Here is a 538,091-nt window from a genome sequence, read left to right on the forward strand (position 1 = left end):
TAACTGCTGATTTATTTCAGGATTGAACAGGTAAGGCTCCTATTCTAAGACAAAAGTGCTCTTTCCCATCCTCACAGTTTTTACAGGTTGAAAGCTCAGCGTCTCCAGTTAAAAGGACCAGGCAGCAGATAATTTGGGAAAGTCCTTGGTGTGATGCTGCTGTAGTGAGAGTTGGCAATACTGGGGCCAGTTGGGTGGGGAACAAATCTAATAGAAAAGGCAGTTTTCTTTCTGGTTGTTCAGTGTGGTGTACTGGACAGAGAAACCATCTAGGATTCCTCGGTTCGAATCGCCCCTTGGCAGCTCACTGGGGAAAGGTAGGACTGGTAAAAGCACTTCTTGAAACATCTCGCTTAAAATGAAAACCCTATTAGGGTCGTCCAAATTGTTTCCAACATGAGGGCAAATCACACACGCAGAGCCCATTATCTTTGACCGCCAGCAAAGTGGTTTCAGTATCTATGTTAACAGCAACGGGCTACGTCTAAAGTCTAGGGCTGAGCCATGCTCCAGACCCGTGTCAATGTGTGGACAAAAGACACCCTTCAAGCTCTGCAGTTCTAAGATGATGATGATTTGCTTCTATCGCTCCTGTCCCGCATACGCCCACCAGGAGAAAACCAGTCGGAAGTGTCTGCGGCCCTTCGGCTTGGCGGGGGCGGAACCACCCCGCTTCTCCGAACAGGAAGTTGCCGAGGGGCGCCTTTTTGCCACGGACCGGAAAGCGGAAGTGCTTGGCGCCCGGGTTGCCGTGACAGCGGAAGACTCGGGGCGCCGGAGGGCGGCTGCGGGGGGAGAAGGGCCTCCGCGTCAGCCACCGGGAGCGCTCAGCCTCGTTGCCGAGGCCTCGGTTTTCCTCCGAACCGCCGTCAACCCTGCTTGCTGGGGCGCCCGCGCCGGAGGTTTCTCCTGCTCGACGCCATGGAGCCCGCCGGTGCTCTGACGGACATGTACGACCAGGCGCTGCTGGGCATTTTGCAGCATGTGGGCAACGTCCAGGAGTTCCTGAACATCCTCTTCGGCTTTCTATATCGCAAAACCGACTTTTACCGTCTCCTGCTGCAGCCGACGGACCGGCTGGGTTTTCCTCCAGGTGTGGCGAAGAGCATGACCCTGCGGGTGAGTGCCGGCCGGGATCCCTCTTCGCTGCCCGACGGGCCGCCCGTTTCCCGCCCGCTTGAAACCAAGCACTTTTGCCTTTTGCCCCGTTACAGCGGTCGTGCGAGTGCGATCTGGAGGAGCGGTGTGATCGTTGAGTGGAGGGCACCCAGCGAGCCTGTTGTCTTTGAACACAAAACCCACACCAATACACTAAGCACCGCAACACACTGTGAGAGAGGGACAGGGAACAAGGGACCCTTCAGATGTTGTTGAACTGTCATTCCCATTATCTTTTTACATTGGCAGCAGCATGGAGTTGCAATGAGGCAGCAGCTGGAGGGCCATATTTTCCCATCCCTCTAAAATAATAGTTTTCAACCTTGGGATTTAAAATACCCAGGAGCTTTCACCACTAGCTGTGCTGGCCAAGATTTCTGGAAGTTGTAGTCCAGGAACAGCTGGGGACCCAAAGTTGGGAAGCATTGCTATAAAAGAAGAGCTGGGTCAGTCTGGCAGGAAGATAATCTAGAGATGGGCAGATTTTCAACATGCTAGAGAGAAGCCTGCCAGAACATTTGTCATATTCTTTCTTGTGGGTTGCTTTGTATTACTTGATTTTATTCTCCCATGGGGAACCCTTTGAAAAAACAAATACTGTAGCTACATTCATTGCTCTCTGACATATTCCTGAGACAGAGATACCTTATGATAAAGGGATGCCTCGCCCAGAGTTGTTCAGGTGAGTGAAGTGCTCACTTGTCACACTTCATACACCACCCCTTTGTTGCAGACTGGTGTGCCTCCCCACATTGCAGTCCTAATTTTGTTGTCCCTGTTTCCATTACTCATTGCATCTAACTCCCTCAGATGTTTTGCCAGTTTTATGGTCGCTTCCGTGGAAGCCCAGTTCTTGCTTCCAACAATCCTCTGTAGGTTTCTCCATTTGTGAAAATGTTGTGGAACAGAGAGAAACAAACTTAAAAGTTTGGGAATCTTACTTCTTTTCTTCTTTTTTATTACAACTTGGGCTTGACCAGCAACAATCCATTGCAAATGCCTAAATGCAAAATGCTGATTAACTGTGTGAAGCTGTAACATGAGCAAGTTTCTGTAGTGCTTTACAAATAGTACAGTAAAGATCTGCATCAAGATTACTGCAGATCAGGGTTATAACAGAGCTCTAAAATAGGCTGGGGAAATCCATAAAGTAGTCAAAAATAGCTGCTTTACAGTGATAGGAGATAAGTGATGGGTTGATAGCAGGTGAAGATCTTTCTCTTCAGGCAAGCTTTTCCTCAGTGGCTGCCTTACTGCTTTCATTGTGTTTTTAGTATTGCTTTTGTTTACTATTTTCCAGAATGGTATTTGATCATTTTTAATATTTGTATAGTTACTGTTTTTAGCTTTAAAATGTTGTCTTTTTCTGAACATAAGCCATCTTGGGTCTTTTTGAAGGAGAAAGCCAGGGTAAAAATATTTTAAATTTTACTGTGACTTTGTCCTTAAAAAGGACCCAAGGCAGCCTACATCATTAAAATACAATATTTAAAGCTAAAAACAATACAAAGTTGGCTTACATCATTAATATATATTGATGCAAGCCGGTCCACCGTGTGGTCCTCTTTAATTTTTCTTTGCTATTGTTAAACTGTTTGGACTTTGGGATTTCTTGCTGATTACTCAGATCTAGTAGTGAATTTGCTTATATCTTCTCCTTGCCTTTGTTGTAGAAGAACATACATATTTTAATATTATTGTAAAAAAATAAATAAACAAGACTGAATAATCTTGAACTGTAGCAACTATACTGTCTTGGGAGGTGAGAACCTTTTGTTTCCTTTTCTCAAAATGTTTGTTAGTATAGAAACATGACATCCTCCTCTTCTAAATGAAAAGTCAGTGATGGGAAGAAGCTAATATTCTAAAAGATATCTCTGAACTTTTCAAATCCTGTAAAAAATTATTTACGATTAATATTCAGTCTTCTTTGTGACCTTTGGTACTGTACACATATCTGGCTTTGAATTAAAGTATCCATACTTTGAATTCAGAGAGCTCTGTAGCAAAAATCCAAGTTTTCAATTAACTTAGAGAACTTGAAAGGTTTTTAATAGACATGGGGATATTTGTATTCATACAATGTGCACAGGTGGACATAGCGAGGGTCCACTCACTGATCCGGCGCGGGTGCGATGGAGCCTTCCAGTGGCTCTGGAGATTGCATTTGGCAAGCCACTCTTTGACCTAGCAGAGAGGCTTGTCGTCCCACCTCCTGCCAGGAGCGGCGAGCCAAACACAATCTCCGGAGCCATTGGAAGGCTTTGCAGCGCCTGCAGCATTGGCTGATCAGTGAGTGGAGTGGGCTCAGTGAGTGGACTGGCTGGGCTCGATGGCCTTATAGGCCCCATCCAACCCCATTACTCTATGATTCTGGAAATTTGTGGCATTTTGTCCACCTGTGTGGGGTAATTGTGGCGTTATGTCCACCTGTGTGTGGGTATGTGCATCTCTAGTTTTTAAGCTTTCAAATGTTAGACAGGTCTTTCAGATAAGATAGAATTAATAATGCATAAATTTTAGTAGTTTATTTATTTATTTTCCTGCTATTATTTATGCTACTGTTTAGTAGCATTTCCTTAACCTGCTAGAGTTTCTGTGAGTTGCTTAATGAAATTAGGAGGAATTAGGAGGTTTCTTGATGTATAAAATTTTTAATTGATTTAGGATTATAAGTTGTGTTCCAATTTCCTTTAGTTCTCTGTGTTGACATATACAGTGAGTGAATTTTGTCTTGTACCAAATTCCAAATAGAAAAGCTAAAAAATGAGTTTTTACTTTTTGAAGATAGTTTGTTAGCCTCTTCCTGCAGTTCAGGCAAAAACAACAGAAAAAATAAAGAAGATAAAAACATTTTCCTGCGGTGATTCTTTCTTGGGTCTCATTAATGTTGTGAGTTGTTCTACACAAAATTTCATCTTGCCAAATTGGAGCAGTTATTGGCTTTTTCACTCAACAGTGCACTTTGCCATACGATGTTGGCCTAAAAACTTCACCCATGTACCCCATTGCAACCCTCTAGTAACATGTTCCAAACAAAATCTGGTCTTCAGATTAATATCTAGGGCAGCTTGGCTTCTGAAGCTTTCCAATCTGTTACAGCATTGGAACACTTGCCTAGTCTAGAATGGTTATTTTTGTGAGCTACTTTATGGGGAAAAACCCACCCTGAACATTAGCTATATGGACAGGTTACATGCTTAGCCATGTATGCTTCTGAAATAGCTTGCTTGTGCATGATTATAAAAAAGAATGAAGATGCTTTCTTCAGAAGTTTTATTTGCATACAGAATGGAAGCAAACGTGGCAGTTAGAGAGGAGCAAACCTTCTGAGGATGGAATGCTGCTGCCTCACCCTTGTTCCTTTTGTACTATATCTCACCCTGAGATATAGTACAAAACATCTAAATTTTTTCTCCATATAAACAGGAGACAATTCCAGTGTTCTTTGCAATAGATACTGCTTCCCTGCTCCAAGCAAAGAGGTACTGTGGTCTGTCAGTGGAGGTGTAGAGTGCTTTGGCATTTCTCTAGCAGCCCATTCCTTGCCCAGGTGCAATTTTTTATTTCCTCTCACAGTGAGAGAAGCGGTCAGATAGAAGGCTTTGATAACAAATATTGTTACATGCATACCTCACTTATTTTTATGTTGGAGGGATAGCTCTGTTAGTATGTTAATCACAGTAAAGGTGCAGTTGTACTTTAAAGACTTTTTGTATACAACATGAGATTTAATAGGGACAAGTTCTACACCTATGGGGAAAACAAATGCTCAGTTCTAAGATGACGGATTCTTGGCTCTGTAATACTATGAGTGAGAAGGATCTTGGAATTGTAGATCACAAGCTGAATATGAGCCAACAGGGTTGCCTTCAAAAAGGCCAGTGCTATTTTAGGCTGCATTAACAGAAGTACAGTCTCCAAGTTATATGAAGTACTAATCCCGCTCTCTTTGGCACTGGTTAGGTCTCATCTTGAGTACTGTGTCCAGTTCTGAACACTACATTTTAAGGATACCAACAAATTGGAACAAGTTCAGAGAAGGGCAGCAAGGACGATCAAGGGACTGGAAACCAAGCCCTATGAGAAAAGACAGAAAGAATTGGGCATGTTTAGCCTGAGGAAAGAAGACTGAGGGGAGATATGATAGTAGTTTTCAAATACTTGAAAGGTAGTCATACAGAGGAGGGACAGGTTCTGTTCTCAATCATCCCAGAGTGCAGGATGCTTAAGTTATAGGTTTAAGGTATAGGAAGCCAGATTTCAGCTGAATATCAAGAAAAACATCCTAACTTCTTAACATAGACCAGACAATGGAACCAATTACCTCAGGATATGGTGAGCATTCCAACGCTGGAGGCATTTTAGAGAAAATTAGACAATCTTAAACAGCAAAAAAAGAAGCATAATCAAAACACTGGTAGAACGGGCAAATCGGAACTGTGAAGCTCAGTTTCTCAGCACTGAACTCAATCATCTGAACTGGGCCCTACAGGCAAGTGGCTACTCCAAAAATGAAATCACAAGAGCCATCAAACCTAGAAAACAACACCGAACTGAAGAAGAAAAACACCACCCACAAATAAAGTATTTCTGCCATACATCAAAGGGGTCATGGACCGCATGGGGAAACTTTTGAAAAAACACAACCAACAAACAGTATTCAAGCCCACCACAAAAATACAACAAATGTTACGATCAGCAAAGGACAGAAGGGACCCCCTCACCACTGCAGGAGTATACCAAATACCTTGCAGTTGTGGCCAGGTATATATTGGAACCACAAAACGAAGCTTCCACACCAGAATCAAAGAACATGAGAGACACTGCAGACTAAAACAACCAGAAAAATCTGCAGTAGCTGAACATGCCCTGAAACAAACTGGACATGAAATTCTATTTCAAAATACTGAAATACTGGACAACACCAGCAATCATAACATCAGACTGCACAGGGAAGCTGTTGAAATCCACAAGCACAAGCACAGTTTCAACAAAAAAGAGGAAAGTATGAAGCTCAACAAAACTTGGTTCCCAGCTATCAAACATACTACGTGCAAAAGGTCAACGAACTCTCCCAGCCATAAGGACAGGGGATCACTACACACAAAAGACCAGCTAATGATACCCATCAACCACAGGAACAGATAATCTCTTCCCCTTAGCACAACAATACACCCACAACAATACACACTAATCACCCATCTACAGGAAAAGACAAAAGCCTATCTCACAGCCATAAATGCTGCACTCCCAAGCCAACTACACCAGAGTACAGGTTGCTGTCCTCTGAAGATGCCGGCCACAGAGACTGGCGAAACATTACGAAAAACAACCTTCAGAACATGGCCAAAGAGCCCGAAAAACCCAGAACAACCACAGTCTTAAACTTTGATTTGGATTCTTGCATTGAGCAATTGGTTGGGCTCGATGGCCTTATAGGCCCCATCCAACTCCATTACTCTGTGATCCTGGAAATTTGTGGCATCTCACTAAGCACTTCTGTTTAGTTCATTGGAGAAAGAAAAAAAGACACAATCTAGTTTTCCTTCTTAAATATTTGTTCTCTGGGATGATGCTAATTTAAAGGTTCTGTGTGTGTTTTGTTAATACTGTAAGCAGTCTTGGCTGTAATGGTCCTTTGTGAAGTAGTCCGGTACAAGGGAAGTAATAGTATCCTCTCCCTGAAATAACTGAATCATTTGTCAGACCTCCCGTGATTTTATATTGGATAATGATTGGGTTGATGCTTGCATGTTATATTTCTTTCAGGCGTTCAAAAACTTTGAATATCTGGCCCGCCAAGATGATGAGAGAAGACAACAAGAACATGAGGAAAAAATGAAGAAAAGAGAGGAGGATGTTGCAGCTGCAGGAGAGAGAATGTCTGTGCCTGTTGTCGCTGAAGAGGTTGAGGTCAACTCTGTAGTAGAGCACGATTCTGCTGGCAGTAGAGGAGAATCACAGGAGCCTGTGGCAGTAGAGGAGAAAACAGAAGCGCAAGCACAAGCCACCAGTGCAGCAGCAGAACTACCAGTGGCAGTTCCTGCTCCCATAGAAAATCAGCCAGCAGAACTGCCCAGGTGAGTGGCTTTTATGGTGCTTCAGCCATGCTGAATGTTTTGCCACTGTGATGAGGCAAAATTAAGCCTGCAAATAGATAGATAGAGAGATAGAGACAGATAGATAGATAGATAGATAGATAGATAGATAGATAGAGAGAGAGAGAGAGAGAGAGAGAGAGAGAGAGAGAGAGAGAGAGAGAGAGAGAGAGAGAGAGAATAAACATTTGAAAGACCAACCTGTATATGTTCTGGGGGAGGCTTGTTGCCTGAAAGGAACAGGTGTTTCATCTGTGAAGCAGAATGAGGTGAAAGCATTATGGTTGTATTGTTTTGTGGCTGTTTTTATTTTGTATTGTAAATACTGAGGGATGTGATTTGTACTAAGCCAGATTCTTTCTATCTATCCTAGTTCTGTCAGTATACTGATTGGCAGTGATTCTGTAGGACATGGCTTCCTAACCTAGGCTTTGGGACTCCCAAGACAGTCGCAAAGTGTTTTCTGGGGGATTGCCGTGGCTATTTTTAGTTTCAATTATTTTTAGATTTATTTATTTATTTATTGAACTAAATATGCTATACATAATGCTGTTGTATTTTAACCCTCTTGGCCCATAGATTAATAATTTTAATTTAAACCAGAATTTCAAGCAACCTAGAGTTCTTAGCTATTTTCGTACCCTTTTGGATAGATTTTCCTTTTATGCATACGCATCACTCCTATCCACTCCAGAAGAGCTGCTCTTGCTTGCTTCTCTCTGATTCTATACACCTTTGAAGGATAGACATCAGCCTTTTGGGCCAGTGTATTAGTGTGGTGCAAAGAGGCCTGATTGAAGCAAGCATGCGGTTCATGCTGGGAATGTTGACACCCACGATGGCAGCAGGATTGAAAAGTTGCATGTCATGAAGGCAGCAGTGCCTTTTGCTCCACTTGAGTGTCCTGCTCTTCCGGGTGTGACAGTGGTGGTGCAGCAAAGAGAGGGGGGACCTGGGCAGGGAAATGCCTCTGGGTCCCACCTGAGTCATGGGAGGAAGAAAGCAAGAGGGGCAAAGATATAAGGGAGGAGAACAAGGTAGGGGGCACAGGGGGCCATGGGGAGGTGCTTATTTGGGCTTGAGGGGGGAAGGGGCTCTTCACTGAGAGGTCTTTGTTGGAGGAAAGAGACATGAAGAGAGAGTAATTTCCATACCCAAAAAAGTAAGTTAAGGTCATAGTGTATTGATATTTGTACCTTTCAGTTTTTATCTGGTAGAGGTAGTTTTACAGCCCCAATAATTATGTAATCTTAATCTTAATATATTAGGGTAGAATTATATTCTGAAAAAATCTATTTTAATGTCTTGTCGTGCAGATGCAGATGTGGTAGGGGGTGTCATAAATTACTTGACTATTATAAAAGGGGCTGTGACTCAAAAAAGCTTGGGAAACACTACTGTAGGATCTTAAGCAGAATAGTTTTTTTCGATCCCCTTATAGCAGTGGTTCCCAAACTTGGGTGCCCCAGGTTTTCTTGGACTGTGGTTCCCAGAAGCCTTCACTGCCAGCTGTGCTGGATGGGGTTTCTGGGAAGTGCAGCCCAAGAACACTTGGGCTACCCAAGGTTGGGAACCACTGTCTTATATTTTTGAAATGAAGATCTCAGAGATTGAACTGGGGATTATCATACCATAAATCTTGTACTTTACCTTCCATTTTTGTTCAGTAGCTCTCTTTATTTCAGATAATGGTGAAACAGTATACAATAATTTTAATTCTCTCCCATTTTGCATTCTGCACAAATAGAAAAACAGAAAATCTAGCTAAGGGCTAATCAGAAGAACCTGATGGTGGTGGTCCATTTTCACCTATCCTTTTCTCCCTGTATGCTGGCCAGTTCAAAATTCCATTCCCTCACCTCAAGTCTAAAGTGGTCCATTTCATTCTATTGCTTGCATAGATCAGTGTCAATTGAGAGTCTGCCACAGGTGTGTAGCTGTTTCTGGAAGTTCTTCAATGCAAAGGTATACTTTCCAAATTGCTTGCCTGAATGTAGCAAGCATAATGCCCTTCAGTGATTTTAGAGAAAAAAAAATCTAATTTATAGATAGACGTGTGCTTGGTGTTTATCATACACTTACATATGTTGAGTGGATGGGCAGTTAAAATAGTCTTGTTAATTTTTTCTTCATTATAGGTCCCTTGGGGTTCTGTTTTGTCCCCCACATTATTTAATATTTACACGAAACCTCTAGGAGACGCTATCTGGAGTTTTGGGATTCAGTGTCGCCAGTATGTGGATAACATCCAACTCTATCTCTCCTTTCCATCTAAATCCAAGGAAGCTGTTTCAACTCTAGATCGGTGTCTGGTGTCAGTAAAGGACTGGATGAGGGTGAATAAACTGAAACTTAATCCAGAGAAGACAGAAGGGTTCCTGGTCAGTTGAAAGGCAGATCAAGGAATAGGGATGCAGCTTGTGCTGGACAGAGCTGCACTCCTTCAGAAAACACAGGGGTGGAACTTGGAGGTGCTCCTGGATTCTTCTCTTAGCCTGGATGCCCAGGTCTCAGCAGTGGCCAGGAGTGCATTTGCACAATTAAAACTAGTGTGCCAGCTGTGCCTATTCCTGAAGAGGTCTGATATGGCCATGAAAGTGTTTGGAAACTTCAGTGGGTCTAAAATGCAGCAGACAGATTGCTCACTGAAGTGGATCCTAGGGTCAGATACTGTAAACCCACTGACTGCCAGTCTGTCTCCAGGCACAATTAAAGTGCTGATTCTAAACTACACAATCCTAAAGGGCTTGGGTCTCAAGGACTGTGTCTCCTATCATGAGCCTGCTCTCCCCCCCACCCCCATCGCCGCCACCGATGCCGGGAGGAGAGCAGCCGGGGCTTGCTCTTCCTCCCAGCTCTCCCCCACCCCAGTCGCCACCGCCACTGGGCCGCAAAGGCAGACCTCCCACCCACCCCTGTGGAGACACATCCATCACCCCCGTCTCCGCCGCCACTGCTGGGAGGAGGGCCACCAGAACACCCAGGCTTTGCCCTGATTCCCAGCTCTCCCCCAGCCACCCCTTCAGCCCCGTCGCCGCCACCGCTGCTGGAGGAGGGCCGGGAACACCTGCCCCCGTAGAGAACATCGCAATGCGATCGCAAAAGTGATCACAAAATCTTCATCAGTATGCAGATTCGTAGTTAAATGGGGCGCCCATTAAGCGAGGCACCACTGTACTTAGGAATTAATAAAAAAAACCCCAAGTACATTAATGAAGGACAATTATATGGAAGTAATGAAAGAAGTCAAAGTAGATTTGCAAAAATGGACTAAACTCCAATTATCCCTAGTGGGTAGAATAGCTGCAATAAAAATGAATATACAACTACCAAAATTAGATTTCCTCTTTCAGAAAATCCCAATATTATTAAAACAAGATTTTTTTAAAGAACTGAATAAGATAATGACCAAGTTTGTTTGGCATGGGAAAAAACAAGAATAAAACTTATTTTATTTATTTATTTATTTATTTATTTTATTTATACCCCGCCTATCTGGCCCACCGGACCACTCTAGGCGGCTTCCAAATATAAAATCAAATAATAAAACATAGACAAATACATAATAATCAAACAAGAACAGCAGTAAAGATAAAAAGGAAAAGTAAGAAAAAATTCAAGAGTTGGCTGGAGGGAAAAGCTTTTCAGGAAAATAAACAAAGAGAAGGTTTTGGCCTACCAGACTGGATGAATTATTACAGAGCAGCATCTCTGTCCTGGGTGAGAGAATGGGTTACTCTCCAAAATCGGAGACTTTTAAAAATTGAGGGGCATGATTTAAGACTAGGTTGGCATGCCTATAGTACCATGTGATAAGCAATGCAAAACATTTAATTTACATCTGATCAAGAGAGCTTTATTACGGGTCTCGAAAACAGTTAAGGTACAACATTATAAAGAGATACCATTACGGATAACTCCATTAGAAGCGTTCTCTGACCAGGCAAGAACATCTCAAGGGATATTCCAGAGATAATGTAGTAACCGAAGAATTAAATAACATTGAGTGCCTGCCTGTCTTGGAAGAGTTGGACAGCGAACCAACCTTAGCAGAAATAAAAGCAGCCTTGGATTCCCTCGCCTCCGGCAAGGCACCTGTTGAAGTGCTGAAGCGCTATAAAGAGATCACCACCAAACTGTATGAAGCCTTTTGTCTTTGCTGGAGGGAAGGCGGAGTGCCACAGGACATGAAGGATGCAAACATTGTCACATTGTACAAGAACAAAGGAGACAGGGGTGACTGCAATAACTAACGTTGCATCTCTCTTCTCAGCGTTGTAGGGAAGCTCCTTGCCCGTGTTGTGCTGAAGAGGCTCCAGGTGCTTGCAGACAGAGTCTATCCAGAATAACAGTGTGGATTTTGAGCTAATAGATTCACCACTTACAGTACATGGTATTCTTCCTCAGACAGTTGCAGGAGAAATGCAGGGACCAACAACAGCCACTCTTCGTGGTGTTTATAGATCTTACAAAGGCCTTTGATTTGGTTAGCAGGGATGGCCTTTTTAAAATCCTTCCCAAGATTGGATGTCTGCCTCGACTCCTTAACATCATCAGGTCCTTTCATGAGGGAATGAAGGGCACTGTAGTTTTTGATGGCTCAACATCAGATCCCTTTGACATCTGAAGCGAAGTGAAACAGGTCTGTGTCCTCGCACTAACCCTTTGTGGGATCTTTTTTCCTATCATGCTGAAGCACGCCTTTGGAACTGCAACAGAAGGTGTCTCTCTCCGGACTAGAACAGATGGAAAACTCTTTAATCTCTCTAGAATGAGAGCGAGGACCAAAATCCAACTGAAATGCATGTAGGACTTCCTCTTCACCCATGATGCAGCCATTGTTGCCCACTCTGCTGAAGACCTCCAACAAAACATGAATCATTTTAGCTAGCCCTGCCAAGACTTTGGACTAACAACACAAGTCATGGGCCAGGGCGTGGACTCACCTCCCTCTATTACCATCTCCACGCAAGAATTGGAGGTTGTTCATGACTTTGTGTACCTTAGTTCAACAATCTCTGACACTCTCTCCCTAGATGTCGAGCTGGATAAACGCATTGGCAAAGCAGCTAACATGTTCTCTAGACTCACAAAGAGAGTATGGCTCAATAAGAAGCTGACGACATATACCAAGATCCAGTCTATAGAGCATGTGTCCTGAACACACTCCTGTGCTACAGTGAGTCCTGGACTCTTTGTGCACGGCAGGAGAGGAAGCTGAGCACCTTCCACATGCATTGCCTCCAGCGCATTTTTGGTATCACCTGGCAGGACAAAGTTCCGAATAGAGTAGTCCTAGAATGAGCTGGAATTTTTAGCATGTATACATTACTGAATCAGCAACGTGTATGTTGGCTTGGGCATGTTGTGAGAATGGCTGATGGTCGGATTCCAAAAGATCTCCTGTATGGAGAATTAGTGCAGGGAAGTCGCCCCAGAGGGAGACCCCAGCTGCGATACAAGGACATCTGCAAGCAGGATGGCCTTAGGAATGGACCTCAACAGATGGGAAACCCTGACATCTGAGCATTTAGCCTGGAGGCAGGCGTTACATCATGTCCTCTCCCGTTTTGAAGAGGCTGTTGTCTAGCACGCTGAGGCAAAGAGGCAGTCACAAAAGCAACAAAATCAGGAAGCTGGACAGGGGACAGATTGTATTTGTCTTCAGTGTGGAAGGGATTGTCACTCTCGAATTGGCCTTCTCAGCCACACTAGATGCTGTTCCAAGTCCTCCATACAGAGCACCTTACCATAGTCTCTCGAGACTGAAGGATGCCTAACTAACCCTGAGTACTCACTGGAAGGACAGATCCTGAAGCTGAGGCTTCAGTACTTTGGCCATCTGGTGAGAAGAGAAGCCTCCCTGGAAAAGACCCTGATGCTGGGAAAGTGTGAAGGCAAGAGGAGAAGGGGATGACAGAGGATGAGATGCTTGGACAGTGTCACCGAAGCTACCAACAGGAATTTGACCCAACTCCGGGAGGCAGTGGAAGACGGGAGGGCCTGGCATGCTCTGGTCAGACGCGACTAAACGACTAAACAACAGCAATAGGACTCGTTTTCTGTGGGATCACTATCCGCTGATACATTTATCTGCGGTATGAAATATTTACATTTTTTTTAAAAAAAATCCAGATTTTTTCACATACAGTGGTGCCTCGCATTATGATGTTAATTCGTTCCAGTGAAATCGCTGTAGAACAAAAACATTGTAAAGCTATTTTAAAATGCCCATAGAACACATTAAAACCCGATTAATGCGTTACTATGGGCTTCAAACTCATTATCCAACGAAGATCCTCCATAGCACGGCCATTTTCGCTGCTGTGCAGCGAGGAATCCATCCCAGAAAACAGTGGGTGGCCATTTTTTTAACCCTGCGGCCATTTTGAAACCACCGATCAGCTGTGTGAAAATCTTTGTTTTGCGATAATCGGTTAGCGAAGCAGGGAACCAATCCTCACAAAGTGAAAAAAACCCATAGGAAACATTGTTTTGCGATCGCTTTTGCAATCGCAAAAACTTCATCGTGATGCGATTTTGTCGTTTTACGAAGCGCTCGTCTTGCGAGGCACCACTGTATACCAGATTTGGCCACTAGAAGAAACTTGGTACAAATTCATATTCTTGAAGAATACATAGCACAGTCCCTGGCTGTGTAAGGCCTCTCTTTATTGTGAGCTTTCTCCTGGGAGTCTCTGGAGCATTACATCCCAGTCTTCCAGGAGAGGTGACTGCTTGGCTAGCAGTGGAAGTGATGGTGCCTCTTCCTACCTGTTGGTCTACCCAGAGGTAAACAAACAAACAGGGTTTGAAATCGTTTGTGCATCAGAATGTCGGGTATTTTAGGTGGGAAGTGGGATGGGAGTGTCTCTGGGGTGATGTTTTGAGCCAGGTGGCTGACTTTGCATTGAGGCAGGTGTGCTTGCAAGGTTGAAAACATGCAGACTGATGGCAAGCAGCTCAGCATGCAGGTGAGTGGCCCTCCTAAGGTGGGCAGTGGCCTCTGCCCTCTGCCCTACCTTTGGGTAACTGTTGAGTTTGTGTGGATTGAAAGGGTGGCTGGGGTTCCTGCGGACCTCTTTGTCCCAAGACCTTGCTTTCACCTTCCAGAGAGTTGACGAAGGTGAGGAGGGCGCCTGGTTTGGGGAGGGAGACATCTCCCCACTTTTGCTGGAGTAGCAATCTTTTTTCTCTCTTTTACCATACTGTCTATAGTATTTTCTACTGTCTGCATTTTTCAGTATTTGCAGGGGAGGGACATAGAACCAATCTCTCATGCATATGGGGTTTCTAATGTAAAACAGACATTTTATATCTGTGTAGTGTAGATTATTGGTTAGCATGAGTGGAATACTGATGAAGTGGGGTCTGTGTGAGTTAAGAGGTGACAGTTAAGATGCAAACAAGAGATCAGGAAAGTTCAAGCAGAGAATGAGATTTGAGAGTTTTATTTTAAAAGGATGTCTGATTTATCATAGAATCATAGAAAAGTGAAGTTGAATGAGGCCTACAAGGCCATCAAGTTCAACTACTGTACCTGCTCAATGCAGGAATACATTGAAAGCATATCTGCCAGGTGATGATCTAAGTTTTTCTTGAATGCCTTCAGCGTTGGAGCACTTTGTTCATAAGAGGAATGTATTATATATCTGTATTTAGATATTAAGATTTTTTCTTTCTCTTTTTTCTGTTTAAGTTTAATAATAAAAAATTAAAAAATTAAAAAATTAATATTTCAGTGTCAGCAAGATCAGTATAACTTAGAAACCACGTAATGATTCCTCATTAGTAAGGAATCACTGTGATGCCGTATTTCCTCTGCACTCTTTCTGTTCTGCAGTTTCTTTTTGCGGTTTCATGCAGTGTGTCTCACCTTCAAGCTGTTTTGTAAAAAATATCCACATTTAATGAATTTAATGAGAGAGGACTTCCATGACCCTAGTGATATTGGCAAAGCCTGTTAATTTGGCTTGCATCTGTAAAAGATCATTGGCAGGATGTGTCACCATCTGATGTTCACATCTCCTACTAGAAGAGATTAGAGGAAAGAGCTCTCTATTTTGTTGCCATCTGGTTAGTGCAGGGTTGTGAATTCTACCCATTCGTGCCCAGACGTTCCCATCTGCCTTGACAAGCCGCTCTTTGCATTATTCTTGATGGCTGAGCTCAGGCTATTTTTGAGAGCCTGTCTTCGCACTTGACTTACTTACAGGGTTTTCTCTGCATACATTTTCTTCACAGTATTTAAAATAGTATTGCATGTGCCACAAAGCAGTCTGCCTTCTTGATTCTGTTTACACTGCTTGACTTAGATTTTCAATTTCTCCTTCATTTTTACTTTCATGTACAGTACAAGGCTGAACTCTCTTGCTTTTTTGTTGTTTGGTCAATATGACTCATGAATGGGAAGTTTTGTTTTTTCTTAGCAACGTAATTGTGTGACAAGAATGAGATGTGTGGATACCCACTGTGCACAGAAGACAGGAGAAGGAATCTGAATTTATTTGTGCGGGTGGTTGTTTACATGTTGTCTGACGGCCGAAACGAAGAAAAATATCCTGTATATTATTAGCATTACATTACAGGCTTACTACAGTAACTGGCTGATGACCAGGAAATCCTCAGTGTATTTAGCTACAGAAAATAATCCTCTGTTTATCTTATCTATAAAGGTGGGACCACTACAGCTCCTTCTCAGAGCAGAAGACACAAAACAGTCTGATCATCTTGAAGCATGTCCATGCTTCATCTCTCTCTAGTCCTACCTTGTCTGGCCTGGCGCTCTCAAGAAAGTTTGATCTATAATTCCTGTCATGTCCAGCTGACAGTCAGTGAACAAGGATTGCAACAGTTGCAAGAGCAAAGAAGAGGAAGCTCTTGGGTAAAGAGGAGCTCTTCTCTTTCACATCTTCATGGGACTGAGTAATTTGTTAGGCCAAAACAGATTAATGAGTGAAGGTGAATATTGTGACAAATATGACCTGCAAAGAAAAAATCTGAACGCCCAGTCATAGAACAGTTTGTAAAGGTAGATGTTACCTTTTTCTCTGCTAACATGTGACCTGCAAACCCCCAGATGTCTCTCTGTTGGAAACAAGATTCCTCCACAAGAATTTGTGTGTGCACAGCCCAGTTGACAAGCAACCAACAGGGCTAGGGTGGAGATAGTACTTGTTTCATAAAGCTGTTCTCTTTTTACAATCCAGCCAGTTTTCTTCACAGAGGACTTATCTTGACACTTTGAGAAGTAAGGAATGAAAGAAGTTCTTCAAGAAGTCTGGCAAAGCAAAAGAAAAGATAAATTAAAGATCCGGGTTAGCAAACTCTGGCATCATCCAGTAGGCTTAGCTCTCTGGTGGACTAATCACATTTCTCTGTAGACTTGATTAAGAATGCTATGCGAATGCATCTGGTAAACTGAGTGGGTAGCCTGACCCATTTTACAACCAAGCTGTCAGTACTGTATGTAGAGTTGACTTGTTGCATAGTTATGGGGAAACCAAAGAAGACTCCAAAAATAAATATGCTAGAAATCAACACAGATAAGGAGGCTCAAAGTGATTCGACTAAGAAATCAAAGGAGTTGGAAAGTGAAAAGTAGGCATCTGATAAGAAAAAGGGAAAGGGATGGAAAAAAACCAATGAAGTTAATGATGAGATGAAGCTGCATGTAAAAAAATTAAGAAAAAACTTTCAGAATGATATGAAATGTTTAATCACATCCCTAAAACAAACCATCTTAGAGGTTAAATCAGTCATCAGTAAAATAGAACAAACTGCTAATATTGCTTTTGAGATGGCATAAAGTCTATAATCCAGAAATGACAAGTTGGAAAATAAGATTTAGCAATTAAAGGATAGACTGGTGGACCACAAAAATAGACAAAGATGCCAAACTTTTCACTGGAGATTTTTTTAAGGAGAAGGAGAAGGACGATGATTTGAAACAAATAGTTGTGTACGGGATCCAAGAATTCTGTCCAGCCTTGGAGATAACAAGTAAAGACCTGGACAGAGTCCATAGAATTGGATAATAACAAAAATTATGGCAAAGATATATAATTGTGAGATTTGCTTCATATGCGGTGAAAGCAGACATGTTTCGTGCTTTGAACAATATACAGGAATTGGCATTCGAAGGTGAGAAAATGGAACTATTCCAAGATCTCACCCCAGACATGATAGAGAGACATAATCGCAACAATATACATGGATTCTTCAAGAGAGGAAAGTTAAATATATGTGTGGTTTTCCCTTTAAAATTGATTATATGGCATTGTAAAATACCAAAAAATTATATGAACATTCCCATCCCTGACACACATCTGGCAGAGACATCCACAGATCAAGCAGAACAGCAAGAGAGAATGCAGGAGAAGATCAGGAAAGAAAAAAAAAATCCTTGAAGAAAAGAAAAAAGACTCTGAATAGCTGATCTTCTCAAGGACACAACAAGAGTTTTGAACTGAAGAAAACTGCCAATGTGAGGCAGCTGAGCTCCTTGCTAATATACTGTTAAATATGCTGAGTGAACAGCTTTATTAGAAAGAGAAGAGAATGTAAAATTAATGTAATAGGTCATGCTTATATAAGATTAAAATATAATGATGACCTATAAGTAAGATATAGTGGCTAAGTGTGTTAACAGTTAAGTAATAACTGAAATAGACTGAAAATATAGCATAACTAGCATGACATAGAGATAAGATATACCTATAAACAAAAAGAATATTAAATACAGTGGTGCCTCGCACAACAATTGCTTCATACAACAATGAATTCACACAGCGATGGGTTTCTTTGAGGAATTTCCCCCATCGTTTAACGATGTTCTCTATGGGGGAATTTCACTTAACGATGTCCCCTTTTCGCTCCTGTAAAAGTGTCTTAAACTGTTAGAAACCTGTTTTAAATGCTTGCAATCATTAGCCCACCTCCTGAACCCTATGCAAACTTAATTTGGTGTTGTTCTGAGTCGTTGTTAATTTTTGGTGATTTTTTTAAATTTTCCATTGAAAGCCTTTGAATGGTCCGTTCAAAGGCTTTCAATGGAGAATTTAAAAAATCACCAAAAATTAACGACGACTCAGAACAACACCAAATTAAGGTTGCATAGGGTTCGGGAGGTGGGCTAACGATTGCAAGCATTTAAAACAGGTTCCAAACATTGTAAGACACTTAAAAATGAATGAAAACAGACATCGGAAAGGACTTCAAAAGCACTTAAAAAGTGCTTTTAAAGCTCTTCCGTTTTCGCTCATTTTTAAGTGTCTTACAATGTTTGGAACATGTTTTAAATGCTTGCAATCGTTAGCCCACCTCCTGAAACTATGCAAACTTAATTTGGTGTTGTTCTGAGTCGTTGTTAATTTTTGGTGATTTTTTGTTTTTCCCTCATTGAACTCTATTGAACTGTCCGTCCAATGCATTTCAATGAGAGAGAAAACAAAAAATCACCAAAAATTAACGACGACTCAGAACAACACCAAATTAAGTTTGCATAGGTTTCAGGAGGTGGGCTAATGATTGCAAGCATTAATCTGTTCCAATTGGAACGGATTAACTGGTTTTCAATGCATTCCTATGGGAAATGGTGTTTCACTTAACAATGTTTTCACATAACGATTTTTTTAATGGAACCAATTAACATCGTTAAGCGAGGCACCACTGTATATCTTTAAAATAAGCAGGGCAAAGAGTTAACTATGGGATGGTGTGTTCTTCCCTCAGGGGCATGTTTAACTCCTGGCTCCACATTAGCCCACAAGACTCAGCTCAAGAGTATGAGCTGGAGGAAATCGGAATTTATAGAATAAAAAAGTTGTTTGTACAAGGAAAACCAATTACAATTGGTCAGTTACAAGAAAAAAGTCCAGAAATAGCAACTAATGTAGTTTCAATCATTTCAGATAAGAAATGCCACAATTCAACTCTATAAGAAGTCAGGACCTAATAGACCATTAACAGAGCTAGAAAATTACTATATAGAAAGGAATAATAAAAAGAATACAGGACTAATTTCACTAATTGATAAAAACATTCTGGATAAAGAATATGGTAGTAGCACAGGAGCAAAGATAGTTTGGGAAACAAATTTAAACAGCAAAATACCAGAAAATATTTGGGAAAAAATGGATCACCCAACCATACGAATTGATATCAGCAAAATCTAAAGAAATGATGTTATAAATAGTCCACAGGTAGCACTTATGTCATAATAAACTAAATAAAATTAATAGAGATACCAGAATTGAGTTGGAGAAAATGTGACCATAAAGAAATGTTAGAACATATGTAGTTATTATGCCTGAAAGTAGAAGTATACTGGCATGAGGCAATTAAATTGGTTAGAAAAAAATAACACATAAAATAGTTTTGGTTTTGATTTCTATATAATCATCATGTTCTATATTTTTAAAGTGTTATTGCTTTACTGTGTTGTAAGCCAGCTGGAGTGGCTTTGTAGCCAGATGGGGTGTTATAGAAGTCGAATAAATAAATAAATAAAAAGATCTAACAGAAGATGGGTTGACTCAATAAAAGAAGCCACAGCTGTTAGTTGCAAGATATGAACAGAACTTAATGGAAAAGACTACAGTGGTGCCTTGCTTAACGGGCGCCCCGTTTAACGACAAATCCGCATACCGACACCATTCCAAAAAGGCACAGTAAAGAGCTAAAATCCTGGCCGCTGGTTTTGCAGCCAGGGTCTCTAACCCACTTTCCAGCAATTCCAGCAGGTTTGCTGACTCAGAAGTTAACTGGGCAGCATTAATATTTTAGTCAGAAATTGGAGGCATCATTCTGGAATTTCTATCTTTTTAAGAATAGGGTTATTGTTGCTCAAAGTTAGTTGCTATTCTTTCACTGCTCAATGTCATGGGGAGAGACAATTGTATACTTTTATATGGTTTTAACCTAATGACTATTAGTAATCCTACTCCATCTGTTAGCAAATTCATTGCAGAAATCCTATTTCTAGTGAATTATCAAGAGGAAAAGATATTTATTCAAAGCCCACAGCCTGCCACTAGTTCAATTTGAATAATCCTTCGTGAACATGCTCTATGAGGAATGTGGTCTACTGTGGCAGTAATGTTAGTGCTTGTCCTCTATGGGAGAGACTTTTGTTCCTTTTTCAGCTTCTAGGAGTGCTTTTTGATATTCCTTATTGCTCTTCGCAAGTTCCCTTAGTTTTGCTGCTTCCTGTGTTCACCAGTAGATGGTACTAGAGTATTCTTTTCTGAGACGTCTGTGAACTCCTTATTAATTTGTAACTACTATTCTAAGTGATTACTCAAGACTTCAGATGGTTGCAGTATGTGCTGTAACCAGATTAAATCTCACATCCATATATATTTTTCTAACACTTCTTTTACACTATCCTTACAGATTAACACACCTATTGTGGTATAATCCAGTATTTTGTGTTGCAGAGCCTGTATAAAAGGAATGAAGCAATTATTTAGGTGGGTACAAAGAAAGAAAAATAAAAGTTTTATTTTTTTTTCTAGTAATTGGCAGCCAAAAGATCAAGCAGTGCATAGGTATATCTCTGGATGGTGAATGTTTTCTTTTTCATTTGGGTTAGAGTTTCATGCAACTGACTAAATGGGTAGATAAATTAGTCTATTCTTGGAAGGCTCATTTGTAGTATGACTATGGCAGTGTAGTAAACTCAAATATCTTTTTGTTATTGTGAAGAGTGCTACATGTGAACCTCCCATTTAAGCACTCTAGGCAATCACAAATGTCATGGAAGCAACCATATGGAGTCCTGTGGAAATGAGTGAGAAGACTGACAAGACAGGAGGTTGGATGCTCTGTCCCTCTTCTTCGGCACAGCATAGAAACCAAGAGGAGTACTAGAGAAGGGAAGTTCCCCTTTGCCCAGCATACAAATACACCTTTTAATCTCTTCTCTAACAGTCTCTGGTAATTACTAAAATAACTTGTGGTCAAGTAAATGTTGGAAACTTGTTTGCAAGGCTAATATATGTCCAAGTTTGTATAAACAAGACTGAGATTCCTTGCTAGATAGTGCTATCCTTGGCTTGCACTGAATGCCAGAGTGAGGAGAAATAATTGAATATTTGAAGTTTCTGCCTGCTGCTTGTTGTTCAATTGAAGATTTTGTAAAACTTCCATATCTTCCTCAGACCCCACTCAATTGCTGTCACATTTTTCCGATCTTACTGTTGATTACTTCGATGGACTCTGCTTGCTGTAAGCTTCTGCCAAAGGGATGATGTTAATGCCTAGCCCTTGAAATAAATGCTGGTCTGGTTTGGTGAGCATGGTGTTTTTATGTATAATGCTATGCTTGCTACATGCTGATTGATGAAGGCCATAGTTGCACTTTTCACATTAGCTTGAAACACCATTCTGTCTTAGTTAATGCATCTCTATCCACCGAGAGGTGTGTAAGTCTGAGGTTTTAACAGATTAAGGCAAGAAAGCATCTGAACATCCTTCTGAAAAATTACTTACATTGCTTTTTAATGAGAAAAAAATCATCCAATTTTTAAATTTAAGCTTGTGTAGAGCCACTTAGAGGGAATGTGGTGGCGCTGCGGGTTACACTGCAGACGCCTCTGTGCTGCAAGGCCAGAAGAACAGCAGTCGTAAGATCGAATCCACGTGACGGAGTGAGCTCCCGTTGCTTGTCCCAGCTTCTGCCAGTCTAGCAGTTCGAAAGCATGCAAATGCGAGTAGATAAATAGGTACCACCACGGTGGGAAGGTCACGGTGTTCCATGTCTAGTCGCGCTGGCCATGTGACCACGGAAACTGTCTATGGACAAATGCTGGCTGTATGGCTTGGAGACGGGAATGAGCACCGCGCCCTAGAGTCGGACACAACTGGACTAAAAATGTGAAGGGAAACCTTTACCTTTAGATACACTGAATCTATATGGATGGCAAATCCATGCTTTTGTAAATCATGTTGATTCAGTGGTCTACTCTACAGTGGGGTCTCTACTTAAGAACTTAATCCGTATTGGAAGGTGGTTCTCAAGTGGAAAAGTTCTTATGTAGAATCTGCATTTCCCATAGGAATGCATTGAAAACCATTTAATCCGTATCTGCTCTTTTCCGTCCATAGAAACTAATGGTAAGCTGCTATTCCGCCTTTTACCACTAGAGGGGGATTTTTTCTTTTTTTTCCCTTAGGTCAGGGAACAGTGTTAAAAGCACTTCTGACGAAGCTAATTTTGAAGCAATGGACTGAAAACCAATTAATCCGTTCTGGCTGTTTTTTTTATGTAGAGGTGCGTTCGTACATTGAAGCATTAGTTCCCATAGGAACTAATGCAAAGCTGGTTAATACGTACTCTACCACTAGGGGGAGAACTTTTTTTTAACCTAAGATGACCTAAGGTTAAAAAAAGAGCAGGAAAGTTTTTTTTTCCTGTTCTTATCTGGATTTTTGTTCTCAAGTAGAAGCAAAATTTAGCAAATGGAGCTGTTCTTAAGTGGAATTGTTCTTAAGTAGGGACGTTCTTAAGTAGAGACCCCACTGTATTTGGAAAGACCAATTAGATTCAGGGTCTAGGTTTTGCTATAACCTCTGTTGGGACTGACTGGAGTTTTTGGTCTTGAGATGGGAAAATGTACCTAGTTGGATTACGGACTTGGTGGATGCCTAATAATACACAAGAGTTTGCTTAACTGAGACCTAGGAATAGATATCCAGTCAGTTTACAGTAGAGTAAAAGGCAGCAGCTATGAGTGATTCCTAGTAGAGCAGTGTAGTGTAGTAGTAGATAGAGTGGTGACTTCTGGCTGAGACTTAAGTAGCATTTCACCCTTGGAATTGTGTGTTTGTTGCAGACAGGAGCTGTTTGTAGCTCCAGATCATACCTGGAATTCCCATACTCCATGTGAGTATAGACTGGTTTGACTATGCTGCTTGGAATTTGCCTGCCTGCTTGCTTCATAACTGGACCGGCTTCAGTATGGATTGGTACAGGACTGTGGCTCCCCCCCCCCCAATCTCCTAGTTTACCTGACTGTTATGATTCTTTTTTGTCAACATTGCTTGGTCTTTTGACACTGCTTCTGGATTCCCCCTTCCCTGGTATGTCAGTTCAGTCTTTATTACAGTCATTGACCAGCGTAATGAGAATGGGGTACAAACAGTTGATATGCCCATTACAATCTCAATTTAAGCCATAACCCAAACTGAACATCAATGTAAAATTTAACAAGTAACCTTACATTGATTCTAATAAAACCAAAATCTAAGAATCCAGGGGGAAAAGAAGAGAAAAGGATTCTACAGGATTGAATAAGTATTGCGACTCTTAAAAGTTAGTGTGTCTATAAATAAAAAGGTGCAATCATAAAATAATTCCAGTGAATTATAGGTATACACACACACACACACACACACACACACACACACACACACACGTGTATGTTTTTAATGCTGGATTAATGACTATATATATGTGTGTGTGTGTGTGTGTATATATATATATATATATATATATATATATATATATATATATATATACACACACACACACATATATATATACACAGTATATCATTATACACACACATATACGTATAGTCATTAATTCAGCATCAAAAACGTGTGTGTGTGTGTGTGTATGTATGTATGTATAATTCATTGGAATTATTTTATGATTGTACCTTTTATTTATAGATACACTACCTTTTAAGAGTCACAATACTTATAATGTCAAGACCATATATAATGTCATTAATCCAGCATTAAAAAACATAAAATTAAATATAAATACTAGTTTATGATGCCAGTCATCCCCTGGTGAACTTTAATCACTGCCGCACAGAATCTAGCAGCATTATATGTTGTAACAGAGTTAATATCTGATAGCAACAGGAAGGTACAAAATTGACCTGAGCATCCTGGATATTTATGGACTATTGATAAGATGAAATTAGTTCAAATATCTCTATAAATGAGATATCATTGGTATCATGTAGCCATGTTACAGGATATGTGAGGTGGTAAGTGTGTCTGTGGATTCTTCCATTTGAAGAAGAATAAGTGGCAGAAACACACACTGCTGTTCATAGGAATGAAAATCAGCTTTGTGTCTGCTTCAGAGTTTCTAAGGTTTTACCTTCCCTCCCACTTCATGACACATTGAAACCAAAATAGAACAAGGCAGAACACACAGACCCACCCATCATCCCTGTAACCATCAGCTACATAAGAGCAATGCTGAACCCTTTATTTAAAATCTGATGTTTCCCCACCCTCTCCTCCCACAGTTCCAGCATTATTGGGTTTGTGGCCATTGCTGAAGTTCTCTGTTCTGATTCAAGTGGCCAGTATAGCAGATGGTTACGGACTGCAGGCATTTTTCTTCTTGTGTTGCAGTGCAGGTGTAACTATCAGACTGTTAGCACCAGTTACCTTAAAAGAAGTACTTGGCAGTACAAGTAGCATCAAATAACTCAAGAAAATACTGAATTCTCTGTGTGTAACATATTGGCCATTGTTGGTGATAACTAGAGCTTCTTGCTTGAGGCATGAGTTTTATGATAAATAAGGATGCAAGCTGTGGATTGTTGTTTCCCACTTTTCCCCTCCCACCTTTTTAGTTAGCCTTTGTTTCAGGTAGACAGCTGGGAAAACAAGGCATAAACAAACCATGGTTGTGGCTTAAACTTTCACAATAGGAGATGGTTTAAATAAACCAGAGGTCATAAGCACTTAACATTGCTTAACATTTTAATGTGTGGCTAGATAACGAACAATATTATATTAGCAGAGATGGGGGTTATTGTTGTTGTTTAGCTGTTTATTCGTGTCTGACTCTTAGTGACCCCATGGACCAGAGCACGCCAGGCCCTCCTGTCTTCCACTGCCTCCCGGAGTTTGGTCAAATTCATGTTGGTTGCTTCGATGACACTGTGCAACCATCTTGTCCTCTATCATCCCCTTCTCCTCCTGCCTTCACACTTTCCCAACATCAGGGTCTTTTCCAGAGAGTCTTCTCTTCTCATGAGGTGACCAAAGTATGGGAGCCTCAGCTTCAGGATCTGTCCTTCCAGTGAGCACTCAGGCTTGATTTCCTTTAGAATGGATAAGTTTGTTCTCCTTGTAGTCCAAGAGCCTCCTCCAGCACCACAATTCAAAAGCATCAATTCTTCGGCGGCCAGCCTTCTTTATGGTCCAACTCTCACTTCCATACGTCACTACAGGGAAAACCATAGCTTTTACTATTCGGACCTTTGTCGGCAAGGTAATGTCTCTGCTTTTTAAGATGCTGTCGAGGTTTGTCATCGCTTTCCTCCCAAGAAGCAGGCGTCTTTTAATTTTGTGGCTGCTGTCCCCATCTGCAATGATCATGGAGCCCAAGAAAATGAAATCTGTTACTGCCTCCATCTCTTCCCTTTCTATTTGCCAGGAGGTGATGGGACCAGTGGCCATAATCTTAGTTTTTTTGATGTTGAGCTTTAGACCGTTTTTTGCACTCTCCTCTTTCACCGTCATTACAAGGCTAGATCGACTGACACGAGTAGAGCTAGGTAGGAGCAGGCGCTCTGCCAGGTATCAGGGTCCTAAACCGTTCAGGGCTTTATATGTAAGCATTGATACCATGAAGTCAGTGCAGAAACGAACTTATGTGAGATGGTAACAGTGATTCATTTACCTAAAGCAGCTTCTCCTATCTTGCTTACTTGGTTGTATTGGGCTACAGCTCCCACTGTCCCTTTCCAATACGTTAATCTGCAGGAGATTGGCAAATATTTATTACTTCCAATGATTTAACTATAGAAACATCAAGGTGGCACCCTGAAGTGAAATGAAAAAAGCTTGCAACAAAAAAGAATTTACTGTAATGTAACTGGGTTTTTCACAGACTAAGGCATGTGTCCTTTTCGCTAGGTTCTGATGAATGGATCTCAGGGTTTAGTACAACAAAGCAGATCCCATAAATCCATGTTTCTCCCACCACTGAATAAAACGAACAAAAAGACATTCTGGAATGTGTCTGCTTGCTTATGCTTTGTCAAGCTGTTGTAACTTTTCCTCTACCAGGAAAGTAGAGCACAGCCTATTTTATAAGCACAGCCACTTCCTATGCAGAAACAAACTAAACTGAAGGAAAAACTAAATTGCAGTGTGTTGCATTATCTAGTTTCAAAGTTATATGTAGCAGTCTCTAGCTAAAAATAAAATAACAATAAGTAAAAGAAGAAAAATGTCTGGGTGAAAGTGAGAATATCTATTTTCCCTAGAATATGAGCAAGAACTCAAGATGGTTTGATATGCAAACCATTCTGTTTATTTCTTCAGTTCTCTTATTGTAAGCTGACAGTGATAGATGAAGAAATTCTTCAATGGGTTCCAACTTTATTTTGTTTGGTTTTCCCATATGTAACCATATTTGGCAATTATTATCTTAGTGATGACTGCAGCTGTTTTCTAGTAGCTATTTTTCTTATTTTTCTAGGACTGTGGTTATATATTGAGGTTTATAATAGAGAAGCCTTAACTCCAATGCAGTGTGCATTTTGGTGTGCCTTTTTGTTTTGTGTGTGTTGAAAGCCAAATGAATCCTGTGGAAAGACAGTTTTTGTTCATGAGCTCTTCGAAGATTTGGGCCTGGCTTAAAACAGAATAATGTTCTTACTATTCCAAAATTCGGAGGAGTTGGAATCTGTTCTATTCATTTCTGCCCCACCTGACTCTAAATCTAGTTATCACTAAGTAGATTACAAAATATAATAATCATCAGGAAGAAAGGTCATAAAGTAGCACAAATTAGCATATTTAAGTCAGTGTTCAGGATGCTCTGTGTTTCTCCATTCTTTGAAAGCTTGCAAGAAACTGAAACAGGTAGACCTCCCATGGAGGAATTTTTTACAAATGTGGTGCCACTGCCTACTAATAGAAAGAGAAATCATTCCTGTAATCATATTGGTAGCTGCAGCAAGATTTGCTGCCCTCCAGTTCTTACTGGACAAAACTACCATTGTCCTTGAACATTGGCCCATTCCAAAATAGCTGCAACATGCCAGCAGATTTTAGAGTGGAGAACCATATGTAGAAGTAGATGTTAAAGAGCATTTGCTCAATACAAGCTGCAGATGTCGGAACCTGCAACGTAAAATGGGACCACAAATTAGTAGCCAATGCAGTTGTTTTTACCTTAGCATTGATATTACTGCTTCTTGAATTCATTATTAGTAACTGAACTGTTGTGTTCTGTACCAGGTGATGTTTCTAAATATCTTCAAGGTGTATAGCCCACACAGAACATATTATGCTAATCACATTAGGTGTATATGATAAAACCCAGATTCTAATTCTCTTAAGATAAGGTGCACAATTTCATGGACCATTTTTCACATTTGTTGCTTCCCAAAAGTCACATACCCAAAGGGGAGAGGTGTGGTCAAAGAGGCTAATTTGCATATATTCTTGTCACCGTTGGAATCATCATTAGAAAGTGCTATAGTGGATTTAATTAGCTGAAAATTTGGTTTAACAGGAAAAAATTAACTTTAGTGTCCAATTTTTTTTTTTTAAGTTGGAAGCTATGGGGTGCAGAGAGACTTAAAACACAAAGGCACTTTCAGATCAGTTTTTTTTACAAAGAATTCTGGAGTATGCCTCTGCTAAGGGCCCTAAGATTACTCAGTGCCCACAAAAATGACATTATGGGCTGCATAGGGTCCACAGGCTCTTAAGAATTGCTGTACATGGAGTACCAACTGAAAATCACACTCCAAAAGAGTGTACAAGTATACTTCCCAAGCAATTTGACAGCAATCTTTTATACCTGAGCTAATAAAATTACAAATCTAATGGTAGATAAGGGCATACGCTCTTAACCCACCTCAAACCTTACTTTGATGCAGGAGATCCCAGGATGTTGGAAGTGGCAGTAAATGAACTCTGTGTGACAGTGATCATATTCTACCCAAAGTAGGGTGCAGCCATACACATAGGCTAGATTTTTTTTTAAAGCCAATTTTAATAATCTCAGAAATTGTGGTGCTGGAGGAGACTCTTGAGAGTCCCCTGAACTGCAAGGAGAACAAACCTATCCATTCTGAAGGAAATCAACCCTGAGTGCTCACTGGAAGGACAGATCCTGAAGCTGAGACTCCGATACTTTGACCATCTCATGCGAAGAGAAGACTCCCTGGAAAAGACCCTGATGTTGGGAAAGTGTGAAGGCAAGAGGAGAAGGGGACGACAGAGGATGAGATGATTGGACAGTGTCATCGAAGCAACCAACATGAATTTGACCGAACTCCGGGAGGCAGTGGAAGACAGGAGGGCCTGGTGTGCTCTGGTCCAAGAGGTCATGAAGAGTCAGACACGACTTAATGACTAAACAACAACCATAACATAGGTGCCAAGGCAGGCGATCCTAACACAAAAAAGAGTCTGAAGGATGGGAGTTTCTAAAAAAATAATAATCTGAAAGCACAACTACAAACAATGAGAACAAGAAAAAAGGGATGGAAGACAGCCCCTCCCCCCCCAAAAAAGCCGGTGTGGCTTCACAAAAGGCTCAGGGGGGACCTAAAAACAAACAAACAAAAAAGACATGTACAGGAAGTGGAAAGAAAGCCAGGTCACAAAGGAAGAGTACAGACAAGAAGCAGGGATGGCCACCATATCCTCCCAGGCAGTGCTCCTCTGGGTGACTACCCTGAAGAAGGCTGGAAGGCAGCCTTTGGAACCGGTTCCTGTTCGAGCTGCACTTGGCCCCCTCCCTTCTCACTTTTAAGAGGTTGCTGAAGATGTTGCTGTTCAGAGAGGACTTTAAATGCAACCTCGCCTGAACCTGCCTTTGCCTCATACTCTGACATATTCACGTGGAAACACTGCACTGATTTTATTTGTATTGTATTGTTTATTTTACAATTTAATTGTGGGTTTTTGACATGTTTCTTTCGAATTCATTATGTTGCCAACCACTCAGAATAGTGAATTGCATCAATGCGGAGATAGATAGACAGATAGACAGATAGATAGGTCATTGAGACTAATTCACTCTCTTCTTAATATCAAAACAAATGTGCATGCTCAGTATCATGTGTAAAGTGTTATAGAGCTGTTTCAAAGTGATCAAAGCTCCAGAAGGATGATGTAGGCAGATAGTGAAGGTCTGCTCTGAGCATCATGTACCCTTAAGAATTTATTAGGAGGGGACTGCTGTAGTTGATAGATGGATGGAGAAAAATTAATCCAACTGAAAGACACTACACCTTTTTTTTCCAGAAAGGCATCAGTCATACTCTAGGATTGGCATGTGTTGGTTATCGAAAACTAATGTTAGGAATTTTTACCAAAAATAATGCGAGACCATAATCCCTTAAAGATGACTTGGAGGAAAGAATTATGAGAAGAAGATGGAGACTAAATAATAACTTGCTGATACAAGAGGATATTCTTTAAAAATGAAAAAAAAACTCTGAAACAATTAATTAAAATAAATTGGACAGAACTCCCCATTGCAGCTATCTGGGAAATGAGTAAAGCATTTATGAGAGGAAATCTGATCTCCATTGCATTAAAAAAGAAAAGCAAAAAAGTAGAGCAAACAAAGAAATTAACAGATAAAATTCAGTCATAGAAAGATGACATAAAATGTGGTCTAAAAACCATGTAATTAGCGAAATCAAGATCTTAAAGTTCAACTAGACCTATTACAAATGGAAGAGATGCAGAAGAAACTTAGCTTTCTTAAGCAGAAATATTTCGAACATGCAAATAAACCAGGACAATTTCTGGCACAACGTTTAAGAAAGGAGTGTTAATAGGAGTGAGAGCAGCAAAGGGGATCACATGTGGAAAAAGAAATACAAGAACAATTTGTCTCTTACCTCACACAATTATATAAGAAGGAGAAGCTGGTAGAAGGGGGATTTGAAGAATATATAAAGATTACAAATATTCCTGATTTTTCATCTGAGAACAGAGATATTTTAGGATAATGATCCCATGTAATAAGAAATTTGAAAATACATAAAGCACAAGGGCCGGATGGACTGACAACAATCTGCTATAAAAACTTAGGTGAATTTATTTACCATTGCAAATAGTGATGAATAAAATGAAACCAAAAACTTCCACCTTTATGGCAAGAAGCATATATAACATTAATCAAATAAGGTAATAATGCACTAACCACAGTTGTACAGGCCACTCTGCCTACTTAATCTGGATTATAAAATGTTTGCCTAGATAATGGCAAACAGACTTAAGAAGTGTATTATCAAAATAATACACTCTGATCAGACTGGATTTGTCCCTAAGAGACTTATGCAAGATAACATAAGATTTGTATTAGATGCAATGGAATTTGTAGGAAAAAAATTACAAAACAACATTTATGTTTCTAGATGCAGAGAAGGCATTTGATAATATTTCTTGGAGCTTTCTAAGTAAAGTTTTGCAGTATTTGAAATGTGGTGCAAAGTTTGAAAATTGGATTCAAGGAACTAAAAAACAAAATGCAAATATATTAATGCATGAGGTTTTAACTGATGGTTTTATTATTATTAAGGGAATGGGACAAGGCAACCCATTGCCACCATTATTTATTTTAGCGCTGGAGATCTTTGCAACTAAAATTAGACAAGACAGCCAAATTGAAGTATTAAAGACAGCTGGAGAGGAGTTTAAACTATGAAGTTATGCAAATGATGTTGTTTTAACAATCTCCAATCCATTATATCCAGTACATGGAACAGAGGGTAATGGAACAATTAGCAAAGTTTGGACTCCACTCAGGCTTTAAAATTAATAAGGAAAAATGAAAATTATAACAAATGTTAAAGTGGATGCGGAATCTAAGGAAAGTGATAACGTTCCATAAATGGGAGGGACTATAAACAATGTAAAATTTATTGCAAGTCAAACTTTAAGAAAAAACTGGTATAAAATATATTATCAATGGTATATAACTCCAAAAGATAGATATATATATAACATGAACAAAAGCTATTTGGGTTTTTCTTAGAAGTGTCAAAAAGCTGAAGGCTCATACTACCACATGTGGTGGACTTGCAAAAAGACAAAGAAATTCTAGAAAGACATTCATTCTGAAATGCAAAAGATTCTGAAAGTTGAATTTGAAATGAAACCAGAGACCATGTTCTTGGCAATAACACCAGATGATTTGGGAAAACCTTCACAAGAACTTTTCAATTATTTGTTGACGGCAGCTAGAGTAGTAATGGCAACAAATTGCAAAATGGAGATATTGCTGACAAAAGAAGATTGGAGAGATAAAATGCTGCAATGACAAAATTCACGAATTATGTAAATGGAAGATCAGCTAGAGAATTAGAAAAAAGTGGGAAAACTATTTTGACTATTATAAATAATTCGAAGGTAAAGAACCAACTTTATAAAAAGTACAGTATTTGGTAAAACGAGTAGAGTTCACATTCTAAAATGTTAACAAATACTAAAATACAGCACTGCTTAGAATAATATGTACAGTATAGGTTTTAAAATAAGAAGGCTATACAGTATAAGATGTGTAAATGAAATATCCTTGATATATATGAAATGTATGTTTTTTTCTTTTTCTCTAGTTTTCTTTCTCTACTTCCATATATTTAAAATTAATTTAAATAATAATAATAAAAAAAGAATTTGTCAGGTGTCAGGCTGCTGTGTTTGACACCACCTGAAGCTTCTGAAAGTCATATTTAGATTTTAAGGGGGTTACCCAGTTTACCCTCCTGGAATCTCTTATATTTATCAGGAGAAGGAGAATGTGTAAGGGAGAGTATATTAGATCTGATACCTTTCTTCTGCCTTCCTGTTCTGTTAGTCCTCCAACCCTTTTGGTTTCTGAAGTCTTTAGGCTTTTTAGGAAACTGGAATCAGGCTACTTTGCTCTGTGCTACCATAACAACTGTCTCCATGGCAATGTAGATCCAATGAGTGTACTTCTGTAAAGTCAGTTTTGGTGCACGCGCACAGACACACACACACACACACACACACACACACACACACAGAGAGAGAGAGAGAGAGAGAGAAAGAGAGAGAGAGAGAGACGCATACACACACTCATTTTCAGAACCTGTTAAAAAAAGGTTCCAATCCAGATCTTTCAGTTGTCTCATCTCAGAAACCATTTTCATGTCTCTCCACGGCTGAAATAATGCAGTTAATTCATCAGGCTACAGCCTTGATTGCGTCTTCTTCAGTAGTACTTTCATTCTGGTTACATGGGTCAAGCTCACAATTATCATGATAGAACTAAGTTCATTTTCAAGCAATCAACAGCCACTGTCATGGCAGTGCTTTTGTATTTATTTATTTATTTAACATGTTTTTACCCCACCCTTCTCCTTAAGAAGGATGCAAGGCGGCTTACATCATTAAACAAATAATTTTTGAAGCTACAGATACTAAAAGGGACCAAACATACAATATGAAAAGATGGGAAACAAAATCAGCACCAAAAACACGTTCAAAGTGGTAAGGCACAACAATCCAGTTAAGAACTCCACTCAGGCAGCCAGTCATTAAGGGAAGGCTTGCCTGAAGAGAAAGGTTGTTGTCTGCTTGCAGAAGGACAGAAAAGATGGGGCCAGTCTAGCCTCCTGTGAGAGGAAGCTCCCACATCTGGGAGCAGCAACAGAGAAGGCTGTCTCCTGTGTCCACACCAAATGCAACTGTGAAGGTGATGGAACCAAGAGAAAGGCCTCTCCTGATGTTCTTAACACCCAGGGAGACTCATAAAGAGAGATGTGGGCCTTGTGGTAGCTTGGTCTGAAGCCATTTAGAGCTTCATAGGCTAGAACCAGCACTTTGAATTGTGCCTGGAAACAGATTGGCAGCCAATGTAGCTGCAGTAACAGAGGGGTTATGGAATCCCTTTGACCAGCCCCAGTTACCAGTCTAGCTGCAGTATTTTGGACCTGCTGAAGTTTCTGAACAGATTCCTGCAGCCCCATGTAGAGCAGTCACCATGGGCAGATCAGTCCACTTCAGGAACAGGCACAGCTGGTGCACTAGTTTTAATTTTGCAAAGGCACTCCTGGCCACTGCTGAGACCTGCGCATCCATGCTCAGAGACGAATCCAGGAGCACCCTCAAGCTGCACACATGTGTTTTCAGAGGTAATATAACCCTATCTAGCACAGTTGCATCCTAATGCCTTGATCTGCCTTTCTACTGGCCAAGAACACTTATGTCTTGCCTGGATTAATTTACTCTCATCCAGTCCATTACAGACATCAGACACTGATGTAGTGCTGGGACAGCTTCCTTGGATTTTGATGGAAAGGAGAAATAAGAGTTTTGTGCCATCTACATACTGGTGACACTGAACCCCAAACTCTGGAAACCTCTCCCAGCAATTTCATATAGATGTTAAATAACACAGGAGACAAATAAGAACCCGGAGGGGATCTCGCAGGCCAGCAGCCATGGTGTTGAACAGGATTTCCCCAGCACAACCTTCTGCGTTCTGTCCTCCAGGAAGGACCAGAGCCACCATAAAACAGTGCCTCCAAGTCCCATCCCAGAGAGGCGGGCCGAAAGAATACCATGGTCCTTAATTCAAATGAATAATAGAAGTTAGTTCCTTTCTTTCTAACTTGAGTTTTAAAAAGCTCTGGGAAGGAAACTCAAGGACTTTGGGGCCCTGATAGTTTTTTCTTCCATCCTACTGGTGCTCGGAAGAGGAATCGAAAGAGAAAGGAAGATCCTCTGGGTGAATGACTGGCTATGAAGGTGGTGTCAACAAGAGGGATTTGTTTTTTGGGACCATGGGCTAAGCTTCCTGGACTGCTAGCAAGAGACAAGGACTGGGAAGAACGTGTTTGCCCACAGCATGAAGAACTTCATCAGTAGAGCTTTAAACTGAATGGGAAGGGGGAGGAAGACGTACGCACAGAGCTAAGCATAGATGAAGCCTTGCACACAATAAGAGGAATGGACCAAACTGATCAAAAGGGCAACAATAATAACATTAAAAATAATAATCACAATAATAAACATAATACTCATAATAATATTCATAAAATGTACTAAGAAAAATCACACACCCTCCGGTGTTTGTATATGAATGCCAGGAATATGGGAAACAAACAAGAAGAACTGGAAATTTTAATTCAGAAGGGTAAGTATGACTTCCCCTTCATAGATTGCTGCCTTGTCGTTGCAAAGGGGCTTGAGTAATTCAGAGAAGCTATAGGCTATGCCGTGCAGGGACACCCAAGATAGACAGGTCATAGTGGAGAATTCTGACTAAACGCGATCCACCTGGAGCAGGAACTGGCAAGCCACTCCAGTATCTTTGCCAAGAAAACTCCATGGACAGAAACAAAAGGCTAAAAGATATGACGCTGGAAGATGAGCCCCCTCAGGTTGGAAGGCATCCAACATGCTACTGAGAAAGAGCGGAGGACAAGTACAAGTAGCTCCAGAGCTAGTGAAGTGGTTGTGCCAAAGATGAAAGGATGCTCAGCTGCGGACATGCCTGGAAGTGAAATGAAAGTCCGATACTGCTAAGAAAAATACTGCATAGGAACCTGGAATGTAAGATCTATGAACCTTGGTAAGCTGGATGTGGTCAAACAAGAGATGTCAAGAATAAACATTGACATCCTGGGCGTCAGTGAACTCAAATGGATGGGAAAGGGTGGATTCACTTCAGACTATTATCATATCTATTATTGTGGGCAAGAATCCTGTAGAAGAAATGGAGTAGCCCTCATAGTCAACAAAAGAGTGGGAACAGCTGTACTAGGATACAATCTCAAAAATGATAGAATGATTTCAGTACGAATCCAAGGCAGACCTTTCAACATCACAGCCATCCAAGTTTATGCACCAACCACCGATGCTGAAGAGGCTGAAATTGACCAGTTCTATGAAGACTTACAACACCTAGAACTGACACCAAAGAAAGATGTTCTTGTCATTATAGGGGACTGGAATGCTAAAGTAGGGAGTTGAGATCAAAGGAACAACAGGTACATTTGACCTTGGCGTTCAAAACGAAGCAGGGCAAAGGCTAATAGAGTTTTGTCAAAAGAACAAACCGGTCATCACAAACACTCTTTTCCAAAAACACAAGAGGCGACTCTACACATGGAAATCACTAGATGGGCAATACTGAAATCAGATTGATTATATTCTCTGCAATCAAGGATGGAGAAGCACTACACAGTCAGCAAAAAACAAGACCTGGAGCTGATTGCGGCTCTGATCATCAGCTTCTTTCTTCCAAAGCTGAATACTTAAAGAAAGAAATTAATTATGGGAACATGGGACAGAAAGTGAAATTTGATGTGTAAGATCTTTTCAAACTGCAGCCTTGACTCTTTATTTCACTTTCATGCTACAGCTTCCTGGGCTGCAAAGCATGGCCCAATTGCCCATGCACCAAACTCCTAGACCAGTGGTCTCCAACCTTGGGTCTCCAGATGTGCTTGGCCAGCAATCCTGGCCAGCAGAGGGGGTGGTGAAGGCTTCTGGGAGTTGTAGTCCAAGAACATCTGGAAGCCCAACGTTGGGGACCACTGTCCTAGACCACAAAGTGTGGCTCAGTTCCAAGCAGCTGCTTTCCAGGCTGCAAAATATGGCTCAGCTCAATGCACCAACTTCTTTGTCTTTAAGTATCCATTTATCTCAGATTGCTAATGGGAGACCAGATCAAGAGATCTTTGAGAGGCAGATGAAAGTCTGCCACAGGTTTCCCATTCCGGATACTGTACACAGATTCTTTTAACCCCCCCCCCCTTTTTTTGTCCCAGTGGAGGCCTTTTCAGACTGAAATATGATATCTAGGCTATTTTAAACTACTTTGTGAATCCTTAAAATGAAAATTGTATTTCTTTTGGAATGAAACTGACATATTGTGGCATGAAATTTCTTTATGACCCAAATTGACCTCTAAGAATGTTAATTATTGCCTTTGTGAATGAGACCAATGTCCACGTAAACCAGCATTCTGCTGGATACCTAAGAGAAGCTAACAAGCAGAGCATTATGGAGGCATCCATTCTTATTGCTTCCAGCATTGGTTAATATGAAAAATGTTACCTGGAAGCATTAGGCTCCCTTTAGGAAGCATACCTTAAGAGCTAAATGGCTATATTATTATCTAGATAAATATAAACCATCATACAGTACTTGTTATTTTGGGCGCCATCATCATCATTGTAGAACTGCAGAGCTGGAAGGGACCCTTTGGATCTCTTGTCAAGGAGGCACAGTGGGGAATCAACCTCCTAGTATCTGGCTTCACAGCCAGAAAGCTATACTACTGAGCTATCCAGCATCCAAGAGTGTGTGCCAGTATTTATGTAGCTTGTTTCTTGGTTAATGTCAGAAGCATTACAGTACAATTAATAAATGTTTTGGATAATTTTCACCCAGTAAGGGGCCGCAACAAGTATTTGAGTCAGCTAACATCAGGTCTTCTATAGCAGTGGTCCCCAGCCTTGGGCCTCCAGATGTTCTTGAACCAACTCCCAGAATTCCTGGCCAGTAGAAGTGGTGGTGAATGCTTCTGGGATTTGTAGTCCAAGAATATCTGGAGGCCCAAGGTTGGGGACCACTGTATGTATAGTACATGTTGAGGGATGTAGGTTACTCTGAAATAGGTGTGAGTTGCCTGGTCTTTTTTGCACTCAGAAAGGACTGTATTGAGGCAAAACCTTAATTATTTGTGTAACTGAAGGCTAGGCTTTCCTGGGATACCATCCATTTTAAGAGGTGTGTAGTTATTTCCATATAATAGTCCTGGCATTTTCTGCCATTTCTTCAAGATGTAATGAGAAAGTTTGAATTTAATCTTGGTAGGGTGGATGGTAGCCAAAGTAACTTTGAAGTAGATGTTTTTGAGTCTTACTATTAGCTGCTGCTTCTCTATGTGTGTCAGTAGAAATTGACTTCAGGTATCCTGTAATGATTCTGCAGCTTTCATTGACTGAAATCCAGTAGTAAGTCACCACTAGAGTAGGCCCAATGAATCAATAGAAATTACAGAGAAATTAATTCACCAAATCCCTATTGATTCTCTAGGCCTGTTCTACTGCAATCCACTTACTACTAAGTGCTACATCCGCCATATTGCATGGGCTGAACTGTACCACACTGGGCTGGTGTATTTGCCTACATAATAGCATAAAACCAAGGCTGTAGTTCTTAGTGTTCACAGTTGTATGCCCCAACTAATTCCCAATAGCTTTGAAAAGTATTGTTCCTCACATATACATTTTGCTCTGTATTTTGAGTCCTCATTTTAGTGTATAATCCAAAGTAATGCCTACATATTTGGGGGCAAAGCAATGATCTACTTGGACACCCTTGTAGGTAACCTGAAATTTCTGAGATGCATGTTTGTTTCCCAGTAGGAGGGCAGATATGAGTCTTAGTAAAGTTGGGTTTAAGTTGCTTTCTGTCACAATATGTCCAAAGGGCTAGTTGGGATGTTTCTGCCCATTTTAGCTCAGCTTCTCTCTTCTCATTGACTGGGTACCTGCAGCTACAGCACCACTGTCCACAAGTACTATCTTTTTCAGGGAACCTGAACTCAGAAAATAAATCTTAAAAACACATACGCGGCAGGCAGCCTAGTGAGAAATAAGCATAGTCACTAGCCACAGAAGACTGTTGGGGTATTTGAAGTGAGGAGGATGGGAAATCAACTAGATAGCAAGTGTAGTGTAGATCCTGAACAGCAGCACTGTAACACCAACATTTTCTTATAGTTCCCATTTGTAATTTTAAAACCTATTTTAAGGTACCGGCCATGACTACGTTAGATGATAATGTATTCCAGCTTAGAAGTCTTTTACTCAGTCCCTCATCTGCCTGCCCCAAGGTATTGGCCCATCAACTATTGAGTAACTCTACATTTTAGTATTCAGAGAAAGGGGAAATCCTATCCAAATTCTTCAAACTTTTGTAAACCTCTTATGTGTGTGTCCTCACCCCCCGCCCCGCAATTTAGCTTTTTTCCTCTTAAAAATGAAGAGACCTCAATATCTGTAGTCTTTCCTCTTGAGGAAGATGATGCATTCCTGTGATAATTTTAGTTGACCTTCTCAAGCTCCAATACTGTACCTTTAATAAAAACCCATTTACAGTACATCCAGTACTGTATTTTAAATGTGTTTGCATCATAGTGGCATAATATTTGCTAGTATTTTTCATTTGCTACAGTTTCCCCTCTCCTAATAGTCCTTATGGAATCTTCCTTTTTCTAATGTTGGCTAATGTTTTCAGTGTACTTTCTACCACGACCAAGATTTTTGCTGAATATTCAGAATTAATTAGACCATATTTATTTATTTTATTTATTTATTATTAGACTTAATACCCCGCCCCTCTAGACAACGTCTACTCGGGGCGGCTTACAAGAATAACAGCACAGCAATATAGTCAATATAAAAATCATCTAAAACACAATTTTAATACTTATTTCTAAACAGCATATTACCAATTAGAACTTTGACTTCTTGTAGATTTAGTCTTCTCTAGCTCAGTGAATTAGATATCTGGCTGCAGAGCCAGAAGTTGGGAGTTTGATTCTCAGTATGGGCCCCACAGGAAGAGCTTGCCTGTGTTGCTTTGGACAAGCTGCACAAATGCTGTCAGAAAAAGGCACTCTATGGCTGCAGTCACAGCACCATCACAAATAAGGGCAGGTATTACCTTTTCCAGGTCAATTCCAGCTTGTGGCAGTCATTGCTAGGATAAACCATTCCTGATAACTCTATCTAGGAAACCCTGAAAAAGGATTGCCATAAGTCAGAACTGATTTGATAGTACATAATTTTATTGTTATTGTTGACTAGTTTGAAGAACCCCTGCCCCCCCCCCCTTTACCTCTCCTTTGGGTTTCATGATCCTGTATGATCTCATACAAACCATCTCTGTTTTGGGGGAACTCTACGGTCTATAATGTGCAGAAATATCTCTGCAGGGTAGAATGCCTCAGGAGACATACAGTTTAAAATAGTGAAATCAGAATTGAGCCTGTTCAGTGGACCCATAATGGGTGCAGGGAAGACGAATAGAAAACTGTGGGGCATTGGTGGAATTAAACTGGGTGTCGGGAAGCTTGAACCACAGCCTTTTATATTACAACATTTATTGCCAGTCCCAATTACATATTTTATAGCTATAATTGATTTTTCTCTCACTTTCTTCTTTCATTTCTCTAATAATAGCATTGCATTTGTTTTACCACATTCCCACCACCCCCACATTCTCACCACCTTTTTGTTGAAATTCAGAAAAGAACTCCACTACTTAAAGGAAGCCCTTCTCACCTTTGATAACTTTCATGGCTCTGTTATTTAACTATGCTAGCAACTTGTTTTCCTCTCAGGTACCACCTACTCATTTTTCTTACATTAAACAACAACAACAATAACAATATTGTATGCAATTCTAATATTCTCGTTTGAAGTTACCATCATGCTTTCTGAAAACCATGTTTTCAGCTCCCATCTCCTTTTATCTACCTTAAGAAAAAGGATCTCTTCTCTTCTTTTTCTTTTTCTTTTCTTTTTCTTTTCTTTTCTTTCTTTCTTTTTTTCTTTCTTTCTTTGAGATGTCAAGTTGATTCCAGCTTATGGCAGTCATTCTCAGCGTTTACTAAATATACTCAGGAGTGGGTTACTAGTCCCTCCTTCTGGTGATGCTTTGAGGCCACATGACTTGCCCAAGGACACACAGGCTAATTATTCTCAGAGGCACAGCAAGGAATTGAACTCCTGACCATTGGCTCTACAGCCATATGCTCCAACCCACTGGGTGCCCTGTCAGTACTTTTCCTTAGAAACTCCATGAAATTGTTTAGGCCTTCTTAGGCAATTTTTTGTTGCTGTTTGGGACTGAATCTTTTACTTGGTTCCATTACTGCGTATGTCAAAATATACTCACCTATCGTATTTAGACATCTTGTGATCATCTGTACTTATTTTCCTTGATTTGCTGCCATCAAGTTGTTTTTAGGGTAGTTGAAGTCATCCACTATTATATTTTCTACTCCTGGTCATATTACTGTTTTTAGTGTCATAGTGTTACAACCAGAGTTCTGATCGAAGGTCTGACTCTTTGAGCATGTTTTTAAAATCCTATAATAATTATGCTAATAATTTTCAGGTTCTAATTTGTTCAACTTTTATCTTCCTGGAGATACAAAATAAACACTTCTCAAACACAACCTACTCATTTTTCTTACATATCCAGGGATAGCTGAGTCCTATTTATTTTTTCCCATATTCCTACACATACTAGTCACAGGGCATGATATGAAAGCATATTATGTGGGCATTTCTGCTAACATTAAGCAGATGGTCTAAAATAGGATTGGATCTTAAATGGGAAACCATCTGGAAAACCTATCTATGCTGCTTTGAGATCCATGGAAGAAAGGTAGGATACAAATATAATATAGATGTACATTGACCTTCATATTTTACAATAATCAGGCATGCTAACCTATCTTGGATTTCAGTTTTTAGAACTGACACATCAACATAGCGATACCTACGTATATTGCTATCTAAACAAAACAAAAAGAGAGAACTCCCCACCATAAGTTTATATGTAAATTACATAAGTGTTGTTATTCTAATTGTTTTAGCACCCCCAGTTTTTTTCTGAATTAAATAATCCAATTTACTTTAAGAGGTGGGTAATATATTTTTATGAACTGAAATACTCTTTTATAAAACTTTTGTGGTTGCTTGGTTTGTCTTTTCCCATTTTTTCCTCTAGAAGAGTCATTCCCACAGTTACTGTGTTATTGTTGAAACTGCATGGTATAGGAGTTGTGGAGGGGCAGAGGGAGGATTTGGGTCTGTCTGTCTGGTATTTCTTTAGACTTCCTGGAGAAAGGATGTAGCAGTGGTCTGAGATTGCCTAAGAAAAACTGAGACCGTGCTTCCATGCCATTGTTTTCCTGTCTGTTTAAATGTTCTCTTGCATGGAAGCATTGTCAGGATACCTCTTGGTTGGCTGGTTGGTTGGAGGTTGGAAAGAGTGGAGGTGTTTGCTGTGGACACTGTGATTGTTTCCTGGCACTGAATGGCACTAAGCCAAGGAGAAGGAGCATCTAGGTTCTAATGACTTGGAAAGAGCAGCACCAACTGCCTCTCATTGCATACCAATCTTCTATCATTGTGGTAGTTTGTTGACCCGTTCAGCAAATTCCATTTCGAAGAAGTTCAAGAAGAAAGAAAACTCTAAAACTAGCCTCTGTTTGTCCATTTCTCTGAATTCACTGTGCTCCATTGTTCTGTTTTGTTCTTTTTTTAAAAAAATATTCATTCCTACAATTTTCCTTGGTCCCTCTTTAATTGTTTCTTTTGTTAGGAGACTGCCTAAACTCAGATAGAATTGTGTGTGAGTGTGTGCTTTTCAGTGCCGTGGAGAGAAAAACACCTTCCTGAACAGTTACAGTGTCTGGCACTTGGCTTCTCCTATTTGTTGCTTTCAAAACTAGAAGGCCACCATGTTTAATGCACTTGCATTAAGACTGTATTGTGACAGCTGGAACCCTTCAGTTTAACCCAGCAGACCATCAGCCTTATTGGACCATGACTGAAATCATTGGCTAGGAACTACTTCAGCCTGGTTTCTCTGCAGATTACAGGAGGGAAGAACACATCCTAGTTTGGCCACCCAAGTCATGTGAACATATGCAAAGAAGTTGTGAAGGTATCTTTCGGTCAATGATTTAGGACAAACACGGCCTGCTGCTTTAGAATGTCATATTTTTTTGATTTTTTGTTTGTTGTTTTTGTCTTCTATTCTTCTTAATCTCATGCATTTAATACGTAGCCTCTTGCTCTCTTCTCTCAGGAAACAGGAACAATTCCAGGCTAATCCTGACAGTTACAATGGAGCAATGCGGGAGAATTACGCCTGGTCTCAAGACTACAGTGACCTGGAGATTAAAGTCCTGGTGCCCAAGCACATTGTGAAAGGCAGGCAGGTAAATGAATGCCCAAATAGTAGGTGACAAGTTCCTATCCAGTCACAGTATCTTATCTGTATAATGCTTTCTAGTGCTCTGACTTATGGCTAAGGGTAGTGATGTCGGCCTGTAATATTACAAACAGGCTTCCTGTTGTAGTTGATTGAAACTATCCACCAGAGGGCCACACCTACTTAATTTTGAGTTGAAAAAGTAGTCTTCAGGTAAGTATGGAGGAGGCATCTGAGTAGTTGAAATGTTCATATAGATTTACCTGGTTCACAACTTGCAAACCAATAAGAAAATAAAAGGTATATGAAATGTGTACGTTGGGAGAAAATGCAGAGAAATGCATGTATTACTGGATTTTCCACAGAAAAAATGCACTGTAGGTGGGGAAATTGCCTGCAAAAATGCACTTATTTGGGGAAGGGGAGTTAATGTGGAAGCATACATTAAAAGCAAGCAAAATACAAATTATCAGGCAGACCTAAAAATTCATAAGGACAGAATGAAGCAAATTTAGCATCTGGAAAAATGAGAAGCTTCTATATTCACTTGGTCCTTCAGGACACATGGAGGGGGTCATTCTGGGAGTGCTGCACACTTTTCAGGTCTACTCCACAGTATTTTAGAGCACAGCATGTAGCTTGGTTGTACCCATCTGGTGGAATATTCTTATTTTTAGGTATAAATGAACGAAAACCTATTTTTGTAAGAATTTCTGGTGTAGTTCTGTGTGCCATATATTTTACAACTAGGCTTAAAGTGGCTGGTGTGTATTAATTTTTATGTATTGTTTTACATTGCATGATTTATGATTATTGTACGCCTCTTTGAAATCTTTGAAACTTTCATAACCAAATTGGATTGAAATGGACAGATTTGCCCATTATTAATGGAAGCATTTACCTTCAACATAGCTAAGAAGCCTGTTGTAAACAGGTGCAGCAGGATGCTCTTCATTCTTCCTGTTCTTCCCAGATGCTTAACCTGGCTTTCTCAAAGCTCTGTTTTTGACTTCTCAACAGAATATCTTGCACATTTCCTATTTCCCTTGTGCCTTACCTTCTGTGTGGTTATGCTAAAACAGACTTCCACTCACAGATACAAAAAGTGTAGAACAAACCATGACCAAGTAGTAGAGCAGAATACCCAAAGTTCACCCCCCGCCCTCAGCACCTACATATAAAAGGATAGTGTATGAGGTACCTTTGTCCAAGAACCTGGAGAGCTGCTGCCAGTTTTAGTAGGGTAGGGATGGGCAGTTTGGTGGGCTTGGGGACCAAAGATTTTTCCCAGACACTTACTAGGCAAAGAAGTAGCTGCTTTAAAAGAAACAAAACAAAAAACAAGGATAGGAGTTTTCCAGGCAGGCTTTTTAAGGTTGGCTTGTTGGTTCATTTGTTTGTTTGTTTTTAGGGTTGGGGCCTAATGGGATATCCTTAGTATCCACAATGCAAATTTAGTTTTAAATTGGGAGTTGTTTGGTCCCCTGGGGGCAACATATGGACATACCTGGAGTAAACAGATGCAGACTACAGAGACAGGTACTCTGACCTGACCAAAGGCAGCTTTCTTGTTTTCCTAAAGCAGCCTTTTCCGACATGGTACTTTCCAGATGTCCTGCTCTACAACTCCCATCACGCTCATTGTGCATGACTAAGTTCGATAGGAATAGTGCTTCAGCACATGCAGAGAGCACCAGATGGAGTGAGGTTGTCCTAGGCTCATACTCGTACCACTGCATCACAGGTAAGAAAGCTTTCAAGGTCATCAAGATTCTTCACAAGGTTGAACATTGAGCCTGTCCTCTGCAAAAGAAAATGTGGGGAGAAAGGAGAAAATGGTGTTTCAAAATTGACTGAGGGAAGCTATTTTCATATTTGTCTGCCAGTACATATGTGCATCTATGTACTGTACTTATATCTGAATAACTACTTAATAGTTTCTCATTATTGATCTTTGACTTGCCGAGTCAGATTCAGTTACCATATTTTTCTGTGTAAAAGACTATACTTTTTCCTAAAATCATTGGAGGAAAAATTGAGGGTCGTCTTTTACATAGACGTAAGCTGAGGAGAAAACTGTGCAGTAGCAAAACTGCCTACCCTATGCTCAGGGCTTGAAAAATGCACTCGTCCACTTGTCTATGATGAGTGAAAAATGCTGCTCCATGAGCCTCTCTCTCTCTAATCCTGCAGTCCTCCCCTCCCCCCTCCATTGCAAAAGGAAAACCGTCCTCTTCTCACGAGAAGAGAGTTCGAGCGGCACATAGAGATATAGTTCTATAGGAGTACTTCCATGCTGGAGAATATGGAGATTCCCTGCTCCCAATTTCAACCAAACAAGGACACATCATGGGGTGGGAGGGAACCGTGGCTCCTTAAGAGGCCAGGCGCTTTTGCTTTCAGTTTTATTTTTGCTGAAGACTTTCAAAAGAAAGGCATTAAAAATACAAGCTTCATGGCCCCACAGGCACGCAGGTAATAAAGCATCCCAAGTCTGAGGGTATAAATCAGTGATTCCCGTGTACGTAAGACAATTTATTTTGGGTTTGTATGCATTGTTACGTAGAAATAAAAGTGAACAAGTGCCTAGTTTAAATTTGTTAACATACAGTAAATTGCAAGGCTATTTATGCTGACTGGTGAAATTTTTGACTAACTGGTGAGACATTATAAAATTTTTCAAGCCCTGCCTTTGCTCATCAGTAGGATTTGGAGGCACCTTTGTGCCGGGACCCACCCCTTCCATTTCTGCTTCTGCTGCTGCTTCACAGATCTGAAGCAGCGGGTGCTGTTCCTCCTCGCCTGCAAGCGGATCTGGAGTGGGGTATGCATGCACACCGCGGAGCTTAGGAAATGTAGGGGTAAAGCAGTGATGAAAGGGCTGCGATCCTGCAGCCCTCTAATCACTGCTTTCCCCCTCCACTTCCTAAGATTGCTGCTTTCCCCCTTCACTTCTGTAGGCCTTTGATCCTGCTTTCATGGGGCTTAGGAAGTAGAGGGGGGAAGCAGTGATCAAATTTTCTTATTTGGGGAATATGGAAAAATACGGTATCTGCTGAATTAGTAAATGAGTTGTGAGTCACTGATCTGTGGCTAGTCCTCATTTTATCCAAGGAAAAATATGTGTAATTATCTAAGTGGTGGTAGTTTTGGAGCAGCCAAAAACCTAGCCAGCTTCTGTTACTGAGTCCTGTTAAAGACAAAAGTCACTGGTCTCTTGCAAGGTTTATTGTGTAGAGGTTGGCATGGTTGCTGCATGTTGCAGTGTAGACAAAGAAAAGACACAGGCACCCTCACAGGCTGAGGGATCTTCCTGAGTCTAGCTGGGCCTGGTCCATACAGACCACTGCGGTGAGATATTCAGCATACAGATAACTACAATTCCTCCCTCCTGTGACTCAGGGACTGTCAAGACATGGATGCTAGGAAGGGTTTTTATGTCCTTGCTTCCTTAAATTACAACTGACAGGGAGAAATGGAAGACAATAGCCACACACATTCTCCTGCATGGAAGAAATGCTCATTTGTGATGAGTGCCTCAAAATCCTCCGGCAAATTCACCACATCAGTACCCTTATGTGATACACTACTCTTGGAAGAATAGATTTGTGAGTACAAGATGCTACATCTGAATCAGCTATATGACATTCATGTAACAGAGCATAAATGTGTTTTATACAGATAATTTCCAGTATAGTATGCAGCCATGAAAGTGCCCTCTCTTGGCAGTCCACTCCATGCAAAAAGGACTAGCGTCTGAATGGCCCAAGATAATCAGCAGAGTGACTATTATTATCACTTTGGTGGAAATTAATATTTCTCTGTGTTGTTGATCTTGAATAACAAACAAGAATTATTGTCTCCAGAAGTCAAACTGATTCTGAACTAGAACCAGGCATCCTTTTCTGCTGGTGCCATGAACTTCTGATTTGTGGAGTGTGAAGTATTTTTAATTATGGGTTACTGGAGGATCTTGTTCTTCTGCAAGCAAACGGTGCTTGCAGGGAATTTCCAGCCAAGATAGTATCTGTTGCTAAAGCACATAATAGTGACAGGTGTCCATATTCCTCCTCATAGCTTTTGTGAGTCTGTGACTCAAAAAGAAAAAGAAGCTTGAGTTTTGATGAAATCATAAATTAAAGCTGTATTGTTATCTAATTTTCAACTGCTTGTTAGCTTTGCTGCTAGCTTTTGTTGGAATGAGGGGAAATTCTAGCATGTTCTGCTTACTGTGGGAAAAAAGCCCCACATTTGTATTTAGGTTGATGCTTGTTAAGGCTTGTTCTGATGAGTGGTGTCATTTACTTTTCTTCCATATTTGTTTTATATCTTGTAATCAACATATCCTCTAATTTTCAGTCCCACTGGGTGGGGCTCCACCTCTCCCGCAACTTCTCCCCTGCATGTGTGTGCGACTCCGTCCCCGCGTGTGTGGAGGATTCTGACATGACCGAAATCAAAGGGACTGCGTAGAGTAGGAAGGAGGCAGAGCCATGCATGCAGCCATGCACCTTAGAGCGATCCTTGCTTGTACTTATAACCGGCTCTGAGATTATGGTGATTTTACTCCCACTTTTCCTTTTTCTCCATCTTCTATTTCCTTTGACTTTTTTGTGGGGGGAGACAGAAGGGTTGTGCAATTTATTTTGTCAGTCTGAGATAGGCAAATCTCTACTGCAGACCTACAGTGGAGTCTCGACTTACAGTCGGCTCCACTTACGAATTTTTCAAGATCCGTGCTTTTCTGGCCGCAAATTTCCACTTTGACTTGCGGCCAGAGAATCGACCTACGGACCAGAAGAGGGAGGCGGGGAAAGGGCCATATTCAAATTTGGCACTTTCCTCACCTCCCCCTTCCAGTCCATATGCCACGGATCTGCCTCCGGATGCCTTCCAGGGCTTCTCCGCCGCCATGGGAGGCATTTCAGAGGTCCCCCCCACCGTCGATAGTCCTTCGGAGGCACTATCAGCGGTGGGGGGGACCCTCCGAGATGCCTCCCATTGCGGTGGAGAAGCCCTGGAAGGCATCTGGAGGTCCCCTGCCGCCGCTGCTTTGATTCGTATTTCCCGCCCTTTCCCCCTGCCTTTTTGCCTTCGGAGGTCTCAAACGGCTTCCTCCAATGTCGGGGAGAAAGCCGTTTGAGACCTCCGAAGGCTCCCAGCAGCGGCGGCAGCGGCTGGGGGGACCTCCAGATGCCTTCCAGGGCTTTTCCGCCTGGAAGGCATCCGGAGTTCCCCCTCCTCCTGCTGCCGCTGCTGCTGGAAGCTGAGCCACGCCGGGCGATCCCGGCCATGTTCGGACTCCTGGACTTCCCCCGCCAGGTGGGGGAAGTCCAGGAGTCTGAGCATGGCCAGGGTTGCCCGGCGCAGCTCGGCTCCCAGTGGCAGCGGTGGCGGGGGACCTCCAGATGCCTTCCCCGCCGACACAGGCTTTCCTTCCGGGGGAAGCCCTCCCCTGGTAGGCCCGGTTCACTCTGGGAAAGCCGGCGGGGGTGGGGGAGCTCCGAGAGGCCTCTGGCAGCGACGCTGAAGCCCTCGGAGTCCTCCGGCAGCGGCGATGGTGGCAGTGGGGGACCCTGGAAGGCTTCAAAAAGGTAAGGTTAATTTTTTTTTACATTTATTTTAATTTTATGGGAGCGTGGGGGGGTGTTTCTTGGGGGGGTTACGAATTAATTGGTTTACAATGCATTCCTATAGGGAATGCATTTGCGACCTGCGGACTTTTCGACCTATGGACCTCGTTCCAATACAGATTAATTCCGTAGGTCAAGCCCCCACTGTATTAGTGAGATTGTGGTTGGGAAGTCGTATATCAATAAACACAGTCACTGAAGAGGTCAGAGTGATTTGGCTTTAAAAAAAAAAAAAGATTTCTTAAACAGAAACATTACATGTTTTCAATTTGGAAAATGTGTTCGGATTTTTTCCCCTCCTTGTATTCAGGGCACCTGAATTGAGGACACTTAATTTTATCCATCAGATGTGAGAAAGCTGCTGTTGTTACAGGTGCCTTCAGTGATGCTGACACTAGAGACTTAGAGCCAAGAGTTGATTAGGATTGTTAGCTGTACAGGCAGCAGGGGAAGGAAAAAGTACAGTGTGAAGAGGTTGAGGAAACTGGAAGAAGGAACATGTGGCAGGTGGTTGTATTTAAATGTTGAAGCACGGAAGCTCCCAAAGTTGAAATTTGCATGTGTGGGTTGTGCTTGTAGAACTTTCAATCAGTTACATGCACTGTTTATATAGTTTCATGGACCTTTGATAAAACCATCTCCCTTCTTTCTGTTGTCTCTAGCTCACTCTGTGCTTTTCTGCATCAGGTAACCTTAGTTATAGACATATAAGCTGTGCTCACAGGTTAACTGCACCAGAGCCTGGAAAACTGTGGTTTATAGAAACAAGCCAAGAACAAACTTTGATAAATAACTCTTATTTATTTCTCTAAACCATAATGCAAACTACAGTTTTGGACTGCATGTAATGTATAACCATATTTAGGGAAAACCTAAGCAACAGCTGCTTGAATTACTTTCCACTAGCTTATTGGGGGAATTGGGGAACTTCTGGAGGGATTCAGGTTGCCTACATTTGCTGTCACATTATGCATGAACTGGCGCAGATGATCTTCGTCACCGTCCCACTTTCTGTAGAGAGAAAACCATTGAAGAAACCCACAATGTGTCTCAGTCACTATCTGTCCCCACAAAGTGATTTATTTCCTTTGGATATGGATATCCCATTAAGCTGTTCTGGAGAACGAGCCATTAATAAAATTATCTTCTATAATATGCTATGAAAGCTGATGGCTATTATTGTATCATTTAGCAGAAAAAAGTCATAAATGGACTATATATTGCTTGAAGAATAATTTTCTCTACACTCCAGAGTTTAAGCTACATAAAATAATCAATGGTTTGGTTAGCTTATTGGACAGCAGTAAACCAAAGATGGATAGGTGGTCGTTGTTTTTACTGTTGTTAAAAACCAAACAAGCCAAGTAGCTGCGCATGAGCAGTGAGTATGCCAACTGTTCCCAAAAGCCACAGTTTGATGACTGTTGCAGTCAGTTCACATTATTTTCTATCTCGTTTCACTGTCCGTTTCCCTAAATATAAATCCATCTGCCAGTCAGTAGCCCAGTTTCACTGCAGGCAAAGCTAATCTTCATAATTAGGAAATCAAACTACCTTACTCTGTTCTTTTAAGAAAACTAATATTTAGTTTAGCATGCAAGCTAAACTGATTTATCATGATCTCATTCCAATAATGATTCATCTTTTGGCTTAATATTTTAGACACACATTTAGGTAATAGAAAGTACAGCAGAATAGCAGACAATGATCAACATCTCCCCTTTAAAAATCATCTGATTCTTTGTCTTAATATCAATTCTCTGAAAGCTTAGAAGTGGAAAGCATAGGGATCTTTCTCACAATGTGTATGCCTGTCTCTTTACAGGAGAACATTTCAGCTTGTTTCTATGCTTTCAGTGGGTGTTTTGTGGATGCATTTATGGGTGAAGAAATTGAGGCTGAAATGACTCAGTTGGGGGCTTGATTTTGAGCTCTCCAGAGCAAGTAGATTTTTTTTTGTTGAAATGTTGATGCCTAAGTCTGCATGTTCTGCTACATAAGTGAAGCAAATGCTCAGATTTGCCTGAATTGTTTGCTGCTGTAGAAGCTCTATTGCCACTAGCTGCTCTGACATTTTCATCTTTTGCTGTGTTTGTTAGAAACAAAGCAGAGTTTGCTGCCCCCTTCCAGATGTGCACCATGAATTACAGTAATTTTTGAGGGGGTAGAAGGTACTGTTTCTGCATTCTCTTTCACCCTCTATGGCTGCTCAGTAATTAATTGATCAACCAAGGAAATGCTGTTTTCAGCTGCAAGCTTTGTATTAAAATTGTGTGCTTTTCCCACCTTTCTCTTCCTAGTTAATTTGGTGGGATCCTGCGGGGCTGTTTCTTCTATTACACTGAGTAAGGCACCCGATTTAGGATAATCTAGAGCAGTGATGATGAACCTATGACACGTGTGCCACAGGTGGCACGCAAAACCCTTTCTTCTGGCATGCGAGTGAGGGGCCCACCCATCCACCCCTGTGGAAACAAACCTTTTGAAGTGGCTGTAGCTGGGATTCCCCCTTTCTCTTCCTCTTCTGGGTCCTTTTCCTGTCTGTCCCCATGATCCCCCCTTTAACTTCCCGTCCGTCCCCATGATTCCCCCTGAAACTACCACTTCCTGTTCCGGTTCTGGTCTTCCGGGCGGCACAGCAGCCCCACCCCTCATTTTGGGCACTGGAGCCGAAAAAGGTTTGCCTCCACTGATCTAGAGGCACTTTGTGGCTTCCTCTTGAATCTCTTAAGCATTTGTTAGGGGGTGGAACTGTATGTGTCATATGAGCAGTCCTGCACCTTCTAAAATCAAGAGGTTGCTCATCTCAGCAGCAATAGACAACACTGCCCCACTGCCAGTGTTGAAGTAAGTGTTGAAGTACGATGCAGCTGCCCAGACTAATTTGTTTTGTAATTGGAATGGGGCAAGGGGACATATTGCTCTTCACCTATGTTAGCAGAATGTCTTGGTCTATCCTAAAGGCCCTTAGTGCAAACACAGGAAAGAGCAAGCAAGGATTGAATGAGAGCAGTGAGAAGTGCAGTGTCTTTGCTAACTTTCTTGTCTCTAACTCTGTTTTTCCCAGGTTTCTGTGGACATTGGTAGCAGTTCAATTAGAGTAGCAATACAGGAAGGAAATGGGCATCGTGTGCTCATGGAAGGCACCCTTACACACAAGATCAACACAGAAAACTCTGTCTGGAGTCTTGAACCAGGGAAATGTATCCTAGTAAGTGCTGTTTCACACATTACTGTAACTGTGCATATGTGTCATGTGCATTCTATTTCCTTCCCATTGGATTTGCATTCCAAGAACTTATGGAAAGTAATGGTTGCCAGATCATGATGTAGACTGTATATTGGACTAGGGGCAACCTCTTGAGGTCCTGGAAGTATACATACCTATCCCTGACCTTTGGAGAGTTGCGTCAGGTGCCATGGCTTCTGCACCACCCAAATTCTTACAAATTTAGCTGCAGCTGAATAGTTGTATTCCTAATGGAAAACCACATGGAAAGCCCACATACAGCATCTTGAGTTCCATGAATGTCAAGCAATATAACAAATGTAAAATTGTAAGTATATAGAGTAATCAGTGCTATTAATGTACTATCTGTGTAGTAGAGCTACGGAGTATTTTCAGTATGGTCTACAGCAGACCTGGGCAAAGTGCGGCCCCAGGGCCACATACGGCCCTGCTCCTGTCCGGCCTGCAGACAGTTTTGAACATCAAAACCATTTATAGCTTTTTGTCTAAAGTTGATCAGTTGCTTATCTTTAACGTACTGCAAAAAAATTCTTTAGTATTTGTGAAGATTAACAAGTTTAAAATAAAAACAATCATAACATTACTGTTTCATTTTATTTTTGAGTAAAGTTGGTTCGACCCCCGAACACAGTTCAGATTTTTCATGTGGCCCGCCTATAGAAATTAATTGGCCACCCTGGTCTACAGGAAGTAAAAATTAGATTTTCCATTAGAAATTAGAAATGGTTGAAATTCATGCTCTTAATCTCTCAACATTAGGGAGGCTGGCCAGGGCTGATAAGAAATGTAGGCCATAGTTGCCAGTCCTGGTCTATGCTAACAGGAAGCAGTTCCCTGGACAGGACTTTTTCTTGCTGTGCCTGGAAACAACAGAGCTGAACCTGTGACCTTCTTCATGCAAAGCAAGTGCTTTCTAATGAACCACATTCCTTTCTTTTGAAAGGCACCCAGAATCTATACTCAATCTGATACAGTCAATTAGACAAATAATGTATTTTCAAGTTTCTACTGATTAATCATTGTCTCTTTATTTGTAACACTTGCAATAGTCTTTGCACATAGGGGGAACTACGAAGAAAAGATGCCAAGATGAGGGTACATAACTGAATATCCCTTTGGTTCATATAATTAGGTTTAGATTCAGTAGGGGAATAAAGATTAAGGGGTAGTTCAAAAAGCTTTACAAAAAATGTGGATTCGTTAAGGGATCTGAAGTGGGAGACAGGGAGTTAGCATCATGAATATTTTTGAAGGTATAAGAAGCAGCTAGGCAAATATAATAGACTCACATACAGTTGCATGTCTCTTGGATTTTGGGTTTCTCCTATGTAGTATTCTGTGTGCTTTTCTAAATATCTCATGTACACTCACTACATGCTAGAGAAAAAAGCTTGCTCTGCTGTGTAACAAATACGAATTTGTTGTTGTATATGCCATCAATTATATGCCATTTATAGGCCTCTTGACCTATAAATGACTGATCTCCAAAATGTCCTGTCATTAACACTCTGTTCAGCTCTTGCAACTAAACTCTGTGGCTTCCTTTATGGAATCAATCCATCACATAATTTGTTTTCTTTTTCCCTGCTGCTTTCCACTTTCCTAGCATTATTGTCGACAAATCTTATCTTATCATGATGTGCCCAAAGTATGATGGCTTCAATTTCATTTATTTTTTTCTGGAGAGAGTACAGACTTGATTTGATCTAAGACCCACTTATTCATCTTTCTGGTGGTCCAAGGTATCCACAAAGCTATTCTCCAGCACCAGTTTTCACACGAATCAATTTTTTCCTGTCAGCTTGCTTCATAGTCCAGCTTTCACATCCATACATAATTTTTAAGTATGCAACAGTGCAAATGATCTTAACTTTGATCTCCAAGGAAATGTCATTACATTTAATGGGCTTTCCTAGTTTCTTCATTGCTATCCTTCTATGTCTTTTTCTGATTACTTGGTTACAGTATCCATTTGGATTGACTGAACCAAGGTACAATATACAAAACCTTTAATGATTTCAGTTGCTTCATTGTCAACATAAAAGTTGTGTAGTTCTTCAGTAGGCATGATCTTTGCCTTTCTGTTTGCTAACTCATAAGAGAGCACAGTATACAATTAAAACTGAGACAGACTCCAGGAAGCAAGTGACCAGAGAGAGCGAACAGGGAGAGCTAACAGGAGTTTGGCAGGGAGCCCCTCCCCCCTTTTTTTAAAGGATTCTGGATATAATTGTATCTTAGTGGACTTTCCCAGCAGCCTTCAAGGCTGGCAACAGAGGAAATAGAAGAAAGACAAAAAGACAAAAGAAAGTAAAAAAAGGTAACAGGCATTGTGGAGGGAAGAGAAACTTCAGTAGGAAATACTATATTAAAAAGTCACAGGAGCAAAAGGAGAAGACACTCTTCACCAGTGGAATTACAAAATCACTTTTAGATTCTTGAAGATAAAGCTGGCAGATAACATGCAAAACAAGACATGTCGCAGGAGGACATGAAAGAGGCCAAAGATAGCCCAAGAAATTCTTGGCTTGAGTTGCTGATAATTTTTTCCTGAAAATATGGAGGAAGAAATTAGAGGATTAACTATCCTTGACTTAATTCTAACCAATAGAGATGACTTGGTGAAAGAAGTGAGAAATTGGAGGATTAACTCTCCTTGACTTGATTCTAACCTATAGAGATGACTTGGTGAAAAAAGTGACAGTAAAAGTATCAGAACCTGGTAAGGATTACTGTTTCTCCCAGGGTTCTACAAAGATTTAAAGACCTCCCCAGCAAAAAACAGATTCTATGATTTGTCATAGCTGACATTATTCCAGTAAAGGGTTAATCCCAGAATAAAACCTGACCATCGGTGGCAGGCTGTTCCAAACTGATCTGGGTATCTGATGATGTGTTTTCATTGCTGTTATAATTCCAGGCAACTTCAAAACTTGTTAATTATATAGAAGTTCTATTTATTTACATCATTTCTAGGTTCCATATGAGAAAACATAAAATCTGAAAGTGCTAAAAACATGTAACTTTTGAAAAATCACAGGTATTTTGCTTTGTCTTGCAAAAATCATTCTTACAGCTGTGAACAAAGCTGTAGGAACAAATACTTAAAAATATGAAAAGTGAACTTCAGTTGTATTGGATATAAAATATGTAGGGGTGTTGAAATACAGGAGCTAATACAGTCATAATTTTAAGAGCATAAGTACAAAAAAAATACCAAAAAACCCTTTAAGTTACATTTTGAAATACAAGAGCATTTCTTTTAAGAGTACAGACTCTTTCAAGAGTAAAAATGAACAGTAAGGGCTTATAGCCTAATAAGGCAGAGAATACATCTCTAGAACACTTCAAAGTTCCGAAGAATAAAATTATCAAAGCCAAAAAAGCCTTATAAGTTTTGATGAAAGGCAAGGAAAAGTATTTAAACTTTAAAATTAAAAATATACAAAGTAAAAAAGCATTATTTAGCTCTAAGCATGTTTTTAACACACAAGGAAAATATTTTCTCACCAAGCCTTCGCCAGTTAGAATGAATGGCTATATTATGTCCATTGTTATTTCCTGGCCACTCTCAGACTATCCATATGACAAAATATGTATCCTTTCCATTCCCTTTGGATAAAATATCTCTCCATTTTATTGCAGTGCACAAATGCTCCTTATTTATAGTCTAGTGTTGCATCAAAGCAAAACAAACTTTGTCAGAGTCTGGCTCTCCCAACCAATGAGAAGCTCAAGTGCTAAAGGCTACAGGATCTGGCCATCTCCAACCCAGCAAAGTCTAGTTTCTTGCATTTCCAAGCCTGGCCTGTGCAGCTCCTGGCTTTGTGGCTTCAAGGTCAGAATTAAATTCCCCCTTCCTTGAGCTAGTTCTTGTTAAAATAATGTAATTCTACTGGGGACAGTAGAATATTGTATTCTTACTGGGGACAGTAGAATACAGTACTAATGCCTATTTATTCATAAACACTACAAAATATCGTATGGTTTCATATTCCTTATTGTTAAAGGTAAAGGTAAAGATTCCCCTTGACAATTTGTCCAGTTGTGTCTGACTCTAGGGGGTGGTGCTCATCTCCGTTTCCAACCCGTAGAGCTAGCGTTTGCCCGAAGACAGTTTCCGTGGTCACGTGGCCAGTGTGACTAGACACGGAACGCCGTTTACCTTCCCACTGAGGTGGTACCTATTTATCTACTCGCATTTTTTCATGCTTTCGAACTGCTAGGTTGGCGGGAGCTGGGACAAGTGATGGGGACTCATTCCGTCGTGTGGATTCGATCTTATGATTGCAGGTCTTCTGACCTTGCAGCACAGAGGCTTCAGCGGTTTAATCCGCAGCGCCACCACGCCCCATTCCACCACACTAAATAAGGGAATTATTAATTATGAGACTAAAGCATTCTAAAACAAATGAATCCTTTGTTTTTTCTTCTGTATTTGCTTATCATTGAATAAACTGCTTAAAATGACATTCATTCTTTTCTCCTTTTACACTATTCTGTGAAAGCTTCTGTTGTTCATCTATTGTTATTCACATTTGTTCAAGAAATATTTCCACATCTATTTCATGATACCTCTTTGTTAATTGACAGTTTAGGTAAAACACAACACAAGCGGCAGTTTAAAATACATTTCCATTTTTCTCCCTCTTACTGTCTATGTTTCACATAACGTAAGCACTCAGTTGTTTACTTTTTTCACCTGATCAGTTCTGTATTCCAAAACAAATGGCTGGATTTTAGTTTTGTACTATATGCTATCTTCAGAGAGCACTTTCCAATTGTACTTTTGCTTTTAATGCAATCTTTCTGAGGCACATTTTTAAAAGAAGTTTTAGGGCAACAATTCTGCCCCCCTGAAATGCAGTTTTTTGAATTCTAATAAGGGGAACTTGGGGAAAGTTACCATATTCTTCTTGAGTGCTTGTTTTCGAAGGAAACAAAAGCAGAGTATAACCACACCTGTATGCTGAATTTTAGGAAATCCAATTTTAATAAATTCAGAACAATGATAAGTAAGGTTCCATGGCAGGAAATCCTAAAAGGAGAAGGAATCTAAGATTGGTGAGAATTTCTTAAAAAGGAAATTCTAAAGGAACAATTATAAATATTTCCAACAAGAAAAAAAAATGGTGGGAGAGAACAAAAAAGGCCAATGTGCCTTCACAAAAAGGTTGGAGATAAACCAAAAATTTAAAAAGACACATATAGGAAATGGAAGGAAGACCAGCCACAGAGGAAGAATACAGACAAGTAGCAAAAGATTTCAGGGATGGCATTAGGAAGGCAATAGCTGAGAATGACGTGAGGTTAGGAAGATATACTAAAAGCAACAAAATTGCATTCTTCAGATATTTGTGTAGCAAAAGACAGGGAAAAGAAATAGTGGCTCAGCTACTCAATGGGGATAAGAAAACGCGAACAGACGACAACAGAAAGTTGGAAGTGTTCAGTTCCTACCAAAAGACTATCTGTGAGCCTCCAAACAAATGTGAAGGGGAGAGGACAGGATTGCAGCTTCAGCTTGATAAACAAATAGTCGGGGAAACCCTTATTACTTTGAATGAGTTCAATTTGCCAAGGCTGGATGAATTACATCCAAGAATATTGAGGAACTGAGTAAAGAGAGAAGCACTGTTTATTATTCTTTTTTGTGGCCTCTGTGAATGCACACAATTGGGTTGTTCTGCGCCTGCACAGGACATTTCGGAAGTTTCTAGAGCTTAAAAACATGTGATAGTGAGATGTTCCCCCGTGGAGCGCATGCTCCGCCCTTCCAATATCCCCTCAGTTCCTTTTTACCACTGCTTTGGTAGGACGTATCTCGGAACATTAGAGTGATTAATGCATTGAGTACTTTGTCTAATCAGTTATTTTATTATATACTTATTAATCATCTTTTTATTTGACATTCCCCTGTGATTATCTGCTTATTTGTCACCTCTGTTCACAGTTTTTCTTCTCTTCCTGCATTTTTCTTTCCCCCCATCACCATTTTTCCTTCCCTTTTCTCCTATTTTTATGGGGGGCCCCAGGGCCTTTCAAATGGTGCGTCCTCTGCGCCAACAAAATCCTGCTAACAGACGGGCACAATCACTGTCTGTTCTGTTTAGGAGAAGAGCATCAGACTCACTCGTGTCCCGAGTGTAAAAAGCTCACTAAACCGGCCCTGAAATTACGATTGCAAAGATGGTCCCTCAACCTGACCATGGACCCGATAACATCACCAACTTCATGAGAAACTGCTCATTCCATATCAAGCCCGATGATGGTACGATCTCATCAAAAAGAACCTTCAAAGACTACTTTGAATTCAAGCTTGAGCTCTACCTTGAGATCTCCAATCCGTCTTGATGACTCATTGAAGAAGAAGAAAGATAAGATAAAAAAGCCAAAGAAGCTGACAAAATAAACTCAAGTTGATCCTCCTCAACCAGTGATTCCCTCACCTATTCTTGAGGAATCATCTAGAGATGCCCCTGCTTCAACTTCAGACAGAGATGATCCAACCTTAACACCGGCTCAGGCTGTAGCCTCCATCGCTAGCCTCTCACTGAGTACTGGCCTATCTTCGGCTGATATTCACTCCAGCCTGGCCTCAGCCCATTTAAGCCCTAGATTATCAGGGCGGGCGATACCTATTCAGCTTTCAGGCTTGGAATCCTCTCATCATTCTCTCTGTAAACACAGGGAAAAAAGATGACACCTCTTTCCAATTTGATATGCTCCATCGCATAGAGAGCTGAACTATTATCATGAGCCATCTCAATACCCAACCAGAGGCGACTATAGAGATTGGTATCACCACTACGATCCTTGCTGTTCAAAGGCCTTCATTGAACAGGCCTATTACGACGAACCAAGGATATCCACCAAGATATTCACCTTCCATGTTCCCTTCACCACGACAACATCAACGTTGTTCAACTTCTGCTTACCCTACATCGACTCACTATGTGTTGATCACAAAGAAATAAGCTCTCAAGCGACCTTTTCCAGTACTAGATGCTCACTCCCATCAAAATGAGCCAAGCAATCACAACATCACACCTCTCTCCAGGTCACTACTACCTACAAGGGCCCTCCTCCGCCACCTTCTGACACTGAACAACACCGGGTATCAATGCATACCAAGCATCAATCATTACCATTGACATCGACTGCAAGACCACACCAGTCATCTTCACAATCATCCATATTTTCCATCACCATCCAAGGATTTCACGTCTTACTCTCAGCTGATCCTCCGAATGGCAAAATCCCTACAGCTCGACATTGAGGAATCACATCCTCAGAAAAAGGACCTTGTTTTTGATGACATGAATCAAGACAAAACTCTCAGTTTGAGTTTTATTCCCACTGTGTTTGAGTTAGTTAAGGAATAATGGGACAAACCCCCTTCTTCACTTCAAATTTCACACCACATAGAAAATCACTACAAAACCCATGGTCCGGACACAATCTTTCTCTCTAAACATCCTATGCCAAACTCTATCATAGTGGAATCTAACCAATCGAGATAACGTAACAAATCACCTGTCTCTCCTACCAACAGAGAAGATCGAAAAATTGATATTCTTGGAAGATGGCTCTATTCCCTCACTTCATTTATTATGAGAGTAGCTATCTATCAAGCCACCATGGGCGTGTATCATCGCCAACTCTGGAACAAAATTCTAGCACTTATTCAATCAGCTCTGGATACTACCAAAACAGAAGCCCTCAATATACACACACCAAGGCTTCCACCTTGGCCAAACAACAAATATCTGCCCGCCACACAGCGGATTCAGCTTCTAAAGCAATGTCCATATCGATTCCTTTGAGGCGTCATGCCTGGTTGAGATCTGCAGGCATCTCTGATGACACCAAAACCAGAATAGAAGACCTTTATTTTGATGCTACCGGTCTTTTCAATGCCAAAACCAACGAGGTCATGGAAAACACCTTCATAAAATTTGCAAAACGGCACACTCCTGTTCCACTCAATAACCCTACCAGTATGAATGTACTCAATATCGGAAACAACCTTTTTAACCAACAATTTCAATATTGCCAGCAACCATATTGATCATTCAGACCACAAGCTTCTGACAGACCCTACACAGCCCCATCTACATCTACCATCCCTTCCTTTCGGCCTCAACAACCACAAACTTGTCATCAGCCCTTTCAACGCCAGCAAAAGAAGGGTAAGCAGTACCCATGTACCCCTTCTTTCTACATTCCGAACCAGACTCCATCCCTTCATATCTGCTTGGAAAAAAATCACTAACGACAACTGGGTCCTCTCTAGTATCCAAAATGGCTAGTTCATTGAATTCTATCATACCCCACCCTACTTCCACATCTCTAGTCATCCACTTTATCAGAAATACCTATGATTCTGATTCGACATCTCATACCAATTCTGCTCCCTTCTGTTCGGAATTTCCACGGAACTGAGGACATTTACCAAATATATGGCACCAGTCACAGCTTACCTTCGACTCCAAGGCATCATCATTTTCCTGTACATAGACGACTGGCTAATAGTCGCGTCTTCTTATTACGATGCAGTCAGAGCTACCCAGTTAACTCTGCATTAGAATAGTCAATCACTGAGATACCTTCATTTCTTTTAGAAAAATCCATAGCTTCTCGTGGTCTGTACAGTCAGTGGCTTTGCAGTAGCCTTTATAGCTTAGAGTTATCTTCTTCTGAAATCCTTTGGTGCTCCCCAGTAACCAACATATATTTATTTTATTTATTTTCATTTATTTAAAATATTTTTAACCTGCCTTTCTCATTAAAAAGGACCCAAACTGGCATACAACAATTAAAATACAGCATTTAAACTAATAACAATGAGTATACAATACTAAAAGCATCTATATATATATAGTTTTGGATACTAGAGAGGACCCAGTTGTCGTTATTTATATATATAAAAACAAGCAACACCAAACCACATTCATTGCACCAAGATACAACAGTAATCCCATAGTGCAAGGCACTTGTGAGATGATCTCTGGTCCCTTTTCTTTCTTGCAATCCAGCTTTAACATCAGACATTCCATATATGGTGTTTGTTGTAACAACTTGAGCATCACTTTTCTTGCACTGGAAATTAATGCAGTAGTCTTATAGTTACTGCAGCCCTTGGCGTATCTTTTTTGCGGGGTTGGAATGTATATTAAGCATGTTCAACCTGTGTCCCATTGTTTTGGTTTGCATATTTGATGGCTTATTATTGTCAGGGGTTTGACAGATTCAGCCTTTGTAGCTTGGAATAGTTCTATCAGTATTCTATCTACGTACCTCTAGTGATTTATTTCCTCTATATACTTAGGTTTTGTCTAGTTTTTCAGTATATTGTTTCCACTTTCTCTTTATTTGGTTCTTGCCAGCTGCTATATTCCCTTGTTAAGTCTTTCAGCATACAAGATACAGAGGAAACAATCAAAAAGAAAGCATAACTAAAGGAAACCTTAATAACCCAAAGTCACATACCCAGTACAGTAATACATAATGGGCTCCCCTCCATCAAGACCATCTGGAGATATAACCAGTTTTTCCTGCATTTACAACGCCACATTCCTCTTCCAAAACTGCATTGATTTTTCTATAGCTGCACAACCCTTTCTCTTTATTAATACAAAATTAATAGAATCTCTCCAAATACTGTATCAGTAGAAATATTCTTATTTATCTCACCCTTCTTCAGTTTAATATAACATGTTAATTTATAATTAATAATTATACTCCATACTTATTAATACCATTAATCTAATTAAAAATCACACTTAACTTTCCAATTGTTTACTATCATTAACTTTATGGCTGTTAATTAATTTAAAATTAATTCTTTTGTTGCACAAATTCCATTGCTCCTTATAAAATATTGATAAGAGAGCTCTCTTTGGGCAAAACTCTTTATTTAACTTAATTATTTAATTTATTTCCTTGAAGACCAGTTTCCAGAATTTCAATATATTCTCACATTCACACCTCATATGGAAATAAGTACCTACTTTCTGACATCGTCTCTAACATAATTTAGAATATTTAGTATCTATATGATTTAATTTCACCAGAGTTAAATAACATCTCCAAATTAATTTATTTAAAAAATCCTTATGGACACACATTTAAATATTCATTCTGTATATTCTTCCACACCTCAATATTTATTTCTTCTCTCAAAGCATATTCCTGTGTGGCTTTAAGAACACCTTATTGGTCCTCTGTTTCTATTAAAATCTTACACATTTTATTTGTTATCCCTTTCATTAACTTATTTTCAACTACCTTTTCTTTCTGTACTATCAGTTCTTCAAATCTTGTAAGATTCCTACATTTATTATTTTTACCCATTCCTTAGTGCATTGTTCTAATTGAGTAAGATTAAACCAAGATATTGTTTCCAATTATAAGATTGGTATTTTTGCTGTTTTATTACTTACCTTTACCAAGATTGTTTTAACCTAAAAAATTGTTTCTTCCTTAATAAATTCTCCAAATTCTGATTCAAATTTTGTAGAAATTTCTCCAACTCTAAAATTGGATAATAATGGATTTGGAGCACATTTGTTACAAGTATAGAAACATATACAGTGGTGCCTCGCACAACGGGTGCCTCACACAACGATGGCTTTATCTGATAAATTTGCTGCCTCACACAACGATGTTTCCTATGGGGGATTTTGACACAACGATGTCTCTTTTCCCTCATTTAAAAGTTCCTTAAACTGTTTGAAACCTGTTTTAAATGCTTGCAATCGTTAGCCCACCTCCTGAAACCTATGCAAACTTAATTTGGTGTTGTTCTGAGTCGTCGTTAATTTTTGGTGATATTTTGTTTTTCCCTCATTGAACTCTATTGAACTGTCCGTCCAATACATTTCAATGAGAGGGAAAACAAAAAAATCACCAAAAATTAACGAAGACTCAGAACAACACCAAATTAAGTTTGCATAGGGTGCAGGAGGTGGGCTAACAATAGCCAGCATTTAAAACACTTTTCAAACAGTTTAAGGCACTTTTACAGGAGCGAAAAGGCACATCGGAAAGAGCTTCAAAAGCAGGGAAACGGAGATCAAAGAGCCATTTCCGATGCCCCTTTTCGCTCCTGTAAAAGTGTCTTAAACTGTTTGAAGCCTGTTTTAAATGCTTACAATCATTAGCCCACCTCCTGAACCCTATGCAAACTTAATTTGGTGTTGTTCTGAGTCTTCGTTAATTTTTGGTGATTTTTTGTTTTCTCCATTGAAAGCCATTGAATGGTCTGTCTAATGGCTTTCAATGGAGAAAACAAAAAATCACCAAAAATTAACAACGACTCAGAACAACACCAAATTAAGTTTGCATATGTTTCACAAGCTGGACTATCGATGCCAAGCATTTAAAACAGGTTTCAAACAGTTTAAGGCACTTTTAAATGAGGGAAAAGAGACATTGGAATGCCATTCAAATGCATTGAGTCGGCTTCAATACATTTGAATGGAGGAAACATTGTTTCACTCAACGATGTTTCCTATGGGGATTTTCGCTCAAGGACGGCAATCCATTCCAATTGGAATGGATTAACCGGTTTTCAATGCATTCCTATGGGAAATGGTGTTTCACAGAATGATGTTTCACACAACGTTGATTTTTTTGGAACCAATTAACATCGTTGTGTGAGGCACCACTGTAATATTTATTCCATTAATCATGCAACTTTACAATTTTTTCCTCTGTCCTGGCTCTTCCAAACCAACTAGTTTCTCATCACTCTCACTCAATTTATTTTCATGCCAATAAAGTTTTTCATCATTAACTTTAGCTATTTTTCCCGTCTTTTCAACTTTTGAAACCAGTGGTTTCAAGTGCTCCTCAACTCCTAATATTGATTCATTTATCTCAGCCTTTCTCCAAATTTAAATCTATTAAATTTCTTGCATTCATTTATCCTTTTCCTTCGCCATATCATTTCTCTTTGTTTGAATCTCTTGAAACCTGTCTATATTATTAGTTCTTTCTTCCTCAAAGGACTCTACTCTTCGAAGTCTAGGTAAATATCTGTCTGTTGGAAGTGATCTTTCACATTTCCGCATGGTCTCCTCACTTCATTTTAACTGTGATGTCTAGGCATCGAAATGTGACCAACCCATCCAACAGGCGAAGACCTGTCACAGATATATAAATACCCAGATCCTCCTCTCTGTGTGTATGTATATTTGTGTATATAAAATATTTTATTTTTTGTTGAATCTACTTTTCACAAGCAAGCACTAGAAGATTCATTTCTGGCCACCATATCACACCTTCGATCCCCGAGGCAGTTCCAAAACTTCAAGTGCTTTTATAAATTTACACCCTTATTAACTTGGCTGAACTAAACAATTTTTCCAGCTGGTTTTGATGTGTCTGCTTCTCTTTTCAACCACTGAGACTACAGTCTTGTTCTCTGGCAAAAGTTCTCACAGAAAAACTAGCTAGCTATAATTAGCCCTTATCAAGAAATTGTGTTCTTCTTTCAGAGCATATCACTGTACTTGTTCATGTTATAACTGCTTTTCCAAGAAATTCTGTTAAAAATCTTTATCAAGGACCATGAGCTTTTACCAGTTAGCTGGTGGTCATATTAGGCTAGAAGTGCCTCCCCCCCATTTCCCTTTGATTTCTTGGGCCTTCAGGAAAACATCTCTTGTTTTCCCTCTTTTGTTCTCTTCTATTTATTTGCACTGGTTATTGTAATAGTTTTCTCTATCTAAATTTTGGTCTTCATACAATTGCACTTGGCACTTGTATCTATCTTGATATGATTTGTTGAATTTTCAGAGCAGTTGTGGGTTAATATAGGTTAGTCTGCAAGTTCTGGTTTGTACCATCTTATTAGAAAAATAGTTATTCTGACAAATCAGTTTTACAAGCCTTTTTAATTCACTTTACTGAGGGGCAAGTTTAAATTCTTGACCCTTATAGCTCATTTTTAGGTCTGATGTATAGCAGCATGGCAAGTCACGACCTATGAATCTCTGCCTAAACAAGATGAAAGAATTTCAGAAAGCAGATTTCAGCAAAGAGTTGCATGATCAGTGTTGAGGTGGCATAGAGGGGATTTCATATAATTCTATTTTGTTGTTGTTTAGTCATGTCTGACTCTTCGTGATTAGCAATTGTACTGGCAAGAGGCACTCTAGCATTCCTGTGATGTCATCTATTTATTATTGGTAACTGTTCAGGCATTCTTGTAGTGTACTTTTTGTGTTTCTTCTTTGCCACTGAGTATCTGCATGCCCACACATTTGATTTGCAAGTGATACCTCTGAGGAGATAGGCAAGGGCCCAGAAGTAGACTTCAAGCACAGACAATTCACTTTTGTGACTGCTTTGCGGACTGAAAGGTAAGAATGTAGTAAAACCTTTACAGATAGGTATCTATTCATATTACTGCAGAAAACACTGGTACGTGAGAGAAAGAAATATTACAAAGATAACCAGATACCTCCTGAAATGTATACAGTACCATGAGGTAAAGCAAAATGTCAACATACGTGTTAAGACGCATGCCTCTGTAATCAATCACTGTAATCAAGCTAATGTCAATGCAAATGTCTGTCTCTGTAATAGGCTGAAAGCTTGGAAAGGTTACTTTTTTGGTCCACAATTCTCCAAATACTCCATGAAAACATATCCCATCTCCTGGCCTTTGATCTATTCCTGGGATTGGTTTAGTAGTTTACCATATCCTTTGTTGATCCGTAGAGGGTGATAACTTACTGTTCTTTGTTTTATTAATGGATGTCTGACTAGAAGACTTGCAGTTTCCAGTAAGCTTTTTATTGTCTTGCTTTACTTTGAGTTTTCCCTAGGCATTATGTGTCTGTTTCTGTGGCTGAAATCCTGTTGCTTAGTATACTCAGTTACGCTAGAGTAGGTCCATTGAATCAGTGGGGATTTGGTGGATCAACTCCTCCATAAGTTCCATTGATTTAAAGGAGGCTACTGTAGTTGTCACTTACTACACTGAGCAACAGAATGTCAGCCCATATCTGTTTCTCTTCCTGGTCCATGGTCTGCAAAAATATGCTGTATACTTTTTGCATCTAATATACAGTGGTGCCACACAAGACAAGCGCTCCGTTTAACGACGAAACTGCTTGATGTTGATGTTTTTGCAATCGCAGAAGCGATCACAAAACAATGTTCCCTATGGGGGAATTTCGCTTTGTGATGATCGGTTCCCTGCTTCAGGAACCGATTCTCGCAAAGCAATGATTTTTTAACAGCTGATCTGCTGTTTCAAAATGGCCGCCGGGTAAACAAAATGGCCGCCCACTGTTTTCTGGGATGGATTCCTCACTGCACACGCAGCGAAAATGGCAGCGCTATGGAGGATCTTCGCTGGATCCTCCAGCCCATAGGAATGCATTAACCGGGTTTTAATGCTTTTCTACAGGCTTTACGACGTTTTCGTTCTACAGCGATTTCAGTGGAACAAATTAACCTTCGTAATGCGAGGCACCACTGTATTTGTCACCCACTTTTCAACAGGTGCTCTGATAACTGCTTTAAAAATAGTAACAAATGTATTAAAAAAGGAATACGAAAACGAAAAACAGGATAGATTCAGGAAGGACAGGTTCTAGTAATGTCTGTGCTTTCCAGTCTCCATCCCTCTCTCCTGGTCTGTTTTTTTTTTTTTTTTTTTTTTTTTTTTGCAAGGGTAGTCAATGGTAGTGGTGGGGAGCAGGCATTGTAGCCGGAACAGAACTGTAGCATTCTCATCCTCCTTCTGCATTTGAAGCTGAGGCTTGAGATGCTGTATTTTATGACAGGTAGCCTGCTCATGAAGACCACATGAACAATTGAAATACAGGTACTTCAATATTTGCTCATCGATGAAGTGTTAGTAGTGAGAACTTTTATATAGATGTTGGAGATTAGGGAGGTTGGTTGTTGTTTTTTTTACTTAATTACATAGCACCCTCTAGTCAGCCTGGCCAGTGTTATTCCAAAATCAACTTTTCAAAGCTGTGGACTTAATGAATAAGCAACTGTATAGTGAAAGGGGAAAGAAAGCACTGTCAACTGTCACAAAGTCATTCTTGTGTCAGATTCACCATCAGTTTTAGAGTTCAGGCACTCAGGCGCAGGAACTCCCTCAAACAACTTGTCAGAACTGCAGTGAAGCTTGCTTTTTGTAAGTTTCAATATATAACACACATACACACCTAGTTGCTATTTTGTGAAATGATGAAGGCCTGTAAACAGGAAGGGAGCAGTAATGCAAAGCAAATGCTACCTCAAGAGGAAATTGTTCCTGTAGAATTGTTTAGAATGCTACCATTCTTTAGGAGAGGGGAGGAGGGGCAAAGGGAGTACATCTGTAAGTCCCTGGTTCTAATATTTTTTATACATGACCCTTCTCCATTTTAGTGCTTACTGTGTCAAACAAGATTAAAATAGATTCACAGGAACTGTTTTTAGAAGCATGTGCTGAGTATTGGGCACAGTACTTTGTTCTACTTTTCAGGCTCACAGGAACAAGTTCTTTGTTGCTTGTTTTAGGGCTATGATTTGTGTAGAATTTTCTCCCTGCCTTATGGTACAATTTTAGCTACATCACAGTTCAGTTTTTTTTAAAAGAGCTTCCCATCCATGCATGTAAAATGTGGAAGCTTGAGTAGTTGTGATGGTTGAGTGAAACATAAATTTGAAGAGGACAATAATAGTTTGAACATACTTTTGGAAGTATGTGCGCAATGTTGCTGTTGTTCTTTTGGAAATAATCTAAGTAAATCTATCCTGGGTGTCTTGCTGCTGCTGCTGCTGTTGTTTCAAGAAAGGTGATTTGACATGATTATGGGCAGTTTCTGTGAGTAAAAACATTTATTTATTTTATGCTATTACATTGCACCCTTGTTGGTAACAACGAAGTTAAGTATAGTATAGTATAATATAATAATAGTATAATATTATAATAGTATAATATAATATAATATAATATAATATAATATAATATAATATAATATAATATAATATAATATAATATAATATAATATAATATAATATAATAAACAGTCACCCACAGAAATGCAGTTATGGGCATGTGGGAAAGGGCTTTCTGCTGTGTTGGTCCCTTATTATGGAATTCACTTCCTTCTTTTTAGGAAGGGTGTGAAGATACATCTCTGTAGTCTTACTTATTCTGATGTTCATTGATTATTTATCAGGTTAGTTGCAGTATTTAATTTGTATTTAGTGATTATTGTATTCCCTTTGAGTGCTGTTTAATTTAGTGGGAAAGCAGAAAAAAGATCTAGTTGGTCAGTAAATAAGCAACATAGCAATCAGCAGTGAGAATGAATTCCCCAGTAGCTACAAAACACCCAAGTAAAAAGATGAAACTTAGCCTGACATCAAAATGTCAGTGAAGTTAGTAGAGGCATACTTTTGGGGGAAGGCATTAAGGAGTCAAGTCACCACCATAGAGGAGGCCCCATCTTGTTTCATATTCCCTGTGCAACAATACAAGATTAAAGTACAGTGGTGCCTCGCAAGACTAATTTAATTCGTTCCGCAGTTAATGTTCTCTTGCGAAGAATTCATCTTGCGAAATGCGTTTTCCCATAGGAATGCATTGAAATCTAATTAATGCCTTCCTAAGGGCAAAAAAAAGTCAGAACAAAGTCAAATTCGGTTTACAAAGGGTTTATTAAGTGCTCTTTAAAGCCATACATATTGTGCAGATGATTTTTAAAAATTCAATCAAAAGTTTTTAACTTTTTAAACATCATATAAAAACATTTAAAAATCAGCAAACATGAGGCAGGAACAAAAAACGGAAAACATTCATCTTGCGAAGCATGACCATAGGAACATTTGTCTTGTGAGTCATCGACCCCATTGCCAAAACCATTTGTCTTGCGAGTTTTTTGTCCTGCGAGGCATTTGTCTTCCAAAGTACCACTGTATGTGTTTTAGAGTTCAGGCACTCTAAAACAAAATGGATTGGGGGGAAAGCTGTAAAGAATTAAGGCTGCTATCCTGATTGTTTTTCAGAATTCAAACCAAGTAATTGAGAAAAGCTGAAGTGTAACCGTGTTCTGGCTTTTATTCTAGCAAGCAAATTAGGTCAGTTCACAAAAAATGTGGCCCAGACAAAATTTCCCCGTAACCTGAAAAGCCTATATTGGATAAAATGATATATTGGTCAGAGTATGTATAACATGTCCCCCCAATTTATGTGTCATCTTTAGGTGGTCAAAGATAATCTTCCTCTAGTTTTATGATCCCCTTTCAGAATTGTGAAAAAGTGAAAGTTAAATTGAATTCAAACATGTGAGTAGATAAATGGAGTAGGGGGATTTGTAAGCATAAGGTTTGTTTGCGTAACACTGAGCAACATGAAGCCATTTTGTGCCACAGATGGGATAGTGTATTATTTGGAATAGTGACAGCAGAAACCTAGCTTTTTCACAAGTGGTGCATTGCCAGCGTCTGCTTTTGACAGTCTGCTTAACATTATTACTGGTTCAGCTATTGGGTCACTTCAGTAAAAGTGACATGATACTATAAGTATCTTGAAGCTAAGAGTTGGCATGTTTGTGAACATTCAATGCCAGCTCTTCAGCTCAGAGGTCTATGGACAAAAAGAAATTTATTTCTTTATCTGTTTAAAACATATACAGCCTACCCTATATCACAGGATCTCATGGCGAGTTGCAGAGCTGTATAAAATGCTCTTGAACAATTTAGAACAATTTGAAATCAGTCAGTGTTTAAAATCAAATTAAAACATTTGAACATTAAAACCAATACATAAAAAACCATGCAGGCCATAGTCCTCACCCTCCAAAATCTCTAATAATGTGCTTTGTCTTGGTGCTGAAATTATGCCAGTGTTGGTGCCAATCAAGCCTTTAAGGGGAGGGTATTCCACAGTTGAGTTGCTAAGTCAGAAGAATCATTCCCCGGTGTCTTCACGTAATAAACTGTTTTCAGTGGGCCTCCCCAGCAGATCTTGGTGACTAGGCAGGGTTATATAGGGAAAGGCAATCCTTCAAATATCCAGGTCCCAGACCATCTAGGGCTTTGTAAGTAATCATCAGTACCTTGAACTTAGCCCAGAAATGTTTTGGCATTCAGTGCAAATCCTTCTGAACAAGCATCATGTGGGTTCTGAAAGGTATTGCTGTTAGCAGACTCCCTGCTACATACTGCACTTGCTATAGCATCTGTGTCATCTTCAAGGGTAGCTCCACATATAACACATTGCAGTAGTCTGACCAGGAGTTTATCACTATCCAAGAATAGTCATAGCTGGCAGACCAGTCAAAATTGGCCCCAGGCACTCCAAGCCAGGGGACTCACATGAGCTTCCACTGACAAAGACAGGGGAGTATGCCCAAACTATGGACCTGCTTCTTCAAGGGGAGTGTGATTCCATCCAGAACAAATGTTCTGCTCAACTCCCAAAGCTGGCAACCACCAAACCACAGAGCCTCTTGTTGGAGTTCAGCTTCAGTTTATTGACCCTCATCCAGCCCATTATAGCATCCAAGCATTGGTCCAGCACTTGCACAGTCCCAGCCAACCTCGGTGACATGGAGAAGCAGAACAGGATGTCATCACCATATTGATGGTATACAACCCCCAAACTACTAATGCCCTCTCCCAGCAGCTTCATATAGATATTATGTAGCAATTAAGGAGAAAGGAAAGCAACAACAATATATGTATTGATTTATATACAGTACGTTACGTTTGTTATATTATTTATGACATATTACTTGATGGTGGAGTTATATACAATTGCTTATTATATATTATTTGAGGGTGCAGTTATAAATACTGTAATTACAATATTTATGTTAGATATAGAATCATAGAATAGTTACATTAGAATGGGCTTATAAGGTCATCAAGTCCAACCCCCTGCTCGATGCAGGTATACAAATCAAAGGATATCTGCCAGTGGGTGCCTAAGTTTCTCTTGAATGCCTCCAATGTTGGAGCACACACCACCTCTCGAGGTAATTGGTTCTACTGTCTTACTGCTCTAACAGAACATGCAGCAATGGGCTCAAGTTACAGGAAGCCAGATTTTGGTTGAATATCAGGAAAATGTCCTGATAAACCATTACTTTGGGTCCTAACTCCTGGAGCTGCTCATCCACTTCCCTTCAAACATTTGAAAGTGGCTATCGTGTTGCATCTTAATTGTCTCTTCTTCAGGCTAAATGTGCTTTGTTCCTTCAGCTTAGTTCTTCCAAGGGTTTGATTTCCAGACCTTTTACCATTTTGGTCACCCTTGTCTGGACATATTAAAGCTTGTCAGTCTTTTTCTTAAAATATGATGCCTAGGACTGGACACAGTATTCCAGATTAGTTATGACCAAGGAGAATTATTACTTCTCCCAATCTGGACACCATACTTGTGCAACTTTTTTTTTTGTTTGTTTGTTTTTTGCCATTACATCATACTGCTTCTATATAAGAGAAAGCTTCTACTCTTTTCACATGTAGTACTGCCAAGTTGGTACCCAGTATGGTCTAGCAAATACAGTGATGGATATAACTCTGGAGATCTGGCTTTCAGTCCCAGGTTGGCCATGGAGATTAATGAAGTGTGGGTGTGGATGTGACACTGGTAAACCACTCCTTGAATATCTCCTTGACTATTAGTCAGCCTTGATGTCACAAAACATAGCCTGTCAAACTAGCTTTCACACATTGCATGGTTGTGCACCTCAGTTTTTCTGCTTACATTTAGAATTTTACGTTTTTCTGTTAAAACTCATTTTGTTTCATTTGAACTAAATCCCAAGGTTACTGTAAATTCTATAGCATTTGACACCCCCTTCACACCTTTTAAAAAAATTTCTATTGAAAAAAACACACAGAAAAAAAACAAAATAAGAATACTTTTTTCATAAGAAATTTCTACTTTCATATAGCAACTCTCGAAAATATTGTAGTCAAATTAAGAAACAAACACATGTTCACACCAATGCAGTCTTTAATTGGGTTAGAATATTGCGCCAAAGATTGTTATGAGAGGCTGGGAGGGAAAAATAATATAAAGAGTATGGTTACTTAATTAATTTGATCTCATTAGTTAATTTTTCTGTTAAGGCAATATGCCATTTTCTATTTCTGCATTCATGTATAGTAAAATTGAAAGTTGCATTCTATTGTTTAGTCGTTAAGTCGTGTTTGACTCTTCGTGACCTCATGGACCAGAGTACGCCAGGCCCTCCTGTCTTCCACTGCCTCCTGGAGTTGGGTCAAATTCATGTTGGTTGCTTCGGGGACACTGTCCAGCCATCGCGTCCTCTGTCTTCCCTTTCTCCTCTTGCCTTCACACTTTCCCAACATCAGGGTCTTTTCCAGGGAATCTTCTCTTCTCATGAGATAGCCAAAGTATTGGAGCCTCAGCTTCAGGATCTGTCCTTCCAGTGAGCACTCCAGGTTGATTTCCTTCAGAATGGATAGGTTTGTTCTCTTTGCAGTCCAGGGACTCTCAAGAGCCTCTTCCAGCACCACAATTCAAAAGCAATTTTGCGGCAGTCAGCCTTCTTTGTGGTCCAGCTCTCACTTCCATACTGTACATCTCTACTGGAAAAACCATAGCTTTGACTATGTGGACCTTTGTTAGCAAGGTAATGTCCCTGCTTTTAAAGATGCTGTCTAGGTTCGTCATTGCTTTCCTCACAAGAAGATTTTAATTTTGTGGCGGCTGTCACCATCTGCAGTGATCAGGGAGCCCAAGAATGTAAAATCTGTCACTGCCTCCATATCTTCCCCTTCTGTTTGCCAGGAGGTGATGGGACCAGTGGCCATGATCTTAGTTTTTTTGATGTTGAGCTCCAGTCCATTTTTTGCACTCTCCTCTTTCACCCTCAGTAAGAGGTTCTTTAATTCCTCCCCACTTTCTGCCATCAGACTGGTATCATCTGCATATCAGAGGTTGTTGATAATTCTTCCAAAAATCTTAATTCCAGTTTGAGATTCCTCCAGTCCAGCCTTTTGCATGATGTATTCTGCATATAAGTTAAATAAGCACGGAGACAATATGCAACCTTGTCGTGCTCTTTTCCCAATTTTGAACCAGTCAGTTGTTCCATATTCAATTCTAACTGTTTCTTCCTGTCCCACATATAGGTTTCTTAGGAGATAGATAAGGTGGTCAGGCACTCCCATTTCTTTAAGGACTTGCCATAGTTTGCTGTGGTCCACACAGTCAAAGGCTTTTGCATAGTCAATGAAGCAGAAGTAGATGTTTTCCTGGAACTCTCTGGATTTCTCCATAATCCAGTGGATGGTAGTAATTTGATCTCTAGTTCCTCTGCCCCTTCGAAATCCAGTTTGAACTTCTGGGAGTTCTCGGTCCACATATTGCTGAAGCCTACCTTGTAGGATTTTGAGCATAACCTTGCTAGCGTGTGAAATGAGTGCAATTGTATGGTAGTTGGAGGATTCTTTGACACTGCCTTTCTTTGAGATTGGGATGTAGACTGATCTTTTCCAATCCTCTGGCCACTGCTGAGTTTTCCAAACTTATTTATTTATTTTATTTATATGCCACCCGCACTACCCAAAGGTCTCTGGCATATTAAGTGTAGCACCTTAACAGCGTCATCTTTTAAGTTTTTTAATAGTTCCACTGGAATGCCATCACCTCCGCTGGCCTTGTTGTTAGTCAAGCTTTCTAAAGCCCACTTGACTTCACTCTCCAGGATGTCTGGCTCAAGGGCAGCAACCGTACTATCTGGGTTGTCCAAGACATCCAGATCTTTCTGGTATAATTCCTCTGTGTATTCTCAAAGGCTTTCACGCCCGGGATCTGATGGTTGTTGTGGGTTTTTTCAGCATCTGAAGATGCCGGCCACAGAGACTGGCGAAACGTCAGGAAGAACAACCTTCAGAACACTCCCAAAGAATCTGAAAAACCCACAACAACCTCTGTGTATTCTTGCCATCTCTTCTTGATGTCTTCTGCTTCTGTGAGGTCCCTGCCATTTTTGTCCTTTATCATGTCCATCTTTCATGTATAGTAAAATTGAAAGTTGCATTCTATTTTGTGTTAATTTTCATGGCTTTGAGATATTCATCCATGATATCTTTGAAAATATTGAGCAATATTGGGCCATGAGTCACCCACTTTGTCACATCTCTCTAGAATGACAAGGAAACTTTGTATGAGCTATCAAGATGTGGAATTCTGTATATAGAGAGAGTTTAAAACAATTAAGAAAGTGTGCATAGCAAAAGTAGCCCTGAAAATGAAAATGCTTTTAGAACTGAGACTTGAACAACTGTTCATTAAATTCATTACAAAACAATCAGCCAGCTCTCCAGCAAGGACACTATACCATGGAGATATATTGGAGATATAGTACGTGCAACAACAATAGAATTTTCTATATATTTTTCCCTTTGGTACTCAAGGCACCAGGAACTCCAGACCTTTGGAGAAAGTGTTGTTTATAGTTTGGAATGGGGAGAGCTCTCTCTCTCCCTTTCTCTCAATCTCTCTGTCCATCCCCCTCTCTCTGTCTCTGTCTCTCTCTGTGTCTCTCTCTTCTCTCTCTCTCTCTCACACACACACACACACACACACATCCAGCATAAGAGAACGAACACATCATGTCACACATTGGGATATCAACAACAGTCATGTAGCAGTGCAGCAACAGGCTTCATTTCCAGAACCCACCTGCAACATCCCATTATATCTGAGGTATATGTGGGATGGTTAGATAGCAAGGTCCTAAACCATTAAGGGCTTTAAATGTCAGCATAAGTACTTTGAACTGGTCTTGAAAGTGAGCAGGCAGCCAGTGCAGACATGCCAGGACAGGTGACATGTGATTGAATTGTAATGTTCCAGAAACCAGTCTGGCAGTTGCGTTCTGCACTTGCTGCAGCTTCTGAACCACCTTCAAAGGCAGCCCAAAGAGTATTGCAATAGTCTGTTCTTGAGATTACAAGTACAGTGGTGCCCCGTATAGCGAGGTTAATCCGTTCCGGATTAACCTTCGCTATACGAAAACATCGCTGTGCGGGGCAGGAAAACCTATTGGAACGCATTAAACTTAGTTTAATGCGTTCCAATAAGTGTGTAAACTTACCCCCTCCAGCGATGTTTTCGCTCCGGCGGCCATTTTGGAGCCGCCGATCAGCTGATCGGCGGCTCCAAAATGGCCGCCGGATGACCCGAAATGCCCCCCCGCAGCGTTTTCGCGACCTCCGTAAGCAAGGGGAGGGCGCGAAAACGCTGATAGGGGCCATTTCGGGTCATGCGGCGGCCATTTTGGAGCCGCCGATCAGCTGTTCGGCGGCTCCAAAATGGCCGCCGGAGCCCCAATCGTCGCAAAGCGAGTGCGGCGATTGGGGCTGATCCGTATAGCGATCCCCAAAAAGGGATCGCTATACGGATTTTTCGTTAAACGGTGCACTCGTTAAGCGAGGCACCACTGTACATGGACCAGTGTAGTTAGGGACTTCCTGTCAAGATCAGGACGGAGGTGTGTGATCTCCCTCAGATGGTAAAAATTAGACCTGGCTAGAGCTGAGACCTGATTTTCTATTGAGAGAGCCAGGTCCAGAAGCACACCCAGATATTGCACCTGATACTTCAGGGGGAGAGTGACCCCATCAAAACCGGGTAAATAGCCACTTAATCATCCAGGGGTCCCCCTCAACAGCAGGACCTCCATCTTGTCTGGATTCAATTTCAACCTGTTAGCCCTTGTCCAGTCTATGACAGTGGCCAGGCAGCACTCCAGGTCTGCACAGCTTCCACTGTTAAGGAGGAAAAGGAAAGACCCAGAGTTGCATGTCATCAGTGTACTGGTGATAGCAAACTCCAAATCTCCAGATGATCTCTCCCAGCAGTCTCATATGGATGTTGAACAGCATAGGGGAAATTATCAATCCCTGTGAGACACCACATTGCATTACCTACAAGAATGAAACTGCCTCTCCCAACTGGACCCTCTGGGATTGAGCCTTGAGTAAGGAGCAGGGAGTATAAAGCTGAATCTCCAATCCCCAGCTCCAACAACCAGCGCAGGAGGGTAATGTAGTTGATGGCATCAAAAGCTGCTGAAAGATCCACTCTCCCCATTGGCCTTCCAAAGGTCATTAAGCAGTGTGACCAAAGCTATCTTATGGTGCAGCCTAAATCCTGACCAATATGAGGCAACAGATTCTGTGATTTGTCATAGCTGACATCCCAGTAAAGGGTTAATACCAAAATGAAAACAAATAATCTGTAACAAACTGTTAGTAAACTCATCTGGGTATCTCATTATAAATGTTTTCATTGTTGCAATAATTCCATGCCACTCCAGAACTTGTTCATTCTATACAAGTTCCATTTGTTTACATCATTTCTAGGTTTCATGTGAAAAACATAAAAGTCCAAAAATATTACAAACATGTAAGTTTTGAGACATCGTGGACATGTTGCATTATCATGAAAAATCATCCTTATAAGCTATGAACAAAGCTGTAGGCAAAAATACTTAAAGGCTTAAAGGGTGAACTTAAGTTGTACCTGAATGCAAAACATACAAGGAGCCTCTTTATTAAGAGTACAGACTCTTTCAATAATAAAAATGAACAATAAAAGCTTATAGCCTAATAAGGCAAATAATACATCTTTACAATGTTTCATTTAAAAGTAAAAAATATAGCTTTAAAAATTTCAAAAGCTTTCTTAAAATTACATTAAAGAGCATCTGACTTCTTACAATACAAAACAACAAAATGAAAAGCATTATTTAGCTCTAAGCATGTAGTTGATGCATAGAAAAATATTTTCTCTAAAAGAGAGAAGCTCACCCATCTTTCTCAGTCTTTATCTACAGTATGTTATTCCTATGGCTATCTCCTAGCTGCTCTCAGTCCATCTGTATCTTCCTGATCTTTGTTTGCAAAAAACAGGTGGCTGTGGTTTTTGGGAGATGTACTCTGTGAGATGATCCCTGGGAGATGTTCCGTAAACATGATAGATATCTGTTTTTATACACTCAGTGTTTCTAAATTAGACAAAACATTATGACATTGAACTTTGGCTTTCCCGTGAGTAGGCAATGTTGGCTTGTTCAGACAGCTGTAGGTCGAATCAGCTACCGACCAAGATAGTTCCTAGCTGAGAAAATGCCCCTGCCCAAGTAACTACCTTAGCACCATATTTGGGCAGTACATCCTAAATGACTGTTACATGTTTTTACATTTAAAATACCCCACTCATAAATACTACAGAATATTATATGAGTCCATGCTCCTCATTGTTACAACACTAAATTAGGGAATTATTGTTATGAGGCTAAAGCCTTATAAAACAGCACGTTTGTTTTTCTTTTCTACTTGCTTATAAAAAAGCATACAGTACTACCTAAAATGACATGCATCCTTTTTCTCCTTTTACACTGTTCTTGTAAAAGCTTCTTCTGCACAATAGATTGTTATTCTCATTTGTTCAAGACAGGTTTCCACATCTATTTTGTGGTGTTTCTTTATTAATTAACATAGGCAAACATAACTGAAGCAGCAAAACAAACAGCACCCTTTTTAAAATTGCTGTTGTCTTAGTTCATATAACGTAAGCATCATTGTTTAGTTTTTTTATCACAAACACTGGCACACAACTCAATGAATGATCTGTGGCCTTCATATCTTATTAGTTCTTTGTGTACTGAAAATAAACTGTGTTTTGGTTTTATAATATAAACACGTATCCCCAGCTGTGGGTTTTTAAAAGCTACTTTTACTTTTTAGGCACCTCTCTGAGGCACATTTTTAAAGGACTTTTCTATTTTAGGGCAATACTTTTACGCTCCACTGTTTATTTTTATATATTTTTCCTGCCACATATTTCTATCAAAAAATCCATAACTGGTCGATTACTGGTGTCATCCAAGAACTTCTGCAACTGACCAGCCATCACCCTCTTGACCAATGACTGGCCCACTCTGCCATAACCTATCTAGAAGCTTTTAAGAGCCAGGAGGGGCATGGGACTGAGTGAGAGGTGGTTGGCTTGGAAAGTGCAAGTGCCTTCTCCACGTCCTCAGGCATCACTGAGTGAAATTGATCCAACAAAACTGGAACAGATGGGGTGCTAGACATCTCAATCTGACTTATTGCCCAATAACAGAGTCCAGGTCCCTACAGATGGACTCAATTTTAGATTGAAAATGGGTTGTGAACTATTCACATATCATGGCATCTGGTTGAGGCCCTGAATGTCACCCAGATTGAATGAGGTCATGGAACAGTTTGAAGAGTTCTGCCTGATGGTTAGAGGTCTCACTGATTTGCCTCTCATAGTAGGCTTTCTTTGAAGCCTTGATGGCAATACAATAGTGATCGGACATATTCCTAACTGCATTATTATTAACATCTCCTCCAGGCACTCTCTAACCCTCTCCTAGCTTGTTTCAAGGCCCGCAGGTCCATAGTAAACAGTGGGGAAGGGAAGGCCCTAATATGGAGATGGTGTTTAGGAGCAATGGAGTCAACTGCCCAGGTCACTGCAGCATTCCATTCAGCAACTTGGGCTTCAATATCTACACCAACCACTTCATCCAGAAACCCACCCAAGGCATCTTGGAAACGGTCAGGATCCAATAGCATGTGTGGGTGGACCATCCTAATTGGTCCTCTCTCCCTGCAAGATTGGGATGAGATTGTTGTTGTCTAAATCTTATCTTCAATTTTAATTTGGTGCATCATCCTTATTCTAAAAAAAGGGGGGGGGATTAAGCCATTTAAGCTGCACAAATGTGTCACTTGTAACTTTAATTTCACTTTTTCCTTGCAGCATATGGAATTGGTAGCTTTTTGGCCTCCCCCAGCAGCCTCCCAAAGAGAAGCTTTTTCTTTGCACCACACTACGTCTTCCAGAATGACTTTCTTTGTTGTCATGAAACAGATTCTTGCATCTATGGGGGCAATGAGGCCTATCAAGCAGGAAGTGGAAGCTAAATGTGTCACATATTTCAGCGTTGTCTCCTCCTATTCTTATGTGCTTGATTTTAAATGTAAAGGAATGCAGTGTTTTTCTTGCACCAAACACTGCTGGTGGTGTGCATGAGCTGGTATCATCTCCATGCCCCAATTAACTCTTTTGTAATTGTCCTGGTAGGAGTCCATCTAATCTAGGGTACTGATCAGACAAATGGCTCTAGAATGCCCACAAGGATGGGAAACATTCTCCTCAGAATAGATGTCCTGGTTAGTACCCATGCCCCCTTGCCTCCAGCACTCCTGATCGATTTCATCTGCCTGGCCCTTTTTCATCTGGGTCAGAGAACAGAGACCTTAACTGAGATGTCTTGTGCAGTCGGGAATACAGAGATCTGGTATAAAGAGTGTATGTACTGTATACATATGAAACTGATAAAGACAAGTTAATGGATGCCAAATAGACATCTGATTTAACAGTAATGGCTGCGAAACAAACTCCATGTTCAGATGATATCAAGACCACATGCTTCATCTGTATACCGTGTGTGTGTGGGGGGGGGGGCTATATATGTTATACAGATGAAGCATGTGGTTTTGATATCATCTGAACATGGAGTTTGTTTTGCAGCAATTATTGTTAAATCAGATGTCTATTTGGCATCCATTAACTTGTCTTTATCAGTTTTAGAAGCACATCATATGTTCCGTCAGTGAATCCTACATGTTAACTATATGACAATCTGCAGTAGTTTGATTTTTAATCTAGATGGTGCATGCGGGGCTGCAGCTCTGGGAGTCTCCTTGTAGTTTGGTTTTATTATCTCAACTGCATTGCAATGACTTGACAAACTAGCCATAAATACAAACGGCAGGATTTGCATGAATGAAGAGGAAGCACCAAGTGTAATTTTATCTGCTCGTCTGAGAGAGAAAGACAAGGAGAAGTCCTAAGTTTCTTGAAAGATACAGATTGTTGAGGCTAAGCAGCTGTCCTTTCCATGTGGGAGTGTGATGATTTGAATCTATAACCCAAATGGGGAACAAATGCCAGAAGCCCGGCCCAGGCCAACCTCTTGCCAAGGCAATGAAACAACTGAAGACTGATGAACTCATAGCTAGTTGTCCTGTGAGTAATCTGCCTATTTCATCTGCTGTTACTTTAAGCAACAGGTTTGCTGCATTGGAAAATGAAATGTTTTTGCCAATTTGGGAGTATGGTGACCTGTCAGTTTTTTCTGCACCACCTCCTTCCTCAAAAGATGTTTTGAATTATCTTAAGGACCCTCTCCCCAGTTACTTAGCTGAACAATGTCTTCTAATGGCCCAAACACTGATTGAACTTTTCTATAATCTGCAAATGGTCTGTAATGAAATGAATGCTGTGGAATATGCCCTACAAAAACTTACAAAGACTTTTTCTCAATTTAAGAGCAAAGGGGGAGAGGATGAGTAGGCACAGTGGTGACAGTAATCTGCAGAGTACTTTACAACAACAAACTCATCAAATGATGAAGGACCTTAACTCTTGAAGGGTTTTCAGACCTCGCAGATTTTGTTGCAAGTTGCCCTGATTAATGTCAACAAAACAAGATGGGATTCACATAGAGCAGTGATGACATCTTTAAGTCAATTGTTAAATATAGAACCTCAGGAAATAGACACACAGGGAGTTTGTTGGTTGTCTTATAAATTTGGCCCAAAGAGAGTAAGCCTCACCTTTGAGCATGCTGTGATCCCACTCATGTTATTCAAAATGAAAACTTTCCTGGCCATTTTCTAGATTACTCCTATAAGAGTTTTCTCAGAAATGTCTCCTCAATCTCTGCCCCAGAGAAGGTTAGCAAAACAGGTCTCTGGAAGTACTCCTCAGAAAGTTAACTGTGAAGAGCTAAAATTAAACCTTGGAGCCTCAGCTGATATGACAGCAGAGACACAAGAACTCATTGATACAGTTTCCATCTGAATACAGTGGTGCCTCGCACAACGATTGCTTCATACAACGACGAATTCACACAGCGATGGGTTTCGTTGAGGAATTTCCCCCATCGTTTAACGATGTTCTCTATGGGGGAATTTCACTTAACGATGTCCCTTTTTCGCTCCTGTAAAAGTGTCTTAAACTGTTTGAAACCTGTTTTAAATGATTGCAATTGTTAGCTCACCTCCTGAACCCTATGCAAACTTAATTTGGTGTTGTTCTGAGTCGGCGTTAATTTTTGGTGAATTTTTTTATTCTCCATTGAAAGCCTTTGAACGGACTCAGAACAACACCAAATTAAGTTTACATAGGGTTCAGGAGGTGGGCTAATGATTGCAAGCATTTAAAACAGGTTCCAAACATTGTAAGACACGTTTACAGGAGTGAAAAAGGACTTTGCAAAGCCATTGAAATGCATTGAGCGGCTTCAATGCATTTCAATTGGGGAACCGGTTTTCACTCAACGATGTTTCCTATGGCGATTTTCGCTTAAGGACGGCAATCCGTTCCAATTGGAACGGATTAACCGGTTTTCAATGCATTCCTATGGGAAATGGTGTTTCGCAGAATGATGGTTTCACACAGCGATGAAATTTTTGGAACCAATTAACATTGTTGTGCGAGGCACCACTGTATAAGGAGATTGATTCCTATATTAAGCAGTCTTCTGCTCCTCTGGCTGAGTTCAACACTAAATGTGCAAATAACCTTGGCTTCCTTGCATGACTAGGCTGAACCACTGAGAGACTTGAACCACTGAGAGACTATATTGAGAAGCATAGCACTTCTACTAAGGCTAAAGCTGATCCACACACTCAAGCTTCTGTAATAAGTCAACATACTTGTTTATTAGGAGATTCAAATATCAACAAGTAAATTTGATATTCTTGAATTTAAAAGATTCTGGGGGACACCATACTGTGATGATATTGAAGGAGAGTGGGACTTGTAGTCACTGAGACTAAGAGAAATGGAGTCAGTTAGGTTTCAAAGTGAAAGGAGTTGAAGACATGGGAATGTGGTAAAAGCTGAGAGGCTGTTTTTTCTAATTTACAGCCAGACTAGTACAGAGTGAACCCTGATAAAAATGCTAGGTCGAAGAGGCCCCAATATGAAAACCCAACACTTTCCTGTCTAATTCGGATGGAGATAACAAACATGCATCTCCATATGAATTGGAGGCTGAGTGAGAAGTTATGCCTCTTTGAGTTAATTGATTTATACCCATGAAGAAGGAGGTCTTAGGAATGTAGAAAAATGGACGATGGGTTATGTTAGAGAGGACTTTTTTCCTAAGAGAAGTTCCTTATGGTTTGTGCTATGTAGCTGGATTGAATGGTACAGAATGTAGCATGGTAACAAAGAAAGAGGTGGGGCTAGCCCACCTTAGCTCAGCTTTTTAGTGTTTATTATTTTAATGGGAAGTAGTTGTTGTATTTAACTATGGCGATCCTTTGAACATGTTTTTATGCTATACTTAAGCAAATAAACTGTTTCTATGAAACTATTTTCTTAATTAAAAACAATTATAAAAATTCTACCTGAAGACTAGTCTCTTGGACCAGCAAGGTTTGGCTAAATCCAGAAGGGTGGAAAATGGTCATTGATTAGCTAGCATAGAGAAGTCCTATTTAAATGAGCTGTTCTGAGTTCTAAGGAATCACAAAGTCCATGTTGAAGTACTTGCAAAGTGCTGAGTAAAGTGTTCTTTAAGAGTCAGACTTGTTCAAGGCACAGATGCTATGCACTGTTGAACGATGAGGACTTGCCTCAGCATACAGTGGTAGATTGTGGCCTGTGGAACTCCCTCCCCAAATGCTGTATGCTCCTTAGGGAGACTTGAGCATCACAAAAGATGACCTTTTGCCAGAAGCACAGATTGCATCCAGGTCTTTGACAACACCAGCTCAAGAGCCGCCTTTGTCATGCCACTCTATGCTCCCAAAGAATGTGCCTCAATCTCTCTGATCTCAACATAATGTATTACAGTCAGACTCCACTTGGTGCACCCCTATTCTTCCTCCTGATACATCTACCAGAAATGAAGGGCTGATAGACATACAGGAGTCTACATCACTCTTGGAGCTGGAAGAATGTAAGCTCTGTACTTTCATGGAACATTGCAGGATGGAATACAATGGTGCCTCGCATGACGACGTTAATTCGTTCCGAAAAAATCACTGTCGAATGAAAACGTCATCATGCGATTTTTAAAAGCCCATAGAAACACATTAAAACCCAATTAATGCGTTCCTAGGGGCTTAAAACTCACCGTCCAGCGAAGATTCTCCATAGCGTGGCCATTTTCGCTGCCCATGCAGCGAGGAATCCGTGCCAGAAAACAGCAGGCACCCATGTTTTTTCACCCGGTGGCCATTTTGAAACCGCCGATCAGCTGGCTGAAAATCATCGCTTTGCGATAATCGGTTAGCGAAACAGGGGACCGATCATCGCAAAGTGAAATCCCCCATACGGAACATCGTTTTGCGGTCGCAAAATCTTCCTCATGATGCGATTTTGTCGTCAAACAGAGCGCTCGTGATGCGAGGCACCACTGTATTAAGAGTAGAGATGCCTCCTTTATTAAGTATCTCTTTAAGTTTGATGTCTTAATGTTGCAAGAAAAATGGGTATTAGATACAATTGAACTAAATGCTTTTACAGCCCACCTCTGGTGGTCATTTCACCTCTAGCCAAAAGGAGGGTATCACTGATATAAACATTAGTTAGTTCATCTACAGCAAAAGACCTAAACATAGTTCATACTAGTACATTTTGCTCAAAGAACTGGTTTGATAGGGAGTTCAGAGATGCTTAGAAAATGCTTATTTCTATTGCAACTTTTTAAAAGTACAAGAAATTAACTAAAAGAAAAAGGGGGGGCAGTAATCAATGCCGTGGTGGCGCTGCGGGTTAAACAGCAGAAGCCTCTGTGCTGCAAGGTCAGAAGACCTGCAATAGTAAGATTGAATCCACGTGACGGAGTGAGCCCCCATCACTTGCCCCTGCTCCCGCTAACCTAACGGTTCGAAAGCATGCAAAATGCAAAAATGTGAGTAGATAAATAGGTACCACCACGGTGGGAAGGTAACGGCATTCCGTGTCAAGTTGCGTTGGCCACGGTGATACCAGAGGGAGAAAGTTCTACATTTTCAGATACTGAAGAAGCCATGTTTTAGAGCTGACATGATGTTTGAGAAGTACCAGGCCTCACCAAGCCTCACAAAACCTTACAAAACCTAACCCTGAAAATATTCACACCCAGCAGATAGCATTTAGATAACATTTATGGCTCACCTAGAATAACAGTGTAACTCTTTCTCCTGCCTCAAGACTGCCAATTTAAGGTAACAAATGGCACAGATGACCCACCATTGTAATGCAGGGAGGAGGAAGACAACAATCAGTACAGTGGTGCCCCTCATAGCGACGTTAATCCGTTCCAGGAAAAACGTCGCTATGTGGATTCGTCGCTATGCGGGGCAGAAAACCCCATAAGAACGCATTAAAACATGTTTAATGCATTCTTCTGGGGGATAAACTCACCGTTATGCGAAGATCCCTCATACAGCTGCCATTTTCGCGCCCTCGGTAAGCGAGGGCAGGGCGCGAAAACGGAGCGGGCGGCCATTTTCTTTACCCGTGGCCATTTTGGAACCGCTGATCAGCTGTTTAAAAAAATCGCTATGTGAAAATCGGTAAGTGAAACGCTTAACAATCGTCGCAAAGCGATTTTTGGCCATTGGAAACATCAGTATGCAATCGCATTAGTGATCGCAAAATCCGCATCGCTATGCGGATTCATCGTTAAATGGTTCGCTCGTTATGCGAGGCACCACTGTATTTGAACACTTGCCAATGAGTCACAATTCTTGAAGGCCATACATCCAGGGCCCAGGAAAAACATACGTAAACATATCAATAGATAAGGGAAATAGAAACTCTCCTCTCTAGACATTCAAGCGTATCCTGACCAAGGGAAATAGAAACTCTCCTCTCTAGACATTCAGGCGCATCCTGACCATAGGTCAAGCCAACATGGGGGCACCATATGAATGTTTTCTTATAGCCAATGAATTCACGTACAGTAGCAAGCACCTTTAGCCCAATGGGAAGCTGGCTCCAAACTTGGGGTTCAGATGACCAATAGAAATGTAGGTGCTTTATGACTCTTTGTCTGTAGCCATGATAAAATATATGCACCCTGTATTCTCAGGGCCTTTTCTCTGCTTTAAGAGGAGGCCTGGCTGACCTTTCTTGCTTTGGCATTCAAAATAAAATCGGACTTTTGGTTCAGCTGTTGCGTCTCAGCCTGTTTCCTTGCAGGAAAATTAAAACTTAGAGTTGCCCGTTAACAATGTGACCATGGAAGATTGTCTTCGGACAAACGCTAGCTCTATGAGCTGGAAATGGAGATGACCGCCCCCTAGAGTTGTACACGACTGGACAAATTGTCAAGGGGAACCTTTACCTTTACCTAATCAATTAGCAGTATGGGAATAACTTATTAATGCAGTTAAGGTGAAAGACATGAGAACTTTTTGGTACCTCACAAGACCAATTACAAACAACCATTCAGTATGGGTGGATTGTCACATCCGTTCTGGAGTGTCAGAAGCCCATTTCCATGATTAATATGCAAAAGAAGAAACATCTACCTTTCAATTGAATCATATCACCAGAAGCTTGCGAGAATGGTCACCAGTATCAACTGCCAAAGTAACTGACCTCATAAACCAATTTAAATGAGGCAGGTCTTCAGGTTGTGATGGCATTTCTCTTGAATTAATTAAGGGAAGTATTGATTGGTGGGCTCCGACACTGGCAAATCTTTTTACATATGTAGACTAGAATGCCCATGTGCCATCTTGTTGGAGTACAGCTATTATTATATTATATTAAATTAATTAAATTAATTAATTTAATTAATTAAGTTAAATTTATCTCAGCATTTATTTCTGTCATACTATCGTAGCACCATTGAGAGTGTCCTAACCTATGGCATTCTGGCATGGTTTGGGAGTAGCTCTGTAGCGGACAAAAAAGCTCTACAGAGAACCATTAAAATTGCCCAGAATATCATCGGGCTCCAGCTACCAACCCTGGATGACATCTTCACATCCCGCTGTCTAAGGAAATCACATAGCATCCTGAGAGACTCTTCCCATCCTGCTTATAACTTTTTTGAACTGTTACCATCTGGCAGAAGATATAGAACAATTAAGACTCGGACCACACGTTTTCTCAATAGTTTTTATCCCAGAGCTATAATTGCAATTAATAATGAGCTTAAAGACCACCAGTAGTGAATAATTAGTTGGACTGTGTTACTTGGCCTGCGGTGTAGATGTCTGTATTTTTAGTGGGGGACTTTTAGTGGGTGGGGAGTGTTTGGGGAATTTTATGTGTTTGCATGTGTCTGGTCTCTGGGTGTCTGTGAATTTCGTTGTATGTGTATATACTTACAATGACAATAAATTATTATTATTATTATTATTATTATTATTATTATTATTATTATTATTATTATTATTATTATTATTATCCTGATTTATAAGGGCTTGAAGTCTAATCCATCAAATTACTATCAAGTTATCTTGTTACCCATAATTAGTAAACTCTATGTCAAACATCTTTACTGGAAACTTCAAAACTGTATGGATACTGAAAATATTTTGGTTAATTAACAAGCGGTTTTCAGATCAGGAAGATCCACCTTGGAACAGATCCTGCAGCATTCGGTGGAAAAATATTCTCTTATACCTAAAGGGTCTATTTGCAGCCTTTACTGATCTTAAAGCTGCTTTTGACTTCATTTTCAGAGACAAATTGTGGCACAAATTGGAGGCCTCCACAATAGACTGGCACTTACTATTGCTTATTTACAAGCTGTACGAAAACACATCATTGAAAATAAGATGCAATGTGGAAGGTCATTTGTCTTAATAAAGCCCCTACATATACAGTGGTGCCTCGCAAGACAAATGCCTCGCAGGACAAAAAACTCGCAAGACAAATGATTCTGGCAATTTTTTCGGGGGAGGGGTTGTTGTTGATGACTCGCAAGACAAATGTTCCTGTGGCCGTGCTTCGCAAGATAAATGTTTTCTGTTTTTTGTTCCTGCCTCATGTTTGCTGATTTTTAATGTTTTTCTATGATGTTTAAAAAGTTAACTTTTTTTATTGCATTTTTTAAAATCATCTGCACAATATGTATGGCTTTAAAGAGCACTTAATAAACCCTTTGTAAACCAAATTTGACTTTGTTCTGACTTTTTTTGCCCATAGGAATGAATTAATTAGATTTCAATGCGTTCCTATGGGAAAACGCGTTTCGCAAGATGAATTTTTTGCAAGACAACATTAACCACGGAATGAATTAAATTCGTCTTGCGAGGCACCACTGTAATGGAGTTAAACAAGGTTGCATACTGGTCTCATTGTTATTCAATTTTTCTATTAACTCAATGGTAGCAGCTCTTAGCCAACCAGTTTTCCACCCCTCCCCCAAGCTAGAAGGCAGACACCTCTCAGTACTGTTGTGTGCTGATGATGCAGTGCTACTATTGCAGACACCTACTTTGCTTTTAAAGAGGGCATTGTTTGCTGTGGCGCTTACATATGCCCTAGTACATACAGTACGTGTGTGTGTTGTGTGTTTAGTCGTTTAGTCGTGTCCGACTCTTCGTGACCCCATGGACCAGAGCACGCCAGGCCCTCCTGTCTTCTACTGCCTCCCGGAGTTGTGTCAGGTTCATGTTGGTTGCTTCGCAGACACTGTCCAGCCATCTCATCCTCGGTCGTCCCCTTCTCCTCTTGCCATCACACCTTCCTAACATCAAGGTTTTTTCCAAGGACTCTTTTCTTCTCATGAGATGGCCAAAGTACTGGCGCCTCAGCTTCAGGATCTGTCCTTCCAGTGAGCACTCAGGGTTGATTTCCTTTAGAACTGATAGGTTTGTTCTCCTTGCAGTCCAGGGGATTCTCAAGAGCCTCCTCCAGCACCACAATTCAAAGGCATCAATTCTTCGGCGGTCTGCTTTCTTTATGGTCCAGCTCTCACTTCCATACATCACGACAGGAAAAACCATAGCTTTGACTATTCGGACTTTTGTTGGCAAGGTGATGTCTCTGCTTTTCAAGATGCTGTCAAGATTTGTCATCGCTTTCCTCCCAAGAAGAAGGCGTCTTTTAATTTCGTGGCTGCTGTCTCCATCTGCAGTGATCATGGAGCCCAGGAAGATAAAATTTGACACTGCCTCCATATCTTCCCCTTCTATTTCCCAGGAGGTGATGGGACCAGTGGCCATGATCTTAGTTTTTTTGATGTTGAGTTTCAGACGGTTTTTTGCACTCTCCTCTTTCACTTTCATTACAAGGTTCTTTAATTCCTCCTCACTTTCTGCCATCAGAGTGGTATCATCTGCATATCGGAGGTTGTTGATATTTCTTCCGGCAATCTTAATTCCAGCTTGGGTTTCTTCCAGTCCAGCCTTCCGCATGATGTATTCTGCATATAAGTTAAATAAGCTGGGGGACAATATACAGCCTTGCCGTACTCCTTTCCCAATTTTGAACCACTCAGTTGTTCCATGACCAGTTCTAACTGTTGCTTCCTGTCCCACATATAGGTTTCTCAGGAGACAGATAAAGTGGTCAGGCACTCCCATTTCTTTAAGAACTTGCCATAGTTTGCTGTGGTCCACACAGTCAAAGGCTTTCGCATAGTCAATGAAGCAGAAGTAGATATTTTTCTGGAACTCTCTGGCTTTCTCCGTAATCCAGCGCAAGTTAGCAGTACAACCAAGAAGAAATCCTTCAAATAAATTACAAAAAACCCAAAAGTTATGGTGTTTGTAAAATGGTCAATAAATGGTCATAGGATTGGGCAGACAAGGACCTTTAAGTACCTTGGTGTTGTTTTTTTAGTCAAATGGCTTCCTGTAATACACATGCAGAATATGTGAGATCCACCTCTACTATTTTGATTTTTTTATATCAGGGGAGTGGGGACTCTGTTCTGACTGCTTTAATATTGTTTTAGGCCAAATCTCTTAGTCAACTCCTTTAGGGTGTCCAACTGGGTCCTTACACCTCTTTAATCTCCTTGGAAGTAATACAATCAAGATTTCTGAGAGCCATTCTTTAGGTACCCTGCTTGGTTCCAAATGCAGCTTTGCCACTGGAGGTGGGATGCCTGAAAGCTGAAAGTAAGGTTTGGCTGAAATTAATCTTCTTCCCATGAGACTTAATCTCTTTACTATTGCTAGATAACCATTAGTCAATTTGGAAGAAAACTCTATCAGACTTAAAAGATACAGCTTCTCTGAGGAATGCCTTATTTATCTGGAATACACTACAGCTGGTTGAATCCTCATACAATGTATTATGGAAGTTGAGAGGCAGCATGATTTAGATGCAACCTCCAACAGTATATTAATTAATTGTACAGTGGTGCCTCGCTTAGTGATGTTGGTTCCAAAAAATTCATCACTATGGGAAAACATCGTTAAGCGAAACATGGTTTCCTATAGAAATGCATTGAAAACTGGATAATCCATTCCAATGGGAACGGATTTCTGTCCTTAAGCGAAAATCACCATAGGAAACATCGCTAAGCGAAACGCGGTTCCCCAATTGAAATGCATTGAAACCTATTCAAGGCATCTCAGTGGGGGGGAAAAATTACAACAAATTGAAAAAGAGTCAGAACAAAGTCAAATTAGTTTAACAAAGGGTTTATTAAGTGCACTTATGATTTCAAGCATTCTAAACATTTTAAAACATTTTTAAACATATAAAAAACAGCCAACAGGAGGCTGTCAAAACCATCGTTAAGCGAAACAGGGGGACCCAAACTGTCATCGCTATGCGAAGCATGGTCCCAAACATCGCTATGCAAAAATCGCCCATAGGGAACATCGTTAAATGGAGCACAAGATCGCTCTGAAAAAGCCATCGCTAAGCGAATTTGTCGTTAAAGGAAGTGCTCGTTAAGCGAGGCACCACTGTACATTGTTACCTTTCAAGCCAGCTGATTATTTCTATTTACTTTTAATACAAAAACAACATAGAACTTTTACTCTTACCCAACTAAATGCTTTGCCATCAGCAGTACAAGAGGGGAAATGTAAAAAGTTTCTATATGACCTTGTAATTCTGGTGGAATAGAAACAATAACTCACATTCTTCTGCACTGCCCCTTCTATCTTGGAGTTTGGGAAATTTTTACCGAACCTTATACAGTACAAAGTTATTCCCTAGACACTGAGAGGCATATTATACCCTTCTGTTGTTGTCAGATGTCAGTAGCAAGAACAGGTATGTTGTTTGACATAGCAAAATTTTGCGCTGTTACAATTAAAATCCATGAAAGAATGGACTCAGTAAATTTTAACAGCTTTTAGTTATAGGAGTAGCAAGATTTTAGGTATCTGTATATATGCATATGCGTTTTGGATATTGTATATTTTATGTATATGTATTTTGGATCTGGTTCATTGACCATAATAATGTATCTGTCTTCGTGACAGAGTCCTCCAGTTAGCATGAAATTGTATGTATGCTTTGCTTGTTCCCAGTTTATGCTCATAATAACTCTCTGGGCTAGGTCAGGTTGCAGAAAAGTTATTAGCTCAGGGTCTCCCAGTTTCATAGGTCATTGAGGATCTGAATCCACATCTTCCAGATCCCAGTTTAATACTCTGACTTCTACACCATGCTGACTCTTGAGCTTGTCCTACTACAAATCAACTTTATTAAGTCTCTCTCTCTCTCTCTCTCTCTCTCTCTCTCTCTCTCTCTCTCTCTCTCACACACACACACACACACACACACACAGAGAGAGAGAGAGAGAGAGAGAGAGAGAGAGAGAGAGAGAATGAAAAGAAGATGAATTTCTTTTCATCAGTTAGGAAACACAGGTTCTTCTAAGTGAAATCCTCTCAAATACTTTAATCCATAGGTTCTTAACCTGTGGTCTGCAGATTCCCAGGGAGCTGCAATGTCCTCATAGGGGGTCTGTGAAGGCTTGAAGAAACACTGTGATCTTTTGTAGTTAAAATAGAAAGAAAGAATAACTGAATGAAAGAAAGAAAAGGAAGCGTAGAACAAAATCTTAATTTCTCTTCCTTGCTTGTGTAAAACTTGGCTTTCCTAACCTACGGTTTCCATTAAAAACAAACAAAAGTAAAAATATCTGTGAGGAGAATAGCTGGTTGAATAGCATCCCAGCTCGTGTGCTGTCTTTCCCTACTGAAAAATGAGAAAGACCCATAGATGCTCAGAAGGGCAAGCCCCAGATCATATGGGAAGTGACCAGTCCTATGGGAGAGAGAGACCAGGTGGAATCTGAAGGGCAAAGAGGAGAAATAGAGAGATATGGGGGAAGAGGCAAGAAAACCAACCAAGGAATGAGTTGGGTATACTGGCTTATCAGAATAGAGCTGATGGTGAAGGAGGTGAAGCAACAGTTAGAAAAGGTGGGAATAGGAGAGGAGGAATGCATGAACAGGAAAGGACAAACTCAAGGAAAGAGAAAAGAATACTCCCACTGGGATGGGAGTACAACTGGATGGAAAATCCTTGGACTCACTAGTTGGAAAAACCTTTGCTTCCTCATGAGGAGGCTGAGAAAAGGAGAAGGGAGGTGAGACCTCAAAAGCCCTCCTATTGGGTTGAGAAAGAAGCCAGGGACTGGGGAAGGAGAATAAGAAAGGAAAGAGCCAGAATAGTGCGAGAGAAGAGAGAAAGAAAAGGATACCATACTCCACATGGGATGAGACATTTTGAAACTTTGGATTCTGGGAGTTCCTGGAACAGGGATACCTGGATTTGAACCCTGCAGCAGAGACAAGTTGCCCGTGCTGTCAGTACCATCAGGACCAGAGTTGAAAGAGACATTATCTGCTGTAGACGCTGGACTGTTAGAAGCTGCCACAATTAATCTGTTCAATGTTCAAACCCCTTCATCACAGAGTTGTGTGAAGAGGAGAAGTTAAAACTCCTTGTTGATGTTAACAGTTGACTTACCTAAAATAAATGTTGATATTTTGGATACAAGACAGTTTTCTTTAGTCAGTTCTAACAAAGAGCCCTGAAATGCCCAAAGAATCTGGTGAACCCTCGCAATTGGTTATGGAAATAACTATTTGACAGCAAATAACTGTTTGGTATTTCTGTACATCAGACCTGGGCAAAGTGCGGCCTGAGGGCCACATACGGCCCGCGAGCCGCTCCTGTCCGGCCCGCGGACAGTTTTGAACATCAAAACCATTTATAGCTTTTTGTCTAAAGTTGATCAGTTGCTTATCTTTAACGTACCGGAAGAAAAACACTCTTTAGTATTTGTGAAGATTAACAAGTTTAAAATAAAAACAATCATAACATCACTGTTTCATTTTATTAAGTAAAGTTGGTTCGGCCCCCGAACACAGTTCAGATTTTTCATGTGCCCCCCCCATAGAAATTAATTGCCCACCCCTGCTGTACAAGGTAAGAACATGCAAGATAATGATGCTGAGTGACTGAGAGACAGCACATGACAATCAGAAGCTACCAGAAGAGAGAGTCACAGTCTGTCAGTGGACTTCGTAATCTTGTTTCTTGTTCTGCTACTACTAAAACCATTTGGCTATTGTCGAGCAAAGTGACTTTTTGATATTATACATTTTGGCTAAGCCTCAGAATGGATCGCTAGCTGAATTTGAAATGTCAAAGAACTGGTGCTATTGATGAGAGGGTGCATCCTGTTCAAAGCAAAATAAAGCTGCTTCCAGTCATTTAAAAAGATGTCGCTGTTGTAGCAAGGAACAGCTGTCAATTTGCTTCATGTGTACTAGTCCAGAAGACAATCAACTACCACAGTTTGTTTTGAGTTACAAGATATTGTCCAACAAGACCATGAGACAGTCAAAATTGTGAAGATATCTCAATACTAAATATAAGGAATATGCCACAAAGAGCATTGATTTTTTTTTTCAAAAGGAAGGAACATGAGATTCAGGAAAGTATGAAGATGGTATAAATGCAACTGGTTGTAACAATGAAAATGCACTTTGATGATATTTGATACACTTCAGGGTTTTAAATCTTGAGTTAAGTCTTGGTGGTCTGCAACAACAAAAGATATTTAAAGGGTATCTGTGGTAGAGAAAGGTTAAGAACTGCTGCTTTAACCTTTCCTCAGAGATAACATGATAACACATTCAGGTGATCTGAATAATTTTTCCGATATATTTCCCAGCTCTGTGATACCCTTTATTAGACAGCTCCAGTAGTAGTAGGATTACATTACTGATTGGAATCAAGAAGCAATTGGCCGTCTCCATTTGTAGTTCAGGAATAGCTGAAATGCTGGTCCTCCTGCCATCATTGTAACTTATGGCTGTACAGTATATTATTTAAATAAATTAGTCAGGGTCTGAAATGTGTAAGCTGTACGGAACTGGGCCTGATGTCATTGGCAACCAATCATCTGCTTGAATTGTATCTCAACAGTCTGATCATTTTATGGAATAGTAGCACCTATTCAGATATGCCTTTACTGTTATACTGTGTACAGTGGAAACACTGTGGTGGTCCTGCAAAATATTCTGTATATTCCTACTCTTTTCTTAGGGTTTTTGGGCTGAAGCTGGAGCATAGAAGAAGCCCATTCTGCAGCAGAGACTCTGATGTTTGCTGCTCTTGATGACCTTATCATGCCCCCCCCTCTGCATATACACATCAGGTGGCAGTGGTCCACTGTGGAAATTATCTTGCAGGGCTGTGCCTTCATAGTTTTGGCTTAGTGCAAAGCAATAAATTCAGAACTTGTAAGAGTTACTTTTTTGGACTACAGTTGCCAGAACTCTTAGCTAGCAGAGCTAAGAAATTTGAGAGTTGTAAAAGAGATAGCTGTGACTCCCAGGATATCGTTTAGCACCTAAGGGGGTCAAACAAGCTAATGTGAGGGATTAAGCTCTTTTGGTTGTGCCCTTTCTCTCTGGAACAAGCTTCCTACAGAGGTTTGCCAGGCGCCATCCCTTTCTGGTTTTAGAAAGCTAATGAAGATTGAAATAGATAAAGCTGCCTTCTGCTAGTATGAATTGTCCTGAGAAATTTAAATGGGTTTTAATTTGTGTATTTTATTTAAAGGTAGTTTTTAGCTAGTGCCAGGGTTTATTGTATTTTATTGTACTTTTGTATTTATTATATAGAATTTTAGTCTCGTATAATTATATTGTATACTATCAATTGCCCGTAGAGTAGCAACACTATTGGGGCAGTATAGAAATGGAAATTGATTAATTAATTAATTCTTTTCAGGGCTACATCAGAATACTGCTGTTGTCTAGCCTTGTGCTAAATGTTGCTTCTATCTTTTTCCCAGATTAACCTGAACAAAGTTGGTGAATACTGGTGGAGTGCAATCTTGGAAGGAGAAGAGCAGATTGACATTGGCAAGATCAATAAAGAGCGTTCGATGGCTACAGTGGATGAAGAAGAGCATGCTGTGCTGGATAGACTTTCCTTTGATTACCATCAGAAACTGCAAGGCAAGCCACAGAGTCATGAGATGGTACGTTGGTTTTGATTTGTTGACTATACAGTTCCATATTGCCCATTCTTCTCCTTCTTTTTGTCCTCCTCCTCCTCCTCCTCCTTGTTTTCAAATAAATTTTTTTATGTTTTTAACATTATAGCTGAAATCATGTTTTGTGTTCCACAAACAATCTCAAATATATCAATTAGTTATACATTTTCACAGTATAATTAACACCACTGTTTTACTCTATACAGTAATTATCTGAAATTATAATATATTTTCATCATTAATGCATTGATTAAATGGATATCAGCTTAGATAAAACATATTTGGCTTGACTATTCTGTCTGGCATTCCTTTAGGTGAGCTGTTGGATAAGGAGGGCGTTTTCCGTCTCCTCTAGTAGGCTTAAAATAAAATAGGGTGCTATTGGTCTTTCAAGACATTTCCCATTTCTGTTCTGCCTGTGAAAATGTAAAGCAGTGTTATGCAGCTGCTTTGAATAACAATAACAAATAAAATTGTGGGTTACAAAATCAATTTTCTGGCTAGTGTAATGCTTACTGCTTATTTGTCAGCCTCTGTATTCTTTACTTGTAAATTAAGAATATTAATTGATTACCTTTGATCAGTTCTCCATGCCACCATGCTGACCAGTTTTAGGATGTCATGTTAGAAGTCCTGATCTATATTAATGAAGATGCAGACGTGTATGTACTGTATGAATTAGTTCTTCCTGTAAACGCTTGTAAGATACATTCTGCTAGTGATACCAGCTCTTTGGTCCTCAGATATTATTGAACTTCAGCTCCCGGTAGGTCCAGCCAGCATGACCAGTGAGAGATTTTGGGAGCTGTATTCAGCGTTTAGGGACCCAAAGATTACAGACCACCACAGTAGGCAACAAGTTCTGTCACTGGCTACCACTCTGTATACTCACTTTGTGCCTGATGGTTGGTGGATTCCAGGATTTTAGTAAAAACAAGGGAGGTCTCACATGCCTGAAGTCTTTGGGTAGCACAACTGTTATTCATTGTGTGTCCCCTTGCTGAGAACCTTTGCTTTGATGCTTTGATGTTCTGAAATTACTTTGATGTTCTGAAATTACTGTAATTTAGAGTACATAGCTCTCTTCGTGCAGAGTTCATGGGGAATTTAGTGTGTATGTTTTTACATATAGTGTGTGCATGCACACACACCGACCAGAATTCGGTTGAATATTTGTTGGTCTAAGTGCAGTGGTGTAACTCAGAGTGGTGAATAGCCACTAATTAACAAGTAAGTCTGATTGATTTCTTAGTGGTGTGCTGTGTCATGCAACTGGAGCATGACTAGAAATTAAATCAGAAACTTGTTAATTAGCAACTATTCGTTGCTCTAAGTCAGTACCATTGCACTTATGCTGGCATGAATATTCAGTTAGATTCTGACCACTGGAACTGGCTTCACATTTGATATGCTTAGAGCATCATCCCACCTGAAGTACCTGTTTTGGAATCTCTCTCCACCTTCAGTAATTTCATCCTTGCCAAGGTGCCAAATGAAAGGCCAATAAAGTATCAGGATTAAGACTAGCCATTTGACTTGTCAAGAAAGATTTAATCGATTAGCTAGTCAATTAAAGCATTAATTTTCTTAGAATTATATTTTATTTTGAACACTTTTGTGCAAACAGTTTTGACATATACATTAATGAGAGGAAGAAATTAGTTTATTATTGTGAAAAAAGTAACTGGATTAATGATCAAAATCCTGTTTGTAACTCTATATTTTGTGGAAAAAATAAAATCAAATAAATTGAATGCATTTTATTCCCCCATTTAAAGTTCTAATGGCTTCCTTTTGCACTGCAAAAGCCTTTGGGAGCTTTGGGGTGGGAGGGGAAGACTTTAATCACCAACAATCACCTGCAGCGGTCCCAAAACATGTGGTGGTGATCTGGCAGAGATTTTTGACAATTAAAGGTTCCTCTTTCCTCTCGCGAGGCTCCAAAAGGCAGCCCTTTAGAACCTAAAATGGGGGGATAGAAAGCATTTAATTAATAGAAATTACATCCAACCAGGAGAAATTGATGACATCATCAGCTTCTGTTGCATCACATTACATGAACAAGATTTTGGCCACTGAGTTACAGTGTCTTAACAATGTTAAGGTTTTGTTGACATTGTCAATAGATGTGAGCTTTTTCAGTGAAGATTTTGCTTTTTTTCCATCCTGGAACACCAAAGTTGGCTTGTGCGGCCCATGCAGTATGCAAAGTTCATAGGCCATGTTTACTCAGAACCCCAAGCAGACTTGAAAACAGTGCTACCATATTTCCCTATTAGTTGGGAAACACCCATTTTGGTTGCTTTAAATGGCTTATTGCAGTCTGCTGCTGAAATTTAGCTATAAGCCATTTTAGTGCATGTAAAGCAAGCAGAGTTTGCTTTAGAAGTAGACTCCCCACACCGAGTGCTACTGTTGTTGAGGGTGTGGTGAGTCCTGGACAGAATATGAAGGTTTGACTTCCTTGGCTTTATTTTATAATGAAATAAAAGGTTATATGACTGTATTTTGACATTATGTTAAATTGCGTCCTGGTAACTTTATTGTCTCCTGCCAACCGAGCAGTTCGAAAGCACATTAAAAATGTGAGTAGATAAATAGGTACCACTATAAAGGGAAGGTAACAGCATTCCGTCTTTCAGTCGCACTGGCCACGTGACCATGGAAACTATCTACAGACAAACACTGGCTCTACAGCTTGGAAACGGGATGAGCACCGCCCCCTAGAGTCGGACACGACTGGACAATTTGTCAAGGGGAATCTTTACCTTTAACTTAACTTTATTGTGGATCATGAGGATGCCAGATTTCAAAGGCATCCATTTTAAATTTGAATTTTTCAGATCTGAGCGAGGGGAGGCTTGCCCCCCCCCCCAATGGCAGTGAATGTGTCCTGTGGGCTGCATGCTGACCACCCCAGTATAGTTTACTGTAATTGGCTAGGTTCCCCTGGGTTCATGTGTTTTTTTTTTTCCTTTTCTTTCTCCTGGCATAGCCAAAGGGAGAAGTTCAAAAAGCATTTGCCCCAATTTTTTTATCCATTGCACCTTGTTTTGTCCAATCGTTACAAGCTGTAGCTAACTGTAGCCCTGCTTTGTTTGAAAAAAGGCCAAATACAGTCAGTGCCATTCTGGCTTCATGGAATACTTTGACAGTATCTTACCACAGTCAGTTGGCTGTGTTTGGCCATTGTCAATTAACCAACATGCCAGTCTGAATTGGGAACAGTTTAATTGGTGGATTTCTGCATACCACATCACCTTATCCTGACTCTGCTATATTTCAGAAAGTCCATGAGATGCTCAAGAAGGGCTGGGATGCTGAAGGTTCCCCATTCCGAGGCCAGAAGTTTGATCCTTCCATGTTCAACATTTCTCCAGGGGCAGTGCACTTTTGATGATAACCGTGAGACTGGAAGAATCCCCTCCATGCCTGAGATGAAACTGATGCCACTGCTGGTTCCTTTCTCTCTCTCTCTTCTCCTACCAGTGACATTATGGAGCCACGCATTGTATATTTTGGCTTGTTTTGTAAAACGACAGGCTTTTTTAAAATGGCCAGTTGTGTAGATTTGATTTTGTGGAAGGGACGGAAAGAGTAAATTGAAATGTGAGCATGAGTGAGTCGGTCCGTCCTTCCAGCACCAGGTTGGTGCATTTGATATGTTTGTGGGGGAAGCCTGGCAAAAGGAGCATTACGTACTGTGTCACCACGGCAACCAGCAGCTGCTGGTAGCGTTTCTTCTTCTCTCTAGTTAATAGATTCATTTGCTGATGATGGTTATGAGGGAGGTTGTTTGAAGCCAGTTTTCTCCGTCTCCCCCATCTTCAAAATAGATGTAATTTGGTGAAATGCTAATGGCTTCTTTCATTTATTATTTGAAGCTCCCTTCCATTTCCACCACCACCACCAAATTTCACCTTTAAGAAAGCTGATTTCACGACATCATTGTTCTCCACCAGCTTTTGCTTGTTGTTGTTTTTTACTCAAATGTTCTTGCCAAAAGACATCTATGCCCTTCTCTTATTCCCCATGACATGCAAAATATATTTCATGTATATCTTATCTTTAAAAAAAAACAGATGGCAGTGGTTGAGGCGATTGGCTGGGAGGTGCAAATCTTGGTTCATATATGTTATGAGCCTGGGGAAAAAATCCATTCCCCAAGCAACTTTTTGCCTTTGAAGGGAAACTGCCGTTGGTGCCATTAGTTGCTTTCCTCCAGGGGGCAATGCCATTGTTTCTTTGCATGTTCAGTCCTGGTCACCACCTTCTTCTGGCTTTAAAAAAAGGTACGTAGGTCATGGTTCTTTAGCGTATATTCGGCTCCTAACATTGGTCCACCAATACTATGTATGTTGTAAAAATTGCTTACCTTCTCTGTACAATAGTGAGGAGGAATATTTGGCCCTTTTATTATCATACTAGGGTTATGAGAATCAAAATGTGTTTTGCAGTTTTTTAAAGTTCAGCTTCTTGAATCCTTCCAGCTGTTACCAACTGGATATTTCTGTTCTATTACATCAGCTGTTAAATGGCAAAAATTGGGCAAAAATTGAAGCTCTTGATTTTGGATAAAGAAATCTGGCATTCCTTGCACCTACAAAAAGGTTGAAAGCAAGCTGAAGAAATGATCTCTAGTGCAAGTTTTCAGCTGCAAGTCTCTAACTACAAACAGCTTTGAAGAAATGTGATCATGATAGTCCAATAGGGAAGATGACATGTATTTGACTGTCACCTTAAAATCCTAGGGAATAGAGAATAGCTAGGAGTCTCCTCCCACCTCCTTCCCATCACTGTCATTCACTCTGTGTATGATGTAACATAGCAGATTGCACACAGGTTAAAAAACAGGATGAACTTGATGTTTAAGGACATGAAAACTGGTATCTGAAGAGAGTGAGGGTGAAATTGCACTAAACTTGTTATAGCTCAGATTATTTTTATTGACTTTAGTGGTATTGGAAAATAATGAGAATTTAGATTGCACAAAAGGAATTTTCTGTGCAACCAAGCTTACACCCTCCCTTCAGTACAAGTTAGTTTATCATTTCCATCCTTTTTTACCCTGCCTGAACAAAATGTTAACATGCACAGACTGAATTCGCCCAAATAGTGGGCATCTTATGCGTGTGGATGGCAGTTTATTGATTTGTTGGTTGGTTTGGTTTTGGTTTTGATTTTTATGTACTGACCAGCTTCATTGTTGGGAAGAAGTCCACTGATTCCTTTCCCACTTTTTAAGCAATATGGTTTGCTGTTTTTCTTCACTTACTGGAATATTGGAATAATAAACACTGGTATTGTCTGTGCTTCATCCAAGGTTCACTGTGGGAAGAAGCTGTCCAAAAGATGAATTGGGAGTGTCCGGACACAGGGGTTCAGCTGGTTATGCACTAGAGACAGCGTATTGTGGTATGCAGATTAGATGGCATGCAGTTATGTTGTCTTGGCAAGGAATGGCCATTCTGTGCTTTCTTAACACATTCTATGCCAGTGCTACCAAAGCAGTCACTGAAACAAATAAATGTCCAGCTATGATGTGAAGAGTGGGGCAAGTATTCTAGCCTTCTACACATGAGAGATGTGTTGTGCTTCTCTTTAGAAGGGGGTGGCTTCTGATGATGGTGGCCCCAGCTGCCATTGGAAACAGATTTCGCATTCTGCTTATCGGCAACTGTTCTTGAATAACCTGATCCATAAGTGAAAGGCAAGCAATTTGCCAGGCCCAAATTGGCTGTTAAGGAAGGGCAATACGGTCTTACTGTTTTTTTGTGGGGTGATTTTATAGGCTGGTTGTTTTGTTTTCTTTTCTCAATGGTGGGAATAAAAACTGGTAGAGAATCACCAAGTGTTATCATTGCTCGCTTCCAAGCTAATATTTATTTCTTACATGTACCATCCATTGCATTTCATGTTACTGTATCTTATATTTCTGAACGGGTTGTTGTGTGCTTGTGTTAGCACTCATTCCAAACATCCCATTGTAGACAGACCAGCATAATTCTATAGCTGACCTTGAACGGAGTACAGGCAGCCACTGGTGCTTTCCTTGTTCTGGTATTCTCAAGAGAAGAATGAAAAGCAGCTAACACGTTTCCTCAAAGGGAAGGAAAGTAGGTGGTAAGGGGGTTGAGCTACTGATCAGCATGTCTCCTTTCAAAATAATTTATTATTTCTAAAGCACCTACAAATCAAGTAGGCAAGAGTTTTGAAGTTTGCTGAAAGCACTGTGGGTGGTTCCCCAGCAGCTTCCTTGCTGTGAGGACCTTAGTGAGATTCGGTAAGAGTTTGGTCTTCCTTTGATTCTGAAAAGCATTTCTATCTCAGTCCCTCCCCCACTTCTAGTTTTACATTTTAAGAGCTTGTTAGTGGATGTCCAGTTTCTATAAAAATTAAACATTTGTTCTGGGTAATCTCTATAACACGTCACAAGGTGATCAGACAAGGGTTAGGAGAATCAAAATGTTTTTGACAAATCTCAAGTATGATGGCCCAAGTGGGTGACTTTTTGGGGGGCATATGCACCACCACTACCCTACCAGCTCTAGAAATTAATCTCCTAATCCAACATTGCACTGCTAAAACTTCCTTCCCCTAATTCCCCCCTGCCCCAGCAGCTCTTTACACTACCAGAAAGCTTTGTCCTTGTCTTGGAGGAACATGGGGGTGCAATAGGTTGGAGATTACCACTTTCATTTGTGCTGTTCCACCAGCAAAAGACCAGTACTAGATATTGTCAAAAGAGCCCTGTTTATCTTATTTTGTCTGGTTCTACTATTTGCCTTCTAGTTGGGCTTCAGTGGAGAAAACTGTTGCATTAAAATATAATACAGTGGTGCCTCGCAAGACGAATGTAATTCGTTCCACGAGAAGCACTGTCTTGCGAAAAAATCATCTTGCGATGTTCCCTATGGAGGGCATTGGTCTTGGGGGGGGGGACCGTCTTGCGAAGCATGGGCATAGAAGAAACCGTCTTGCGAGGCACCATAGCGATTGCAAAAACCAATCGTCTTGCGGGTTTTTCGTCCCGCGAGGCATTCGTCTTGCGAGGCACCACTGTAGTCTTTAAGGTGCCACATGTTTCTGCCTTTGTTTTGATTTGTTTCTTTGGATTTTGCCTGATAATAGTTCAGAGCCGGATTTGCTATACCACTTTTACAGTCTCGTGCACTGGATGTTAAATTGGGTTGGATTCTGAAAGAAAATGAATAAATCTCTAGAATATGTACAGTTGTAGTCATGTTGCCCAAATAGAAGTGGAGACTGACAGTGATAGAGAATTTTTTATTTTTGTCCTGTAAGTGTTTAGGGCAAGTTTGTGTGTTGTCTTTTTGCAGACTTATGCAAAAAACTTTGAACATTCTGTCACATAATGTAACTTCTCTACAATAATAACATCCAAATGAGACCTGCTCACTTAGCACTGGCTTCTGAAGTCATCTCACAAAAGTGGGAATAAATGGAGAAATTGAGTTTGCTTTCTATGCCTTATCTCTTGCCCAAGTGTTGTGTCAAATCCTTTAATTTATTAAATGCTGCATTTATAAAGAGCAGGATGATTCCCAGAGGGTGATATTTTTTCCTAGCAGAAATGCTCCTGTTTAATATTACTTCAGTCTGTTTTTTTTCTGGTTTCCATGCTTGTTTTATATTCCTATTCAGTTCAGAAAAATGGAAACATTTAAGCTTAGCAGAGGATATCTCGGACAAGGTATGTCGCCTTTGAAGCCAAACAGCCATCAGGTTCTGTATGGTGGCTCATCAGGGCCTGATAATCCTAGAGCTCTACTAGCTAGTTGCAAAGGTGGTGGTGGTGGGAATGATTGGGGGAGGTGTCAGGCCTTTGATAGGCCTGCATTACATTGCTTGATGGCCTTGAAATGTGTCATCTTGGGCTCGGTTCATTCTGCTAATTTGTTATTTCTCATCCTGTCTTCCCTTTTGGAAAAGGCATGAGCTCTGTAGTTGTCCTGATAGCAGTGTTGTTTCACTTTGTTTGCATCTTCAAGCTATAGTTTCCATATGGAGTAGGACAGTGCTTTTGTTGTCAGAACTGAGCTCAGTACTGATGCCGGTACAGACCTGGCATCGGTACTGTGTGTGGCACATTCTCTCTACCTGCTTCCAATCATAAAATAAAAATTGAAGTAAATTTATGTCTGTGTTTGCATGTCTTTAGCTGAATCTTAAAGTAGAGGATCCTCTTGGCACAACATACCTTCTAGCTCTGTCTTCTGGTTTGGTTTAGAGTGCAGTGGCACTCTAGAGGGAAAAAATCATCATCAGATATTTTATTACTAGCCAATCATGCAGGCTGTCATGTCCAAAGAGGTTTGTTGAACAGACTATCTCACAGTATTCAGAGATGAAGCAAGGCAGTTGTCAACCAGTCAGTCAGAGCCTTTATTGGCATATTCAGAAAAAATCACATACACACGATAACAATTAATTAATTAACTAGATCTAAACATTTATTGTCTCAGTCTGCGGCTCCTTACTGTTTTGTCCAAAATGTCCTCCATGTTCACCACTGTAACTGACTCCTGTTGACAAAATATACCTCAGTGTCATAATCCCAACAGCCCCTCTTCTTTAACAAAAACAGGTCTAAATATTTTCTGTGGAACAGACTGCCTCGTAATATTCAGAGATGAAACAAGGCAATTGAATTCATCTATTTACACTTGCACACATCACCTCCGTTCTCCTTCATGAGAGATCCCAACCCAGAGGCTTGAAAATAAGAAACTGCTTTTATGCTCCATCATCCTATTACTCCATCAAGTCCAATATTGCCTGTTCAGACCAGCATCAGCTATCTGTGATCTCATGTAGAAGTTTCCTTCATAACACACTACCCGATTGTTTTTAAACAGGAGAGCCATGTGCTGGGCTATGGGAGAAGTAACTATCACTGCAAATTATTGTCATACTGCAGCATTGTCATGTTCTCTCCAATCAGCCCTATCCAGTTTAAATGATGGAATAAGCAAAAAATTCTAAAGTGACTTTTGGGTGCCTGCTGCCTGGCCTTGTTCTTCTGAAAAGCATTGCATACTTTATGTTCCTCCTTTTCTAACCACAACAGAAACTTTCTGGACTTAGTGAAAGGGAATGTGGGTTGTGCATAAGTCCTATGGACATGGGTTCTGGGTGATACTCACCCAGCTGACATGTAAAGCTTGATGGGGCAAATTTTCCATTTTTAAAGTTCAAATAATTATTAAGCTTCACTTGTGAGGTAGCAACACGTTGTTTAGCAGTGGACTTTACAGTACATTACCTGTTAAAGATTTCTGTGCCCCTGGTTTGTGCGTAGCTATGGTGACATTTCACAGAAGGTATTCACATGTTTCTCCTTACCCACCTTTCTCCTTCCCCACAGTAATAGTCATGAATGTTGTAATTACAGATGTGTATAGTTAATTTTGTTGTGTTTGTTTTGTTTCAAATTCTTTCGGGGGGGGGTTCCTCTTTCTTTTCTTTTTTCTTTTCTTTTTGTGTGTGTGTGCACTGGTTCTTTCATTTTATATGAAAAGGAAAGCTTCTTTCAGATTTTTCATTTGTGTTTTCCAGCACTCCAAAACCAGTAAAGCAATCAAATAACAATTTTTTTTAAAAAAAGTCAATCAACTACTAGAGAAAGCATGCACAGCCATCTCTCTCAAAAACTAAGAAAAGCAAGCAAACAAATAAAGGCAAAAATACTGTCAAAGTCTCCCTCCAAACCAAAGCTAAAATATGGGGAAATTTCACCCCATAGCCTGATGCCTTCTCTTGTCTTCTCTTCTTTGAAGCAGCAAAAATAATCCAAGTAAAGGATTAACACCTCCCCCCAATAAAATTCCCCAGACAACTTGGGTGGGAGAATAATCCCAAGGAGGTATGCAGGCGCTGACACACAGTCTTGCAGCAGCAAAAATAATCCAAAAATCAAGAAAAAAGAAGCAGTCGTAAGATCGAATCCACGCGACGGAATGAGCACCCGTCACCTGTCCCAGCTCCCGCCAACCTAGCGGCTCGAAATCATGCAAATGCGAATAGATAAATAGGGACCACCTCGGTGGGAAGGTAAACAGTGTTCCGTGTCTAAATCACACTGGGCATGTGACCACGGACAGATTGTCTTCGGACAAACGCTGGCTCTATGGCTTGAAGAGCGGGATGAGCGCCGCCCCCTAGAGTCGGACACAACTGGACAAAAATTGTCAAGGGGAACCTTTACCTTTACCTTTAAGGAAAGGAAGGAGGCACAGGTAAGCAGGCAGCAAAGGCCTGTGAAGTAACAAACCAAATACCCCCTCCCCCAAGATGTACTGATTGGCCAGTGAGAGCCATCATTGTCCGTATTATCATGTCTTTACATTGAAATACTATTGGATGAAAGATTTATCAGCCAATTTGACATACAAAGGGTGAAAGAAGGTCACAGCACTTTATATTGCATGTAAAGATGAAAGATAGATCACAACAGTGTCTTTGCAATAGCTGTCATGACACAAATGGATGAGAAATTTATGAGGTAATTTGACATAAAAAGGGTGAAAGAAAGGTTAAATGAAAGAAGGAAACAGAAAACCACAAAACTTTCATGTACCTCTCTGTTAATATGACTGATTCATGTTTTCTCTTTCAGGAATGTAGAAAAATGAAAAAAAAGAGCCTAATTCATGCTTTTATTTGCTTTCATCTGTACATGAATTTGTAACTTTTCTCCATAAAGAAGTCATTTTGGGACCCTTATCATTGTGCTTTTCCTTTACTGCAACCCACCTTGTTTCCCAAGAGAGATACCTCCCACTTATGTGTGGATGGTATAGTTTTGGCTACATGTAGAATGTCACTCAAAAAAAGTGAGATCTCTATATTCGATTAAACTGTGAAGTGTTTTACAAGCTTTTTTCATTTGGTTTCAGGAAGCTACAGGTTTAAAGGAATAATTGCTATTTGCCTCCACCCATTTTAATATCTGAAGTATCAGCAATATGCAATGCAGCCCTCCACATGTCATTAAACTGGAACTCCTAGTATCCCTGTGCTTGCTAGGGCTGGTGAGGCTTGAAATCCAACAGCTTGACAATTACATTTGTCTACCATTGGTATAAACCAGTGGTTGCTAACTGTGGGTAATCAGGTGTCCTTGGTCTACAACTCCCAGAAACTCTGGTGAGCACAGCTGGTGATGAAGATTTCTGGGAACTTCAGTCAAAGAACATTTGGGTTTCTCAAGGCTGAGAGCCACATATATAAGCCAATTAAATATTTTAACAAGACATCCAGTGGTTTGGAGACAGAAGCTGAAATCCTGTTGCTCTTTTACGCATGTGGAAGGCAAACAGTCACTTGCTTCTAGTTGACAATTAAGTCTCCAGTGGGACTCTGAAACATCAAGAATTGTAGCGGCAACTTATTAATTGCTTCCTAGAAGCAAATGAATGTTTTGCCTTTTGTTTGTATAACAGAGCAAGAGGATTTCAGCCTGCTGGACTCAGGACTTCATTCTAGCTGAATGCTTTGGCTGTATTTGCCATGACCCATTAACCCAAAAGTTGCAACATACATCAATAATCCTCCCAGGCAGATCAGAAGTTGAAGCAGCAAGAAAGCATAATAGCACATATACTATTCAATTCACTCATGGGCCAAAGGACTATTCCAGGATAACTTTTTCTGCCTGAATAACAATCCTACTATTGCAACTCACTCTGTCAAATAATATAATAATGTAACCTTAAAGTTTAACTGGTTTTATTGTTATAATTTCTCCAAAAAATCTTGTGGAAGTGCTGAGAACTCTGTTATTGAAATATAGCAACCTCACAAAGACAATTATTTGCTTCTAGAGTGGAAAAATATATGCATTACTGTACAAGGTTGGCCATGACATTTTTGTGACTTTTCAAGTATAGTAAACAATCCTCTAAAAACACATAACAAAATAGCCAATAATGCCCCAAGCCCACTGCTTGTATGTCCTCAGGACTAGCAATCATATAAGCAGAAGAGAATTGACTGTTGTGTTGGTGAAGCTCCTGGAGAGCAGCTACTGGGCAGGAATGTGGAAGGTGACACTGGCAGAGGATTTTTCATATACTATCACAGTGACACCCAAGGTAATCTTCTTTTTTTTAGTAATGTGCAGAAGAAAGCAAAGGTAAACTACTGCTAAATACTACTTACCTTGAAAACTCAATGAGACAGCCCAATATTTTATTAGGACCAACTAAAATGCTGCTGAGGTGTGCAAACGTACAAGTTCAGCAGAGCCCTTCATTATGATAAGCAATAGAGAAATTAGGCATTGGGGGAAGAAGCTGTGAGTCCAAAATTTGGCCAGATGTTGTAGCCACAAGACCTGCACTTCCCATTTAGTACCAATATGGGGACTGCAGACTGAGAGAATAATTGGCAAGTGTGCAGGTATCAGATTATGCCCCACAATGCTTAGGGGATGGGAAGGCTGTGGTGGGTCTCTGGTTTCTGAAAACATAAGGCCGGTTGTAACTCAAGCAGCAATTCCTAGAGTTCATTTTTACCCTTGCTATATTTTCATGTTTTATGGAAAGATCCAAATGAGTTGAAATAGAAGCAGCTGCTACTGTAAAAAAAAAGGGGGGGGGCTTTTGATTAACCTTTGCACCCTAATGTGAACATGTAAAATATCACAGATCTTTGTCTCTGAAGAGCCATCAGTAACTGTTAGTCATGATGGATATATATATATTCCTTCCAGCACCAAAGACAGTATGTCTGTGTATATCAGCTGATGGAGAGATCATGTGGCTGCTGATAGACTCATGTCCTGTTTGTGAGTTTTCCATAGGCAAGTAGTTGACTAAGGTGTCAACAGAGTGGTGAACTAGACAAACCTTTGATTTGATCCAGCACAACTGTTCTTACGTTCTTAAGGGTCGATTTTATGGTTCTACAGATAAATGTTGTAAACCGCCTTCTGTTTGATGTAAAAAGAAGCATAAAACCTGCAGATGATTGTGTAAGAGAGAGATGGAAAAAAGTCTCATACCAAGTGTAAAGAAGTATTGACCTTCTTAACCTTGGCAAATAGTTTATGAAGCATGATACTCTGAACATGTCTTTCATCTCTCACCTTTTCTTGACATTAGTATTTTTCTTAAAGCACTTTTCTGCAACACATTATTCGAAGCATTGTACAGTATACCGATTTTTCTTTTACACCAAATTATTTTTTTCCAAATAATTCTGGGAAAAGCTGAAAGCAGAGGGAAAACAGGAAGACTGAGTATGAGATGGATTGACTTAATAAAGGAAGCCACAGCTTTGAGTTTGCAAGACCTAAGCAGGATTTTGGAGATTGCTGATTAAATCACATTGCGATTAAATCAGAAGTAAATAAGAATACATTTTTAAAGAGTGTACTGAACAAGATGGATCAATAGTGTAACTATTGTTCTTTGGAAGGACTTTCATAACAGGTGCAGTCACTGCCAAGGCCTTGCTCCAAGTCTTAATAGACCCAGAAGGGAATGTTTAAAAAAAAAAACTGGCCCTGTGGATGGGAACAAATATGTGCAAGGAGCTTTTTGGTTGCTAAATATTTTTCTGGAAATTGGAATGATTACCAGTTCTTTAGAAGTAAATGCCACACAGGTGAAGATTTGCAGAATTGGGGTTCAAATATAGAGCAGGGGAGAAGACTGTTTAAGCTGAAGGAACTGTAACTTTACAGAACAATAGCTCTTGGATTAGAGAGGGACCATTTCTCTCTCTTTTTTTGTTAGAAAGATATCTTAGGCAATAAAGTGCCTTTTGTGGAACATGGGAGATTCACTGATTTTGCCCTCTCTACCTGGGAAATACTTATTTTTCACGTAAAGCCTTTGCTGCTTCAACCCTAGGCTAGTTATATCCAGCTGCACTGTTGCCTCCCAGAAACCTGAGTGATGACTGTTCCTTTCTGGTTAGTTAGAACAAAAATATCTGTCAGCAACATGCAGCCCCCACAAACGCCCACGGTGCCCATGGCAACAGCAGCGCCAAGCAGTAATGGGCAGGGATGCTGGGGAGGGAGAACTGTGCTTGCTCTGGCTTGGAGGGTGCCACACTCTTCGGCTCAGAGGGATTCTGAATCTCCCTGCTTCCATTTTCTCTCCCCTTATTGCCTTGTGCTGCTCAGCCAAGGTCCAAGAGGGTGGGCTCAAATGCCTTTTTTCTTGATCTTCCCTGACAGCTAAAGTGAACAGTGATACAGAACTCACAATCCAATGCCCTTCTCCTTTTTAGACAATGTCACCTCTGTGCAGAGAACAAGGAGCACCACCCACACCACCAGAACTTGGCACCAATGTTACAAAGTGAGATGGCAATGCTGGAGTGCTCGATGGTTTACCAGTTTGTTCCTGGCCTCATAAATATACCCAGGCTTGTTTAAATTGTGGGGATTCAGTAGAATTCATGACTGTTCTGTCGCAAAGTACATGCTATTGAAGGAATTTCCAATAGCTCACTGTAAAAATGCAGGAAGTGGTCTTGCACCATATCCAGTTGTTTGTCCATGTAGTCCTAGATTGTCGGCTCCAGCAACCACTGCCACACAGGGCCGGTCCAGGACTTTATGTAGCCTGACCAGATATTCTCACTCCACTTTGACATACAGGAATAAACTGGACTGGTAATGGGACAGTGTCTACCACTTCCTACTTGTCTGTCTTATGGCAAAGGATAATAGCCATTGGGCTCAGGACAAATGGTTAGGGATTTGCCTCTGCTTTCCTCCAGCATCTGCCTGGTTTATTGGGAGGGGAGCAGGATTTGCTGGGGACAGCCGGCGGCAGTTACTTTTTTCCGCCTAATGGAAGAGCCGGCTCAGAGATTCAGTTAGAGGTCTTCACTATTTGACCCTTTTAATTGGAGAACCAGAGCCTGAACAGACTCCTTCGGCATACAAAGCTCTCCAGTTGTCAGGTGGCAGGGCAGATATCTCTGTTTAATGTATAAAACGTACTGCACAACTAGACTTCAATGCCGCCTAGTGGCATGCTCCTGCTGAGGGTCCCAGCCTGCAATGTTCAGTTCCAGGAGGTTCCATTCTATTCACCCTCTCCTCCTTCCTGCCTCTCCCACTGGTTTTTGTTTGTAGATTCCCCAGGTATTTCTATTCTGAGTTGTGTTCTGGCTTAGCACCTGGTTAACAATTTCAGTATTATTATACTATAAAGAATTATTTGGAAATTGGACTGGAGTCTTGGTCCCAAGGCTGACAGAAATCTAGCCTTTTGTCCTTGTGTAAAGCAATCTGGCAATGCCCACTACGGTGGATATGGTAGTGATGGATGAAAAACTGCAATTAAACATTCTCTGTGAGTTGCAATAAAAAGCAGGCAATCCATTACAAAATCAAAATAAATCCTGTGCTAAAAGTTATGCTTGAGCTTGTGCTGTTTATTTTTTCATTTTTTCACCCCAGACATAAGTCCAACTGGCCAGAAATTAGAGGTGTGCAGATCTGCTTTTGTACTATAACTCCCAGAATTCCCTAGGCATTGTAGCAGTCTATCACATATTCAGTTTTTCAAGCCTGGGAAACAAACTGTTTATGTGATTGCCTGGTGTGTTTGGATCATTATATTCAGTAGGACTTTCTTCCAGGTAAGTGTATTCTGCAGCACCTATCACTTCTGACCACTTGCCAGCTGGCTGTGGATGACTGGAGTTGGAGTGCAGCAACATTGAGTGGGTGACAGGTCTCTCTATAAAACTGCAGGCTGAGGGAGCTAAACTGAAAATTCAGACTAGCTGTCCAAGGTTATTACATCTTCAGACACACCTATTCTGTGGCTACTTACACCACTGCTAACTTATTAACTCCAGAAATTGCCAAAGCACACATTTACCAGTGAAGTAATACAATTGAAGGAATGTTTCTTATGCCATCCAGCTTGTTTTGAAATTACAAAAGTTTCAAAATAAGTTTTAAAATGTTAAATTGTGCGTGTTTTTTTTAAAAAAAACTTTAAAACAAATATCCAAAGAATTCCTTCTCCTGCTCAATAACTCTATATGCATCTGTCGGGGATTCTCTCAATTTTTTATGAACTTCCATCTTAACGTCCTCTTGCATTGGTCATTCACTTCAATTTAAAGCATGGTAGTATTCACAGGTGATATGTGGAGTAGCCTAGTCTTCACAGGCATCTTGCAGACTTCAGTGTTGAATGCACTGTCAATGTCTCACAATATTGCTTATGGGTGTGATGGAATGCTACTTCCCATGAGCTATCATAAATATCCTTGCAGTGCTCTTATATGCATGGGGACGTCGAAGTTCCATCGCTGCCAGTGCAGCTTGCTCCTTGATGTGTGTGTTAAGTGTTGCATTCTTAACTCATAGGTTAGGCTGTGACAAGCCCCCTCTAGATTGCTGGCTGCTAAAGCTAAACAAACGTACAGTAATGGAAAGTATTTTAGCTAGCAACTGGAAATAGCAGTATAGGGAAGATCACTATCTTGACTGTTGCTGGTTTTAAAAAAAGACCATGTTTAGATGATGACAGAGATGAAATATGAGCAGCTTTCTACCAGACGAATGATATTTTCAGTCTGTTATCAGCTGGAGTGGGAGGGGGAATCTATTAATTTTGCTTTCACCTTTACTTACATTTATTCCTTCAAAACCTTCTGGTTTGTGAATATGGATACAGTGGACCCTCGACTTACAGACGGCTCGACTTACAGACTTTTCGAGTTACAGACTTCTCTGGCCGCAAAATTTAGATTCGACTTGCAGCCGGAGAATCGACTTACAGACCAGAAAAAAACCAAAATGGAACAAAAATAGAATAAAAACTGCCAGTTATGGGATTAATCGGTTTTCAGTGCATTGTAAGTCAATGGAGATTCAACCTACAGAATTTTTGACTTGCAGCCACCGTTCCAATACGGATTAATTCCGTAAGTAGAGGGTCCACTGCATAGCTTCTGTATCCACAATTGAAAATGCCAGGAATTGGCCCCAAATTACTTTGCAATGATGTGCCCACATTGCCATAGGGCTAAAAAGGGATGCCAAGCTTTAAACAGGGAAGTCCAGCCTGACTGTTAACAACATGAATGTAGCAGTCAAGGTGGTCTACAGCAGTGGTTCCCAATCTTGAGTCCCCAGATGTTCTTGGACTAAACTCCCCCCAAAATATTCATCACCAGCTGTGCTGGCTAGGATTTCTGGGAGCTGTAATCTATGAGTATCAGGGGACTCAAGGTTGGGAGCCACTAGTTTACAGGATCTGATCTTGTGATCTCTACCATTCCAAAAAAAAACCCTCCAAAAAGGGAAAATTCCAGAGCTTGACTCTTGTTTTAATCAGTTAATCACTTCTTACCCAAATATAAAGCAATTGTCATGGCTATATTTTGACAAGTTCTATTGATGGCTTACATCAGTACCATCAACATTCAGGCTAGCCTTTACTATGTAAAATTTGGCATCCTTTTTTTCTGTTGGCAATCCTTGAACTTTGGATACAAAAACAATATCAAATATCCATAGACTGGAGGTTTTCTTAAGGACTAGATTTCCTGGCTTTTTAAAACCAAATTTTAAGCATGCATACACTACACACAAATTCCAAGCAGCAGCTTCACTCACATAGGAATACCCAGTGCTAGTGCTTCTCAGAAGTCAGTTGTCTAATCTGTCCTATGGTTGTTGTGGTGCCACAGGACCAAGAGCAGCTGGGAGATGTCTGTAGTCCCTCTATGCCAAAATACTTTGAAGGCCTGTTTTGGACTTAATTAAGCAAAGGTATGAGGATATGCAGCACATACAAGGAGAGGAATATGCACACTCCTACAATGTCATTTGAAGTTATATGTACCTAGAAAGGTTAAATCAAATATATGTATGAAGTAAATACATTTAGTCCACGTTTCCAAGCCATAGAGCCAGCGTTTGTCCAAAGACAGTTTTCGTCGTCATGTGGCCAGTGTGACTAGATACGAAATGCTGTTACCTTTCCACCAAGGTAGTACCTATTTATCTACTCACATTTTTGCATTTTGCATGCTTTTGAACTGCTAGCTTGGCAGGAGCTGGGACAAGTGACGGGAGCTCACTCCGTCACGTGGATTCGATCTTACGACTGCTGGTCTTCTACCTTGCAGCACAGAGGCTTCTACGGTTTAATCACAGATTTTTTGATAAGACAAATTACAAAAAACAGAGCTCTGCTGTTATGTACTCTTTAGTTTCCATGGATAACAATGGATAACTCAACAATTTACACAACCAAATTAAACTCTGAACCTGTCAACAGAAAAGTTTTATGTTTATCTAAGCTAAATACAGTAAGTTTTACCAACTTACAGCTATATGCATCACACTAGAATATCTACAAAAAGTCTTTCATTCTACACTTGGCATCTGAAAAGTCCTGGATGAACTCTTCAAGATCTGTCTTATTTAGAACACTGCTCGCTACATCCGGTAGGCACAGAGAATTAGTCTTTCATGGGCCAAAGTGGTTCTTAAATAATTCTTTATTAGTGCAAACTTGCTGAATCATCTCTTTCCTGAACAAGTAGTGACCCTCATGCTCAAATATATTTTTAAGAGCTGCATTACGTAACACTTGGAAAGGTATCAGCAAGCCCTTCTTCATGGAGTAAAACCACCTGCTGAGATGGAGTGAGACATGACCTGAGCTTAGCAAAGTCTGCAAACTGGACAATTTTATCTATGAACGCCTTACCGAAATCATGGGAGAAAGCAGTGATAAGTTCCTCAGCTTCAGTTCTTATCTCTGCATCAGGTAAATAGCATAAGTTGACTATGACTTTGAATCTGTGATACACTGATTGGTCTGCTATGCTGCAGTTTTGTAAGGCAAGAGACAAATGATCTAAAATAACACTGGAAGATCCACATTTGAATTCTGAGGAAAGGGCAGCTTCCTCTGATGTTGGATTCACATCATAATTTTTTTTCCTTGGCCTCCCTGTAGTTGCTTTGTAGTCTGCATTGCCACAGAGGTTCCTTAGCATCCAGTTCCAACTCTTCATACCTATCCCGAAGTATTTCAGAAACTTATCCAGAGAATAAATGAAATCCATCACTTTCTTCAGGTCAACTTCAACTCCTTGAATAGGTTTTTGTGTGCTTTTGAAGTGTTCATGAATTAAGTCCCAGATCTTGGCCATCAGAGGAGTTGACAATCAATTTTGTCTGCCAATGTCTGAGCTTCATGTCTTGCTTCAGGTGTTTGCCCCAAGTCACACTCAATATCTCTGAGGGTATTTTGAATGCAGCTGTATCCATCTACAAGGGATTCAGTAGCATCAGCTTTTGCTGACCAACGGGTATCTGACAGGGACTTCACAGTTAGTGCTCTTTTATTCCCTTCCAAAGATTTTGTTAGATTTGCCCATCTGTAAGTTGATACACCAAAAAAGGAGTATAACCTTTGTATGAAGCCAAAATAACTAACTGTTTCAACACAGCAAGAGGCAGCAGACTGTCCAACAAGATTCAATGAGTGAACAATACAGGGAATGAAAACTGCTGCTGGGTTCTTACTCTTAAGTCTGGCTTGGATTCCTGTGGTAACCAGACATATTATTTGCATTGCTGTAGGGCTGCCCTCTGCAGTCTTCAAAATTAAGGCCTTTTTCTAGAAATTCTAGCAAAGACGTAGCCAGAATTTCAGCCTTGAGAGAGCCAGTCTGCAGGAAAGTTAAAAATCTTTCTATCTGCCTCCTAGAAACAACGTATCACACAAAAACTTTAGCTGGTCAACATGAGCCAGGTCTGGTATTGAATCTTTGGAAACTGAGAAGTACTCAGCACTTTTCAGTTATGCCACAATATAATTCTTAGCATATTTTACCATCAGCAGAGAACAATTTTTTTATAGATAGTTAGTGATAAATATACCTGCTTACCATTTCCAGGACTGCCAAATTCTTTAAGGTGACCCATCAGAAATGGATCAAATTGTGCAATCAGTTCCATGATTCCATAAAAATTCCCACTATACTTGAGTCCCATTATCTCCTCATTACCCTTAAATTCCAGGCCTAACTCAGCTAAAATAAATTGTCAGGGCCCAAATCCGATTAGAGACCAGCTCACTAAAAATGGTAGCCAAAATTGTACTAGCCTCCCTTCAGTACTGGCTTAAAATAAACTTTCAATCACAGGGATTAACACACCTACTCCTAGAGGACAACTTCCAATCGAGCTGGTTAAAAGCAGTCCTAAATAAATTGCAAGTAATGGGCTTCTCTCCTCAAACAATATTAAGCATGCAATGGGATGAAGCAAAATCAGCCCTTAAACAGAGATTGATGGATATGGAGAGACAGGTAGATCTCAGTAGATGCCCCAGTTTTAGAGCAATAGACATGCACAAATATCGTCCACTCCCTATGGCCTACCTATCACAGCTAGAAACCTATAAGTTTAGGAAAGCCTTTACTCTGGCTAGATGCGAGGTTTTCCCTTCTGCGGTGTTGGAAGACAGATTTAAGAAAATCCCGAGGGAACAGAGATTCTGCCCTTGTGGCTCTGGCGAGATAGAATCGATCAAGCACATGATGCTCAGGTGTAACAGGTATAATAAGATCCGAGGAAAATATATTACACCTCTCTTAAAAGATATGGCAGGCCAATTGGATTCGGACTACTGTAATCAATTGTTAACCGACCTACTACAGGACTGGTAGCAAAATTTTGGGCAGCATGCTATAGCAGACAGACTAGACAGCTAAACCCTTAGACCTTGGTCTTACATTCCTATATTTGCTGTTTTAGATATTTTACTTTTTGTATGTCTGGTATGGCTCTTTGTAGTGCATACCAGTCTTTGAAGTTTTGTATTCAATTTTGTATGGCTTGATGCCGTAACAATAAAGTATGTATGTAATTTTCAGGGCCACTGCACAGTGCAATATTTTAGTCCAGTTTTTCTTGTTTTCCTTCACTTGTTTGTACAAATCCCTGTCAACATGAGAACATTCCCTACATTAAAACTGAACTTCAGCACAGAATCTCTGGCCTTGGTTTTGTTAATGAGTTTTAATTTTGTTTTCTCTGCTTTTTTCTCGTCATTAAAGCCATCCTTGCTGAAAAACCTGTCACCTTGTCTGGATATCAAAATACAATAAAAGCAATAAATAATGCCCTTCAATGGGCTGTACAGGAGCTACATTTTATTCAGCATTATCATGAGTAGTATAAAACATGGCATTTTTGAAATAATAACGAACTGGATAGGTCCAGTTTTCCTTGATCTGATTCATGATGGTGTTGAGATTATGGGTAGGAATCAGAGTCTTTTTTTCTGACATATCATAGCTCTATTTGTCCAAACTGACACATGCTTTTCTCTGACAGGAAACAGCATGATGGCACTTCACTGTAGGATTTGATGTTCCATCACCTTCAGTATTTTGATTTATGTTACTCTCATTTTCTGCAGATGTACTTGGGAGATCTAGAGCTGCTTTTCATCATTAGTTTCTATGTTTTCCACTGTTGAAGCAGAGAAAAATTCTGTAAGGTGTTTTGTCTTTGCCAAAACAGTGGCATTTCTTGGCAGCTGAATTTTCCTTGGCATACTGGATCTCTTGAGTGAGAAAATACAGTCATTATGAGGTCACACACACATGCAGTCATAGGCTACCTTCCTGAAGGGCATAAGCATGGTTCACTTGAGCTGTCAGAATTTGGTTAAAACTGGTATAGTATACCCAGGTTCAGATTAAGACCTTTAGAGGCCTTGAGCATTGAAAAGATGAATATAATACATGGTGGGTCCCAAGGCTTAAAAAATTGTATAATTTGCACAATATATGCATAAAAATATGATAATTTAATTGTATAGCATGTGACAAAAAGAAGCACATATTGTATATAAAACCATACATACAATCAAATTACTGGCTTCTAGCCAAATCCTGCACTTCATACTTTGATTAATGTAGACAGATTTTGTCAGAATCTGTATACTGAAAAGCTCAAACACGAACTTAAAACCCCTTCTGCGGCATTTTTAACAGTGTATGTTATTTCTTTGGCTTGCATATATAGTGCAGGGGCCATGGACCTAAACAACCAGCAACTCTTTTTATCCTTATCCCCACCCAGCCTCCCAAAATACAGAAGTAAAATATTAAAATAAAAATGATGATTTTGATTGATCATTTCACTCAAAACTTGAGTTTTTTCACTAGGCAAGTCTTTACCTTTTAGTTATTTCTGATTCGTACGCAATTACAGTACTTTAGGTAGGGAAGTGGTGCTCCTGGGCTCTTGAGGGAGGGAGCCGAGGCTGAGGGATGGATAGATGTGATTTGTTAAGGAGGGTGCACCATTTGCACCATAGGTCATAGTAAATCCAGCACTGGGGGGGGGGGACAATCTCTGTGGTGTCGCCTGTTGATGCCCTAAACATGTACATACTTACTTTGCTTAGTGGTTCATCCAGAAATGAGTAGGGACATGAATAGGCACAGGAAAAGCCCTGCTGGAAAAGAAAGATCCCTAAAGTAGAAAGACAAACTTATAATGAACTTTCTTCAGAGCCCTCTTCTTCTCTGAGGACCACAGTTGGTGGTGCAGTGCCTTCTACCTGAAAGACTCCTGCTGAGTTTGCAAAATGCCAGATACAGTATTTGCTTTCCTCGGCTAAAGAAAAGATCTTGAGCAGATCTCCAGTTCCTTCCAGCTAAGTGGAAGGAAGCAGGAGATCTGCTCCAGATCTTTGCTTCAGCCGAGGAGAGCAAAGATCGAATCTCCTCCATTTTGAAAATTCTGTGGGGGCCTTCCTTTCCTTTGTGGCCCTAAATACATGCTTATTTTGCTTAATGGTTAATTCAGGGACTTGTACAAATGACTGCAGGCAAAGTATTGTTTCCCAGTATAAATTTTAATATAAGGAACAATTTTTTATATATTTATATTTTTGTATATTGGGGGGGGGGGCAGTCTGTCAGACCTCTCCAGGGTCCCCTTATCAATCCAGACCTGTCCACAGTGAAAGATTCCCCCTTCCTTAATCTGGCTCTGAGCTTTTCATATCATATAACAAAACAATTGTAGTTAGGTAAATGTCCAAATCAAAAAAAAAAAAAAAAAAAAAGACCCACAAAAACAGCGCATAGTCCTATACGTACAGGTCTACATTGACAGCCTCACAGAATTTGTCCATAGAATTTGAATAAGCTGGGCCTGAACACCAGTATTGTGCAATGGATGATGTGTCCGACTAGGCCTCAGGAAACCTCAGTTCAAATCTCTGCTTCACCATGGAAACCTACTGGGAGGGGTGATGGTCAACCCCTCACATCTCTTGAATACTCTAGTATGAGACCCAGTATGCCTTTTTAGAGGACACCTCAAGCTCTTTTTCAAACTGTGTCTGGCCCCTCAGACAGAAAGGCTCAAAGCCTGAGATCTAGTTCACTGTCTTCATTAAATCAATTATGTACTGGAAGAAATAAGGACCAAAGAACACTTCATACTCATTTTCTCTGTGGCTCCCTTCCCCCGTCTCTCTGAGGCACCCCCTTCTCTTTTTGCCTCTTGTGCAGCTTCTCTCTCTTTCCATCACTCCTCTCTCGCTTTCCCTATCCCGGGGCTCATCTCTCTGTCTTTATTTGTTCAGAGGCATTTATGCTTGTGGTAAGGCTGAAGTCCCCACCTACCATCTTGCCCAGAAGAAAGCTCCATTCTCCTCAGTAAGAATCATTTGTTTCCTGAAGTATTGGCAAGGGGTTTGGACAATGGCTATGGAAAACTTCAGTAAGCATGTGCAACCACACAGTATGAAAATGTTCCCATGTAAAATAAGCATCTTTAAGGTCCCAGTTCTTCTAAATGCCATGATAGATCAAGTTCAAATTTTTGAAAGAAAAAAAAAGCTTAAAGCAGGAATCATATCCTTTTGAGGAAACTAGTTGGCATTTGAAAAATAACTATTGAACTCACTACAAGCTGACAAAAATGGTGGGAAAACATGAATGGGGGTGGTAGTTAAGAATTTTTTTCTTCAGTTAGAAATTACATCTTTAAAAATACCTGTCTAACCTCCAAATATAACACAGAGCAAATTCATACTATTTACAATCAGTTTGCTAAATCTGGTCCTGATTCAAGAACCTGTTCAGAAGTTATGATGGTTCGTTTGAACTGCCTTATTCTGTCAGATATTATTTACAAAATGATGTTTGATTAGTCATGCAGTATCAGAGTGCATAGCGATGAGCCTCTATTGCTTTTCTTTCTTTTAATGTCAAGGTCTCTTTGTCTTGAATTTGCAATTTTTAAGTTTGAGTACAATTTTCCAAAATGAACTGAAATGAAATTGTCCCCCAATTCACTGGCCAGGTTCAGTAGGTAAAACTTTGACTGCTGTATGAATGCTAAAGTCTCTTGATAAAAATGAAATGGCAATGTAACACTACTGAACAAACAGACTGTATGGATGATTCTGACACAATTGGAGTTTCTTGCACAACTGGATTTTTAAAAGTTTTCTGACTGTAAATGAGGAGCAGGCAGCGGATGTTGACAAATTCTTCAGAAATTAATTGAAGTGAAACTCTCTGTGACTTGACACTGGCCAAGTTCAGTAGATACATGACTTGCAGCATGGAGAAAAAGACCTTACAGTATTTGATATATGGGCGTTACAGGTAAGGGACCACTGGAGTTGAGGGGAGCTGGTGATCCTAATTCAGCTCCCCACAAACACAGGATTTTTTAGAGTTAAATATGCTTCTGGCTTGGACAGTTCACCTGTCAGTTCCAATTTCCCCAGATCTTTCCATCCCCAATATGAAGAAACGTACATGTACACAGGAACAGTAATTCCCATCTGTTTCTATTACTGGTGGATGAGCATGCAACATGAATTGATGGGAGAGAACAGCGTGCTGAGCAATCCTCGTGTTGTGTCAACTGCTCGGGTTACTAAAGAGTTTCTGTGCCCAATGCAGTGCTGGTCCTGATTTCCAATGCTTAGTCTAAACAACTTAGGATGAGGTTACCTGCTCCCGTGCATTCTTGTTTGATTGTGAAGAAGGATTCCCTGAGGTGCTGTTCCACACAAGTGTAGAAGAGATGGCTTTCAGAGAAAGCTGCCTCAGTAACAGAGCCTTCAACGTGGAAGCCTTCTCATGGGAATCTGCCTGGCATCCTTATTGATGCATCAGGCTAAAACCTGCCTCTTCCAGAACATTATATTTTTGATGTGCATTTTTATCTTTGGGTTTATAATTTCCTTTTTGCTTTGGCTTCTAACATTCCAATATTTTAAAATGTTGATGATGCTGGGCTGGCTTGCTTTTATTTGACAATAAAATTTTGACTATTTTTGGTTTTTTATTTATAAACCACTCCAAATGCCACTTAAAATATAAATATTTTAAAAGAATGTGAAGTAGAAGCATTCACCATTTGTAGTGTACATGCACTGAAATATTCTGGAGTGTTAAAGTGTATGTGTCTATGGGACTACAGAGAGGGAAACAGAGAGGGCACCAGTTGCCCCTGAGATTCACTCATAAAAGGAAGCTGAGAGAAGGATGGATGAACAGGTTGTGTGGATCAGTTCTAGGTTGTGAAGCTCAAAAGCCTGCTCTTTGGCTGCATTCCTATTCACATTTACTTGGGAGAAAGTCCTATGGAATTTAATGGGGCTTACTTTTGAGTAAATATGCTTAGGGACGTGAGTAAATATGCTTGAGGGACGTGGTGGCGCTGTGGGCTAAACCACAGAAGCCTGTGCTGCAGGGTCAGAAGACCAAGCAGTCGCAAGATCGAATCCACGCGACGGAGTGAGCGCCCGTCACTTGTCCCAGCTCCCGCCAACCTAGCGGTTCGAAAGCATGCAAATGCAAGTAGATAAATAGGGACCACCTCGGTGGGAAGGTAACAGCGTTCCGTGTCTAAGTCGCACTGGCCATGTGACCACGGAAAGATTGTCTTCGGACAAAAACGCTGGCTCTATGGCTTGGAAACGGGGATGAGCACCGCCCCCTAGAGTCGAACACGACTGGACAAAAATTGTCAAGGGGAACCTTTACCTTTACCTTTACCTATGCTTAGGTTTATAGAGTACATAGGAAACTGTGAAAAAAGTATTTGGAGGGAACATTTGGGTCGAATATCGTTGTCAATTTTGCTTGACACGTATTTCAGTGTGCCATACCTAGGTCTGATCCCCTCACTTTTTGTCTCCACAATCACCCAACCCCGAGGTAGATTGCAGATTAGATAAACTCGCTGTGGGTGTTAGCGCAAACTCTGCCCCGTAAAGGAAAAAAAGGGAGGTTCAATTCGGACTAGGTTACTGGAACGCGGGGCGAGGGGGCGAGCGAGCGACGTGCCCGGGAAGAGCCCTTCTCGTGCACACGCACGCCGGCCCCCGCGCGGGGCCCGACCCCGGCCGTGAAGGGAGAGGGGGTCGCGCGCATGAGCGATTCCGGGCCTTCCACCTCGGCGCCGTCAAAGCTCGAAAGTGCATTGCAGGAGGGAAGAGATTGAGAGAGAGAAGACACGGAGGGAGGCCGGGAGTGATTCTGCCCGCTTTCCTCGTCTTCCCACCAGGGGCCAGGTGGGGCGGCCGGTGCACTGACAGGTTGACCGCCTTGCCCTCAGGCTGCCGGCGGTGGCGCCCCTCCCCGGGCGGCAGCTCCCCCGCGCTCTGCCCAGCGCCCGAACCTCTCCTCCTCCTGGGTTAGCTTTGCAGGGGCTGCCGCGTTCCGCCGCACGCAGCTGGGGAGAAGTGGGGTTGGGCGTCTGGCGCGCGCGCGCCCGTGCGCTTACACCCCCCCCAGCTTCACTTTGCCCCCCCCTTCCTCCTCCTCCTCCTCCTCGTCGCCCGCCCGCCCGCCTGCCTCTTCTCCTTCTCTCTCTCTCTCTCGCCCTCCCTCCCTCCCGCCCCTCCTTCCCTCGCTGCCAGCCGAAGCCCGAACGGAGCGGAGCCCGGGCGGCTCATTGCGGAGCGACGCTGCAGCCGCGATGGCCACGACCGTGACCTGCACCCGCTTCACCGACGAGTATCAACTATACGAGGAAATTGGCAAGTAAGGAGCCGGCGCCGCGACGCGTTGTCCCCGGTGCACGAGGGTCAGGAGGAGGAAGAGGGCGGCCGGGGACGGTCGGGAGAGACCACCGCCACCGCCACCCCTGCCCCGAGCACCTACCCGCCAAGGGCCTCCCTGAGGCGAGCGGGGGGCTGCAGCAGCCTTGAGCTCTGCTGGACACGCGGGCAGCTAACGTGAGGGGGGGACGAGGGCCGGGCCGGTGCCTGGGCAGGGGCTGGCTTTGGGGAGGCGGGCCTGGCAGGAGAAGGGGGCGCCCCTCTTGGCTCTGGAGGGGGGGACACACACACGTCTATATGGGAGGGAGTCTGGCTGGCGAGAGCCCGGGCGGGGGTCCTGAAAAGAGGGGCATCCGCGCTGCGCAGCCATGACGCACGTTGCAGAGCCGCGAACGGGCGAGCGCCTGGCTCGCGAGACGCCGCTGCGCCCGCTGCTCGGCTGCGCTGGCCCCGGCCCCGGCCCCGGCCCCCGGCCCCCTTCTCCCTGGCCCAGCCGAGCGCTCTTCTGTGGCAGCTCGGTGAAGTGCCCCCCACCCCACCCCACCCGCCGGCGGCGGAGCTTCTTCCTAGGGCGACACCCTTCCCCATCTGCCATCCGCCGTCAATTTATTTTAGGGCGCGGAGGAGGAGGAGGAGGAGGAGGAGGAAGGCGCTCCAGGTCTCCTTCGGCTCCGCTAGCCCCGAGCGCAGCGCCCCTGTCACTGCAGTGGTGCCCGGCGCTGGCGGGGGCAGGAGCGCAAGCCCCACCGGCGCCGCTTCTTTAGTCTAGCGGGAAAGCTTCGCGCTGGGCTTGGCGAGAGGGAGAGGGAGGAGGAGGAGGAGGAGGAGAGCACATGGCAAGGGTGGACGGGAGGGGTAGGACCAGAGGGGCCATTTTATTTGCCTTCCTCTTATTCGGGGCCCAGGAACTTGTTCCGTGGGTGGTGTGTGTGTCTGTGTGTGTGCGTGTGTGTGTAAGATCCGCGAAAAGCGAGCTACGGTGCGCACCCGCGCCTAGATCGCCTCGCCTCGCCTTGGCGTGGAGGGGCGCGTGGGCTGCAGGCAGGCGGGGAGGGGGCCCGGCTGGCTGGCTGGCTGGCTGGCTGGCTGCTTGCTTGCTTGCTTGGCTCCCCGCGGCGAAGCGGGGGTGTTTGGCAGCGCGTCTGCCTGGCGAGGAAGTTGGTAGGGAGGGGGCGACATTTCGAGTAATGTGGAGGCGGAGGAGCTGAAGGGTACTGGAAGAGCGGCGGGTGGGGTGGGGTAGGGGGTGGTGGGGGGGGGAAAAGAAGGAATGGGGGCTGCCTTTGGGAGACAGCCGAGGAGTGCCTCGCGACGGCTGTATTGCGTAACTCTGGGGAGGGGTCTGGAGGCCCCTCGCCCATTGGTGCAGTGCTTCCTTTTTCCTTTTAAAGGCGATATGGCGGGTGCCGAAGCATCTTGGAAGCTCTCCGGTCTCCTCCCTTATACATACATAATTTAGCTGCCTTCATGCGTTAGTGGTTGGCTCTGCACATGCTTCACGGACATTGCAAATGGTCGGGGACACTTCATCCAACCTAGAAATGGGTGCGTTTGTGCAGGGACACCCAGGAGTAGTGGCTAGTACAGTATATGCTCAATGAGAGAGAGAGAGAAGCCTTTGTAGTTAAACGTCTCGGGATTAGCCATATTAGTTCAGTCCTGTGTGGTGACAGTCTTCTTGGTGATTAATACAGACTGCTGCCTGGGTCAGGACTGTACTTGGGATATTTTTTTAACTGATGTCACTGGGGTGAGCTTGGTGTTCCAGAGCTTCAGGTGCTCTCTTGCTTCCCCGTGCCTCCTTTTACTTTCAAAGCAGGGCTAACTCCGTTTCCTCTTTGGTTCCTCTTTGTGTGATGCTGTCATGTCACCATCCTGTGGGCTTTAAAAAGAGTCTGCTGCTTGGAGTATACTGGTTCTGTGGTTGTTTCCCCAGTGATGGGCATTAGGAAAAACCCTTCTTTTGAATCTCCGTGCAGCTTGTGGAGCAGCAGCCAGCAACTTTAGAGAGTCCATGGACTTCAAGACTCACCAGAGGCCCAGAATATCAGCTTAAATTAAGGAAACACAAAACTGAATTTTGCTAGGAGTTCATTTATGGTGTCATTTATAGGGGTTGTCTGCCCCGCAGGATTGTAGATTTACAGTATTTATTTTCTTTAAATGCAGAGGCATTTGGGGACCACAAAAATGACATTCTGGAGTTGCATACCCTGATTTATGATAATCATGGCTTGTAATCTTATGCTCCAGTTATGTCTCTAATTCCATCTTTTAAAGTGATTTAAGCTATAGTACTTATTGTCACCACACTTTATGGCCACAGAGCCCATAGATTTGTTCAATATAGTGTAACCTTGTTCTTTTTGCCAGTTTTGAATCTACTGCCAGATGAGTGACCACAGGTTTTAGCAGTATAAAAGAAGAACTGTTTTTGTCTGTTCATGTCCATATCAGCCATACTTTTATACATCCCTGTTGTTGCTCCTTCTCCTTTTTAACTCCCACTCCTAACAAGAAAGCCCCCAATAGTAAGGCCTTCTGTTGAGTGTGTGCTAATGGCTCAACATGATTTTATGGCAGAGTTCAGACATGCTAGGGCCTATGTCAGGTTGCTAACTTTTGAACTGACATTTTTTGGTTCCTGCACAGTAGTTTGGTATGCAGGAGTTAGCATTATGAATGGTGTTGGAGAAATACCTGCTGCGAAAGGACAAAAGTTTCCCCACTACTCACACTGCAAATGGATATATATTTATACTTTGATTTTACTTAACAAAACACATAGCGTTCTATGATAAGAGCTCTCAAAACTCAATTCCTTTACAGTCATTAACACTAATTACTGTAATATAATCATAAAGAATTGTAAGCAGCCTCAATACAATTTTCCACAGTTCATATAGTTCCTACATACATTGTTCACTAGATTGTTTTTCCAAATATTTCCAAAGGCACTGGTAGTTACGTCTCAGGTTTCCATAGTTTATATAATTCATAAACCCATTTTTACATTATTATTTTCCAAATATTTCCAAAGGTAGTTTGTGTGGCAAGTCTCGAGCTCCTGATATTCCTTTATAGCGATCTTGTTCAGGCGGTTCTGATTATATTAGATGTTTTCGCATCATATACAAATATCCCTCATGACAAGGTGTGCCTGGGAATTGAGAATGTTTTAGAGCAGTGCTTAAATAGTGAACCTCCTACACATTTTCTGTAGAATGTAGTGGACATTATAATGGAGAAGAAGAAAAAAGGTTAATAGCAGAAAACAAGTTTTAAGGAAACACATGAGTGTGAATTTAAAGAGGAAATAATTGTATGGTGATACACAGTGTTTTCTATATTTGTAAATTTCCTTTTCATGGCCTCTGTACTGTGTTAAAGGAAGAGCAGGCCAGATTTTGTGTGGGTGTGTGAGAGAGGGGGTGTTATTTAGTTTTCTGTGTAGATTTTAATTGAAGGCCAAAGACACTAAGATAAAAAAGGAAAGATAGCCTTTACATTTGGGACTGCATTGACAAGTGTCATAGTCTTTAAAGGGCTATAGGGCACTTTCTTGGGTTTACCTAAGCTCTTGGTGTGTGCTCTGGAACATTGTGAAGTCCAGAGGGCTGTGCAGAATGTGCAGAGTGTGATCTGTTTCCACTTGTACATTTCTTTTGTGTAGGGTAACACATTAGTTCTAGACAGACATCTCTTAAGTTGGGTTTTTTCCCCCAGACACCTTCTTGCTTTTTAAAAAAGTAAAGATAAATGTTCCCTTTGACAATTTGTCCAGTCATGTCCGACTCTAGGTGGTGGTGCTCATCTCCGTTTCCAATCCATAGAACTAGCGTTTTGTCTGCAGACCATCCTCCGTGGTCACGTGGCCAGCGTGACTAGACACGGAACGTCGCTTACTTTCCCACTGAGGTGGTACCTATTTATCTACTCAGATTTTTGCATTTTGCATGCTTTTGAACCGCTAGGTTGGCAGGAGCTGGGACAAACGACAGGCGCTCACTCCGTCACGTGGATTCGATCTTACAAATTACTTTTTAATTTTTAAATGCATTTAAAATACAAAAAAGGCCCCAACAGAACCCCTCAAGGTAATGTCTGAGTAGTAACATGTATGTGTTGTTTGTTACACAAAGAAAGTGATGGCATTACCCATCATTGTATTATTTTGCAAAAGGAGTGTAACTACGCCCTTGTTACCCCCAAAAGCAGCATATGGTAGATAATGTTCTTATATGGAGGTAATATAATTACTTCCTGGATCTATTTCTGTTGGACAGTCTTAGTTCAACTATTTCATAGTTTCAGCCATGTAAAAATAACTAGGTCATACACTCTCATCCAATAACTTGGTTTGGTTCAGGATCCACAAATCCTCTTTCTCCGTCAGTATTCCGATATTCTCCCCCACCAATTCTTTTACTCTCCAGTATTTCAGCAAGCCGAGAAAGAATCCTGTAGCATCTTCCTGGGCTTGCTGAAATACTGGAGATGGAAAATGAGTAAAAGAATTGGTGGGAGAGAATATCCTTGCTCAAATGCCCCCCCCCCAAAAGGTAGGCCCTAGGCCCTACTGCTATATTATATGGCAGATTTAATGCAGTTCCCTATTCAGAAAGGCACTGCCCATGTGAACAGGGGGTGCTGGAAACCCTTGTTCATATATTTTTGCACTGCCCGCTTCACTCGATCAAGGTTGATAGCCTCAATTTTATTAAAGCTGGAAGGGAGGTCAGATCTGGATAAAGTTTGCTATATTCTGGTGGCTGAGATGACTGACATTGTAGAAAGTGTCGCAGACTTCCTTGATACTATGGTTAGGAGACAAACTGTTGTTCTTTTAAGGATGTCTAACACTTTCCTGCCCTCTCGACGCCTATATTTGTAGTTACCTAACAAACCACTGTGACTATGTCCAATTTTTTACTTATGCCAATAAAGGTTTTATCTATCTACCTATCCTGTAGCATCTTAGAATAATACATATATTATGGCATAGGGCCTAGGCTATCTTGGACTGGAGCCCGTTCCATTAGATACACGCTACCTATTTCCTCCTTGTGTGAGCATTTTTGAGGTAGCACGTCTGGTCTTTCCCTGCCTCTTAAATCATTCCCTACTCTTCTTGATTATCGTGCATTAATTATCATTGATTCTTAGATCTGTGTTTCTATATGTAGGTTATTTTTGGTTGCAGTTGTGGTGTTATCAGCTGTATCTGTCACTGAGGCAACATCCCAGGAGGATTTATCTGGAGTTTTCTGTTTCATCCAAAAAGAGATTATCCATTTCTCTAACATATAAGAATTGAGGATCCCCCTGCATTTTATAGACTGTGAGGTAAGGGAAGTCTGTACCATCACCCTAATCTAACAAGCTGAACAAGGAGGATGGCCCAAGAGGTTTAGCTGTCTGAGGTGGTGATGGAGCATGTTCTCTTTAGAACAGCAGCTAACTTTGGGGCACAGAGCTCTGAATTCCTAACCCCTTCCAGCCACACTGTCTGAGCCACCTGCAAGTTGAGGCAGCTGCTTCATTCTTCCCAATGACAAAGCTGGACCTAAACTTGAGCAGCAGTCACATCTAGAAAGAGGTTTCCCCTTCAGTTGTTAGAATTGCTTCCTCCATCAAAATGATGTCATTCAGTGTCCATCAGTTGGTTGTTTAGTAGGGATGCATATTTTATTTTACTTTATTTTTATCCAGTAGACTATTCATTGTGCTTCATCTTTCATTTGTGCTGTCTGTCCCTCTCTGTTCAGGAGTGGTAGGGACTTCCTTTTGCACTCTCAGAGCTATTTTATAAGTGGGTAGAATGTGTCATTGTGAGTTTAGGTAACAGAGAAGCGGAGAGTGAGAAAACACAGAATCTAAGAACAGCGGGAGCACAATGTGGCACCCCGGGAAATCTAGAACCAAAGATTCACCTGTGGGTATTTCAAACCAACAGGTAAAATTTAGCCTCTCTTAATTACTTTTTGAACCTAATAGTATACAGCATGTATGTGTGTGTGTGTGTGTGTGTGTGTGTGTAGCTTTTGCTGTCCTGTTGTTTTGGAGTGAAATTCCCATTGGCTTCAGTGACCAGGGATTTGCTACAGCATCTTGGAATTCAAGTCCAAAACATTTGGAATACTGTACTGAAGATCCTCCACCCATGCTGTTAGGATGCCAGGTCAGAAGCCCCTCTCTCTCTTTCCCTGTCATTTTTTTTTGAGTGGGAGGGATGTTTTCCCAACTTTCTACTTCAAGTGGCTTACCTTATTTAAAAATAAAATAAATCAATACAAAAGAATATTTTATAGCCATACTTCTTTAATGGAGTAATGCCTCCGCATGGAAGTGTTTCACAGGTGATAAAAGGCCATCACTTATGGGTCAAAATTAATCACTCAGCAGGGACTTGCATTGTTTGGTGACTGCTGCTGCTTTCGTGCTGACCAGCTCCTCTTTGGCTAGGGGTGGGATATATAGAAGTGCTGGTACTCCCTGTATGTATGTATGTACGTACGTACGTACGTACGTACGTACGCACGCATGCACGCACACACACAAATTTCAATACAAAGGTACAATAGATGGCAGCAAACCAGACAGTTATTCCAAAATTCATGGAATATAGATTATCAAAGTTAAATTATTTAGAGGTTAAGCTGTGAAAGGCCTGTGTGGACAGCCACATTTTGAGTTGCTTTCTGAAGCCCAGGTGAGAAGGGGCCAGTTGCAGCTCTGTTGGGAAACAGTTCCATAATGGTGAGGCCACTACAGAGAAGGCCATGTTTCACATTGTTGATTTCCAAGCCTCCCTTAGGGTGGCAACCTGTAGCATCCCAGTATATGAAATGTGTGTGGGATGGGTGAACATTTTGGGGGGAAAGTGCTCAAGTTGCAAGGTCCTAAACTGTTTCGGGCTTTCAATGTCAGCAGAAGCACATTGAATTTGGCCTGGAAGCATACTGTTACAAATGTGCCACAACAGGCAATATATGATCATATTTTGATGTTCTGAGCAACACCCTGGCTGCTGCGTTTTGCACTTGGTGCAGCTTCTGAACCGCCTTCAAGGGCAGCCTCATGTAGAGAGCATTACAATAGTCTCCCCTTGAGATTACTAGTGCGTGTACCAGTATTGTTAGGGACTTCCTGTTGAAGTAGGGGGAAAGGTGTGCAATCTGCCTAAGATTGGCTTTGGTTAATATTTTAGACCGGTACAAATTTACAGATGCTGTTTGAAGTTTGGATCCTCATAGATTGCTTGATTGAACTATTGTAGGCTTTTACTAGCAGAAGTTTCTTTTTATGGTCTCGACCTAGTAACTTTGTGTGCCCTTGTCTTCCTGGCCTTCAATTCCCCTTGCTTTCCACAGCTTTCCTGGCAGTTCCCACAACCCATCTTGTTTCTGGGTTCTCAGTATAGTTTGGCTCCAGTTCTAGGTTCAATGTATCTCCTCCTCCTTTGAACTCAGTATTTCTATTTTCTGTTTGTTATTATTAAATAACATTTTATTTGTGCCAGTATGCCCCATGGGGAAACAACAAAGGAAGAAACAGGATGTAGAGGCATTGGTAAACGGGATAAGAATATATGATTGCTGCCGTTGTATATCTTTAGGTTCAGTAATGGACATAGGAGTATGGTCTTTAACATGGCCCTCCTCAGGGACTCATCTTCAGATTGCAACTTGGAGCTGCCCAAAACAGACAACATGAAAAAAAAAGTCTGGGCCAAGGGACCCTCTTAAGAAGATCTCGGCCCCTTAGGTAAGGAGGATGTAGGTTTTGCTTTTTGAGAGGAGAATCCAATATTAAGCCTTAGAAATATTCTTTTAGAGACGTGTTTCTATTCCAGTCTCAAATCCTATACTGACTGTGAGTAGATTTATCCTTAATTCCGTTGTTGACTGTCGTCCTGCGTCTATTCTTTTTCCTTTTTGTTTACGCTTCTGTGTAATTTGGAAATTTTAAACTTAGTTAAAGTTGAGTTGGTCTGTGTTAAGTAAAATTATGTCATCATGTGAATTCTGACTTAAGGCAACAATTTCCAGAGGTTGCTAGGTATGGTATGGAGTACTCAGAAGTGGTTTACTATTCGTTCTTCTGGGGCACCCTGTGTCTGTGCAGACCCACATATTACATGGGTTGGGTCTTCTCTTACGAATCAAGCTCCCCATCTCTGGATCCACAGCCAGATACCTAACCCACTGGTCTATTGAGCCAGCTGGTCTCTGTTAAGTTTTCTAAATTTTATGTCTTGCTCTCTGTTATTGAAGAAAGTATTATCTGTCAGGTATAGGTGCTCTGGAAGTGAAAAACGCCTGCAACTACTCTTGTTTTGTGGGCAGATGGGTAGTTTGTGATGTCAGGGGCAATGCCCCAGAGGCTCCAGCTCCTCTGGATGCTGTTGCTGGTATGGAAAGTGGGGGTTAGAATGACTTGTATGAATGTAAAACCGTGGGGCATGAGTTGTGCAAAGTTAAGTTCTTTTGAAGCCATATTTACTTCAATCCCCTTCACGGATTGCTGCCTTGTCGTGGCAAAGGGGCTTGAGTAATTCAAAAAAGCTATGGGCTATACCGTGCAGGGACACGGTGGAGAGTTCTGATTAAATGTGATCCACCTGGACCAGGTAGGTGGGGCTCGGCAGCCTTGGAAGGCAGCCCATCTAGTAGAAGGAAAACTTCGATTTCAAACTTCCACTGTCTTGTGGCTATATCCACTGATGGAAAAGGCTTCAGCAGTTAACCTAGAGGCAAAATCTGGAGCCGGAGTCCCGGAGGCAATTCATGTTGTTTTGGCAACTCCTGCGTCGTCGCTGGAACCAGTTGTATTGGCTCTTGCTTTTCCATTGGACTATTTCAGTGACGTGGGGAGGGGGGATTTGCTGCTTGGGTAACAGTCTATCCTCCATATTATTCTACCCAGGTTTCGTGCTCTGGAGAGGACACTCATACAGAGCGCGTTACCATGATCTTTCAAGACTGAGGGATGCCTAAGAAGAAGATTTTCTTCAAAGGAAGTAATTTAAGCAGTTGCTTAACTATTCCATAGAGATTGATGGGGTTTCAAAGTGCTTAATGTATGCTGGGTTAAGGCCGTAATATACAGTTTCTTGATTATGTTATTGAGCCTGTTACTCCATTTCAACAGTTGCTTTTATATTGTGGAAATAAATGGAATGAGAAAGTGGGAGAGACTTTAAGAGTTTTGTACTAACAGAGCTGAATTATAACTGATTGATACAGTAGTTGTCTATTGTCATTAGGAAGACAAGGTTGATAGTAGAATTGGTCCAGTGTTTGCCTTTAAAACTCTGCTTCTAAGCCCTTTTGAGATGTAGTCCTTAGTTTGGTGTAGTCCTTCTTGGATAACAGTACATGAACAGTCTTCCATAACGTAGAAAAGAGAAAAATACTTTGTGTTCCTTGTGCAGATCCAGAAAGAAGGATGAGTGATAAGTTTACCAGATTACTAAAACCTTACAAACAAATTAGCTTTTGAGTTCTGCAGGATTCTTTCATCAGTCTAAGATTTACAGAGATGACATGGCCAAAGTGAGGGCACAGATTATTTAGGGCAGATGTTGAGGCCAGCTCTGTTATTTTTAAAAGGGAGTCTGCAGCATTTTAGGGTCATTTTGAGGGAGCAGGTTTCACTGTATTACTGTGTAATTGTAAAGAAAGCATGTATCACACTAAATATGCAGCTATTGTCTACAACTTTACTTGGCTTGGGGGAAGATGATATAATGTATTCTTGGCATCTATTTCTCTCTTTTGTTTTGTATAAAATATAACTTAAATAATGTGGATGTCAGTTTTATTCATCTCTCTGTATGACATGTTATGCAAGCTACCTAAATGGTGTATTTTCATATATGTATAGTACTGTACATCTCTCTCCTCCTTACATAAACATAGTGATGGGGTGTATTAAATTTGGCTCTCTCAAGAGTGATGTCTAGAATAGCAAAGAAAAAATAGGTTGCATATAAGCAAAGGAAACTAATCATGTCTAGAATTGGGAAGAATTTAGATCACAGTGGTCTAGATAATAAAATTTTCCTAAGAAGTTTAATTCAAAGTATATTTAAAACCATGGCAGTTGTCAGGCTGCCAGCTATGTGTGTCTGTACAAAACCTGGGAATTTGTATACAATACGTACTGTGATGTTGTTCAGTGGCTGTGCCCACACATGTTATAGTTTCCCCTTCATCTGAATCTCCTCAAAACCCACCTTTCTACTTCATGAGGAAAGACTTGGGGGCAAAACTCAGGCACTCAGTTCAGCAAAATAAATATGAGGACCTTGAAATACAGCAGAATTGGCACACAGGTCGACCATGTAGACCTTCCTGATTGGACTGTTCCAAATGTTGGGATGGAAGCACGTCTGAAAAGCTCCTGTTTTTGGACGCTAACACCTGCCATTCTGGTACAGAATGGAAGAATTAGAACAGGCCCTCAGAAGAAGAATTGAGTTAAAAAGAAAGAAAGAAAAAAGGCAGAGAATGGAACCTAGAAGCAAGTTGGCAGCAAGGGCAGCAGGTATTAATTAATATAAATGTAAAAATTAGTATGATGAGATCAACTGGCACTTGACATTTTGATCCACTTAAAATTTTTAGACTGTCTTGGGGCCAGATCTACCATCATTCACAGTGTATGTCATTGGTAGATAACTGCTGGAAAGAACTCCTGGTGACAACTGTTGTTATGTTTTCTTAGCAAACTAGGATCATATAAGTATTTTAAATAAATGAAGAAAATAATATGATTATTCTGGGATCTTGGACATTGTGCATCTTTTATTGGTGGTGGAACATATATCAAATGATTTAAATAATCTAGGATAGTTACTGTCTGTCTTTGTTGCTCTGCATATCTCTCTGTCTTCCTCTGTTTCTCTTATACTCTTTGTGTCTATCACCTCTTTATATCTCCAGTAATGTCTGATAACATTTTTCTGTCTGCCTGTTTCTGGTGCTCTATGTCTTTGTGGTCTTTACTGTCTCTAATATCATGTCTGTCTTCATTGCCTAGTCTGCCTGATACCTTCAAATAATCACATAGTAGATGACTGAAAACTCTGCTGTTTATCATCCTGGAGAGCAGCACCAGTTAAAGTTGATGGTTGGATTAGAGAGCCAAATTGCCTGAAAATGCACTTTTCTATGTTCCTGATTGCTTGGAGGTCTGGATGTGAAACCACGTGCAGTAAGAGTTAGACCCATTGGATCAATTGCTGAATGATAGGAAGACCTATTTATTTTATTTTATTTTATTTATTACATTTATACCCTGCCCATCTAGACACATGTCTGCTCTGGGCAGCAATAACTCACATTGATTCTTTTCTACTTTAGTTGGGACTAGAAACCAGTTTTAGGCTCCAGAGTTTTTGTCAGCCATCCCTGCCCTGTAGTACCAAAGAAATGGACTAAATGTTGACACAAGAATTCATATTAGATATAAGGTTGGATAACAATATGCCTTTAGAAATACATCCGACTGGTAAAGTTTACTAATACAGTTCCATAGAATAAATACAGACTGTTAAAATTAACCTTTCTAGTTGTCAGTTTGGAGCCACTGTTTTTATAACCACGAGACAGATCTGCAAAGGTACTATTCAGTGCCATCTTCATTTTCCAGTGGTATGTTAAGAATGACATCTCTATCATGACAGTGAGGGAGAACTGTTATTTTGAGAGATAGAGAAAACATGCTTACTGGTAGCCAGTGATAAATGGTGCACAGAGTTTTGCAGCCTTAGAGGCAATGTGAAACACCATCTGCCTGTACGTGTTGCATATTCTTCATGATTTGTGCGTGGCATGATTCCAGTCCTCTTCTCTCTCTTCCTGCATCAGTGTGTAATTATTTCAGCTGATATAAGAGAGTGAATTCTCAAGTAAACAGTGCTGAGGAAACTAAAAGATTGTGTATTCTTGAGTGGTCATTCCTTCTTTTCCTATGAAGTATGTGCATGTCAAAAGTATCATTAGGATTGTCATGTACAATATACAAGCCACAGTCAGACCAAGCCAGCTGCCTGTATATTATGCTTAGATGTACTGAAATGAAGAATTGTTTGTCAAACTTGTTTAAGGACTCATGAAACAGCTAGTATATATTGTCTGAGAATAATGTGCTCATTTCTGGTCTTAACATCTCAAGGAAGATGCCAAAATTAAAGATTAGTCAAACATGAAAAATGTGAATTATAAAAATATATGGAAAGAGCTCCCCCTTTCAGAGATAGAATTAGTCTATTTAGAGAAAGCACTGCAAATACAAAGAGTTGGAAGACAGGAGACAAATGGGGAAAGATGGTAATTTCTATCTTAATATGTGAACAGATGGACGTTGACGCTAAAGGAATCACACCTTTCAGTCACATTTTTAACAGTGAGAGTAATTGGCCATTAAAGTCTTTTTAAGGAATGTAGAACATTCACAGATTTTAAAACTCACATTGAGAAGGAGATTGTAGAGGTTTATTACAAAGTAGTTAGGCTGATTTCTGAGTGAATATTCATAATATTGACCATCTTTCTAAGCAAAAATGTACTAGTTCTCAGCTCCTTGCGAAAGAAAGAAAAAGAAAGAAAGAAAGAAAGAAAGAAAGAAAGAAAGAAAGAAAGAAAGAAAGAAAGAAAGAAAGAAGGGCCTAGATCAGGTTTTAAGGACTATAGCACATGCTGTCTGTGCTTAAAAGGACCAGGGTGAAGGCGATGAAAAGGACCTCTGCCTGATGAGTAGTACAACTGATACCAGTCAGACTAAGGCAATGCTGTACTAGATAGATCAGTAGTCTAAAATGATGTGGGAGTTCAGAAATATTCCTTTTTTTTGGACTACAACTTGCATAATTTTTCCAGCTAGCCACTGGCTCAGAGAGATTCTGAGAAGTCTGGTCCAAAAAAGTAAGGTTTTGAAGCTCTGGGTATGAGACATGTTCAGTTCCTTGTCATGGGGCATGTGTTTAGCTTATGTAACTCTCCCATTTCTTATATGACTGTCCCATCCTACCCCTGCCAGGGCTTTATCCTGCATACAACATCTATTTGTTTATTACATTTATATCCCACCTTTCCTCCTATGCACTCAAATTATTGTGCATCACTTTCTTTCCCCTCCACCCCCACATTCCGATGTGGATGAGGCTGAGAAAGAGGGTGCAAAGGTGGTGCAAAGGGTATCCAATGAGTTTTGCTATTCTGGGGAGGACTTAAACCTGGATCTTCTAAATTCTAGTGCAAGACTTGTACCACATTTATCATGCTGGCTGAGTCACCAAACTTATGATGACCCTAAGTTCCTTTTGGGATCAAATGACACCAACAACACCCGAGTAGAATAAAAGCTTGTACTGTACTTGAAAGAGAAGGAGTATGATCCCATAGCTCTCTTACCGTTCAGTTTAATCTACTTCTTGGTTTTGGATCCAGCTTTAAAAAAGGTGAATAAAATTGTGACAACGTAAATGGATATTATTATCGCTAACTGGTGGTGACAAGATATATAATGGCTGCAAAATGGTGTCACCAGTTCATCATTAAATGTAGTGAAGCAGGGATGGAAGCTTATGGTACTCCAGATGTTTTAGACATCAGTCCCCAGAAACTGTACTATTATAACCAGGGGCTCATGGGAGATAGAAGTCAGAACATCTGGAGGATCAAATGTTTTCCATCTCTATGTTAATATATATGAAAATACTTTGGAGTAGGAGGGAAGAAGCGTCTCTTTCCTTTTAAAATGGATTTAGAGGAGTTTCCACTGTAGAAAAGTGGTTCTTACAGACAGAACCAACTTGTATTTTTTAAATGGTGAAGCAATCCAAGTCCAGACAAAGTGCAGCAAAAATTGCCAAGGCGACATCACTCAGCAGCACTGCTCTCTCTGTTATTAATTTAATACACTGTTGAACTGAATCCATCAAAGGATATGTTTGTGTGGTGGGGATAGAGGGATTATTTAGGATTAAATAATTTGGAATGAAAGAACATAATAATGTGAGTGTGCCCTAATTCATATTCTTTAATTGCAAATTAAGCTCTGCTTAGTTCTATATCCAAAGTCTGAAATTTGAAATTGCCAGTGTACACATTAAAAGAAGGTCAATCTATTTTCATTGCTCTCAAATTGCTCTTTTTTTTTTTTTTTTTTAAAGTTCATATCTGCAATGTAACTCTTCCTTCTATGGGAGTAAACCTTATTAATTCCAGTGGAGTTTTGCAAATAATTGCAGTGTCAGGAATAAACCTTCTGGAAAGTTTATTAAATGTTGCACCAGATTATAATGGCGGTGCAAAATTTAATTCTAATTTAGGGGGAACTCCAACCTCTTAGACTGTCTTCTGCATGATTATAGTGCTGATGGTATGATTTTATTTCTTTTTCAAAATAATCTCTCTGTGAATGTGGTTCCAAATGATTAAAAGAAGAGAGCTATATCTCTGCAATGGACACTGAGTAAAATTATTGCTGGTGATATGCCCATTGTAATCAAAATTGTCCATTGTAGGCTCTTTTTTTAAATCAGAGGTGCTATTTTTGATTTTTTAAAAATGTTTGACTGCTTTATCTTATAAAAATAATTCAGAGCAGTTTACTGCAACAAAAATAAAAATTAAAACATTAACATAGAAAGGCATAGCTCCTTAAATACAATATGTGGCAGAATAACCTATTTAATGTTTCACATAGAGGAGGCACAATCTTTTAATGCTGTTGGTAACTGGTTGTGTTCATCATGTTGCTTTCTTGTACAAGACACATCCAACTTACCATATTTTTCTCTCTATAAGACACACTTTCCCCCCCAAAAAAGTGGGGGGGGGAAGCTGTGTGTCTTATGGAGCGAATCTGGCGTCGCCCCCACTGGCCCCGTGGGGGGGGTGGGGGGAGCTTCCCAAGGGTCTGAGTCTGCCTTCCAGGACCCTTGGGAGGCTCCCTCCACCCTCCACAGGGCCAGCGGAGGTGAAATCTCCACCTTCCGGGACTCTTTTGAGGCTTGGGAAGCTTCAGAAGAGTCCCTGAAGGTGGCAATTTCACCCCCTCTGGCCCCTGGGCGGGCTGGGCGAGCCTCCAAAGGGTCCTAGGGTGTGTTCCATAAGATGGACCTCTCCATAAGGCTCACTAAATTTTTAGGAGAAGAAAACAGATTATTTTTTTCCTGATTTCTTCTCCTAAAAATTTGGTGCATCTTATGGAGCGAAAAATACGGCATATTGCCCCCAAGGCATGTTAGATATTTAAGGAGTGATTTTTACCAGTTCTACACACACTCATGAGTTTCCATGGCCAAACAGGAATTCAAATCCAGGTCTCTTGAATCCTGGTCTGTTACTCTGTCCACCACACCGTGCTGTTCCATTTTTTCTTACCCCATGCAATATACAGGACCTTTGGTAATGGCAGAGTAATATTATTTCTATTCTATGTCTTATTGTAACTCAGGGATAAGGAATTATTTTTCAGCTATATTTTTTGTACAGCAATACTCCCAAACTTTTATGATTTACTATGTTGGTGGGGATCCAGAATCCAGAACATCTCTGGAGAGCCAGTGGTTTTCTCACTCCTTTTGTAGCCATCGTTAGTTATCAGGATGATAGCTGCATCTGTATAAGCACCACTTCAATGTCAATAGCAGATGCTTGATACCATTGGTGTTACAAAATGACTGTGAATATGAAACTTGAGGAACTTGGTATCCTGGCTTGTGGGAACACTTAATGTATATGTGCAACTAATGTGGGCTAAATTGGGGGCAAGTGTAGTTTTTCCCCCTCACCGCTGCAACCGTGTCATTCTACATGTGCAGTTACCTGTCTGTTCTGTTATGCAAGGCAAAGCAGCCCTACCTCCTTTCCATTTGTCTGTGGATAGACTTGTCAACATTATTTGAGTGTAACCTTGGTGGTCCTCAAAATACTGAAGTTGGATTTTGACCTCTGAGCTGTAGCTTGACTGTTAAAATTTAAATTTTACCCCAGAATTCAAATGTTGCCTTTTGGGGGCTTGTCATCCACTATAGGAGATATTAGATATCAGGTACAGTCACCTACTAAATGTTGCTGTATGTTAGCTATTGGGTACACTCAAATATCAAACTGCACCTGCAACTCTGAGGGTTTTTACACAGCTCTTTGGAACCATGTTCTCTTTTATGAGAGCAGTAGGTGAATAATTGTGTCCTTCATACATTGCTCTGTGGAATTAAGGATAACGTGGAAAATGTTGGCATTTGGATTTGGGGAGAAAATCAGGCAGAGGAATTAAAAGAAGCAGGAGCAATGGATACTACTGGTCCGCATGCAATACAGGGCCTTTGTCCAGTTCAGTCACTTTCATGCAGAACAGACCTAGCAGAGTAAGCAAATTTTGTGCCTCAAGTGGAGTTGCAAATGCCTCCCACTCCTGTCAAAATGCCATAGTACCTCAAGCCAGCTAAACTACTTGGCATATGCAGCAGAAAAAAAATCACTCAAGTTTCTCATCCCATTTTTCCTAAGAAGCATAAAAGAAGAAGAAGAACTCAAGAAGCATGAAAGATCATCTGCTTATTGATAAAATAATAGTAAAGAATGCAAAAAGATGAAAAACAAATCTTAACATGGCCTGGATAGACTATAAAAAGGCATTTGAATTCTTGCCACACCACTGGATTAACACCTGTCTAAAAATTTGGAAAAAACATGGAAAAATGAAAAATGACAATATTATATCACTATCAAGTGATGAAAATTATAAATATCTTGGAATACTAGAAGCAGATGACATCCTGCACACAAAAGTTAAATAACTGACAAAAAGGAAATACATCAGAAGACTGAAAAATCTTAAAATCAAAATTAAACTTTATCCTCACGTCCCTCACAGGAGTGTGTGCAGGGGGCCGGGAGTACACGTGTGCGTGTGGGGGCAGGTGTGCACACGCACATCATCCTTCGGCCCTTGAAAATGTGGAAAATATATGATCTGGCCCTCATGGTGAAAAGTTTGGAGACCCCTGCCTTAGAGGGAGCCTTGTTTCTGATATATATAAAGAGAATATATACAGTGGTGCCTCGCATAGCGACTTTAATCCGTGCAGCAAAAACCGCTGCTAAGCGATTTCATCACTATGCGATTTTAAAAAGCCCATAGAAACGCATTAAAACCTGTTTAATGCGTTCCTATGGGCTTAAAACTCACCTTAAAAGTGAAGATGCTCCATACGGCGGCCATTTTCGCTGCCTCTTTTGAGAGGAATCCGTTCCTAAACACAGCGGGCGGCCATTTTTTTACCCAGCGGCCATTTGGAACCGCCGATCAGCTGTTTAAAAATCATTGCTTTGTGATGATCAGTAAGTGAAACAGGGAACCGATCATCGCAAAGCGAAAAAACGCATAGGAAACATCGCAATGCGATCGCTTTTGCGATCGCAAAAAGTTCATCGCTATGCAGTTTCATTGCTAAACAGAGCGCCCGTTAAGTGAGCCACCATTGTATTCTGATATATATAAAGAGGCTAAACTGCCCCTTGAAGCAAGAGAGAAAATAAACTGGTACCATGGTGTAGCTAGTCATAGTAATTCAAATAGCAAAACAATTTGGTACCATTAACAGTTCTCGAGTTGTTCATCCCAGGATATAAACCTTGTGAATACAGTTTAGTACAAGAGAGGTATGGTAAGTATTGGAAGAGGTAGAAAACATTTCCCTCATATGACCAGGGCCTTAGATGGAAACAGCTGCAGCATGTATTTTGGTTTCAAGCTCTTCTTCAGCTAGCAATTTGGAATTTATGGTCCATCTCTTAAATCAGAGGACAGTCACAGGTAATCTGGGAGCCCCCTCCTTCTCCCTTTCTGCCTTTTTGAAACTTGAAGAGTTTCTCTTTAACTGGGGGAGGGAAGGCTGCCCAAGTTAACATGGCCTGCCTGTAGCAGAGTTGAGATTAGGAATTTAGTTAAACCTCCAGGAACAGTAACTTAATGACAAAATAAAGCCAAATAAATAGTTCTACCTGGTGGAAATCTCTTTAGACAATCACCTGGCAGATATCCTTTGATTTGTATTCTTGCATCGATGGCCTCATAGACTCCCTCCAACTTCATGATTCCATGATTCTGTGATTTTGTTTGGCTTTATTTCAGCCCTGAGTAATTAATTAATTTATTTAATTTATATCCTGCCCATCTAGACCAAAGTCTACTCTGGGCAGCAAACAGTAAATTCATGAAACAATTTCGTAAAAACAGTAGCTGCATAAGATGACAACAACAACATAATATGATACAAGATGGCAAAAATAAATTAAATAATGAGAGGAAGGAAGGCCTGCCTAAAGAGCCAGTTCTTGAGTTGGCTCTTAAAAACACCCAGCACGGGATCCAAGCCAATTTCTGGGGGTAGATTCTTCCAGAGACGAGGGGCCACTGCCGATAAGTCCTGGTTTCTTGTTCTTTCTCTCCGGTCCTCCCTCAGTGTTAGACCCCTCAACCGCCCCTCCTGGCTAGAACAAGTGATACGGGTAGATCTAGGTGGGAGAAGGCATTCCGCAAGATATTTAGGTCCTGAACTGTTTAGGGCTTTATATTTCATAGTTAATACTTTGAAATCAATGCGGAATCGAATGGGAGAGATACATGGATGTTTTCTCATCCCAGTGAGAAGTCTGGCCGCCGCGTTCTGCACCATTTGTAATTTCCGCATTAATCTCAAAGGCAGCCCCACGTAGAGTGCATTACAGTAGTCTAATCTCGAGACTACAAGTGCATGGACCAGAGTGTTGAGCACCCCACCATCAAGAGAGGGACCCAGCTGGTCAATCCACCTAAAGTAAAGTAATGGGTAGTTCTGAAGTAGAGATGTAACACAGTGAAGAAGAAACTGAGCTACAAATGAAGTCTCTGGTTCTGAATCTCATCTCTGCTATGAACTCAGTAGGGGCCTTAGGCGATCAGCATTGTCGCTTAGCAGGACTTTCACCATCTGTATTATAGGGGATAGTAATACTGACTTATTTTGCAGGGTTATTGTATAGATTGCAGTGGTGATGCACCGCATCCGGTGTTCTGAATACTTGAAAGTGCTGCTGGTTCTTCTTTCCCTTGTATGGAGACTGGATGTCTTGAAGCAGCTGCACACAAGCCAGTCTCCAATATCCTTCTATCAAGAGATTTTTCTTCTTCCTTCACGTTTAACCATTTATTTTATCTTTAATGATGAGGTATAACAGTCTGCTTTTCTTATTATGTGAGTGAAGTGGTCTCTGTACATTTTGCATGTTTTATGATTTCTTCGTCTTAATTCATTTTTCTTTTGTACTTCTTCATTGGTCATCGAGTCAAATTTTAAATACATTGAATATGCTTGTCGTTTTCATTACTACCATCGTTATCATCATCATAATTTCCTTATGCTGATGAGAATTTGCTCCCTTGGCACCCATGGGCCGCACTGCCTCAAGAATGTGGGCTTTTAAAAATACAAAATATTTGCCTGTTTTGCTTCATTACTGGAAACTCACATTGGTTTTGTGGGGTGGGGGGAGAGAAGTGCCTCCTTATCAAGATAGTGGGACTTACTTTGGAGGAGAGTCACCAGTCAAGGAAGTTGATCTAGTGCAGGGGTTTTAAACTCAATTTACCTGGGGGCCGCTACAGGCAGAGTCTGGGTGAGGCTGGGCCGCATCAGATTTTCCTCCAAGCGGAGCAAGAGCCCAAGGAAGCCACTCAGGAGTTTCCTTAGCCGACAGACAGGTGGGCTGGCTGGCAGGCTGCAGTTCTGGATGGAGGGTGCAAGAGGTGCTGTCTTGGGAGAGAGCCGGCGAACGAGGCAAGGCTTTTTTTTACTCTTGACAGCAGAGGATGTGTGGGCTTTGGGGGGGGCAGGCAAGGCAAGGGCCACAAACTATCATCTGGGGGGCCACAAATGGCCCCCGGGCCGCATGTTTGAGACCCCTGATCTAAAGCAGTGGTTCTTAACGTGGGCAATAACGCCCCCCAGGGGGCGATTTCATTTTTCATGGGGGTGGTAGAATGAAAAGGGGCAGTGTGGGGGCACTAGAGCAGAAGGGGGGCGCTGGAGCAAGCCAAACCTGTGAAGATGGCTGCAGCCTTTTTATAGTGTGCATGAATATATATTTTCCTCCAATTTTAATTTAGTTTCAGACTTTTTGTCTTGAAATTTTTAGTTCCTGCATTTGTTTTTATGCCCTTTTTATATTTCTTTTTGCGTCTTAAAATTCACTTGCAACCAAATCATTAAATGTTACTTTTTTCATTTTCTCGGAATTGAATTTTGTTTTCAGGGGTCATTGGATTTAAGTGTCTTAAATAAATAAATAAATAAATAAATAAATAAATAAATAAATAAATAAATAAATAAATAAATAAATAAATAAATAAATAAAAAAGATATCATCACTGTGGGGAGGGGGGCGATGATAACTTCCTCAATGGCTCAAGGGGGCGTTTCTTTCAAAAAGATTAAGAACCACTGATCTAGAGTGACAAAAATGGAGGGAAGGCATGTACAGCCTGCAGTCCAATGCTGCCTCCTCCTGCTTTAGGTCCACAAAGATGTACAGGGAGCCCTCTAAACTCACACGATTTCTCTTTTCAGGGATCATGAATTCTATTTTGCAGGAGCCTTGTTTAGATGTCCACCTTGAGATCAGGCATTCTTTCCCTTACCCTTGAAAATGGGCAGGCACATTTTCATTCCGGGCCTTTTTCTTTTTCTGGCTGTAGTGCCCTTGCAGCAATGCCAGTTAGACCTGCTGGCAGGTGCCAATCTTCCTCTGCTGCTGCTGTGCTGTGCCAGCTCCATGGCAGATGGCTGCTCTATTAATCTCCTCCCTCTGGATTTCCTCTTGCTTGTCTCTGAATGGGGGCAGCTGTTCTGCAGAATTACTCTTTCCCAGGGAAACGGTCATCTCTTGAGTCCTGTCTTCTGTGGCTGTTGAGAGCTGCTGCGTTAAAAGCCCTGTTAGCCCAGCAAATATTGAAACTGGGACTTTTAAAGTAGGATTTAATACTCCTGCTTATCCTAGAAAAAAAGTTATGTTCTCCTCCTTCTGACCTTGTTAATGTTTCTGCATTTAGAAACAGGACAGTTCTTTGTACTGTTTGCTCATGAGGCATGAACAAAGTGACCCCAGATTCACCTATTCTGAAGGCAGAGTAATTCTAGTACCCTAGAAAGTTAGAGAAGATTGACTTGAGCCAGAATATTTTGCAGTAATATTGTATATTTTTGAAGAAAAGAAAGAAAGAGAGAGAGAGAGAGAGAGAGAGAGAGAGAGAGAGAGATATGTGAAAACACTTGAAGAATGAAGATGACTGCACAGTCACTGGCTGGATTTTAAGCATTGTAGATGGGGACAATTCTGTGGAGCAAGCCATAGCAGTTGTAAACTTAAATTATTTGGGAATTCAGAACACCTGACTTTCAAATGTATTGCTGCAGTCTCTAGACCTAGATACTGTATTTGAATTAATGGTTGAAGCTGAGCTTTTTTGCATCAAATGCTGCATTCATTTTGAAACAAACAACTGATTTTTAAAACATTGCTGTTCAGCCTTTTCTGTCTCAGTGGGGTGGGTGAGGGTAGAGATATATTGCAGATCCAATATATAAACAGTTGCCAAGATGCTGTCACATAGTGTAAAATGTCCTCAAACTGTGGACCAGAGTGGAATTTGTACATGGGCTGTGCTTTCTGTTTCCCAGTGGTGGACAAATAAGTGTGTGTTGGAGAAATCAGGACTTCTCTTAAGTAAGGGTATACAAAGGAGCAAGATGTTTCTCAGTAGACCACTCCTCACATGGCATGGATAGCCTGAAGCTGTGTTCTGGGTGGGACTTAGAAGTTTCAGCCTTAAGAACTTTTGTTAGAGAGTGCTGAAAGAACAACAGCCCAAGATTTCTGTTTCTTCTCACCATCTAACTCTTCACTTATATCTTTGGTCTGGACTTTTTTTTTGGATCACGTGTCTAATATTAACTCTTGTCAATACCTGGCTGCTTGTGTAATAATGAAAGCAGTACAGATGCAGGCTCAAGAGTGTGTGAGACCAGTAATTCAGTGTAAGGTGGCCACATCTCAAGACACAGAAAGAAGTCTCAGAATTGCTGTGCTTAATGCGGTCTTTGTGGGAGCGGATGGGGAGAGAGACAAATGTGAACAGCAGGAGAGAAAAAGAAAATACACTATGCACAAAAGGCAGTAGCTACTGCAGCCACTGAGTATATTTAGCCACCTGCCTGACAAACATTTTTTTCTCTCTCTCTCTTTCTGGTTCTCCATTGCCATATTATGTGGCTAAGTAGGCTTGCCAAGATCCTGGCCCTTTCCCGATATTCTATTTATGCCTGTTTCCCCAGTCAGCTGGTCCAGAAGCAGTTCCAGCCCTTTCCTGTCCCACTTCTGTGGCATTACAAAGGTCTGGTCTCCCTTTTCTTAGGTTTTGGACCAGAATTTTCTAAGAATGAGATGGTGTTGACCTGACAATCTGAGTTAAGTGGTAAGCAGCTGACGTGAGTTTATTACAAGTGTAGGAAAGCTTAGGGAGCTTGGAGACCATTTTTTTTCATGGTCCTACTCCACCATCCTTCCATGTAAAATCAAAAGTGAAAACAATGTTGTTTACAGTTTTTTGGGGGAAGGAACTAATTTTAAGCTAAAACAACCTGTGTGTATCAGGAAAGGATTATAGAATAATGGAGTTGGAAGGGGATTATAAGGCCATTGAGTCCAACCTCCTGCTCATTGCAGGAATCCCAATCAAAGCAACACATAATAATCCATAGAAAAGCATTTTAAAAAAAGCAGGAAAAGGCTGTGTAACCTTCCCCAAAAACAAAAATAAAAAAATACAAATGTACTTGTTACAGTTGTGGGGGGCATTTGAATGTTTCTGACATGCAGTGGTAAGAGTAGATGTAATATTAGCTACAGCAAAACTGTGTCAGTGCTGACTGCACAAGCATGGCCTTAGGAAGTCAAAGGAGATGCAGTTGTTCTTCGTAAGCAGTAGCATAAGGCCCTGGGATAGAGAAGCACGAAGGGTTGAATAGGTCTCTCATGGAAAGAGGTTTAATCCTGTTTTTTTCTTCTACTTGGTTTGGAAAATAAATGACACTTACAGGGCGAGAAATAGAGAAGAATCCGTCACACACAATATTTTCCTCATATTGTTTTCTACAAAACATGATTTTCTTTTATCTATATAATTTCAGGAGTATACATTTTTAAAGATCTTTTTCCCCCTAAGCTTAAAAGCTCAAACCACCATATCTCCCTTTATGGGCTTGCCCCAGGAGTTAAGAACATCAGGAGTGGCATTTTCCTTCTCCCACCACTTTCACAAGCGTGCTTAGTGAGTACAGGAGAGAGTGCCTTCTCTGTTGTTAAACCCAGACATTGGAACTCCCTCCCACAGGAGGCTAGGCCCCATCTTTGCTGTCTTCTGGCAAGCAGAAAAGACCTTTCTCTTCAGGCAAACTTGCCCTCAGTGACTGGCTGCATCAGTAGGATTTTTAAACAAATTGTTATGTCCTACTGCTTTGAATGTGTTTTAGTATTACTTATGTTTACTATTTTCAGAGTATTTGTTTGATCCTTTTAAATTTTTGTATGCATTGTTTCTGGCATTAATATTGTCTTTTAATGATTTAAGGCACCTTGGTATTTTTTTTTAAAGGAGAAAGGAGGGGTAAAATATTTTAAATAAATAACCACTTTTTGCATCAATAATCAAGCATAGGGGAAAGTAAAATAAAAATATTTTCACCAATCCTTTCAAAAGTAGGAGAAATATTTCCTCTGTAGACAGGATAGGTGTTATTTTGTACCTTTATTAAATGTTTGTTTGAAAAAAGAAGCAGGTACAATAGTACTACTTCATAAACTGTGGCAAGGGGAGGTGATGTCCTTGAGTCTTATTCTGCAGCAACCAATGAGGGACAATCATTACTAGTGTTTTTGTGGCCTAGCCCTTTCCCACTGGACAGGGCTTCGCAGTTCTTAATCCTTTGATATTTTATCCATGAACACAATTTGTTGGAATAGACTAAGCAAAGGGAGCTTTAGGAAATCTATTTTCTTCGTATATTGCCTTCCTGTATGTAGTGTCAAATGATTTTTTAAAAATTAATAAAATGAACAATGTATGCTGCCCAACGAATTTCATGGATTTGTAGGGATTTGAACTTTAGATGTAAATCCAATTTTAGTCCCAACTAGCATAGGCCACTTTAACACTGTGTAACAAGTCCCCTTCATTTCAGTGTGCTTAATCTATTTGGGACTAAAATTGGATTTAAGCTTCAGTCTCTCTTGTACTTGTCTTTAGTGTTTTATCCATTTCCTCACAAATACGGTACACACCCTGGCAGAATCTGAAGAGTTCTTTTTAAGAATAGGTACAATGACATGATGAGGCCACTCATAACTAAGAATTGGTAGGATGCAGAGCAGGATCTTTTCATCACTCAGTTTTGTGATCACTCAGAAGCAATGAAAGTCAGTTGTACATATGAGCCCAGCCCTCCTCCAAAGGCTGTCAGTTCTTTTTGTGTTTTAATATGGTCTGCAGCAAAGCCGGTCTGTGTATTGATTTATATCATACATCCCTTGTAAGGCATAGCTCTTGAACACAGAAGTTTTGCAAACACATTCAGCTGAACAGAGATTACGCTACAGCTCTTCTCATTAAACATACTGAAGTCTGCCTTATTTCCAGGTGGGGTAGGAACAGAGGAGGTGGAGATTAGGTAGATCTTGTATCCTTACCACACTTTAGCCATATCCAGGTTCTGGCCTAGTGCCTGAATAGGGCTAGGAAGCTAGATATCCATCTCTGGCTTTGTGACAGCCCAGGACAAAGTATGTTGCTTACTCATGTTTGATTAATGGAGTTGGAACAAGCAAACTAACACATCAGGTTCTTTCTGAGTCCTTACAGACGTGCTTGCAGGGGTTATCAGCAGGGCTAAAGATGCTTAGTTGCAGAAGTTACAAGAGAAACTAAGGATATGGTGCTTGAACCAAAAGTCTGTGTTGTGGGTAACTTGTGAAAGTTACAGACTTTTGAATATTTTTGTTTTCTATTGCTGCAGGTTGTGTGTGTGGTGACTGCTAAAATTCAGTTTTCCTTGCCATCACCATATCTACCACTACCAAATATTCTTCTCTGTGTGTAATTCCCATCTCACAATTCTTTCAGCTTCTGAAAGATCACCCAATTGTCAGCACATTTTCAGGTATATCTTTATGGCCTTAAAAGCTTGAAACTCAACCGACTCCCCAAAGTAAACAGAGAGTCCTTTGGCTATGCAGCACCCTTCTGCAGTAAAGCTGCAGAACTGTTTCACAGTCCTGCTTGGAAAAGTAAGGATATGTGTTTTTCAGCATTGTGCAAAGGAAAAGAGAGCCCTTGGTTCACTTAGACACTCAGTTGTCAACACTGACTGAAGTGTCTCTCCAAGTTTTTGGGTGGACATCTTTGTAAATCTTTCCAGGGCAGGGAAAACCAGAGATTGAACCTGGAACTCTCTGCATGTAAAGTATGTGCACTGCCACTGACCTACATTCAGAATACTACTGAACATGGGGAAAGTGACCTTTTTTGGGCTACACCTTTCTGAATCACTCAGCTAGCCTGGCCCCAGCAGCACTGGAAACTGTTCTGAGGAATGCACAATGCATAGCCTCAGGTAGTTATTCTCCAGTCTTCTTGACAGTCTGGGAAACTAGAGTGAGCTGAGCACAGTGCACATGCTCAAGGAAGAATAGGAGGCATACAATCAGAACATACAATCCACTAAATTGAACCCAAATGAAAATGTCCTCATTCTTGATTATTTGTATATTCACTGGTGAATATATTGTAGAGATTAGTCTTCCATTAGTCTCTATTTCATTCTATAGTTGGTTTTTGTTCACTTCCAGATATGCTGCAGGTAATTTAAGCTGTATGAAAGTAGAACAGAAATTAGAATTGAGAGGAAGGGAATTTTAATTTCCAAAAATTGCCGCGTGGCAAAATCATCCTGCCAGTGGAATTTTTCAGAAATTGAAGTTTCCCTTATGGCCTCACTTCCCAACAATGATTCCAAAGGAGCCTCAAGACCTTCCAGGTGATGGTAGAAATTGAAAATGTTTACTTTCTCAAAAACCACAATGGCAGATGATATCAACAATATTACATGGTCTAAGTTCCACAAACAGGATTTCAGCCAGTGAATCTGAACTCAGCAGCACTATGCTGTTGTGCACTGTGATATAAAACATGTCTACCTGTCTTGTGTCAGTGATGGATGCTTTGCAGAACAGGTGCAGTAGTGCCATCTGCTCTTTGAATCTGCCAGGTAAGTTGGAAAATTCAAGATTGTCCTTTACCACACTGTTTCTCTTTGTGTGGGCAGCATATAAGCTAAATAAATAAATGAATGAATGAATGAATGAATGAATGAATGAATGAATGAATGAATGAAATGAAATGAAATGAAATGAAATGAAATGAAATGAAATGGTTCATGGTATAACATTGTCATTCCAGTCTTAAGTGCAGAAACCACATGTTGCTTCTGTTAAACATGACTTTTAATTCTTTAGCCGTTGGCCAAAAGCCAGTTGCTAGGTTTTGTTTTTTGCTTGTCCTTTTTGCTGCAGTTCCTGTTGCAGTATTTTTTGTTATCTGCTCCTGTTTGTTTTGTTTATTTACCATGTTTTATATGCTTGATTAGTTGCTCTGATTTATTTGAAGAAAAGCAGAGCATGCATTTGAACTACAGAAAAATTCATAAAAATAGATGTCATACTGTGATGGGTGGGGCATTGAATGGGCGTGAGATGCAATAAAATAGCTATAGTGAAACAAAGGATTGAGCTAAATAAATGGAAATGCAATGAAAAATGATTGACCTATGCAAAATAGCTATTGAAATTTGGAGTACAGAAAAAACAGCTGTTCTTGGAGAGCATTTGCCATCCAAGAATCCAAGAGCAGCATGACATTGCTGATCACTTGACTCACAGGGGCTGTATATACTCCATTATTAGAATGCAGTGGCAAAAATTAAAGCATAAGGGTAAATTGATGCAGCTGCAAAAAAAAAATACACGTGAATTTCAAAATGGGAGCATATTCTCCTCTGCATGGCTAATAGAGTAGTCTTACTGCTGTAACATGTTTCATAAATTACTAATTAATGGACCCTTTAAATATCTTTTGTTGCCATGGGCTACCAAGACTTAACTCAAGATTTAAAACCCTCAAGTGCATCAAATATTTATTTAAATTTTCTCATGAAGGATCTAGGCCAGCATTGCCTAGGTATTTGGAAATGACTGTGTTGGGCATACTGAGTGAACCTTGGACAGTGGGAATGTCAGCAGTGGGGAGTGGGCAAAGACCTTGGGCAGCACTGGCAGGCAGATTCGAGCAGCAGCTGGCCTGTAGCAGGGGAGAAGTTCCAACAGCACCGTGGAGTGAGTGAGCACAATCTTGGAGAAGGAGTTTGAAGAATGAAAGAGTTAGAAGGAGAGGACAGCAAACTGAGGCATGGCAGACCTAATACTACGTATGAGCAGAAAGATCCGGATGCCAGGCATGAGCAGTGTGGACTGACAATGTCCCTTGCCTGATATAACACTTTCTCACTAGGCACAATAGTTGGTGGGCAAGACAGTTGCCCCCACGGCCACCTTAACCAGACCTCCCCAAACAGACTCCTTCTCAGCCCTGTAAGAGAAGCAATTGATCTTTTTTGGTTTGTGAGGGTCCTACATGTACATCTCTGCCTCTGCCTCTGCCATGTCCTTCCTCTGGGATGTTGTCCAGTTTCAGCCTGTAATGTCAGCAGAGTCTGACAGAGGCCCGAGAAATGATGACCAGAGATCGGGCCTTCTCAGCAGTCACCCCATAACTAATGGAACAGTCTTCCACCCAAAATTCTCCTGGCCTCTTTCACTGGGAACCTTTAAAAAATCATTTAAAACTTGGTTATTTAGGCAGGCCTTCCCGGATTTTAAAACACCCTAATACAATACAGTGGTGCCTCGCTTGATGACGTTAATTCGTACCAGCGAAATCGCTGTAGAGCGAAATTGTCGTCAAGCGGGGGGATCCCATTGAAATGCATTAAAAACTGGTTAATGCGTTCCAATGGGCTAAATACCTAATTGTCCAGTGAAGATCCTCCATAAGGCGGCCATTTTCCGGTGCCTGTTACGCGAGGAATCCATCCTAAACACAGCGGGGAGCCATTTTGCACAGCGGGTGGCCATTTTGAGAGCTGCCGATCAGCTGTTTTAAAATAGTCGTTTAGTGAAAAATCAGTTCCCGAAGCAGGGAACCAATCATCGTTAAGCGAATTTTTCCCATTAAAACATCATTTTGCGATCACAACAGCGATCACAAAAACCTCCTCATCAAGCAGATTCGTTGTTTAACGAGGTAATCGTTAAGCGAGGCACTACTGTAATGCTTTTAACAACTAACATTCAGCCTATCACCATGCTTTCATTTTACTTTATGTTTTTATTACATGATTTCTTAGTGTAATTTGTTTTAGTAGCTTTTATATTTTGTTTGGTTGTTGCTGATTATCTTTGTTTCTTATGTTATTGTTTTATTTTGTTTTTGTTAACTGCCCAGAGTGGCCTTGGCAGCCAGATGGGCAATATAACAGTCAGTCAAACAAGCAAACAAACAAACAAACAAAAACAAACAGTCTCTGGAGGACAAGGTCTACCATTCTTGTCAAGAGAGTGTCCCAGATAGCTTGCCCTGTTACTTTGCGGTTGAAGGACGGACTCCAGAATACAGCTGCTGTTGCTGCTGTTTGGGGAGCTATGACACTGTTAGTTTCTTCCTACTCTGTGTGACCCTTCATTGCTAGCTGGACCATTACCTGCTGCTACACGAGATGGAATGTTGGCTGGCATTGTACCACCTCTTGATGCTGCTAAATATCCATTACCTGCTGTTTAATTTAGAGGTCCAAGGGGGTTGGTAGAGTGTATTCCTTCTCCTTCTACAAGGAGGCAAATGTGTATTGGAGTATGTCCTAACCAAGGCCTGGAACATTGGGATCCCCTTACTAAGAATGGCTGTCTCCCCACTAAGGACTTATGTTACACTTTCAAAGTTTCAGAGGACAAAGACTACTTGAACCATAATATCCCAATTTTCTCTGCCTAGAGGAGCATTCACACCAATGGAAGTCTCAAGTGCCAAATAATGGAGTGTTCTTTGCTGCTCCAGCACCCTTTTAAACAGGTAGAAAGTGGAATTCTGTCAAGTTGCTATCTCCCACTTCTTGCTATTTGCCCATCTATCTTCTTGCTTTTCTGGACTGGTAGCTCAACCTTTATTTTGTGATGACTCCTATCTTTCACAATAAGAAAGCTGCTTTGCCCCCACAGGACCCAGAACATTCGGCAGCAGTAATGCTCTGTGCCGAGTCTTCAAGTGGCTGAGCATCCTGCTCTTGCAGAGGCGGCCCATGCCTGAGCACTTTCTTGCTCATGCACTCAGCCATGCAATCATCTGTTGCACACTACTGAATATGCTTCTTGGGAACTTGGGTTTTTAACTGCATATTCCTAACTGAAATTGCTAACTCATCATCACTACTAGTTCCAGCAGCTGAAGAGGCAAGGATGATTTCAGTATCACATGCTTCTGAAATAGTGCTCCCTTGAGTCCCTTCACTCTCCTCCTTTCCCAGATCAGAAGTGTATGTACTTGAAGAGGAGTTCCCATGAACCACAAATGCTACTTTGCATGAGAAAGATTTGCTGGCAATGGGGGCTGGGGGTGAACCCTTCCTTGAATATGATGGAGCTGCATGGTATGGATACGGAAGGCAATGTCTGGTGCTCTTCATAAATCTCTTTCCCTGCTGCAAAACCAACAGCACTGCTGGTGCTCAAGCTGACAGTTTGAGTCCGAGCGCTGATCTCATTCTTTTCTGATTGTAACAAGTACTTTTGCTTCCATGTGGACAGACCCTAAGATTTTTAGGCTACTTTTTCCCCGAGGAGGAAGGGACTGAAAGGAGGAGGACTGAGCCCAATGCTTCATTGCTTCTCAACCACCTTCCTGCCTTGTGCATTGTTTGCAGTGGGGGAGTAGACAGTAAGGAGCCTGATGATGTAGGGTCTGTTTCCCATGTCACTGTTTGTATTTTTGGAAGGTCCAGTGTAAGGTGTCTGGTTCAACAGCCTTTGTGTTGTGTCCAGGCTAATATTCAGATTCTACAGTGGTGCCTCGCTTAGCGACGTTAATCCGTTCTGGAAAAAACGTTGCTAAGCTAAAACATCGCTAAGCGAAATTAAAAAGCCCATAGAAATGCATTAAAATGCAATTAATGCGTTCCTGTGGGCTTAAAACTCACCTTTAAGTGAAAATCCTCCATAGCGCCGCCATTTTCGCTGCCTCTTAAGCGAGGAAAAACAGCGGGCGGCCATTTTGTTTTCCCGGCAGCCATTTTGAAACCGCCAATCAGCTGTTAAAAAAGGGTCGCTTTGCCATGATTGTTTCCCCGTGATCATCGCAAAGCAAAAAAACCCCATAGGGACCATTGCAAAAAAAACCCTCCGTCGCTAAGCGATTTCGTCGCTCAACGGAGTGATCGCTATGTGAGGCACCACTGTATATGACTTGCACTACTAGTCTTTCAAAACCATCTGCTACTTTTTCCTCTTTGTCAGAGTCTTCATTGCTGATGAGGTCAGGGGTTGTGGCAGAAATACAGTGAGAGAGAGGCAGGAAGGAGAGTAACTCAGTGCCCTTGCTTTTGTCCAAGTGTGTCACAGACTTTCTCTTTGGCACCCACACCTAAGTTGGCTGCCTGTGTACTATGGCATAGCTTCTTCCAAAGGTGATTTTTTTTTATCTTTTGAGTTGTTCATGCTACATAATAAATATTGGAGAAAACGTACAGAAGAACTCTGTAATTAGACCCCTGTAAAATTTCTCTCTCTCTCTCTCTCTCTCTGTGTATTGCTTTAAATTAGGTTTTTTTCCTTTCATTTTCTGAAGGCCTTTTCATTCAGTCAGTCAGAATGGGTTTAGGTCATGATGCCCATTTGAGTGCTACTTAGAAAACCTGCAAATATTACTGTTCTTTCATGTTCTCTGATGTTCTCATTTCTCTGTGCCTTCACCCCACTAATGTGGGCTTGATGGGCTCAGTGCCTTCATTCTGGGCAAGGTGTGCTCCAGCTGTCTGAAGCTTTGTGTCCCCTCATTTATTCAAGTGAACCACCTGGATAAAAAAGTGGACGAAAAGGTAGAACAAAAGCCTATGATCACTAAGACCCTGTGACCTAAGAGATCCAAAAAAGTGTTTGCTAGCTCTTTGACTCATGCAAAAGGTGTGTCTCCTCTGAAATTTTTTTTACACAGAAAGTCATTTAGGTAAGAGGGAGAAGGTTTTTTTTTCTTATTAGTTAGCACAATAATTTCTGAAAGTACCTGTCTCTTTGTGGGTCAAATAGCCAAAACACAGGTACAGAGGCAATGCTTGATAACTTGTACTCCTTGTTTCATTCCAGAAAGCTGTCCGGGCAGAGGGAACTCTGTGTATGTGCTGAGGTCTTGGAGGTGCTCTGGAAGCAACAGCAATTGATTGTTCCCCTCTGTTCTATATTGGAGATAGGAGGACACCCCCCCCACCTTTTCTTCATATTTCAGGGTTCTTTGCTCTCACGGTCTCCTCATGTCTTCCTCCCTTATTGGTGCCTCATTGCTTAGCAACCATCCAATGATTCCATTCTTATTGCCTCCCTACTTATCGGCGGCCTTATACTGCTCTGTAGCTTTACTTTGTTTATGTACAGCAGCAGTAACATTCAGCCAGTGGTGTCTGTTCCCAAACCACAAGTTGATGATTTCCACTATGTGACTTTTATGATAAGGATGTGACACCCATCTGATAGGATCAGTATTTATTCTTCATTGTTTATTTATTCAAGAAGCTCAGCATTTGAGGGAAATACAGAGCATCTGGCCACATTGTAGATCTTTAGACATTTAATATTTATTTTGAGTGTTCCAGTCACAATAACTGCCTGGGGGAATGATAGGTATTTCTCCTTCACTTTTTGAATCAGAAGGATATTCAGTTCTTTGACCTCTGTGTGGGTCGGTCTGGAGCACAGAGGAAGATTCATACTGTGAACCTGATACAGGCATCCTTTTTTTAGATGAGACTTTATGCTGGATAGCAGAGCATGTTCAATACTGCTAGAGTTAAAGGTCTTCACAGCATGATGTCAAGTCACGTGGCTTCTAGATTCAGATTTGGCACAGGGACGTGTGCTTTTGTCTCTGGTAATTCTGTCAGTCCTTACTCAAAATGAAAGTTAGGAGGACTTCAAAGTACATTTTAAAAGCAAATTTTAAAATACGCTGAAGAAATTAACAGATTAAATAAAGCTTACTGAACTGTAAAGATGGAAAATATGTTTTCAACCTGGATTCTTATTATAAATATGCAGGTTTCATTGTTCATTGTGCTAAAAACAAGAAATAGATATCTGATTTATATGGGAATTTGTCTGCTGTCTGTCCTGGGGAATAAATCTTCTGATCCATTCATATAGCACAAATTAACACTACAGAGTTAATAGCAGTTTTATATCATGTTAATTGACATAGTTCCATATTACAGAATCCTGAAATTTATAGCTTGGCAAGGTATTTCTAATTATCTTATAGAGAGCTCTTATGAACTCCCCTGAAGCGTAACAGAAAATTCTGTATACCCCACGGAACTACAAATCCCAGAACTCTGCAGGATGAAGCAGAAGAAGTGGTATCAAACTGCTGTAACTGTGCTGTAGGTACACTCACTGTCAGAATCCATTCTCATTTCCCTTGCTGAATAAGTATAAGATCTAATGGATCTTATGGATACAGCTGCAGATAATAACTGGCATTTCCCAAGATCATGAGGGGGTCATTTCTTTGAAACAACCTGAGTTATTATGCATATCATCTTGTAGTAATAATAATGTGTTGTCAAATTGATTCCGAATTATGGCAATCTTCCTCTCTTTTTTTAGGTGTAAATTTTCCTCCTAGTAGTACTCTGGGACCCTGTAGTGTGGCCAAGTCTGCACAGGTGCCAGAACCAAACCCTTCTGCCACACAGATTTGAATGACCTTGGTTTGTCCCTCTCTGTGGAGACATAGTATGGATTAGTTTCTGGATTTGGTCAACTGGTAGAGTCAGGATGTACCTACAGGACCTTGGACAGTTCCAGCCAAGTCTGGCATTCAACAGAAGCCATGTATTTCTCTTTAGTCTTATTACCCCTCTCAGTTTCAGCCCGTTGGCTAATAAGAATAGAGCATTAAAGGAGTACCCTCTGGGTTGATGCCCTGCATTTAGTCATCTCTCAGTCATATCCTGTAGTCAGCCTCATTTGCCACACACACTTTAGATAATCTTGGATGGCCTGCCACAGCCAGGCTCCCTGCATCAAGCCACCCTATGAGGACATTTTGTGTGTTTGGTGAGTGGGACAACGTAGGTAAAAGCGAAGGTGTGAAACAGACAAATGCTTTAACCTGAATGTTGTAATGTGTAAAAGGTATCCTTTAAAGAATTCTGTGCTGCCACACCTGCTCAAATCCCATAATATTAAGGATAAAGTCAGGTTACAGCATTATGGCTGGTCAGTAAGATTTATTATACTACTAAGCTGAACAAATGAAATCATGACTGAGTGAGATACTGGGACTTAATGCAGACTTAGTGAAATCTTGCATGTAGAGTACTTAGTCATCTTCACTGTGTGACCATAATGACCACCTCAAGTGGGAGAGTTGGGTCATTGTGAAAGGTCAGCAGATTACTAGGTACTTACGTCACTATTATTGTATTTTTACTGTCAAGGAATGGGACGTGGTGACACTACGGGTTAAACTGCAAAGCCTCTGGGCTGCAAGGTCGTAAGGTCAGCAGTTCAAATCGACATAATGGAGTGAGCTCCCGTTGCTTGTCCCAGCTCCTACCAAGCTAGCAGTTCGAAAGCATGTAAAAATGCAAGTAGATAAATAGATAAATGGTGGGAAGGTAACAGCGTTCCGTGTCTAGTCACGGTGGCCATGTGACCACAGAAACTTTCTATGGACAAACACTGGCTCTACAGCTTGGAAAGTGGAATGAGCGCTGCCCCCTAGAGTCAGACACGACTGGACAATTTGTCAAGGGGAACCTTTACCTTTCCTGTCAAGGAGATGGAAAGAGTTGCTAGTGGAATTTTCTGCTTTACATGTCAAATAATTTGCCTGGTTTTAGTACTTTGCATGTTGACATGGTTGCATGCTCCTGTGCCTCTAACTCTACATTCTTGGGTCTGTAGCTAGGTGCTGCAACTCACTGAGCTATCTATCCAGTTAGTACCTCTAGCCACATGTCAACGTGTACAGAACACTTATTTGTTTAAATAGTTATATGGGGAAGGAAGTTTTAGCTGATTAGGCTTTCGCAAGAGGTCACAAATTCTGTGCAACTATTAATCCTATGGAAGGCCTATCCTCATTTGCATATGGTCACCCTACACACAAGGTACTCCCCTCTTTGCAATTTTAGGGTGTGATTTTAAATAAAGGGCTAAGAATGAAAGTTAAAAAATTAAATAAAATGGGAGTCATATACATGTACAGAGAGGAATGTTAGCTCACCAATAGTGGAAGTGTGTAAAAGTGAAAGCATTTTGGAGGGAAGTGAATGGTCATATTTCAGAAATAACTAATCAAAATATTGAGTTTTATGTGTCTTTGTATTTATTATATATCTTTATGAAGACCTAGTGCACAAGCAATTTATATTCTTAGTGATGCAAAATAGCTAGAAATAGCAGTGTGGTGAAGGACACTGGACGGGTTGAGAATAGAGAATTGGTTTAAAAGAATAGGGCAGACAGGACCAGCAGAAAAAAAATTAACTTATGCTTTTAAACTGTCAAAAGGAGTACCCAAACACGATGCATTCTTTGTAACATGGAAACCCCTTATTAAATACCTCACAGAATCCACAGAGGAACTGAAACCAAAAGGTCACTGCCTGAAATTTTGACAGGATATGTTTTAAACTCAGAAGAGTACTAACTCCACAAGCAATAATCTTTACTCCACATTTATGCTGTACCTCCATGAAAGTACTAGTATTATGAAATGGTTTGATTTGGTTTGTCAATTTTGAAATGTGGATAGTAAGAAAGAAAGAAAAATGGGATTATATCTGTAGTAATTTCTTGCAATGGAAACTGAATTTTGTGGCTCTTGGAAGAGATCTATTTGGCATAAGCATTCATGAACTGTAGGTTATTTCATCAGATTCCTGATCAGGTATATTTTATGTGGTGACCTGCAGTTTGTGCCCAACGAAACCTGGTAGTTTTTGACATGCCACAGGACTCTTTGCTGATATCAGTGAATAGGAGTTTATGGCTTTTAATTGCTCTGTAATCTGGAACACACTTCATACTATATAAATTTATACTTTCACTTAATTTTGGAATATTAGCTAAGCCTTCAAAATGTATGGTTAAATAAAAATATATGATGTATATAAAATGTAGTAATAAATAATACATATTGACTGTAGGAAGGGGAAAAGCACCCAGAGAAACAAATTAGGATCTGCATTGGTTGGCAGTGATAAAATTTGTTGCATGTTTTAAAAATTACTTAAGAAGCTGTCACTCATTTCTGTAATCGCTGTAGGAGTAGTTCTGACCCATAATAAGATGCCTTATTTTGAAGCTAATTTTAAAATAAATGCTTCTGTTCTGAAAAGAACTGAGAGCATTTGCCAGAATACTAGAGTTGGCCCTACTATTAGACAGAATGAGATGAAGGCCCGAGGTGGCAGATTTTGTGTGTATTGCAAGGGCATCATTGTTAGTTACTTAGGTTTTTATTTTTATTATAATTGTTGAAAAATACCAGGCACAGTCAATCAAAATTGTAAAAATATTGACTGATATTATATAAAAGATGTACATTTTAACAAAAAGTATTTGTTAAATATTGATGCAGTATATATATTGTTCCTAATACTGCTGTTTTTTGTGGCTTTGACAGTGTGATTTCTGAGATCTGCAACTGCTTATGTGTGACATTTCTTGATATTGTTCCCAAAGCCCCAATGACTATGGGGACCACTGTAGTGTGTTTTATCCACAAGCAAGATGTTTCAATTGCCAAGTCTCTGTACTGTATTTTGCTAGTTTTTCCGATTCTTTATTTTCAACTCTGACATCCCCTGGAATTGCAGTGTCAACGATCCAGACATTTCTTCATTCAGTTACTATTATGTCTGGCATGTTATATTCAAGGAGTCTATCAGTTTGGATCCAGAAATCCCACAGGATCTTGACAGTGTCATTTTCTGACATCTTCTCTATCTGATGTTCCTGTGGGTTTTGGAGGCTGGCAAGTTATATTTTTTGCATAATGATCACTGCACTAATTTTGCCACTTGATTATGTCTAATTTTGTAATCTGTGCAATCTTTGGACATTTGCAGGTGAGGTGTGACATAGTTTCATCGATTTCTTGGCAGAGTCGACATTTGCTGTTAGCACTAATTCCTTGCATCTTAGCTTTCATCACATTGGTTTGGAGTGCTTGTTTTTGTGCAGCAAACATCAAGCCTTTGATTTCTTTCTTGAGGATCCCCAGTTTTAGCTAAGCCCATGTTGAATTATTGTCATGCCTTCCATCAGTGTTTCTCAGATGTTGTCCATGCACTCCCCCCCCAACTGTTTAATCTACTGTATTTTCAAATTGTTTTTTCTATTGAGCCTTTGTTTCTCTTGTTTTCATTTTTTTTTCATTTTCACTGCCTTAAGTAATTTTTCTCTACTTCTACTAATAGAATCATTAAGGCTTCTTTTTTCCTCTTCTACTACCTGCTGTATTTGCTATAATCTGCAACTTCCAATTTTTCATGATGAATATAATGTGTCAACATCAGTTTTTGGATGTTGTGCGTGATGCATGTTGTCGTAACGTACTTTTGTGTTATAGATAGGGAGAGTTACTCAAGAGATTTTTGTAATGGGAGACAAAATAACTCGATTGGCTTTCATTAATTTACATGTTGCTGAATGCGTGTATGTGTGGGTGGTGGTATGCCATTTATATTTCCTGGTATCTGCCTTATTTGTTTGTGTGTGTGTGTGTGTGTTTGTCTATTTTTCTATTTGTTTATTTAATTACGTTTGTAGGCCACCTTTCTCCCAATAAGAGGACTCAAGGCAGCTCACAACATTAAAACAAGTCGAAATGAAAAGATAATAAATCATACATTTAAAAGGAATTTTAAAAAACCCAATGATGATAATTAAGAATATATTAAATGATTTAAAACACTTAAAACTTAAAAAATAAACTTACTAAGCTGAAAACCAGCATACAGGGCCCAATTATTAAAAGCCTATATGAAAACGTGGGTCTTCAGCTGTTAGCGGAAAGATCAAAGGGAGGAGCCCAACTGATATCCTGGGGGAGAGCATTCCACTGTCTGAGTGATGTACAGAGAAGGTCCTCTGACATGTCCCCATCAAGCATAGCAATGGTGGCAATGAGACCATGAGAAGGGATCTTAACAGCTAGAAGGCTCCTATGGGAAAATAAATCCTTCATATAGCCTTGTCATGAGGTAAGTGAATGTCCTTTGCTAAAAGAGTAAGACACTGTGAGAGAGGGAGAGAGGCAGGGAAGGAGAGGTAGCAGTAACGGGAATAGAGAAAAGGGGGTAATTCCATTTACTTTTTTATTCTGGCCCCACCTACTCTTGCCAAGCAGTTCTGGATAGATTACTTTCTGCAAGGAATGTCAAAGAAAAAATGTTCCACACTTGGAAAAATATGCTTGTTGTAGCTGTTTCTTTTGTTGTCAGATATGCTCAGATAGGTTGGAAGCTCCACTAGGCATTAGATAGGACTCTGGAAAACAGACTTAAAACTTGTAAATAATGTCACCATGGAAGTATGTGCCTGGTCAAGGAGACATATGTTGTTCTTTTCCTCCTTAAGGTAAAGGTAAAGGTTCCCTTTGACAATTTTTGTCCAGTTGTGTTCGACTCTAGGGGGCGGTGCTCATCCCCGTTTCCAAGCCATAGAGCCAGTGTTTTGTCCCAAGACAATCTTCCGTGGTCACATGGCCAGTGCGACTTAGACACGGAACGCCGTGACCTTCCCACCGAGGTGGTCCCTATTGATCGACTCACATTTTTACATGCTTTCGAACCGCTAGGTTGGTGGGAGCTGGGACAAGCGACGGGAGCTCACTCCGTCACGTGGATTCGATCTTAGAGCTACAGATCTATAGACCTTACAGCACAGAGGCTTCTGCGGTTTAACCCGCAGCCCCACCACGTCTTCTCCTCCTTACTTTATCTTAAAACAGCCCTATGAGATTGGCTGACAGATCATGACAGGACTAAGTGGAGGTCTGAACTCATACTTATGTCCGTAGCGGTTGGAGTGTTGGACAGGGACTTGAGAGATCTAGGTTCAAGTCTAGGTCTCCAAGTTAGTACCACCCAGATATGTTAGGCTACAACTCCATTGAAAAGATCCATATAGTGTTTCAACATCAGGTTGGAGGAGGTATATATTAGGTTTGTATTAAATAGATTAGATAAACATTTGATTTAAGGGAACTGGGAATGAGGGAAGCACAAGAAATTCACATAGAACTCTCTTTGATCTTCCTGGGACCAGCTGAGTCTAGGACTAATTCTAATTCAGTATGCCTTTCAAATGGAGCTGCGTGCTATTTTTTTTTTCAATGACAGAAGTCACACATTTCAAGTAGCTGTACAGCAAGTCCTCTTCCTCTCAGTAAGAAAATACTGTTTTGGGAAATATTGTGGTGTAACAGAAACTGGGATATTTGAAGACTGATCACAGAGACTATGCTTAGAGATTAAATTTTTCTAGAGACAGCTGGTATTGTAATGCTGCCTTTTACCCATGATGCTAGTAATATTTACATCATTTTTAATAATTTTCACATTATTACCATGGTCTCTTACTAATCATGTGTTTCAGGATTTTGTAGCACTTCCAGATGAGGGAGCTGTCATCTGAAAACATGGCTACATGAGATGCAGCAGGCACGTATAGAATCATAGAATAATATAGCTGGAAAGGGCCTGTAAGGCCATTGAATCCGACCCCTTGCTCAATGCAGGAATTCAAACTGAAGTATATCTGATGAGTATGCATGTTTCTCATATATACCCTGAGTAAAAGGCAACATGACAATACTAGCTGTATATCTCTAGAGAGAGTATGTGTGTCCTGTGGTCTGATGTCTTGTTATTTGCAGTATGTAAATTTATTATGGTCTCCCTACTTCAAATCATTGCATGTTGAGACTGTAAGATAATTTTCCCCCCCTCATTTTATTAAAAAAAGTCACTCCTGTTTCTCTGGTTCATTATATGCTGTGTTTTAGTGGTAGATTGATTTATTGATTCTTTCTCAGCTTGCAGGAATCCCCAAATCAATGCAAAACAACAAAACGATAAAAATATTCCCTAACCCCTGATTTAAAACAATTTGCCTTCAGATACCAAGGTAAATAACGCTCATGAGGAGTTGCACACTTTTCTCCTAATTTGTTTCCAGATGTGTTTTTAAAGTTTAGCAAGAATAATAGAAGCAAACAAATGAAAAGTGAGGTGAATATCTGTGTATGTGCTTATGTAGGTTTTAAGCAAAAGAAAGCACTGTATGTACAGTGTTTCCCTTAGGAGCAAAACTGATTACTCTCAGGTCAATTTCACTACTCTGTTGAACTGACTGAGGAAATAGTGCAATTAGAAACCAAAGAAATAGAATGGACCTTCTGCCTCTGCTGTGGTGCTTGAGTTGTGATGAAATTATTTATATATGATTGTGTTTATTGCTATTACAATAATAAGGAGGAAACTGGTCAGTTATTCCACAGGGCAAGCTATCTGTACGCCGCATATGTTGAAGTCCTTCAAGACAGCAGTGCATGGTTTTGTCAGCACTACCTCTCCCATTGAGCAGAGGGAAGTGAGGGAAGTGTCTTAATCTGCAGTCACATAAGTGAAGTGTTCCCCTCTGCTATCAAGACTTTTCATCCCTTGTATTGCTTTACAGTCACATGGCATATCAACCAGGATGTGTATCCTGACATGTTTTTGGCTTTCTGCAACATTTCCTTAAATCTGATGCATTATGGCCCTCCTCACTTAAGTACTGCCATATTTCTCCTCTGTGTTTTTTATGCCTCTGTGGCCCAGATTCATTCATTCATTCATTTTCTGCTGTATTGATATGTTGGCAACAATTCCTTCAGAGGTACACTTTTCTCTGCTGTGCCAACATTGACACTCTGGCCGTGGTGGCGGGGGGAATAGGGACATCTGAACTACAGTAGTGGCAGCAACCTCCCATTGCAAGTTTCCGTCAGAAAGATTTCTGTCCGTCCTATTGTCCACACAAGCTGTAACAGAACTACGCCTTGACTTACGACCATAATCCATTTGAGAAGATGTTCGTAAGTCGAAATGGTTGGAAGTCGAATCAGCATTTCCCATTGAAATGCATTGAAACCCAATTAATTCGTTCCATCTGTTTTTGGGTTGTATCTAGAGACGCCGGTTGCAAGTCGAAGCATTCATTCCCATAGGAACGAATGCAAACCAATTAATCTGTCTTCTACCACTAGGGGGAGAATTTTTCTTCTTTTAATCTAAGATTACTTAGGTTAAAAAGGGCGGGAAAGGAGGGACGGAGGGAACAATGGGGAAAAGAGGAAAGAAAGAAGGTCATCACTGGGGCACACAGACCTCTCAGACAAAGGTTTGTGCTGTTAAGCACAAAAAAAAGATAGAGAGAGAGAGAAGACAATGGGGGGAGGCAGAATTTGGAGTCTAAAACACCTTTTAAACAGCACACATTTAAAACCAAACACCTTTTAAAACCAAACACATTTAAAACCCTCCCACCAACACCTTTTAAACCAAAAGAGAGGTCACTTAGCTTTCAGTGACTTCTGGAGGACATCATGGTGACTTCTGGCTGGAGGACAAGCAGGTGGTTGGTGAATTGGTCATCACTGCGAGGTAGAGTCCCCTCCTTTGGGTCGTCTTCTCCAGGGGTTCCCTGTCGTTGTCTCTTGTCTGCAGGCTCCATCCTGGTGAAAACTTTGTCCAATTTTGCCTGCTTTGCCCTGCGTTGCAGAACCTTTCTGAAATGGCTGACACATTGTCGCTCATCATGTCCAAAACTCTTCCTATCACAGTCCTGATTGGGTGGTGCCTCTCAAAGAAGTCCTGGCACTCGTTCCATTTTCAGTTCACTCACACGCATGCCATCTTCATGCTTTTTGATAATGTCCTTTTTCATTTCAATGGAGATGATATTCTTCTTCCCTTTGCTCTGCTCTTTCTTTGGAGCCATGAGTACTGTTCAGCACACCACAGTACACAAACCCTAGGAGCCACAAAAACCAGCAACCATTATTCCAGCAAACAGACCCCCTCAGCACAAAAAGATAGCATAAAGAGAGAGAGAAGACAATAGTGAGAGAGAGATTTGAATCTAAACCCCATTTTACACCATGCCAGCCACCACAGCAGCCCCTCACAGAAAATGTTCTGGTTTTAAAACAAAAAGACTTAAGTCTAAACTCCATTTTACACCATGCCAGCCACCACAGCAGCCGCTCACAGAAAATGTTCTGATTTTAAAACAAAAAGACTTTGGATTCATATTTTAAACCCACACATTTTAAAACAAAAGAGAGGTCACAGTACACAAACCCTAGGAGCCACAGAATGCAAAATAAACAAATAAATTTTACATGTTAAAATTACAGTCTAATTTACACATTTAATTTTAATTTAATATTATAGTCTAATTTTCACATTTTAAACCCACACTGCAAGACCCAGAAACATAACCCCCCACATCTAGCTAAAGCCCAAGCTGCAAAAACCGTGTACATTAAATACAGTGTACTCACCCAGAACAGGCAGTCTCTCTGTTTTAAAAAAGAAAGTCAAAAAGCAAAAAAGGAAAAATAAAAAAAGCCAAAAAAATACAATACAGTACCAGGCAGTACCAGGCAGTCTGAAGTCTCTCTCTGTATCCACACTCTCTAACCACTGGGGTGAACGAGGTACAGACAAGCATCCTCTTCGCTGACCAGTGGTTAACTGAAAGCAGTTCAAATTTCTTGCTTTCCCCGCTTTCCCTGCGTTTTTTTTCCAGTCACAAGTCTGGACATTTTGCTCCGGTTGCAACAGCTCCGGTTGCAAAATTTTGCAACCGGAGCTGTTCGAAATGGTCATAAGTAGGGATGTTCATAGGTCGAGGCACCACTGTAAATGTTTTGCAGCAGCATCAGAACAAAAAGAGTAGAAGTCCGAGGAAGGGCAGGACATGATGCAGAGTTAGCACAGTGGAGAAGTAAAAGATTGTGTTATTGCTGTGTCATGTGACCACAAATTTAAGATGCAAATTCAATGGGGCACAACTAGAAAAACTTTTGCTGGTGAGGCAGTGGCCTTAGATACACAGACTGGTGCATAGTAGCGGCAGTATCATGGTTCTTGGTTGTTGTGGGTTTTTCGGGCTCTTTGGCCGTGTTCTGAAGGTTGTTCTTCCTGACTTTTCGCCAGTCTCTGTGGCCGGCATCTTCAGAGGACAGCACTCTGTGCTCTGGTGTGGTTGGCTTGGGAGTGCCAGTATTTAAGGCTGTGAGATAGGCTTTTGTCTTTTTCTGTAGATGGGTGATGTTCATGGTTCTTTCTGAACTTTGCAATTGTTTCACTCTGATTATTTCTAGGATGCTGGAAGTAGTTTTTCTGGATTCTTTTGATACTGAGGCCTATTTTGGTTGTCAGTACTATTGTCAGCTTTTCCTGTGTTTGTTAAATTTAATTTAATTTGGACCTGAACTATAATTTAATTTGGACCTGAACTATAATGAGAAGAATGCAGATTGGTATTTATTTATTTTATTTATGCCCTACATTCCTCCCAAAGAATGCCATTCCAAGCAGCTACTTTACCAAGGGTTTATCAGTAGTTCAGTGCTGGAGCTATCTCAGCCTAAATAAATATAGAAAAAATTGTCACTTTGGTATCTCAGTAGTCTAAGAGGGATTATGGCATCGTGAACTAGGAAGGACAAAACTGACTAGCACTTTTTTTAAACCTTATTGCCAGTTCATAGTGGGTCTGCAGACTTGCACAGATTGCCTTGGTGGTTATACATTGTCACAGAAATGATGGACAATTGTCATGTACATTTGTGCTCCACCAAAATTTTCTTAACAGTGGACATGACCTATAACTGTGTTCTTTGTCTTGTAGAATAATTGAGGAAGAATGGCATTTTACAAGTAAGCAAATAAATAAATATTGGGTGAAAACCTGTTGCTTAGCATAGAACGCACCCTAGAGTAGGCCCATGAAATCAGTGGGAGTTTAGTGAGTCACTTCTTCCATAAATTTTATTGATTCAAATGGCCTTCTCTAGTTGCAGCTCATTACACTAAGCATGAGGATTTCAGCCTTCATCACACAAGTATTAATGGAAAGTATTGGAATTTTGCAAGTGAGCTTCTTCCAGATGCATGCAATGTTTTTGTAATCCTGTAAACCATCTGCTTTTTCCTAGGATTAGGCACAGCTCTCAGGTTTTTTAATCTTCAGATAGACCCTGACCTTGTAAGGACGTAGTTTAGTTTTCTGTATAGATATTTTGCAGATTTCATTTTAAGGCAGTTTGCTTATGCACTGCCAAGTCCTTTCTAAACTTAGTAAGAAGTAAGTCCTATTAAGTATAGTGGCCTTATTGTCAAAGTACCGGTAAGTGTGCATAGGATCTCTATTTTGATCTCAAAAATGTGAAAAAAAATGTGTTTATAAGCTAATATCCCTTGGATGAATTAAATATTGATAAAAATTATATTTTTATTGCTCTTGCTGTATATTTTTCACAATCTTTTATGGATTATACGCTTCAATATGATAAGCACAAAAATCCCATTTCGATCAAGACTGCTTTAGGATTCTTCTTCTTTACCTGCTGCAAACCATAGAAGCATAGAAATAACAGGTTAAGATAACATGATTTTCTGTTTCCATATTTTTGACAGTACAGTGGTGCCTTGACTTACTACCATAATACGTTCCAGAAGATGGACGTAACTCGAAATGGTCGTAAGTTGAAGCACCATTTCCCATTGAAATGCATTGGAACAAAAAACAAACAAAAACAATAAACCACACAGCAAGCCCCGTTGAAAGGCGCTGGGGCTTAAAAACACACACAAAAAACAAAAATAAAGCACACAGCAAGCCCCATTGGAAGGCGCTGGGGCTTTTAAAAAACCAAACAAACCAAAAATAAACAACACAGCAAGCCCCATCATAAGGTGCTGGGGCTGAAAAAAATAAACACACCAAAACACACATACAAAAAATCACAGTACAGAAACATAAGCTCCCCCCAGTCCAAACCCACCCTGCAAAACCCTGCAAATGTACTTACTCAGAACCAGAAAGCAGCACCAGGCAGTCCGAAGCCTCCTCCGACGCACACACTCTAACCATTGGGGTGAAAGAGCTACAAAGAAGCTCTTCGCCAACCAATGGTTAGCCCTCTAATTTGAATTCCCCGGCTTTTTTCCCTGCCTCTTTTGATCGCAACTCGAAGCTCCGTCCCAGGTTGAAGTAAAATTTTGCATCCGGAGCTGGTTGCAACTCAAAATGGTCGTATGTTGGGATGGTCGTAAGTCGAGGCACCACTGTATAGTCACTGTACTTATTGTGTATTGATCAGGTCTTTGTTCTCTTGGCTTGTTTCCTGAGCTTCCAAGCTGAAATGAACTGACAGAAGCCAATGGCTATGGATGACTTTGTCAATGGCTGTTAAATATGATGCAATGTAACCTCAATATAGAGAGGCAATGATGGGTTAGAGTTCAGGAAGCTTAGGTTCAGGTCCCCACTGAGCCATGAAATTGACTCGATGATATTGGACTAGTTACTCTCCAGTCTAACCTACCTGACGGGTTGTTCTGAAGATAAAAGGTAGAGAAAGAGCAAAATCCTTTATGCTGCCTTGAGATCATTGAAGGAAAAGTGGGCTATACAGTGGTGCCTCGACTTACAAAATTAATCCGTATTGGAATGGTGGCCTCAAGTTGAAATTTTCGTAAGTCAAAGCACCATTTCCCATAGGAATGCATTGAAAACTGATTTATCTGTTCCAGCCAAAGCCAAAAATACAAAATAAATAAATAAATAAAATACTGTACTGTAAAAACAGAACAGTTTTTAAAAAAGCAAAAAGCAGCACCTTACTCTGCTGCCTCCGCTGCCGCCACTGCCAGGAGGCGAGCCACCGAATCATGCTGGCTGGGCTCTGCCTCCTTTCCCCATTGTCTCCGCCACTGCGGGAGGCGAGCCACCAGACCATGCTGGCCAGGTTCTGCCTCCCATCCCTGCTGCCCTCTGCCTCCCACCCCCCTGCCTCCTGCAGCAGCAGAGGCAGTGGGGACGGGAGGCAGAGGGCAGTGGGGACGGGAGGAAGAGGGCAGCAGGGGCAGCTTTGGAAGCCCGGGAAGCCAAAGCCGCCCCGACCTCCGCACCGGGTGGCGTCTTCCCGGGCTTCCAAAGCACCGGCACCCAGCAGGGCGGGTGGGGCGGTGTTGGAAGCCCGGGAGGCTGAGCTTCCCTTTTCCTAACCGTTAGGGCAAAGAAGTAACCTCTTCACCACCAATGGTTTGAATTTCCCGCCCTTTCCCCCTGCCTGTTTCTTTTCGTAAGTGGAAGCTCTGGCCACAAGTCAAAGCAAAATTTTGCGGCTGGAGCTTTTCGTTATTTGAAATTTTCGTAAGTAGTGACATCCGTAAGTCGAGGCTCCACTGTAAATATATCAAATAGGTATTTGCCTCGGTGCTCACACAACTACTGTGCATGCAACCTTGAGTTGTATGTCTGTAGTGTACAATAGGATTTTGGCCAATGGCAGTTAAAATTAGTCATGGCTATCTCTACTATTCAAAGTATGGCCAAATTTGCATCCAATCAAAAATCATTCTAATTTCTCAACATGTCTTTGATTTTAAAAAAACACACACAATACTGGTCATAAACAACAGAGTGTAGATATTGTCTTCATAAACTTGTGACTGTCCGTCGGAATCTCCTTTTGCTACTAAAAAGGAAGTTGTGCACTTCCATGGGCTTTGTGATTCAGCAAAAGCAATTCTTAAACATTCTTCTGAGAATCCCTTACATGAAGAACAATGTGTACATTCAGTTTCAGATGCACACACTGGCTTCTGATCTGAACTATGACGTCAACATAGTTATAATCCAACAACTCCCCTACTGATTGGAATTATGGAATGTGTAAGAGACATCTGTTTGAAGTTGTTGACAGAAGAGCATCTGAGGTCACTACTAAACTTGTGTACCAGTCTGTGGTTTAAAAACCATAGGACTATAACTCCAGAAACTGACTGGCCTACACTCTGGAATGGAGTTAATTAGCCTAATGAACTCATCCAGATGTTTAAGTAGCCTGTTTTGTGAAAGATCTTGAAGTGAATTTTTTTAAAAGACAGAAGCTAAGTGCATTTGAAGAATTTGCAGACAAGAAATACCTTTTTTGTCATGCATAAAGGGAGAACTGGGCTCAAATTCTTATAGAGCTCTGAAGTGTTATTGACAAGTCTCTATTTTTATACTGGCTAGAAGGAAGGTGTAATAAAATGTAGTTAATCAGTACATCTAATCCAAGCAATAGATGTTACTTAAACTAATATGCATTAGAGAATTTCAGGGAGACCACTGAGAACAGTATGCATGATTTTATGTAGTCATTAAATTTTCAGCACTTTGAAAATGTAATACACTTCTGTGAGCTCTTTTTAAGAAATAACAAAGAGAGAAAGAAAAGGAGAGAGAACTAGGGTGTTTGTACATTGCTCTTCTATCTTAATCTAGGAACACGTTATTCACTGAAGTTGTTTGGGAGGGGCAGAATCTATATGTTGGTATCTTCAATTTGCTCTACTTTTTATCACTTTACTATTTTTTCTCCCAGACAAAAAATCTGTTAAGGAAAGAAAAGTAGCTGCACAGTGCTTCTAGGTATGAACAGTAGGATCGCTCAGTCTAGAAGCATCCCTAAATTTCCAGAATCAGGGCTAAGCCAGATGTTTTGTGAAAGGGCTGGTTCTTTGTGGTGTCCATGTATGCACACAAAAGGGATTGTGTGCCTGCGCAAACACCATTTTGGAAAGTTCCAGAGCCTCAAAAATGGAAGTGCTTCTGGCCTATACAATGGAAGTATACCTTGTAAGTATACCCTGCTCTTCTCAGTCCTTTTTTGTCTGCCGCTGCAACAGCATGTGAAGACTGCTCTGGAGACTCCGCTCACTTATATTCTTTTTTTTTTATGTCCTCTGCCCTTTTCCTTCCCCCTTCTCCTTTTTCTGCAAAAAACTGAGAAAGTTGCTTAGAGAGAGGATTTAGATTTCAATTTCCCCCCACCCCACAGCTTTGCCGTTCCCCCTTTTCTCGAGATCGCCTTCAACAAGCTCTCTATATCGTGAGGATCTTTACTATGTACCTGTCTTTTGCCCTACTTGCTTTATGTATGGGGACATGAGCTGGCCTTCCCACTCATATAGAAGTCATCACTTATGTCAAGACTGCAGCAGGTCTTGATCACACACACACACTTGCCCTTGATCTCAAGAAACCTCAACACTGATCTCCCCGGCGCAATAAGCAGCACCATGACTCCCATCTTCATTGAGAGCTTCAAAATTGATTGTGATCCCCACACCGTCCACTACTCTATGTCTTCCATGAGACCAGCATCGACAACAGGGATCCCCCCCAGTCATCGCCCCATGCCCTGGCTCTCTGATCCACCTTGTCCGAGGTCCTTCTGCCTCCCCCTAATCCAGACATTTCACTCACCTTGCAGTTTCTGCACAACTCACACCTTTTACTTGGAGCACCTTCCATTCCTACAGAGAATGAAAAATCAGATGGCAGCTCTGCTGACTCCAGCGGAGAGGAGGGAGAAGACTCTGTTATTGTCCCAGAATCCTCATCTGGTTCTGATGTCCAGGTTGCTGTTCCTCTCTCCCTCTTGGAGAATCTCTGTTCTTATAATGACCTGATAGAGAGAATCGCAAAATCATTGCAATTGCCAGTCTTCAAACCAGTGCCAGCAGCCAAAGATGCAGTTTTCGCCCATGTCCCTAAAAAGACAAACATCCCCATTGAAATAACATTGCTTGACACCCTACCCTTCAAGGGAGAGGGAATCTTCAGTGACAAGACCAATAATTCTATGCAGGACCCCCTCAAAAAGAAAACCGATTCAAAGAAAATAGGTATAAGTACAACAACTCGTCACTTCCACTCTCACTGGAAGAGATGCCTTCCATACACTTAACTATCACCATCCGAGCTGTCCAAAGCGGCTGATCAGTCAACTCACCCATGTCTCACCCCTGCCTCCTCTTATGTCAAATACAAGCAAACAACTTTCCTCAAGAAGGCAGACATGAATCTTCAGACAGCAGTTTTGATGCGCACCACCCCCACCTCACACCACTACGGCTACAGCTATATGATTAGCCCTATTCATCCACACTTGGGATGCCATCATTTTGGATGTGTGGGTTTTCAACATTATAACCCATGACTATGTGATAGAGTTGTTTTTCTCTTCCACCCACAGGCCATATCTGACACACCCCACCCTCCACCATCCTTCAGGAGGAAATTCACATGCTACCGCCAAAAGAAGCCATGGTTTCTTCTCCTGCTACTTTACTCAAAAGGGACAGGCGGCTACCCCCTGTCTTGGATCTACATACCCTCAACAAATTCAACACTCTAGAACATTTCTGGATGGTGATGTTACAGTCAACTCTTCCCCCTTCTTCACCAGGGAGACTGGTTTATGCCCATACATCTCCACAATGTGTGTTTCCAAATCTTGATTCACCCACAGTATCACTGCTTCCTAAGCTTTCTTGTTGCCCCCCCAGGCCTACAACTTCTGTACACTTCCCCTTGGGCTCTCCACGGCCCCAAGAGTTTTCACTAAATGCATGGTGCCGGTGGCAGCATTTCTCAGAACTCAAGGCATCATTGTCTTCCCCTACATCAGTGATTGGCTTCTGGTGGTGCACGAGAAAAATACACTATGTACCAACATTGCATTCACCCTGCCAGTGCTCTTGAGTCTTGGGCTACAAGTCAGCATGGAGAAATCTCACATCATCCTTTGTCAAATTATCCGCTGCATCAGAGTGCTCCTTGATGCCACAAGCACATGGACCTTCCTGCCTTAAGCATGGGTAGACATCATCATGCACTTTGCACAAAAACTGATTACACCCAGCACACCTTGGTCCATTTTGTCCAACGAGTGCTAGGCCTCAGGGCACCTATCACAACCATTCTGCTGCACTCGAGGATTAGGATGAGACCACTCCAATCCTTTTACTTACTTGCCTACAACGACAGATGGAACCCACCAAAGATTAAAAAAACTGTTTATTTGGCTGTATCTCAGGTGACAACTTCTCTGGTGGAAAACTGAGCACCACCTTCAACTTGAGGTCCTTTTTCAGCAACCACATTTCTCCTGCTTTAAAGTCATAGATGTGAGCACAACAGGATGGGGCCCGCGGTCCTGGCTACATGGTCCACACACAAGAGATCATACAATTTCCTTGAACTCCTAGCCTTCTTCAGGGCCCTCCAGGCTTTCAGAACCATGATTCAAGGCCACACTGTCTAAATGACCATGGACAACAGCACGAAACAAGGAGGAATCAAGTCCCTCAGCCTCCTCTACCTGCCAGACCTGTTCACTGTAGACATTTTTGTCACTGTCACCAACTCCAAATGTACCCGATACTGCTCCCGAGCGAGCAGGGGCATAGAATTTCTGGAAAATGCTTTCACCACAGACTGGACTGGGAGCCTCCTATATATGTTCCCTCCTTTCCCACTGATCCGACGTACAGTCATGAAGATCCTTCTTCACCACTCCACTGTGATACTTATCACCCCATGGTGGCCACATCAGCAATGTTTTACCATCCTTCTCACAATGATCGACAGGCTGAGGCTGCCCTTGCATCCAGACTTTCTCTCTCATCACCAGAGCACAGGCCTTCACTCAGATGTCAGTCACCTGAAGCTCACCACATGGAGGATAGACCTCTCCTCACAAACATGACAGAGGCAAGACTTCACTAACCGCCTATAAATTTGTAAGTGGAGATGTTTCCAAACTTTATGCACCATCACAGAATCTGCCGGACTCTCCAACCTCTCTCCCCACTGTTCTGGCTTTCCTGCTGCACCTCAAGCAAAAGAGACTCTCCATTTCATCTGTCAAGGTGGCATCTATAGTAGCACACCAACCAAATGACCACTCATCTTCACGTCTCTTCAAAAATCAAACCATTAAAAAGTTTCTGAAGGGCCTTCAGAATGCCTACCCAGATGTGAGACCTCACATGATCCATGGTCTCTCTTGCTGGTTCTGTCACAGCTCCCCAAGCATCCCTTTAAACCACTGGCCACAACGGACCTCCACCTATTAACCCCAAAGTAGCTATTCTGGTGGCCCTCACATTGGCCCTCTGGGCTGCAGAACTCACAGCCCTTTGGTGTGATTTGCCATACATAGCTTTCTCTCATGACAGGATCACTCTTCACACCAACATCTTACCTACCTTCTACCCTTCTCCACAGAATGACTTGGAACAGTCAGTTCAGTCCTTGGACGTCAGGTGGGCCTTGGCCTTTTGCCTAGTCAGGACAAAAGGCTTTTGACAGACAACTGAACTTTTCATCTACCAAGGTCCCAAGAAGGGACACCATGTCTCCTCTCAGTGATTCTCCAAGTGGATCTCTACGGATATCACCCTGACTTATGAACTGGCAAACAAACTTCTGCCTTGGGCTTTCTGCAGTCATTCCACCAGGGCAGTCTCCTCATCTGTTGCCTTCATACATGGTATGGACATCCAGGAGATCTACTGAGCAGCTACATGGTCCAGGCCATTGACATCTGTCACACGCTATAGATTAGACCTCAGAGCTCAGAAAGATGCTGCATTTCGAAGAGCTGTTCTGTCCTCTTCTTTTGATGTAACTCCCTCCTCCAATATATACCTTGCTAACCACCCCTTTTGTGTGCATACAAGGACACCATGAGAAAGAATACTGGATTACTTACCGTAACTATGGTTCTTTGAGTGGTGATCCATGTATCTACACATCCTGCCCACATTCCCTCTTGTTTTGCCCTTCTTTTTTTCTTGTGGCGATAACTGAGGAGTGGGGCTGCACTTGTGTGGTATAGCCTAGAGACACTTTGGTTTTTGAGGCTCTTGAACTTCCCGAAATGGTGTTTGCACAAGTGCAGAACCCTTTTTGTGTGGATACATGGATCACCACTTGAATAACCATAGCTATGGTAAGTAACCAAGTCTTTCCCATAATTTGCATGTGGGAAGCAACTGGTTTAAACAAAAGTAGCATCTGTGTCAAAGCAGACTGTGAGTGTTGAGTAAGGTTTCTTCAGGCTGATGGTTGACTCCCTCTGAAAGCGGAGGGCATAGTGACACATGGCATTTGGTAAGTGTGTTCTCAGAACTGCACTGCTGAGATATGAACATAACTGGTGGGAGGGGAATTTAGAGAGACATATCAATGTACTGGAGAAGAGATGATTCAACTTTCCCAAGCCCTGTGACTACCAGGCAGTTTCCCTCTCAGATGGGCTTGCTTCCAGCCTCTGAATGCAGCAGAAGAAAAAGATGGCATAAAAACAGCTCAAGAGAAAAATGTGAAGAGGGCAGCCAGTGGGCTCCAATCTTATCATTAGATGAAGTGGGGTAGCCACCAGCCATCAAATTTTGGTTGTCGTGAAAGGGCAGCTAATTTATAATGATTAAATCTATATTATTATATTTTTACAGTTAGGAAAAGGAAGAGGTGCATATTCGGCCTACTGCTTAACGTGCCAAAACATTTTTAAAATAACTTTGAGTATTATGTGCAGCCAAGTGAAAAAGGAAGTACACCCTCTTTGAATTCTGTGGTTTTATGGTTTTATGTATGAGAAAAATCATATGGTCCTTAGCAGGTCTGAAAATTAGGTAAATACAACCTTAAAGAACAACACATAATATATTACACAGTGTTATTATTAATTTTACAAAAATCAAGTCAAAATGGATTGCCATTTGTGAAAAACTAAGAACATTTTATTATTTACTACCTTGTAATAATTTAGCAGCAGCAATAACCTGAAGTGTAATCATTTTCTGTATGACTGTCGTGTGTGTGTTTAGTCGTTTAGTCGTGTCCGACTCTTCGTGACCCCATGGACCAGAGCACGCCAGGCCCTCCTGTCTTCTACTGCCTCCCGGAGTTGTGTCAGGTTCATGTTGGTTGCTTCGCAGACACTGTCCAGCCATCTCATCCTCGGTCGTCCCCTTCTCCTCTTGCCGTCACACCTTCCTAACATCAGGGTTTTTTCCAAGGACTCTTTTCTTCTCATGAGATGGCCAAAGTACTGGAGCCTCAGCTTCAGGATCTGTCCTTCCAGTGAGCATTCAGGGTTGATTTCCTTTAGAACTGATAGGTTTGTTCTCCTTGCAGTCCAGGGGATTCTCAAGAGCCTCCTCCAGCACCACAATTCAAAGGCATCAATTCTTCGGCGGTCTGCTTTCTTTATGGTCCAGCTCTCACTTCCATACATCACGACAGGAAAAACCATAGCTTTGACTATTCGGACTTTTGTTGGCAAGGTGATGTCTCTGCTTTTCAAGATGCTGTCAAGATTTGTCATCGCTTTCCTCCCAAGAAGAAGGCGTCTTTTGATTTCGGGGCTGCTGTCTCCATCTGCAGTGATCATGGAGCCCAGGAAAATAAAATTTGACACTGCCTCCATATCTTCCCCTTCTATTTCCCAGGAGGTGATGGGACCAGTGGCCATGATCTTAGTTTTTTTGATGTTGAGTTTCAGACCGTTTTTTGCACTCTCCTCTTTCACTCTCATTACAAGGTTCTTCAATTCCTCCTCACTTTCTGCCATCAGAGTGGTATCATCTGCATATCAGAGGTTGTTGATATTTCTTCCGGCAATCTTAATTCCGGCTTGGGCTTCTTCCAGTCCAGCCTTCCGCATGATGTTTTCTGCATACAAGTTAAATAAGCTGGGGGACAGTATACAGCCTTGCCGTACTCCTTTCCCAATTTTGAACCAATCAGTTGTTCCATGACCAGTTCTGACTGTTGCTTCCTGTCCCACATATAGGTTTCTCAGGAGACAGATAAAGTGGTCAGGCACTCCCATTTCTTTAAGAACTTGCCATAGTTTGCTGTGGTCCACACAGTCAAAGGCTTTTGCATAGTCAATGAAGCAGAAGTAGATATTTTTCTGGAACTCTCTGGCTTTCTCCATAATCCAGCGCAAGTTAGCAATTTGGTCTCGGGTTCCTCTGCCTCTTCGGAATCCAGCTTGTACTTCTGGGAGTTCTCGGTCCACATACTGCTGAAGCCTACCTTGGAGGATTTTGAGCATAACCTTGCTAGCGTGTGAAATGAGTGCAATTGTGCGGTAGTTGGAGCATTCTTTGGCACTGCCTTTCTTTGGGATTGGGATGTAGACTGATCTTTTCCAATCCTCTGGCCACTGTTGAGTTTTCCAAACTTGCTGGCATATTGAATGTAGCACCTTAACAGCATCATCTTTCAAGATTTTAAATAGTTCAATTGGAATGCCATCACCTCCACTGGCCTTGTTGTTAGCCAGGCTTTCTAAGGCCCACTTGACTTCGCTCTCCAGGATGTCTGGCTCAAGGTCAGCAACTACATTGTCTGGGTTGTCCGGGATATCCAAATCTTTCTGATATAATTCCTCTGTGTATTCTTGCCACCTCTTCTTGACGTCTTCTGCTTCTGTTAGGTCCCTCCCATTTTTGTCTTTTATCATGTTCATCTTTGCGCAAAATGTTCCTCTAATATCTCCAATTTTCCTGAACAGATCTCTGGTCTTTCCTTTTCTGTTATCTTCCTCTATTTCTTTGCATTGTTCATTTAAGAAGGCCCTCTTGTCTCTCCTTGCTATTCTTTGGAAGTCTGCATTCAATTTTCTGTAACTTTCCCTATCTCCGTTGCATTTTGCTTCCCTTCTCCTCTCTGCTATTTCTAAGGCCTCGTTGGACAGCCACTTTGCTTTCTTGCATTTCCTTTTCTTTGGAATGGTTTTCGTTGCTGCCTCCTGGACAATGTTACGAGCCTCTATCCAAAGTTCTTCAGGCACTCTGTCCACCAAATCTAGTTCCTTAAATCTGTTCTTTACTTCCACTGTGTATTCATAAGGGATTTGGTTTAGATTATACCTGAGTGGCCCAGTGGTTTTTCCTACTCTCTTCAGTCTAAGCTTGAATTTTGCTATGAGAAGCTGATGATCAGAGCTGCAGTCAACTCCAGGTCTTGTTTTTGCTGACTGTATAGAGCTTCTCCATCTTTGGCTGCAGAGAATATAATCAATCTGATTTCGATATTGCCCATCTGGTGATTTCCATGTATAGAGTCGCCTCTTGTGTTGTTGGAAAAGAGTGTTTGTGATGACCAGCTTATTCTCTTGACAAAACTCTATTAGCCTTTGTCCTGCTTCGTTCTGAACTCCAAGGCCAAACTTCCCTGTTGTTCCTTTTATCTCTTGGCTCCCTACTTTAGCATTCCAGTCCCCTAGAATGAGAAGAACATCTTTCTTTGGTGTCAGTTCTAGAAGGTGTTGTAAATCTTCATAGAATTGTTCAATTTCAGTCTCCTCAGCAATGCTGGTTGGTGCATAAACTTGGATTATTGTGATGTTGAATGGTCTGCCTTGGATTCGTATTGACATCATTCTATCATTTTTGAGATTGTATCCCATTACAGCTTTTCCCACTCTTTTGTTGACTATGAGGGCTACTCCATTCCTTCTACGGGATTCTTGCCCACAGTAGTAGATATGATAATCATCTGAGCTGAATTCGCCCATTCCTGTCCATTTTAGTTCACTGATGCCCAGGATGTCAATGTTTATTCTTGCCATCTCCTGTTTGACCACCTCCAGCTTCCCAAGGTTCATAGATCTTACATTCCAGGTTCCTATGCAGTATTTTTCTTTACAGCATTGGACTTTCCTTTCACTTCCAGGCACGTCCACAGCTGAGCGTCCTTTCGGCTTTGGCCCAACCACTTCATTAGCTCTGGAGCTACTTGTCCTTGTCCTCCACTCTTCCCCAGTAGCATGTTGGACGCCTTCCGACCTGAGGGGCCCATCTTCCAGCGTCATATCTTTTAGCCTTTTGTTTCTGATCATGGGGCGTTCTTGGCAAAGATACTGGAGTGGCTTGCCATTTCCTACTCCAGGTGGATTGCGTTTAGTCGGAACTCTCCACTATGTCCTGTCCGTCTTGGGTGTCCCTGCACGGCATAGCCCATAGCTTCTCTGAGTTACTCAAGCCCCTTCGCCACGACAAGGCAGCAATCCATGAAGGGGGTATGACTGTCAGTCTGTCACATTATTGTGGAGGAATTTTGGCCCACTCTTCTTTACAATGTTGCTTCAGTTTGTTCAGGTTCATTTATTTATGCACAGCTCTTGTAAGGTCCCGCAATTGGGTTGAGGTCTGGACTTTGGCTGGGCCCTTCCAACACCCTAATTCTTTTCTTTTTTCAGCCATTCTGTTGTAGATTTGCTGGTGTGCTTGGGATCATTATTCTTTTGCATGACCCAATTTCAGCCAAGCTTCAGTTGTCCGACAGATGGCCTCGCATTTGACTCTAGAATACTTTGATATATAGAGGAGTTCGTGGCTGATGCAATGATTGCAAGGTACCCAGGCCCTGTGATGGTAGAACAAGCCCAAATCATCACCTGTCCACCACCATGCTTGACGGTATGAGGTGTTTGTGCTGATATGCTGTGTTTGGTTTTTGCCAAACATGGCACTGTGCATTATAGTCAGACATCTCCATTTTGGTCTCTTCTCTGTCCAAAAGAGATTGTTCCAGAAGTCTTGCGGTTTGTCCAGATGCATCTTTGCAAACCTAAGCCATGCTGTCATATTCTTTTTCGAAAGGAGGCTTTCTCCTGGCAACCCTTCCAAACAAACCGTACTTGTTCAGTCTTTTTCTAATTGTACTGTCATGGACTTTAACATTTAACATGCTAACTGAGGCCTGTAGAGTCTGAGGTGTAAACTCTTGGGTTTTTTGCCATTTCTCTGAGCATTGCAGGGTCTGACCTTGGGGTAAACTTGCGTGGACGTCTACTCCGGGGAAGCTTGGCAACTATCTTGAATGTTTTCCACTTGTGAATAATCTTCCTTATTGTAGAACATTAAGTGGTTTGGGAGTAGTCTTATTACCCTTTCCAGATTGATGGGTAGCCACAATTGCTTCTCTACAATCATTGCTGATGTGCTTCCTCCTTGGCATTGTGTTATCACACTCCTGAATGCTCCAGACCAGCAAACTGCTAAAATTTTGGCTTTTATAGAGGTGGTCACACTTGCTGATGATCAATTACTAAAGGGCATTTGGTTAGCAGTAGACATGGGCAAAGCAAACTACACCAGAGCACAGAGTGCTGTCCTCTGAAGATGCCGGCCAGAGAGACTGGCAAAACATTAGGAAGAACAGCCTTCAGAACATGGCCAAAGAGCCTGAAAAACCCACAACAACCTGTATGTACTTTCTTTTTCACATAACTGGACTTTCATTTCTCAGAGTAGGGGGTTTTATTTTGCGTTAGGTAGCAACATGTATTGGGCTCATTCTGGCAATCACTGTTCATGGTTAAGATTAGGAAAAACAAACAAGTAAGCTTTGCCACAGCCGACCTTATTGTATGCTGAACAGCCATGAATCCATGACAAAATGGCCCCAGGTCTAATTTCGAGTTGTATTAAACTATAAATGTGAGATTGGGACAACAATGCTCCTTTCTGAGGTGAGCATAAGAAAGGTGCAGCATAACATCCTAAACTGGTAATGCCACAACTTCATTGCCTTTGTTAGAGAACATTTGTATGGACTCTAGAGTTATGATAAAATAATGCACATATATCCTGTCTAGGCTGCTGATGTGGTATATTTAATGCTTTTCTGTAAAACTATACACTATATATACTCTTTTACTATATGTTGTTTTCAGCACATTTTAGACCCCTTGGCCTGAAGATGTTTTCTGTTCAGAAATAGCCTAGAAGAATGAATTATTGTGCTAACACTGCAGAGTTTGTGCTTCTTTATAGATTTTTCTCCACAACAAATCTAGAGTAAGAGAATAGAACCCTCTCATTGTGCTTTTAACACAGCACTGCCCAAATATCTTCTATTGATCAGAGTCATTCTTCTCCACCCCCAAAAATTAATTGGTGAAAGAAGCTGTTTATACAGTGTTACATGTTGTAGTGATCCAGAAATTGTAATTCTGCTTGGTCTATCCCAAGAAGACACTCAGAATGACCAGTGAGGAACTGTCAGTTTTCACACTTATATCATCATGGTACCCATTGTAAAAAAACAACTAGTGAATCTTAAATGAAATTACTTCTAGTACTTTCATGCCCTGCCTTCAAGTATGACATGCACTTTCTTGTCTTCTGTTTCCACTTATTTATTCTGTTACCTAAGAGCCACAAAAGTTGTGTTAAACCAAGCTGCAGGTTTGTTTCAACAAGAAAATATTTTTCGCTTCTTGCTTTTGGCCACGTGGCAGAACTCTTTGTGCTTTTCTGAATATCTGGATTCATGGATTATGGGCTCTGTCTTGCACCCAAACGACATGCATCTATACATTTTACACTGTCATGCTTATTTTCTCTCCCTCACTCTCAGATGTTGTGGTGGTGGCACCTGTCTCAAGTTCTCCTCTGTTTATCATGTACTTGCCAATCCATCCATGTGAGTTCCTGAGTCATTTCCACCTAAGTAATCAGAATGGTTCCTTTGGTGTTTGAGGCGACATTTTCCCTCCTCTGTTCCCATCCTTGTATATTATAAGCTTGAGGATGAGGCAAGGATTTGTGGGCAATTATGGGAGCATTTAGGACTAAAGATTACAAAAGGTTCATATCAAAATGATAACAAGATTTTTACAAATGTATGCTTTATTTATTTATTTTTAAATGACGAGGTGTAGTATTGCTGTGAATACTCCAACAAGATTTCCCCAGTACATTAATTAATCTCTCCTTTCTCCTCCCTTTCTCTCCTCCCTTTCTTCAGAGGGGCTTTTTCAGTCGTGCGACGCTGTGTCAAACTCTGTACTGGACATGAGTATGCAGCAAAGATCATCAACACCAAGAAGCTCTCAGCAAGAGGTAGGCTCACTTTTCTTTGTTGTAATCGACTAGCCTTTTGAAGTTTCTGTTACAGGGCAATTCACTGCTAGCAATTCATTTGTATGTGGCAACCCTTTGTTATCAGCCAGGAGAGAACATAATGTGCCATAATGTTCAAATGTCAGGAATGATAGAGGGAAAAAGTAGAAGATTCATTGAAGACGAAACAAGCTGCTGTAGATCATCAGGCCAAAACCAAAAGAAAAATAAAGACAGACATGTTCTACTACCATAAAGACTAACTGCTGTATTTTAAATGTGAGCTTTTGTAGTCATGGTTAGTCTTTCTTTTGTTTTTTGGCCTGATATGCTAACCCTGACATGGCTAAAACCAACACTGTAGACTAGGAGTACAGCAATTATTGCCAGTCAAATGGGGAGATATGGAAGAACTCTAAAGCAACAAAGGCTGGCTTGTTTGTGGTATTTTTGAAGTTAGCTTGGAAGTTTTCCTTATCGTAGGCAAGTTAGGAGAGTTTTAGCTATTCTCCCAGAGGTGGCCATGCCATTAAGCCAAGTGAGGTGATCATTTCAGGCTGCTGAGGCAGTCTCTCTCCTGCCATCATGAGTTGCCCTTCTTGGGAGAACAAAATTTTATTTATTTATTTATTTATTTATTTATTTATTTATTTATTTATTTATTTATTTATTTATTTATTTATTCCCCGCCCCTCTAGACCATGTCTACTCGGGGTGGCTTACAACATAAAATATATCAATATAAAATATATATAATCATAAAATACAATTACTGTATTAGTTAAAACAATTAATTTAAGAAATTAATGTTGCAAAAAAATGTTGCAAACCTGTCCCAGCCACCTAAATCAGACCGCTGTCCCTACAATACAGGAAGACACTATTTCAGTACAAGTGTTCAAGTAAGATTCAATTGTCAGCTCAGCTGGTTTTTGTGTGTGAAGGTGGAATGGAGTTCTGTTTTGTCCTTTGGTTGCAGTGGCAAGATGCCTTGCACTAATCTGCACTTTCCAGATGTATCACTGTTCACTTGGAGTCTTGACATTTATGATGGGCTCGAAAGGTAGGATATTTCTCCTTTAGATAGTGGAAAGAATTGGATGTTGATACAAATGTGTGTGAGGAAAGGTGCTTGTAGATATAGGAATAAGGAAGCCAAAGTGAAAAAAATTGGGTTTCCGGAAGCCGCAGGACTGTGAGCAATCAACCCATGCCTTGTATGATCATAGAAATACGTGGGACTTGTTAAGCCATGGGAGTTGTCTTATTGATTGATTGATTGATTGATTGATTGATTGATTGATTGATTGATTGATTGATTGATTGATTGATTGATTGATTGATTTTATTCGATTTATATCCCGCCCATCTGGTATATTTTACCACTCTGGGCGGTTTACAGCATATCATAAATACATAAAGAAATACAAAAACATTACCATTCAGAAATAACAAATACTGTGCAGAATATAATAAATAATAAATAGCAAAGCAAAAAGAAATCAGATGTTGACAAGAGGGAAGGCCTGGATGTACATCCATGTTTTCAGTTGGGATTTGAAAGTATCCAGCGTAGGGGCCTCGTAAATCTCCGGAGGGAGGTTGTTCCAAAGGCAAGGAGCCACCGCCGAGAAAGCCCGGTTTCGTGTCTTTTCCCTCTGGACCTCCCTCGGCGTCAGGCTCCTCAGCCTCACCTCCTGACTCGCACGGGTGATCCGAGTAGATCTTGGTGGGAGCAGGCTTTCCACCAAGTATCGAGGTCCTAAACCATTTAGGGCCTTATAGATAAGCATTAGAACTTTGAAGTCAATGCAGAAATGGATGGGCAGCCAATTAAGTAACAGTGAAGCACCTCCCAGTGAACTAGGTCTTGTACATACTCCTTAAAAAGAAGGTTGGCCATAAAATTTAGTGCTCCTTCGCTAGTAATGTGAGTATTTAACTGGGTTAATGATTACTTTTCAGACAAATCACTGTCATTAATGAATAGAGTGGTCATGTGTGAATAGCTTCTTCATATTTCGGCATACCATTAGCAAGTATAAGATCTAGTTTTGGATGTAGTAATTTGGTTGCTGTGGGGGTGGGTTTAGAATTGATGGTTGTTTGGGGGGGGGGAAGTGTTCATCTTCTTGCAGTAGAAGACATGTGACAGTGGGCAAGTTAAAGCCTGCTTGTCAAATTACATGATTGGTTTTGTGAACATGGGAAGTTGCCCTGTACTGATTTACATGATTTATCAGTTTAGGTGTAGATGATGTGCGCTGATAGGCATCAGGCAAATATTCAGCGTTTCGGACAAAGATCTTTTCCAGCTCTATGTGGAGCAACTAGTGGTTGAACATGGAATATGGTGTGGTCTGTGGTGAGTCCTGAGCACAGAAAATTGGCCCCTGGAACCCAGGGATCTGATAACCTGTTTTATTTTATATACAGGGAACAAAATATTTATTCGATTGGCCAGCCCCTACCTTACTTCAGCCATTTCATTCTGAGAGATATTATCCAATGTACATAGAGTGTCAATTTGGGAGTGTTTCAGTGGGTTGGTAACTTTAAAGTCAAAGAAACAACCAAGATGGCAGAAGATATTGATGATAGATATATGCAAGTGGCAAGAAACCTGTTTACCTTATCATGAAGGTGGGATGTAACCCATTACAGATTGCAAGTGTGACATAGCACAACTCTGCAAGGTTTACACGGATGTTGTGGGTGTCTACCAAAGGAAGGCTAATGTGTTCTCAAAGGCTTTCATGGACGGGATCCATTGGTTGTTGTGGGTTTTTCTTTGGCCATGTTCTGAAGGTTTTTCTTCCTAATGTTTCACCAGTTTCTGTGGCTGGTATCTTCAGAGGACAGGAGCTAGAATTTTGTCTGTGTTCTGGTGTAGCGTGGTGGATTGCTGAGTATTTGTAGCTGTGGGGTCTGGGTTTTTTGTTCTTTTCAGGAGATTGGCTGTTTCCTGTGATCAGGGTGTTTATTCTTATGGGTGTTTTGTTGTGATAAGGGGGTCACGGACTGCACGCAGAAACTGTTGAAAAAACAACAACCTACAAACAGTATTCAGACCCACCACAAAATGCAACAAATGTTACAGTCAGCAAAGGACAAAAGGGATTCCCTCACCACTGCAGGAGTATACCGGATACCTTGCAGTTGTGGCCAGGTATATATTGGGACCACAAAATGTAGCATCCAGACCAAAATCAAAGAACATGAAATACACTGCATGCTAAAACAACCAGCAAAATCAACAGTAGCTGAACACACCCTGAAACAAGCTGGAATGAAATCCTATTTCAAAACACAGAAGTATTGTACAGTATTGGACAACACCAGCAATCATTATGTTAGACTACACAGGGAAGCCATTGAAATCCGCAAACACCAGCACAGCTTCAACAAAAAAGAAGAAAGTCTAAAAATCAACAAACCTTGGCTCCTAGCACTAAAAACTATAGCCTATAAAAAAAAGTCAATGACCTCTAAGGAGCCACAAGGACCAGTTATCACTGCACACAAAAGACAAGCCAACAACACCAATCAATCACAGTGACAGATCATTCCCCCCTTATCACAACAAAACACCCATAACAAAAAACACCCTGCTCACAGGGAATACCCAATATTCTGAAAAGAAAAAAAGCCCAGATCCCATAGCTACAAATACTCAACAATACCATCACCAGTGGAGGTGATGGCATCCCAGTGGAACTATTTAAAATCCTAAACGATGACGCTGTTAAAGTGCTACGTTCCATATGCCAGCAGGTTTGGAAAACTCAACAGTGGCCAGAGGACTGGAAAAGATCAGTCTACATCCCAATCCCAAAGAAGGGCAGTGCCAAAGAATGCTCCAACTACCGTACAATTACACTCATTTCACACGCTAGCAAGGTTATGCTCAAAATTCTCCAAGGCAGGCTTCAGCAGTATGTGGACCAACAATTCCCAGAAGTACAAGCTGGATTTCGAAGGGTCAGAGGAACTAGGGACCAAATTGCTAACATGCGCTGGATTATGGAGAAAGCCAGAGAGTTCCAGAAAAACATCTACTTCTGCTTCATTGACTATGCAAAAGCCTTTGACTGTGTGGACCACAGCAAACTATGGCAAGTCCCTAAAGAAATGGGAGTGCCTCACCACCTTATCTACCTCCTGAGAAATATGTGGGACAGGAAGCAACAGTTAGAACTGGATATGGAAACACTGATTGGTTCAAAATTGGGAAAGGAGTACGACAAGGCTGTATATTGTCCCCTGTTTATTTAACTTATATGCAGAATACATCATGGGAAAGGCTGGACTGGATGAATCCCAAACCGGAATTAAGATTGCTGGAAGAAATATCAACAACCTCTGATATGCAGATGATACCACTCTGATGGCAGAAAGTGAGGAGGAATTAAAGAACCTTGTAATGAGGGTGAAAGACGAGAGTGCAAAAAACGGTCTGAAGCTCAACATCAAAAATACTAATATCATGGCCACTGGTCCCATCACCTCCTGGCAAATAGAAGGGGAAGATATGGAGGCAGTGACAGATTTCACTTTCTTGGGCTCCATGATCACTGCAGATGGTGACAGCAGCCCCAAAATTAAAAGACACCTGCTTCTTGGGAGGAAAATGATGACAAACCTCGATAGCATCTTAAAAAGCAGAGACATCACCTTGCCAACAAAAGTCCGAATAGTCAAAGCCATGGTTTTCCCTGTAGCGATGTACAGAAGTGAGAACTGGACCATAAAGAAAGCTGACTGCCAAAGAATTGATGCTTTTGAATTGTGGTGCTGGAGGAGGCTCTTGAGAGTCCCCTGGACTGCAAGGAGAACAAACCTATCAATTCTAAAGGAAATCAATCCTGAGTGCTCTCTTGGAAGAACAGATCCTGAAGCTGAGGCTCCAATACTTTGGCCATCTCATGAGAAGAGAAGACTCCCTGGAAAAGACCCTGATGTTGGGAAAGTGTGAAGGCAGGAAGAGAAGGGGAAGACAGAGGATGAGATGGTTGGATAGTGTCATTGAAGCAAACAACATGAATTTAACCCAACTCTGGGAGGCAGTGGAAGACAGGAGGGCCTGGCGTGCTCTGGTCCATGGGATCACGAAGAGTCGGACACGACTAAACGACTAAACGAAAACGACACCAGAACACAGACAGAGTTCTGACTCCTGTCCTCTGAAGATGCTGGCCATAGAGACGGTCGAAACGTTAGGAAAAAAAACCTCCAGAACACGGCCAAACAGCCCAGAAAACCCACAACAGCTATTGGAGGCTGATGTACTTGTAGCTGTATTCACTCTCAGCTTCCAGCTACAGGTAGACTCACACACATGGACAGAGCTTGCAAGTAACAAGTTATATAAAACAAAGTTGGCTGTAATAATTTACTAGGTAGGGTAATGAGAGCATAACAAAGTTATATTTCAGAATTGCCATGCTAGTGGGAATGGAGATGCTTTATTGATATTGTTGCATATTGTCTGAAATAAATGGTGTGCTTCAGCACTTAATTATCTAATGCATATTCTATACTCTGAGTCAAGAAGAAACTTTTGCTAGGACAGACTATGGATAAACAGAATGATTTCTCGTAGGCAAATATTTCTGACAAAAATGTATTTTATCTTCCTGTCTGTTCAGCAGAATATTTCATATGGAAAGCTGATTTAGATTCAGCTAAAGGATGGGACATAATTGGGGGAAGAAATATAGTAATAAGTAGATATAGTGTCATCTGCAGCAATAAGCAGATAACACCATATAATTGGTAGAAAGAAGCCATGAGTTCAAACTTCTTCTGGTGAAAATGATAGAAGAAAGTGTATTTGAACGTTAAGAAGAAGAAGAAATAGCTGAGATCCAATAATGTAATGTTATGGTGTGCAAGTCTATTGATGTCATCAGCCACAGCCATATTTTGGTAATTAAAACTTTTCCTATCCTACCTCCCAGGTTCCTTGGCTTGCTTTCATCCTGGGGAAGTCTTCGGGGGAGGAGGCAGGACAGTGTATGCATATGTATGTGTGCATGTAATCTTAAATACCAGAAAATCATCATTGCTGATCCTGCTGCAGCTGCTGGGACAAGCGGCAGCAAGTTTCAGACATTGAAGCCTTTGTGCCTCTATCCTGCTGTTTCCAAAGGCTTCCCGAGGACCAAAGGGTGCCTAGGAACCAGAGAAGTGGGGGTGGGTGGGACAGGAAACTTTTAATGACCCAAATACAGCTGATGACATCAGATGTATGTGCCTAATTTTATATTACTAGATTTCTGCCAGAAGGGTTTCATAAATTTACAGAAGGATTGCATAAGTTTAATGTTGACGATGAAGATTTTCTATGCTTTGGTCCAACCTTCCATCCAAATATAAATTGTAGCCAAGAAATCAGAAGAAGATTTAAGACATGGAAAGTGGTTATGAAGGAACTTGAAAATATCCTCAAATGTAAGGATGTGCTACTGGAGACCAAGAGGAGGATCATAGTATTCCTGGTTACTGTGTATGGATGTGTAAGCTGGACATTGAAAACATTGATGGAGGGGGGAACAATTACTCATTTGAAATGTAGCACTAGAGGAGAGCTTTATGGATACCATGAACCGCCAGAAAGAAAAATAGATGGGTGCTAGATCAAATCACATCTGAACCTTCCCTAGAAGCAAAAACAAGGTTGTACTTTGGGCATATTATGAGAAGGCAAGACTGATTGGAAAAGACAATAAATTCTAGGAAAAATTGAAGGCAACAGGGAAAGAGGAAGACCCAAGATAAGATGGCCTGGCTTGGGTGGAGGGGGGGGCTCACAAAACTATATTCATGAGCTTGCAGGAGCTGACCAGGGCTGTTAATGACAGTATGTTTTGGAGATCACTAATTCATAGAATCTTCATATATTGGAAGCAAGTTGACAGGACATAAGTAAAAGTAATACATTTAAAAGCAACTTTTAAAATGTTGGTATTGGCTGATAGTTTTTTACTTTTGTCCAGGCAGAGAAACATTTATAAATGCCGGTTGGAGGGAGGTGTGCATGGTCTTTCCATGATCACGGTCCATCCGGGGACTAAGGGAGACTTGCCTCCCTATTTGAAGGTGAATCTGAGGACGAGGCTAGATAGGTAGGGTTACTAATTTGCTAATTGGATTAATGGGTTTAGATTGAAGAGGAGAGATTGTGGCTGAGATTGCTGAGTTTAAGAAGGAGCTGATTAGAAAGTGACAGGACATAAGCCATTTAAAAGGAGCTCAAGGCTAAACTCTGCGTTGAGATCACAGAGAAAAAGGAGAAGGCCAAACTCTGCTATTCCTTTCTCATCCTGTCCCACCACCATAGACCTGTGTTAAGGAGGATTTTTTTTGGTATCCAGGCAAGGTGAGTTGATTGTAGTTTGCAACCTTGAATACAGAATGACCTCCAGACTTCATTCATGTCCTTTAGAATAGAAGAAATCATGTTGTCCCCCCCACTCCAGGAATCGGGATGAATCCTTGCAAGCCATACTGTGGAATGCTGAGCTGGGCTTGAGTCGTTTTATGGTAGAAGTACATTTTTATATCTCAACCTATATTTATATCTGTATCAACCTGTATCTCAGAGAAACAGATTACTTCTTAACAATGAGACAAGTGATCTCCTTAGAAACCCAGATTGCACTGCTGAACATTTTTACATTTTACCAGAAACTTCATGAAGTCAGCAACTCAGCCCACCCTGTTATTTGAGGTAATAATAGAATCTCTGAAAGAATCCATGTATTCAGATTCAAATTTAAAGAATATGATTAAAAAGCTCCCATCATATTTCAGAGACTCCACTAATGACATCTTACTTCAGAACTTAGTATATGAATGAAAAGGATTAATTTTATAATGACACCATAGTTGTCCCACTGGATACCCCTCCTCTTTCTACCAGTATACTGCATAATTGTGGGATTCTGGCAGTAAATGAATTCCTTAACATTAACTGTTCTGAGGATCCTGCCATAAGAGGTTATTGCCACTTTGCAACAGTAGGCCTCACTTGTAGTAATTTTGCATTCAGTAGAGAGCACACTTTACAGCGATGGTGTATAGCAGTGGTTCTTAACGTGGGCGATAATGCTCCCCAGGGGGCGATTTCATTTTTCAGGGGGGCGATAGAACGAAAAGGGGCGGTGTGGGGGTGCTGTAGCAGAAGGGGGGCGGTAGGGGGGCCCTGGAGCAAGCCAAACCTGTTAAGATGGCTGCAGCCTTTTTACAGTGTGCATGAATATAGCCGCCTGGAGTAGTCTTAATTGATTAGATAGGCGGGATATAAATTAAATAAATAAATAAATAAATAAATAAATAAATAAATAAATAAATAAATAAATAAATAAATAAATAAATAAATAAATATTTTCCTCCAATCTTAATTTCAGAGTTTTCGTCTTGAAATTTTTAGTTCCTGCATTGTGGTTTGTTTTTATGCCCTTTTAATATTTCTTTTTGCATCTTAAAATTTGCTTGCAACTAAATCATTAAATGTTTTTGGGGCATTTCATTTTCTTGGAACTGAATTTTGTTTTCAGGGGTCATTGGATTTAAGTGTCATAAATAAATAAATACATACATAAATACATAAATACATAAATACATAAATAAGAAAGAAAGATATCATCACCGCGGGGAGGGGGGCGGTGATAACTTCCTCAATGGCTCAAGGGGGTGTTTCTTTCAAAAAGGTTAAGAACCACTGGTGTATAGCAATGAGTACTCTCATGGTGCTGTCTTATGCAAATTGTTTCATTGTCAAGCTTAAAGAGGTCAGTGGCAGACTTCTTATGTGGTGCTGATGATACATTGATGATAACAGCACTGAAAATCCATATACCCTTTTCCTTAGTGTTCTCCTTATCACTGAAAACAACATTTACCTTTATATTTTTAGTATTTGCAGTAACTTCCTTACCATTGAAAACAGCATTTACATGTTATATTTTTATAGCCGCCTAGAGTGGTCTGGTAGTCCAGATAGGTGGGATATAAATCAAATAAACAAACAAACAAACAAATAAACAGTTAATGTGAGAGAATCTTGTTAGGGGATTGCTTTGTGTAATAGAATAACTGAAGTTGTATATCCTGTAGCATTTAAATCCACGGTTTTTTGTTGTTGTCTGGTGCAACTAACCAATAGTGGAGCTTAATTAACTGGTCAAGAGAAGAGGGGGTCATGCAACCTATCCAACATGTTAGTTTATAAGCACTTCCTTCCTCTCAGGTGAGGTTGCCTGTTGCCTTGCTAATAAATCCAACAAGTTGAATAGGTGATCATGTGCTAGGTTGGGGCACATGGCTGTGGGGGGTGCAGATAGCTCACCCTGAAGAGAAGGATATGAACACTTTGAAAGAAAGGAAAAGACCAACTCAAAGAGACAGGAAGTGGTAAATCTTTGCTTTTTGGGAGGCAATAATGAAAAGAAACAGCCAATGAAAAGGACAAACTGCTATGCTTCCAAATGCCTTTTTTAGACAGACATTAACAACAAAAAGGTGCAAATTGGTGATGCTTCTAGAAGAATCTGCCAAGATTAGCAAGACTGGAAATTTTGCTACCTCAAATGCATAAAGAGAAATATGGCATACAGCTTCGCTTTTAGAGTCAGATACATTTGGAACACTAAAGAATCCCCCCCCCCTTTTTGCATGCATACACTCACACTGTTGCACTTCCTTCCTTCACTTCTCCCAGCAGCTCTACTGGGAAAGAAAGCACATAAGGATTACTCTTAACAGGCCCTCTGTCCCAGCATCCTCAGTTTTGCTGGCCATCACAATACACAAAAAGAATAACTTTCCTAGCAGGATTAGGCTGTTTGGTAGGCTAGTGAGAGACTGGATTTGCTGGGGAACGAATGATACACATGGGGATGATACTTCCCATATGTTTAGTAAATCCTTTTTCTTACCATAGTAAGTAACACCAGTGTAGTCCTATTAGGAGGACTCCTATTAGGAGGCTTTAGTGAGTCAGCTCCTGAGTAAATTTCATTGATTCTTATGGGGCTATTCTAGTGCTGTATACAATTTAAAATAGTCCACAGACAAATATTAAGTATCTTTTCTTCTGAGATACACTAGATTTCTTATATTTGGATGCTTTTTTCTGTTTCAGAAAGCTTTCGGGTTTTGTGTTATTCTGCCATTGGCTTTGTGTAGCTTTCATATAATTGTTTTGGAATTCTGGTGTATCCATGTTTGCTTTTAAACTACTCAATTTTCACATTTTAAGTGCATACAAGTATTGTACTGCTTTTAATGTGATAAGCTCTGGCCAAAAGAAATTAAGAAAGTTTGTGGCCGAAACAGATAATGTTAATTCTGTGAACCATGTTCTTTACTTCTGTATCAATATGTTATGATATTTTGCAGGCAGGCAGGCAGGCAGGCAGGCAGGCAGGCAGGAAGGCAGGAAGGAAGGAAGGAGAGAAAGGGTTAACTGCAGGAAGGAAAGAAGGAAGGAGGGAGGGAGAGAGAAAAAGAAATGATTGTCTACAGGAAGGAAGAAGGGAGAGAGAGAGGGAGAGAAAGGAAGGAAGGATTGACTACAGGAGAAAAGGAGGGAGAAAGAAAGAAATAAAGAAAAAGTTATATAAAGCCATAAGAGAGGGTTTGAAGTGAGTGTCTATACGTTGACAAAGCAAAATTTTAATTTCCTTTGCTTGTTCGTGTAAAACTTGGCTTTTCTAACCTTCCCCTTTCATTAAAATCAAACAAAAGTAAAGATGAGTTATGAAAATAATTGTTTGATAGTAAGTAATTGTTTAATATTTCTGTACATGGTGACAACATGCAAGAGAATGATGCTGAGTGGCTGAGAAACAGCACATGGCCTTTCTTGCTACTGCGCAGACAGTCAGAAGCCATGGGAAGAGTGAGTCAGAGTCAGTCTGTGTTAGCGTTCGGATGGACTTCATGATTGTGTTTTTTCAATTTCTGCTAATAAAACTGTTTGATTTTTATCCAGCAAAGTGATTTTTCAATATTATCACAGTGAATTCTGTAACAGTTTTGACTGGGCCTCAGAATGGATTGCTAGCTGAATTCGAAACGTAAAGGAACTGATGCTATTGATGAGAGGGTGCATCCTGTTCAAACTTCCAGTCACCTTAAAAAGTATCACTGTTATAGCAAGGAATATATGTCAATTGGCTTCATGTGTACAGGTTTCAAACATAAGCAAGTATCCCAGTGTGTGTTGTGTTACAAGGTATTGCCCAACAAGACCATGAAACCATCAAATTTAGAAGACATCTCAGTATTAAACATAATGAACATGCCACAAAGAGCATCACTTTTTTCAAAAGCAAGGAACATGATCATTGAGAATGTAAGAAAATGTTAAAAAGAGACTGCAACTGGTTGTAACAATGAAAATACAGTGAGGGCCTCATTTGAAGTTTTTCAACTAATAGCAAAAATACAATACCTAAAGAACTTATATTACCTGCTGCAAAAATCATGGTTTCTTCAACAAGAAAGCTGCCGAAGACCCTTCCTTAATACTTTTGTCTAATGACACAGTTAAGAAACTACTGTATTTTTCGCACCATAAGACGCACTTTTTCCCCACAAAACAGGGGGGTGGAAAGTCTTTGTGTCTTATGCAGCGAAGAAAACAGATTATATTTTCCTGTTTTCTTCTCCTAAAAAATTGGTGCGTCTTATGGAAAGGTGCGTCTTATGGAGCGAAAAATACGGTAATTGATTATTTAATATATTCTCGAAGGCTTTCACGGCCGGGATCTGATTGTTGTAGGTTTTTCGGGCTGTTTGGCTGTGTCCTGGAGGTTTTTCTTCCTAATGTTTTGCTAGTTTCTGTGGCTGGCATCTTCAGAGGACAGGAGTTAGAACTCTGTCTGTGTTCAGCACTGATGATTTGACAGCCAGTATCAAGGAACAATTATTAGAACATGAGTGCCCCCCTTCTTTGCATTGCAGTTGGACTAAAGCACAGACATAACAAACAAAGCAATCTTACTGTGCTGCATTAGATAATGAGCACAAGATAAATGTTTTTGAAGACATACTGTTCATCTCCTCATTGGTACACACTACAGCTGAAGAAATATTTAACAGCTTCAGTGAGTTTATAGCATCTCCTTACATGAATTGGTTGGAATACATTGGAATTAGCATAGATGGAGTATGAGCAATGTCTGGAAAGCTTACTGGACTTGTAGCATGGATTAAAGAAATTATACTGTTGGTGATTTGGTACCATTGCCGCATCCATAAGGAAGCTCTAGTTGCTAAGAACATAGCAGAAAAACTAAAGCAAACCTTAAATGAATCAGTCAGCATTGTCAACTGTATAAAAAGCAAATAACTGAATTCAAAACTTTTTGAATAGTTTTACAAAGATATAGACAGAGAAGAATCCCAGCTTTTACTATACTGTAAAGTTCATTGACTATCATTGAGGTAGAGTTTTTGGGGAACAGAGATGAGATAAGATGATTCTTCATGGAGAAGCAATTTCACCTAAATGAAGGTTGGATAGATTTTTCCTGGCTAGTCAGATTAGCATATCTGTCAGATATTTTCGCCCATTTGAGTATGCTCAGTTTAAGTCTTCAAGGAGAAAAAAATTACAGTTTTTCAAGTTGAAGACAAGATTGAAACAATGATCAAAATGTTGGAATTGTGGCATCATCATCATCTATCAAACTGAAACTATGAGACATTTCCAGATCTCACAAATATTCTTGGTTCCACCGAGGAAGAGTTGTCTAAGGAGGACACATAACTTATTGCATAACAATAAGTTTTGACTGCTAGATTTCTGTATTTTGTTAGTTTTTCCAATTCGTTATTTTCAGCTCTGGTATGCCCTGGAATTGCAATGTCAATGTTCCAGACATTTCTTCATTCTATTACTACTATGTGTGGTATGTTCTGTTCAAGGTGTTTACCAGTTTGGATCCAGAAATCCCACAAAATATTGACTTTGTCATTTTCTGGCACCTTCTCTACCTAATGTTCCCATGGGTTTTTGGGGGCTGCCAAATTATATTTTTTGCATAATTACCTGTGCACTAATTTTGCCACTTGATCCGTTCTAATTTTGTAATCTGTTTGTGCAATCTTGTGGCCATTTGCAGGTGAGGTGTGACATGATTTCATCGATTTCTTGGCAGAGCTGACATTTGCTGTTAGCACTAATTCCTTGCATCTTAGCTTTCATCACATTGGTTTGGAGTGCTTGTTCTTGTGCAGCAAACATCAAGCCTTTGATTTCTTTCTCAGTGGTTCCCAGTTTTAACCATGCCCATGTTGAATTGTCATCATGCTTTTCATCAGTATTTCTCAGGTGTTGTGCATGTAGTGGTTTATTTTTCCAACTATTTGATTTATTTTTAAATTGTTGGTTCTTATTGAGCCTTTTTTCTGTTGTTTTCCAATATTCTCCATTTTCACCACCTTAAGTAATTTTTCTCTGCTTGTTCTAATAGAATCACTTAAGTTTTTCTTCTTCTTCTGTACTTCCTGCTGTATTTGCAGTCATCCACAGCCTCCAATTTTTCATGGTATATATAATCTGTCCATATCAGTTTTTGGATATAGCATGTGATACATGTTCATTAGTTTCTGTGTTTTTTGATCCAATTCTTCTAATTCATTTTGAGTCCAATCTATTATTCCTGCTGGGTATCTAATTACTGGAATAGCCCATGTGTTGATTGTATTTCCATCATTTAATTTTGATTTTAAGATTTTCTTCAGTCTTTTGTTGTATTCCCTTTCCGTCAGTTCTTTAACTTTTGTGTGCAAGATGTTATCTGCTTCTAGTATTCCAAAGTATTTATATTTTTCTTCACTCGATAGTGATTTTGTATCACCATTGTTCATTTTTTGATATTTTTCTCTTATTTTTCTTGAGGAACCTCTGAATATTTTTACCAAAGAATTTTAGACAGGTGTTAATCCAGTGGTGTGGCAAGGAGTCAAATGCTGTCCAAGCCAGTTTTTCCATATTCCTCCTAAAATGGGTAAACCTGCTGCCTCCCAAAATGTAGGGCCTTTTCTTTGGCCAGATGCAAGGTCATGCCTACTGCTATATTATATGGCAAATTTAATGCAGTTCCCTATTCTGAAAGGCACTGCCCATGTGAACAGGGGGTGCTGGAAACCCTTGTTCGTATGCTTTTGCACTGACCACTTCACTCGATCAGCTGATCAAGGTTGAAAGCCTCAATTTTATTAAAGCTGGAAGGGAGGTCAGATCTGGATAAAGTTCCCTGTATGTAGGTGACTGAGATGACTGACATTGTAGAAAGAGCCGCAGACTTCCTTGATAGTATTGTTAGGAGATGAACCATTGTTCCTTTATGGATGTCTAACACTTTCCTGCTCTCTTGATACCTATATATGTAGTTACCTAACAAACTACAGTCAACCCTCGACTTACGAACGGCCTTACATATGGACTTTTTGATTTATGAACAGCTCCGTTGGCAAAAATTGGCATCGATTTGCAAACGGAGCTCGACCTACAAATGAGGTTGAGGCGCCGTTCGTAAGTCAATGGCATTTTTTTTGCCAACGGAACCATTTGTAAATGGCTCCCTGCAAAAAGGCAGGGAAAAAGGGCTGGAAATTTGAATTTGCTGCCCTTTCTCCCTGCCTTTTTGCCTTCGGAGCTCTCAAAGGGCTTCCTCCCATGTTGGGGGAAAAGCCCTTTGACAGCTCTGAAGCCACCGATCGCGGCGGCGGGGACCCCCAGAGAGGTCTCCCAGGGCTTGCCCGCCACCATTGGAGACGTCCCTAGGGGTCCCCGCCACCACGATCTACGGATTCGGAGTTCTCAAAGGGAGTTCTCCGAAGGCAAAAAGACAGGGAGAAAGGGCAGGAAATTCGAATTTCCCGCCCTTTCTCCCTTCCTTTTTGGTTTCGGAGTTCTCAAAGGGCTTTCCCCCTGAAATCGGAGGAAGCCCTTTGAGAGGTCCGAACCCAAAAAGGCAGGGAGAAAGGGCAGGAAATTCAAATTTCCAGCCCTTTCCCCCTGCATTTCATTCCTTTTGAAATACTGGAATGGATTAATTCTGTTCCCATGCATTTCAATGGGAAATGGTACTTCGACTTATGAACGTTTCGACGTACGAACATCGTTCCAATACGGATTAAGTTTGTAAGTCAAGGTACCACTGTATCTTGACTATGTCCAATTTTTACTTATGCCAATAAAAGCTTTATTTATCTTATTTATTTTATCCAAGCCATGTTAAGATTTGTTTTTCATCTTTTTGCATTATTTAGCATTATTTTAGCAATACGTAGCTGATATTTTGCGCCTCTTCACTGTTTAAAGCTTCCTTTCTCTTCAGTTGGGTATCGGGGGTTTTCAATTAAATAATTTTATGTTGATCTTGTAAGTACTCTTGTGAGGAGCTTCAACATGGCTGGGAGGCACGTAATTGGCTGATAACTGCCAGGTTCATTGCTCTTTTGATGATCTTTTATAATCAGGAATGTGTGGCCCATTGTCATTGGATCTTCTCAATTGCACTCCCATACGTTGATGGGGACTTGTTAAATGCTTTAACTAAAATCTGTGCAGCTCATTTGGACAAGGTGCAATTCAGTTTTTCACAGCCTTTACTTGCCTCTTAATCATTTCAGTTGTTATTACGGTATCATCTGTATGTTTTCCTTGAGTTTCTTTACAAACGTATTTAATTCAAGAGGTGTTTTTGTTATGTTCAGTTTTCCATTTTGAAGTGCCAGGAGTTTTCTGGATTTTTTTTCTTGTAACCACATTCCATGGTTATTACGGTAGCTGTGTTATATATGTACTGGTTTGTTTCATTTAGCTTGGTTGGTTGGGGTTGCTCTGATTACTACATTTGCATCTGTCAGTAGATTAATTCCAATAAAGATATTACGAGAGGAGTGTGTGCATTAAAATAATAACTTATTTCTCCCTTCTCTCCAAATTTGAAGACCCTTAATGAGAAACTTTAGATAAATATTTGATGCACTCTATGATTTTAAATTTTGAATTAAGTCTTGGTGGGAGCAACAAAATATATTTAAAGGGGGGTCCATGGTAAAGGTTAAGAACCTCTAGACTGACTTGTCTTCTGACTGGTCAAACTTGATTTGAATACAACGGAAAATTGTGAATTTTATTAGAAGCATGATAAAGCTACCCTTTTCTGTTCATTATGTTTGGCTATTTTGTGGGCTGTGTTTGTTTGCTGTGTATTGCTCACACTACACCTGGAGCATACCTTTGCCATGTTTTTAAGGAAGTTTTAATCCTGCTAAATTTTACACAGAGACTGTCAGTTTTGCCACTCCAGTATCTTTGCCAAGAAAACCCCATGAACATAAACAAAAGGCTAAAAGATAAGGCTCTGGAAGAAGAGCCCCTCAGGCTGGAAGGCATCTAACATGCTACTGAGGAAGAGCAGAGGAAAAGTACAAGTAGCTCCAGAGCTAATGAAATGGTTGGGTCAAAGCCGAAAGGATGCTCAGCTGCAGACGCGCCTGGAAGTGAATGGAAAGTCCGATGCTGCAAAGAAAAATACTGCATAGGAACCCGGAATGTAAAATCTATGAACCTTGGCAAACTGGATGTGGTCAAACAGGAGATGTCAAGAATAAACATTGACATCCTGGGCATCAGTGAACTAAAATGGACGGGAATGGGCGAATTCAATTCAGACGACTATCATATCTACTACTGTGGGCAAGAAGCCCATAGAAGGAATGGAGTAGTCCTCATAGTCAACAAAAGAGTGGAAAAGCTGTACTGGGATACAATCTGAAAAATGATAGAATGATTTCAATACGAGTCCAAGGCAGACCTTTCAACCTCACAGTAATCCAAGTTTATGCACCAACCACCGATGCTGAAGAGGCTGAAATTGAACAGTTTTATGAAGACTTACAACACCTTCTAGAACTGACACCAAAGAAAGATGTTCTTGTCATTATAGGGGACTGGAATGCTAAAATCGGGAGTCAAGAGATAAAAGGAAGAACAGGTAAGTTTGGCCTTGGAGTTCAAAATGAAGCAAGGCAAAGGCTAACAGAGTTTTGTCAAGAGAACAAGCTGGTCATCACAAACGCTCTTTTCCAACAACATAAGAGGCAAATCTACACATGGACATCACCGGATGGGCAATACCGTAACCAGATTGACTATATTCTCTGCAGCCAAAGATGGAGAATCTCTATACAGTCAGCAAAAACAAGACCTGGAGCTGATTGTGGCTCTGATCATCAGCTTCTCATAGCAAAATTCAAGCTTAAACTGAAGAGAGTAGGAAAAACCACTGGGCTACTCAGGTATAATCTAAACCAAATCCCTTATGAATACACAGTGGAAGTGAAGAACAGATTTAAGGAACTAGATTTACTGGACAGAGTGCCTGAAGAACTATGGAGGGAGGCTCGTAACATTGTACAGGAGGCAGCAACAAAAACCATCCCAAAGAAAAGGATATGCAAGAAAGCAAAGTGGCTGTCCAATGAGGCCTTACAAATAGCAGACAAGGGAAAGGAAACAAAATGCAAGGGAGATAGGGAAAGTTACAGAAAATGTAATGGAAACTTCCAAAGAATAGGAAGGAGAGACAAGAGGGCATTCTTAAATGAACAGTGCAAAGATATAGAGGAAAGTAAAGGATAAACCAGAGATCTGTTTAAGAAAACTGGAGATATTAAAGGAACATTTTGTGCAAAGATGGACATGATAAAGGACAAAAATGGTAAGGCCCTAACAGAAGCAGAAGACATGAAGAAGAGGGAAGCAAGAATACACAGAGGAATTATACCAGAAAGATCTGGATATCCCGGACAACCCAGATAATGTGGTTGCTGACCCTGAGCCAGACATGCTGGAAAGTGAAGTCAAGTAGGCCTTAGAAAGCATGGCTAGCAATAAGGGGAGGTGATGGCATTCCAGTTGAACTTCTTAAAATCTTTAAAAAATGACAATGTTAAGGTGCTAGACTCAACATGCTAGCAAGTTTCGAAAACTCAGCAGTGGCCAGAGGACTGGAAAAGGTCAGTGTACATCCCAATCCCAAAGAAGGGCAGTGCCAAAGAATGCTCCAACTACCGTACAATTGCACTCATTTAACACACTAGCAAGGTTATGCTCAATATCCTCCAAGGCAGGCTACAGCAGTATGTGGACCAACAACTCCCAGAAGTACAAGCTGGATTTCGAAAGGGCAGAGGAACTAGAGACCAAATTGCTAACATGTGCTGCATTATGAAGAAAGCCAGAGAGTTCCAGAAAAAACATCTAGTTCTGCTTCATTGAACTACGTAAAAGCTTTTGATTGTGTAGACCAGAACAAACGATGGCAAGTTCTTAAAGAAATGGGAGTGCCTGACCATCTTATCTACTGGATATGGAACAACTGATTATCTGTCTCATGAGAAACCTATACGTGGGACAGGAAGCAACTGTTAGAACTGGATATGGAACAACTGATTGGTTCAAAACTGGGAAAGGAGTACGACAAGGCTGTATATTGTCTCCCTGCTTATTTAACTTATATGCAGAATACATCATGTGAAAGGCTGGACTGGAGGAATCCCAAACCGGAATTAAGATTGCCGGAAGAAATATCAACAACCTCCGATATGCAGATGATACCACTCTGATGGCAGAAAGTTAGGAGGAATTAAGGAACCTTGTAATGAGGGTGAAAGAGGAGAGTGCGAAAATGGTCTGAAGCTCAACATAAAAAAAAAAAAAGATCATGGCCACTGGTCCCATCATTTCCTGGCAAATAGAAGGGGAAGATATGGAGGCAGTGACAGATTTTACTTTCTTGGGCTCAATGATCACTGCAGATGGTGATAGCAGCCACAAAATTAAAAGACGCCTGCTTCTTGGGAAGAAAGTGATGAAAAACCTAGACAGCATCTTAAAAAGCAGAGACATCATCTTCCCCAAACTGGTCCGCATATTCAGAACTATGTTTTTTCCAGTAGTGATGTATGGAAGTGAGAGCTGGACCATAAAGAAGGTTGACTGCCGAAGAATTGATGGTTTTGAATTGTGGTGATGGAGGAGACTCTTGAGAGTCCCCTGGACTGCAAAGAGAACAAACCTATCAATTCTAAAGGAAATCAACCCTGAGTGCTCACTGGAAGGACAGATCCTGAAGCTGAGGCTTTTGCCATCTCATGAGAAGAGAAGACTCCCTGACCCTGATGTTGGGAAAATGTGAAGGCAAGAGGAGAAGGGGACGACAGAGGACGAGACGGTTGGACAGTGTCATTGAAGCGACCAACATGAATTTGACCCAACTCCGGGAGGCAGTGGAAGACTTGAGGGCCTGGCGTGCTCTGGTCCATGGGGTCATTATGACATGACATGACTTAACAGCTAAACAACAAGAAAAACTTGCAAAGGAAACATTTGCCTTGAAAGGAAGATATTTGCTGTATTGCAAAGCACAGTCAAAGCCATGGAACATGCTGTCCTGTTGAAAATGTTCAAGAGGAGAAACAAATGAAAAAACAAGTAAAGAAAAGAAAGAAGGGAAAAATGTCTTGTGGCCTACTTTTAAGAAAGCTGCCTTTGGTCTTTAAGCTTCCTTGCATCCTTTTTAGGAAAGGCAGGATAGAAACATTTTTAGAAACTAAACAATAAGTCTGTTGTACATAAAGTTTCCATGGGGGTTGTTTTTACTGCTTTTTTCCCCTTTTTCTTATTTTTTATGCTGAGGCAGACTAACTTTTGAAAAGAAATGCGAAAGAAAATCCCAAGACTTTTCTTGAAGGTAGTTATTGAAAATAAAAAAACAAAGCAGGTTGAAGCCAGTTAATAAAAGCTGGTCCGAAACCTCTTGGAAATAAGTCCTTGGGTAGTCTGATACAGAACAGGAAACTAGTTACTGAATGGCTTTCATAATTTTACCATGCCTTGGTAGGGCAAACAGTAGAGATTGCTTGTGGACCTGAAGGTTGGTTCCTTACCCTACAATTTTCTGGGTGAAGGCTCTCCCTGCCTTGTTAATGAGTTGCCTGTGGAAAAGAGAAAGAAAAAAAGAGGAAAAAGGGTCCACCAGTTTGAAAATGTAGAAGGCAGCTGTAACTGGATCAATACACAAATATTTCATGTTAAAATTGTTTACATATTGAGATTTTCCTATATACAAGCTTTTTCTGTCTCTCATGATGCTCAGAATCTAATCTGAAGTGTTTCAGATGCCAAAGTTATGTGACAATTTCATAATATCATCATTATAGAACTGCAGAACTGGAATCATCAAATCTAATTCCTGTCAAGGAACATAGTGGAGAATTGAACTCCCAGTCTCTGATTTTGCAGCCAAATAGCTAAACCACTGAACTATCCAGCAGTTCATAACAATCTGTCATGCTATACAAGAAAGAACTTTTCTAAATAAAAGCTTGCTACTTTTTTGGCTGGCTGTTCAAGTGAATTACTCTCTTAAAATACACTCTTTTTATAGACAGTACATTTGTGTAGCTTCATTTCCCACCCACTGGCCTTTTTATTTGTCTTTGAGTCAAGTAATTATAACCCTTAACAATGCTACTATAAAAATCGGCTTCTATCATAAAAGTTACATTGTAATTGTTTGTCACTGTGAGATACATTTCTGACACTAAAAAAACTATAAAACCTCTTCAGTTTCTTTTTTCAGGCATGAACTTTTTCTCTCCGCCCCCCCTTCATTTGAAACATGAGTCTACTTTGTTTTTAAAAATCAATTTCGTTATTTGTACTGCTTAGTAGTAACACTTGGTATAATTTCAAAGCGAAGTTGATGTTGCATCCAAAAGCTTTTAGAATCACTAATGGAAAGAGCTGGGTAATTGCAAACCAATTAACAAGTTATTGATCGTGTTTAAAACAGTGGAAGAGACTGATAACAAGGCTCGGTCAATAAAAACATGAAGAACAAACATACAGCAGAGGCTAGTCACAAATACTTGAAGGAAACTGGTGTCATCAGACAGTCCTGGGTTTTTTGTTTGCTTGTTTTGGAGTAAAAAAAAGTTGTTCTGGTTCTCATCCTTTTTAGTGTACTATTGTGGTTTTGATAACCTTCACTAGCTTGCAGAGAAATGAGTATCCTTAAGGTTTAAAGCCAGAGTCTTTGCCCCATGCACATTAGGGGTTGCTTTTTATTATTGACCTTGTTCACTGTAATGTCTAGAAGTTAATGCTAAGGTTTTTTCCTAGCAGTTCTAGCACACTCAAATTTGGAGCAGCTCTGACTCAGGTTCTATTTGGGGCTCAGTCTCTCTGTACATAAGCAAAACGTGGCCTCACAGATAGGAGACGTACTGGCCTCAATTTAAGTCCTTGTTTGACACTGAACTTTTTCGGAACAAAGCTCTATGTAGACCATCTCTTTGCATTTTCCTGATTCACCGACGGAAGGTTTTGTTTTCTTAATCCAGTTGATGTTCAACTGGAATATTCTGTACTTGTGTTTTGTTACACAGGAGTGGGGACTCTACTTCCAAATACAGTTGCAACACAATCTTTACAGCTATGAACAAGGCATAATATTATTGTCTCATCTGTTTCAAAACAGCAGACTGATGATGACGTGTAATGCTACCTTGCTAATCCAGTGAAACCTATCTCACTGCTGCTGTCATCATTATCTTCATCTTCATCACCAATACCACCATTATTGCTACACTGTTGAAACATATAGGTATTTTCACTTCTTTGCTACACTGTTGAAACATACAGGCATTTTCACTTCTTTGCTACACTGTTGAAACATATAGGCATTTTCACTTCTTTGCAGGAAGTTCAGAGAGTTTTGTCAGTTGTACAGGCCACCAGCTTCCTTAGCATGTACGTTGGTTAGAATCTTGTCAGTTTCACACAAGGTTAAAAAACACTACTGGTTCATTAACATATGTCCCCTTTATTAGTTATTGTGCAGCAGAGCAAACATTCTACAAGGCAGCCCACCCAAATTATAACTTTGAGACTGGAATTTGAATTATCACCAAATTTGGCACCAATGTAGCAGACAGTCTGAGCTTCGTTTAGTCGTTCAGTCGTGTCCGACTCTTCGTGACCCCATGGACCAGACCACGCCAGGCCCTCCTATCTTCCACTGCCTCCCGGAGTTGGGTCAAATTCATATTGGTTATTTCGATGACACTGTCCAGCCATCTCATCCTCTGTTGTCCCCTTCTCCTCTTGCCTTCACACTTTCCCAACATCAAGGTCTTTTCCAAGGAGTCTTCTCTTCTCATGACATGGCCAAAGTATTGGAGCCTCAGCTTCAGGATCTGTCCTTCCAGTGAGCACTCAGGGTTGATTTCCTTTAGAATTGATAGGTTTGTTCTCCTTGCAGTCCAGGGGACACTCAAGAGCCTCCTCCAGCACCACGGTTCAAAAGCATCAATTCTTTGGCGGTCAGCTTTCTTTATGGTCCAGCTCTCACTTCCATACGTCACTACAGGAAAAACCATAGCTTTGACTATTCGGACTTTTGTTGGCAAGGTGATGTCTTTGCTTTTAAGACGCCGTCTCGGTTTGTCATCGCTTTCCTCCCAAGAAGCAGGCGTCTTTTAATTTCGTGGCTGCTGTCTCCATCTGCAGTGATCATGGAGCCTGAGAAAGTGAAATCTGTCACTGCCTCCATATCTTCCCCTTCTATTTGCCAGGAGGTGTTGGGACCAGTGGCCATGATCTTAGTTTTTTTGATGTTGAGTTTCAGGGCGTTTTTTGCACTCTCCTCTTTCACCCTCATTACAAGGTTCTTTGATTCCTCCTCACTTTCTGCCATCAGAGTGGTATCATCTGCATATCGGAGGTTGTTGATATTTCTTCCGGCAATCTTAATTCCGTTTTGGAATTCTTCCAGTCCAGCCTTCCGCATGATGTATTCTGCATATAAGTTAAATAAGCAGGGAGACAATATACAGCCTTGTCGTACTCCTTTCCCAATTTTGAAGCAGTTGTTCCATATCCAGTTCTAACAGTTGCTTCCTGTCCCACGTATAGGTTTCTCAGGAGATAGATAAAATGGTGAGGCACTCCCATTTCTTTAAGGACATGCCATCGTTTGTTGTGGTCCACACAGTCAAAGGCTTTTGCATAGTCAATGAAGCAGAAGTAGATGTTTTTCTGGAACTCTCTGGCTTTCTCTATAATCCAGCGCATGTTAGCAGTTTGGTCTCTGGTTCCTCTGCCCCTTCCGAATCCAGCTTGTACTTCTGGGAGTTCTCGGTCCACATGCTGCTGAAGCCTACCTTGTAGGGTTTTGGGCATAACCTTGCTAGTGTGTTAAATGAGTGCAATTGTCCGGTAGTTGGAGCATTCTTTGGCACTCCCCTTCTTTGCAATTGGGATGTAAACTGATCTTTTCCAGTCCTCTGGCCACTGTTGAGTTTTCCAAACTTGCTGGCATATTGAATGTAGCACCTTAACAGCATCATCTTTTAAGATTTCAAATAGTTCAACTTGAATGTCATCACCTCCACTGGCCTTGTTGTTAGCCAAGCTTTCTAAGGCCTACTTGACTTCACTCTTCAGGATGTCTGGCTCAAGGTCAGCAACCATGTTATCTGGGTTGTCCGGGATATCCAAATCTTTTTGGTATGATTCCTCTGTGTATTCTTGCCACCTCTTGATGTCTTCTGCTTCTGTTAGATCCCTACCATTTTTGTTCTTTATCATGTCCATCTTTGCACAAATGTTCCTTTAATATCTCCGATTTTCCTGAACAAAACTCTGGTTTATCCTTTTCTGTTATTTTCCTCTATTTCTTTGCATTGTTCATTTAAGAAGGCCCTCTTGTCTCTCTTTGCTATTCTTTGGAAGTCTCTGTGGTAAAAGCGTTCCTTAGAACTGCCTTTACACGAGACAGAGAGGGATTCAGAATGATCAGTCCCTATTGCCAGCAAAACCGGGTCCGGTAATTTTGCTCTAGGCGACTTCACACTCCTTCACCCAAGTCTGTCTCGATTTTAAATAAACAATCTGGAAGGTCTGCTCTTCCTCTTTATTTACTTTAGGACCCTAATTTGGTAATATGGTAATGTGGCCAGATCAAAACAATCTAAGTCAAAAATATCCAATTTACTACTGTAGCATGGTCTAAACAAGGAGACAGCTTACAGACAATTTGTCTTTTTATATTTTATTACAAAAGATAACATTTCAACAAGCTTAGTTTAACGTCATTTAGTATATAACCCCCAGCCTTAGCCACTAGTTATTTCCTCTATAAAATGAAAACAATAAAATGTCTAACTAGATCTTAAATAAGCATTCTTACGCAAAAATAAAGTCCTGTCGGCTGCATTTCTCTCGGTGTGTCGTCTCTCCCTTCCAGCTCTTCTCCGTCCTTCTCCTTCTCGCCCATCTTCCTTAAATTAAGAAGTTATGTCCTTGTCCATCGGAGTTGAGATAAGATAAGGGTCAGCTTGCTCTTCTTAACTTTTTTTTTCTTTAACTGGAGAAGAACTGACCTTGTACATTTTTCTCTCTAATTAGCACCTGGACACAAGCAGATTTCTAGCTTTTTCGTTGCAGCTCTGAAATAAATCCTATGAAATACAATTCTATTCTATTTTTACAATTTTCATAATCAAATTCATGACACGCCCCCCCTTAAAGATACAAAATACAGGACTATTAAAGTTCTTATTTTGTTACCAACTTAACATTTGATTATGAAAGGTTAACAAGACTACATGTGAACTTAAATTTATCTTAACAAAGTATTAAATTCATAACAGTAATGCCTATCTCTATCAATATACAGACAAGTAAACAAGTTGATTAATAGTAACCAGTAACACATTTGTTCTTATAGCTAAATATCTCAATGAGTATACAGAAAAAGAAAACAAGTTAATTAATTTTAAACATATTACAGCATACCATTTTTCAACGATCTGTTACATTACGTTCAATTTTTCTCCCCACATTGTTACAATTAGAATTATTAGGAACAATCTTTTGACTTTTACCCCATTTAGTTACCATGTCAGTAGGTTCATTATCTGGTTTAAAACACGCCACATGACGCTGATACACCATTGCCGATCTGTCTCTATACATTTTTAAACTATTTACATGATACATTACTGGTTTTTTGGATGAATTTAACATTTTCACAAGATCATTCACATTTCCCACTTTTTGTATGATTTCCCCTGGACCTTCCCAAACTACTTCCAATTTTGAAGGTCTGAGCGGGTTTAGTACAAGTACCATATCACCCACTGCAAACTCTCGGTGACGGGCCTTCTTGTCATGATAGTATTTTTGTTTTATTTGGGATTTCAACAAATTGTCTCTTGCCAATTCTTGCACTGCTAGAAGTTTTTCTTGTAGTTTCCGGACGAAATCCGCGACTGGAACCGTGCTACTTCTGACCACACCTTCCCAGTCTGATCGTAGTAGATCTAATGGTCCTTGTAGGTTTTTCCCAAACACTACCTCACTCGGCGAAAAACCTCCCAGAGAAACATGAGGTGCACTTCTGTACGCAAACAAAACAAAAGGTAATAGTTCGTCCCAAATGTTTCCATATTCTTGGACTAGGGTTTTAATCATCCTCAACAAGGTTTGTTGTCCTCTTTCCACCATTCTGTGAGATTCTGGATGATAAGGAATGCTAAAGTTTAATTTAATTCCACTGATCTCACAAATTCGGCTCATCAATTCGCTTTTAAAAGCACCGGCTTGATCGCAAATAATTTGAGTTGGTATCCCTATTCTAGAGCATAAATCCACTACAACTCTAGCAATAGTTTGGGCCGAAAGATTGCTGATGGCGTATGCCTCGATCCATCTGCTGGCTTGACAGATGAACGATATGATGTATTTTTTCTTTGACTTCGTGGGTACAAAAGGTCCTAGTACGTCCATTTGAAGATATTGGAATACTTGATCTGGGATTTCTGTTAGTTGCATTTCTGCCTTTGTACTGTCGGTCTGTTTCCCCGTTCTCTGACAATAATTGCAGGAATTAACATAGTCCTTGACGTTTTTGGAAATGCCGGGCCAATAAAAATGCTGCGAAATCCTACTTAAAGTTTTTTGAATTCCAAGATGTCCGCTACTTGGACTATCATGGGCAAGTTGCAGAATTCTTTCTCTGTACCTCTGTGGAATCACTAGTTGTTGTACTGGTTCCGCCTGTTCATTTGATTTGGGAAAATATTCTCGGTACAGTAGTCCATTTTGTCCCCACAAAAAGGTTACTTTTTGTTGTACCGGTTGTACCGCGTAACTGTCGGCTTGAGACCTCAAAGAATCCAATGTAGGGTCTTCCATCTGTTTTCGTTTGAATTCCTCTGATCCCATTGGTACTAGTAGATCCTCTGGTTCAGTTTTTATCTCAGTTGTACTATCCGTTTCATCTGCAAGGGGTTGATGTTGCGTTACATGACCATCTGATTGCTCCTCAGAGTTATCTTCAGTTGGGACTTGCTCTATTGCCTTGCTTCGCGCACGTGTCACTGCTTGTATGGAAGCTGATTTTAAAGTGTGTTGGTGGTTAAGAAATGCTAGATCGTTTCCCAATAAAAAATCAGGTTTGCCTTCATGCACTAATAGATATTTTGCACCTTTCCAATTCTTGTAGCTTAAGTGCACATACACGAGTGGTAAGAATCGCTCGATTATTTCTCCTGATCCATATGTTTTCACTGGACATCTTAGGTTATTCAAGATTAGTTCTGGATCCACAAACTGTTTGTTAATTGATGAGATATCTGCAGCGGTATCCCTAGAGGCATTTATGGTCAAATCTCCCGTAGAAAAATGTAGGGTTACCGGTTCTGAGAAACTTTTCAGTGACCAATATAACTGTTCTTCCGGTAGGATGCTACTGGGATCTATAACTGAAAATTTCTCCCCTGAGGATGTCTGTTGGTTTACTGTTGTAGAGACTTGAGCTACTTGTAAGCCCATTATCCTTGGCACAATCCTTGGCTCCGTTGCTTGCATTTCACTGGCTTCAGAAAAATTTGGCTTGACTCCTCCTTGTCGCTGGGGTGGCACATTCCTTAGTTGATTAACTACATGTGGTTCTGCTGGTTGTTCTTCTGGTATTTCTAGAGATGTTGCACTGAGATAGTTAACCTTTGGGGTAGTTGTTTTGAATTTCCGTTGGGTCGGTATGGGTGCCTTCTCGAATTTCCTTGGTGCTGGTAAGGGTGTCTGCTGAAATCTCCGTGGGGCAGGTAACGGGGTTTTGCCAACTAGCTTCTCCTCTTGATTAGTTGATCCCGCCAGTCGTGGACAATCCCTTTTTAAATGGGCTCCTCTGCATTGAAAGCAAGCCAAGGGTGATCTAGTCTGGCTAGGGCCCATGCTTCTTCGCTCTCCAGCAAAAGACTGTCTTGGTTCAGGAACCACTGTCTTCTTGGATTCGTATTGACTCTGCCTTCTAAGCACTTCTGGAATAGGCCTTCCTCTGGTAATAGGTTCACTCTTCTTGAAGGAAATTAATTCATCGGTTTTGAGCGCCAACGTTTGGAGGTCTGTGCAATTTTTCTCCAATAAGCTACTCTTTAATTCTGGTGGTACTAAATTTAGAAAATGTTCTGTATACAGTAGCATTCTTAAGTCCTTGAATGTATTGACCTTGGCAGCCTCTAACCAACGGTCGCCTAACACCTCTATTTGATCAGCAAGGGCAGAATAACTCACTTGAGGGGTCTTCCTCAATTTTCTAAACTGTTGCCTTAGCAGTTTATTTATTTATCTGGTGTAAAACCTTCTCTTTGGTAGACCAAAATTTTAAACTGTTCCCAAGTTAAATTTTGGCTGGAACTTCTTGCTAAAATGGTGGCTAACTCCCCAGAAACTTGTGATCGTAGAAGTTTTAAATATAATTGTGTTGGCACATTCAGATCAGCACACGAAGATTCAAAAAGTGATAAAAATGAAAAAATGTCATCGCCCTCTTGGTAATATGGTAGGTTTCTCCTGTCAATGTTAGATATTGAGTCTCTGGCTTGTTGTTTCTCAGCAATTTGCTTCTCTAAAATCTGTAGTTTCATTTCGTGGTATCTTCTTGTTTGAAGTTCATTTGCTGTGTGTGCATTCACCCATTGTTTCTGGCAAGCTAATAAATCAGCCATCACTTCAGCTAACTTATTCTCTAGAGTTGACCGGTCTGCAGCATTGCCACTAATGTCAGCCTCTGCTCCAGCTGTTCCCCTCTGTGTGGTTATTTCTTCATTAGGAATTTTTCTTGGGCAGGCAGGCCCGTTTGAACTGCTTCTACTATTTCTTCTTCCTCCTCTGGAAGTCCTGCTTCCCGTAATTTGGACCATGTGTCATCTGGATCATTTGCCAAAACTCTCAGGACAGCGTCTTCTCTTTGGTGAGTCAACAAATCCCATCTGCCACTATACTATAAACACGGCACGTAAGGCTCAGATCCCAACGTCATTTAGTATATAACCCCCAGCCTTAGCCACTAGTTATTTCCTCTATAAAATGAAAACAATAAAATGTCTAACTAGATCTTAAATAAGCATTCTTACGCAAAAATAAAGTCCTGTCGGCTGCATTTCTCTCGGTGTGTCGTCTCTCCCTTCCAGCTCTTCTCCGTCCTTCTCCTTCTCGCCCATCTTCCTTAAATTAAGAAGTTATGTCCTTGTCCATCGGAGTTGAGATAAGATAAGGGTCAGCTTGCTCTTCTTAACTTTTTTTTTCTTTAACTGGAGAAGAACTGACCTTGTACATTTTTCTCTCTAATTAGCACCTGGACACAAGCAGATTTCTAGCTTTTTCGTTGCAGCTCTGAAATAAATCCTATGAAATACAATTCTATTCTATTTTTACAATTTTCATAATCAAATTCATGACAGTCTCTATTCAGTTTTCTGTAACTTTCCCTATCTCCCTTGCATTTTGTTTCCCTTCTCCTCTCTGCTATTTCGAAGGCCTCGTTGGACAGCCGCTTTGCTTTCTTGCATTTCCTTTTCTTCGGGATGGTTTTTGTTGCTGCCTCCTGTACAATGTTACGAGCCTCTATCCAAAGTTCTTCAGGCACTCTGTCCACCAAATCTAGTTCCTTAAATCTGTTCTTCACTTCCACTGTGTATTCATAAAGTCTGAGCTTGCTCTGTGCCAAATTTGGGGAGGTTTGGCAAAGGATTTTTTTGAGTTACGATTTTTAAATGTTCAAATGCTACTAGTTCACATACTGCTATTTTACGCCTCGTGCAAAAACAAGCAACCTTAAATGTCCCCAGATTTAAAACAGGTCAGATAAATTGAAAATACCAGCCTGTCTTAAAAAAGAATGGTTGGTCTGACCTGCTTTTTTATTTGGAAGGAATCCAGGCTTCAGGGACTGACGCATATATCCCCCCCAAACAATGACTCTGTTAAGATCTGACCATGCATGGAACAGGTTTATCAGCAAGAGCATTACAAAGTAGATACATTATTCTAGCTTCAGGGACCAGGAAGGGAAATGTTTGGAGGGCAGTAAAAAGTCAGAGAAACAGTTGAAAGCCAGCCCCCCCCCTTTTTTTGAAAAGTAGAAAACAAACACCGGCTTGCTTTAAAGAAAGTAACTGAGCATCCATCTTCCAGAAATGGACATTTGGCCACATGTCTCCAAGGAATTAGCATACAATTTTGTAAAGCATATTCAAAGGATTTTTGCATTACAAAAGAACAGAGCAGTTGTCTTCGTTCCAGCCCTGAGTGTTTTCTGTTCACATTCTCTCATGATTTCTGGGACTAAAGTTCCTGACACAAGTCTTCAAAGGGGAAATGAACTCCAGGTTTCTGGCAATCTGAACTTTTGTCCCCACCAGTCAGAACCAAGTTTCTCTCTAAGCTGGGTGCGCACAACTCCACCTCCTTCTGCGTATCTCTCTTCCTCCTCTGCGCAGTGATCATGTTTGGTTTTGGTCATGACAGAACCCTGCATGCAAGGGGAGAGAAGCTGCGCGTGCAGGGATGAAGTCATGAGAGAGAAAGAGAGAGTTGGAGCGCAGGGCTGAATATTAGAGAGTATGTTGGTCAGGACCCAATTAGCTGACTCTCAGGAGGAGCTTTTAAACTCCTTCCTGGGCCAAACAGGCATTGGTGCTGGGAAAGGGATTCTGTGTCTAGTTGTAAAAATATATTTTTAAATATTTTAAAAAGAATTGGGAACAAATATTCAGAAGCTCATTTGTTTAAATTGTTTTGCTTTGTGGCCGGGGATGGTCTTACTTGATGTTAGCAGAGCTTTGGTGCCTATAGTCTATTATAGTTTCAACCTCTCCACCTGTATTTTCACTACACAATTGTCTGGTAATGAAGAAAAAAACTTCAAAGAGGCTATGCGCCATCAAGTCACTTCTGATGTGTGATGACTATGTGAGGTAATAACCTCCAAAATATATAATTAACAGCTGTGCTGAGATCTTACAAACCAACAACATCTGATTGGTTGTTCTCTCTTCCTGCTGCCCCACTCTATACTTTCCCCAGCAATATTGTATATTTTATCAGTTCTGTATTCTCATTATATGTACGTGATAGGTTAGCGTTAGTTTCTCATTTTTGCTCTAGTGAAGGTTCAGGCTTGACTTGTTTTGAGTACCCACTTTTCTGCCTTTTTGACAGTCTGTGGTATCTGTAAGGCTTTCTTCCAACACATTTCAGATGAATTGATTTTCACCACCATCCTTGTCTTTCTTTGACATAGTATAATCATTTTGACTTTGGTTTCCAGTGACAATATTTTCTAACTTCCATCCCTTTTTTATTATTTCAAAAAGTGAGAGAATATATTTTGAAAAACATACACACTACATGTTTGTAGAGCTTTTGGTCTGATACAGCGTATTTTCTCCTTCTGAGCAAAAAACAGCAGACAAGCAGACAAAATCTCTTCAGCTAGTTTGGTATATGGGGGGGGGGAAACAAGAATGTAGATACACTCTGAAAACAACAAACTCCGAAAAATACTTCTCAGCTAATCTTTTCCCTTTTTTGCTGGTTCTGGTTAGTTACTCTCTGGGCCATATAACCTGTTGAGAGTTATGGGAACTCATTTGAATTCCTCAGAAATGTGCAGCAAGAAGTGCCAGCCAGTTTGGGCAGAATTAGCTGGAAGTTCCCCCTTTTTTAGTAACCGCCCCTCACCAAACACTAGCACTTAAGCAATAATACTCAGGAGGCTGTTTTGTATTAAGTAAAGAACTCTATATTGTACTCACATGGGTTAGCATTCTTAAAGGTTTTCAGCTTCATACAGAAAGAACAGAAACATAAAGATATCTAGGCTTAGAGAGCCAACTGTGGAAGTGTTACATCTTCAAGTGTGTGCAAGAGAGAGAGTGTGTGTGAGACGATTGAGAGTCTGAGGTGAACTAACATGGACTAAGATGGAGGTTCGAACACATCATGGCGAGAAGGGGTGGAAACGGGTGGAGTTTCAAAAAGCCTGGGAACAGCAAAACTCCCCTCTAATTGGTTAGTCTTCAAACAGCAGACAAACAAGTTAGTTTGTGTGCTGGAGGTCTTTCCCCTTAGAAATTTGCATTTAGATTGCTTGACCATCCAACATCTCTGCCCCTAACAAACATTCCTGTGAGGGTGGTGAGACCAAGAGGAAGGCCTCCCACAACGATTTTAACACCTGGGCAGGCTCAGAAAGGGAGATAGTGTCTTTAAGATAATTTGGACATAGGCCACTTAGGGGTTTACAGCTTAAAACCAGCACTTTGAATTCTACCAGGAAACAGATCAGCAGCCAGTGGAGCTGCTCTAACAAGAGGGTTATGTGGTCCCTGTACTCGTAAGCAGCCCCAGTTAGCCATCTGGCTACAGCATTTTGGACCTGTTGAAGTTTCCAAACACTTTCCAAAGGCAGTCCTACATAGAGTGCATTACAATAATCTAGCTAAGATGTAACTGAGACTGTAACTAAGACATGTGTCACCATGGCCAAATCAGACCTCTCAAGAAACAAGGACAGCTGGCACAATAGTTTTAACTGCACAGGCACTCCTGGCCACTACTGAATCCTAGGTATCTAGGCTCAGAGACAAATCCAGGAGGACACCCAAGCTGCAAGAGAGTGTAAACCCACCAGTATAGGCTGTATTCCTGTTCCTTGATTTGACATTTGACTATAAGAAGCATCTCTGTCTTGTCTGGATTAAATTTTAGTTTATTCACCCCCATCCAGTTCTTTACTGACACCAGACACTGATCTAGAGCCGAAATAGCTTCCTTGGATTTAGTTGAGATAAGAGTTGAGTGTCATCCGCATAAGGGTGATAGCGAACCCCCAAACTCTGTACAAACTTACCAAGCAGGTCGTACCGTATTTGCCGGCGTACAAAGTGACTGGCCGTATAAGATGACCCCCCCTACAGAAGAGGCTCGGCGGGCTGCAGCAGGAGGAGGAGGAAGAAGAGAAGTGGGGAGTGGTGGGTGAGCAAGTGCGCTGGCTCAGCAGCAAGAGGGCAAGGAAGAGGGAAAAAGGCTGAGCGGGCGGCAGCAGGAGGAGGAGGAGGAGGAAAAGGGAAACCGGCAGGTGGTGGGCAAGAGAATGTGCCGGCTGAGCAGCGAGAGGGCAAGGAAGAGGGAAAAAGGCTGAGCAGGCGGCGGCAGGAGGAGGAGGAGGAGGAGGAGGAGGAGGAGGAGGAGGAAAAGGGAAACAGGTGGGTGGCGGGCGAGCGAGCACGCGGCTGGCTTAGCAGCGTGGGGCGGCGGGTAGCCCAGCGGCGGGCTCTGGCCGCTCAGGCATGGCAGGCTGTGCTTCCCTCCCTCCATCCAGACCGACTGCCTGCCTACCTGCCCGCCCGCCTGCCTTCCTCCCCGGGCTGCGCGGCCCCACATCACTCACTCAACAATGGCGGTGGCAGCGGCTCCTTCCTGACCCAAATGAAGTGCACCCGGCGTACAAGACAACCCCCCCACTTGGAGGCATGTTTTTTGGGCCCAAAAAGTTGTCTTATACGCCAGCAAATATGGTAGATGTTAAATAGCACAGAGCGCAACAGAACCTTGAGGGACACCATAGATGAATGACCAGAGTGTCAAACAGGAATCCCCCAGCACCACGTTCTGAGTTCTCCCCTCCAAGAAGGACTAGAGACACTGTAAAAAAAAAGAGCCTCCATGTCCCGTCCCTGAGAGACAGCGCAAAAGGATACCACAGTTCATGGTATTGAAAGGCACTGAGAAGTCCAGTCATCTGCTAAGGTGACTAGAGCAGCCTCTGTTCCATATCCAGTCCTGAAGCCAGATTGAAATGAAGCTGTCTCATCCAGGAACCCCTGAAGCTGAGAAGCCACAATCCACTCTGTTGGCTTTTGGCAATAATAAACAATATTTAACCTCTAACTTGCAGAGTCTGCACACAGCAGCTTGAAGCGTATAGTTAAAAAAAAACACTGTAGAGTTAATGTTCTCCCTTATGAGTATTTTGTGCCAGCAGTTAATAGTAAAATAATCACTTGTGCTTTTGGTTAAAACAATAAATATTTTTACTGTTTATAAATATATGCAAAATATAACATAACTCATAGTGCTTAGATATTTGGTATTTGACATATATGTTCTTGACTTATTGACAGACATATTTTTCTCTAGTAAATAACTAACTCTCTCATCATTACACCTTTACATTTGTAAGCCCTGTCTGGCCCTATCAAATCCTGTCAGTTATATTTTTAACCTTGCCAGCCCTATCAGCCGGGTTACATATTTTAGTACCTGCCATATATAGGACTTTGTCACTGTCTGACCTTATCACATGTTTATAACTGTCCCTATCTGGCAGACTTCTAACTTACACCTGCCTTATATAGCTGCCTGGCTGAATCCAGATACATTTGGATTGGCCAGAAATGCTGTAATATACAATCTGTTTTTTCATAGCAAACACATTTAAACATACAGATACAGATATACATACTGTTATCACCTTGCTCAAGAATAGAACATTAGAGACTGGATGATCATAATCAAGTACAGTGGTGCCTCGCTAGACGATGTTAACCCGTTCCATTGAAATTGCTGTTTTGTGAAAACATTGTCTAGTGAAAAGCATTTCCCTATTGGAATGCATTGAAATCCGTTTAATGTGTTCCAATGGGGGGGGGGAATAGTCGTCGTCCAGCGAAAATCGCCCATAGGGGAGCCATTTTGCGAAGCGCTGATCAGCTGTTTAAATCACTGTCTTGAGAAGCATCGGTCCCGATAACACCCGTTTTGCAAAGATCGCCCATAGGGAAGCCATTTTGCAAAGCCGCCAATCAGCTGTAAAAATCGTCGTCTTGCGAAAAATGGGTCCGCGAAGCACGGACCAAATCATCATCCAGCGAAATCCCCCATATGAAAAAACATTTTGCGAATCGCTATAGCGATTGCAAAAAGTCAAGGTCTAGCAAAAAAAAACGTTTTGCGGGGTAATTGTCTTGCGAGGAACCCCTGTATTGTGAGATCCGAGGAGGGCTTTTTTCAGCAATGATATCATTACTGCCTCCTTTAAGCATTCAGGGATCCTACCCTGTTGCAGGGCTGTGGGTTTTTTTAAGGGCAAAGTTCAGGTAGACAGACTGTGGTTATATACGGATGAAGCGATAATTAAGAAAATGTATACCTATTTATTAGAATATGAACTAGAAGATGAAAGGGTGAAAGAAACAATGATAAAATGGGCAAAAAAATTTGGGTACAATGTAGATCTTGATAACTGGACAATGATGTGGAAAGAAAGCAATAAGATTTTGAAACCAGCAAATTTAAGAGAAAATGTACTCAAAATGTTCTACCGATGGCACTATACACCCATAAGATTAGCAAAAATGTCAGAGGGTAACAGTAACATATGTTGGAAATGTAGGGAAAAGGTTGGAACTTACTACCATATGTGGTGGACATGTGAAAAGGTCAAAATCTATTGGACACAGGTATGGGACTTAGTAAAAGAAATTATACAGCAGAGATTAGAGCTGAAACCTGAAATGGCATTATTGAATGTCATTTCAGGTGTAAATGACAATAAATTGAAGCATTGTCTTATGTATATACTCACAGCAGCTAGATTACTCTGGGCCCAGAAATGGAAAACAGAAGAGGTTCCGACGATGGAAGAGCTGTTAAAGAAACTATGGGACATGGCAGAGTTGGACACTCTATCAGAAGCATTGCGGGAACAGCCAAGAGACTATGTAAAACAAAGCTGGGGACTAATATATCTCTGGGCCCAGAAGAAGACTGAAGTTTAGGGTGAAATTTAGGATACATGTAGAAACTTATTAGTATATGCTGTAAACAGATGTAGGGAGAATAGAGGACTAATGAGGCTGGAATCTTTGACTCCAAGGGGGGGGACACTTCAGATAGAGGGGTTAATTTAGGTTTGCTTTTTTTCTCTTTGCTATATGATTTTCTTCTTCTTTTTTTTTCTCTTTTCTTTTCGTCTCTTCGTTTTGGTTTTCTTTTTCTTTTTTTGGTATCTTGTGGTTTTTTGTATGTTAAAAAACTCAATAAAATTTATTTAAAAAAAAAAAAAGGGATCCTACCCTGTTGCAAGGAGACATCCACCACTCCTTGTATCCACTCAGCCAGTCCCTCTCTGGCAGCTTTTATAAGCCAGGAAGGGCAAGGGTCTGACAGACATGTGGTAGCCTTCACCTCTCCAAGGGTCCTGGCTATATCATTAGGCTGCAAAAAAATTACACTTACCCATTAACACTGGACAAGCCCCTTTGGGTCACATGTGGGTGGGGTGGAGTTATGCACACATGCAAGGGAGAAGTTGCACAAGAGAGAGGCGGAGCCCTGTCCAGCAGGGTTGAAAATTAGAGGGTATGCTACAGGGACAGAATCACGCTAGACCACTGCAACTCCACCTCCCTGCCCCTCACGCCTTGCCTGCTGCAGTACAGAAAACTCTGGTGGACCAAGCTGACTGAGATTAACACCCACAACCTAATTCAACCAAGTCTCTGTAATGCAAGCCAGGTAGGCATGCTCATGTAGGATCAAGCCCTGGATGGCTGTTGTTTTCCCATTTACTGATCTGGCATTTACAGATTGGGAATTCTGTTGGTGTACTGCCCATCCTGCTGCGTACCAACAGTCTCCCTGCCTGAGCTGACGGAAGTAGCCTCGGGCCTGGTGTTGAGGACTCCCAGGATGTTGGTGCTGGGGGACCTCAACATCCATGCCAAGGCTGACTTGACTGGGGCGGCACAGGACTTCATGGCCGCCATGACAACCATGGGGCTGTCTCAATGTGTCATTGGGCCGACACATGAGAAGGGTGATACCTTGGACCTGGTTTTCTCAACAGGACTGGAAATGGTGGTTTGGATGTGGAGGGGCTGGTTGTGGCCCCATTGTCATGGTCAGACCACTTCCTGGTCAAGTTTAGTCTATTAGCTTCTTCTCCCCTCTGCAAGGATGGGGGATCTATTAAGATGATCCACCCCCGGAGACTAATTGATCCGGATGGTTTCCTGAATGCTCTGTGGCAGCGGTCCCCAAACATTTTTGGACGGCGGACCATTTGTAGGCTGCGGGCTCCATGAGTGGACTGGTTGGGAGGTGGGGATACCCTGTGCTCGCAGGTGGGTATGTCACGCTTGCAGAGGAACATGTTGCGTTCATGGAGGGGCGTGTTGCGCTTGCGCATGTAAGTGTAAAAGGCAAAACTCGGCAGTGAAAGCCAAATAAGCAAGTGCACAAAAGCCGAGAGGGGGTGGGGGTGGCTGCCCGTGGGTGCCTGGCTCCCCACTTGACTGATCCGTTCCCCCCTGCCACCGCCACCCCGGGCGGACCCACCAGCGTCGCCCCGCCAGGCGCCCAGCATGACTTTTGTGGTGCTTGTGCAACCTTCGGCCGGCGTGACGCTGCCTCCTGAGGCGAGCAAAGAAGATCAAGCCAAGCCCTTCTTGGGCCGCACGGATAAAGCGGAAGCGCTCCCCAAACCGTCCACCTGTCCTGGGTTCAAGATCCCTGACTGAGAGCTAAGAATCACGGCTTGGTGTGGGGGAAACAGGCAGAAAGCCCACCCGGCGAGCCCACTACTTGCCTGGCTGGCCATTGGGCTCACCTTTTGTTGGGGGCCTTCCCCACCGCGGCTCCTCCGGCATGAGTCGGAGGCTCTAGGCTGGTCTCCCAGAGCCCAAGCCCCATCTACCACTTGCCTTGCGCTGCCCTGCATCTCATGCCCCACTCCCGGCCTCCCCTCTGGCCAGCGATCACTTGGCACACATGCGACTGTTGCCATACCCGTGCCGCCGCTGCCACTTGGCTGGGGCACCCCACTTGTTACCTCTTCCTGGTTGAAGAAGGTGCCATTAATCATCTCCCTCTGAGTACAATTTTGTAACCAATTGTGTATCCACCTGATACTTGATCTATCCAACCCACACCTAGTTAGCTTGCTATTCAGGATATCATGGGGCATCTTGTATCTTGCATCTTGTAGACATAGTGTATCTTGACTTCATCAAAGCTTTTGATGAAGTCAAGCTTTGATCAAAGCTTTGATGAAGTCAAGATACAGTGGTGCTCCGCTTGACGACGATAATCCATTCCAGCAAAATCGCTGTTAAGTGATATCGTCGTCAAGCGAAAAACCCTATTGGAATGCATTGAAAACTGGTCAATGGGTTCCAATAGGGAAATACCTCATCGTCCAGCGAAGATTGCCCATAGAGAACCATCGATCAGCTGTTCAAAGTCACTGTAATGCGAAGCAGCCATTTTGCGAAGGGAGGGAAGCCATTTTGCGAACGGAAGCCATTTTGTGGAGCTGGAAAAATCATCATTAAGTAAACAAACAGTTCGTGAAGCAGGCTCCTAATCAACGTCAAGCGGATTTCCCTCATTAGAACCATTGTGAAGCAATTTCAATGTCATGCGGGGTAAGCGTAGTGCGAGTCACCACTGTACACTATGTCTACAGCATTCCCTCTTTCTGTCAGAGAGGTAACTTGATCAAAAAAATAGTTTGGCAGGATTTGTTCTTGACAAATCTGTGTTGGCTTCTAGTTATTACTGCTTTGTTTTCTAGGTGTTTGCACAATGTCCACTTTATAATCTGTTCCAGAATTTTCCCTGGGATTGACATCAAGGTGACTGGCCTGTGGTTCCCAGGTTCCTCTTTTCTCTCTCTCTCTCTTTTTGAAGATAGAGACAACATTAATCCTCTTCCAATCATCTGACACCTCACCCATTTCATGTTGATTTCAAGAAATGATGGACATTGGTTCTGGGAGTTCTGTAGCCAATTCTTTCAGTACTCTCAGATACAGTTCATTTGGCATTGGAGATTTGAACTCATTCAAGGTGGTAAGGTGTTCCTTGACTATTTGTTTATCAATCTCCAGCTTCAATCCTGTCCCCCCCAACTTGTACTTCACATTTGTCTAAAAGTTCGTAGTTTGTCTTCTGGGAAAAGCCTGCGTGAAAATAGGAATTGATCATTGTCAATTCTTATTTTAATTTCCTAACTCTTGTCTTTTATTTTATTTTTTTACTAAATGTATATATTTTTAAATGTTTTTAAAACTGTTATGGTTCAAAAACTGCTTTTAATCCTTAACAATGTTTAATTGTTTTTTAATATGTAGTTTAATATGGAATTTTAACTTGTTATTATCTATGATTTTAATTGTTGTGAGCCACCTTGGGTCACCTATGGGAAAATAGGTGAATATAAATTAATTAAATAATTCATCCCATGACCTCTTGGGTCATAGGATTACAGCTTTAATTTGTGATCATGCATTTTAAAAGCATTTTATCTCTTATTTTAAAATGTTGTGTACATCAGCGTGACCCCTTGCTGCTATGTGGTGTTTATAAATACATCCCAGTTGGGCAGCTATGCTTATCCTCACAAAAAGAAAAGAGGGGTCATGTGGGACCTGAAAGATTAAAAGATGCATTGTGGCATAATCTTTTATGAATTGGAGTGCACTTTGACAAATCCATGCTATGTCACCATCTTTCTCATTCTGTTTCCATTCTCTTGTGATTAGAGAAAAGAGGGTAACTTTCCTGCAGAGTGAGGTACACAATCCCATGCCTCTCCATGCACGGAGAAGGGGAAATAGATGTTTGGAGTCAAGGAAGCCAGGGAAGAAGTGATCCTTAGTGTGAAAACTTCCCTGTGACATCTTCTGGCCTGCCATCTTCATTCCAAGAAGTAATTTGGGCTCTAGATCATTCCAGTTCTCCTCTCCTGCATTAGATTAACACAGTTGTTTTTAAATCTGTTAGATCACATTCAATTCAAATAGATCCATTTCCCTGCATACCAGTAGTCCTTAAATATAAACATATTAGTATGGAGTGGGGGAAGATATATAACTGATCTAATTAAGAAGTAGTGCATCCTGTCATTAAATCCCTGTTGACATGCTGAGTAACTTGAAATGTTAAACTGCTTAAAGAGAAAATTGTCTGAGAGGCAGAATTATACCATTCCATTAAAGACAAAGTAGGGCGTTGTAATCTCTTGAGACTTCTTCAAAAAATCATGATATTAGAAGAAGGTTCTGTCTTTGTCACAACTGTAGGACATCATGATTTGCCTGTAGAAAATGTTTTGTGCAAAAAATCTGTTTATACATTCTGCGTAAAAAATATTTAGAAGGCTGTTCTGAAACAGTAGAAAAATGTTAGGTCATGATCTTAGTGCCTAAAAGGAGTGGAAGGCAGCTCCCCTCCCCTGCCCTAAGCAAGCTATCAAATGCCCATTCTTACTTTGGTTGCAAAATTGATAATGCAGGAGGAAGACATTTGCTGAAATGGAGGGGGTATTTACCCGGTTGCCCTTCCATTCTGCCTTTAGGCAGTGTAATACTAAGTACAGTATAAGTTTGCAGAACAAGTATTTCACATCACTAAAGTAACCTAGCTGGCTGTCACCACCTGAAGGAAGGAAAGGAAGGAAGGAAGGAAGGATTAATGTATGTGCATTTGTTAAATGCCTTTGTTAAATGTTAACAGATTGGTGTCTGTATCTGTTGTCTTCCTCACCAGTTGGTAGTGTGCAGGACTCAGATCAAGAAGTCTTCTCTCAAATTTCTGACCAGTCACAGTGATTATTGGGTGAGCTTGGGCTACATACTGCTTCTCAGACTGTTTTGTCTTGTTGTGAGAATGAAGAGGGAAGTGCTTTTTAGTGTAAAGTTGATGCACAGATTTTAGCACGAGGGAAGCATTAACTGACTTCATTGAGTGGGGATGCCGATGCTTGCTGAGGACTGGACTGGTTTGTTGCTACGCATAATAAAGTAACTTCTGGAGATGGAATGGGAGGAAGAATGGTATGCTCTCCATTTCAGGGAACAAAATGTGATTGGTCTTTCTTCAGTTTTGTTTTTGAACTACCTTAAAAATATAAAATTGCTTTCAAATTATTTCAAATGAGGGGAAGAGTAATGAGAAGACATGATTTTTTAAAATGCTAGAATGTAAAGTAAATATTGATACCGAGTGTGGTGTAAAGGATAGAGTGAGGGACTAGGACTCTGGAGACCAGGGTTCAAATCCCCACTTGGGCATGGAAAGTCACTGGGGGTGTGGAACTGGGAAAACCACACCTTAAATGCCTCACGTACCTTGAATGCACTATTAGGGGCTCTGTAAGTTGGTTCTGAATTGATGGGCCATAACAATGACAAAGTTAAATGCTGACCTTAGAATGTAAAAAACAGAGTGTTATTAATATACCCTTCCCAATTCATTACAGGTGATACTGTTCCTTGTAAGGTGTTATTTTCAGGCTTTACTTGTCACTTCTACAATTGTAAAAACAAGGAGTAGCGACAGCAGCTTCAATTGGCCTTGATTTCTCTTGGCAGCAATATGAACTGGGCTGTGGGAGAGAGAAATCATTACGATAGCAAAGAGCTGGGTCTACCACTGAAAGCATCTCACCCAAGACCATGCCGTTTCTGGAACTGACACTGTATAATGAAAAGGACAATTCCAATTTAGTTAGCATCAGAGTTAAAGTGCATGTTGGGAGCTACTTGAACACTGAAAAATGTAGAACAATGATGGGCATCTTTGGTGCTCCACATACAGTATCTTTGGACTAAAACTTCCTTCATCCTTCATCTTTAGCTGTGCTGGCCGGGAATGGTAGAGGTTGTAGGCCAAAAACATCTGGACAGGCATTATTGCTGACTCCTGATTTAGAAAAAACGCGACAGATATTAAAAGGGTGTTGAAAGTTTGGATTCTCTGTACTTAACAGGCTGGTATTGACTCCATTGCCTTTGGGATTTAAGAAAACATAATAATGTTTAGTGTCCTCCCATACAGACATCCTCAGTATTTTCTCTGTTCAGAGATTCTTGCTTTTTTTTTTTTTATAGGAGACCATTTTTGTTTGCTAGAGCAAGACACAACGGGGGGGCCTTGACCTCAAGGCATCATCTTAGGTGTCCTGTAGATCTACCTGCCTGTGTTAAGCAGCTATTTCTCTTTGAATGTGTGAACTTCCATAGTGAGTTTCCATGGAAACTCACTATGCTTGAACAGGGTGGGGGCCCTTTCCTGCTGATTCCCTACCTCCCTATAGAGCTGTGTGCTTTCTTTTATTGGTCAGACTTCTACTACTGTCTTGCTTGTCTCTGCAGCCCCTTTAACCTTTGTTTCAGATGCTGTTAATTGTTTTGGGATGGGCATTGGCGGCCGTTGTTGCTTGCTGGCTTCCGGTGAAGATTTCAGCTCTAATTAGCAGCACGGCGTAGTAACTGCCTGAACTATCTCTGGAGGCAGAAATGTTGATACTGAGGCTTGTCCTACTTTGGGCACATCATGAGAACGTAGAATTTTCTGCAAAACACAATTATGCTGGGAAGAATGGAAGGCAGCAGGAAAGGAGGAAGGCCAAATACCAGATGGACTGACTCCCTAAATAAACCCACAGGCTTGAGTTTACCAAGAGCTGAGCAGGGAAGTTAAGGACAGGACATTTTAGATATGGCTTAATCATAAGGTCGCCATACGTTGGGAGGCAATTTAGCACTTAACAGCAACATAGTAACTGCTATTATTTTATTTAGGGCAGTAACAGTTACATGTTGAAGTTCTGATTTCTCTATACAGTGGTGCCTCGCTTAGCGATCGCTCCGTTGAGCGACGAAATCGCTTAGTGACGGAGTTTAAGCGATCGCAAAAGTGATCGCTTAGCGATGGTCCCTATCGGGAAAATTCACTTTGCGATGGTCGCGGGGAAGCCCCCATTTTTGGCCAGCTGATCAATGGTTTCAAAATGGCCGCCGGGTAAACAAAATGGTCGCTCCATGTGTGTCCTCACTTTAGAGGCACGGAAAATGGCCGCCCCTATGGAGGATTTTCGCTTAAGGTTAGTTTTGAAGCCCATAGGAATGCATTAATGGCGTTTTAATGCATTTCTATGGGCTTTTTAATTCCGTTTAGCGATGAAATCGCTTAGCAATGTTTTTTCCTGCAGGATTAACGTCGCTAAGCGAGGCACCACTGTATATAGAAGGAGTGCAATATCCACAGATTATTTGTTCCAAGCCTCCCCCCCTCTCTGGCAGATGCCAAAAACCATGGATTATAGTGAACCCTGTACATAGCAAGGTTTCTGGCTCACTCTAGTGGTAAGTTCTGGTAACTGCATCATGGAAACATATTTAAATACATATTTCTGGGTTTTTTAATTTAATGTTTTCAGGCAGTGGATAAGTGAATCCGCAGATGGTGATCCCACAGATGGGTGGGTTTCCTTCTGTATTACAAAGAGGGTGATTGCTCATGGTGATAAAAGGAAAAAGCACACAGTTTAACATGCAAATAGATGTTCTAATTGTCTGATTTGCTTTTGATAGTGTTATGAATGCTGGCATTTTTTATTTAATTAAAACCTTTTTATGTGACCTTTGTATGAAAGATCTATCAGAACAGCTTACATAGAATCAGTAACAAATAAGACATCATTTGTTCTCAGCCTAGCAATATAAAAGATAGGACATAAAAGGACAAATAGTTGAGGAGGGAAGAGGAAAATAAGCAAATGTAGGTGCCAGTTCTTAAAGTACTCAGTTTCAAGGGGGTGGCTGTGTTACAGTTTCTTATAAGAAAAAAAGTATCTGTAGAAGATGGATGCACTCTATGAAAGATTATGTCCAATACAACTTGTTCTTTGAGGTGGCATCTTATTCCCAGCAAGTTTTATCAAGAAATTATCATGAATTGACAATTTGCAGTTTCTAAATGTTGTTCTAGACAGTTACTAGTTCTTGTTCTGAAAATAATAAATTCTAGGTTTCTCATCATCTCAGCCCTTTAAAATTACATTAATGCCTGCCATGAGGATAATAGCTTTGGCAATGAATTTCCAGGAAGCATTCCAGGACCCTTTCCCTGCTCTGATTACAATTGTTTCCCCCCCCCCCCAAATTTTCTGCTTTCTGTCCAGAGTAGGCACTCGGTTAGATTTTTTACAAATTGGAGGTCTTTTATGCTGCATTTTATTGTGGCATATCTTAATCAATACTTGTTTTGCGCCTTCTCTATGGTTATCTTCGTGTGCACACTCCTCCTTCCCAGTCCACCCTCCCCCTACTTATATTCAAAGCAAAATGCTTGTCCCCAGGCTCTGCTGCTGTGCTAATAAGTGTCCTGGATGGCATGATGGGATTAGCGTGCAGCTGGGTTAATAGAGGACACTCTGAGCCACTGCAATGCAGGTAGATTGGAGCATGCTCAGTTGCTCTACTCCACTCTGCCAGCAAGAACACAGCTCGGCATGTCTGACTGAAAGCCCCGAGCCTTGGAAGAATTGTTGGTGTTTGGTCTGTATTCAGCGACAATTGGCTCTTATGCCTGCCTATCATACATAGAAGCCCTGTACTGCTAGACCTTTAATTTGTGTGAACAGCTTAGACTGGAGCCAGGCTCATTTTTCTCCTCTGAGAAAGGAATAGGGAAAAACAGAGCAGGGAGGGGATGAAGGATTTTTCTTTCATCCCTTTTATGAAGAAACAGAGGATCTGTACATTTATGATTTTTTTCCCTTGAACATTGGTAGCACTTAGCTGAGGAGATGGTTCCCTGGTAAATATTCCCAGTACATAGAACCTGGCTTATACTGAGGTCCATCTGGCCCCAGTACTGTTGATGCTGGTAGGTGGCAGCTCCCTTGGGTTTCAAGCAAGAGTTTTCTTCACTTTGCCTGAAGATGACAGGCAATGAACTTGGGATCTTCTGCATGCAAGGTGTGTTCTCTGTCGCTGTCCATTCCTCAGCCAGTAGAGAACGTGCCTGTATGCCTTTTGCTGGGGTTAGTCTTGCCTTCACATGAAATTCTTCATCTTGCCTTTGCGTTGGGCTTGGACAGCTGTTGAATCGATAAGAGTATTTATCGCAATGCTTCTATTGAGAGAAGGGAGATAGGATATAAAAGGCGTTAAGATTTGTCTCCATATCTGGAAAACAATTGGAACAGTGGGTTTTGTAGAGAAAGTATACATGCAGACCATCTGAGTCCTTCATCCTTTCCAGATTGTACAAGTGTTTGCTTCATCCATTAATCCCACAAGTGCTTTTGGGATATTCCAGAGCTGCAGAATATGTTAATAATGGTTAATGTGTGTGCTTAGTAACATGTAGGCATACATCTATTCTTCCAGTGTGGGTGTTGTACACTTTCTAGGTGTCAAGATATTAACTGTGTCAAGTTAATATCTTGTTAATATCTTCTGGGTGTCAAGATATTAATTTTGTAAACAAAAACTGTGGTATCTAATAGTTAATATCTTCCCCTGCAAAACTTCAAGGGCACTCAGAAACGATCTGGTACTCCTGAATGTTCATATTATACCTCTTATTTATGAAAGAGATGCCTGTACTGCTGCTTGCTGCAGGATCTGTTTCCAGTGATATAAGATGCCAGTTGCTCCACTACCTGGTGGCATGATGTGAGAGGATACACAATCTCTTGACTGAAGATGAACGTTTCAGCTATATTGTGGGCTGGCTGGATTGCCTAGAAAGGAACTGGCAGATGAGCACATGTTGCAGTTCACCATATACTCCGCTGCAATGAGGATAAATTTGTGTTTACAACACACAGTCTTTGGTGGTGTACATGAATGCAGAGCACATTAGAAATGCAGAAATCTTTTCCCCTGGTGTGATGATCCCTTCATGCACAATCATCCATGCTATTAGGTAAATATGTAGCTCACCATTTAGAATGGTTTCTGGTTCTTTAGCTCTGACAGCTGGTCAAAAAGCTATCATTCTGGTCCTGGTAATAAAATTCTCTCTTGGTATAGTGATGTAAATTCTCACTCGATTCACTTAATTAATTCTTACAAGTGAGAGCAAAAAATTTCAAAAAGGTGAGATTTCCGGGTAAGATTTCAAAAGGTTTCATACAGTTTTTCTATTTTGGTACTTGCTAGAACATTCAGTTAATTGCTTTTTGTGCAAAGCCTTGCATTTTGTGAACTCCCTCTCCCAACCCCCCCCACCTTGTATTTTGCACACAAAAAATTATTCTGCAAAAGGACAAGGTTTTTAAAATGTAAAAGAAATAGTTAGTAAAGATTTTCCCCCTGCTACTTACACTCTTTTTTCTTTACACTGTTATCTTGCAGGAGGTGAACCTTTTTTTCATGAATATCTCATTGTTTCAGGATAGCGGTTTTCATTGAGGGCAAGACGATTTACAAGTATTTGGTGACACCTAGGCAGCAGTCTTCCAATCATAATGTTAGGACAGGACTGGGTAAAGGAAGATTTTTGGAAGCCAAAGAAAGGTGACTGTGAAGCAGCTTGCAGAGTTGAAAGGGAGGAAAGGGGCCTCACTTTCCTGTGGAATCACTTATCTGAGGCTGGAAGTAGAGCAATATGAGGAGAGCATTGTGTAGGAGCCAAATGGAAGGAATTTGGATATGGGTGATGAGCTGGTTTACGGAGCATAAGAAACATTTAAGAATTGTTGGAGCCAAGTAGGTTTAGAATACATGCCAACTGAAGGTTGCTTGTTTGTGGTTGGATGGTCGGATGGCTCCATGTTATCATTCCCCTAAGGATACCCCTTCATGGATTGCTGCCTTGTCGTAGCGAAGGGGCTTGAATAACTCAGAGAAGCTATGGGCAATTCCATGCAGGGAACACCCAAGACGGACAGGACATAGTGGAGAGTTCTGACTAAACACAATCCACCTGGAGTAGGAAATGGCAATGCCACTCCAGTATCTTTGCCAAGAAAACTCCATGGATAGAAACAAAAGGCTAAAAGATATGATGCTGGAAGATGGGACCCTCAGGTCGAAAGGCGTCCAACATGCTACTGAGGAAGAGCAGAGGACAAGTACAAGTAGCTCCAGAGCTAATGAAGTGGTTGTGCCAAAGCCGAAAGGATGCTCACCTGTGGACGTGCCTGGAAGTGAAAGGAAAGTCCAATGCTGCAAAGAAAAATACTGCATAGGAAACCGGAATGTAAGATCTATGAATGTTGGGAAGCTGGAGGTGGTCAGGCAGGAGATGGCAAGAATAAACATCGACATTCTGGGCATCAGTGAACTAAAATGGATGGGAATGGGCGAATTCAGCTCAGATGATTATCATATCTACTATTGTGGGCAAGAAATCCGTAGAAGGAATGGAGTAGCCCTCATAGTCAACAAAAGAGTGGGAAAAGCTGTAATGGGATACAATCTCAAAAATGATAGAATGATGTCAATACGAATCCAAGGCAGACCTTTCAACATCACAATAATCCAAGTTTATGCACCAACCACCAATGCTGAGGAGACTGAAATTGAACAATTTTATGAAGATTTACAACACCTTCTAGAACTGACACCAAAGAAAGATATTCTTCTCATTCTAGGGAACTGGAATGCTAAAGTCGGGAGTCAAGAGATAAAAGGAACAACAGGAAAGTTTGGCCTGGGAGTTCAAAATGAAGCAGGGCAACGGCTAATAGAGTTTTGTCAAGAGAACAAGCTGGTCATCACAAACACTCTTTTCCAACAACACAAGAGGCGACTCTATACATGGAAATCACCAGATGGGCAATACCGAAATCAGATTGCTTATATTCTCTGCAGCCAAAGATGGAGAATCTCTATACAGTCAGCAAAAACAAGACCTGGAGCTGATTGTGGCTCTGATCATCAGCTTCTCATAGCAAAATTCAAGCTTAAACTGAAGAGAGTAGGAAAAACCACTGGGCTACTCAGGTATAATCTAAACCAAATCCCTTATGAATGCACAGTGGAAGTGAAGAACAGATTTAAGGAAGTGGATTCGGTGGACAGAGTGCCTGAAGAACTTTGGACAGAGGCTCGTAACATTGTACAGGAGGCAGCAACAAAAACCATCCTGAAGAAAAGGATATGCAAGAAAGCAAAGTGCCTGTCCAATGAGGCCTTAGAAATAGCAGAGGAGAAGGGAAACAAAATGTAAGGGAGATAGGGAAAGTTACAGAAAACTGAATGGAGACTTCCGAAGAATAGCAAGGAGAGACAAGAGGGCCTTCTTAAATGAACAATGCAAAGAAATAGAGGAAAATAACAGAAAAGGAAAAACCAGAGATCTGTTCAGGAAAACTGGAGATATTAGAGGAACATTTTGTGCAAAGATGGACATGATAAAGGACAAAAATGGGAGGGACCTAACAGAAGCAGAAGACATCAAGAAGAGGTGGCAAAAATACACAGAGGAATTATGTCAGAAAGGTTTGAATATCCCAGACAACCCAGACAATGTATTTGCTAACCTTGAGCCAGACATCCTGGAGAGTGAAGTCAAGTGGGCCATAGAAAGCTTGGCTAACAACAAGGCCAGTGGGGGTGATGACATTCCAGTGGAACTATTAAAAATCTTAGGGTGCTACACTCAATATGCCAGCAAGTTTGGAAAACTCAAACAGTGGCCAGAGGATTGGAAAAGATCAATCTACATCCAAATCCCAAAGAAAGGCAGTGCCAAAGAATGCTCCAACTACCCTACAATTGCACTCATTTCACACACTAGCAAGGATATGCTCAAAATCCTACAAGGTAGGCTTCAGCAGTATGTGGACCGAGAACTCCCAGAAGTACAAGCTGGATTCCGAAGAGGCAGAGGAACTAGAGACCAAATTGCTAACATGCGCTGGATTATGGAGAAAGGCAGAGAGTTCCAGAAAAATATCTACTTCTGCTTCATTGACTATGCAAAAGCCTTTGACTGTGTGGACCACAACAAACTATGGCAAGTCCTTAAAGAAATGGGAGTGCCTCACCACCTTATCTATCTCCTGAGAAACCTATATGTGGGGCAGGAAGCAACAGTTAGAACTGGATATGGAACAAGTGATTGGTTCAAAATTGGGAAAGGAGTACGACAAGGCTGTGTATTGTCCCCCAGCTTATTTAACTTATATGCAGAATACATCATGCGGAAAGCTGGACTGGAGGAATCCCAAGCTGGAATTAAGACTGCCGGAAGAAATATCAACAACCTCCGATATGCAGATGATACCGCTCTGATGGTAGAAAGTGAGGAGGAATTAAAGAACCTTGTAATGAGGGTGAAAGAGGAGAGTGCAAAAAACGGCCTGAAACTCAACATCAAAAAACCTAAGATCATGGCCACTGGTCCCAACACCTCCTGGCAGATAGAAGGGGAAGATATGGAGGCAGTGACAGATTTTATTTTCTTGGGCTCCATGATCACTGCAGATGGAGACAGCAGCCCCGAAATTAAAAGACGCCTGCTTCTTGGGAGGAAAGCAATGACAAACCTTGACAGCATGTTAAAAAGCAGAGACATCACCTTGCCAACAAAAGTCCGAATAGTCAAAGCTATGGTTTTTCCTGACATGATGTATGGAAGCGAGAGCTGGACCATAAAGAAAGCAGACCGCCCAAGAATTGATTCTTTTGAATTGTGGTGCTGGAGGAGGCTCTTGAGAGTCCCCTGGACTGCAAGGAGAACAAAGTTATCAATTCTAAAGGAAATCAACCCTGAGTGTTCACTGGAAGGACAGATCCCGAGGCTGTACTTTGGCCATCTGATGAGAAGAGAAGACTGTTTGGAAAAGACCTTGATGTTAGGAAAGTGTGACGGCAAGAGGAGAAGGGGACGACAGAAGATGAGATGGCTGGACAGTGTCTGCGAAGCAACCAACATGAATTTGACCCAACTCCGGGAGGCATCGGAAGACAGGAGGGTCTGGCGTGCTCTGGTCTATGGGGTCACGAAGAGTCAGACACGACTAAACGACTAAACAAACGAAGGATAAATGAATATTGTCGATAAAGTGGGGTTGGGTGAAATAGCAAGAAAAATCCCAAATGTTACATTTTTTGTGCTACATTTTCTGCTATAGACTGTGACACCCATGCCAGTTCTGATAGAGACCTCAATCTGCTGTACAGCAGTTGGTACACAGTTTAGCACAGTTGCGCTCTGATTTGTGGCTATCAGATAAAGCGTCAGCTTGGGAAAACTGCTGTTCAAAACTTATTAGTTACTGTCATATTTCCAAGACTCAAAAAAGAAGTTAGTTTTAGTTGCAATTTAGGAAAAACTTTTTGCTTTCCTGTTTTACAGAAGTAACAATAAAACAGTACCATTTATTTACCTCATTTCATGTTAATACCACCTTCTGCCAAGGTGTCTCGCAAGGAATTTTTTAAAAAAATCACATATTGTAAAGTTACAATATTAAATAAGTTATAATATTAAAGGAACTAAGTATGTAATATTAAATTAACACAATTTAAAGTACGTGTAAAAGCACAATAAAATATAAAGCAGTAGAACATACAGCATGCTGCATAAAATGCCATGTTTTCCTCTCCACTGTAGTTGCTTAAATTCTACCTGAAAAGAAAAGACTTTTGCTTGGAAAGAAAAGAACCTTGGAGCTGCAGCTGAAAAGGCCAGCTCTCATAACCAAATATCCCTGTGTCGGTACTGGAACTGAGAAAAGGCATTTCCTTAAAGGCTTTATCAGCTGGGGGAGCTCATATGGAGAGACACAGTCTATCAGATGGCCTGAATAGAAGTTGTGTAGGGATCATAAGGAGCACTTTGAGCTAAGCACCGAGACAGATAGTTAGCCAGTGTTGTATCAAGAGTTACGCGCTCTCTGTAGCTGGTCCTAGTCAGCAGTGTAGACTGTGGCATTATGGAGTATCAGGCTTATGCAAAATCTCTTCAAAATCAGCCCCATATATGTATTTCAGTAATTCACATAATGTAATTAAGGCATGTGCTACTGTAGCCAAGTCAGACACAGCATCATAGAATCATAAAAATGTGAATTTGGAATGGGCCTACAAGGCCATCAAGTCCCTCATCCAGGTCATTAATGAAAATATAGAAGAGCACAGAGCCCAGGACTCAGCCTTGGGGTACCCCACTTGTTACCTTCTCACAGTTAGAGTGCAAGGAAACATATGCTAAACACACACACACACAAGAAACAGTGCGAATCCTTTTCACTCCCACATATTTGTTGTGCATTTTGATGCTGTCACCTTTGTGTATTAGGAAGCAGCTAGCTATCTCAAGTACTGTATCTCCTTTTAGGTGTCAAGATCAACAGGAGAGGTGCCCATTAATCATTACACTCTGAGTACAATTCTGTAGCCAATTGTGTATCCACCTGACACTTGATCTATCCAGTCCACACCTAGTTAGGTTGCTAATCAGGATATCATGGGGCACTTGGTGAAAAGCTTTGATGAAATCAAGATATACAACATCTGCAGCATTCCCTCTGTCTATCAGGGAGGTGACCTGATCAAAAAACGAGATCAAATTAGTTTGGCAGGATTTGTTCTTGACAAATTAGTTATTACTCCATTGTTTTCTAGGTCCTTGCACAATGACCACTTTATGATCTGTTCCAGAATTTTGCCTGGGATTGATGTCAGGCTGACTGCCCTGTAGTTCCCAGGTTCTTCTTTTTGTTTATCTATCTCCAGCTGCAATTCTGTCCACCTCACTTGCACTTCCAATTTGTTTGTAAGTTCATAGTCTGTCTTATGGAAAAAGACTGAACTAAAATAGGAATTGAGCACCTCTGCCTTTTCTTTGTCCTCTGTTATCTTTCTTCCATCTCCATTGTAGAGCTGTGCCGCTAGGTCTTTTGTTTGTCTTTTGCGACTCGCATACCTGAAGAATGCTTTTTTAATTGCTTTTAGTGTCTCTAACTCACCTTGTCCTAATGATGGGGCCAGCTTCGCTTCCTGTGGGGGGAGTTCCAAAGTCTTGGAGCAGCAATAGAGAAGGCCCTCTCCCATGTCCCCACCAAACACACCTGTGAAGGTGGTGGGACCGAGAGCAAGGGCTCTCCTGATGATCTCGACACCCAAGCACCTCTCCTGTTGATCTTGACACCTAAAAGGAGATACAGTACTTGAGATAGCTAGCTGCTTCCTAATACACAAAGGTGACAGCATCAAAATGCACAACAAATATGTGGGAGTGAAAAGGATTCACACCGTTTCTTGTGTGTGTGTGTTTAGCATATGTTTCCTTGCACTCATTTTAACTGGCAGACACATGTTAGAAAACACATGCTTGCTTTATTAACATGTGATAAATACAATAGAAGGGGAAAGAGCATATAGGTGTTGCAGGGATCCAGACTCTAACTTTCATTTGAATTGCTGTTAGAGTGTACTCAAACTCTCTTTGCCAATAATTTTGGTTTCTTCTAATGTCAAAGCAACCTATTTTTTCTGCTTTAGGCTCCTACTGTTTGTGCCACCAATGTATGGAAACAAAATAACTCCGTTTATTTATATGGTTCCCATGAAGATACATTTGGGCAGAGATCATGTCTCCCAAGCTTGCCTCTTTTTAGACTGTATAGTGGTGCCTCGCATAGCGATCGCTCCGTTGATCGACAAAATCGCTTAGTGACGGAGTTTTTGCGATTGCAAAAGCGATCGCTTTGCAATGGTCCCTATAGGTTTTTTCGCTTTGCGATGATCATGGGGAAGCGATCATGGCAAAGCGAACCTTTTTAACAGCTGATCGGTGGTTTCAAAATGGCCGCCGGGAAAACAAAATGGCCGCCCACTGTTTTTCCTCGCTTAAGAGGCAGCGAAAATGGCGGCGCTATGGAGGATTTTTGCTTAAAGGTGAGGTTTTAAGCCCATAGGAATGCATTAATCGTGTTTTAATGCGTTTCTATGGGTTTTTAATTTATTTTTATTTGTTTGTTTGTTTATTTATTTAATTTATACCCTGCCTATCTGGCCCACCGGACCACTCTAGGCAGCTTCCAAATATAAAATCAAATAATAAAACATAGACAAATACATAATAATCAAACAAGAACAGCAGTAAAAATAAAAAGGAAAAGTAAGAAAAAAATCAAGAGTTGGCTGGAGGGAAGGCCTGAATAAACAGCCATGTTTTTAATTGGGTTTTAAAGGTGCCCAGCATGGGGGCCGTGCAAATCGCCGGAGGGAGATTGTTCCAGAGGCGAGGAGCCACCGCCGAGAAGGCCCGGTTTCGTGTCTTCTCCTTCCGGGCCTCTCTCGGCATCAGGCTCCTCAGCCTCACCTCCTGACTTGCGCGGGTGATCCGGGTAGACCTTGATGGGAGGAGGCGTTCTGCCAAATATTGAGGTCCTAAACCGTTTAGGGCCTTATAAGTAAGCATTAAAACTTTGAAGTTGACACGGAAACAGATGGGCAGCTAATGCAATGCGGCCAGCGTTGGAGAGATGTGTTGATATTTTCTCACTCCTGTAAGGAGCCTGGCCGCCGCATTCTGCACCACCTGAAGTTTCCGTGTCAGCCTTAAAGGCAGCCCCACGTAGAGCGTGTTACAGTGATCTAATCTTGAGATTACGAGTGCATGCACCAAGGTAGTGAGCGCCCCCATGGCGAGATAGGGTCGCTTAGCGATTTTTTCACTTAGCGATGCTTTCGCTTAGCAACGTTTTTTCCAGAACGGATTAACGTCGCTAAGCGAGGCATCACTGTATATGAAAAACAGAATTCCCTTGGCTACTCAAGGGAGATATTAGTCTAAGTTTCTTGTATCAGGTTTTCAGATTTTCAGGTCTGTTGAATCACTGCTGGATCAGTAGTGCTGTGTGTGTTTATCTAATTTGTGGAGTACAGTACACTGTTGCTGTGGAGGCTGCACCAGCCCATATGACTCCCCTCCCATACCACAGACAAAAAGTTCTCAGCATAACAAGCCTGGTTTAATTTGCAATTATTAAAAATGGTTGTTTTCCAGTTTTTAGTTTGTTCCATCTACTTATAAGGGTCAATGTCTAAATTTTCCTATAACCCGCCTCCCACTTCTTTGCAGTCTAGTTTAAATTTCTCTAGGGATATAGATATTGGGCTGTCCCTTGCAGGTGGTTGCGCTTCCCATCTATTTAGCCTACTTTTCTGATATTTTCCAGTATCACCTAATTACTCAAAGTTTTATCATTCTATGCTGCCTCAATAATGCTATTTCATCATCTGTTATCTAATACCGTCTCCTGAAACAGCATGATTCTCTTTACACTTTCAGCTCTCTTCTTCTCTGACACATCCAGAATATGACTTAAGCATGTGATGTGAAGATCTGATGGACCAATGTCTTAAACCCTTAACAACTGGGATTAAGAACAATTCCTCATGTACAGTTTTATTTCTGTTAGCTGGCACAGACTACTATGTATCCTATAGGTCTGATAAATGCATTAAACGAGCCATGCAAAGACAGAACATATTACCTACTTCACAAGTTCTTCAAGTTAATTTCACACCTTGATACTTTTCAAAGAATGCTTATTTTATTATTTTATTAGTATTATTTTATTATTTTATGTATTTTATGCTTTCTTATACGTACTGACATTAGATGTCAAACACTATTTTTAAGACTGGTTTAATCTATGCTCTTTTGTACATCCTGAAAAGCTATAAAGCAAAAAAAAGTACTCGTATGCGACAAACGATGATTTAGAATCATAGAATCATGGAATAATGAAGTTGGAAGGGGCCTAAAAGGTCACTGAGCACAACCCCCAACTCAATGCAGGTATACAAGTCAAAGGAGATCTACGAGACAGTTGTCCAAATTTCTCTTGAATGCCTCCAGTGTTGAAACACTCACTCTTGAGGTAATTGGTTGCTGCCTTCCGTGAACCTTTTCTGACCTAAGAAAAAGAGAAACAAAATATCCCCCTCTAGTGGTCGAAGGCAGAATAGCAGCTTCCCATTAGTTTCTATGGACGGAAAAGAGCAGATACGGATCAAATGGTTTTCAATGCATTCCTATGGGAAATGCAGATTTGACCTGCGAACTTTTTGACTTGAGAACCGCCTTCCAATACAGATTAAGCTCTCAAGTCAAGACCCCACTGTATTGCAGCAATGGCTCAGATTGCTCTGAGACATACTTTTACCAATGTATCGATGTACTGGCCGGAAATGTTTTTTTTAAATGTGCACCACAGTAATGGCAGCCACCTCCCTGGCTTGGATTCTGAAAAGAAGTTGGGCAGGTCATGCGCACAGGCAATTCTGGTATGAAATAAAATATCATATGAGGTACAGTGGGGTCTTGACTTGAGAACTTAATCCGTATTGGAAGGCGGTTCTCAAGTCAAAAAGTTCTCAGGTCAAATCTGCATTTCCCATAGGAATGCATTGAAAACCATTTGATCCGTATCTGCTCTTTTCCGTCCATAGAAACTAATGGGAAGCTGCTATTCTGCCTTCGACTACTAGAGGGGAATATTTTGTTTCTTTTTTTTTCTTAGGTCAGGAAAGGTTCACGGAAGGCAGGGAAAATACAGTCCAGGCAGTACCAGGCAGTCTGAAGACTCCCAATCCACTCTCTAAACGCTGGGAGGAGTGAGGAAGCAGACAGGCACCCTTTTCACTGGCCAACAGTTAACTGAAAGTTCAAATTTTGCACTTTCCCTGCCTCCCATATGGTTTTTTTTCAGTTCTTAACTCAAATCTAAGTACATAAGTCAAGTCAATATTTTCCTATGAGAGCGGTTCTTAAGTCAAAATGTTCTTAACTCGAGCCGTTCTTAAGTCAAGACCCCACTGTATACATCCTTTCCAGGGAGTGGAAAATAAACTGCAGTTACAGCACTGGCCAGGAAAATGCATTGTATGACTAGGAAAAAAATCAACGATCAAACTGGAGAATAATTAGAGAACGTTTCCCTCTTTTGTCCACAGCCAAAGGGTCAGCTTTTGCATTCCTAATAGTATCTCTGCAATTCCTTCAACAGTTTATTAATTTAAATAGGGACATGCTTACAATAACCCCATTTCTTATTCCCAATTATCATTCCCTGAGCTGCTCACTATCTACTGTTACCTCTTTCTAAAAGTTTTACTCCATCTACTGTAGTTTATCTGACCTTCGCCTCTCCTTCACATATTTTTTTTAAAAATGCCAAATATAGTGGTATTTGTAGTTTAAAAGTCATTGGAATTCTTCCATTCCCTTCTGTTTCTTTTTCATTCATTCTTGATATTTCTCTGACTGTGTGTTTCAGGTTGTTTCCTATAAGTAGTGGGTCAACTCAAGATCAACCACCTGAAAAGAAGAGCACAATTGTTGTAACACAGCTTTCCTCAGTCCAGCCCCTCCAGATACCTGCAGAGTTGTGTTGGACGGGGAGGATAAGAATGTAGTCCTACACAACTGGGAGGAGCCAGGTTGTAGAAGACTGGAATAGGAAAATGTTATTTTTATTTAGCTTCAGACATGTGCATTCAGATTGTTTTCTAGAGAGAGGGGAGCATTTGGACTTCCAGTCCCAAATGTCTGCATCCTGGAGGTTCCACCTAAATCATGCTTTCCTGGAGAAAGACTGGGCTGCAAGACTTAATGACCTCACGGAGGCTGAGCTCCAACCTAGTTGCCTGGAAGAAAAGGAATTTACCGTGATGCTTGCTGCAAATATAATATTAAATTTTGTTTTTTGAGAGATTGGAAAAGTTATATTTAACTGGTGACAAAAGCTGCTTAATTTATTATTGCCAGTGTTAGAAAAGTTATTTCTTTTAGAATGCCACTGCTAGTGGCAATGCTGCCTGGGAATTCTAGGAGTATTAATCTAAAACAGTAATCTTGCATGCTCTGGAATATTTCAATGTTTTTCAAGAGCAATATGGAAACCTTTGTTATGAGTGTTGTTCACACGAGACAAATTGACCTTGCATCAATGAGACTATAGCTTTGCCAGTTAATAGTTCAAGTAGCTAGCTCTCTCTCTCACACACACATGAATAAAGGCCAATCATCAGTAAATTTTTCTGTTTTTCATGTCAAGTTCCAGTAATTCTAGGAAGGTGTTGGTACTGAAGGTGGGGTGATGATGTGATGGACATGGTGCCTGCATGGTTGTATAGTGTATTTCTTTTGGTGTCATTCTGCTGCTTGAGAATGATTCAGATCTTTCAGCCCTTCCATGAAAAGGAAGTTGCACCCTTTTCTGCCAGTGGCACTTCTCACTTTCTTCTCCCAGGTCTGAAGATCCTCCAGAACAACTTCTGGTATAAACTGACAACTGCTATGTCAATGAAATTTATAGGTCAAAATAGATGTTAAGGACTTGTGCATTCACTATAATAAACTATTTCCCCTCCCACAACATAAATTCCTCAGAGACCTGTGTCACAACAATCAGACTTGCAGATGAATCCCATGTTTGTTTTAGCATGACCAAGCATGACCAAAACAAAGCACTTTAGAGTCAAAATAGAGATGAGAAGATCGTGTGCTGTGACCAACAGGCATCTTTCACCACTTGAGGCAGCGGTTCCTCCATCCAAAAGTGAAGTAATGTCTAGTATAAACCGGACTGTTTGACTGACATGGACTATGTGGTCTTACTTTTGATGTGCATGGTTGGAGATAGGAGGGGAACCGGTACATGCTTAAATGGTTGGCAAGCAAAAGAGGGCATATAGTGTAGGCACATATAGCTCTGTTAAAAATGCTACCCAGAAATGTCATCTACCTGTTTCATTTCCTAGGAATTGCGAACTCAGATTCTTGTTCCTGTAATATGTGACTGTTCTGTGAGGGCTGATTCAGAGTCAGTGTCAAGTAGAGAACTCCATTGTGACCCCCACATCCTGTGAGTCTAGAAGAAAGGACAGTGTTCATTGCCTGAAATCCTAGCTTCCCACAGCATCAGCATTACACATTGGCAGGATCCTCCCCCAACCTTCAAAGGCAACAGCCGTTTTGCTGAACACTCTGTTCAGGAGCAATTTGTTGCTGTGGAAATGATCCTGACGTGTCAGATTGAGGAGGATCCTGAGCATCAACAGCCTGTCTGCCTGCAAATGCCCCTGATTAGTAGGCAGCACCAGCTGAGAATTGGCAGCAGTCTTCAGTGTGTGCATTGTCAGTCGGGGCTGGCGTGACTGTGTTGCTAGCTGATGCTTAGTTCTTAGGACCAAAAAAATCTTACTAAGATGTTCAGGCTGAGTGCTCAAGGAAGGAAAGGAAATCACCCTAGCCCTCTGTCATTTCAGACTTACATTAGGCAGCAGATCTGAAGGAGAAAGACTTACCCAGCTATGATGTTTCTCTGTGCAAGCCAAATGTTTTCCATGCAAGCCAGATGCAAGCCACATATTCTGGCTCGTTTGGCAGCATTCCTGAATTGTCCAAGTTTCCTCTCTTCAAATCTTCCACTTTGCAAGAGCAAAGTGACAATCTAGAAGAGAGGGCTGCTCAGTATTCTTGATTGCTTCCTAGTTCATTGGGAGGGGATGTTGTTGTATAGGGTGTTAAGATCTATGGTAGCAAAGACTGTGTTGGAACTTCATCACTGAAAATGAGTAATTTATCCACCAAGCAGTGTGACTTTTCCTAACCACAATTACTTCAGCTTTGATGAGACCATATAACTCAAAGATATTGCTGTCATCATCATCATCTTAGAATTATAGAGCTGGAAGGGCCCTATGGATTCTGTGTACGTGCATGGCCTAACAATATGTACAAATATTTGCATAGCTGACTTGGAACAGTACTTTCACCTCCTTTTCTCTATCTGTGATATATCAACAACTTATCAGCTGAACATATGGAAAAGAGGCACTATGAAATTCCATCAGATATCCTCAGCCTAGACCAGTCTACAGAGCAGGTCTTCTTTCTAGACACTGTACAGCTGTACTGTGAACAGATAAGGACTGTCATGTGCCATGAAAAAGCAGGTAGCTGTTAATATATACATTCTTTCACATGGAATATAGTACAGAATTCATTGTCCTCTTCCAAACACAATGATGCAACCAGAACTGCTTGGAAGTATGAGACAAACTCTTGAGGATTTAAATACTGTATGCTATTTCTCAGATTGCAGCGATCACCAACAAAGTGAAAAATCAGAGCCCTGGGACTACTGGTACCCAGAAATGATTGGTATCTAGAAACCACTTTCTACAGGACAAATAAAGATTAGATAATAACAGAACATTTCCTGTTGTAATCTAAAGTTCCCATCTGAAGCCACTTAAATATATCATCAACAATCTGTAGCCTATCCTGAACAAATACACTTGTCTTTCTAGGTAGAAATCTTGCACTTGCAAACAGATAGCAGTCCAACATGAAAATACTGCTTACTAGTAAAAACAAATGTTTTAACAGAGGTGTTAATACAGGCATCAGGCCCTGTTGCAAATCCCATTCCATACTTGTGTTTGCACTGCAAACCTTATTGAGGGACCTACCAATCAGGAGTTCATACACTTACAGTGGTGCCTCGCTTGACAATGTTAATTCGTTCCAGCGAAATTGCTGTAGAGCAAAAACATCATCAAACAAAATTTTAAAAGCATTGAAACTCATTAAAACTCGGTTAATGCGTTCCAATGGGCTGAATACCTGCTTGTCCAGTGAAGATCCTCCACATGGCGGCCATTTTCGGTGCCTGTATACCGAGGAATCCGTCCTAGAAAATAGCAGGGGACCATTTTGAAGCCGGTGGCCATTTTGAAACCCAACGATCAGCTGTTTTTCGGGAACCGAAAAATCGGTTCCCGAAACAGGGAACTGATCGACGTGAAGTGAAATTCCCCCATTTAAAACATCATTTTGCGATTGCGAAAACGTCGATGTAATGCGGATTCGTCGTAGAGCAGAGTAATTGTCTAGCAGGGCACAACTGTACTTTTGTTTTGATGTAAATGTATGCCACTTTTTGCTGACAATGCCTTAAAGCATTTTACATAAGACAAACATAAAACTGACATTAAAAACATGGACCAGTGAGGGAACACTTCAGGCTCCCTGTACACTGTCTCTGTGAACTAAAGAATTTCAAAGGCTAATTGCAAAGGGAAAGAGTTGGGCTTTTTTATCTCATTACATGTATTAATCAGCTCATCCATATAGGTTTGCATGTATTACTGTTGAAATGCATATAGCATAAATGATATTTCCAATAAGGTTATAAAACAAAAGAGGCTGCTTTTTGGTTTCAGCATGATTTGGTTGTGCCAGAATCCTATAGGGATTTCATTCTGGATGAAGTGAAATCACATACATTGTGGTAGAGAATTGCAGCTAATTAACACGGTTGCATGCTTCATTGTGGGCTTGGCACATAACCAGGCAAGTGACTAATCTGTGGCAACTTGCTGTCAAATCCTGTACCATTTCCCTCATTTAATATAATTTTCAGTTTGGTGGTCAATGTTATTCTGTTACATACATCCTGCACATAATATCTATGAACATCTAGGCCAGTTATCCTGTGCAGAAGTTGTGATGGTTGTGACAAAGTGCTGGTCATGCATACTAACCTGCCTGGTCATGCAAGTGGTCATACATAGCTGCCATTCTGTCAGATCACTACAGCAGCGTTTACAGTATACTGGCCTTTGGGATTCTATTCTTTGCCTCTCAAGTAGTAATGGATTTAGTAATAAATCTTAAAGATGCCACCCAACACTTTGTTGTTTTGTCATGTTGCTGGCATAAGGCAGCTTCTTTTGATTCCTTCTTTCCTCCCCTGCATCCTTTTCATGTATTCTGGGCGGATCTTTAACATCCAAGTGAAACTGCCGCCGCAGTTGTTTTCCAGGCTCTGTTATGGGTGGCACTGAGAGCAGATTGCTTTACCGTCATTTAAACAATGGTAATTATTTCGGAATTTGCTGATACTGTGTTTATTTAACTCACCAACATGGTCAGGACTGATCACAGGGTTTTTTGCTTGCTTGTTTGTTTTAGGAAATTGGTGCTGTCCCTGGTGGAAGGGGTTTTGATTCCATAGGGTATGTCCACATTATTGGTTTCTAGACCCAGTTTAAGTCATATGATAAGACTTTTAATGGATAAGTAGATTGCGTAATGGAGTGATTATTGGAGCAGTGAGATTTGAAAGGGGATTGCTAAAAAAATCTTGTTCTTTTGAGCAGTTTCTGTGAATCACACATTGGGATTATTCTGCCCTTGTGCAACTTTCCTCAGGAACTTTTAGACCCCTACAATATCAGGAAACTCCACCATAGCTGCCTTCCCTCTTTTCCGCCATTGAGCCAACACTGAGGGAGCTTCTGGAGCATTCCTTCTCCTTATTAACATGATTCATTTCTTCAGAAAACCTTCCGTTTATGGATGTGGAATATTGTGCTTCTGTACTCACCAGTGTTCCCTTTAAGCTGCACGGGTGCACAGTCATGCAGCATTGATGCTGTGCACCCACAGTCTGTGTTGCCACCCGAATTATTCGTGCCTAGCACTGGCAGAACATTTTTTGTAAATGTTGGTACTCATGATTGAGAAATCCAGGAAATGGCCCAATATTGTTGCACAATATTGTGTCTGCATTGCCAGCAGGAAAAAGAATGTCAAGGTTTACATAGCAAAGTGCAACCTGAATGTTGACAATGCCAACAGTACTAGTAGTGATGGTGTACAGCAGAGGTCCCCAACCCGCGGTCCGCGTCCCTATGCTGGTCCATGAGCTTCCTTGAACTGGGCTGCGGACACGGATCTCTGCCCCCCCCGCACGCACACACAGTGGGCGTCGTGCTCGTGGGTGGGTGCAAATGCGACATGCCCCTCCGTGAGTGTGACATGCCCACCTGTGAGCATGACACACCCCTCTGCAAGTGCGACACACCCACCTGTGAGCGTGGGGTTGCCCCCGCCTCCCTGCACATGAAGCCCGCACCCCCCCAACTGGTTCATGGTCCCAGAAAGGTTGGGGACTGCTGGTCTACAGGATACCCTCACTACATCCACAAATGAAACAAAACAAGGAAAAATCCAAAAAGCTGACTCCTTTTTTCATCAGTTAACCACTTCTCATCCAAAACACAAAGCTATTGTTAGGGCTGTTTTTCAACAAGTGTGGATGGTAGTGAGCAGAAGAGGATATACTGTAGGCCATCTTGACTGCCACCATTGTTGTGATCACCAATTAGGTTGCCCTTTGCTATGTAAAGCTTGGCATCCTTTTTCCTGCTGGCAATGTGGGCACAATGTGGGACACTTCCTGGCTTTTGAATCATGGATACTGTGGTGATCCCCTCTGAAGCCCCTATTCCCTCAGGTCTTCACAAGGTTCTCGCTCTTCTTGTTTCTTCGCTGCCACCAGGTATTGCTGGTTCAATACCATTTAATCAAGGAGACAAGTGAGCTTTTAAAACTTAACTCATTTATTAGATCAAGGAAGTTAACATCTGATTAATATTCGATAAGTAAATCACAGGTTGTTAATCACTTGTATTTGTATCAGTTCTATTTTGACTTTAAATCTCTAATAACTCTTTGTACCGTTCCACGTTCTTACAGAACTCTAACTCACTCTAAGTTCACTTTTAAGTTTCACACTGTCTCTCACTCACAGAATCTCTCTTCATAACTCCATACACCAGCCTTTATATCCAGCCCCCTCCCCCCCCGGCATCTCCTTCCATCCACTCATTGGCTCCTTCTCCACTGCTCAGCTGTGACGGACAGGTGAGGGCACAGCTGTTCGCTACAGATACAGAAGCACAATATCCTATACTCGTAAAACAGAGGGTTTTTAAAAAAAACCTAAATTTCCTGGCTTTTTAAAATGGGAGTATAAATGTATGCATGCTATACAGTGGTGCCCCGCAAGATTATGTTAATCCGTTCCGTTGAAATAGCTGTTTAGCGAAAAGCGTTTCCCCATTGGAATGCATTGAAATCCGTTTAATGCGTTCCAAAGGGGAAAATAGTCATCGTTTTGCGAAGATCGCCCATAGGGAAGCCATTTTGTGAAGCAGCCGATCAGCTGTTTAAATCGCTGTCTTGCGAAGCATCGGTCCCAAAAAACCCGTTTTGCAAAGATCGCCCATAGGGAAGCCATTTTGCAAAGCCGCCGATCAGCTGTTAAATTCGTCGTCTTGCGAAGCATCGGTCCCAAGGGGGGGGGGGAAACTGTCTTGCGAAGCACGGACTGAAACATCGTCCAGCGAAAATCGCCAATAGGAAACACTGTTTTGCGAAGTGCAATGGCGATTGCAAAAACTCGTCATTATGCGGGTTCGTCATTTTGCGGGGTAATCGTCTAGTGGGGCACCATTGTACATACATTCCAAGATAAATTTCCTGCATACATAATTGCTCAATGCTAGAGGATTCCAGAAGATAAGCACATCATAAGCACTATGGTTACTGGGAGAAGACAGAAGTAAGAACAGCTTGGATGTGGTTATAGTCCCTCTGTGCCAAAATATTTAAAAGGGCTGTTTTGTGCTTAATGAAATGGTGCAGCAAACGTGTGAGTAGGTACATGTACAATGGAGAACCGTACACATCCTTTAATCTCTCTGGTAAACTAATGTTGCCATGCCTCCTCTGCAGAATTCATACTAGAAAGCTATGTTCCAATTTCCAAACTCTTCCTTTGAGTTTGGTAAGCTAAGGAAGAAAAGCTGTATCAGATCAAAAAGGACATGTTGTACGAATGTTTTCCAAAAGATATCCCTTTGTCTTTTTGAAATAAAAGAAGAAGAGGTTGGAGTTGGGAAAGAATGTCACTGGAAACCAAGGTCCGGATCATCCATACTGTGTTAAAGGAAGACAGTGAAGAAAGACAAGACAAATATCAACTCACTGAAATGTGGTGTTGGAGGAGAGCTGTGTACGTAGATATGAAAGAGAGCCAGAAAAGCAGAAAAGTGGGTGCTCAGTCAAGTCAAGCCTGAACTCTCACTAGAGCAAAAATGATTAAACTGAACCTATTCTAGCATGCACATACAATGGAAATACAGAAGTGATCAGAATAGAAAGGAAAGTCACCCCATTCCTCTGAATGAGGTCTGAGAGAAAAGACCGGGAAGGGGGCTATGTTGACCCTATGGGCTCTGCCCGTATAGACAACGCAGCCCCAGCAGATCCTGAGCTGAGGAGAACGTCAGAGAAAAAGGGGAGTTAGCCCCCCTTCTATCTCCCCAAATTTCACCACAATGTTCTGTATTCATGCTGCAGCTGTCTTTGGCTCTTGTCTCCTTAATTATAGGTAAACTGGGTAAACTTACTCATGAGTTAATGCATAAACTTTGCTTTGAATGGCTCTGTAGCACAGAAGGGCTCACTTTTCCTGTCCCTCCACAGAGGATAAGGGACAGTGTATAACTGATAACTGAATGGGCCACAAGGGGTCATTTGTTGTGGAGACAGGAGGAATGTACTAAATGGCACATCACTCCTCCCCACACTTCAACCGACTCCTTGGAGCTCAATCCAGCCCACACCCAAAACAGCCGGTCTGGACAGGCCCCTAGTCACCATGCATCAGAAGAGACTTGATGGCACATGCCATCTTTGGAGTTTTTTTCTTAATTACCAAACAACGGTATAGTGACAAGATGGGTAGAATAGGCTCTGCTAACATTGAGGTGGATTATCCCCAACCGCAAAGCAAAAAACAGTGATGGTTGTTGTGGGTTTTTCAGGCTGTTTGGCCATGTTCTGGAGGTTTTTATTCCGAACATTTTGCCAGTCTCTGTGGCCGGCATCTTCAGAGGACAGGAAGTAAAAATACTGAAAATGATAGTTCGCAATTATTTTTTGATTAGTCAATATTTCTGTCAAATTGATTACATCATGCCAAAATGTTTCTAATTTTGGGCAACAAATCCACATGTGTTCCAAGGTTCCCTTTTGTCCAGATTTTCTCCAACACTTTTATTTGATATATCCCTGCTGATTTTATGTAGCTTTGTAGGTACAGATGCCATCTGTGAAAAACTTTCAGAACTGTTTCTTTCATTTTAGCTGATACTGATTTATATGCATATTTATTCATGTTCAAACCTCCTCAGAATAGAAAGGAATTAATATTTAAATTTGTTTCCCAGGATGCTTTGGCTCCTCTACCCTTAACATGTTCTTTCTCAGTGATACACTTATATATTAATGAGGTCAATCCGATCCTTTTATTTTTATCTGTTTGTATACAGTATTGTTCAAATTTGGTCAATAGTCTTATAGGGCCAGATTTCTTTATATAATTGTATCACTAAGGTCCTTATTTGTTTTATTTGTAGTCAATTGGTTCTTATTTGCCTTGATTTCTCTTCTATTTGTCTAACAGCAATTGGTTCCCCTGATTCAAATAAATCCTTAATACTGTATATTCCAATTTGTTTCCAGTGTTTAAATTGCACATATTTCTCATGAGATTTAAAGTTTGGGTGATCCAATAGAAGACATAAGGGGGATATTGGGGGAGCAAAAGTTTTCATATGTTTTCGCCATATCCTTAATGCTTCAAAAATGAAAGGATTCTGAATTTGTTCTCCCTTTCTAAATAATTTTGTTCTGTAAACATGCACATTTACAATATCCATTTTTTCACCACCTTCCATTTCAACCCAGTCAGGGATTTCTTGAATTTCTTCTTTCTGCATAAATTCAATAATTTGATTTATTTGTAAAGCTTCATAATATTTTTGCAAATGTGGTATCTCTAATCCTCCTTTTGCCCCTTATCCATATTTAAAAGCAAAGTGTGCTGCTTATATCCCACCCCATAGTGCTTCAAGCATTCTCTGGGAAGTTTACAAGTTAATTATGCAGGCTACACATTGCCCCTCTAGCAAGCTGGGTACTCATTTTACCGACCTTGTAAGGATAGATGGCTGAGTCAACTTTGAGCCGGTTACCTGGGATTTGAACCCCAGGTAGTGAGCAGAGTTTTGGTTGCCGGACAACAGTTTAACTAATGCGCCATGAGACTCTATTTAACGCAATTTAAAAATCTTACCTTCTTTTCCTTTTCTGCAATAAACCTTTCTAAATATCCTTGCCATAATTTTATTTTTTTGATATCCAGTTGTAGATGCGTGTTTTCAAATTTTTTAAAATTATTTTATCACACATATAAACATACAAAATTAACAAAAAACACACAAAACAAACAAAAAAAAAACCCCACATATAGGCAGGGGGGAGGCATTTCCATACAATATTATCCATTATATAAATCTGACTGCATCAGCCTTATTGCTCTTAAAAATTTTGTTCCGTATAAACCATCCTAAAGTTATAATCATTCTAGTGATTGATTTTTTTATAGATACTTTCTCTTACATCTTTGGCTAACCAATTATATCTCAGAATATCAATGCTTTACCATCATGCGAAATCAGCATTTCAGAACAAAAAACAAAACCAAAAGATATATTTATCTAACCTTAGCTACACAATCATGTTATAATTCATATGTGCTTAATATCTCTATGTGAGTGCCTTATAATTGAATAATCTCCAATAATATGTTCACTCTAATATACATCTATGCATACATGTATTTCATATCAGTATTTCAAATGTTATCAGTATTTCAGAAAATTGAGATATTATATCTATCTAGCCTTATTTACTTAATCATGTTACAATTCATATATATTTTGTTTCTCTAAATATGTGCCTTACAATCAACAATTTCTAGTGTTATATTCATCATAAACATTTAAGCTTACATAGTTAGAAATTCTTAATTGCCATTTGACTCCAAACATAGTCGAAATTACTCGGAGTATATAAACCACATCAATTTTATGTATAAATGTGTACCTCTCAACCCATAATTTCTATTGTTATATTCAGCAAGTACCGGTATCATTCTCCTTTTTTTAATTTATAAATCTTAGCTCCATGCACAGGCCAGGAATTCCAAATCATTTATGGCATTATAAACCTAAAGTTAAATTTTTGCATCCTTTTTACTAGTTTTTAAATGCCATCTATAGAACTTATTTAAGCCATTTTCTCTCTGATTTGCTGAGTTTATTCCTCTATCAGTCATATTCTGCCTTTGAAGCCAATCAATGTATAGTCTGTAATCATCATTTCGTTTCCCTTTCAGCCTCGCCTTTCCACTTCCCTGATTAAAAATTCACCCATCGGGTTAGAACACATCTCTTTTTCATCCATCTGCTCCTCTCTCTCACCATACAGGTTAATTTTTCTGACCTCCTTTTTGGGGGTTTCACCCTCCTTTCCAGAAACAAATAAAGTCTCTCTCTGGTGCTGCCTCTATTTCGATGAGCTGGTCTTACGTCTCCCAATGCTGTACTTTGTTTGTTTGTTTGTTTGTTTGTTTGTTTTATATCCTGCCTATCTAGTCGATTAAGACCACTCTAGGCGGCTCACAAAAAACATACAACAATATATACAAAAACAGTTATACATAGAGAGAAACTTTCAATAGAAGGACAGAGAATAGGGGAGGAAAAAGGAGGTCAGGAATTAACTGAGGGGAAGGCCTGCCGAAACATAAATGTTTTTAATTGATTTTTAAAAGTGCCCAGCGAGGGAGCCGCGTGGATATCAGGAGGTAGATTATTCCAGAGGCGAGGAGCCACCACCGAGAAGGCCCGATTTCTTTTCTTTTCCTTCCGGGCCTCCCTCGGCGTTAAGCTCCTCGGCCTCACCTCCTGACTCGCACAAGTGACACGGGTAGATCTTGGTGGGAGTAGGCGTTCCGCCAAGTATCGAGGCCCTAAACCGTTTAGGGCTTTATACGTAAGCATCAACACTTTGAAGTCGATGCGGAAGTGGATGGGCAGCCAATGCAATGCGGCCAGAGTGGGCGAAATATGTTGGAATTTTTTCACACCACTGAGGAGTCTGGCCGCTGCATTCTGCACCACCTGAAGTTTCCGCAGCAGCCTCAAAGGCAGCCCCACGTACAGCGCATTGCAGTGGTCTAATCTTGAGATTACGAGCGCATGCACCAAGGTAGTGAGTGCCCCCACATTGAGATAGGGCCACAGCTGGGCTATCCGCCTAAGGTGGAAAAAGGCGGTTCGGACCACCGACGCTACCTTGATTTCCATGGTGAGCGCCGGGTCCAAGTGGATCCCCAAGCTGCGGACCCCATCCTTGGCAGGAAGGGTCACCCCCCGAAAGAGAGGGAGTTTCCCAAGCCCCCAGGTGTGGTGGCGCCTGTTACATACAGCACTGATGTTACCTGTCTGTCATGGGTTTGGAGGGAAAGTTCCATCCTATGGGGAGTGGAAGGCGGGACATCAGGAGGAGGGGCTGTACTGTATATATATGTGGAGCGTGTGTGGAGAAGTTAGGAGAAGCTGGAGGAAAAGCTGAGAGAAGAAGCTTGAGTGGGAGTCTGTGTGTCAGACAGGGTACTACTGTGTGTCAGTCAGTACCAACCTGATAGGTTCAGGTGTCTGTATGGTTAGCCAGAACTGATAGGTTCAGGGTCTGTGCTTTATTTAAGAGTGTTCTGAGTGAACCAAACTGGTGTATGCATGATTGAGACTAAGCCACGTTACTGTATCTTATTCACCTGATCATTTTATTTTCCCTGTGTGTTGTTTAAATAAACCTTATTCCTTTATTTGTTAAAAATCCATCCCTGGTCTGTGTGACTTCTTATAGGGAATGGTTGGTGGCAGCTTAGTGAAACTGTGGCATATCCCAGTAGGTCTGGGTTTGTCACAGCGCCCACCCTCAGTACCTCCGTCTTGTCCGGGTTCAGCCTCAACCCGTTCTCCTGCATCCATTTCAGTACAGTCCCCAGGCAGTGCTGAAGGGACGGAACGGCATCTCCTGTGTTAGGTGGAAAGCAGATGTAGAGCTGGGTATCATCAGCGTACTGATGACACCGGGCTCCACACCCCCTGATGACCCCACCCAGTGGCCTCATATAGATGTTGAACAGCATTGGGGAGATAATCGACCCCTGTGGAACCCCGCAATTGAGACTCCACGGGGCCGAGACGCTCCCCCCAAGCTGTACTCTCTGGGGGCGGTCCTCCAAGAAGGAACGGAACCAGGCCAATGCAAGGCCCCCAATTCCCAGCTCAGAGAGCCTCCCCAGGAGGATACCGTGGTCAATGGTATCAAAGGCCGCTGAGATGTCGAGGAGGACCAGCAGAGACACTTTGCCCACGTCAGCCTCCCTCAACAGGTCATCACACAGGGCGACCAATGCCGTTTCCGCACCATGGTGCAGCCTGAAGCCCGACTGAAATGGATCCAGGGCATCTGTTTCATCGAGGTGCGCCTGAAGCTGGTCGGCCACCACCCTCTCAACCACCTTGCTTAGGAAAGAAACGTTGGCGATGGGCCTGTAATTGCCAATTTCGTCCGCCGCCAAACTAGGTTTCTTCCTAATGGGCCTAATCAGTGTCTCCTTGAGGGCAGATGGAAATCTGCCCTCAAGAAAAGACCCATTAATTATTGCGGTAGCCCATTCCGTTGTTGTATGCCTGGCTGCTTTGATTAGCCAGGCTGGGCAAGGGTCAAGGGAGGAGGTGGTGGCACGACAGCAATCAAGGGCCCTGGCTACAGAGTCAGGCATGGCAGGCTGAAAGGAGTCAAAATTTACCGGGCAAGACATCTCTGCTCGACTCACTGTATTCAAAAAAGGAGACAGGTCCCGGCAGATGGCCTCCACTTTAGATTTAAAAAATGCTGCAGATTGGTCCGGTGAAAAACTAGGGGGAGGCCCATCACTCAGACCAATTCCGGATAGGTCGCGCACTATACGGAATAATTCTGCCTGCTGGTTGGACACTTCGCTTATCCGGTTAGTGAAGTAGGCTCGACTGGCAGCCTTTACCTTAGCCTGGTAAAGGTTAGTGGCGACCTTGACAGCTATCCAGTTATAATCCGTCGGGTCCTTTCTCCATTTGCGCTCTAGCTATCTCCTAAACCGCTTCAATGCCCGGAGATCCTGGTTAAACCAGGGCGCCGGGCGGTCTCTGCATTGGAGAGGGCGTTTAGGTGTGATCGTGTCTACAGCCCTAGCCACAGCGGCGAACCAGCTGTCGGTCAGGGCCTCGGCAGGAGCTCCAGCCAGGTCAGCCGTAACACCTCTCATGGCATCCTGGAATCCAATCGGATCCAGTAGCCTTCGAGGGCGGACCATGACAATAGGTCGCTGCATACCTGAAAACAATGTCTTAAGTTCAAAGAACTGGGTCATAAGGCAGTTCAAAATATTAATTTGCATCTCCTGTAAAGCATCTGTTAGGTCTTTCGTTAGATCCATCTCCATTGTAAAGTTGATAGACAAAAGGTGCTTTCTGATTCCAAAATATGAGTCTTGGATAAAGAAATGTTCCCTATCGTAGAGAGAATAGCCACCAAATTGGCGTGTTTATTTCTTCCTGCCAAGATCCATAAAGTGATCAAGTAATAAAAGTCAATTCCTCAGTAGAGCTGGTGATTTGTTATGCTAGCCCAGACTTCAACTTTCACCAAGTAGCTACAATTTTAGGTCCAGCCATAATAAAACTTCATTTAGATTAAATCCACCTCTCGCAACATCTCGCCTCCTTATACATCTTGTTTTCTATTATAAAGGTTATTTCATCTATCCGAGGACAGGGGATAAGAAGAAAAAGTCTCTGTGTCTGTGTCCATGTCTTTATCAGTTTCAGTTTCTGTTTCAGGCGTGACGCAGTAATAAATTACCGATGTGTCTGGGTTTAAAGCTTGTTTGCCGCTTCCAAGATTACACTATCTTCTTTAAAATCAGCCACTTAAGTTTATTTTGTACTTACTGAAGCAGTGTTGAGATCAATTAGTCCCTGTTCATGCAGTCAGACGTAAATCTTCGTGCTTCCCTCCTGCCCGCGGAGCTTCACAGCTAAGACGACATTAGAAAATGGCGTTGGAGGAATCCTCTGTCTGGAGAAAAAGAACAGCCTGAGGGGGGTCGCCCTCCACTCCCCCAGGATATCTCAGCTCTCCTACGACTCAGGGTCGCCTCTCTTGGGCCCCCTTACCCCCAAATTTCTTGGGGGGTGTCTGGATTCATGGCATGCAGCAGGTTTCTGGAGAGCCCAGATTCCTTGCTGCTTTGCTGTTTCTAGCTCGCCCCCTCCCTCCAGTTGTAGATGTGTTTTGAAATAAAAATAAAAATGTTGCTAATATGTAAGTATTAACTAAGGCTCTTCTCCCTAACATTGACAAATTCAGACTGGCCCACTTTATGTTTTTTTTCCTTTGTACATTTGTTGAGTTTTTAAAAATAATTTTTATAAATTGATTTATTTAAATTTTTTGTTACCCATATTTTTAAATATTTAAAAGTCAAGCAACATAACTCTAAGTGAGACACTTTTAAAATTTCATTTTGGTCTTCTGTATGCATATTTAAGCATAATGACTTGGATTTTAGAAAATTAATTTTCAAACCTGTATAATGGCTATATTCTTCTATTTTATTCAAAGATTCTGTTCTTTTTAATGGGTCTTTCAAAAACAGAAACATATCATCAGTATAAAGATTCATTTTGTGATGTCTATTTTTAAGCATCAGTCCTTTATTATTTCCGCTTCCTCTTATTCTTGCTGGCATTCCATCTTCACAGCTTCCCCAGAACTGACAATCTTCACGAGCATGGTCCAAAACTCTGGATTAGGGACCTCAAGGAAGGTCACTGGTTATGTCCTCACAGAGATCTTTTCCCCAACTAAAGGAATCTCCCTGTGAGTATATCATTGTTGTGCAAGTGCAGAATAAACCAAATGTGTGAATTCACAGAAAACTATCCAAAGAACTGCAGTTATAGGTGAACAACCTGCCCTTCTCTGCCCTGGAAAAGCATGCCATAACCTAGTTTTTTAAAAATTTCCTGCCACTCTTCTCCTAGAGGTTTGTAGACAAAACTGGACATCCCTGTTTCCTAAACCAACACTTTCTGCATTGGCTCTGAAAGGGTTTTACAGCCACTAAAGCCCCATGAATCTCCCTGCTTCCCCAGGAACAGATACAGTACAAAATATTTCTTTGAAGCCTTTCCTAGTGGTTAGATAGCATGAGATCCTCACTGAGTTGCAGTCCTGTGGAAAAACTTCTTCCTCTGGCAGTCGAATTCATTCTCGGCTTCGTTATTGTATTCCTAACAGTAAAAAGAAAAAAAAGTAGCTTTGTGGTTGTTACATACAGCACTGATGTTACCTGTCTGTCATGGGTTTGGAGGGAAAGTTCCATCCTATGGGGAGTGGAAGGCGGGACATCAGGAGGAGGGTCTGTACTGTATATATATGTGGAGTGTGTGTGGAGAAGTTTAGAAGCTGAAGGAGAAGCTGGAGGAGAGCTGAGAGAAGAAGCTTGAGTGGGAGTCTGTGTGTCAGACAGGGTACTACTGTGTGTCAGTCAGTACCAACCTGATAGGTTCAGGTGTCTGTATGAGTAGCCAGAACTGATAGGTTCAGGGTCTGTGCTTCAAGTTAAGTGTTCTGTGTGAACCAAACTGTGTGTATGTATGATTGAGACTAAGCCACGTTACTGTATCTTATTCACCTGATCATTTTATTTTCCCTGTGTGTTGTTTAAATAAAACTTACTCCTTTATTTGTTAAAAATCCATCCCTGGTCTGTGTGACTTCTTATAGGGAATGGTTGGTGGCAGCTTAGTGAAACTGTGGCAGATCCCAGTAGGTCTGGGGTTGTCACATTGATTGGTGTCCAGCGTGTGGGATACGACTGGTCCAGTTGTCCAGTGGTCCAGCAAAGCCTTGGCAAGTGTGCCCAGAGCAAGGGGGGTCTAGTCAGGGACAATCTGAGGGCGCGTAGGTAATCTTCTAGGTGTACCTCACGGGGAGGTGCGCTAGTAGAAGAACGTGTAACCTCAGATTGGGGACTAGATTAGGGAGCTCTGAGGCAACCTGTTTTGGCGGGAAAAAAGCTGAGGCAAAACTGTGTAGTAGCAGTGATCTAGCCTGCCTGCTGAGAGGCCTAGCAGAGGGGGGTAGACTCTGGCTCGCAACTGTTGCAAGTTAGTGCTGAAGAACAGCAGCAATCTATAGAAAGCTGGTTCTGAGGCAAAAGAAAAAAAAAGTGGTCGCTTTATTTTGAGGCTTGACTTTTGAAAGCAGCCTGTTCTGGGGGGGGGGATTATGCCCTTGACTCGAAGCCAAATGGCAGAAATGGGTGAAGTAAAAGACCCCCAGGTAGACCAAGGTTCTGAGGATGAATTTGGCTCAGTGCAGGATGACAGCACGGGAGAACAGAACCCAGAACTCAGAAAAATACTCCTAGCCCAACAGCATGAACTGAGGGTGAGGGAAATGGAGGAAAGATTAGTGAGAGAACCACAGGGAGATATAAGAAAATTTAAGTCATCACTAGAACATGAATTCAGAATGAAAGAACTAGAGAAGGAGGAACAAATTGAACAGCTTAAAATAAGAGGAAAAGAAAGAGCTGAAATCAGTCAGGCAGAGGCAGATGCCAAGAAAAGGGGAATGGCCATGAGGATAGAAGAGATGGAACTGAAACACAGAATTAGAATGGCACAATTAGAATTAACATTCCTAAATAAGAGAATTAACAATTTATCAGGGGAAGAAATGTCAAAGAAAGAAAAGTATGAGGCTCAGGCCAGACAAAGTGAGCAAGATCTTGAAAAATATAATCAGCAAAAAGACATTAAATTAAAAGAAATCAGAGATAAGACTGAAGAAAAAGTAAAAGAGATAAAAGCTAGGGCTGAGGAAGAAATTTTACAGATCAGGGCTGAGTTTGAGGCTAAGCAAAAGGAGCTAGAAAAGAAAACAAAAGAAGGCACACAGTTTAAGGCACAACGTCAAAACCTGAATTATTCTGAAGAAAACATGAGGGAAACATGGGACCCTAAGTACTCCAAAGGGTTAGTTCAGAGCCTGCCAAAAATGGGCGGCCATTTTGTTGATAAAACTTCTGGGCAGAGCCAGTCCAGAAACCAGATTTTGGAGGGAAAACCAAAACAAGATGAGAAAGACTCAAAATATAGCAGAAAATGTTATTTCTGTCAGGGAAAGGGCCATCTAATCTCAGAGTGTGAGAAATTAAAGCAGCTAAAAGGAATTGTGCCTCAGGATTCGAGTGGAACCAAGCCAAAAGCTGTGTTCTGTGTCCAGAAAGAGCAAAGCTCCTTGTCACTGAGGGAGCCTGTTGCCATGGCTACTCAATCTGGAACAGTTACATCTGCTGATCAGGCTGAGGAAAATGGTCCTCTTGTGGAGGTCAAGCGCTGCTTACTTGTGAGAACAGATTCTCAGTTGTTTGAAACCGCAGGGGTGGACGTAGGAATACTTGACCATCAGTATCGGGGGCTGAGGGACACTTGTTCCCAGGTGACCCTGTGCCATCCAGATATTATTCCTAGGGAATATATAATCCCAAATGAGAGCATGAAGGTGGCAGGGATTGAGGGGCAGGTGATCTCACTGCCAGTAGCGGAGGTACCTGTGAACTTTCAAGGCTGGAGGGGAGTTTGGCGGCTAGCGATTTCATCGACTCTGCCAGCAGCCGTGCTCGTGGGAAATGACCTGGCTGAACATGTGAAACGGGTGCTAGTGATTACACGTTCACAAGCCACCACGGGGACAGTTCAGGGGGGTACTGATGAGCCAGAGACGGAAGCAGAGGGGAGTTCAGAAGCTGTGGTGGAAACCTTGACCACAGACAGCAGATTTGGCCAAGAGCAAAAAGCAGACGCCACTCTCCAAAGATGTTTTGAACAGGTGACAGACGCCCAGCCAACACCTGAAACCCCAGTGAGATTTCTAGAGAAAAAGGGGATTTTGTATAGAGAGACCCTGAGGAATATCTCAAAAGGGGGAGATGGGATCCGAAGTCAGCTAGTGGCACCTGAAAAGTATCGCCCCATGATCTTACAAAGGGGGCACTCTGACATGTTTGCTGCGCACTTAGGGGTGAACAAAACACAGCAGAGAATCACACAGAATTTTTACTGGCCTGAAATAGGGAAGCAGATCAAAGAGTTCTGTAAACAATGTGATGTGTGTCAGAGGCAGGGGAATAACCGCGACAGGACCAAAGCAAAGTTGTGCCCTTTGCCTGTGATTGACACCCCGTTCAAATGTATAGGAGCGGATATTGTGGGACCTTTGCCCAAGGCCACAAAGAGGGGGAACAGGTTCATTCTCACCATTGTGGACCATGCCACGAGGTACCCTGAAGCCATTCCCTTGACTAACATTGAAACTAACACAGTGGCAGATGCCTTGGTGGGGTATATGTCCAGGATGGGATTTGCCTCAGAAATAATCACAGATTTGGGCGCATCGTTCACATCGAAGCTCATGAAATGGTTATGGCAAATCTGTGGAATTAAGCACAAGGGAACCACTGCCTATCACCCTGAAAGTAATGGGTTAACTGAGAAGTTCAATGAGACTCTAATGCGCATGATTAGGGCTTACTTGGCAGAGAATCCAAACAATTGGGACCAGAAGCTGCAATCCCTTTTGTTTGCTTATCGATCAGTGCCACAAGCCAGTACCGGGTTCAGTCCGTTTGAACTTTTATTTGGGAGAAGGGTGAAAGGGCCCCTTGATTTGATCAAACAAAATTGGGAGCAGATCACCCAGGATGACCCACAAGACGTTGTGACATACATAGACTCTTTGAGGAATGACCTAAAGAGAAACCTAGAGCTAGCAGCAGAGACCCTGCAAGCTCAAAATTTCAGAAAGAAAGGTTGGGATGACCAGGAAGGCAGGGAGAGGCACTTTAACCCAGGGGAGGAAGTGCTTTGGCCTAGGCTCTGCAAAGAGAACAAACTGCAGCTGGGTAGCCCAGAAATAAAATACTTGGGTCACATAGTAGGGGGAGGAGTGATAAAACCCCTAGAGGCTAAGATAGAAGCAGTTCGTGATTGGCCCAGACCCAACACCAAGAAAAAAGTCAAATCATTTCTTGGGTTGGTGGGCTACTACAGAAAGTTCATCCCGAGGTTTAGCGAGATTGCGGCTCCGCTGACAGTTCTGACGAGGAAGAAGGCTGATGACCGCATCCCGTGGACCAGCGACTGTGAGGAGGCGTTCCGGAGGTTGAAGGAGGCGCTCATCAACTATCCAGTGCTGCGTGCTCCAGACTTCGACCGGGAGTTCATCATCTACACCGATGCGTCTAACAGCGGGGTAGGAGCAGTTCTTTGCCAGGAGGATGAGAATGGTGACCAGCATCCAGTGTCCTACCTGAGTAGGAAACTCCAGAAAGGTGAGAGACATTTGGCAACCGTGGAGAAGGAGTGCCTGGCCATAGTCTACGCGATCCAGAAGGCCAAGCCTTACATCTGGGGAAGACATTTTATTCTGTGCAGTGACCATTCACCACTGCAATGGTTAAAGACAATGAAAACCCACAATAGTAAACTTATGAGGTGGGCTTTAAACCTGCAAGACTATGACTTTGAAGTGAAGGTGGTCAGAGGGTCAGTGAACTGTGTTGCTGACGCCTTGTCAAGAAGACCTGAAGAATGAAGACGGCGAAAGAAACATGGACTATGTATATATTTTGATGACAAAAAGTCAAATGTGTCTGTTTATTAAACATGTTGGTTTGTATGAATAAAGGTAACTTGATGTATTGTTAATGGTAAATGTTTAAATGCCTAATAGAGTGTAAGTATAAGTAAGTATGGTATTGTATGTTATTATATGACTGTTTTTGTTTGTTTTGGGTCCAGGTTGTTTTTTTGGTGAAAAGCACCTTAGCTTTCCCCCTACAAAACAACTTATAAAGAGGGGAGGTGTTACATACAGCACTGATGTTACCTGTCTGTCATGGGTTTGGAGGGAAAGTTCCATCCTATGGGGAGTGGAAGGCGGGACATCAGGAGGAGGGTCTGTACTGTATATATATGTGGAGTGTGTGTGGAGAAGTTTAGAAGCTGAAGGAGAAGCTGGAGGAGAGCTGAGAGAAGAAGCTTGAGTGGGAGTCTGTGTGTCAGACAGGGTACTACTGTGTGTCAGTCAGTACCAACCTGATAGGTTCAGGTGTCTGTATGGGTAGCCAGAACTGATAGGTTCAGGGTCTGTGCTTCAAGTTAAGTGTTCTGTGTGAACCAAACTGTGTGTATGTATGATTGAGACTAAGCCACGTTACTGTATCTTATTCACCTGATCATTTTATTTTCCCTGTGTGTTGTTTAAATAAAACTTATTCCTTTATTTGTTAAAAATCCATCCCTGGTCTGTGTGACTTCTTATAGGGAATGGTTGGTGGCAGCTTAGTGAAACTGTGGCAGATCCCAGTAGGTCTGGGGTTGTCACAGTGGTATGCCCATAAAAAAAGTTTTAGATTGGCGTTGGCATACTATCTGACCCAAATTTTGGACTATTTATTCCCTCATTCCCGTTCCTCCAAGTTTCATGCTGTCTTTGGCAGCTGAAGAGTTCTGATTGAACTCAATAGCTTGCATTGCTTGAACTTTTTACAGTATTAGCAGTTTGCCCAGGCCTGATTACCAAGAAATCTTCCAGTAGCTCCACAACAACTTTCTGCTCATTCCTAATATTAGCTGTTGTCTTTACTTTAAACAGCCAAATGGGAGTAACTCCAGAAGAAAGAGAAAAACTACTGTGAAGGGTTAGTAAAGTCTGTAATTAAGATAGTGGGATTCTGTGCTACATAGGACCTTATATTGTGGCTGAAAGATAAGAGGGCAAATATGGGAGCAGAAGCAGTTTGGGATGGTCTGTCCCTTGCAGTCATTCATGGTAAACAGCATAAGATTTGTTTTAATTCCAGTACAAGCTTAATGCATTTGTGCTAGAGTCTACACATTGTGTCTGAGTTGGAAGCAAATATTTTCTGCAAGCCAACTAGAATGTACAAACCAATCTTCTGGCACACAAAGATCATTTTTCACTTTCTGTTAATGAACTGCAGCCTGACACACACACACGCCCTTCTGCTTCTTTGGAAAGAACTGCCAAGGCAGGTGGCATGTCTTTCTCCCATGCCTGAATCCCTTACGTATTTCCCTGTTTGGATATTAAACACTGCCCCCACTTCCCTTGAGAATATCCTTCATGCAACTAAAGAACTCCTTCCCACAATAAAACTAGTCCTGTTTTCCCCCTTAACATTTTTTACAACATCTTGTTTGAAAACATTTCAACTCCCTTCTTTTAAACAAACTGATCTTGCTCCTCTCTTTGCGCTAGGCTTCATTGGGCTTAATTTGAGCCGAAGCATAAATTGTCTAGAATATGTTTTTCTGTATCCAACTCAGAGAAAAGGCAAAGAAACATACAGCGGTGCCTCGCTTAACGGGTGCCCCGTTTAACAATGAAATCGCATAGCGACGAAGATTTTGCGATCGCTTTTGCGATCGCATTGCAATGTTTTAAATAGGGAAAAATCGCTTTGCGATGATCGGTACCCTATTTCATTTACAGATCATCGCAAAGCGATGATTTTTTTTAACAGCTCATCGGCGGTTCCAAAATGGCTGCCAGGTAAAAAATGGCCGCCCGCTGTTTTCTAGGATGGATTCCTCGCTTACCGGGCAGTGAAACGGCTGCCGTATGGAGGATTTTTGTTTAAAGGTGAATCTGAAGCCCATAGGAACGCATTGAAGGGGTTTCAATGCATTCCTATGGGCTTTTAAAAATCGCATAGCGACGAAATCGCTTTGCAGCGATTTTTGCTGCACCGATTATCGTCGCTATGCGAGGCACCACTGTAATTGGTTTGGAAGAGTTTAATCCTTGGGGAGCAGGTCCCTTCCAGATTTACAGTTCTATGATTCTTTTCTTCACAGAAAAACCCACAGAAAAAAGAGTTTTTAATTGGTATGTCTTGATTCCACTCAGATAAGTTCGCATGAGGTGGATGTGAAGGGTGGGCGGGGCAGAAGCTAATCTGTAATGCAGCTTACTGGCATAGTAGGAGAAATTCAAACCCTTTCTAAAATCACTGCAGTTTCTTCTGGTAGCCTAATTTAGTTGCTGTAATGCAACCTTTTGCTAAACAGCAGATATTATTGTTGCTTGCCAATATAACCTTTCTCTCCGTGTTGTGCTGTCCAGAGCTTTTAATGGAGGCTGAAGTGGGGAGCAATTATAGGCACATGCAACTGTGCCCATTCTAGTGGAGTGGTTCAAAACTATTAAAAAGATTCATGATGGAGGAGGTAAATCTATTTTAACTACTTATCTGGACAATGAATTTCACTTTCATTTGGGAGATTACTCTGTGAGATGATGCGTTCAGAGACAGAAAGAGAGGGTAAGAGTTCATCCTTCATTTTCAAAGAAGACCATTTTCATCAGAATTATAATGTAGGGAAAAAGATGTGAGCAGTTAAGGTTGAATAGTAATACACTAATAAACATACAGTTGGCTAACTATGAGTGTGGAAAACAGGGACTATTGATCATTGGTGAAAATACAGTGGTGCCTCGCTTAACGACGTTAATTCGTTCCAGTGAAATCACTGTAGAGTGAAAACGTTGTAAAGCGAAAATAAAAAACCCATTGAAACACATTAAAACCCAGTTAATGCGTTCCAGTGGGCTAAAAACTCACCGTACAGTGAAGATCCTCCATACAGTGGCCATTTTCGGTGCCTGTATAGCGAGGAATCCGTCTCTAAGTACAGCGGGGAGCCATTTTGAACACCCGACGGCCATTTTGAAAATCCGACTATCAGCTGTTTTAATCGTAATGCGAAGAATTGGTTCCCGAAGCAGGGAACCGATCTTCGCAAAGCGAAAAAACCCCATTTAAAACATAGTTTTGCAATCACAATTGCAATCACAAAAACATGGCTATTCTGGCTAGGCCTGACCAGAATGGTAGATTAGAAAACAACTGTAGGAGCACAAAGTTGCCCACCTCTTTCTACCAATAGTTAAAAGAAAACAGAAAACATTGTACAGTATTAGGCCAACCGTGGCCCACCTACTTCAGCCATGACTATGGTTGCAGCTTTACAAAATCTCACACAAAGTTTTCTCCTATGACTTGCTAACTGAAGCATTTAAAACAGGAGTTCGCAAGGTTTTCTCTCTCAAAGTACAGTATCGATGTGCTCTTCCACTGTCTTAGAACGCAATACAAAAGATGAGCGATGATTTGTATTCAGGGAAGGAAATCATATTTGGTGAATTCGGGAATTTAAGTGAATGAAGGATTTTCACATATTCTGGGACTTGTAGGAAGAAATAAACTTTCTCTCAGGAATTCACACCTTTGCAGGATATACAGGGTGTTTGTGGTGTGCTTATTTAAATACAGAGATAGTTGAAATGTGTACAGCTGGAGATATAGGCACAACACTTCAGTCTATGAAGGAAAATGTCTCATTAAATGCTCACATTTAGGACATGAAAAAACTGTACAAATTTCAGTGTGAGGAGAAAAAGAAATATTGCAACTCAAAATGAAATAGGTTTGGAAAAGATTGGGGATTCACATAAGCACAACAAAATGGAAACAAGAGAGGTTTTTAAAAATTCCTGTCTGAATTTGTAAGGCTGATTTACATGAGCTGGTGGTTACGGACACCATGTTGTGCCAGGACCTTTTTGTTCCTTCCTATTATGTGATTCAGTTAACAACACATAGCACCACCCACCTGTCGTGGAAGGCAGGCACTGCATATGATTGTTGTCTTTTGTTGAAAACCTGAGTAGGAGGTTAGATTTGTATGGGTATGTGGGTCTATGGAATAAAAAGCTGAAGGCACAAATCTGTCGTGATCAGTTCCTCAGCCCTCTGAGCAGGGCTAGGTTGCCAGGCCCTCAGTGGGCCGTTCCCTTTTCTTCAAGGCCTGATAGATTTCACCCAAGTTCTGACTCATCATGGAGGGTGGTTCATAAACAGTATTAGCAGCACTGTCTGTACCTTCCATTAAAAAAGAAACTCTAACACTCTGCTTGGAATAAATTATGCAAATGTACAAATCAATTCAAGTATTGCAGTCATAATTATGGAGATTTTCCCAGAAATATGAATAAGGTTGGAGACTGGAGTTTAGAAGACAAAAAAAAAACAAAAAAAAAAAAAAAACAGCCTTCCCTGACTTGCAGGAGAAAGCTGTTCCATGGTTGTTGTAGAGATATTGTTCAGGAGTTTTCAGCAACCATGATAAAAGGAGTGAACACTGAATCATGGAGTTGGAAGGGGCCTATAAGGCCATCAAGTCCAACCCCTTGTTCAATGCAGGAATCTAAGTTAAAGATGGCTGCCTAACTTTCTCTTGACTGCCTTCAGTGTTGGAGAGCTCACTAGCTTCTGAGGTAACTGGTTTCATTGTTACACTGTTCTAACAGTCAGGAAATTTTTCCTGATATTCAGTTGAAATCTGACTTCCTGTAACTGGAGCCTATGATTATGTGTCCTGCACTTTGGGATGATTGCTAACAGATCCTGCCCCTCCTCTGCATGACAACATTTCAAGTATTTGAAAAGTGCTATTCTATCTCTCCTTGGTCTTCTTTTCTCAAGGCTAAACATGCCCAGTTCTTTCAGTCTTTCCTCATAGGACTTGGTTTTCAGTTTCCTGATCATCCTTGTTGGCCGCCTCTGGACATGAATGATGACATGCTATAGTATTTACATTTTATGATTATTTCAGATTTGTGGACTCACAGCAGTCTTCTTCACTTCTTAGAAATGTGCCCTTCACCAACATTCTTTCAGACTCACAATAATCAGTCCTAAATAACTTATTTACTTCAGCAGTGTGGAAAATATGTGGGGGAAATCCATATTGCACAGCATTCCTACAAATGAAATCCTCCAATCCTGAAGGCAGGCAGACATATATTGACCTATAAGCCTGTAGTGGATCTTCATTTAACTGCCTTTGGACAGATTATGAACATCTGATCTGACAGGATAGCTTAATCAATCTGAATATTCCATCTTGCTGTGAATAAGGAAACGAAAGGGGTAAGGAAAAGAAGGAGCATGAAAGTCTCAGATTTGCTCATGTAACGCTAGACTTTGGTTTGGCACAGCATTAGAATAAGCCAAATCAGACCTTTACAAGGGTCTCAGTCTCTTGAACAGACATGACAATAACTCTTTAAACTTGAACAAAAATAGCTGATTAGAAACAACAAAGCAGAAGTGTCATAGGATAGAAGAAAATGTGAGACAAGCAAACACACATGTGTATTTCGCTTCAACTTTAGGGCACATAGAACAACTAGAAGCTGCATAAAGGTTAAAAAAAAAACAGCCCAAGCCTGGGCTATAGGTTTCCAGTCTAAACATTAGTTTACAGAGATGGCAATTATAAACCTTAACAATTTTTCATCAGTTTGAAGTACAGGAGAAGTCACATTTTCTGTGTGGAAAGATAACATGCTTATTTCTGCTATAAGGACAGCAGCAGGCTTTACCCCACGGAAGAAATGTGGTTAGTTATGTGGCCTGTCAGAGCACAGTCAGGGAGAGGAGAGAGCATGGGGGTAGGGTTAACGTCCCCATCTAAGAAAACTACTTTCAACCAAAGATACCTATAAAATGTTAGCATGAATGTATATACAATAGTCTGAACTTACAAAGATTCACAAAATCTATCATTAATTACGCAGTTTATCCAAGGGATTACAGTTTGGAAAATAACTGTGAGGGGGCACTCACTACCTTGGTGCATGCGCTCGTAATCTCAAGATTAGATCACTGTAACACGCTCTACGTGGGGCTGCCTTTAAGGCTGACACAGAAACTTCAGGTGGTGCAGAATGCGGTGGCCAGGCTCCTTACAGGAGTGAGGAAATACCAACACATCTCTCCAACGCTGGCCGCATTGCATTGGCTGCCCATCTGTTTCCATGTCAACTTCAAAGTTTTAATGCTTACTTATAAGGCCCTAAACGGTTTAGGACCTCGATATTTGGCGGAACGCCTCCTCCCACCAAGGTCTACCCGGATCACCTGCACGAGTCAGGAGGTGAGGCTGAGGAGCCTGATGCCGAGAGAGGCCCGGAAAGAGAAAACACGAAACCGGGCCTTCTCGGCGGTGGCTCCTTGCCTCTGGAACAATCTCCCTCCGGCGATTTGCACGGCCCCCACGCTGGGCACCTTTAAAACCCAACTAAAAACATGGTTATTTATCCAGGCCTTCCCTCCAGCCAATTCTTGATTTCTCTCTTACTTTTCCTTTATTTTACTGCTGTTGCTGTTTATTATGTATTTGTCTATGTTTTTATTATCTGATTTTATATTGGAAGCCGCCTAGAGTAGTCCGGTGGGCCAGATAGGCGGGGTATAAATCAAATAAATAAATAAATAAACAAGCTGAACTTTCTCAGAAATCTTCCAGATGTGACATGATTCTTATATGTACAACCAGGAACCAGTCACAGGAGGGGTTAATGGATGTGTTGGCTTGATATCAGATTGCTGGGGGGGGGCAGGGGAAAGGAAGAGTTGCAAGTGTCACCTGATATGGTTCAGGAGGACGGAGAGAGAGGGTATGTGTGCCAGTGCAACAGTACCAGGCATTTTTTGCACACAAGCCAGGTAGAACTTCTCTGGCTCTCAGCTTAAGTTTTCCCTCTGGGGATTCCAAGTGGCTTGGCATAGGAAAGGTGGATGCTCGTGCTACAGACATGCCCCTGTCTTTACAACAATGTCTGCAGGGGGGAAAGCCCAGTCGAAACCTCCCAGCATGAACCTGTTACCTCGGGAGTTGGTGAGTGCTCCAACTCTGGAGGCATTCAAGAAAAACTCGGATAATCACCTGGCAGGTGTGTTTTGACTATTCCTGCACTGAGCAGGGGGTTGGACTGGATGGCCTTGTAGGCCCCTCCCAACTTCACTTTTCTTTCATTCTATGAAAAAGCTGCAGCCCTTGACAGGCAGAGAAAAAAAGCCAGTTTGGCAGAAAAAAAATATTGGACCCATTCAATTCAGCCATTTACATCATGTAAACATGTAGACCTTCGTATTCACCCATCTTATAAACTGAGTAAATCCTGTGGTGTTTGGCCATGCAGTCATGCTCATAGTTCCTGTTTTCTGCAAGCCCTGATGGCACCAGACCACTAGTTTTGTGTTACTTATGATATCCTTCTAAAGACATAGTTTACTTTCCAAAAGAATTCTTTTAATAGTGTGATTCATATGTATTTGGATCAAGTAATGTTGTCTGGGTTCTAAAACCTTCCATGTGCTTCGTATAATATATTTCTAACTGATTCTGGAACTACTGCTGTATGTTCCAGTGGTAACAGCTTATAACTCTTAAGTAATTATTACCTAATTATTAATAGTTTCACCAAAATTAATTGAGTTGGTATCTGAAGAAACATGTTTAGTTTTGAGCTTTTTAACCAAACTTTACCTTGCAGAGATTGTGTTACTTTGTAGTGAAAAAGCAGGATATAAATGAGTGTAATTATTGACCTGCCTGCCTGCCTGCCTACCTACCAACCTAAGATTATGGTAACAAAATGAAGTGGTAAAAGCAAAGAAAAGCGTGCTGCTTATATACCGCCCCATAGTGCTTCAAGCACTCTCTGCGAGGTTTACAAGTTAATTATGCAAGCTACACATTGCCCTCCCAGCGAGCTGGGTACTCATTTTACCGACCTCAGAAGGATAGAAGGCTGAGTCAACCTTGAGCCGGCTATCTGGGATTGAACCCCAGGTTGTGAGCACAGTTTTGGCTGGAGCACAGCACTTTGACCACTGTGCCACAAGGAGCCATATTGTTTCAAATGGCCATTTGAGGTGGGTAGAAGAACAATTAAATTTTTTTTGAATGTCCCTTGATATTTGTTTGTTTTTTAAAGCAAAATCTCTACAAGTAGAAAATTTACTCAATATGAAGTTGGTTAGGCTGAAAGTGTTATTGTTGTTTGTTTAAGTAGGGAACATTAAAAAATAGGACTTTTCACATTAGGTCTGAAGTAATCCACTCTACAATTTTACTACTGTCAGTTCTGTGTACTGTAGTTGATAAACTGGTTGTAATACCAAAGAAATGGTAACTCATGCTTTGATATTCTGGGAAAAATGAAATGAAGAAGAAAACATACTCAAAATTAATTCGTTTTTGTATGATGGTAAACAGTGCTTGTTCTTTATTTTATCTCTAGATCATCAGAAGTTGGAGCGAGAAGCTCGAATTTGCCGTCTCTTGAAGCATTCCAACATTGGTACGTATCTGTCTTTTTTTTTAATATGGGTTTGGATGGGTTCATGAATCTTGTATCTTGTTTCCTTGGGAGCACTATGGATTAGAGCACTGCTTCAGTGATGGGAAGAATGAGGAAATGTTTGTTCACTTTTGAGAGCTGGTAATCTCATTATCTTGCATCCTAAGGCAATTGCCCAGAATGTATTCCTACAGCTCTATCATGTTTGTGTTCTTGATTGTGTGGCTCACACAAGCCTTTCTTGGTTGCAGTCAGTCTTAGCACATCAGATTCTAGAATGTTATGATTAGAAAACAAGAGTGGATGGTATCTTTATCACTGAAAACTTATCACTAAGTTTTGAGCCCAGTAGGACTCTTTTATCAGGCTGGCCATTATAGAGGTGGTGATGTGTGTGTGCATGCACAAAAGAAACAAGAATATCCCAAAACCCATGGCCAGATGTGGTGGTCAGACTGTATTGTGTATACTACTCCATCCCATCATTCCAACGTTATGAAAACTCTTAAGTATATATTTTATTGATTTATCTATATCCCAATTTTCAGATCAGTTTTCCATATAGCTTATGTCACAAAGAATGTGTTATGGTATCTGAAATAAAGTATTAGCAATACAATTCAAATACTGGCATTACAAATACAGCAGCTTTACAAACGTTCAAAATAAAAGAAAAACAGAGTCAATAATAAAACAGCTTCTGGTTGGTAGGTATTTTATACCATGTTATAAGTCCTGCATGTCGAATGTATGGATGTAGACTAAATGCTTCCAAAGCAAGGAGTGGGCAGTCTTGCTAATTTCCTTACTATAACAACATATGGCATTGCTATCTAGCCCTGGTAGTCCCATGTTTCATCACTGAAGGTTTACAGATATCAAACTGGTAAACAAAGTTCAAAAATAAATGAATCTACTTTTTGTATCAAGCATTCTAAGTGCGATAGTGTGTTAAAAGTACAGAGATAAATCAAATATTTATGTAATTGCTTATGCTGGATAAGAAATGTGATTTTGCTGGTAATGGAACATGGTAAAAAGAGCACACTGAACTAACCCACCACAATCAATAGAACTCTTCCCTAGACCATCCCTCTTCTTCTGAAGAAATTGCTCACTCATTTTCAAGCCTATCTTCATGGTTGCAATTTTTTACTTTAACTAAGAAAATAAGTGTTGTTGAGGATGGATCACATTTGTAAATCAAGCAGAGTATTGCATTCCTGCATAATTAATACAGTACTGTGTGATTTTGGAATCTGGATTTTCCAGGAAAGCAAAGCAAAGCGTGCTGCTTATATACTGCCCCATAGCACATCAAGCACTCTCTGGGTGGTTTACAAGTTAATTATGCAGGCTACACATTCCCCCCCCCCCCCAGCAAGCTGGGTACTCATTTTACCAACCTTGGAAGGATAGAAGGCTGAGTCAACCTTGAGCCAGCTACCTGGGATTGAACCCCGGGTTGTGAGCACCATATTGGCTGCAGTACAGCAGTTTAACCACTGCTCCACGAGGAACACATCATACAGGGCTACTGAAAAGAAACATGTACCCCACGTGTTCATCTTGTGGGATCCCTAAGAGGCAATTGCTTGGCCATTTGGGAATGGCATATTACACTAGTTGGACTTTGGTTTTGATCTAATGCAACTCTTATGTTCATATTAGGCCAGTTCTGTTCCAATTTCAGGGCTGTCTGATTTCTTGCCTTTATTTTTTTAAATTTTATTTTTAAATTTCCAAAACAAATACAAATACAAAATACAATCACTCACTATTACAATCTAAACCACAGTGCACCCCCATACCCAGGGACCCTATGGAGCAATACTTTTAATACAAACCTCTTTTCCAGAATTGTATTGATTGTTGTTTAGATGCTGTCCCCTTTCCTTTCACTAATACAAATTCAATAAATCTACCCCAAATAGCATAAAAATATTTGAACTTATTTCCCTTCTTTTCATCTTCAGTTCAGTAGTCAATTTATCATTTAATGCAATGTCCCATACTTCATTATACCAATCTTCTAATTTAATATAATTTTTATCTTTCCAGAATCTGGCTATTAATATTCTAGTGCTTGTCATAAAATTGGAAATGAATTCCTTTTAGCAGTAATCAAGTTCTAGCTTATCAAAAATTGACAACCAAGCAATTTTAGAATTGAATTCAATATCTTTTCCAAATATATCACATATTTCCTTAAAAATTAGTTTCCAAAATTTCCGAGTCCATTTACACTCCTACCACATATAATACATGCTAGTTTCTTCATCACATTTCCAACAGGCCTTAGAATAATCTGAATTTATTATATTCAATTTCACTGGAGTCATGTACCACATTAAACTATTTTTTTTAAAAAAATCCCTTATTCTTACGGACATTAATCTTAAAACTCTTGTCTTCTAATTTTTCGTCCAATCCTCTGTTTTAATTTCTGTCTTTAAATCATGTTCCCAAATTGCTTTCAAACCTTCTATTTCTATTTTATTCCTCTTGTTCCAAAATTAGGTTATACTCGTATAACATAATTTTGGAAAAGAAGAAAAAGAGACAGAAATAGAAGGTTTGAAATCAATTTGGGAACATGATTCCCAAATTGTAAATTCTACTCACTACTCCCTTCCTCAAAGCATCTTTCTGCATGTCTTCATGTGATGATAGGAATTGTTCGTACATTCTCTACATTTGCCATTAGTTTTCAACCATTCATTTGTCCAACTATCTAATTGGATATAATTATACCATGATAGTTTATTAGTTTGAAGTTTAACTATGATCTGATCCTTCAGTCTCATTTTAGTCATCCAATCCTTCAGCCTGGCAACTTTTTTGTCCTTAAATAAATTAGCTAAACCCTTCAAGTTTGCTGGAAAATTTTCTATTTCAGTCACCAATTTCAGTGGTGAAGTTAAGGGACATAACTTGATTTTATTTCTGTTTTAACATGTTTCTTAAAAAGGGTTATTCACCTGATTTATTATATTTCTTTTTACTACAATAAACAAGTATTTTTCAATATTCCCATTTATTTCTGAGGATTCCATATCCCACCAAATTGACCTTCCTTTGTTATATATAATAACTCCAATAAATCTTAACTGTTTCGCTATATAATTTTTTTTATATTAGGAATACCTGAACCTCCATTTTTTGAGATTTATACCAATATTTAAAATAAAAAAGTAAAAAAGTAATTTTTGTTATATTTTCATTTTAATCATAGTGATTCTCCCAAACTATGATAATTTCAATTTAGAATACTCCTGCAATTTATCTTTAATATCACTTTTTAATTTATTAAAATTTTGTTCCTTTAATTTTGGGTCACTTTAACTATATTTATACCTAAATACTTAATATCATTATGCATTTTAAAACCACATTTATTTACAATCATTTCTTGTTCATATTTATTATAATTAAACATCATTATTTGTGTTTTTGCCAGTTAATAGTCCTGTCTTTTCCCCAAATTTTTCTAAATGATTTTTAATTTTATCCATACTTTCTAATGGGTTTTTAATGGTCAATAATGAATCATCAGCAAATAAATTAATCTTAATTGTATCATTTTACCTAATCATTTAATTAATTTATCATTTCTTATTGCATTAGCTAACATTTCTATAACCATACAAAACAATATTGGTGAAAGTGGACAGCCTTGTCTTGTACCTCGGCCTAGAAAATTCCGCTCTGTTATACCATCATTAACTATTACTTCTGAAGTATTGTCTGAATATAATTGATCTATAACTCCTATAAATCTTCTACCAAATCCCCAACCCTTTATAAGCAGCTTTAATGTTGGCCATTCCACATAATCAAAGGCCTTAAATATGTTTAATGATAAAACAGTTGCCTTTGCTTTTTCCTTTTCTACCTCATATATAATATTGAAAACTCACCTAGTTAAATTATCCATTTGTCTACCCTTTGCAAAGCCACATTGATCTTCCTTAATATAATTTAATATAATTTGCTATAAATCTATTTACCGTATTTTTCACACCATAAGACACACTTTTTCCCCACAAAACAGGGGGGTGGAAAGTCTGTGCGTCTTATGGAGCGAAGAAAACAGATTATATTTTCCTGTTTTCTTCTCTTAAAAATTGGTGCGTCTTATGGAAAGGTGTGTCTTATGGAGCGAAAAATACGGTAATCTATTTGCAAATATAGCAATAAAAATCTTAGCCTCTTGATTTATTAGAGATATAGGCCTATAATCTCAGTTCTATTGGGTTTTGGGATAAGAATCATTAATGAGTATTTCCAAGAAGGTGGCATTGTCTCTCCTTCCAATATCTTACTATAAAACATTTTTAGCTTAGGTATCAATAAGAAACTAAGATGTTTATAATATTCTGGACCCAATCCATCAGGGCCTGGTGTTTTAGCATTCCTCAGATTATTAATAACTTCCACAATTTCTTCTTCTATAATATCTTCTTATAGTATTCTTTTATTAGATTCCAATAATTTAGTTTTTAAATTCTCATTTATATAATTTTCTATATTTTCTTTCAGTACATTGTCTCCTTTATATAATTTCTGATAAAATTCATGAAAAATCTTCAATTTACATTTCATTATATTAGAACTCTTACCTGATCTATCTTTAACTACACCAATCGTGTTTTTAATCTTCTGTTTTTACACATTCTAGTTAATAATTTTGAATTTTTATTACTAAATTCAAAAAAATTCCTCTTTAAGTACATGAAATCCCTCTTTCTCTATCTCTAGGTTTTCTAATTCGTTTCTCTTTGCCAGAATTTCTGCCAATAACCTTCTATCTCTTTCTAAAAAAAACTTGCTTTCTAAATTTTATAATACTTTACCCTTAGCAACATATATCTACTTCCCCACCCCACCATATTCCCCCACCATAACTACTAGCGAGGGCACAAGGTGGGGGAGGGGAACCCTGCCACCGTCCGGCAGAACCACAACCAGAACCTCACCTCTGCTTTTTAATTAAATTTTTGCATTTCTTCTTGATACTTGATAACACTGAAGCCCCCTTCTCCACCCCTCTATCCCCTGTAATTATAAGTTTAAAAAATTCCAGAATTATTAATATTTCATTTTATTATTGCAGTTGCTATTATTAATATATTTAGTATAGTTATTACTAAATACTAGAAAAAAAGAGAAGAAAATCGACATGAATGAATGAAGAAAAGAGAAGAAAAGTAAAAATAAAGAGAAAAAAGATTTGGAAGGGGGGGAACAACAATTGGTCTGTCTTCTTGCCCTTCAGAAATCTAGTCCTTTCTTCTTCAACCTTCTGTTTGCTTGTTGTTGTTGTTTTGCTTGAAGTCAGGGTTAACTCCTTACCTCCCTCTTCCTCCTGCCAGAGTTTCCACACCTTCAACAGGTCTTTACCTTCATCACAAGAGAGGATTTTAAACAGAACCTGGTCTTTCCAAATTTTCAAAAAAACAGAATGACCCCATTGGTATTTGAGATTATTTTTGACCAGAACTGCTGTAACAGGCTTCATGGATTTTCTCCAATTCGAAGAGTCATTGCTTTAATCTTGGAAAATCTGCAGCTTAGTGCCCCTGTAAACCACCTGGTTTTTGTTTGATTTCTCTCATAAATTGTTCTTTCTTTGTATACAGTGGTGCCTCGCTTAACGATTACCCCGCTTGATGATGAATCCGCTTCACGACGATGTTTTTGCAAATACAAAACAATGTTTTAATGGGCAAAATCTGATGTACAATGATTGGTTCCCTGCTTCAGGAACTGATTCTTCGCATTACGACGATCAAAACAGCTGATTGTCAGGTTTTCAAAATGGCCACCAGCTGTTCAAAATGGCTCCCTGCTGTGTTCAGGATGGATTTTTCGCTGCACAGGCATCGGAAAATGGCCACCCTATGGAGGATCTTCGCTGGATGCTGAGGTATTTCGCCCATTGGAACGCATTGAACCGGTTTTCAATACATTTCAATGGGCTTTTTTATTTCACTTGACGAGGATTTCGCTCTACAGCAATTTCGCTGGAACGGATTATCCTCATCAAGCGAGGCACCACTGTAATTGAAAAACTTCACCACCACTGGTCTTGTTCTTGGACTTTTGGGATTACCAACAAAATGAGCTCTATGTCCTGTTCATCCAAGCATTGTGTACCCATTATAGAGTTAACCCAGGTTATAATCTCTTTTCTGAGGTCTTGTCCATGCTGCAATTGAAAATTCATTATTTTAATGTTGGACCTTCTGGAATTATCTTCCAGATAGATCAGCTTTTTGTTTGTTTCTCTGATTTTCTCACCTATCTTGCTTATCCTGCTTTCATTTGCTGCTGCCCTGTCTCCCAGCTCCTTAACTTTCTGATTGACAGTTTTCAAATCCTGTATCATTCCTGAAACCTGATCTTGAAGCTTATTAATACTCATTTCAATAGACTTGGCTTGTCTCTCTGCTTGCTCAAATTCCTGGCTCATTTTACAGGACATGTCCTTCACAATCCGCGTCAATTTATCCATTGTTTCCTGTTTATCTATGGCTTGGGCTGGTAAAACTGTCCTCCTCAAGGGTTCCAAGCTGCGATCTGACAGTTTGTCAGAAGTTTTATCTAAAGCTTCATCTCTTGTCCAACTAAGGAGTTTTAATAGCCTTATCCTTCCTCTTTGGCATAGAGAAGAATAATTAGGAGTGAATATTCTTGTTAAGAGCTTTCATTAGAAGCAGGAATCTAAAAAACTCTTAACAGCTTATCAGACTCAAAAACGAAAGCAGTGTTCGACTCGAAATCAACACAGTCTTTAGAGAGCTTAACTAGATGTACACATTCCTTATCTTTCCCACAGAAAAAGTTGTTTACCACATCGGTGTTGTGGAGGTTCCGTTCTTAGCTGTTCATCCCTCCTGAGCGGAAGTGACGTCCGATTTTTTGCCTTTAAAGCCATGAATGATTAGCACTGGCAACACTGTTAGCTTGTATGCATACACAAACTCAAATGCTTTTCTTGCACTACTTAAAAAAAAGAATTTGCATTTGTTTAGTAATTAACATTCATCAGAAATCAGATAGGGACCTTTACACTGTCATGGTGGGTAGTTAAAGATATAAATTATTACCTGTTGTCAAGTTGTGCCTCGACTTACAAACTTAATGGTGCCTCGACTTACAAACTTAATCCATCCCAGAAGATGTTCGCAAGTCGAAATGTTCTTAAACTGAATCAGCATTTCCCATTGAAATGCATTGAAAACCGATTAATCCGTTCTGGCTGTTTTTTGTTTGTATGTAGAGGCACCGGTTAATCCGTCCTCTACCACTAGGGGGAGAATTTTTTTTAACCTAAGATGACTTAGGTTAAAAAAAAAGAATAGGAAAGGAGGGAGGGAGGAAACAGTGGGGAAAAGAGGAAAGAAAGAAGGTCATCTGGGGCACACAGATCCCTCAGACAAAGGTTTGTGCTTTTAAGCACAAAAAGAGAGAAGACAGAGAGAGAGAAGACAATTGTGAGGGGAGAGAGTTTGGAGTCTAAAACACATCTTAAACCCATACATTTTACACCAACACATTTTAAACCAAACCAAGCAAAATTTTCTGATTTTAAAACCAAAAGACTAAAATCCATTTTAGAGCACACCAGCCAGCACAGACCTGCAAGACCCATCAGAGCACAGAAACATAACCCCTATCTAGCCCAAATCCAAAAATCCATTAAAAAAAAAAAAGCCCCCCCGCCAAAAAAACACAAACAAACACAGTACAGTACCAGGCGGTCTGCTCTCCATCTCCATATCCACACTCTCTAACTGCTGGAGCAAGCAAGGTAGCAGACAAGCAGGCTCTTTGCTGGCCAATGATTAACTGAAAGATCATATTTCCCGCTTTCCCCGTGGTTTTTTTCTGTTTGTAAGTTGAAGCTCTGGTAGCAAGTCAAAGCAAAATTTTTCGACTGGAGTTGTTCGTAAGTTGAAATGTTCGTAGGTGGGGCGTTCGTAAGTTGAGGCACCACTGTATATTGTTTCCTGTGTATTCTGTTTCTCAGAAACAGCTTGTGAGTCTCACAAAAGTACAAGTTCCTGAGGCAGGACATGTTACAATGAATTTCAGAAAGTGTGGAAATGCTGTTCTTGTTGAGACTTTCTAATGCGAGAAAATTCATTTCCATGCCTATAAGTAGGGATATGTCCTAAGGGACCTTTCCTGTAAAGCTGGGAAGGTCGGCTGCAGACTTTCAGATGTTCTTGAACTATAGATCTAATAATGTCTTACCAGTGGCTGTGTTTGCTAAGACTAACAGTGTCTGATGGGAGAATGAGAGAAAGGAATGTGTGAGCTGACTGTATGTTCCAGGACAAGAGTATACTTTCAATTTACTACCACATGTCTCTAGGAAATGCTGCACGTATTTTCTGACGTCTTCCAATAGAATAAGAAGAAAAATATTTAAAGGGCTTTATGCAGTCAAACACGATTGGGAAATCCCATCTGTTGGGGGTGTTAATTCTGCAGTTCATTCTGAGTTGTTATTAAAAAGACTTTTTCATTATAGACTGAATCCCAGTTAGGCAGTCAAGCTTTGGTTCCAACATGCTTTTGGATGTGTGTGTGTTTCTTACTGACCTAGTTGGCTCTTCTGTCGAAGCCCAGGTTGCCAAGTTGTATTCCTTGATCGCATGAGTAGTTGACACGATAGCTCCTAAACGCTCTCTCTGTTCCAGGCTTCTTAAACACCTTGGTTTATAGGTGACTTACGAGCCATGAAAATTTAAGGAAAAAGCTAGAGAGCAACTAGAGGAAAGCTCCATTGGATAGAAACCTAGCTGCACTGAGAAGACTGTCCACGAAATTCTGTAATGCCGTTCTTCAGCCAAGATAATGTACTGTACTATGCTAATTAGTGAAGCATCGCACCAAAAAAGGCACTCTTCCAAGTGGTCTGCAACCTCATGAACATTGGACAGTTAAATGGTCCTCAATTGTACATTACCACCGTTAATGGATTCACAGCACATTTTCTATCAAAGTTTGAAGCTATCTGTAGGAACCTCAACTCTGTTAGTGATGCAGTCTTTTACTGGATCAATTTCAATCTGTAACTCCTGATGATATGAATAAGGTGCTTGCGCACTACAAAGCCACATCCTTTCTGTTGGACCTATGCCCCTCTGAAATCTGCCAGAGAGGTAACAGTGAAATGAGTAACTATTGTTATGTATTTATTGTTCATTGTATGAAAGAAATAATACAGTGGTGCCTCAACTTACGAACTTCCCTACTTATGACCATTTCAATTTACAACCAACTCCGGCCGCAAAATTTTGCTTCTACTTACGACCAGAGCTTCGAGTTATGAACAGAAAAAGGCAGGGGGGGAAAGGTGGGAAATTCAAATTGCTAACTGTTGGTAGCGAAGAGGTTGCTTCTTTGTAGCTCTTTCGCCCCAGCAGTTAGAGAGTGTGTGATCAGAGGAGGCTGCCTGGTAAGGTAAGGTGCTGTTTTCTGCTTTTTAAAAACTGTTCTGGGTGTTTTTGCAGCGTGGTTTTGGGCTGGGGAAGTTATGTTTCTGTGCTGTGATGGGTCTTGGGGGGTTTGTTTGTTTTTTGTTCCCCCCATTTCCAATGAGTCTTGGGGGGGTTGGTTGCTTTTTTGGGTTTTTTCCCTATTTCCGATGGGTCTTGCATGCTTCCCATGCTTTTTGCTTTGTTCTCTTTGCATTTCTGACCTGCTCAGTTTGCTCTCTTTGCATTTCCGATGGGTCTTGCATGCTTGATTGCCCCCCCTTCGGCCAGAAGGGATTAATTGGGTTTCCAATGGGTCTTGCAATGATTTTGTGGTTGTTGTTATTTTTTTCTTCAGCCGGAATTGATTAATTGCATTTCAGTGCATTCCAATAGAAAATGGTGCTTCAACTAACCACCTTTTCGAGTTAACAACCATCTTCTGGAACCAATTAAGTTCATAAGCCGAGGCACCACTGTAGTTTGGTCCAGTCTCAAAAAATGTATCTTAATGGTAGGTTATGTTAACAATTACAATCCTGTTGCTAACATTCTGTCCCTGAGGAAACTGATAGAAGGGATTGTAGTGGCTATGCTGCAGATGTTCTTGGAAGATACTGATAGTCTAGATCCATTTCAGTTGGGGTTCACACCTTGCCATCATGCCAAGCTAGTTCTGGTCACTCTGCTAGTTGACTTGTTAAGAAGTGTGACTTTGTTGGTCCTCCTGGATTTCTAAGTAGTCTTTTATACCTTTGACCAAATCATCCTCCCAGACAGGCTGTTGAGCCTAGGGATTGGAGGTTCAGTGTTAGATTGGCTCTGATCCTTTCTCGGTGGCCATGTCCAGAGGATGCAGGTTGGAGATGCTGCTTCAACCTTGTGGATTCTTCACTGTGGAGTCTCACAGAGGTCGATCATCTCCCCAATGCCCTTTAACTCCTATATGAAGCTGTTGGAGAAAGTCACCTGGAGATTTGGAGTTCACTGATGTTGAACAGTGTGCTGATGACACACAACTCACTCTCTCATTTTCATCGCCAGCCGTGGCAGCTATCCAGACCCTGAAGTGGTGCTTGACCTTGATTATAGACTAGAAGAGGACTGACAGATTGAAACTGAATCCGGTCAAGATGGAAATCATGTTACTGGGAGGGGAAGTATGTTGTCTGCTCTGCGTGGGGTCACAGTCCCCCCAAAGGATGAGGTCTGCGACTTAGGGATGTTTCTAGACCCAACACTCTCCATGGAGAAGCAAATATTCACCATGGCAAGTTCTGCCTTTTTTCATCTTCAGCTGACTTCACCGTTGTAACCCTTGATCTCGTTGATCCCTGCATGGGTAATCTCTAGGACCGATGACTGCAATGCTCCCTACTTGGGGCTGCCTTTGAAGGTGATACAGGAGCTATAGTAGGTGCAAAATGCAATGGCTAGATTGTGTCAGACGCTTGGAGATATGATCATGCCTCCCTGATTCTGGTACACCTGCATTGGCTTCATGTTTGTTTCTGTTCCAGATTCAAAGTTCTAGTATTAACTTATAAAACCCTGAAACAGCTTGGGACATTGCTACCTATCGGAACATCTTTTCTTAAGATTGTCTCCCTGGACTGCCCGGCCTTCCCAGACTTTATGTTTGGTCCCAGACTGGTTGTTTTATGGTGAGGCCCATAAAACAACCAGTAGGAACTGGGCCTTTTTGGTGGTGATCGCCTCATTATGGAACACATTGCCTGTAGATATATGCCAGACTCCCTCCCTCTTGGTCTCCAAGAAATATGTGAAATCCAAACTCTTTAAGGAAGCCTTCAGGAACATCCTCCCTGTGTGACTTTCTCACTGTCCCATATTTGAATATAGTTTGCTGTTTTCTCTGGGTTTTTTGTTTGTTTTCCCTTGTTGTCTTTGTGATTTGGGTGTTCTGTGTTTGTGGGTGGGTACATGTATTTATCTGTTGTTAACAGCCCAAAGTACAGTAGTGGCTTGCTATAAGATGGGCAGGATATCAATGTAATAAATAAGTGAATAAGTAAGATCACGACTTGGGGCAGTTTACATGAAATGAGCCAAAGATTATATAGAACCAAACAAGAATAGAATGCCCATCATGATTATAAATGATTACTTGTCATCACAAGCAATAAGGACTGTAAGCCCTCAGTCTCTTCTTTTCACACAACATTACAGCATGGTGACTGTTCGATGATTTGTCTGTGCTGCTTTGAGGCAGTCTCCCTCTCCGACATTAAAGGCTGCTCATTAAAGATTCGGTTAAGTTGTTTGTCTTTGCTTTTGATCTTTTTGTGCAGAGCGGAAAAAGTCATTTTCAAGTCTATTCTGATCCCCTCAAGTTGCGCCTCAAAATGATTAATTATGTTAAATTGACATTCTTGAAGAAGTCCCTTGATATAATCCATTGTGATTTGCGATGATGATTCTCCCCCTCCTTCCATGGCCGTAGCAGTCAGCAGGTTAATTACTCAGATTTCCCACATAATTTATTAGCTAGTCCGCACTTAAAGTCTTACGAGGGGGGCACCCCATGGATGTTATTTGATTTACAGACCACTTTATAGCCACATACACAGTCACTTAGGTTAAATTATGTAGAGTTATTTAGAGTTCTTAAGTCCTGACTATAGATTTATGAGAAGCCAGTTTCTCTGGGAGGAAGAGTTAAGAGAGAAAAAGCGCAGAGTTGGTTTCGTTTTCCGAGCTGTGGCGTAGTAAAGAAAACTCCAATGTTACAGGCATCAATAAAGTTATGCCGCCTAGAGTGGTCGAAATGACTAGATAGGCAGGGTATAAATAAATAAATAAATAAATAAATAAATAAATAAATAAATAAATAAATAAATAAATAAATAAATAAATAAATAAATAAATAAATAAATAAATAAATTGAGATCTTCCTTCTCATCAGCTTTCAAATAGCAGATTTGATCTTTTACTTGCTGTAGTTTAGCAGCAGATTGTTAATCTCTGTTCTGCAGTCAGATAATAAATCTCATACCTCCCCTCTCCGAGCAGCTAACTCACCATCATGGCGACTTCACAAGACAGATTGCGTGTAGGAAGGGAACTCTTCCAAAAAACAGACTGCCATCTGAGATTCGGCGGTGCCAAAGCCCCCACTTGCTAACAAGTCCCACTCTCCTGTGGGAACTTGCCCCCCCTTCTCTGGGGGGGGTCCTCTGACTCGGAGTAAACCCAGGGGAATCCAGAGCCCTGGAATTTCCCCTGTTCTCACTGCTTGTTGCTCCGCCCATCCAGATACCCTAACTATGATGGTGTTAATGCTGAGTGTGTATTTTAGGTAGCAGGTAGAAGGTGGATGGTTGAGGTTTTTGCAGTGTGTTGGATTTTAGTGTAGATAACTTCTACATCCATTATGTCAGGGAGATAGTGAATGGACTGCAATTTCCTTAGAAAGTCTTTAGCATCTCCTACTTCTCTAGGTTCATTGGTGGCATATGGTTTGAGGGTGGAGTCCAAGTATCCAGAGAGCCCAACAGTGATGGTATTGATGCTTGATACAGTGGGCCTGCCATGGTTGCCCAGTTTGTGTATTTTTTGGTAGCAGGTAGGAGATTGGTAGCAGGTGGCTGGTTGAGGTTCTCGTGGTGTATTAGCCAGGATTTGATCACCTATATTTCCCGAAGCATTTCATAAGGTGCTGTAATTGCTTTTGGTATTTAATAGTTGGGTTTTAAGGAGCTGGTAAAATTTAGAGATAGGTAATGTTCTCTCAGCTTCCTGTCTGTAGTCCAACTTGACCATGACAACAACAGTTCCACTCTTATCTGCCTCTTTGATGAGGATGTTAGGATTGCTTTTGATCCTGTGTATTGGATTCTAGTTGTATTGGATTATGTGTATTGGACTCTGGCTGGCAGAGATTATGTGGTGAATCATGTCCTTCGATGATGATCTCAGCCTGAGCATTCAATATAGAAGTCTAATTCCTTGTCCTGACCTCCTGGAGGAGTCCTTGTAGAGTTCTTCTTTCCATAGTGCTGGGAGGAAGGTGGCTTTCACCCCTCATGCCTTAATACCTGCTATAACAGTACAATGGGTTTTAGGCACCATGGCCTCTATGACATCAGTCGTACAACAAGTATGGCTAAAAATGACATCTCTCCAGTCTTGGTTTCTCTCCCTATTCGATCCATTAACAGACCCTCCTCACACTCTCCTAAGGGTCACTCCAGAACTCACCTCCCAACTTCATTGGTGGTGTTTTCCTCCCAGCCTTTCTGTCGAGCAGCCGTTTCATCTACAAATAAAAGTCACTACTGACACCAGTCACACAGTCTGGGGGGCTCACTGCAAATCCCTCAAGATTCACACCAAATGTTCTCCCAGAAGGAAATTGCTCCACCTAAACTAATTGGAGCTATTGGCAGTCATAAAAGCCTGCAGAGTTTTCAGGAAACTTCTTGTAGGCAAAATGGTACAGATTGCCACCGACAATACCATGGCAATATACTATATCCTCAAACAAGGCAGCACCCACTCTCCAAGTCTCCTTTACTTAGTAGTTGACCTCTGGGAGTGGTGTGTACAACATCACATCTGTCTCACAGCTTTACACATCGCTGGTCACAACAATGACCTAGTAGACTTGCTCAGCCACACAAATGCTTAAGCTCACGAGTGGGAACTAGATCAATCAATATTCCACCAAATTTGCTAGAAATGGGGCACACCGACTTTCAATCTCTTCGCCTCCCAAACGAATCGAAAGTGCAAACTATACTGCTCCCAAGCAGGAATTGGCAAACACTTGCAAGGTGACACATTTGTCGGATGTTGGCCCAAAACCCTTACTTATCTTTTTCTGCCGTTCCCCCTCCTCCACAAAGTTGTGCAACAAGACAAAACCAATGCCATTGTTATAGCATCTTGGTAGCCAAGGCAGACTTGGTTCCCAGTTCTCCACAGTCTCTCATCAGACATCCACCACCTCCCCCGCCTGCCACACCTCCTCACACAGAACAACTCCCAAGTCTTCCACCCGGACTTACCTGTTCTGCATCTAGCAACGTGGAGGATTCCCCCTCGCTAATGGACATTCTCCATCGGGCTAAGAAACCATCCACGAGGAAGGCTTACCTATATAAATGGAAGAAATTCCAATCTTTCACTGAATTTTGCCCTCCATATCACTCTCCACCGTTCTCCGCTTCCTACTCCATCTCAAATCCAATGGCCTTTCCATCTCCTCCTTACGAGTTGTCTCTCAGTTTCATCTCTCGCAACCAATTGTCCTTCCTTCATTCTTCCCATCACCGAATCAAGAAAAAAATCCTCCATATGTTAGATGTCAGAAGAATTCTTTCCTTCTATCTCCACTGTACCCAACCCTTTAGGCGGTCACCTCATCTTTTCATAAGCCATCAATTACCTACCAAAGGCTGTCTAAGTAACTTCCCAGTCTATATCCAGATGGGTCGCCTCTACTATTCATTTGGCTTACCAACTTGCTCGACGTCCAGCCCCCAGAGTGATCCAACTTCACTCCACCAGGGCAGTGGGAGCTTCTACAGCTTTTTTCTGCGGTGTACCTCTTCCAGATGTCTGCGCCTCTGCCACTTTGCCGCAGCTGTCCACCTTTATCCATCATTATAGACTTGACCTCTGGCAGAAGTCTGATGCAGCCTTTGGACGTGCTGTTCTAGCCTCTACCTTGGCGTGACAACCTGTCTCTGGGTAAGACAGCTTATTAGTCATCCAGGGTGTGATTTACAGAGGCCATGAAGAAGAACGACAGGTGACCCACCTGTAATTGTAGTTCTTTGAGTGGACCTCTGTGATTCACACATCCCACCCATCCTCCCCTCTGTCACGCCATTCTGCTTACTCTAAGCAGTGGTTGACATAACTGAAAGGGGACGCTTGGCACCAAGGCACTTATTCCGGGGGCAGGGGCTTATTCTAATATGTTTATTCCTACTCCAGAAGCTCTAGAATCTTCTGATGAGGCTCCGCGCAGGTGCAGATCTCTCAGGTTGTGAATCACAGAGGTCCACTCCAAGAACTACAGTGGGGTCTCGACTTACAAACTTAATCTGTATTGGAAGGCAGTTTGTAAGTCGAAATGTTTGTAGGTCGAATCTGCATTTCCCATACGAATGCACTGAAAACCATTTAATCCGTATCTGCTCTTTTCCGTCCATAGAAACTAATGGGAAACTAATGGGAAGCTGCTATTCCACCTTCTACCACTAGAGGGGGATATTTTCTTCTTTTTTTTCTTAGGTCAAGAAAAGTTCAGGAAAGGAGGGGGGAGGCAGGAACAGTTTTAAAAGCACTTTTGAAATCTTTTTTTTCAACAAAGTCAATTTTAAACCATGTTTAACACAGAGACAGGAGTCTGGAAGTCACACCTTAGCCCAGTCTTTGCAAGCCAGAATGCCTGACCCACACAATTCTTCTGCAAAAACACAGACAGGCAGGCTTCTGGAACTCACACCTTAGCCCTGAAAAGGCAAGTCTTCTTCAGCTGCATGATCTTCTATTTCTCTTTTTCTTTCTCCAAAAAGATAAGACAGTTTCACCCATGCACTAGGCCAGAGGTTGTCAACCTTTTTCCTACCACGGATTGGCTGAGCCTCTGAGGGAGGCGGGGAGCCCTCTCATGCTCGTGCTCTCGAACGCATGCACAAAGCCTTTGGGGAATGCGCACACCAGAGGCACGCATGTGCTTTCCCACCACTTCGCGCATGCACAGGAGCGCATGCCTAGGGATCTGACCATGGTTGGGATGCTCACTCCGGCCGCTTGCCTCCTGATGGGCTCCAACGAGGCTGGGGGTTGCGCTAATCGCCCTTCGTGGAAAATTCAAATGGCAGAGGGCAGCCGCCCAGCAAACAGCCGCTGGTGCCGGTTCCGGAGCTGGAGGCACCAGCGGTGGCATCGGCCTGCTGAGGGGGGTGAGGAGCGCCGTCTCTGGCCTTGTTGGAGCCTGCCAGGAGGCCAGCAGCCGGAGCGCCCAGCCATGCTCAGCCTACCGGTTCTGGACTGCCGCCGCTGACCTGCCCCCCCCACTTCCCTCCCCACAGCTGCTTTGCACACATGGACACATGCGTGAAGGGGTGAGGGAGCACTAACGCCAGCGCTGACATGCACACGTGTGTGCAATGCAGCTGTGGGGAGGGGAGTGCATGGGGGGTGGGAGGTCTGTTTTCGCGGCCCGGTCAGGCTCAAGCCATGGACCGGCAATGGGCCACAAACTGGGGATTGACGACCTCTGTACTAGGCATCTAACATTTGTCTACCCGCTACTACTACTGAAAAAGATTGTGCATTGGGCTGTTTTCTTGTCCAGATGATCCTGTGCTGATCACTTCTCATCTCTGAACGAGCTGGGTAAAGTTGGTTGTCTAGAACTGCAGAGACTACTTTGCACCTTGTCTCATTGCTAGAGAGTCCATGAAGCATTTGATTTTCCTAATAATGCTGAAAGTTCATCAGTGCCATTATATTTTCATCAGCTCTCTTGTAACAGAAAAGCCAGACAAAATGTACCTCTGGTCCTTAGAGTGCAATATATATATATACAGTGGTGCCTCGCACAGCGAGGTTAATCCGTTCTGGATTAACTCTCGCTGTGTGAAAGCATCGTTGAACGGGGCAAGAAAAGCCCATTGAAACGCATTAAACATGGTTTAATGCGTTCCAGTTGGGCCGAATACTCACCGTTCAACGATGCTTCCCTATGGCCGGCAGCCATTTTCGCGCCCTCCCCTCGCTTCCGACAGTCATTTTGGGGCTTCCAACGGTCATTTTGGGGCTTCTGGCAGCCATTTTGTAGCCGCCGAACAGCTGATCGGCGGGTCGCAAAGCGAAGGTCAGTAAGCGAACCGCTTACTGACCTTCGCTCTGCGATTTTCGCCCTATGCGGGCACCGTTTTGCAATCGCATTTGCAATCGCAAAAACGGCCTCCACTGTATATAAGTAATGCATTCTCTCTGTCTCTCTCTCTCTCTCTCTCTCTCTCTCTCTCTCTCTCTCTCTCTCTCTCTCTCTATCTAATGCATTACTTGAAAGCATTGAATCATAAATGATTAGCTCTGTGTTGAGAGACTCTTTCTATTCTAGTGTGATATTGAGAAATTTCTTCATAAGCCCAAATCTCTGAAGCTAGCAGCTAGACCCCTGAAAGTGTATTGTTTTGCATCTAGAACAAAATGAGAAAATAACAATAATAATAGGTTCTGATCTGTGCATGGGACTCAATGTGCCATAGTCAGTAAAGAATGAGACCCTGATTAGGAAGAACTGAGTTCAGATTATCACTCAGCAATAAAGTGGTTATGTTGACCTGAGGATTGTTGGGGTTATAGTAAAAAAGGTCATTCTTCCAAGCTCTGAAATGAATAAAGCCTCCAAGAATCATTGGTTAACTAATTGTGGATTCAAGCAACGGGCTCCGGGATTTCTGTGAAGAATATCTAGGCAACTGCTGCTAAAAAGGATGCCAAACTGGATTTGCTTTTAGTCTAATCAAGGAAGCATAGTTTTATCTTCTTAGTGTATTACCTAATTTCTCCCCAGCTGGTTTTACAAATGTTTTGCTCAGGAATTGATTTCTAGCTAGGAACAGTTGGTGGGATCATGCATTAGAGATCCATGTCTATGGACATTTTAAGGTAAGGTAGGCAGTGAAACAAAAGTATACAAGGTCAAGGATGATTTTAAACAAAGGCTGTTTCCCATTCCAAACTTATTGGACTTTAGCTGAATTTTACTGTGACACTAACAGGAGACAGCATTATAGCAGCACAGGAATGGAGCTTCATTATTGTTCTGCAGAGCAAATCAACATTCTGCCTGGCAATTCTAAAACTAGGGACCAATAAAACAAAAAGTTATAGCTTTGAAATTATGCTTTGGATCAGCACCAAGTTTGGTGTAGTTTGAGCAAACAGTCTTGCTCTGTGCCAAACTTGAGAAAGTTTGGACAAAGGATTTTTGAGGACCCAGTTAGCTGACTCTTAGCTAACTTTTAAAGTTTTTAACTCTTCCTTGGTCAAACAGGCCTTTCAGGTTCCACCTTGCAAGAGGCTTCTGTGTCTTGTAAAAATGGAGACACAAGAAGAGGTGCCTATCCTGTCATAGTCTCCTGCCTTCGTCTCCATTCCACCCATCTTGTTACCATAAAATTGCTTGGCAATTAAAAAAAGAAAAGCCCAAAATGTTATGTGCCATCAAGTCACTTCTGATATGTAGTGACTATGTGAGTTAATGACCTCCAAGATTTCCTATCTTTAATAATGCTGCCCATATCTTGCAGATCAACAGTGCTTCATGTTCCATTCTGTCTTTCTCTCCCTCCCTAGCAATATTGTCTTTTCCATTAAATTGTGCTTGGGTCTTACAAGCTAACAACAGTCGATTTCTTTATTGAGTCAACTTACCTCATGTTAGGTCTTTTGAAACAGAGAGACAGCAGCCACATCACAGCCCTTTGCCAACAACCATATTACAGACCGTGTGATCATCTTTTGTGATCCTCTAGCATTCTACATAAGGGAACTTTGTGTTGGAGCTTGTGTGGAGTGTATGTATACTTAACCTTCTGTTTTAAAAAGCTAGGAAATTCAATTCTTTAACAAAAAACTGTGGTTTATGAACATTGGATATTGTGTTTCTCTATCCACAATTCACAGTGCTGCACAATATTGTGCCTGCTTTGCCAGCAGGAGAAAGGATACCAAACTTTACACAGCAAAAGGCAGCCTGGATGTTAACAACGTCAACAGACAAGATGGTGTAAAGCAGTGTTTCCCAAACTCTTTTGAGTTGTGGCTCCCTTATATAATAGCCAAGTTACTTGCGATCCCCCCACTACATTTACATAAAAAGGCATTTTAATGGGGTAAAGAAAACATAAAACTCATTAAAAGAGGATAGAAGAAACCACAAGTCCCAGGCTGGATCATCTTAGCTAAGTACAGTTAACCACCTATGTATGGTAACCCACTGGGTGCCAATAGATAGCAAAAATAGATTGTCTTCCTGGGAGTACTAGAAGGCTTCGAGAACCTTGACAGCTCAGCTGCTATGCTGTACAACAGAGGAGCAACCATACTCTTAGTTTCTGCAGTGCAAACAAAGGAGGGACATGCATCCCTATCCGTCTTTACTAGTCTACTCCCTACCTGTCTGCACGGAATCGGTACCCTTGCATCCCATTCCTGGTTGTGTATGACCACCATGGAAGTGTTTAAAAACCAAGGCCATATTAAATTTCTTGCCATAGAATACAAGACTAATTTAGACAAGTGATATCGACAATAAAATGTCTGTTCAGTACTACAGCTCTGGTCAATAATATTTTCAGGTCAGATCTCATCTTGGCTTGTTTAAAGCTCTCTCTTTCCTGTTCCCACCACCATCACTTTTTGTCCCTCACTTTTTATATACAGTACATCTTCTGTCTCTGGTATGTATCCCCCAGCCTGCCCAATACATATTTTCTGGATGTGATACTGTTTTGCTCATATAAGGATCCGTAGAAGAGCACTAAAGGTAAAGGTAAAGGTTCCCCTTGACAATTTTTGTCCAGTCGTGTTCGACTCTAGGGGGCGGTGCTCATCCCCGTTTCCAAGCCATAGAGCCAGCGTTTTTTCTGAAGACAATCCTCCGTGGTCACATGGCCAGTGCAACTTAGACACAGAACGCTGTTACCTTCCTACCAAGGTGGTCTCTATTTATCTACTCGCATTTGCATGCTTTCGAACCGCTAGGTTGGCAGGAGCTGGGACAAAGTGACGGGAGCTCACTCCGTCGCGTGGATTCGATCTTACGACTGCTGGTCTTCTGACCCTGCAGCACAGGCTTCTGTGGTTTAGCCTGCAGTGCCACCACGTCCCTCTAGAAGAGCACTATTAGTGTACAAACTGGGTGGGGAGAGCAGGATAAAAGTTAAAAAGTAGTTATCTGCCTTGGAGTAGAAGAAAGGAGTTTTATAAATTTTGATTTGAATTTACATTTATGTTTTTGTTGTTATTTATTTTTATTTTTAGCTTTTTTATTTGTTATATTGTCCATTATTAAAACAATAAAAATGAGCTTTCTTTTTCAAAGGCGCTATACACAGGGGGCACAAATGCAAACAATGGAAATGCTTGCAGCGCCTCCCGAAAGCAGTTAGCTAGCTAGTCTTTGCTGGGAAAAGTATTTATACTTCTTCAGCAGACTTGTCAGGGTACTGCATGGTACAGTACACTTCATTACAAGCCGTATCTTCCTCCTCAGCCGAGGGATAAGCTCCCCCAATAAAAGTTTTTGCCTGCACCTGTGCCCGCACCTGGAAATTTTGAATATACGGTGCCCACAGCATTACATCACAGTATGAGAGTTTTCCTATGTTGCCCTGCTTCGCTGCTGAAAGGAGGTGCCTCCCCTGAATTCCCATGGGCAGGAGCAATTGGGTGGGAGTTTCACGCATCGGAGGGGAAGACTGAAGGCTTTTTCTGTGTTGCCCCAGCCTCCTCTGAGCAGATAAATGAGATTTTTTTCATCCTTCTTCTACAGTATCCATTCCTCCATGTGGAACTCTGCCCTCACCCATCTCTAGGGTGGCCTTGCTACTGACCCCTACATTTGCATCATAGACCAGCATGTCACACTTTGCCTGATGGGAGGGCCAGCCATAAACAGAGTAGCAAGCTGGCCATCTATTCTGCATAGGTACAGTATAGTGAAAGGTTAAGGGACAAGAAAGTGGTACATTCAAAGTGATCTAAAAACTGTTGTAAAGAACCTGTAAGTAATTGTCATATCGGATCTGGGCCTTCTGACATTGCTGGCTTATATCCAGATACAGAAGCTATTGCAAGGCATAAAACAGAGGAGGCAAATACAGGAGCAGGAAGTTGCAAGTGTCTCGACACAGATGTTAGGAAGCCTTGGCCTGTGTAATGTATCCTTTATGTTTCTTTGCAGTTCGCCTCCATGACAGTATATCAGAGGAAGGCTTCCACTATCTCGTATTTGATCTGTAAGTAGCAAATCAACCTTGGTTTTATCAGTATATCCTTTTCTTGTACTTGAGGCTATTGCCAGTAACTCAGCAGCCCTCACCCCCATCCTTCAAATGGAATTCCCCTGCTTTGAGATGCATTCTCTTGTGCTTCCTTAGCACCAAGGCTCCCTCTAAGCTGGGCGCATGTGCGTCTCTGCTTCCTTGCACGCAGCTGTCTTCCTCCTCCATGCAGTGATTGTGTTAGGTTCTGGTCACGATGGAACCCTCCACACATGCAGGGGCAAAGTTGCACAAGAGAGAGGTGGAGCCCCACCCAGCTGGGCTGAAAATTGTAGGGTACGTTGCTTAGCACAGCATCATCACTACAACAGCAACATATGCAAAATTGCCACCCCCCCTCCCCATGAATGTGATATGCTGCTGTGGGAATTGGACAGGTAGTCTTATCCTTGTTGATGTGTATAGAAGAAGGCTGGAAGCCCTTCCAGTAGTATGAGGGGGCAGGTTGGAAAAATGCCAGAACAATGGCGGTGACTCAGGGCAACTGACACGCTGCATCCAGTGTAGCAAAACAGCTGTTTAGACAGTGACACGGCCACTGTGAGCCACAGATTTAAGGCTGCCACTGATTATAAAAGCTCTAGATAGTTGGTTAGTCCCCCTCCCTTGCCGAAGCTGTCCTCAGGATGGCTGTAGGCTTTTACCGAGTCTTAGAGGGGCTTGCGGAGACACTGTGTGCTATGCTCGGCTGCTTCTCACTTCATTCCAGATATAGAAGTGGGTGATCTCATCTCTCCTCCTCTCTGACAGCTCCAGTTAAGCAGCCTACTATATTTAGCTCTCCTCTGAGTCAGTGCAGCGCCTGCTTCTCTTTTGCTGGGGTCACACAGACCTTGGCATGTCCCTAGCCTGCAGTGGGAAGATTGAGAGCAAACATCCAGGTTTTAACCCTTAGACAACTTGGCAAAAGATGGCTGCAGCCTCAGATATGGATTGGACCGGTTGCTATTGGGTTAATGCTAGGCTTTGCATTATGTGATTGTATGCTGGCACACGTGCATTGTGTGGAACAGATGCATAGTACCCTAATTCTAAAACTGATGTCTGGACAGTGCTTTAGCTGCCTGTCTTGTTTTTTCTGTCCCACACTGTCTTCAATTATACAGATCAATCCCCCTCACACTGAGTAGGTTGTGATCCTTTTTGATGTAGCAAGATTGATGTAGGAATAAGATAGGATTAGAGAATCTTCAGTTTGAAGTGTTGTAGTGCTTGTTTTTCTTGCTGAAAATGAAGTACAATTTTTAGTTAACTGCTTTGCCTTGTTTATTAGTCATTCTTCATGTGAAGAATCCTCATGGATGCATTGGGACTGATACCCATCAGAAAGCCCCTCAGACTTGCTCCTCTAAAGACAGCTAAAATATCTAAGGAATGCAAATGCCCATCATATCTAGATATTAATCTGGTGTTACCTTCCATTCTTCAGAGCCCATTTCAAATTAACATGTTTTGTCACAAGCCTGGTTCTGCCATCTCTCCCTGTGGGAAAATAGTATCAGAAGAATTTCTATACATGTGACTATGCATGATAACTCCAATAAACATTGAACTATCACTAGATTCTCTTCCTCGAAACAGAAACATTTCCCACATTTCAGCTGTAGTCCCATGACTTCGTGACAAAATGTGCAGCACATCCTTGAGTTGTTGTCTCTTAGAATGTATGGTGTTGAAGTTGAAATGGATCATACGAAGGAAAATATAGGAGGAAGTGAAATGGGGAAGATGATATTAATTATCTTGGGAAGTCTAGTTTTCAGAGAAATATGAATATTTATGGGGCAAGGAAGAGGGGAGTGGAAAGAAGTGGCTTTTAGAGAAGCTGCCTTAATAGAATTCCTCTGCAAATTGACAGAATCGTCCTCTTGACTGTCACAGGGGAGGTCATGCAAGCTCCATGTGGTCAAGTGACCAACACAGAGGAATAGAACAGGTGTGGGTGGGAGAGAGAGAATAAGATTCAGAGCTGAAGGGTCAACATGGAAAAGAAATGGTGCATGGTTTAAGGAAGGCATGCAAAGCTAATTATCTTAACTTTTGGGTCTCTGGTCCTTTGTTTCAGACTCCAAAGCTCCTAATACCCCCACGGGCTTAGTGATAACAGTGGAGTATCTTGTCCAGAGTTACATTTCTAAACAGAGAAGAAGCAGGTCTGACCCTTCTTCAGTGGCATTGTTTCTGACCCAAATGTAATGACTAGTGATCTGTGTAATTGGCCTAGTTACTTTCTTCAGCTATAACTGTCCTTTTTACCTTTTGTTTCCTTTCCTTTCCATTTCCAAATACCCTCAATCCGGTTTGTGTTACCCACTTGCTGTAATGATAGCACTGAAAGAGAAGAGCAGATCATCTACATCCTGTTTATTGCTAATGAGCACCAGTGTCAGTTGTAGGATTTGAAAGGCTCTTAGGCAAACTGACTTCAGTGAGCCTGCCTCTTCCCTGTCTTAGCCCTTTGTTTGCTTTTTACCCTGAATACCAGTCCATACAGAGGTAAGTGACAGTTAGATCTGTTTCTTCACTGTTATCACTGCTTGTGCCTGAGAGCAGGTGAGCACATAGTGGCAACAAGGAGGGATGTAGTGAGGCCTAAAGACTTTGGGGCTCACTTTAAGATGACCCAACACGGCTCATTTTTAATACAGGCCTTGAATACCTTTGTAGCAAAACAGAAACAAAAGACAACCCTGTCCATTTTGGAAATGGTTAACCTCATAAATTGGGTGGTTTAGGAAATGGGATGTAGAAAAACAAGTTGTGACAACCGTCTCTAGTTTTTCAGAACAGCTTAGACCGTTTGTCCTCAAGAAGGTACTAAGGCAAACTTTCAGACTTTGCTTGAACTTACAACCTGTGTTGTGTTGCCTTGCAGGGTCACGGGTGGTGAGCTTTTTGAAGACATTGTTGCCAGAGAATACTACAGTGAAGCTGATGCCAGGTGAGTGGTAGCTCCACCTCCATCTGCCCTTGCCATCCTTCTTCCTTCCCCCATCCTACCCCGTCTTTCTTTTCCCTGACACCAAGCCAGCTTGTACCTATGCAACGTTAACCCATCCATGACCAGGGCAAAAGATTGGACTCAAAAGGTATCAAAAGGCTACAAGAAAATTCGTAAGCTTTGGCACCACCGGTTGCCATGATATGCCCCATTCCCACATGCAGTTCCAGAGCCACCTCCATAGCAATTATGTCTGATGGTTGGATTGCATCAGAGAATGGGGCTCCTGTTTCTTTGATAGCAGAGAAGAAGACAGAATTTCAGTAGATGCTGCTTATCTTGCATTATAGTGATGTACAGTAAGGGGGAAAAAACACATTCACCCAAATTCCCCTCCCCCCCTTTTTTACACCAAGGTATAGAGCTGTATGCTCTTAGTGTATCTGATTATCTTAAGATAATTCCTTTCAGAATGGTTTTTTTTTTTAGCAAGGCAGAGCACTACAGAAAATCTCTCTTGCCCACTAGTCTAAAGAAAAGAGTAGTGGCCAGCAGAGATTTGCTTTAAGAGCTGGCTTGGCTGAAGCATGTTTTTCTGCACCACTTGACTTGAGGCTGAGTATCATAAGATCTAAAGGGACATAGCACTTACAGGAGATAGAATGATGGAGGCCAAGATTAGCATTTTTATCTACCAACTCTGACCCCATTTCAAATTCAACTAGATTTTGGTTCATCTAGGCTAGGATATGTGCTTTCCAGTCTAGATAAAGTGGCAAGAATGAAGCAGAATTGAAGCAGACATATCAGGGCAAGCAATAAAAATTGGACAGACACAATTGTGCATGATTAACTCTTGTTGGCCAGGACATGAATAATTGATATAGAGCCAAAAGCTGCTATAGATGACAGTATAGGAGTCTCATGTTTAAGGGTAGCATCACTAATAAGTCTGAGAAAAAAAATCCATATCTGGAATATAACAGCAAGTGGATTTCAAAATACACCAGCAGTAAGCGGAAAGGACCTAGTCATTTGAATGATGCAGAGCAACACAGGCTGTGGGTTGGAATCAGAAAGATAGTGACACAACATGGATGTAGAAGTAAGGTCATCATAGCAAAGGGATGCCAGTGGGCACACAACTGTATTAATCAAGAATTGTGTACAGATGGTTGCCTTTTATATTAAAGAAACAGTTGCCATTCATTCATGTCTGGTTCCCGTAGCTATTTCAGTAACCTAGGAATGAAGAGAAGAGGGATCACATAGGAAGAGACATGCCAAGCATCAGAGGTCATGTTGCGCATGATTCATACCTGATTCTATCAAATCTACATAGTTCCTCCATTCCTATAGTACTAAAGCAGTGTGGATTGTATCATAAGGAGCCACAACCAATATTCTTGTAACATCAGATCCAGTCCTGCATTTTGTGATTGTAAACCCCTTGTGGCAAGTCCCTGCTTTCTTGATGATGGGTAACATTATCTAAAGTCTATATACAGTGGTGCCTCGCTTAACGATTTTAATTGGTTCCAAAAAATTCATCGCTATGGGAAAACATCGCTAAGCGAAACACGGTTTTCCATAGAAATGCATTGAAAACCGGATAATCCGTTCCAATGGGAACGGATTGCTGTCGTTAAGCGAAAATCGCCATAGGAAACATCGCTAAGCGAAACGCGGTTCCCCAATGAGGAAAAAATTACAACAAATTGAAAAAGAGTCGGAACAAAGTCAAATTAGTTTAACAAAGGGTTTATTAAGTACACTTATGATTTCAAGCATTCTAAACATTTTTAAACGTATAAAAAACAGCCAACATGAGGCTGTCAAAACCATCGTGAAGCGAAACAGGGGGACCCAAACTGTCATCGCTATGCGAAGCATGGTCCCAAACATCGCTATGCGAAAATCGCCCATAGGGAACATCGTTAAACGGAGCACAAGATCGCTCCGAAAAAGCCATCGCTAAGCGAATTCATCGTTAAACGAAGCACTCGTTAAGCGAGGCACCACTGTACTGCTGTTAATAATGAAAATACATTTGTAGACAATAAATAATAATAAATATACCACTGTGTTGTATTTCAGTATATCTAAAACTGGTGACAAATCAGGGATCTCTTAACTGGTAGAAGCACCTCTCTCCCTCACAGTATGTGATTGTAGCTTTTATTAAGTTCTCTTGTGACTTTTCCCCATAATAGCAGACTTAGATTATTTTTTTAAATGCTCTATACTCACTACTTACTCACCAGATTATATGGCAGAGTAAATATGGATTCTTGTGGTGTGGCTCTGCTGAATACACTGGAATGAAAGCAGAAACTGGTAGTTTACAATTGTGTGCCTGCACTGGTATTTTCGAACCCACAGTTGCTAGAAAAAACGAAGAACATGACCATAGCAAAATTTGTAAAGCCGTGTGGCACAGTTCTGTGGGAGAACTAATGAACGTATCCTTCAGTACAGTAGAAGATCACTGCAATTTGTTCTAAGCAAAGAAAGAATTTTCTCTTGTGGAGGAGTGTAAATGTTGACTTGTAGCATTTTGCTCTCAGAGCCAAACTAGAATGCATATTCCCTACGGTTAAAGTTTTCTTTCCCATAACAGGGGTTCCTCAGAGATACATGTCTCAGCAGTTCAACTTGCCAGGCCTGTATTTATCTTCCAATGATGAGTCCCAACTCCACAACATGCTAGCTAGATTCGAGATTTGTAGGTGAGAAAAGTCATGTGCTTTGACTAACAGATGGCTCTCACCACTAGAGGGAGTACCTCTTCTAAAAACATACTAAGATTGACTTTTGATCTAAGCAGTTAGGCTTAGGTAGCTTTGAGCCACTGAAAATAACCAAGTACAGCTAGTGGCAATAACATCCCACGCAGCTGAACTACAAAAAGAGAAGCACACCATATGTTGGGAATTAAAATTATCATGTAGAACCCTTTCAAGTGAGCCGGGATGTAGACATGAGAGAAATTTCAGGTTGTAATTGCTTGTGCAGGTTTGCAAATATGAAAGATGGAAGGGGTTCAGGACATAAAGGGGGGATTGGTTAAGTGAATTAGGGTGTGATGCTACAAAGGGCGGCCCTTGATCCTGTGAAGTCAGTAAAATACAGTTAGTCCATGAAACTCTTTCTCCTGGAGGGTGTTATAAATGTGATACAGGTAAGACTGTTCCATTTCTGCGGAGCTTAGGGAACATATAGTATAGTGTTTCCCAGTCTTTTTTGAATCATGACCACCTTTTATAATAGCTAAGTAACCTGTGACCTCCAACTACATTTGCATAAAAAGACATTTTTAATTCAGTTAAGTCATCCCTTCTCTCCTAGAAGCCCTGTTTCTCTTACATATAAATACACAGTAACTTTAACATCCCACTCTGAAAAGTCAAGGAAAACAAGGGCTACAACACATATAAGGTGACCCATGATGCCCCAGAAAACACTCTGCAACCTCCTTGGAGGTCATGACCCCTCCTATTTGACACCACTGATTTGCTTCTTCTCATTTTGAACTTACAGGGCAGTGCTTTGGCTTCTCACAATTTATTGTGGTCTTCCATGTTTTCCTTAATCCTTGTGCAAGAGCATAATCAGATTTGATAATGGAGTCCAAGTTTCCTCCTGATGACCAATTACAAAACCAAAAGCAAGCTAAATTGCTAAATGCAGAATCAGACAAGCTCCTGCTGAAACAATCAGATATCTTTCATCAATTCATGGATCTCCACTTACGTTGGCATGATAACTGTATTGTCTAGTTTGGACCTGGGAGTTTTTATGCATTCCTCTGCTTCTTAGGTTCAGATCAACTTTTGTTGATCAGCTCATGTATGTCTGCCACAGTTAGTTTAATACTTCCAAGTGCTTTGGATGCTTACTGTATTTCTAGCTCCTTGTCATAGCAAGATTCCCCCCCCTTGTTTTTTGCCTAGTTCTCTTTGAGGGATATTGGGCCAACTGCCATTGTGGGTGTCAACCTAGGCATTGCTGTGGAAACAGGTTTACATTCCTCATGTGCAGTTTCATCAACCTTTGCAGAAGCAAGCAAACTAGCATTGCTAAACTATGAGCAACCACTTAGAGATCTTGTGGGGGTGGGGGTGGGGAGAAAGTCAGCCTAAGAATATCACTGTAGCTAGACAAAATGGCATCAGGACTCAAGTAAATACAATGGTGCCTCGCATAGCGAGGTTAATCCATTCCGGATTAACCCTCGCTATGTGAAAACATCGCTAAAAGGAACATAAAAACCCATTGGAACGCATTAAACATCGTTTAATGCGTTCCAATGGGCCCTAAACTTACAGTTCAGTGAAGTTTCCTCCATAGCGGCAGCCATTTTCGCGCCCTCGGTAAGCGAGGGGAGGGCGTGAAAACGCTGCACGCGGCCATTTCGGGCATCCAGCGGCCATTTTAGAACCGCCAAATAGCTGATCCGCGGGCATCGCAAAGCGAGGATCGGTAAGCGAAACGCTTACTGATCGTCGCTATGCGAGTTTTGCCCATTGGAATGATCGGTATGCCTCCACATTAGCGATCCCGAAAAAGGGATCGCTATGCGGATTCGTCGTTATACGGTGCGCTTGTTAAGCGAGGCACCACTGTAGTTGTAAGAAAAGGCTCTCCAGTCTTGCATTGTGGACTACAACTCTCTTTGGGATCAGCAAGCACAGGTGAAGGTCAAGGATTATGGAAGGTATACTCCAAAACTCCTGGTGGCTTCCAGGTTGAAGTTTGGGATCAGATGAGATTGGTAGCATATTTGAAATAGGTTCAGCTTCATTGTCTGATCCTCCCTTCATTCCATACAAAATGGATTCTTACAGTAGAGTCCCCAAAGCTAGCAGCAAATTTTCATGCTGAGCTGCAGCTTTCAAGATCATTGCAAAAGTAAGTTGCACAATGTAAAACTTGAAATCAGCAGGAATGGCAAAGGATTTTCCTTTGACATGTTCAGAACAATCCTTAAAAAAAAACACTTTTGCTTAGGAGTAAGCCCTCTCCTCTGATTTATCATTAAGCAGTGGTTCAAAGCAAAGTGTGCTGCTTAAATGCCACCCCATAGCAATTAAAGCACTCTCTGGGCAATTTACAGTTTAATTATGCAGACTACACATTGACCCCCACCTCAAGTTGGGTACTTAATTTACCAGCCCCTGAAGGTTGGAAGGCTGAGTGAACCGCAACCTGGGTTGAGCAGAGTTTTGGCTGCTGTACAGCAGTTCAACCACTGTGCCACAAGGCTCATCCACAGTATATCACAGAAGTGAGTACACCCCCTCACATTACATAACTATTTCAGTAGATCTTTTTATGTGATAACACTGAAGAAATGACACTGGCTACAATGTAAAGCAGTGAGTGTACCGCTTGTATAACAGTGTAAATGTGCTGTCCCCTCAAACTAATGCAACACACAGCCATTAATGTCTAATGGCAACAAAAGTAAGTACACTTTTGGTAAGTAAGTAAGTACACTTTTGGTAAGTGACAATGTCCAAATTGGGCACAAAGTGTCAATATTTTGTGTGGCCACCATTGTTTTCCAGCACTGCCTTAACCCTCTTGGGCACAGAGTTCACCAGAGCTTCACAGGTTGCCACTGGAGTCCTCTTCCACTCCTCTATGATAACATCACAGAACTGGTGGATGTTAGAGACCTTGTGCACCTCCACCTTCCGTTTCAGGATGCCCCACAGATGCTCAATAGGGTTTAGGTCTGGAGACATGCTCGGCTTGTCCATCACCTTCACCCTCAGCTTCTTTAGCAAGGCAATGGTTGTTTTGGAGGTGTGTTTGGGCTCGTTATCATGTTGGAATACAGTACTGCCCTGCGGCCCAGTCTCCAAAGAGAAGGGATCATGCTCTGCTTCAGTATGTCACAGTACATGTTGGCATTCATGGTTCTCTCAGTGAACTGTATCTCCCCATTCCTGGCAGCACTCATGCAGCCCCAGACCATGAGACCCCCACCACCATCTTTGACTGTAGGAATGACACACTTGTCTTTGTACTCCTCACCTCATTGCCGCCACACACGTTTGACACCATCTGACCCAAATAAGTTTATCTTGGTCTCATCTGACCACAGGACCTGGTTCCAGAAATCCATGTCTGCAGCAAACCGTATACTGGCTTTTTTATGCATCATCTTTAGAAGAGGCTTCCTTCTGGGATGACAGCCCTGGAGACCAATTTGATGCCATGTGCAGCATATGGTCTGAGCACTGACAGGCTGACCCGCCCCTTCAAACACTGCAGCAGTGTGGCAGCACTCATACGTCTATTTCCTAAAGCCATCCTATGGGTATGACGCTGAGCATGGGCACTCAATTTCTTTGGTTGACCATGGCGAGGCCTGTTCTGAGTGGAACCTGTCCTGTTAAACCACTATATGGTCTTGGCCACTGTTCTGCAGCTCAGTTTCAGGGTTTCGACAGTCTTCTTATAGCCTAGGCCATCTTTATGTAGAGTAACATTTTGTTTTTTTCAGATCCTCAGATAGTTCATGACCATGAGGTGCAATGTGGAACTTCCAGTGATCAGTCTGGGAGAGTGAGAGTGATAACACCTGCTCTCCTTTCACACCTGAGACTTGTGACACTAACGGGTCTCATGACACCAGGGGCTGGAAAACGACTACTTGAGACCAATTTGGACATTGTCACTTAGGGGTGTACTCACTTTTGTTGCCAGTGGTTTAGACATTAATGGTTGTGTGTTGCGTTATTTTGAGGGGACAGCACATTTACACTGTTATACAAGCTGTATACTCACTGCTTTACATTGTAGCCAAGTGTCATTTCTTCAGTGTTGTCACATGAAAAGGTCTACTAAAATAGTTATGAAATGTGAGGGGGTGTACTCAGTTCTGTGATATACTGTAGTTAGGACCAGCAATTGGATTTAGGCCATAATATTTAATAACTGACATCCTGTTAGACGAGTTTGTGAAGAAAGCAGTTTCAAAGAGGTACAGTGGGGTCTTGACTTGCAAACGGCCCAAGGTGCGTACTTTTTGAGTTACGTACTTCTCCGTCCGCAAAAATCCATTTTGACTTGCGAACTGAGAATTGACATACAAACCTCGGGCCGCTGGGGAGGAGCCGGGAGCAAGGTGGGAGGTCACGCTTGGCCCACGCGAGGAAGGGCGGCGATCCTGCCTGGCGAAAAGGTGCCCAAAGGAGCCGGCCCTTGCCCTCCCAGGAGTGGCGATTACGATGGCCATCCTGCAGAGCCACCGCCACCGCCGCCGGCAGGCTCCTGCTCTTCCCGCCGCTGCCTCCGTGCGCCTCAGCGGCTTGCCGGTTCTCGCCCATCCAGTCGCATGGAGTAAGAAGCAAGCGGCCGAGCCCGGAAGCAAACAAAAGCAAAGCCGGGAGGGGGTCGGGGTCGGGCAGGGCAAGAGTGCCTCGGGAGAGCCCGATCGCAGCAGCCCCCCTCGCTCCTTCCCCAGCCTCTCTCTCCCTCTCCCTCCGCCTGCCCGCTCTTTCGCACGCCTCCACTATCTACCGTCCTCCTTGTCCAGCACCATTGTGGCGGGGATCGGCTGCTTCCGCCGCTCCGTCTCCGTGGCCGGCTCGCCCTCCAAGCCGCCAGTTGCCGGGTTTTCGCTCCGTCGGGAGCACACCCGGTTCGTCTTCGCGTTTTCCTTCCCTCCCCGCTTGAGAGCTTCCTGCGGGGCCCGCCCACGCTGCCGCTCCGCGCCCTGATCCCGCTGGCCGGGGAGGCAGCCCTCCTGCCCGGCCTGCCACGCCTCTTCCGGGTCCCTGGGAGGACCCTGCTGGCTCTCGAGGGCAGCCTCCGCGCGGCGGTGGCGACGCTGCTGGCGGCTCGGCTTGAGCTGATCCCCGTCGCGGGAGGGGTTCCGGCGGACTTTTGAGCCCCACGCCGTGGCCCGGCTCCTCTGAAGTCCGGCCCCGCGACCAACTCTTCCTGTGCGGCCCCTTCTGGGCCGAGCGGAGGGGCTCACAACGCCTCCCTCGGGCCCCTCGAGGGACAGGTATGAATGCCCCGACTGACGGCACACCTTCCCTTCCCTTCCTCAGGGTCCCGCGCCGCTTCCCATTAGTTTCTATGGAGGGAAAAGAGCAGATACGGATCAAATGGTTTTCAATGCATTCCAATGGGAAATGCAGAATTGACCTGCAAACTTTTTGACTTGCGAACCGCCTTCCAATACGGATTAAGTTCACAAGTCAAGACCCCACTGTAATCAGAGAGCAACTAGAGCAAATAGGAAATGGAAGACTCAGCCAGTAACACAGCATGACTGCAGAGTTAGTTTTTACTTGTCATATAACTTCTCAATTGATTAAATAAATAAATAAATAAATAAATAAATAAATAAATAAATAAATAAATAAATAAATAAATAAATAAATAAATAAATAAATTTAAGAGATTTTAACTGTCACCTGTTTTTACCTTGTCCCCAAGCCAAGTTATAAAAATAAAATGTAGGATCTGGGAACTCTAATTAAAAGACTAACTTTTCTAGGCTCTGTGAATTCCAGGTACTTACTCATTTCAGAAGAAAATACAAACAACAACCCTTAAAGTCTTGATCCTGACTCAGAGTGGGGGGGACTTATACACAGAGGCGTCTTATAGACTGAAAAATATGGTATTATCTCATTCTCTAAATCATGGAAAGTGACGTCCCCATGTCTCAAATGGAGTCCACAGATACCTTGTCTCTCAGTTTTTACTGTAGTAAATATGGGGTAACAATTGTGACCATATATAATTTACTTTTGTATAAAGAACCAAAATTCAGTTTAATTGGTCCTAAACTTTCATTATAATCTGTTTTCATCAGATAGGTGTTTTTTTTTTTTTTTTTTTTTTTGCTACACTGCATGAAGACAAATGTGGTACAGGCAAGACGTAACTTTGGCTGATTTTGTTTCTGTTGCCATTATTTTAAAGTATTTATTATTCAAATATATTGAGGTTAGTTACTTAGTGGGAGTATTCCATAGCTCCAGCAATAGCTTGTACATTTAGAAACAACACAAAAAAAACTTCCTTTAGCTTCACCATTTTCTTAGCTCCTGTTATCCACAGGTATATTTCAAGGAATTGTATTTTTTTAATTTGATTCTGCGTTTTTATACCAGTCAGCAATTCTTTTCTCTCTGTGTGTGTATGTTTTCCCAATTTAAGTTTGATTGTTAAGAGTTTGCACACCCCAGAAACCCACAGTGTCTTTTAACAGGATGATACTGTTAAGCAATACATGCAAACTGGGTGCTGTACATGGCTGGCACCAGCAAGTGTGAAATATTAGGGTTTATGAATATTGGAAGTTTTTGCTGAAAAGAGCTCTGGATTCAGGCACCCACAATTAATTGAAAGTCCCACAAAAAGGATGGTTTGAAGATTCCAGAAGTAATGTGCATGGGAGATGCACTGTTCTGCTAGACTTAAAAAAACTTAAATATTCTCTCATGCCCCTAAAATGTAAAGTCTAATAAGAATAAGAAGGGAAGGAATATTATGCTCTGCTTGTGCGGTATGTCTCATTTTATGTTAAAAACTGGCCCAGAAAGTCCCATTGGGGCCTGCAGATGGCATGGGAAACTTTGTTGCCGTGTTTTGAGCCCACAGTACTCTGGCCAACCGTAACAATAGACAATTTTTAAAAGAAAATTATTGGAGGGCATGAGGTTCTTTTTTTTGTTAACCCAGCTTCAAATAAAAGTACTTCAAGAGTGGGCAGGGTGTAGATTCAGCCCTACAGACTTTGGTCTTCTAAAGTTTTTCCCAGCCTTTAAGCTCTATTCCCTGTCTCCATTTGGATGAGGCGGAAGATTTGCTTGTTGGAACTAAAGCCTGCTACTGCAGTGAGAATGCATAAGACAAAAATTGGGAAAATACTGGCAGATTGAAGGCAAAGTTTTCTGAGAATAGATTTCTAAGGTTAGCTGTGTTGAAGGGATATTTTCCACACTGTAGGGTGCTGAAGACTAAAGTTATATTAGAACAGAAGCTGAGAGTCTTAGCCACCTTTACAGCATCAGAATGGGCTGAAGAGACTTTAGGCTCATATCCACGTGACAGTACTTTGCTGAATAAAATGTTCTGTTTTCAAATGGGCTTGTTTCTGCTCTCCACATATGTAAGTGCTTTGTGCGATGCTAGTTGCTCCCACATCCAGCGTAGGAACTTCATGGATTATATAGTTCCTGCATGACTTTCCTAAACTGAGCTTGTGAGGTAGCTGACTTTCCCTGGGGCATTTCCTTCATGCCTGGCATTTTGCTTTATAACCTGGGTCTAACCCAGAAGAGGTACCCATGAAGAAATCCATCATACAGGTTAGTGGCTCACAAGGATTAGAGTTACTACTCAGATAGTATCTGGACATACGCACTGGTATCATTTTCCTCCTTCCATATCAGTCTTTATGTATTCTTTCAGCTATTCACCTATAGGGGAAATTTTCCATTTTCTCTTAGTACTGTAGTGTCCCTGAATACTGGATGTCTGTGTGTGGCTTTCTCCTTGTTGCTTGATTTATCCTTAGTTTTGAGATTTCTTTACACAACTTCTGTAGCCCCAGGTATTCTGTTGTAGAAAGGATGGGAGGAAGGAGGAGCCCCCCCATTCCCATTTCCTGATTGCACACAGTTCCCAGTCCCATTAACAGCCTTCTGCATACACCTTGTTATAACCCTTTTGGTCTCTGATCTTTCACAACATTGTTTCTCTCCTTCTCTTACCCCGTGTCAACCCTTTCCCCTGTCCCTTTACTGTATGTCTATCCATCCATCTGTCCCTGTGTATCTTTCTCTGTCCATCTCTTTTCCCTTCTTAATCTCTAAATTTTGTTTCCTACCATGCATATTTTGTCATTTCTTCTTTTGTCCATCTCTTCCTGATGGTTCCTTCTCCTGCTTGTTCCACCTATTCTGTCTCCCGTGTGTGATTTCTCCATTTTCTACCTCCTGATCGTCATTGTCTATCTGCACCCCTGTTCCTTATCTACCTTGTCTCTCCCCTCCCTCCCTCCCTCCCTCCCTCCCTCCCTTCCTTCCTTCCTTCCCTCCTTCCTTCCTTCCTTCCTTCCTTCCTTCCTTCCTTCCTTCCTTCCTTCCTTCCTTCCTTCCTTCCTTCCTTCCTTCCTTCCTTCCTTCCTTCCTTCTTTGTTTTGCAGTCACTGTATCCATCAGATATTAGAAAGCGTAACTTACATTCACCACTATGCCATTGTACACAGGGACCTGAAGGTCAGTATATATGTATATATATGCCTTTCACCCTCTTAGACTGTTGGGTGGGGGAGGGTAGGTGTTGCCATAACTGGACAGGTCTGGCACGCCACCCTGCCAGCTTCTTATAATTTTATTACACTATATGGGAGGGAAATATTCAGAGTTGCTTTCATCCCAGTTTAAACTTGCATGGCCCAGTCTATCTCCCCTGCACAAAGCTCCAATAAGACAAGTTGGGGGCAGACTTCCATCAGAGCCCAGATGTCTCATCTGGTTCCAGTGCATGTGGGGTGAACAATTTTCTTGTCTATATCAAGAAACAAACAAAAGAAGCAAAAACAATTTGGCTTGATTCTATTAGCTTTCATTATTTCATCACTCCAGTCCCTTCCTGACTTGCAGTCGTGTGTGTATTCTATTTTCTCTTTCTCTCCCTTCCTCTCTCTTCTCCTCCCTGTGTCCTGATCTGCATCTATTATCTTGTTTGCCAGAATCTGTTTCCCAGCACTGGCCCAGTTTCTCTTGCTCTTGCTTGTTGTCTTCAAGGTCAGAGGTCATACGTAGTGCTGTGTGGCTGTAAGTGGAAGTGGAGGGAATGATGGGTTCTGCTTGGGTCGTTTAAGTATTGCAACTGGTAAACTCACTCCTTAAATATCTTGCTTACTTTAAAAGTCTTGTTAGGGTTATTATAAGTCGGTTCTGATTTGATGGCAGGTAACACACACAAAGTGATAGAATATTATCCAGATCCGTAAATATTACCCAGATCCATAAATGTGAGTAGATCAGTGATGGCGAACCTTTTTGACCCCGAGTGCCCAAACTGCAAGACAACCATCCTGAAGAGTCCCACTGCTCCGGCCGTACAACCTCCAGTGCCTGCCTGGGACAGTCCCCTCTCCGTCACCTGCTGCAATCCTTAAAGGGGCAGGCGGCAGGAGCCATGTGTTTGCATGCCTGCTGCCCAGGCCTGTGTATGTGCATTTGTTATGGCTGCGGCCGTTGCCGTCTTGGCTCTGCTTTCCTTCCCAAGAGTTCTTCCCAAAATCTGGGATCGGAGGATGGGTGTTTCCTGATGGTTACTTATGGCTTGAGTGCCCACAGAGAGGACTCTGCATGCCAGCTGTGGCACACGTGCCATAGGTTCGCCATCACTGGAGTAGATAAATAGGTACCACCACGGTGGGAAGGTAATGGCATTCTGTTTCTTGTTGCGCTGGCCACGTGACCATGGAAACTGTCTACGGACAAACGCCTTCTCTGCGTCTTGGAGACAGGGATGAGCACTGCCCCCTAGAGACAGACATGACTAGACTAAATGTCAAGGGGAACCTTTACCTTTACCTTTTAACACACACAAAGTGATAGAATATTATCCAGATCAGCACGTGATCGATTAGTCTTGGGAACTGAAATGCTGTTCCAAATCCCTCCTATTTGATAGCAGCAGCGATATTTTTCTAGTCTTGAGTATACCAACTGTGGTATTCTGAGAATCTGGCTGTCCTTCTTATAGGGTGCAGACACTAATGGCAGATCTTGTGTTTTGGCAGAGACTTTGTCTTACTGTGGACAATATGCATAAAGGCTTCCATTTCTTTACTTATTTAGCCTTTAATGTGGTTGAAGTGTGGTTTATTACAGTACTGTTATATAAAAACCCGCTACATTAAGACCTCTGGTTTCTTATCTGCTTGGTCCCATATGCAAACGGTGTTAGAGAATTGGCAATGGTATAGCATAGCAGGTGTGACCAAAATAGTAATCCTTCAGATGTTTTCGGACTGTAGCTCCCAGCATTCTTCACCATTGGCTATGCTTTCCAGAGTTATAGCAATGAGAGAAAATGTGAGGTCTTCCAGATGTTGTTAGATTGCAGATTTCATCGCCATAACCATTATTACCATTAGTAATAGATTGTTGGCATTATGGTACAACAAGATCTGGAAAGCCATCTGTTCCCAATAGGATCACTAAATGGTCTTCCCTTAAGGGAGAAATCCTAAACAATAGTCATAGGAAAATAACTAAGGGAGGACATGAGAGATTTGTTACCATGCCTAGAAGACCTGGGAAGGGGTTGTTAGAAGGTGGAATCAACTTGACAGCTTGTTGTGGTTACAAAGAGACTCTTCCCATCCTGCTTATAACTTTTTTGAACTGTTACCGTCTGGCAGAAGATATAGAACAATTAAGACTCGGACCACACGTTTTCTAAATAGTTTTTATCCCAGAGCTATAATTGCAATTAATAATGAGCTTAAAGACCACCAGTAGTGAATAATTAGTTGGACTGTGTTACTTGGCCTGAGGTATAGATGTTTGTATTTTTAGTGGGGGACTTCTAGTGGGTGGGGAGTGTTTGGGGAATGTTATGTGTGTGCATGTGTCTGGTCTCTGGGTGTCTGTGAATTTCGTTGTATGGTATACTGTGTATATACTTACAATGACAATAAATTATATTATTATTATTATTATTATTATTATTATTATTATTATTATTATTATTATTATTATTATTATTATTATTATTATTATTATTATTATTATTATTCACCATTCCTGTGTTTAAATTCATTGGACTATAATGCTGTCGAAGTGTGTAGACATAAGTGACACTTTGAAGCAAAAACAAGTCTTGTTGCGCTCTAAAAATTGACAAGTTTTATTTGACATTAGATTGTTTGAGCCATAGCCCATGATTCAGATGTAGTGGATTATAGCAATGTACTGTACTTCACTAAAACATGTACCAAATAAAAATGGTTTACCCTTTCAAAAATATTGGATAATCTTTAAGGCTTATCAAGACTCTTTGTTTGTTTTGCTGCAGCAGCCTACAGACAGGCTATTGCTAATGAGAAACAGAAATGCAATGATGTGGTTTGTACATAGGCAGTATATCTAGCCCCTTCATGGATTGCTGCCTTGTCGTGGGGAAGGGGCTTGAGTAATTCAGAGAAGCTATGGGCTATGCTGTGCAGGGACACCCAAGATGGACAGGTCATAGTGGAGAGTTCTGTCTAAATGCGATCCACCTGGAGCAGGAACTGGCAAGCCACTCCAGTATCTTTTCCAAGAAAACTCCATGGATAGAAACAAAAGGCTAAAAGATATGACGCTGGAAGATGAGTCCCTCAGGTCGGAAGGCGTCCAACATGCTACTGAGGAAGAGCAGAGGAAAAGTACAAGTAGCTCCAAAGCTAATGAACTGGGTGGGCCAAAGCCGAAAGGACGCTCAGCTGCAGACGCGCCTGGAAGTGAAAGGAAAGTCCAATGCTGTAAAGAAAATACTGCATAGGAACCTGGAATGTGAGATCTATGAACTTTGGAAAGCTGGATGTGGTCAAACAGGAGATGGCAAGAATAAAAATTGACATCCTGGGCGTCAGTGAACTAAAATGGACAGGAATGGGCGAATTCAATTCAGACGGTTATCATATCTACTATTGTGGGGAAGGATCCTGTAGAAGAAATGGAGTAGCCCTCATAGTCAACAAAAGAGTGGGAAAAACTGTACTGGGATACAAAAATGATAGAATGATTTCAATATGAATCCAAGGCAGACCTTTCAACCTCACAGTAATCAATATGCAGATGATACCACTCTAATGGCAGAAAGTGAGGAGGAATTAATGAGGGTGAAAGAGGAGAGTACAAAAAATGGTCTGAAGCTCAACATCAAAAAAACTAAGATCATGGCCACTGGTCCCATTACCTAGTGGCAAATAGAAGGGGAAGATATGGAGGCAGTGATAGATTTTACTTTCTTGGACTCCATGATCACTGCAGATGGGGACAGCAGTCACAAAATTAAAAGACGCCTGCTTCATGGGAGAAAAGTGATGACAAACCTCAACAGCATCTTAAAAAGCGTAGACATCACCTTGCCAACAGAAGTCAGAATAGTCAAAGCTATGGTTTTTCCTGTCGTGATGTACGGAAGTGAGAGCTGGACCATAAAGAAAGCTGACCGCCAAAGAATTTATGCTTTTGAATTGTGTTGCTGGAGGAGACTCTTGAGAGTCCCCTGGACTGCAAAGAGAACAAACCTATCCATTTTGAAGGAAATCAACCCTGAGTGCTCACTGGAAGCTGAGGCTCCAGTACTTTGGCCATCTCATGAGAAGAGAAGATTCCCTGGAAAAGACCCTGATGTTGGGAAAGTGTAAAGACAAGAGGAGAAGGGGACAACAGAGGATGAGATGGTTGGACAGTGTCATCGAAGCTACCAACATGAATTTGACCCAACTCCGGGAGGCAGTGAATGACAGGAGGGCCTGGCATGGTCTGGTCCATGGGGTCACAAAGAGTTGACACAACTTAAGGACTTAAGGACTAAACAACAAAAACAACTATATCTAGGTATCTGTACCTTTGGAAAATTTGAAGCTAGCTTCCTTAGATGCTCTGATGTTTCCTGTTAATTATCTGATATATAAATTGTGCTTCCTTGGTGCTTCTGACAGAAAAAAAGGAAGGAAAGAAGGAAGACCTCTGGAGGGTCAAGCAGAAAATATATATTATGTTTAAATTCATGCTATCTGATGGGAAAGTAGGATCACCTTTTGCCCTTTGGTTGTAAGTAGTGTTTTCTTATGCTAGGAGTATGCTTTGCGTAGAAAATTTTAATGTAGACCACATAAACTAGCCAAACAAAAGTGGTCCATTCCAAGTGGTCCATTCCAAAAGTGGACACTCCATTGTGGAGTGGCCCAGAGGTTATCAGTATCCCCAGTGCTGTTTAACAACTATGTCAGGAGATTTGGAGTAAGGTGTCATTAGTATGCTGATGACACACAACTCTATCTCTCCTTTTCCACCTCTGCAGTGGATGCTGTCCAGATGCTCAAGTATTGCCTGGCTTCAGTTGTGGAGTAGGCCAAGGCTAACAGGCTTAACCCGAACCTGGATAAGACTGAGATTTTGCTCCTTGGGGGCCCCTCAGACAGGTTGGGTCGATTAATCCCTAGACTGGAGGGGTTGACCCACCTGTTTAGGGGTCAAATACGTAACCTAGGCATAAGTTTATTATCTTTCCCAGGAGGCTCTGTATTGTTTTATTAATACCCATACTCCAGAGAGGAGGCTCTTCTGTAGAAAAGCAAAATAAATATTCACAGTAATCCTCCACTTTGTAAACAACAGTGAAGACAAAAGTTTCAGTTAATAATGTCATCTTCAAAAAAGAGTGATAAAAACACAAAGAACATATTTTGACTTGAATGTACATAAAATGACAGTGTACAGCAACAAATTGTAACATTTCCAAATGCTCAATATTCCAGTTTTTCTTTAGCATCTTATTACAACACTTGGAGCTCAATCATGAATGACCATTGGGTACTCATTATCATAGCCCATAGTCATTCTATCAAATTTGAAACAATACCATTGACTGGCATCTTTTGATCAACAAAGCCACAAAAGATTCTAGAGGAGGAAATTGCAACTCTTCTAGAAAATAACACACTAATTGAGGTCACACAGAAATATATAAACAACAGGTTCTATTCTTGCTACCTCACTGTGCCAAAGACAGAGATTGATGTCCAATTTTAGACTTACAGGATGTAAACTTTTGTATCACCACCAAAAAAAAAATTCAAACTGGTGACTTTTTCAGGCATCTTCCCACTATTAAAAGATTGGTTTGTGGAAGTAGAGCTCAAAGATGCTTATTTCCATGTAGCCATAGCACCAAATCATCATTGTTTCCTGTGTTTTGCTTTGAGTCATCAAGTTTGAGAGTTCAGAGTACTCCCATTCGGCCTTTCAGTAGGACCCAGAGGTTTTTTTTTACAAAGTATATGGCCCCTGATGCAGTATATCTCAGGGTGAGAGCAATAAATATTTTCTCTTATATACAGTTATGTGAAAAAAGAAAGTACACCCTGTTTAAATTCTATGATTTACATATTAGAACATAATAAAAATAATCTGGTCCTTAGCAGACATGAAAATTAGATAAATACAGCCTCAGATGAACAGCAACCCATCACATATTACACGGTGTCATTATAGCTTGGATGTAAGAGCCAAACTGAATGTTACTCGGTCATGCAGCGCTGTCTTCTAGGCTTTCATGTCATCCCATCATCCACTAAATTAGCTTGAGAATCACCCGTGTGTGAGAACCACAGAGATCATGAAGGAGAAGGACAGGTTATTTACCTGTAACTGTGGTTCTTCAAGTGGTCATCTGTGAATTCACATAACCCACTCAACCTCTTCTCTCTCTGATTATTTTAAAGAACCAAAGTTAGAGGTAGGTAACCTGTTCTTTCAGCTGAAAATCAGGAAAAATGTTCTACCTGTTAAAACATTACAACGATGGATCCAATTACCTCAGGTGCTGGTAAGTACTCCAACACTGGGGGTGTTCAAGGAAACATTAAGACAGCTATCTGCCAGACATACTTTAACTTGAATTCCTGCGTTGAGCAGAGTGTTGGACTCTATGGTCTTACAGGCTTATTCTGCTGCATTATTCTGATTTTATGAATAAAACTATTTCATGCTACTGAAATAGAATCTGTCAAAACCTTAACAAGAATGGAAGTATGGAACAAGTATGGAAAACGAAACAATGATCCATGGACTGAAAATGTTGGATATATGTTCCAATCCCAAAGAAAAGAGGCACCAAAGATTGTGGTAGAAGACAATCACATTAATTTCCCACGTAAGCAAAGAGATGCTCAAGATTTTGCAAAAGAGATGTTTACCACGAATAGAGCAAAAACTGTTTAATGTTCAAACTGGATTCAGAAAAGGAGGTAGCTGATAATCTTTGGCTACTGGAGCATACCAAAATTTTGAAGAAGAAAATGAGTTTATGCTTTGTAGATCATGATAAAGCCCTTAACTATGAATCACGAAAAGTTGTTTATTGTTCTAAAAGAAGTAGATGTCTCACAGCAATTGATTATCCTGATGTGTAACTTGTACTCTGGAGAAGAGGCTACTGTTAGGACAGAATATGAAGAACAAGAATGGTTTCCATTTGGTAAAGCTGTCAAATAGGGGTGCATTTAATTCCCCCATCTGTTCAATTTCTGTGCAGAAAATGTCATACAGAAAGCTGGATTAGATTCAGATGAAGGAGGAGTGAAGATTGGCTCTTTACCATCAGTAATTTAAGATAAGCAGATGATACTGTATTACTGACAGTGACTTGAAAAGGCTCCTGATAAAGGTGAAAGATGAAAGTCCAAAAGCAGGACTGCAGTTGGACACTAAGAAGGCAAAAATCATGACTAAAGAAGAACTACATAACTTTAATGTGGATAATGAAGAAGTAGACATAGATGGATTTTCTGTATCTTAGATCAGCCTCAAACTAAATGGGGATTGTAGCCAAGAAATCTAAAGAAGACTGAGACTTGGAAGGGCAGCTATAAAGGAATCTTGAAAGGATTTTCAAGCAAAGATTGTGTTGCTACAGACCCATGCCGTGGTATTTTAATTGCAATGAATGAATGAATGTGAAAACCGAGCAGGGGAGAACTGATTCATTCAGAGTGTGGTATTGGATAGCATGGGCTGCCAAGAAGACAAATTGATGGCTGCTGTATCAAATTCAGCCTAACTTGAAATGACTTGACAGATGTGACAATAGGAGTGATGTGTTCTTGACTTTGGTTTCCCTTATATTGATCTCTCTGCCTCAACACTCACAGTGGGCACAAACCACCACTGTTTTGTGCCTCATCTGCTGTTGGCAAGAACTAGGCCTCATTTTCAGAGCAGGGTGGATGAAGGACTTGTATTCCCTGAGACTGTCACCCAGAAGGTGGATATCCACTGACATGTTCAATAAAGAAAATGAAGAAAAGTAGAATCAGTTTTACTGCCAGTGTTGATTCAGAAGAAGTAAAAGTACAAACCGCCTGATATGAATGGGTTATAGGGTTTTGGGGAGTATTTAGGAGACTTAAGGTTGATAATACTCCGCTTAACATCTGGCTTTGGCAGTAGTAATGTAGAACAGCTACAGCAGGAAACTCAGTGAGAAGAAAAGTATATTTATGTCTCCTTTATAAGTTGAATAGGATAGGTTCTGCTTCTGATGAGTACCACTGCTGCATAGTAGCTTCCTGCTCCCCGAACCTTTATAATGTCATGTTTGTGGTATTATCAGCAAAATTCATTGTTCTAAATAGTCTTGATACACAGAGCTGTCATTTTGAAACCCTCACTCCCTTACCTCCATTCACCCTGGAATGATCCAGGGCTGAGAAGTTCATATTTAAGTAATGTCCTTCCTAATTCCACCATGAATCATGTGTATATGTGTTCTGTGCCATCAAGTCCCAGAACACATATACAGACTTATAACAACTTTAATGGGGCTTTCAAGGTAAGTGAGATACTTAAGGAGTGGTTTTACCAGTTCCATTCCTTCTGTGAGTTTCCATGGCTGAGCAGGGATTCTAACCCTGTTCCTCAGAGCTTTGCTACACCACACTGGGATACCATAAATCTTAATTGCCTTAGTTCTCCTGCCTTCCAGGTGGTGTGGATCAAAGTAATTATGTGTTTTGCTTTCACTTGTTTGTTTGGAGAGGAACTGCTCTTTGTCTCCATCTATGCATTGAAGCTTTCCTACTTTTATGTTTTAAAGCAATATTATGTCAGAGTAACATATATCTTGCAGTTTTCAATATGAGTAACATTGTGCTTGGCTTTTTAATACGAAAATTACTTCCATTTCACCACTCCACTACATTGGTGCATTTTGGTTGGGAGCAGGATTGTAAAATCTCCAGGCAAGAATTGTATCATGTCTGTGCTCTAATTATCCCCTATTGTTGGCACTAAATGCACAATTAATATCAAAAGCAGGAGGAGAAGAAGCAGTGACCATGAGGATCGTGTCAATCCTTGGCCTACTGGAGTGGTATGTGTGCAATGAGAGCCCTCAGATCTTTTGCATAGGTCTGTTGCATAACCTACTACATTGCAACTTCTAGTCCAAGAGACGTTTCTTGCCTTTCTTTTTTCTGCTTTTTAAGAACATGTCCCAAATAGCATATTAAATGGCCAGATGGGTCAGATGTTCAGGTTTTTACACAAAAGTGGCTGTCACCTGGCTTATTTAGGAAGCAAATTTATTGTCATGTCATCCGAGCAAAACAGCAATTTTATGAAACAAGGACAATCATAACATTAAAGTAGAAATTAGTTCCAGAACTGCTGAAGAGAGATTCTTGTGGTAGTAAAAGAATCTCCCATAGTCATCAGAACCACCTATGCAGGGAGAGATAATCACATGTGCTGAACAAAAATCCAAAGCTCTCCTAGCATGTTGACATTGGCAGCCCCTTCACAGTACGCAGGTGACTTATGCCAAGTTAGGGAAAAGGACAAGTCTATTTCTGGATCATGGCCATACCATGCTCTAGTTTCCCTAAAGGAATGGTTTTCCTCCTTCATCTCTCAGAGAACACACATTAAAGGACCTGCCCTTATAAGTTAAGGATTGCATGTACAGTAGTTCCCGATATGCAGTCAGCTGCTCCATCATCCCTCTTGTTGCTGCTCATTATCTATCTGTGTGTGTTCTTTGGCGAGAATACATTATTTTGTAGCTAAAATATATTACAGAAAATGAATCTGTACACTCTGATATTGAGCCAATTTCTCTTGAAGTGTGGCATCTGACCCATCACCAGTTTATTGAGGGGAGGGAGAGGGCTTCACTGATAGAGTGAGCATTACAAAATAACCACTTAGATGCCAGGCTATCAGATACATCAGCATAGCAACCAAGACAACAACTTGGCAACAGAAGCAGCTGCACCAGAATCCCTTAGAACTGCTAATAAGAAGGGACCATGTCTTGCTTTCATGGAAGCAGAAAGGGAACAGCCAGTGGCTGGTTCAATTCTGCACAGGTTATAACTGGGTTTGTCCCCTGGCAGTACTTTTTAACTGAATTTTTACTGAATTTTACTGAATTTCTAGTGTGGTATAGTGAACAGAGTAAACTAGGACTCTGGAGAACAGGGTTCAAATCCTCATCTGACCATGGAAATTCACTCGGGGAGAGGAACTGGTAAAACTGCTCCTTAAATATGTCACTTACCTTGAAAGCCCTATTAGGGTCTCTATAAGTCAGTTCCAACTTGATGGCACACAATGAGAAGAAGCATTTTTACTTCACTTGTTCAAGCCGGTAAATGAAGAAAGGATATGTGGGTGGGCAAGGGTGTATACTTCAGTAGAGCACAAAGCTTTCTCTTAGCCTGTTTATGGTGGCATCAGTTTACAGGGAGGGACAAAGTGCAGCCCTGCAGATAGTGTTGGACTGCAGCTCCCCATTGATTATGCGAGTCTAGCAAGCATAATCAATGGTAACAAATATAGTGGTGCCTCGCTAGATGATTGCCTTGCAAAATGAGGAATTCGCAAGACGATGACTCCTATTTTTCGCTGGACCATGTTTGGGTTCTTGCCTCACAAGACAGTTTTTTTTTACCCTGTTTCGCAAGATGGCTTTCCCCCAATTGGAACACATTAATTACACAAGACCTACTTTTTTATCCCAAAAAAGTGGGGGAGAAAGTGTATGCTGCTGGCTTTTCAGGAAAAACATTAGCATATGCTAATATCTTATGCTAATACCTGTGCACTAGAGCAGTGGTCCCCAACCTTGGGCCTCCACATGTTCTTGGACTATAACTCCCAGAAGCCTTTAGCACCACCTCTGCTGGCCAGGATTTCTGGGAGTTGAAGTCCAAGAACATCTGGAGGCCCAAGGTTGGGGACCACTGCACTAGAGGATTGTGGAATGAACACCTAGCCCCTGATGGGGGTCCCACAGGGCACCCCAAAACACTGAGGAGCTCTTTTGGCCTCTGGCAGGACTGGGGCTGTGCAGCCATGTACTGAGTGGGAGGTGCAGTCAGGGGGTCACCATGACTTGGAGGGTCAGGGGACAGAAGGGGGTAGGACATACAAGGGCCATTCCAACTCATACCTTGCAGGGGAAATACCATGGTATAAAAGTGGTTTTCTCAGGGGGAGGCTCATCCATTGCACTTTGGGTGTGCTGTTGATCCCTGTGATTTCCCCAAATGTGGGGAACTCAACTGCACAAATTGTGTTAATGGGAGATTGCACTTTTGATTTCACTGTTTTTTCTAGATTTCTTTTCACCTCTTTCTCCTCATCAGGACCTATTGCAAAGGCAGCAAGTCCTGGTGATGTCTTGTCTTGTATTGTATTTGTGAAGGCTTTCACGGCCGGGATCTAATGGTTGTTGTGGGTTTTTCGGGCTCTTTGGCCGTGTTCTGAAGGTGGTTCTTCCTAACGTTTCGCCAGTCTCTGTGGCCGGCATCTTCAGAGGACAGCACTCTGTGCTCTGGTGTAGTTGGCTTGGGATTGCAGTATTTATGGCTGTGAGATAGGCTTTTGTCTTTTTCTGTAGATGGGTGATTAGTGTGTCTTGTTGTGGGTGTATTGTGCTAAGGAGAAGAGATTATCTGTCACTGTGGTTGATGGATGTTGTTAGTTGGTCTTTTGTGTGTAATGATCCCCTGTCCTTGTGGTTGGGTAGAGTTCGTTGACCTTTTGCACACTGTATTTTTGAGAGCTGTATTTTTGTTGAGCTTCACACTTTCCTCTTTTTTGTTGAAGTTCTGCTGGTGCTTGTGGATTTCAATGGCTTCCCTGTGCAGTCTAACGTAATGATTGCTGGTGCTGTCCAGTATTTCAGTATTTTGAAATAGAATTTCATGTCCAGTTTGTTTTAGGGCATGTTCAGCTACTGCAGATTTTTCTGGTTTTTTTAGTCTGCAGTGTCTCTCATGTTCTTTGATTCTGGTGTGGATGCTTCGTTTTGTGGTTCCAAGCCAACTACACCAGAGCACAGAGTGCTGTCCTCTGAAGATGCCGGCCACAGAGACTGGCGAAACATTAGGAAGAACAACCTTCAGAACACGGCCAAAGAGCCTGAAAAACCCACAATAACCATGTCTTGTATTGCATTCTTTCTCTTTTTCTCCCCTGTGTCACAAACTCCATGGGCTCAACTTTAGAGCTTACACGTAAAACATATGGGCACTTTATTTACAGTTGTACTACAGGTTTGGAGAATCCCTGCAACCTCAGAAGTTACAGGTTAAGGGGCACAGACCAGTCCTTGGGCCCCTTCTCCCTCACTGGGATACTCAGATATCTGCACTGAAGGTCCCCACAGTTCATCATAAGATTTTGCCCAGCTCAAGGAGTGTTTGTACAGTCCTTTATAAAAGTCCTGGCTACTCAGCCCTGCGCTTCCTCCTAGTCCTTACCTCTGCAGGATGATGACTTGGGGGAAGGCTTCCCTGTCCAGGGTCCTTCAGGAGGATGATTGTCACACGGCACTCCTGGCTCCCTTGAACAGCAACAGGGGCAACTCTGGGGTATCAACCCAGGCCCCTTCACCTTCTTCCTCCTCCTCCTCCTCTTCTTCTTCTTGACAAAGCCCTGTCTTCCTTCCTTCCTTCCTTCCTTCCTATTAGGCTGGTGGCTGCCTCAGGCACTTGTTCCTCATTAGGCTGCTAGACCTGCCCCAACTGTCTTCTCTCTCTTTTTCCCTGGGCCTGAGCTTCTTTCCCAGCTGAGCTCCCTCAGCCCTCTTAAATGGGCCCAATGGTTCGCTGTGGGCATACTGCTATCTGGCATGCCCATCCTGTCCAAACAGGTAGCTGGTGATCCTCCCTAGGTGAGAACATTCCACTAGCAATCACAAGGCCACATCATAGTGAAGAGATCGAGAAGAAAGCCTTCAACAATCTTAATGTGTAGGCAGGCTAATATAGATTTGTTAGCCCTTAACACACTTCTTGATACTCTGCGTTGTGCAAAGAATTAATGTGGCCATAGTGATAAAAGCAGGGCTTTTTCTCAGAGCTTTTTCAGGGCTTTTTGCTCTTCATAGCTGAAAGAATTTGGGCACTTCAGCACAAAAAAATAAAAAATTAAGGCTCTGACATTTCTGTTATTTCGGAGAAGGCTTATGGGGTCACTCTAGGTTGTGTCGGGTTCTAGTACAGTACATACACTGGGAGGATTGTGATTGGGCTCACATTGAGAGGGTTGTGATTGTGTAACTCTCTAGTCCCTTCAGACAAACATACACTTTCTATGGTATAGAGCTTTTTGGGTGGGTGCCATGAGATGTACTAACTCTGGCAGAAAATGAAATTTGCAACCCCTCTTCTTTCAGCATGCCTTGTGATACCTTGTGGAGTTAGCTGTTCTGTTAACAAATTAGGATTTCAAGACTTTGATTCAGTCAGAAGCATAGCAAAATAACTATATGAAATAGCAGAATGCCCCAAGTGTGTGTGTGTGTGTGTGTGTGTGTGTGTGTGTGTGTGTGTGTGAGAGAGAGAGAGAGAGAGAGAGAGAGAGAGAGAGAGAGAGAGAGAGAGAGAGAGAGAGGCAGAGGTGGTCAGAGAACAATGTTCTCTCTAATTTTCTGTTCCCCCCGTGCATGTGTGACCCCACCCCGAGTTCCATCACAACTGGAACCAAAGAGGCTGAAAATGATTGCTGTGGGTGCGCAGAGGAAGAGGAGCCTTGCATGGAGGGGGGTGAGCTGCACATGCGCAGGTGTGCACCTTAGAGGGAACCTTGTCAGGGAGAGAAGAAAAGCGAAACTGATCTTTCTCCCTTTTAGTATATCATTTTTTTTAAAATAGTGAGTATAATAAAAACTAATTTCCAAAATAAAATGCTTTGTTCGTAGAACACTTATATATCTCCAGAGAGAACTAAGTTTTTCAGAAGCTGTCATGAGTTATACATAGAACATATAGCCAGCTCCTTGTTTTAGGGTTTTTTTTAATTGATGTTTTTAATTCTATTGCATTTTGGACTGTAAACCGCCCAAAGTAGATTTATCTAGATAGGTGATATAAAAGCCAAATAAATAAATAAATAAGCAAATAAAAATGTGAGCCAGAAATGCCATTGTCTTTACTACTGATACTAAAAATGTGTTTTGATGTCAGAAGGAGCTATGGTTTATCATGATCTAAGTAAAGCTCAAGAACCTTTTTTCTTTGCCCTCCCCCATCATCAGAGGACAAACAAGGGAAAAAGTGGAGTCTTGTGGACAGAGAAGTAAGAGCTGCTATTATAGCATTTAGTCTTACTTACTGAGCTCTTGAGTATACAGTCATAGTCTCCATTTCTGGCAGCCTGAGGCAAACATATTTATTGCTGAAGCAAAAGATCACAACATGGTGAATTTTTTTCTCAGCTCTTTTATGATAAAATAATATTCAGATAGCACTTCTGTGTGGACAGTAACAAATGTGTTTCCAGATGATGACATTGTCCTATTGCCTTCCAATTATTTGAGGGTTGGGTTTTTTTTTTCATATCTGATTTGTGGTTATTACTTTCAGTGGAGTTATGGCATCAGTCTGCACAGTATAGGCTGGACTCATTCTCACATAATCCTTATAATGAGAAACCCTGAATATTGAGTTCCCTCCTTTGCCTGTACCAGCCACTAAGGAAGGTATCGAATAAAGGTGTAAGACCTTCTTTGGTTCTTCTTGGGATGTGAACAGTGACATGAAATATAGCATTGCTAAGGCTGTCTTTTGGCCCTTTTCTATCGGAATAGGTCTCAGTAGGTCAACATGGATAAAGCATATACTTTGTAATTAGAGATAAGTTTTCTACTTCCGCTGGATTTGGAAAAGAAATCTGGCTGTTGCACAGTTAGTTGCGTACACAGAGATATGTGATGATTTAGCGCTACTGATAAACATAAATAACAGAATAATGAGAGTAAACATATAAATAACAGAATTAGTCAGGTTAGCTTGAAATATCTGTAGCCTGATAGAATTTTTTTAGTAGTGCTGGCTTCAAATTTGGGGGAGCTCTCATTAAACTGTACCTAAAGTGCAGGTGGCCATTTGAATTCATCACAAATACTCCAGTACAGTACTACAGTTAGAGCATTTTATGAAATGAAGATGGCAGAGAGTTTAGAAGATATCTGCACTGGTGGGTCCCTTGGGATAGTGGGTGGTTCTGGTGCCAGATCTGATTATTTGATCTGCTGGCTGTGCAGCTCCCATACAGAATAGATGACAGTAATGGGACAGAAATGGCTGCTTGTGGTTTGAGGGAGATATGACAAGCCTCTTGCAGTGCTGCTAGGTATTTTGTTCTTCTGCCTTTCTTCAAATGCAGCATCCACACCATCTGCTGTATAATTTATCTCCTGGCTGCCAGTATTTCAGTCAATCTTGGGTCCTTGCCCTTTTTTTTTCCTTTTCTTTTCCTGGGGATGCAACTCCCTGCTTCTTCAGTCTTACCCTCCATCTCATGGAGCTAGTTTCTGTAACTTGGGGGTGGGGAAGTGTCTCATTTTGCAGTTAGAACCTGAAAGGAAGTCAGGTTCCTATATTTTTCCATTCCCCTTTCCTTCTTTTCCTTTTCCTTCTCCTCCGCTTTCCCTTTCCTTACTCCCTCCATTATACCCCTACCCCACCAGCCTGTGCAGTTGTTACCACTCACCGTGAACTAACACCCCCCCTGGTGTTTGCATGCAGTCATTGCATCCAGCAGATCCTGGAGGCTGTTCTCCATTGCCACCAAATGGGGGTCGTCCACAGAGACCTCAAGGTGAGTTTTCTTCCCCACTGCTCTGTCCGTCTGTCCGTCTTTGTATCTTTGCATGTGTTTTCCCCTGAAAAACAAATGGATCAGTTCTCAGTTATTTAAAACAAATTTCATGACAATCCTATTTCAGGATCCTTATGTAATCAGCCTGTATGGATAGCTGCAAGTTATTATTTGACCTTCAATTAGGACACCTCTGCGACAATCCAATCAGAAATCAGCTTCACGATACCCGCAAATGTATTGTCCTCTCTCTCTCTCTCTCTCTCTCTCTCTCTCTCTCTCTCTCTCTCTCTCTCTCTCTCTCTCTCTCTCTCTCTCTCTCTCTTCCCCTCCCTTCTATAATTCCTTCTTTTTGTTGGCTTGGTAGACCCATGAGATTCACATTCCAGTGCTTCTGGTCAGGCCTCCTACATGAAATCTTTCACTTCCCCTCTAGAGATGATTGTAACGTTTGAGGCAGACACTCAGTCTGGCAGACCTTTTACTGTGCACTGTATTGTGAGGGGAGTGGAGGACAGAGCTAAAATTTTAACTGTAGTGTGTTGCCACATAGTGGTAAAAATTGCAAATTACATGTTTCACTTTAATTTGGTGATCAAGCAGAACATTTGAAAGGGGGTTGTTCAGAAAAGTTCTTTCTTCAGGAATTAGGATGGGGTGGTGGTGGTGGTCCAGACTGCACTGATGTGCACTAGTGCTTGGGTGGCACAGTTTGTTTAGCTGAATTTTTGGCTTGCCACTTACTGTAACTGCCTTTGAGGGTGGGAGACTGATGTGAATTTCTTGGAATACACCCTGCATTTGTAGTTATGTTGCTGTAGGGAAAAAAATCATTTCTCCTACCTATTTTGATCAGAAAAGCAGAAAGGTACCTGCTGGATCAGCGTAGAGGTTCAAGATGCATTCTCCTTAACATTTCAAACAGTCTGTTAATGAAGCTGGAACCTTCCGATTCCATTCATTCCAGGGACAACGAAGGAGATTGCTGGCTGAGCAACTAGCAATTACTCCCATGCCTTCCATAATCCCAAATATATGCCATTGTCTGACCACTAACTGAATGCTTTGTGGTTGCCCTGTGACATTTGATAGTCCTGGCAATAAGCCCATTTTGCTTTTGCATGTTGCATGGGGAAGTGTGCTGTCACCCCTTAGTGTTGTTTGGCTAATCAGAGCTGATTTCTTGGCAGCTGTTGGGTGACAGTCTGGGGGATGTGTGTTGGTGAGGTCTAGGACAGCCAGCCTGCAATGCTTTCAATAAATTACTTATTTGGTTCCCCAGCTGCTCCCTGCTTTCTCCAATTTCTTTTTAACCACTCATCTTCTCACGTCCACCATTTCTAACTTTTTCTTCTCCCATGGTGGGTGTGTGGGGTGAAGTTTCAATATGATCAGAATTGCCTAAGGATGAAACAGATGTAACTTTTCTCCAGATGTTTGCATGCATTCTGTCTAGTTTAAATGTGTGCAAATGATTGTTTTCTGTGACTCACCGTATTGGATTCCTTTTTTGTTTGTTTACTCTCTGTCTGGCCTCTTTATAACACTCTTTCAGTAGGTCTAGTCAGTGAGTATTATAAAGAGATGTGTTTGAGTCTAATGGAGTGTTAAGGGTTTAACAATGTGTGTGTTTGCTGAGAGTGGCAATGGGATAAAGGTGAACCCTTACAATAACTACCCTGTGTCTGTGTTTTTGCAAGGTGTAAAAGACACTGCTTTCTGAATAGTTCTGTGATGTTTGTGGTTGCTGACAAAGGTTCTGGGCTTCCCCTTTCATTCTACCTCTGTCGTATTTGCTGATCCTTTCTCTTTGAGATTTTCACACAAGAACTGACAAATATTTGAAATTTTGTAGGCTACAGCTGCCAGATAGTTTTGGGGACCACAACACTTAGAATCCCAAGCTGACAAAGTCATGACCCAGAAGATTCTTGAAGTTGTAGTCCAAAAAAATTACATTTCCACACTCTGGAATTTGTCAGAAATTTAAACAGACTTAAAAAGACACGATTCTCAATTGATTGAACTTTCAGCTTAATCATACACTGCCTTACCATTTCTGCAACACAAGTAGACTTATTCTGAGGCTGGAGGAAAACACTGAAGTTCCAAAGTTCTTATTTAGGTTATTTTTACAGCTGCTTACCTTTGAGATAGCATTGATTTCGAAATTGCCTAACAGAATTTTGGTAGCAGCTACCTAAAATGTGACCAAAAGCAGGATTAATTTAAAAAAAACAACATGCCATTAAAATGTCCAGAGAGCTTTCAACAATGTTACTTATGCAATTGGGTTTCTTGCTGTGCATTACATTGTTGGTAAAGAAAATTAGGCTAGCTAATGCATATGGCACTATGCTTAAGATAATGATGTAGCAGATTTTGTGGTTCTTAATAACAGAGCTTTTCGCCTTTTGAAACCACTGTTGAAATGGTGCGCCATGCAATCTGGAATTCTGTTCTAAAAAACTGAGTTTTTGCATATAGTATTTTGTTATAATGCAGTGGAAGCAATAGCGATGTGTGAGAATCTGACAGATGACTCTATCTTTAATAATAACAACATGACTTTACATAGTTGTAGTTGTAGAAGAGGTAGCCGTGTTAGTCTGTGCAAGCAATATAAGTAAAAACAAAATAAAAGTAAAAAATAATAAATACAAATATTTAAAAATGACCCAAATATAAATAATAAGTATAAATATTTGCCTTGTTATATCTCTTTCTCTTACGTCTGAGGACGTGGACAACAAAAGCTCATATATTAGATATATTTTTCTTTAAGGTGCCACCAAATTTTTGTCTTTTTATTTTTTATTTTCTTTTTGTTTTTTTACTTTTATTTTGGTTTCACCTGTAATGATTTGATATGTACTCGTACTAGTTCTTTACTTTGAAAGGTACTGTCTTTCTCATTTAGCATAATCATTGGTGTGGACTGATCTTATAATTTCCAGCTATATGAATCCTTTGATCCAGAGTTGATGGTACTTTGTTGTAAAGGAGGTGCAAGAAATATTTTGTATATATTATATTGTATATATAAGAAACAAATATATTTTATTGTATTCATACAAATGATATCATTTTAACAATTATGATAAAGGAGGCAATTCTCTATCTGGCTTTGTGAAAGAGGTGTCAAGAATTAAATCTTTTAACAAAGCAGTGAATACTTAAAAAATCAAATCATTCAGAATTTTACTGCTGTTCATGGGAGCAACTGATGTTAGAAATACCTAAAAGCAACACCAGTATAATATGTTTATTAGGACCAAGTGAAAAAAGTGGTGGACAATCTTCTGAGCTCACCAGAACATTTTGCTAGATATTAGACAACAAAACAAAAATACTGTACATAGAATAATTGAATTGGAAGGGGCCTATAAGGCCATAGAGTCCAAACCCTGATCTGTACAAGTCAAAGCAAATCTGACAGATGGTTGTCCAATTCTCTCTTGAATAACTCTGGTGTTGGAGTACTCACCACCTCCTGAGATAATTGGTTTTTTTTGTTGTTGTTGTTGTACTGCTCTAACAATTAAGACATTTTTCCTGATATTCAGCCTAAATCTGGCTTCCTGTAGCTTGAGCGCATTATTGTGTGTCCTGCACACTGGGACGATCAAGAACAGATCCTGCCCCTCTTCTGTAAGACTAGACTTTCAAGTACAGTATTTGAGAAGTACTGTCATATCTCCTCTCAGTCTTTTCTCAGGGCACATACATAGATTCATAGAATTTCTAAACAAAAAGAAAAGAGGAGTGAGAAAGAGAAAATATTTGGTCAACGTGTTTGAAAAGCCTCATTTGCAGATTATAACAGTAATTTTGTGCCATTCTGTGTGAGGTACTTTGAAGCCAGTTTCTCTGTATTCAGTAGGGTTTTTCCTAGAATGCATGTTTACTAATTCAATTAAGTTAAAGCAGCAGTGGGGCACATGTGGCCTTCCAGATTCTTGAATGAAAGAAACACCTATGAGTCTGCAACATTGGCTATGTTGGCTATGTGTGGGAGAGTTGCTGTCTAGAGATGGGATATTCGTATTCATCTCTCAGGGGAGATGAATACGAATATTGCCACCACAGGTGGCTGTGCCAGTTGGACCCTCCCCGTAGAATCGGGCTGTCCACTTACTGTTTGCAGTGCAGTGCATGTGGCTGTTGTAATTCATGCTGCAACATTTGCGAAAGTAGCCGGGCCGGGACTTTCCCTCCTCTGCACTGCTGAGTAGTCTAGTGAGAAGGTGGGATGATGAGTCTGCCTGCTCAGATGCTGAGTGGTCAGCAGCACAGGGAGGCAAGGAAGCTCCGCCCAGGCTACTTTCTGCGCTGCACGTGGTAAGTGAACGGCACTCAGGATACAAATGCAGCTATCCCATCTCTATTGCTGTCCAACAATATCTGAAGAATTGTGAATTCTCACTCCAGGTAAAGAACGATAACTGTAAAATAGTTGTCTGATTAATGTTTAATATACAGAGGAAACAATGGATGATCTCCATTTGAAGATACAGAGTGAACTATCAAAAATGAATTAAATATAGGACTACCCAATGGCCTAGGTCATCATTAAGATGTTTAGTAGATGTGTAATTGCTCCTCTCATTTATCAAACAAGAACTGTATGGCAACGACTGATAATGCTTTCTATTGCTGGTGACGTTAGGTGTACTGTTGCCAAAATATAAGTACACTATATGTATTTGAAGGTGAGTTCTCTTGATTATAACAGAACTTATTGCAATGTGACTAATTCATTTAACTTTCACTAAATGAATATAATCGCTATTTTCAAATCTTTTACAAAGAATGAAGTGGAAACTAGATGGAAGAAGCATGAAGATAAAGAATGCTTTTTCATATCAAATACAGTGGTGCCTCGCATAGCGATCGCTCCGTATAGTGATGAAATTGCTTTGCGATGGACTTTTTGCCATCGCAAGAGCAATCGCTTTGCGATGGCCCCTATGGGGAAACTTCGCCCCCATTTTCGGCCAGCGGATCAGCGGTTCCAAAATGGCCGCTGGGTAAACAAAATGGCCACCTGCTGTTTTGCCTTGCTTTAGAGGCACTGAAAATGGCCGCCGCAATGGAGGATTTTCGCATAAGGCTGGTTTTTAAGCCCATTAAACCCGTTTTAATGCGTTTCTATGGGCTTTTTGAAATCGCTTAGCGATGAAATCACTTTGCAGCGATTTTTGCTGCACCGATTAACATCGCTAAGCGAGGCACCACTGTATTTGGTCAAATAATGATCTTTGGAATTTATTACCTGTTAATTTTTTTTCTGTATTTTGACTCCTTGACCAGTCAAAGTATGCAGGGGCAGTTTGTAATGTTGACTATAAATTCCCCAGTGAAATTATGGCAAAGATACTTTCAGCCAGACTTATATCTCCGGTCAGAACTTTCCTAGACAGTTCAGAATCATAACATATGCCTTGTATTAACATTGTAAAACGGTTTGTGAGTTGGTCCTTAGATACAGAAATATTCTGTACCTTTGTGCAGTCTAGAACATAGAATTATAACTATTACAACAAATAAAGTATTTTTGTGACAGAAGATGGTCTCTTCCACATCTGATGAGTCTTCTGGGATGCTTTATTTCTTACTCATGAATATAGTGACCCCCCCCCCCCCGTATTATTTACTTATCTATGGTGAGGGGTTTGAAAAATGGGACTAAGAAAAATGAGATATAACAAATATCATGTCTGACTCTTCCTGTTGGATTTATAACATTGGTAATACTTTGAGTCATGAAATCATTGGGATTCAGGTTGGTCACAACTCACCCAACTCCCCTTGATTTTAGTGGGTTTACTCTGAGTATGACTATATCCGGAACTAACCCATATTGTGGAGTGATCTTTCAGTGGGTTTTGAATGGTGAGATGATTTGATTAATTCACTCCAATGTGGTTATGTCCTACTCTAGAGTAATATTGTAAAAAATTGCAAATAGGAGGTGATACTCATTCTGTTGTAGTAAAGGTGGATGAGAGGGATCCTTATGTGTGAAATCTGGCCATTATCCATCCTAGTTGTGACACTGAGTGGAACTATCATTCTGCCAGGGATGCGATGTTTCAAATTGGACCTTTAGTGGCAGAGTATCATGAGGAGATGGGAGCTGAGTTTGGGTGACACCTTTGAATAAGGGTGGCACTTTACCTACACAAAAAAAGCAAATTGGGAGGAAGTAAATGAAGCTTCGGGACATAGTGGCGCTGTGGGTTAAACCGCAGAAGACTCTGTGCTGCAAGGTCAGAAGACTAGCTGTCGCAAGATCGAAGCTCCCGTTGCTTGTCCCAGCTCCTGCCAACTTAGCAGTTCGAAAGCATGTAAATGTGAGTAGATAAATAGGTACCATCTCGTTGGGAAGGTAATGGCATTCCATGTCTAGTCACACTGACCACATGACCATGGAAACTGTCTACGGACAAACGCTGGCTCTATGGGTTGGAGATGGGGATGAGCACCGCGCCCTAGGGTTGGACTGGACTAAATGTCAAGGGGAACCTTTACCTAAATGAAGCTTCATAGTATTTTGCTTTTTAAAATCCCATCACCTTTTCATCTCTAAATACCAGTTCTACAGCAGACATTCCCTAGTAGAATTAACTGTTAATAGTTAGCCAAAAATGATGAAGTTGTATAAAACCAGTTGACAGCTTTCCAGCACAATCCTGAGTGTGTTAATGGATAATAAGCCGTCCTGTGTAACAACAAGAATTGATCCTTATGAATCACTTCCCTGTGCTTCCCTTTTGGAGATTATTTTTGTGCTAATTATTTGACTAAGATGTAGGAGTTGGAGAGTGGTTTCCTTTATACTCCCAGAGTTTTCTTCCTGAAAGCATTTAGTAGAAATGTGCATAGTGTGCAGGGCATCACCTTTTTATAAAGGTGTTTGGTGACACACTGGCAGCCAATGCTTATATTTAATCTGTTGCCAGAGTTGGCACATGCTCTCTTCCTGTATTGTTTGTAACACTGCCAAAGTTTCCTCCAGAATATTTGAATCAGTGACTTCTTCTGTCTTTCCTGCATCCTACAGATATATTTGGAAGTCTCTAAATAACATACCTGGGGGATGGGAGGAAAATAGGGAAACTATGACATAAAACATATATCATTAATATTAACAGGTAGAACCAAAGGTCCAAGCAAAGGACAGAATGGAGGGAAGCCCTTTCCTGTGCATGTTTTGTGGATAGAATGTTGTCTGTTGTGTTGTCAATTTATAAGCTGGGAATTGAAAAACAACAAGATCATGCTCTGTCTCCCTAATGTTTGAGCCAGTAACTTTTTTAGCTTCATTGTTCTGTAGAGATCATGCTGCAAATTTTTAGGTATAGCTCACATTTCTACATTCCTAATCAAAGTGTTTAGGTAGAACTAGAAGAGTTAAGGAGCACCTTCAATATTATGTTGGATGGTAAGCCAGTCTAGCTATCAGGGCTCATAGACCAAGCTGTGAATCAGCTGTGTGACATAAGCAGAAGGCAGACCCATGGCAGTCCGGTTTCTTCAGAGCCAGTATGTGCAGATTAGTTGAGTAAGCAAAGCCGCAAGCCATTCAGGAAATTAACCTCAAGCTCATTAGCCAATCTCATCTGATACTGAAGATGGTGATCACTTAGGCCATAATCATAAGCAAAGCCTTTACAATTGAACAAAATCTATCCATGGGATTTCTTTCCCCATCTAAATTTAATTCTGTAATTGAAATCCTCAAGTTATTCATTGCAGAGGTGATAGATGCCCAAGTGACATAATCAGCTTTTATTGTTACACACACACTCTCTTTTTAAGTGAATGTAGTAATGCTTCGATGAGACAAGGTGCACATTTTGAAGGTGCATCTATTGTGAGATTCCCAGTTCTGTGTGGTGGATAGTATCATATTAGGATTCAGAAGACCTTGGTTCAAATTCTTGCTCAGCCAGAAATTCACTGATGTGGCAATGTTAAAATCACTCTTTAAAATAACACAGGTTGGAAACCCTACTAGAGCCACTTTGGGTCAGAACTGATGTGATGACACATAAAACACACACATATGCAGTACAGTGTCATGTAGGTTGTATTACTAAATAGGACAAAATCTTGTCAGCCCTCTTCCAAATATGGAAAGCTCCTCTTGTATGAATGAATCTATTCACAGGGCAATTTTACTATGACCAGAAGTACAGTTTTAGACTCACAGTAGAGCACAATGTGTTTTTTCTGACACTACCTCAATAAAAAACAAATTGCTTTAAGGGCAGTCCTTGAGAATAATGAAAGGGCTAAGCTGTTTCTGTGTTACCCTTTCCAATAGACTTTGTCTGATGAATTGGCTGTTTCCACCAATAACTGGGAAAGTGCCATTTGCAAAAACAAAAATATTCCTCACTGGTATAAAAGGGAATCTGAGGAGAGTCTATAAGTAGAAGAGATTATTGTGGATCACTGTACACTCCTGCCTGTGTCCACTCAAAAGAAGCCTTACTGTGTTTGTTGTACAAAACTGCTTCTGAAGAGATATGTCAGATTGGGCCTTGGTCCTCACGAGCAGCAACCCAGCCAGCCAGTCATAATGTCAAAATATTCAGTCCTCCACCAGTGTTGCATGCTGCAAGGATGTTTTCTCCTGAAGTATTCTCCCATGTGCAAGGTTTCCTCCTAAAGTGTGTGCTTGCATGACTCCACCCCCCCCCCAGCACAGCCTTCCTCCTCCGTGCATCACCAGTGATCGTTTTCAGCCCCTTTGGCTCTGATCGTGATGGAACCACGTGTGAAGTGGGATCGTGTGCGCCCGGGAACAAAGTCACACCTGCGAGGGGCAGAGCCCCAGCCAGCAGGGCTGAAAATTATAGGGAATGTTCCCCATGTGTCCTAGTTAGGGGACAGGGTTACCTCCAGAGAATAGCTTATCCTTTTACCTGCTTCTCTCTCACATATGTTTGGGGAGTGATTGCAAATTTCTAATCACCTTCTGCAAACTTGTTGTTGTTGTTTCTGTTTATTCCCCTCTCCCTTTGTACATTAAACCAAACTCAAACAATACATGAATTTTACTAAAATGGCACCCTATGTTGAATTGGGTCATCACGACAGCCGGAGAACCTCCTTCTGGCCAGCAAATGCAAAGGTGCAGCGGTGAAGTTGGCAGATTTTGGTTTGGCGATTGAGGTGCAAGGAGACCAGCAGGCCTGGTTTGGTAAGTACTTGTCGGAATAACTACCCTTCACCCTTTGTCAGTTTACTTTTGTTATCTAGTCATCAGTAAAGACACATGTTGAATTTTGCTTCCTCCCTCAGGCTTTGCCGGCACGCCCGGCTATCTTTCTCCTGAGGTTCTACGCAAAGAAGCTTATGGGAAACCTGTGGATATCTGGGCATGTGGTAAGACCAGTTGTAAGGCGTAGTTTGTCAACATTTTCAAGTTTACTTATACCCAGTACTTTGCAAGTACAGAATTATGGGCTTTGTGATTCCTTAGAACTCACAACAGCTCAGTTAGGTAGGACTCTTAAAAATAGCTAGTTTGTGGCCCTCCTAGATTTAGCCAGACCCTGCTGTTCAAGAAACCAGTCCTTTGTAAGAATATTTATAATTAATTTTTATTAGAAAAATAGAGTTTCAGAGAATCAGTTTATACTGCTCAAGCTTTAGCATGAAGAACATATTCAAAGATCATTACAGTTAAATAAAATAACTGATTCCCATTAAAATAACAAACATTACTAAGGTGGGCTACAGTGGGCTACCATCACCTCCTTCTTTCTTTTTACTTACGTCCTCTCTCCTTCAAGCCGCATATTCAAACCATCAAGTTCTTTCTCTCTCCCATCATCATGGAATCGATTTCCAGAACAGAACTTCTTTCACATAATCCATCGTCCATTTTCTACACTCTCTAACTCCTCCCTTCTTGACAATTCTGGCTGTTAACCAATTAGCATCAAGGGGCTGTAACACCTTCCTCCTCCCTTAATTCCCACAAAAGTCTAGGTGTTTTATCTCTTCTCCAATTAGCTCAGAATGTTGATTCTTCCACAGGCCCCTTGATTTGACCTTCAACTCTTATCTCAAACCGTGCTGTACCGATCTTCAGAAAAACACTCTCATGGCACTTAGAAAAACACATTCCAATGTCTCTCAAATCATCTTCACACAGAACCTGTCTGACTCCATCTTACATTTCTCTGACCACATATCTCATACTGCTTCAACTTCATCACATAGGGCAGGTGGGGGAGTTGCAGTTGAACATAATTTAGAGGGCCACAATATGCCCATCCTGACCTACATAGTCTAGAAGACATTTTTGCACAAGCTAGGAGCTGAAGGACTCACTCTGGGTCTGTAGAACAAGTAACTGGATATAGATTTCAAGTCTACAGTCCTTGTTTAGTCTAAAGGTACAATTTATGTATTTCTTAGTATTTTTATTGATTTCTGTCTTACCTTATTTATAGAACTTTCACAGAGAAAAATAAGTGGCTGAAATTCAGTAGTAGGTTGCAACTGGAGTAGGCCCATTGATTCAACAGACATTTGGTGAGTCAAGTCCTCCATAAATTTTATTGATTCAATGGGTCTACTCTACTTGTGACTTACTACTAGATTTCAGGCACTAAAAGAACATAGTACTAACACTATTAATATTGTAAAAACAGCAGGTTGGATCAAAACCTTTTCATCCTTTAAATAAGCCTAATGAAATGAATGATAAGTAAATCAGCATATTGACTTTTAAAATATTTATATGTTTGTGCAATAGTAGTTATTTTCATGGGACAGCAAGTTACCACTTGTTAAGTGATTTACGTTTTCATCTGTAGCCAAGCTGCAGCTCAATTGGTGCTTTCTAAAGTGGGAAGCTCTAAAATTCTAAATTTAAAAAAGGGCAGAGGGCAAACTGAAACAGTCATAGTAAGAGAAGTCATGGAAAGGATATAGAAGGTGTAGAGCAGTGGTGTCGAACTGTGGCCCTCCAGAAGTTCTTGGACTTCAACTCCCAGAAGCCTTCACCACCACCTCTGCTGGCCAGGATTTCTGGGAGTTGAAGGCCAAGAACATCTGGAGGGCCACAGTTCGACACCACTGGTGTAGAGACTGTGCAGGGAGAATGAGAAAAGCCGTAATTTGACACTAATCTTAAACTGAATTGATCATCTTTTGAATAGTCTATCTGTCCCCCCAATGACTAAGCTAAGCCAAGCCTAAGCTGTCTTATACCAGAGAGCACTGTTTGTCTATCTAACTCAATTTTGGTCTGTTCTGACTGGCAGAAGCTGTCCAGGATTTCAGACAGAAGCTTTTTCTAGTCCTATCTGCAGTTGTTACAGATTGTGTATAGAACTTTTTGCATGCAGTGTTTGTGCTCTAGTCCTGGAGTCTAGTCAGTGAAGCGCTCCTGAGGCAACTGGCCAATGCTAAATTGAGAGCTATGCATTTCTCTTAAACCACTTATCTCGAGTCAACCCTCGACTTACAAACTTATCCAGAAGGATGTTCGTAAGTTGAAAGGTTCGTAAGTCGAATCCAAATTTCCCATAGGAATGCATTGAAACTTACTTAATGCATTCCTATGTGAAAAAAAGTCATAAACAACAACAAAAAAATTAAAACAAAGTCACTTACCAGGTACTGCAGACCGAGCCTGGCTCCTCACAGCACCCCCGCAGCCGGAACAGCCAGAAAAAGAGCGCTCAACAGCTGAGTCAGCAACCAGCAGGCAGGCTGCAGCCATCCTGGAGAGACAGCAGCCATCTTGAGAGACAGCCAGTGGTCGCCTCTCAAAATGGCTGCCGCCTCTCTGCTCTTTTTCCAGCTGTTCCGAGGCCACAAGTAAGTGACTTTTTTCTTCTAATGGTGCTGGGAGGACTGCCTGGGGACCTCTGTAAGCAGCGCTGGCGGCGGGGGGTGGGTGGGGAGGTCGTAACTCGAATTTAAGTTTGCAAGTAGAGGGAATATTTCCCTATCAGAGCAGCTCATAAGTAGAAATGTTCGTAAATACGGCCATTCGTAAGTCGAGGGTTCCTAGCTTTCCACAAAATATTATAAAAGAAGAATCAGGGATGTCAGCCTGTGTTCAAGTAGGGGATATATTTATATTTTCAGCTATTCTTTCATCTCAGGCCTGGGTAGAAAGCCTGGTCAACACAGAGGCTAAGTTCACAGTTCTAACTGTGCTGCTATCTCCTTCATTTGCCTAGGTGTTATTCTTTACATCTTATTGGTTGGATATCCTCCTTTCTGGGATGAAGACCAGCACAAACTATACCAACAGATTAAGGCTGGAGCCTACGATGTGAGTAGTAGCTCAGTACATTTGTCCTCTCTCTTGTTTCTAGTACATTTTTTATTTTGGTCCTTATCTGCAGAGGGCAATCAGGCATCTTCTTCTTTTGGAGGATGGGGTCGTGTATGTGTCACACAGTACGTCCTGCACCATCTAAATGAACCTGCTCCCCCACTTGTAGTTGAAGATGTTATACCTTTGTCAGTGTTGTGTCAGTTCACAGTTCATCAGCTTCTGCATATGGCATGAACAGGAGCATCATCTTGTTCTTCGAGCCATTCTTGTGTCCTATTATAAAATAGCATTCATAGCAATGTATTCATAACATTTTAACATGACCCATTAGCCAAAGTGTTCTGGCTTGGGACAAGTGGAAACAAAAAATGCAAGATACCAATAAAATAGCTCTGACTTGTGGTAACCCTTTGCAGGGTTTTCTAGGTAGAGAGTACTCAGAAGTGGTTTACCATTCCTTTCTTCTAGAGGCATTCAGGGACTGTGCAGCTTGCCTAAGGCTACACAGACTGGCTCCTCTAAGACACACAGTGAGGAATTGAACTGCCCACCACTAACTCACTGAGCTATCCAGATTCCCAGTGGGGTGACTGGGTAGAGTGGCTAACGAGGACTCTGGAGAACAGGGTTCAAATTCCCACTTGGCTGTGGAAACTCACTGAAGGAGTGGATCAGGAAAACACTCCTTAAATATCTCACTTACTTTGAAAGCCCTATTAGGATCTCTATAAGTCAGTTCCACCTTGACAGCACAGAACAGACACATACCAATAAAATAATGGTAATAAAAATATGAGATAAAAGTCAGATTAAAAGCAGTATCATTAGCACATAAGAACACCAAATATAAAAGTAGAAGTAGGATATAAACATGGTAGAGATTTAACAGCACTAAAAACATTTCCTATAATGCTTACAGAAACTTTTTGAAGCCACTGTGTTAAAAGAAAGTGCTGCAAGCATTATATAACTCAGCATCCTGACTCCTTTTAATCAAGGGGCAGTTTAATGGCATAGAAAAATGCATGAGATTCCTATCTTGAAATGCTTTATTCCTCACTTGCATTTTAAAATCAAGAAAGCCTGTGTGCTTGACCTTCTTTGTGTACATGTATCTGGTTTTGCTAGCTGTGACAAAATGAATGTGCCCCCCCCCCAATTGATGTGGTGTTTGTTTTAGCTGTCAGAATGTTGTGGCTCTTTCTCCTTTTTTTATCATTTCATAGAATCTGTGGAACAAAACAAGAGGAGTGTGACACCGTCTGTTCTACAAATCCTAATCTGTTTCTAATCTGCTATTTGAAATACATCTCAAATTCTTAAGGTCTTGTTCATTTGAAAAACTTTAACAGTGTGCGCAGAGGTCACTATTCCCTGTCTCAAAGGGAAAGTTTGGTATTCACTTACTGAAATTACTGGCCTTGCTCATTTTAAATCCCCAGCAGTGGTTGAACTTTACTTCTCTTTTCAAAAAGGTGAAGCAAATTTGCAGAAGGTAAATTGTGAAGTGATTTGGGGCATTTGTCCCATTCTTCATGGTCTTTAAAGTATTAGCCCTCTATGTGGTTATAGATACCCAGTTTCAGGTGTGCATCTGTATTGTGTTTCACATCTGGCAGGTAGCTAATACTGTGCAAAATATCACCTCATTTTGATTCTGTAGTATTTACAGTTACATGAGAAATATGCAGGCATGACTGGAATCTGGATTATTGGCTGCTGGGAGAAACAAGAGATACAAAATTCATGTGGAACATTGTACACTGGAATGAACGTTTTACTGTGGCACAAATATTTTACTGTGTGAACTCTGTATTTTACCTCATATTTTTGAAGAAGTTGACTTGTCCATGAAAGCTCACATTAAAATATAAGGTCTTCAAGGCTCCGCAAGGTTGTTATCTTTTTTATTTTTTATCATCATCATTTTCTTTGAGTTTTGCCTGATATACAGTGGAATTAGTTATCTTTTAGGTTTTCAAGAAATGTCACTTATCACACTCTACTTTGCTTCACTCCTTTTTCCCCTCACCCCACATCATGTTCATTGTTGCTTCTGCTTTCTTGTATTTCCTGACACCAAATGCATTTCTCCATCTTTCCCTCCCCATTCCCTTTTTGAGTGCAGGCACCATGGCACTCACTAAAGAGAGAGAGAGATGGGGAGGAAGTGATGCAGGAGAGACACTGCATAGGCACCTGCTGCTTCTTGGTTTTTTGTTTGTTTGTTTGTTTGTTTTCTGTTATTTTAATTTTGAAAGTGTTAAAGGGAAATCGAAGTGAGGAGTTTAAAAAGGTGTTATTGTATCCCTTCCATCACCCATCCTGCTGAGATTGATGATTCAGCCTGTGGGAAGAGACGAGGAGGCCAACTGAATAGAGCAGAAGAAAGGAGAAAGAGAAAAAAATAGAGAAGGGAGGAAAAAAGAAAGAAAGAAAACAAGAGAGGCAAGCCCCCTTCTTGCCGCCTTTTTCCAAAATCAAGGAGGGGGAAGCCTTCCTGCCCTCCTCTTCCTCCACATCTCCTTCCTCATTCTGCTGTGAATCCTGTGTTACTCCTGAAGTGAGAATAGACTCTAAAGAACCCCTGTACAAATTGGTACAAGATATAAAGAGATTTGAGTGGAAAGGAGTATTGGGTAAAGTCAATAAAAACAATGCAACACAAGTAAGATGGAATATCATGTGGACCTTAGGGGGATTTATGTTAAGGGGGGTGCTTAATAGAGAAATTGAGGGGGTAAAATTTGGAAAAGCCCTATGGAATCTAATTTTCTAATGGCCACTGAACTCTACCAATCACGAATCTACCATCCTTCTCACACAGTAATCTGGGGAAATGTGTGCAGGTTTAGAAAACCTGTTGCTGGTCTTATACTAATGTGGGGCAGCTTTCATTAGTTGAAATCTCACGCTGCACAGGCTGGGTGATCATAGAATAATGGAATTGGAAGGGGCCTATAAAGTCATTAAGTCCAAACCCCTGCTCAGCGCAGGAATCCAAATCAAAGTACTACAGATGGCCTTATAACTTTGTGTTGAATACCTCTTATGTTGGAGGACACACCACCTCCTGACAAAATTGTTTCCGTTGTCACGCTGCTTCAACAGTTCGGAAGTATTTCTTGATATTTAGTCAAAATCTGGCTTCCTGTAACTTGAGCCCGTTATTATGTGTGCTGCACTCTGGCATGATAACTTTTCAAGTATCTCAAGAATGCTATCATGCCTTCCTTCCCTCAAGGCTAAAGAAGCCTAATTCTTTCAGTCTTTCCTCGTAGGGTGTGGATTCCAGTCCTCTGGTCATTCTTGTTGCCCTCCCTCTGAACTTGTTCCTGTTTCCTGGCATCCTTCTAAAAGTGTGGTGTCCTGAACTGGACACAATACTCAAAATGAAGCCTAACCAGTGCCAAATAGAGGAGAACAAGTACTTGACATGTTTTGGAAACTATGCTTCTGTTAATGCATCTTAAAATCACTTTTGCCTTTTTAGCAGTCACATCACATTATTGGCTTATATTTAGCTCATGTTCTACAAAAATGTCAAGATCCTTCTTGCATGTTTTATTGCTGAACTATCTTGTAACTTTGTATTTTTTGTTTTGTTTTTCTGAGTGTAAAACTTTATAGTTATATCTGTTACATTTCATTCTGTTGTTTTCAGCCCAGGGCTGAAGCCTTTCAAAATCTTTTTGCATTTTGTTTCTGTCTTCCAGAATATTAACTATTCCACCCAATTTTGTGTCATCTGCAATTTGATAAACATTTCTGGCAACCCCTTTTCCAAATCATAATTAAAAATGTTGAAGTGCACCAGGCCCAGGACTGAGCCTTCTGGTACCCCACTTGTTACTTCCTTCTAGTTTGAGAAAGAGCCGTTGTGTGTCCACTTGATAGTTGTTCTATCCAGCCAACACCTAGTTAGATTTCCAATCAGAATACAGTGGTACCTTGGCTTACACATTTAATGCATTCTCCGGGACGTTTCTTATTGTGAAAAATTCGTAAACCGGTTTCCTATAGGAACGCTTTGAAAATCAATTAATCCATTCTGGAGGTCAGAAAAAAGTCAAGAAAAAGTTCAAAACTCTTTATAAAGTGCATTTTAAAGGCATAAGTACTGTACAGGGACATAATTACTCAAGCAATAACATTTCAAACATCCATCTTCAACTTTTAAAACATCACACATCAATCTGTCCACATGGGCTGGCATGGAAACCAACCCACAATGCAGAACACACAGTAAAAGGCATGCCAACAATGAAGCTCAGTTCCCTACCATTCGACTGCTTGAGAAATGCGCCAAAAAAGTTCCAAAAAGTCCCCAAACTGCTGAAAAAATATCCAGAATAGCTCCAAAGTTTCATGCAAAAACCGCTCCAACACCTCCACATTTGATGCCACATGCTACCCACAGACTCCATCATGCACGGGGCAGTGCTATAAATCTCCCAGGTGCAATGCATTCTGGGTAAACTTGCTTTGTATTGCAAAAAAAAGTGTAAATCAAGGCATTATTTTCAATTGATTTTCATTCGTAAACTGAAAATTAAGTTAACTGAGGCGTTCGTAAACCAAGGTACCATTGTATCATTATGTCATCATCAAGCAATAGATATCTTTAAATTAGTTATATTTAAAGCTTCCCCTTTTTTTAAAAAAAGGTTCTGAGGTTCTCTTTTGCCTTTGGGAAGCTTTTGGGAGGTCCAGAATGGAGAGAAGCCTTTAATATTGGACAATCACTGCTAATGGTCCCACCAACATTGATTTGAGGGTGATTTTCTGATATTAAGGGTCCCCTCCTGTCATCTTGAGGCTCCTGAAGCTGTTCCAAGGGCAAAACAGATCCTTGGGGAGGATCAATACCTGAAAAGAGGCTGTAATAGGAAGTTTTTAATTAAATTAAATTAAATTAAATTAAACATATTCTTAGTCAGATAGCTCATATGGAATAAATTTACATTAACATTTCACCTGTTGATTTGCTAGTACATTCCCAGAGACATCAAAAATATCCTTTGGTTCCACCTGCATAGAAATCCTTTCCATTTGAGATAGTTTCCTGATCAAAAATATGTCCTCTGGCTGTATTTTTGGGGGGGAGGAAGATCTACCCTCTTTTCTCCTGTGCTGACAGCACAGGGAATGTGAGTGAGGGGAACATTAAATACATTTTCTTCTTCCTTTCCTCTGATCAAGCGTGCCACATGTTTTTGTATGTCCTGTTGTCTGACCCTTACAAATAACAGAAGCAGACATATTCTTAAAATCTTTGCCGGTTTTGTAAAGCCTGTATTAGCAGGCAATATTTAAAGAAAACAAATACACAATGAGATGGCGAAATGAAATGAAAGACATATTGTTGCAGCTGATAAATTTCATTTGCTTCAGAGCACAGTGAGCTTCAGTTATGGAACATTGCTTAATTTATGATGTGGCTGAATCTTGGCAGACCTTAGAACTCTCTCTGATGCATTTGACTTTCTGTGATTTAAAAACAAATGTTTAATTGGTTCAGAGTATCCCTCATCATTTAACACCGATGTTTCCCCACATATAACCTCCTTATAATATCTTCTTATTCTCAAGTTTCCTTCTCCTGAGTGGGATACAGTCACCCCCGAAGCAAAAAACCTCATAAACCAGATGCTAACAATCAACCCAGCAAAGAGAATCACGGCTCATGAAGCTCTGAAACATCCATGGGTCTGTGTAAGTATCATTGCTACTTTGGTCCTGTTGGCACTTGATGGTTAATGTGCTTATATCCAGTGGAAATAGTTAAGTCTCCTTTTACTTTTTAAAGGAAATCTCATTATATTCTTTGGTGCAACACACACATGCATACATACACAAACATTTTTCTCTGCTTTTCCTTTTTCTTTCTCTGTTCAGTTTTCATACAGATCAGAAGCTTTAGACTTTGCTCACTTTATTCCCTTTCTTTTTCCCCTTTTCAGCAACGTTCAACAGTGGCCTCCATGATGCACAGACAGGAGACTGTTGAGTGTCTGAAAAAGTTCAATGCTAGAAGGAAGCTCAAGGTAAGAGCTAGGCACGCTAGGGTTTTCCAATGCTGAATATAAGTTCTGTAATTCTTCGATTTTGCATCTGCCTGTAGTTCTGGTGTCTTCCATGCCAAGCATGTTAGCTTTTCTTCCATGATTGTCCCTTCTATTCATAGTCATAGTTAACTGTCTTCCAGTGCTGGGTCACTTCTTGAATGTTTCAATCTAACTCCCTTTGCTGTCAATTATCTTACCTTTAAAAAAAGTCACATTGGAAACCATTCTTACACCAAAAATGTGGCATCTAAATAACTTGGAACATTTCATTGATTGATTGATTGATTGATTGATTGATTGATTGATTAATTGATTAATTGATTAATTGATTAATTTTACCCCACCTTTCTCCTTAAGAAGAACCCAAAGCAGCTTACATCATTAAAAACAATATTTAAAACTAAAAACAGTAGGTATACAAATATTAAAAATGACCAAACAAACGGTACACTAAAGAGACAGTAAGCAAAAAGAACACCAAAAACACATCCAGACCAGTAAGGTGCAATCATCTCTTTAAAAATCTCATTCAGGCAGCCAGTCATTAAGGGAAGGCTTGCCTGAACAGAAAAGTCTTCGCCTGCTTGCAGAAGAACAAAAATGGGGCCAGCCTGGCTTCCTGTGGAAGGGAGTTCCAGAGTCTGTAAGCCCAGAGAAGGCCTTCTCCCCTGTTCTCACCAAACACAATTGTGACAGTGGTGGGACCCAGAAAAAGCCCTCTCCTGATGTTCTTAACATCGAGGCCAGTTCATAAAGTGATCCCTTTGACTAGCCCCAGTTACCAATCTCGTTGCAGTGTCGACATAAGTAGATAAAAGTTATAAAATTAAAATAAAAACCTAATTTTCTTTCTATGAATGCCAAGTTTGATCTACCCACAATACCCATGTCTCCCAAAGTGCAAAGGGGCTTCTTCAGTAAAATAAAGTTATTTTAAGAAATTGTAAATTGCTTCTGAATACTCGCTACCTAGAAAACGCTAGAAAGAGTTGTCAAAAGTCAGAATTTATTTGACATCACACAATTATTATTATTATGTAAGAAAATGATAAAATAAACTCAACAATACAATGGACAGCTCTAGGGCATTAGAATGTATCTTTGGTACCCCCACGTATCTTACTAGTTCAACTATTTTGCTTCACAAGGTGTCTCTAACTAATCAAAACTTCTTTTATGTCACTGTTACTGCTGTGAACTGCCCAGAGTAAGTAAGTAACTACGTAAGTAAATTTCCAAGGCTGGAATAATATACAGTTATGGCCAAAAATATTGGCAGCCTTGCAATTCTGTCAGAAAATGCAACCCTTCTCTCAGAAAATGGTTGCAGTTGCAAATGTTTTAGTACTCATATGTTCATTTATTTGGTTTGTGTTGGAACAACAACAACAAAAAAAAACAGAGAAGAAAAGTCAAATCTGATACAATCCCACACAAAAACCCCAAAATGCACTGGCCAAAATTATTTGCACCCTGTCTAAATTGTAAGAAATAATTGCTTTTCAAGCATGTTATGATCCTTTAATTGGCATTTAGACAATTACCTGTCCCAAGTAAGAGGTGTGGGCACTATAGTAATCACACTTGCAACCAGTTAAGATGGAGAAAAGTTGACTCAACCTTTGTGTTGTGTGTAACACTGGACATGGAGAAAAGAATGAAGTGTAAGGAGTTGTCTGTGGATTTGAGAGAAAAAATTGTGGAAAAACATCAACAATCTCAAAGCTACCAGTCCATCTCCAGAAATCTTAATGTTCCTATGTACACTGTGTGCAATATCATCAAGAGGTTTACAGCCCATGGCACTTGTATCTAACCTCCCTGGATGTGGACGGAAGAGCAAAATTACTGAAAAATCACAAAAAAGTGTTGTTCGAATGGTGGCTACAGAACCCAGATTAACTTCCCAACAAATTCAAGCTGATCTGCAGACACAGGGTACAACAGTGTCAGTTCACACTATCCGTCACCATCTGAATTGGTAGGAGACCGGGAGGACACCACTGCTGACACAAAGGCATAAAAAAGCAAGACTGGCATGTACTGTGGACAGATGAGACAAAAGTGGAGCTTTTTGGTCAAGGACACCATGGCACTGTCTACAGAAAAAGAAATGAGGCATTCAAAGAAAAGTCCCTATAGTCAAACATGGTGGAGGCTCAAAGATGTTTTGGGGTTGCATTGCTGCTTCTGGCACTGGATGCCTTCACTGTGTGAACGGTATCATGAAATCTGATGATTACCAAAGAATTTTGGGGTGCAACATAGTAGCCAGTGTCAGAAAGCTACGTCTCCACTAGAGGTCATGGGTCTTCCAGCAGGACAATGACCCAAAACACACTTCAAAAAGCAATCAGAAATTATTACAAACAAAGTGCTGGAGAGTTCTGAAATGGCCAGCAATGAGTCCAGATCATACTATTATGATTATCCCATAGTGGAGAGATCTCAAAACAGCAGTTGGGAGAAGGTATCCTTCAAATTTGAAGGCCCTGGAGCAGTTTGCAAAAGGAGAGTGGTCCAAAATTCTAGTAGAGAGGTGTAAGAAGCCCATTCATGGTTACAGGAAGCGATTGATTTCAGTTATTTTTTCCAAAGGGGGTGCTACCAAATGTTAAGTTAAGGGTGCCAATAATTTTGGCGAATGCATTTTTATGTTTCTGTGTGGGATTTTATCAGATTTTACTTTTCTTCTCTTTTTTGTGTTGTTCCAATGCAAACCAAAGAAATGAACATGTGAGTACTGCAACTTGCAACTGCAACTATTTTCTGAAAGAAGGGCTGCATTTTCTGACAGAATAGCAAGGGTGCCAATATTTCAGGGGTGCCATGAATGTAGAAGAATCAAGAGAAGACAGAATCACACCACTCTTGTCATGTAGCATATTTGTTTCTTTTTTTAACAAAAAAATTTACAGAAATTTTCAAAATGTTAATAAATTATCAATTTCTGCCAAATCATCTGTGCTTTCTTGGGTATTCTATGCTATGCTATTCTGAGTCCCTATGGCAAGTCCCAGTTCCCTCATTCCCTAATACTGCTACCCTGTTTCCCCAAAAATAAGACCTGAAAATAATCATAATAGTATGATTTTTCAGGATGCTTGTAATATAAACCCTACCCTAAAAATAAGCCCCAGTTAAGTGAAACCCCACCCTCCACCATTGTGCAGCATTGCACAGCAACCAGAAGATGACATGACTGTTTTTGAATAAATGTAGATTGTTGTACTTGAAAAAAATAAAACATCCCTTGAAAATAAGCCCTAATGCTTTTTAGGAGCAAAAATTAATATAAGACCTTGTCTTATTTTCCGAGAAACACAGTATTAACTAATTGATACAGTTACAAGTCAGCAACATGCTGCTGGAGAATGTACAGTATTTGAGATTGCATAGCTTTGCTTAGGAAAAAGGTGAGTAAAGGGACACTTGATAATGGTGTATACAATTATGCAAGGTGTGGAAGAGGTGGCATCAAACTGGAATCCATAATCAACAACTGAAGCTGAATGTTGAAAGATTCCAGGCAGATAAAAGGAAACACGCAGTACATATTTATACTATGGAATTTGCTGCCTAAAGATGTCATAATGGCTCCCAACTTGGAGAGCTTTAAAAAGGAGATGATACAAATTCATGAAGTCTGTTGGTGGCTACTAGTCATGATGGATGCACATTCCTTCTGTATATCAGTTGCAAAGAGGTAAAGGTAAAGTTAAAGGTTCCCCTTGACATGTTCAGTCTAGTCGTGTCCAACTCTAGGGGGCGGTGCTCATCCCATTTTCAAGCCATAGAGCCAGTGCTTGTCCAAAGACCGTTTCCGTTGTCACGTGGCCAGCATGACAAAGAAGCAGAGGGCTAATCCCTCCTGTTATGCTTTAATCTTGTTTATGAGCTTCCCAGAGGTAGGCTATCATATGAACAAAGTGCTGAACTAGAGGGGCTTTTGGTTTAGTTCAGCATGGCACTTTGCATATTATTGGTATATTAATCGTATTGCCCACCCAGACTGAGGTTACATGTAATTCATCCTATATTGTACCTTACATATAAGCTGTATTCTTCAGCACATGGTAGGAGAGTTGTGGTCTAATTCTTGAGTAAGAGAAAACTTTAAAATGCAAATCAGATGCACATCAACATACCAGTATGACATTTCAGTTTAGTATGATCCTTAGGGTTCTGAAAGACTTCTATCACAGACTTTTCTACAGATTGTTCCTAATCAATCCTTTTTAGGTAAAGGTAAAGGTTCCCCTTGACAATTTTTGTCCAGTCGTGTTCGACTCTAGCGGGCGGTGCTCATCCCCGTTTCCAAGCCACAGAGCCAGCGTTTGTCCGAAGATAATCTTCCATGGTCACATGGCCAGTGCGACTTAGACACGGAACGCTGTTACCTTCCCACCGAAGTGGTTCCTATTAATCTACTCGCATTTACATGCTTTCGAACCGCTAGGTTGGCGGGAGCTGGGACAAGCGACGGGAGCTCACTCCGTCGCGTGGATTCAATCTTATGACTGCTTGGTCTTTTGACCCTGCAGCACAGGCTTCTGCGGTTTAGCCCGCAGTGCCACCACGTCCCGTATCAATCCTTTTTAGTAGACTGAATAACAACTTTGTCACAGGCTTATCACAGGCCATTTTAGAAATTAAGACACAGGATATAGAAATTGGTTTATAGAAATTTATTGCCCTTTATTTTAGGCTTCTCAGTCATCTGTTCTTCTCCCACTTTCTCAAAAACCTTCCATTCTGTATCAAGATCTGCAAGAATTCTGTGCAGCATTTTTAAAAAAATATTTATTTTCTCTTTCAGGGTGCAATTCTTACCACTATGTTGGCCACAAGAAACTTCTCAGGTGAGAACTTTGCATTGCTTAATAAAGAAAAAAATTGGGGGGGGGGGAATCACACCTCAACAGTTTCCATTCCCTTTTTAGTTTAAAAGAAGGTATGGAAACATCTTCTAACTGAGGCAACCTACATGGGAGCCTCATAAAGAGACAGTGTCCAAGCTTTTCCACTAACACAGGTTTTGTAAATCAATCCCAGGCTCGGAGTGTTACATTCATTCTCTTTCTCTTCTTATTCTGGTGCTCTCTGGCATGGCAGTATTGTGATATGGAAAATAATATATTGGACCCAGGAGTAAAACACAAACTAATTTATTTTCACTGACAAGTTGTCAGGTCTGTTTCTGAACATAACATCCCTAACTGGGTAATCCGGTGTGCCCTGGGATGCCCTCCTACTATTTTCCCCATCAAAAACTCTAACTAATATGCTGTTGACCTCTCTTTCTCCACTCCCCTTGCATGCACTCATCCTCCCTTCAATTCCCTTCTTTGCTAAAGCTTTGCAGTAGTAGTTAAAGTATTTTGATGCAGTGTTGTATGCCAAGGAACATGGATCTTGCAGAAAAGCATGCTTACCAAGAGGTTCCATCTCTGTCACTACCATCCCCACCACAATATATTTCACTCTGGGCTGCATTTAGGAAGAGGAGTAATTCCCACTTCCATCTTCCAAACTATCTATAATTTTATTCCTCAAGAGATTTTTATTTCTTTTACACAACTTGATTGCAAATTAAAGCCAGATATATCCAAGAGCTTACCTGTGCATTGTGTCCTATGCCTACGCCATCAAAATCTCTTTGCCCTCTCCTTGCTATGCTCTAGTGCTTTCCCAATTTCATTAGGTCATCTTATTTTGGAAAATAATTATAAAGCTGCTATTTTAATATTAAATAGGACAACTTGAGAGTATAAGTGTTGGCTTGTGGGGTGCTAACTCTTCTAGGTGATTTTACCTTGGAGTGCGCAGGTACTATGTGTATTCCCTCATGTGCACACTCTTGGTGTTTCCTTTTTTATTCATAACCATCATAGACGCCTTCAATGAATAAAGTGCTTTTGTTGCAGGTGAAGTGAGCTACTTTCTGACGCTAGAGAAGTAAACAAAAGTGTCTGCAGTTTGGGAGACAGAGGTTTTAAGATGGCTGAGTAGATTCCTCAAGCAAGAACCTACCCACTCACACTGTTCCTCCTTCCTCACTCACCTACAGGACTTTCTTTCCCATCACTGTTCATGGGCTAATCAAGGCCCCATGAATTGATAGCAATGGCATAATCCATATTCTGCAGCTGGGAAACCCTTGATCTTCACGCAAGAGGGTGCTGCAAACATTTCCTAACATTATGTATAAAAGTATATTATGTAAGCACCAATAATGAAAGTGGAATTTACAGTGGTGCCTCGCTAGACGATTGCTTCGCAAAACAAGGAGTTCGTTAGACCATGACTTTTTTGAGCAGTGTTGTGCTTCACAAAACGATTGTTCCTATGGGCAATTTTTGCTGGACAGTGTTTGGGTCCTTGCCTCACAAGACAATTTCCCCCCCCCAATTGAAACACATTAATTACATAACACCTACTTTTTTATCCCAAAAAAGTGGGGGAGAAAGTGCATGCTGCTGGCTTTCCAGGGTCTGCCTACTAGACAAACAGCAGCATACACTTTCTCCCCCACTTTTTTGGGATAAAAAAGTAGGTCTTATGTAATTAATGTGTTTCAATGGGGGAAAAAAACATCTTGCAAAGCATCACCAATGGGGTTATGGCTGCAAATGTAAATGGTAGAGGATGGTGAAAACAGATAGGAACCAAAGGGTAAAGAGATTGTTAAAAAAAACCAGAGAAATCACAAACATAATGCCCCCATTAACACAAATTATGTAGTTGAGTTCCCCACATTTGGGGAAATCACAGATCAACAGCACACCCAAAGTGCAATGGATGAGCCTCTCCCTGGGAAAACCATTTTTACAACATGGTATTTCCCCTACAAGGTATGAGTTGGAATGGCCCTTGCATGTCCTACCCCCTTCTGTCCCCTGACCCCCCCAAGTCATGGTGACCCCCTGACTGCACCTCCCACTCAGTACAGGGCTGCACAGCCCCAGTCCTGCCAGAGGCCAAGAGAGCTCCTCAGTGTTTTGGGGTGCCCTGTGGGACCCCCATCAGGGGCTGTGTGTTCCTCCCACAATCCTCTAGTGCTGTGGTCCCCAACCTTGGGCCTCCAGATATTATTGGACTGCAACTCCCAGAAGCCTTCACCACCACCTCTGTTGGCCAGGATTTCTGGGAGTTGAAGTTCAAGAACATCTGGGGGGCCAAGGTTGGGGACCACTGCTCTAGTGCACAGGTATTAGCATAAGGTATCAGCATATGTACTGTACTGAGTGGGAGGTGCAGTCAGGGGGTCACCATGACTTGGAGGGTCAGGGGACAGAAGGGGGTAGGACATGCAAGAGCCATTCCAACTCATACCTTGCAGGGGAAATGCCATGTCATAAAAGTGGTTTTCCCAGGGGGAGGCTCATCCATTGCACTTTGGGTGTGCTGCTGATCCCTGTGATTTCCCCAAATGTGGGGAACTCAGTTGCACAATTTGTATTAATGGGCGGTTGCACTTTTATTTATTTATTTATTTATTTACTTACTTACTTACTTACTTACTTACTTACTTACTTACTTACTTACTTACTTACTTACTTACTTATTTACTTACAATATTTTTTAGCTGCACCATTACCAGTGGCTTCTGGGCAGCGTACAACATTAAAACTTAAAAACATTAAAAACATTTTAAAAGACAATATAAATATATATTAAAATAATTCTTAAAACATTAAAATTAATAAGTCCTGCTGCTCATGTGGCCAGCTAGGGAATAGTATTTAATTAAAATGCTGGCTAAACAGAAAGGTCTTTGCCTGGCGCCGAAAAGCCAAGAGTGTTGGAGCCAGGCGGATCTCTATAGGGAGGGCATTTCAAAGTTGGGGGGCAACAGCCAAGAAGGCCCTATTTCGACATGCCATCCCCCTCACCTCTTTCAGGGATGGCACCTTCAGAAGGGCCTCCTGGCCTGATCTTAGAAGACAGGCAGGCTCATATAGAAGAAGGCGGTCCTTTAGATAACCAGGTCCTAAGCCATTTAGGGCTTTACATGTCAAAGTAAGCACTTTGAATTGGGCCCGAGCAGCAACCGGCAGCCAGTGCAAATTTTTCAGAACCGGCGTGATATGAGTCCATGCGGCGGCACCACTTACCAGCCGCGCAGCCCGGTTCCGTGCCAGTTGCAGTTGTCGGACCGTCTTCAAAGGCTGCCCCACATATAGCACATTGCAGTAGTCCAGTTTTGATTTCCCTGGTTTTTTCTAGATTCCTTTTCACCTCTCTTTCTCTTCATCAGGACCTATTGCAAAGGCAGTAAGTCCTGGTGATATCTTTTATTGCATTCTCTCTCTTTTTCTCCTATGTGGTAAAGGATAAGGGTAAAAGGAGTCATCATTATCAGGAGCCGGGGGCTGCTTTGATTCCTTTTATCTTCTTTCTTTGTTGCTGGAGAGAGAAAGAGGGGGGAGGCTATCTGAGACCCATTGAATTTCCAAAGGCAGTGCAGGTGAGGGGATTACTTTTCCCCAGTGTGGTATGGGGAACTGTGCTTTGCAAGATGATGTTTTCTATGGACAATTTTTGCAAGACAGTGATTTTTTTTCCCAATTGGAATGCATTAAATGGATTTCAATGCATTCCAATGGAGAACTGGGTTTCACAAGATGATGTTTTCACAAGACAGCGATTTCCATGGAACAAATTTCCATGGAATGAATTAAAATTGTCTTGCGAGGCACCACTGTATTTAATTCAAGCCATAAAATCCTTTCGGGACAGTTTGTAATTTCTGGACATAAAGTGAGTATCAGTAGGCAAAAGTGACTGAGAAGCAGTGACATTTTGGAGAAGAAGAAGCCAAGATGGCCAACTGGTTTTGAAAGAAGGTGTGATATGTGGCTAAAAGAATTCAAAGCCTTTTTGTTCCACTGCAGGCCCATTGCTAGCTACAGGGATTGACTGAATCTCCTGGAATTTTAGCTGGGGAAGCCATTGGATCTTAATGCCTGCCTGATCCTCCCAGCTGGAAAACAGGTGATAGGTACCATGTCCCTTCCTTCTCCAACCAACTTCTTTTTGCCCCTGAATAGTTCTGTGACACAGTTGCCAAATTCTGTGAGGATCTCTGCAGTCACATGATTACAGGGTAATCCTAACTAATTCAGAGGCCTCCAAACTTGGTGAAGTAAGGTCGATGTGGCATTTACAAAATGATTCCTCAATCATGAACCTTGATAAACAGAATAAAAGAAAACTCAAAGACAATTTAAAAATTGTATGATTAATAAATCATGTTACCATGATGCCTTGATGTTCTAAAGAAACACTAGAAACCACTGCAGAAATGGTATGTGGCTCACATATTTCTCATGCTACATAATACTTGATATATTTCTAGCAGTCTCAAATACGAATGTTTTTCTTTATTGTTCTATGCATCTTATATCCCTGCTACAATCACTGGCATAAGATTAGTTCTGGTGAAATTTGCACACTTTTGTGCTCCATCTTAGGATGTAAAACCCAGTAGCATTAAGGGAATCTTCTAAGATCTACAGAACTCTTGATCTTGTGACCTGATTATATTGTCCCATCCTAATATTGCACTGGGAGGGGTTCCCAGAAAAGAGAAAGGATATGTTTAGGAATGACACTTCATCAGATGGCAAGGATCCATGGAATGTGTACTGGTGAATGCACGTTTGCTACCAATAGTCATGCCTCTTCATCTCAACTTTAACTCTAATCTTTTCTGCTTCCTTTGTCTCCTTTCTTTCCCCTTCTTTCTTTCCCTCACTTTCTCTGTCTCTGTCTCTCTCTGTTTTCCTGTAATTCTTACCCCATCCCTTTCCCTATTTGCTGTCCTTTATTTCTTTGTTTCCCTACGTGGTGCTAACAGTGGGCAGACAGACCACCGCTCCTGCCACAATGTCTGCAGCAGCCTCCGGTGCCACCATTGGGTTGGTGGAGCAAGGTAGATGTGTTCAGAAGAGACCTTCCTCACTTCCCCCTTTTCACTTTGGAGTCTGAGTGCATGATGTGTTATTCACCATAAGCACCTCATCCCACCCTGTTTGAAAATCCAGGGCAACTTCTTTAAAAAAGCAAGGTCAAATACAGATAGGCTACCTCTGAAAATAACTGTCTTGCCTTCCAGTGGTATGGCAGTTCCCGCTTGTTCTATCAGGTTGTTAGTTGGAAACACTATCATGAAAGCATTATAGGAAAATAATCAATAAGGGTTCCTACGATTAAGACCAGTTATTGCTAAAATGGAGCAATAATTTTAGCTTAGAGTATAAAGTGAGGAAAACAGGGCAGATTTTTAATGGAAGAAAGGCAAGATTTATGTTTGGGTGGTATAGCTTTCAGTGGGGAAGCATTATGGCACATCTTTCAAAAATGGCATCTCCATACGTACTCTAAAGCTGGCTGGATAGCTTATTGGGCTAAATTCCTGGCTGTGGAGGCAGACGTTGGGAGTTCAGTCCCCCCCCCCGTGCATCTTAGAAGAGCTAGTCTGTGTAGCCTTGGGCAAGCTGCACAGTTCCAGGGTGCCCCCAGAAGAAGGGGATGGTAAACAATTTCTGAGTAATCTGTACCTCAAAAACCCTGAAACAGGTTGCCATAAGTCAAATTGTCTTCACAGCATACAATGACAACACTAAAGTGCCACAATTTACTCTTATGCTTTAAAAAAACCCACAGTTGACAAGCCAGGTGCCAAACAAGACAGGAAGCAAAATGCAAAAGTGGCTTCAAGAGAGTTGTGTGCACTTCTTGTTGGACAATCACCTTCATCCATCAAGAAATGAGAGGTCAGTCCAGAAAGTCTTCAGACACAACAAAGGCTCCCAAGGGAAGGTTTTATGTCCTGAATAGGAGAGGCAAGTGCCATGTTGAAAGTGGTTATGCTGTACTTTGGATCTGGTCAGTAATGGTTCCTTAGTAACTAAGGAAGCAAAATCATTTGGGAAGTTGTTGGGCAGCCCAAAAGCCACACCAGGGAGAACTGAACATGGTTCTCACCTAGCAGGTGCCATCAGAAAATGAGAGGTGATCCTAGAAAGTTCTGCATAGTGCAGAAGACTCTGCAGTGAACTTTTATTTTTTTATGCTTTCTGATTGCCAGGTGATACATAGGGCTTGAAAAAAATTAGGGTTTTGGACTACAACTGCAAGAATTTCCTAAACTGTTTTGATAAGTGGTTGGGGGACATTGGTCATAATTATACAGAAATGAAATGTCTCCAGATTAATGTTGGTGGGGTGATTGGCATTCCATAAAAAGTTGCTTGAGATAAAGATGATGTCAGGATGGAATGGGGACTTTAGCATAAAAGTTTTGGAAATGCACTAGCCCCATAAGCTGTAATTGTTTGTTAGTGGTTACATTCTTGGCTATGTAAAAATATTCACAGCATGGCAATGTTCCCTTCCAGTGGGCAAAAGAGCTGTTCTGGAGTTATTTGATTGTCAGCAGTGTAGCAGCCCTGTAGGGTTTCAACCCATTCATCATGACAATGCTCTGGGTGCTGCTTTAACAAGCAAGGCAAATTGCCTTTGATATTTCTCAAAGGAAAGCTGAAATATTACATTCTTTGCTCCCTGGCCTTTTATTTTGATTGGGAACGTACTCTGATTGGGAACAAAGAGAAAGATGTATGTATTCTTTAAAGCAGCTCTCGTGAAGTTGTTACTTGTTTTCTCACTGAGAAAAATTAAGTTGTTTTCCCTATAGAGTACTGTTTATTTGAGCATATCATGTAGGTGTAATTCTCTTACTAACAGTAGTGTGTGCTTGTGTTCGTGAGCTGAGTCATAAAGATGTTTTTTTTTTTGCACCACTACAGAGTCAGTCTCTGTTTCGTGGTTTTACTTTTCAAGGCTTACATTCAGTCACCAGTAAGGTAAAGAGAATCATATTTTTTTCCCTATTGAAATAGGACAGGATTCCCCAAGAGTGTTCCTTCTTTTTCCACACATAAAATGGAGGCTTAAGCAGGAATCTCATAGACTGACCTATTGAGGAAAATCTTATTGCTATGACTTTGTGTGGCGTAACCCAGATGGGGGGGAGCATTTCTTTTAAAGTAATTAAAAGCCCGCCCGCCCCCATTTTGGGTTCTGAGACTGCCTAGGGCTCCCCTTTCCCCTAGGAATAATAGGAAAAATCTCTGTCACATGGCTGTTGCCCATTCCTGATATAGTGATTTTTTTTTAATTAAAGGCTTCAACCCACCCCATCCCAAGGCCCCCGTAGGCATCCCCAGGGCAGAAGGAAACTCTAGGAAGCCTTGGAACCTTAAAGGAGGGGGAATACACAGCTTTTAATTACTTAAGTTGCTTCCATCACCAGATTTGGGTTGTACCAGTGGAAGGTTATATAACAAGATTTTGTCCATCGATTACTTGTTTTAATATCATGGAGAGGTTGCAGGGCATCACACTGCACTTTGATTTCCACTCATGTGAAACATCATAGCTTAGACTCAGAAAATGAGGTGTTGCTACTTACTGCTAGCTCAGAAAAATTTAATCCACTTGTGCAAAAAGGCTGTTGCATGGTTGGATCGAATAAACAGGATTCTTGCCTAATTAATTTGTGTTTCCTATCAGTTTGATCACCCTGGTATAGCTACTAAAATGAATTTGTTCACTTCTGCTGTAAGATCAATTATGCATCAGGAGTGTGGTTCCAGTGTTTTATTTAACTGTGGAAGAAGAAGAAAATAGTTGTGCCCTCACTATGTTTACTTTTTGTAATCCTGATCTCATTGAGTAAAAGTTCATATCCTCAATTATATGGTTATACTTTTGATTTTATCTGGCTCCATCTGGTTGTGGGCCTTTAACTTAGCCATACATTTTTTTACTTGGCCCTGGACAATCATTGCATATGAGCTTCAGTAGCCCATTTGTAAATGGCACTAATAGTAAGCTGGATGCTAAAAAGATGGATGAAATGAGGTTTGTAAAATCAGAAATCATCAACAGGTGCTTGTCGCTCATATGCTGTGGGAGTAATGCATTTAAAGACTTCAGATAGCATACCCTGATTGACTTCAGTGGCAAGGATATAGTGGTTAGAATATGTCCCCTACATATCCAGTTAACATAGACAATTCTCAGGCTATGCAGACAAGGGTCCCCTCAATGCCTTTTTTCATGCCAACTCTCAAGTAGATGTTGGCTCTTTGCTCGTCCTAGTCATTTGCCCTGTCTGCACCCCACTTTGCCTGCAGGTTGAATGTACTAAATGATGCATGAATGTTGTGTAATCCAAATGCATGCTTCAGGACTTTGTCCAGTCAAATTTTTCCTGAAAAGATGGACGAGGGCTTCTGCTTATGTCTCTGCTCATATTGGCACTGCATGTGGGAAAAGTGATCTGCATGGTAGGCAGCAGTGATGTGACTAATCTGAGCTAATCTAGTCAGTATTAATGCCACTGTAAAAAAACACTTCTAAGAATTTCAGTATGAATGCAATGAAATGAAGACGCAAATGAGAAATTATACCAGAGCATCAGATCCTTGAAGCAATAGATTCCACCTTGATGTATCTTGTGATGTGTCTTGTGAAGGCTGAGTTTTTGAAAGTTGCACCATGATTCTGGATAATGTATTTCACCCATAGCATCTAATAAATTATGTCAGCTAAAGAGTTATGAAATCCAGATTTGTACATCTTGGCTATAAAATGGCAAGGCAAATGACATGGAAGTAAAGGCGTACAGAAAATAAAATTAAAATGTGAGTTATCAAGAATGGATTCCAAGTGAATGAAACTAAAACCTAAAAATAGTTTTGAAAGATGATTGGAATTTTGACAAAAGCAGTAAATTGCATCTCTTTCACTTAATCCACCAAGAATATCAGTGAAATGCAGACTGTTGTTACCTGGAAACATTTCTCCTCTAACTTAACATACTTGCACTTTATAATTTTTTGCAAACTTTTGGTAAATCCTGGTTTAATTTGTGAATTAGTGGCATTAGAAATTCAAATTTTTATTAGCAACATTTGGTAAAGTTATATTTCTTGACTGCAGCTCCCAGAATCCTCCAGCCATTGTAATCACTGGGGAATTCCTGCAGGTGTAGTCCAAAAAGGAATTTTTCCACCCTTTGTTTACTGTCCAGCTTCAAAATCACCTGTGTGATTCAGTCCTATATACTAGCTTCCCACAACTGGCATCGTCCATAATTGTTGAAGTGCATTATACATCATGTCCACTCTATGTGCTTGGAAGACTACCTACTGAACTTTATGGGGTTTGCCTTTGAGTAAATTTCTCTGAACATTGCTTTTTAAAGGTAGCTGTCTTTTTATTCAGATAAATTGGTTGAGATGATGTATATAGCTCAATGACAGCAAAAGTTTTGCAAACAGAAGAAAACTGCACATATACTATCTTAAATTTATGGTGAGTTAAAGGTTAATTGTGTTATTTTATTTTTTTACATTGCAAAACCATTCAGTAACCAGAGTTCTCTGTGCAACATGCACATTGAAAAATTAAAATATAAGATAGATTAAAGGAACTGGCTGAAGAACTCTCAGAACCACTGTCTATTACTTTCTTGAAATCATAGATGATGGGTGAAATGCAGGATAACTGAAGGAGGTCTAATTGTGTCCCTATCTTCAAAAAGGAGGAACCTAAGAACTACTGACCAGTCAACCTGATATCGATCCCAGGGAAAATTCTACAGCAGATTATAAAGTAGTCACTCTACAAGCACCTTGAAAACAATCCAATAATTACTGGAATAATAACTATAGCTAGCACAGGTTTGTCAAAAGGAAATCCTGCCAGATTAATCTTATCTCGTTTTTGATCAGGTAACTTCCCTGGTAGATGGTAGGAATGCTGTAGACATAATATATCTTGACTTCTACAAAGCATTTCACAAAGTGCCTCATGATTAGTAAGCTAACTAAGTGTGGACTGAATGGAAAAATGGTCAGGTGGATACACAGTAGGTTACAGAATCGTACTCAGATGGTGATTATCAATGGTTCCTTCTCAAACTGGGAGGCAGTAACAAGTGAAGTACCATGACCCTAGTGCTCTTCAACATTTTTATTAATAACACATAAGAGGGGGTGCAAAGAGTGCTTATCAGATTTGTGGATGAGACAAAAACACTCGGGGAGACAGAAACAAAATTCAAAAAGATTTTAAAAGGTTTTCAGCACTAGGCTGAAAACAACAGAATGAAAATTAACAGGGATAAGGGCGAAGTTCTACACCTAAGGGAAAAACCAAATGCACAGTTACATGTACAGTAATACTACATGCAAGAAGGATCTTGGAACTGTAGACCACAAGCTGAATATTAACCAAAGAGGGCAATGTAGCTGCAAAAAAAGCAAAGGCTGCATTAACTGAAATATAATCTCCAAATCCCATGAAGTACTAGTTGTCCTTTATGTGGCACTGGTTAGGTTAGGCTATGCCTCATCTTGAGTACTGTGTCCATTTCTGAAAATCATACTTGGAACAATGCCAACAAACTAAAATAGGTTTAGAGGAGGGCAACATGGATGTTCAAGGGACTGAAAAACGAGCCGTGTGAGAAGAGACTGAAAGAACTGGGCCTGTTTATCCTCGAGAAAAGAAGACTGAGGGGAAATATGATAGCACTTTTCAAATACTTGAAAGGTTGTCGTACAGAGGAGGTACAGGATCTGTTCTCTATCATCCCAAAGTACAGGACACATAATAATGGTCTCAAGTTACAAGAAGCCAGATTTCAGTTGAATTTTAGGAAAAACTCTCTAATTATCAAAGTAGTATGACAATGGAACCAGTTATCTCAGGAGGTAGTGAGTATTTTTGCACTGGAGGCATTCAAGAGAAAATTAGACAATAATCTGTTAGATATATTTTGATTTGGATTCCTGCATTGAGCAGGGGGTTGGACTCACTAGCCCTGCCATCTCCATTTTTCGATGATTCGACCAATGAACTAATGAAGAGGCAAGTCTGATAATTGCACAATAAAACAAATAGCACTGTGTAATAACATGCAAACTAAACTCAGGAACATGAATAAAATAGTGTATATATCTAAATGCATCAACCAGTTCCTACAAAGTCTTGCAGAATGAAAAAAGGTTTCATTTGGCACTGTAAGGTGCCATTCAGTCCTCTCTAGGGGAAACATCCTGATGACAGCACTGTTATTTATTTATTATTATTACTGGGAGAATCTGGTGAATTAGGCAGATGACATTGGGGAGAGATGCTCTGACAACTAGTGTAATTCCAAATAGTGGAGGGCTTTATACACAAGCAGCAAACCCTTGATCCTGATGCAGGACACAGTGGGTAACCAATGAAGACCAAGGGCTTAACATAGATGTTAAGCAGCATTGGGGATATTGACAATCCCACAATTGAAGGTCCATCGAGCTAACAACTCATCCCAAGCTGGACTCTCTAGCACGGTCAACTCAGTGCTAGACCTCTGATTCCAATCTCTTGAGAGCCTGTCCAGGAGGATATAGTGGTTGACAATCTCAAAAGTTGCTGAGAGATCAAAAAGAACCAGCAGGGTAGATCCTCTTCTGTCAGCCTCCCTTAAGTCATAATGCAGCATGACCAGTGCCATCTTGGTACCCTGCTACAGCCTGAATCCAGATTCAAATGGGTCAAGGCAGTTCTCCTCCAGCAATGTCTGGAGCTGCTTACTTAGCCGTGCCCCACTCAGTCACCTTGCCCATAAAAGGTTTGTTGGTAATCGGTTGAAAGTTCTAAGAATGTCCATCACCAATTGTGAATATTTAGTAATGGCTTAGATGATCAACCCTGAGTGCTCACTGGAAGGACAGATCCTGACGCTGAGGCTCCAATACTTCGGCCACCTCATGAAAAGAGAAGACTCCCTGGAAAAGACGCTGATGTTAGGAAAGTGTGAAGGCAAGAGAAGAGGACGACAGAGGATGAGATGGTTGGACAGTGTCATCAAAGCGACCAACATGAATTTCACCAAACTCCGGGAGGCAGTGGAAGACAGGAGGGCCTGGCGTGCTCTGGTCCATGGGGTCACGAAGAGTCAGACACAACTAAATGACTAAACAACAACAAACAGATGATAGTTTACTTTACTCATGATGGAAGGAATCCCTCCCTTACTGAGGAATTCACAATATTCATGACCCAGTCCACCATAGCCTGCCCCACTGGCAACTTTTATTAGCCATGCAGGGCAAGAGACAAGCAAAGAGGCAGTAAGCCTGCATAGCCAGCACCCTGGAAACTTCTTCTGATATTATTGGGTCAAACTGAATGGCAGAGGAAGAACACGCAGCACTGCTCCCCACCCAGTCAGCCAAACTGCTGGTGGAGTCAAGACCAGGTCAGATGGCCTCAGTTTTAGATACTCCCCAGCCCAGTGGACTGTGGTACTGCACTACTGCAGGAGTAACTGTACCTGTTCTAAATATTAATTTGGTGATATATCTATAGATGGATTGGGAATTTGAAGCAGTAAACAGCCTTTTCAAGTGGAAGAAACGGAAGCTTTCTTTTCAGACTATCTACATGTATTGTTAAATTCACCCTCAGAGTTTATACTTGATTGAATAACCACAGTTACATACTCATTGTTTTCAACTTTAAATATTGTATTTCATTGTTGTAAGCCATCCTGGGTCTTTTTCAAGTAGAAAGGTGGGGGGGAGCGAGCGAGCAAGATAAATACCTCAGATGGAGGAATATCAAGAAAACAACAAATTTCTTCCCCCTAACAACACAGCTCCTCCCACCTCGACTTATAGCATCAGAGAATAATGGAATTGGAAAGAGTGTATTAGGTCATCAAATTCAACTTCAACCTCCTGTTCAATGCAGGCATTCAGAATAAAGTCTATCTAGCAGATCGTTGTCTGATTTTCTCCTGAATGCTTCCAGTGTTAGAGCACTTACCACCTCCCAAGGTAATTAGTTCCGTTGTTATAATACTCTAATACTTAGGACATTTTTCTTGATATTCAATCAAAATCTGGCTTCTTGTAACTAGAGCCCATTATTATAAGTCATGCACTCTGCGATGATTGAGAACAGACCCTGCCCCTCCTCTCTATGAATATCTTTTAAACATTTAAAGAGTGCTATCCCCTCAACCTTCTTTTCCCAGAACTAACGTGCACAGCTCTTTCCATCTTTCCTTACAGAGCTTGGTTTCCAGTCCCCTGATCATTCTTGTTGCCCTCCCCTGAAATTCCTCCAGTTTGATGGCATCCTTCTTAAAGTACACTATCCAAAACTGGACACAATTCTCAAGATGAGGCCTAACCATTGACACACTGATGCAGTCACAGAGGCCGCCCCCTATCCACCCAGCCTAAATGTAAGACCCCAAGAAAAACCCCATCAAAATGTTCACACTTAAGAAAATACAGTAAATGCAATGTAGATGAACCAAATAACAATTTGAAAAGTACCAAACCACACAGGAGAAATAAAAAAGACAAAAAACAGCCCACCTTTTCACAAGTCAAGAAAAGCAATCAAGGAAATAAAGGCAGAAAGCCTCTTCCCCCCAAATGAAAAGTACTAGAATATGGATAGATTTTTCTCCCCATACAACTTCATGCATTTTCTTCTTTTCTGTTTGAGTCCATCCATCAGACTGGCCATGGAACAGTAAAAATAATGAAAGAAAGGGAAGAATTTTTAAAAAATCACAAGAGGGGGAACCTCTAATACATGTGGGAGGAGATTTAAAAAATAAGGCCAAAGACAAACAGATCAGGCAGGCTGCTTGACAGCAGCAAAAAAATAATCCAAAGAATTGGAAATCAGAATCCCCACCTTAAATCAAGAAAAAAATGCAAAAGAAAGGATCCAAGATGGAGATACAGCAGACAAAGAGAAAGGCAGTAAGTCAGGTTTAAAGGCATCAGGAGCTTAGCATACAGTAAACCCACAAGAAATGAATGAAGCAAAAAGCATGCCTCAGTAGGTTCTAGACTCTCTCCAGCCCCTTTCAAAAACAAAATTGTTTATGCTTTAGAGCAGGGGTCCCCAACCACTGGTCCGCGGCCCCTACCGGTCCGTGGCCTTGGCAGGACCAGGCCACGGAGTCAGATTTCCCGCCCCCCACATGCACTCCCCCACGCATGTCCACCTGCACACACAGGTGCCCCGCCCATCTGTGCATGCAGAAGAGGATACCCCGCCCATCTGCGCATGCAGAAGAGCATCCCCGCCCATCCACAAGTGTGCCCCACCCATATGTGCATGCATATGAGTGCTCCCCACTGACCCATGAGTGCGGAGGGTGCCCCGATGTCTCCACACACAGACCCCGCCCCCCAACCGTTCCGCGGTTCATAAAAGTTTGGGGACCACTGTTTTAGAGGCTTTCTTTCCACAAAAACCCTGAACAAACCTGAATTAGATACAAATGAGGCTTTTTGTGTTTCAAGCCTTTCATTTAGACACAAAGGGACCGTCCCTACTTGCCACCCCCTTTTCTTGCAGATTACTCCCTTGATTGCTCCTTGAGGCTGCACCCACCTGCCAGCTGCCCATTCTCTCTTCTCCCGCCCTCTCCTTAAGTCCCTCAGGTGTGTATGCAAACAACAACAATAGCAGCAGCAGTGGATGTTCCTTATCCTTCTCACTATCACACTTATCCATCATCCTTCCATCTCCAACTCCTCAGCCACTCTTTCACTGATTCTTTCACTCATTCCTACTCTGCTGCCAAACCCATTCTCCGCAGCTGTAGCCACTCATAGACCCACAGGACCTGCAACCTGTCAGGCGGCCAGCTGCAGGACTGGGAAAGTGTCAGGGTTTCTCTGGCCTTAGGTGGTGTGACCCCTTTCAGCCATGGATGCTCTGTAGTCATGATTTTTGTAATCTTAATCTTTAGCTGTAGTCCACTTTTTCCACTTCCTTCTTTCACCCTCATCAGTAGTTGCTATTTTCTGCCAGCAATATGTTTCTTACATTAATTGTGTTTTTTCAATGAATATTCACTCTTTCTTCATCTCAATCTTATCTAGTTTTCTATGTGTGTTCTACATATAAATTGAACAGATAAAGGGATAAAATATATTCCTATATGACATCTTTGCCTATTGGAAACTATTCTGTTCTCCATATTCTATTCGAATAATAACCTTTTGTTCTGTGAACACGTTACGCATCCGGATGATAAAATGTTGTGGAACACCATCACCTCATTTATATTAGCACAATCCATAGCTTTTTGTGATTTACACAGTAAACGGCTTTGCTATAATCTATAAAACATAAATGGATTTTCTTTTGAAATTCTTTATATGGTCCAGTTTGTTCTTATGTGCCATTAAATTTCTTCTACCCTGCTTCTCCAAAAATAAGACCTAACCTGCAAATAAGCTCTAGTAGGATTCTTCAGGATGCTCGTAATATAAGCTCTACCCCCAAAATAAGCCCCAGTTAAGTGAAACCCCGCCCTCCACCATTGTGCAGCAACCAGAAGAATATGACATGACTGTAAAATAAAACATCCTCTGAAAATAAGCCCTAATGCATTTTTGAAGCAAAAATTAATACCAGACCCTGTCTTATTTTCAGGGAAACAGGTACTTTGGATTAGTGACCTCCAAAGGCCCTGCTCAGCTCATGCAAAGTTAAGGCCATGGCTTTCTTTATAAAGTTACTCCATTCATATTCGGAATTCCTCTTTTTCTGCTCCTCTAAATTTCTCCAGTATTAATGACTTTTCCAGTGAGTCTTGCCTTCCCGGGATGTGCCCAAAATACAATAGCTTCAGTTTGGACATTTTTTTTACTTTTAGAGAGACTTCAGGCTTCATTTGATTTAACACTCCCTTCTTCCCTGTCTGTCCATAGCATTTCTGCAACACCACATTTCAAAGGAACCAATTTTTCCTGTCAGCTTTCTTTACTCTCCAGCTTTTGCATCTATACATAGTAATTCGGAATGTCATATTATGGATGATATTCTCCTTGGCCTCCAGTGACACATCTTTTCTAGTTCTTTCATAACAGCACTTCCAACTATTAGTTGTCTTCTGATTTCTTGGCTGCAGTCTCCATCGGAATTGATGATTGAACTGAGATCTGCAAAATCTTTACCATTTCAATTTCTTCATTGTCAACATTAAAGTTACAGTGTTCTTCTATTGGTTTTCTGTAACTTTTAATCAAAATTTTAATTAAACCACAGTTCTGCTTTTGGACTTTCTTCTTCCACCTTCATCAGGAGCCATTTCATGTCATTGTTGCTTTCCACCAATAATATGGTATCACTGCATATCTTAAATTATTAATATTTTTACACAATTTTTCAGTCATCCTTCTAAATAAGTTTGTTGTTGCTGCTATAACCCAGCCCGCAGTGCACACTCACACTTACCTTGTCCTCCAGCCCTTCATACTTTTGGTATCTCATCTGCTCCTGGTGATGTATTTTTTTCTGAGTAATCACAGGTTCCTCATAACACAATTTGTCTTCAACGAAATCTGTTGTCCTTGCATCTCTTCTCTAGAGTTCTTCAGAATATAGTTTCCATCTTCTCTTTATTTTATCCTGGTCAGGTATTATGTTCTTCTGTTGGTCTTTCAGCATCACTAATCTAGGTTTAAATTTCCCTTTGATTTATTAGATATTATGAAAGAGATATCTTATTTTTCTTCTTTTGGTGGTTCTCTTTTACTTTTTTACAGTGTTTATTGTTTATTTATATAGAAGTCAATGAAAACTTACATTAAGAATTCTGATCCTATGTTCATCACTTGTTAGTTTTGCTTTTTGACTGTCAACTATTCTAAGAGTTTCAGCAGTTATCCATCCAGACCTTTCTTTTATTTTGGCCAATGGGATAGTCTTTTTACATTCTTCCCTTATAACATCTTTGGTTTCAATCTACAGTTCTTCCAGTCCATGGACAATTGAATTTAGTAATGCAAATTTGCTTTTTATAGGGACTTCAGATTTATCAGATATGTTATGTAAATAATATTTTGCCATTATGATTCAGCTTTACTCTGATTTTTGATATTAACAATTTGCTTCTGCTCTTTTTGGCTTCTCCATCTACTTATATTTTCAATTATGAATTTTGCTTGATTTTTCTATTTACATTTGGTGATTCTCATGTGTACATTTGTCTCTTTGCTTGCCTGAAGCATATATTTGCTATTATAAGCCACTCAGACTAGACATGGTCTAAATGGTTGGGATATTAAACAAACAAACAAATTGTTGACTTCAAAGAATTTGATATGTTGTTTTCCTCATTTAAATTCTCTAGGTATGTTTCATTCTGCTTTGTTTCATGCTTTTGCATTCCAATCACCTATGATTATCAGCACATAATGCTTTGATGTGTGATCAGTTTTCTCCTGGACACTTGCATAAATACTTTCTATTATTTTCCCCTTCATCTATAGTTGGAGTATAGACTTGAAAGTTGGTTATGTTGATGTTATTCCATCACACTTTGCGTTATAGCCTTTAATGCTATATGTTACCTCCATATTAGAGTAACACTTTTCTTCTGATTTTTATGATTTTCAGAGTGAAATACTTTGTAATTGTCAGACTGAAAATATCTTAGTCTAGTTCAAAATATCATAGTCTAGTGTACTGTAATGTTTAAGTGTTCCATTTGTTGCTTTAAAGTTTTGAACACTGATATTAAAAATTAGAGTAAAGCTGAAGAACAACAGTAAAACCATCATAGGTCTAGAGTATAATTTAAATAACATTCCTGATCAGCTCAAAGCCCGTGGAAAAAACAGGTTATGATTACTAAGCTTAGACAACTTTGAACACAAGAGCTATTCTCTGAGATTGGAAAGACAATCAAGGAATAATTCAAATAGGATACCTAGTAATGTATAGTGGATAGAATGAGGGACTATGACTCAAAATCCTGCTCAGCCATAGAAATTCACTGGGAGTGTGCAACTGGTAAAACTATTCCTTAAATATCCCACTTACCTAGAAAACCCTATTAGGGTTGCTAAAAATTAGTTCTGACTTGACAACATATAGCAACAAGAATGGAAAAAATAATTATAGTCATAACTTAATATGATTTAGTTATTGCAAACATAAAATCATTATTTATTATTTATTTTATTTATTTATTTAACTTATATGCCGCCCACACTACCCGAAGGTCTCTGGGCGGCTTACAGCATTTAAAATACAATAAAAAGGCAAAATAAAAGGGCAAAATAATTAAAATGCAATTAAAATATATATTCTAAAAATTGCCATCAGACCCACATTTGATGTTATTTCAGTTAAAAGCCATTTGGAACAGGAAGGTTTTGACCTAGCGCCGAAATGTCATCAGCGTCGGCGCCAGACGAATCTCAGTCGGGAGGGCATTCCATACAAGAAACCAGTAATTTTTAATCAATCTCTTTTAACCTTTGGTCAGGAAAGCCCTCTGTAAATGATAGATATCGTGCACACTATTTCATATACATTATTGCAAAATTTTCCTCACTACAGAATTTCATATCTGTAATAAGAAGAATGTGATCTTGTGGATAATGTGTTGAAGTAGAGCTCAGGAGTCCCTGCTCAGTCATGTAAACTCACTTGGGGTAGCACTGGTAAAACCATTCCTTACACATTTCACACACATAAAAATCCTGTGAAGATCATTGCAAGCGAAATGCAGCTTGACAGCACTTAATGCACATAACATTAGGCAAAATCCTATTGTGTACCTTTTAGAGATGGGATATTTGTATTTGTAAATGAATATGGGTATCGTCATCCCAGGTTGATCTAAGGAGGGTCTGACCCCTGGGACGGGCCCATCCACTCATGCGTCCCAGCACTGCAGACGTCTCGCTCTTCCCACCAATGTTGCCAGAAGCTCCTCAGTCTCCCTGCTCAGCTGGCCACTCCAGGTGAGAGGATGGATCTCCATACAGAGCTGCTGAGTGGCCAGCCGAGCAGGAAGACAGCAGAGCTCCTTGCACCATTGGCAGGAAGAGCAGGACTTTCACAGTGCCGGGACATGTGAATGGACAGGCCAGTCTCGGGGGCCGGACCTTCATTAGTTCTAGCTGGGATGGGGATATTCATATTTACGAATATGAATATCCCCATCTCTAGTAACTATGCATACACAACTCAACTTCCACAGGCATATTGCCAGGAATACATGATCAATTGTGCAACTCAACAGTGTAATGCATATTGTCTGGCACATTTACACAGGTATAACTTTATGTCATGCCAGCATGAACAGGATACTGGTCATAGAATCTGAGTTATAAATGAAAAGATGCACATCCAGGTAGCATTAGAATAGAATAAAGGCAGTAACAGTGAGATTATTAGTTTAAAAGGTGCAGAAAGAGGTAGTTAGTGATATGTAATAAGATTGTTTCACATTCTAGGGCTATAGAGAAGTTTTCATCATAGAATTCTATGTTATTGTAGTGCTCATCGGTCAGGGGTGGGCAATTAATTTCTATAGGGGGCCACATGAAAAATCTGAACTGTGTTCGGGGACCAAACCAACTTTACTTAAAAATAAAACGAGACAGTGATGTTATGATTGTTTTTATTTTAAACTTGTTAATCTTCACAAATACTAAAGAAGTTTTTTGTCGTATGTTAAGCAACTGATGAACTTTAGACAAAAAGCTATAAATGGTCTTGATGTCTGGCGGGCCGGACAGGAGCGGCTCGCGGGCCGTATGTGGCCCTCAGGCCGCACTTTGCCCAGGTCTGTCATAGGTGTTCATATCACTGTTGCCCCAGAGGTAGCCAGAGCTTTTATAAAATTTAAAACAAAAGCGAAGGGAGATCTAGGGAGGAGAATCAGTCATTAATACCTGCTCTTGATTTAGTAAGCTGTCTTGATTTTGTTTGAGACTGAGAAGAGTTGCCCCCCAAAAACATGTAACCATTGTCTCTTTGTGACCCATCTACTCTGCGAAGCATTGCTTTTACCAAGGTAAATTCACTGGTTTGTAGGCTATGTTAGTCGCAAATAAATATGTCAGGAAGAAATAGAAAGGCTTCAGACCATGATTAAGCTGGGTGATGTGGAAACAGATCACATGTTAAAGAAAATGTGGGAGTCTTTGGTTGTGGTAATTCCTTATGGAAAAATAATGGAAAATTCCCCCCGTTTTGGCTGCAGCAACCCCATGGGCTACCATTCTTCCATTAATATGGTGACTGTATGTATGGATCATAGTCTCCCTGTGTGTGTGAACAAAGTTCTCTGTAATGCTGCTTTTGTGGTGCTGGTGCTGCTGCTTCACTTCTCCTTGGTGTCAAACAGGGCCTCTGCCCTCGATGCCTTGCCTTCTGTCTCAACACTTTTTTTCCCTTTTCTTCTCTCTTTCCCTCTATCCCTCCTCAAAATCCTTCTTCTTACCTGCCTGTCTCTCTCGCCTTTCCTCTTCTATAAATTTCTGTAAGGTAAGCAAACTTTTTGTTGGGTTCTGTCCCTTAATAATACCTATCTATGGTGGTGATTGGATTTAATGTGGGAGGTAATTAATTTATGAGTTCCACAGAATCTGGAAGCAAATGGAGTAATTTTGCTCTCTCAGTGGTGCTGGTACTTGTCTCAGCATATCAGTTGAGTCTTCATGCTGGAATTAAGTATAAATTGCAATTCAGGTGGAATATGTACGTAATACTGTAGAACGTAATACTGTAAACACTTTATTCTATGCTAAGGAGGCCTGTTTATCTTTTTTTAAAAAAAGTTTTCCTCAGTTCCATAAACAAGATCCAGGTGATCGGCATCCTGTTTCTGTTTCTCTCAGTCCTAACCTTTACTGCACTTGCTGTTGACTTCCTTCCTTATCCCTTTCTCAGCCTTGCCATACATTTCATTTCAGTCCCTCAGCTTCTGTGCCATATCATTCTTGGGTCTCTCCTCAGCCAACAACAAAAAGAAAAAGGAAAACAAAAAAGACCAAGTTGAAACTGACAACAATTACAGAGGTGTCTCTATTATGTGGACAAATTGTGTACCTTCCAATACCATGCCAGCAGTACATATTTGGTACTTAAATACCTAATTGTTGATTACTCAGTATCAATATCTTAATAAGGGCCTCATTTGTAGTCTGCTGTTGCTTTTTTAAAAAAAGAAAATAAATTGAGAGTTACAACGTTGCATAGGAAAAGATTCACAATAAATTTAGAATATAGAAGATGTGAGATCAGGGTATGATGGAAAGAGAAGTATAGTTCGATACAATGGCTTCACAGAAATGGTAGATTGGCTCTCTTACCAGGATGAGACTCCTCTTGGACCTCAAGTAGCAAGCTTCTAAGCCTCTTCTTGAGGACAAGGTGCTTATTAAATGGGAGCTCCACAGACTGCTTTTAGAAAGCAGTTTGAATTGCAGCTGATTTTTAAAGACTTAGGAAATCCTAGTAAAGGGATTGCTTGTGACTGTTGCCAAGGATATCAAGGGAAATTGGAACCCTCATATTGGATGGAAAAGCAGCTGCCTGAGACTGTGTTCAAGGGATATTGCCCTCTTTTCGCAAAGCATCTGAATAGATTTTAGTGAATTTTAAACCAGTATGTAGCTGCTTGGTATGGGTGAAAAGTGGCCATCATTAGCATGAAAGGAGGCACATTACCGAGAATGAATGGAGTAAATAAACCATGGACATTGGCTTCCTGAGGCTAAGTTGATACAATGTCTTAAGAATCTATTCATGCAAAAGGATGTTTTCCCACTTCATTTATAATGCCACTTTGTTAAGCTGAGCACAGTGTCCTGTCCATATGCTGAACGTGCACAGCTTGGACAAACCAGTATGTGTCCAAGCCTTTCACAATTTAAGAAATGATGGCAAGTGAAGCAATTTCTGCTGTGCAGAAGTACTAAAATCCTACTCTTGACTTCCCTGCATTTGGGAGGTTGCCCATCTGTGGCATTTTACTATCCGTACCTTAACTTTTGGCTTAGGAATATGTTGGAGCTCTGCCCACACTCATAGAGTTCAGGATTTGCCCATTGTTCTCAATTCTCTTTCAGCAGTTTGATGAGGAAACAGCATCAATGAACCTGAGTGTTTCTTTTTATGAGGGGCGGGGGCAGGGAGGAGGCAATTCAGGCAGCACAGGATATGTCTCAGGACACTGAGGGAGTAGCGACTAAAGCCTCTTCTTTCTTTCCCTGTGCAGCAGCTAAAAGTTTACTGAACAAGAAAGCTGACGGAGTGAAGGTAAGTCTTCTTCTGGAGCTTGTGCCACATTAACAGGAGCGATACTTTTCTTTACACACATATCTTGTCTGTCTAAATCTATTAACCCATGGTTGTTAAACAATTCATTTTATAGAGTAGTCGCATCTGACAGATTGAAGAACTTTTATCTTTTATCATATGCTGGACATTCTTCTAATGGTTGTTGGCTTTTTGTATGTCTTCTGAAAAAGGTTATTCAGGAGGAAAGAATTTTTCATCTACCACAACTTAATCTGCATATAATTCTCATGTAGACTGTGGGATTCTGTACCTTTTCCTAGGAGTTTGGGTACTAGGAATGTGGACCCACCTGTAAGGAGTCCCTTCAGGTAGCTTCCTTTTCCAAGGCTTCTCTTTTTTGTATACGTGTTTTTCTCTTCTACAGCCGCAAACAAACAGCACCAAAGGCAGCGCAGGAGTCACAAGCCCAAAAGGGACTCTTCCTCCAGCCGCACTGGTATGATTTTCTTATACTTCTAATATAATACTTGTGATAAAAGATGGGGGAAACAATGAGATTTGTCGTTTCCCTTGATAATGTCATTCCTACTTTAAGGCTTGCAGTTGAACTATATGATTTACAGTGACACCCTCTCTGCAACTTCTTGCTCCAGCGTACATGATAGTCCTGTGACACCATGTGTTATTTTATTTTATTCTTGAAATGTTGATCCATTGGGGGATATTTCTTGTATTCTTGTTGTGCCAGCATAATTGGTCTTGTTTACCTAGCACTAAATGTCTTTAAATGACAGCAGTGTATGCAGTCATATGTAAAACTGATTTTAAATGCCTGGGCATATCTTGCTGAAATCTAGGCATATGAAAAAGAATTAAGGCAAAGAAATTTCTGAGCAGCAACCATAAGAAAGATGCAGATACTTTCTCTGGCCTGAGAATGTAGGATGACAGCATGTGAAAATCACTTTTCCCAAGGGTTCTAGAGACTTGTCCTAAGGTCTGTTGCTGTCCTACTGCTGGTCTTAGAGTCATTTTAATTTGCATTAGCTATACACAGTGAGTCAGAGTCCCACATAGCACCTGACACCTGGGCTGCTATGTAACTTCACCACATTAGTATACCAAGTGTTGTTGCTGGAACAAGGTATATTTCTAGGGCAAGAAGTTTCATTAGCAGAATGTTCTACAAAATAAAGTACAGCAGTGAAATCATTTCACACACAATCCTGATCTAGTTGAAGTGTCAGGCAAGTCATGACCCAAATATTGTTGTAAATAATATTCATTAAAAAATGAGTAAGACTAAATCTTATCATCAGAGTACCAGCAGTACTGAGGTCTGGAATATTATGAAAATGACTGACCCAACCCCATTAAAAATATTTTCAAGCATACACATACGTTGTTTTTGAGGTCCACTGAGACTGTTATTCAGTCATAAGCCAGGAGAGATTTTACTAAATAATCCAGCCCTATCCTGGGGACAGCTAATGAGAATTACAGTCAAGCCACATCTAGACCCTCCAGGCAAATGTGAATTACAAGTGGAGGAGACAGGGTTTAAGTCTGAGAGGGAACAAATAGGCAACAAATAAATTATTACTTTAAACAAGTTCAAATCTCCAGGACCCAATTAACTAGATTTAGATCTGTTGAAGGAACTGGCTGAAGAATTCTCAGATCCACTTTATATTATTTTCTTGAAATCATGGATGATGGGTAAAGCGCCAGATGATTGGTGGAGGGCAAATGTTGTCCCTATCTTCAGAAGGGCAGAAAGGAGGAACGGGGGGGGGGGGAGATTTCAGCCAGATTTCAGTCCCAGGGAAAATTCTGGAGCAGATTAAAAAGTGGTAAATCTGCATGCACCTTGAAAACAATGCAGTAATAACCAGAAGCCAACATGGATTTGTCAAGAACAAATCCTGCCAGACTACTTTCATCTCCTTTTTAGATCAGGCAACCACTCTGGTAGATGGTGGGAATGCTGTGTAGGCATTATATATTTTGACTTTAGCAAAAGCCTTTGACAAAGTGCCTGATTAGCAAGATAACTTTGTATGGAGTGAGTAGCACAACTATCAGGTAAATACACAGTGGTTAGTTACGGAATCGCACTCAAGAGAGTGCTTATCAATGGCTCCTTCTCAAACTGGGAAGAGGAAACAAGTGAGGTACAGAACACTCAGTCCTGAGCCTGGTACTCTTCAACATTTTTATTAATGACTTGGATAAAGGGGTGCAGTGAATGCTTATCAAATTTGCAGATGATAGAAAATTGGGTGGAATAGTTAATATCTTGGAAGAAAGAAATAAAATTCAAAAAGATTTTGAAAGGCTTGAGCACTGGGCTGAAAACAAAAGAATGATAAGTGCAAAATTCTGTACTGAGGGGATACTTATCTCTGTAATACTCCGTGCAAGAAGGATGTTAGAATTGGATTGGATTGACTGCGCAGGGCGGGACTTGATTGTCCTATCGGCCCCTTCCAAATCCACTTTCCTATGATTTTAAAGGGCTGCTCTTTCGACTGCTGCCTCTGACTCCGAAATAAGCCATATAAAGGCAAAGCTCTGACAGAAACAGACTTCTTTTAATGTCTGATAGATTGTTAAAGGCAGATTAAAGGTCAGCAGAGCTGTTTTACTTTTGAAAAACTAACAGAAATTCTTAGAACACCTCTTTATCTGTGAGACAAAGGCTAACTTAAACATCATTTTTTAAAGGTTGAGGATGGCTAAAAGAAAGAAAAAAATTCTCTCAAGAGCATCTGTTTGTAAGAAATCTACTTTAGTGAGATGTGTTAAGGCTTAATTGCATATCAGCTGCTAGACACAAGTGTAAGGCCACCAAGACAATAACAGAACATTTGTTAAGAGAACATAAAATCAGAATTTCTGCCCTTATAGATTAGTTTTCATAGTTTCTCCCAGGTTCTTATCCTTTTTTTTTCACTCAGAGTTAAAGTGGAAGAAAAGCAGTTACCCAATTCTGTCAGGTTGACATGTACAAATAATAAAGAAGAATTTAAAGGATACAATGGTGGCATCTACCCATTTCCTTCCTGATTTCCTTTACTATGTGGTCATACATAACCCCAAACGGGTGATGCTAAGCATTTTGTTTCACAATATTTTCTTCCAACATCTTGTTTATGTAAATGTTGCACTACTGATTCTATGTAAAGAAAAAGGGAGTGATGGGCTAGGCACTATTGACCTAATGAAAAGATAGGGTTGCTTGATAATTTTATTCAGCATTTTCAGTCAGATATGCATGTGCACCTAGGTCTCACCAGTTACACACAGGGATCACCGGTTAACATGTTCTCTTCAGAACATGATTTGTTTAGAAAGCAAAACAAATACTCTAGATTGTTTTAATGCCCTACTAAATAAATTGATTTTGGTTATTGGTATCTTCACGCTGCACAGTGTGGATGGAAATTGTGTACTCTTAAAATCAGTTCAGTTGACTTGTAAGCACTGGTGTTTCCTTCAAAGAAACTGTTATGCCTATTGCTTATAAGTGAAATTCCTTCTCTGTTTACAAAGTTTCAGTTACGATAAATCTTTTCTAAATGAATTTGGTTGGGGGTTTGCCTGATTGCTTATTTGAAATTACATCCTGAGCAATCACTTCAGAGTCAGATAATCTTAGATTTTGCTAAACCAAATTTTAGTCAATCTAATGCCCAACCAAAAGATTGTCTTTTATTCTCCCATTTTTGAGAAGCAACTGGTTAAAATTCAAGTAACTATATAGACTCTGAGGAATGGCTATTTGCCTTAGTAGTGTATAATTATTCTACAGCCTGGTGTGTTCCCATACTGGCTACTGGTTAGTTATATAGTTTTTGGGTTGTGTTTGTGTGCTTTTAAAAGAATCTCATACATATTTAGAGAAAAGCGGTGTAAACTGGGAGCTCCCAGTTTTACAGAGAACCTTAATGATACTAAATTTTGAGCTAAGTAATGCCATTATGGGTTATTGTTACAAAATGACAAACTTGAATTCTCTAGAACTTGTTTTCAGACTTAGATGGTACAAAATCTGGGATAGTGGGGAAGAAGCAAAAACTCAAAAAAATCTGGCCAGATGTAATGGCCTTTGGTCTTGTTGACAGACAGATTGCTAGACAGAGACTGCAAATTCAGAAAAGCATAGACATTTCATCAAGATTATATATTTTCAGCCTCTTTGCCCACTTTCTTTGTCGATACGCATGTATCCCATGCACAGACAGATATGCTGGAGGAATACAGTAGTTTTGTGTCAGGAAAGCAGGAGATTATGGGTTGTACTAGTTAAATATACTAAATTCAGAATTATTTTCCTTTTCTGCTATACTAGAGGGAATTGTCCAGGTTTATTTCATTTTATTTAAAAAAGAACAGTTGTGTGAAAAATTCAAAACCAGCATAAATTCAAAAACACCTTAATTGTACCACTAAAATGTTAAAAGGCAAGCTTTCAAATCCAGTAGAATTGCATCAGGCCAGGCACTGCGAAGTACAGGCAAGGAGAGAAAGAAAAGTCTAAAAATCAACTTGGCTAGGTCTTGAAGCCACAAGACCTGTAGTTAAACTTCCAGGAGGAAGAAATTTAATCTTGAATGGCCATCTTCAGATGGACTTTTCTGTTCCCACCCACCCCAAAGCCCTGAGATACTCAGTCTTATGATACTTTAGTGTCCCAGTAAAGCTGTTATCATGTTTTTGTAAAGTTTTGTCTAATGTATAAGATGGATTCCATCCCCTAAGCTGTAATATCAGAGACAGAACAAATGGAGCCTATGCTAAAAACAGAGATTGACTTTTTCAGAACCAAATGTAAACAATAGTTTGTCTGAGCTCTTTAAAGTGGTAAGTCTGGCACACAGAGCACATGGTTCATTACAGTAAATTAAGATGATAAACAGCAGATGTTCTCTTTCCTGGAAATATTTTACTAGTGAGCAAGTTTTACCAAAATGTAGTAACCATGAGATTCACCACATGTCTCAGTCATGGCTCAGTACACATAGAAAACAGGATACAAAAAAACCTGGTAAGTTGCAATGTTTACACATCTAGGAGTATTTGCAAGACTTTCACATCAATCAGTTTCAGTGGGAAGCAGACTTGTATTGCAAACTTGAGTACAGCTAGCAATTCTAATGAAGCAAAATCATATTCAGTTACATCATTATCAGAATCGACCTCCGTCACATACGATTAAATGTCATTCAGTTCTGTACTTAATAACCTGTAACTACCACTGCTACCATCCCAGAATTCTCCCAGGATTCACAGTGCTTCTGAAAGAAAATGAATTCTGGATTTATATAAATTGACAGAATAACATAGTGCCAAAATTTGGTGGATTTCTCTGTGATCTTGTCCTGGCAGGATAGGTGGTGATGGAAGCAGCATCTGGCGTCTAACATTTACATAGGTTAGAAAACAAGACAGACTCTGTCCACCAATGTATAGATTACACAACACAAAAGTAACAAGGAATCAATGGAGACACCAATATGAGCAAACAGAGGCCCAGGATCTTAATGTTACATAATTGTTGTTATGATGAGTACCTTGAATTAGAGAGAAAGGAAAACATTATCTGGCTGAGCTGAGTCTATAGGGTAGAAGCCCACTGCTTCATTCCTCCCTCAGATGCAACCACGTGAACTGGCTGCTAACACATGACATAACAGCTCTTGGGGAAGAGGGACAGAAGAAGAGTGGGTTCTAAGGCTAGTATCTCGGGGAGTTTTATCTTGCTGGTTGAGTGTAATGGAACACAGCAAAGGATGTTGTCTAGCAATTGAGCAATTGAGCAAAATCATCTGGATTCAGTGTCCAGGAAATAGTAAACACCTGTATACATGTTGGAGATGGATTAATAATGTAATAAAATGTGAATATCCTGTGTGTGAGCACAAATATGTACTTTGGCTGTTCTAATAGAATGGCTTTGTTAAATTTCTCAGATAATATCTTTGTCATAAAGAGAGGCTATTCTCTTATATGATGAGTCTATTCAAGTTGTAGAGGCCTTTTGTCTTAGACAGTTTCTTTTCTTATTTCTTGATTTTAAACAACTGTTTGAACTGATTGTAATAATGAGCAACTTCATTATAGCAATGATGTTCCATTTATTTCCTCTTATCAATTTAAAGGATACATTTTGTAATCCTTTAGTTATGCTATAAATGGTTAGTTTCAAAATGAAGAGCACATTCATTTATTGGATATAGTCCTCCCCAAATGCCATTACGCATTCCACCACCCTCTGTTTCAGTGGGGGGAAATTTGGTTAAATCACATTGTATGACAAGTTAATCACTAACTACGTTATCTGCTTGCTATTAAAAAGTCCAACAAATCATTTCTTGGGACTCAGTGTTGTGAGAATTCTTCTCCCAGTATGCTGGGTCACAGAAGGAAACAGCAGTTTGGGAAGGACTACAAGTTCTTTAGACAGTGTGGCAGAACTACTGATTATTTCTGTGATGGTGCCAAGAGAACAAATATTTGCTTTTCCAGAGAAAATGGGTTGAAAACTATGCCTTTCATTGCATAAAATGCAGTTCAGTTCATCTAATTGTTCACTGAGAGAAGCCTTGGCTATGGTGAAGGCACAGAGAACATTTTTTCAGTGACTTCAATAGCTAGAGCCCCGTGTGGCATGTGAAGAATTAGGAAGTTGCTGTTGAGTGCCCCGGTTCAACTTGTGACACTGGGGGTGAGAAAACAACTTTGGAAAAACCCTTCCATTCTTTCCCATATATCCCTAGCAGATCTTCCCACCCACTGTTTCAGCCTCTTCAGATGAGAACTGGGTTTTTTAAATTAGAAAACATCAAGCCTTGCTTTGTTCGTCCAGTGAATCAGGTTTTTCTTGCCAAAACTGACTTCTTGCCAGTACTGACAGAATGGGCAATGCTAGTTGCCCTGTTGTTGCGTAATGAGCATAGAGACTTGCCTTTTTATAAATCATCCAAGAGCTATCCTTTTTTTTAAGTGGCAGTTGAGGAATAGCATGCTTTCGCCAACTGGAAGTTTTCAGCTTTCAAACACAAGTCTCAGAGAAGAGTTTTGCTGGCTTTTTCTCTGTTGTAAACTTTCATATTTATCTTACAGCGCTAGCCAGCTTGAATGATTGAGGTTACACATACCATTAAAAGGGCAGATTCCTTTCTTCCGAATAATACTACCACCACCAAAAAGAATCTGAATTGTGTACCTTAGAACAGTGGTCCCCAACCTTGGGCTTCCAGATGTTCTTGGACTACAACTCCCAGAAGCCTTCACCACAACCTCTGCTGGCCAGGATTTCTGGGAGTTGAAGTCCAGGAACATCTGGAGGCCCAAGGTTGGGGACCACTGCCTTAGACCAGATGTGGGCATCTGTGGCCATCGGGACACTGTTGTGCTCCTTAATCATTCACCAACATCTATGCTTGCTAAGGGCAATGGAAGTTGTGTGTAGCCTACTTTGAAGAACTTTTCTATAGCCAAATGTATTTGAGAGGACAATTAAAATGCTTATTTACTTTAGTTGGATTTCTTTTTCTAGCAGTTCCCCTCCTAAACAGGGTGACTTGATGCAATAATAATACTCTTATTTGTTGTTTTTTAAGGTATATTAATTAGACATGAGGGTATTTGTATTCATATATGAATATGAATACCCCCACACAGGTGGAGATAAGCGCTGGACTGTCTACTCACCCTTCTGCTGCTACTGCAGGCTCCGCACTCCCTTCCTGTTGCTCCGGAGCTCATGGTCAGCTAGCCACTCCTGGCAGGAGGAGGGATGACGAGCCTTCCTGCCAGGTTGAAGAGTGGCTCTCAGACCAGGTGCTCTGGAGCGATTAAAAGGGAGTGCAGAGCCTGTGGCAGTAGTGGAAGGGTGAGTGGACAGTCCGGCCCTAGGAGGCTGGACCCTTGTTATCTCCACCTGTGTGGGGGTACTCATATAGGAATACCCCCATCTCTAATAATATTAATGCACCCCTCATGCAAACATACTAGGATGGTTGACCAAAAAGACTGAAAGGACAAGAAAATCATAAAACACTGCAAGAGAAGCAGAGCAGAGCAGACAAAGCTCAAGCCAACTTCAAAATTTAAAATGCCTAGGCCAATTCAAATCTACTTGAACTTTCATAGAGAAAGATGTATAGAAAGAAATTTCAGCATATATTGTACCTCCTTTTCATAATGTTACATGACATTGTACCTGACAAATTATGTCTTACAAAAAGCCAGAGTAGCCATGTTAGTCATCACACAAATTCCACAAATGTAGGAACAGGTGGTACTTTAGCTGGACCACTAAAAGAAACAAAAATAACAAAATGAAAAAGGCCAAGTCTTTGTTAGAGAGATGGGTGATAAGTACCAAACCACTAGCTGAAGAAGAGAATGAAGCCACACCCTCCCTCACAGTCTTCTTGCAGACTGCAGAGTACAGCTGCTTCCATCTAAGAAGGTACATCTGGCCCCCAACAGTAGTCATGGGACTTTGAGACTTTAATAAAAACATTTCATTTTGGAGCTACCCACAAGAACGTAGTCCACAACCTGAGGAAGATGAATTATAATCAGAAGCTCACTGGGTTTTTTTAATTGATCCAATAAAAGTATCACCTATTCCTGCATTTGTATTGCTTTGGGGAGCACACAGTTTTTTCCTGATTTTCACTAAACAAATTCCAGAATCCATAAATTTTTGGCCAACCAAAAAGAAACAAAATTTGCAAACTTTCAAGATCTCCAAATCTCTTTTTCAAGCAGGATAGTACAATAAGCAGGTATTTTCTAACATAATTACTCAGTGTACACATCTGTTTACTTTATTTTAACACAGTACCTGTATTCATTAAGTTCATTTTTAAAGAGCATCCTCTCTCTCTTTCACACACACACACACACATACACACACACAAACACTTATTTCAAGGTAAGTATCTCTTAAAAATCTCTTAAAGCATGATAAGCTGTGCCATCATTGTTGATTAAGAAGGTAAGTACTTGGCCATAAAGATAGTTAATCAACTCACTCCAGAGGTGTTCTCTTCTGCATCCACCTTTTGGCAAGTGTGTCTGCACAAAACACATTTGGGTGAAAGATGCAGAGACTGAAACATCTACATTTTGGACTGCAGCTCCTTAAATACCCCAGTCAGCATGGGTTCAGGATATTCTGGGATATATAGTCCAAAAAAAAGTAAATTCTTCAGTTTCTGGGATGATGAAGATCATGGAACTCCTCTGAACCAGATATACATTTGTTTTGAATTCAGAGCTGTCTTTTGCTACAAGATCAGAGGGTATGATCAAAGGAATTTTAGCTCTTCTTTTGCTTTTTCTTCTTCCCTTTGATCTCAGGTAGAGACCATATTGAGATGTGAACTGAGGTATGAATTGACCACACCTCTGTAGGGAGCTCATTACTGCCATTTTCTCTTGGTATTTCTATCATTCTTCCTATTGCAGTAGTCATTTCAGCTTGAAAAAGGGTTGAATGTAGGTTCAGCTTGCACTTTCCATTTATAAGGGGCTTACAACAATCTCGCCATGGGATTGGATATGATTTTTGGCTTCATTCATGGAAACTCCAGTTTTGATTCTTCTCTTCCTGATTTACTCTGCCACTTTCTGTTTGTTAATCATTTGCCTTTTGCTGAACTAATTACCTTTTGCTTTTTTCCCTTCCATTTTGTTCCTCCCTTCCCTGCTCTTATGTGGGTCTTGGTCTGTCTTCACTTTCTTCCTTTTTCTTCATATTTTTATCATCATTTTCTATTCCATGTCCCCTCTTCTTCCAACTACCACCTCTTTTCTTTCATTTCTTTCTCTTCCTTGTTTTGTTCTTCTTTGATTCATCCTTCCTTCTTCTGTAGGAACCTCAAACCACCGTTATCCATAACCCAGTGGACGGCATTAAGGTACTGCTGCCTGTCTTTCCTTCTCCTCAGTATGCCCTTTTGTGATCTTGAATAAAAATTGAATTTCTGCTCCTTGCATTGCTGTGTAATTTCACCTCTGGGGACAGACCGTAGGCTCGGGTTTTGCACCTCTTGTCTGTTTCAGTATGTCTGAAACCCTGTAAGAGAATCCAACCTACTTTCTGACATGCAAACTTTTTAATACAAGTTGTTGTTTCAAGTTTATTGGAGGCAGATTTAAGAGAAATCTGAACTGTGACTACTCAGCTGAACTTCCCATGGTGGTTAGTCTTCCTGATTAGCCAGTATATGCTCAGGAGGATGGGGGTGATCCTCCAGGAGGCAGGTCATTTCCTTTCTGTCATTTCCTTAAAATGACAGTGTCATTGAAAGTGGGTTTAAAAATAAAAAAGGACCAGCCTCTTTGGAGAACCACAAATGATAGGGGGCTTCACATGTTTTTCAGTTCAGTGTTTTTCAGGCCTACGAAGACTGATATGTGGAAGACGCAAAGGGAAAATGCTCATAGTCTCAGTTGCCATCTGGAACTAGAGTCCCAGATAGTACTTTTTGGCATCTTTTTGGTAAAGGTGACAGGAGGGGGAAGAAAGCCTTTACTCTGACCCCAGAGGAGGTAACCAGAGGGCAGCAATATTGAGCTGCTTCATTCTGAAGCGAAAGAATGCAGCCAGGCAGACCAAAGAGATCAATCCAAGAGGTCGGATTGGCTGAGGACTTGACATATTTACTCCATGCCACTATCATCCATTGCTTGGACACAGCCCTCTCCTTCAACCAAACCTGCATTTTCTTACCCATTCTCTGCTGTAGGGATTTATTTTTTGTTGTCATAATTTTTACGCTTCCTCTTCAAGCCCATTCACTCAGTGCATTTGACATAGCTGTTAAATGGAGCTTGGGGAAGGTGAACAGTTAAAAAAAACAAGCTTGGGATGAAAACATCTAAGGTTGGGTAGAAGGCAGGCAAACCAACTGCATCAGTGGTGGTCCCCTTGTGTCTCCGTTAATGTTTTCTGTTTTAGATAAATATTAAAGAACTGTAATAATATTATGTTTACGTATATTTTGAAAAAAGTAAAATACATGTTTTTTGTGTGAAAATTCTTGTGTTTGATTAAAGACTGTGGAGGGCCTGAGAGAACCAATATAATGTTTCTAACATATTTTGGTATGTATCTTTTTTTAAAACAAGAGACATCAGAAAATACAAAGTGAAAATTATGAAAAATTTACTTTATATAGTGTCAAAATAACAGAAGTTTTTCTTCGTTTATTCTTTTTTGGTTGTTTATGAGCTTTTTTCATTGTTGGTCCTTTATTAAACCAGGATGGAATTAAACCCAGTGTTCTGAGTGGCACAAAGTGGAGGCAACAACAAAAAAACCCTTTACTAATTCTAACAGTGTATAACTAACCTTGTTCTTCTTTCAATGTTTTGTGTGTTGTAAACTTCCCCCATACTGAGAATTTTGTCATGAGAAAAAGGAACCATCCACATTTTCTAGCTTCACATGCAACCAAGGGAACATTCCTCAAATACAGTGTCTGTATGTTTAACATTATATGGCCACAGTGAAACATGCCTGAGTTACATCCCAGCTGAATTACTGTAACACACTCTACATGGGGTTGCCTCTGGAAAGCCAGGTCCAAAACAAGCCAGATTGTTAACTGGGGCTGGTTACAAGGATAATGTAACTTCCCTGCACGTCCATTTCCAGGCACAGTTCAAGGTGCTGGTTTTAACCTATACAGCCAACCTTAAATGTCTTGGGTCCAAACTATCTCAAAAACCATATATCCCTTTTTCTTCAGACAGACTATTCCCTAGTGACTGACTCTCTAGGGGATAATAAATGGGACGGTTTATGTGTTTTTGCTTCTAAATTTTTTTATAATGCTTTTAACCTACATTTTTAATATAATGTTATTAATTCTATACATTTGAATAATTTACCGTTTTCAGCTTTTAATATTGTATTTTTAATGATGTAAGTCATCATGGTTCATTTTTAGGAGAAAAGTGAGATAAATATAAATAAATAAAAATAAAAATTTAATTGTATATAAGCAGTCTCCAGAATATAAAGTTACATTTATTCTAATTTGATTGTCCTACCATAGGTCCCGAAAAAGTTCTTTGTAACTGAAGAATCTGTAGGGTTGTCAGCAGCTTTGCTACTTCTTTTTTTAAAAAGTAATTTTAATGCAATATATTTCCTGCTGTCCTTCTTTCCCATTCTTTAATAGATGGTATCATATTCTGTCGTGGTACAACCACCCCTTCTGTTATATCATTTGAAGGTACTACAGTTCTGACAATAAGTGCAGGAAGAAGTGTGTTTCTTTAGCAACTGGGTGAAGCCAGAAATAGGATTTTATTTTGTTGTTATTACTACATGTTGTTGACTCACGTTCGACTTATGAATAAGCAATCTCCACAATGTCCTGTCCTCAACAGGCCTGCTCAGCTTCTGTATGCTTCCAGCCTATGGCTTTCTTTAGAGAGTCAATCCACCTCATATTTGGTTTTCCTTTTTTCCTGATCAACCTTTCCCAGCCTTATTGTCTTTCCCAGAGAATCTTGCCTTCTCATGATCTGCCAAAAGTATTATAGCCTGGGTTTTGTCTTTTTTGCCCCCCAGAGATAGTTCAGGCTTGGCTTGTTCATCTTTCTGGCAATCCAGGGTATTTCCAAAGCTCTTCTTCAGCACCATATTTGAAATGAATCAATTTTTTTTCATGGCAGTCTTCACTGCCCAGCTTCCATATATTTCCATAGTGACCAGGAATACAAGAGTATGGATGATCTTGGTCTTGCTCTACCGTCACATATCCTTCCACGTGATGATCAAATTCCTTCATTCTTGCCCTTCGAAGTCTCAGTCTTCTGATTTCTTGGCTTCCGTCTCCATTTGGATTGATGATTGAGCCAAGGTATACAAGGCTTTAACAATTTCAACTTCTTCATTGTCATCCCTAAAGTTTGTAGTTCTTAATGTTAAGTTTAATGTTCAGAAGAGATTATTTTTGTCTTCTTAACGTTCAGCTGCGGGCCTGCTTTGGCACGGTGTTTTTTGTATTGTTTTTGTTTACATTTTGTAGTATGGTGTTTGATCATATTCATTAAATCATTCATTCGGATTTTTACCCTGCCATCTAGTGGCTAGGCCACTATTTGGCATGACTTACAGTATCATAACAGAAACATGGAAAAAGACAACAATAATAATTCAGTAAAACATCAGCAAAAGAAAACCAATTCTGTAAATGTAAAATAACTGGTATGGAAGATACAAAAATACAACAGTACACAAGATGGCAGTATGTTGTTAGCCGCCTAGAGTGGTCTTAACCGACCAGATAGGCGGGATATAAAATAAAATAAAATAAAATAAATAAATAAATAAATAAATAAATAAACTGAGACAAGTATTCTCAAATTAATGAAATATCAGTGATCAAAACAAAATTAATGCAGTGTCGGGCTGTGTATGTATAGTATACTTGCTGTTTTTAGCTTTAAGAAGAAAGACAGGATAAAAATATTTTAAATAATAATAAATAAAACTCCCATCTTTCTTTGGCACTTCCTTTTGCCTATTGGAAACCATTCTGTCTCTCCCTATTCTGCCCTAATGGTACCTTCCACAATACAGGCTACACATCAGGATAATCAAAAAGTGAATCACACCTATTTCTTTCAGAACAATGCATGGTTTCTCACACAGTCAAAGGCTTTGTTATAGTCTATAAAAATCTTCTGCAATTCTTTGGTACTCTCCAGTAACCAGCAGATATTTTGAATATGATCTCAAGTGCCTCTTCCTTCTCAGAATCCAGCTTGAATATCAGTCCTTTCTCACTCCATATAGGTAAAAGCCTTTGTTGTAACTCCCTGAACACCAGTTTGCTTGCATGGGAAATTAAAACAATGGTCCTGTAGTTCCTGCACTCCTTGGCATCTCCTTTCTTGTCGATTGGAATGTATATTGAATGTTTCCAGTGGGCCATTGTTTTGTTTTCCATTTTTGTTGCCATATTCTTGTTACGATTTTGACAGCCCCAGTCTCTGTCGCTTGAAATACTTCTGTCAGTATTCCATCTACCTCTGGTGATATATTTCTTCCCAGTGCTTTCAGAGCAACTTTCACTTCACTTTCTAGAACTGAGGGTTCTTCATAATAGAATTCCTCTTCAAAGGAATCTGTCTTTCTTTTTTCCGTTTCTATATACCGTATTTTTTGCTCCATAAGACGCACTTCCCCCCCAAAAAAGCGGGGGGAATCTGTGCGTCTTATGGAGCGAAGCTGGCGATTTCGCCCCCACTGACCCCGTGGGGGGAGCCTCACAAGGGTCTGAGTGAGCCTTCCAGGACCCTTGCAAGGCTTCCCCCACCCCCATTGGGGCCAGCGGGGGCAAAATTGCCAGCCTCCAGGACCTTTTCTGAGCCTTTCAAGCTTCAGAAAAGGTCCTAGAAGCTGGCGATTTCGCCCCCGCACGGGGCCAGCGGGGGCGAAATCGCCAGCTTCTAGGACCGTTTCTGAGGCTTGAAAGGCTCAGAAAAGGTCCTGGAAGCTGGCGATTTTGCCCCCGCTGGCCCTTGGGGGGGGGGAGCCTTGCAAGGGTCCTGGAACAGAACCTAGGACCTTTTGGAGGCTCACCCTGCCCCTCCGTGGGGCCAGAGGGGGTGAAATTGCCACTTTCTGGGACTCTTTTGAGGCTTGGGAAGCTTCAGAAGAGTCCCTGAAGGTGGCGATTTCGCCCCCTTTGGCCCCTAGGGGAGCAGGGGGAGCCTCCAAAGGGTCCTAGGGTGTGTTCCATAAGATGGACCTCTCCATAAGGCTCACCAATTTTTTAGGAGAAGAAAACAGATTATTATTTTCCTGTTTTCTTCTCCTAAAAATTTGGTGTGTCTTATGGAGAGGTGCATCTTATGGAGCAAAAAATACGGTAGGTCTTCTGTAGACTTTTTCCACCTTCTCTTTATTTTATCCTGGTTGAATAGTATGCTTCCTTGTTGGTATTTCAACATTCCTAATCTAGGTTAAAATTTCCCTTTCATTTATTGGAACTTCTCAAAGGGATCTCTTGTTTTCTGCTCTTTTGTGGTTTCTTCTATTTCTTTGCATTTGACTATGTGACAGCTGCTGAAAAGATGCATTCAGGATTCTAGCCCTACCTCTGCCACCTTTTCCTTTTTTCCTGTAACAATTTTAAGTGTTTCTTAACCATCTAGATTTATCTTTTCTTTTTTCTACAGGAATTGTACTTTTTGCATTCTTTTTCATTCTTCCCTTATATCATCCCTGGTTTCAATTCACAATTCTTAAGTTTTTGAGTCATTTGAGTGTAGTAATGCAAATCTGCTCTTTATGTGGACTTTAAATCAGGGGTCATCAACCCCCGGTCCATGGCCCGGTGACGGTCCGTGGGTTAGCTGAAACTGGGCCACGGACACAGATTTCCACCCCCACACACACACACACCGTGGGGCAGCCAGCCTGGGAAGTGCCCCGATGCACAGCTGTGCTTCTTTGCTTGCTGGCTTGCTCGCTCCCCACCCTCCCTAACAAGCCAGCAAAGAGTCAAAGCCGTGCGTCAGGGCACTTCCCGGGCTGGCTGCCCCATGGCAGCTTCCCCGTAGGGAAGGGGCGCTGGGGGAAGCGTTAGGATGAAGGCCACACACCTGCAAGTGTGACACGCCCACCAGTAAGCGGGGGGTCCCCACCCCCCAACTGGTCCGTGCATGGAGCACACACACCCCAAATGGTCCGTGGACCGAAAAAGGTTGGGGACCACTGCTTTAAATTAATCAGAAATATTGTTTATACTATTATATTTTGGTGCTGATTCTTTTACCATTCTTCTTTTTCTTTACTCTAATAATTGACAGTAACAGTTCATGATCAATACCTGAATCTGCTGCTGGTCTTGTTTTTCCTTAGAGAACACAACTTCTCCATCTCCTACTTTCACTTACATGGTGTATTTGATTTCTATGCTAGCCATCTGGTGATGTCCATGGATATAGTCATTTGTTGTTTAGCTTGAAGTATGCATTTGCAATTGTTGAATTCACAGAACTCTACTAGTCATTATCCTGCTTTGTTTCTGACCCCCTAGGCCAAAATTTCTATCAGCATTTGATTCTGCTTTATTTCATTTGTGTGTGTGTGTGTTCCAGTCACCTATGGTTCTAAACATGTCTTGTTTTGATGTGTGATCAATTTCCTCTTGAATGCTTGCCAAAAAAAGCTTTATAATTCATCATCTTTAGCATCCATAGTTCGAGAATAGACTTGAATAATTTTTTTTCAGAAATCTAGTGGATGTTATTCCATCTGACTTTCCATTATATACCCTAACTGCCTGTGTCAGGTCTTAGGGCTACCCCATTTCTCCTGAGTTTTACATTTCCAGAGTAAAGCACTTTGTAGTTGTTTGAAAATATCCTGTTCCAGTTCACTTTAGTTCACTGGCACCAAGCTCTGCAATAATTAAAAATGTTCCATTTCTTGCTTTATAGTTTCCAGTTTACCTGGATTCATGTTTCTTACGTTTCCTGTTTCAACTGTATATGTTTTGCAGCATCAGATTTTATTTTCTGTGCACATCACCCACTGAAATCTGTTCAGATTTATCTAATTGTGTCATTAGCAGCAGCGCTATTCACACTTAGCCTCTGCTCTTCCCCAGTAGTTGATTAAATCTCATATCTCAATACTATATATTGTTTCATTTTTGGACTGTTTCATCACAGGGTTTTTGAAGTAAGAAAGATTCAGCAGTATTTTACCACTGCCAATCAGAATACCTTTTTTAAAAAAAACCAAATCCATAAGAGCACAGATTTAGTGCTTTCTCCTTTTATGCCTGAGCTGGTGCTGTAGTTATTCTGACCTTTAAGTGGACAAAAGAAAAGCAATAGGTGAACTTCATAGCAACAAAGACTGATTATGTCTCCATTTTCTGTGGTGTAATTTTTTCAAAGAGAAAACAACTTAAGGAAGAGTATAGTTCCACGATGTGCTTTGCTTGGGAATTATTTTTAAGACACAGTCTTACATGAGTCAGAAAAGAGATTTGGAAAATAGATCTCTTTTTTCCACTGATTTCTTTTAATGCATCTCCTCCCCCCCCCCCACAAAGTAATAAATTCATGAATTTGTCATGGATCATTTAAGTTTCTGTGCATCTGTTCCAAATCTCGCTGACTCAGCTTGGTGTGTCCATATATTTTATGAAATTGTACCCATCCAGAGAGAATGTAGTAACTGAGGAAGTATTAAATAACATTGAGTGCCTCCCTATCCTGGAAGAGTTGGATAGCGAACCAACCTTAGCAGAAATAAAAGCGGCCTTGGATTTCCTTGCCTCCAGCAAGGCACCTGGAAAGGATAACATCCCTTTTGAAGTGCTGAAGTGCTGTAAAGAGATAATCACCACCGAACTGTATGAAATCTTTCATCTTTGCTGGAACCAAGGTGGAGTACCACAGGACATGAAGGATGCAAACATCATTACATTGTATAAGAACAAAGGAGACAGGGGCTACTGCAATAACTACCATGGCATCTCTCTTCTCAGCATTGTAGGGAAGCTGCTTGCCCGTGTTGTGCTGAAGAGGCTCCAGGTGCTTGCAGACAGAGTCGATCCAGAATCACAGTGCGGATTTCGAGCTAATACTGTAGATCCGCCACTGATACGGTATTCTCCCTCAGACAGTTGCAGGAGAAATGCAGGGAACAACAACAGCCACTCTTAGTGGCCTTCATAGACCTTACAAAAGCATTTAACTTGGTTAGTAGGGATGGCCTTTTTAAAATACTTCCTAAGATTGGATGTCCTCCTCGACTCCTTAGCATCATCAGGTCCTTTCATGAGGGCATGACGGGCACTGTAGTTTTTGATGGCTCAACATCAGATCCCTTTGACATCCAAAGCGGAGTGAAACAAGGCTGTGTCCTCACGCCTGTTTGGGATCTTTTTTCCTGTCATGCTGAAGCACGCCTTTGAAACTACAACCGAAGGTGTCTATCTCTGGACTAAATCAGATGGAAAGCTCTTTAATCTCTCTAGATTGACCAAAGTCCAGCTGAAATGCATGTGGGATTTCCTCTTCGCTGATGATGCAGCCATTGTTGCCCACTCTGCTGAAGACCTCCAACAACTCATGAATCGTTTTAGCAAGGCCTGCCAAGACTTTGGACTAACTATCAGCCTGAAGAAAACACAAGTCATGGGCCAGGGCATGGACTCACCTCCCTCTATTGCCATCTCCACACAAAAATTGGAGGTTGTCCATGAATTTGTGTACCTTGGCTCAACGATCTCTGACACTCTCTCCCTAGATGTTGAGCTGGATAAACGCATTGGCAAAGCAGCTACCATGTTCTCAAGACTCACAAAGAGAGTATGGCTCAATAAGAAGCTGATGGCATACACCAAGATCCAGGTCTATAGAGCCTGTGTCCTGAGCACACTCCTGTACTGCAGTGAGTCCTGCACCCTTCATGCACGGCAGGAGAGAAAGATGAACACGTTCCATATGCGTTGCCTCCAATGGATTTTTGGTATCACTTGGCAGGACAAAGTTCCAAATAGAGTAGTCCTAGATCGAGCTGGAATTTTTAGCATGTATACATTACTGAAACAGCGACATCTACCTTGGCTCGGGCATGTTGTAAGAATGGCTGATGGTCAGATTCCAAATGATCTCCTGTATGAAGAATTAGTGCAGGGAAATCGCTCCAGAGGGAGACCACAGCTGTGATACAAGGATATCTGCAAGCAGGATCTGAAAGCCTTGGAAATGGATCTCAACAGATGGGAAACCCTGACATCTGAGCGCTCAGCCTGGAGGCAGGCGTTGCATCACGGCCTCTCCCAATTTGAAGAGACCCTTGCCCAGCAGGCCAAGGCAAAGAGGCAGTCACGAAAGTAGCAAAATCAGGGGGCTAGACAGGGTACAGATTGTATTTGTCCTCAGTGTGGAAGGGATTGTCACTCTCGAATTGGCCTTCTCAGCCACACTAGATGCTGTTCCAAAGCCTCCATGCAGAGCACGATACCATAGTCTCTTGAGACTGAAGGATGCCTATGTATGTACCCATGAGGTTGATTTATTTGATTTGATTTTTTGGCTACCTTTCAAGACTGAGTCCTATTTAAAAAAGATGAAAAGCCATAAATTCTCAATTTCAAGAATGAAAAATTCAGCATATTAAGAACAAATTCTAATGCTAAGAAAATTCATAATAAGCTTGAATGATCTTGGAGCACACCACAATAAATAGATTAGTTCTAGTGATAGTTCTGTGAAGCAGTCTTAAAACTAAACTCATTCCTATAGGCAGAACTTTTGAGTGTAAACTTGTTTTTAAAAGTTATTAGTTACGTTTACAGTTCAGAGGTGCTAAAGGAGTCAGTTACTATTATGTCTGCAATTTTTTAAAACAGCAAATATTACTCTTATTTCTCAGAAGCAACTAAATTGTTGCTTCCTAGTTACCTAAGAATCTCATTTGAATGTTTCTAATCATCTGTACAAGTGCAGCATGAGACACTTGATTCATGTAATCCTCCTTTTCCATTATTTATTGAAATCATACACCGCAGAAACTATAAACATAACTATGAAAATCACAGGTATGCCACAAAACAAAGACAGTTTACCCATGTTAAGTGGCAGTCATAATGGTAAGTTAAATTATAGTTATGGAAATTAGTTACAAGCTCTGATTATTAGGAGAGGTCCTCCTCAATTGCTAGCTATTATATGTAATGAAAGTTATATTTAGCAATTTACTAATTTAAAAATGTGGTTATTTGGGGGGTTTTCTTTCGCAATAACTAGAAATAACATATCTGAAAATATCAAATATATTGAGAAGGTGCCACCTGTGTTTATTCACATAGATCACTCTTTAAAATACGTCACATCTTCTCTCTCTTTTTTCCCCCTGGGGTTGATTTTAAAAAAGTTCAATTCTGATTTGCTCTTCATCTGATACAATTTACCAGATTAAATCTGATTTTTCTGTACAATTTTATGATGGAAACTATATGTACAAAATATGGATGGCAATATGAATTTTGAAGCCATAGATGAGTATGGGTTCAAGCACTCTGTGAACTGTCACTGAGCGAGAGTCTCCCAGTTTGTGTGATGTGAGGAGTAAGAAGAGATAAGGTGGGGATAGTATCTGGAGAACACACAACCCATCTACTTGACCATGGTGATGTCATAATGTACTTCAGTGGAATTTCTGGTTCTCCCAACAGTTTGGAGCTCAGAATAAGACTGCAGAAAGCAAAACAGCCATAGAATCAACACAGAAGAAATAGATTTTCTTTCTTGAAATCTTTCTCAGCAATGCTATTCTTTCTGGCCTGTGGCATCATATTATTTTTGCTAATTTCTGTATGTTCAGTCTTCCTGATACTCATATATTTTAACTACAGAATTAAACTTATTTTGGCACAAGAAAAGCATTATATGCACCTTCTTAGCAATTAAGATCAGCAGAGGAGGCTCTTCTCTCGGTCCCTTTGCCAGCACAAGCACAGCTGATGGGGGACACAGGAGAGGGCCTTCTCTGAGGCAGCTCCCAGGCTATGGAACGCTCTCCCTCGGGAGATCAGGATGGCCCCTTCCTTTTTATCTTTTTGAAAAAAGCTAAAGACCCATCTATTCAGACAGGCTTTTAACAGTTATAACTGAAACCCTGAACCCCATTTTAGCAGATAATTTTAATTTTTTTAATGTTTTCATCTTTTAAACTTTTTGATTTTATTTTAATCCATATATTGTTGAATTTGCCTTTTAATATTTAACTTATTGTGTTTTTAATTGTGTGAATTTTAATGTTGTGAGCCATTTTGCGTCCCTTGTTGTGAGAAATGTGGCATATAAATAAAACTAATAATAATTAATGATAACTGATGCGTAATGAGGAAATCGTTTCCAGTTTTGAGCCAATTTATTTAAGTCTACAAAATAAAATAATGGCTCATGTTACTATGGATGCCAAATAAGACTCTCAGTGTTTACTTAATCTAGAATATAACTTATCTTTCCAGCCGTTAAGATTGATGTGGTCATAGAAATTAAGAATCAGTTCATACATATACAGAAACAAAAATCTGATCGATGTCTACTTTTCCTATTATTAGGGGGAGGTCTTCCTCAGTAAAATGTGCTAAAATGTTATGTCTAGCTATTGCTGATGTTTTTCCTCTTTTAAATTGGGAATTCAGGTATAGCTCACAGTGAGATATGTGACCTCCAGAGGTTATCTGAGACTTAACAGATCTCACTACCGTGAAGATATGTGAGTTTCCTCTTTTTCAAATTAAGGAAAACAGATGAACAATCTGGCTACGTTTTTGTTTTCCCCTTTTTTGTGCAATTTGTGAACACGATCTAAATTCTTATTTTGGACTATATTGATCAGTTAGCCTCCAGTATGTCATGCTTGGGCAAACTGCTTGAGTGTGGTGGTTGCCATCCCAAATCCAGACATTCCTGAATGAAACAGATTATCTAAATCCATTTCTATCTGGCTTCAGGCTTGGGGTACAGGATGAAAACAGCTTTGGTAGCCTTTGTGGATGACTTACAGGGAGAACTGGACAGGGAGAGTGTGCTGATCTTTTCAGTGCCTTTCAGCACCATCAGCCATGTCAGCCTTCTGGGTTGTCTTCCTGGGATTACACTTGTGGCACTGTTGTACAGTTGTTCCTGATTTCAGCGGGTGATGTTGAGGGAGTCCTATCGAACATCATGGGTATTTCTTGCTTGTGTCCCTCGTGGCTCAGTTATGTCCCCTGTGCTGTTTAAATATATGTGAACTTGCTGGAAAGTTTGTCCATAGTTTTGGAGTTCAGTACTACCATTATGCTGATACCACCTCTCTCCTTTCCACCAAAATCTTAGATAGCTATTTCAGTTCTAGACCAGTGCCTGGAGCCAGTAATGGACTGAACAGCTTGAAAATCCAGACAAGACAGAGGTGCTCATTGTCAATTAGAAGGCACATCAGACAATAGAGATGCACTTTTTGCTGGATGGGGTTGCACTCCTCCTGAAATCTCAGGGTCTTGACTAGAATGTACTCCTGGATTCATGCCTGAGTCTGATGCTCATGTTGCAGCAGTGGCCAGGACTGCATTAGCGCTGTTAAAGCTGGTACATCTGTTCCCATCCTTGAAATGTCTGACTTTCTAGCCAGAGCCACTAACATTTGAGTTTTTCCTCTCTTTTCCTGTTTCCACAGGAATCATCCGACAGCACAAACACCACCATAGAGGATGAAGACACGAAAGGTAATGGATTTAAGGAGCCAGACAGAATGCCAGACTTTCTAAGACATAAAGTTGAACCCTAATTGGATCCTTGCAAGTCATGCATGGGAGAAATGGGTGGATAAAAGGTTGGCTGGGTGAATGAGGGCCAGCTAGGCAGAATGGTAAGAAAAACAATAGCCAAAAATAAAGATATTTTAATGCTTTGTAAGCTGCCTTGGGTCTCTTTTTTGGGAAAAGGGTGAGGGATTTATTAATTAAGTAGAGAAATTATTTTGTGGGCTTTAACACCCCATGTAGTCACATAAAATGTCCCATATTTGCCATTTTTATCATCCCTATTCTTGGCTGATCCTGGTGAATACTCATTTAAATTGAACAAGCATGTACTTAAAGTTGATCTGTGAGGAGCTACAATTTGGTGTTAAGTTTTGTGTTCAGTGTCTGAATTGGCTGACCAATTTAACAGAGAACTTGAGCAAGAATGGGACGAGATGAATATTATACCATAGTGCGGCTAGGGCCTACCTTCCTCTTGCATTAGAATTCTACCATTGGACCTCAAGGTTACCTCACTGGCAGAATAGATGCTTTGCATACTAGTGGTTCCAGGACTAATACCTAATTGAACAATCTCAAATACCAGGTTTAATAAGGCTGAGACCATGTTAGACATGCTTTCTGTCAGATAGCTCATTTTTTTAATTAAAGTTTTTGGAAGAATTACTTTCTGTCAACGAGTAGTAAGCACTTTGATGTCTCGTAGCAGTCATCCTTGGTTTAAAAAAAAGTGAAGCCTAAAAGGAAATGGAGGGAAAAATGAAACTGCAATGAAGAAATCACTTCCTCACCATCATTTTGTGGCCCAGCATATAACAATAGAAAGCTGAGGGGGAGTGCAAACTCTTGTTATTAGAATTATGAGTGAAATTTAGCCATGCATGAGGAATTCCATCTTTGCAAATGCAAAACAAACTGTTCTATGCTTTCCAGAACTATGTTTAATGTCAACCATATCATAAGCTGTTGTCTATAATTCAGCTTTCAGTGTTCATTGCAGCTTCTAAGGTTTTATTTGTTTTGTTATCAGCTCTGTAAGAGAACCTCAAGGTGTGCCATTCAGTGTTGTTCCATTGCAATTAACAGCAAGTCTGAGAGAGAAAGAGAGCGAGCGAGAATAAAAGTAGCTGTGGTTCTGTATTCTATGCTGCATAATAAATCTGAACGTATGTATTGGCTCTTATAGATCAGAAGCTGGGGTAGCAGTGTCTTAAACTTGTATTTCAACAGGTCATTAAACAGCAGGACCAGAACAGTTGTACAAGCAAGCTGAATGTTCAAAAGAGATGACTGTCGCTTCAGCCATGCTAATGAGCAATGTGAATTCAAAGAATATTCAATATTGAATACTGAATTGGCCTAAAATTTCATTACAGCATTCTAGGCCAATAATATTAAACATTTTTCAGAGTTACACTGAAATTTAATAATTTCAAGTTACACCAGCATGGAGCACACTTCTGCTTTAAAAAATGTCATATATGGTCAGTGTTCTTTTCAGGAGAAAATAAAATGAATCCCATCTGCCCAGTCAGAAGAAAATAGTTGTACTGCTTGTGGTATAAGAGAGACATTTCTCTGTTGCTGCTCTGAAGCTGTGGAACTCCCTCCCATGGGATGCTGGGCTCTTTGCTGTCCTTCCACAGGCACGCAAATACTTTTCACTTCAGAGAGGCATTTTCTCAGTGATCAGCTGCCTGAGATTTGGGATTCTGGGTTTGTTGTTGTTGTTCTGTTTTGTTCTGTTACAGTAATCTTAGACCTGCAGAGGTGGAAGGGAGCCTAAGAATCATTGATTTCAGCCCCTGTCAAGGAGGCACAGTGGGGAATCAAATCCTCAACCTCTGGCTCCACATCCAGATACCTAAACCACTGATTACTGAGCTCACTAGCATCCTCCATGAGGAAACAAGGAGCTAATAGCAGTGTGAGAGAGAGAGAGAGAGGCTTTTCCCTCTTCTAGTTTGGAAGCACAAAAAAGAAAGGTGTACAGTATATTTTTCTGCAGACCCGCCAAATTAATGAAATTCTAGGTGTCTCAGGTAGTGTAATGGTGAAAAGGATGAGCTAGAGGTTAATGACCAGATAGGCGGGGTATAAATAAAATAAATAAATAAAAATAAGCGCTATTGGTTTACATCTCAGTCCAATTGCCAACTCGCTGCATAGGAGAAAAAAGAAAGAAGCTACTCAATTCAAGACCAACATGTTTCTGACATGATCCTTCTTCAGGACCATTCTGATAACAACACCAGTATAGAACAATATTGCACTAAGGAGGTTACGTATAATTTAAATGAATAATGTTACTGCTACTGAAGCACTTCATAGGAAAGGATCATATGCTGACATGCTGAGTCTGGAATAGTTTCTTTTAGCAACTGAAATTATCTGCCCTCTTTCTCCCTTCCTGTGGTGCCGTCCTGTTAGATTTTAATTTATTACATGATCTTGAACATTCTATATATCTCATCCTCAATACTTCCCATTCTTCTCATTATTATTATGATAATGATGTTATAATATAATAGATATTATATTAGGATGTAATGAGAATTGTTTTAATATCCTTGTGTAAATTGCTCTGAATACTAAGGAAAAGCACTACATACTGTAAATGCTGCGGTTTGTTATTTCTACCAGTCAAATCCTCTAATTAGATTTTGCCCTGCCACTTTTGTATATCTTTCCCCTTTTTGGTTCTATTTTGTCATACCTTTTTTGCTTTTCCCCATTGAAGTGTTTCTTTATTTTACATACATTATTTTCTTTTGTTCTGACCAAAACCGAATTTCTTTTTCTTTTAGAACTTTCTCTTTTCTCTCTTTATGCTCTATTTTCTTTTCTCTCTCCCTCTCATCCACTTTTGCCAGTTAAAACCACTGATAACGAGCTTGTAAAAAGCCAGGTAAACCCAGGATCTGACCCTGAACTTCCTCCCAATCTGCAGACATTTCCGATACCACCTACCACCACTGCTGTTATCACTGCTGCTTGTAAGTTATAAGGTCCCTGTTTTTCTAATTTCTACCTTCCACTCAGTATGGATTAGACTTGACAATAAATGTCTCAAGGCAGAGGTCTTGGTACATGAATAAGCTTGCGTAGTCTCCTAGCTTATGTATTCCCTCGTTTCTTGTTCTATTTTGATGGAGGGGATCAGAGGCATCCGTGCTGAATTTACAGTTCCCCAAGATACCTGACTTCAGGAAACAACTATTTGCTTAAACTGTAATTTGGGAACATACTTTACCATGATTAGAAACCATAGTTTCAGATGCTAGCCTGTTCACAAAGCATTGTTTAAGGTTTTTTTTTTAAGTTCAGACTTTATAATTATTGTCGTTAAGCTTTAAACAATGGTTATCCACTCTCACTTGCAAAGGCAGTGGAGTTTGTATGAGCCAGAGACTTATATGGGCTTGATCATATAGTGGAAGACCATGGTTTCCCATTGCATCAGAGCTATGTTTCTGAAGTACAATGAATGAAAGAGAGAAAACCCAGAGTGTGTAGATAAATATTAGGGCTGAAGCCACACTGTTTGCTGATTGCATTTCCTACTGAAATCAATGCAATTTAAGTCATGACTAATTTTTATGGCAATCTGAGTACAACAAATGTAATCCAGACCTAATGTTTATGTTTAGAACTCATAAACAGGTAAGACCATAATCCATGCCTCAGTCAATGTCAGGAGGGTGGTTGGATGGGGATTAATGGTCACTTTTTATTTCATGTCCCTGTTTCACAACCCATCTTTTCAGCTTTCTTAGTTCCTCTGTTGTTTTCCCATTGTATTCGTTTTCTATTCTTTCTCCTTTGTCTTGCCTTTTCTCATTTGTCCTGTGCCAGCAACCAAGCTATCTGATGTACTAGGCATGGTAAAAAGAGGATCAGGGGGCCCAGAATCTGAAGAGTCAGCCGCTTCAGTCTCTGCACCCTTCATATCTCCAGCTGTTGCAAACCTTCCACCTCCACAGTGTAAGTAGTTGAACAATCACTAGGGGTTGCTGTACTGGATGGTTAATTGGACTGAGAATCTAGTAGTTTCTATACAGTCTAGAACAGCTTCATTTTTAATTCATTTACTGTATTTATTTATTTTTGTATTCTAGGTTGCACTACTCTAGTCACCTTTGCTGAAAATTAATTCTTCCTTGGGCTGGGTATTTACTAGAAACAATGGGGAGATAGGCTTAAAAGCCTCTAATCTCTAATCAAAACTCTAATCAGATTCTGTTAAAACAAAGGGCCTTCAACATCAAAAGCATGACCTTTTCCCACTTGCCAATACATGGAACAGAGAAGGACTAAGGAGGTAGGCAAATTCACAAAGCAAAACAAGGCCAAGCACAATGTGGATGAGCAACTGAGCAGTGAGCTGCTTTGTCTACGGTTTATTCATTGTTTTGTCTGGCAGGGGTCAGTTTCTTTTCTCTAACTTGTTCCTGCCCAACAAACCAGAAGGGAGAATCCAGGATTTGTATTCGCGAAGGCTTTCACGGCCGGGATCTTCAGAACTCAACCTTCAGAACATGGCCAAATAACCTGAAAAACCCACAACAACAAATCAATCCAGGATTTGTTATTTCTTTCTTTCTGTGGCTTGTTTGGAGGGAACAAAACAGAGGAGTTGCCAGATGACTGATAAACCAACTCTTATTTATTTATTTATTTATTTATTTATTTATTTATTTATTTATTTATTTATTTATTTTTTATTTTTTATTTTTTATTTTTTATTTTTTTATTTATTTTTTATTTACTTACTTACTTACTTACTTACTTACTTAACATGTATACTGCCCAATTAGTGTTAGGCAATACTTTGGGCAGTTTACATCAAGGAGGCAATCAATGAAATACAGTATAACAGCTGTGCATAAGCTGAATAAATCTAAAGAATAGCAAGACGGTGGCAAATCCTGAATATGATTTAGCCAAGGATGTCCATAAAGCCTCAGGAAGGAAGGGTGCTGGATTGCAGGCAGAGTGGGTGCACCAAGCACTCTCCCAAATCTATCCTTGTGCCCCACCCATCAGATGAAGACACTCCAGGCCTGAACTCATACGTGCAGCAGTCCTGCTGACACCAATGATATCCTTGTAAACGATGGTGATTCCCCCACCCTGCCCCTTTGACCTGTCCTATTATCCATAGGAAGCATCTTCCCTGGCATGACCAGGCTGCAAGTGAGTCTTCCTAGAGCTGTAATGCAGGCCTGGAAGGGTCAAGGAGAAGGTTATTGTAAGCAGGGAACAGGACATTGGAATTAAATAATAATAATAACAATAATCAGATTCTTTGTTCCTTTTAAAGTTCTACATGATTATTAGACAGTACTAGATATGAGAAATTCATAAATAACACTAGAAAGAATCCCAGAGTTGCCCCTTTCTGTCATTCTGTCCTGAGTTTTTTCTCTAACATCTCTTCCAAATATTTTCCTTTTCTGTCCTACATTTAAAAAGTTATTTTCTTCCCCTTTCCCACCTTCTTTGCTGTCATCTATCCACCCCAGCTGCCAAATTCTCTGAAGTATTAGGCATGATGAAACAAGGCTCCAGGCCACCAGAAGCAGAAGAACCAAAGCCTTCCGTTTCTTTGCCCTTTACACAACCTGTTGTTGCAAATCCTTCTCCTGCCCAGTGTAAGTAGAATGCGACATTAGGGATGAGGGGACCCTTCAGGTTCTCCAGGCTTCTTTGCCCTTATACTGTGCTACGGAGCATCTCCTGAGTCGTCACTAACCATTGCAAAGGAGAATATAGTTTAGCAGTTGCTGCATTAGGTTTCATGGTCTAAAATAATAACCGTTATTTAAACACACTATTAGAGATGGGCACCAACACAGCTTGGTTACACAGCTGTCCTGTGGGTGCCCCGGCTTCCCAGCTCTGTCTCCTCTGGCAGGTGCCCACCCAGAGGCAGTGCCTGGAGGAGGTGGGGATGAGATGCTGCACCAGTGCCTCTGAGTGAGCATCTGCCAGAGAAGGTCGGGCTGGGAAGCTTTGCCAGTGCCTCTGAGTGGATGCCCACATAACAGTGGAACTGCCGGATTGAAGAACCTTGGTTTGTGCCCATCTCTGTGTGCTAAGCATCTTGAAATATTTTGTTCACACAGTTTTACTCTTGCCTTCATCCATTCTCAGGATAAACTATGCCAAAGATTTCTAAATGTTATCCATTCCATCATTTCTGCAAAAGCAAATGATGCAGTTGTTTGTCTCACAATTATGCACAAAATGTTTTTACCTGGGGGGGCATTTTTAAAAAACCCTCAAGAACCTCCAAATAACCAGGACCATTTCCCACACTATAGCTCCTGATTTGCTTCTTGAACATTTAAACCAGGAGCAACAATTTGGACTTCAGTAATGCTTTTGGCAAGGTGCCCCATGATATTCTGATTAGCAAATTAACTAGGTATGGGTTGGACAGAACAAATATCAGGTGAATACACCGTTGGTTATAGAATCATGCTTGAGGAGTGCTTATCGTTGGCTCCTTCTCAAAGTGGGAAGAGGTAATTAGCAGGTATCACAAGGCTCAGTCCTGGGCCTGGTGCCCTTCAGTATTTTTATTAATTGGTTGGATGAGGGAGTGCAGGGAATGCTTATCAGATCTGTAGATGGCACAAAATTGGGTGGCATAGTTAATGCCTTGGAACAAAATTAAAATCTTGATAGGCTTGAGCAGTGGGCTGAAAACAACAGAATGACATTTTACAGGGCTTAGCACAAAATTAAAGGGGGACTCAAGTGGATAATTACAGGATGGCAGATACTTAGCTTGGTAATACCACAAGCAAGGTCTTGAAATTGTAGATCACAAGCTGAGTATAAGGCAACAATAAAATGTGACTATAGAATGGTCAGTACTATTTTAGGCTGCATTAACAGACGTATAGTCTCCAGATCCTGTGAAGTACTAGTTCTCCTCTGTTTGACACCAGTTAGGCCTCATCTTGAGTAGTGTTTCCAGTTCTGGACACCATACTTTTAAAAGGACGCTGACAAACTACAACAAGGTCAGAGAACAACAAGAAGGATGATCAGGGGAGTGGAAACCAAGCCCTATGAGGAAAGACTGAAAGAACATGGCATGTTTTGCCTTGACTGAGGAAAGATATGATTGTGTTCTTCAAATACTTGAAAAGTTATCTTGAGGAGGGAAACACAGCACACATAATAATGGGCCCAAATTACAGGAAGCCAGATGTTTATTGAATATCAGGAAAAATATTTTAACTATTAGATCAATATGACAATGGAACCAATTACCTCATGAGGTGGTGAGCACTCCAGTGCTGGAGGCATTCAGGAGAAAACTAGACAACCATCTGTCATATATAATTTGATTTGGAGTGCACTGAGCAGGAGGTTGGACTCAGTGGCCCTACAGGCCCCTTCCAGCTCCATTATTCTGTGATTCTATGACTTCTAAATATTATTGGACTGCAACTCCCATCAGCCACCACCATGAATAGTAAGGGTGTCATATGAGTGGGGCAACAATATTTGGAACACCTCAGTTGCTCAACTCTAATGTTAACAAATCATGTTATTGATAGAAGTTAAGGCACATTCTCACTGTATCAGAGGTTTTCCTTTCAATGCATTCTTTTCTTTAATTTCTCCTCCTAGTTATTTAATTTTCATTTATTATCCATTCTGTTGTTTTTCTGTTTTTCTTGTGGTTTTTCCCCCCCATTTTTCCTCCCTCATCCCACCCCAGCTGCCAAGTTGTCTGATGTATTAGGCATGGTGAAAAGGGACTATGGGTCCCCAGACGCTGAAGAGCCAAAACCTTCCATCACCCTGCCCGGCCCATCCTCAGGTGTTGCAAATCCTCTCCCTTTCCAGTGTAAGTAGCAGTTATTACCTGTGTGGAGCTGGTGTATCGCTGCAGAACTGTCCACATTTTCCTCGTATTTGGAGGAGTGTTTGTGGGGGCTTTTCGAAAAAGGCATTGGGATTTATTAGGAACAGTTTCCTTAGAGACAAATGCTGAAGAAGGTTGTATCCATAAATTCCAGTGTGGAACTACCGGTAAATGCTTAATTAAAGACCATGGCTCTTAACATAACTTGGATAGTGGAAAGCTGGTTTTCTTTACAGTCTTGTGTGTAGTCCAAAAGTAGTTTTTGCCCTCAGAGTTCTGACAGTTGTTCATCCCAAATGTAATACTCAAGATATCTGAATATTTATATGCAAATGCTGGGGGATGCTTCTTTTGGGAAAATATTCAGTTACGCACTTCCCTTCTTCCTACCTTTATACTATATACTGATCAAACACAACCTTAAAACTACCTGCCTAATATCATGTAGCTCCCCTTTGTGTTGCCAAAACAGCTCTGATGTGTCAAGGCATAGACTGCACAAGACCTCTGTATGCGTCCAGTGGTATCTGGCACCAAGACATTAGCAGTAAATACTTTCTGTCCTGCAAATTGCAAGGTGGGGCCTCCATGGAACAGATTTGGTGTTCCAGCACATCCCATAGATGATCAATCAGATTGAAATGTTTGGAATTTGGAGGCCAAGGGAAGACCTTGAACTCTTTGCCATGTTCCTCAGACCATTCCAGAACAATTTTTGCAGTGTTGCATGGTGCATTATCCTGCTAAAAGAGGCCACTGCCATCAGGGAGCACCATTGCGATGAGGGGATGTACATGGTTTGCAACAATCTCTAGATAGGTGGTACATGTCAAATGTGACATCCACATGAATGCCAAGATCCAAGAACCCAGCAGACCATTTCCCAGAGCATTACACTGCCTTCGCCAGCTAGTCTTCACCGGCCAGCCTTCTTCCCATAGTGCATCCCGCTGTCATATCTTCACCAGACAAAAATCACACATGGACATGGCAACCGCCTGATCTAAAAGAAAATGTGATTCATCAGACCAGACCAGCCAACTTTCTGAGTCTTGATGCTCACATCTCCATTGTAGGTGCTTGCGGTGGTGGACGGGTGTCATTGCAAGCACTCTGACCAGTCTGTGGCTATACAGCTCCATATGCAGCAAACTGTGATGCACTGTGCACAGTGGTGCCTCACATAACGAGCACACCGTTTAACGATGAATCCGCATAGCAATCTATTTTTTGCGATCGTATTGTGATGTTTTGAATGGGAAAACATTGCATTGTGATGATCAGTAAGCGTTTCGCTTACCGATCTTCGCATTGTAATGTTTTTAGAACAGCTGATCGGCGATTCCAAAATGCCCGCCGGGTGCCCAAAATGGCCGCCGCAAACATTTTCACGCGGTTTCCTCGCTTACCGAGGCGGCGAAAATGGTGGCGCTATGGAGGATCTTCGCTGAATGGTGAGTTTTCAGCCCATACGAACGCATTAAACTTGGGGTTTTTATTTCCGTTTGGCGACGATTCCGGATAGCGACGATTAATCCGGAACGGATTAACGTCACTATGCGGGGCACCACTGTATTCTGACACCTTTCTATTATTGTTAGCATTATGTTTTCCAGCAATTTGAGCTATAGTAGTTCCTCTGTAATTGGACCAGATGGGTTAGCCTTCGCTCCCCACATATATCAATGAGCCTTACGTACCATTGTAATAATATAATCAATGCTATTGACTTCACCTGTCTGTGGTTTTAATGTTTTGGCTGATCAGTGTATAGTCTGAACTAAGCTAGAACTTGTTTTATGTGTCTTGGGCTAATAATGCTCATCAAATCTCTAACATTGGGATGCTGAATATTGTGATCTAGCAGAAAAGGAGCCATATGAAGAAATCATCTATCCTAAGCATCCATTAAAATTATCACCCAATTGGTTTATTTAAAGCATAGGGATTGGAAAATCTGGAGAAGTAGCAGGATGTTTTGTCTCGAATCTCAGTGTCCCTGTCTCTCAGATTTTCCCTGAGTTGAACAGGATACTTTGAAGGAGATTTTAAACTCATTCAGCCAAATACTCCTTGAAATCTTCCTTTAGAATTTACTGCTCAATCCAGGAAGATTTGGGGTTGGAACCAGCAAGCGTGGAAATACTGGGGGCAAGACGGGTCTATATGGCCCTCTCCCTGTTATATTCCTCTGTATGCTGGCTCATGCTTGCATATTTACTCAGTTCAAAAATTTGAGAAGTGAACTCCCTTTGAAAATTATACTAGGGAGAATATTACATATGTGTGTTGTACCTATGAAACAGTATGTGAAGGAACTCCTATTCTGTCATATCCCTTTCCTCATTCTTAGCCCCTTTCTCATACTTTCCTACCTCCTTCATTACTACTCTGCTATATCCCATTGTGTTTTTCTCATCTTTTCCTCCCTTCCCTTCTCTCACCTGCTTTGCCCCAGCTGCCAAACTGTGTGATATATTAGGCACAGTGAAAAAGAGCCCTAGACCACCAGAAGGTGAAGAATCAAAGTCTTCCATCACATTGCCATGCCCACCTTCTGTTGATGCCAACCCCATTTCTCCCCAATGTGAGTAGTGTATGGAAAGAGGGTCACTGAGATGTTGTGTGTGTTTTTTGTGGTCTCTGAATTGGCATAAGTGCTTCCAGATTTTTCAAGTGGTTTAGTGCAAACGTGGAACAGCTACTCTGTGGATTGGAACAAGGGGTTCTGGGAGTTGTAGTTCATCCTTTTCCAGACTCTGGACCTGGCTGTAGAAGAAAGATGCCTGTGTGTCCAAGTCTGTACTGACTGATTCTGTGTCTCATACATTTATACTTGCTCCCACATAGACTATGTGTGTGAGCATCTCACCTTCAAGGCACAAACACTATGTGTGTGAGCATCTCACCTTCAAGGCACAAACCACTGTACTGCCAGTAGTAACTGGCAGTATCCTACCCTTCCTCCTAGGAGGTTAAGGCAGTGTTTATCATGTGCTGCCCTGTTGGGGTAGATTATGCTTTGCATCAGATGACGTAGATAATACCAGCCCATATCACCATAAATGAGAAGAAAGTAAATAGCTCTCTGGATGTTTGCGGGCTACAGCTCCCATGAGCTCTACCTAGTATATCTAATGTTGAGAGATTGTGGGTGTTGCTGGACAAAAAAATGTGGAGGGGGCTACAGTTGAGCTCCCCTGTATTAGCCCCAGAAGGAGCAAAAGAAAAAGGCAGGCCCCAAGAGGTTGCTCTTATAAGGAATGTCCACCATGTTTCAGTACAGAATAAGATGCATTGAGGTCCTTTTCACCTAAGAAAGATTTTTGGTCAAAGGTTTTGATATGTTTCATTAAATAAATTGCAACTTTAGATAATGAGATAAGACTTCATTTTGCCACAATTTGTCTCTAAAGCACTATCACTCTCATTGTTGGTCGCTAAGACATGGTTCACCTTATCAGAACCCCTCCTTGATATCTTCTTCCTTGTGTTTCTAGTCCCCCCCTTCATTCATTCATTTTTGTTTGTTTATTTTATTATTCTTTTCTCCATGCCTTTTTTCATCTGTCTCAACATCAGCCGCCAGGTTATCTGATGTCCTAAGCATGGTAAAGCGGGGCTGTGGAGCCCCAGAAGCTGAAGGGCCAAAGCCTGCTATCACCCAGCTTTTCCCACTTCCACTGATCACAAACCCTCTGCCTTCAGATCGTAAGTAGCACAGCTCCATGGGGGTTACAGCTGAGCCCCACTTGCTCTGGAAAAAAAAATATTGTTCTCTTTAATACGGGGGGGGGGGGATAAAACATCCTAACAGTGTTGCTGCATGGCTTTACATCCAAACGCAGTAGCCCCATCAGACTGATCCAATGCAGACTGAGCTTTTCATTAAATGTGTGTAAACACAACCTGATAGTTCACATTATACTCCATATTGTGTGTCTAAAAGCTATCTTGGTATTATGGTTAGTTCATCTATCCAGACATTGTAGGTATTGATCTGTGATGCTGCTGTTATGTTTAAATATGGGGGAGAAAGAGCTCCTAGTTGTTAGGATTCCCAGCTCCCATCATCTCTGACCACTAACTACCAGCTAGGGCTAATGTGCAGCCCAACAACATCTGGAGGGTTACATGTTCCCCATCCATGTTCTGGATGGTGAGATTAGCCACATACAGAAAATGTAGGTACCATCTCTTAAAGATATTTCTTCCTGTGACATTTCTGTCCCAAGCTCTTCTTTTTCTTGAATATCCACCAGTCCCTCCCTTGACTGCAGATCTTTCTATATATCTATTCAGAAGTACACATATAGAGAGCAGCTGTGTTCACCAGGAATACTTACAAATAATTGTAGAAGGTGCCATTTAGGCTTGATTTAGTCACTAAATCAAGTGTGCCCAAATGTCCATGTGATGAAACAAATAGTTTAAAGGGAGAAGCATTTGTTTCCTATTTTTAGAGTAAACACAGATGTATTAAACTGTATGTGCCATCCCTCTCTATTTACATAGAGGGAACAAAGGGGGAATTCTAAGTTAATACCTGCTATACATGCAGTCTTCACAACTACTTTAAAACTAATTAAAGATCCCTTCTTATACAAATAAATCTAACCTTACTGACCTTTGGCTTTCTTACAGTAACAAATGTACTGTATTTCCAATTCATAAATAAGTTAATACACAACCATTAGTTCTCTAGGTCTCTGAAAGAGATGTACCACTTCAGCTTTCATCCATATTCTTAGTACTGCTCCACTCAGACTTTGGTTTTTATTAACCAAAGGTGCAGGCGTTCATACTAATGTGAAGTTGCCTAGGTTTCTAAACTTGAGATCTAGGACTTGGGCTTGGGCTGATCCAAAACAGTGTATTCAGCCCCATTAGAAGTACTGAAAGTGCACAGCCCCTTCTGTGCACTTTATAGCCACTGCAGGGGAAATGGCAGAGAAACGTGTGTGTCCCCCCCCCCCAGGAAACAATCTTGCTCTCTCTCTCTCTCTCTCTCTCTCTCTCTCTCTCTCTGCCCTGAACTATCTTTCTCCTGTTGAAAAAAATAGGACTCCCAGGCAGTGGTGTTTGTTTACAGGGATGGATAGCAACTTGGCACATTGCAGCTGGAGGGAGACACTGTCAAATATGAGCTGAGATGTGACAGGATAGGGTGCTAGGGTAGGGCATACAGAGAGTCCTCTGTTTAAAGTGGAAGAAGGTATGGCAGGCAAGTTCACAGGTAAGAAACAGCTTTTCTAGAAAGATAGGAAACATGCACTTATTTTTTCCAGGAGGGGGGGGCAGATTTGTCCTCACAGGTAAGGTCAAAATAATGGCTACTTGGACTGGCAATTCGTTCTTCCATAACTTCATGCATATTTGAAATAATTTAATTAGCTCCTACCCACGTATAAAATATGCTTTTACCTGCATCCTGAGGTGAAAGGACAGAATTCTCCCACTCTTTTACACAGCAGTCCTATGCATGCTTAGTTCGAATTATTGGCCTCCTTTCTCGAATGGAGCATACCTCTGAGTAAGCTTCAGAACAGCAAGCTCAGTGTGCTTTTTAACATCTGGGTAGATGGATCATTCTGAACAGTGTTGGTGACTGTAAGTTCAGATGTTGGCAGGATATGATGGGGTGTTATTACAGAGGGACAGAATCCCCTTGAATGATATCTAGAGGAATGGATAAAAAGAAGAAAATAGCTTCTGAACAACTGCAAGGGGGAGGCAACCCATTATGCGTAGAATATAATGGAGACGGGGTTGCTGCGTTTATTCCCTGATGACCATCTTAGTAGTATGATGTTAATCACCTGGCATGTGCTGGACGGCATCTCTCCTTTATGCACTCTTCTTTTCCTTTATTAATTGTGTATCTTCACTTCTTCAGGTCTGGGATATTTCATAGCATTTGGGTACTTTTTAAACTGCAGCTCATACAGCCTTAAATAAACAGGGATAAACAGCATTCTATTGAAACCCCTTATTTTGCAAACAATGGAAAAGGGCTTAAATTGTGACTCAAACTTTGACCAGAATAGGTACTGTTGGCAGGACGATTGGCGATCCATGAGAGGATTTCCTTCATTTTTTAAAAATGGCAAAAGCAGTTTGATGGGGTGAAGAGAGTTATTTAAATTGTAATTAGAGCATTGAAGAAAGAATTTAACGTTTTTTGATTTAATTTGCTCCTCTCCAGCTGCTATTTATGCTATGGGATATTGGTATCCTGCATTGTAAAACAAAACCTGATTAAATTTCCCAATATAAATTGCAGATTTTTCTGGAATTCTGTTTATTAGAACCTACATGAGTTGTGTTTAAGTTCTGTTATTGTAAAACCTTTTAAGTTAGCTGAGAGCCAGTTATATGTCAAAAATCCTAATTTTGAATCAGGTTTAGCATGTTTGAAATTGATTTAAGAAATTCTGACTATACAATGTACAAGAAATCATGGATATATATATTTTTTTGCCCAGTAAGCTTGTTTTTTTAATTGGAAACTGAGGTATTTTACTCAGCGGTGAGAGGCTTATTTATTTTAAATCACTTGTGAAACTGATTTATTTTGAGTAGTTTTGGTGTATGTGAATGCGTCTCTTGATGTAAATTGTAGGGTTTGTTCATTCTTATATTCCAGGAGATCTAGGACTTATATTCCAGGAGATCTCTTCTTATATTCCAGGAGATCTCTTATATTCCAGGATCACAGGTTTCTGGCTGCAGAGAAACCTTGCAGTCTGATCTGTTATATATATATTTTTTCTATCCATAATACTGTATCCCTCTTAGAAAGAAAGAAAGAAAGAAAGAAAGAAAGAAAGAAAGAAAGAAAGAAAGAAAGAAAGAAAGAAAGAAAGAAAGAAAGAAAGAAAGAAAGAAAGAAAGAAAACAAATATTAACAATAACACTGGAGGTGGCATCAGCAAGGGGCTGTAACTAGTAGCCAGTGCAAGACCAAGTAGGGACCGCAAACTTGTTGCATTCAAGGCTTTATCCTATGCCTTGTCCCCCACACTGGTTGCTTCGCACGGCCACTTGCCACTGCCACCGCCAGTTAATATTTGTAATAATATTTGCCCTGAAGCTGCTAAAGTAGCCTGCTGCCTTAAGGGCTGGCAAATGGTGCTCCACATTTACCAAATTGAAGAAATATTCCATTGTCAGTCCAGTCAGATTTTGTATGCAGAGGGATGCCATCTTGTTTTCTGTCTCAGTCAGCAGCATGCCTTGGGATGGGCTTAGGGGTTATTAAGGCCACTGTGCCCAATGGGTGGGCCGCAAGCTGTGCAGCTCTAGCTTTGAGAGGCATTGTCTTGCTTGTCAGGCTTTTGGTGGATTAAAAGTGAGCATGTGTGTTTTTATGTGTCCCAAGTCTTCCTTCAGCCTGTGAAGGGTGTAAGTTACATACCGTATTTTTTGCACCATAAGACACACTTTTTTCCCACAAAACAGGGGGGGTGGGAAATCTGTGTGTCTTATGGAGCGAAGAAAACAGATTATACTTTCCTGTTTTCTTCTCCTAAAAAATTGGTGCGTCTTATGGAGAGGTGCGTCTTATGGAGCGAAAAATACGGTAATCTGTTGTCTGCATATTTCATATAAAAAAGAGTGATGTGCTCTGAAAGCTGTACATGGAGCAAAATGAATGGCTTTTCATTTATTTTAATTTAAAGTGTTGTAGACCACTCTTTAGCCAAAAAAGTTTCCCAAATACTGTAGCTTGCAAATACCCAAATTAGATAGTACATGCCCTCAGGCTTAAAATCTGAATGACATAACACATAAAGAAAAGGTAGATGGAGAGAGAGCAATAGGAAAAAGTGAAGTCAGATGCCAGTTCTTAAAATTACCCTTCTGCTCTCAAGCAGCTGAGGTAGAAAGTGTTCAGATGGCTTGATGACTGGTTTCCTGGTAGGCCAGGCCATATAAACTAGGGGGAGCCGAAAGTAGCAGTCTCTCAGCAAAGGTAATGAAATAGCCCTGCTTTAGTTCTCATTTCTCTGTATCACTCAGATCCACATCTGGCACTCTGATAAGATGGCGAACACCAGGTCTGTGAATGTGGGATGTGTTTCCTGAAGTTCCCCAGACCTATTAACCCTATTAATTAATTAAGTTCTGGTACTGTAAGATTCATGGGAGGTTGGGATCCAAACTCCACTGGGGAAAAAGTCCATTAAAAGTAAATCCAGTCAGAATCACGGAGGGTTCCAGGCTAAGGGTGAAATGAATTCTGCCGGTCCTGCAAGGGCGCACGTTTCCAAATGTTTCCACTCCAAGGAGATGACCTTGCTGAGGCTGTTGACGCCACACTTGCCACTTCAGTATTGTATTATTCATAGTGTTTGCTCTAACTGGGTCACCTGTAAATTCCAATGTATGCTGGCTACAGAGTTACATGAAATTTCAGTCCACGTGGTTATAGGAGGACTGTCAGCAGGGAAGATGGTGTGTTTGTGCTGAAGCATATTGTGGCATGTAAGGAATCAAATATTACCCTAGTAAATGTTGCTAGCATTTTCTGGTAACCTAAGGTCTGTAGAAGCAAAGTATACAACCACCACTTTTTGTTATTATTCCTGTTACTTACTTAATTTTCCTGGGCTAGGACCTTCCCAGAGTTTGGAAGGATCACTTTTTTCTACAATTTCCAGAATCCCTCAGCTGGAGGATTCTGGGAGTTGTGGTTCAAAAAGTAATTTTCTCAAGCTCTAAAGCTACTTATGTGATTCTTGATTAACTTAGTCAGTCTCTCCTTACACCCATGGTTAACCACTTCCATGTAGGCTTTGGACTTAGCATTGTATCCCTCAAAGTGTTAAAAAGAGTATTCTGCCCTTTCTTTGAGGCTGTCACAGCAACATATATCATGTGCTGCCCTGTGAGAGTGATTGGCCCCATCTCACCCAATGATGGCTGAGTGAGAATTTGAATCTCATTCTTCCCAGTCTATATCACTGAAGAGAATTAGTTCATGGAACAATGGAGCAGGACATGCAGCAAGCTGGTTCTCTACAAGGTCTTCAGGGCATATAAATCAGCCACATTCACTGACACTTTGTCCTTTTCCCTCTCCTTGTTTCTCTTCTGCTTTGTTCCACTTATAGCCCGAAAGCAAGAAATCATCAAGATAACAGAGCAGCTGATAGAGGCTGTGAACAATGGGGACTTTGAGGCCTATGCGTGAGTATCCTGCATAAGTTTGCATTGAGATATTGTCCTCAGAATCGAGTTTTGTATGTTTTCATATTAATTGGAGTAGATCATGTGCTTTACCAGGTCTGAAGATTTAAATCTCTTACTAGCAGCTCACCTGTACAATTTTAACAGTTAGTGAAGTACATTTTTATAACCTTAAATATATTTCTTGAGGTAATGCAGCCCAGCAGATTGTTGGATCACATTGATCAGCTCATTTGTCAGTAAGAAATCTTATTTCATTGGGGTATACTGTACAGAAGTAGCACATGTTTCCTGAAGTATAATGGAAGAAGAGAAATACTGTACATGTTTCTCCTCTAGGATCTGGGTCTGTAGGTGAGCTCTCAAAATGACCAGGCGTCTCTTTAAAAAAAAACAAATGCCACAATTGTCCATGTTCATCTCTCCCTTCAGAAAGATTCCTCATAGCTCTCTGTGTTTTCTGCTTATCTAGAAAAATCTGTGATCCAGGCCTAACTTCCTTTGAACCTGAAGCTTTAGGTAACTTAGTCGAAGGGATGGATTTCCACAGATTTTACTTTGAAAACTGTGAGTACATATTGTTACATGCAAGATATGGAAAGGAAAGCTGTTCTTGTCTATTAACATAAGCCTTTTCTTCAGCAGCCAAAGAAGAAAGAATTGTGAGAGAAGAGTAACATGCAGTGCTTCCTTTTTAAAAGATTTCCATATCTTCACCTCTTACTGCAGCCTATACTGATAGTTAGAGATATGTGATTTAAGTCTGTCCTAGCAATTGCTGGTGCCTCCTCCAGCAGATCCACCTTTACTAAGGACACTTCAGCCTCAGCTTGAATTTTGTGTCAAAGGTTTCAAAAGCAAAAAGCTCTTTCTAACTGTTCCACATGCTGTAATACCCTCTGAAAAGAATGTGATGCAAAAATGCTGACTTGGTTCCAAAATTAGGTCATACTTAAGAACTGAACCCACTGAAATTAGTTCAACTTGTTAATTAAAGTGTTGTCTGTCTGTCTGTCTGTCTGTCTGTCTGTCTGTCTGTCTGTCTGTCTGTCTGTCTGACCTTGCTCCTAAAAAGTATCCTGGGTGGCTTGAGTTTGTAGTTGTTATTTATTCGTTAAGTCGTGTCCGACTCTTCGTGATCCCATGGACCAAAGCATGCCAGGCCCTCCTGTCTTCCACTGCCTCCCAGAGTTTGGTCAAATTCATGTTGGTCACTTAGATGACACTGTCCAAGCATCTCGTCCTCTGTTGCCCCCTTCTCCTCTTGCCTTCACACTTTCCCAACATCAGGGTCTTTTCCAGGGAGTCTTCTCTTCTCATGAAATGGCCAAAGTATTGGAGCCTCAGTTTCAGGATTTATTTATTTTATTTTATTTTTATTTTATTTGTATCCTGCCCAGGGTATCAACTCAGAGTTGATTTCCTTCAAATGGATAGGTTTGTTCTCTTTGCAGTCCAGGGGATTCTCTAGAGTCTCCTCCAGCAACACAATTCAAAAGCATCAATTCTTTGTTGGTTGGCCTTCTTTATGGTCCCACTCTCACATCCATACATCGCTACTGGAAAAACCATAGCTTTGACTATGCAGACCTTTGTCAGCAAGGTGATGTCTCTGCTTTTTAAGATGCTGTCTAGGTTTGTCATCGCTTTCCTCCCAAGAAGCAGGCTTCTTTTAATTTGGGGGCTGCTGTCACCATCTGCAGTGATCGTGGAGCCCAAGGAAGTGAAATCTGTCACTGCCTCCATATCTTCCCCTTCTATTTGCCAGGAGGTGATGGGACCAGTGGTCATGATCTTAGTTTTGGTTGTTTTTTGGTTGTTTTTTATGCTGAGCTTCAGACCATTTTTTGCGCTCTCCTCTTTCACCCTCATTGTTCTTTAATTCCTCCTCACTTTCTGCCATCAGAGTGGTATCATCTGCATATCGGAGGTTGCTGATATTTCTTCCAGCAATCTTAATTCTGCCTTGGGATTCCTCCAGTCCAGCCTTCCGCATGATGTATTCTGCATATAAGTTAAATAAGCTGGGGGACAATATACAGCCTTGTCGTACTCCTTTCCCAATTTTGAACCAGTCACTTGTTCCATATCCAGTTGTAACTGTTGCTTCCTGTCCCACATATAGGTTTCTCAGGAGATGGATAAGGTGGTCAGGCACTCCCATTTCTTTAAGAACGTGCCATAGTTTGCTGTGGTTCACACAGTCAAAGGCTGTTGTTATATTATTATTATTATTATTATTATTATTATTATTATTATTATTATTATTATTATTATTATTATTATTATTATTATTATTATTATTATTATTATTATTATTATTATTATTATTATTATTATTATTAACTTTTCCTGGGACTGTGTCATTTCCCAAGTTCATTTTTTACATACTCCCATATAATATAACTTTTCTGTAGAAATTTAGCATATATATATATAAACAACCACATACAAAGACTATGAATGTGGCTTTTTAAATTTCCCTTTTAGTTTTTAAAAAAATTCTCACAGGCTAGGTGAAGCACCCATTCCTCAGTTTGGCGAAAACAGCCTGCAGAAATTCTGTAAAAACATCCAAGGCAACTAGCTGTCAGTAAAATTTCCATTTAAAAAGAAATGTGAAACAGAAATTTCTGCAAATTGTTCTTTTTGTCCTCATTATATTATGCTGTGTACTGCCCAGTCACTTCCAACTGATGGTAAGTACATGAGCTATTTAAGAAATGTTTTTTCTATTGCCACCCACTCCCTGTAAGTTTCCATGAACCCAAGTGGGAATTTAAAGCCAAGTCTCCTGTTTCCTAAGCAACCACTCACTCCACTTCACAGAATCTAACTGCTTGAAGAAGGCCTAAATACAGGAAAAAAAGAAAATGCATTTTAGCAGCGGACATCGTTTTACTGCATATTGAAACATATTCCTTCTATGCCTGGGTTATGCTTAAATGTTCTCCAGTGTTTGCACTTTCAGTACTGTGGCATAAGCTTTAAAGGAAGAAGGCTTTATATAAACATAGGAAAGTGGCTTATACTGAGCCAGACATTTGGTCCATTTGTCTCAGTATTGTCAGTGGCCAGCATCTCTCCGTTTGAAGCAGAAGTTTTTCCAGCCTTATCTGGAGATGCTGAATATTGATCTTGAAGCCTTCTTCATGCATAACATTTGCTGCACCACAAAGCTGCAGCCTTTCTTTTTTAATACTGTATCGTAGAAAATAGGTAGCAAGCGTAAGGCCATCCTGTGTCTGAGATCCTAGAGAGGGATTGCTAGGTAAGGCAAGCAATATTGCCGTGAGACACCCAGTCTAAATGGGTGATATTAGGCACTATGCCTTCTGGACAGTCGGCAAAACTCCAGGAATGTTTTCTTCCAAGTGGAATCCGAAGCAATAGGGGCTCCTCTCACTCTATGGCAAAAACAAGCTTGTCTCCACTGGACTGGAAGGCTGTGGATCGTCTTTCTTTCTTTGTGTCAGAAGCACCACAGTACAGTTAATAGATATACTGTATCAGATAATTTTAACCCAATTGTGGGCAACATCAGGAGCTTCTGGAACAGCTAATATCAAATCTTCTGTGGTGCATGCTGATGAGCAGAGACTACACTCACCTAGGTTTGATATTGCCTGTTCTTCTATGGACCCACAAAGGACAGTGTTGGTGCAAAAAAACCATTTTCTTAGGTTTATCTTGATTCTGCCAATACTAATCTGTAGCTTATAAGGTGACTCTGTGTGCCTGGGGTGTTGTTCCTCCTGAGGTTTCATGCAGTTTAAACGATGGGTGGTTTTTCTTTCCACATTATAGTCCTAGCATTATCTGCTATTCCTTCAAGATTCACATATATTTTTTTAAAATCCCCTTAAAACAGGAAGGGGATGGTAGCTGAAGAGTGGATATGCATTTGATATACATAGATACTTTTCAGTCTTTCAGTACAGTATTAGTTCCCACCTCCCTCCATATGTCACTGGCAGCAATGTCAGATAGGTAATATATTTTAGGAATAGGGATTAGCTTCAAAATACCCAGAAGCTAGTTCTACAGTTTTCACTGAGCACTGCATTTTGCATGGGCTGAATTGTTCCACACCTGACTGGCATATTCACCTGTGAAGCAGCATAAGACCAGGGCTATGGTTCTTAGTGTTTGTGGTTTTGTGCCCCACCTGGTTCCTGGTAGCTTTTGATGAATATTGTTATTTGTAGAGACATTTTGTTTGGTGTTTCAGCAGTGTTTCCTATAAGTCCGTGTACAATCTAAAGTAACACATAGGTATTTGGGGGCAAAAAAAATGATCTAGTTGGACATCCTTCCACAAAGGGAACCTCCCTGAAGAACATGAACACATTTGGGCATCCAGTGGGCAACTACAGCACCTGTCAGCTGATCCTTCCACTCCAAAACCACCAACATGAGGTGACTCATTATATGAACATGACTAGATGAATATGTGACGAAATAACTTTGACAACAACCCACAAGTGGCCGTCAACAATTCACTTTTTCCCTTTAATTTATATATTGTTCCACGAGTGCAAAGCACTATTCTGGATAGTTGACAGCATAATAAAATGGATTAAATAATCATAAAGAAAACAAGTAAAACAAAATGAATTAACTTTGCGATCCAGCCAAGATGGCATTAACATTTTCATATTAAGAAGGAAGAGCTCAAGGCAAAGAAAATCAAGCAGGGTTGCATTGAAAGGCCTCTCTGAAGAGCAATGTCTTCAGCAGCCTTCTAAAAATGGGGAGGAAGGGAGCCAGATACAGCCCAACTAGAAGCTGGTTCCCAAGAGCTGGTGTAACTACCAAGAAGTCCTAGAGGAGCATTGCTGAGAGGATTTGGTTTCAGAGGTAGGTGATCTTGGGAAAAGGCACTCTGACAAGTAATGAGGTCTCAAGCCATGGAGGGTTTTATATAAGAAAAGGGTCCTTGTTAGAGATTAACATAGAGGGCTTGTCAACACCAAGACAAAAACCACTGTATCAGCTCTGCCAAACATATGATTGTCATTTTAAATTCAAAAAACACATCAGTAAAGCCCCCAAAAATCTGGCATGAGACTTGCAGCTTAGAGGCCTCGTAGACAGAAGTAGATGATTTCTATTGTTTAAGGCTTGTTGACTTCCTAAAGGAAGCCACAGACTTGAGCTTACAAGAGCTGAGACGGAATGTCAAGGACAGAACATTTTGGAGCTTACTCATTCATAGGGGCATCAGTAAGTCCAAGGCAAGCTGACAGTCTATAACAACAAAACCTGTCACATGACACCTCCTCAGTGAATATGCATGTTTAAGTATCTTCTTTCTTTCTGATAATATATCGTATTTTTCCGTGTATAAGATTCCCCCATGTATAAGACGCCCCCTTTTCTAATCCACAAGAAATCTAAGTGGGGCTTAGCAAGTGAAGGGGGAAAGGGATCAAAGCGCTGCAGAATCGCTTTGATCCCTGTTTTCTCCTTAACTTGTTTTTGTTCTCTCCTCAGCTTCCGTGTATAAGACGACCCTCAATTTTTAGTCTGAAGATGTAGACAAAAGTATAGTCTTATACAGGGAAAATGCGGTACAGTACTTACATTTTTTTGATAAGCAGCACACTTTGCTTTTCTTTTGAGTCCCACATCATACTTCTTTCTTCCATCCCTGACATATGTACCCTCACAATACTTTACCAGGCTAGCACATAAGAATTCCCTTTAACATTCCTTCCTACTCAGCTCAGCAGCAGAAGCTGGGGTTGCTGTTTTTGGACTACAGCTCCCAGAATCCCTAGTCTCTTGGCTAAAATACTCTGGGGTTTGGAGTTCAGCATAGTAACTATGGTACAAATCCTTTCCTTCCAGTAGGGACAAATGAATTGAGTAAGCCCACACCTCAGAGAACAAAACCTGACAGTTAAGAAAAGGGTCCTTCACCAATTCTACCATCACCAATTCTTTATCTTGACAGGAAGAGACTATCTGCTATATAATTTCCTGACTTTAAGAGTTACAGTGTTGTTAATGAAGCTGGTGACAAAATATATTTCTGCATTCAAAGACAGCTCAGCAAAAAATATGTATGCAGAAATCCATCCTATCAAAAATTGTAATATAAAAAAATATTTCTCCCATGTCTTTTTTGTAGAAATGCTATTTTTTCCACTAGTTTCAACAGAACCATAATTGCCACCTCCCAACAAATTCACTCTAGTTTTGTGTTTGTGCCATTCCAGTGTTATCTAAGAACAGCAAGCCCATTCACACAACCATCCTGAACCCTCATGTGCATGTCATTGGAGAAGATGCAGCTTGCATTGCCTACATCCGCTTGACGCAGTATATTGATGGGCAGGGCCGTCCTCGTACATGTCAGTCAGAAGAGACTCGTGTCTGGCATCGCCGTGATGGAAAATGGCAAAATGTCCACTTCCACTGCTCGGGAGCACCAGTAGCACCACTCCAGTGAAGGTAAGATTAGAGCACAAGATGCCCCCTTGCCAAGTTAGTCAGCATGGCAGATCATTTTGGATTCCTGGTAAAGATGAGACTGGAAGAAGAGAAATGAAACAAGGTGTGTGCGTGTGTGTACATGTGTGTGTACAGCATGGGCACTACTTAAAGGGGCAGTGTATGTCAAAGGACAATCTGAAATGTAAGAATATTCAGTTTTGCCCAGCATTCTGGCACTCTTTGCTTTTATAGAATCATAGAAAAGTGAAGTTGGAAGGGGCCTACAAGGCCATCAAGTCCAACCTCTTGCTTGATGCAGGAATACAATCAAATTTGCTTCTCTTTGGGTTTTCAAAAAAATCAGAATTTAATAATCAACCAACCATAACAGTTTTGTTTTTCAGGAATATGCATAGTTAATAAGCTGAAGTGTTTGTTTGGCACTATTTTTATTTTTTTAATTAAAGGGTTAAAAAAATCTTTAGTCAAAATCCAATTGCTAGTTCCAGCTAAAAGAGACCAACTGCATAACTGAGATTGAGATAAGTATTGACTTCTTATTCATATCTTGATTCAGTGGATTTGCTGCTAGTGGTTTTAACAGTTGGATTTATGCCTTTAAAATCTACACCAGGGAAATATGAAGGGGTCTGTGGGAGAGTTGTGTTTTATGCAAAAGCCGCTCAGGGAGGATTCTACACAGAAGAAGCTTCACATTGAACAGCTAGCCAGAGCTGCAGAAGCCAGACCCAAGAAAGTAAAGATCTCTCTCTCTCTCTCTCTCTCTCTCTCTCTCTCTCTCTCTCTCTGTGTGTGTGTGTGTGTGTGTATGAAAAATAGAGCAAGTGCACTCCCAAGTGGGCTCACTGCAGAACTCTCTGTGTCTTAATGCATTTATAAACGAGATGATTTTTTCTGCATTTAATGAAGTCAAGGTTATGCTCGTTCAGTACAAGTTCCCTTGCCCTATTGATGACCAACAGGAGCCGTCCTGAATGAGTCTTCTCCATGTTTCAGGCAATCCGTCTCAGCATCTTTCCCCTCCCCCCCTTGCTTCTGTCTTTCAGAATGAATGCTGGCTGTTCTGGTTTCATCCCAAAGGAGACGGTGATTTGAGCTGAGCCGCTAGCCGGGAGCAGCGGTGACAAGCACGTGCCCGCATGCTCGTGTTCCCCATTCTCTGTCCTCCCTTGTTCCATTTCCAGTGCCTGTGTTTGCAAAAAAAAAAAAGAAAGAAAAGAAAAAAAAGAAAAGAAAAAAACAAACAAAAAAAGAAAACAAAAAGAAAAAATTCCAACCAGACTCAATTCTTAAAAAACGAAACAAAAAAAAATCAGCAAACCGAGCCAAACCAGTCCAGCTGTCTGACTCACAGCGTGGCCGCACTGCGCCTTCCGTCCCCACCGACTCCATTTCTTTGTGTCCGGCTGTTCAGGTGACCAGGTGTTGCAATGAAAATGTCTCAACTTCAAACAAACAAAAAGGCTACACCTCCCTTTGTTTTATATATATATATATATATATAAATACCTTTGTTTATATATATATATATATATGCAGACACACAATCTCGCAAACTTTTACAGTATGTGCATTCTCTGCCAAAGCATGGGCCTTCTCCAGTGGTCGTGTTCGCGCTTGGAAGTCTGTGACCTGTGTTACTCTTTGGTTTCTTTTTGCAGAGGATGCTCTCCCCCAGATCTTGGGTGGATAGTTTCTTTTCTCCTCTTCTAGCTGTAGTTGTGGATTATGATGATGATGATGATGATGATTCAGTCTATTTTATTGTTCTTTTGGATAGGCGATAACCCCTTCTAGAGGGGGGGGTCTCTTTGCTTTCTGGAACCCTCCTGTACGAACCCACTGCGCTTTTGGCCACTGCCAGGCTGACAGGTTCTTACATGAAGGGTAGCATAGCCTTAGAGATACAAATAGGTCTCGCAGGTGTTTTGAATATCTGGCTTCTCATTGGCGCTCGCATTTTCCAAGCATCCCCAATCCTGACCTCTCCCCTCAAGGGCTACCAGCCGTGGAGTTGTTGTGCCATGGCTTTGCTCCTGCAACATGGGGAGTCCCTGCTTCATGGCTGGGACAGGCCTGGCAGTTGTGTGAGAAGAATGGTTGACACGCTCAAACCTTTTCCTCTTCCTTATCTTGGGAACAGATGCTCTGCAGGGAAGAAGGGAGCAGCAGAATGCCTTGTTTTTAAGGCAGTCTGTCTTCATCTACTCCTTAAAGGCCCGACAAAAAAGTAGTAACTTGACATAAAATAAAAATAGTAATTGGAAAGAAGAAAGTAGGGAAAGAAGTTCTGCCTTTGGGGATCTGCTTTCAGTTTTCCTCAGCTTGGAAAAAGGGAGGGCTGGGAAGCTCTGCTTGTGCTTGTCACTCTCTGTCTCCTTCCTTCTCTAGCCTGTGCATTTTGTTGCAAAGAGAAGGAACCTCTGGGCAACACTCTCTGTGGGAATACACCTGCAAGAAAAAGCCACTTCAGGAGCAGATTCTACAGGCAGCCCCAAACAAGCCAAAAGGGGCAATTCTCCGATTGGACCAAGCTTTAGCGGGAAGGTATTCTAGAGTTTGTTGTTGATTTTTAAATATTGATCAGACCTAGGGCCAGCACGAGCTGCATCAAATGCTGTGGAACAGCGGTCCCTACCAGCTATCACTACCATTAGGTCCCAAAGGAAAGCAAATTATGAATCACTGTCCTCTGTTTATTGTGTCTGCAGTGGGCAGCAGACATTTGCCCAGAGAGCAGCATAGCTTGAAAAATGACAGGGCATTTGTTAATAAGGAAGCTCTTTCTCTTGCTTCTTCATATTGATTCACAAAGGAGGTAGTGTATACACCCACCCCCCATTGCTCAGCACTTCACACCCCAAACCCTGCTTGTGCCCTTGGTTGGTTTAAGTTACTCTCTTGGTACTCTTTATGACCCATGACCACAAAGCCGGAGTGCAGGAAATACTTTTAGGAGCATTTTCTCTGAAACTAGGAAAATGCTCATGTTCCCCTCCTCTTGCCCCTGCTAAACATGTTATAAACCTACTTTTTTGATGAATGCAGGAACATCAGGCAGGCTGCTGTCCACTGTGTTGATTCCTGCCACACTAGGGGGAAATGCTGTAGTATAATCAGCTGTGATTAAGGGGTTTCTAAAGCTCTCCATATACTGTAGGTGGAAATTTGCAGGGACACATAGGACCTTTTAGTTTGCAGTCTGGTGGGTTCTTAAATGAAGGGTTATGGGCTCACCTTTGACTACATATGTCCAGGACTGGAATGTTAAACATCAGAACCAATAAAGAAGGAGGTATTGTGGAGGGTGGCAAGAGCCTTTATTTAAAATTAAGTTTCTGTGGAAGTCCAGAGGAGTTCCCTCACCCGTCCAAAGAGCTTAAAGACAGTAGGCTGGTCATGTGGACTATCATGGCTTCTTGATGTTCTTGCTTGTAATTTGTTAAAAATAATCCTGATTAAATATTTGGCCTGTGCATTCCAATTGTGTATGACTCCAAAGCTCTTGTGAAGAAGGGTGCAATTCCCATGCTGTCTTTTTGGTTGAGCTTGCAAAATAGCTGGGTTATTAAATAATTGCCAAGAGAAACAGGATGCTTCTACATTACAGTATGGCAAGATCACCCAAGAAGGGCTCTTCTGGACATCTCTCACCTAAGCCACTTCCCACTGGTGGCCTTACTTTACCTCTACACGTTGGTTTGTCACTACAGTATTTCTACAGTTGGTAGTTTCCTCAGATAGCTGGGTAATCCATTAGCCATTATATGCTCAGGTGATGCTCAGATGTGTGTGTGTGTGTGTGTTTGTATGTGTGCTTATTGAAGTCAAGGAATGTGATTCCCCTCTACCACCACAAGGTGGTGATGCTTAGTGACCCAGTGTAGTCGCAACTTTTAATTGAAAGATCTTATCAGAGTGTGATGAGCATTTTCTCATAATAGAAAAAGAGCTGTGGAGAAGCTATTCAGATGGATATGTCAGCTGTTTAAAGAGCCCTAATCACTAGTTATGCTGCCTCCCTTTTGAGGTTCACAATGAATCAAATGTTTGTAGAACCCTTTAATTAGGTCTCCATGTGGGTGGGAAGGAAGGAGCATTAACCATGGATACACAAGGCTCTGCTTTTTGAGGCTTATTTACATAACTGGAGGATTGTAATTATTTTGAATTCTGAGGGATTGGCTTAGGTGACAAAGAGATCTACTGCTAGATGGCCTCAGTTCAAAACCAGGAGCAAAACATTCCTGCTTCTGGAAAGTAGAGAAGGCTTAATAGATTAAATTCCTTAATAATAATAATAATTTATTGTCATTGTAAGTATATACACAGTATACCCATACAACGAAATGTACAGAATGTCCTTGATATGTTTGGACTGAAAATTGAGAAGTGAATTTTCCAACATAGATGACAGTTTCTATTGTCTTCTGTTCAATAAGCAGCATATTCAGTAACTGTTGTCAGCATCAATTACTTCAGGATTTTATCCCAATATGTTTTCATTGTGCTAATTCTGGTTTGCTGTAGCTTGGTATTTTTTTAGCTAAGAAATAAAACTCCCAAGAGAATAAAGAGCAGTAAAGACACGTTGAAAAATTATTACTATGACAGGACACTCTTAGCTCACAACTGCCTTCAGTGTCTACATAGATAACTCTGGGTGGGGCTTAATGCTCTGAATCAGAGCACTGGTCACCATCAAAGTGCGCATTCCAAGGGAGTTGGTACACTTCCCATTCCAGTTATGATTAATTCACTGGACTAGCAGGATCAGCATAAGAGGGCAAAGTAGCAATGGCTGTTATAAATGCCTCCATTCTCAGTATGGTATTTGGTTCTGCTTTGTATTTGTCAGCCACCAGTACTGATCCCAGCAACTGTTGGAAGCACTTTAGGTAATCATTTATTCTTTGTTTCTCTGAAGGAACAAAGGTGACATGGAGAAATTACTGAACTTAGGGTAAATTCAGACCCTTATATCTTGCCATTACTGCTACTACATATAACTTAATGGAAGAAAACATTTCCTCAAAACTTCACTGCACAACACATCTTCTGTTCATATGAAATAAAGGTCAACAGAACATATTAGTTCCATCAAAGGAACTTGCATACAGTATTTCTTGCCACAGATCATTTAGAAGCTAAGTTGTGTATATACTGGGGTAATAGCAAACCTTCATTAATACAACTTGCAGTGTTTAAGACCCATTAGATCTTAGATACTCTACTGTAAACCAATGGTTCCTAAGCTTGGGTCTCCATATGTTCTTGGACTACAGAAATTCTCCTAGAAATTCTGGCTAGCACAGCTAGTGGTGAAATCTTCTGGGAGTTTTAGTCCAAAAACATCTGGGGATCCAAGATTGGGAACTATAACTGTAAACCACTCCGTGGAGGTGTTTTAATGCACCTTAGTGATGCTATGCAAAGATAATCTCTGTGTAGAAAGTAGGCTTTTGTGAACTCTTCTTGAGTGTTGGCAGCTCAGAAGAAAGGATTTGGATTAAATACATCTCCTCTAAAACAGTCTTCCATTACCGTTAGCCAATCTGATCCTTAAGATGACCCCAGACCATTCATTGTAGAAGAGATTCCATATCATACAGTCTCTTATCATCAAGGTTCTTATCATGTTTTGCACTGGCTTGCTGAAAGGGAGTGGATTGGGAGTTGGCAGCTCAGAAGGAACAAAATGGACAAAAAGTCTGGCCATTAATTTGAAGAATTTAACTCTACTGAGATGCAACATCAGTAAGATACTGTATGTGGAAATGCTCTCAGGCAGAGAAGCACATTTAGTAGTTTCCTATACCACATCACAGTACTGTACTAATAATAAGAGCCCAAACATCAAGCTTATCTAAACTATCTTCCATCCAATCATTCTTCATAATCCATTGATTCAATCATCAACAAGGTATGTAATTCAAAGCTCTTATTAAAAGACTAGGAAGAATCTATATTTACATATTTTTAAGCAAGCAGTTAGGTATATTTTAAATCCACAGTAATGTCTTATGTGCTTCTCTTGAACCTATAGCTTGCTTATACTGTAGAATGCATAATATTTACCCTGATTTCTCCTTTGATTAGTCTTAGACATTCCCACCCAGCATATGAATACATACATTAAAAGGAAGTCTCCCTGCTTCTGCCTTTATGCTTGTCAGAAGTGTAGAACAGTGATTTAGTTAGGAAAGAATTGTTACTGATAAGGAATTAATACTGCCAACATAACTAAAGCAAAGTATAGCCAAGACAAAAAAAGAACTATAAAAAGACATAGCTTTAGAGCACAATTGTCAAGACAGATATACACTGGCAATCTCACAACCAAGATGTGTATGCAAGGTTTTGTTGGGTGTGTCCCTGGAAAGGAAGTGGCATGTGGTTCAAGAGGTGTACCCCAATATTTCTGCAACTCTGATGTATGCCCTGGGTGTGCATTTGTGTGCACACTCACTTAAAATCAGTCACAGGGGGGCAAAGTACCCATTTTGAGAAAGCACTTAGGCTGTTTCTCATCAAGAGAGGAAGAGATTTAAAATAGTCATTTTGTCTATTGAACTAATCTTAATTCCATCTGAATTTCTGGGCACTGCAGCTTGTTCTATATTTAGTTAAAACAGACCAGGATAACAAGCCAGTTTGGGCCTGATTTGCTTTAACTAAGCACAATTAAAAGAAACTTGTGGGGAACGTAAAAAGCTCAACACCAGCTTCCTGTTGCACTTGAGCCAAGCTGTTGTTTCACTGTTTAGTAAACTGTGCCATGGAGCATATATCCTTGTTTGTTAGAGGCTACTAAATTTTAGATAGAGGTTTGCCACTTCTAAAATGTAAATAAAGCAGAGTTTCCCAAGATCGGGACTCTAGATAGAACTCTCCGAATCTCTGATCAGTAAAGCCAATGATCCGGGCTTCTTGGAGTTGTGGTTCAAGAACAACTGGCATCCCAAGTTTGGACATGCATACTTGTTGAGATAGAAAAATAAACATGAGTATGATTGCCTTAAAAATTAGAATGTGGCTCAGAGTTGTACTGTAAGTTAGCCAATAAAAAAGAATGAAAATTGATAGGGGTGTCCCAAAGCATCCATATTGGCTACATAAATCATTGCTGATAATTCAATTGCTGACTTCCAGAGAGTGAGTCAGGTGGATCACATGATATGTCAGTGTTGAGATAATGCAATGGATAATTTTGAAAGTAGTTGGGGGAGGAGGGTGTCCCCAAAGAATGTCAAGATAATTTAGAATTTGCAGCTTCTGTTGCAGTGTATATGAGATAATGTGCCAAAATATGTGAGGAAGAATTCCATGCACATTTCACTTTGCTCCCAATAGAATATTTAAAAAAATCTGCCTAAGCAGCAATCCCCATTCATGCCACTTGAATTCACAGTGGTTCAAGATATTGAAGGTAGATTAATAGCACACATTCTGCATATAGATTAATTCTATATACATCTTAGGTTAAGATCTAAAGCCAGCTGACTTCACTCTGCGCTACAAATGTTAGTTCAGGTCGTATTGAAGCTTTACTAGAGCTCCTAGTCCTTTTGCTTCTTTGGGAGGATGCTGTGTGCTTGATAGGAAACCTATATCTTTCTTTCTTGGAGCTAAGCGTTTGACAGAGGGAGAAATGGCAAATTCTGAGCAAGAACGAGGAAAACATTTTGGGTAGAAATATACATTTCTGTTGGAATCAGCAGGTTAGCTTTGAACTGCTGGAGAAAATACTAGCAGAAACAGGACTTTGGTATGAAGCACACAGTATTCTATAGAAAGCTGTACTTCTGGCATGGCTGTTGCTGTTTAATGGGTATGAGGTAAAGGGTTCTTACGCCATTTCTGCAATGGTCGGTCACGTATCTTATTTTGTCATATTTTAACCTCCCAAGTCTTTCCCTAGAGTGGTATTAGTGCTTAGTAATTACACTGCCGTAGTGGCAATATGACTGGTATACAAAAGTTGAAAGTACATATTTCAGTGCCACCTGTATATTTGTCACCTGTAAATACCTCCTAACATCATCCCCATGAAGTGAGCCATAGTATGTATCATTGTGAATGTCATCTCCAGTATCACCCTTCTTACTGCTCACATCCATAAGCCACTGCAATGTAGTGAAGCAGGGGGATGGGAGATGTGTGCCTCCACTTGCCACTGGATAGCAATTAACATCAGCCCTAAAAGTAAGGCATAATAGGTATTGCAATCCAGCACCATTTAGAGGGCACATACTGCCCGCCCATCTTGCTGAGCCACTCTCCCTTTGGTAGGAAGAAGCCTGATTCTTCGTTCTGTTGACAGCTCCATTCCATAGGTAATCTGCATCCCAAAAAAGAAAGTAAAGGAGCAGATTTATGGCACACATTGTTTTCTCAATGAGCTTATATGTGAACTAATGAACAGCACTGCCAAAAACCAAACACTCTGATCTAGTGCATGCCTGTTTTCAAACATTTATAAGCAAACAGTGACTTACCTGGGTGACATACAGCATGTGGCATGCAAGAAACACCAGAGAGCTATCCACAGTAAATAAAGCAGAGTTTTGTTTTCCCCAAATCCTCCAAATGGGACTATAAAATGAGGATAATGATATATAAAGGTCCATATTGGCCTTTGAAATCTTGCATATCTTGCCTGTAAGATCCAAACCCTAATGGACAGCTGCACATTTGGCAATGCTAGCTTCAGTTCTGGGAAGGAGCTAACAGCTTCATTTCAACCCAGAAACAAAATGTGCAAAGCTTGCTTGTGTCTTGTGGTCAGACTGTGGTCAGACAGAGTTCATGCAAGCCGTGTGCATCATGAAATGTCTCTACACTTTGATTTTGTTATCCATCTACAGCAGCTTGGCAGCTATGATAAGCTGCTTAAGACAGTCCTGTTATCTCTGAGGGTCAGGCAGCCCAGTACAATCTATATGGAATTAAGGCTCTTCCAGAATGTCTCTGTCGTGATCTTGAACTACTGAGGCAAGATTAGAATGAATGGGTGAGACCAGGGTTGAAATTTACATGAAAGAGACAAACTGCTTGCTGATAAGGAGAAAACCACTTTGGCCTTTTGTAACAAAATCAGTGGATTCTGTCAAGCACAGAGGGGCTGCATGGCATACACTAGCACAGATGTTATCCTATCCTGTCCTGTAAGGCTGTTCTTCAAACCTCATGCATTTCACATAGCTAATGAATGTAGGGGGCAATAGGACCAAGACAGAATGACTGAGTAAGGGGGGGAGAGGGGGGAGGGAGAAGAGGGAGTGGTCATTGGTGGGGGGGGAGGGGTGTCCCACCAGCACTGACGCAGCATTGAAAGCACTTTATTGTAAGAGATTAGATGATCTCTGACTACTGCCCAGTCCCGGGACTGGGCTTTGCACTGCGCCACCATATCCGCTAAAGAAGTGTTCAGAGGAAGGCAAGGGTGCAGGCAGTGTTAAATGATGCTCCTCTTTCTAGATGAGGCTTAGGTGATGATGTTGCCTTGCATCTCTCTCTCCATCCCAACCCAGTTGTGTCCTCTCTGCACAGGGAAGGAGAACAGAATGCATACTGCTGGGGTTTAGGTCAAACATGTATTTTCCTCTTCCAAATACACAACCCAATAAACAGTTAAGCTGCCTCCCCTCCCCTCCCCACACACACACCTGGGCGATAAGTGCTTCCAAGATGGGAACATTCAGCATACAGTATTGAGGATATGTGTTACGACCCAACACATCCTGGCTGATTTGCCTTTTTCTCAGAGCACCTTTATTTCTGCATTTCTTTTCCAGGGAAAGGGGTTGGAAGCAAGGGAGGTGGATATCTGATTAAACACGCAAGGAAAGTGAGAATTCACATATGGGGCATAATATATGCTTGTATGGTTTCTGTGGAAGACAAACTTGAGAAATGTCTCTACATCCATCCATGTATATGAAAAAAAAAAATAACAAGCCGCATGTTGAAACAGGTGTTTCATTATCAAACATTAATGTACCGGGGCCTCCTCCCCTTTGTGTTCACCTTGTTTACTATGGAACTAAGTGCGTTGCTGGGGGTATTTTTGGATTGGGGGAGGGGGGTTGTATTTTCTTTTGCATGACCTTTAAATAAAATTTAAATCTATATATATATCTATATCTATGAGAACTAAAAGCAAAGCTGAGCTGTTAGTCTGTTCCATGAATGCTGGTGGATCTTTCCTCTTTCTGACTTAATTCTCCTTTTCTTTTTCTTGCCATTTCACTGTCATTTCTTTCTGAGCCTTGTAAGTGTAAAAATGATTCTGACTTTGTTTTTGTCTTGGGAAAACTGCAAATAAAAAAACACAAAAAAGGAAAAAGTGTTGCTGCAGCTTCTTTTGGCTGTGTTCCTGAACCTCTATATTCCTTTCCTCAGAGGACATTTTGAAGTTCTTTAAAGGAAATGTGGAGAACAATCCTGTATTCTGTGCAGAGCTGGGTATAAGACAATGGAAACATGAAAAGGGCATGTATGTCTAAGAGACAAGTCAGGAGATTTCCTTCCATTCCACCTGCCTAAAGCAACTTCTAGATAGAAATCTAACTGAACTTCTCCGCAGCTACAGCATCCATCTCTCTGATTAAGAGACTCACTGCTTTGTGGTTGACTTGTTTCATTCAGCCTTGCCATGCCTGTTTTCGTCTCATCTTCTGATATCACTGCCTGATATACTTGGACCACTGAATTATGAGTGTGCCAAATGCACCACCTGACAAAGCTACTGACAGGTTCCAAGGCTGGCTCTTCTCCACTGTTCCTACCGACTAGGTCAGAAGTGCTACAGATCCTCCCTCACCTCAATTTGTTAAGAAAAGACGTCCATTTTGCAGAATTTGTTGCGGTAGAGAAAAACATCCAGCTGGACAATATGAGAACTATAATACATACCACGAGTCTTACATGACTAAGATGAGACACAGCCATTTTAATATTCAAGTGATAACTTTATACACATAGGTATAATCCAATACATAGGAAAATTAAGTAACATTAAAATACAATCTTCAGTAAAAGTTTCCACACTATAAAGAAAAGTAAGACCAGATGAGGACACATGAGCCAGGGTGGGGAGACACATCTATATAATTAATTTTCTCTATACCTCTCTGGGCGCATCTCTGAAGTCCATTTTCAATGAAAGACTGACCAGCTGGAAGAACTGTCCACTGCAGAAGGTAGTAAAAGAACTCACTGCAGTTCTCTATCCATCCTCTTCTGTTAAGAGAGCTCATCTGGATCAAAGCAACAGCCCATAAAGGAAGATAACTAACCACAACGAAGATGGACTTTACAAAACATACAACTGCCTTTGGGTACAGAAAATGGGCAGAAGGAAAGAAAAATTAAGGCTGGTGATTCCTGGCACTAAGAAGGTTGCTGCATTGATTTTGCCAATACAGCCTTCTGCACATTGTTGATTCAAGTCTGCAGTTGGCCAAGATGTGCTCTTTGACCCAATTTCTTCCCAGGCAAGGCACAGAGCTAAGTGCAGTGGAACGGACTAAAGTCAACCACTACACTCACCACTGCATAGGTCATTGAAGAGAACAGAAACTCTTTAAAACTCTGAGGTTCTCACTTGCCCCATTTCACTCCTTCAACCCTTGGCCGAGCGTATGTTTATAAACTGCACGTGGTTTGCAGTTTGGTAGTGATCCTTGCTCAGGAGTTTATGAAAACAACTTCTGGTAGGCAACCAGAGAACCAAAAAAGAACTGAAAGGAATGCAAGTCAGGAACTGCACTCCTGCTCAGCTCTGCTTTGGGTATCCTGACATTTGTCCTCTTCTACACAATAACACAGCCCTCATGGAAGATGCTCTGCAAATGGTGTCACTTCAATGGACTATCTGGAATAGGAGAGGGAAGCTGCAGCCCCTCAGATGTTGTGGAACCACAACTCCTTTCTGAACTGTTTCTCTTAGGGATCCCAGTCAGATAAAGACTGACTTTTAGCAATGGGTTCTGTCACCTCTGTGCATTCACATCTATTGCCACTGTGGCTTGGAAAAGGAACTCTGAGGGGGAAATGCTAGCTGTGGAACAGCAAAGCCTACTTCCCAAAAAGAACAGGCCTTAGATTTCTGGCATCCTTGACAGCAAGACCAAAGCATTAACATTTTTGGGATTTACACAAAAACAGCCAGCAAGGGCAAACTCTGGGGGTAGGTGGTGTGTCAATGTACACCCAGCCAACAACATCACAAGACAACACCAACAGACGTATGCCCAATACAGGACAAGTCACACTACACAAGACTCTGGTACAGTTCCTGGTACAAAGCAGTAGGTGATGCTTCTGGGCAACAGCATAATGTAACACTCATGGCTGCTGGTCAACACAATGGGAGATACACCACCAAACAGTAACCATTAACATTATGTTGCCAGTGAAGGGGAGTGGCCAGAGTGCAAAACATGTCTTCCACATCATGACAAAAGCAATAAAAACCACTTAGTAGAAAACTGATCTAGTCCCCAAACCATCTTAGATGTAAGAGATATCCAACACGTGGTGACACACCATGCCCTTTTAAATGTGCCTGGCAAGTGGCAGTACTGAAGGGTGCGAAAATTAGCTGATAAAAGCTGCTTATCTCATTGGCAAAACTAGCTTCAAGATACGACACATTCCCCTGTACCTATAGAGAAATTAGATGTCAAGCCATTTTCACCCCATTCCTATGGAGTTGTTCTGCTAAATTCTGAAGCAGATCCAGTTCTCACACCATCCTTGGTTTTTCCATCAGTATTTCAATCCACATATGGTACCCTGGAGACTCAGAAAAAGATGGAGACTGATGCTTCTGCCTCATCCCTACAGCTAGCATGGGGGACTACAAAAGGACCCCTGTATCCAGAGGGGATGGGTTCCAAGCCCCCTCCACCATGGACAGGAGGGAACTCAAAAGCAAAGGGAGGTGGGCCACAAGGAAGCCATTCAGTCCACAGGTGTTGCTGTTCCTCTCTCTTCTGACCTGTCATAGTTGACACATCACATTCCCACTTTGACATATCCGGGTTTGAGCAGGAGCAACTGGTGCTTGCTGGTGGTTTATGCTGAGACAAGTGGGCAGAAGGCAGGAGGGAGGTGCTAAGAAGCATCTGAGCCACCAGCAACCTGTCCTGTTTGAGGAAATACTCTGACTCATTTCCATCCCTTGAAACAGCCGCCAGGAGGAGGTGCCATTCCCTGGCCCAAAGAGGCAGATGGGGTGGGGTGGGGGACAACAGAAGAATGAAACCGCAGTAGCTGGAACAGCAAATACAGGGGACCTACTGTATTTTAGCACACAAGGGAACTTGCCATCACCAGATACAGCACTGATACTGGCAAAACAGATCCTGGTACTGGCTCAACCTCCAGAAGGTCATACTGCTTTGTTAGTGTTACATATGCAAACAGCAATAGAGGGCATAAGACGCAGATCTTTCTGCTTGAAAATTTCAGAGAGAGTCCAGGAGCCCCACGAAGTTGAACAAAGCAGCAATCACCCACACTGCTAAAATAAGAGGCCCTTTCATACCAGTGGGAAAGTCAGTACCCATCTTCATCCCCATATAATACAAGCAGCTTAATGTCCAAGATGCCTTCTGTCCAAGAACAGGAAGAAAAGATTGCTATAACGTCATGAACCCCAACCTCATTTTCCATTCCATATACCCTGTTTGGTTGCACTGGTTACCTCTGGAAGCATGGACTGCCACTGTAGATAGTTTGGGGTTGTATCTTCTTACTGTTTCATTCCAGAGTCCCGAATATGAATGAAAGCCCGACAGTCCACAGCATGTAGTGGGTTGAAGCAACGCGTGTCACATGATTTCACAGCACGAGTTCTGTTTCCGGGCCTTTAAAAGAAACACACACACATACAATGAGAGTGTGCTTTATATAAATGGCAGATGTCTCATCTGAAATTACCATTTACCATACTAGGAGATAATCAGCATGCTAAGATCTCCCAGAATCACAAGTTCAGAAAAACGTAACACAACATCAACTCAAAAAGAAAAGGAACATTATGAGCAGTAGGTATCTGTTGCACTGTTCCAAGAAGGAGAAATGTGATCATTTGACAGGAAGATCCCTACAGACCACATCAACCCCTTTTCCAGAGAAGGGGAAAAAACGGTATGAGAAGGGGCTACAGGATAACCTTATCACTGAATCTGAGCAGTACTTGTGCTGAAAACACCTATAGCAGAAGTAACACAAAAAGGACCAGAGTGAGTTCAATTCTAAATGAGATAAAGCAAATTTTAAAAAGAATTTCAGATAAGGCAAAGCAAATCGGTTGTTGTAGGTTTTTTGGGCTGTTTGGCCGTGTTCTGAAGGTTTTTCTTCCCAAGGTTTCATAAGTCTCTGTGGCTGGTGAAAACATTAGGAAGAAAAACCTTCAAAACATGGTTAAACAGCCTGAAAAACCTACAACTATTGGATCCCGGTCATGAGAATGTAAAGCAAATTATTATTCTTTAAGAACTAAAAATATTTCTGCCATAGGGCTGAGGTGTTAACGGCTCTCTCTCTCTAACCTCCTGCTTATAACTCCCTTACATACAGCACTTCAACTCTTGAGTTTTCTTACTTCTAAATGTTCCCAAAACTGAAAGCCTGTCTCATGTTTCACCTCAAACAAAGAAGAAACTGCTCTAACAGCTCATAAAAGACTCTGCTCCACTTACTAGGAAATGCATGCACAGGAAAGCGATGGCTTTATGAAACCAATACTTATTCACCATCTACTTCAACCCTTTCCCCCCTTGATACAGAACTTTTCAGTTCTGTACGGCAGTGGTCCCCAACCTTGGGCCTCCAGATGTTCTTGGACTTCAACTCCCAGAAATCCTGGCCAGCAGAGGTGCTGGTGAAGGCTTCTGGGAGTCATAGTCCAAGAACATCTGGAGGCCCAAGGTTGGGGACCACTACTGTACAGAGTTCTCAGCCAAACCTGAGCATCACAGCCAACCCTTGGAAAACATCTGTCTCTTTTTTATATAAAAGACATCTAAAGCTAAGATTTTTTTTTCTCTTTGAAACAGAAAGATAAGTTTAATTCTCTAAAGCCATGTCCCCCAAACTAGTAGCTTCTATGTTGTGAACTACAATTCCCAGTTTCCTGACCACTAAAGTTGAAATCTAAAATATTGGAAAGGCATCAAATTGGAAGAAGACTGCTCTTCAAGTGTTAACAAAAAAAAAAAAAAAAAAAAAAAAAAAAAACCTGACTGTCCTGCCCTAGTTTAGGAAAATGTATTCCAGTGATTCAGTCTTACAGATCTGCAAGAACTACACTCAAATGTATTTCATACAAATAATAAATCAGCGTGTTTTAAAAGTATCTTGCTGATTCTATCCTGCCGAAGCTTCAATGAGAGATGGTGCCCAGCGCTTGGTTCAAAGAACACACTATCAGAATTACGTGTTGGCTCAAAAGACATCTTATTTACACCATCTACAAATATTCTACTAAAAAGAAATATATATCGAAGGGAAAAAGTGGCCTAAGGCCAGATTATACTTACAGTTTTGTAGAAGGCTTTCGACTGAGTTCCAAGAACCTCTGACTTGGAGACTAAGTCATCCAGTTTTTCTCCTCGTTCTAACAGGGACTCCATTGTATTGTGCTAAGTGGGAAAAGACAAAGCTGAATGAGGAAGGCTGAATGTGGCAATTCTTAGGAAGAATCAGCACTATACAAGTTACCGCAGATAGTCAGTATATTGATATGGCCAGGATCACACCACTGTTGAGAGCTTAAAGTCCAGCTCTCTCCTCTCACTTGATTTCAGCCTTCACCGCCATTTACTTTCTGGTTTGGCCAAAGTTTTTGCTGCTTTATAGTTTTGCTTTTTAGGTCAAGGAGGCAAGATCAGGAATTCTACAAACACTGTGGGTCTTGCTCCTTTTCCTTCACAGTACAAGTATTCATCCCTTCCATTCATGTTGATAGCACCACAGAGGCATGCAAAGTCTGAAATTATTTTTTATCCTCTGTAGTACTTGCTCTGTCAGTGTTCACCTCTGTGTCGAGAAAGCCAATAATACATGTGGTCCAGAGGACTCTTTATAACAATTACGTGCCATCAAGTTGATTCCTACTTAAATGTCCCTCCAAGGATTTTCTAGGTTTTAATATATGCAGACATAGGCACGAGATTTTCAGATTTTTTTCACTACAGCTACCACAACGAACCAGGAATTTCCCCAGCCAGAATTCTGGCAGCTGTAGCCAAAAAAATCCAAGACCTCAGAGGAGTTCCAGCACATACACCAGAGCCCCCACATCTTCTTCTCTACAGCTATTGCAAAGGGAGAGAGCGGGTGGAACTCGTTCAACACTATGGGAACTACGAGAGATTGTGGGACCGCTAGGCTCTCCCACAACCCCTTGTAGTTCCCATGGAGCTCTACAATGGCTGCAGAGAACAACATGCTGGGTCTCAGGTTTGTGTGTGTGGTGAAACTGCTCTGAACATTTGGATTTGTGGGTTACAGCTGCCAGAATCCTGGCTGGGATAATTCCTGATGCATTGTGGTAGCTGTAATGAAAAACATTCTGATAATCCCATGCATAGTGATTTATCAGTCCTTCTCTCTGGTGATGCTCTGCAGTTATGCAGCTTGCCCTAAGTTGCACAAGTGGCAGGCATAGAACAGCATCAGTTCCAGGTGATCTGGCTGAGCCTTCCCCCCCCAGAAAGCACGGTGCAGACTCAAACTCCGGACCACCCACTCCTCCAATGCACCAATCTATGCACCACAGTAAACACAGGAATGTACTGAAGCATTTTTGTAAAGACAAAAAAATTTCTCTAGTGATCAAGTAAACGGCATGGCTGCATACAAATATAACGTATAAAAGACAAAACACTAAGATTTTGTCTATTGTTGAGATGTTACTTAGGACAGGATAGACTCCAGTTAGCACAGATATTTTACAGTTTCATTTGCCTGGTCATTTCTAGAAGGTTAAACCTAAAGCCCAAACAACTGAAGTTGTTTTTAAAGGGGAGAAGTGGCCCATGACTGAACTGACCCCACAGCTGTTTAATAATACACGATATAAAGATGGTTTGAGCTTCATAAAAAGCTTACACAAATATTTCCAGAAGAGTGGAAAAACTAAGTATGTACTAGGCATTTATATCTGAAACTGTCCTATCCCAAGCTCAGGATACCATTCTCACATCCTTAAAGCTAAACAAACACAAATATGTGAGGTAAAGTCAACTGTCGCCATTATCTGAACTTGGCAAGAACTTTACACAGTTTTGACATCAGCAAAATTCCACAGCTCCCCCATTTAACTCTAAGAAAGGCTTCCCCCACACCCTAGGCATAGTTAAGAGTGCAAGAGGAGCACTGCCTTTCTAGCTGCATTCCAGCACAGCTTCCAATCCCTTGGGCAGACCAAGAGGAAGTAGGATTCCTAAATATAATCTCTGTCCATTAACATGACCTGCTTATTGTGATACAGGGCATTCCTGAACTGTGAGGAATGGAGCCATTCTGCAGGATGAGCATAACATAGCATAGCTGGAGCACTGGGCTCATTAGGAGAGATGATCCAGATACTGTTGACAGCATAACTGCTTGCAAGAGGAGTTGACAGCCAAAACAGCAATCATGACCTAGTTCCATCCGCCAACTCTTAGAGAATTACAAGGATCTATTAAAAGCCTAATTTAGAAGCCAGTCACTCCCAAGAACTGAAACAAGCACTGAACTCCATTCAGTTCGGAGAAAAATACATCTATTCATAAAAAAGAGAGGCTTGTTTTTATAGCATTCAGAGCTTTACAAGAAAGGGATTCTACACTGAGATCCAGGAATCCTGCCCTCAAAATGCCTGAGGCTTACAATGCTGAGGGGAACTGGGAACCTTGTTTCCTATACCTTCCCTTGGTTTTTAACAAAGTCCTCCAAAATCCAGCACAGCTTTCATGGCCTATACAGCTGTCTTCTTACCAGAATGACTTTAGTCTCATCCAGTTCTGCTTGCACCTTGGTCATTGCATCTGCTTCACGAGGATTCTAGAGAAGGAATACATTTCTTTACTTCAAGAAGACTACTGCCCAGGCACTCCAGTATGATTTATTCATACACTGTTCGTAATAATCAGGAAGTGAACTATTTTAAGTACCGCAAACATTATATACCCCAAGTCACAATATTGACATTTTGACAATGACAGCCTTAATAGAAAGTGTATTTCTCCTCTCTGCTGAAATATTATGGATTAGACAATGTAGAACTAGATATGGTCAAGAATATAACTCTGAAGTTACTAACAAAACAGTACCTTAAACCACACAGTATCAGTCATGTAATCAATAAGCTGTACAGTTTTTGCTTCTTTTAAAAAGCAAGACACAGTAGATTTTTATCCCCCCTTTCTTACAAGGAGAAAGCTGTCTTGCTCAAATACTTCACCAACTAGCAATTTCTTCCCTTCCGTTTATACTATACCTGATATTTACTAAGGTATCCATCCAATGCTGTGTAGTTTATTGTTGCTGGGGTTCCAGAAGGCCAGTCTATCCTATTAATCTGCCTGGAGAATTCATCCAGCACCTACAATGCAAAAATAGGAACAAAAATCAAGTTGTCCCTTCATTCTACAGACATCAAGATTTAAGTCAAACAAAGCAATCAGAGGAAATAAAACTGGAGGAATCTTGCCCCAGTACATTTGTCATGAAGCCTAAACACAATGGTGTGCCAATAGAGAACTGATACATTTTCCTACGTTATTTTCCACTCCACAAGAACAAAAGAGGCTTTTGTTATCTCAAGGACAACCTGAACATTTGTGGACTTCAGATACATGAAGTGCTATAAGTGTTTACATAGTCAGTGGGGATAGACCAGTGAACTCAGAAGGAAATAAAAAGCAGAAGCCAATTCCATTATTAACAGTAGCTATTCACAAGAGGAGACATCCTGGCACTGGCGATCTAACTAACAGATCACATAACCAGCTCAATTCAAGCCACATGTGACAGTGATGAATCTCTTAATGCAATAAAATTCAGCCGCTTTATCTTACAGTCTTCCTGTGAGTTTCTATTTAAAATTGACAATTTCAGGGGCAGTGAAAGGTTGAAATGCCACTTCAATTTTAGGATCCTGTCATTTTAATGTGAAATTTATGTCCTTTGAGATTTTTGTGAAGAATAGCATATTTTACATTAATTTTTTATGATGGTTTATGAGTTTATAGGATGTCAGTGATCTTTAGAGGATTAACCATAAATGGTAGCATACAAAATATCAGGGACAAGGCTGGAACTATGCCTGACCAACAAACTATGTGATTATAGTTCTGCAGAGGCTGCTACGTCATAAGAATCTGCAAAATTTCTTAAGACGTGGAAATGCATGTACAACATGAAGCTCAAATTAAAACTTGGGTAGAACAGAGATTAAACTTCTCAAATGAATGCAAGGGAGGGTGGGAAGATGTGGCTCAATGTTTTTATTTCTCCACTCCTAGTACTCCTTCGATCAACAGGAATTTCTCCCCATAGTAACTGTCTGCATGATGATTTTCCATCACAGTGTTGGGGGAGAGGAATGGCAGTCAGATCATCCTTTAAAGCAGTGGTCCTCAACCTTGTGCCTCCAGATGTTCTTGGACTACAACTCCCAGAAGCCTTCATCACCACCTCTGCTGGCCAGGATTTCTGGGAGTTGAAGTCCAAGAACATCTGGAGGCCCAAGGTTGGGGACCACTATAAAGGATCTGTTAAAGCATTTAAAGCATTTATTAATCACTTTTCTGCCCACTACAGTAAAATACATTTTTAAACATTGGTAACAAGTTAAAAGGCATTTACAAAAAAAAAAAAGTGTCAGAAACCAAAGGTCATATGGAATTGTCTCATGCTGCTATTCCTAATAAGAATCAGGAGAAATTATGGCTGTCAGACACTGGCGTCCAACAGTTAGGTATGTTGGCTCTTAATTTTCATTCCCCCCCCAAAAAAAGCTGCTAATTCTCACCTGTCTAGGAATGGCATTTTCTCCTTTCTTCTACAGTGGGGTCTTGACTTAAGAACGGCTCGGGTTAAGAACATTTTGACTTAAGAACCGCTCTCATAGGAAAATATTGACTTGACTTAAGTATTTAGATTTGAGTTAAGAACTGAAAAAAACCCACGTGGGAGGCAGGGAAAGTGCAAAATGTGAACTTTCAGTTAACTGTTGGCCAGTGAAAAGGGTGCCTGTCTGCTTCCTCACTCCTCCCAGCGTTTAGAGAGTGATTGGGAGACAGTCTTCGGACTGCCTGGTACTGCCTGGACTGTATTTTCCCTGCCTTCCCTGAACCTTTCTTGACCTAAGAAAAAAGAAACAAAATATCCCCCTCTAGTGGTCAAAGGCGGAATAGCAGCTTCCCATTAGTTTCTATGGACAGAAAAGAGCAGATGCGGATCAAATGGTTTTCAATGCATTCCTATGGGAAATGCAGATTTGACCTGAGAACTTTTTGACTTGAGAACCGCCTTCCAATACGGATTAAGTTCTCAAGTCAAGACCCCACTGTAGCTTTAGAATTAGAACATAAAACACAAATCAGTCTGGTGTGGCATTCCAGCTGAGTCAATGCTTCATCTACATCCATAACTAATACTTTGCTTTTGAAATTGCACTAAAATTTCAGTTGTATGCTCTCCTACAGCTCATCTGCAGAAATAGTTATCAGTCCAGCACAAACTGAAGCTTACCTTATCCAACAAAGTAAAACACACTCGAGATGGATACTCATTGTCGGCAATCACCACTCCTGCCAGTCCATCATTCCGCACGTAAACATGGCAAAGGTATTCTAAGGCAGAGAGAAATGGAAAGATTCACATTTGTTTCCATTTAAAATGCCCTTAAGGTTTGTGAGAGAAAAATCACAGGCAGATGCCATGTTCATCTGGGAAAACCCCTATTTCAGCATGCACTCTCAAGAGTGTATACGAGTCTGAAGTCACCACCCTACTTTGACTGGATGAATGGAACTAACCACTGGTAGCTTAGGACAGCTGCTGAACACAAGGGAAAAGAATGATGTCTATGTAGCACTGTATAAGGTCAATGTATGGCATTTCAAACGTTACTGGATGTTACATCTCTCATCAGCTGCAGCTTGACTGTTATCAGCTGAGCAAAGAGGAAGCATTCCTTCCCACCTAACTAGATAAAGAAGCCTAGGACAAGCTCTGTATTCTTTGGATCTGTTGGGAGGAAAATATCAAAGACTCTGCCTTCAGCAAAAAGCATACTAAATTAATTATAGAGCAAAGTTCCATAGCTGGTTTAGCCATCTGCAGGTGAAACTACTAATATCATTTTTGGCAAAATGGTACTGGATTTCTATTTTAGCAATTAAGATTTGGTTTGGCTACTGCATTATGACATAGAGTCTGAGATTCAAGCTGTCATTTGGCAAATGAAAATGTGATTTATAAAGGGGCTGGCCAGTGAAATCAAAAAGCCAGACAAATACCTGCAGGATATATCAGCGTGCTGCTTGTTCGTAAGCCCACATTCCCACAGAACACTAGCTTGCTGCATCACGCAAATGCATCTATATCACTACCACACTTTCTTCAAGGTCATTACACTTTCTTTAAAACTAGAATAGCCTAATATTTGGTCTGTCTTGAGAAGCATATGTAGGGTTGAACGTCCCAAAATGTAAATCATGAAAGTCTTTGATTTAGAAAAAGCAAGTACAAGGGGAACCAGTAGAAAGAATTTTTGGAATACAGAACATGTCAGTAATGGTCTGGACAAGGATGAATAAACTGAAACTTAATCCAGACAGAACAGGGGTGCTCCTAATCAGTCCAAAGGAAGATCAAGGAATAAAGATTCAGCCTGTGCTGGATGGGATTACACACCCTCTGAAAACATGCAGTAGGTGCAAAGCTTGGGTGCACCCCTGGATTGGTCTCCGAGTCTGGATGCCCAAGTTTCAGCAGTGGCCAAAAGTACATTTGCACATTAGGACCTAGTGTGCCAGCTGTGGCCATTGCCAGAGAGGTCTGCTCTGACCAGAGTTACACATGCCTTACTTTTATTCTTGATGCATTACTGTAACGTGCTCTATATGGGGCTATCTTTGGAAAGTGCTCAGAAACTTCAGGGGGTCCAAAATGGTGCAGCCAGATTGTTAACTGGGTTACAGCAATCACATAACCCCCCATTACAGCAGATTCACTGGCTGCCGATCCATTTCGAGGCACAATTCAAAATGCTGGTGTTAACCTATAAAGCTCTAAATACTTGGGTCCAAGCTATCTCAAAAACTGTATCTCCCTTCATAAGTCAGCCCCGGTGTTAAAGACCTCATCAGGGGAGGCCCTTCTGTCAGTCACAGGTGCACTTCATGGGACATGGGAGAGGGCCTTCTCTGTTGCTGCTCTCAGACTCTGGAACTCCCTCCCACAGGAGGCCAGGTTCACCCCATCTTTATTGTCTTTTCACAAGCAGGCAGACCTTTCTCTTAGTGAATGACTGCATAAGACAATAGATAATCTATATTTTGTTGCTCTTAAACCTGTTTTTCATAATGCTTTTACCTAACAGTTTTAATATATTATTAATTCTTCTTTAATATTTGAATAATTGTTTTTAGCTTTTAATATTGTATAACGATGTAGGGTGCTCTGGGTCCTTTTTGGGAGAAAGGTGGAGTAAAAATATTTCAAATAAATAGACAAGACAAACTAGAAACACTGTAGCAATAGGATGGGTAATATACTGTAGTACTGTACTACAGTACTTTCTGCAATTGCTCAGTTTTCCAATATGAAAGGCTAAAGAATCATTCAGAAGCAAAGGTGTATCCCAGGGTGAACTCTCGGTTACTGCTATAAAATTTGCCTCACAATCCAGATGAAATAATTACACTAACTCAAAGTAACATCAATGTGGGTATATTATTTTACAACAAAAGCATTTTGAAGTTACACTGCTCTATAACTCAGATGGCCATCTTTGTATAGGCTGATTTTCTTAAATATTAGATGTGTGATTAAAACATATTTTAAAGTTGAACTAACATGCTCTGAAGAAAAATAATTTAATCCAGAGAAAACATTTACTTCTTCAGCAGCAGATACAGTATGTTCTTTCTGTCAGTAAAACAGCACAAAATGTGTGCAAATATACATTCATATATAACTGTACTCTCACCTTGTTCCTTTACAGAGGCTCTGCTGCCAGGCTCTGAACGCTCAACTATCAGCTGGCTAGTGAAGGTCATGAATTCTTGAACACTAAAAACAAAACAACAACAACCCACAGTTAATTACCAAAGCTCCCTACATTCACCAAACAGACTGGAGAGCCACTGGAATAGATAAGAAAATCAAATTTCACTACAAAACATTTTCCAAAATCACTTTGCAAATTTACCTACTTAAAAGTGCAATACAAACAATGACTAGATAGGCAGGGTATAAATACAATAAATAAAAATAAATAAATAAACAGGAGACTATTTTCAAAAGCAAGTTCCAAAGCCAGAACCACTTGAAAAAGGCAAATGCCATCAACATGAGTGAACATTTATTCAACTCCAGTGTCTCCTTGTCAATTACACTGGAGCAGTTTCCACTGAATAACTTTGTACGTAACTGTCACCTAAGTTGTGTTGGAACAATGTTTCCAAAGAAACAGAAAGGGCAAATGAATTCTCAATTGCTATGACAATTCGCTTTTCATTCTGTAGGTTAATATAAATCTTTCAAATATAGCTTTGTGATAAGAGGAACTTAGTATTCTGGGACCAAATTCAAAGTATCACAAGATAAACAATGTAATAATTATCACGGTATAATTAATACTGATAAAGTCAATTACTACCTGCAGTAAGAAAGCTATATTAAAGAATTCTCTAAAGAAAAATAATTCATTACAGTTCACATCTTAAAGTTTGTACAACCATTTCAAGGGGCACACCATAGTACATTATGAAGACATTGACAGGGAGACAGAAAGCTACCTCAGTAATCATCCTAATGCAATAGGAACATACCTGGATCTCTGGAAAAAGCTAAATGATGACACATCATATGCAGCTTTCAGTAAATGCACTTTGGGGTCTCCTTTGTAAAGGACACTTAAACTGTAGAGCTTCATCCTTTCACCTACTTAACCTTCCCCAATTCTTGATAACCTGAGCAAAAGATACAAGAAAAATGAATGTGTACCCGAAATGGGATAGTTAAAAAATTAAGACAGATAAAATACACTATCATGAGAATAACTATGAATGTGTTTCTAACAAGAATCTATAGGTCAACTACATGAACACTTTGCACAAGCCCACGAGGGCTTAAAACAGACACTGCTATCTTATCCACACTTATTTGAAAGTAAATTCTATAGCATTCAATGGGGGGTGTTATCATACATAGAGAAATAGCAAGGCAACACTTAACAAAACATCCTCGCCAATAATTCTATATTGCCCTAGAATTTAAGAGAGGCATCAAATGTAACAGACACACTTCTCTTTAAATGAAATAAATGATACCCGATCATGTTAGTCACAGGTAATGCATTATTTCTTCCATGAAAATGTGGGTTAAAAATTTTTCATGGACTAGACTTTAGTCCATCAGATGCCTGAACTTTATCCTCACCTGGCCAGACAGTTCATGCCGTAACCACCAGCAATGGGGCAAAAAATGTAAATGAGGTACAGTTTGTGCTATTTCTATGCAAAACTGAAATGTACTTAAAATATGCCTCAATAACCACAACCACTAGGGTCTTGTCAATTGTTTCGTATTTCCATAATTAAATCAACCTCAGGGAGGCTCATCTTAGATCACATTATGTACAGAAAATAAAATAAAAGTCAGGACCCTATTAGTGATTTGCAACAGTAAAAACGCAAGGGTACAAACCACAGCAACGAACTACCTCTACCTAACAAGTCACTGCTTTCACTGGGGGGGGGGTCTAGTCGATGCTGCAATTTACTAAATAACCTTTTTAATGACAAAAAAAAAAAAATCTGCCATGGTAGGTTGTACGTCAACCAGGTCTTCCTGTCAGCCGCTTTTGAGGAGAAGCGCCTAGGGCTCCGTCGGCCGCTTCCGCTTTGCTGGCGGTCACCGGGCCGGCGGCTCTCGTCTCGGGCGTAGATGTGGGTGCGAGTCCCGCCGCTGGTTGTGTCTGACTCACGCCGTGCAGGCAAGAAGGCGTGTGTTGCCTCCCTCCCTCCCTCCCTCTCTCTCTCGCCCGCGCTCCTCGGAGCCCCGACGGGATGAGGAGGAATCACGGAAAGAGCAAACCCTCCTCCCCGTCGGTCACCGCGGCCTCTTCCCACGGCGCAGCCCCGGGTCCCGTCTGGGGAAAGGCGCCCACAACGACACCCAGGGCGGCAGAAGGGGCCCGTCCCGGAACCCCCCCCCCATCCGCCCGTGCGGCCTTCCCTTCCCTTCCCGCCTCCGACTGAGACAAGCCGCGGGCCGGCGCTGCGCACTCACCCGAGACCGCCCTCCCCCCCTCGCACGAAGACGGGCGGCCCGCACTGGCTCCGAGCCGCGTTCTTCCCGACGTCTCCGCGGTTCCCTTAAGACAGCAAACGAGGCGGAAGCTGGCGCGCCCTTTCAACCGGATATAGAGTCCGGATCCGGAAGTGCTCCCGGCCGGACGACGGTTTAACAGTCCTAGAGCTAGTAAAACTATAGAGTATGCATGCAATTCAATACTTCCGACCTTGGTTGGATCACTGCGAAGCCTTGCTTGGATCGTTTCAGTGATCTAATAAAAGCAGTAGCCGTGCTAGAATTTACTCTCTATTCCTTATAGTTACTATCCATAATTATATTACTGTACTGCTATTATTGTTGATACTGCTATTGTCATACTTACTACTACTATCAATAGTTATGTGCCTTAAGTCGGAACCGACTTATAGAGACCCTAATAAGGTTTCAGGGGTTTGTGTTTTACTCCATATGTTTTAAGAAGTAGACAAAAGCTCATATTAAAATATAACAGTTAATATTTGAGGTTCCACAGAGCTTTTGTCTTTTTTTTATTTTAATTTCTTTCCTTTGGGTTTTATATTTAGAAACAGCACATGTAAGATGTTTAAGAAGTGCTTTCACCAGTTCCAGACCACCAGTGAGTTTCCATGGCCAAGTGGGGACTCGTAGTCAGTCCATCGCTCCATCTACCACACCACACTGGGTACATTGATTTACTAATTGTACCCCATTTTTCTCCTTAAAAAGGACCCAAGGCAGCTTTTGTTATTGTTTAGTTGTTAAGTTGTGTCCAACTCTTCGTAGACCAGAGTACACCAGGCCCTCCTGTCTTCCACTGCCTCCCGGAGTTGGGTCAAATTCATATTGGCCGCTTCAATGACACTGTCCAACCGTCTCGTCCTCTGTCGTCCCCTTCTACTCTTGCCTTCACACTTTCCCAACATCAGGGTCTTTTCCAGGGAGTCTTCTCTTCTCATGAGCTGGCCAAAGTATTGGAACCTCAGCTTCAGGATCTGCCCTTCCATTGAGCACTTGGGATTGATTTCCTTCAAAATGGATAGGTTTGTTCTCTTCGCAGTCCAGGGGACTCTTAAGAGTCTCCCCCAGCAACACAATTCAAAAGGATCAAGTCTTCGGCATTCAGCCTTCTTTATGGTCCAGCTCTCACTTCCATACATCGCTACAGGAAAAATCATAGCTTTGACTATGCAGACCTTTGTCAGCAAGGTGATGTCTCTGCTTTTTAAGATGCTGTCTAGGTTTGTCGTTGCTTTCCTCCTAAGAAGCAGGCATCTTTTAATTTCGTGCCTGCTGTCTCCATCTGCAGTGATCATGGAGCCCAAGAAAGTAAAATCTGTCACTACCTCCATATCTTCCCCTTCTGTTTGCCAGAAGGTGATGGGGCAAGTGGCCATGATCTTAGTTTTTTTGAAGTTGAGCTTCAGATCATTTTTTGCGCTCTCTTCTTTCACCCTCATTAAGAGATTCTTTTTAAAGTCCTCCTCACTTTCTGCATTCAGAGTGGTATCATCTGTATATCGGAGGTTGTTTTTTCTTCCAGCAATCTTAATTCCATCTTGGGATTCATCCAGTCCAGCCTTTTGCATGATGTATTCTGCATATAAGTTAAATAAGCCGGGAGACAACATACAGCCTTGTTGTACTCCTTTCCCAATTTTGGACCAATGAGTTGTTCCATATCTAGTTCTAACTGTTGCTTCCTATCCCATATATAGATTTCTCAGGAGACAAATAAGGTGGTCAGGCACTCCCATTTCTTTAAGAACTTGCCATAGTTTGTTGTGGTCCACACAGTCAAAGGCTTTTGCGTAATCAATTAATTAGAAGTAGGAGGCAGAGCTTTGTTGCGGTGCTTCCAGCAGCTTCCAGCAACAGCTCCCAGGAAAAGCTGGAACCGCCTGGTCTGGGGTCCCTCTAGAAATGGGGGATCAAAGAGACGACCAGGAGAGGTCTCCCTGAAGCAGTTGGTCAGCACCAGAAGGAAGAAGATTGGGCAGCAACCTGGTATTTCTTCCCTCTGAAAATTCACCCGAGCACAGATCGGATGCGGGAGCTATGTTGGCAGAGAGCTGTGAGTAACTCCACCCCCACCTCCCAAGGAGAGGAGAACAAGAAATACAGTACAGCGTTGAAAATATATAATAACGAAGTAAGCTGAAGCCTTTGATTTATGAACAACCCCATTAAGCTGAAAAAGAAATTAGATTGAAAATACTTGGCCAAAAGAAGGAGCGGCGAGTTTTGCTTACCAGCCTGCTTCTTCAAAAATGAAACTGATTCTTAAACAGCAAGCTGGTTCAAGGCTGAAAGTGAGACAGTGAGACAGAAACTTTTGTTTCTGGAAAAAATCCTACAGTGAAATATCACTGAATAGGCTTTAAGAGACAAAAATTTTGTGAATGCTGTTTAGCCTAGACCTTTACCCCTAGACCAGGGATGGCGAACCTATGGCACACGTGCCACAGGTGGCACAGAGAGCCCTCTCTGTGGGCACACGAGCCATAAGTTGCCATAGAGAAATACTTATCCGTCCTCCGATCCCGGATTTCAGCACTCCCCTCTGCTGGTGCAGTGTCCAGCAGAGGGGTGGAATTGTTAATACCGCCTATAGCAAAAAACACAAACATTTAATCCTTGCAGTGAAGGAACAGTTGTTTTTTCTAAACTAAAACCTCAGCATTCGAGTTTTAATTGCAGTGTTGCCACTCTGAAATAAATAAGTTGATTTTGTGTTGCAGTTTGGGCACTCGGGCTCAAAAAGATTCACCATTACTGCACTAGGTGCTCAGAGGCAGCCACTGCCCTCAAGCAGCAATTTTGCAGTACCAGTGTATTTTTGCCATCTATCCATGGCATGGATCCTCATTAATTTTAACGTATGCTCATCTCCAACTCATTGCCCATCTCCGTTTCCTCGGCTGTGGCACTTTCGTGAGAGGTTGGACTGTAAGCTTCTTTGAAGTGGCAAATTTTCTCCCCACTTGTACTTTGCAAGGAGCTGTCCATGGAGTGCTCATGGTGTGGATGATGAAGATGAGGCTTGCCAGATCTCAGAGAATGAGCTGCTGTGGCAGGAAATGGCTGGGCTCCCCTGACTCTCCAGGCCAGGCAAACAAATGTGAGGAGCAGAGGTGGAAGGGAAGGAGCGAGTCTCGTTTATTGCTACGGGGTGGCCATAGTGTTTGGGTACCCAACTCTAACCCTCTCCGAATGGCACCAGGGCTCACTGGCTTCCTGTGTCTGTCCAACACGACACATAATATACTTGCTTAGGAGCTCAGACAGGGAACTCACAATGCCTAGCTCACTCCCTCACACATGTATGGAAAAATATTATGTTCCCAATTCCTGTGACATCACAAGGCCCCACACCATGACTTCCCAAAGACCCACCCCAGGCATTGGGCCCCAGATATAATGAGGGGATGGGGAAGATCATCCCGTGACAGCCCCTGACAAACAAGACAAGACTTTAAAGCCATTCCAGAAAAATTCTTTTATTGCTTTTGGAAAAGAGGCTAAACAGGTATCCTCAGCGGAGACAACGGCCTGGTTCAGCTCCAGCAGGACGCCTGCCTTCTGCTCCCTCACATCCCCCGGGGAAAGAGGAAGCTTCGGGCCCTGCAAGAGAAAGAGAGAGAGAAATAACTAAGGGGCGAGCTCGTCCACAGCTGTCAACTGGCTTCAACCCAGACGTATCCACCGACCAATGTTCTGGGAACTTCATCCCAAAGTTCCACCTGCCAACATCCACTGGCTTCCACCATGAATATCCATCCTTCCTCTCTTCCACTCCGCTTCTGAAGCCAGCCTCCATCAGCTCCCGAATGCTTGGGTCACACTCACACCCCGGCGACATCCCCATGAAACACCAGCCAGCCCATTCATACACACATTCATACACACCCCGGCACAAACCAGCTGCCCCCCCCCAACACACACACACCTTCACTCCACCAGCCAAGCTTCCCCAAGCTGGTTTCAGGAGGCTAACCTCCACCACCGGCTTCATCCGCCAACGTCTGCCAGCCTCCACCTTGGAGCCTCAGCCAGCTTCTGCAGGCAGATTCCACCAGCTTCTGTCTGCCAACATCCGACTTCCCCCCGGTCCATCGCCAACATCAGCCAGCTTCAAGCCATGGATCTCCACCAGCCTCGAGCTGTTAACGCGAAGCCCACGTAGAAAGTTCCTCTGCTTTCGGAAGAGAACTTGCCTTGGGCAGAAGGGCTGGGTCCCCTCCAGCCACTGCCGCTCCCTCTGCTGGGCTGCCCTCTGGCCACTGGCCTCCCTTCTGGCCTCCTGCCCTGCCCAACAAGCCCCTTTTATCTGCCAGCAGAGAGGTGGGGCCCTTGTGAGATGACAAAGACCCAGGAGAAAAGGGGTTGGGTTCCCAAGGCAACAGCAGCAACCTTGGGATTGGCTGAGTCCTGAAGATGATGTCAACAGTCCCTCTGATCATGTGATCCACCCACAAAAGCTTGCATTTTGAATGATTTTTTAAAATATATATTTTTAATTAGTGGCCTATAAATGTATCGCCTGTCACCAACAGGACAATAAGGCAAGCTGATGGGGGGAATGGATTAATTCGAAATGCAATGTTGGAGGAGAGTTTTATGGACACCATGGACTGCTAGAAAGTAAAGAGAGTTCTTAAATCAGATCTCAACTCTAACTGGATTCTGAAATTACTTAACTGAAGCTACTGTAGTTTGAATGTATCACGAGAAGGCAAAGCTCACTGTAAAAAATAATAATGCAAGCAAATGTGGAAGGCAGGAAGAAAGGAACATGAAATGGATTGAGTCAATAAAGGAAGTCACAGCCTTTATGACAGGACATTTTGGAGGTCATTAATTCACAGAGTTGCCAGAAGCAATTTGATGAAACATAACAACAGCCCTCTCAAATAGAGAGATGTTTTCCCTAAAAATTGTGGCCACTGTCCACCCTCCTAGAAAGAGCATTAGGACTACAGCTTCACAGTGCAGTCCTCTGAAAAGTTACTGAACAGTAAGCCAAGAAAGATCAGTGAGGTTTCCTCCCATATAAATAGGTACAAGATTACAGAGGCCTACATGAACAAGACTTTGATGTTATCCGTAAGATGTAGGTTTTAAACTTTTGTTAAATTTTGCTAGCTGCTGATAATTTTTGCTGCTTTATCTGATTTACTGACTTTTGTTACTGCTTGAAAATATTTTCACAATTTTCTGTTTCATAATGTTGCTTCATTGGCTATTGAAAGTTGCTTTTGAAGGGCATTTCATCCTGAAAAGTGTAGAGATTTGTAACATAAAAGAAATTGTATTGAAATCAGTGGAACAATGGGGCACTTCTGACAGTGTCTTTTAATCACTGGATGTTAGTTCTTGGGTTTTGTTTTGTTTTATTTTTATCCGAGCAAATAAATAAATTCCCCCCCATCCTTTCTCTGCAATATAATATTCATTCCTCCACTTTGAGCTCCCCTCACATGGAAATCCACCCACACCCATTTCTAAGGTGGCCTTGCTATTGACTCCTGCACGTGCACCATAGACCAGCTGTGACCGACAGGTCAGGAACCACTCCTGTCGATCACAATGGAACCCTGATTCAGGAGCCAATGGCTGTACAGAAAAGGTGGGACTAGGGATATATAAGAGAATGGATGACAGTTAAAGAGCAGTTAGAGAAATGAGTGAGTTAACAGTTAGAATCTGAGTTTGAAGCAGTTAGGGAAGAAGTAGGGATGAGTTAGGGACTGGTGTTAGAGAAAAGCAGTTTAGGCAGTTAGGACCAGCCTGGTGTTAGTGAAGAGTAATAAAGAGATAAGGAATGAGAAAAGAAATGAACAAATACCTTGATTAAAATGATTCTATCTAAACAAATATAAATGTTATCAAAGCACAGTTGATTAAATGAATAAAAACTTTACATGATTTACTTGTGAACATTTGCTAAGGTGCATTTAAAGTATAAAGATTGGACTGGTAAATTTAAAATAGCTGTTTCACACGAGATCCATACGTCTTGTTTAATTGGGTTAGATTTAATTAATTATATCAAGACTCTTATGATCACCACACACTCACAGACAGAAAAGATAGAAAATCTTTATGGTAATAGTGAGGTTCCTTAGGAAGTTATAAATGTCAGCCAATCACCTGAACTTGCAGGAAATGTAGATATAATAAAGCCTCAGAAAAAGAGTTTTAAACTAGAACAAGAACATATTTCTTTACAACAACCTTGTAATGCAGTACAAGAAGTACCAGTAATTTCAGAATCCCCTAAAAGATACTTTATAGATAGAAATTTCCACCAACAAATAGATATCCCTTTTAAGTGTAGAGAGATGTCAGGAGTTGGAAAAGAGGTTTGGAATAAGATAAGACATGTTAAAGGGGTTTTCATATATATATATATATAGGCTCACAAGATAGTCAGAACACACCCACTACAGTAACTAGAGAACATGGGAGAGAAAAAAAATTGCTAGAAAGTCAGAGAAATAAATGGGTAGAAGAAAGCTGCAAAGGTATGAGAGAGCCCAATGAAAGGAGTTTTAACCAAGAGATAAAGGAGAATAATAACTTAGAGGGTTGGTTAAAAGAGTTTCAAGATATCACTCTATTATACTCTGAAAGTCCTGAGAAAATCTATACAGATAAAGCTCTTGTAACTAAAGAAAATTCCTTAGTGATGACTCCTGGAAAAGAGGAAAACTTACATGAGGATCAGGAAACATGCTACCCTGAGATGATGAAACTGAAAACTTTAGAGGGAAGTAAATTGAAGTCAGCAGAAGTAGTATCTAAGGAAAAGATACAGCTAACTGAAAAGGCTGATAATTCTGGGTCTGCACCCATAGCTAAAACCAAGCAACAAGAAACCCTATCTAAGAAATGTAGGAATAAAGAAATAGAACTAGATAAAGTGCATCTAAAATTAATCAAGTAGATAAAAGAAAAATGCAAGGATTACTAAGTAAATTTACGCTAGTCATAGAAAAAATAAAAGAGGATAGAATGAAAGCTATGATAAGGATAGCAGGCTATACCAGGCGATGGGAAACAAAGGCCAAATATATATAGCTTCTCCTTTAAAGATTATAAAAGCTAAAAGAAAATACAAGAAGATCCAGTGGTTGAGCAGATGTAAAGAGACCCTGGAAAAGCTGCAGACTACATTAAAGAAAAGTCAGTGTGGTATCCAGAGAGGTTGTGTCCAGAGACGTCATTGTATCCAGAGAGGTCATGTCAAGAGACATCTTCATGTCGTGAGAGGTCCAGAGTTCCAGAGTGTCTTCAACATCATCGCTGTAGCAGGATTCGAACCAGGAGCCGTGCGGAGCAAGGCGGACAACAAGAAAGACCGAGCAGGTGAGAGACATTTAATTGGCAACTGAGTGAGTTAACAGAATCTGAGTTTGAAGCAGTTAGGGAAGAAGTAGGGATGAGTTAGGGACTGGTGTTAGAGAAAAGCAGTTTAGGCAGTTAGGCCCAGCCTGGTGTTAGTGAAGAGTAATAGAGAAATAAGGAATGAGAAAAGAAATGAACAAATACCTTGATTAAAATGATTCTATCTAAGCAAATATAAATGTTATCAAAGCACAGTTGATTAAATGAATAAAATAAGACCATCCATGATTTACTTTACATGATTTACTTGTGAACATTTTTAATAAACATTGTTTAATTGAATCACACTGATTGAAGAGTCATATTTGATGTAGTGAGGAGTGACTCCTCTGGTGGCAGCGGAAAGGGTTGAAAACCAAATGTCAGTCCCAAAAGCGAACCTGGGTTGTGTGGAGAAACAAACAGGGGAACAGGGGAACTGGGTTCATGACACCAGCATATAAGACATGAGCCTGAGGCTTCTCTGGGCCTTAGCAATGCTTCTAACATAGAGAAAAGACAGTGACACCCCCCCCCCCCAGAAAACAGTTGATGGCACCTTGGGGGATGTGACCCCCAAATTGGGAAACCATGGGCTGGAACAAATCCCTATGTGACCAGGCAATGGTACCAAAAATTGTGGGGTGGTTCTGGACCAGAATATCTACTTTTTAAAAGTAAATTGCTCACATTACCCATTAATTCATTGCCATTGCAGTGTTCTGAAAATAACTTTCTGCATTACTTCTGTTGCTTAGCTTTGTATTACTTTGCAAGGTGAGAGATTAGAGCGGAGGAGAAAATGAGATAAAACCTGATCAGATAAAACCTGTCAAAATACACCTAATATGTCATTTAAAAGTTGCTTGTTAAAAGTTAATAGTAAAAGTCACTTTTTACATCAATACAATGACTTTGTTCCCACTTCTTATGCTAATTTTGAATTGCATGTATTTTTCCGTGTATAAAATGACACTTTCCCCTAAAATCATTAAAGGAAAAATTGAGGGTTGTTTTGTACACAGAAGGAGGCAGAGGCAAAGGAGCAGCCGAGCTCGGCCACCTCTCGCAGCTGCCCATTGACTGCCGCTGCCACCGCCAGATCATCTCCTCCAGCGCCACTCATGGGCTCCCTTCGGGCAGGGGACAAGGTGGCAACATGAGCTAGAGGTGAGCCCTGGCAGTTGCACTGGAGGAGGCAATTGGGCAGGCAGTGGAGACAGCAGCAGCAAGAGAATGAGGTGGAGGAGCAGTTAAGGGGCACCTCGTGGATGCCCTTTGGCTGCTCCTCCGCCTCCATCAAGGGTCAAAATTAGGGGGTCATCTTATACATTGCGGGGTTGTAAACATGGAAAAAATATGATATTTCCTTGTGTCCTGCTTATGAGACAGGAGTAACTTTTTGCGGGGAACTAAGGGTGCTGTCAGACAGACATTTAGCCCACTGTTTGATGAATTGGTGGGTTTGCTCCTTTTTCTTGTGATCACATGACATAATCACTGGATTAAATCCAACCATTCCTAAAACATTCCTACCCACACCTCTCCTATCCTCTGTCATTGGCTTCTACTTTTTTTTGGTGCATATAGGATCGCTCTGGATTAGTCCATTTCCAGCATATGTGATCACCGGGAATGGACCAAAAAGTGAGCTTTCAAGGATCCTTCTAGCTGGGGCCTTGAAGATTCACTTTTGGTGAAGTGGATATGAAGTGAAGTGAGCCACTTCAGGATGTCAGCAAATTGAACACTTTGTTCCACAGTGGAGGAGCAAAGGAAGTAAAAAAAAAATTTTTTTTTACTGCAAAAGAACTGATGTACTCCACCAGTTATTTTGAAAAAGTTCTTTGCCTTGCCTTAAAGAGCTGGTGTGCACTCTCTGCCAGACCTGTTGCTAGCAGAGCCGGAGATCCCTGCTAATAATACAGGGGACTCCAGCTCAACTCCTTGACGCATACTAGTTTTTATTAGATTAAAGCAGCAGTTCCCTTTGGCTCCCCACCCCCCAATCTCATACAGTCAAATTACAGTCTCTAAACTACTTGCCAACTTGGGGGCCCACTTAGTTTCACTGGAATTTCTCCCCAAGCCCAGGTTCTGGAAGGCAGGAAGGAGGAGACAGTTTAGGTCCAGAATATACCCCTTTGAGAGAAAGTTTGTATAAATGAGCACAAGTACACAGTCTAAGCAGCTTGTCTCTCTTGGTCCCTTCCCTCTCCAGAGCTATGGTAGCATCCAGAGTAATATAGCCTTAGAATCATAGAATCATGATTCTAACTAAGGCTATGGAAGGGGCCTATGAGGCCATTGAGTCCAACTCCCTGTTCAGTGCAGAAATACAGATCAAAGGATATCTACCAATTTCTCCTGAATGCCTTCATAGAAATCATAGAAAAGTGAAGTTGGGAGGGGCCTACAAGGCCATGAAGTCCAATCCCCTGATCAACACAGGAATGTAATCACAGCATATCTGCCAGGTGATTATCTAAGTTTTTCTTGAATGCCTCCAGTGTTGGAGCACTCACCAACTCCTGAGGTAACTGGTTCCATTGTCATACTGCTCTAACAGTTAGGAAGTTTTTCTTGACATTCAGCCGAAATCTGGTTTCACGTAACCTGAGCCCATTGTTGTGTTTCCTGCACTCTGGGATGAAAGGGAACAAATCCTGCCCTTCCTCTGTATGACAGCCTTTCAAGCATTTGAAAAGTGCTATCATATCACTCCTCTGTCTTCTTTTCTCAAGGCTAAACATGCCCAATTCTTTCAGTCTTTCCTCATAGGAATTGGTTTCCAGCCTCTTGATCATCCTTGTTGCCCTCTTCTGAACTTGTTCCAATTTGTTGGCATTCTTCTTGAAGTGCGGTGTCCTGAACTGGACACAATACTCAAAATGAGGCCTAACCTATACTGAATAGAGGGGAACTAGTACCTCATAGGATTTGGAGACTATGCTTCTGTTAATGCAGCCTAAAATAGTTGTTGGCTCACACATTTGGCACATGTTCAGCTTGTGATCTACAATGACTCCAAGATCCTTCTTGCTTGTAGTATTGCAGAGCCAGGTATTCCCCCATCTTGCAATTGTGCATTTGGTTTCTTTTTCCTAGTTGCAGTACTTTGCACTTACAGTGGTGCCTCGCATTGCGACGTTAATTCATTCCAGCGAAATCGCTGCTGAACGAAAACGTCGCAATGCGAAAATAGAAAGCCCATAGAAACGCATTAAAACGCGATTAATGCGTCCCTATGGGCTTTAAACTCACCGTTCAGCAAAGATCCTCCATAGTGCCGCCATTTTCAGTGCCTCTAAAGCCAGGAATCCATCCCAGAAAACAGTGGGCGGCCATGTTTTTCCCCCCGATGGTCATTTTGAAACCACCGGTCAGCTGTGTGAAAAGGGTTGCTTTGTGATGATCGCAGGGAACTGATCATCGCAAAGCAAAAAAAAACCCATAGGGAACATCACAAAGTGATTGCTTTTGCGATCGCAAAAACAGTGTCGCTAAGCGATTTTGTTGCTAAACGGAGCAATCGCTAAGCGAGGCACCACTGTATAATTGTTGAATTTCATTCTCTTGTTTTCACTCAGTTGCTCAAGCCTGTCCAGATCATTCTGAGTTTTCTTTCTGTCTTCTAGGATATTAGCTATTCTACCTAATTTTGTGTCATCTGCATATTTGATTAGCATTCCCTGTATCCCCTGATCCAGGTCATTAATAAAAAAATGGAATAACACTGGGGCCAGGATTGAGCCTTGGGATACCCCACTTGTTCACCCCCTCCCAGTTTGAGAAGGAGCCATTATTCATCATTCTCTGAGTACAACTCTGTAGCCAACTGTGTATTCACTTGACAGGCGTTCTATCCAGCCCACACATAGTTAACTTTCTAATCAGAATATCACGGGGCACTTTAACAACATCTTTGCTAAAGTCAAGATATACAATGTCTACAGCATTACAGTACCTCTATCTATCGGTGAGGTTACCGATCAAAAAATGTGATAAGATTAGTCTGGCAGGATTTGTTCTTGACTTATTACTGCTTTGTTTTCTAGGTGTTTGCATAGTGACTGTTTTATTATCTGTTTCAGAATTTTCCCTCGGATTGATGTCAGGCTGACTGGCCTGTAGTTCCCAGGTTCCTCTTTTTTGCCCTTTTTGCAGATAAGGACAACATTGGCCCTCCTCCAATCCTCTGGCACCTCTCCTGTTTTCCATGATTTCAAGAAAATAATGGATAGCGGTTCTGAGAGTTCTTCAGCCAGTTCCTTCAGTACTCTCGGATCCAGTTCATCCGGCCCTGGAGATTTGAACGCTTCGGGGCCAGATTAATTGCTTCCAAGAGTATCGAAGGATGCAAATCTGAGAGGCAATAGGCCCTACTCATCAAACTACATCAAAGAGCTCTTGCTGTTGGGCAAAGAGCTTGGCTAATGCTGACGAGATTAAAATGAGCACTTTTTGCCCAGGCAAGCACTCCCAGGGTTTCCCCTTGGCATCATAAAATGCTTTGGGGCCACCTGGGTCCTCCCTACAGCCTCCTTGGCCAAGCTGGGGGCTGTTCTCAAATGGTCCTGCATGTCCAATACTTCTTGGACCAGGGACCAGGAATTGTTGGGCCCCTCCTCCCACCGTTCTTTAAACAGGTCCAACAGCTTGTGGGGTTGTTGGCTGTACAACATCTTAAAGGGAGAGAAAGCTGAGAAGGCCTGTGGAATTTCCTGAATAGCAAGCCCAACTGGCACCAGGAGGAGGTGTCACTGCTGAGGCCCCACTTGCACCAGCTTATGGAGCATGCCCTTCAAGGTCCAATTGAATCTTTCTACCAATTCATTAGTCTGGGTGTGGTAAACTGATGTTTTCAGAGGCTGCATTCCAAGGAGAGCCCACCTCTGTTCAATTGATGAGCTCATGTTGTTCTTGCCCTGGTCTGTCACAACCTCATGAGAGAAAACAGGGTTACCAACTCCCAAGTCAATGCTTTGGCAGAGGTGGAACACAAGGGCATGGCCTCTGGGTATTGAGTGGTGTAACCGTTGATTACGAGGATTTGAGTGTGTCCTGCCACTGCCTTTTCTAAAGGGCTCACTATGTTCAGCACCATCCTCTTGGAAAGGGAGTCCACTAAGGGCATGGGGACCCATGGACCCACTGGCATTCAGGGCAGGGGCTGCAATACTGGGCTGTCTCTTTAGGCACCCCAGGCAAATAAAAGCACTGTAGGACCTGGGCCAATGTCTTCTAAGCTGTTAGGTGGCTGGCTGCTGGGAGGTTGTGGGACACTTTGAGGATGGCCTGTCTCAGCTTCTGGGGAGCTACTAGCTGAGGCCCCTATATCCCCATGGTCTTTTCAGGTAGCTGGTAAAGATGGCTTTCGCTCATCTCTAATGAGGGTTATGGCAAGTCAGCTTCCGCCTCCAGATGAGCCAAGGTAATGGCCTAGGACAGTGCCCTCACTGGCCTCTTGCAGCGAGAGGCAAGGTTGGGAACATTTCTGAGCCATTTCCCCTGCAGATAAGGCTGCTGCCCTTTCCCTGGTGTTCTAGATTAACCCAGTCCCAGTCCAGAAGGACCTCCTTTGTAACAGGGTAGACAATGCTCACTCTCATCTGGCTTTGTTCACTTATCAACCGACATTTTGGCCCAATTAGTACCATATGGCTTAACATCCTCATATAGACATTTCAGCAACAACACTTTTACTTCTCCAACTGGCTCCTTGACTAAAGTCTGCCCACAATCAGCATCCACTATGGCCTTTTTCTTTACCTTATTCACCCATACATCCACCTCCCAACTTGGAGGTTCTTGGGCACACACCTGAACTGCCACTAATGCCAAGCCCCAGGTACATTCTATCAGGGCACTCTTTCCTAAAGTGTCTCTCTTGTTCACACATCAGGCATAGTGGCCTGCAGGGAGGAAACACTGGCCTGACAGTGACAGACAGCCTCCCAGCAGAGCGGGGGTTACGGGAAGCCCATGGTGTGAGTGGTCCACACACTTCTGTGGTGGCCTTCTTGTCTTCACCTGTCCTGTCAAATGGTCCAGGAGGTGTCTGCTTACACTCTTGCTTCTAGTCAGAGCATCTTTCCCCCAGTGTCATCTGCCCACCACACTAGATCATCACAAGAGAGGCTCCTTCAGGTGGCGACCCTGAGAGGGGACAGTAAGTCATTTACTAGAGGCAAGACCTTCTTCGTGGTGGCTCCAACCTTGTGGAATCAGCTTCCAGAGGAGCTTTCCCTAGTCTAGCCCTCCCTGTGGATATTCCGGAGGCAACTGAAGATGTGGCTTTTCAGAGGGGCTCCTCCTGCTTTGGGTCTGTGTTCTTGTTCTAGCTGGTTTTAAACAGTTTTCATTTTATCTTGGGTTATTTTATTTATTATTGCAAACCACCCAGAGTAGTGCTTCACCACTAATGGAAGTAGTACAAGAAGGAAAGAGAGGAAGGAAAGAGAGAGAGAGAGAGAGAATGAATCCTCGTTCTTTCCTGGGAAGTGCTACAACACTATGCGCCTGCTCCTCTGCCATCCAAAATGCCTCTAATGGCTCAAAAACACTACGGTTCCAGTGCCTTTTGGGTAAGCAGACCTTGGGCACCTGTGTTGCCCCACCAGCTCCCTTGCCAGCAGAGCTGGAGCGCTCTGTTAATTACTCAATGGACTCCATCTCACTTTCTTCGCTCTAATCTGTTTTTATTAGGATAAAAGCAGCAGTTCTTTCTGCCTTTTGCCCACCATCCCATAGGGCCGATTTACAGTCTCTCAACTACTTGTCAGCTTGCAGAACAATTAGTTTCACTGGAATTCCCCCTGAGTCCAGGTTTTGGAAGGCAGAAGGGAGGAGACAGCTGAGGTTCAGAGTTTTTTTTGTCTTTTTTTTTTATTTTAGAGAAAGCTTGTTTGAATAAGCACAAGAACCTAGTCTCTGCAGCTTATCTCTCCCTGTCCATTCCTTCACTTGCCTCTCCAGAGCTGTGGCAGCATCTGGGCTAGAACAGCTTTCTCCAAGTGCATGACGGGAGTCTCTAGTGCCTGGTCCCTATCACAAGCCAATAAACCTGATGAAGGTAGACACGTCTGACATCCTCCTATACATCTTCTTCTTCCAGGCTAGGCAGTGCCCTCTTGCCTTCCCAGTTCTGCTCTTTTATTCTCATGATCCTGCCTCCTCCAGCTGTCTCTCATCAGGACACTGTCTCTCCTGTAGCTGCAGGGACTCTCTCCAGCCAGCCTGATCCTGGAGCAACACACCCTCTTCCCGGCTGCCTGCTACCTGTGGGCTGGGGCCATATGGCTCACAGCTAAATCCATATATCTTCCAAAGACAAAAACAGACATGAGAGACAGCCTATGACTAGAAAAGGAGAATCTGGAACTAATGAAACCTCTTAAGTGTCACAGCATGAATTTCTGCCCTCTAATGCAAATTAGCTTTTGTATGGTAGCTGGTCTTCAGGACTTAAGCACACAATTCTTTTGAAGTCTGATTTCACAAACAAGGAAGGACTGCTTTACTCATTTCTGCAGCATTAACATCCACACAGTGTATTTTATATCCAGTCTGTATTATCAGCATTTGGCATCAGTCACAGAATTTTACCATTGTTTTTTTTTTTTTTACCAATCACTTCCCTCTTTTCTCCTTCCACACACAGAGGGAAGAAAACCCACTCTATTTGGAAAAGAAAACTGGAAAAGCTGCCCAGTGCCTTTGATCAGTAATGCTAGGAGGAGCCCGCTCTGTCTGGATGCACTTGAGGAAGCAGGTTGCAGAAAGGGAGGTGCAGGAAACAGCCGCCCTCTGCTACTAACAGAAAGAAGTGAATAAACAGGAGGCTTGGAGAGAGGGGGCTGAGGTGCAAACACAGCAGATCAGTAAAGGAAGGAAGGACCAAGGAGGTCTCAAGAAACCTGTTTATTTATTAAACCAAGGGGGAAATGGAGCTGAATGTATTCATCTATTACATTTATGTACTGGGCTTTCCCCCCTCCCACCCCCGTTTTCAAAAAGTGGCAGAACTGCGTGAACAAAATTTAAGAACAAATCTAGAGGGGGAAGCTGAAAATACATGCATGCATATGAAATATGTGTATGTGAATATCAACAGCCAGCCACACAGGCTCCATCTTTCTTACACTTAAAAGGAGGATTTAAAAAAATTAAAATAAATAAATCATTATTTTCCTGCAATTCAAAACTCTCCCCTATATAGGAATGCAGCCTGGTGGGCCATTCTTCTTGTAGTTGGCCAGGGTTGGGGGTTGCTCCAAGGGATGTGTTGTTGTAGGGAGGGGAGAAAGCCAGAATGGGTAAGAGCCATGAAGCATCTGGGAAGAAATCAGGGCAGTAGGGCGACTTTTGTTAAATCAGCAGCGAGAAAGAAAACAGTCAGTTAAAAACAGAGATCTACAACAAGGACACTGGACTGCATATAATCATAGGGAAGGATGGAGTTGAATAAGGGAAGATAAAGGAAAAGACTGGGAGGCAGAAGTTGCATGGAACCTAAAGATGAGGAGAGAGGCTGCATACTTGCTATAAGAATGATCCCAAAGAAGCAAGAGGGAGAGAAAGCTTACCACAGTGGCACAGAAATACAAAATACTGCAGGTCTGAAAATGGTTCTCCGGATGTTTCAGACTTCAACTCCCAGAAGCCCCAGCCAGTATGGTTAATGAGAAGAAATTGTGAGAATTGTTGTCCAAAATACCTGGAGAGCCAGAACAACTCCATCCCTATGTTATCTATTTATATGAACTACATAACTAAATATTTAACTCTGAGTTTCATGAGATTGATTGATTGATTGATTGATTGATTGATTGATTGATTGATTGATTGATTGATTGATTGATTGATTGATTGATTGATTGATTGATTGATTGATTGATTGATTGATTGATTGATTGATATACTCTGCCCATCTAGTGGCAAGACAGAACTCTGGGTAGCTACAGTATATCACAGAAGTGAGTACACCCCCTCACATTTCATAAATATTTGTATATCTTTTCATGTGACAACACTGAAGAAATGACATTTGGCTACAATGTAAAGCAGTGAGTATATAGCTTGTATGACAGTGTAAATGTGCTGTCCTCTCAAAGTAATGCAACACACAGCCATTAATGTCTTAACCACTGGCAACAAAAGTGAGTACACCCCTAAGTGACAATGTCCAAATTGGGCACAAGTGTCAATATTTTGTGTGGCCACCATTGTTTTCCAGCACTGTCTTAACCCTCTTGGGCATAGAGTTCACCAGAGCTTCACAGGTTGCCACTGGAGTCCTCTTCCACTCCTCTATGACGACATCACAGAGCTGGTGGATGTTAGAGACCTTGTGCACCTCCACCTTCCGTTTCAGGATGCCCCACAGATGCTCAATAGGGTTTAGATCTGGAGACATGCTTGGCTAGTCCATCACCTTCACCCTCAGCTTCTTTAGCAAGGCAGTGGTCGTTTTGGAGGTGTGTTTGGGCTCGTTATCATGTTGGAATACAGTACTGCCCTGCGGCCCAGTCTCCAAAGGGAGGGGATCATGCTCTGCTTCAGTATGTCACAGTACATGTTGGCATTCATGGTTCTCTCAGTGAACTGTAGCTCCCCATTGCTGGCAGCACTCATGCAGCCCCAGACCATGAGACTCCCACCACCATCTTTGACTGTAGGAATGACACACTTGTCTTTGTACTCCTCACCTCATTGCCGCCACACACGTTTGACACCATCTGACCCAAATAAGTTTATCTTGGTCTCATCTGACCACAGGACCTGGTTCCAGAAATCCATGTCTGCAGCAAACCGTATACGGGCTTTTTTGTGCATCATCTTTAGAAGAGGCTTCCTTCTGGGACGACAGCCCTGGAAACCAATTTGATGCCGTGTGCAGCATATGGTCTGAGCACTGACAGGCTGGCCCCCCGCCCCTTCTGTCACACACCCCCAGTCCCCCTGTTTGTTCTTCCACACAACCCAGGTTCACTTTTGGGTATGACATTTACTTTTCAACCCTTTCCGCTGCCACCAGAGGAGTTATTCCTCACTATATCAAATATGACCCTTAAATCAGTGTTATTCAATAAAACAATGTTTATTTAAGTGTTTATAAGTAAATCATATAAAGTAAATCATGGATGGTCTTATTTTATAGATAGAGTTGTATGTCAACAGACCCCAAATTTCCAAATGAGCTCCTCTAGTGCTCTAGATGTTGAATAACAATAGGGAGATGATTGACCCATGTGGTCACCGCGTTGTAGCAGATTCTAGACTTTCGTACAATCTAATCTTTTTCTGGATATACAGTTCAGAATAGCCATTCCTAGGTCACTAGATGTTGGTTTTCAATGCCAATGTCAGTCTAAAGGAGGCATTCAGCAAGACAAACTAATGGCTGGATCAATGTCTCTGGGTGCCTATTAATATTAGCAGGATGAAAGCAGCAGATCTGCTCAAGTTGTTCACTCACAGGGTTAGCACTGAAAGTAGAGTTGATGGTGTGGATGTAGACAACACTTCCATCTCAGCTGTAATGGGCACTCTGTCCTCTAACAGTCCCACATCTCTTTGGTTTCCCTGGACTAATTATGGAAGTACAGTATCTATGTTGATAGAGGGGAGCAACATTTGCTCCTTGAAAATGGGTTTCTGTGACCCATCATCACTATGGAAGTGGAACCTGTTGCTAAGCCCTGCAATTGAGTGGTTGCTGTAGCAGCAACAGAGAGATAATGTGGTTGTTATGCTCATTTGAATTAAGCCTTATTCCCATGGTAGCACTATTCCGCTTGACAGCTTTAATGACCAGAAGAGCAAGAGGGGCTTTAGTGAGGTGATACCACAACAGGATTTCATCGATTGCCATGGCTATATAAGGTTCATATTGAGACCCCAGGAAACAGGCTGTGTGCACAGAAGATATGGAAAGGTGTCACCCAGGGAGAAAGCAAATAAATGTAATGGTGAGTCCAGAAGAGTAACTGAATCAAGAGGAAGTTAGTGGGAAGCAAAAGGCCATATGCAACGCTCCCATGCTCTGCTACCTGGGAAGACGGGAGAAAGTTTCAGACTAAGAAAGGTTTTGTTGCTTTGGCTTGGTCAGGATGCAAGATACGCAGCCTGCTCACAGAATGGACATTCCTTCTCAATATACCACGATGTGAAGCAAAAACCAGCGAGGAGTCCTGGAAACACTACGTTTGGGCCAGAGAGAAATCCAGAGACCAAAGGTAAAAGGGAAGAGGAAGCTTTGTCACGTGCCACAGAATTTCAAAAGGAGAGGAAACAACCTTATACATGAAATAAACAACTGAAGAAAGTGGAAGATCTTCAACAGCGACAGGAAGGACTGCCCTCTTCGCTAAGGACAAGCAAGAAAAGGAGGTGGGGTGGGGTGCGGTGGAGGCAGGCAACTTGACTTTGTGCATCTCTTGACTTTATGGGAGAGTGAGTTGAGAGCTATCCCCTGCTGATACTGACAACTGCCCCAATGCTGGATCACAGAGCAAAGATGGACAGCTCCAAGAAGGAGAAGGTACTGTGTTTTACATTTGTTTTCTGGCCATCTCCTGGGTGGATGTGAATTTTGCATATGGAAGGCTACCTTGCAGAAAAGAAGACAAGTTTGTGATGACTTTTCTAGACAAGTGAATAAGGTTGCCAGGGCAGAATCTGGAAAATATTGCCAAGTACAGTTCAGGGAAAGACAGCTACAACTTTTTTAACCCTTTGCTCCCCTGGTTTCTTATCCATTACCCCTTTGCTATTTGCTGTAACGAGCAAGGCTTCAGGGTGCTTGACTCAGAGCAGGGGAGCGTACCCATGATGGGATTGGGGGGGGGGGAATGGGACTCTCTGAAGCTGCTTCTCTGAATTGCATGGGGGGGGGGGATGAAAGTGGCATGAATTTGCCAGGACTACAGTCTGGCAACCCTACCAGTGGAGGGCTCCACTTGAGGAAACTGGAAGAGCTGTCTTTTTAAAAGTAAAGTTCTGAGTCCAAGTTATTGAATTTCCCAAGACTCATTTCCTCTTTTCTCCAACAGTAACCCTGATCTCTTGCTGAAAGACCAGAGTTCAAAGGGAGATAACTGATTCTGAGAACCTCCACTTCTGGATTTACAAAGTTGTATCACCCTAAAGGGACACTCAATGTGATATAGTGGAGAAAGTGATGGACTAGGATTCAGGAAGCCTGGGGTCAAATCCACACTCAGCCATGGAAACTCACTGGAGGTGTAGAACTGGTTAAATATCCTTAAATATCTCACCTTGAAAGCTCTATTAGGGCCACTATAAGTCAGTTCTGACTTGACAACACATAACAACATAGTATCACCCTGAAAACAGAGGCCTTCAGAGTATTGTCTGTTACTCATTTTATAATAAAATTCCAGAACCATCACATCTATTTCAGTTCATCATCTCAATAGTCCTTTTATTTCATTCTACAAGCTCCATTGTACAGGTGATAAACGGAGGCCAAATTTGGAAAGATGAAACTAGTAAGAGCCAGATTCTCAGTCTGTTGCTCTCATAGGTGGGGATGATGGGGTTATAGTCGAAACTCATCAGGAGGAGGCCAAGTTGGGAAGAGAGACATGGTTATGTTTTAGGGAATATGTCACTTTTCGCCAGGTACACTCACAGAAGCTGGTCTTGTGGTTTTGGATTATAGATGATTGACATGCCTAAACATTGTTCAGATTTGATGTATTTCTAGGGAGTGACAAGGTTCACCCCCTGTTAGAAATTATAAAAAGAGCTGTTGGATCCTTGGACTGGTGTGTTCCTATGTACACAGTGCTATCATAATCCTAAATACAGTATATCTAAGATCTGTCAAACCCAGTGGTATTTCTTTCTAGATCATGTTCATAGGATTCTGGTCTAAGGCCATTTGGCAGTGTGCAAAGATTTTCTTCATCCTATAATAACACCACAATGCACTTCTAATAAATAGGGGAGAGCTTGTGTTTCACTTAGAACAAATTCATAATTGAAATCTTAAGTCAAACACTAGCTTAGATATTTGCAATGTTCCAGCTCTGGAATTGTTTTCACACCACTGTAACACAAAGAGACTAAAAAGCCCAAGCTGCCAATCTCAACATTTTTTTCAGTTGATGGATGCATTTCCTCAGGATCATCTGAGAGAGAAACATGCCAAAGACGGGCAGGGCCCATGCATGAAAGTTTGGATGGGGAGGGGCTGAATATAAAGAGGATGGTCAACATAGTTAAATGACATGTGATACTTGCAAATACATTATTAAATAGTTTCCACCAAGAAAAAGATTATGTATATGGGTAGTGCAAGTACATCCTGATGAAACCAATAGCTCTTCTACCCCTGCTCTGCATTGTTATCTAAAAAGGATGTTTGAGATGGCCAAGCCAACATGCTTCTCCTCTGGCTATGGGTCTTGTGGGCTGAGAGCCAAATGCAGGCAAACCAGTACTAAATAAGATTCCATGACCTAGCACGGATTTTAACCCAAGTCTCTTGAGTCCTAGTCTGACTCTTTATTCACTACACCACACTAGCTCTCAGTTACAGCCTAGAAAAGTGCATTCAAAAGTGATCAACTGAACAAAATGTTACAATTTGACTGAGGCTTCTGAAATTTAGATGCTGGCCATTTATGGTCACAGGTTGCCTATCTCTGCTTTAAATCCACTTGAATTTCTTGCAGCAAAAAGTATATTCAAGATATCTGGAAGTTGAGTCATGGCCACTGGACTTCTTTCTTATTAGGTTGAAATGTTTTGCCGCTCATCCAAGTAGCTTCTTCAGTCTGAGGAGAATTGGTAGGAGATACTCCACTTTGGTTTCACTTTCCCCTGATTTGAATAGACAGACCACTGTTAACTACTGTTACCGACCCATAACAATGGGTGAACAACTGCAGAAGTGGTATTTTCACTCACCATCCCAATCCTTTGTCCATCTAAGGAGCTTATTCAAACCAGGGGGAAGTGAAACCAATGTGGAGGATCTATCAGGGGTCTCCTACCAACTCTCTCCTCAGACTGAAGAAGCTACTTGGATGAGGAGTGAAACGTTTCAACCTAATAAGAAAGAAGTCCAGTTGCCATGGCTCAACTTCCAGATAACCTCACCTGGATGGCTGAGCATCTTCACAGATGTATTCAAGGTAGCTTTAAATGGGGTTTAGTTAAATACCTATAGAAAAACCCTGTGAATATTTGTCATGGTAGTTCAACAGAGTGCCTTTGAACAATAGCTGCTAGCGAGTCTGTCACCTTCATACCATGCTTAGGGGTTTCTTGAAAGCATCTGATTGACAATGGTGGAGGCACAGGGTTTGTGATGAGCACCACCCTTGGTTTGATACAACACAGCTCTTTTCATGTTCTTTTCAATACAATGTAAACACATTTGGGTCACCTAAAACAGTGGTCCCCAACTTTGGTCCTCCAGATGTTCTTGGGCTGCAACTTCACTACCACCTCTGCTGGCCAGGATTTCTGGGAGTTAAAGTCCAAGAACATCTGGAGACCCAAGGTAGGGGACCACTGACCTAAAGGAGACCCCTGGTTCACAAATATAGTCTGTCATATATCGACATGGTTCCTACTGTAAATTTCTATGTGATTCTCTCCAAATATATTTATTCCCTTTAAGGCAGGAGTAGTGACTGTTGTACTGTAAGGCCTAGCTGTTGGTGAGGGCTAATGGGAGTTATAGTTCAAAAATATCTGGGAAGTCACAAAAGCCACATTCATATTCTAAGGAATTCTTTCAGCTTGTGCTGTGTAGGAGAAAATGGACTATTTTAGGAAGCCAGTATGCTGAACTTTGTCAAGCTATAGCTTCAATTTATTTATTAGATTGGAATGGCACATTTTTTCCTGAAAATTTCAAAATGGTGCATGGAATGACTGTACAGCAATTGTGTTACAACAAATCTGTTCAGACACAGTGACTTGCCCCCGAGCAAGTGCTTCATAGTTCAGCATGAATTTTAAAGGTGGGCGGCTTCTGGGCTGGGACAAAGAGAGTGTTTCCTTCCAAAGTTTGGGGGCATCTCCCTGCTTTGGTCATGAGCCATCACTAATCTCAACATATACAGTATTTTCCAGTAATTCCCATTTTGACAGCAGACTGATTCTCCATCTGACAGACATCCCATCAAAACATGGATAATGGATTCAATTAATGTCTTTTTGGCAGATCCAACATATGCAACTGTATATAATATTTGGAATCAGGCAGGATCAAATCAATGAGAAAGCGTAAGATGGTGACAAGTTACTATTTTGTGTGATGCCTCCTTTGAATAGGTATCCTTCAGGAACATTTTTGGCAGCATAGAAACTCTTAACATAGTTTATTATTTTATGCCATCAACTCGCTTCCAAATTATGGTGATCTTACCAAATCTTCAAAGTACATGAGTTGTTCAAAGATTTAGTTCACCCTTGCCATCCCCGAGTGTCTCCAATGGTGAGCAGAGTTTTCCAATTAGGTTTCCTGAGTCTTGATATCCCGTGTAATATAATGGATAGAGTAACAGACTAGAACTCAGGAGACCTGGGTTCAAATTCGTGCTCAGCTACGGAAACACACTGGAGGTGTGAAACTGCTAAAACCTTTAAATATCTCACTTATTTTGAAAGCCATAGGTTGCTATGTTAACTTTGATTTGAAGGCCCTTGACAACAGCAACCGCACCTCACAGGGTCTTATATATTATGCAGGGTGGCCCATATGGGTCTAGCTGGCAAATGCTACATTGGGACACTGAATCAAAACCATGGAGTCAACAGAGAAATTCCCCTTATAACACTCATAGAAAGTCTTCCATCCCTATGTGTTTAAGCATCAGAAAGCCAGGTAAGACCATTAAGCCATTATTGCCTGCTCTTACTGCCAGCAGCTCTTGAGGACTTCAGGCAAATGCCTTTCACAGCACATCTAATCTGGTTTTAAAACAAAACAAAATAGAACAGAACAAAACAAAACAAAACAAACCGAGATCAAACCTGGACTTTCTTGATGCCACACATGTGCATTGCTTCTGGACTACTGCCCTTAGTTTTTGGATCGGGGGCTTAGTCTTTAGGACCTTTGTTTCTTTTCATCTCCATTATCCTAAGGAGGAAGTCAGCTATAGTGCAGTAGTGTGGAGTGTGGGATTCAGACCTGAGCAGGGTCCGTCCGAGCAGTAGGCAATGTGAAACGGCCACCTCAGTCACCAGATGTTGAATGTTACAAAAGGGCAACAAATTGCTACTGATTTAATTTGCTGATCTACCACCAGGGATAAAAAATAGAGCTGCTTGTGATATATTCTACCTCAGGTGCCAAAATAACTGGCTTTGGGTACTAATCACAATGAAATGGGTGAGTCATGAAGGGTGCCATTTGCTTATCCATCTCATGTGGCAAAATGTTTAGGCCTTGACCCTAGACTTGGAAGATCCAGATTCACAACCCCAAGGAGTCCTGAAACTCACTTAGATGACTGTCAGTCTCCTTAAGGCAGACCTACCTCATAGAGTTGTATGTAGGCATCATGTGGGAAGCAAGGGGAGAACAACATGCCCATCCATTTGTGCTCACTGGAGCAAAGGTTGGGTATAAATCTACTTTTAACTAATAAAATAAACACACACACACCTATTTAGTTACCTGGAAGTTAAGTCCCACAGCATTCAGCAGGACTTATTTCTGAGAAACTTAGAACTGCCACGTGTGTCTAAGTACAAAATAGGAACCCATGTGGAGACAGGAATTTAAATAACAGGAACTGAGGCAACCATATCATGGCCCTGTCTGAGGACTCTGAGGGAGCTCTTTGTCAGTCAGGGCAATATGCCAAGAAACAGGATCTCATTTTAGTCAGATGTTGTGCTTTTTTGCCCTTAGAAGAGCTCTCTGGTTGAGAAGTCTTCAAAACGCAAATCCTCTCATTAGTTTGTAACCATATAACTATACTTTTTCTGCCACATAACTACAGTATATGCAAGAACCACATCTCAGATAGAAACTGGCAAACCTACTGCTTTCTGTAAAACTTTTGAGGACGGAGTTAAGTGAAATAACTTTCTAGAAATTAGAATAGTATTTTTAAAGCACTGTGATTCTTGAGGCACGGTGAACACATACCAAGCCAGCATGCACATGCTCCTCCAAGAATCATGGCAGGGGAGGAATGGACTGAAAGTTACCGTTTGACTTTCACTGACGAACAGGACTCAAGCCAATAATTTGTTTTTCATGCTTAGGTTCTTTGAATTAAAAGAAAGCAACACCCCAATTTGAAAGACCAGTGTGCCCTGTATGTACGCAACACGAAAACATGTGTTGTTTGACTGGCGTCAGTAAATAGAAAGAATATTCCTTCTCTTTGGCTCCATGTGTGTTTCAGAGCTTTTGGCAGACATGCTGGCCATAATTTTAAGTTCTTCAAGATATATCTAATGCAACATCCTCTCAGGATTTTGAAGGGGTTGTTTTATTTCTGGATGGCTATCTGGAGGAAGGCGACTTAAGTGGCACTGCAAAATGTTCAATTTTAAAAAAAAATAGAATAGTTCTATGCTGGAGGTTAGGTAGATATGTTACTATCACAGGAGGGAATAAAGTAGCTTTTTTGTGATACAGATCTGAAATATCGAGGGACAGCTTGGCTGCTGTTCACCCTTTCCTCCAGAGGTGGAGGGGTCAGTGTTGTACATTCAAGGCCTGCACAGCAAGAGTCCACAGCCTGCAAAAGAGCAACAAAAGGATGGCAACAGCAGGTCGTTTCTGTAACCTTCCAGCATACCAGGATATGTTTTTGTTGTAACATGTTACTCCAGTTTTGTTAAACTAGATTGCATCGAAAATGTAGCGAATACCAACTTCATAATTACACTAGGATTAAAAGCACCCTGGAGTAACTGAGTGGCGATAAATCTTTGGCCGAATTGACAGGTTCAAATATGCTCCTCAACCACAACAGTGACTTTTTGCCTATTTTGTATAGGATGCAACCCAGTAGGGAGCTTTGCTACAGCAATCCATCCCATCAATAAAACCTTTTCAATGGCCATTAAGGTCATGGAAAAATGGTTCCTTCCTCTTCAGGGCCTTGGTTCCAGCTCTATACAGGAGAGTTCTCTGCCTGAGAGGCTGTTCAGCTCTGGTCTGCTATAAACAAAACAAAACAAAAAACCTAAATAGGAGATATAAGGGTTTTGAGGTTGCCCATTCATAGTTAGCATCTTGATAGAAGATTTAAGAGGTGCAGAGGATAGATGGGCTTAGCTGGCTCTGCTTTATTTACAGCCCTGCTTCTTGCATTAGAGTAATTACAGTGGGGTCTTGACTTAAGAACGGCTTGAGTTAAGAACATTTTGACTTAAGAACCACTCTCATAGGAAAATATTGACTTGACTTAAGTACTTATATTTGAGTTAAGAACTGAAAAAAACCCATGTGGGAGGCAGGGAAAGTGCAAAAAGTGAACTTTCAGTTCACTGTTGGCCAGTGAAAAGGGTGCCTGTCTGCTTCCTCACTCCTCCCAGTGTTTAGAGAGTGGATTGGGAGACAGTCTTCGGACTGCCTGGTACTGGACTGCCAGGACTGTATTTTCCCTGCCTTCCCTGAACCTTTCTTGACCTAAGAAAAAAAGAAACAAAATATCCCCCTCTAGTGGTCAAAGGCATAATAGCAGCTTCCCATTAGTTTCTATGGACGGAAAAAAGCAGATACGAATCAAATGGTTTTCAATGCATTCCTATGGGAAATGCAGATTTGACTTGAGAACTTTTTGACTTGAGAACCGCCTTCCAATACGGATTAAGTTCTCAAGTCAAGACCCCACTGTATCTCTGTACATATTTCTCTCTATAACAAGGGTAGGCAAAATGCAGCCAGGGGCCCCAGGGGCCCCCCAGGAGCTCCAATGTGACACCAGTGCCTCAGTGAACCCCTCAATTTTTTTTTGTAAAATTTAAAAAGAAAAAAAATGTTTGACTAGAGGGTGTGAGGGGGCTTTCCCCCCTTAGATTAAAAAAAGCCTTTAACAGAGAAAAATACTGGGCCTGGCCATCCAAAGTTGAGGGGTGGGGCCTACACAACTTAAAGGCCTTTGGACGTGGCCTATTTCCAAAGTTGCAAAGAACTATCCTCTTTTGTCCTCCATTTTCACAATGTGTAGGTGAACATCCTATTTCTTTTTCTCTGGAGCGGCCACTAATGGAATTTTGTTTGGGAAATCACTAGGGATGTGCATTGGGACCTGGCAGTATTAAAATTCACCAAATAATGTCTCATTCTGACAGTTCTGAATAGAGATCGGCATGAACCATTCCATGGTTCATCAATTCCTGCCAGTTCATTTATTGTCCAAACAGGTGTTTGGTGCTTCAAGGCCCCGCCTCTTCCGGTGGGTGCCCACTCAGAGGCAGCGGTCAGATTTCCCTGCCCTGCCTCTTCCTGGCACTACCTCTGAGTGGGCGCCCAACGGAGGAGGCGGGGCTTTGAAGTGCCAAACAGCAGTTCAGCTGATAAATGAACTGGCATGAACTGCCAAACGAGTGATTGGTGCCCATCTCTACTTCTGAGCATATGCAAATCCTAGTATTTGAAGCCTCATTTACTCCTATAGATTAGAAAGCAAAAGGCTAGGTTTCTGCTTGCTAGAAGAAGAATTGAAAGTGAAACCTATTTCTCAGGGATACTGGAGTGATTTCTTGAGAAATAAAACTTAAAGACACTCGGGCACCAAGGGCAGTAGGGACAGAGACCCTCAGTATTTCCTAACTGGGATTGCGATGGGTTTCCCAAGAGAGGGGGACAGGGTGAAAGCAAAACCTGTAAATTATATATATTTGCACCAATGTAATATAACAGAAGGTATTTTTTCACATTGGTTCTTTCCAATTGAAAGATGGGCATAGTTGCCTATACATTTGCCGAGCATTTGCTTTTAGGATTGCTCTGATGCAAGCCTGCACTGCAGCAGTTTCCTCTGTGTCCTTTTCTGGACTCTCAACTTACACTGATATCCTCTATATTTCATGGTATATTGTTTACTTAATGTGGTTAGGTACAAGATTTAGGATTGCCACATTCATAGATTAATATGTCATAAATCAAAAGGAAAACATTATATTATGTTTAGGCTCCTCTGGGGTATGTTGAGTAAGATTTTGTTCTATATAAACAGCTATATTAATTTAATAGATTTTGTGTCTGTCTGTGTGCATGTGTGATTTTCACTGGAGGGATTTGTGGGGAATCACATACTGTTCTTCTTTGGGTAGAATCTGCAGGCAGCATGACATGTCGGTATGGTAAAAGAAGTAGGCACTTGGGGAAGGTTGCAGGAATACTGCCTGCACCCACTGCAGTGGCTTTTACTGAGCAGAGCAGGAGAGGGAAAGGAAAGGCTGATATTATGAGCCTCCCAAGCAAATTCTGTCACCCAACTGCCTTGTTCAGCACTGACACTATGAAAGAACAATAGAAAGCAGTACAGAGTGTTTATGTCTCTGCCAAAGAGGTGGCAGAGAAGCCTCTGGTTCAAGGTGGCACAGATATGAGCACAGCTCAGACATGTTCCAGTGATGTCTTTCTGCAGTCCAGCTAGGACAGTTCTTATTATGTTCCATGAAGTCATCTCAAACTTATGGCAAACCTATGAATAAGTGACCTCCAAAATGTCCTGTCCTCAGCAGCCCTGCTCAGCTCTTGCAAACTCAAGCCTGTATTTGTTATTCCTCTTTTCCTGTTGCCTTCTACCTTTCCCAGCATTACTGTCTTTTCCAGAGAATATTGCCTTTTCAAGATGTAGAACATATCAGCATTTGGGAAACCTGATATATGTTTATATACCAAAACGGACAAACAGCTGACAAAAGAGGAACGGAAGACCAGTATGCTGGACCGCTCCTAGATGAAGCTGTGTCAGTTTCTTTCCACAACCTGAGCCAGATATGAAGCAGACAGGTGATGATGGACAAACTGAAAGCACTACACCAGGAGAAGAGAACACAGATGGACTTGTTGAACTGGAAGAGGCACTATGTCACAAGATGTTCTAGTCAGCCATCAGATGTTCATTGCAACCCAAAAAAGATGTACAAGATGAGCCAGTGATCTGGGAGGAGACTGAGCAGATGCCAACAGCTGAAGATGCCAGATGGAGAAAAAGTACCAAGGAAGAGACAAACTGCACAGGAATGAGACGTGGACACTGACTAAGCTACTACCAGGCAAGAAAGCCATTGAGTGCAAGTGGATATGTGAGTTGAAACAAGGTTCAAATGCAGTAGTGGGGCACTACAAGGCAAGACTAGTAGCAAAAGGGCTCCTACAAAAATATGGAAAAGACTTTGATGAAGCTTTTACTCCTGTTGGCAAGCACAACAAAATAAGAATGCCCCTGAGTGTGGCAGCCTCCAGGAAGATGCAAGTCAAGCACCTAGACATCAAGACTATTTCTATGTGCAGAGCAGCCGTATATGGAGCAGCCACTGGGCTTCATCAACCATAAATGTAGCTCCATGCACTTCTGGATGGTTATTGAGGACAGTTCTATATGAAATGCCATGAAAAGGTCCTTTACTTACACATCTTGTGTTTCTATGCATATATATGTATCACAAACATAGAGAGGTTTGCTGCCTGTATTTAGGGTCTATCCTTTTGAATATAGCCATGATGAGCACCTATATTTCAGAGTTGACCGTGTTACAACTGCCTAAGAGTTATTTCACAGGGAAGACTATGTAGGTGTCCTCTGTTTAAAAACTGTTTGCTACGTAGGTTTCTGGTGGCTTGTGTAGGAATGAATGAATCATGGCATATCTACCTGTATTGCCACAGAAGCACATATTACTGGCTCATGCTCACACAAGCACGGCCCTTGAAGGAGGTGATACAAGCTCCTTCCCACTGCACTCCCATCTCTCTCTTTGTGTTTATGTGAAATATGCACACACAGCAATGGAAGTGTGTAAGAAAAGGCTCTAGATTCTTCCAAGTAGATTTTTGCTGTGCACTTGCCCTGCCTTTATAATTTCTGGCATTTTAAAGAGGATCCAGATATCATTGTCTTCCACCTGCACCTCTGCCTTGTTTTCTGATTGCTTCTTCCATACTTTTAAATCATTAAAAAAAAACCCCAGTGTGCAGCCATTCAGTTTTGCTGTTTGTAAAAACCTGATTTGGACAGAACAGTGGAATATCTGCACAGTAGCTTTTTATTGATTAAAACAAATAGGAACCATCTGCCTTCAAGCATTCTAAATCAGAATTTGAATACAATACTATACCACTATAAAATTCACATATATGGAAATGTGGGAGAGATTTGGGCGAGAAACCTATTCATGAAAAAACATGAGACTAAGGGAAGCAGTCCATTTTTTTTCCTTCTCTGGCAGTGCTGCTGTCATGTGGCTGGTCATGTAATCCATTGTGCAACTGATTTTGCAGCCAATATAAGATGGGACACATGAAAGAGAGCCTCCAGAGCAACGCTCTACGATCCCTTAACAGGATTCTGCAAAAAAATATGTGAGGCTATTTTCAGAACATGGAGAGTTGTTCGCCCCCACAGTTCTACAGTCTATTCTATTTTCAGAAGGCTTACTCTGTGGAATCCTTGCTTCAAAATCTGAATTTTACTGGATCATTTTCAGCTAAGGCTCCAGGAAAAAGAGGAATCACTGACAAATTTGCAGGAATAACAGGTATATAAAAAGGTTTGAAACTGTGAGGTACGACTTGGGCACAGCTGGTATTCATTTCCTAGTTTAACTTTTGGTCAACTCAATATGTACATGTTTTGTTTTGTTTCATTTTGTTTTGTTCGTTTTGTTCCATTTTTTTTTTTTTTTTGATGAAGTTGTCTTAGAAATAAGACAGAAATGTAGGGTTAAAAATACTGAATGACTAAAATTAGGCAGTTCACCTATTTCATACCCCCTAAAAGATGAATAGAATCAAAGGGTTTAGATCATGAGATACACTATTTCTTCTCCAGTCAGGATGTATTTAACAGTAGCGTCCCCACTTCTCATGTCCCATTTTAATAATAACATTAAGCAACCCAGAGCACATCCACAGCGGAGTGACCAGGATAGTGAGGAGCTGGTCACCAGATTATCTGAAGAACAGTTGGAAAAGTTTTATAAACTTAGCCTCAAACCTGGAAGCTCTATCCTTTTCCTCTCCCCATTTAAGTTCACATACAATGCCATTCTCAATCTCCCCCTTCATTTCCTCAAATTAATATTATCGGAGCAAATAAAATGCTAGATTTCCAGTCAGGAAAATTACATTCAGTCTTCTGCATCATGGGTTTTAGCTGACTGCCCCAGGAGTGACCAGCTGGATGTTTCTAACCAAACAAAGGAATGGATGCAAAATTTCAAAGCACACATGGCTTGAATTCCACAAGGTGGAGTCCCAGAAACATTTAAAATATGTACAGCAGTGGGACTGATGCCTCTCTAAGATTAAAAAAAAATCAAGCAAACAAACAAATCCAGCTTTCCCCTTGCTGCATGTCCGTAGTCTGACTGCTGTCTAAGGATTGGTCATGACATCAACTCTTGCACCAAATTGCTGAGCCAATACCAGTTAAGTGGTGTAGGCCAAGCACTCAGCCATAAGATGATCTTTTAAATATTAACCCTGTAGCTGCACTGACCACAAGCAGCAGTCATGTGGCTTAGGAAGCAAAGACTGAGCGCTAAACCATGGATACTGTATCAGCAAGAAGGAATTCTCCCCCCCCCCCATATGTAGTTGATGTTGAAAAGCAACATGGAGAATTGTTTGCCCCCCACAGTTCTGCGGTCTATTCTAATGTGTGCCATCTTGGACACATTTTTGCTGAGCATATGGGACTTAGTAGGGAATTAAGTATTTTGTTTGAAATAAATAAATGAGAAAGATGCATGAAATGAAATGGAAATGTGGATGCTTTGTAACTGTAAGAACTTCCTAACGCTCACTGATTTCTTCATAAATTTCACAAAAAGAACTTCCAGAAGAATAAACTGAATGAAGGAGAAAGAGAAATTGACAAGTTCACCCATCCAGGCAGAGAGCTTTGAGTAAATTTGTAAAGTCTAGCTTTTCATCCTTTTAAATTTCACCAGTTTGTGGTATCAAATTAGGACTGCCACCTCTTCTTTTTTTAAAAAATCCTATCTTTAACAACTACATGACAGCAGCTATAACACGCTCAACTCCATTGTAGGAATAGCTGCTGCTGAAGAATGTAGCCGGTACATGTGATTTAGAATTTAATCCAATTCAATTATTCTTTCAACATATCTTAATAATTTGACAGAAATATCTTTTACCTTTCCATCCTTCTTTCTTTCTCCGTGCACTCCTGTGTCTTCCCTTTTTTGTCTTGTTTGTTAATCTTAGAGTCCAGCTACACCATCAAATACATTAGGATTTGCTTCAAGTATAAAACAAGTAAATTAGAAGGGTTTTTTTTCTGACTGCATGATACATATGCTGAATCAAATCCATCCAGTGCTCTTTGCTCACAAAGGGGCTTTTTCCTCTCTCACCTGGGGGCTTCCACTTTTTGTTTTGTTTTGCTGGAAGGATTCAAAAGGGCTTTTCTCTGTATAGGTATGTGTTAAAGACCAAGGGGGCATATCTGTAGAGGAGGAGGATGGGGAAGAGTGGAAGGAGAAGCACCAGCTACAAGAAAAGGGAGGGAGTGGGTGAGAGAGGAAGCAATGGGTTTGGGGCGGGGAGTGGGCTCAAAAGGTGGAGAGAGATAAGAAGCTACTGTAGCCCTTGGTGGCTTTTCTACCTTTATTGTGTGTGGAGATCCTGCAGGAAGTCACCTGGCCAAACTCTTGCCTGCCTGCATGCACAGGTGCATGTGTGGATAGGGTTGCATGTGTTTTTCTCTGAGGTAGTTTTTGTGAAAGAGAGTGGAGCAGGGTTCATTAAGCACCGACATGGACTGGCAAGAGGGGGTGTGTGAAACTCAAAGGGAAAAAAATTAAAAAATCAAGATGATCAGTGAGATCAGAGAATGTGGATGGGTGTTCACTGGATTAACTCTGCACACACAAACATATATTTTAAAAAGGAACATAAAAAGAAGCAAGCAAGACAAAAGACAATGCCATGGAATGTGCTTATTTGAAAGCCAAACTGCTTTACAACAAACTATAATCCATGGAACCAGCAGACTATCTATCACTCTTAAAAGTGAGAATATTTAGAAGAGCTTTTACACTAGCAAGATGGTTTGCGCTTCTGTCGGCCATCCTCGAACGGAAATAGATGAATGTACCTCATGCAGAAAGGCTTTGCTCCTCTTCACTAGGGGTGGTAGAAACTACGCGACACATGTTTTTCACTTGTCCCCACTATGAGATTCTACGGAACCAGATTATTTTTCCACTGATTTAAAAAATCCCAGGCCGTACAGAAGAAAGTAGACTCCAGTTTCTTCTCTCAGATAAAGACCCTATGATTACCTATCACGTTGCAAGTTTCTGCATGGGGATGCCTAAATTCTAGAAATCAAAGTGTAGATACATTTTAGATGTGTAGATTTTAAATGGCTTTAAATTGTAAGATTTTAAATGGATGTTAAACTAAGTGGTAATTTTGTTATGTTTTTATGCTGGAAGGTTGAAACTATGTTTTTGATGATTGTTGTGGGTTTTTCGGGTTCTTTGGCTGTGTTCTGAAGGTTGTTCTTCCTGACGTTTCGCCAGTCTCTGTGGCCGGCATCTTCAGAGAACTGGAGTAGGAACTCTGTCCAAGCTCTGTATAATTGTTATTGTTTAATTGGTCTAAGGACTGTACTAAAATATGTATGTACTGTACAACAAACCATAAAAGGAAAACCAGAGGCAGGACTAGAAAGAGAAAGGAATGAGGGCTAAGGGCTGAAATGCCAATTACAACACATCCAGTGCAAACAGTGAACTCCCATTTGGCAGCCTCTGTGAGAGCATTTATTACGATTTTAAATGCAATACCGGCTTTGAAGCAAACTGAAGCAAATCCAAGTCTTTCCAATTCAGCATTCCAATGTAGTCTCATCCTTAGTTGGGGGGGATATTTGCTTGCGAACTGAGGGGTGGTCAGAACTAGAAATACTCTTTCTGTGTATGCTTCTACATAGGTTTTGACTTAATCCCCAAAATCAGGATGCCCGTAGTTTGTACCTAGACAATGACACCATTAACTAAGGACATGGCGACAAACCCCTTTGGGGCTGGCAAGTGTGGTCTAAATAGGGTCAGTTTAAGTTGCGGGGAGGAGTGGTACAGTATGCCGTTTAGTGCAATCCTCACATCCAAATGGTATAAAGAAAGAGAGGCAGATTAGACGTAGTGGTGCAAGGAGAGAAGAGGGAAGGGATCAAAAGCACATAAACCCCTATCTGCCCATGGCCACTCCTGTAAGGCTGAACAAATAGGAAGAGAGAGGCATAAATCATGCACCAAGAGCTCCCTGAATGATATTTCACTCTCAGGACTTAATTACAACAGATCTGAAGTCTCCTTTGTTTTTGTAGGGCTTATTCTTGAATGCATTTTGGGGGAATTCAGCCTCCACTGTTATGTTCTAAGAGCAGCACTGATATTCTTGTGGGAGAGGGCTGACAGGATTGGGACTGTGGGATGGTTGTATTACATTTCCTCAGGCATCATATGTAGCATATTGCATTGTGTACTAATGGAGGCTTGGTAAGAGCTTGATGGAAAAAAATCTGCAGCCTCAATGTAAATACGTTTCCTAAGAGCCAGCAACTTTGCTTAAATGGACCTTGTGTGTCTGTTCAGGAGACAGTATAGACCCTATAGGGGCCTCCTGAAGTCTTAACAGTATTTATCTTGAAGGTGATTGGTTCTCTGTGGAAGTCTAATGGGTCCCTCTTTTCTTTACTCTCCATTTCCTTCTTGGTGTTTTCAATAACAGCCGACTTCTGGCTTAAAATGCAAACAACTATCTTCTCCTCTTCATTTATCTTTATGGGGCAGATTTTTTAAAGAACTATTACTAAATTTTATCTTTTATCTTTAGATGTTTTTAGAAATCCGGTTGTACTGGATTACAGACAGCCTCTTTCTTCTCTGTCTCATAATTAAGCAGTACACCTTATAGTATGTGTGTGCTGAATTTCATGTTGAAGCATCTTGATATAAATTTTAAGTTTAAGAAACAATAGTTAGCTGAACGGATTGCTGCCTTGTTGTGGCGAAGGGGCTTGAGTAATTCATAGCCGCTATGGGCTATGCCATGCAGGGACGGACAGGTCATAGTCGAGAGTTCTGACTAAACACGATCCACCTGCACCGGGCTTGTCAGCCTTGGAAGGCACCCCATCTAGGAGAAGGAAAACTCCGATTTCAAACCTCCATTGCCTTGTGGCTCTATCCGCTCATGGAAAAGGCTTCAGGAGTTAACCTCGAGGCAAAATCTGGAGCCGGAGTACCGGAGGCAGTTCGTGTCATTCTGGCAACTCCTGCGACGTTGCTGGAACCAGTTGTATTGGCTCTTGCCTTTCCATTGGACTATTTCAGTGACATGGAGAGGGGGGATTTGCTGCTTGGGTAGCAGCCTATCCTCCATACTATTTTACCCAGGCTTTGTGCTCTGGAGAGGACACTCATACAGAGCATATTACCATAGTCTCTCGAGACTGAAGGATGTCTCAGAGAAAGGATCTAGCTGAAACTGCCTCTTATCATGCTGTTTGTCTATCCAACCCACTTCACACGGTCCATGAGCATTCTGTCATTGAGGATCAGCCTTACCATTAGACAGAATTATGTAACTGTGTTAGGCTGCAGATGCTGGGAAAGAGGGAGTAATGGTTACACTTTGGAGAACAGAACAGTGTGTGTCACTCTGCCTTCTGCCCTTTCAAGTCACCCACTGCCTCCTAGTGAAACAGAGGAGGGAGACCTCCTTGTAGACAGTGCAGAAGTGATGATGCCTTGGCCAGCTTCTGTCTATAGAACTGTTAGGAGAGCCAGTTTTTCTTTGGCCTCAGCCATTCCTGCTGCCACGTGAAGGGAGGTTCATTCTTTGTTTTCACAAAAACCTCAACCTTTTTGTCATTAGCTGGGATGATCCTATGTTGTAATTGAACATGGTAGTTCTTGTGTATACTTATGCCATCCTGATATATCTTTCTTTGGTTAGATGGAAAACTGTGGTAGTGAGAAGAACGGTGATGATCTCACAGCTAGAGCTTTACAAATAACTAGGATGAAACTGACTGAGTTGTGTGTTTTTTTTTAAAAAAACAACCCATTGACACATATAGACTCCCACTTGGCTGGCTTCCCTCCAGCACAGCTGTGCAATCCAAGGAAACGAATTTGTCCCTGGACTCTTCCTCTGCAGTCCAGGAAAGGATTGGTTCATTAGCTTAAAAGAACTGCGTTTGAGCCACACGTGAACATTCAAGAGAGTTTATTTGCCTTTGGGAACATCTGCTAGGAATTATGGGATGTTAACTGTGGGTCCTACTGTCACTGGAATGCCAAATGGCTATCTTGTTTGTGTGCCTGCTTGAGGGGGGAGGGTGTATCTCTCACAGTTCGTGGACACATCATCTCACCTTAAGCTTAGCCTGTATTCAGTCGACAAAACTCCTGTTTCCTCTGTTTGCGTTACGTTAGCCACACAGGCGACTGGCTGAGAGAACAAGTATTTCGCCATCAGGAATAAAAAGTAGTTATAGCAACAGTGCAGTCAGACAATAGAGGAATATGGCACCATGATGTCATAGCATTCTCAATGTGATCACTGATTAACAAGACATACGCAGTGAATGAGAAGATGTTCCAAATGTGCCAAATATGGCACTGGTGAGGGAGGAGATTGGGTACAGACAGGCAAATATGAAGAGACAACTTCCCAGATACATGGGAACAGATAATTTTGCTCCCACCACTATACAGTACTTTCACACAGAGTATGTTGGGGAAATTCAGCCTAGTTTTAGGAAACATATTTGGTGAGACTATTGCTATCTAAAGAAATGTGCAATATATAAAATATGCTGGATAAATTTATTGGAAGTACTGTATGCATGGCAATATTCAGACAGCATGATCCAATTAAAGCCATCTAAATTTGTAATAATTAATTACATTGCCACCCTGATGTCCTGTTCTGCTTTCCAAGTGCAAAACCAAGAACGGCTTGATTTCAGAGACTAGAATTACACTGAATTACATCCTGTGACTAAAATAAACTAAATTTTGTGTGAGTTAGGAATAGAATTAGGGAGAGAAGAGAGTTCAAATATAAATTAAGGTGGCTTTCAAGGCCTAGATTTGGGTTTCTATTTTTGCACTTATCTATTTGTACAATGCATGTAATTTTGAATGACTCAAATGAATGCTTCAGTGCAGTATCTAGGTTTCAGGTAAATAATTAACTCTATGGCCTAGTCATCAAGTGAAGTAGTAAATTGGTGTCTCAGCTACACTCTTCAGACAACAGGTGGGGACTCACTTTATTGATGATGTATCTGTGGCATTGGGGGATGGATACTTTCTCATAGAAAACTAATGTTTCATGGATCGGAGTAGCCTTGAGCCTTTCTCCATAGCATCCACTTTTTCTTCTGGAGATTTGTTTTCTGGCTTTTTTTAAAAAAATGTCATAAGCAGACCACCATATATCTTGGTACCTGACTTTTCTTGATTTCTTCTTTCCTCTTTTGTTTTCTCTTTCTTCATCACCCCCCTTTCCCACTCCAATTGCATTTTTTTAATTCTACATCTTGTCTGTTGATTGTTATCACTTATTGAACTTATGTAAGTGGCACTGGTGAAATTGCACAAGTGACTTTTTGTCTGAATATAATGTGTTCAAATAATTTTTAAAAAATGAATACACCATATTTTCATCATTTAGGTCTTCAGGCAAAGTTATAAGCACATATGAAGTGATTTTGAGTTTCATCAGGGCACATTTTCAGGAAGGGTTCCTACCATGGAATAAATGGATTGTTGTTGTTGTTTAGTCGTTAAATCGTGTCCGACTCTTTGTGACCCCATGGACCAGAGCATGTTAGGCCCTCCTGTCTTCCACTGCCTCCTAGAGTTGGGTCAAATTCATGTTTGTAGCTTCAGTGCCACTGTCCAAACATCTCGTCCTCTGTCGTCCCCTTCTCCTCTTGCCTTCACACTTTCCCAACATCAGAGTCTTTTCCAAGGAGTCTTCTCTTCTCATGAGATGGCCAAAGTATTGGAGCCTCAGCTTCAGGATCTGTTCTTCAGTGAGTACTCAGGGTTGATTTCCTTCAGAATGGATAGTTTTGATCTCATTACAGTCCAGGGGACTCTCAAGAGCCTCCTCCAGCACCAGAACTCAACTAAAAGGATAGATTGCTTTATCTGTCTATAATGGGGATGCTCCAGGCATCCCTGGTGAGTCATCTGTCCTTGTCTTTTGCCCCCCAGCAGGCACCACCAAAACTGTGACTGGAGGGTTCCCAAAGTAAGGGAAGACTGATCATATACCAAGACAGGACGTGCTGATAATCATGGGTGGCTGGAAGGTAAAAACAGGAGCCAAGTAGAAAAGCTGGACCAAACCAGGGAATGTTCTCTAGGAACCTGGTGTTTTATGCCTTTGGGGAAGAAGCTGTGATGATGGTCCAGAATTCCTGAGTCCACACCTCATCCCTTTGTGACCAAAGGAAGAGGAGGATGCAGGGGAAGACAATGATTTTCAGCCCACTTGTCCCCTCTCCAGCCCTGTAACCTGGCAGAATGGAGTGCTGCTGATGCACCACCTTTTGCTATGCCCCGTTTCCTTATGTTAATAAAATCCAGTTCTAGCAGGTCTTTGTGGAAACCATGATCAAGGAGGGCCTCCCCATGCCCCACCCTGAATGCCAGGACTCATACTGTTATATAGTACCTGAGGTCCAGAAGACCTTCCAAGAGGTCCTACTGCTAGGACCTAATGTGAGGCACTTGTCTCAAGGGACAGATGGGTGAGGAGGTCAGAAGTGGCCCCACAATGTCCATTTACTTTTCTTATCGGACATTACTGTAGGTTCCACAGAACACACCCGGCATTCCCACATTTTCTTCATGAAGTGGCTGGCGTATCGCCAATGTTGAGGATTCAACTATTGGTCCAAGTGGCTTCTTTAAGGGGCAGAGGATGAAAAGTGATATCATATTCTTCTTCTTGTGCAGCAAAATGTCTTGGGCTGCTCCTCACCCTCAATCACTGTTGGGCTCTGGTGTACACTGGTGATGTCTCCTCAGTGACAGTGCAGTATATTAGCTAGCATGTTGAACTAAAACTTCGGAATTTAAGATTCCAGTACCCGATGAACCATACAACTCACCCATGGAGTAGCTGTCTTTCAGTTTGAACTAGTAATATGGGGGATATGAGGAAAAAGTGAGGGAGGTGTCCTGTATACACTCCTTTGAGCTTGTTGGATGAAAGGTAGGATAGAAGTGTAACAGACATATAATAAAAAATGCAGCCCGGCCTGCATATACAGTATATGTATCCTGGGGTGGTCTGGAAGTTGAGCAGATATTGGGTTGGGATGAGGTTAAGGATATGAGTCTTATTGGAGCAGTAAGATGTGCAATTGCACAAAGTTAGCGAAACGCCCATGTAAGTAAGTGAATAATGTTTATTCCAATTTTTTATATTAACTGTTCATGGTCTGTACCACACTTCACCCCTGGATTTGTTCTGTTGATAGAATAGAGAGATGCTTCATCTTCTGCTTTCAACTATATGCAGTAATCTGTTTAATATCTATATTGGTCATCAGGTTCTGTCCACATGGATAATAATCTGTTGTGTTGCTGAAAGCATATATTTGAAATAAACAAATGGGTGGCATTACACAATTCAATGGGTTGCTCTCCTGCTACATTTCAGACCCCTAGACCAAGTTGTCTGGTAAAGTTCAGTTCAGCTTTTCTGCTTGGCTCCTGCTTTTGCATTCCAGCCACCCATGATTATCAGCACATCTCTTTTGGTATGTGGATTCACATGCCCGCTTGATCATAGAAAACCACTGTGGCAAACTGCTCCTTTATCATCTCATATACCTAAAAAAAACCCAATTAGGGACAATATAATTTGGAAATAACTTGACAGCACATGACATCTACACCTTTTGTGCACACACCTTCATGCAGAAACAGCTCCACCCTTCTGTCCCCTAGAACCAGGAAGATCGCCCTCCCTCCCACAGCCATAGCACACCTGCTGCAGAAATCTAGCAGCTCTGGAGAAAAGTTTTGGTCCCAGCGAGTGCTGCAGTAGGAGGAGGAGAAATTCTTAATTCATTTGGCTTTGAATGTTGACATGCACTACTGGATCTGAGCCTTATGGATGTATACCATGTTGTATGGATGCAGGTCAAGGATAATTAAAGATTGGATATTCTCATATAAAATCAATGTGCACAAGGGTTTTCGGTGACACCCAAATGATGGCATCTTCTTTAGAATATCTCCTGTTGAAACTGTCGGAATTATTTTAACCTTGTATGCTATCTCTAGTAAGTCTGGTGGGGAGGGGATAATTGCCAACCAGCCCAGTAGCCAATTGTTATTTCCCTGCCACACCTCTCTCTGCTGGCAGTTAGTAGTTATGCTGTTGGTAATCAGTTAGTGCTGTTCGAGTGCAGTTATACTATAGTTATATACTTACCGGTACATACTTGTAGTTTGCAAGAAGCAGGCTACAGATATGAGGTCTGTTGCTGTAAGCAGCTGTTTTTGTACAATGTGCTGTTCATTTTTATCTGTTCAGAAATGTAAATAAATTGAACTTTTTATTTTTTCTCTTACCAATATCTCACAGTGAGTTAAGACTGCAAGTGCCAATTGATGAGACAATAAGGGGTGGCCTACTCTGTGGAGACTTGAAGCTAATTCTGCTCTGTAAGCCCCCACACTTCTATTGTGCAGGTAGATGTTTTTACCAAAATTCAAAGCTCTGCAACAGAAACAGAAACAAAGAAAGCTCTCCCCCCCCCCCCGCCCCGGCCGGGCTTTAGCAACCCTCCAATTTTGAGGAAACACTGCCCCTGAGTTTCTCTTCCTCAATAAGAACATAAGATAAGTCCTTCTGAATAAGGCCAAAGGCTTATTTAACACATCATCCTGTTCTGCACAGGAGCTCATCAGATCCTTATGTGAAGCTTACAAGCAGGATGTAGGGCAGACCTGGGCAAAGTGCGGCCCGAGGGCCACATACGGCCTGCGAGCCACTCCTGTCCGGCCCGCAGACAGTTTTGAATATCAAAACCATTTATAGCTTTTTGTCTAAAGTTGATCAGTTCTTATCTTTAGCATACCACAAAAAAAACTCTTTAGCATTTGTGAAGATTAGCAAGTTTAAAATAAAAACAATCATAACATCACTGTTTCATTTTATTTTTAAGTAAAGTTGGTTTGGCCCATGAACACAGTTCAGATTTTTCATGTGGCCCCCCCTTAGAGAAATTGATTGCCCACCCCTGATGTAGGGGCAATTACCAATCTCCCTCCCATTGTTTCTCAGCAACTTCCCAAATGCATTGAACCATGGATCCTGGAAGCACTAAGCTGAATCCCCCTTTAGGGTGAATTTCTGCTTCTGTTTATTTACACAGTTTTGTTTCATTCATCATTTAAATAGTCATCAAAATCTTAAATTGTGTGAGTTTTCTTGGAGATGTCTTGAATACATTTAAAGTTTTATGTGCTAAGATACCCATTAGTGAGTAGAAATCATTGTTTGAATATCATGTTTCCACTTAAGAATAATCACATTGATATACTGCAAACATACTGAAAATATAAGTATAGAAAGACATATGAAGCTGTGAAAGTTATCCATAAAAGTCCTTAAGCCATTTTGCTGCTCCACAACCTTCTCTCTTCACTGCATCAGCCACATACTGAAGTCACCGACAGCTGATGTGCTTAGAATGCCATTCTGCTGTTTGCATCATTTTTTTACTGTTGCTGCTCATAACTGGCCTTCATTTTCTCTGCTAGGCAGTTGTTAGTTCTACTTCCTCTGCTGGTGAACCTTTAAGCTTTTCGGATTGGATAGGTTGCCATCAATATCAGCAGCGCTCAACCTTGAGCTTAAGCAAACACACAACCACAGAAAAGGCAGTCCCTTGGTCTGTCTTGTCAGCTTCTGACCAGGTAGGCAAGACCAGCACGTTACTGATTGTGCCTCAGAGCAAACTTAGAATCAATGGACAATTTTGAAAGCTCACAGTTCTCAATGAGGAAGAAAGCATTTGAGTACTTGCAACTGGTAAGAGCTGTGTAGCTGCACTTGGCTAAAATCTTTTCTCATATCTCTTTTATATTCTAGAAGTAATTGCTTGGTGGGTTGTTGTGTATATTTCCAGAATCTTTGCAGTTCCAGGGATACTTGTGGGAATATTCCAGTTTATTTAAAACATATCTTCCCTGCAAAACCTCCATGTCTGGTCTTCCTGTTGATTCACTGCCAATTTTTCAGCAGTTCATTTGCAGAAGAAGAGCTCAGTGAGTGTATGGAACATATGAGTACAGTGGGGTCTTGACTTAAGAACGGCTTGAGTTAAGAACATTTTGACTTAGGAACCGCTCTCATAGGAAAATATTGACTTGACTTACATACTTAGATTTGAGTTAAGAACTGAAAAAAAAACCACGTGGGAGGCAGGGAAAGTGCAAAATTTGAACTTTCAGTTAACTGTTGGCCAGTGAAAAGGGTGCCTGTCTGCTTCCTCACTCCTCCCAGCGTTTAGAGAGTGGATTGGGAGACAGTCTTCGGACTGCCTGGTACTGTACTGCCTGGACTGTATTTTCCCTGCCTTCCCTGAACCTTTCTTGACCTAAGAAAAAAAGAAACAAAATATCCCCCTCTAGTGGTCGAAGGCAGAATAGCAGCTTCCCATTAGTTTCTATGGACGGAAAAGAGCAGATACGGATCAAATGGTTCTCAATGCATTCCTATGGGAAATGCAGATTTGACCTGAGAACTTTTTGACTTGAGAACCACCTTCCAATACGGATTAAGTTCTCAAGTCAAGACCCCACTGTATCCACAAACTGCTAGCAGAAATTAGATAAAGCAAGCAAGACTCTAAGGCTGTGAGTGACTTGAGGCAAATTCCTATGACGGTGGCGTTGGAGCAATGGATCAGTACGGAAGTAGCCTCCCCCCCCCACCAGACACCCTGTATTGTGCCATACAAAAAGAGGATTGCAAGGTCAACAAACCTGTGTGGTAATTGTGAGGGCCTTTAAATCTATTTCAGGTTTGAAAGCCAGCCAATGTATTCTGTGCCTTCTTTCTCTCCCCCCCCCCCTTTTACTACCTCTTGGAACCCTCCAGGTGACCTGGCCAGCATCACATTCTGCATTTGTTATGGGAACAAATTGAGGAATATTATTCCATTATTGTTGTGCTATATATTCTTTATACCATAGCTTTATACCATAATATTCAGAATCGGTTGTCATTTGAGACTGTGCTTGTACGTATCAGAGAGAGATCAATCTTTGCATTCCAGTAAAATAATTCCATTTTTTCCTTATATTTTGAGACAAACAGGACCTTAAATAGGGCATACAGAGTGCCAAAATCTAAAGGTGGTTTTTATTAAAATAAGTGGCAACACTTACTAGTCCTATTTGCTGTTCTCTCTCTCTCTCCTTTCCTCCCTCCCTCCCTCTCTCTCTCTCCCTCTGTGTGTGTGTATGTGTGTTCAGGGCAGAGTGAGTGGGAGATGGTGCCACTTGTCCCAGGTGCCAAAATTGCCACTTACAACTCTGCAGGCTGATCCTTTAGTAATGTTTTCATTTAGGACACTAAAAAGAAAAATACATTGTTCAAGATCTGTTCTCAAATATATTATGGAGGCATAACACCTGGGAAGGAGGAGAAGCAACTCACCTGCAAAACTGAAATGCTTTCATTTGTAGAATTATAAAAGTTGCAGAAATTCCATCCTTCACCCCATGTACTGTATACCTATTAATTCATCAGAGACAGACAAAATTCAAAACCTGCTGATTAAGATTGAAAGGCAAAGTTTAAAACTGGGCACAAGCTCTGGACATTTCCAGCCCTAATTGCTGCTGTTAAAGTGTTTCATCTAATTTCAGCAGGATGTTGGCCATGGTGTTATTTTTCCTACTTGCATCCACTTCTTTTTAGAAGCAAAAGTGAAGTGTTTCAGTTTTTGGTATTTTATGGGAAGTCATGCTAGAGAGTGTGAAGCACTGTACGCTCCCTTTTGCCATGGAGAGCAGCAATGTCTAATCCATGGATATGGAATGAAACATAGTGGAATGTATGCACAAGAAAACCCAGAATCCCTGAATGTGTGGTATGTTTATTGCATTCCATTTGTAGTGAACAAGAGAAAAGCAATTATTGGTTGTGCCCTGGAAAATGTATGTGCTAGTATCATATTGATGTTTATCTTTCCAGGTCAGAGGAGAAGACAGAAGGAAGTCTTCTCTTCTTACAATGCATAATTCACTTGTGGAATTCTCCACATAAGATTTAGCAGTAGCCATTTAGCCTGCAATCCCCAGGTCCCAGGCAGAAACTTCTGCGGCCATTAGAAAAACTAGAAATTCCTTCCAAGGTCAGCAGTTTTACTCTGACATTGAAGTGGGAGATCTCATATCACATCCCTGCTTTCACTAGTCACCATGGTGGTTGCTGAAACAAAGGAACAAGAAGGATTGTGTTCAGGGTGTGCTGGGGTGCAATCAGATGGATTGTTTGTGGGACAAGTCTGGTGCAAACTATTTTCCAGCCATCAGATGACATACAGTGGTGCCTCGCAGTACGATGTTAATTTGTTCCATTGTAAAGCGAAATTAAAAAGCCCATAGAAATGCATTAAAACTTGTTTAATGCGTTCCAATGGGCTTAAAACTCACCGTCCAGCGAAGATCCTCCATAGGGCAGCCATTTTCATTGCCTGTCTTGCGAGGAATCCATCCCTAAACACAGCGGGGACCCATTTTATTCACCCAGTGGCCATTTTGAAACCGCTGATCAGCTGTTGGAAAATTGTCGTTTTGCGAAGAGTCAGTTCCCGAAGCAGGGAACTGATCATCGCAAAGCGAAATTCCCCCATAGGAAACATCGTTTTGCGATCGCAAAAGCGATCGCAAAAAGTTCATCGTAATGCGATTCCGTCATTAAACGAAGCTATCGTAATGCGAGGCACCACTGTACAGGGGATGGGAAACCAGCCTGACCCTGTTCCATGCCCAAGCCAGACCTTTTTAGTCCAGCGGTAAGATTACTCTTTGGAGCTGGATTGGAGTGATACCTGTGTGCACAAAACAATTGCTATAAGGGAAATAACTCTCAGTGAAAGGACCCTTTCCAGTGCAATCAAATGCAATTGATCACACCCCATATTGCTGGCAGGAATCTGGCTTTGAGTGATACAACATCTCCAGAACTGGAGTGCTCTGTCTCGTATCCTCTTTTTTTCTTACCATTGCATCTTCGGGTCATAGAATCATAGAAAAGTGAAGTTTGAAGGGGCCTACAAGGCCATCAAGTCAAATCCCCTGCTCAACAAAGGAATACAATCAAAGCATATCTGCCAGGTGATTATTTAGGTTTTTCTTGAATGCCTCCAGTTTTGGAGCACTCACCAACTCCTGAGGTAACTGATTCCACTGTCGTACTGCTCTAACAGTTAGGACGTTTTTCCTGATATTCAACAGAACTCTGGCTTCCTTTAACTTGACCCCATTTTTGCATGTCCTGCACTCTGGGATGATCGAGAACAGATCTTGCCCCTCCTTTATATGACAGCCTTTCAAATAGTTGAAAAGAGCTATCATATCACCCCTCAGCCTTCTTTTCTCAAGGTCAAACTATAGTTTACTGAGAGTGGCCAATATTTTGTTCATCTGAGCATAATGTAAAGTTACAGCAGTGTACATGCACTGGCTGTCACACCCAACAAGAAGAAATGGTGTCATGGAATTGTTCATCCTTGCCATGAGCACTTGCACAATGCAGCTGCAGAAGTGTTTCAGGGATTCCACTTCCACCTCAGGAATGGAGTTTTGCGAATTGCTTAAGTGCTAGAAGATGTCTAAATGTCAAAGGAGAAGCTTCTATAGTTTGCATATTAGTTTGAGTTGTTTTGTCCTTGGGAGGGAAACACAGGTTTTGTGTGCAAGTATTCAGACTCTAAACTCTAAAGCATGTCACAATCATATCTTCGGCTTCTAACGATTTGCTATCTGTAACATATTTGATCCCTAGATAGCTTTTTGTTAGTAATGATACAGTCATGGAGGTTATTTACAGCCTGGTGACGTTATAGGCCATGCTGGGGGGGGGGGGGCGGGATTCTGGGAGCTGTGGTCTAAAAAAACAATTTTTCAAAACTCAGGTTATGTTTGTTCACATTTGTGAGCTATGGCAGCTAAACATAATTTACATGCATAGTTGCAGAGAAGATCAGGTGCTAAGGGACAAACTGCTTTCATTCCTTATTTTGAGCTTTCCAGTGACATCTGACTGGTCAGGGTGGGAAGCCTAATTATGGATTGGGGAAACTTATAACCAGATTCTGCTCGGCTGCCTTTAATTTTTTGTATTGTCTCAGTTCTTTTGCTTTATCTGCAAGAAAGCCAGAATTCCTTCAGTGAAAAATAGGAATCCTAGCGAAAAAAAAAGTGTTGCTAATTATTGATAGAACTAGGGTAGATTTGAAAGTGTGTTTCCTCTTGCATAAGATTTTGGACAGCCCCATCATCAAGGTCACAAAGGGTCACAGGCCAAGTGACCTGATTGTATACCCAAGGGCACCCCCGTTCTCTTGTGTAACAAAAAAAATGGAATGCCAAGAACTGTAAATATTTGTGTTTCATACTATATTTAGTTCTCTCTAACAAGGTTTTAAGGAGCAAGCCAATTGACAAAATTCCGTTTTTAGATCTGGCATACAACCAGCAACTAAAAATAGAACATCCAAGGTTTTCAACTTGCTATTTTAGGCTCTGAACTTCCAACAATCCAAATTCAGAGGAGCAGGAGGTAGAGTGACACTTGGAATCTATACACCCAAGTCGCCATTTCAAAGCTATGTGAGACAAGTAGGTGAGTTCATCACCTTCTGGGTGGCTCTTCACTAGGTTATGACCTCACGTGATAGGCTGACAGGGAAGATCACTATGATCTTTCATGTTTCAGTAGCATTACAGTTATACTTGGCATACAGAATAACATATATAGGCAAGGAAGAGAAAATATGTATTTGTAATATACCTATGTAGTCTTAATGACAGATAAGGCATAGTCGTCATTCTTGTCTCAATTTATTCATTACATAATTATTTCCTAGTTACATTTATATCATATCTTTCGTCCAGTGACCTAAAGACAGTATGCCTGGCTCTCATCCTCCTCAATGCATCATCATACTAGTCCTGAAAGGCTAGGCTGATTGAGATGTAGTGGCCCAAGGTCACCCAGTGAGTTTCATGGCTAAGTGCAGATTTGAACTCTCCCAAGTTCTAGCATGATGCTCCAGCCACTATAAGACACTGGCTCTTTTTATATGTTGAGTGTGTATCCCAGCTTTCTCCCAACAGGAAGACTTAAGGCAACCCAGTTTTCTGTCAATGTTCCTTCTGAATTTTCTTCTCCTACATTTTCTTATTTTTATTTGAGATGCTGCAGGACTGAGGGGGTCAAATTCTATGTTGTTGCTGCAAGTCACTGGAATCTCTCTTCTTTAAAGAAGGGATGTACAAGGTCCCTTTGTATCCTCACAACAGGGATGGGGACTTGCAACTTGGAGGGGGTGGGGGTCATGGAGGGGGGTCACAGGGGGTCATGGAGGGGGTGGGGTGGGTCACATGGTGCAGCTGGAGCAGGTGGGGAGTCACGGAGTCACGAGTGGGTTGCGGGGGGGTCAGGGAGTGGGCAGGGGCCCACTCAAGAAGGGAAGTCCACCTGCTGTCTCTGCACACGCACCATCTATCAGCTGAGTCTTTGGGTCCCAGTCTCGCACCCCAAGACGGGTGGTGGTGGTGGGGGGCAAACAACTCATGACTCAGAATCAAAGCTTGGGATTTGGGACTCAGACCTGAAGACTCAGATTTGAGACTCCGGCCCGAGGACTTGACAACATCCCTGCTTCAAAACCATTTTGAGAATAGGATAGGCTGCAAGGTTGCAACTGGTCTGTAGTTACCAGATAAGCCTTGTGGTCGAACAAGGATTTGCAACCAGATTTCCCCAATAAAGTGCAAAATTGAGGGATTTATTAAAGACAGCTATCAGAAAATAGGTTTGGACCATTGACAGTTATTCATTTTAATTATTCAGTTCTCTTTCCTGTGAAAGTTTCAAATTTCTTCTCATTGAGCTTTTACTGAAATTGATTTATTTGACTCCTTTTTGGGAGAAATATTGATATTTTTTGCAATTGAAAAAAGAGAACAACAGGAATTGAATAACTGGTGTCACTCAGAGTGTAAACATCAGCCCAATACTACTTGCTTTTAAGCCGCCAAATACAGGATTGCAGCCTATGTGACCATTCCTTGGTAATCTTGTCCTAGTGTTGTTAAAGAAAATGCAATAAAATGGGCAGAAACTCCAAAGAAGAAGCTCTTAACTAAAGAGGCAGTAACCATGAAAAAAATCTGTAACTGTTTTTGCCAGTTCACAGCGAGTTCAAAACTCCTGGTGTTGTGTTTGTTCTTCCGGTTTAAAAAAAAAAATCACCACAAATAATATTTATAAAAAGATGAGAGGATGACACAGAAACTCTATAATGCAATGGACTATATAATATGTTGTCTGAATTATTTGCTGGAAAGCTAGTGAGCAAAGGGCAGCAAACCTAGGCAAAAGTGTTACTATGGTCTTTTGGAGAGCTGCTATCCTTCTGAAAGTCCTATCGGGCTGTGTCTAGAATCAATAAAAGATTACAACAAACATCTGAGAAACAGTGTCAGACTATCAGAAATGCTAACATTTTGTTCTCCGTGTAAACAACCAATGAAGGCCAGTGGCAATAAGCATGCTGTGCAGGGGCTCTTCTCAAAAGGCCACTGCAAATCTTACATAATCACAGCTGGAATTAATTTGAGATTTGTTTAATGAATGACTACAATGTAGGTCATGGCATGAAGATGGCTTGCACAGACCTTAGCATCATATCATGAAAGTAACATAGAAGGCAGAACAATCCAATAATTCTTTTAAAAAAACCATTTTGAAATAAAGAAAAAGATGCATATGTGTACTACACATATGTATATTCCTTTATCCATAGGAACTTCCTGCACAATGATTTGTCTCTTTTTCTTGGTAGGTGGAGCAGATCCTATCAGAGTTCCGGCTACAGGAAGAGGATCTGAAAAAGGTGATGCGTCGGATGCAGAAGGAAATGGACCGAGGGTTAAAGCTGGACACACACGAGGAAGCCTCGGTGAAGATGCTGCCCACTTACGTACGATCTACCCCTGAGGGATCAGGTAATTTGTTGCCCTGTTTAGAATACCTTATAGGAAACGTAACCATTGCCTTTCCTCAACTCTGTCCTGTCAGGGCTGTCCCGGATGTTCTGATGGCTACCTAAGAAAGATCTAAAGGATCACTCCTACCACCTTTTAATGGCATCTCAAATCAGCCACTAATTTCTTTCATTGCCTTTTTAAGATTTTATTTTAAACTGAACAACTTGAAGAGATAATTGTGGTTCTGCCAATGGTGTTACTCATCTACAGTCAGGATGTGAGCTTACAATCAAGCTACAGACTTAAGATTATAATCCAAAGGGGGGGAGGGCCCCTCCCAGTTTGGATGTTGCCAATCCTGAAACTAATGTACAATGTTGCCCCGCTTTAACAACGTTAATTCGTTCCAGCAAAATCGCTGTAGAGCGAAAAGGTTGTAAAGCGAAATTTAAAAACCCATTAAAACCCAGTTAATGCATTCTAATGGGCTAAAAACTCACAGTCCAGCGAAGATCCTCCATACGGCGGCCATTTTCGGTGCCTATATAATGAGGAATCCATCCCCAAGCACAGCGGGGAGCCATTTTGAGCACCCGGCAGCCATTTTGAAAACCCGACAATCAGCTGTTTTGATTGTAGTAATGCAAAGAATTGGTTCCCGAAGCAGGGAACCGATGTTCGCAAAGCGGAAAAAAAAACCATTTAGACCATTATTTTGTGATCGCAAAACGTCGTGAAGCGGATTCATCGTAATGCGGGGTAATCGTTAAGCAGGGCACAACTGTATCTTCTGAACAAGCATATCTTGGCTTTATTCTGATATTTGCCAAAATTAATTGGGCAGTTCCATTTGTTCATTAGTCTCTTAATAGGATTTGCCGCTTAAGCATTTGTACCAATATTGCTTGCTAAGCAATACTGCCAAACAAAGCATCTTATTTAATTTCATTCTTCCCTCCATAACATTTGTCAAATAAAACATCCACTGACAGTATATGTGTTAACCAGAGAGTTGGGAATGGGGATTATATGACTGATTTCATTTATGATTCAATGTGGTGATTTCTGATTTAACTCTTATTAAGATAATCAGCAGAGACCTTTCTCTCGGTCCCACCACCTTCACAGTCTGTTGCTACTCTCAGACTTTGGAACTCCCTCCCACAGGAGGCCAAGCTGACCCCATCTTTGCTGTCCTTCTGCAAGCAGACAAAGACCTTTCTGTTCAGGCAGGCTTTCCTTTAATGACTGGCTGCCCGAGTGACATTTTCAAATAGATTATTGTGCCTTAGTGCTTCTAATATGTTTTTGCTGTTGCTTTTATTTACTGTTTTTTTAGTATGTACATATTTGTTTGGCCCTTTTTAGTTTGTGCATACTTACTGTTTTTAGTTTTAAATATTGTCTTCTAATGTTGTGAGCTGCCCTGGGTCCTCTTTTAAGGAGAAAGGCAAAGTACACATATTTTACATAAATAAATAACAGGGATGGGAACTCAAGTTGTGGGACTTGCTCGTTCTTGAATCTGTTCCCCCCCCCCCCCATGACCTGGACTTGACTTGCAACTCCAGAACGACACGCACCTCTCCCTTGTTTACAGGGAAAAATTATTTTTAATAGGGACTTGGACTTGGGGCTTCAGACCCGGGAGTTGGTTCCCAAGTCTTGGTGTCAGACTTGGGACTTGGACCCAAAGGCTTGCCAACATCCCTGATAAATATAATTACATTTTTCTAATTAAATGTGGGAATTCCCGTCTACCTGGGTGGAATATGGACAACTAACCAGCAAGCAACATTTCCCCCTCTCCCTTTTTGGTAGTTTGTTGGTAGGTTTCTGGAGCAAATTCCACAATAAGGGGAGATTCTAAGTGGCTTCCTCCATATGTTTCCTTCACTTTGGGGGCAATTAGGAATTTGATAACAGCGTACATGTGTTAATCATTTCTGTGTCCCATAATACTCATATGAGGTGGGATGTTGCTTTGCCTGATGTTCCCGTTGTAAAGTGAGACTTCGTTTAGTCATTTAGTCGTGTCCGACTCTTCGTGACCCCATGGACCAGAGCACGCCAGGCCCTCCTATCTTCCACTGCCTCTGACTACACAGACTAATTGATGCATTCAGATTGAAGGTCTGCATATAGCTTAAATAGAAGTTGGATTTATATATATTATCATATTAATGTATTCGCGAAGGCTTTCACGGCCGGGATCTAATGGTTGTTGTGGGTTTTTCGGGCTTTTTGGCCATGTTCTGAAGGTTGTTATTTCTAACGTTGTTCTTCCTAACGTTTCGCCAGGCTCTGTGGCTGGCATCTTCAGAGGACAGCACTCTGGTCAGGTTACAGGTTGCTGTCCTCTGAAGATGCCGGCCACAGAGACTGGCGAAACGTTAGGAAGAACAACCTTCAGAACACAGCCAAAGAACCCGAAAAACCCACAACAACCATTATCATATTATAATACTAAAATTGGTTCATATTAGTTTTTAAGTACAAAAACATCTTAACATTTGAAGGGAAAAATGCCTCAAAAAGTATTTTCAGTTCCAGAAATGTACTAGGGAAAGGAACAAGTAAATGATACTTGTTTACTTGAAATTATGTAACAGTATCAACATCATCGTAAAAATATTTTGTTGTTGTTGTTGTTTGATTGTTTGAAAAGGAACCCAAGCTGTAAGCTTACATCTGAGGAAAGGTTGCGTGCATAATGACCAAGCTGGTGTCAGTTCTCCTCAAGTTGTTACAGAGTTTAAAATGGCATCACTGGGCTCCTCCAGAATGATTTAAAAGGCAAGAAGTTAGGATGATGTACTGTTTATTTCTGAAGGATGTGGGTCCAAGTCCCTTGGATAGCTGCTTCTAATTTCTAGGTAAAACTGAACAGTCACTTCTGGAGGACCACTTCTTTGACTTAGATCGGCACTTCCTTTAGGACGAGACATAAACAAAGTCACTGAATGGCTCCTTCCTTTGGGAGCAAAGTTCCTTCTAATTTTCTGGAGCGCTGCATGGGAGCCCTGCCCTGTGGGCACAGAGTTCCAGCTGCAGCCGGAAGCAAATGGGTGGCTCTGATCCAGCACTGCACAGCCATACAGCTTAGAAGGAATGTTGTTTGGGAGTAAAAAATCAAATCAAATCAGGATGGCCAAATGTGATACAGTGGTGCCTCGCATAGCAACGTTAATCCGTGCAGCAAAAATCGCTGCAAAGCGATTTCGTTGCTATGCAATATTAAAAAGCCCATAGGAATGCATTGAAACACCTTCAATGCGTTCCTATGGGCAAAAATCTCACCTTTAAGCAAAGATCCTCCATTCGGTGGCCATTTTCACTGTCTGGTAAGCGAGGAATCCGTCCCTAAACACAGTGGGCAGCCAATTTTTTTACCCGGCGGCCATTTTGGAACCACCGATCAGCTGTTGGAAAATCATCACTATGCGATGATCGGTAAGCGAAACAGCGAACTGATCGTCGCAAAGCGATTTTTCCCTATAGGGAACATCGCAATGCGATCGCTTTTGCGATCGCAAAAACGTAATTGCTATGTGGTTTTGTCATTAAACAGGGCACCCATTAAGCGAGGCACCACTGTATTTCCCTCATCATACTTCTATGTGTTTCCCTTTAAGACAGGGTGGAGGAACTGTTAGCCTTCTAGATGTTGATGGGCTCCCCTTGCTCCTCACCATTCCTCAGTCTGGTCAGGGCTAATCAGAACTAGAGCTGGACAATATCCAGAGAGTTACACTTAGACGGAATACATTTGGTGTATGTATCTCCCAGCTCAGCTTTTGGAGAGAGAAACTAAACAGCCACAACACTATCACTGGGCAGAACTGGAAGCAATTTGACATTAATTATCTGGACCTTGAAATTACCTAATTACAATTCTGCTTTCATAAAAATCTTCATCCTGCAGCAACCCCACTCCTTGCTTAGTCTGGGAGTTGCCATGTACAAAGCAGCCTGTTTTTCACAGATATAACTTAGACAACAGGCTGTAGTGGTCACAGTGTGAATGAATAGATGCAATGAATGAAAGAATAAAGGCACTCTGGTTTTGCAGAGGTTGGAGATTTCCTGTCTTTGGATCTCGGGGGCACCAATTTCCGAGTGATGCTCGTAAAAGTGGGTGAAGGTGAAGAAGGACAATGGACCGTGAAGACAAAGCACCAAATGTATTCCATCCCGGAGGACGCCATGACAGGCACAGCTGAAATGGTGAGCCAGATTATCAAGTCTAAGTGAGTGATGTTTTGCAGACAGGTGTCAGGAATCTCATTTTTGGTGGCTGGTTTGGCTGGGCAGTTCTGAGAGTTGCAATCCAAAAAAATACCTGTTGAAAATGTTGATCAATACTCTGTCCCATTAAGACACCTGATGTCTACAGACACATGCACCTCCTTTCATCCTGACATTCCACTACCAAGCATCATCATCACAATTATTATTTTTCTTCTGTTCTTCTATTTTCCCCTGATCACCATGAATGCAAATGAGTGAGAGCTGCTCAATTAAGAGCCAGAAGCACAACCGCCCAATATTAATTATCATGTTTTTAATTATTTGTGAATTTTAAAATATTGTGTTGGAAGCCCCCTTGGGTCACCACAAAGGGAGAAAAGTAGAATAGAAATCAAATAATTAAATAAATGATTGAAATAAGAAAAAAGACAAGGAAAATGGGTGGGAAACAGAGGAGTTTACATGTAGATAAGAAAACTACATGATAAATGTCTTGTCGGACAGTACACTAATAATCAAAATCGATACCTTAGTCAATTAGGCAGTAGTTTCCAGCCTTGGTTGACCCAGGTGTTTTTGGACTGCAGTTCCCAGAATCCTTCACCACCAGCTGTGCTGGGTAGGGTTTCTGGGAGTTGTAGTCCAAGAACACCTGTTTTACCTAAGGTTGGGAACCAGGTGGCACTCTAGGACAGACTGCCACCTAGTGGTATATAACTGATATTCAACAAATCTGTAAAATTAATCAGCAGGAAGGAGGGAGAACATACACTCAATAGATCCTGGCTTCTGTGACCCCCCCCCCTCAACATGTTTCTAGGTTACCTTCCCCAAATGCTCTTGATGTTGCCTATCGTTAGGTGGAAATTATCTGAAAGAAAGAAAGAAAGAAAGAAAGAAAGAAAGAAAGAAAGAAAGAAAGAAAGAAAGAAAGAAAGAAAGAAAGAAAGAAAGAAAGAAAGACCGACCGACCGACCGACCGACCGACCGACCGACCGACCATACATAGCTGGTTCAAGCTGGGATCAAACAACACCTTGTCCCAAAAGTTTAGTGTATGGCACACCACACGACCTCCAGCTTTGTTTCTGGACAGCCTTTGCTGCTTGCCATTACAGGTTTACATGCCTCCTATATCCCCACCTTGAAATTAGCCCTCCGCATGATCAAGTGAACACCTGCATTTAACTATAGTATGGATATAGTATAGATAAATATGGTTAGATGGGATTTCAGATAGGAAGTCAGCATAATGAACAGAATAGTAAGAAGAGTTTTTATTGCTGCTTTTAATCATCTCCCACTGTTTTATTGTATTTTAATGGTTTGTGTGCTGCTTCTTCGAGGACCTTCAAAGCAGCATGAAAATAAACTTTATTCTTGCTGCATTAAAGTGTAGCAATAGATATTGCACAACAGAGCAAATCAGCAATTCTAAAAATGGGGGCACCTCATATAAAAAAATTATACAGTATTTTGAAACTGGACCTCAGATTGGCACCAAATTTGGAAAAGATAAAGTAACCAATCTGCTCTTGTTCTGTGCTAAATTTGGAGACAGACGCACAAATGGGCTTTAATTTTTGTTTAGTTTTTAAAGTAAACCCCCCCCCCCCCCCGGAAGACACTGGTGACCTTTTCTATCTGCAGATTTAAAACAGATCAAATACATTGAAAGTACCAAATTTGCTTATCTTAAAAGAGATGGAAGAGTTTACAGGATACCTACTTCTGCTCACTGCCATTCACACTTGTTAAAAAACAGCCCTGACAATAATTTTGTGCTTGTGTGTGACGTGGTTAACTGATGGAATAAGGAGTCCGCTTCTGGGATTTTCCCTTGCATGTGCCACTTTGTGAATTGTAGTGAGCACAACAAGGTATCCTGTAGACCATCTTGATTGCTGTCATTGGTGTTGTCAACATTCAGGTTACCGTTTGCATTGTAAAGCTTAACATCTTTTTTCCTGCTGGCCATGCAGGCGCAATATTACGCAGAACTATTGTGCCATTTCCTGGCTTTTTGAACTGTGGATATGGAAGCACAATATCCCACATTCATGGACCTGTGGTTTTTTGAAGATCCATGAAATAGTGTAACTCGAAACATGACTTTGGCTCTTTTTTCTCTGTTTGACATTTTGAGGAAGTAAGTCTTGGGGAACTGGCAGGTTGGCCAGATGCTTAAGAGACCAGGAGCTCCTCCACCTTGAATATCTCTTGTAATGCGAGGAACATCTGCTGAAGTTCCTTCTTTGGCACAAGTGTTCAAGGCATGCAGGAGCCCTTTTGCATCTAGCCATCCTACAGGATCTAGGGGGCTGCCTTTGATACTGTCCAGTGACTCATTGTAGGCAGCTTCCAAACAAGGCTAATTGCAAAAAGGGAAGAGAAATGATCATTGAACGGCACTGATCTTTTTGATTCTTCCTCCCACCCCAGCTCTTCGATTACATTTCAGAATGTATCTCTGACTTCCTAGACAAACATCAGATGAAGCACAAAAAGCTACCTCTGGGCTTCACATTTTCCTTCCCTGTTCGACATGAAGACATCGACAAGGTGGGTTTGAGGACATGGACTTCTCCCTCCTCCACCTGGTCACATTTTTTCCACCATGAGTTAACTGTTTTTTGCAATATAGAGGTGCACCCTATTTCTTCTTCTGCAGCATCCTAGCCATTCAGCAGACTGGATAGTGGTGCTCAGAGGACAGACTGTGTAACTGCTTTTACTGTAATGGTGTCTGGGTTTTTAAAATAATGTAATTGTTAATTGTTTCATTTTGCTTGCACACTGCCTTGAATATTTGTTAGATCAGGAATAAACATTTTTGCTGGAATTCCCTAGGGAGGGATACATGGACCCTGCTGTGCTGGATTTTAAACTGATTTTCAGAAACATTTAGAATGTTCCGTGCTATTTTCAGCTGTTGCGATGTAAACTATTTTTTAAAATGAAAATGCATAGTACTCTATATTGTTTTATATTGCTGCTGATCTACTGTTTAGTGATCTAACATTTTAATATGGGCTGTAATTTAACTATTATAGTATGGTGAATTTAACTGGCTTTGGTTTTATTATATAGAATGATTTATATTTAAGCTGGTGTGAGCCACCTAAAAACAATCAGACAAATACACAAAGTTTGGGCTAAGGTGGTGAAATTGTGGGAGGTAAAATATAGTGTACCCTAATTCTGCACTGCATCCAGATTAGGAGATTGAGATGGTGGCCAATCAGGGCCATGCTGACAGTAGTGTTGCTATGCCTGGTCAAGTTTTTGAAAATGTGGCTGGACTTCAGTTCCCATTAACCCTCTCCAGGATGTTGTATGGTGAGGGGTGATAGGAGCTGCAATCCACAGCCTTTGGAAGGTCATGTGCCCCCCCCCTCAGTGTAGGGCCAATGCCCAATCCAATCAAACAAAAGTGTTCCTGATAAGACTGATTTTATATAGAAGTCTCATTCATTAAAAGGACATACAGTGGTGCCTCGCTAGACGAAAAACCTGCAAGACGATTGGTTTTTGTGATCACTTGCAAGACCTTTTTTTCTATGACCGTGCTTCGCAAGACTTTTTTTTAGACCGATGTTTCACAAAAGGTTGTTTTTTAGACCGATGCTTTGCAAGACTTTTTTTTGAGACCGATGCATAGGAAACCTCGCAAGATGATTTTTTCACAAGACGATGATTTTCGCGGAACAAATTAAAATCGTCTTGCGAGGCACCACTGTACATACAAATAGTCGAAGGTTGCATCCAAGTGCTCCAGATTCTAGGAGAACAGTTGCCACAAATGTCCTCATTCTCTATTGCCATCTCTACTGTGTGAGTTTGCTTGCAGTGCAAAGCTTCTGAATTTTCAACCAAAAAAAATCCCTTTTCCTAAAGCAGGTGCCATTGTGATCAAGGAGACTATGCTTACATTGTTACTTTTGAACTCATCCCTTCCATCTGTTGTTTTTACAGGGGATCCTGTTGAACTGGACTAAAGGCTTCAAAGCATCAGGAGCTGAAGGGAACAACGTAGTGGGGCTTTTGAGAGATGCTATCAAACGACGAGGGGTGAGATTATGATAAAACGTTCTGCTCTTCAGTGCTCTAATTGGCAGCAGCTCTCCTGGAGGCTTGTTGTAGCCGAGACAGAGCAAGGCAGCCACCCCAGGCTGTTGTTGCTGAGGGTGGGGAGTGGCTGTGAGATGCTGGAGGACCAAGCTCTAGGTTCCACACTACCTACATATCCTCTGGTTCCCTAAGATTGTTTACATCCTTCAGGTGCAACCAAGAACATTGCCCTCTCTACCAGTGTTGAAATGAGATTTGATGGCTAGTCCACTTATTTCTGTACTTGAAAAATAGTTCATCTTCTTGGCCTCCACTTCAGGCAGCAAAAGAGTGAAGGTTGTCCCACTTCAGCATCACTGGAGGAGGTCTCACCCAGTCCCTGATTCTTTTAATGCAGGGATGGGGAAGTTTCCATCCTTAGGCTCCAATGAAAGATGCTCTGAACTCCCCACACCCCAAATCAAACCTAGATACGTCTTGATCTGATTTAGAAAAATATTGCCACACCTAGAACCTTCAGAACAAGACATTTGAGGGGAGAAGCTATAAGATGGAAGGTCTGTGGGTACAGAAACAGCTTTGGGGAATGAATACAGCCTGCAGGCCCCATTATAGGAGGTGAGGATGAGGAGCCTGATGCCGAGAGAGGCCCAGAAGGAGAAGACACGAAACCGGGCCTTCTCAGAGGTGGCTCCTCGCCTATGGAACAACCTCCCTCTGGAGATCCGCACAGCACCTACGCTGGGAATCTTTAAAACCCAATTAAAAACATGGCTATACATCCAGGCCTTCCCTCCAGTCAATACCTGATTTCTTTCTATTTTCCTTTATTTTTTTTCTTCTACTTTATTACAATTGTTATTGAACGACTATGCACATTCTTGAGTTTATTGTTTTATCCTATATTGTAAGCCGCCTAGAGTGGACGAGTAGTCCAGATAGGCGGGGTATAAATCAAATAAATAAATAAAGAAATATATCAACCCCATCTAGTAGATTAAGTGCCTTCAGCGTATAGAGCCATTGGACTATAATCCTCCTGTATCCTAATTTATGTTTCCACCAGATGTCTCAAAAGACTGTGTGTTTTATATGACCGCGGCCCTCCCTGCTGCCCTCTGCCCTTTGCCTCTTATTTGGAGCGCTGTATCTTCCTCCGCAAGAGCTATAGGGCTCTGGTAGCCTATTGTGTGTGATTACCCTCCAAATGGGTTTCGGTTGGTTTGCTCTTTCTGAGGAGCCTTTGGGATCACAGAGCCCCTTTCAACCTTTTGCAGGACTTTGAGATGGATGTGGTTGCAATGGTCAACGATACGGTAGCAACAATGATATCCTGCTACTATGAGGACCACCGATGTGAAGTTGGCATGATAGTAGGTAAGTCACATACTCTTGCATATTTCTCTTTCAGCAGAACAGAACCAGTGAATGCTGGAGCGTTAACTCCTTTATATCTGTACTAGCGGCAGGTTTATATAGAGATAAAGAGGTGGCTTACAGCAGATCAGACTGTTGATATCTCCAACCTAATACTGTCTACTGTGACTGCCAGTTATTTGTTAATAGAGAGGAGTAGAACCTGCAAACCACAGGCAGCCCCCCACAAATTTCTTGATTTCCTCTGTTGTTGTTGTTGTTGTTGTTGTTGTTGTTGTTGTTGCTGCTGCTGCTGCTGCTGCTGTTGATGTTGATGTTGCTGTTGTTGTTGTTGTTGTTGTTGTTGTTATATGCTATCAAGCCACTTCTGGTTTATGGTGACTTTGTGTATTAGTAATCTGCAAAGTGTCCTATCATTAACAGCCCTGTCAAGATCTTGCAAACTCAAGGCCATGGCTTCCTTTATTGAATCAATCCATCTCATGTTTGCTTTTCCTCTTTTCCTGCTGCTTTCAACTTTTCACAGCATTATTGTCTTTTCTAGTAAGCTTGTCTTCTCATGGTATGCCTAAATATGATAGCTTCACAGTTTAGCTTCTAGTGAGAGTTCAGGGTTGATACTGTATAATCTAGAAACCACTTATTTGTCTTTCTGGCAGCCTGAGTTAATTTCCCTCCCTATTAACTGTCTTCATGTCCAGCTTCACATCTGTTCATAGTGATTAGGAATACCATAATAGGGATGATACTGACTTTAATCTCCAGTGACACATCTGTACACTTCAGGATCATCACTGCTGTTGACAGTTTTCCCTTGCTCACCTATCACTATAGCTGAAGTTGCTGCCACTGCTCCTGCTGTCCCCTCCTGCTACCCCCAATCTGGGGATTTGCCAGATTCTTCCAGCTAGGAGCACTGGGGTTTGAACTCAAAAACTTATGCTGTGGGCTGTGCCAATCAGCCATGGTGCCTTTCCAGGGCTTCAAATATCTCTCTGTGCTACTAGTATATCTGTGGAGGTTGACAGAAGCCTCAGAGATCAGCTGACAGGTTTAAATCAAAAAGAGACTTTGCTTATTATCATCCTCTGTGGACTTAATTGATGATTCATTCTAGATGGCCATTAATACACTGTTCTTGTCCATTTAAATTTAAACACGCCCCCTGTCGTTCTAGTTCAGATTAAGAAAGAACATTGTGGAAGCTTCGTGTGCTTGGTTTTCCTGTAATAGGCAGGGAGGGGCAGGAGGTGTGTGTACCAGAAGGGTTGAAAACAAGTACCTGCATATGATATGCCCTTTATTTGAAGAAGTGTAATATTGTTTGCGATGCTGTGGTACCAGGTTGCCTAGAAAGAGTTTTTAAATGTGCTCAAATGCTTGATGTAGTCAAGGTGTTACTTGAGGGTTCTGGGAATACATTTTATACAGCAAGTGGGCATTCTCAAACACCCTTTTGTCAACACAGTCTCCTATGCTGTCATCACGGATGGTAGTGTTAATTTACATTGGAAGATTTTTAAAAAACGGGAATATAAATGTGTGTCAGGCAGGACTGAGGCCTAAATGGCCTTCCTTCAATTAACTGCATTACTAGAAAAGCAAGAGCAGTTGTACTCTGTAGCCCAAAGCACTCTGTGTACCACTTCCTTCTGCAACAGGATTGTAAAACCGACATTGGCTAAGAGGTACAACTCGTTTGTCTTCTATTCCATTCCACATCAAGACTTTAAAATGATGTAAGCCATATATGTAGAACATGGCCAATGGATCCTCCTTTGTTGTTGCAGGCTGAATACTTTGGAAGGTTATTGGGCATGGGTGGAGGGGGGGCAGACGTGAAGTGTTAGGTGGGGCCCGAACCAAAGGCAGGAAGACCCACTCCTTCCCATTCCTTTTTCTGCCAGCCCCTCTTCTCTGTATTTCTCTTCCTCTGCTGCATGAAGTCATTCCCTTTGCTCCAGTTCTTTGTTCAAAACAAAACTGCTCACATACACCTTAGGCCTCCTTATTCAGCTGAGTAACCTCTGAAGGGTTTCTACACCACACTTTTGGTGTGATCAGACAGCAGCAAAGGCAGGATGGAGCATATTTCCCCATACTTTGTGTGATCACTGGGGAAACAGATTGCACTGGGCCTCTGTACAAATGGTCCAAATTCCAATGTACCGTATTTTTCCACATATAAGACTATACTTTTGTCTAAAATATTTAGACTAAAAATTGAAGGTCGTCTTATACACGGAAGTAAGCTGAGGAGAGAACAAAAACAAGTGGCGGGGAAAGCAGGAATCTAAGTGATCCTGCAGCACTTTGATCCCTACACTTGCTAAGTCCCATTTAGATTTCTTAATTTTGGATTTGAAAAGTGGCAGGCGTCTTATACATGGGGGCATCTTATACACGTAAAATACGGCATTTCCCCTTGTGATCACAGCCTTAGGGGAGAATTGCACCTCCTAAGGATGTGATTTTTTCTATTATATTGGGGGAGGGGAAATATATATAAATTATATAGGGCAAACTGTACAAGAGGAAGGAGTTAAAACTCTCTTTTCCAGCATAGCTGCTTCTGTTAAAATCAAAGTTGGCATGTACTGCTTTAAGTGTGTGTGTTTCTCGCTGTATTGGAAAACTCACAAAGAACAATACTAATGCTACTCAAGAACTTGATAGTGTGCCATTTGCGGATTGACTGACATGGAGAATTTCCCTGCATTTCTAATCTGCCAGGCACAGGTTGTAATGCTTGCTACATGGAAGAAATGCAGAACGTGGAGCTGGTGGAAGGTGATGAAGGTCGGATGTGTGTAAATACTGAATGGGGAGCCTTTGGGGCATCGGGAGAGCTGGACGAGTTCCTCTTGGAGTATGATCGTGTGGTGGACGAGACCTCGCTTAACCCCGGTCAGCAGCTGTAAGGAATATGTCAGATAAAATTAACATAATAGCTTCTTGCTTTCCTAGTTCCCATGCTCCCCTCCCTTCCTAGCTGACTAGAGAGTTGGGGAAGAGGGACACGTGAGCTCTCATGAATCCTTTGGCCACACACAATTCATAGATCTTCTATGACTGGAGAGAATTTTCCCCAGCAGGAAAAAAAAAGTTTGTGGGGTAATCCCATGGTTATCTCCACTCATTAGAGATAAGTGGGTAAAACCTTGGAAATATTTAAGGATAAGAATTTGAATGGAATCCAGGATTAAGGAAATAATTTTCCTGTCCCTGGGGGCTCTATAACCAGTCTGCCAGAATTACATGTCTGAAATAAAATCTATGAAACAGGAAAGTAATTTCAGCTTCTAATTACATGATATCTCTAATGTGTAATTTGACCCTAATGTCGCAGTCCTCTAAGATGCTTTTAATGTTCTCCTGCCTGCATTTCCTATTGAAATAAATGTGTAGTGCCCTACAAAGAATGGTGGTTGTTGTTTTTCCTGCAGATCAGAGAAATATCTGTTGTTGTCCAGTAACAATAAGTTCATCTTTGTTCCCCATTCATGATGTATACACACATATTGAGGACATAATTTATCCTTCCTATGTGTGCTTGTCTCTGGTTTGCATATACATACAGATTCCTACCTGTGTATTACTAAACTGATGAATTTCCCTGCTTTGCTCCAGGTATGAGAAGATCATAGGAGGAAAGTACATGGGAGAAATTGCACGACTAGTGCTATTAAAACTTGTTAATGAAAACCTGCTCTTCAATGGAGAAGCTTCAGAGCAGCTGAAAACCAGAGGATCTTTCGAAACCCGTTTTATCTCACAAATCGAAAGGTTAGGTTTTGTGAAGTATGTTGTCCTGCCCGCATTTGCTGTTCGATCCCAGGCTTCCTTAGTCCATCACTTTATCCCCTTCACCACACTGGGTATATCTTTCTTCCTTATCTGCCCTGTTGGGTTCTGTGCTGCTAGGGGTAACTCATTGGAAATGTATATGCTTTACCTTGGGAGGTTAGGTTGGCCCCAAAAGCTGAGAGCTTTTTGTTTCAGCTGGTGTTGGATAAGGGGACTATTCTCCCAAATGGACCACCAAGATAGAAAAAACAATGGGGTGATTTAAAAACTGGAAGGTCTTCATATGTCAACTCACTTTGCACCTGGAGCCATGCTCTTTGCTCATATAAATTTAAAGCACCAAATTTTTCAAGTTAAAGTGTGCTAGCTTTTCAACCTCCTCTTCTTTCAACCTGAGAACATCTCTGTTCTAAATGCTGAAGGACTATCAGAGTATGAATTACAGAGGATATTTATATTTATTTTATTTATTTATTGGACTTATATACCGCCCCATAGCGCTACAAGCACTCTCCGGGCGGTTTACAATTTTAATTATACAGGCTACACATTGCCCCCCCCCCCCCCAGCAAGCTGGGTACTCATTTTACCGACCTCGGAAGGATGGAAGGCTGAGTCAACCTTGAGCCGTCTACCCGGGATTTGAACCCCAGGTCATGAGCACAGTTTTAGTTTTACAGTGTTTTAACCACTGCGCCACGAGGCTCTTACAGCCTCGTGGCGCAGTGGATAACAATAAACTTTTTGGATTACTATAAAAAAATTTTTGTTTTCTTCAGTTTGTTGACTGATGGCCTCCCTAGCCACTTCCTGGCAACAGTCGTTTTTCACATGATGTACCTGAAGTTCAAGTTTCTGCTAGTTAGGCTTATATTTCACTATCTTCTCTCATTGCCTTCTTCAGGTCATCAGAGGTAGCCCTTGCCACAACGTTAAAGCCTTCTGCTCTTCTATGTCAAGAGCAAGCATCCTGTGGCCTATGGGCTGCATTGCAGACCCCAAAATTCTTTTCATGGCTCTGGATCCTTAATAGGTGTCCTTGACCCTGAAAAAAAATCATCCTGAAAAAGGATGTTTGCCAGAAGCCTCCAGGAGGTCCTGGAAGCCTGCAGATGCAGTAATCCTTCTAAACAAGGGGCAGACCCAACTCCTTTAAAATTATTATTTTTTTTCATTAGAGAACCCAGACCAGCCAGTTCTGGTTTTGTTTTCTCCATTTTCCCCTATGTGTGTGTATGTGTGAGAGAGAATGAGAAGAAGAGAACCTACCATGGTTACTGGGCGTGGGGGACTGTCCCAGATTTTCAGAACTTGCCCTCCCCTGGGACCAAGGAGGTCACCTTTCACTAATGTAATACAGCACAGGTAGGTGGGTCAAATCTCAGTGGGAGAGCACATGCTACAAGAAGTCCAAGATTCAACACCCAACATTGCCAGCTGGTGCAGTGGAACACCCTTGTCTGGTATCCCAAACAACACTAGAGTTAGTGTGAAAAAAAAAACATACAAAAACTGGATTGACCAATGCTCTTATTTTCTATAAAGCAGCCTCCTAAGTTTCTTAAACAATTTAACTTACATAGTGTTATCTCCTAGGAAACCTTGGGAAGCATATTTCATTTAAGAGGCTACAAATTGCTAATTGTTATTAGAAGTTGTTATGTATTATAGAATGTGAAGTGTGTGTGTATGAGTTATAGCTTCCTTGTTCCCCTACCTGTTTGAAACATAGGGGGAATGGACATCCCCCCACACACACCTCCATGGTAAGAGAACTGAGCATTGTGTTGTTCTCAGTGACACAGGTGACCGAAAACAGATCTACAACATTCTGACATCCTTCGGGCTGTTGCCCTCAGCAACGGACTGTGACGTTGTTCGAATGGTGTGTGAGAGTGTTTCCACACGGGCCGCGCAGATGTGTTCAGCTGGGCTGGCTGGTGTAATTAATCGCATGAGGGACAGCAGGAGTGAGGAGACCCTGAAGATAACAGTGGGAGTTGATGGTTCTGTCTACAAGCTCCATCCCAGGTGAGGTTTGGGATCTTGAGTCTTTTAAAGACATCTGGGCGCTTCTGAATCAGAGCTGTAAAAAACTAGAAGGTGTCCCTGTAACACAGGGATGGGGACATCTGGTCCTCCACATGTTTGGAAACCCTAACCAGCGCAATTCCAATTTGGTAAGGGATTATGGAAGTCATTGAAGAAAAAACGTCTGGAAAGCTAAAGTTTCACCTCTCCTACTTTAACAGCAGATCTTGTTGGATTCCAGATACTGCTAGGCAACTTTCTGAAGACATCTTCTAATAGTTTTTGTTGTTGCCGGATTAAGGTTCTACTTGCATTCCACAGAAGTAAGAAGGGATCCTCTTATCATCAGGGCCTGCTACTGGCAGAGAAAGGAATTGAACCACACTGAATAAAACTTCTTGACTCATAGCTTGGCTAATATTGATGAAGGAGTATTATTTGGGGTATTATTTTTGTCTTCCCTTTTGAATTGTCTGTATTTTCTGCATCCACAGGAACATTCCAGTGGTATGCCAGCCTTCTACTTATCATCCCTAGGGTATAGATTATTTTGGTTTTTCTTTGGTGGACTGAAAGATTTATGGATGGGAGAAGGACAAAGAAACTTTGTTAGAAAGCTTCCTTGTCTTTTACAACAAAGGAAGCAACTGGATTCTTTATTCTAAATGCCTTTTGACTATAATCCTACAAGCTTTTGTGATCTCCTGTAGTTTGCAAATTACCTTATTTTATTTTATGATAGTTCATCACAATTTAAATGGCAGCTTGTTTTGGATTCTAATTGCTTAGACAGAACCCTGAGAAAGGACTGCATGGTTGAAACACTCCAGTGTTTTGCAGTGTCTGATTGGACCTTTAGAGACAGGAATCACTACCCATGAAAGGTAAACTAGCGGTTTGCCACAGCAAAGGGTATGATTGTGCTGCTTTGCTACACAAACAACGGATTATATGTTGCACAGAGATGAAGAGGGATTCCAATTTATGGCTTGGGAAATTACTTTTTTGAGACGACAGCTCCCAGAATCCTCTTACCAAGATAGCCATTGGTTATATTGATAGGGGATTCTGAATATTGTAATTAAGAAAAGTAACTTTTCTAGGCTGTGTTCCTAATTTATCTACATAAATTAAGAATGGACCTAAGGATAGTACCAAACGTTAAACATGCTTGTCATTTAACACTCGCATCCTAAATTTTTTTGCTCAGAAGTAGCCTATTTGGGTCACTGGGATTTACACTCAGGTAACTGTATATAGGAAGGGACGTGGTGGTGCTGTGTGTTAAACCGCAGAAGCCTCTGTGCTGCAAGGTCAGAAGACCAGCAGTCGTAAGATCGAATCCACGTGATGGAGTGAGCTCCTGTCGCTTGTCCCAGCTCCTGCCAGCCTAGCAGTTCAAAAACATGTAAAATGCGAGTATATAAATAGGTACCACCTCAGTGGGAAGGTAACGGCATTCCATGTCTAGTTGCACTGGCCACGTGACCACGGAAACTGTCTTCGGACAAATGCTGACTCTATGGCTTGGAAACGGGGATGAGCACCGCGCCCTAGAGTCAGACACGACTGGACTAAATGTCAAGGGGAACCTTTACCTTTACCTAACTGTATATAGGATTTCAGCCTTACATCCTGATGGCTCTTTTATTTTTTTTCAGGAAAACTCTGCTTTAATAGAAAAGCTTATGATGGGCCTGGGTGTGCTAGCTTAACTTCCTCCCACCTACTGTTTTAATGTCTCAGTTCCCTTCAGCCATTTCCCACACTCTGTGGGGTTCCTGGTATGTGTTTACTTTGCCGGGACCTTGCGAAGGGAAAGAGTTAGAGCAGAAGAGTGGCAGGCAAGCAAAGGGTTAAGTATGTGCATTCATGTGTGAGATTTAGTTTGGCCTTGATTCAACCCGTTTGAAAGGACTGCCGAAGACATCTTGCAGGGGCATATCCGTGGCTGGAATTAGGGCTGAGCCCCATGCTTTCATTTGGCCTCATAAATTAGTATTGCTTTTCCTTAAGTAGCACCGTGCTGTTAGCAAGAAACTTCATGCTGCTAGACAGGAGATCAGAAACAATAGCTGGAAGAGGAAACTCCCAGAGGCCGTCTTCAGAGCCCATGCTAAAACGTACTTCTATGAACTGGATTTCTGGACACTGTGAAGGGCACGTCCGCAGGCTGTGGTGCCTTTCGAAGCTGTGCGCTTGGTGCAGCGATGTGGCGGGGAAAAGAATGCTGGGATTCCTGGGAAGGGTTGTCCAGACACGAGCTTCTGGGGAGTCAAATGAAACCAGAAATGGGGAAATTATCCATGAATACCTGTCCTCTGTGGAGAGAGAGGTGGCACGTTGGTCTCAAAAGTCTTCTTTTCTCTCACTTGCTCTCCCCAGTTTCAAAGATCGGTTCCATGCAACCGTCAGACAACTGACACCGGGCTGCGACATCACCTTTCTGCAGTCGGAGGAAGGCAGCGGCAGAGGGGCTGCTCTCATTTCCGCAGTGGCCTGCAAGATGGCCTGCATGATTGGCCAATGAGCTGGCACCAGCAACGAGGGACCATCGCGAAAGGGAAAGGAACCTGCCTTGGGAACACGACTCTTCCCTCCAGGGGGGGCAGGCTGAGTTGTTTGAGAGGGTGCCAAGGAATAGAGCCAGCGGAAGGAAGGACGGAAGGAAGGTTTTTCTTGGGGGGAGGGATGGGGGGAATGGAGTAACACTGGGTTTCTCCTAACCTCTACCTGTAGAGGACATCATAACCATTCAAAACCACAGCCTCTCCTTTCTCTTCTTTAAACCATCTCCACTACTGTAAAGTCTGTGGGGGCTTCAGTTTACATAATAAGATATTTTACGTAGTTGAGTGGAGGTGGGACGGGTGAGAGAGAGCTGAGAAGTCAATAAATGTGTCTTTTCTTCTTCTTCTTTTTCCGTTGTGCTCAAGAGGTGGAATCTGGGATCTAGTTTGCCTGAAGGGCTAGCAAAGTTCTGTTTTCTCCCATGGGGACTGTATAGCAGGCCGTTGGGTCAGATGCTCAGGGGCTCACGGAAAAATGAGGCCCCCGAAGGTAGAGGAACTAGACTGTTGCATTTGAGTGATTGAAATGATGCATATTTATAATCCAAAGGATGGGGACATAAGTCCATTACATTCAGAATCTAGAATTTCCTAATTGCAGCCCTGGTTTCTTTTGCAACCAATCAGGACCAGACGGGAACAACAAATTGTACATTTTGTTTTTATCAACTGTTGGTGAGAGACTAGGACCAACATTTAGCAAGGAAGACTATAAAGTAGAAATAAAAATCTCCCACTAGTCTCGAAGGTGTGATAACATTTCTCACCAGCTCCTCCTCCGTGCTTTTTAATGTGTCAAACAGAGTTCAAACTGCTGTGTTCGTAAGAAGAGAGAAATTAACTGACAAATAAGATTTCATTGAATTTCCAGACTGATGTCAGACATAAAGCCAAACTTGCAAACATAAATTAAAGGGCAGGCTAAATAACTATTAGTTCAAAGTGTTGATCCCATAAGTCAAGACAATCTCTATGCCCTGTTTCAACATTAATGATTGTTAATACAGAGGAGGCATGTAACTGAACAAACGCTTGGAGAGCTGGCAAGAAACATAAAGCATTTTATGATTAGAGAGTTAAGATCATAAGAGATATTGATGCTGAGTCAGAATAAATATATATCTATACGAGCACTCTGCTCCTGCAGTGGCCAGCCTAATGTCATCAGGAAGCCCACATGGGGGCGGTAAGTATTGGAAGGCATGTCTGAGCATTACAGCTCTGTTTTCATAACTGTATTGCGACTCTATTTTTTAAAATAAAAGCAGGATGGAGGGGAAGATTTAAACTTTCCTCAACTACATGTATTTACAAGGCCATGTGTGCTTACTTCAGAGCAAGGGTGAGCAATTACAGAGGTGTAGAGGCTATATATGTGCAGCCTGAATGCTGGAGGACTGTTCTAATCATCCTTACTCAAAACCTTTTCTTGTAAAACATATGCTTTTAACTGAAAAATGGCCTGGTGTCTTCTAGTGGTCATAAAGTTGTTAAAATACATATTTTTTAAAAAAAAAGTTTGAGGGGGGTGCTAGAAGGCCCTCAAGCATGGGGAAGTTATTTCTCAAAGATCCAATAAAACTTTCTGAGGCAAAATTTGTTAGCGCAAGAACGTGGAAAACATAAGCAGAGTTAATAGAATAAAGTCCAGTCCAGTTTTCTGAATTTTAAAATATGAGGGGTAAATGTTGCACATTTCTGCTTTAGAGGGAAAAGATAGAAGCCAGAATCCTGTTGGTTTTCATTTGAGATTTGTGTAACTTGATATGGCTCATTGCAGCTAATTAATGCAATGCTGTGGCCCATCTCAGTCATATCTTTGGTCATGTGTTTGATTCCAGAACTGAGATGCACCCCAGCATCTCATTAATGCTTGAATATCAATGGCATTCTGGCCTAAGAGTCTTAGAAAGAGAGTCTCATTAACACAATGAGTTGCTAAGCCCTCATGTAATAGATGTTAAGTGTGCTATGTCCTTCTGTATGTTCCCAGGTGGGGTAGAACCTGGGGAAATTGCTTGTAAAAATCACCAATTTTAAAGCAGCCCACCCAAACAGGTGGGACACAGGGAGAAGGAAACACCCCACCTCACCCCGCAAGAAGGTCTTACAATACAATTTGGTTCACAAATTGCAATCTCATGGATAGCTTAAAGGAATAAAACCACAAGGAGCTGCCATCATAAGGCTCCAGTTTAGAAAAATATGAGATCAACCAAAGACTGGCTCACATTTCATACTATGGTGCAAAGAAAAGATCATGGTGTGGATTTGCATCAACTTATGGTAATTATACATCTGTTTACATTTCTACTACAGGGATCTTACACTTGTGAACAGACAGTATTCCCAAATGCTTTGGGCTACAACTCTCACAGACCATTACTGTGAGCCATGATGGGAATTATAGGCCATAACATCTGGAGGCCCAAATTTTCTCCAGAGATGTGTTGAAAATTGTACAGGTACCACACAGGAAATAGCAACAGGTGCCTCTTACTTCTGGCCTGCTCAGCAAATAGGTGGAAGGTGTGCTGACGTAGATGGATTGCTACGCTTTGTGCATTGCATCTGCACAGGATCTTGATTTCTGGACACACAGTTAGTTGTTTGGCACACTCTCTCTCTTCCCACTGCCATAGTATTGGTCCCCCCCCCCGCCTTTCCTCCAGCATCTCCTGCTATCCTATTTATGGATCCAGGGACCCTTTTGTATTAAAAAAATATAAGAATAAAAAATTTAAAACAATGTACAGCATCCCTGTTGTATCTATTCTTTTAACCAAAATTATTCATGCAACAGTCTGTAGCGTTTGGAATAAAGATATTAGAGGATGCTGTAGAACCTGCAGGAAAACTAAAGCAATCCTCAGGGATAATTCTTCTGCATTAAGTGGGAACTGCATCCCCACAAGTATGCACAGGATTGCAGATCAAGAGGATTTGTGTATTTGAGGGGACACCTTGGGGAAAAATTAGCACACAAAATGATAGTATAGGGAAGTCACAATACAAATGAAGTTTACCTACAAGATCATACAGTGTTCCAGGATAGGAAGCAATGAAGCAGCAGCAACCAAAGGTCAAAGTCCAAAGAAAACATTACATAAGGTAGAGGAAAGGAACAGCCAAATCCTTTAGGTGTTGGTATTGGTAATACAGTGACAGATTTTACTTTCTTGGGCTCCATGATCACTGCAGATGGAGACAGCAGCCATGAAATTAAAAGATGTCTGCTTCTTGGGAGGAAAACGATGACAAACCTCAACAGCATCTTAAAAAGCAGAGACACCACCTTGCCAACAAAAGTCCAAATAGTCAAAGCTATGGTTTTTCCAGTAGTGATGTACGGAAGTGAGAGCTGAACCATAAAGTAAGCTGACCGCTGAAGAATTGATGCCTTTGAATTGTGGTGCTGGAGGAGGCTCTTGAGAGTCCCCTCAACTGCAAGGAGAACAAACCTTTCAATTCTAAAGGAAATCAACCCTGAGTGCTCACTGGAAGGACAGATCCTGAAGCTGAGGCTCCAATACTTTGGCCACCTCATGAGAAGACTCCTTGGAAAAGACCCTGATGTTGGGAAAGTGTGAAGGCAAGAGGAGAAGGGGACGACAGAGGACGAGATGGTTGGACAGTGTCATCAAAGCGACCAACATGAATTTGACCCAACTCTGGGAGGCAGTGGAAGACAGGAGGGCCTGGCATGCTCTGGTCCATGGGGTCACGAAGAGTCAGACACGACTAAACAACTAAACAACAACGACGATTGGTAATACATCAGATATAGTCAGAGAATTCTATATTGGTCTCTGGCAGTGACCAGTAACAGAGTTTCTTAGGTGGGGGTGGATTTAGTGGCTGGATTATAGGAGTTCCATAAAGTTTTACGGGCGAAGAAGGAGAGAGAAAGATCGGCCTCTGGCAGCAATCATTCAGTACAGAACTGGATTGCAACTGTATGTCACTGTCATCATACGTTGGGTATCCAGCACCCCATAATGCTTAATAAAACTTCTGTCAGATAATTTTTGATTGGAAGGGCCACAGTTTAGGCAAAAAGGAGGCTTAAGGAAGGGATCATTGTAGTGATAGTGATAGTGATAGGAGGATCTCCAGAGAAAGTCAAGGATGAGTGAGTGGCCAAGATTGGATGGTTAAAGACAGAAGGGGAGTCTGATCCAAAGCAGCAGTGAACGAATCAGGGAAATAACTGAGCAATGGACAATGAAGAATTCAGCCAACCAATGTAGATGAAAAGAAGAAAATGTGCACGCCAATTGGCGGGGGACACCAGAGGGATCCCCCTATTGTGACGGGTTTTTTTGCGCCTTTCTCGGATACCCTCATGACATCTTGAGGCTGTTCACGTGAACGGCTGAGTGACGTGAGAAAGACAGAGGGCATTTAAGGGGAGGCAACCCTATTATCTGTCTCCGACCACTGGAGTGACATGGGTTTATGTGCCAGAATATGTGTCGCAGATAAAGGGCTGCTTGGCATAATGTGGAGCCAGCGTTGCAGGGCAGAGGCCCTTGGACAGTTGCCACTGGTTGTATTGGTGGTTTACATACGTGGCAACGATTTGGAAAGGCATCCTGACCGGCGCTGATTCCGAAAGTCATACGCAATCTTAAAGGGTTGAAGGACATGAACATGGCTATGTGTATCCTTGGTCCACAAACATGCCTTATCGGCATGGAGAGATGGTAAATTTTCCTCAATATGAACACGGCACACAGGGGTGTTAACTGTGAGGCCTGCAGGGTGGTCTGCAGCAATTGTCACCAGAGGATCCAATTGAATAGGCCTGTGTTATTCCTTTGGATGACACCCACCAGGAGTGTTAGTTATACAACTGGGCAGCAACGTGCTGTGGAGCCAGCTTTGTCGGGCGGCTGCCTTTTGGGGAGTAATCCAGGCCCGGATGGAAGGGGCTCACGTGGAATGGAGAGGGCACCGCGGCATGCTGTGGAGCCAGCTTTGTCTGGTGGCTGCCTTTGGACAACACCCACCAGGAGTGTTGGTGATACACCTGGGTGGCAACGATTTGGCTCGGTACCTGGGGAGATCCCTGGTAGTCGATGTGATACACAACCTTACCTGGCTGAAAGGAGATGCGGATTATATGGTTGACAATCATCCCTCGGCGGTTTTGGAAAAGGGGAGACAGTTTTGGCCAGTAAACACTGCCCGGAGGAGTGTTAACTGGGAAGTCTGTAGAGCAATCCGTGGCAGCCTGGGATCAGTGGTCGGGCACCACAGGATTTGGCTCGATGGGCTAGAGATTTTAGGCCGGATGGCATGCACCTGCCCGAGGTAGGTTTGGACGTCTTTTTGGAGGACGTCAAGGGGGGGGGGCGCTCTTGGAGCTGGAGTGGCTTGATGGGGAGCATGGGAAATAGTGCACTTATTCCCATTGCTGTGGCGGGTAGTGCAGATTCAAAGGTAACGGAGCTTGGATTTTATGGTAACGGCACTAAATTGTATCATATCTGAACGGACAGCACTGCCGATCAGGCGATCACAGTGCTTGGAAGGAAAGATGTATTGGGAACGCTCCCGGACCCATGGATGGCACAGAGAGAGGGAAAGGGGGGGCGGGAAAAATGGGAGGCCAATAGTTATCCCATGGTAATAAAGAGGGGAATAACTGAGGCCTGAGCTCAGCCTATTGGCTAGTCAAGGGTCAAGTGAGAACCCAAGAGGGAAATCTGAATCCGCACTACAGCAGGACCCCCCTTTGCCAAATGATTGCCAATGTTCATGATAACGAAATGGATTTTAATAAAGTGTGGCCCATGTTTAACCCCATTCGCCTGGTCTCACGTGGTTATTCCGGGATAAGGGGGCAATGACCATCGGGTGAGGAAGGCCAGGGCTTGGCCGGTGGCGAGGAGTGCATTTGCACTGGCCAAGCTGCTGCAGCCGTTGTGCCTCTTCCTGGAAGTGGCTGGACGGACGTGAGTGACAGCTGCCTCAGCCACACCCTGCCTGGATTGGTGGAATGCTCTCTGTGTTTGGAAACTTTGGCTGGACCAAAACACTGCCACCAGATTGCAGACTGGGACTAGTCAGAGGGAACGCCTTTCTTCCAACGGCTTCATTAGCTACCGTTCTGTTGCCCGACATAATTCAGGTAGCTGGTTAGATGACCTCTAAAGCCCTACAAGGCGAAAGCCCTAGGCTGTGAACCCATGAATTTAAAAAATAACCTTGATTAATTAAGTCATAGCCTGATGGACAGACCATTTTAAAAATACACAGAATGAGAGGATTGAATAGTTTTAAATGTACATTAGGTAGGACATTTAACATTTTTAAACATAACACAATAGATATAATATATAAATACAAAATATTGGCTAAATAATTTGTTTGATCATACAATAGTATAAAACACTTAAAATACTTTAACTCAAATTAAAGAAACCAATACGTCTTTGGAAGGAGGTTGAAGACCATCTATTTCTTCCAAAAATAATAGGCAAAACCAGCAAGGTAGGCTCTGGAAAGGAGGCAGGCGGTGAGGGAGAGGGAAGGGAAGGGCCGGGAGGGAGGAAAGAAGGAACGGAAGGCCTTCTTCAGTTGGCCAGGTGGGTTTGGTGGCAGAAGGAGAGGCCGGAGGGCAAGGATCTTGGGCTGAAGGTGATGGGAGGGAAGGCAACTGAGGGGAAATCTTTGGGTCAGGGTGCCTGTAGGGAAAAGAGAAAAGAGAAAGCTTCATCAATATGAGAATAAACTCCCCTTTCTCCCATTAGTGGACATCCATGTTAAAGAATCTTTTTGGGATAAGCCCAGCAGAGGAAGTCATCTTACTTCTGGTCAGCCTACATTTCCTAATGATCATCTCATTATATCCACAAGCATTCCTTATGTTAAAGCAAGAGGTCAGCATTATGTTCATTGGACTATTTTGTAAACTAGGGCAGACCTTTAAAACTAGCTTTTGATCCTTTTAAGATCAAGGACTTTTCCCACTATCTAATAAAATGAGTGACCAGTGACTATTGTTATGCATCTACGGAAGAAAATGTATCTAATTTCGAATAGGACAGATCATGAACCCTTAAAGACAGAAAAACAGCCCACTAGAGCTTATGATATCATTGTAAAGTTCCTTCCCCTGGGAGATGTGGGAGATGGCGCTCCTCTTGAAATAGGGGGAGAAGCTGGAACAAGGGGAAGGGCAGAAGGGAAAGAGGAGGGGGTGGGTTGGACAAAGGGACAAGAGAGGTTTGTGGGTTGGATAGAAGGGGAAGAGGAAGAACACAGGGTTTACGGGGTTTGTGTGGTTTACAGGTGAGAGGGCAATATCGACAAGTCCTATTCAGATCCTTTACAGGATATATCGACAAGTCCTATTCAGATCCTGTACAGGATATATTGACAAGTCCTATTCAGATCCTGTACAGTTGAACCCGTAAACCCAGTCTTTTGGGGATGAGAATTCTTTCAACTGCAACTCCATCCTTTCCTTCACAATACTCTAAGGGGAGGAAAACATTGACCCATATCCATGAGCTGCAGAGGACAGTTCTCCTTGGGCACACAAACACACACAAAAACATCCTATAGGATTCCACAATTCCATGCAAGGGATTCTGATTGATCTGGCTGGCGTTACTGTCGATGCCCTGATCAATGGCTGGTTCGCTGCCACCACCAGGGCTATGGACACAATCACTCCTAAACACCCACTCTGGCGCAGAGCTCAGCCATCAGCTGTGAACTATGAACAGGAGAAAGCTGGGAATCATTTGGAGGCAATACCTGATGGAAAATAACCTGAAAGCTGCCAGGATCACGTCTAACCAAAGTGAAGTCTGCCAGGAAAGTTTACTTTGCTGTCCGGATAAGTGAAGCTTCTAATTATCAGGCAGAACTTTTCTGTATAGTACGCAATCTATTTGGAATTGGTCATAACAATTGGCCTCCCCTTACCATCTCACCTGACCAATTTTCAGCATTCTTTAAATCTAAAGTGGAGGCCACCCACCAGGACCTAACCTCCTATTTGAAAACAATAGATCAAGCCAAGACATCCAGCAACACTGCCTTGTCCGATGAGAATTACGCAATTTCAGCCGGTGACGTCGATAGAGGTGGACAAAATGCTTGATCACTGTCAGGCCACCACTTCCTACCTTGACCCTTGCCCAGCCTGGCTAATCAAAGCAGCCAGGCCTATGACAACCGAATGGGCCACTGCAATAATTCATGGCTCCCTCCAAGGAGATGCTCATTAGGCCCATTAGGAAGAAACTGAGCTTGGCGGTGGACAACAATAGCAATTATAGGGCTGTCATCAATGTTTCTTTCCTTAGCAAGGTAGTAGAGAGGGTGGTGGCCAATTAGCATCAGGCCGTTTGTGATGAAAACAATGCCCTGGATCAGTTTCAGTCAGGCTTCAGGCTGTGCCATGGTATGGAAACAGCATTGGTCATCCTGCTAGATGACCTATTGAGGGAGGCCGACAGGGGCAAAATGTCTTTCCTGGTTCTCCTCGACATCTCAGCCACCTTTGATACCATCAACCACAGTATCCTCCTGGGGATGCTCTCCAAGTTGGGGATCAGTGGTCTGGTTCTTGCCTGGCTCCGGTCTTTCTTGGCGGACAGTTCTCAGAGAGTCCAGCTTGGGGAGAATGTATTGGCCCCGTGGCCCCTCAATTATGGGGTCCCACAGGATTCTATCATCTCTCCAAGGCTGTTTAATATCTACATGAGGCTGCTGGAGGGCGTTATCCGGAGGTGTGGTGCCTCGTGTCATCAGTACACAAGTGACACTCAGCTCTACACCTTCTTTTTTCCATCAAAACTGGATGCTGTTACATCCCTTGAGCGCTGCCTGGGGGCTGTTCAACAATGGATGCAGGTGAATGGACTGAGGCTGAACCTGGACAAGACGGAGGCCTTGAGGGTGGCGCCCCTGTCAGCAGTGGTTTGGGGAGCTCACCCTCTTTTGGGGGAGCGACTCTCACCACAAAGACTGTGGTCCGCAGCTTGGGTGTCCATCTTCACCCAGTGCTTGCCATGGAATCCCAGGTAATGTCTGTGACCCACACCACCCATTTACATCTTTGGCAGATTGCCCAGTTGTGTTCCTATCTTGATGTTGGGACGCACACCACACTTGTCCACACACTCGTAGTCTCGAGATTAGTCTACTGCAATGCACTCTACGTGGAGCTTCCCTTGAGATGGATGTGGAAACTTCAAATGGTCCAGAACATGGTGGCCAGATTACTAACTGAGGTGAAAAAATATCATCATATTTCCCCCACTCTGGCCGCCTTACACTGGTTACCAGTTAGATTATGTATCAATTTCAAGGTTCTAATGATTATATATAAAGCCCTAAATGGTTTAGGACCTTGATACCTGTTAGACCGCCTTCTTCCACCTAGTTCTACCTGTGTCACTCCTTCTAGCCAGACTGGGCGGCTGAGGGGATTAACTCTGAGGGAGTCCCAGAAGGAAAAAACTAGAAACTGGGCCTTCTCGGTGGTGGCCCCTTGCCTTTGGAACATCCTAACGTCTGAGATCCACCTGGCTCCCTTGCTGGGAGTTTTTAAGAGTAAACTGAAGACCTGGCTCTTCAGGCAGGCCTTCCCTCCTGCCATTACTGTACTTAATTTTTCCTCTGGTTTTTGGCTTGTTTTAGATTTTTTTTTTCAATTGAGGATTTTAATTTTATTGCCTTCTTTGGACTGTAAACCACCCAGAGTAGATTCGTCTAGATGGGTGGTATAAAAGCTAAATAAATAAATAAATAAATAAATAAATAAATAAATAATAAATAAATAAATAAATAAATAAGTAAATAAATAAGTACGTACGTACGTACGTACGTACGTACATACATACATACATACATACATACATACATACATACATTTGGAGCAATGTATTTAATTCTGAAAGTTGGGATTCTAGATATTTGTTCATATTATTATTTGATGGACACATCTTAATTTGCCCACATAATATCACCAGATAATCAGGATCCACAATCAATACTTGCTGGTCTTCATTCACTCTGATCACTCTTTATTACAGTGTACTCAGTGGCTTCACAAAAATGACACCAGTTATGGCACCCACACAGTTAAATTTTAGTAGAGATAATCTAATCAAGGACCAAAACTCCATTACTTGAGGTATATGAGTAGCAGTACATGATGCCTCTTCCTGAACTTCATGAAACATCAAAGGCATTAACCACCCCTGCAGAGGAAGGTACTTAGCAGGTGGCATCTCCCATCAGTAAGAGATGTTTGATTCCCTTCCATCCTCCCATTTGACTTCCCACTTAACTGAATGGAATTTCTTCTACAGCTTGTAATTACTTGATGATATGTGGGAAGAAACCAAGACATAAATATCCATGCTTACGTGTCACATATAAGAGTGAAAGAAAAGAAAGAGGGAAAAGAAAGGTGAGAAACATATCAGCAAAAAATGTGAGAAGGCTTTCTCTGTCATAATAATAACCCCGTAAGTGGACATTCCAAGCAGAGGAAGTAAGGTTACCTTCCTGCTCCATCAGCAAGTGAAGACATTTATTGAAGCTGTTCTTGTTATATCATTGATTGCTAGTTTTAAGCCTTAATGTTCTTGTTTCTGGTGCTGCTTTTAGTCTGGAAATTGTACTTAGGTGATGGGTTATAACTTGTGCTTAATGATGGTGTAAAATTTCATAGAATTATATATATCAGTAACTTCTGAGGACCAGTCTCAGGGGAAAAAATCTAATTAGAAGAGTTTATTAAATTACTTGCCTTCCATTTAACTTGTGACATCAAACTTTCAAATTCTGTCTTTCAGGCCATGCACATGCCAGTTAAGCCTGGTTGCATTTCAACCTGCTTTTTCTTTATGAGGGTATTTTGCTCCTCTAGGAAGTCAGCTTCCTCTAGAGTTGACAACATCTATTTCTGCATTTCCATGTGAGAAAGAATAAAAATCTGAGAATCTAACTACTTGAATGTTATGTGCTGTCAAGGAATATGTGATTTAGAGTGATCTTGAGAGGGTTGTCAAGGTATGTGAGATATGTGAGATATTTAAGGAGTGTCACTGTCCTGTGAGTGTTCATTTCCAAGCAAGGATCCAGATCTAGGTTGTCTGAATCCTCATTTGACACTCCGTCAGGTGACCTCCTTGGTAGACAGTGAGAATACTGTAGACTTAATAGATCTTGACTTCAGCAAAGCTTTGGCCCAATTATCTATGATATTCTGATTAGCAAGCTAACTAGATGTGGACTTGGATAGTACAATTAAGTGGATACACATTTGGGATTCTTGGCTCAGTAATACTAAATGTAAGAAGGATCTTGGAATTATTGTATAACATAAGCTGAATATAAGCCAACAATGCAATGTGGCTGCAGAATAAAACAAATGCTATTTGAGGCTGCATTAACAGAAGTACAATCTCCAGGGGACAGACACTCAAAATGAGTGTTGGGAGAGTGAGAACAGACAGATGAAAGCATTTCTTTACCCAGTGTGTTGTTAGTTTGTGGAACTCCTTGCCACAGGATGTAGTGATGGCATCTGGCTTAGATGCCTTTGAAAGGGGATTGGACAGATTTTTGGAGGAAAAGTCCATTGCAGGTTACAAGCCATGATGGGTGTGTGTAATCTCCAGGCTTAAAAGGAAGGTACTTCAAAATGCCAGATGCAGGGAGTGTGGTATCGGGAGACAGGTTTCTCGTTGTCTCTTGTGCTCACAGAGGCACCAGGTGGGGTCGCTGTGAGATACAGGAAGCTGGAGTAGATGGGCCGTTGGCCTGATCCATCAGGGCTCTTCTTATGTCTAAATCATGTGAAATATTAGTCCCCCTCTAATTGACATTGATTAGGTCTCATCTTGACTACATTGCCCAGTTTTGAACAGCGCACTTCAAGAAGGATCCAGAAAAACTGGAAGAAGTTCAGAGGAGGGCAACAAAGATAAGCAGAGGAGAGTAAACAAAGCCTTTTGAGGAAAGACTGAGAGAACTGGGGATGTTTAGCCTTGAGAAAAGAAGCTTGAGGGGAGATATGATAGCATTCCTCAAATATCACAAAGATTGTTATACAGAGGAGGGGCAGGATCTGTTCTCTATCAATCCATGTAATAATGGACTCAAGTTACAAGAAACCAGATTTCAGATGAATATCAGGAAAAACTTCCTAACTATTAGAGCAACACAACAATGGAACCAATTACCTTAGGAGGTGGCGAATACTCCAGTGCTGGAGTATTAGACAGCCATCTGTCAGATCAGCTTTGATTTGGATTCCTGCATTGAGCAGGGGGTTGAACTTGATGGTCTTATGAAGCCCCTTTCAACTCCATAATTCTATGATCTGTGATCGATGATCTACACCTCGCTGGAACATGACATTGGGAGTTTGGAGCAAAACTCTTACAGTGGTGCCTGTATATTTTGATTTATATAGATTTAGAGCTCTTTAGACTTTTTATCTGAAGGATTCTCTTTTGCTTTTCTAAAAGATCTTTCAGCATGAAAACTCAGATCAAGAAGAACTTGGCCGTTGGCTTCCCATTGATGCTGTTCATAGCAGGAGGTAAGTCTACAAAGAAGCAGGGAGCTTATTGGAAGATGCTGCCTGAGATTCCAGTTCAAGTGAAAAGTCCAAAGTATGTGGGAAAGCACAAGGATCATGTCGGAGCCAAGGAGAACAGAGATGGGATTGGAATGGCGGGTTTGCTCTGGTAATGGAAGCTTTGACATGCCAACTCAGAGCAATGATTTGAAAGTTACACTTTGGCTTTTCAAACAAAACTGCAGCCATTAAATATTTTCAGCAAATAACAGGGAGACCTAAATTGGATCAATTAGCAGGTGCCAAATGACAAAAGTGTCTTAATTATAGTGTTCCATGCAGTTCTTGTGGGCAGATGGTGTTTTCATATATTCTTTTGCAAATTCCTAGGGACAAAGGTGAGAGGGGGCCCATGTCAAAGTATGGACAAAATAGTTACAAATAAGTATTTCTTTGTAATTATAATTTTTTCATTAACAAAGGAAACTACACATTACTGTTGCAATTTAACAAGAGATAACGGCCATTCCTACATTGTACCTGCAATGTTTTAGTTCCTTTTGTAGTTACGGGAGGATGGTCTCACTAAATGGTATTGGAGACATATCCAAAGGTCCTCCTGTATTGTGGATGTTGGGGAGGCTGTGAGGAGGATAGGAAGAAAGCCAGCTTTGTATCACAGGCCAGTGATATGGATTTTATTCTGAAGTAAGTAGAAAAGAAATCTGGACTATATTCAGGTAAGGGAAGAGTGAAAATTGGTAGCAGAAACATCAGGAATTTAAGATATGCAGATGATACCATCTTACTGGCAGAAAGCAGCAATGACTAGAAAGGATTTTTTAGCAAAAGTGAAAGAAAAATATCCCAAAGTAGGACTGAGGTTGAATGTCAAGAAGACAAAAATCATGACTACAGAAGAGCTACACAACTTTTAATGTTGACAATGGAGCAATTGGAATAGTTAGAAATAGTGTCTATCTTGGTTCACTCATCAATCCCAATGGAGAGTGCTGCCAAGATGTCAGAAGGCAACGGAGACTAGGAAGGGCAACAATCCAGAAACTAGATTGGATTTCCCCAAGCCAGTTTGCTAAAGGGCACTTTTCTGGAGGACCCACTTTGGGGTTATATAACTTGGATGTCTGAACCCTAATCTTCACCAAGCTTGGAGGGATTGTAGTGGGGAGTCATTAGAAGCTTGCCTGTAATGTTGGTGTCTCTAGGTGCCTTGGGGGGGGTGACTTTCTGGGGGGGCTCCCTTTGGGTTTAGAATTTGAATGTCCAAAACTCAAACTTCACCAAACCTACAAGATTTGTAGAGGGGATTCAGGGAAGCTTCTCTGTGAATTTGGTGTCTTTAGGTGGTTGGGGACCATTTTATAGGGTTTTAAATTCAAAAATGAATTGACAAATCAATTTGTCAAATCAATTTGTCCATTCATCAGAAAAAAATCGTAAATTCATAATTTGTCAATCTTGACAAATTACAAATCAAAATGAATTACCATTTTTCTGATTTGTGCCCGTCTCTACTTTTCACAAGATTGTTCTGTATGTGTCATGTGTGATAATCCTTCCATTTTGACTCCATGATTTTTTTTATTTTGTCCTCTGCTCTCTTTCCTTCCTTTTCCTTTCCTTTCCTATCCTATATTTTCCTCCCTCCCTCCCTTCACAGCAAATGCCATCTGGTGTAACAGTTGCAAAAAGCCCATTCCTTCAGGGAGCTGTCCAGAAACACAAGAAATCTGTTGGGCAGGGGAAGGAGCTGGCTGCTACACAGAGAATCTCTACATTGGTAAGGGCACATGGCTTCATTCTTTCATTGAACATGTCATTATTCTAAAACCATTTGACTGATTCTGAAAGATTAGCCAAAGCTGGTTCTAAAGATTTAGCCAAAGCTCTTCATGCCCGAGAACCAGGATGGGGGACGTACAGTACCCCACATATTGCCGGCTGCAATGTGCATCCTAGTGGTCTTGCTGATGTGGAATTTAGGTAGGTGCAGTCAAGAAAATGAACTACTTCTGGCTCTATTTCTTCATCCCCCACCATGGACAGCACTTGCTACAGCTGATGAGTGTTGCTATTTGACGATGACTACAGAGGAACACAATTCCTCTATTGATGTTACCGTCATAGTAAATAATTACCGTTATAGTTCTAAAGCCAGCCCCCCCCTCCCCAAACCAAAGTAATTAGTTAACATTAGTTGTACTGAAAAGACAACAGTATGGCATGGAATCTCTACATAACACGAAATGTAGACAACTGTAAAAAACCAAACAAGATAGAATATTTCAGTTACATGAAAATGCAGATTGTCATAACTGATTATTCAAGGTAAAGGAAGTAGAAGAAGGGAAAGGTGAAGAGAAGGAGGAGGAAGAGATAATGATTAGGAAGCCACCCATCATAATGATGAGGGAAGCGTGCCACAAATATTTGTGTGAGGGCCACCACAGCATCTTCCCACTTTAGATTTAAAACAACAGACCTAGTTTTTTATGGGGAAATGTAGTGGCTTCTGTATTGCTGCTCTGGGAAGGAGTACATACCCACAGCTATGTGTCCATGTTATTTTTAAAGCATTTTAAAGAACATTTCTAAATATTATCTTTTAATGTTAGGTATATTTCTCTCCTGGCTGATGAAACAAAATAACTTTTTAATGTTAACATGTTAATTTGAACAGGACATTTGCAAACCCTGGCATAGAGGCTATATTAATTAATTAATCAATGTGGCACTTTTCTTGGATATCACATGAAAAATCAAAAGTTGAGATCTCAAGGTATCAAGATGTTTGGTATACAGTAGTTAGTTGAATAGAGGGGACCAACCAGTTTGACAATATATGTGATCTGTGATACCAGTTCTTTGCTTGTTCTTTTTTCTACTTCCAGGACATACAAGGATTAAATCTGCTGTTGGTTGTTTCCAGGGGTGCAGTAATGGGAAAACTGAGTATGGTGCCATGTGGAATGAGTTAGTTTGCTGTTTTACAGACTATTGCAATGCCTAACTTTGACTGAGGAGGACCCAGGAGTTTGGAATACTCACAGTCGGATCTTGTCAAATTGAAGCTAATGATGCAGCCAACATAAAGAGAATAAAAAGAAGCTACATTATTTCTGCCTTTTCCTACTATCACAGAGTACATAGCAATCTGATACCACTAACAGCCACAGCTCCATCCTATGGAATCCTGGGATTTTTCATTTGGTGAAGGACTTAGAATTCCATGCCAGAGAGTCTTACTGCACCTCAGACCCATAACTAGCCATTTAGGACTCTGAGCAAGCAAAAAACAAAATCTGCCCCAAGACAAGTCACTCACTTGATATGATGATGGGGGCAGTCCTTCATATTAAAAGGCTTAAAAAACTAGTTTTAAAAGGCCTGTCCTAGTTTACAGAATTTTTTTCAGTTAAATTCCAGGGGTATAAACAGGATTTATTATCAAGATCCTAGCTCATGGAGGTTTGAATATAACCTCTTCAGTTTTGTTTTGTCACTTTTTCCATTCATCTATTTATTTTTGGCCCTTCCCCTAGGTTTCAGAGGGTAGAAATTAAACAGATGCTGTTTATGGCCAGGGACAAGTGATTGTTACACCTTGGTTTTTATAAAACTTTTCAGAATTCCCAAAATTTGAATACAAGTAAAATTCACGGATTGGCAAATCCCAATTTGTGACAGGGACAAACTGAGATATTATGCTGCCTGAGATGAAAGAAAGGATGGCCCTTCCCGCTCCATGTACAAAATGACACTTTTGTTGACATTGGTGAAGAGACAGTAGCTTCTATTGAACTTAATGCCCATAGGGCAGCTAAGGAAGTGCAGGAAGAGGTCATCTGGCACACACAGCTTTGTCTTCCTATATTTCATTACCCCTTCCTTCCTTCCTTCCTTCCTTCCCTCCCTCCCTCCCTCCCTCCCTCCCAGTATGTACTGATGTACTGCATGATGTTAATTCAAGCTCTGATTGGCACCATCAACATTGTCCCACATCATCTCATAGCTTTTGACCTTGTGATCAGCAACCTTTCTTCAGATTCAGGCTTTCTTTATGTATTCTTCTCATGAACAGGTGGGATATGATTAATTGGTGGGAGGGGGATGTTTTGTGAGGTGCCTACCAAACACTCCCAGCTTTTGACCTCATCATCTCAGAATATCTTAGTTTAAGGGAAGCACTATATCCTATATACTTCTTTGTTTACCACATCATACATATCTTTTCCAATTTTCTAAAAGTCATATTGGCAGTAGAAGCATGTCTTCAGATAGTTTAGCATATTTTTATAAGGTACTCTTGACAGAGTGAAGTGGTTATGAGAAGGAGTTGTTTTAAAAAGCACATTCCATTCCACAGTTGTTACAAAAAAAAACCCATACAAAAATGATGCTTCAAAAGCAGTGAAAGCTACAATGTGTGTATGTATTATAAGCTACAGCACTACGCCACCAAGTGTTTTAACCAGTGATTTTTCATGAAGTGATTTTAAGTTATGAAAAAATACACTGCTTGCCTACCCTCATAACTAGTGTGAGCTCTGCTGGTTGCCTCTGGGGCCAGATAGGAATTTATGACCCATTTGCTGATTGGCAGTTGTGAGCAGGGATTTTTCGCCTGTCCCACACTGGTATAGGCTTTGGTGTCATTTTTAAGGGTGTGGTTGTTTATGGTCACTCTGGCGGGATGTGTGGAATGAAGATTGAACGGTGAGTTCCCCATGGAGTACAGGTGAGGTACAGTGCGTTCGAACCCCCAGAGTTGCGGATCACGAGATGATGGTTTGGGGTTTGTGTGAAGGATATGCCATGGACACCTCTGGGCCAAAGGCCACCAATAGACAGGGGGCTAGAGGCCCGGAGGTGGTCAGATCATAACCAGCTGGGGTTGCGCTCTCATCAGGACTGCGCAACCTCAGAGGTCTCATGCTGCTGGTAGCGGAGGGCTCACAGAACCCCTTTCCATGACAATGGAAAGGGGTTCTGTGAGACCTCCGCTACCAGCAGCATTCCACACTCCAGCAGGCCCCCTTTCAAGTTTTGAATTTGGGTTGCGTGTTGAAGAAGTTCTATGGTCAATAAAGTGTGGCCCTGTTTCATCCCACCACTTGAGTCTCGCCTCTTTATTCCAGGGTGGGAAGGCAATGAGTGGCTGCTAGTTAAATTGGAAAAGATAAGCAAACAACAGACACAAACCAAGAAGTTAGCCCAAACCAACCACCTCCACTCAAACAAAAAGGCACAAACTAACAAACTCAAACCTAAACCTAAAAAACTAAACGACTGGATCAATCAGAGATGTCAATACCCCTCTGTGATAGAAGTAAGCCATGGGTCCAGATTGCTATGTGAGAGGAAGAACGTCCCTGAAGCCCTCTTCAAACAAAGGCTACTTAAATAATTTCCTAAAATAAAAACTGCCCAATTCGTAGTCAAAGCCTTCCTTGCCTATCTTGGCATGGCTGCCTACAACAAGAAGGCCTGGAGAAGTCTGGGTGGAAGAAGCAGTAGGTTTTGGGAGAGGTGCTCTGACAGAGATGTTGATGGAAGATCAAGAAGACTGGGAGGTCAAAAATAACCCATCCTGGATACAGAGCTCTAGACAAAGAAGGAGAGAGGAAGAGAGGCCTCTGTCAGGAATCATTCAGTACAGAACTGAATTGCAACAGTGTGTCTCTGTCATCATACTGTATGTTAGGTGTGCAGCACCCCATGATCACTTGAGGTTGCTGTCAGATGATCTTTGTTTGGGGGACCACAGGTCATGCAGCTCTGAATAGCAAACAGGAGGCTTAATAGAGGGATCATTTCCCATTCTGGAAAAGTGTAAAAGTCAGAAAGAGGGTAGATGCCTGTGAATGTAAAGTACATGGAGTGTAAAGGTAAAGGTAAAGGTAAAGGTTCCCCTTGACAATTTTTGTCCAGTCGTGTCCGACTCTAGGGGGCGGCGCTCATCCCGCTCTTCAAGCCATAGAGCCAGCGTTTGTCCGAAGACAATCTTTCCGTGGTCACATGGCCAGTGTGATTTAGACACGGAACGCTGTTTACCTTCCCACCGAGATGGTACCTATTTATCTACTCGCATTTGCATGCTTTCGAACCACTAGGTTGGCGGGAGCTGGGACAAGCAACGGGCACTCACTCCGTCGCGTGGATTCGATCTTACGACTGCTTGGTCTTCTGACCCTGCAGCACAGGCTTCTGCGGTTTAGCCCACAGCGCCACCACGTTACATGGAGCGTAACTGAAATTAAATCCCAAGACTCACAGTGGGGAATTAAAATACCAGCCCCCAACTCTGCAACCCACTGAGCTGTGTAAAGCCTGAACAATTATTCTTCATTTCTTGATGGGCTCATTTCAAGTCTTGGATGTTTTCTCTTCCTTTGTCTCTACAGGTTTTAGGCTGCTATGGTTCAAAGAAGAAAACACGTTCCTGAACTAAAAAGCTAAAAAATGTTTCATTATGCAGATCCAGTGTCAGCATGGATCATTCTTTGGGAGCCCCCTGGACGCAACATACCCACTCCAGCATAATCTAAAAGTGCACAGAGATTTTCCCTCCAAGCAGTAGTGTCTCAGATCTGTTCTTCCGAGCCGCTTGGAGTCATCCCTGTCTCCCCAGAAAACCCTCCAACGCCAGGTGGCATCGTGGAATATCGTCAATGCGTTTCACCAGCAGTAGGTGATAAGCCCATTACAACCAACATTTGTAGGAAAAGGAAATGGACATGAATTACTTTGCCCAGGTTGTCCTCTGATGTGGATCTCTGTGTACTGCTTCTGGCTCTCAAGGGAGAGTTAAAACATCATTGCTAAAGTCTTAGGACCTCTTCTTCAAAAAATATTACTACAAAATACAGTGTCAACTAAAGACCTTTAATTGTAGGATGTTTTGGGGGTCCAAAACTCATAGGATCACCATATGTCAGAAGCTATTTGACTGCGCAAAATAACAACTAAATGACCATTAGGAATCAGAAAATCCCAGTTTATTCAATTGTAGACAATAGGTTTTCCTTTTAACTTACATCAGATTTTCTTTCAGCACATCAAACATATAAAATAATACATACCGACGTATATTTTAAAAAATTGAATGACTGTAGTAGAAAAAAGTGCAAAATAAATGTTCTACTCAGCACTAAGAGTTGTTCATGTTACATACAGCACTGATGTTACCTGTCTGTCATGGGTTTGGAGGGAAAGTTCCATCCTATGGGGAGTGGAAGGCGGGACATCAGGAGGAGGGGCTGTACTGTATATATATGAGGAGACGCTGTGAGATGCTGAGAGACACTGGGTTGTGACGAAGCAGCAGCTGGGAAGAAGAAGCTGTTGTGGGAGTCTGTGTGTCAGACAGGGTACTTCTGTGTGTCAGAGTACCAACCTGATAGGTTCAGGTGTCTGTTGGTTAGCCAGAACTGATAGGTTCAGGGTCTGTGCTACAAGTTAAGGGTTCTGTGTGAACCAAACTGTATGCATGTGTGAGTGAGAATAAGCCACGTTACTTTATCCTATTCACCTGATTGTTTATTTTTCCCTGTGTGTATTTAAAATAAACCTTATTCTTTTTATTGTTTAAAAATCCATCCCTGGTCTGTGTGACTTTTTATAGGGAATGGTTGGTGGCAGCTTAGTGAAAGTGTGGCAGATCCCAGTAGGTCTGGGTTTGTCACATTGATTGGTGTCCAGCGTGTGGGATACGACTGGTCCAGTTGTCCAGCGGTCCAGCAAAGCCTTGGCAGGTGTGCCCAGAAGCAAGGGGGGTCTAGTCAGGGACAGTCTGAGGCGCGTAGGTAATCTTCTAGGTGTACCTCACGGGGAGGTACGCTAGTAGAAGAACGTGCCAACTGGGGAGACTTAGATTAAGGTGCTCTGAGGTAGCCTAGTTTTGGCGGGAAAAAGCTGAGGCAAAACTGCGTAGTAACAGTGATCTAGCTTGCCAGCTGAGAGGCCCAGCAGAGGGGGGTAGGCTCTGACTCGATACTGTTGCAAGTTTAGTGCTGAAGAACAGCAGCAATCTCTAGGGAGAGCTGGTTCTGAGGCAAGAAGGAAAAAAGTGGTCGTTTTATTTTGAGGCTTGACTTTTTAAAGCAGCCTGTTCTGAGGGGGGATTATGCCCTTGACTCGAAGCCAGATGGCCGAAATGAGTGAAGTGAAAGACCCCCAGATTGACCAAGGTTCTGAGGATGAATTTGGCTCAGTGCAGGGTGACAGCACAGGAGAGCAGAACCCAGAACTTAGAAAATTGCTCATAGCCCAACAGCATGAACTGAGGATGAGGCAATTTGAAATGGAGGAAAGGGAAAGAGAAGAAAGGGAAAGGGAGAAACAGCGGCAATTTGAAATACAGAGGATTGAATTGGAATTGCAGAGAGAGAAAATGGCGTTTGAATTAAAAAAATTGGAACTGATGAATCAGAACAATAATAATAATAGGGATTCTGAGGGAGGCCAACTGTCTAAAGCTGACCTGAAGAAATTCCCTGTGTACCACAAGGGAGATTGTCCTGAGGTGTTCTTTTCCTTAGTGGAAAGAGCGTTTGTGGACTTCTCAGTGAGGGAAACTGAGAAGATGACCATCATGCGATCTTTAATCAGTGGTAGCCTGGCTGAGGTCTATGCCGAGATGCCTGAGGAACTGATGAAAGATTTTGCAGAGTTTAAAAAACTGGTCTTTGCCAGACATGGGATAAATGCGGAGCAGCTGAGACAAAGATTCAGGTCCCTCACCAAGAAACCAGAACAGACTTTTACCCAAGTGGGGGCCCAATTGGTGAGGCTGCTTGAGAAATGGCTATCGCAGGAGGGAACAGAGACCTATGAACAGCTTAAAGACTTGATAGCACTGGAACAGTTCTATTCAGTCCTGCATGGGGAATTGAAATTCCAGGTGAGGGAAAGGAAACCGAGGTCTGTGGCCGAAGCCTCAGAGATCGCAGATTTTATTTCCCAAATAAGAAAGCCCTTGGGTGAGGGGAAATCTGTAGGTAAACCCAAAGAAACCTACAGCAAGTACTCTCAGGGACCAGGGAAAAGCCAGCAAGGGGGAGGGGCCCATGGTGAAGGGAAGCCCTCAGACATGAAACCAAGACCTCAGATTTTGGAGGGAAAACCAAAACAAGATGAGAGAGAATCAAAATACACCAGAAAATGTTATTTCTGTCAGGGAAAGGGTCATCTAATCTCAGAGTGTGAGAAATTAAAGCAGCTAAAAGGAATGGTGCCTCAGAATGCTAGTGGGACCAAGCCAAAAGCTGTGTTCTGTGTCCAGAAAGAGCAAGGCTCAGTGTCACTGAGGGAGCCGGTTGCCATGGCTACTCAGTCTGGAACAGCTACCTCTGCTGATCAGGCTGAGGAAAATGGTCCTCTTGTGGAGGTAAAACGCTGCTTGCTGGTGAAAACAGATTCTCAGTTGTTTGAGACAGCAGGGGTGGACGTAGGAATACTTGACCGTCAGTATAGGGGGCTGCGGGACACTTGTTCCCAGGTAACCCTATGCCATCCAGATATTATTCCTAGGGAGTTTATAATCCCAAATGAGAGCATGAAGGTGGCAGGGATTGAGGGGCAGGTAATCTCTCTGCCAGTAGCAGAGGTACCTGTCAACTTTCAAGGCTGGAGGGGAGATTGGCGGCTAGCGATTTCATCGACTCTGCCAGCAGCCGTGCTCGTGGGAAATGACCTGGCTGAACATGTGAAACGGGTGCTAGTGATTACACGCTCACAAGCCACCACAGGGACAGTTCAGGGGGGTAATGATGAGCCAGAGACGGAAGCAGAGGGGAGTTCAGAAGCTGTGGCAGAAACCTTAACCACAGACAGCAGATTTGGACAGGAGCAGAAGGCAGACGCCACTCTCCAAAAGTGTTTTGAACAGGTGACTGACGCCCAGCTAACACCTGAAACCCCAGTGAGATTTCTGGAGAAAAAGGGGATTTTATATAGAGAAACCCTGAGGAATATCTCAAAAGGGGGAGATGGGATCAGAAGTCAGCTGGTGGTACCTGAAAAGTATCGCCCCATGATCTTACAAAGGGGTCACTCTGACATGTTTGCTGCACACTTAGGGGTGAAAGGGCCCCTTGATTTGATCAAGCAAGATTGGGAGCAGATCACCCAGGATGACCCACAAGACGTTGTGACATACATAGACACCTTGATGAATGACCTAAAGAGAAATCTAGAGCTGGCAGCAGAAAACCTGCAAGCTCAGAAGGTCAGACAGAAAACATGGTATGACCACAAAGCTAGAGAGAGGCACTTTGACCCAGGGGAGGAAGTGCTTTGGCTTAGGCCCTGCAGAGAGAATGAACTGCAGCTCAAATGGGCAGGACCATATAGGGTCATTTCCAAGATGTCAGACCTGAACTACCTAATAGAGCAGGAGGAGAACCAAGCAAGGAGGGTGGTTCATGTGAATGCCCTAAAACCCTACTACAGAGGGGAACAGAGGGTTTTATTCGCGATAAAAGCAGCTGAGAGTGAGGAAGCTGAATTACCCTTCTGGGAGGGTAGAGGGGAAGTAAAATACAACCCAGAGGAGGTAAAGATCAGTCCTGCACTCACCCAAGACCAGCAGCAAGAACTAAAAATGCTGCTTAGTAAATATCAACAGGTGTTTTCCAACAAGCCGGGGATAGTGAAGGGAGTGATGCATCGGATCCACACAGGGGATGCACCCCCGCAGGCAGTATCCCCATACCGAGTAACGGGACCCTATAGGGACAAGGTGCGGAAGGAGCTGGACGAGATGCTGAGGGAGAACATAATCGTCCCTTCTTCTAGTCCTTGGTCCTCTCCGATAGTCCTTGTGGACAAGCCTGATGGGAGCATTAGGTTTTGTGTCGATTACAGGAAATTAAACCGTGTAACCACTCCTGATGCCTACCCAATGCCCAGGCTAGACAACCTGATTGAAACCATAGGGGGTTGTCGGTTCATCTCATCATTGGACCTGGTAAAGGGATATTGGCAATTAAGAATTGATCCCAAGGATCAAGAAAAGACTGCCTTTTGCAGCCCTTTTGGTCTCTATGAGTTTCGAGTCCTGAGCTTTGGTCTCAGAAATGCACCAGCCACATTCCAAAGGCTGATGGACCAGACCTTGGCAGGGCTCAGTGACTTTACAGTGGCCTACATTGACGACATAGGGATCTTCAGTAATACCTGGGAAGATCACCTGATACACCTGGAGTTAGTGCTGCAGAGGTTAAGTGCAGCAGGGCTAACAGTAAAGGCCAGCAAGTGTCAGCTGGGTAGCCCAGAAATAAAATACTTGGGTCACATGGTAGGGGGAGGAGTGATAAAACCCCTGGAGGCCAAAATAGAAGCTGTTCGTGATTGGCCTAGACCCAACACCAAGAAAAAGGTCAAATCATTTCTTGGGTTGGTGGGCTACTACAGAAAGTTCATCCCGAGGTTTAGCGAGATTGCGGCTCCGCTGACCGATCTGACGAGGAAGAAGGCTGATGACCGCATCCCGTGGACCAGCAACTGTGAGGCGGCGTTCCAGAGGTTGAAGGAGGCGTTAATCAACTATCCTGTCCTGCGTGCTCCAGACTTCGACCGGGAGTTCATCATCTACACCGATGCGTCTAACAGCGGGGTAGGAGCAGTTCTGTGCCAGGAGGATGAGAATGGTGACCAGCATCCAGTGTCCTACCTGAGTAGGAAACTTCAAAAAGGTGAGAGACATTTGGCAACCGTGGAGAAGGAGTGTTTGGCCATAGTCTACGCGATCCAGAAGGCCAAGCCTTACATCTGGGGAAGACATTTTATTCTGTGTACTGACCATTCACCATTGCAATGGTTAAAGACAATGAAAACCCACAATAGCAAACTTATGAGGTGGGCTTTAAACCTACAGGACTATGACTTTGAAGTGAAGGTGGTCAGAGGGTCAGTGAACTGTGTTGCTGACGCCTTATCAAGAAGACCTGAAGAATGAAGACGGCGAAAGAAACATGGACTATGTGTATATATGAGGACAAAAAGTTAAATGTACCTGTGTTTTTTTGAATTTGGTTTGTATGAATAAAGGTAAATTGATGTAATGTATATGGTAAATGTTTAAATGCCTAAATGGTAAATGTTTAACTTAGAGTATGAGTGAGTATAATATGGTATGTATAACTGTTGTTGTTTGTTTTATCCAGGTTGTTTTTTTGGTGAAAAGCACGTTAGCTTTCCCCCTACAAAACAACTTATAAAGAGGGGAGGTGTTACATACAGCACTGATGTTACCTGTCTGTCATGGGTTTGGAGGGAAAGTTCCATCCTATGGGGAGTGGAAGGCGGGACATCAGGAGGAGGGGCTGTACTGTATATATATGAGGAGACGCTGTGAGATGCTGAGAGACACTGGGTTGTGACGAAGCAGCAGCTGGGAAGAAGAAGCTGTTGTGGGAGTCTGTGTGTCAGACAGGGTACTTCTGTGTGTCAGAGTACCAACCTGATAGGTTCAGGTGTCTGTTGGTTAGCCAGAACTGATAGGTTCAGGGTCTGTGCTACAAGTTAAGGGTTCTGTGTGAACCAAACTGTATGCATGTGTGAGTGAGAATAAGCCACGTTACTTTATCCTATTCACCTGATTGTTTATTTTTCCCTGTGTGTATTTAAAATAAACCTTATTCTTTTTATTGTTTAAAAATCCATCCCTGGTCTGTGTGACTTTTTATAGGGAATGGTTGGTGGCAGCTTAGTGAAAGTGTGGCAGATCCCAGTAGGTCTGGGTTTGTCACAGTTCACAAGATCACCTAGGACCTGTATGTCATGAATTCCTCATGCCAACTTCTCTTCTTTAACTTTCAGGTTGAATTTCCTGAGGTACATCCAGATGGAACCCTTACACAGCTCGCGCCCACTTATTTCCATTGAATCTTCTGGTAAGTAGCCTTGAATTCTAAGAGGCAAGGCCAGGCCAACGGCTCTGATTTCAATCAAATACCTCCCACTAATTCTGCTGCACACTTGCACTCTAGGCTAGGAATATTGAGAAAGAATTATATGCTGACCATTTCCTACCTTTTCCTTGTTCCCCCTCTCTGATCTCCGAGAGTCTTTTCTACTTGATGGACAGGTTGTTCCTATTCCAGAAGTCCTTATTAAGAAAGACATTGCTCTAGTCCTTATCTAATCTGAGGTGGACACCTGCAACACTGAAGGGAACTCCTTTGAGACAGAGGCAGGTTAGAATTCTGAGGTTGCAGAACTGGAAATAGAAATGTTTGCACCCTAGGAAAAGTGGCACCATCCTCAGGGAGGCACAGGTACAAACACCCTTAAGATAAAGGAGGAGGAGAATCTGGTTCCCTTCCCAGCAAAGAGACAGGGCATTCACGCTTTCAAAAATAAAAAGCAAAGGGGGTTAAAAGATGTTGCTGTTTTCTTTTCCTCCAACTCAGCAGCAGAATCTGGTGTAGCTTTCAGGGCCTTCTAAATTTTGACAGGAAAAGTCTTGGCTGCCTTGTCCCAGTGATGGTCCTGGGAAGTTCCATTTCATCCCACTGAAAAAGCCCACTACAGCTCCTGTATTGAAAAGAACTTGGCTCTGACAAGATGCCCTTCTCCATTTTCGACAGAGGAACATCTGCAAAGCAGAAACATTAGGGAGCAGCCGAGATCCTACACAATCATGGTGAGATAAAAATCTGTCAGAAGTTTCACATGAAATCATCTTTGAACTTCATCTTAGATTTCCGAAAGATAGCCCACATTTACAATGTTTTAAGCAGCAAGACTGCTATCTCCATGGGCACTTAGTGCACTATGTTAAGGATTCTTCCCACCATCATTTTCACCAGGTTCTGCTGCAAATGGAAACAGTGGTTGGGGTTTCAGGCAGACAACACATCAAAAGATCTACAGATTGTCTCTCAGTCCATGTGGACCAAGGAATATTATCTGTAACTTCAAGTCACTCTCAACCTCTGGAGACCCACATAGGACCTTCAAGGTATATAAATAAAATGTTCAAGGAGTATTTTTATTAGTGCCACTACCATCACCACCTCCTGAGCTGTCATAGTCAAGCATCAATTTGATCCTTCATTTCCCAAGTTTTTATCTGACACCATTATCTGCTAGACCATAGATCTAGATGTATTCTGGGGAGATAAAAATGGTGAAGAGAGAAGAGACTTAGAAATACAAAGAAATATGAAATACTTTGCCATTAGGTAAACCTAGGAGTTCTTGTAGTGATAATGGTAGGAGGATCTCCAGAGCAAGCCAAGAATGAGTGGGTTATGAAGATTGGATAGTTGAACATAGAAGAGGAGTGTGATCCCGGGCGGGAGTGGAAGAATCAGGGAGATAGCTGAGTGGGGCACAATGATGAATTCAGCCAATCAGTGTAGCTGAAAACAATGAAATGTTTTACATGAAATGCTGTTGTTAGCACAATTGCCCACATTTCCCAAATGTAGGATGACTTCTGCTTTCTTTAAAAATTGCTTTTATCCTACTTGTACCTTTTTGAACACAAAGCCTGCCCATTCATCTTTCCTGGATGTGTCCTTCTCGAAGGGAAAAAAAAAGCACATTACAGAAAGCACCTGGTTTGGAATCTCTCTTTCTTTTGTACATGCTGCACACATGGGATCTCATACCAGGTTTGCCAGGAACTAGCTACAAAAAATCACATCTCACAGATTACATTTTGGGTTAGATGCAGCATGCAATCATGTATTTATTTTTTTTAGCACAATGCATCACATTTTTGAGTTGCCAAAGTTAATTTGTAGGAACATTTCAAACTATTATTAGAAAGGTCATGGTGGATATTTTTTCTGGTTCTATGACTCACTTTTCTCAATGGCCTGCAAAGTAATGCAATGGATCTCTTACTTTGTCTTGCTCAACAGAGGGGACGACTAACAGAATGGATAGAGGTGTTAAGAGGCCACGCTTTGACCACTGGAGTCTAAGATGGGCCAGCAGGAAGGAAAACAATCTAAAGAAACAACGTAGGGAGACAGCAAGAGACAAATTGCTGTGCCCAAGGAGGAAGGTGAGATGGGGTGGATGCTTCCACTTTGACAAGAGGACAACTCTGAACATGGACTGCATGTCCATGAGCAGTTTGGCCTCTCCATCACTTCTACCCTGGGTTCAGAGTCTCTGTTTTTGTGTGTGTTTGTGTGCCCAAGGAGAATTGTCCTCTGCAACTCATGGATACGGGTAATTCCCCCCCCTCCCCTTAGAGTATTGCTAAGGAAAGGATGGAGTTGCAGTTGACAGAATTCTCATCCCCAAAAGACTGGGTTCAACTGAGTTTACGGGTTCAACTGTACAGGATCTGAACAGGACTCGTCTACATACCCATTGAAAAGCCTTGTTTCTCTTCTTGTGATTGCAGGACTTCAACGTTGAAAGAACCCGCCCCCTTTGCACTCTCACCCATAAACCCTGTAAACCCCATGTTCGTCCTCTCACCAACTCAAATCCTGCTCTTCCCCCTGTATCCCACCCACAAACCTCTCTCGCACATTCGTCCAACCCACCCCCTCCTCTTTCCCTTCTGCCCTTCCCCTTGTTCCAGCTTCTCCCCCTATTTCAAGAGGACCACCATCTCCCACATCTCCCAGTTGAGTATTTCTAAGGAAAAGATGGAGTTGCAGTTGACATAGAATTCCCATCCTCATAAGACTGGAATTGCGGGTTCAACTGTACAGAATCTGAACAGGACTTGTCGGCATACCCATTGAAAAGTCTTGTTTCTCTTCTTGTGATTGCAGGACTTGAACGTTGAAAGAAGCCGCCCCCTTTGCCCTCTCACCTGTAAACCGTGTAAACCCCATAAACCCTGTAAACCCTATGTTCTTCCTTTCCCGAACCTAAATCCTGTTCTTCCCCTTCTATCCAACCCACAAACCTCTCTTGTCCCTTTGTCCAACCCTCCCCCTCCTCTTTCCCTTCTGCTCTTCCCCTTCTTCCAGCTTCTCCCCCTATTTCAAGAGGACCACCATCTCCCACATCTCCCAGTTGAGTATTTCTAAGGAAAGGATGGAGTTGCAGTTGACATAGAATTCCCATCCTCATAAGACTGGAATTGTGGGTTCAACTGTACAGAATCTAAACAGGACTTGTCGGCATACCCATTGAAAAGTCTTGTTTCTCTTCTTGTGATTGCAGGACTTGAACGTTGAAAGAACCCGCCCCCTTTGCCCTCTCACCTGTAAACCGTGTAAACCCCATAAACCCTGTAAACCCTATGTTCTTCCTTTCCTGAACCTAAATCCTGCTCTTCCCCTTCTATCCAACCCACAAACCTCTCTTGTCCCTTTGTCCAACCCTCCCCCTCCTCTTTCCCTTCTGTCCTTCCCCTTGTTCCACCTTCTCCCCATATTCAGAGAGGATCATCATCTCCCAGGTGACGAAACTTTTCATTGATATCATAAGCTCTAGTGGGCTGTTTTTCTTTCTTACAGGGTTCGCAAAACAGTCCTATCCGAAATGAGACCCACGTTCTTCAGCAGAAGCATGAGGGTATTCACCAGTCACTCATTTGATGGGATAGTGGGGAAAGTCCTTGAACTTAAAATGATCAAAAGGTAGTTGTAAAGGTCTGGCCCAGTTTACAAAATAGTCCAATAAACATGACGTTGACCTCTTGCTTTAACATAAAGAACGTTTGTGGATATGATGAGACGATCATTGGGAAATGTAAGTTGACTAGAAGTAAGATGACTTCCTCTGCTGGGCTTATCCCAAAAAGATTCTTGAACTTGAATATTCTGTAACAAAAGAAAGGGGAGTTTATTCTTATTTTGATGAAGCTTTCTCTTTTCTCTTTTCCCTACAGGCACCCTGACCAGAAGATTTCCCCTCAACCAAATTCCATCACATTATCTTCAACCCAAGATCATTGCCCTCCAGCCTCTCCCTCCTATGTTGAAACAACCATGAAAAATTAGGAAGTGCTTTTGTTTCTTGGTTCTTCCTTCCCTTCCCTTCCCTTCTGTCTCCACCTCCCATCACCTTTTGGAAATATGTCTTGCCCCGGAAGATTATTCTTGTTATAGGATATAGAATATAATCAACTCCCCTCAATAGATATAGATTCATTTAATTCCATTTAATGTATGTTAAATATTATTTACTACTCCATTATTAAACAAACTATTGATACTGTATTTTGTATTTATAAATTCTATTGTTTTATTATATTTAAAATATTAAAATCTCCTATGTAATGTGCATTAAAGTCTATTCAGTTCTTTCTTCATATAAGTATATTTAAAGTGGTCTGTCATTCCAGCTATGATTAAATTAGTCAAGGTTTTCTGTAATTCATAGGTTCCCAATCTGGGGTCTGGGGCCTCCAGAGGGGCCGTGAAGTGTCTTCTGAAGGGTCACCATGGTTCTTTTTAATAGCAATTATTTTTACGTTTATTGTATTAACTATGGCATACCCAGAGCTGGTTTATTTTAGTCCTCTTGGCTCGCTGAATGGCCCTTTTCATCTGAACTGGATTTGCAGGCCATCTGGAGTCCTTTGCTCTTTCTGTATCCCATGGGGGGGGGGATTTTTCCCTTCATGCCTGTGAAATACAAATATAAATATAAAATGTAGGAAATACCTCTATAGTATAATCAACCACCCTCCAAATAGATCTAGATTCCTTTTTTTTAGTTCAAAATATCTTATGTTTTATTTACTATTCCTTTATTTTACAAATTATTAGTATCATATTTTGTATTTATAAATTTTGTTTTACTCTATATAAAATATCAGAGTATTCTATATAATGTACATTAAATTCTGCTCAATCCTTCGTTTATATATATTTAAAGTGATTTGTCATTACATTAGTCAAACATGTATTTAATTCATGGGTTCCCAACCTAGAGGTTTGGACCCCCAAGGGGGGGTCACAACTTGTTTTCTAGGGGACGTGGTTCTTTTTAGTTGCAATTATTTTTAGTTTTGTTATGTTGAATATGGCATAACCAGATGTGGTTTCTTTTAGTCCTCTTGGCCCGCGGCCCGTTTTCATCCAAACTGGGTTCACAGGCCATCTGGAGTCCTTTCAGGGGTGGATTTTTCCCTTCATGCCTGCGTATGGTTTCCAACCCCTTTGCGCTCTGGCTCATTTCTTTTTGCTCCTCCATGTCCACCTTTGGGGGAACTGAGGTCAGCTTTTTGGACGGGGAGGGTTGAGATGCCTCAAAGAGGCTTAGATGAGGCGAGCGCAGGATGCCTGCCCAGAAGGCAGATCCCCCCCAAAATGGCGGCTGTTGTTGCTGCCACAGCCGTGGACCCTTTCTCTCTACCTGAATCTCTGGCTCTTCTGGGTGAGGTGATGGAGGTGCCGGGAAGAGAGGGGGGACCTGGACAGGGAGATGGCTCAGGCGGGAAGGCAGGAAGGGCCAGAAGGGGAGGGAGGAGAAACAGGTGGACTGGGGGGGACTTGTGAGGGTGGCAGTTGATTTAGGCTTGAGGGGGAGGGGCTCTTCACTGAGGGGGTTTTTTTTGGGGGGGAGGAGAAAATGAAGGGTCCTTTCCTCACCCAAAAAAGTACTGTACATTAATCTCAAAGTGTACTGACCTTTTCTTCTCATATTTTATCTGGTAGAGGCAGATTTACAGCCCCCCACAATTATTTATTCTTATATTAAATATTAATATTTTAGGAGAGAAATCTATTCTGAAAAATCTATTTTAATGTGTTTTCCTTTCCCCATTAAAAATGCCTTTTTACACACATGTGGGGGTGGGGGTCACAGGTCTCTTGGCTGTTTATAAAAGGGGGGGGGGTTGCTTGTTGAAAAATGTTCAACTGCTTTAGTTCATAGACCAGGCACATCTGCTGGCATTTTCTTGTGAAAAGCCTCAGTCCTGCAGCTCCAACTCATACAGGACTCAGGAACCACAATGGTTCAAAATTTTCTTTGCACAGAAGTGCAATACAGTATTTACCAAAGTCTGCAAAGCTTTGACCTTTTCCAGGTTTCCTGTACATCAAGTGGAAAACCCGTGGTTGGTGCTAGTTCATGGTATGTGGGTAGCCATGAACCACAGACTATCACCCCCCCCCAAAAAACCCCAAACTGGATTGCTGTTTGTTTTTTAGGTTTTGCTACATGAGGGCTTGTTGTTTCCTCTCACTGCCCCATCATCTTCTTATCTTGTCTTGAAACTGCCATGTCCACCACCATCTTGAGAGGCAGCGGTTGGAGCTCCTTGCCCTGATGCTAAGCTTGAGGCTTCTCAAGATGGTGGCCGTGGAAGGAATTCCAAGACAAAGCATGTAGGTGTTGGGAGTACAGTTAGGGGGAAGACTGTGGAAAAGCCTGTATGAAATATCTTTTTTAACTAAGAAGATCAGATGGAAACTAAAACTATTTGTCTGCCCCCCCCCCAGCTCAGCACTTTATCCACATCTAGGACAGTAAAGGAGAACCGGGGGGGGGCGCGGAGCGGGGGGAGCTATTCAGCCAGACTCTTACAAAAGCACTACCATTGATTTATCTGTTTTAAAAATAACACTGTTTAATTTTTAATGCAAACTTGTTTAGTTTTCATTTGAAACCATCCATCCCTCCTCTTTATGTATGACTATGCTATGGAAACTGTTATATGGTCTGTGTAGATCAACAATATGTAACATTTCTGCCTTGCCAAATATTCATCTTGTAACATTGCTCCCTTTCTGAACTGTAGATGCCACAGTTAATACGTAGCCTACCATCCACCTGCACATTTATTTTGGTATTTTATTTTATTTTTATTTCTTTTTTTATGCAGGGTGGCGGTCTTGAGTTCAAGACACAGTTCCTGAAAATCAAGGGGAAACTGAGCGACGTTGTCAGTGCACAGAAGTTATGGCTTCCAGTCACATGATAACATTGTGATTGAGAGCAGGTCCATTTCGATTCTGCCATGGGACGGCTCTTCCTTCCATGTGCTGTTCTTCAGAGGCACAGTGGACATTCATTTTAGTTTTCAGGTGACAGGTGTACAAGCAATCTGCATAGAATGATGGGTAAGGACTACTGTGAAGATGCCCATTTGCAAAGGTTTGCTAGGATATCTCTCATGTCATTGTGATCATGAGAGTATCTTTGTTGAAGTTTCATTCAAAAACTTTTGTTAGATATCTTGAACCAAACACATATGTTTTCTTCTTTTTCCAAAGTTCCACAGTTGCAGAATAATACACACTGAGTGTATCTGTGGAAAACTGTTTCCTTTTAAAGGGTAAGAAATATCGTCCCCTGTCTGCTTAAACCAACATTTTTGCCCACCCCCTCCAGTTTATTTTATATAGATGTGATTAAGGCTTGACAAGTGCTGAGGATCCAGAGTGAAACTCAGAGCAGAACAGTTGGTTTAATTTATAATTACTGTAGTTTCCTGTCCAGGATTGTTGAATGAAGCTGTGCAAATCTGTAGTTTAGGATCATTTTTTTACTTGTTCAGTTAAAAAAATAAACAGGACACTATAAGATACAGTATTAACACTGTTTATACTTGTTTTAAATATTTGCTGTTTTCAAGGTTTAGCTCCTTTCTCTCAGTCCGCCAGACATTTCCTTACATTTGTTGAGCCTCCGAAATAGAAGTGGTGTGAACAGCAAGATGTGAGATGGAGTTCCTCTCCCTTCATCATTTTTCTCTCTCTTAGCCCATTTTATTTATTTGTTTGTTTGTTTATTTATTTATTTATACCCCACCTATCTAGTCATTTCGACCAGTCTTCAAACATTTTAGTCCATGTCAAAGGTGCCTTCGTCCTTTCTTGAAGAAACGACAACCATGTATCAAATTGTGATTATGCTTAAGTGTACCATTATAGGCAAAGTGAAGTGGAAGGACACAGGACACAATCCTAGTCATACTGTACAAGAATGTGGATTTTAAAGTGTCTGTAAGAAAACAAAATAATACACAAAATAAAATATCCTCTAAAACTTAAGAAAAGCAGCTGATGTCTTGAGCGTATTGCAGAAGAGTGTGTTCTAATTCACTCGAAACAAGAGTATGTGATGCTGTTATTGGGCCACTAAAATAACAAAATCGGTTGAGCTTTCAAATCAGGCTGGGCAATGGAGAACATGCAGGAGCAGGGAGAAGAACAGATACATCCAAATATTATCCAGACTCAAAAGTGGCATCTTCAGGATCTGAGTTAAAGTGTTAAAATAATGTACCAGAGTAGAGGATGAAAACTTGTAAAAGCAGTTTATGGAATTAGTTTTTCCGTCAGGCAATGTAGACTGGATTCCCGCCCACCCCATGTCTATAGACAGACTGCCAATTACATAGTACATTGTCCGTTACTTGGTGTTGAAGCACACCGTTCCTGTTCGGCTATAAGAGGCACACTGAAACATGGCAATCTCCACATCAGAAGAACTGGAAGTTAAAATATTGGCACACTAGGGAAGAAACATTGTTCTCATTATGCTTTTTCTGTTGCAGGAGGGGAACAGAGGGCTTGAAATGATAAGACTACCCTGTTTCCCTGAAAATAAGACCTAACCTGAAAATAAGCCCGAGTAGGATTTTTCAGGATGCTTGTCATATAAGCCCTACCGCAAAAATAAGCCCTAGTTAAGTGAAACCTCACCCTCCACCTTTGTGCAGCAACCAGAAGAAGATGACGTGAGTGTATTTGGATACATGTAGATTGTTGTACATGAAAATAAAATAAAACATCCCCTGAAAATAAGCCCCAATGCATTTTTGAAGCAAAAATTAATATAAGACCCTTATTTTTGAGGGAACACGGTAGTTTCCATGAGGGTTGTGGTTTACAGGTGGTGCCCACATCAAACAGTGTGAGAAGAGTGTCAGCCTTAAATTTGTTTCTCTGCTGGAAGAAAGGAAAAGCACCAGCTGCTATAGTCTTTCTTGACTAAGGCTTCTTAGATACATGAACTTAGAATTTCTCATGCCTTAAGCAAAATCTGTATGCCAGTTTGTGGCTGTGGTATTGTAAAGAAGATCCCTTTTAGATGAGCAGAATTCAAGTTTGTTTTTTTAGTATGTGCTATGGCTTTTTAAAAAAGTTTGCCCACTGTTATGAGTAATGCAACGCTAATTTGTGTGTGTGTGTGTGTGTGTGTGTGTGTGCGGATTCCCAGTGTGTTGCCATGGACTTGGAGTACAGGGTTTGAATCCCTGCTCAGCCATGGAAACTCATTGGGGGAGTAAAAGTAGTCAAACCACTCCTTAAATATTTCATTTCTCTTGAAAGCCTTCTTAGAGTTGCTGTAAGTTGGTTTTGATTTGACAGCATAGAAAAACAACAACATTTGTTTTCTTTTTGTGTCCATATTAATACTGTCAGTCTGGTGTACAGTTGTATCTGCAGGGATATTTACTCCCCCATTAAACTTGTTTAGCTACCTCCCTCTCTATATTTTCCTGGATTGACATATGTCACATACAGCACTGATGGTACCTGTCTGTCATGGGTTTGGAGGGAAAGTTCCATCCTATGGGGAGTGGAAGGCGGGACATCAGGGGGGAGGAGCTGTACTGTATATATATTTGGAGCTTGTGTGGAGAGTGAAGGGTTGGAGTCTGTGTGTCAGACTGAGTACAACTGTGTGTCAGTTAGTACATACCTGATAGGTTCAGGTTTCTATCTAGGTAGCCAGAACTGATAGGTTCAGGGTCTGTGCGTTACTTTAAAGTGTTCTGTGTGAACCAATCTGTTGTATGTATATGAATGGGACTATGCCACATTACATTATCCTATTTACCTGATCTTTTTATTTACCCTGTTTGTTATTTCAATAAACCTTGTTCTTTTGTTTGTTAAAATCCATTCCTGGTCTGTGTGACTCCTTATAGGGAATGGTTGGTGGCAGCTTAATTATAGGGTGATATATCCCAGTAGGTCTGGGGTTGTCACATTGATTGGTGTCCAGCGTGTGGGATACGACTGGTCCAGTTGTCCAGTGGTCCAGCAAAACCTTGGCAAGTGTGCCCAGAGCAAGGGGGGTCTAGTCAGGGAAAATCTGAGAGCGCGTAGGTAATCTTCTAGGCTTACCTCACGGGGAGGTACGCTAGTGGAAGAACGTGCCAACTCAGATTGGGGGGACTAGATTAGGGAGCTCTGAGGCAGCCCGTTTTGGCGGGAAAGGGCTGAGGCAAAGCTGCGTGAAGTAACAGTGATCTAGCCTGTCTGCTGAGAGGCCTAGCAGAGGGGGTGGATTCTGCCTGGCAACAGTTGCAAGTGGGTGCTGGAGGGACAGCAGCCGTCTATAGAAAGCTGTTTCTGAGGCAAAAAGGAAAAAAGTCGTCGCTTTATTTTGAGGCCTGACTTTTGAAGGCAGCCTGTTCTGGGGGGATTATGCCCTTGACTCGAAGTCAAATGGCAGAAATGGGTGAAGTAAGAGAGCCACAGGTAGACCAAGGTTCTGAGGAGGAATTTGGCTCAGTGCAGGGTGAGAACACGGGAGAACAGACCTCAGAACTCAGAAAAATGCTCCTAGCCCAACAGCATGAACTGAGGGTGAGGGAGATGGAGCAAAGGGAAAGGGAGAAACAAAGACAATTCGAATTAGAGAGAGAGAGAGAGAGAGAATGGAAAGGGAAGAGAAACAGAGACAGTTGGAGTTAGAAAGAATGCCGTTTGAAAGGGAAGAGAAACAAAGACAATTTGAAATGGAGGAAAGGGAGAGGGAGAAACAAAGACAATTTGAGTTAGAAAAAATGGCGTTTGAGTTAAGAAAATTGGAAATGATGAACCAGAACAATAATAATAATAGGGATTCTGAAGTGGGCCAATTGTCTAAAACTGACCTGAAGAAATTCCCTGTGTACAACAAGGGAGATTGCCCTGAGGTGTTCTTTTCCCTCGTGGAAAGAACGTTTGTGGACTTCTCAGTAAGGGAAACTGAGAAGATGACCATTATGCAATCTTTAATCAGTGGCAGCCTGGCAGAAGTCTACGCAGAGATGCCAGTGGAACTGCTGAAGGACTTCGCTGAGTTTAAAAAAACTGGTGTTTGCCCGGCATGGGATAAATGCTGAACAGCTGAGGCAAAAATTCAGGTCACTCACAAAAAAACCAGAGCAAACTTTTACCCAAGTGGGGGCCCAACTGGTGAGGTTGCTAGAGAAATGGCTGTCTCAGGAGGGGACAGAGACCTTCCAGCAGCTCAAAGACCTGATAGCGCTGGAACAGTTTTATTCAGTCCTGCATGGGGAACTGAAGTTCCAGGTGAGGGAGAGGAAACCGAAATCTGTGACAGAAGCGGCAGAGATCGCAGATTTTATTTACCAAATAAGAAAGCCCTTCGGTGCTGAGGGGAAATCTGTAGGTAAACCCAAAGAAACCTACAGCAAGTACTCTCAGGGACCAGGGAAAAACCAGCAAGGGGGAGGGGCCCATGTTGAAGGGAAGCCCTCAGACATGAAACCACCAAGACCTCAGATTTTGGAGGGAAAACCAAAACCAGATGAGAAAGACTCCAAGTACAGCAGAAAATGTTATTTCTGTCAAGGAAAGGGCCATCTAATCTCAGAGTGTGAGAAATTAAAGCAGCTAAAGGGAAATTTGCCTCATGATTTGAGTGGAACCAAGCCAAAAGCTGTGTTCTGTGTCCAGACAGAGCAAAGCTCCTTGCCACTGAGGGAGCCTGTTACCATGGCTACTCACTCTGAACCAGCTACATCGGCTGATCAGGTTGGGGAAAATGGTCCTCTTGTGGAGGTCAAGCGCTGCTTATTAGTGAGAACAGATTCGCAATTGTTTGAGACCGCAGGGGTGGACGTAGGAATACTTGACCATCAGTATAGGGGGCTAAGGGATACTTGTTCCCAGGTGACCCTGTGCCATCCAGACATTATTCCTAGGAAGTATATAATCCCAAATGAGAGCCTGAAGGTGGCAGGGATTGAGGGGCAGGTGATCTCACTGCCAGTAGCTGAGGTACCTGTGAGCTTTCAAGGCTGGAGGGGAGTTTGGCGGCTAGCGATTTCATCGACTCTGCCAGCAGCCGTGCTCGTGGGAAATGACCTGGCTGAACATGTGAAACGGGTGCTAGTGATTACACGCTCACAAGCCACCACGGGGACAGTTCAGGGGGTTACTGAAGAGCCCGAGGTTGAAGCAGGTGAGGGTAGTCCCGAAGCTGTGGCAGAAACCTTAATCATGGACAGCAAATTTGGCCAAGAGCAAAAGGCAGACGCCACTCTCCGAAAGTGTTTTGAAAAGGTGACAGACACCCAGCTAACACCTGAAACCACAGCGAGATTTCGCGAGAAAAAGGGAATTTTATATAGAGAGACCCTGAGGAATATCTCAAAAGGGGGAGATGGGATCAGAAGTCAGCTAGTGGTACCTGAAAAGTATCGCCCCATGATCTTACAAAGGGGGCACTCTGACATGTTTGCTGCGCACTTAGGGGTGAACAAAACACAGCAGAGAATCACACAGAATTTTTACTGGCCTGAAATAGGGAAGCAGATCAAGGAGTTCTGTAAACAATGTGATGTGTGTCAGAGGCAGGGGAATAACCGTGACAGGACCAAAGCAAAGTTGTGCCCGTTGCCTGTGATTGACACTCCGTTCAAATGTATAGGAGTGGATATTGTGGGACCTTTGCCCAAGGCCACAAAGAGGGGGAACCGGTTCATTCTCACCATTGTGGACCATGCCACGAGGTACCCCGAAGCCATACCCTTGTCTAACATCGAAACTAACACAGTGGCAGATGCCTTGGTGGGGTATATGTCCAGGATGGGATTTGCCTCAGAAATAATCACAGATTTGGGCACATCGTTTACATCAAAGCTCATGAAACGGTTATGGCAAATCTGTGGAATTAAACACAAGGAAACCACTGCCTATCACCCCGAAAGTAATGGGTTAACGGAGAAGTTCAATGGGACTCTGATGCGCATGATTAGGGCTTACTTGGCAGAGAATCCAAACAATTGGGACCAGAAGCTGCAATCCCTTTTGTTTGCTTATCGATCAGTGCCCCAAGCCAGTACCGGGTTCAGTCCGTTTGAACTTTTGTTTGGGAGAAGGGTGAAAGGTCCACTTGATTTAATCAAACAAAATTGGGAGCAGATCACCCAGGATGACCCACAAGACGTTGTGACATATATAGACTCTTTAATGAATGACCTGAAGAGAAACCTAGAGCTAGCAGCAGAAAACCTGCAGGCTCAGAAGGTCAGACAGAAAACCTGGTATGACCAGAAAGCCAGGGAGAGGCACTTTAACCCAGGGGAGGAAGTGCTTTGGCCTAGGCCCTGCAAAGAGAACAAACTGCAGCTGGGTAGCCCAGAAATAAAATACTTGGGTCACATAGTAGGGGGAGGAGTGATCAAACCCCTAGAGGCCAAGATAGAAGCCATTCGTGATTGGCCCAGACCCAACACCAAGAAAAAAGTCAAATCATTTCTTGGGTTGGTGGGCTACTACAGAAAGTTCATCCCGAGGTTTAGCGAGATGGCGACTCCGCTGACCGATCTGACGCGGAAGAAGACTGATGACCGCATCCCGTGGACCAGCGACTGTGAGGAGGCGTTCCGGAGGTTGAAGGAGGCGCTCATCCATTATCCAGTGCTGCGTGCTCCCGACTTCGACCAGGAGTTCATCATCTACACCGATGCGTCTAACAGCGGGGTAGGAGCAGTTCTTTGCCAGGAGGATGAAAATGCT

The 538,091-nt window shown here is 41.5% G+C and overlaps 4 protein-coding genes, 4 long non-coding RNA genes, 2 other non-coding genes and 1 pseudogene across 63 annotated transcripts; 6 read left to right on the forward strand and 5 right to left on the reverse strand.

Moving 5' to 3' along the window:
- The first annotated feature begins 717 nt into the window (after nt 1–717).
- On the forward strand, nt 718–101,760 carry NUDCD3 (NudC domain containing 3). Its single transcript, XM_020803558.3, has 6 exons — nt 718–1,119; nt 6,931–7,241; nt 42,087–42,219; nt 50,913–51,056; nt 93,398–93,586; nt 96,888–101,760. The coding sequence occupies exons 1-6, from the start codon at nt 922–924 to the stop codon at nt 96,996–96,998; spliced, it is 1,086 nt and encodes a 361-aa protein (XP_020659217.3). The 5' UTR covers nt 718–921; the 3' UTR covers nt 96,999–101,760.
- An 18,761-nt stretch (nt 101,761–120,521) lies between these two features.
- On the forward strand, nt 120,522–409,798 carry CAMK2B (calcium/calmodulin dependent protein kinase II beta). Of its 50 annotated transcripts, none has more exons than XM_072979233.2 (27): nt 120,522–120,667; nt 179,079–179,173; nt 263,463–263,522; nt 284,973–285,027; nt 287,948–288,013; nt 299,196–299,268; nt 324,007–324,109; nt 324,211–324,294; nt 327,114–327,208; nt 332,807–332,929; nt 333,178–333,261; nt 338,102–338,144; nt 343,145–343,219; nt 360,419–360,459; nt 360,866–360,937; nt 370,338–370,382; nt 382,685–382,733; nt 385,646–385,768; nt 386,628–386,756; nt 388,298–388,426; nt 390,514–390,642; nt 393,119–393,247; nt 394,243–394,371; nt 399,777–399,852; nt 400,325–400,419; nt 406,077–406,311; nt 407,361–409,798. In XM_072979233.2, the coding sequence occupies exons 1-26, from the start codon at nt 120,603–120,605 to the stop codon at nt 406,307–406,309; spliced, it is 2,400 nt and encodes a 799-aa protein (XP_072835334.2). In that variant the 5' UTR covers nt 120,522–120,602; the 3' UTR covers nt 406,310–406,311; nt 407,361–409,798. The 50 variants fall into 50 exon arrangements, with proteins under 50 accessions (XP_072835334.2, XP_078235882.1, XP_020659237.3 ...); XM_078379756.1 differs by having other exon boundaries at nt 360,422–360,459; XM_020803578.3 differs by lacking the exon at nt 299,196–299,268 and adding an exon at nt 314,823–314,895.
- Nucleotides 168,823–249,226, reverse strand: LOC144584195 (uncharacterized). The gene is made up of 3 exons (XR_013538294.1): nt 249,161–249,226; nt 199,154–199,201; nt 168,823–168,924 (listed from the first exon to the last, which is right to left on the reverse strand). It is a non-coding gene; the product is annotated as an uncharacterized LOC144584195 (long non-coding RNA).
- On the forward strand, nt 310,230–310,395 carry LOC140701926 (U1 spliceosomal RNA). Its single transcript, XR_012080942.2, has one exon. It is a non-coding gene; the product is annotated as a U1 spliceosomal RNA (small nuclear RNA).
- Nucleotides 312,868–359,607, reverse strand: LOC144584193 (uncharacterized). Of its 2 annotated transcripts, XR_013538292.1 has the most exons (3): nt 359,511–359,607; nt 327,396–327,487; nt 312,868–314,959 (listed from the first exon to the last, which is right to left on the reverse strand). It is a non-coding gene; the product is annotated as an uncharacterized LOC144584193 (long non-coding RNA). The 2 variants fall into 2 exon arrangements; XR_013538291.1 differs by lacking the exon at nt 327,396–327,487 and having other exon boundaries at nt 314,564–314,959; nt 359,511–359,606.
- LOC140701928 (U1 spliceosomal RNA) lies at nt 339,980–340,144 on the reverse strand. The gene has a single exon (XR_012080944.2). It is a non-coding gene; the product is annotated as a U1 spliceosomal RNA (small nuclear RNA).
- On the forward strand, nt 340,610–340,763 carry LOC140701927 (U1 spliceosomal RNA; annotated as a pseudogene).
- LOC144584194 (uncharacterized) lies at nt 389,354–394,891 on the reverse strand. Its single transcript, XR_013538293.1, has 2 exons — nt 393,570–394,891; nt 389,354–393,532 (listed from the first exon to the last, which is right to left on the reverse strand). It is a non-coding gene; the product is annotated as an uncharacterized LOC144584194 (long non-coding RNA).
- Nucleotides 409,799–417,248: 7,450 nt separating the features above from the next.
- Nucleotides 417,249–431,982, reverse strand: YKT6 (YKT6 vesicular SNARE protein). 2 transcript variants are annotated; one of them, XR_002301467.3, is made up of 9 exons: nt 431,845–431,982; nt 430,383–430,523; nt 429,539–429,621; nt 427,075–427,175; nt 424,817–424,921; nt 424,315–424,380; nt 421,869–421,970; nt 420,029–420,191; nt 417,249–417,575 (listed from the first exon to the last, which is right to left on the reverse strand). XR_002301467.3 is itself a non-coding variant. In XM_020803557.3 (8 exons), the coding sequence occupies exons 2-8, from the start codon at nt 430,484–430,486 to the stop codon at nt 420,156–420,158; spliced, it is 597 nt and encodes a 198-aa protein (XP_020659216.3). In that variant the 5' UTR covers nt 430,487–430,523; nt 431,845–431,982; the 3' UTR covers nt 417,249–420,155. The 2 variants fall into 2 exon arrangements, 1 of the variants encoding a protein (XP_020659216.3); XM_020803557.3 differs by having other exon boundaries at nt 417,249–420,191.
- An 18,094-nt stretch (nt 431,983–450,076) lies between these two features.
- On the forward strand, nt 450,077–500,897 carry GCK (glucokinase). 3 transcript variants are annotated; one of them, XM_020803612.3, is made up of 10 exons: nt 450,077–450,802; nt 480,612–480,774; nt 484,829–484,983; nt 487,450–487,569; nt 488,983–489,078; nt 490,356–490,455; nt 493,189–493,372; nt 494,086–494,241; nt 496,060–496,293; nt 498,679–500,897. In XM_020803612.3, exons 1-10 carry the CDS (start codon nt 450,758–450,760, stop codon nt 498,821–498,823), a joined length of 1,398 nt encoding a protein of 465 aa, XP_020659271.2. In that variant the 5' UTR covers nt 450,077–450,757; the 3' UTR covers nt 498,824–500,897. The 3 variants fall into 3 exon arrangements, with proteins under 3 accessions (XP_020659271.2, XP_020659270.2, XP_072835018.1); XM_020803611.3 differs by lacking the exon at nt 450,077–450,802 and adding an exon at nt 473,443–473,557 and having other exon boundaries at nt 498,679–499,570; XM_072978917.2 differs by lacking the exons at nt 450,077–450,802; nt 480,612–480,774; nt 484,829–484,983; ... (1 more) ...; nt 488,983–489,078; nt 490,356–490,455 and having other exon boundaries at nt 493,230–493,362; nt 498,679–499,570.
- Nucleotides 500,898–511,331: 10,434 nt separating this feature from the next.
- On the forward strand, nt 511,332–514,557 carry LOC140701897 (uncharacterized). The gene is made up of 3 exons (XR_012080893.2): nt 511,332–511,443; nt 513,104–513,223; nt 514,335–514,557. It is a non-coding gene; the product is annotated as an uncharacterized LOC140701897 (long non-coding RNA).
- The last annotated feature ends 23,534 nt before the right edge of the window (nt 514,558–538,091 follow it).

This window comes from Pogona vitticeps, chromosome 8 (genome assembly GCF_051106095.1).
Source record: "Pogona vitticeps strain Pit_001003342236 chromosome 8, PviZW2.1, whole genome shotgun sequence".
Taxonomy (NCBI): domain Eukaryota; kingdom Metazoa; phylum Chordata; class Lepidosauria; order Squamata; family Agamidae; genus Pogona; species Pogona vitticeps.

Excerpts from the sequence above, each read along its gene's own strand:
- CAMK2B (XM_072979233.2), top strand. The coding sequence starts at position 120,603 with ATGGCCACGACCGTGACCTGCACCCGCTTCACCGACGAGTATCAACTA. Across the intron at positions 327,209-332,806 it reads TTAAGGCTGGAGCCTACGAT|TTTCCTTCTCCTGAGTGGGA; the intron begins GTGAGTAGTAGC and ends CTTATTCTCAAG. Across the intron at positions 360,460-360,865 it reads AGAAAGCTGACGGAGTGAAG|CCGCAAACAAACAGCACCAA; the intron begins GTAAGTCTTCTT and ends TCTCTTCTACAG.
- YKT6 (XM_020803557.3), bottom strand. The coding sequence starts at position 430,486 with ATGAAGCTCTACAGTTTAAGTGTCCTTTACAAAGGAGACCCCAAAGTG. Across the intron at positions 424,922-427,074 it reads GTTTTACTTTGTTGGATAAG|GTGCTGGATGAATTCTCCAG; the intron begins GTAAGCTTCAGT and ends TTTGCATTGTAG. Across the intron at positions 421,971-424,314 it reads ATGAGACTAAAGTCATTCTG|CACAATACAATGGAGTCCCT; the intron begins GTAAGAAGACAG and ends TTTCCCACTTAG.
- NUDCD3 (XM_020803558.3), top strand. The coding sequence starts at position 922 with ATGGAGCCCGCCGGTGCTCTGACGGACATGTACGACCAGGCGCTGCTG. Across the intron at positions 1,120-6,930 it reads CGAAGAGCATGACCCTGCGG|GCGTTCAAAAACTTTGAATA; the intron begins GTGAGTGCCGGC and ends TATTTCTTTCAG. Across the intron at positions 51,057-93,397 it reads AACCAGGGAAATGTATCCTA|ATTAACCTGAACAAAGTTGG; the intron begins GTAAGTGCTGTT and ends TCTTTTTCCCAG.
- GCK (XM_020803611.3), top strand. The coding sequence starts at position 473,495 with ATGGACAATTTTGAAAGCTCACAGTTCTCAATGAGGAAGAAAGCATTT. Across the intron at positions 480,775-484,828 it reads ATCTACCCCTGAGGGATCAG|AGGTTGGAGATTTCCTGTCT; the intron begins GTAATTTGTTGC and ends CTGGTTTTGCAG. Across the intron at positions 493,373-494,085 it reads CTTAACCCCGGTCAGCAGCT|GTATGAGAAGATCATAGGAG; the intron begins GTAAGGAATATG and ends GCTTTGCTCCAG.